At 38.0% G+C, this 563,447-nt stretch overlaps 5 protein-coding genes across 10 annotated transcripts; 3 read left to right on the forward strand and 2 right to left on the reverse strand.

Moving 5' to 3' along the window:
- Positions 1 to 153,208: 153,208 nt before the first annotated feature.
- On the forward strand, positions 153,209 to 160,641 carry spry2 (sprouty RTK signaling antagonist 2). The gene is made up of 2 exons (XM_038287838.1): positions 153,209 to 153,639; positions 158,623 to 160,641. Exon 2 carries the CDS (start codon positions 158,671 to 158,673, stop codon positions 159,724 to 159,726), a length of 1,056 nt encoding a protein of 351 aa, XP_038143766.1. The 5' UTR covers positions 153,209 to 153,639; positions 158,623 to 158,670; the 3' UTR covers positions 159,727 to 160,641.
- A 25,228-nt stretch (positions 160,642 to 185,869) lies between these two features.
- Positions 185,870 to 197,069, reverse strand: ndfip2 (Nedd4 family interacting protein 2). Its single transcript, XM_038287969.1, has 8 exons — positions 196,872 to 197,069; positions 190,903 to 191,104; positions 190,565 to 190,695; positions 187,374 to 187,461; positions 187,148 to 187,272; positions 187,010 to 187,076; positions 186,804 to 186,909; positions 185,870 to 186,246 (listed from the first exon to the last, which is right to left on the reverse strand). Exons 1-7 carry the CDS (start codon positions 196,896 to 196,898, stop codon positions 186,806 to 186,808), a joined length of 744 nt encoding a protein of 247 aa, XP_038143897.1. The 5' UTR covers positions 196,899 to 197,069; the 3' UTR covers positions 185,870 to 186,246; positions 186,804 to 186,805.
- A 35,672-nt stretch (positions 197,070 to 232,741) lies between these two features.
- LOC119784889 (gamma-aminobutyric acid receptor subunit beta-3-like) lies at positions 232,742 to 322,370 on the reverse strand. Of its 6 annotated transcripts, none has more exons than XM_038287280.1 (12): positions 322,242 to 322,370; positions 321,753 to 322,051; positions 297,758 to 297,805; positions 296,367 to 296,458; positions 296,203 to 296,270; positions 266,324 to 266,544; positions 257,106 to 257,188; positions 255,214 to 255,351; positions 246,431 to 246,583; positions 238,388 to 238,635; positions 237,833 to 237,901; positions 233,819 to 234,190 (listed from the first exon to the last, which is right to left on the reverse strand). In XM_038287280.1, exons 2-12 carry the CDS (start codon positions 321,902 to 321,904, stop codon positions 233,819 to 233,821), a joined length of 1,644 nt encoding a protein of 547 aa, XP_038143208.1. In that variant the 5' UTR covers positions 321,905 to 322,051; positions 322,242 to 322,370. The 6 variants fall into 6 exon arrangements, with proteins under 6 accessions (XP_038143293.1, XP_038143208.1, XP_038143125.1 ...); XM_038287197.1 differs by having other exon boundaries at positions 321,753 to 322,142; positions 322,242 to 322,342; XM_038287365.1 differs by lacking the exon at positions 322,242 to 322,370 and having other exon boundaries at positions 232,742 to 234,190; positions 321,753 to 321,904.
- Positions 300,699 to 325,990, forward strand: LOC119785199 (gamma-aminobutyric acid receptor subunit alpha-5-like). The gene is made up of 10 exons (XM_038287719.1): positions 300,699 to 301,051; positions 301,495 to 301,556; positions 302,146 to 302,270; positions 303,036 to 303,103; positions 304,484 to 304,704; positions 309,006 to 309,088; positions 314,085 to 314,228; positions 324,198 to 324,350; positions 324,440 to 324,651; positions 324,768 to 325,990. The coding sequence occupies exons 2-10, from the start codon at positions 301,507 to 301,509 to the stop codon at positions 325,065 to 325,067; spliced, it is 1,356 nt and encodes a 451-aa protein (XP_038143647.1). The 5' UTR covers positions 300,699 to 301,051; positions 301,495 to 301,506; the 3' UTR covers positions 325,068 to 325,990.
- A 5,058-nt stretch (positions 325,991 to 331,048) lies between these two features.
- On the forward strand, positions 331,049 to 487,186 carry LOC119785700 (gamma-aminobutyric acid receptor subunit gamma-3-like). The gene is made up of 10 exons (XM_038288497.1): positions 331,049 to 331,693; positions 331,989 to 332,143; positions 382,200 to 382,267; positions 425,749 to 425,840; positions 426,170 to 426,301; positions 432,716 to 432,798; positions 444,153 to 444,290; positions 454,968 to 455,120; positions 478,075 to 478,271; positions 486,141 to 487,186. Exons 1-10 carry the CDS (start codon positions 331,524 to 331,526, stop codon positions 486,420 to 486,422), a joined length of 1,470 nt encoding a protein of 489 aa, XP_038144425.1. The 5' UTR covers positions 331,049 to 331,523; the 3' UTR covers positions 486,423 to 487,186.
- Positions 487,187 to 563,447: the final 76,261 nt, after the last annotated feature.

A 563,447-nucleotide genomic window follows, 5' to 3' on the forward strand; every position in this document is an offset into this window, starting at 1 on the left:
CCTATTTTTGTTCTTGAGGTATTCCAGGAACATTTCCCTGACTAGTTTGCATCAGTTTTCCATGAGCTTGTTCAATGTTTTAGATTTCAGAACGATTTGCATGCACATTATTTGCATTGAGTTTTCTTTAAAAGATAGACATATTTGTTTTATCTTGGGCATTTATGAATTAGACCTTTTTTTTACTTTTGCACATTATTTTTGTCAAGCAAACTTGCATAAACTTTTTTTCCCAGATATAAGCTAGATTAAAGGTATGGTGACGTGCTGGTCTGGGAGCGCCTTGGGATTCCCCCGGAGGAGCTGGCCCAAGTGGCTGGGGAGTGGGACATCTGGGCCTCTCTACTCAAGATGCTACCCCCGCGACCCGACCCCGGATAAGTAGAAGAAGATGGATGGTACAGGGTTATGCATGTGTATAACCCTGTACCCGCAGACAGGCGGAGGGAATCATGGGGCCACGCCTACTGTCACCGGGTCAGGTTAGGTCGCTCCGTCCCCCGCTGGTTCCCTGCCCCCGTACGCTGGAATTCCCTGACCAGCCCCGGACTGTAGTCGACCAAAGTCCCAGACAATTATGAAATTTCCCCCGGACATTTTTTTTACGTATGAAAAGTAGGACATGTCCGGGAAAAAGAGGACGTCTGGTCAGCCTACAATAACTCGCCTATGTAACTGCAGAGCGTTGCATTCATTGCTAATTAGGTCATGTAACCCAGCATTCTGTTTTACAGCAGTCTGAGCTCCCCTTGAAAATGTCAGTCAACAAAAGTCGACATGTGCACCGCTGGGCTTTGAAACCTATTATTTTCTATAGTGCAGGGCTATAGAAAATTTGACATCGAGTCAAGAAACAGACCTATAAATGGTTGGTAATGTCTGTTAATGAATAGCTTCTTTTGCAAAGGGGCAAGTTGTCCAGGGAAAATGGTAGAGGGAGGAACCAGTACCAGTCCCTCATACTACCAACTTATGACTGAGAACAGAAATAAGCTTTAAATTGAATATAAAATTAAATAATCCACTTCCACAAAATGATTGGTCCAGTGATGCATCGTACTGGAGTTTTATTTGTTGCTCCAGTAAAAAACAAAATTATTGATGCGCAAGCATTTTGTTGATGTACAGGTAGAAACTGAATATATTGCATACAGCTTGAATCTTCCTCTCCAGGCTGAATGTCTCTCCATCTTATATAGAAATGTTGCCATGCTTGTCTGAGAAATATGCTCCGAGCTGCAGGTTCTGTCCACCTTCGCTTTTGCCATTATCTACAGACAGCCCACTCTCTGTACCACTGCTGGGATAGCTACAACAAACCAAGCAATTTTTGTTTGCAATCTCTTGTGAAACTCTAATAAAGTTATATTTAGGACAGGTCCTGAACTGACTCCTCTGAACTGACGTGACGATCAGTTGTAGCCGCTACTGTACCTTTCCTTTTAGATTTATCCAGCAGCTTTTTATTTGTAAAATTAAATGTATGAGAAAAAAATAAAAGAAAAACTATATCAAAGCTTTGTAAAATTGTATTCATTTGTTTTAGAATACCCTCATTAATTAAAAGACGAGCTCAATAATGAATGGAAGTTATAATGGGTGGAAGAAAAATGCCCAAAGACAATAACAGGAATGTTGTAAAACTATTTCGATATTTTGCTGTTGTTTTTTGTTCCTTTTGTAAAAGAAAATACTCTAGACTTTTTTTCTCCTGGATGCACAAACTAAAACATCAATGAAAAAACCCAACAACCCAAAAATGGACTTCAATTATGCAGAAATTTGAACATTTGTTTTAAGAGGGACTTGCAACAAGCTAAAGGTCATGTCTTTGTGTTCTTTTTATTCTGATGCATGAAGAGGCACAACCAGAGCTTTAGACACTCCTTATTGGTTCTTTCATCCACTTCATGCTGTGGGGTGATGTCAAAATTACCAGGCTGATGATTCAGCTAAAGCACACATTAGCATCTTCCTTTACCATAGCAACACCAGAACACTTACAGCTGCACTAGTTTGAGCAGGTCTAAGATGTCCAACATCAGTTTCCATATGTTTGCCTTATGCGAAAGACCCCATAACTTAACAGTTACAAAATATTTGCAATCAAAGTAATTTGAAATGAATTGAAAGGATTTTTTTATGACTGCAAATTTGTTTTGCCTTCATTGATATGCAAAGTTTGAAAGCAGAAATTAACAGTGGAACAAGATATTGTTCCTGATTGTATGGACAATGCCTTAATAATTTTTTGGCTTCTTCTTGGGTGATATGGTGAGCTTGAGTAGTTTACTTGAGAAATCATGAGGAAACTTGAAAAGTGATCGCTTTGGTGCCATCTTAAGAAACATTATTTTTACAAAAAGTACTGTACCTGAAGTCATGAGTCCAGGATGGTTCAGAGCTGTGGGTAGAAATAATTGCCCAGCTAATATCCAGTCATATTCTTATTTTGTTTTGTCTTCAGAATAACTCTGCCATATATTAGTATTCAGCTCAATCAATGAAATTATTTGCCCAACTTCAATTTCTTCTATTACATTTGCAAATCTTGTGTGGTATTTTTTGTTTGTTTGTTTGTTTTGTTTATTTTATTAAACGGTGCACATCATTGTTGCCTATTTTTTTCCAAATGTGCTTTGAAACATTTCGGTATTGCTGCTTATTCTTATCTTTGATTTGATTCTTATACTTTCACACAATTCCTTTATATGGCTTTGGATGGATGTCTAGTGTTGTTCCGATGGAAGGGGAACCATTAATCATTTTTTCTGCTGTCTACTACACACAGGACTTTGCTTGCGTGCCATACAGTTGAGCTTTGATCTCTTTTCGGCAGTTAAATCATCTGTTTTTTTGGTGTCTGCTACATGGCAGACAGCAAACATCTTATCTTTTCTATAAACAAGGACTTTCCTCTTGCACCTCAATACTAAATCCTAGATATGTGGAAATAACTAATGTTCCATTTGACAGATTATCCTACCTGAGGTCTGGATCTATGCAGCTCATCATCTTATTTAGGCTGTTTCTATAAATACTAATGCTGTCAATGACAGGATAAATGGGAAGGTTGTAATTGGCCATACTAGATTTTTGAGTGCCTGCATATTGCTCCTAGAGATGTTCAACACCTTAGATATTGTTTTATAACCCAACCTACCTTTAAAACTCTCTATAACTGCTTCCCCATCTGGTGTAATCCTCGGTCTTTTAGATGAAATACACTAATTAGGTGACCTCTGATGGCAAATGGTCGCAGTACATTTTTCTTAAGAAGGATCAAATGCATGTAACCTACACACATTTGGTGCAAGCAGTCTTCTGTTAAGTCCGTTTTCACATATCTGCAGTTTATGTCCCTAAAGGTTGAATAAGCAGGGCAGATCTCACACGGTCAGCAGTTAAATTCCTGAAGCAGAGAAGGGAAAAAAAGCTGCAAAAGTAGAAGCGTTAGTAAGTCTCACCTCCCTTGTGGTCTGGCAAAGTGCTTTCTGTCAGGGCTTAAGGCTTGTTTTTTTTTTTAGCTTAGCCCTCAATGGTTTTTGATCAGGGAGTTTAAATAAGTTTTACAAAATTGCAGACCCAATTGTCCTTCTACCGCACATGCTGTTAGTGTTTTATTTTACATAATAGCAGATAGCTAATGTATCAGTTCGCCATTGCGACATCTTTCTAAATCAGCTCTAGATCCATTAAAATATATTTCAGGCGTTTATGTGCAGGGCACATTGTCATCTTTTCCTGTGAATAAAAATAATAATTTTATTACTCAAATGTCACACCATGAAGAAATTTAAGTGCTTATAGAAAAAAATGTACATGAAGGGGTATAACTTTTGTCTGTCTTAAAATATGTAGAAGGATTTCATTCTACTATAAAAAGTGTTATGTTTTTTTTTAAGTTGGCATATTATTTTAGTTTGAAGTTAGTTTAATTAAAATAAAACTATTAAAAAGCATTTGAAACTTATATTGTTGCACAGTAACTTTGTCTTGCTCTGAGGTAGAAGCAGGATTTATGTTACTAAAATGTAAGTTTGTCCCTCAGTTTTAAGGCCAATTCAGTGATGCACTCTTCAAAAGGAAGAAACCCAATAACCTAGTGCAATTAATTAAGTTAAATAAGACTACAACTCATTTTTAAAAACAAAAAAAAGCTCAAATATGAGCCAAGATTCAAAACATAAAAAAAATAAAAGCATCCTTGATGGCTGCTGCACTTCTACAGGATTAAAAGCCTGTATCCAGTTTCAGTGGAGATGAAAGTAAGTGTTTAATGCTTGATACTTTTTTTGATTCCTACTCTCAGGCTTTTGGTAATTTTTCTAAGGGATATATCGTGAAGACAAAGTTGAAAATAGTTGTAACGCACTACTTATTTTTGTTTAAAAAAATTATGATCAGCACCTCATATACAAAGTTCTTCTGTTATTTTTTTTAACCACTGTTGAAGAAGCATGCCAACCAAGCCAGCACAACACCATTCAGAGCCAGCCAGGATGAATTTTTTCCATTTATTCCACATTGAAACCATGGCCAAAATTCTGAGCACCTCAAGAAGCGCTCCCAAGGTGACAGCCTTACCTTTCTTTAAGTACTTAAACTGCCAAATATTAATTAATATATGGGGACCAGATAATACTCCAGATTCAATTTACTTAGTTTACTTGAAGAACAATATAGGAAATATACAAATTTAAATATGATTAAGGTTTTCTTGTTTTCGTATTGATAACCAAGCTTGCTCCACAACACATTTTACTCCATTAAAGAGTTTTGCTTCATGCAATGGCGTTCAAACAGTTCAGTGAGAATCCAATATGTATACCTCAATCAAGCCAAGGTTGATTTTTTTGGTGCCATCCCGAATCTGATCATTAATTGCATGTCAGAGCTTGGCAGACAAAAAATTGAAGATAGGATTCATTGATTTTTATCCATTTCAGACATTCCATGATTTATTGCACGTTATTTCTGTCTAGAGGTGGGGAAGATTTATCAATAACTTTCCTTATCTTTTCTTAGCAGAAAGAAGGCCATAATTTCCAAAGTCATTGTTAAAGAAAAATTATTATTTTTTAGACTTTAATACAGTTAATCTTATGGCATGTGTAAAAGGTATGTTGTATACTCTCTTTTTCTCATATTTCTTATTTTGAACAAGTTTGTGAAGATAACCTTTCCTTGAACCAGATTACTAAATTTAAGGTTGTTCCTGAGAATTTATGGTGAGGCCCCCCGCATTCCACAAGCTGTCTGTGAGAGCTTATCTTGTGTTTTATGACTTTAGGAATTCTAGATGCCAGGACAAGCTTTCCGCCTTTTCTTGTTAAAACAAAGAAGCAAATGACCCCAGATGTTTGCAGTAAATAAGGGGAAGCCCTAGCAGTGTCAGAGATGGCGTTTGGTTGGAGGACCGAGGGCCAGCCCTTTTTGAATGGATTAGATACAAGAGGATAAAGCTTTCTAAATAGAAGAAAAAGATCAGATTTGCCCTTGCAACTCTCCAAAGATGTCTCTGTACTCTTTGCTTTCTTTCCTCCTATGTCAGGTAATGGAATGTATGTCTCTGTTGTTCTGCAGTTTCTGGTGTAGGTTTGTGCATTGTCTTATTTCTAAAGTGTATGCATTGTCTTATATTGGATTAAACTCTGTAATTCTGTGACGTCAACACGCAATGTTGGTTTTATTACCAAGCGCAGCTCGCCGAGTGGACCTGGGGAAGGGAAGAATCAGAAGCCAATCTTTTTCCAAAGTTAACTATGTTAGAATATTTTCTTCCTTTACAGTCATGTAAAATTTCAGTTGCCAAAATATCAATGTGGATCTCTTGCTATTATTATTATTAAAACTTTTTCCCTTATTTTGGGCTAAACTAATTTGTCACAGTATTTTCTATCATTTCTTCACACTGGAGCAATTTGAAGGACTGATGGCTTAAAGCAAGAAGGTAGTGTGATAGATTCCCAGCCTGGGGTCTTTCTGCAGGGAGTTTGCATGTTCTCCCCGTGCATGTGTGGGTTCTCACTGACTACCCTAGCTTCCTCCCACAAAGCAGAAACATGACCATAAGGTTGACTGGCTTCTCCAAATTGCCCTTCAATCTGTGAGCATAGTTGTTTCTGTCTGCCTCAACCTGATATGTACTGCTGACCTGTCCATGGTGCTGAAACTGCTAGAAATGGAGTAACAGCCCTAATAGAAATTCTGAAGAATAGTGATGGATGTTCAATAATAACTATGTAAAAATAAAGTTTTTTTAAAATCTGTGAGTTTAGTGATAGTTCTCACATGTATATACTATGGAGTTAAAATTAATATACACAAACCTGATTGTTAATTTTTTTTTTTTATCAAACTTCATTTAGGTCTTGTTTCCCCATTAACCTCAGGGCTTAAGGGGTTAAATATGAGAGCACGGCACATCATGACATACTTCCTCCTTTTTTACACAGGTAGTGTCCTTCAGATTCAAGAAACAGGCCATTTTCATCATGGCAGATTGCTGCAGCCTCAGGGAAACTGGTGAAATGCAGTTGGAGATATTGTAGGTCCAAAAAAATATTTATTTTTCCCACATGATTTAAAAAGGTTATGTGCAAATTACCTAGGTTTATAGCTGTAAATTATACATGTTCAGTTCTAAATCGAGTTGGGGTTTTATAAATCTTTGCAACAGAAGGAGGTCTTTTGGCTTTTTTTTTTTTTTTTTTTTTTTAAACCAAAAAATTAATAAAAGAATATTTTTTCTGAAATGTTTTAGTTCATCAGCCCAGAACAGATCTAGAAGTGTAAACCAGAATCAGAAATTTCTGGGGTTAAAAAAAAGAAAGAAAAGGATTCAAGGTCAGTAGAGTAATATTTGTTCTTTTAGAAATCGCCCCTGGGTTTTTTTTTTAGCCAGATGTGAGCTAAAAAGTCTCCAAAGAGAGCCACCCAGGAAGCAACTTAATCAGATACTTGGAATAGCTCAGATAATTTTATTCTATGTAGAGCAGCAGTGGAAATCTTTAAAGTGAAAAGTAGTTTTAGCATATGGCGAAGTAGCTGGTCATTTTCTTCTCATTTCTAAAAGAAAAAAAAAAACCTTTAGAGTATACTATAGCCTTAACCATTGGTAACCATCAATCTTTTTCAACTTTTTCTTTCTAGGGATAATCGCAGTTATATACCGTATATATGGTGTCAGTACAGTATGCTGCAAAAATTCCACAAACGCAACAAATACTCCTATGAGCAGCTTTACCTCATACATAAAGCCGGGCATAAACTGTAAGATTTTTTTTTTACCTTTTTTGGCCGATTCTCCAGTCATCCGAGAATTTTTCGATCGTGCCGAGCTTTTAGCCTCCTCAGGTGATTAGCCTCTCACCGCATCAGCTTTTCTGTATACTGATGTCAATTTTTGTCACTTTGAAGGCATAAAAGACTGGACAAAGCAACCTGCCTGTAATGGAGTAATCTGCCATAATGAGGAGGGAGATGGAACAAGCACTCATTTGTGTGATATATTGGGCCCCTGTGGTACTCTATTTGCACACATAACATGCTAAACATGCATGTCAGGAGTAGTTTATTAGAGCAAAGCTGCTCGTAGGAGTATATATTGCGTGTGTGGACTTTTGACAGAATGGGTACCGATGCCATACTAACAACTATAAAACAATATTTAAAAGATAAACATAGGGCGATTTTCTGGCGCATATTACCCTCAGCCTAATAGTACTTTAATGGAATAAGTTTGTTTGGTAAAGAAAAAAAAACCACTTGAAAACAACAGAGTTCCTTTGAGTACCTTAACAGTGCATCACCTCAGAAGAGGAGTGGATTTTAATAGAATTTGACTAGGTTTTAATCTGCTTTGAATATCTTCTCCCTTAAGTTTTTTTTTTTTGTTAGGAAACACTTGATTTGAGTTTTAAAAGACGTAAAACGTGGACTAATTAATTTCACTTACTGTGAGTGAGACTCCACACTGTATTCAGTCAGTGTAGATTATCTTACAAATAGTAGTATGAACACAATTACAAGCAAGATATTCGGCAGCCTTTCATCCAAAAATACAACAGGTAAGACCAAGTGTGGCTTAGAAATTGCATCACCTGATGAGTTCTTTTCTTTTCAACTGTCAAGATAAAAAATAAAAACTACAGACCAGTATTTATGGATTTAACTCAACGGGAAGCTTTTTGCATCATTTTTGATTCCCAAAACTAGCCACCCACTCACACACATATACAAAGACATACTCAGGCACAAATCATCTTTTCCAAAGAAATTGCCTCCTCCCCAGTGCTGTTTTAACTTCAATGGGGTTAGAAACACAATTACCTCATCCTCCCATGAAATATACTCTGCAACTGTAAGGAGAAATGAAAGGAGACAAAGAGATGGTGACGGAGGGGAGCAAGCAGAAATGAGGGCAGGTGTGAGAGATAACGGACGGTAGTGGCTCTTATAAGATGATGATTTAGAAAGAGAGCGGCAAGGAACAGAGTTCAAATGGGCTTAGCTTTCAAATAGCACCTTAATCATGCCTAGTGTGTATATTGTCAATTGCTTTATCTGTCACTGCTGCAGAATAAGGGATGATTGCTGTCTTTAAAAGTGAGGAACAAGATCAGGACAGACCTACATCATAGCAGGGGGATAAAACAGAGACATAAAAAACAAATAAATGAGACATTTTTTAATGGACATTGCAACAAATGTAGCATTACACTGAATATTGAGAGTTTTTGCCCTATAACTAACTACTACCACTAACTAGTAAAGTGGAGTTGACAGAAAATATGTTACAAAATTACATTTCTGTAATTTTAAAACACAGTAATTAAATTATTTCATGTTTTTTTTTTTGCCATATAGGGAATTTCTTATTATTGCTTTCGTTGTGCTGCATTTTTCACCTCTGGACAAAGCCACCGAATACACATCTAATTATATGTCCTCTCCATGTTTTTTAACTACTATTAATCTATTTATTTTATATAGAATAGTCATGCTTTAGTGCCCATTTTTTTTTATTTTGCACCCTAGATTCCCTTGCTCTCCAAATTTCACACAAGCTAGGCCTTACAAATGCATCTTAATCCCGCAGGAAAGAATGCACTTGAAAACAACCCCCCCAGTTTAGATATCTGTGAGCATTAAGCCAGTTAAAACCAGCACCTAAGCCGGATTAAAATCTGATCAACAGATATAAGATACTTGTTTTAGCCAAGACAATAAAAGCTGCTGCATGAGTGAGCAGAAAACATGACAAACTATGCCTATTCGAGAAACTTGAGAACATAAGATTAAGGCTCGCTCAATTAGGAATAATTTTCCATGGGGCTTTATGCTAATCTAATGCCACTGCAGTATTGTGAGCCAGACTGGTGTATATATTTAATACATGCAGGCCCTGGAGGAAAGGCAGCCTTCAAAGCATGATGTGTGTTGCAAGCGACACGTTGCAATCCTCTCCTCGCTCACATCTACCACTGGGTGTTCTCACTTCTGTTTTAGAGTGACTCACACAGCTGGAGACTAAAAATAGCTCATAAGTCAGCCTCCTTGGCTGGCAATCTCTCCCGCTTATCTCTTTACCATCTCTCTCTCTCTGCGTCTTCACCCTCCTTTCCATTTTTCTCCTGCAGCTTCCTCTTTGTCCAAATTCTCAGACAAAAACCTCAAACTGGTCAATGAGAGTATGAATCATCTTGTGGAAAAAGAGAAAAGGTAAAGCAGGTTGATAGTTGGGTGATGAGAGAGGGAAAAAAAGATGATACGGCACAGCTGTGAAGTGATGAAGTGAGAATATAGGTCATGGTGAGATGATGATATCAAAGCACAGATCAGACAAAGGGAAATTATATGGCTTGGTCTCATTTTCATCATTATGCAAACGTAACCTACTTTCCAGGCTGATAGTGTTTTGACCCGGTGCTATTATTTCTATTATCAGAAAGAAAGAAAAAAATCATCCTAATCCGAAGTAAAAGTTGTTCTGCAAAATTGCAGCCTGTTCTGTAAAAAAGGAATGAAACGACGAGCTTTAGTCTCACTCACCAGCACAGATTTTCACCCATGAGCTTCAGGATACAACCTCCAGCTTGTACCGTCGATCACTGATCCGTTGCACTGGAGCGGCTGCAGGGTTAAGTGCTTGGCACAGAAGCACTTTGACAGCGGTTGCCTACAGAGGAAAGAATATTCCATGCTCAAGCTTTTATGTCAACATGGAACTTTGATATTAGATTGTGAATGGATACTCTCCATTTGGCACTTGGTGCTTAGTACAGTATACCAAATATCATGGGAGATAACTTCACTATCCCAGACTTTAGAGGTCTGCAGAAATTTTGTTTCCGATCTGATTTTAGAAAAAAAGGTTAATAGGATTTCAAGAGAAAAGTTCAACATGCTAATGTTGAATTTATGATGTTGAATAATTTAATTTGCTCATTCTAATTAATATGACCTTTTCTGTACTACATCCTATCTATTTAGTGAACAAGTTATGCAAACTATGACTATTCAAATTCTTTGCCAAATGCTTCATCAAGGGACTTTTGCTGTAAAGCAGTGCTCTTGTCATTACCTAAACCAGGAACAAGATCAGGACAAAACCGGACCCAACAAAACAAAGATAAGACAATGACGTTGAGAAGGCCAAAAGTTCAAGACCAAACCAGTACAAAACCATTATTTAAGACTTTAACTATAATCATACGTACAGTTGATGCAACTCAAACCTAACCTGTCCATTGAAGCTTAGTAGCTGTTTAAACAGTGACAGCCCTTTTGCACTGATGCAGAATCTGACTTTAGATTTTCGTTGATCACGACAGGATCCCGAACAAGGAAGTGATTCTGCAAGAATTTTACAATAATGTTTTCTTGAAAGAGACAAAGCGTTTTGCAAAATTTCTGGAATTTATAATTGAATTGCATAGCTGAGAATAAATGAATATTGTCTCAGGACAAAAGTACCTCCCAGAATAAGGAAAATAATTTATAAATACATGGCTATTGTATAAACCTGGTGCACATATAACCACAGGGTGGATTTGTGTACATGAAGGCACATGCTTCTTTTATGTTTTCTTTAAATAATGGTTATTTTCTTGTTCCTTTCAAATAAATCTCTTCTCAGGCTCATCAAATACAAACCTAACAGATAATGGAAACATCTGCTTTAGGATAATTATTTTCTAATTTTGCTAAATTGTTTTGTATTTCTATCATTCTCCATCCAGTTTAACCTTAGTTTGCTTTGCCTCTTCATCCATTTTACCTCTTTCCCTATTTGTGCTAACCAACCAATGGGCAGAAGTTGACCTTCTAAGACACAGCCCTTCCTCATCTGCATAATGAGGCAGAAATGCATACAGAAATGTAAAAACGACAGGCATAAATAAATAGCACTGAAGAAATAAATTGGGTTAAAAAAAATACAAAGGAAAAATAAAACAGACAAAAATATTATAACATGCACATATCTAACTGTATAATTTCATTTCTACCTACATTTATTTGTATATTGTATTTTGGGGGGAATTAATTGTATGCTTATTCGTTTATTGAGCATTTATTTATTTCTGTATTTATTTTAAATATGGCAGAGCTGGTCCTCCATACTGAGTGACTGTTGTTTAGAAAGTAAACGGTGTTCCCTCTGGCTAAAAAAACAAAAAGGCTTGCATCCAGTGTAATATTCACAACATGAGCCTCCCTGCATTCCCTCTGTTCTTGTAGCCACAATGTGCTTCCACAGCACCTTGCTGAACATACTGTACCTGATGTTTCAGAAATGCCTGCAGGTGGTATGGGATCTGCCATGTATCATTTAACAGCATGTCATCTGAATACTGTCCAAAATCAAACCAACAGCATGACTTCAACACCCCTGCCAAATGTTGGCGAGGAGCATTTGTTCATTAGTTAAACTAACAGCTCACTCTTAACAGGCTTTCCTGTACCCAAGTACTTGGCATTCTCAAAAAAACAAGCCATCCTTGGCAAGAAAAGCAAGAAGACATTTTGCTTGGGTGAACCTTGTTTACTTTAATTGCTTAATTAGTTGCGGAGTTAATGTTGCTCCACGCGACTCAGCGTTCGAAGAAATCATGCACAATGTGCAATGAAATTAAATCCACTTCCTGTGCTGAACAGAGGCCTATTGGTTGAGGAGAACTTCAAATACAAATCACTTAAAAATAAATTTCAATTAAATTTCTACATATCAAAATTCAGAAACACATATAATTGTTAAAATAAAAAATTATTCTTGCAACATGTAACAATAGCTAGAAGTTTGTTCAGTTTTATAAGCCGAACTTCAAAACGGCAATAAGTAGTGAGAGAAAAATCATTTGTTTCCAGAAAAAAAACTCGAAAACATAACTTTGTTAGGTATATTGTGAAAGACAAAAATATTTTTAAAAGTAATAATTTTTATGTATAATAATTTAAGGCATAAAGCAACAGACTCAAAGACTGTAGATAAATGCCACTTCATGAACACTCAGTGGTGGCATCATCATTAAAGACAATAAGCTTCCATCTTTCACCAGTTGCTGAAAGACTCTTGTTCAAAGTGCCATTTAAGTAAATGAAGGCCCATGAAATCACATTACTAAAGTGGTCTTGAAAGTTTGAAAGGAGTTTATTAGTCACTCAGTTTGAACTCTTTTTCCAAGTTTTCTACAGTTTTCTAAAGTGCTATAGTCTCATTATTATGAGATATACATATCAGAAGTCATTAAGAAGCCTAAACTTATGATTTTTTTTAAATTACATTTTCTAGATTATCAACAAAACAATGAGAAAATCACTTTAATTACAATGAACAAAAAGAAAAACAATCACTTACACATTTTCAATTCAATTCAGTTTATTTATTTAGTGCCAATTCACAACACGTCATCTCAAGGCACTTTACAATTCAAACAGATCATACAATCAAACTGATTCAAAGTTTTCTTTTTAAGTAAAACCAGTTCATTGCATCGACTCATTGGCTCTGTTCGAAAACCTGGGCTGCATCCTCCAAGGACGCGGTCTACCTAGACTGGATCCTTCTAAGTCCTTGAAAATAAGGAGACTGGAAGTGTTTTGGCTGTGAATTCGAACAGGTCTACCCTTCGGTGGGTTTTACCGCCGTAAGCTCTGTTGCTTAGGAACCGTGAAAGTTGAAACACAAAACAGGAAAAGAATGAATACCGAGGTTTTCAAAACTGTTTGTTTATTTATTTCTTTTTTATTGTAACGTGAACAAAGATACACTCACAAGAATCCAGAGTGGAATATATGTTCCAACCACCGGGAGCAGGAACAAATAAAATCAAATGTAATGATAGAAACCTTAGTCAGTTAAATAACCTGCTGTTGTCATTCTGCACATCTCTGATGTTGCTGCTATTTTCAAATATCCATTACTGTAAAAATGTCCATAGCTGCATATTGGTTATTTATTCTCCAGTTTTACAGTATATTGTTAAAGCACTTTACAGAATTGTATTGTTTTTTGTTTTTTTTTTCCTATTATGTTATTCTTATACATTTTTCTAAGGTCCACATTTGTGTGACCATTTTCAATAATCTTTCTGCTGCTGTAAATTTGCCCATTGTGGAGCAATAAAGATATTATCTATTCTATAAAAGGGGTAGAAAGATATAAATAAATCTAAACGATGTATGTATAAAATATATAACTGCAAAATCTCTAATATTCAACAACAAAAAATACTTAGTTAAGCATATTGTGCGAAACAGCAATAAAAAGATAAAAAAATCCTATCAGATTTATAGTCCCCACCCTGCAGATCTATTAGAATCTGTCCTTAAATTACAGCCAAACCCATTTACACAGTAACAGATAAAAACGTTTAGATAAACCTAACATTACTGCCTCATATCTGACTTAATAACCATTAAAACAACTATTTTCATTCATCTCAGACGGAACTATTCACATACTGGATTATATTAAACTGAACTTCCAATTTTCACCACTGTTCGGCGCCAAGTAACCTTTCCTCTGATCACGGAGCAGCCGGCTTGCTTGGTCTCGCAATGAATCCTGGGATATCCAAGGATACCGAGGATACATCGGACCCGTCCTTCAAATCGGGCAAAAAGAAGGACGCATTTTAAGGCCGCATAACAAAGACTCTTGGAATACGACCAGACCTCGGCGCCGCGCTATGATGTAATCGCCCTTCGAATCTGGCCTTCTAAGGACGCGTCCTAGGTTTTCGAACAGAGCAATTGACTCGAAGGTAATCTATCACACTAAGCATGCTTGTAGCGACAGTGGAGAGGAAAAACTCCCTTTTAACAGGAAGAAACCTCCAGCAGACCAGACTAAAACTGGAAGTTGTTTCCAGAGGAAAGTAGCCTGATAACTAAAAGATCTGCCTCCTATTCTACTTTTAGAAATTCTAGGAACCACTTGTAAACTTGCAGATTGAGAGCAAAGTGCACTGTTACGAACATAACGAGCAATCATATCTCTGATATAAGATGGAGCTTCATCACTTGACGCTGGTGACTCGGATGAACTTATCCTTGGCAGCAGAGGTGACTCTTGGTCTTCCTTTCTCTTGGTCTTCCTTTCATGTGAGCCAGTTTCTTTGGCCACTTGTTTTTTTTTTACTTAGCTGCTTTTTTCTTTGCCATAATACAATTTCTAACAGTCTAATCAGTAGGACTGTCAGCTGTGTATTCACCTGACTTCTGCAGAACACAAGTGATGGTCCCAACCCCATTTATAAGGCAGGAAATTCTACTTACAGTATTAAACCTGATAGGGGACACCTGTGAAGTAAAAAACCATTTAAAGTGACTACTTCTTGAGCCTCATCAAGAAAATACCAAGAGTGTGCGAAGCTGTAATCAAAGCAAAAGGGGACTGCTTTGAAAAGCCTGGAATATAAGACACATTTTCAGTTGTTTCCAACTTTTTTGTGAAGTATATAATTCCACATGTGTTAATTCGTAGTTTTGATACCTTCAGTCTGAATCTACAATTTTATTAGTCATGAAAATAAAGAAAATGAGAAGGTTTATTCAAACTTTTGGTCTTTACAGTATATTAGATTTTGATTTAAAGTTAGCTGAAATTGTTTCAGATTTTCAGGCACACAGGTAATTTTGGAAAGGGAATTTGAAATTGTAAAATATATTTAATTTGATAATTTTCTAACAACTTCTCAGCTTTCGTTTACATTTAGAGAGAAAGTGGGTTGTTTTTAATACTTGTATTAATATATGGGCATATCGTTTATGGAATAGCAGCAGTCGAATATGTTTCCTAATTGCTGAAAACCTTTTGAATGTCTTCAAAATGTTTTTTTTTTTACAAACTTTGATCATGAGCTTCTTGTCTTTTCAAGAATGGTCTGATTCAACTATAAAGCAATTTTTAAGGCCACAATAGAGCCATGTCTCAATGATGCCCCTTATTAAATCCTAAATGACCTGGATACAGCTTTAGAATTTTAACAACTGCCTGCTGTAAGATCTTTTCTTGTATACAATTTCAGAGAATTTCCCAAAATAAGGTCGATGTTAAGAGGTTAAAAAGTAGTTTTTGCATTACATTTTATAGTTCTTTAATTGGTTCCAACCCATTTTATTGACTCTTGGAGCCTCTCTGGTCCTGACTTCTAAATCAGGCTCTACCTGTTATTTTTGAGCTTAACGCAGCTATCTATCTATCTGGCTGGCCAGTAGCGATTTGTACATCTTGCTTTCTTCATTGATGTATCTCCTTCTAAACCATAATAGTGCAACGTGATTGACCAACCCATTTCAAATTGGTTCTCAAAGCGTTGAGGTAGAATGAGAGGGAATCTTGTGCGATGGTAAGCGTGCAAATATCACAAGAATTCAGTTTGCAGACAAGGTAAGTGAATATAAGCTGAAGAAACAAACATGCAAATTTGGAGGGGAAGGTTTGGACAGTTGGAAATAACAGTAGAAACGTATGTTAGAGATAGATGCAGGTAATGTTAATTGCACCCTTTTAGATGTAAGACGGTTGGTGAAATTCCTTGTTTTTTCTCTTTTGAAAACCATGTGGTTTCGGGCAAGATGATCTGTGAATCTCCACACTTGTCGGTTACCGTAGTTAGATATTCTATGGTCTGGGTGGGTTGGATGCAGGAACCTGCAACTTTAGCCTTTCAGAGAGCCAGAATGAGTCTAAGAGGACATATCTGTAGGATAAATAGAACGGAAAATTTCACTTTCGGGTCACACTGTTTGCTATTTTGAGGTGGAGCAGGTCTGAGGTAATATTTTTTTCTTTGCATTGTCTGCTCAAATATTTCTGTCATGATTAATTGGAATAAATGTTGTTAAAGCTTAAAAATGCTTTTGATTTACATGGAAATTACGAATAAAATTTTTTATTTTCTGGACAGGATAATGGAATGGGAAACCATCTTTTATATGGATCAACCAAAACAATAAATACCCTGACTGATCGAGAGATTCTTTTTTCCTTCCTAAATATTCCTTTACAGGCTCTGTACAAAGCATAGTTAACTTTATATTAATAACTTCTATTATTTTACGTTAGTTTTCTTATTTAAACACTTTTAAATACTTGTATATAAAGGTACATTTTACATAATATTCATTATAATCATAATTTAATACAGTCATCATCATTATTACCTTTAACTTTATTGCTCAGAACCCCAATAATTATTTTACGGCCACCCTGCATTCCCAAACTGCCAGTAGCACACTCAGCTTCCTCATTTAAATAAGGCAATAAGAACCAGTTTCTCATACAATCTTCGTAGAGCAATCACAACACACCCACTGATTGCATTTGCAATTAGTTGTTCTTTTTTTTTTTTTTTTTTTTTTTTTGCATAAGCAATTTAGTAGCTCTTTTTTTTTGGGGGGGGGGGGGGGGGGGGGGATTTATGAAGATTAGGCTCATAGCGGCTGGCTCCCCGTCATTCACCATGATAAACAGAAAAAAAGGAAAAGCAGTGAAACATGAAATAATCTTGAAAGAAACAAGAACTTAAATTAAAGAAACATCCATTCTGTTTCTTCAATAATTTAATATATGTTAAACCAGGCTAGGTTAACTGAAACTGCAGGAGTTAAATCAACCACAGCAGGAGTTAATCTCGTCTGACCTTAACAGATTTCTTCTGATTGATCCACCCTCCACAGTTGAGTCTTTCTCAGTTGTCTGTTCTATTTAAACAAAAATAATCGATTATTTATTATGCAAAAATACGATTTAGGTTGTTAAACCATGTGCCTTGTTTTTTACCTAATTGTGCTTTCTCTGTTTCTGTCAACCACAAAAAAAAACAATTTACATAAGAAAGGTCTGTGCTTTTATTTAAATGGTCAGTGTAAAAATCAGCTATTATGCTTAGGACTGCCTTAGGCATGTTTTTTCATCACTTTCAATGGCAGCCTTATTAGAAAAGTAGCTAATCTTTTTTTGAAAGAAACTTACATTTACTTAAATACAACAAATGCAGTAGAAGTAGTAAAAAGCACATTTCATTACACATTGAATTGTGTAATTGAGTATGTAACAAATAAAGCTAATCTAACCCTATCTTCCACCATTTAAACCTTTTTCTTTTTTCTTAGCTTTCCTTCCTTTTCATACAGGGAAAGAAAAGGCCAATTTAAGCAGGAGCAAAAAAAAAAAAACCATGCATTATAGTGAGCTTAAATTACTACGTCAGTATCTGACATTTGTCTTATTCAATATTCAGCCACAATAAGAATAAGAATAAGCACTGTGACTCATCTCTCATCTTCAATGGTGGTCTGTTTTCATTGTTGCCTACGTTTACACTATCAGAAAGTTATTACTTCTATTTTACCTTCTTAATGGCATTCTAATGTTGTTTCTTACTTAAAAGATTTCTCAGGTTAATCATTTTTTTCCCTCAGGCAAAGCTAAACAAGAGCCATGCAAACAATTTAACCATTCACTGAATCTGCTTCCCATCCCAGAGCTTGTTAATAACTGTTTATAGAAATGTCACCTAAAATGCACATTAGGCATCCCTCTTTGAAAATTACAGTTTGACGACAGTCCAAATCATTGACTAAATATGCTTTGACAAAACTAAGTTTTACCTGTTATAATATAAATGTACACTGCGGTAGGATTTGATTTAACACCATCATTAAGGTAAAATCTGGGCTATATGTGCAACTCCTCTACTACCTGAACTTAAGGCAGCTCCTTTCGCTATGTTCAAATCCAGCTGCTGTTTCTCCTGAAGGCCAAATTCATCGGCCGATTTCTCTAGCAGGCGCTGTGGCTTCAGCTTTGGCTCTTTAGTATGCAGCCGACAAATGAAGCCTTCTTTTTCCCCTGTTTGGAATGATAAGTGTGGCGTGTTCCATGATGCATTGCGAGTCCAAGTAAACTAGCTGTTCTGTGCTTGGAGAAGAAAACGGAAATGGCGATGAACAGTGGACATTGTAAGTATGCTTTATTATAATGCAAGTATGTAAACAGGTTTGTCTTCCATTAATGAAAATAGTTAATTTTAATGGCTAGTGAGTCAGAAATGTCGCAGGTAATTTTGAGTTATTGAACGGTTCTATCTGTCCCTGTGCAAATGGTCTTGGCTGACATTTAAGCACAGATTCCAGTTTCTGCAGTGTGGGACCTACAATCTAATTTTCACAATGATTGTACTGCTGCTAAAACTCAAAAATATATCCCTTTTTTGGCCGATTTGTGTGTCAGCTATCATGGTTGCTAGGTGATAGAGTTTACACTGATTGAGCAGCAGTCACAGCTGGAGAAGGCTGGACCTGTTTGACTCTATTATAGAACTCTTTCGGCCTCCTCGTTTTCAAGGGCTTTGAAGAACCCAGCCCAGGTACACCAGTTCTTTCTGAGGATGGTGCCACTGAATTTGAATACACAATGTTTTTTTTTCCTCTCATTATTGAATTAAATGATTAATCCACGTGTGTCGGGTCATTGTATTCGTGGTTGCTTAGGTGAGGCACGTCTGGTTTGATCAGTTTGACCAGTAGAGAAAGACAGGAAACAAATGAGTTGCCTTAAGTCCAGGAAGTAGTGGGATCATGCATAGAGCCCATGCTTTTGTTAATATACTATTAATTCTCCCTAAATGTTTTCACATATTGCCGTGTAACAACCACAACATTTAGATTTCATCTAATTGTAATGTAAATGATCAACACAAAGCAGTCATAATTCACCCAAATACAAAAACAATATGTATATTTTTTATTAATCTGTAAGAATTAAATACACAGAATAACATGGACAAAACTCCAAAATTATTTGGCAATTTCTCATAACAGAATTGAATTGCTCATCCAATTGAAGAACTTGACCAATTAGAAGAGACTTTTCTTTATCTCAGACTACCAATTAGATACTGCTTATTTACTTGACAGGTGCTGTCCAGTGTTGTGATGCTGCCCAAACATATGGAGTTGGAACTTTATCTAAACTGATAAAGTTTCTGACATGAAAGCACCTGACCGGTTTATCGAACAAGGGCAACCACATGCTCAAGCAAAAGGAAGTAGGGGAGGTGTAGGGATGGTTGAGAAATGCCTGTAGTTTCTACCCATGCTGCATTGCAAGGGAGAATATACGCTGTGACTTAAATGACAATATGTGGCCAGAGACAGCAGCTTGTCAATAGCCAGGGGGCCCAGGATGGGAGAGAAGTCTGCCTGCCATCTTACATGACAGAGGCCTCTGTCACTCCTCTGTCTTATACACTGCAGCCCATACACTTACAGGGTAGTGGACAGCAGTTGTGGAAGGTGGCCAGGAGCATAATGTCGAGAGGAGGACCTGTGAAGCCAAAAAAACTATATATTTCGAAGGTAGAAGCAATCTATGTGAGAGGTTTTTGACCCACAAAAAAGCTGTTTTTAGGAGTATAAATTCTGCCAATTAACCATGTTGTTGTGCTGAATAATCCAGGTTGTTTTTTATGAAAAGCAACAAGAGTGGTGAGAAGGTGCAGTCTGTTTTGAGAAATTACATGAACTGCGAAGACTCTTTGAATTTTGGTGGCAATTATTAGTTATGAGGCAAAAGGGCAAAAGGATAAAGTGTTGAAGGAAAAGTCAATGGTTTTGGAAGAGGTATGGGCTTTTGCATGTCAAATATCACCTTTTGCTACACTGTAGACGTATCTACAGTACTGTAGACTTATCTCAAATTATCTTTGAGTTTTGAGAAAGTAATTCCCATTTCAAGAAATTAGCCAAAATGAAGATAAACAGTAATACAATGAAAAATAAAGCTAATCACATACTGATGGTGGCAAACTACATTGTAGCTACAGTTGCCCTGCAGCTCACTCACAGAAGCAAGGCTGCCGTACACTGGCGCCATCGGGCCCTCTGACCACCATAAACAAGCAATGCAAGTGAAGTGTCTTGCCCAAGGACACAACAACACTGAAAGTATGAGCTTGAACTGACAACCCTCTGGTTGCAGAGCATATTCCTACATCCGTTGCCCATGTTGCCCGTTTTTATGTGAAAAAAAAAAATTGCCAGATAAAGACTTTTATATGTATAAAGATGTCTTCACCCAATGTGACAAACTTTAAGCAAAGCAGAGAAGAATGAGCAAAAGTATAATTTTTTCCAATTAGCTCAGCGGGTAGATGAATCCTATACAGATACACACCACACTTTTCAGATATACATTTGTTGAAAACAACTTTTATATTTCACATTAATGAAATTATGTTTTAGTACCATTTAAAATTCTGATAAAATAGAAGTTGAGGTTGTAAAAAATGTAAAAAAAAAAATTCTTGGGTGGTAGTACTTTATACCTTAGAACTGTTGCAGGTATTCAGTTTTGAAACACAGGGATTTTTGTGTAAAGTATCTTTAAAAAGTGATGATATTTTTTGCTGTGGAGAACAAATTCAGGTTCTGCTTTTACCCAACTCTAACACCGCTTAAATAGGGCTTCCTTCATAGTAATAGGAAAACCAGCGAGCAGCATTGCTCACTAACTAGCTCCCTTGTTGCTGCAACAGTTGGTGTAGCAATCAATAAAGCATAGGCAGCTATGCACTGGGAATTATCAGCAGGGTCTGAACACATTTTTTTAACCAATCAGATCGCTTGGATGACAGTACCTGTTGAGTAAATTATCAAAAAGCTTGGAGACCACACCATATGTTCAATAGATGGATAAACAAATGTGTGGTGTGTGAGTATTCTTGCATGGGTTCTTCAACCCAGCACCTTCCATTTAAACCATGGTTACCCCAGCAGATCCAGGCGCCTGCTCTTCGTCAAGGTTCAGAGTAAATCCCCATCCATTTTTGATTGCCTCTGTGCCCGTCAGTCTTCTGATTCAGCGGCAAAACGCTGCGGCCATGTTATCCGTCTCAGAGACACTTTAACTTGACAGGCTCACTCTGAAGGAAAAGCTCAGCTCAGTGAAGCAGCAGAATCATCAGGGTGTGTCAGGTAGTTGTATGTCTGCAATGAAATTAGGGTGGCATAGCTCTAGTTGTTATCTATTAGTTTGCCCTTTTTTGGCCCTTTCTGTACACAATAGTAAAAAGAATATTACCCTACCACTGACTGGAAATGTGTTTTGTATTCGACATGCATAATTTTAAATCTGATGCCTATAAATAGGTCTTACAGCAGAGAAAAGTCTTCCTGGACCACTCAGATTAGCTGAACATTAAGAGGACAGCCAGTAAGTTGTGAAGAGAATCTCTATTGTGCTCAATTAGCTTCCAGTTGGCCCAGTGTGACGCACTCCAACACAGCTTTAAGCCGGTCCAGCCTTCTGCCAAGTACAGATCTGTCTTCTCTTCCCAATTTGCTACTAGTTGGTAAAAAAAAGATAAAGAATAAAATAAAAGCACACCGCAGCAAAAGTAAAGGAAGTAGCCAACATTGTGTGATAAGATTTCTTTCAAACACCCAGGAGTAAAAGCAGGCAGCTTTGTCCATTCTTGTGCAAACTATGTAAGGCAATTTACATCTTAAGATTTTAGTTTAGAAGAAAACATAAAATAACTCTGGTTATTTAAAATGATGCATGTCAAATTATGTCCCATTTCACTGTTCTGCACTACTTTATGTCAGTTTCTCATTGATGTCCAACAAATTTTAGAATTTGTGATTGTATTCTGAAGAAAATGCTAAAATACCAAATGAAACAGTTCTTCCATACTGATTCTATGAGCTTGTTTTTATTTTAAAATCAGCCAGTTGCACACAAAAATACACATACTCTACTTTGACATCATTCAGCTCTCTCTATTGGGCCTCCAAGAGAGCTGGGTGTGGGGAGTCATTTGCTAATTGGTTTTGCAGAGGATACCATGTTTCACTTGCTTTTTCTCCTCAGTACCCCAGGGGTCTTTTCCTCTTGGATGATTCTCCTGTCTCTTGCTCCTGCCAGCTCAAACGAGCAATCACAGAGGCTTGTTATTCTCCTGCGCATTGTAAATCTGCAGAGCTACAGGGGCTTCCAAAACATTTCCACCCCACAGACCTGAATTTCATAAAGTGTTTAGGGGAGGGGGTATCTGACTAAAAACTCGACTTATAAAGGTAATAAATCAAGCAGTTTTCCTGCCTTTGAGTAAAATTGGGATGGGACCGTGTCACAGCAGGGCGTTTTCACAAGGAGTTCACAAAGTACCACAATTGTGGATTTTCCATTTTGCAAGATATCTTGCAGAGCTAAAGCTACTCAAAGGAACAAAGTCCCAAATTTTAAATCTTCAGTCAGAGCATTCATCCCTGTGATAAAACTAATCCATTAAGAGCAAACAAAAAATGTGGGGGACACTCCAAGTAATAGTTTATTATAATTTTTTTTTTTTTTTTGTAATATTGTGTGATGGTTATGTAGATTTATTACACACAAGTTCATTAAAGCTAAGAAACAAAGCCTTATGCGTTTGTCATTTTGGTTTAGTAAAGCATGATGTCTTGCATAAAGACAGACAAATAGATTGTCAGGCAAAATGACTGTACCCACTCTGGTTCATGAATGACTAACAGCGCAGAATTGTTTGTTTCACAACTATGAATCAGACTAATGTATCAACAGTAAATAATGCACTCTATATTAAATGTAAAGGTTTTAAGTTTAAAGGGCAAAGTAGCCCAAGTCTACCATAGCTAGGTTTCCAATATTTCATGACCACAATCAGCCTACTATAAGCGGCAGCTGTAGATAACATTTTGCATAAATATGTTTTTCTTAACTGTCAACAGAATGAAAGAGATGCTCAGAATAACTGGCTGAGGGGATTCTATGAAGGCGGGTATAATGAAACATAAAGCATTGTAATATGATGCCACAGATTGTGTCAAACTATCTTTATAAGCCAAAATTCTCAGGTTGAGAGTTGAAGTAAAAACACTAGTTCATTCATCTGAATTACCACCATGTAAAGTTGGTAAAGGTTCCCTGTAAGGTTTTGAAGTTAGTACATAAGCAGTTCCACTTCACTTCACAGCTACCACTAAGCCTGCGTTTTTACAGATTAAAAGGCCAGTAGACCAGTTAAACTAAACACTGAAATATTACTGTTACAGTTTTTAAAGTCCAAAAACAGATGCCCTGGTTTGATATACCTGAGTCTGTACACAATAAACAACTGTTAGCATTACATTTACAGCTGCACAGTGTGTTCTTGTGTTTTTTTTTTTTTACTGTTCACCCAAACTTAAGCTGTTTAACGGTAAAGGGTCACATCCAAGCTTAAACCACAAAACTTCAGTGACAAAATTAAACTGGTGGGATTCCTTAAAAAGTTATTGGGATCAAGTAAAACACAACTTCCATATAATTCCGTCTTGAAGGAATTAATATGTGATTCAGGATCATATTTAACAAACCTTATAAAAACGCTTAAAGCTGAAGTCTGTAAGTTTTTAAAAATCACTTTTTTGTCATATTGGCTAAAACTGTCCCTATGCCCAGACAGCAGTACATGTGATATGTAACCTGTGAAAAAAACTGCTTCAATTGGTACCGCCTACTGCCTGTATTTCAATCTGGAAAGAATAATTCGGGACGAGTCAAAACAACCAATCACAGCCAGAGGAGCGTCTGATGGAGTGTCAATCACAGCTCACACACGCTGAATCACGCCCCCCCCCCCCCCACCACCACCCCCCCTTCTGGTCGCATGCGGTAGCCGCGCAGATGCTGTGAGAGGGGTGGAGCTTGGAGGTGGGGCATGAGTGAAGCAGAGAGGGTGGGGGAGTGGCGTGAAACCTGTTTTTCTTCAAATTTTCAGTCGAAGTCTGCTCTCTTCTCAATGTTACAGACTGCAGCTTTAATTATGGGGTAAAAAATAAAAAAAAAACTAACCTACTAGATGGCTGTCAAAAACAGACCAATAAGAGCTCTGATGAACAGACTGTTAAACGTTCCTATTTTAATTGATTCATTACTTGAATCTTTCATTTGTTCTTTTTTTAAGTATATTACGTATTTACCAATACCAATATGAGTTATCTTGTTCAGCAGATCAGTGTTTACATAGGAAGTAGTAGTACTTGTTTTTACATCAACGTCTAGTAAAGATATTGTTACTGGTTTTGTACAGGAGAATATAGCATGAAAACTCTAACTCTCAAAAGCCTTTTCAGTTGTCGTAATGCATTGTGTGGCCATTTCATTTCATTGTTTTCATAATAAGGTTTAAAAAAATCCTTTCATGCCAATTTTACCAAATCTATATAAAATTTCTGTAGGCTAACAGGACGTGGAGCATAGAGAATTTGAAAAAGTGGCAGTTAAATTTTATATAGAAGGACCCGAATACAGATGCGCATTCAGGCATACAGCTATTTGCAGAGAAGGTAGGAAAATAAGTAAAAAAAAAAAAAAGACAGAAAACTAAAATAAGATTTTTTTAAATTACAGAGGTTAAAGTTAGGTAGGAAGCTAGAAGAACAGCAGACTGGACATCAACAGAGCTGACATGGCAGAGAAACGGATTATGTAGAGCAGATGATGGGAAGAATCAGACAAGGTGTTCTGGAAACAAAAATACTTACTGAGGGAGTCTGAGAGTGTTTATGAGTGGCATAACAAGCAGGTGGGACTAATCAGGAGAATATATAGCAGCTGGGGTAGAATCTCAGCAGGACACTGAGTAATTAATGAAGGGATATAGGGAGGTACGTAATTAACAATGATATAGTCACGAAATGAACTCAAAATAACACAAGAAACTAACCCAAATTCACAAAGAGTTGAACATTAGACAGAATTAAGAAACTCAAAACAAAGAAATGAACTTTGCCTTACATTACATATTATTACTACCTACTATAACTCTCCTAAAAAATATAAAGCAATAAAAAAAAATAAATAAATAAATCTCTCTCAGGTCATAGAAGAAAATATGAAGTTAATCTAAACTTCATCTTTGCTTAAAAAAAGCACAAATATCCAGAAAATCCTTCAGCATTAATATTTTCTGCGATTCAATATTAGCAATACGATTATGTGTTATTGACAGACATGAAGAAGTCACATTAGACTGCATCATGATATTTTAGTTACATATTTTAGTCATAAAGAACACCTATTCCATAGTAGGTAAAGGTTGGAAGTCCTCTACCAATAGGAACCTTGTGTCTCTTCCTCAAATCTACTGCTTTCTGCCCAATTATTATGTGATTAACAATTTGATATAATGTCCATCTACCTTAATGCTTCGCTAAATAATATCGTTTGTTTTAACTGTAAAATGTCAGCAAAGTGATCCTTTCAGCAAACTTCTTATAATATAAAAAATGATTAATGAGAACAGCATGGATGTTTTTTTTTATTATTATTTTTAATATGCAATATTTAATAACTGACTGCTTTGATTTCCAGAAAAAAATCCTTAAAAAATTAGGACTTCAGGTAAATAATTTTGACTAAATTGGTGAACAGATAAGCCAAATATAAGCATTGGTTCCAATGGATTCCAATGGATTGAAACCAACCCCTTTAAAAGGATGTTATAAACACAACATACATGGCAAGATTGTAAACAGCTTGTCGACAGCTTTATGGAGAAGAAGTACAAAAACGGACAACTAATGATATTGCTTTGTCTCATTCCATTGTTTTCATGGGCTGTTTGGGATACATTTTTACTCTATAATAAGTAAGCAGTTTAAACTAACCAAAATTCAGTTTTGAAAAAAACAATAACAACCAAATAAGAACAAAAACATATTTAAATGACTTTGACTAAGGATTGGTGTAAGTTATTGGTTAATACAGTATATTATATTTGGAGATGCAATTCCTATGTCTCAAACTTCTCATAATTTCCTTTGATTTGGTGTTAGCCATATCAGGTTCCCAACACTAAAGCCTTTTAGTTTACCAACATCTTCCGAATAACTGTGAACATTTTGTCCGCATTTCAAATTTACCATCTTCTACATAACCATCAATGCAAGATAAACTGCAGGTGGATACTGCAACAGGATTTCTGAGAGGAGAAAATATTCTGTGTTTTCATGGTGCTTTTGCAGTGCAAGGGACATTAGTGAAAAAAAAAAACTGGTTGCAGAAACCTATTTTTATTAAAAAAATGTAACCTATAACCTTTGACAGTAGATTACCATATATACCTGTTGGATTAATTGTACAAGTTATTCTACTTTAATCATATTACTTTAATCATATTATACTTACACATTTGCATATTCCTGTATACTTGTATTACACAGAGTGTTGAAATGTTTTATTTGCTGTGTTACTAATGCTTGTTATTAGTGTGTGCAGGAAGACGAGTCGAGGTCAAGGAGAAAATGGAGAACTGCACACACTAGCACCGGATAAGGAGTGGAAGCTCTCCTTATCTTATGATATTGTATGATGTTATGCAGAACTTCTGGTTCCGACTGGTTTCACCCCCTCCTCCCTTTTAGCAGTCGGAACCACCTTTGTAGTCAGGGAGTTCCTTAATAAAAGCTTGGAGAAAGCGGAAACTGTTTCAGAGTGGGTTGGAGTTTGTAACTGAATGGAGTTCCTCTCCTTGCAAGTAAATTATACTAAATTCTCTGTGTCATTCTTTGTGCAGGTTGCTGAATAAGGTGTTTTGTGTTTAAACCTAACAATACCATAGATAACTGTGCATGTAATGTAGTTTTATGGTGCTTTATGAAGACGAGAAATCCCAAAGCGCATTACACTACATTCAGTCATCAAACCATACTTCCACGTACTGATCGTAGCAAGCTACATTGTAGCTGCCCTGTGCCTATAATAGCCAGCTACCCACAGGGTCGGTACAACCAGGTCCTCTGACCACTGGGCCAGGGCTCAAACCAGCACCTGACAAACCAGACCTGAGCATCCATCACATCCAAAAAGTAAATTAGCAACTTTTGCTGCAGCAAGAACACAAAAACGTGTGTGCTGCTTAATTTTTTATGCTTTTACAAGTTTAGTTCGGAAGCGCAGCTGAAGCATCTTTGCTCCAGCTGTGCGGTGGAAAAAGTGGGTCTAATGTGCATTGATTTGATGTGATCAGTTGGTAAAAGCAGTCCACCTAAAAACTTTGTCAGTGCAGTCAGTTCATCAAGATTACGATCCTGTATTCAAATATCTTTTCGCTGTTGGAGCCGCTCAGACCCCCACATACCGGCGGTGAGCTGTCACTAGGAATCCCATTCAACAGCAGCCTCTGACCCGGTCGCCTCTTCGTGGTTTGCAGTGGCGACCGCAAGGCGTTTTTCGTCATGTACGTAATCCAAACTGCAGGCACCAGAATAATAAACGTGAACAAGTTTTGCTGGCAGATTTCGACATTTTAAGTTCATTTAGGCGTTAATAAACTGTTTCAGAGGAGTGATCATAATGATCTGTATCATCAGCAATGTGTCTCTCTCGCTGCCAGCTCCCAGATCAGCTTATCTTATTGGTTGATTTAGGGGCATCAAGCAGAAAAAGTTACAATTTTCCAACTCTGGCAGCAGCTGCGTTTGCAGCTCATCGTGAGCTTCTGAACATCTCTGAACAGCTCCACCATTGACTTTGCATGTAAACTAGCTGCTCCTGCTGCCTCTGCTGCTTTAGGTGTGAACATAGCATAAATCTGTTCCCTTTTTGTTCTTGATAAAATCAAATTCATCTAAACATTTCCGTATTTTTATAACCATAAGCTTTATGTATGTTTAAATTCAAAATATTCTGTGTTTTTGGTTCCAATCTTACAAAGTAAACACAGATGAGCAACTAGTTGTTTTCACTCTCTCCAAATCTTAGTTGTTTTAGGCCAAGAAGTGTCCATACAAGGGTTTGATTTCAATATTTGCAGAGTTTCACAGCTGAGAGAGCACGCACGGAAACAAAGTTGTTTACCCTTTTGACAGGTTCATAGATGAAATCAAGCTTCACTCCCATGACTACCACTGTCAATTTAGTTCCTAAATGACAGAGTAGAAGTCTGGTCCTCTGGGTTGTGTGTGCATCCTAGAGTAGAGATGAAACTTGATCAAACTCCATCGGCAATGTTTTGTATACTGTCACGCTAAGCTGTGTTTACACCATGAGCTCCTTTGACTTCAGGGACATTACTTTTCTCACTTTTCATCATATCTTTTGCACACTGAAAAAAGGGGTCTTCAAGCAAAATCCTCACTTGATCCTGAAAAGCTCTTTAGAAAATCTTAGTCTGATTTTAAAAGCAAAAAAGAAAGAAAGAAACACCAGATGGAGCAGATTCATAGTTCAAGTGTTGTTCCTAATAATAGACTAAAGATTATGCTTCTCTATGCAATACGCGTTGCCTAGCCAGACTTTGATTTTAAGACAACTAAGATTAGGGGGGAATCTGAAATGTTCCCTTCAAAAGATAATGAAAAGGAGTCATAAAAGCTCAAATCTTGCATTCTGAGGGCACATATTTAAAAAAAAAAATAATAGGCGCTAAAATAAATACATTAAAAGCCTACCTGAAATTTGCTTAGTTTTAGCTATTTGGCCATAAGATCAAGGATAACAATTTTTTATTGGTCTTAGTTGGCTTTGTTTGGAAGACCGCCTACAGGAAATGGAGCTGAGAAAGTGTACGGCATGTTCAGGTTATTGGACCAGGACTCAAATCCATGATGGCCACTTTTAGGACTATAGCCTGCAATACAGTATGATATTTTCCTTGCTAATTCCATTGCAATCATTGTTTTCAGCCCCAACTCAAATTTTGAGAATCAGTAACAGGGTTTAAAGGTTCAGAGTTTGCAATGTTTGTCATCACAACCAATTCAAATTGATTACTCACACTGTACCTCCTCAGAGACAGGCTGAGGCCTTGAACAATCCCAACATGCAACACACATGGGTAATATTAAAATATTACAGTAAAGAGTTGTCAGTCTGGTCATGTCATTGATTAAACATGCAATTCACTCACGAGCCACAAACAGAATATCGAACAGGTTTGATTTTCTTGCGACCCACAATTCCTGATTGTGAGCTTGTCATGATCGCAAAAAAAAGATAAGAAAATGCAAAAATACTCCACAATTCCTTTAACATGAAAAGTTGATAACTATTCTTGAGGTCAAACATAATCTGCCATGAACAGGAAAATTGTAGAACACCACCTGGAAAGACTTTGTATGAGATAAGAAGCATCTGCTCCAAAATCAACACCTGAAATTAACAATTTTCACAAGGACAAGACAAATAAGAGGTTTTATATTTAAACGAGATGCACTCAGCAATTTTAACACAGATACAGTATGTCTGAATGATATGTGACTTTACATTTAGAAGAGCATTTCTGACCTCAGTATTTTGCTGAGGTCAGAAATGCTCTAGGAACCAATTCAGTTCAATGAACCACAGGATTTTGTGTTTTTCTGGTAAATGGCCTGCATTATAGAGCAGCATTAACAGCATATTCCTAAAGTGAGCTGTCTTGGGGAAGACTGGCAGGTGCTGAATATCCAAACAATCTATGCCACCTGGCCCTCTGATCACCTTCAGGAGGCAAGGTGGGTGTCTTCATAGAGCAGGGGCTAGATCTGGCACCCCACTGGTTACAGGACAAACTTCTAGTTCTAATACTGTTTTTATAAGGTAACCAGGTGTAGTACACTGACACTAAGCAAGGAAACACTGAAAATGGCATTTTTTCCTACATGTCTATATCTCTTCTGGACCTCCATGGAGTAAAATGTTTGTTTTTTTATTGATAGAAAATTTTCTAATCTGTTATTTTAAAACCCAAATTTTTGCCATTAAACAGTTGTGGTAGTTAAATAAAATTTTCCAAACATGTTTTGTTCCTCACAACAGTAAATTATACATCTCAAAGGCAGTAGGAAAAAATTGCCTAAAGAAAGAGATAACAACTATCGTCAAGGAGTCTTCCCTGCTTCCTGAGGTGTTGCAATCATTCAGAAATATAAAAAGTGACAGAAATTGTTGTGTGTTCCCTTCAAAGGCTTAAAGTGAAGGTTCACTTGCTTTTAGCAACACATATCACCATCTACAGTGTGAAATATGGTGCTAAAAAGGTGTGAGTGGAAGACAGTTTAAGTACCGTTTGACCATAAATTAGTATTTCACTGAGGCACAGAGCATCTTAAACGATCCCGACAAGCACATTTTTGATGCGTCGACACTAACCACTCTGTCAGATATACTAACAGAGATACGATCTATGGATCACAAAACATCAATGGATCTCATGTAAAAAAAAATAAAAAATACAGGGACTCTGGTTTAAACAAAAGTCTCCAAAGGTAGATTTGAAACAACGAGAAAAGCCTGAATTCTGTTAGATGTTGCTGCTCAGCATAACAGCACTCTGGTCCATTTTAATGACCTAAAAGCTTCATTGAACTGTTCAACTTGAGAGGAGCTTGATGGGTTTTAAAGTTTATATACCTTTGACACCCAATATATGTAATATTCTATCAATCTATGTTTTCTTTTTCTTTGACCTGACTTAAACTATAAACTCTTGTTTTTATAGAGCACCACGTAGAGTAGCACCTCTATTCTCATATCCTTGTATCGTTGCTATCCCGAAAAACGAAATAAAAACATAAGTCCTTATGTCATCACAGCGGATACTAAAAAAAAAAAAAGCTGAGACACTTATAAAAAAAAAATGTTCAGCTACACCAAAGCTGTGGAAATTCCCCATCTGTTCCATACCTCCCGACGGGCCACACAGGGACTCAGCAGGGACAAAGTAATCTTAGCACTACTTATACATATTGATCTCTTTGCTCAGTCGCAAAATATTGAGCCCCAAATAGAGGATGATTCCCATTTAAGGCTCGCAGTATGGCCTGTGTCTTATATGAGCAAAGTTATCCAAAACCACTATCCCCCACCCCACCCTGTCTTTAATTAAAGCAAGTCAGTTTTTCTTGATTAGGCTGGACAGTGCAGTGTTGTTTTAATTTACCATTTCTACCTGGAGGCATGTTAAGTGGAAACCTTTCAATCCTTTAGAAGATAGATTAAATACAAGATTTGAAAAAAAAAATGTTTGATGAATACTCAGCAGAGGTAGGCTATGTAAAATTCGTTCAATATGGATTTTTCATATGAAAAACTGAAATGAACTTGAAATGTACTGTCAGAGCCCCTTTTATTAGTATTTTCATATTGGATTAGAAATATAACATAGATACATTTAAATGTTAAGATCCTAAAGTATTATATTTAATACATTTCCTTCAATGATACACAAGTTGCTCTCACCATTTTATGTCCTCCAAACCTAAAAAGAAGATCAATAAACAACATAGTCTTTTATTCGTCCATCTCATTGGTATTTAAACAAAGTTTATGCATTGTTTTATGGCATTAGTAAGGTGCACACCAAAATAAAAAAACAGAATAAAGTATGAAAAATGTTTAGTTCAAAATCATGATACCTGATCTTTAGCTGCAAGATCTGTTTTTCTCCAGGTGCCTTCAAAATGTCTTTCCTGGACTTTTGGAGTCGGCGAATTCAACTTCTGGAATGTGTTCTTCTATAAAACCAGATGCTGCCTGAAACACAGTTTTGTTAAAGGGGATGGAAAGATCTAATGAGATTCCATCAATAATGTCTGATTGGATCAAATTAAAAAGGATTACAGACGTTTGAAATCTGGTTTTGATTAATGCAGTTTATTTTCCCTATGTTGATTGTTTTCTTTCTTTCACTAAGTATATTGTCCTTAAGTCTATTTATCTTGTGCTTTCTGTGCATTTCTGTGTAAACATAACCAAATTCTAAGCTTTTAGACATCTTAAAGTTGCCAAAGAAATAATAGTGCTTAAGCTTATGAGTGATATTGAGTGATACGATTTAAAACAATAAGTGTCGGGCCTGATTGAATTATTAATTACCTGTTGTTTATCCTTCTTTATAATTTATAAAAAGTGTTGATTATTCAGATTTGATTTTAAACAACTACTGTCAACACTAGCTTTCATTACAGATTTTTCTCAAAAGTTGTTTTGCTGTAAAGCTTTGTTTGTTCTTTTAGAATAATATTTTGAGAACTGGCATATGATTTTTATGGGTTGTTTTGCACTATAAGGTCCCCAGAGTTCTCAAGTGTTATACAAATTAATACATTATTTATTAACAAAGCCCTTATGCGTTGATATACTGCATATTTAGCAAGCACACAATAGGAATTATAAGCCAACACTGTTATAATCAAGAAAAAGGGTTACTCTTGCAAACATTTTGGAAACATTTTGGTTTATTGAATTTTGAATAAGTTAGTGTTGTTTTTCATTCAGAATAAACCACAGTATTCTATTCTTGCAGTGAGATAACACCCTGAATAGATAGATTCACATTTAAAGGAAAGAATAAGGTTCCAGTTTCTAAAAGTACCTTACTGTTAGTGTTATTGGGTTAGCGATGCAGATTGATTCGAATAACCCAAGCTGTCTCTCCCTTCATATGCGTTTCCCCAGGCACCTACCAACTGCTACTTGAGTCATTATTTGATAAAGCAACTGTTTTTTCCACGCTTACATCTCAGTCTGTGTGTCCCTGCCAAAAAGGAGAGGGTGACAGGCAGCATGCCTAAATAGACATCTTATTTGCAGACTGAGATCAGTTACTGCTGGAGAGTCAAGACTTTGTTTACCCATCATTATTTCAGTTGTTGTATCTTCTGTTGGTTGAGCTAGAAAACATCTTGCTACAGATGTCATCTTAGATTCTCCAAAATTAGTAGAAACTAGATTTTTACATGTGCTGTCATGATCTTGGCACTGATGACTGGCTTAATTATTCCTTTCATTCACCTATCTAACTTTTCCCGGTTTCTAATCACTGCTCATCTAATCTAAAAGGTGCTTTCAACCAGTCATCAGGCCCAGATTATTCTTGTTCTCTCTAGGCAGTGGTGAGAGCGTTTTTAGAATTCCATGGTGTTTCTGATTTCCTGATCCTGACCTGTTCTGCCTCTCAACCACTGATCCTGCCACTGCGTTTTTAACAATAAGCTCAGTGTTACTGATTATCTGATCCTCCCTGTAACCTCAGTCACCGAACCCGGGAGCTCCATCACTTGGAGGACCCGCTGTGTCCGCTACTCCTTATTCCCCCCGGGTAGAGTCTGCTCACGCGCACGGTAAGACAGCGAACAGCTGATTGTCTTCTCTCTCCCTTTCCCTCGCTAACTTCCAGATTCCCTCTGCAATTTGTGTGTAACGTAGTATCGGTATGAGATATGTCTTCCGACTGAGTCTTGGGGCGGGGATGCTGGCGATCAGTCTGAAAATAGGTCACAATCATGTTTTCCCCTGGGAATGTAGTGTTGGTGTGTGCAACGCAAAGCACCCTCACTACATTCCCCACAATGCAATGGTAGCCCGCAAAGTCACAGCAGCACGCACAAGCGACCGTGGCCTGTGGACCGGTTCTAATGGTAATTAAATATCATCCAGGGGGCCATGGATAAACAATTCGTAGGCCAGATCCAGCCTAAAGGTATATTAGCTGATCATTTTTGTTCCATTCCTTTATGTACTGGTAACTACAAATTATGCACATTTCGATTAAAGTGTTGCTTAACATCTAAGCTCTATTGACTGTGTAATTTTTTTTTTATTTCCCTTATTGATCTTTAAAACTTGCATTAATAAATAAATGCTAGAATTGGTATTGCTGAAAATCAATTTGATTTATACAGTTATACAGTGGTAATGATTTAAATCCTTTCTCTACAGTGCATATTTAGTCATCAAATAAAGTATTTTGTTAAATCTACATTATTATTAATATTGCTGTTACTCACTAAATAAAATTGCCATTGTTAATATCAATTTACTTTTTCAGTTGACCAACTATTCTAAATTAGATGATTTTACTTCTGCATATTGTTTTCTTTAACAATATTCTTTTGAAATGGCGTTTCATAACTGGCCTGAATGTTTTCCCAAGAAGGATAAGAACATATTCTAGCATTTATGAATTAAAACTATTGCTTTTCTTTATAAAAATTATAAAATGTATGTAGTCCAGTTCTACATAAATGCACATTTGCTGTTATCTAGTATTTTTGTTAATTCTTTTTGTTTTATTATGTTTATATGCCGCTATTCTATCACTTCATTTTGAAATTGTACAATTTAGTATTTTAATTTCAGCAGATGGTCTTCCTCCACCCACTGTTTACTCTGTCAAACAACACACCAGTAGCAGAGTTAAGAAACAAATACATCATAAAATATCCACCAAATCAAATTAAATAATTTACGTTTTTTTTCCCCTGTTTGTATTTATTTACAGCAGCACCGAAACACACTTATTCAAACTCTGATCAGCTTTCCTTTAGACAAAAAACAGCCAAAATGTTCTTCTGCATGGATGCATTGTAAAAGTAAAAGCTACATGCAGTGCATCCCTGCAAAAATCACACACAAAAACACAGCCGCCATCTTCCAACCCATTTAACTCACACTAGACTGAATTAACCAATAATCCTTGTCTTTTCCCTAAGGCTACATATTCACTTTGCACTTGTTTGGGTGAATAAATTGAAGCTTACCAACTTTCCATTTACAACCTAGAACTCTAAAAAATATCCCTCACAATGTTTCTATTGACATGTTTATGTTTTTATGGAATATAAAACCGATAAAAGCCCCACTCCCCGATATATAATAAAAAGGCTGGTTGAAAAAGTAATCCCTGGATTCAGAATTAAAATTATTTTCTATTAATTTTAAATTCTGTTATTTTATGTTAATGTTTTAACAGAAATGTAGCCTAATATTGGTCCATTGAAGCAAGAAGGGTGACAAAGTCATTTTCAGCCTATTAGAGGTATCAACTCCTTTGTATCTGGCAAGATCTCTGATGGACACAGCCCAAAATTTAGAGCCGCTGCAGTTATCGGCTAACTCTAAATATGCAGCAGTAAGGAATTTCCATTATGATAATGCATCAACTGAACCTCTTCCTTCTCCAAGTACGATGCAGCTTACTGGTGGTGCAGAGTTGTTAGATTTTTTTTATTCCCTTGTTGCCTTTCTTGAGCAGAAAGGCTCAATTGGCAAGAAAGCAACCTGTACTAACTCTTACATAATTTCCACAGTGATTATGTAAGAATGGCTCTCAAAAATCAGTTTAATTTTGCCATTAATTTACCTGTGTGCTTGATTAAAAGATTAGAAAATTATATAAAAAGAAATTATACAGTATTTTTGTGTTCGATGTGAAGAAGTGTTGATGAATAATTGAATAATTTTTGCATGAAAAACTGGAATAATACTACTTGTGGAAAAAGTAATCACATATTTTAGCCTGCATCTACCTCATGTCAACACAGCAAATATAGCATTTTGTATTTTTTTGTTACAGAATTACCTGCTAAAAATCTGCTAATGATATGATGTGGACTACTTACCTTATCTATTCAACTTTGGAAACAGGTTGGCTTGGCCAGCCAGCAATGCCAATTAAGGCAACAACACAAAATGAAGTCCATTTTAAAAATTTAAACCAACAAAAACTTGATGATGCAACCTTCGGAAACTAAAACGGAAGGACAAATGTGTTTTGATGCTTCAATTGCTAAGCGACAAGCGGTGTGTCTGTAGACAATGTGATGCTCTCACACCTAGGGGCCATTTAGAGACACCAATTAACTAAGAGACATGTTTTTGGACCATGGAAGGAGTATCCAGAGAGAACCCACACTTACACAAGGAGGAAAAACAAGCTCCGTACAAAAAGAGTCACGGCCAGGAATCAAAGCCAGGACTTTCTTACCACAAGGCAACGGTGCTACAACCAGCACCACCATGCAGCTCAGAAATCACCCATAAAAGCTAAAAAGATAAAACAGGCAGAATTGTTTTCTCTATTTTATTTTATTCAAACACATCAATTAAATTAAGCATGAATGGCTAACAAGGTTGTCTTTTAAATAACCTTGAATCAAGTCTTTTTTGTACAATATAATATATAACATGCTGGTGAAGATTCTCAGTCATCCAGGTCATAGTCATTCCGTAAAAGTTTAAAAAACAATCCACTGGACTTTGTTTCCAAGGTTTGAAGACGTTTCACCTCCCATCCAGGATGTTACTTCTCCTTAGGTGTGATTGTGAGCGTGAATGGTTGTTTGTCCTGTTTGTCTCTCTGTTGCCCTACAATCGACTGGCAGCTGGAGATAGTCATCGGCACCACTCGTGACCCCGCTTGGGATAAGCATGACAGAAAATTGATGTTTTTTTATTCACCTAATGGATTTGCATTGTGAATTGGTTTGAAGACATCCCACTTGCTCTAAATTAGTAACAGGCTTATTTGATCACATCCTTACAGATAAACTTTTGGTTTTCAAACCAAAAATCTATTTTAGACTATAATAGAAGTTGATAGGAAGTTGTGGTGAATTTATTCCATATATGTGCAGAATTATCTGTTTGACCATGATTTAAGCTCGAATCACTCTTTCATTTAATTCTCAAACACACAGCTACTAGGGCGTGTATCCATAGACAATATATAGCAGTCCGAATAATATATGATTAACCACCCCTACCAGGTTGGGCAATAAAAGTCTTAAAATATCACAACAATTACATAAGAGTGATAAAAAAAAGATACAGAAATGTCAACCTACTGAAAAGTATGTCTATGTATTGTAAAGGAAACCCGCTCATACTTGGATCTGGCTCATTTTGAATAAATTCCTGCATCAATGCTGCGTAGGATGTGAGTAATCAGCTTGTGGCTCTGTGGATGCCTGCTTTAAATGTGGCACAAACTCGATAACAGAGTGGACCGACGACAACAGATGACATAGTCCTCCGACTCATCCCTCAACTTGGAAATTCCAATTGCACCTGAAGTAACTTGGATTCTGTGTCTCATAATTCTTCTGACCCTGTGGTGGTGACATTCCCAGAATTTATGCAGGCGTTGAGTTTTTTTTTTTTTTTTCTATTACTAACTTGAGGTGCAGTTAAAAAGCAATGTCTGATTTTCATTTCTTCATTTTCATAATAATAATATTTTTATTTATTATGACATTTGTCAGATCATTTATTTCTGTGACCATTATGGGTTTTCCTTTCATTAGACGAGGTGTACAAACCATTTCGTCCGCATGTGTATGTTTTAATTGCACTTCGATTTGCCTGTTGACTAGAAAATGTTAATCCCCTATAACTCCTGTTTCATGCATAGCCAAACTGTCCTAGTTCTGTCAGTATTACAAATGGAACTTTAAATTCTGTTTACAGCAAATGATAAACTATTACAGAAAATATTCTATGCCTTGTTATATATTTTTTAATTCATCAATTATTGTGCTACAATTAATGTTCATGTACAGTTCATACTTCTAAGAATTTGTTTTTCGAGGAAATTATATAAAATATCAGGGGTTTCCAAACAAAGTGAAATGATTGTAACATTAAACAAAGTCAACAAATTCGGATTAAAGGGAGGTGTTTAAATTGAAAAGGAGGTTTATTTTGCTGATGTGTGGTTTTCGATTAAAATGCAAATAATTTTTGATTAATTAATTACAAACTCAGTAATGAACTGATTAAAAAATGTTAATTGAGTCCATCCATGAATGGATGGATGGAGGGATGGATGGATGTATATAAATAAAAGGTATCCTTCTCTGTGTAATAAGTTCATGTTATTATATATATGGGTTTTCCTTTTTGACTTTAATAACAGACACCAAAAAAAAAACATTTGATTGTTATCTTTTTTACCATGTTGCATCTGTTTCTTTCAATAGGTGCTATAACATTGACAGGAGCGATCAATTGGGTATTCAGATCGGTCGAGTTGACACCATGTTTAAAATTACCCTTCTACATATTTGACTGGTGAACCTCTTTGTTTCATTACCCTTAAAAGAATGAAACAATCTGTTTCATTTTTGTCATGTCTTCTGCAGAAGAGCTTTCTCTTTACAAATTGAGTGTTAAATATAAGATTTCTCTGTCATATAGTTTCATTGGTCCTACATTTCAATCTTAACAAATGAATACTATGAAAAATTCAAAGTGAAAAGGCTTTAAAAATCAGTTCAATTCAAGCTTTGGTTTGCATGCTACATAAAGAATACAAGAGCCGACAGCCTTATTATCAATCTGTATCCGGCTCTCAGTCATAATGTCAAGTTTTCTCTCAGCTAAATGACTCTCTAGTCAATCAGTGGGCGAGAGAGTAAGAGTCTCTTCCAACCCAATAGCTCAAAATGCGCAGGCGATGTCTCAACTCTGATCAACCCTTATCTCCATCATGTTCTGTGATTTCTCCACACCTTCCTGCCATTAATCAGACCTGGTGTTCTATGCGTGGAAGCAGTGTAAGCAGTTTGTTGATGGAGTTGAAATTTAATACAGGCATGTTTGTCTGTTTTGCATGAGAAATATTTGTAAATGTGCTGCGCTTAGTTGGTTGTTTTTAAAGTAATGAGTTTGCAAAATAGGGCAAACCTCTGGGGACGGTTAAGGATGCAGGGCAGCGTGAATACTGCAGGGATTATCATTTCTGCAAACATTTCTTCACATGCAAGAAATTTATATAATTTTCCTTAATAATAAAACTGATAAAGCCAAGAGTCTTAGTGCAATTATCATTCCAGCAGATTGAAACAATAACACATTGCCTTTATTTAAATCTGACTCTGGATTAAACTCAAGATAATTGGTGTTGTTCATGTGCTGCTTTGTTGAAGGACTCCACACATAGAAAAGCAGTGTTTTATATACGGAGAACCTCAACATTAACCTTTAACATTGTGTCTCTTTGTCTATGTTTTAAGAGTAACCTCTAACATAATGTACCAGTTTAATTCTACTTCAGCAGATCTCAATACTGCCACTTTTAATGAACAAGTTGCTATTTTGAAAAATAAATGAATAATTTCCACACAAAAAAAAACAAGTAGGCAATCACATAATGCAGTATTTAAGATTACAAAATAGCATTTTGTATTCACTTGTTGGTTGTGCTGTCTAAATATGAAGCCCAATCTGGTCACAAAAAACCTCAAGAGAATAATATTTGCTTTTATAACATCCAGGCTCGACTATAGCAATCTGGTTCTTAGTGGACTTGGTCAGATTGTCATTGCATCTTTGCAGCTAGTTCAAAATGTTGCAGCCTTTTTGTTACTGCTGCTGGCAGAAGAGAGTTCTATTCTCTGGTTTGACATTACTCTACTAGCCTCTGGTTCACTTCTAAATAAATTTAGTTTTTTTTTTTTGTTTGTTTGTTTCTTTTTAAGTGTCTTAACAGTTCTTTTCTCTGATCTGCTGCAGTCATGTCCCACAGTGCTCTCTAGGGTCATCTGTTTAAATGCTTTTATTGATTATTTGCACCGGATGTAGGCTGGAGCATGAAGAGGTAATGACTGATGTCTTCATGTGAGTCAGGCTCCCTCTCTTGTTTTTAAGTATAGTTGGGATGCACGGTGGCTCAGGGGGTAAGAAACTGTCCTATAACCTGTGGTTTGATGCCTTACTCACATGCTGTTGGTGATCAGAGAGTCTGGTGTCTCATAGTACTGTGTGGTGGCCTTGCCATGAAGCCTCAATACATTTAGTCATTCGTGTGCAATAATAGTAATGGAGGTACTGAGCAACATTGTAAATTGTAAATACTGTTGATTGTACACACTGAAATCCTTATTTTATCCTTATCTTATTTGATTCTTACATCTTATTTTTACGCTGTTTATATGGGAAGGGTATAACCTCTACTTTTTTTATTCTGTCTAATTATTTTTTATTTTGCTCTATTGTATTTACAATTATATTTTTCTCTCTACTATAAAACAGATGCACAGCAAGAAAATAATTTTCTGCAAGCGATTAATAAAGTAATTCTGATTCTGATTCAAGCAGCCAAGAGCTTGGACTTGATTTTCAAGTGATTTTCAAGAACAGAGCACTTAGCAAACATGCTTTAATTTATTTAGATTTTTGGAAATCTTTATATTTTTAAGTTAAAAGTAAACAGATGTGTTTGTAACCAAATCTTTATCATTGTCTCTGCTGCCAAAGAAGATTTTTTTTTTATTAAACAAGAAAAAAATGTTGGATAAAAAATTTGCTTTTAAGTTTAGGGTTGTTTTCATAATGTTTATCTCCAAAAGCAGAATTTACAGCACTCTCTATTTGCTTTTAATTATTACGGCACATCATGGATTTATTTTTTTATTTTTTTATTTTTTTGGACCTGTTAGGCTTACTCATCAGTCTCAGAGGAGATTCTTGTCAAAACTACTGGTGTGACATGCACTTATGAGTACTGATCAGATGTGAGGATCTGATGTAACAGCAACATAAAGTAACAACACTTCTGGCTACTGAAGAATTATAATGTTGAAATGAGGGCAGGTCGACTCAAAGACTAGGTTTTAAATCTTCTAAGACACTGACTTTTAAGACCACTTTAAAAGCATTTTCAGTCTCTTCCGATCATCAGTCTGGAGTTGCTATGTTGTCATCTGTTTTCTCACTCATTAATCAGGGTTCTAATGCTCAGATATTGGTTAAAAAACTTTAGGTTTTTATTTATTAAAACAGAGGCAGTTGAACATTATAGTATGGTGCTTAGCTGCTAGTACACATCAGTAATTAGGCACAATGTGACCATGAAGGGATGGGCATCACCATCAAAAAGACAACAACTACAACAAAGGATTTAAAAGTGCAAGCTGGTTCAGGTACAAATGTAAGGCCTTGTGTTTATACAGACTGCCTTTAAACCCCTGTGCAGGGTACATGTTTGTCATCAAATTTCCTGGTTTTATTCTCTAGACTTACCTTCTCTTCAAAGGACAGATTGTTATGTATATATTTACCATTTAGCCTGGAAGGTCTGAAATCAAATGACTTCTTCCTCCGTTCCTTTGTTCCATTAATACATTTCAGCTATTTTTTCTTTATTTTTATTAATTGCCCAAGTTTAGATTTTCATATAACTGTCTTTTGCTACTACTTAGAAGAAAAAGGCAAGTTGTGAAAATCATGGAACAGTGGACAGAGATGATTAGATTTTTTAGCTTTCTAAAATTAAACCAATCTTTTCTGCCTGTGCAGTAAACTACTTGGTTGTGCTGTTGCCTTGCAGCAAGAAGGTCCTGATTTGAATTATTGCCTGGATTTTGCATTCTTTCCTTTGTTGGCACAGTTTCTCCAAATGTATTCTACTCTTCAGCAACGTAGCTATTAAGTTACTTGGTGTTAAAAAATAATTCTATGATATGATTGTGTGTGTGTCTTTATGCTTTATGTCTCTGAGTTTCCCAATTTTTTAATTTCGATTTCAAAATAAGAAAGTAAACATTTCAGAGTGGATATTATTATTGTGTATTGGGAGAAGAAATGCTGAAAGAGCTCAATAAGGATGTCCGAGAAAGGCAGCCTTCAAAATTGAATAAGTTGTCTTGATTCTGTAACTGGACAAAATAGTGAAGGGATAACTGAAATGTATGAATGTATAGCTTAAAGGAAAGCATACAAGAAAACTACATGAAATCACTGAAAATTTAGATTTACATCAGTTTGTCCTGTCACCAGAGGCTTGCTGGTTTAAACCCTTGCTTTATTCATGGCAACTGTGTCCTTAGGCAAGACACGTTGCCGGCCTACTGTTCTTGGTCAGATGGTCCAGGGGAGCCGATTGTATCACATGTTCTTTCCAAACAGTTTTCCAAACAGTTTATGCAAATATCTGTTTTTAACTAGAAATATTGTTAGGAAACAGTTCTCAAGTGGAGCATTAAGTACTGTATATATGGTCATATCAGGTAAGCCCACCCACAATACCATTCCTTCTATGTGGCCAAAAGTAAAAGTCTTGATGGTTAACAGTTGGAAAATTTAAGATGTGTTATTAGCAAAAATCTATCCATAAAAGATAAGTAGAAGACAAAGCATATCTCAATTGTAGCAGTAGAAAACATTTACATCTTCCCCTGTTCTGTTTTCTTCTTTAGGGATTTTTTCTTTGATGGTATTGTCACAACACCATTACCTTTAGGAATTCAAAAAGGCCAAAACAGATGGTGAAAAACAATATTTTATTTATGGAACAAATTGATCCGAATAGAAAATATTTTGGCAGCCAAGCACAAAAGTTTGCAAAAGGATTTCATATCAACAACAACAGAAGTGGCCTTTTGGGTTCACTTATTACACGGAGGTGTCTGCTAGATGCTGCCACTGTGCTTTATTCTCTTTCTTCAACAGGCAGAGTTCAGGGAAAAAATATTCATTGCTGCTGACAAGTCCCTGTGTGTGGGCTCTGCTACAGTTTTCACCATGGAAACTGCAGATGGTTGGAATTACAATGACAATGGCAGACATTATAATCCAAATGGCGCTTGTTGCAGCAGATAGAGTTTTACCATGATCATGAAGACTGTGGATGATGGCGGTTCTTGCTTCTGTGAAGTCAACGACTGATTTCATGCCTTAGTTTCCACCTTTTTTGTTGGTTAATTCCTTTTGGAGTTGTTTATTTTTTCTACTTGAGCCTTTAGGTTTAAAAGAAGTAGTATTTTCCCAAGCTTGAGAACATTTTAGTTTGTAAATTACAAACTGAACTGACCTGAACTGTCCATGCAAAAATGTACAGTAGCAATTTGAGTCTGTTCTAGTGTAGCCCTTTTGTGTGAGTGTGCGTTTATAGCACTAGTGGCTCACTTTTCTGGACAGTAGGCTGACAGGAAAGTGGTTATGAGAAAGGGGGAAAGACATGTGGCAAAGGACCACAGGGCGTATTCCAACATGGATGGTGTGCGGTAACCAAAGCACGCCTGTGTAACCCTTTCCATACAGCAGCATTCAATAGTTTGCCATTTATCCAAACACTGAGCATTCACAAAAATTAATTTCTAGCCTTCATTCTCCTTGAACGCCAGTCAACCTCGGCAGATAGCTGCTCACACTCTGCCTGCTTCTACTGGAGGCTTCTTCCTACTACAAGTAAGTTTTTCTTCTTCACTGTCGCTGCATGCATGCTTGGTGTGTGGAATGGATAAATACCCTTAGATGTCAGCTTGGGACTATTCCTGCCTCTGGAATAAAGCAGGTGCAATGGAGGTATAAACTTATAAACCTGTTAAGTGAGCACCATCTGGGTTCCAGACTAACAAAATCAAAGCAAAGAAGTGGTCAAGAAATCTAGAAGAACCATGGATTAAAATCTTGTCATCCTGGCTCTATTACCTGTTTATTGGTACCAGTAGACAGCGACGCAGATTAGAAGCAATTGTTGAAAAAACAATGTTTTAAGTACAGTTTTGAACTTTTTCCCCTTTAATAGATTACAGCAAATTTAAAGGAAAAGTTCGGTCATGTTTAGAAATCAAACCTCTGAAAGGACTTTAAATATGAAATTATTACATACTGGCCTTTAAATAAGTGTTTTTTAATTGAGAGTAATTTTCATTTTATGTGCTTTACTGGAGTCATCCATGTTTGTCAAAGAGCACTACTGCCACCTACTAGTTTATGACGTCACGGTGCGGTATCGGCTGTTGAGCAAGTCCCAGTGTTGTATCTTTTTGTCACAACCCGCTATTATCCAAGTCATCTTGAAAACATTCTTCTTCGATATTTAGCTAAATATTACATGTTTTTTCTCTGGCCAGACGTTTAATGGCAAATCCTCCATCTACAGGTTGGCAATCCAACCACGAACCCGTGGTGGACCATGAACTGGACAAGTGAAATAGCAATTTTTTATTTTTTTTTTCATGTATTACAACATCCAACTGCCATGCACATGGGCATAGTCAGTTTAACTATAGCTCTTGCGAATTTCAATGGTGAATTCCTCTCCAAATCTTAAATAACTGTTGTAGATTACAAGCATGTGTAGTAGTTCCCATTGATTTTGCTTGTAAGGCGGGGAGAATGGCGCTAGGCTAACCGCACCGTGGCATCACTGACGGAAGATGTCAGCAGTGTGAGGTGTTACTATATTTAAGGCAAAAATAGTCGGTCCCAGACTCAGTGATCACGAAGAAAATTATTGTTTTTTTATTTTTTTACTGTTTAACACTAAATTTATTAAATCACTGTAAATGTACTGGTTTTAGGTATAGATAATGATCCTTGTTGACCGGACTGTAATGTATATTTATCTTTCTTACAATATTAAATAAAAGCTAATAGAATACAAGAATCCCTTTTTCAAAAGTTGGTTTTATTGTTTGTCATCTGCAATATTTTGTTGTACTGTATGCCATAAAGAGTATAATAAGATTAAAAGACGTCCCCTTTTAGATTCTAATAAAAGCACTTTGTTTGGATTTTTTTCTGGTTCATTTTCTTTTCTTTTGTTTTGTTTAAGTTCCCGTTCTAAAAAAGAATGTTCTATGATATGCTAAAGCATGAACTTTTCTTGGCAAATCTGCTCATAATCTACTTTTTTCTCTCCTCATAGTTAAAAAAACACTTGTTAGAAACATTTGTTAAAAAGAAACTTTGTGTAAATAAAACCTTACAAGCCGGAATAACTCCATGCTTCCTTAAAATGAAAAAATTTGGGTCACCAGTAATCTGAAATGTAAATCCCTTTATTGTCCCACTATGGGGAAATTCGTTCTCTGCATTTTAACCCATCCCCTTGGGGTGCAGGTGCAATTGTGTGGTGCCCAGGTAGTAGTGTGGGGTTAAGGGTTTTGCCCATAAACCTAGAGTGGAGGCTGTGGGGATTGGACCGGGTACTTGCAACCTTCTCAGAGCACAAGCGCACTGCTCTAACCCACTAGGGCAAAACTCCCCTCAAAATAACTACTAAATATAGCAAAAGAAGCCTTCTGGGAGGGATGAATGATATTTTTGAAGAGTATACAAAAGGAAGTTAAAGTAAAGATAAAATACATTGAGGAAACTGGAGAGTAGGTGTCAGCAAAGCAACATAAGGGATGTGTGGTCATGGATGGAGGAGATCACAGGCTGAAGTCAGAGGCAAGATCAGCCAGATGAAGTCTGGACAGATTAACTGGACTGAATACAATGTTCACTATATTCAGTTCCAAAAAAAAGGGTTTCCTTCTCTCTTGCCAACATCAGACATCTCGCTCTCCTTTGACCAAAAAACTTCCGGCACATTTCAAATGTTTTATTTCCCCACTCTAACATGAACCCATCAGCTTCTTTTTGTTAAAATAAAATCAGCTACCAGCTAAAGCAGATGATAGTTTGCTGTAAGACAACTTCAGGAGATCTTTGCAGCCTACAGTCCTTAATCTCTACAACAACGTATTGTAGAAACCCCTATGAGTTTCATTATTAAACTTCCCTTTGGGATTAATGAAGTATTTCCGAATAGAAATGAAATAACAATTAATCTTCATCCTTCTTCTACATTTTCATTTAAAGAGCTGCTTTTATATCTGGCAGCCTTCATGCCAGAAATGTGCCACTATCAATAGGAATGACAAAAAACGTCATGAATAAATTGATTTAGTGACAAGAAACATGAACAAAGAAATATATCTAGACTAGCATTTATATATTTTGCCTGACAACAGCCTCCCACTCTTATGAAGTGGTGTGTTCCATTAATCTACCTTGACCCTCTACCAACACAGATTTTATCTCTATATGAAAAGAGAAAAAAAAACGAAACCCCTCTGAAAATGTTCAATTTACATGAAGAACACTAAACCATAGCCAAGTGATTACCAAAGGCTCTGTTTTCAAAATGTCTTTTTATAGGTTTTGACTTTGGCGACAATGCTCCATACATGCAATGCTGATTATTTTGACCTTGCAATACTATACTTTACAACTTTATGCCAAATAAAATCAATGCTTTATTTTTTAAATCCAATAGACAGATATATATTCCTCCTTTTTTGATTTCTCCTACATACAAATACATTAATTGTAGCATTAGAGTGAATTATAGACATCACTGACCAAAGATCCTACAGGCTGCTGATATCATTGCGAGACACTGTTTATATCTACAGCAATAACTTTGAAAAAAGGAATAAAAAGACATATTCTTCAGACGGACAATCTCAATTTTAGTGTGACATTTGCCCTGTTCGTTCTGATCTCCTGATCTAAAATTAAATCTAAGACTGACATTTTTTTAACAGATGCAGTGAGATTCCGGGCACATGGTTTTGATTTGATCTCTCCTCGTACAAAGCTCAATGTTTTCGTCTTTTAAGAATAAGGGCATGACACTGAAACCCTCGCTGTTGTCACTAGTGGATCAAGAATGTGCAGTGTACATGACATCCTAAAAAGTCAGGAATCCTTTGTTAAAGCACACATTTCCCCCTGCTTGTAACTTATGTAAGAACAGCACTTTTCAAACGGAATTTCAAAAGCGTCTCTTTGCGGAGGTGGGAAAAATTGATCAAAGACTGCAGGCCAGGGTGCAATTTCAAAATTCTCCAGCTCAGCTTTGCTGCTGCTCTCTCACTGATTGATGTGATTTCTCCATACAGTAGTTCTGTTGACCAAAAAAAAAGCCTCTGATCAGCCTTGCTCAGAGACTTTTTTAAACTTCCAGGACCTAGCGTGCAATGTCATGTTGCAATGGGTGAACACTCTCACAGCTTCGAAAAGCAAAGGATGAGGCAAGGTTGTTTTTTTTGTTTTTTTTTTTGTTTTTTTCTTGGATGTAAAAATGGGATAGACAGGGTGATTAAAATTCCAGCAAAGAAATATTGACTGTTCAGAAATTTAATTTTCTTTACTATTGTGCATAAAAATGAGTGCAATACTGAACATTATCTAGAACTGGGTGGCTGAAACCAAAACACTGCAGACCTGGATAGTGAAAGAAAATTAGGAATCTTAGAAATGCTCGTTCTATAACAATTTCTAGATGTGTTGTTCTCATAACCCACTGGCGTATAAGCTTGTTTACTGTTTGGATACAATAGTATATATGAATTGTGCCATAATTTTTGTCATATATGTTGCAGCTACTGAACAAGTTACTGGTAAGGTAAGAAAAGTCTTATATTCTCCTCTTGACTTGTTTTTGCTGAAAGATGTAATGCATCTTTCAACTGATATTGAGGTGTTTAACAAATGTAGCATAAAAATTTTATAAGGTTTCAAAATTAAAATTATGCATGGTATCTGGAACAACAATACAAAAGAATTGTAATTCCAGGTTAATCTAAACTAGAATGACAAATACAAGAAATCTGAATTCCTTAAATAGATGTTTATTAGGTTACATGCAGCAGGTAACATTCTTTGCATCTCCAATGAGTTTAGATCTGTATTATCTGAAGGCTATAGCTATTGATTAGTCTAAGATAGAAAAAAAACACAGCTGAGGTCTTTTGTCTGAAAACCGCTCTATAACAAAAAATTGTGTCATGTTTTTAGTTGTTGCTAACACAATAGTTTTGTTGTTGGTTTTTTTTTTTTATTTAAATCTGTTTCACATTCATGGAGATTTTCTTTTTCATGGGAAACAGGTTAGAAATGGTACTCTGCCACTGATGTTCCTGAGTGAAACATGCTCAACACAGTTCATCATTAGACCATTTTAACTGTCCGATAGAAAATACTATCTAAATACTCCCACAGATTGCCACTCTGGGTCTCTGAGTAAGACCCTTAACCCCTGATTGCTCCCCAAGCACCTCATGATGGCAGTCCATTGCTCCCCAAGGGGATATCACTACTTGCAGTATGTAATCAAAAAATGTCAAAAAGCCACAAAACTTATTTGCAATGAACCACCTTATTGTGATTTACCAAAAATGTAGTGATGGACCAACAGTGCCAACTAAACACTTAACTGCTCTGACAAGATATAATAGGTTAAAATATCACAGTAAGGCTGTGTGCAAAATCAATTCCATAACAGAAAATAAACAATCTCGATACTATAAATTGTCCTGAGAAAGTTCATAATGAAATCTTTAAAGACTTTATAACCGTAGCAAACCAAGGCAAGAGCTGTTATTCACAACAATTTAGCCCATTCTATCAACAGTCAAAAATAGTTATGGTATGATGCACCTGGGGCTGCAGTGTTGTGTAGGATTTCAATGGACTTGTTTGGTTAACAGAAAATCCTACACAGAATCAAACAGAGTTGAATAAAAAATCCATTACAAAGAGATAGTGTGAAGTGAGTGGTGCACAAAGATAATAATGTCCTATCTAAATGGGTATCTAATTAAAGAGACATTATGTAAGTTTTTATTGAAAAATATCTTTAAAAAAGCATTTTTATTTCACCCTTTAGGACTAAAACATAATTTGATGAGCAGACTGACACCTCTGTAGTTCAGAGCCCATGCATCTACTAGTTTGTAACCAACTTTCCTTAATTTTCTTCAGGTCGGAAGTTCCTATTCTTCTTCGGCGGATGTGACACTCAGCTCATCCATGTCAAATGGGTCCGAGCTAGCAAACCATCAAACCGTTATAATCAAGATGGATTTTGTGGATACTCTGAAAGTATCTGGCAACAAGTTAAATTTATGGATGGAAACAATGATAATGTTGAGTTGAATTCAGGCCAGGGAAGAAGCAGAGCACTCCATCCTATCCAACCCCTAATTCTAAAGTTACTATTTGAAAACTCCCACGGTGCGGGCGTGAGCATTATCACCTTAAACGATAAAGTTCAGTTACTAAGATAAGAGATGCGGGACTAACTGGTTGCAGACATTTAACAATGTCTTCTATGGAAGACAGGCCATGTTTTTTCAACAAGAGAGAATTCCAAATCTTCCATGATCACCCTGCTTCCAGCAAAATCTGTTTGACATCAGAATCCCAGATTGGACATTTGCAGACATTAGCAGTTGATTGAAGGCTTTTCATTGGTGCAACTCACGTGTTTAAGTTTGCTGTTCAACCCAAAAAAGCTATTTCATTATAATTGGCTTTATTCTGGGAGAAAAATGGTAAGGTTTGAAATGCAAAAAAATTTAAAACAGGAACATATAAAAAGAAAAAGTTAACCAAAGGCATTTACTCTTTAAGTTGCTTTATTGTTTCCAGTGTATTCAGCCTAATTTTTATCATTAATCCTCATTAATGAGTGCCACTGAGGTCATTTGACTATGTTTCAAAAATCCAGTCTGCATCTTGCTATAAAGTCTCGACCCACTAAATAAATAAATATTGGAATGGACATGACTTCCCACTAAAAGCACAAAATAAGCTCAAAAAGATTTGGCACAAATGTCCCAAGGAACTATTGCTTTCTTTGAAACCTTCAAAGTTGTGCATTATACCCACCTTTCTAACAACATGACTCATTGCTGCACTATATATATCACCTTCTTAACACCAAAAACGAGAGACCCCACTGAGGCTAATATCCTTGATCTCATCAAAGACTCATCTTCAAGGTGTCCCAGACATCTTGACCTGACGTTGGGTCTGAAACAAATCTGAAAATATATTCATATATATTGATCCTTTAAATCCGAGCATCCTTTGAAGAGGCACAGTCATGTGTTTTTCATCAGAGGTGAAGCTAAGGAGGGGGTCTCAGTTTATCTCAAGTATAGCGCTGTATGCTATGACAGGTAAATAATTATGTGAGGGTTTTATTGTTTTTTTCAGAACAAAATCGAAAATGGACCCCAGTTTTCCTGTGCCCTGACAATTAAGTGTCTACGACATGTGCTGTAGATTCTGCAGACAAATTATTTTACTTCAGCTGCTGTCAAATAGATAACATTCCCACAAGATGCAAAAAGGGAAAAATATGATAGTGTTTGGAATTTGGTGCTCCAGCTTTGTTTTATAATCAAAGGCAAGAAAGCATATAAAGAAGGTTTCAATGGAACATAGATATCTATGCTGACCTATATTAAACATGATATATCCCAATACAAACACATTTATGCATGAACACACATACAGTGTTATCTAATACTCTGATCTACAGCACTCACTAAATTGGAGAGGAAAAAAATCAAGAGATTCCTTTGTATGCTTATTACTCATAAATTAGCACTGCTTTTTTTTAACTGACAGAAAAAAAAATATGGAAATATCATCAAAAGAACCCACTGGATCTAATAAGTAAGAGCTTACAGCTAATCATGCCATGGCTTCTGTTAGTTTTTAGGCAAGAAAACATTAATTTTTTTTAGGTAAATCATGGACAGCTATTTAATATGACTTTTTATATCAATTGTTACAGCCCTACATCTTATGTTAATGGTGGCTGGTCTGCGTTCCTGTCTTGTTTGTTCTTTCCTCTGTACAAGTGCAGGTGATTTGGCACCAGAAATATAAGGCGCCTTGTTTCCAGCTCTCGTCAGTGGAGTGCTCTCTTACCTGCTTGCTTGTTTTCTGTTGCAGCTCTCCCCACACTTCTCTAATGCTCAGTTGCTGCTCCTCCACACTCACATACAGTATGCACGCTTGAATAGTTTTTTTGTGCCTTTACCGCAATCACTTTTGTTATTCATTGCTTTATTTTAGATTAAAAATGATCTTACATGTGGAATGGTCTCCTGTTATTTGTTGAAACACTCAGCCAGCAGTAACAGTAATCTCCAAGGTAAAGAAAGAAAGAAAGAAAGAAAGAAAGAAAGAAAGAAAGAAAGAAAGAAAGAAAGAAAGAAAGAAAGAAAGAAAGAAAGAAAGAAAGAAAGAAAGAAAGAAAGAAAGAAAGAAAGAAAGAAAGAAAGAAAGAAAGAAAGAAAGAAAGAAAGAAAGAAAGAAAGAAAGAAAGAAAGAAAGATCTCAATAACTTACGTCTTTATTTTTTTGTCTAATTTTACTTTTGTGGCTCAAAGCCTCAATGATTTCCTTTAAAAGCATAAATGGTTCGTAATGCTAAAATTAATAACCCTTTTTTAACAGCTAAACATTTTTAATGGCTCCGTAATGACAGTCAGCTGGCGCAGACAAGAATATTGGTGAAAGGCTGCAGGAGTTTGCTTTGCTTGTTGTTCTGTGTCTAAATACAACAATGGGAAGTTGAGGGTAAAAGTTTACTCAATTCTTTAAGTTTAATTGGAATTCCTCCAGAAGATCGGCAGAAATGGTTCTATCCTTTGAGTAAAACCTCTTCTAAATCAATCATTTCTTTGGCATCGTACCTGGACTAAAGAGAAAACAAACTAGATTGTTCTCAGGTTGAAAGTCCCCTTTTCTGATCAAATAAAACGGACACCATTGTGACATCGGATGCAGGAGTTGGTGCTGCAACTGGAGGGTAGTTGGTATAAAACTCTCCATCCATTAAAATACCCACAAAATACTTGTAAACAAAAGCATGCCACTGAATAAGCTAATTTTGCGAAAAATGGTTTAAAAAACAAAAACTGCAAAACTATAAAAATGTTTATGCAGAAGGTTATTCTAAAGGCTAACAGCTCACCGGCTAGCCATACCACTGAAATTCTCAACACCAAAGTAATGTAATAATGAAATATTGAGATCTACTTCTTTCTCATAATCAGCAATAAAAAAACTTTTTTTTGGGTTTTAATGACTTCCTTCAGGGGAAGTAAGTCTTCCAGGGTATTGCTGAATCAAGCAATATTGCCACTGCATGTGATTAAAACACATCTGCTTTTGGAATATTTAAGAGTATAGTTCAGCTAAGGAATCTTTATCTAATATGTTCTTTTTATTTTAGGTTGATCTTGGTAATAGTCAATACTTTAGTATTTTTAAAGCTTGTATGTTTGGTTTCTTTTTTTCAGTTCTACATTTTATCAGAATTTTTCTTTTTAGGATATGTCCCCTGACTAACTACAGCACAGTGCTTTAGAAAATATCCTGAACTGAAGTAACATGCCCAGTTTCCCCTTTGAAGCAAATGTCTCAAGACATACTGGGTTTTTCATGTTCAGGATGTGATCCAAAGTGAAGTTAAAAGTGATAACTTTATGTTTGCTTTGCGCACTTTCGGACAACTCTGTTTGCAACTCTCTCCGTCTAGCTTTCCTTACTGTCAAAACAGTACTGGCTCGCCCCAGCTTTGATTTTAAGCAGGCAGGACAAGAACATTCATCTGAACAGATTTGCTGTTTGTTGTCACGGTGGAGCACTGCATTGTCCTTGTGTTTTCCATAAAATGGATTATATTGGAGCCCTGCAGACCACTAAGCATACACTGGACATGCTGACAAAATGTACACACGCCCACATGCCCCACAGAAATCAATCGCCTGCTGTTGCCTAAAACAGGGCTTGCGTAAGCAAAAGTGTAAAAATGTAAAGGTAATTAGCAAAAGGCATTAAGTCAATTTGGGGCCTGGTGAGGGTGTTTCTGTGTGCACTGGTGCATATTTTTATGCAAGTGTACGTACATTAGCTGAAACAAACCACAGCCAAGGGTGCGATTGTTTCTTGCCTTTTTCTGCTCCCAGCAAATGATATTGCTTACTACCATACTTCTATGCAACAGGGAAGAGATCCAGAATAGTCAATAAGGGAGAGAGAATGCTTTAGCGATTCTTTTGGACCAGAAGTATTCGGAGCAGCTGGTGTGCTGCAAAAAATCACCTTCAAAAGCAACACAAATTGAAAAATAGACACTTGTTTCAGGCTTTGACTCCGATTAGTGACACTACAAAAATCCAATATTTAAATATTATTATTTCTATAATGATTAATATTTTGGTTTTTTGCATCAAAGTAGGGATGCATGGTGCAAAAATACGTGCTCTTAGGGAACTAAATTTTTAATTCTAATCATTTTAGTGGATTTAATATAGCCTATAAAACAGTTTGATGCCTTGAAGCCACATAGAGATAGGATATCAGTGTCAAAAAAGAACAAAAATTGACAGTATAACATTTTTAACAATATAACATTTTTCTTATGTGAGTAGATGATGCTTTGGTGGTCTAACAGGTATAGTGGAGGATTTTCTTTTCTCCTTGATATTAGTTTTTTTTTTTATTTTTTTTTTTTTTATTTGCTGTTTTACAGATGGGCTCATGTTTTCCTCAAACACCCCTTAAACATAAGGTTAGAGTTAGCCTTCAAAGTAAAAATACACATCTGGATGTCCTAATGATCATTACCTCCTCAAACAAAGTTATTTTTCTCTGGGTTTTGTTTGTTTGTCGGTTTTTTTGCTGGTTAGCTGGATTATTTGATCAGTTATGAATAGATTTATTTTTTTTTATGGAACAATCCATAAAATATTAGTGTTGAACCAGATTAATATGTGGGGACAGGGATTTTTTTTTTTTTGTTTTTTTTTTTTGAGGATTGTAAGATAGATTTGGCAGAATAGTTTGCCACTAAACCATAGGGTCGAATCTGTTACTATTAAAAGCTTCAGCATCAGCTTGAAAATGTCCCAAGGTATTATGCTAAAGATACAAATGCAAAAAAAAGAACATTTCAAAAAGTAGTGTTGAATTGTTACCAGGATTACTTGATAAGTCAAGATGATTTTGATGACGTTTTTTTTTTACTAATATTGTGCCTCATTGCAAGGAGTTTTAGCTATAAGTTTAAGTCACAATATGGGGCAAAATTTGTTGGTGGAGGCCATAGTTCCCAGAGTGCTCTTCTAGTTTTATTCATAGTGACAATTTGCATCAAAAATCTTATTGCCCAAAAATTTTTAACTAGATGTATGTTTATGGCGTATCTTACATTTTTCAGCATCTTGTGAATGTTTATTTGTATAACGTACATTATTAGTGCATTTTATATCTAATTAATTTGAAGGTTATTAGTTTCATTTGTTTTAAATTCCTTGAATCAAATGGAATAGAGGTTCATTTGTTGCTAAATGTTATCATCACAATCCTCTTAGAACTTCTACTGTTTTTTCTGCAAACTGAATGTCATAAGATTTCTTTCGACAACGTTCAAGCCAACTTCTACAAATGTTGTGCCTATAAATCTTCTTCCTGATGTTCACCTTTATACCGCTTTTTTTCATAAGCATGAACATTTTATTTAGATGAACCAAAGAAAAGGTATAAAGGACAAATATTTCTCTAAATGTCATTGTGTTAGTGTGTGTCTGCCTGCAAGTTTCTTCCGGTCTTATCCTCTCACTCTTAGCAATCTAGGTAAGTTCAGCCCTTCACAGCCCAGTGAGCCCCAAACATTTCCTCCACATTAGGATGGCTAGTGATGCACACCCATTCACTCACACTAACAAAGCCAGAAAGGGAGAAAAAAAAAGGAAGAATGAGGAAAACGCCAGCCCGGATTGCAGGGAGGCCAGCCAAGCTTTTCCAGTACGAGGGGTCTCATCCTGCCACATGTCATCCTAAATTTTGGTTAATAGCACTGTGATCGGAGCGCCCCGAACACTCTGCTGTTGCTTCATCCCCCAGAGCAAAGGAAGGGCGGGGTTTTGGTCGGGGTCTAGATGGCGAGATATTGTGAGAGGGAGTGGGAGTAAGAAAGAAAGGGAGTGTGACAGCGGAAAACAAGAAGGTAAAAAAAGAAAAGGAGCATGGTTGGTCATGTGCAAGAACAGACAAGAGTGGGAAGCAGGATGAGAAGGAGAAAAAACAGTGGCGGAGAAGGAGGGATGTGATTGAGGAGACAAGATTAAGGAATAGGGATGTGTGAGGTGAAGGATGGTAGAAAACAAGACAGAGGAGGGAAGAAGATTGGCAGAGGAGTACAGTATGTGTGTCTGTGTGCGTGTGTTCCATGTTAGAGTGTAAGCAGAAAGGCATTGTAGGGAACATCAGCGCCAGCGTCCCATCCGCTTGTTTCTGCTCCACTCTGCTGTCATTAGCCTGCATCTCTGGAGCGGCAATTATCTTCACAACACTGTATGTGTGTTCGTGCATAAATGTGTTTGTAAATTAATTAAGAGTGAGAAAATGAAGGGAGAAGTGGAAAAAAACAAAGGGTGATCAGTCCTCTCATCAAGCGCTGACTAAATGCAGGTCACTCACACACAAGCACACACACACTCCCTATGGAGATCATGTGTGTTTGGGTTCAATCAAGCTCCTAATGATTTGATGTGCCCATTGACAATGTCTTTTTTTCTTATGTTGTATGACTGGGTTCCTGGTTTCATTCAGGCGCCCATGTGTGTGAGTAGGTGTATTTCTCACTTCGTATGGGATTGTTTTGTGAGTCAGTGTGCGTGTGTGTCTGTGGAGGTGTTTGGCACCAGTAGTAGTAGTAGTAGTGGCCTGAGTCAGTGCAATGCAAGCTTTCATTGTTTTTCACCTTCTTTTCTTAGTCTGCAATAAAAGTCTTTTTGTGTTTCAGTAATGCCTCATCACCACACAAGCCGAGCAGTTTATTGTCCCATTGTGGCTCAGTGATTCACCTTTTCTCCTCCAGGTTTCCACCTGGTCACTGGAGCGATGCACTGATCCAACCTGACACCTGTCTGGTTGGATGGCTAGAAATGGGCCTCACACGCCTTCATTTGAACACTGCGCACCCATGCATAAACACACAGATGCATTAAAGCCATCATTCAAACACTTGGATGAAGATGCATCCAAAGGTTGAAGGTAAGGATATATAAACATAAAGTGTGAGGACAAATATAAAGGCAAGAGACATTACTCCATGAAATCTATTTCTTACCCCACTCTAGTCTTAGATAAGTTGCACAATATTGGTATTATTGTGATTGCTGTGCCTCGAAAACCAACCAAATGGTAGTGCACTCTGTAGGAGTTGCCCCATGATGTGTGAAAATGTGTCACAGACTGCCTTGTTGTGTCTCCATAAGGTGAGAAAGCATAGTGATTCACCTCATGTTGAACTATTATATGTAGATTTTCAAGCTAGAAACACTGGCAAGAACTCAGTGTTAGAGATCTCTTGGATTAAGACATACTTTAGCCCTCATGTTCTGCTGTCCAGCATCTTTTAGGCGTGTCTCTGCTTCTACACAAGAGAATGTATGGCTGAATTATCTCCTTAGTATGGGGTCAAGTTCTCAAGAGTCCTACTATTGACCTGACTATTTGATGCAGGTGTTGAAACAAAGGCACCTTGAAAAGGTGTGGCAGGAATATCTTTCCGTAGTGAAACTGAAAGAGTATCATCATTAAAGATCACACATATAACTTTTCATTTAAACATTTAATCTTTCAAAAGAACAGCTTGAGTGGGGCGCAATAGAAGTTGCAAAAAAATTGTATAAATGAACAATTCCAAAGTACTGTATATAACCATGTATTTCAGGTTACAATGCCAACCTCTACACTGAAGGAACCTCTAGCAATGGGATTTCATGTGTGATTGGAGCTCAAGTATTGCCAGAACATATTAGCTTTTTAATACTTGGCTTCTTCTCAGTGTTACATTTCTCAATCCAAAAAACAAACACGAAGCAAAATAAGGATGAACATTGATCAAGCTTTGCTCAAAAGAAAATCAAAATCTTGGCAGAAAATTTTGAAGGTAAATTCCAAACATTTCAAACCAGAAAATGTATTACCAACTAGTGTACCCCAATGGTTGAAGACAATACATGAAGTAAAAAACAATGAACAATTGACCTACGAAATAAGGACTAAAGAAGAATTATTTGAAAATGGTTTATGAAAGATTTTGATTTAGATAGATAACATAAAAGATGGAAACATCGACATATGATTAATTTATCTGAAAAGTAATTTTTTATTTAGTTATTATATGAGAAACAGAGAGGGAATATTCCATGAAACTGAATGTGTGTATATGTGTGGATTACACTGGAATATTGAAGAGTGAATTTGGCCATTTTAGTTTTCAATTGGCAAAATAGGGTTACAAAAGGGTAATTCTACTAATTTACTCATTGTGTTAAATGTTTTTCTTTTTACTTTTTTATTGAGTATATGAGTGTATATGGGGCAGGTTGGGTGAGATGTTGGTTTGCAGTTTTTGACTTACATGCAGAATTACATGGAGAACCAGAGAGTTTTAACCTTTTATTTACAAAAAAAAAACAAAAACAATCTAGAGATGAGAATATAGGAAGTCAGTTGAAGTTTCTGGTTGGTCTGAGGAATGAAGGTAAGTTAGCAGGGATGTTTAGGGGTTTGATTCAGCAGGCTGTGCAGACTGTACCCTAGAGGTCCAAGAGAATGTTAGTGAGATCCAGAGTGCTGGTTCTTGGAAGGGATGTTGTGCTGGGAAACAGACAGGCAGTTAATGAAGACTGAGAAATGATGCTCACAGGTAAGACCTTTTCCATGAAGATTGGAGATAAACTGAGGTTCATTGGTTGTCTGGAAAAATAACAGAGTCAACATTAAAATATATTTACAAGAAGACAAATTTCAACCAGAAGGATATTCCTGTTTTAGGTCTTTGCCTGGAATACCAACAGGGGTAATCATCCAGTGAAGAGAGATGATCATTCACCTCCCTATTTCCTTGGTCATCTTGAATGAGAAAAGTTGTAGATGTAAATACCTTTAATGTTGGGAGCTGGAGAAGTACCACCTTCCTCCAGCAGAGTCCGCCATGGATCTTCCTGAGCAGAGCCTCCTGCACAGCTGAAGCTCATCCCATCATCAGAGGATCCACAGTATTTAAGTTGTCTTCAGACCTTGCCTCAACGCCGCAGTGTTTAATCCAGTTGGTTAGCACCTAAGCCTAGTATCTCTGAGAACCTTTGTTGACTTTTGAATCCAGACTGGATTCTAACCTTTGTCTCTGTTTTCCAGGAAACCTGTTTTTCTCCTGTGAAGCTCAGGAAGAGCTTAACCTGCCGAGCCTGCCCTCTGAGCCAAACCTGAAGTCTCTCTCTGGATTTCCATGCAGCTCTGGACCAAGAGCTGGAAACTCAAAGCCAAGGTCAGCTCACTCTCAAGAAGTAAGACGCTGAAGCAGTTAACGGACTCTGCTGAACAAACTATCTCCAGACCCAACAGTTTCCCTCTCAAGGCTTTAACCAAGAACCCTCAAGGTACAAATCTGAAACTGTCTGAATCAAACTCCTCTGAGCAAACGCTAACTGAACTGTCTCCCACGCAGACTCCAGTGAACCAGTTCCCCAGGCCTGAACCAGAACCAGAACCAGTGGTTTATACTGTGCTTGTGACAATAAACATTGTTAAACCTTTTACTTCTGTTTCCGTCTCTGTGGTGTTCTGCATAACTGGGTCTCACTAGTGAACCCATCATGACATTTAATTTATTCCCTGCATTTAAAAAAATCCTCTTGGGGATCAGTGGATAGCCATTGTGTGGCGCCCCAGGAGCAGTTAAGGTTCTTGCTCATGGAGCCAGAGTAGCCATCTGTGAAAATAGGTGGTACTTGAACTCAGAACCTCCACTACCTAAGCTCAATACTCTAACCACTAGGCCACCACTCCCCATAGGAAGCTCACTCACACCAGAGAGTGCTTCTTTTAAATTTCCACACTTGTAATGTTTAAGAGATTTCTTGATTTTGCATGCAAAGGGGTAATTAGACCCTGTAATAAAACAGTGGGGTAATCACAGTTATCCCATTCCTGTAGAAGAGAGGTAGTTACTTCTTCCACACATGATCAGATTGGTTAGGATAGATTTTCTTGCCTTAATGAATGAATATTGAAGCAAAAACTCAGGGGGTTTAAATGTGCTTCACCAATCTTGTCAACAGTGAATTGGTATCTGATCATCATTTACAAGTTATATCTCAGATGGCATAATTATCATTAGCTGTGTAATCAAGCAAAAACGTAGCAAACAAATAATGAATCATTCCTCCAAAACCTTTCTTTGAACTGTCCAAGAAAAATTTGTAAAATTAGAAATGTGTCTATATAATCAACTTTCTGTTATTTCCCATAGCTCTGTCACTTATGATCTTTTTATAAATACTCCCGCATATCTATTGATGTGTTGTTGAATCTTCCCATCTCAATGCACGTGGGTGTTTGGGAACACGTAGAAGATCTTGCTGCAGTGCATGGCACACTTGACAAGTGTATAATCATAAAGTCTGTGTATGTGTGTGCTTGCATGCAGGTTGTTAACAATCCATATGCAGCAACATCATGTTTTATTTATGATTCAACTACCCTGCAAAAGGGGGTACAACCAAGAATGTCATCAAAGATTTAGCACACATTAGATTTTCATGGATGCATCATTTCAAAATTGCAAGGGTTAATAAACAGCATGAGCGCTTCTCTGGGATGACACCTATTTCTGTTAATTGCACTCAGACTAACACATTAGGGTAAATGCTGTAAAAATATTTCACTGCTATGCATAATACAACATAGCGTATGATGTGGAATACACTAAAGACAATGAAGCAAGTGGAGCATGAGCATGGCAGATGTTTTTCTAGGATGTGCATCCTAACAGTCTCTGAAGGGGGAATTATTGGTAAGGCAAATCATGGATCTAACTTGTCATTGACTAAAAATAAAATGAGATGTTAGGACTTTTCATTATTTTGAGATTTATAAGTTTTGAAGTCAGTTTTGGCTGAAAGAGGAGAAGGACATCCAGTGATAAGAGGATAGTATCCAAGGATAGGAACTGGATGTCAAGAAAGGATTGATCATCAGAAGGGAGGCAGGAATGTTAAAAATTTATCCAAATGGGAAGTGGTGCATTGGAGATGGTGGGCTAAAGCAGATCAGTGTCTCTAGGAAGGGGCTGGAAAAAACAAAAAGAAGTACAGTGGTTGGATTGAGAATGCAGTAACTGGTGGCAGCAGAGCCTTCAGACTGCCAGAGAGAAACTGTGTGAGTGAGTCACTGAAGAGGCCTTGATTGTGTAATTGTTTGCCACAGGTGGGATTGCTCTCAAACTCCAATTCACCTGTTTCCACTTCTGCAAATACCCAAACCTGGGGACCAAACCCACAGGGAAATGGCTATGTAAATATTCCTAATTCCAATGTGTGAATTTAGGATGTATCTCGCATTATTTTGGAAAGACTGTGCCGTAAAAAAATATATATGCTCCCTCAGCTTTGTCACATTATGTTTTTACATAATGACATACCGAGACGCATTAAAGCTACATAATAGTTTTTTATGACATAATGTTGGTCTGGATTTCCCTCTGTTTGGCTAATCAGTCTTTCCATCAACTCTGAAAAGCTGTAAAGTCCCTGCTGAGAAAAGTAATCCTCTAGCCGGTCTAGTATGTAGGTCTTAATGATGCTTCTCTAATGCTCACTAACATACTTCCAAGATCTTCACAGAACAGGTGAATGTACACTAAAATCAAATTAGAAGCAGATCCTCAGGGCACAGCAATCTGTGTGTTTGAAATGTTACACACCTGATTCAGCCATGACTTAGCTCAGTAAGTCCAGACATACACTGTGCGATATTTTCAATCGTTGCATGCAGCTACAACTTAAACTATACAATGAAACTGTGGGCTTTAAAAAAATCACAGCTTACGATGCATGTTCTAACACTGTGCGACCCAACGCTCTGATGCAATCTACCAGATCACACTGCACGACCAAATACCACATATCTGACTCAGCGCCGAGAGATGGCCTTGGTGGGACTCGTCAATCTGGAAGAAGAAGAAGAAGAACTCCCTTGTTTGCACATACGCAGTGTTCAAGGATCTGGTACGTCAACTCGTAGCTCTGCTTCAACAGCAGGACTTGTCCAAAAACGCCTCATGACGGCCGACTGAATTTCAAACAGCCTCTCACGACCGTACGATTCCTGATCGGGTCGTGAGAGGCTAATCGCCCCCCGTTATCCCCTATACATTACGCGGCGCAGAATCAGGCTGAAACTCAGCCCAATTGAAAAAATTCTCGCATGACTGGAAAAATCGGCCCGAAAAGGGTGCATCCACGGCTTAATGGGTTATCTAGATCTGTGGAAGCTTTTCAACCACAAATCATTGGATTATGAACACCCAGATGGTTTTCCTAGACACTGGACAACCATCTACTACTAACTTATAAATGAAGCCAATTGCATTGCATTGTATATGAGAGTTTGGCTTTTTTTTTTGATGTAAGAGAAAATAAAAAATTCAGCGATATATCCCCTGGCAGTAAAGCACTACCGTACAACCACTTTGTGTTGCTTCATAATGTAAAATCTCAACAAGATGCTTCAAACATCAACAAGATGCATCAAAGTTAAAGCATGAAAAGAACTTGGCATACTTTTGCAAGTATTATTAATAAGGCCTTGAGCTTTTAACACTTTGGAGAAAAAAGACTTGAGCTTATAGTGTCATTATCAATCATTGCCAAGCTTCATGCCGTCATAGCCAAGAATGACCAGAGCCCCCTGACACCCCTGCTGGACCGTCTAGGTGACATCAAGGCTTGGATAACCCAGAATTTTTCAAAGCTGAATGAGGGTAAAACAGAAGTAATGGCCTTTGGATCTGCCCACACGAACTTGGGATCACTCCAAAACTATTTGCGTCCCAAAGTCACCAGCCTTGGCATCATCATAGATAGCAATTTTAAATTTGCTAAACAGATCAATGGCATTATAAAATCAGATTTTTATAATCTATCTTATCAAAAGTGAAGACGTTTTTACTTTTTAATATTTTTGTGTAATGACTTAGAACAGAGTATTTAGGCAAGACAGACAGTGGGATACTTAAAAAGCGTTTATTTTAGCAACAACAGATGGTTTGTGGATCTGCAGCTGCTACTGCAGCTGCGGTTAGAGCATCTGAGTCAGGTGACTCTGGCGAGAGGAATAAAAGGGGTAAGGACTATGGAAAACCTGTCAGAGAATGATCCAAAAGCGTGATTTACTAACCCGGTTCAGAGCTCAGGCTGTGCCGAGAGAACGAAGTAATACCAGCTGGTCAGATGACAAGACACAACACTTGCCACAAAGAAAGTTCTTGAGGTCGAAGCCTTGAAGGACACAGAACTGACAGGAGATCAGATCCAAGCAGATTACGGGGAAAGACAGGATAATCCAGTGGGCAAAGTCAAGAGGCAGATCCAGGTTCAGTCCACGATAGAATCCAACAGAATCCAAAGACAAGTCAGGCAAATGGATCAGAACAGGGAAAAGTAGGCTCAAAGGTCCGAAGACAGAAACGAGTCAGGATCAGGCAATCATAACACTATTGGTAACACTAGAAAAACTCTCACCAAAGGCTCAAGAATAATCTGGCACTGATGGTTGGGAAGAATCAGCTAAATAGAGGCAGGAGTAGCTGGATCAGATGAGCGTGATGAAAAACAGGGCAGAGTTAGAAAATGGAAATAAATTAGCAATTAGGCCAGTCATAAGCTCCAAGATCATGAAAATTTGAGCAATTCGTTGATGTGTTTATTTCAAGTTGTTTGGACTACTGCAACACACTTTATCCGAGCATCAGCCAGAAAGCACTTTCCTGCTTTCAGTTAGTCCAGAACACTGTGGCACAACTTTAACGGGCACCGAAAAATGAGAACACATCACCCCATTTCTTGCGTCTTTGCACTGGTTACCTGTTAGATTTAAAATAGATTTTAAAATATTGTTCTCTGTTTTTAAGGCCTTAAATGGACTGGCTTCTTAGTACATCAGAGACCTCATCCGAATTTATCGTCCTCTGTTTGTTTTGAGGTCTTAGGGCCATTTGCAGCTTGTGACTCCTAAGACAAATAGGAAAACCAGAGGGGACAGAGCATTCTCCATTGTCGGCCCTAAGCTATGGAAAGCTGTGCACCTCAATATACATATGGCTCCCACAGTGGAGTGTTTTATATCTTGTTTTAAGACTCACCTTCATTCTCTGGCTGTTAGACGTGCATATGTTTCGTGGTCAACTGTGATTTTGTATTTATTTTATTGTATGTATTGTTTTAAAATTGCCTGGGGTGGAGTTAAGGGTTATTGTTGCATGTGCAGCACTTTAGGAAAGTTGTCTTGTTTAAATGTGCTGTATAAATATAGTGGATTGGATTGTTGAAGAGCAATAAAGGTATAAATAAAATACTGCCCTGTTTATTACTTCTGTCAACTTTTCAATATCATCTTTTTAATTTGAGGATTACACAATTATTGAGCTCAAATGTCAGATAAAAGTTGAAATTTTGCTCTTTCGTGTTCAATTGTTTATATGAGTTTGATATAAGTGTTTTTCTTTCAATTCAGAAATCCCTTCCATATGGGCAATAGTGATGAAGTAGCAGTAGCTGTCATTCTATATTTCCCTCACATGTTCACTCATTTCCCACACCATGCCTCCAATTTTATGATTCAAGGATCTGGCAGTGGTTTCAGTGGTTTGTGTCAGTTTGAACTCACAAAAATGCTTGGAGCTCAAACTAATTTGCTAATTTGTGCCCAGAATGGTGTTTCGATTGAGAAGCCCTAAGCAAAACAGCTCAGGCAGAGTGATAGCTCAAAAAACTATTCAGTAAAGATTGACAGGAAGGTGAAAAAGAATTGAGGTAGATACAGATGCAAAGATAGGTATTTTATTTAAGGCTGGATTCAGGCTATTGCAAAATTGCAGTGGATATGCTTTAAGTTATAAATTCTCTAAAGAATAATCTGTATATCTTCTATTCTGCACCAAGTCTCACCTTTTATTCTGCAAAGATTGCAACATTTGGTGCACAGAAAAGTCTTACTTTATTATTTCTCCAGCTCCTCTAGATGCAACAGCTGTAGATGTACTACTTTTAACAACACAGGTTTCCTGGCAACAGCGTGCTAATGATGCGCTGTTCCTCCTTCCCCCTGATTCTTGTCATTTGGGTTGTCATAGAGGCTCTTTTTCAGACTGTGATGGTGTGAGGAATGATGAGGTGCTCATCAATCACTCGAAAAAAAACATAAGCACCAAGCTTAGAAACTTTTCTTCACATTTGTCAAAAAATATGATGTAGCAGCGAAGCTGGAGCATTGTATGTGGTTGTCTGGCTGCTGGGTGGGCCCCACTTTACTCAGAAGTATTGCAGGTCGTAATGGGGAAGACCTCTTATTGAATTGGACACTTCAGCAAGTCCCTCTCTCATTACAGAGGACCCTCGAGCAACTCTGCCCATTTGGGTGTCAGAGGTGAACTCACCATCTGGCGCTGCACTCAGTCTCTCTACTAAAGTTAAATCCAGCAACAACCCTTCAGAATGTCCCATGATGTTTGAAGGGGCTGATGTTGGCTGCAGGGTACCACGGTGGGCAGGTGGGGTCATGTGTTCCCTCACATCTAGAGAGCCAACTTTTCTGCGTACACCTGCCATCCTGACTTTAAGTCATTTCAACTTTCCTCATAAAAACACAATGATGAGCGAACTGTGTGTGGAGAAACTGTGGGGAAATTTACCCAAAAATTAAAGACTAAGGGAGGCAAATTAAGAAGTTTGTTCATTTTAGGAAAATGTGAGAAACCGTTACAATTATAAGTATGAACTATAACAAAATATCTCTCAGGATTATTTTCATTAAAATGATCAGTCAGTGACATTAAACCCAGGAAGAAAAAAGTTGCAATAATAATAATATAACCAGCAAGGATGCCTTTAGTGAATGTTCCAGCTGATGAGCTGACTTTCACAGATTCTCCATAATTTGCAACCCAGAGGATAACAATGAAAATCATGCAAACATATTAGCCTCTCAAGATCTTTTTATCCTTAGATTCACCTTCAATTGGTCAAAACTGTTTTTTTTTTTTATTTACAACTGGTTAGTTTAGCTTTATTTGTAAAATCCATGCGTGTTTATAAAGCAGAGATAGATGGTAACTAGTTACATTTACTGTAGAAACTTTTAGAAAAAAAATTACTAATAGAAGCTATTTTGTTTTATGGTGCTTTTTATCTTTACTTAAATAACATTCTTGTGAATATATCACTACTAGTAATTTTTTTGGTTACTCTATGAGTAATTTGAGTCATTCATTCATTTCTTGTTCACTGGTTTCTTTCCCATTTTGTGTTATATTTAATTTTATTTACTCTCTGTCCCCTACGTTGCCAGTCTCCTTTCTCTTAGCTCCTTCTAGTTACTTCTGTCTACACATGCTCCCTGTCAGCTGATTAGTTCTCCCATTGTTTCTGTCCCCATATATACAACTACTGGTTCATTTACTCTTTGCTGGATCCTGGTCATTTTTTTTTTTTTTTTTACAGTGTCTCCTAGTTGTTTGGTTCTTGAGTTTTTGTGTCTATCAGTTCTGGGGTAAAGATTTTGTTGTATTTTTACTCCTTATTAAATCTGTAATAAACCAACTCAACTTCCGTTTCTGTGTTTGGGACATTGTCTACTTTTAAGTTTAATTTTATAAGTTAATGTTGAAAAACAAAGTTTTACAACCTGCACACATTTGCAATTTTTTAATCCTGTAATTAATTAATATTTTTATTATTTTATGTTATATATTTACATTTATAACTGTCTGTTTGACTACATCAGGTTAAAGATTAAACCTGATGTTAGGATTCAACAATTACTCTGAACTTAAGAAGCCATTTTACTAAGTACTTTAATCCTACTTAGGTAAATTCTTGAATGACTATTTTTAACTCTTAGTTGAACAAGCCTTTTGGTATTCTATCAACCTCTGGTTACTAGCTATTTTACATGCCCAATATTAAGATCAGAAGAAAATCTATTGGGGTTTAAAAAAATACAAAGAAAAATAATCAAATTGGACATTTTATCTTGACATAAGTCATTAGAATTGATTGGAAAATTAGACTACAAATGTATGTGTTTGTAAACTTGCCAATCAGAATATTCAGATAACAGTTAGCAAGCGCAATCAGCCTGTTTATTTTTATTACTTATGTCCTTATACTGTAAATGGTACAAACCAAATATTTTTTGTTTTTCAATCCGAGTACATTTCAATCTGCTTGTGACATTTTGTGCATGTAAATATAGCTATTCAGATTATGATTCTGCCGATATATTTTTAGTCCAATCGACTGTTTATTCCTATTGCTTATGTCCATGTAAAATAGCTACTGTAATATGAAGAAAATGATACTGCTTAAGACCAAGAATTGCAGCAAAAAAACGTATACTGACTGACAAGGTAGGCTGAATCCAGATACTTAAAAACTCGGTTTGTATGAGAAACAGCAAATCACACGAAAAAAAAAAAAAAAAAAAGAATTGGTGCATGTTTTGGATCCCCCACAATTTTAATTGAGGGCCAAGGGCTGGGTGCAGGAGGAGATTAGTAAAGATGTATCATGTTAAAAAAGAATTGTAAACATCAAGCTGTTTCCAGAGTAAAATGCTCAAAATAAAATGAATGCAATGAAAAGTTAATTCCTTTGGTTGGACATACAGTATAGGTCAGCAATATCTTCAGTCATGCATGCTCCCAGTGTTTAAATATTTTCTTAAACGTTCATATTGTATATGATCTGCACATTTGTATTTTTTCATATTCATTATTTTAAATCCTATGGTTCATAGTTATGCTTACTGATACAATCTTTAAAAACAAAAGGCCACAGAGCTCCCAGGTAAGGTTAAACTTCAGCTCAACGGTTTTTGTATTGTTTATTGCTAAGATATACTCCCAAGAGTCGGTATGCCAAAGGATTATTCAACAGTTTTCAGTATTAGCACACACTAAAAGTAACCTTTGTACCCAGTTTATGCCTGGCTGCCAGTCCCTGTTGAGTGATCCAACTTGAGCATTACTCTGGGACATGCAGCAGTAGCTGCTGCCAGAGCTAATTAGAACCACGAAGGAGGAGGTTAGAGAATTTCAAAGCCAATGGGCAAACATTTTCGGAAAGCCAGCTTCTTATTTAAAATTCAAAAGCCAAAACGGCTGCACAATATTCGCTGTTTAGCAAATGTAAGATATTTTCTCATGTCTTGCTTTCCCTCTTTACATCAGCATATTTATGTTTTGTAAAATTACTTGACCCATGTTCATCAAAGTGGAAAATTAAGACTAGCTACATAATTAGATATGAAAATCATCTGAGGCAGTCCATTGTTTTCATAGAGATATGTTATATTGTCCTCCACTTGTGCTTGCCTTGTGCCTGCCATGCATCAGCCCTCAGAGAGATAGAGAGCAAGAGAAAGCGATCAGATGGTAATAATTGTAACATTTCCCAGATCCAAGCACATCTATCAATCCGTTGGAATCCACATGTTCAGCAATGTGACCTCAGTCTTGAGCCAGATCTGCAGACTGTTGCAGATTCCGCCTTCCCCATTCCGTCGGCCTCCTCAGTGCCAGGCGGGATCGATCAGGCCCTGCTGAGGCAGGTTAGGGGATGTGAGGCTGCGCTCAACCCTGTAGGTTTGCTGCCAGACCATGATGGTAAGTGGAGCGGACAGCTTCGGCCTGTCTCTGCTCTCTAGGCGACCAGCGGGGACTAGACTGGACAGCGCAGAAGGAACAGAGGCGAGCAGCAAAGTGATGATGGCCTGCATGTGCGTGTGGATCTATACGCAAGTGCCTTCTCTAAGGGACAGTGCATGAATTTGCATGTTTTGTTGGAGGACCGACTGTGGTGTGTGTGACATAGGTTAAGACCCTGAGTGATACAGTCAGCACTGTTGCTCTAAGTGATACTGTGCCTGCCTCTGTATCTTGGGTTCTATGCTGCTTGTGAAGAGGATGCAAACACCCTTTTGTAAGCTTTGTATTTTGTAAAGTCCTGCCTCTTTTAGAAATTATGAAATATAAGGCAGGTAAGATATTCAATATGTCATGAATTTAGAAGGCACTATTTTTCTAATGACAAAGACTGATTTAAATCAATAAAATTACTTTTTTATTGTATATATATATCCTAGAAATGATCAATATTTTCTTTAAAACACACTTCTTTCTTCTGTTTCTTTTGACAGTGTACAATTATATCACAGTGTGAATAGAATGCACCTTTGAAAAAGTAACAAACTGATTATATCTTGTGCTTGAAGCCATAATACTTTTCTATATTTACTGTAGATATCTGTTGCAAAGATTTAAACAAATTTAGATTGCAAACGTTTACTACAACAATGCCAGTATCATTAATTAAAGTATGTCATGGAAAAACTTACTAAGGACATTGTACAATTATATTAAAAATTGTGTTTTTAGTATTACACAATTTTTGTAAGCATCAATGTTATAAATATATTACAAGAGTGATAAAAGGTACGATTCTTTGCAGATGATGTTAATGTTAATTTTGTCTTCCAAAAGCTACTTAGAGCTGATCATGTACACATTTTTGGGGGGAATTTGTTGACTAAAGTACTTGAAAATTAAAATGACGCATTTAAGGAAGATTTCTATTATTATTATTATTATTATTATTATTATTATTATTATTATTATTATTATTATTATCATTATTATTATTTAAAATGTTCACTTAGATCTTAGCTATCAGTAACGTCCAGTTTAGTCCACTAGCATAGAAAACATGTCAATATGTCCAAAAGATTATTAAAATGACGAATGAAAATGACACAGATAAACTAAAGATGTGCATTATATAGGCTCAGAAAACACAAAGGAAATGAACATATAAAGTTGAGAAATGTATTTAATATAAAAATGTAAACTGCTTTTCTGTTATTAAACTTCTAAAAAAGAAAAATGAGGCATACAAAGACTTAATATCTATTTATGAAAACCAAAACCCAATTTTTTGTGTGTCCGGATATTTCAGCATAATATAGAATCCTCTGCCTCAGAATGGATGCCATTAAGACTAGAATAACATTTCCGGTTCAAATAAATCATTAAGATCCTGTGGGGTTCTTTAAGAAAAGCTAAATAGAACTGACAGCAGGAGAATCTATTGAGAACTTCCAGAAACATCTTTGAAAAAGTATCCTGAGAAACCTTTTTGGACCACTTTTGGAACATCATTTACTTCTTTATACAGATAATCAATTTGCTCTTTTTTAGAACAATTGAAGTACAAATGACACAACATGCTGCCTGTCTTTTAGCGGTGAAAAGAAAAGACATTGTGCATACAGGTGGAAACGGCGGCCCAGAACAAGCACAGGCATTGATTTCCAGTCACTGCTCCTGTGTACACTAACAATTGGCTGTAGGGGGAAGAGAGGTAAGGGGAAAGGGTCCCAATAGAATTACATTGTTGAAAAGAGGTAATTGGTCGGTATTTTATAGAATTCGTCCCATTCATCTTTGGCTGCTGTCTTTTTTATTCCAAGAAGAGTGTGTTTCGATCCGATAATGGGTGAAATCCCAGTAGTTTCTGTGATGCTATTCAGGTGGGTCTGATAAATTTATTTAAAGATGTGGCTTAATCATCTGTAGTCATGCATTTTTAACGTTAAAATAAATAAAGTTGTCTTTAATCAGAGCTAGAAAACTAACTGGTGAATTTTATAGTTGGGAGGCCTATAAAACATTAGCTGTAACCCAACTCCACCAGGGGCTACTATATAAGCTTATATGAGTGTGTTAAAGGCTGCCATCCAGGACAAGATAACCGCCTCTTAAATTCTACTAACCCCCACACACACACTGCCACCACATTTAAATAGGATCCCCTCCATAATGCTTTGGTTATGCATTACGCTCGTATGTGTGGCCAACACCACTGTGCAAATTAGCATTAATAATAAAATTACGTTCCAGATAAAAGGAGCAAACAAACAACTACAGGCACACCTGGCTTCTCAAAGCCAGTCAACAGATGGGAACACTGCAGGACTTTTACTTTGAAGGGGGGGAAAAAAGCTAATGAGGATTCACAGTAGAGATTGGACATACAAAAAAAACTAAAGAGTATTTAGTCTTTGTTAAGGACAGCATGTCTTCTGATGTGTGATCCCTTAATTTCCAGTTCACATCTGTAGTGTTGCATTTTTTCATTGTAGCAGTTCTAAGATGGAGTGTTTCACAACCAATATCACAGAGCTGGTTCAGGTGTTTTTTGGATATTTTGCAAAAAATGGAAGCTATTCTTTTTTTACTTTGCAAACAAGCACAATTTTGTCTTAACCCATACATTCTAACTAAAAAACTTTAAAATGTATGTTTGTATCATGAAACAATGCTGAAACATTCAAAGATTATGAATAATTATGCTAATATTAATGGTCTGATCTGCATACCAAATTGTTTTCAGAAAAAAAAAATGTTATCTGTGAAATACTTTCATAAAGCAGTGATTTTTTTTTTACAGCTACTTGAGTTTGATGAAACAATACAAGGTTATGCTGTTCGAAATTAGGCTAAATTAGATGAGGCCAGGAAGTTGAGGACTTAATAGTTACATGCAAATAAGGTACCATTCATTTGTAAAATGTTCAACTTTTTAATTTTTATGACGGGGAACTGAAATATTTGTAACTTAGCAATCCAGCAGATGGAGAGGAGAAATGAGTATGAAGGTAATTTTTCAGACCAGATCCTCCAGAAACACAAGTGTCCCTGAGAGCCAAAAGAGAAATTTGCACTCAGCGTGCTCCCCACAGTTGCTTCAGAAAAGGACCTGCCAAATGGCATATTTAACAGCCTCCATTTGCTCTGACATTTTTTCAGTCACCCGATTTTTTTTTCTGTTCCCTCTCTTTATATTTTTCTTATTTCCGCTTCCTCACATTTCAGCTTTGCTCACTTCTGTGTTTCAGGCTTTTTTGAGATTGTCTTAATGGAATTGACCTGACAAACGCGTATTTTTTCTCTCTCTACAGGGCCAAAATTTAAGGGTATGTTTGACCTTTATAAATGCCTAAAAATACTTCAAAAGAGTAGAGTAAATAGAGTAAATGTGTTTCCGAGCATGTGCATAAATTAGCAGCCCTAAATAACTGCCAGTGTCATGTTGTAGTTTAAGCTTTTGGGATTTTTTTCAATTCTGTATTTTGCTATGCTACTTTTACAAAAGGGTAAAAACAATCCTATCATACAGTTGTGCTTTCAGAGTGAATTAGGTTTTGTGTATATATTGTAATAAAGAATTTCTTTAAAAGAATTTAAAAAATCATGCTTTATTTTGTACAAATTCACTTTATATATGTATTTAATGGCACTATAATTTTCTCACTTATTTTCTGTAGCCAGTAAATCCTGTTTAGAGTTGGATGAAAGTTGGAGTCTGTCCAAAATGGTTAACTGCCAAGAGGCAGAGATACAGAAGAGACATCCAAAACATACATATACACACACTCACTGAAGATTTCTTTAAGAGTTGCCAGTAGATTTCTCTCTCCCTGTGTAGGAATGGGTTTTCATCAATAGCTTTGGATCCAGATCCCTATGCTGAAACACATTATTTTAAGCCCGAGAGGGGCTTATTACCCAGGAGCAATGAAAAACCAAAAAAAACATTATAATCTCTTCTAAATAAACCTCTTGGACAAAAAATAGTAAAACTTGAATAAAATAATTGTAGTACATCCTATTTATAATGCAGCTCAACACAGATGCAGTAAAATCCCCCTTCTTAACTAGTGTAAGGTTAAACAGGGGTGTTCAATTCGACAAGTGTTAAAAGCACAAAGACAGATACAAGAGAGGATGCTAATGACTCTTGATTGGGGGTCTCAAACTCAAATCCTCGAGGGCCGGTGTCCTGTAACTTTTAGATGTCTCCTTTTCTCTACAAACCTGAATCAAATAGCTAAACTACCTCAGTGGCAGCAGTCAAACTCTGCTAATAAGCTCATATTGGAGTCAAGTGCGTTGAAGCAGAGACAAAGTGGTCGGACACCAATCCTGGAGGATTTGAGTTTTAGAGCCCCGCCCGAGTTTCTCCCTCCATTTGTGTTTCCTGCAAACCCTAAAGCTCTGTCAGCAATTATTTGCATGCCTCGGTTCTTTGACTAATCGCCTGCATCATGTGATGCATGAGAAAAAAGTCTCATGGTAAAAAAAAAATGGTAGAAAGGTTGTTCAATACCTAAGGTGCAACATGTGATTCCTTGCTGCCCAGGCTCATTTAGTGTGATATGGAGTAATGTCTATGTCATCAGGTGTTTGAAAAAATATGTTGAGGTATAGAATGTTTTTAGAAGTCTTAAAAAAGTTTTCAAAGTCCGAACAGAACACCCTCAAAGGGTAAAGCAGTGCCAACTACAAATGAGACACATCAACCCAGCAGCTCGTTAGATTCGTTAGATACTTGTTTTTAGAGCTGCAACAAACAATCATTTTGCAATTAATCGATTAATGATCAGATAGAAAAAGATTCCTCAAAGAACATTTTTTACAGAATTTAACCAAGCAAAAATATAACTTTTCAACTTGTGGAGTTCTGGATAGAGCATGTTGACAGACGAAAAGTTTTCTATCTTAAATGCAAAATGTTTATTCAAATCTTTTTACAAATTTGGTATAATTGCTTCTCTGAGTGGGTCGCTCTTTCAGCTATATGCATGTTTTAGAGTCACTACACTCCGGTTAATGAGTAATCGATTACTAAATTTGTTGATGCTTATTTCAATAATCATTTAATCAGGATTAATCTGATTGATTGTTTCAGCCCTACTTGTTTCCATTCAAAGTACCTAAAATCTTACATGTCTAATCTGTTAATACGCTTAAAACCAGATATATTGATGAATATTAATAAATATTATCAAATGAGTAGCATCTGCCTTTTTAACATGCTTTGATGACAACAATTCAAGTTTAAATTGGAAGGCGACTGGACCTCTGCCCATTTCTTATATTTTTTATTTTTTAAGTTTTGACATCTGTTCAGAGGTCTTTGTCAGTTTTGTTGGCTTGCACCAGAGCAATCTGTAATTGGAGCACTAATGTATTTTAGCTGCATGGAGGTCCATTCTCCTAAGCATATTCCAGCCATAGATTCCTCTTGTAGAACCCACAGAGTTGACAAAGACTCCTGGACAGGTTTCAAACCTCTGGAGAAACTGAGTGAAAGTCCAGTTGCCTTTCATTTTAAGCCTGTTTGTGGTTGCCATAACCGAGACTGAGAAGCTACCCAAGCATCATGTAATAGTGTTTTTTAATTATTTAAACTCCACTCATGATCTATTTTAATGTACAACTGGTGGCTTACAGATGAATCGGCACTAAACTACTGAGATGTCAGCCTGCTCAACAAATCATATTTCAATCTGAAAAACTCACACAGAGAGAAAAGATAATTAGAAGAATTTATTGATAAGAAAGTATAGTCTTTGGCACTCAGACCTCGGCAGGAACATTCATGCTGAATTATGCTTAACATGCATGAGTACATGAATGTGAATAGGGATGTTCCCCCCGGCCTGAAACTGGTGGTGGTTTGATCCGAGCTGGTTGACAAGGTGATCTGCTGGGCAGAATTGTGGGACTAGAAGACTGAGGGAGCTGACGCCGGGGCTTCACTCAGACTCGGGATATAGAGGTCCTGCTCGGTGATGCAGGTACCGTGAACTGTCCATGATGAGCAAGCATGAAGCGACAGTGGAGAGGAAAAACTCCCCTTTGGGAAGAAACCTCTGGCAGAACCGGGCTCAACATGGTGGTCTTCTGCCGGACCAATGCGATGAGACGAGGGATGGTGACAACTGGGATTAATACTCTCTGATGAGGTTGAGGTGAAGTCATGTAGGATGATTCAGCTGCGATGGCGGAGAAGGGGATGGAGGTGGGTGAATGTCGTCTGAATCGAAATCCGACATTGCGATTGCAGGATAGCGGGCTGGGATGAGGATTTGAAAGTTTATAAAGTGGAAGCAGGACGCTGATTGGGCTTCGTGGTGGAGTAGTTCGAAGCTGATTGGCTCACTTCGGAGACGGATCAGCTTCTGATTGATAGAGGTAAGTCAGAGTTTCTTCAATTGAACTTCCGCTAGAGCTTCATTTTAGTCTTAAAGCGTCAAATGTGTTAACGATATTTTTTCAGTAAAAACGTACATTATGTCCCTTTGCCCAATTTTTCTGCATTTCTAATCAGCATTTGAATCAGTTTGTGAAAAAGATGCTTCAATTTTTTTTGCCTAAAACTAACTGGAAGTTTGGGGGGGTTGTATTTTCTCTGTAGCAGCTCCAAAAATGTGGAACGACCTTCCAATGCGGATTAAAAAGTCTACCTCTCTGACTGATTAAATGGCTTCTAAAAAATATTATTTTGGCCTTGCCTTTCATAACTATGTGAGATGTTGATTTTGGCCTGTGATAAAATTATATTAAATTATTTCTGTTTTATTTTATTATATGTTTTATAATTCTGATTTTCATTTATTTTATGCTTTTATGTTTATTTTTTTATGTCTTGTTATGGGTTTATGTTGTTTCACTGTACAGCCCTTTGGTCCTTCAAGAAATTTTATAGTGCTTTATAAATAAAGTTGGATTGGATAGAATTTTTTTATACGTCATTTTCTTTTTAAAAAGAGTAATTTGAATAAACATGCAAGCCAGATCAAAATTAAAAATAATACTTGTGATGTAATAAAAATGTGTATCATAGATGATTATGCAGCATTTCTGCAACCCCTTTAGATAAAATTCAGTAACATTTCAGAATGTGGTCCTAAACAGAAACTATTGTGCATTCAGCAGGAGTCGGGATAAAGTCAAGACCTCATATGATTATTTAAAAAGGGTACAGCTGCTCAGTAGAGCAGGCTTTCAGTGGCACTGGATGTCTCAGGCAGGTTGTCATATCATGCTGTTGGATTGGGACTGCTCTCTATGTATCAAGACGCTGCTGTTCACTATGTTAATGAGGCCTCTCTCTGCTTCTGTCAATGTTCACCACCAAGGTATGTAAATCTGAATACAAGCGTCTTCTCCTGTCATCTCTGTACATCCCTCGCTCGACATGTTCTTCTCGACATTGCATTGTCTCGTTTTATTACCTGACTTCCAACTGGAGTTGCCAACAGGAGACAGTTGCAGGGAACTTATAGTCATAAAAAATATCTCTATGATAAATGTGTATCAACTAAGAAGGATGAGGATTGCAGAGGACGGTGCTATACAAGAGAGACTGAGAAGGTAGGCAGGGTTGACAGAGGAAAAACTAGAAGGAAGCCAACCTCAAATATATAGTCAGATTTGTAATGGAAAAGTTATGATCCGTAACATCCGAAGTGACACGCAGGGGTCAGGTGTGGTCCTTGGAAAGTTATAGTTTGGCCTGTGAACACAAATTAAGACTGGAACAAATCTGTAGCAGTGCTACTCACTGACACACCAAAAAAAACACGAAATATGTGTTGCATTCATTCATTTCGTTTATTTAATTTACTAGTAAAATCAGCAATGGGTTATGACTTGACATGATCCATTGTTTTTATTATTTGGTCCTGTGTTCTCTTTTCTTTTTTTTTTTTTTGGAAAGAGATTTTCTCAAATTCAGTTCTTGTTGCTGAATAGAAATTAAAACATATTTTTGACCAAAATGAAAACAAATTATTTTACTGAATAATGTAGATGTCCTTAAATGTGGAAACTATTTGTTTTCCCTGTAACATTCTTGCAAATTTGATTGTATTGTTAGAATGCAGTGTGTTGGGTTCATTGATAATGATTTAAAAGTAGATTTAAAAATGGATTAGGCAACTAAAATTCTAGTGTAAATCCAAATAAAAACTTAAACTGGGGATCAACAACTATAGATATTAGGGAAGAAAAATGTTGTGTTAGTTTATATGCATAAGGTCGGTAGGGAGAGTTAACATTTGTTTTTGTAATGTGACAAATGTGAATATCGAACAACAGTTTAACACCTGGCTTCTTAATATCTTTTTATCTCTTCATCTCCCACCATTAGCTGCAGCTCGTTCTCTTTTGTCAGCGAAAAGGAGATCAAGGCCATCAAACTGCGGAGCAATAACATTCTAGCGGCTCTTTGGCCAAATCCACATTTATTGGAAAAATCTTTAGAAGTTGGACATTTGCCACTGACCTTTTGTGCATACTACACATGCAGCACTGCAATACCTCTGCTCAGCACTAACACTGAGCAAGAGCAATCCCAAAGGAAGCTGCTCACAGGCAATCATGCTCATGCTTATGCACGTGAGAAAAAAACCAAACAAATTGGAGGAAAATGAATCGATCATGATAGAAATTCCTCTCTTTTCACCATTGGACCCAGGCAAGACCTCTGCCTGACTGCTTTTAAATTATAGATGTCTGAGTGACAGATGAATGCTTGCTGGAAGATTAATGTCTGTCACTAATCCCCTGTGTATGGGAGACACAAACACATGCTGTCACGCATAACTATGACTCAAAACTTCCAAAAGGATTATATCTGCCCGCCTTAAACAGTGACTAAGTATTGTGGCTGCAAATGCACACACACACCAGCACAGATAATGGCACCTTACACTTATGTAAACAACAGGTTTCTGTGACTCCTCGAACCACATGAGGTATTCGCCGTTGTGGTAGAGCATAATGATTGACTGGCTGGAGCCTGATCTGCGTCAGACAGAGCAGAAGACTGTGAACTCTGCTGCAGGCAATTACTTTGTTTTAAAGCAAGAGGAAAAAGGATGGGGGAGGAAAAGAGGAGAAGAAAGGGAAGAATATAGGGGAAGCAGGGAGAGAGAGAAGCAGAAAGAGAGGGATTCTTTGCAACTTGTTGGGATAGCTGTTATTGGCTTATAGTGGCACCTGGTGGTGAGCTACAGAACTGTTTCTTTAAATGAAAATGGATGTGATTATCTTGAGTGCAGGCGCATCTCAGTAAATTAGAATATAACATCAGGACAGTTAAACAGGATTCTTGACATAGAGATGCTAATGCAGAGATATCATGGAGAAGACTGTTGATTTGATAGTTACCCAGAAGACAGTCAATGACACCCTCAACATGGTGGACAGGCAACAAAAACCTTAGGTTTGACTAGCCCAGCCAATCAGAGCACTGCATTACAGTATAAATAATGGAAAGTAAAAAGAAGGAAGGAACCATTAGCTGGTTAATTATTGTACTTCATTTGACAGTAACCCCAATCCTCCAGAACCTGGATGCTACAACTTATAGGTGTTTATCTGATTTAAAGCCAGTTAATCAAAAATAATTAGGTATATAGTAAGAAATTGTATAGATAGCTTTATCTTTAAAAACGGATTTATCCATTAAGTAGATGACTTGTATAATGAAGGCATTTAAAAGTTGTGGAATACTGCATCCCAATGCTTTGTTTAAGACTCTTGTTTTGGGGAATCTATTAAGCATTCACAAGAGGAAAATATGAGGTCAAGATGAAGGACACCGTTTAAGCAACATGGGCGTCCTTCGATATGAAATATACATGGTGTATAAATCTAGAAAAGAGCTGATACAGCTCATATTTAAAGGCCAAACAGCCTCATCAGGTTAGAACCAATCAGATAACGGATGTAATGTAAAATCTCCAAGCCTGTTTTTATTTTTATTTTGTAGACAGTGATGTCAAGCTGTCAAAGAAATTCTCCAGGTGAACAATTTCTGCCATTTTTGCAAAAAAAATCTGTGTTCCATTGCAAAATAGCTCCGTTGCAGTCGCCATCATGCTGTTACGCTAGCAGGAAATCGCTTCTGCAATTAGAGCTGAAAGTGGTGCATTTTAAAGTCCCGCCTTCCGCACTATGATTGGTCCAGACGGACCTTTTTACCTCAGTGGAGCAACTAATGCAAAAGTAGCCCTGAAGAAGAATTTAAGAAAATAATATACTTTTAGCGTGCTAGTTTAATGGTTATAAAACTCTCTCTCAAAAGAAAAACATAAAGAAAAGGATCAATGATTGATTATTCTAGTCTTCCAAATCAAAAGCCACAGAGTGAAGCAGTGAAAAAGATACCTAAGGTAAAATCTGTTTAGAATTCATTTTATTGATTGCTATGCTTATATATAGTTCTAGATGTTGTGTATTAGGAGGTTGTTTGCCAATCTTTTTTCGATTGGTTGTGTCTGATATGAGGCAGGCTCGTCCATTGCGACACTGGTAGTGACAAAACTAACACCGTGTCCGTCTCTAATTTTTCATTTTTCCCCTTTACAGAGGCGTAACATTTCTGTATGATAGATGTTATTCTTTGTTCCATTATAAATTTACAGATATTTTTTGGATTATTATTGTTTACACACTACCACCTGAGAAAGCTTAAAAGTAAAACCTACTCTGGCCACCAAAATAAACCTTGAAACATTCATAGTTTTCAATCCGACTAAATCATTTTATTTTCTATTAAAAAGGAATTCAAACTCATAAATCTAAACACTTTTTCATTTTCTTGAACAAAGGTCATTGAGTTTTGTGGCATTTTGTTAGGGGGAAACTAACTAAAGAAATTTTTCATGTTTTCATCTTGGCATTAAAGCCATGCTTATTGAAGGATTGCATGTTGTTAAATGCCTTGTTCCTTGTGTTCATTTTTATTTTCATTGAATTTGCTTTCATACATTTTGTTTAATTTAATTTTAACCAAGATTAATGTGGGCCAGTATGAAAGAGATAAATACAGGTCAGTGTATGAAGACTTAAGAGACCAGAGAAGTAGAAGGGCAGGAGGTTTCCCTTTAAAGAGGAAAATAGATGTCAGCATGCAGAGAGAGCCGTTTCTATTGAGACATCAAAAGAAATCCGTAGGAACCCTAAGCTTTTGTTCTTGCTTATTCTAAAACATGATTTAATTTTATCATTCATAGGATATAATTGTAGTTTTAATGGTGAACAGTTTCGTATGGAAATTTCAACAACTTAGAATAGGCAATAAGGTGACTTTGCTTTGAAATGTTCACAAAGAGCAGCATGAATTAACATTTTCTATCAAGGTGTTTGCTATGAAATAAAATCCAAGGTTTATGAGAGATTTAAAATGGTAAAGGTTTCTGGATATTTCAATGTGTGGAATCAACCAAGCTTTTGTGTGTAATTCAAAAGTGTTTATTTAAACCTGTTCCACCTATATTGAGATGAGATTAGGTGTAACCACGGACATTTTGTCATTCAAACTGTGTATCCCAACAAAGCCAGCATTTAGGAAAGCAAGAATGTTGTCTCTCAAACTTCCACTTGTTTTCTAGGTTAAATTTACATGAGCTATCTTTACATACACAGTGTTTTTGTGATGGTTTTGGGTCTGATTTTGCTGCAATGTGACAATGCCACCAAACTGCATGGGTGTTACAGCTTCTTCATTAGTGTTGTTTACACTTGTGTGGACAAAACAGTTTTTCTAGTTCAGGCATTCAAACTGCCCAAGGGCAGTAGATTTACCCAGGATCCCAATTCATACCCTGCAGGCAACCAAGGTGAGGCGGCCAGCGGTGAATTCTATGCAATGAGAGTGGTCCTGCCAACGAATCAGGGACAGGTTGTAGTTGTGATCTAGGTTGAAGGAGTGCAGTCAAAGCTTTTTTTTAGTCCGAATAATATAGAGAAAATGTTGAATAAGGATGAAATAAGGAATGTTCTCAAAAGCTTTTTAGGCATTGATTGAACAAGCTGTTTTAATTTAACCCTCGGAGGAATGTTTGTCGCCCTCCATACCTCAAGCACAAACTCCGGCCAGTTGATGCCTCTCCACAAGCACTGGTGCTCTCTGCCTGACTATATACAAGGAAGTAACACTAAACCTGACAGTCATCTAGATCCAGCTCTTGGAGATGGTGGTTGTACTCTCTAAACTTGCTCCGTCTCTGAAGAATAGCTTGGACCCATTAATGACCCGCGGTAAAGTAACTCTGAATTCTAACCACAGTTCATTGTGAATGCATACTTTATTCTTTGTGTGGATGAAACTTTAACTTGCAGTAAAGACTTTTTTTTTATTATTTAAAAATACCTTTAGTATAGTATGTTGCTAAGAATAGACAAGTCTGGACAAGTAAAAGGGTTTAAGTTATAGCTAATGTGATGGTTTGGGGTCCTGTCACGATGCCTCTGACTGAAAATGCCCAAGTGAATGTCCCTTTGGCTGGCTGGTCACCTGACTTTCACCCAGGAGTCTGGGGATAGAATCATGCCCTTGCCACACTAATTTAATTTCAAACGGTTTAATTTGCTTAAGGCTTTGTACAATTCCTGTACTGGATTTTCTCCAGTTCATTAGGGCATATTGTCCGGACTTTAGGTGTTAGGTTTACAGTTGGACTAAAGTGTATCAGTAATGTTTCTAATGTCTATTCAGGTCCTCATATTTTGTGTTCTTTGTTCTGTATCTTAGTTTAGTTTTAGTTACCTAACTGGTGTTATTGCTTTCACCTGCTTCACACATTTCTTTTGATTCCACAGTACCACTAATTTCTCTTTTAACGTTGCAACTAGAGTTGCTGGCATTGAAATTATACAGCTAACTGGCTAGTTAACTAGTAAAGTGAAACTGTTTCACAACCCTAGATAATTTTACAAATAATGACAGAGAATCCATTTTGGTTTAGAGCTTAACACCTTCTTAAAGTTTGCTTGAGCTTACAAAACAAGATTTAAGCAGTAAAATGCTGTAGAGATACTTTTCCTCGGCATGAAAAGAGAAGCCAGTCAGATCTGATGTGAAGATGGATAGAGCTAAATACAGGTCAGTCCTGAAATAAAACACCTCACAGCAGTACAGTGACCCTAAACATACATCAAAAGCTGCAAAAGAATGAATTGGATGAAAGGATATTGATGTGTTAGAATGACCTTGTCAAAGCGCAGACCTTCCTTGCAAAGATGAATGGACAACGACACTTTGTCATGAAAGAATAATTTAAGAGCTTGAGTCCCTTCTGACAAGTGACAGATGACAGCTTCCTCAGAATTAACAACAGATGTGTGCTGATACCATCAAAAGAGATGTTTCTGGTGGTCCTCATCTTACCTTGCAGGCAAGATGAATTGTTTCGAGATTTGTTAAAAAAAAAAACTCTTGCTAAAAGCCAGCAGATGTTTTAGCCTTAAATACACAAATGTTTTGAACAGATGAAATGCAGTGACATTTATGACGTCAAGCAGAAGCGGCAGGCTGAACTAAAACAAACATGGCTGCATGCGTGGATGTGCTTGTTAGCTGGTAGCTGGCATATTTGAAACTTTCATTCAGTCTATTTTAGCTAATGTTTTTGTTCACACACAGCTAAGAATTATGCAAGTACTAATGTAAAGAAATGAGTTGAGTTCTATGTTATCAATCTGGGATGGCTGCCATTCAGTCTGTCTGCGAAAAGTAGGGATGTTTAGTACAATACTTCTAGCTGATTGGTTGACATGCCAGCTAGTATCTGCCTTCCATAACATGCTTTCAGCCAATCGTAGCAGCAGAGTAAGCTGATAAATCAAGACATCCTTCTGATCTACAAATGCACAAAGTGCTGCTCTTTGCTCTGTTTTTATACAAGAAATTGTCACTATTTTAGCTATAACTGAGTCAAGGCGATATCGACAGGAGAGTCCTCCTGCATAGCCATGTTTGTAATGTCCTGGCAAGGCCCTTCTGAATGTCTTCATTCCTACATGTCCCACCCAAAAAAACTGCTGGCATGACATTTGTCAGGCTCGCTGGTTGTTACGAGATGGAGGTATTAGTGGGAGTCATTCAACAATCCAGCTTGCAGCGCAAGGTTAATAATTTACTAGTTAACTCTGCTAGTTGTCAAGCAAATCAAGAATGTTATACATCACAGCCGCTGCTGCTGTTGTGATTGGCTGAAAGCTTGACATTAAAGGCAGGTGCCACTTGCTGATTTACCCAATCAGCTTGAAGAATTGTACTGAATGTCCCTCTCTTTTGCGAACACTTTGAACGGGAATGTTTCCAGATGTTTTGAATTCAAATTAAAGTAAACTTATCAATCTGGTTTATACCAGGTTAGTCGTCATCACAAACTTAAAGGTACATCTCAAAAAACTGAAAACAGTTGAAAAATATAAGAATGTATTGTTTTCAGTAGAAGGAGCTCATATACTTCATATTGATATTCATATAATATCATTACAAAATGTTGAATATTTAACGCCTCTGTTTCTAATAGTTTTTATGATTTATGAGAAATAAAGCCTGAGATTATCTAAGTTATTTGTTATATTTTAGGCTGTGACAAACAAATTACTAATTCTGAAATGAGAGATCTAAGGTCCCAAAATCCTTTCATGACCTCTCAGCTGTATTTCATATCTTGCTGCAATTTTATCCATTTCAGCATTCAGCCACTTCTGGATAACCCTCTTAGACGCCGCATTGATCTTCTATTGAATTCAATCTCTAACCTAACCACCTCTAAGGTGCTAAATGTAGGGCTTTATGCATAAATATCTGGCTCTAAATTAACCGCTTCCACCATCTTACTAATTACACACTCCTTTGTGTCCTTTGCAACAAAGCGGCCTTGCTGTTCTCCATAAATAGCTGCTTACTCTCTCTATCAAGCTGACATGTTGACTGCTGCTTTGCGGTCTAACCAACCCTATCACACAGATGCACATTGTGTTGACAGCTTTGTACTGTATGTTTATAAATGTCTTGCCAATGTTAGGCACCATGAAGATGGAACCATTGTGGCAAGATAATGGATCTTGTTTCGGTCACTTAATAGTGAACCTTTTGATGATGAGCACTATGTGAAGTAATACGTTATGATCAATAGCCACTTGCTATAATTTAGTCTTTGTCATTTCACATTACTTTCTGGTGCTTAAGTGTTGCTAATGTTTCGTTTGGAAAAGACAGGACTTATCACTGAGAGTGCCAGCTCATAAATAACGATGGCATATAATACAAATATGTGGGTTTTTTCATCTTTGAGGACTTAATTAATAGCCACTGACTTGCTCTTCCCATCCGTGGAAATTCTTGTCAAAGATTTATTTATTTATATGTGATCACCTCACAAAGAACAGGCAGAGAATAATAATACCTCAAGGACTTAAGTCACTAAAGGATTATATATTATGCTTACAGAAAATGTTTTTGACCTCGGAAAGATTTCTTAAATTTTTGCTGCTTTTTTCACACTTGAATTATTTAAGTCATACAGCAAATTACTTGACAAAGGCAATATGAGTAGTTAAATAAAGGAGTTTTATAATGTGGATTTCTTTTACTACAGCTGTCCTGAACTATATGGGTTCTAGTTCTATATTTAAATGCTTTTTCTTATAAAATCTTAAATCAATTGCTTAGACTGAATGCTTTGGTTAAAATTAACTGAAAACACCATGATTATTGCAAGTCACTGACAGAAAACTGAATGGGGTAAAATCCTATTACAAAAATGCCTTGCTCTACAGAAACTGAAAAACAAAAGAGAAACAAAACCTATTTAAAGTGTTTTTTAAGAATCAAAAATTACTTCAACAACAGATTACACACTCATCAAAAAGATCACAAACTAGAAAACATTTAAACCATGGCAACCTCCTGAAATCTCAGAGAACTGTATATTTAAGATACAACAATAAGTAAGAAACCAGATAATGATAGCATCTATGGTTAAGTTACAAAGCATAAACCAATACTGACATAAAGTGCACATAGGACCACCTCACATTTGAAAAAATAATAAATAAAATACAATAATCTTTTTCATAATTACTCATTTTATTGGAAAGTTTCTGTGGGCCATGAGAAAAGCGGCCATTTTTGGAAGTTGCATCTCCCAACAAATCAGATGTAAAATTAACATCTGTTCAGAGAAAGAATACCATATGTTCACACACAGCTGCGAATCATACCAGCATGCGCTAAAGGTTATGTCTTGAAGATACCATCAGTAATGTAGCATTTACAAAACTAGGAAGGAGATCCTAAGGTTCCTAAGGCAAACACCTCTTCTAAATGACAAATCCTTGACATCATGCCTGTGATCATCATCACACATAAGATTAGGGCAGTCCAGAAGGATTATAGCACCGCTTTGCATAGAAAATCTGGACCAGCTCTTAGTTTAATCATAGCTCTTGTGAGCATCTCCTGCTCCTCATTCCCCATTTTGTTAACAACTGTAAGGGTAAAGTTCTGATCCTCTGCTTTGCAGTCAAACCGAGAGCCACTATCCTCCTCAGAATCTGAGATTCAACTATTTGTGATTCCCTCTTTCAAATGCAATGAAGTGAGATCTATGAGGAAGACTGAGATATGTGCTCTATCATTGCTCAGTCCTTCAGGTCCTGATTTTTGAAAACTATGTCTAGCCCTGAGGTCTGCCACACACAGGGATCGTCTCACTCTTGCATCATTAAGTTACATAAAGCTTTTTTGTCAATTGTGAGAGCCCCATAATGTTCAGAGTTTTCAGTATTTTCAGAGAAATCCTGTTCAAATACAGAGCCCTGTCAAAAAGGCAGCTTTTTACCGATCTCTAAAATTTCTGTCATGGGGGTCGGCTCATATTCTTGCCATAAAATGTTGACTCCTTATATCTAAAGTGCTTCAAGCACCAGGGATTTCTTCACAAATAACAAATCTCAAAATGAAGCTCTGCCAATCTAATAACAGAAACACTTTTTGTACACTTAAAGTCAAAATAATAAAATCTACAAAACCCACAACAGTGGAAAAAAGTCAATGTGGGCTTTTCCAATATTTTGCTTTTTTTTAAGGCAATAAAATGGCATGTTTACACACAAAAAATATGTTCTACACGTTGCTTCCCTTACCAGGATGACAATCTTTCTTTTTTTTTCAAAAAAAAATACCAGCCTGGAAAATTCAAGTCAGTTTCTTTTAGATGCTAAAGCCTCATCATGTCAGGTCCTGCACAGATTTACTATCCAGGTATCTTTGACCGGAATACTAACTTCACTTTTTGATAAATTATAGCGTTCTCTGTAGAAGTTGTAATATTTTATTTAACAGAACTTCTGCTAGTTTCAGGCTTAAAAATTAATTGAACAGAGTTTTGATTTTTTTTACATTTGTTAAATCTGATAAAAATGCCCCAAAAGTAAATCCTGTTGGTCTAAATGTTATTCCTTTTGCACATAGAGATCCGTAACAAACCAAGATTGTTTTTCCACTTGGGAAATACTCACTCATAATGAAATTTAACCATCTCTGTGGAAGATATTGGTTGATGTGAGGGTTTTAGGCAGCTTTGTTAAGATGATCTTTAAAAAGGGAGAGCATCAGTCAAACCTTAGAGAGTGAAAAAAACTTTTGTGCTGTCTCCTTATCTCTTGGTATGTTTGATGTTCACATATCCGCTTCATCTGTTTCATCTCAGAGGATGTTCAATTCTCGTCTGAAATGTAAGGCCTTTTTATGACGCATTTTGCCTTTATCATCATACCGGCGTCTTCACCTCTGTAAAGCTGGAAAATAATTAGAGCATTTCAAATTTAAGTCTTTAGTCGAACAAAAACAGAAGCGTGAAGGCAAAAAGCCACTTTTAGGCATGCACATAGATAAGAGGCTCTGCTCTTATCTGACAACAGTGTTAAAGCTGCAACTTTTCAATACAGTCATAATCTACTCAGTTGGACAAAAACAGATCTACCAATGTTAATGTTTCTTCTCTTTACCATTCATCAAAATATGACTTTAAAAAACTGTAACCTTAGTAATGCTTTATACACATTACAGTTTTTATTTAAATCTTACAGAATACATTTTCTACGAATTCATACATATTCAAACAAGGTTACCATCTTCTTATAAAGTATCTTGTAAAGTATTCATAGACCTTGAATGTTTTTATATTTCATTACTTTGAAACCACAATCTCTAATGTATTTTATTGGGCTTTTATGGGCCGGAACAACCCCAGCAGAAAGAAAATTGTAAAGCAAATGAAAAATTATCTTATTCCTTTTCCCTACAAACGAAAAGTGTTGTACCTCTAATAAAAGTGCAAATCAACCTGCTGTCTTAAAAAGTAACTTAAACATTCTTAATCCAGGGTGAAAGTTATTGAGAAATGTAATGCAGGGTTAGGTTGAAAAACCCTGTTTATTTAGGCATCTAAAAGTAGGAATAGTATGGCACTATTGCAAACCTCACTGGACATCCCCCTGCTCTAAAGCCAAGCCTTTGATCCCATAGATATGAAGGTTGCATCACCAGGTAGCGTCAGCCCCCGGAGGCCTGTTCAGGCTAGCTCAGTGGGATTCTGCTGCACCTCCAAAAAGAAGGGTGCAGGATTGTGGAGGAAATCCTCCCCTGTTCTGGTACCAAAGAAAATTCACCCATCAGTCCTTAATGGATATAGACATGTTGTCCTGTCTCTTAATGTGAAGAAGGACAAAGAACAACTCATTTTGCCCCCCTTGAGCAAGGAAACAAATACCTCCTGCAGTTTGCTTTCTGCTGTGGTGCTGTTTAATGTGCGACAACATATCTGACTCAACTAACTTACAGTCAGGCAGCACTGCAAGGATCAAATAATTTTATTTCTTCATAGTATTAAAACACAATTCTGTTTGATCTGCTTTGTCAGAAATGTCAGAATACTCAAGTTGCAGCCTGAACAGTTGCTTGGATCGATGACGGACAAAATGACCCACGTCTTAAAGACTAAGGGGTCGTCTGTCTAACCAGGTATTCAGCAGCCCAGGAGCACCACAGGGGATGGTACACCCACCATTCCTCTTTTTACTCTCTACACCTCAAACAAGCAGTACAATAATCTCCCATCAGAATTTGTAGGGGGTATTAAAGATGGACAACAAGATGAATACAGAAAGCTGGCGGACTGCTTTGTGGCATAGTGTGAAATCAATCTCTTATCCTCAATAAGCACAGTCTTCTGCTATTTGGTCCTTAAGTGTTTGCAGCAGATGTTGTATATCCTCTACAAGTCTGCTGTAAAGAGTGTAATCATTTCTGCCATCATGTGTTAGGGAAGCAGCAACAGAGCTACAGACTTAAAAAACGTTCGACAAGCTGATAGAGAAGGCTTATTATTTAACAAGAACTGCTCTGGAACATCTGGGCATGACTGTACAGAGAAGATTTCTTTTTAGAAAGAAAACCCTTACAGAAAACCCTGAACATCCTATTTGTGAGATTGTAACACAACTACACAAGTGTCACCATTTGGGTTTCCCGTTGGGTTTTGTATTTTTATAAAATCAAAATGAATTTGCAGTTATTCACAAGCATTTTAGAGACAACAAAACACAAAGAAGGTACTTCGCCTGAGTAAGGCAAAACATGCATAACTCTAGATGAAGCTGAAATCTAACCAAGCACTTATGCTGCACTTCATAAATAACCAAAATCCTGACAGTGAAACACTGCAGACTTTGCAGAAGACTAAATATTTGGAAAAAATTCACCTTCAGAAGGGAATAACCCTAAACATACAACCAGAGACACAAGCAAATGATTTGTTATTGAGTATGTGATAGAATCGCCCAAAAGTCAAGACCAAAATCAATGTAACAATTTAAAGCAAATTCAAACTGTCTAAGCTTGTATTTGGCCATGAAAAATCAGTTAGTCTGTTGGTGTGCAAGGCAGGGAGATACACAAACCCTATTATAAAAAGTTTTTTTCAAAGTTTATCACATTTCTCAACCGTACAAAAGCATGAAAAAAGTAGGGAAGATCCGTTGCACTGATGACCCAGCTAACATTCCGGTAGGATCTCCCTCCACATACATTTAGATTTGACATACCCAAAATTTATTTTAGAGCTTGTAAATTAACTAACAATAAAATTCCAAACTGATTAACACCTTTGTTTCTTGTTTCTTTTTCTAACAGAGTAAACATTTGATAATTATCTTGTGTTTTTTTGCTATTTCTAATTCTATAATCATTGCTGCAGACAACCGTACCTGCTTATTGCCTTTTGCCATGGCAATGTTGTGTTACTGGTAATTTGGAGTCTCCAGTGGAGGACACAGGGGTTAATTGCAATTTTAGAGGCCACCCACGCAGCAATCTTGAACCAAAAAAAGGGCGTTACTCGGTCACTTTTCATGTTTTATTAAACATTGGACCTGAAGATTTGAGGTTACTGCTAAGCACACTCACACCTACACACAGTCACACACCCCCCCTCCCATAAACTGGTCCCTAAGTTCATGCCATTTTCAGAAATTCAAAACTACCAGTGCCTGATGCATGCATTCCTGCCAGACTCCTCTCAGCTCCAACAACTCGGCCGCAGCACTTTTCGAGACTAACACACCAAAAATGTATTCAATTGCTAAATCACCTTGGTTTGGTTGCCAGGCAACGTTAGAGCGAGAACTGCTGAATCCATTTTCTTTTAGCCTCCGGTGATTTGTTTTTTTGTGTTTTGTTTATGTACATTAGTCTGAGAGAAACGGAGGGGGGAAATGATTTACAACCGGACAGGCAGTGTACAGTACGGACACAAACACAATGCTGCTGTACTGCAGCAGGCAGCCACCCACATAACCACTCTAACAGTGCTTTGAAAAAGGATTTTTTTCCCCAAAATGAATATATTCTCTTGTTTTGTTATGCATTCGTACTTTAGATTGTCAAAAAGAAATCTTTTATCAAACAAAGATAAGCTGAGGAAATATGATAGGCTGTTTTTCAGATCATGATTTCATTCTTTACGGGGAAAAACTATTCATATAAACCTGTCTCTATATGAAAAAGTAATTCCTCCAAAACCCTACAGTAAACTGGTTGTACCCCAAGTTGTAGAAGCAACTGTTATGAAGTGTTTGGGATAACTGGTATCAAGTCTTTTACATCTCAATGTTGAGCCACTCTTCTGTTCACAAACTGTTTTATCTAGTTAAAAAGGGAGGCTATCGAGCATTAACACTTTGTGTATAGTTGTACCTCAGGAATCATAATTACATTGTCTGAAGTTTCACTAGGCCAATTCAACCGTTCTTAGGTAGACATACTCTGCTTTGGGTTATTGTCTTATATAATATATATGAATTATTGAAAGTTCCCCATCAAGGTTTTCTTACTGACCTGCAGAAGTTGCAGTGACATCAATTACAGGAAATCACATATGTCCTGATGCAGCAAAAAGCCCCTGAGCATCACACTAAGCTGTCATGTTTGACTGTAGGTATTAAGCTTTTTTGTGTAAATGTGTATTTAATACCAGGCGTAATTTAGGTCAGCCATGTTTATTGACTCTGAATTGATCCCATTTATTTTGCAATTTATGATCACAAACTTAGGTCCAAACTAAATAAAGTAAGGCCTTTTTGACTTAATATATTAGGGTTGATTAATTGGCCTCCATAATGAGCTATGATGCAATCCCTGGTTGGCCAACCACTCTCAGAAATGTTTACAACAATTTCCTGCGTTAAGCCGGGCATACACTCTACGATTTTTTGCTTTTTTCGGGCTGATTTTCAAGTCATGCGAGAATCTTTTCTCTTGCGTCCTGTAGCTTGTAGTATACAGGGGCTAACGAGGGACGATCGGTCCCTCACGACCACCTCCAGATCAGTAATGGTAAGGTTGGGAGAAAATCAAACATGTTTGAAATTCAGTCAGCCCTAGTGAGGTGTTCATGGGCAAATCCTTCTATTGAAGCAGAACTATGAGCCAATTTACCAGAAACCTCGAGCACTGCGCATGTGTAAACAAGCGAGTTCTTCTTCTTCTTCTTTCAGAGTGATGATTCCAACCAGAGCCATCTCTGCTTAGTCCGACGTTTAATTTTTGGATGGCAGTGTGAGCAGGTATATAGCATCAGAGTGTCGGGCATCACAGTGAACGAACATGCATCGTGAGCTGTCAACTTTTAAACCCTGCGGTTTCGTCGTACAGTTTGTGCTGTAGCTGAGTACAACGATTGAAAATATTGCACAGTGTATGCCCGGCTTCAAATAAAATTTCACTGGAGTCCTAAATCTGTGAAAAGGGCTTTTTCCAGTCCGAGTTATCACAGACAACTTTCCTTTCAAAAATTTCCTTAACCACATTTGACTCATATTTTAAATACCATTTTTTAAGATTTTTTTTTTTTGTCCTCAGTCAATTAAATTCTGATTTGAAACTTCACTTTAGCATTTACTCTAGTTATATGCTTGCTTTATAACAGTTTGTTTAATAATCTGAAACAAAGATAAACCAGGAGAAACCACTTTTATTGCCTTATATTTTTCTCTTCTGTCATTTTTTTGTTCAAAATAAAAATAATATTCTTGCATTAACTGTCATTGGTACGGAAGCGTGTTGCATTCACCAAAATAAAAGCTTATCTTATAATTACGAGATCAGTATCTTGTAATTATGAGATATTTTCTCATAATTAAGAGATCAGTATATTATAATTATGGGATTGTATCTCGTAATTATGAGACCTTGTCTCGTAATTATGAGAAAAGATCTCATAATTACAAGATCTTATCTATATATTTGGTTATGATTACTTGTGCAAGAAATGAAGCATCTCTCAGAAAACTGGTTTCATTATTATTTCTTCAGAATATCTGCATCTGTTCAACTGGACAGTTCTCTGTACGTAAGTCTAACCTGATACAGTTGGAGCTCCGCTCCTGTTTTCCACTTCATCAATACAGTACCCACCTTTAAGCCTAGGATTACTACTTGTGGAGTAAGCATGAAGCCATATGACCATACGTGAAAATCCGTCAACAGCTCCATTAATACAGATTCCGTATGTTTTTAGTTTTTCATATGAATTGACGTGCCGCATGAAGATGAAACATAAACATTTTAAACGATACTGAAGCCTTAGCTTATTTCCTAATTATGAGATAAGATCTCGTAAAATTGAGATCAGGATCTCAAAATTACGAGGTTTTTTTTTTCTTTGATGAATCCAATACTCTTACTTACATTGATGAATACAACATTAAAATAAAACTATTATTGCATATAAAATTCTGCTGTCAACACATTTTGAGGTAAATAGATGAGGGATATAGGCTTTAAAAAAGCTGTCTAGTTGTAAAGCAGTAACTATGCATATGCCAGTAAAAAGAAATTTGTGCCTGACAGCTCAGTCTTCATTCTTGGAGACAGCATCACTCTATCATCTTCCGCTACATTGTTCACAACGGCAGAGCCGACAAAACACACATGTACAGATACCCGTCCAAAGGTTAACGAGCACAGCAACGCGCTGTGTGTTTTGCTCCGAGTGGCAGTGTGGGGTGATGAATGTGTTGCTCTTGGAGCCAGACTCCCAACATTTTTATTTTTTTCATACTTGACTCGGTTGTTATCCGAGACACGCGGGAATTTGTCTTCCCTCCTAGGTTTGGAATAACTTTATTTGCCCAGAACAAATAAATGGGATGACATTTGTCTCAAGGACACTGATTTACCAAACACATCAGTTGATTTGATTTCAGTGACAGTTTGTGCTGACACACAGTAGCAGGCCCTTGTATACATGCTCCAAATAGTTTTTTTGTGACAAACTGGATATATTTTGTGTTTATTTTGAGTCTCAAGTGTGTCAACATCCCCTCTGAACTTTTACTAGATTTTTCTATTACACATGGTCAACTTTTTTCTTGAAGACTGCCATTTTTATGTCACATTCCCTATGATCAAAAACAACTACTGGTGATAATATTGGACTGCGAAAGTTTGGAACAACAATCTACCAATGAAGAGAGATTGTGTTAATTATATATCACTTTTACATTTACAAAACATTAGCGATGCCATTCTCTGATTTGAATTTGAACATATAGTATCTTCTTTTATCTCAGTTATTTTAAAATATGCTTTTATAAACATACCTTTGTAAAAAAAAATATTTTTCCTGGAGCTTGCTGTTCTTTTCGTGTGTTCTGCTTTGCCAATATAGTTCTTGGAATTGATGTCCCTGAGTTAGATGATAGCTCAACAGATTCGCTTTCACAAGTAGACCATTATGGTTGTTGCTATAAGCTTTTGCTTGTTACTTGTATATGAAACTTTATTAAAAATGATTAATGGAGAGTAAAACCATATACAATGGACACTGAGACAGAGAGGGAGGTGGGGGGGGGGGGGAGGGGATACGAACTAAGGGGAGAGAGGAAGAGATAAAGAAAGGAAAGAGTGCATGAAAAGAGAGAAAAGGAAACAGCCCACATATACAGTAACATAGCGATGGCCACACCCACCAGAGAAGGGCAGACGAAAGCACCCAGGCCTCAACCACAAAGGGGCAATGCATCCAAGGGGCAATGCATCCAAGGAGCCCTGTCCCTGAAGGGCCTGACCCCAGAGGCTACAGTGTTGAGATCCCACGGGGCAGCGAGTCCATGATCTCCACTGGTGAACAGTCATGTCGAAGGTGGACTCAGATTAGAGCACTGAGGCCTGGTGGCTCCCACCCTTTATTAGGGACCACATAGGGCTAGGACACTCAGGCCCTGCCCAGCGGCCACGAGGGATGAAACATTGCTCACTGAAGCACCCAACCCTGCAACTAGAGAATAAATGCAGCAGCAGAAAGAGACAGCTCTCAACGGCGGGGAGCATAAGAAGATGGTGAGAGGGGCCCTGTTTATACTTGGGGCATATGATGTTCTAGTAAGGGTGAGGGGAGGCAAACACTCAGCCTGACAAGTAGACAAAAAAAATGTTTGCATTCATCCAGTCACATTCACATGATCCCACCCTTACACCATATGCACCTAAAAACATATATGCATCCAACAGAGATGCACAGGGGGGCAAAGACCAAACATATTCTTACACTCTTCATACATACACTTTCCTCCTGAGTCTAGGGACTAATGCACACTTGCATATGTCAACATTTAGGTAATTAACTTTTAAAAATGTCTTAAACTAGAAAAAAAACAAAACTGGGTGAGAGCTTGAGTTTATCCCTACACTAATAACTTGGAAGATGCTATAAAAAAAGTAAAATAAAATGTTCAAAGCTGTGCTGCAACTTTTTCATTGCAAATATGAACCAATCTCAAAGATTTACATACATCTTACCAGGGTTGGAGGGTTCTTTAAATCAACAAAACTTCATCCATTGGTGTAGAATAATGTTTTTTTTTTACCACTTACTCTTTGCATCAGAACAAGAATGTATTATAGATTTGAAAAGCCGACATAACATAAAATATTAACTTTATTAAACTGTGAGACTCTTCCTCTCAGCTACCATTTTCAACACCTTCATGTACAAATGGAATATCAGGAATAGATATTTGATTCAGTGATAGAAAAATGTTGCATGAAAAAGAGAATATACATGGTTATATTTGCAGGGAGATGGCAGATGGGTAGTCGAGGTTATAATCTCCATCATTATAGTTTTATCAGGCAGCATCTATTTAAAACAGTGAGTGAAGTAACCAGACATAGAAGATGCCATAAATCATATTAACAAGTTAGTAAAACAAAATACCATTTGATGGAATTCAACCGGTTGTATAATTTTATACAGGTTGCATCAAGGATTTGCCTGAGGCCAAGCAGTAGGGGTGCTATATTGATCGGATTTTGAAACAACTATGAAACAGCATTCACTCCAGGTGTAGAGGTTTAAAACAGACAAACGGTGTGTCACATGATCCGAAAATGCAATATCAATATATGCATTGCACATACTATAGGAGTACCAAAAACCTTTAAAATGCTTGGTCGTGTCCCGATTTCAATTCAGTTTATTTATATAGCAGCAATTAACAACATGTCATCTCAAGGCACTTTAAAATTCAACCAGGTCATACAGTCAAACTGATTCAAAGTTTCTATCTAAGGAAAACCAGTTGATTGTATCGACTCATTGACTCAAAGGCAATCCTTCACACCATGCATTCTTGAAGCGACAGTGGAGATGAAAAACTCCCTTTTAAAAGGAAGAAACCTCCAGCCAAACCAGGCTCAGTGTGGGTGGCCATCTGCCAAGGCCGACTGGGGTTCAAGGAGACTAAAGCAGACATACAGAAAGAAGCAGAGATATAAAAGGATACAACGAAATTTTAATTTGTATTTTGTTCCTTGGTTAAAGGAGCAGTTAACAGTCTTTGAACTTGAAAACTGAATTCCTTACTAGTTAGTGGCTGGCTGGGCTCAAGTGGTATGTCACCCAGTCTGCAAACAGGAAGCCTAGGGGGGAATGAGCTGCCATATTGCTTTGGGGAGTGGCGGCCTAGTGGTTAGGAAATCCCACTCCCACGGGTAGTTTAGTTACTAAGCAATAAAAAGTACTAAGTTCAGTTTTCCACTGAACCAACAACTCTTTCTGACTTTTGATGCTTCACTGACATTTTTATATTGGTAAGAAATGTGATTAATAATATGGACCAGATGTAACTTTCCCCAGCTACCATATTGGTTTCATGTTGTAATGATGCTGAAAAACTTCAGGTAAAATGAGGGATCCTAAATATTCTAATCCCAGACAAGATCTTTATGGTGTCAGGCTGGTTTTGCTGATGTATCAAGTGAGGTAAGTGGGTCACATAGGAATCCCACAGAGAGCCAAGGAACACTTACTTGGGCTTAGTTGTCCCGTTACTTGGGAACCACCAATGTCAGAGCTTTGGTGGTTCAGTGGTAGACTTCTCGCCTTGAGTCGATTATCTCATCTGCCCACAGGACAGGGGAAAAAGTGTTTAACTTTACAGGCCAGATACCCATGCTGTCTTCAGTAGACCATTACGACGCTTCACATGACAACAGACAATCTCAGCTATTTCCCAACCCTAATTCCATCTTAGGCTGTTTCATAGTCTCAATATCGCACTGTGTAGATGCACATGCACAACGGAATATTATGTCGAAATCTTACTGTAATTCACATGTGATTGTCAAAGTCACAGGTTGCTCTGACACTGGACAGAATGTTGACACAGACGTTCTCTGTTTATGCCAAAACCTCTTAATATATCATCTAATTGCATACGAACCATACATTTGGCGTCTTATTTTTGCGAAGACTCATACTTGACCTTCAGCATGTACTGTTAGTATAGGGCCACGAAGGAGGCTATATAAGGCAATAAACTGCTTCAGCAGTACCAAACTAACTTTAACAAAATCAATTTAGAACTACCATACACTTAATGGCTGGATGATATGTTGTGTTGTGGTAAATGAGACAGGGCACTTCTTCACCTAAGCAACAGCTTGGGAAGAAAAACTTGTAGTCATAGACTAGATATTGAATTGCCTGCTAACATTTCAGCTTGGCCAGAGCTGTTGGACATGGCTTTGTGGCATGGTTTGGGGGCATAGGGCCTTAATTTTACCCTAGCCTTGGGCTTGTTGCTTCAATCCCTTTTTGAGGACCTTTATCTGTATAGATGCCCTAGACTCATACCTTGGCCAATTCTCAATTCCCAATAATACAAGTATGAACTCATATTCTCAGAAAGTGCATTCTTGATAAGCTACTGCTGCCGTGGTGCATGGTGGGGCAGCTGTCAGTCTGTCAGTCTGAAGAGCCTACTGGTCTGCTCTGATGCATACAGGGTAAAGAGGGAGGGACGAGAACAACCTCTGGGGATTTTGGCCACTCTCTGTCTTGTATTCTTGTCATTTGGAACAGTGATGAGGCGGATGACGTCATACAAGCACATGAGAATGCACAAGTATGCATATTGAGAATGGACCATAGTCTCTGTCTGCCTGGGTGTACTCTGACCTTCTGAAGCAATGTCCACCTGTCCTTCGCTGCTATAGGCTGATGAGTATCTCAGGCGCTCTACTGTTTTTACAACAGTCAACCTCCAGTTTACAAACTCGTTAATATATAACACAAGTATTTCAACACAAGTGCTCACCCACCCACAGACAAATACTCACTACTAAAAGAACTGTTAAACTCATTATATGAGCTGGAAACCCCTTACTGACAGCAGAGATATTGGTTAGGATCCAACCCAACACTTCACACATCTCCTTTGAGATTAAAGGGATAGTTCGGTATTTTTGACATGAATCTGTATGGCATCCCGATCACCAGCGGCATGCAATCACACTGACTCCACCGCGGCGGAGGGAGACATGGCTGTTGTTGGGCTCGCTGTCTGAATGACGGCGCGCACTGATACGAACAGAGAGAAAATAGGACCAATTGATAACGACGTGTGACTTTTTCCACTACAATGTTTTTGGGATGCGAAAATATCACTCTTTTGGACACATAATGTTTTGGGAAGAGAAAAGTTTTATTTCGCTGTTCCTAAAAACCTGCAGGACTACTTTCGGCTTGACCAAAACTGGACGATAACTCTGCTCACAGGACGCTGCCAGGGGTAAGTCAGTGTGATTGCATGCCGCTTGTGATCGGGATGCCATACAGATTCATGTCAAAAATACCGAACTATCCCTTTAATTCTCCTATACATGGTCCATGTTCAATAAACTAAATGCCTCAAACATCAAATCTTTTTACAAAATAAAAAACTGATGATAATAATAATCGCTTTATGTAGTCTACCCATTCTAATGTTTGGCTACAATAATCCAGGGTTCCAGAAATCCTCTGTGCCTGCAATGATTAATGCATAGTGTATGAAAGAGGTGTGGTATCAGTCCCCCTTCACTAAGCATAAGTAGTGTGCGTCTGACTAAGGCACTGAGGTATATGCAAGCCTACTTACTTAAAAACGAATTTGTAGTTAAGATCATGCTGTGCATTCTCCCCAGAGTCCCTGTTTTGTAGCAATCCAGAAGATTTAAATTCCAGCATTATTGTTTGGCTTCCCCATAGTCTTTCCCTTTATTGTGATGCCAGACATTTGGAACCCTGTGTTGATCGTAAAATCTAATTTCAAATTATCTGAGCCTTATCACTAAAATCCTGCCACAGGAGCCTTTTCAAATTGTGCAAACCCCACTGACAGTAGAGCAAACAGATTAGTTTGAAGAAGGTTAAAACCAGTTTCTAACAGCATAATAATAAGAGAAAGGAGCAAATCTCACAGCCCTCATTTGCCCTTTGGTATCACTGTGTCATTTGTTAAAATTCAAATTGGTTCCATTGTGATTGGAGGGGCACTGATTGTATCCCCACTGCAGCAGCACTTAACCTCTTCGCCTATTTGCTTCTTAACCTTTGATATTGAACCCAAAACCAAGTCAGACCTCACTTACAAAATTTAAATGGTCCCAAATCCTCTTCTGCCATGCGTACTTTGAAGACTCCTTCAAATTAAAAGCATTTATCTTGAGTGACTGATTCAGAATGAAATGCAGATTGCTCAAAAGCAAAAAAAAAAACAGACCTAACTGATCTACAGTATGTGCTGTGGGGCTTTACTCAAGAAGCCAAAAATCCTTAATGCAATAGTATAGATGGGGAAGATTGGGAAAGTTCATATCACTGAAACTAAAGAAAGGGTTGGGATGTTTGTTAGCTCTTTTTCGAATTAATTGTGAAATTTTGGGTCACTTTTCACCCTAATCTGTCACCAATAACCCAATTAGCCCTCTGAGATGTGTCAAAGCTCTTCACCACACTTGTGTTTCCTTTATTCCAATTTAAGCATCCCAGTTTTCTGCCTCTTTTCCCTTTTCACTTTAATCTAATGCCTTAATGTTTCTTGCCTAGAGGGTTGTGACTACTTTCTTTCTAATTGTGCCATATGGTCCAAGTTCCAAGTATACCACCTGCTATGTTTTCAGCCCAAAGTTACTCTGCAGTTCCTTCTTTGGGCTCTGGCTGTATGCCTGCTAGTGTGAATTCCAACATTCCATTAAAAATTCTGCTTTCTCTCTCAGTAAGATTCAATCTCGATGCTAAGGCCTCAAAGCAGTTATGATTTTGGGGCCAGCTTTACCTAGTGTCCTTTTGGAAGCAGGCTAAATATTCTTAGCTATTTTTAAGATTGTCCATGCTGAGAACCCCACCATCCCTAATTGAATCATTAGCTTGTTTTAATTATAAATATTGGTTGGTTATATTGGTAATATTGCTTTTTTTCTACTATTGTTTGCTTTGCTTGTATTATTCTTGAAAGCAAATGTTTTGTTATGATGTACATCATTTCCCTAAAACTCTCTCAAGCTTGATATGTATTGACGGAGGAATTACTTAAACCCATCATGGTCAAGATGGATTAACTGAAAAGCTTTCAGGCCATAATGCTGATTCAATCAGCACTGTGGGCTTAGGTTGCACCAAAAGCTTTTTGAGTCTTTCCTACATATTGTTTTTTAGTTTCTGACACACTTGAAAATGTAAATCTTCAAAAGAGTATAATATTTACACAAACTATTCTGAGTAAAAAAAAAAAAAACTGTTTTCACAAAATATTGTAGGCCAGAGGGCTAAATGAATTAAAGAAAGGTTTTGTAAAAAGTACTTAGAAGTACTTATACTTGTTAAGTCATCAAGTAATTTTGGATTAAGCACATCTTTATCACATTACTACACGAAGTTATGCCTGGTGTTATGACATTACCCATTATATTCATTTCAGATATTGCGGACCAATATCCATACTGATTAACATTAAACATTGGTGAAGAAAAATGTTTTACTCTTCTCTCGAAAGTACTGAAATCATCTCCCCTCGCAAGACCTTACAAGACACTTTAAAAGGGAAAAGCAATCCTGCCCCTCAGCCTGCTTGAGAACAAATGCTTTCATTTCGTTAAACAAGCCTAAATAAGCTGGGTGAGCCTACCTTTTACTATTCCCTTAGGAGAAATCATACGTATAAGAATCGCTTTAATAAGATAATTATTCTGGTCATTAACACAGCCAAGTGGGCGTGTGCTCACAAAGCAATATATGACAGTACGAAAGTTATTTGATTATATAGCAAATCTTAATGCTCTTGCATTGAATATATAGTTCTTGCATAACACTTGTAACTTCCTGTTGGTATAATCAAGAAATATGTAAATAGAACCTGTTGAAACAATCATAGTAAGGCAAAAGATCTCAGGAAAAAAAAGCTTCTGGCTTATTCTAAACAAAGTGAAAAACATGTGACAGCAATATTACTGACATCAATCTATTATGACAGACTTGGGAGAAGAGCTGCATATGGTCGATCAACATCACATAGAACCCTTTTGATTCGGAATAGGATGTCAAATAAACTTAGTTCTAGGCAGGTGAGAAAATACTTTCGGCGATATACTGTATCGCTGTTCCCTTGTGGTCATGTCGATCAAGGCTGGATGAGCAACACCACAGTTTGGAGCAAGTTAACTTTCTCCAGTGGCAGATGTAACTGTACCTTAGCAATAATGTGTGAAGCTTCGTCATCTGGGAGGAACTTTGAGTGAACCCATTTGTTGTCTACATTAAAAGGATTTAGCTGAGCTGCTTCAGGTATCTAATAACACGTTTTCCCTGGTTGCCTTACTTTGGACAGTCATGTCCCATTGAATTACAACCCTTGGGTAGACACACAACGGCAGTGACTGTATATCCATTCTGAACAAGGAATATCTTGGAATATCCCTATCAGTACAATCATTGTACAGAAAAAAAGATCAGATTAAACCAAGAGACCAGGGGGATTTATACTGCACCCCTATTCCCATCTCACATCTCATGTTGATGTTAAAGATTCTCCCACAGACACACAATGGCCTAAATTAAATGAACACTTGCTTATTGCCATTATGTCTAAACATGTGTTTGTTCTAACTGCATCAAACAGTCGCAATATCCTATCATGGTTAATATTTACAAGAGAAGAATTATTCTCCAGCAGCTTCTCTAATAGAATGACCTGTACTGATTCGATGGAAACAACATGGCTCTTTCTTCCCCGACTTCAGTACATGCATTTTGCCAGACAACCTTCTTTCACATTTCAAAGCTCTGTTTACCCAAAAGAGTCTAAAGGCCATATTCTGCTTTAGCTGTGTTAGTGTCCTTCAGCCCGGAGTTCTAAAGTGCAATGCTGAACAAAAGCATTTCAAATCTTTGTAGAAACTATAAGCCAACAAAACAAAAATCCATCTCACCAGGAAAAAATAGTAACTCATCTCTCAGAGGACATTGCTTCTTGCAATCAAATTCTCAATTAAGCTTTAAAGAAAAGGTTAAGATGATCTGTTAAAACTTTTGTCATTTTTTTTTATTTGTATTGTTTGTTTTTTTCAGTTATGTCAAACTTTAGGAGTGCTTTTCGCGCTGGGTTTACCATCGTAAAAAAACTAATCATTTCAAGACATGTCCCTGTTGTATGATTTACTGGTCTGACAACATTTTTGCCATAGCAGTAAATGCAAAATAATTAATTACTCTTTGTTTCCCTGTATGTTATCTATAAATACTAGTGCTGTCAAAATTATCGCGTTATTAACGCGTTAACGCGAGGCCATTTTAACGGCGATAATTTTTTTAACGTGAGATTAACGCTATGTGGTTTTATGGTACAATTTTTCCAAGTACATCCCGCTGCAGCCTGCGGGAAGGCGGGGCTATTTTCCCCCAGTCTATGCATTTCTCATAGGCTTCTAGAGCGGAGCTCCTCAAGGGAAAAAGACGCTCATACACTGGGTGACGCTAGTGCCTTTTCTTTAAGCCCCACCACCAACAAACAAGTTGAGTGTCTGGTAACTAGTAGCAACCTGAAATACGCTGAGAAAACTGATTACTGAGGTGAAATGGAATCTCGTAGCAGCCCTCTTGCCGTCTGTGTACGCAACAGGTCAGTATCGCGTGTGTGTGTGTGTGGGTGGGTGTGTCTGTGTGTGGGTGGATGGGTGTGTGTGTGTTCTCATTTTTGTTAAGAGGCTGAAAAGTAACTTTCTAGAGCATAGACTACCTTCATCTAGTGATGTCGGTCTATTGATTTTGATGTATTGATTGAAAATTGTTCATTATTACCTTGGTTAATTAACATCTAATGTTAACTCTACTGCATTTTATAGCGGTAGGGTAAAATGCTTGTCTTTGTTCAAAAGACTGTATTAACTGTAAAGACTGTCTTTTACATCAGCCTGTTTTCAGGGCCTTTTTTTTGCCTACATATTTGTTATTTTTTGCTACATGCCTCCCCATCTTCTTGCCATATGTTTCTATGGCATAAATCAGTATCTGTGACCTGTTTTCATTTTAAAAAAAGAACATTGGCACAAACCTAGCCTGTATGTATTTTTTTGTATGTCATCGAGAGTATTTAAATGATTTTCAATCAGGAAAAAAATGTGCGATTAAAATGCGATTAATCGCGAGTTAACTCAGGCATTGATGCGATTAATCGCGATTAAAAAATTTAATCGATTGACAGCACTAATAAATACTATTTGTCGGCTTTTGTAATTCTCACAATTTACTAGTTCCTGCTTAAATTACGATACCTAGAGTAATTTCAAATATATACTGTTTGAGGCAATTAATGGATTAACTGAGGCCATGCTGCCAGGTTCCCACCGGTTACATTGCTGCCCAGGTCCCAGGTGGTTACCTAGCCCTGCCTTTGTCTCTTTGGAAAGATAGGAGCCACATTGGGGAAGAGAGGGGGAAAAAAGGCATATTTCAAACTTTATCCTTGACAGGATACAGTTTGAGATATCAAAATACCTCTGCACAAGAAAAGCACATGTAAACACAAGACAAACATTTCAGCAGAGGAGTCACATTGGAGGCATAGTCACATGAAGTCAATCTGACATATTGAGACATTAGTTGTGTGTGTATGATGAGTGCATTCAATTTGTCCGTGAAAGCTGACCACATGCAATGTCCTTGATAAGATTGAAGTTTATCAACAGTCACTGAGTGCATGCACAGATGTTTCGCGGGTAGGAGAGGTGGGGGCAGTCTTCTGTGCCCTTTCGCCATAACATCCAGAGGAGATTAGATAAACAGGGTAGTTCGAATCCAGAATAACACTTATGTTTTGAGAGCAGGCTGCACAGGAATTTCCTTCAGCCTTGAGTCTTTGTCTTGATGGCTCTTTCGTGGCGAAATCCAATATTCCAAATTTATTGGGCTTTTCCGCCTTGAAGCGAGCATGCACATCCAAGATGTTATCACGTCTCAGCTTTGAGTTCACCCACCGCAGCCAGGCTGCGTTCATGCGCACACAGCATATGGCTCAGCTCCCGATCTTGCTCGTTCACAGTCTTTGTGAGGGTGTCAACCACTGCCAGCAGCCTGATCAGTGCCCAAATTGCTGCCGACATCCTCTGTAATTGAAGATACATCAGGTATCCTCGAGAAATCCGAGTATCATAAAACCAAAAACCCATACATCTTCGATATCCTCCAGTGACAATGTTGTGAAACACACCATCCTCAACGCTTTCCAGGAGTCCATGGTGTATCCCACGAAGCAAGTCCCAGCAGGACAGGACGGGTCCCCTTTTCCCTGTTTTCCTCAATTGCATTAAGAGACCAGCTGCCTTGATCAATTTTTTTGAGTTCAGGTGGCATGAAGAGAGAGCTCAGAAAAGGACAAGACACAGCAAAGCAGGAACAGGCAGGGAGGTACAGGAGCAGCAGGAAAATGCGACTGCCTCCTTCAAGATTCAGAACAGAACCTATTACTCATCCGCTGATTATCCCAGTCTTTGTTCAGTCTCACATTTATACTCCTCGCGTGCTGTTTCTTATCTAGCTATCTTACCAAACCTTAAAACCTCAATCTTTTCAAGATGGCTAAAAAAAATACTGCTCTCCGCATCATCGTCCACCATGGTGTTTGTTTTTCTTGCCGCTTCTGTGTAGCAAGAAGCAGAATAGTGACCTATGTCGGTTACTAATGGCATTCATGTCAGATGAATGCAACCTGATTGTTCACACACAGGTTGCATTTGAAAAAATTAGATTCGTATCAGAAACAGGACCACATAGCTACATGGCCTGGGTCAGATTGGAAAAAATCGGATCTGTGTTGTTCAGACTGCCATGAAAAGATCAGATGCAGGTAGCACTTCAGGCTGCAGTGTGAACGTAGCCAAATTAACACTCAAGAGTACATTTGGTCCCACTCTGAATTAGTGTGGGACCAAATGTCCTCTGAAAGTGTTACTTTAACGCTGCAACATTTACTCTGTGCATTTGGGTCCTCTAAAAACCTCCACACAACCTGACATATGCGAAGAAAACTAATCTTGGATTACAAAGGGCTTGTGGTTTAAGTATAACTTAATAAGGAATGTTTCACCAAATATTAAAATGTTTTGAAAAAATGAGAAAATAAAGAACTTATTCATTTTTGTAACATCAGTGTAGAATGGGTTTATATTTTTAATTGAAAGCCACAAAGCTAATATCAAGCTCACTGAGCTACTTCCTATATGACTCCAGGCTTCTGATTTCCAACCATGTTTTGCTTGGAGGATCCCATATTCTATTAGAGAATCTTTTTTTTTTTTTTTTTTGCTGTTGCTGAGATTAAATTCTTCATAGAAAAAAAGCTTGAAAACTGGAGGCAGAGAGGGGTGAGGAAAGGGAAATGTTTCCAAAAGATGAGAATTAATTCCTGGGATTTACTGGGCTCATATCACTTCATCCTATCTGGACTTATACTCTGGCTTCAAAAAAAAAAGGAAAGAGGGAGAAGAGGCAGACAAAGGACAATGATAAAGCTAGGATCAGATGAATTGGGGGGAGCTTATCGACGTGTTGCACACCTGGGCCTCCGTTCTCTCACGCTTTTTGTGCCTCTGAAATGAAAGCTCTTACAGGCCAATAGCTGTGCAGAGGTCAGCCATTTCAAAGCACTTTTTCAGCACACAAACAAAACTCATCTCAGACTAGCTGTCACGTATAGCGTTTTTTTTTTTTTTTTTTCTCCTCTTGTATCCACCAGAGCAGATAATCAGCTGTCTGTGAAGCAGATGGAACAATTATAGCACTGTCTGGAAAGCAGTTTCAAGAAATATGAAAAACACAACCATCAGTTATATTATGAAGTTGATTCTATCCTTTGAAAACTTGTCTTTTAGAAAGGAACAAATATATAAAATGCTAAATATTTCCCTTATAATAAGAAAACATGATTTTGTTTATTATGCATGAGATAAAAAAAAATGTTTAAACAAGCTGACAAAGTTTTATGGTACCATTTTGTAGATGACTTTATTGCTCCTCCCATTGACATAAAAAGTCTTTGGGCCGGATTTATCAAAGGTTTGCGTGTATTAAAACGTGAGCTATTTCACTGCGCACGCTAAAAAATGTACAAACTGATCTATCAACAGCGTGCTAAAAGCATTTGATCTTTAAAACGTGCTAAATAGCGCCTGTGATCCATTTAGTACTTTTTCTGCAATGAATATGCAATATGGGGCGTTTACACGCTAAAGTGCGTCTTGTGGGAGGAGAACATGTAAATATATTAATTTAGCACTCGCAAAGTGATTTATCAAACTTGAACGCAATTTTGCTAACGGTATCTGACTCTATATTTAACACGTTTCAAAAGAAGGTGCAAATGGTCTGTATGCGTAATTGCGCACACATAGCAGCGGTTATTGTCGCAAGAAGGAGACATGGAAATGAAGCAAGGAGACGCAGAGAACGCATTTTTTCACTCCGTGTGAATATTTTTGGAATGAACGAGGAAACGATCATCAAAACATATCGTTTATCCAGCATTGCCATTTTGGAGCTGTTGGGGGAACTCCGAATGGATTTGGAGCCAGCCACAAGGAGGACCCACGCAATACCAGATATCACAAAACTCCTTGCAACATTGCACTTTTTTGCATCTGGGTCATTCCAGCGTACGGTTGCAGCGAGAGCTGGGATCTCCTAATCTCGTTTTTTCAGAAGTGCTGTCCGACGGGGTCGGGGTTCTCCCCCTGCGCCTGTGGAGCAACGTGCCAGATGCTGCGGGGATCTCATCCACAGTCACAGGCCAATACAAAACACCTGTTTTTTTTTTTTTTTGTTTTTTTTTACTGCAGCACATACCACCTTAGGGAATAAAGGTTGCCAATTTATAAATAAATAAATAAATAAATATATATATATATATATATATATATATATATATATATATATATATATATATATATATATATATATATATATATATATATATATACTTATTTATTTTTTTTTGTTGGGGGTCACTGTAAGATTTAAATTTCTTAATGCACTAGTTTGTACAGACTACAAACTACTTTGCCGCAAACCACAAAACGCGCAAAACCATCATTTAAATAGGGCGTCTCCAACAGTTTTGCACCTTCCACCAGTTACGCAATCGCTCTTGTTAAATCACCCGCAAACCATGGTTCAGCCCCTCGCGCAAAATTCCACTTTGCGAGCGCAAATTACTGCACGCAAAATTGGATCTTGATAAATCCGGCCCTTTGTGTCTTTGCTTTTTTACACATTTTGTGCATGAGGAAGGAAGGAAGGAAGGAAGGAAGGAAGGAAGGAAGGAAGGAAGGAAGGAAGGAAGGAAGGAAGGAAGGAAGGAAGGAAGGAAGGAAGGAAGGAAGGAAGGAAGGAAGGATCAAGCAGTTTTTGTCACATGTTGCTGCTCATTAAGTATTTTGTTGCAGTCTTAAAAAAAAAAACCACTGAATGACAGCCTTCACTTTCCAAAGTTCTTCCAAATTAATTCAAATGGAAATGGAAACCCTGAAACCCGGGAAGGAACAATTTGAGAGCCAAGGCAGTTTTCAAGAATTAACACAAACAAGCACAATAGCAGCAGGGAAAGTCTTGCAAGAAGTCTTGCATGAACCATGACACAGAGAATGTGAACTGAATGAGAAAGTTTCCTGAACCTTTTCCAGCCTGCAGTCTGTGCATTCTCTTAAGCCCATCCTAAGGTGTTCTATCATTTCTAAGGGCTGCCTCTCAGCAGGTAGCAGCTATACATGCCTCTAAACAGGTTTTGGCTTATCTAATTTATTCTCATTTTTGTAAAAGCTGCTGAAAATTCCAGATTTCCTTACTCCCTTCCCTTTTTCTTGCTCTTTTGTAATGTTTAATTCTTTGATAATTGTCGTGGCCTTAGCGACCAGGTGCAACTGATCTGATTGCACTACTTGCCTTAGCTGCAGAATAAGGAGAAAGATTTGAAGTTGCAACTTATAATTAACAGCTTGCTGTTATTATTTATAACAGTTCCTAATGTAACCATATTAGCATGTTAGCAGCACGTATATTGGCAGGTTCCAAAACAACATCTTACAACAGCCAGTGGAAGTCCAAACTAGAAATTAAGGCAACCAATTTACAACCAGTATCCAGTTTTAAACATTATCAGGCTTATAGGCAGTTGAACCAACCCATAAGTTTACTCTCAACTTTTTGTGTTGAAGAATGCATTTTCTGCATTACTTTCACACATACTTGTTTTCCTTTTGGTCAGCTGTTTGGAGTGAAATCTGATCTCACTGGACCTGTAGTCTGTGATCTGCACTGTGGGACAGCATGTATCACATGAGAGGAATGAACAGAGGAATCAACCCTATTTTGATGCCAACTTGCAACAGCTGAAGGTTCTTTTTTTGACTAGCCTGGCGAAAAAAATACAAAACGTGCCTTACCAACAGAGCACTAAATCACCCCAGGGAATCTAGGAATGCATTGTGTGCATGTTCGTTTTCTGCAAAAGAAACATTAATTGTTCTCCTTGGAGGGCTATGGAGGTTGGTTCTATTGTATCCCAGAAAAGCTGTCTCTCTTTGTGTGGTGCAGACTGCAGCTTAATTCCGCCACATTACACATTACCCTGCAAAACTTGATGATTTACAGACTTTTTGTATATATTCTTACCCAGAGACTTACAAATGTTGTATTCATATTTAAACCTATATAACAATCAGGAAGGTTTGATATAACTCAGTCTCCACAAAAGTTATACAATTCCATCATTGTATAAAAACACACAGAGGAACTCATTAGGGATGGGGAGAGTGGCAATAAAAGGAAAGAGCTGGACATACATTAAGCATTAATAATTCATACCTCCTGCCCTCATTTGTCTTTCTTATCTCATTTTCTTCAAATCCAATAAAAGTCATGGATGTGTGAGTGTGTCAAGCGAAAGGGTTAGATTTCATATATATATCCTACAGTGCACCACCATTATTACATTTACCGGTAGGTATTGTGACGGTGTTCTTACCAAGCTGAACTGCTGAAATAGAATTCTGGATAGGAAGCCCTTTATTTCTTCCAAGGTTCCTCATGATTCACCTGAGCGATAATGTCACCTCGGTACCTGCAGTGGCACAGGTTATTAAGCAGGGGAGGCACATTAAAAAAGTGAAGGCTGTTTGCAAGAACCAACACAACCAAAATGAAACTGCAAAAGTATAATTCGCTCAAGAAGTCTCCTATAAAACGTGACGGGGGGACGGGGAGAAAATGCATAAAAATATTTTCCCTAAAAGATAGAACAGTTGCATTTCCTTAGCATGGACATATGTTTTATTTTTTTCCTAATCATAAACTTTGCATATCTACTTTTTAAAGTTAAGTTAGAGGAACAATAAGGAACGTGAGGCGATGAGATAAAGTTTTTGTTTTTCTAAAAAAAAAAGAAGAAATAACAAACTAGAGCTTCACATTAGCTTAATTAACCCTTAAGTTATATTCCAAACAGCAATCTGAATGTTTTAAACAGCTGGAATCTTTAAAATCAGATGCTCTAATGTTCTAGTTAATGACTATATTGCAAAGAAAGATGCATTTCAACAGTCAACTGAAAGATATCTGTACTTACATATCATAATAATATAGATATAACAGAAGAAAGAGCTAGACTTAAATAAAACTTCAGCTAGTGCTTTTGACTTAATGGATAAATGAATTAGGCATAACAATAATTGCATTGATATGCTTTACTATTCAATACAGGTGCTAGAAATCCTTGAAAATGTTTTCATCTTAAGCTGCTGATGTTTCCTATGTCTTGGCTTGCACAGTGCCTTGCAGCAACTCTACAGTATATCATGCTCAGGAAACTAGATTTAGACCTGTGGCTTTGCCTTATCATGATGAAAGTTGCCATCAGAAGACAGGCACACTGCAGTCAGAAAGGAACTGGAAAGTTTCAACAATCAGTTGGGCTATGGCTCTGAAAATACACTATATTGCCAAAAGTATTTGCTCACCCATCCAAATTATTGGAATCAGGTGTTCCAATCACTTCCATGGCCACAGGTGTATAAATTCAAGCACCTAGGCATGCAGACTGTTTTTACAAACATTTGTCAAAGAATGGGTCGCTCTCAGGAGCTCAGTGAATTCCAGCGTGGAACTGTGATAGGATGCCACCTGTGCAACAAATCCAGTCGTGAAATTTCCTCGCTCCTAAATATTCCACAGTCAACTGTCAGCTGTATTATAAGAAAATGGAAGTGTTTGGGAACGACAGCAACTCAGCCACGAAGTGGTAGGCCACGTAAACTGACGGAGCGGGGTCAGCGGATGCTGAAGCGCATAGTGCGAAGAGGTCGCCAACTTTCTGCAGAGTCAATCACTACAGACCTCCAAACTTCATGTGGCCTTCAGATTAGCTCAAGAACAGTGCGCAGAGAGCTTCATGGAATGGGTTTCCATGGTCGAGCAGCTGCATCCAAGCCATACATCACCAAGTGCAATGCAAAGCGTCGGATGCGGTGGTGTAAAGCACGCCGCCACTGGACTCTAGAGCAGTGGAGACGCGTTCTCTGGAGTGACGAATCGCGCTTCTCCATCTGGCAATCTGATGGACGGGTCTGGGTTTGGCGGTTGCCAGGAGAACGGTACTTGTCTGACTGCATTGTGCCAAGTGTAAAGTTTGGTGGAGGGGGGATTATGGTGTGGGGTTGTTTTTCAGGAGCTGGGCTTGGCCCCTTAGTTCCAAGGAAAGGAACTCTGAATGCTTCAGCATACCAAGACATTTTGGACAATTCCATGCTCCCAACTTTGTGGGAACAGTTTGGAGCTGGCCCCTTCCTCTTCCAACATGACTGTGCACCAGTGCACAAAGCAAGGTCCATAAAGACATGGATGACAGAGTCTGGTGTGGATGAACTTGACTGGCCTGCACAGAGTCCTGACCTCAACCCGATAGAACACCTTTGGGATGAATTAGAGCGGAGACTGAGAGCCAGGCCTTCTCGTCCAACATCAGTGTGCGACCTCACAAATGCGCTTCTGGAAGAATGGTCAAAAATTCCCATAAACACACTCCTAAACCTTGTGGACAGCCTTCCCAGAAGAGTTGAAGCTGTTCTAGCTGCAAAGGGTGGACCGACGTCATATTGAACCCTATGGATTAGGAACGGGATGTCACTTAAGCTCATATGTGAGTCAAGGCAGGTGAGCAAATACTTTTGGCAATATAGTGTATGTTGCTTGGTACCAAGGGTTCCAAAGCTTAAGGACCCAAGAACCATTTTATCACTGCTGGCCTGTAATGTTAATACAAGTTTGGTTGGAATAAATATTTCATATATTTCTTACACCATATTCTAAATGTGTAAGATGGAATAGAGAAGTGCATCAAAGGTATAGTGGAGGATGTTCTTTTTCCAGGTGGATCATCAAAATAAGTGGTTCTCCTTATTGTCAATCATTCTGATGATATGTTTCTGCGCATGCACACTTTCAGGTGTATGTGAGGGGAGCAACGGTTTCAGCTATTCATTGAAGCTCACCTTTCTTCTTCTTTGAAAATGGTTGAGGGTCGTGAGAGAAAAAGTGTTTACGAAGTGTATGAGAAAAGTGTGTTTGGGAGATTTTTCAAACAATGGCATACACTGAAAGCACAGGTCTGCTTCCCACCAATGCCTCAGTTATGAAGTGTCTACTCGAGGGGTAAAGTTTGGAATGCTTTTGGCATTTGGTGAAATGCTAGGAAAAAGGAGAAATGGGCTTGTGCATACTCTTGCACACATTTAATAGGCATTCCCTTTCGGGAGCAGGTACAAGGTTGTGCATGTGCATTTTTCTTTTGAGTGTAGGGGATGGGTCTTTTAAAAAATTAGCTAAAGTCCTCCACTATTCTTTGAAGTTGCTTTCTTGTGATCTGATTGTAACAAATTCTTTAACTGGTATACCAAATAAAGGAGTGAGCAAATGTAGATTTAATGATTTAATAATCTGTTATTCAAGACACTGCTGGTCCTTGATTTTTATTTAAAATGTAGGCTGCTCCAAATCTCACATGCTTGTTTTTGTGAGTTAATGTAATTTAGTTTTTTTTTTCATTTTGCTGAAAAGCCCAAAGTCTTTATTTCTTATAAGTTTGGATTGAAAAACTGATAATATAAACCAAAAGCCTACAAAGCCTACAACCACACAGTTTTAATTGGTTTTATGTCTTTGAATATGGCCAGAAATGTTCGCTGGTCTTACAGATTCATATTGCATGGTTCTCTATTGTAACTCAATAGTTACAGTAGCAGTAGGTTTATATAAACTGTAGACATCAATCATTAAAATGAGTTTAGTTCTGCTTCAGGAGTCCCAGGCCCATTTGTAAAGTTTGTCAGTTAATCAGCAATGGCATGAAGTAAACAATGTCACATTGAAACAAAGTGTAAGGGAGAAGCCTGTGCAAAAAGACGTCTCAAACAATCTCTGTCAAAGCAGTACAGAAAAATCAGTTGATGGTTTTAACTGACATCAAATTTAATGTAAACAGCTACCATTAAAAAATATACCCTCCTCTGGGTATTGAATATTTAATGGTGTTTGTAGGTCATGTGTTGGGATTTGATCTTGAAAAAGCCTTCTCGCTTAAGAGAAGAATTTGGATGCAAACTGCGGTTCACACAGAAACATTACCTTGAGAGATTTTTCTAAGTTCTTCAGTAGACAATTGACAAGGCAATGACAACAGTGAAGTGTCATGATGGGTTCTCTTAGAGTAAAGCCCAAGATGCAGAACACACACACAGAGGCACTGGTAAAAAGTCCAAAGAGTTTATTTAAGGCACAAGCACGAGAATAATAATTCAGGCAGGGGGCTGGTTCACTGGGGTCTGAACAGGGGAGGGGAGATGGCTGGTAGCTGAGCTTCCAGCTCACTGCAGGGAAACAACAGGGGAAATCCACATGGGAACCTCTTGGGGAAACTCCACAGGGAAGTCGACAGGTATCAACCACGTAGGATTCTTGGGGTGGCTCACCAGGGCAGATTAGCTGGTTAACTCTCCTAGAGCTGCAGGCCAGAGACAGGTTGCCTGAGAGACAGTTCTTCCAGAGCTTCACAAGGAGACAGGAGGTTAAGCTCATCCAGAGCTTTCACGAGGAGACAGGTGGTTAGCTCAACCAGAGCTTTCACGAGGAGATAGGAGGTTAAGCTCATCCAGAGCTTTCACGAGGAGACAGGAGGTTAAGCTCATCCAGAGCTTTCACGAAGAGACAGGAGGTTAAGCTCATCCAGAGCTTTCACAAAGAGACAGGATTCCAACTAAGATCAACACTGCGGCGTGGGATCAAGGTCAGGCAGGAGCTTATAAAGGAGAGGTCTTCTAATGAGAGGATTAGGAACAGGTGTGCAGGAAGTTTCCAGCTCCAGAAGACCCACAGCGCATCCTGCTGGAGACAGAGGGTAATCTCCAGATCCCCACAGTAACTCCAAACCTAAGGGAAAAAACAAAGAGAGCAGAAGAGGATCCTCAGCGCCCTCTAGTGGGCAAGCCTGAGGATCCCAACATGAAGGGAAGTTTAACTAGGCCTTAAAACAAAATAAATAGCTCACAAGTTAAGTTTCAAAAAAGGATACTTTAAAAGCTTCATAAACCTCTAAATGAACAAGCTATGCAAAGTGAAAATAAAAATAAATTAAATTCAGTTTATTTATATTTCGCCAATTCACAACACTTGTCATCTCAAGGCACTTTACAGTTCACCAGATCATACAGTCAAATTGATTCAAAGTTTTCCATCTAAGGAAAACCAGTTGATTGCATCGACTCATTGACTCGAAGGCAATCCCTCACTGTAAGCATGCTTGTAGCAACAGTGGAGAGGAAAAACTCTGTTTTAACAGGAAGAAACCTCCAACAGAACCAGGCTCAGTGTGAGCGGGCATCTCCGGCTTTGGTTTAGAGCAGACAGAAGCTAGAAGCTAGAGATAGAATGAAGCATAAATAAGGGTCCCTATGTCCTCCAGAAGTCTAAGCCTATAGCAGCATAAGTATAAAGATAACAGTATGGCATTTTTTTTTTTTTACTTTTTATCATGCAACCTTTAATTCAGGTGTTCTAAATAACTTTCAACTTTGCCTGAATGCACATATTGGTCCTTTTTAGAGACAGGAAAATGCAATGGTCAATATGTTTGGCCAATAATTATATTTTGTTTCTTGTATCGACATTGACAGCTTTTTGGTAAAGCAAAAAAACTTTTAAGAAACTCCCCAGCCTCTCTACAGAACAGCAATATTGCCAACTCGCTCTCTCCCCTGGCAGACCACCAGACTCTACAAAGTAAGAACTGTTTACACTTCTCTCTTCAGTTGCCTGGATTTCCCCACTCACCTGTCTCTCTTCCAGAGGTCCTGATAGGGTCTTTAAGGGAGTATTCCCTCACAGAAGTTTACACTAAGTCATTACACCACCACCATCTACCAGCAGACTCCTAAAAGCACACCCTCTGTATTCTCCAACTAGTTATATTCTCTAGCAGCACCAAGGCTGCAAACCTTGCACAGTTATGCTCGTCTTATTCAGCTATTTATGAACATATGCATTGTCTACACTTTGTCCACCTGATTAATCATCACATCTGACTTGTTGAGAATAAATTTGGATTACAGTGGGATATTTACAGCTTAAATCCCTCTAATTTTAGGTTTGTTATGGTTTTGTATGAAGATAAATGTAGTTTTATTTTAGTTTGAATCATAAAAGCTTAAACACATGGAAAACATCAGATTTGATGCTCCAGTTTAAATTAAATAAACTCAGTCTCATTTATTTAGTCGATTGAAAGGTTTGGCTAAACACCTAGTAAAACATTTACATGGACTGCCACAATGTTTCTCCCAAGATTTATTTATTTACATAATTAGTTTAATGTTGAATATTGCCTCAAAGGTTGGTTTGCCTGGCCATAGACTTTACACCTGGGGCACATGAAGATATGCAGATAGATCAAGTGTTTTTTAAAAGAAATGGACATGTCCAAGAACAATTGTCAGGTTGCCTGTGATATTTAGACAATGTTCTGGCATCAGAACACTGAAGAACAACAAAGTTATGTCCAAGATTGGCATTTAGTTGTTATGGAAACCATAAGAAAAAGGAGATGCAGCAAGAATCAATGCACCCATGCTAACCCAAAGAATAGGCGGCAATAATCGCGCTAAGATTATTAGAAAATTTTAGCTTTATGAACCTGAGAAGTGGGATTATACAGATTACAATGTCTTGTTAATGTGAAATACATTATTTTGTAGTGGCAGGGAATGTACAAAGTTATAAAATTTAAGAAATTCTTTCTACCACGTCCCAATTCGTCTTTAACAAACATTTTCTTAATGCCAATATTTGAGCAAACAGACATCACCAGACAGATATACACTTTTGCCTTTGAAAGGTATGGCAAAACTACAAAGGACATTATGGATGCAACAGTTCTGGCAACTGTTCCTCTTTATGGATTTTACCTGCTGTAATCAGCCATGAGAGCAAGTTTAATATTTTCTTCCTCAGTTTTGGAGCCAAATGAACAGTTGGAGCAGCTGCTTAGCTGAATCAGGCAACAATGTGGCATGTTTGGTGGCTGAAGCATCTTTTTATGACTAAACACTTTCCTTGGGAGGATACAAACTGAACCACTGGAGTGCAGGAAAACCCCTTTAGTTATTATTAAAGTAGGAACAAAAGAAAAAGTGGGACTATCAGCTGCTTTCATCCAAAGCCTCTATGTTTAACCAACCACTGGAGACTTGGCTTGCACATTTATGGTTGTTGGGGAAATGGAGCATGCTGGTACATGAAAGTGCTAATTAGAATAAGAGCACTTGTCTAAACCAGAATAGATATTATGTTTTAATCTGAATTTCTGCTTCAATCATATTTTGTCTCATTAAAACCAGAAACATCTATCAATATTTGTTGACATTTCACAATGCCATATTTTTATGAAAGAGCCAAACATACAAAGAATCCCATAGTTGTGCTTTAAAGAAAGGTTTAGTCAAGTGCTTGCCACATTTAATGAAATTAGATGATGGTGTTTATTCGTAAAAATTCACACACATACCAGGACACATTTTTGCCCTGTTTTATGGGGACTTTTGATTTGCTTCTATTAATTCGTATATCCTGGCCTTTACACTTTCCCTAACCCTAACATTAACTGCATAACACCTTGGACCAAAACCTAACCCAAGAAGATAATTTTTCCTCCCAGTGACCAGTTGAGAGGCTCCCACAAGCAGTGTTGTGCCTGAACGCGTTCATTGAACGAAGGTTCATGAACTCGTTCATATTTTGGGCGAACGTGAACTGAACGTACAGCATTACTGCCTGATGAACGTTATTGTGAACGCGTTCATTCTGGTGTCTGTGAACGGCACGCTCTCTCAGTTCAGCTCCGTTCAATAGGTTGCCAGATTTCTATAGAGTCCTCCAGGCGAAACCCCGGCTAAATCACACCGTAAACAGGCCTTAATATGTAGCGGGAAAAACACCCAATCTGGCAACACCAGCTACCAGCGTCGTAGCCTACAGCCGCGTGCGTCATCAAAACAAAATGCAGCGTGGAAGCCACAGCAGCATGGAGGCTACCGTGGAGGCGACAAAGCAGCAGTATGATCACTTAAAACAGTTTTATGACCAGGTGGTCGGTGAGGATGATGGCAACAAGTTTGCCTGCCGGCTTTCAGTAAAAAAATCCGCACTTCAGTAACCTTGAATTCCTACCTCAGCCTGGTCCCTCAGTTTGTGTTAGTAAAGTCTTCTTGAGCGGAGGTCTTCAACACGGAATCCGCGACCCCTAGGGGGTCTACGGAGGTACTGCATGAGGGTCTGCATGGTTAGTTGATATTTTTATATTCCCCCCCTGCAATTTTTTCCCCCACTAATTGAAATGTCTTTAAATACTCATTAACATGAAATCAACACACTGTAGTAAACAGATAAATGGAGACAAAAGATGTCTTTCAGTCATCAATGCACACATTCAGCGACACACAGGAGCTCTTTCAAGCAGGGCACCGTTTCCTTCACAACAACCAGGAATCAGAATCAGAAAAACTTTAATAATCCCAGGGAGAAATTAATTTCTTTACATTACTCCATCTGTAATAGAGTGACTATAGGACACAATTTCATACAATATATATAGTTAAGGGGTCCCCGCTCCATCTCGCCATCAGTTTGGGGGTCCTTGGTCTGGAAAACATAGAAGACCCCTGTTCTTGAGGGTTTTACTATCCATGTAACTTGTTTGTTAAACCTGCCTGGTATAATTTTCCAGGATTCCAGTATTCATTTTTAGTATGTATTGAAATGGAATTTCAAATGGAAAAAAGTATTAAAATAAAAAAAAAACATTTGCACCTTAAAGACTACTTTCCTATTTTTCTTTTAATAATTACTCATAAAAAAAAAAACATTCAAGCAGCACATTTTTCCTGATGTTTTTGAGAATATACTGTAGGGGTGAAAGCTGCAGCTGCTACTAGTGTGAAGTGAATGGACAGCAACAAAGCGTTAAAGCAACAATGGGGAAATCTGTCCCCTCAATGCTAATGTAAACCCTGGTTGGATAAGGATTCAAAACTGGATATGAAGATGAAATCTGACGCACAGTTTCAGAGTTACAACTGATAAAATAATTGCTGTCTGTGGTTCTACAGTAGGCTATGGTGTAATTGAGCAATATATGAAAAAAAAAAAAAAAAAAGAACTATGAACTAGTTCATTTTTTGGTTTTGAATTATGAACTATGAACTGAACTAGTTCATTTTAAAATGTGTGAACTGAACTTTGAACTAGTTCACGTAGAAAGAGAACTTTCCCAACACTGCCCACAAGTACATGTAAGCCCCCACAGGGTAGCGTGTTGGCCTACTGGCCCCACAGGGTTACAAAAAAACAAGTCCTATTCATTTATATAACCTAACCCCAACCGCTACCTAACCTTAAAGGGGTCATATAATAATTATATAAGGTCTCTGAATAGGGCGTGTAACATTGGTTGGGCTGAAAATTGAATATTTGCTGTTCTATGACCCCTAATGCAAACCTGGTTAAGAGCCCCGGAATGAAACAACAGTTTTTTTCCTTTAATGGTGTACTCATGAATATTTTTGATGAGCTGTTCGCTGATTGGTTGGTTGACAATGAGCAAAGCTGCTGAGCAAAGACGCATCATAGCAACAAGCACTCACTCACTGAAACGTCAAATTGTTGATATGTTAGTGTGACAAGATGTCCTCTTTTTCCTGGACATGTCCTACTTTACTTTACTTGTCCTACCTAAAAAAATGTCTGGGGGGAATTTCAAAATCATCCGGGATTTTGGCCAAATACAGTGCAGCAGAACCGAGCCGCCAGCTCTAGTGCTGCTCCAGGGACTCCGGCGGATGGGCGAGAGAGCCAGCGGGGAGCGACTGAACCTGACCCGGTGACGGTAGCATGCAGCCCCGTGCCCCGGGAAGTATATTGGATTCAGTCGCTCCGTCCTCGGAGCTCACAGCTCGGTTCGAATGCCTGATCCGGTCCAGTCAGTGGCCTAAGCCTAAATTAATCACAATGCGAACCTTAGTACTAAACCTGACTGCAAACTCAAGAAGATAACTTCTCATCATGGGGACCAGTCATTGGTCTCCCAAAAGTAAGTAAGTTCCCACAATGTAGCATATTCCTGGGAAATCCCTACAGGCCAATAAATAAATGGCAAAACACACATACACTTAAACACTTTTTGACCGCTTGGTATTTTTCCAAAAAATTTAACCAAAGGAATCCAACCTTGTTGGACTAAAAACATCCAATCGTACATATTTCTTTTTGAAATCTTTTTTTTTAACCTATTATCAAATGTTACACACTGAAGACTAGACAGGAAATGATGTTCAATTTGTTTTGCAAGAGGAAAATTAACTTAATAATTATTATTATCATAAACAGGGAGACAAACCATCTATGAAATAAATACAGCTGATTAGACAGTGGAGAAGAGAAAGAGAGAACACTGTTAGGATAAAGGGAAGGGGGGTGGAGGAAAAAAAGGATGAACAAGAAACAAATGCTCCATCAAGAGTAAATGCAAAAAAGGGGGAAAAACAAATTCAAAGAAAATTAAAAATAAGAGAATTAATGCAGCATAAAAAGCCAATTTCCTCAAGCTCCAAAAGCCCCTCCTGAGTGGAAACAATCACTGCAGACATGAAGACAGTTATGATTAAACAAGCAAAGCCCTGACAGAAGAGATAAGCTTCAGAAAGGAGGGGCTGACAGAGTCTTGTTTGCCGCAGACTATGATAGTTAATTTGCTGCTGTTGATCAGCGCTGCAGTGAGAGGCTTCTCCATGGCAAATGACGATTCCGAGTTAAAAAAAAATGAAATCTTGCCAGCACACACACACATCCACAAAGCATGCCTTTACACAGCTGTGGGACAAGTTTAGCAAGAAGTCAAGACGAACTTTACATGACTTTGCCTCTCATCACGGATGCCAGCGACCAGTTCCTCAAAAAAATTAAAACTGGTAATTATATCTGAGTGCTGTCTGTGATAGGTGGTCCGTAATATCACAAAGAGGACTCATTTTAAAAATGGAGAGAGCGACCAAATGAAATTGCACTGAATGGTCTCTGAGTGCAGAGCATTTGTTGCTTCTTAGACAGATTAGATAAACCAGAGATTGATTGACCATTTTTGAAATCATCAGTTGACAACATAGAACAGCAAGAATAATGACAAAATTCAATACTGGGGAGAAAGTCAGACTTTTAGTAAGTGTATGTTTTCAAGATTACCGTCTTGTTTGAACCACTTATCTAAAATGGGTGCACTTCCTTTGCAAGAAAAGAAGCTTAAGATTGTTACCACAAAACAACAACTACTTCAGACGGTCACCCTTTCACAGATATTTGGCAGCCAGTTTACATTCAGCAAACTCCACACAGCCACATGCTGTGTGGGCCAGAGGGTCAATAATCTATTCTGACTGGAGAGAACATATTTTGAAAAACTAAGCTGTTTGCTTTAACAAGTTTAAATCCTAAATCACGATGCATTAGGATTGTAGGTCTGCTGAATTTAGTGGAGTTAAAACAATGTTCACATTCGGGATAAGGTCACTAAGCATTACATCACCACCAGTAGCCTGAACAGTTATTATTTGGCAGGGTAATGTCTTACTTTGATGCGGTTTCTCCAAAGTTAGGAACCTTGCCTTTGTTTAAAAGAAAACCATCTATAGGGTATAACGCATGTGGGTTCCTCAAGGTTGAGAAGCATACCTAAAACTTCCATAGCAAGGTAATGTTTTTAATTAGTAAGGGCCTGAACACAATCTGGACACAGCCAATACATGTGCACAAGCACTATGGTTAATAGTTGAGGCTTCAAAGTAGGAATGCCAATTGGGGGTCCACAATGTAGGATCATTGCGGGAAGCTGTGTGACTTGGTAAGGTGAGCCAGCTATGAGAAATGTATTTGTTGGTTATCAGGGGTAGTTCAACCTGGAGAGACTTAACACAAAGAGAAGTTGCAATAAGAAAGATTTGATTTATATGAATGAAATAGGTTATATGGCACTCGGACCCCTGCAAAAGCAGAGTGGTGCAGCAGAAGCATGCTGGGCCCATAACCCAGTGGTCGATATACCGAAACCACCCTCTGCTATAAAATGTCGTTTATGGGGAGTGGTGGACTAGTGGTTAGAATTTGGCGCTTGCGCCTCTGAGGTTCAGAGTTCAAGTCCCACTCCCACGGACTTCCACTCTGGGTCCCTGAGCAAGACCTATACTTTTTATCCTATGTATACTTATTTTTTGGGTAAAAGTATAGGAACTATAGTGTGAATTTTCACAGGAGTTTACAGAACACTCCATCAGCCAGTCGTTCCATCCACGATTCTCTTTCAAAATGGTTTATGACCACTACTTGCAACACAAAACAGGTCAAAATAAGATGCCATCACTGGTCAGAGTACAAATCATAATAATCTAGTGTTTCTAAGCTCAGGTCTACAGAGAATCTTTCTTTGGCTAACATTATATATCATTAATAATTAAACAGCAACAAGAGTCCTACAGTATTTGCTTAACACTGTGTTTTGCAAGGCGTATTTTTCCTTGTTAGGTTATGAGCATGAAACATTAGAACTACTGCAATTCTGTACAGGATACAGCATCTATTACTGTGAGAAAAAAAGCAGTTTAGTTGTTTAAATACAGCACTAACTTTATTCAAGAGAATTGCTTCCTCCAGAGCTATATCCAACACCTGCCTCAGGCAATCGGTATACAGCATAAACAAAAGCTTCATTGAATTACAGCATTTCATTAACATTCTCTCTAATATGGGGCATTTAGTGTTAGCTAACCATTTGCACTGACACCATGCTGTATTTACATGAAAAAAGACATCACAAACTGAGCCATCTGTAGCTTAGGGCCAGTAGGTGACACCGGTTGCTACAGTATGCATCTGTCCTGCAAGACATGCTCAGAGAGAGAAAAGATTTTGCCTTTTTAACAAAGGCTAACCTGCTTCCAAAATCCATTCTGATTCCACTGCAGTCTATTAACCTCTCTGAAAATAAAAAAAGAGAAGCGAGAGGTAGGGTAGGAACTAAAAGGGAGATAGATGTATCACTTGTGTTGTACCATTATTTTAGGGAACAAAAGGCAGGAATAATGGAGGGACAAAAACATTTGTCTGCGTCCATTTCTATTTCTATTGAACTCTATTGATCTCATGCTGGAGAAATTTACCTCTGCATTTATTCCATCCCCTTAGGGAGCAGTGGGCTGCCATTGTGCAGCTCCCGGGGAACAGTGTGGGGTTAAGGGTCTTGCTCAGGAACCCAGAGTGGAGGCTGTGGGGATAGAACCAGGTACAGGTACATTCCAACTCCATGCAGAAAGACCCAGGGCCGGGAATCAAACCCAGAACCTTTTTGCTGCAAGGCAGCAGTGCTACCCAGGATTCCACTGAGCAGCCCACTGAGTATTTAAGAGGATGCAAAAGACAGTTAGCTGACAGTACTCCCCAGGATTATTCAAAGTAAATTTCTTTGAACAATAAAAGTCTCAAGTCAAGTCCTTGAAAGCCTAAAACATCCTGCCTTTATATCAAACCTGTTTTTTCTTTAAAAACTCAGGTAGAATTGATGGAGATTGTCAGTGAGCAACCATTCAAATTTTAGTCTGAATAGATCTACTTTAGTGAAGCTCAGAAATATTTATGACATTCAAATCACAATTGTCCACTACAAACTCGCGCGAAGGCCTCTGGGGTCGGATCCCTTAGGGAGTGGGCCCCTTTGGGGTTCAGCCCCTTGAGGGTCAGGCTCTGGGGGCTCTCGTCTAACCTTCTCTTGTGGATGCAGCATCCCTAAGTTTTCCTTTCTTCAGTTTCAGTGATCTGGGGTGCCTCTGGATATCTGTGGGATGGGCTCTTTGTCAGTCCAGGGCCCTGTAGGGCTATTTAGCATACTTTCCTTCTAAAGAAGCTCTGTAAATCCTTTATACACTAGCATGCCCACGCATACATGCCACGAGAGTTTGGTTCCAGGTGTTTACGGCTACACACTATTACTAAATGCTAAGCTGCAGGTACAGACATATACTACCCTGAATAATATTGTGTAATCATCATAGATTTGCCTTCGACGCACATGGATTGAAGGGATACCCAAAGCTTTTTTGGATGTTTACTTTGGTTTTCTGTTGTTAAATGCCACGAGAAAAAGAAGTATGTGAACACCCTGCTATTTTGCAAGTTCTCCCACTAAGAAATCATGAAGGGGTCTGAAACTGTAATTATAGATACATGTCCACTGTGCGAGACATAATCTAAAAGAAAAAAAAAAGAAAAAAAAAGAAAAAATCAGAATATATTATTTTTTAACTTATTATTTTCTTCGCTGATTAAATATCAAGCAGAACATTATGGCAATGGTCTTAATGATCTGCTTGTGAAAGCAAAGCTGTTACCCATTATCTAACTCTGGGACATATATTCTTAGAGCCATATTGGCAAAACAGGACACAACAATAAATAAATAAAAATATATTGTTGCAATAACTTAAAGAGGTAATACATCATCAAACCCTTTTTAATTTGGCTACATAAAAAGGTTTGGGCAAAAAAAAAGTCCCAAATTTAGCTGCCAACTCTTGTATAAGCAGCTTTTCAGTTTAACGGGCATTTCAATTTTGACAAAGGGTCAGGTTGATCTGTAATAAATGAAATAATCATGGGAAAAGACAATAATGTACCTGCTCAATGTTAAACTTTGTTGAATGTTCTTAAACATCTCATGGTGTCTCAAAAATGAAGAACATAAAAGTGCTGGTACCTTGAATGTTGCTTCGTCATATTGTTTGCTGTTGTTTTGGGGTTGTTGTTTTTTTTACGTTTTTCTCCACACTAGGTTCCAGAAATGCTTTATTGCTTATTTTTATCACAATTCTAACTGAGAGAAATTTATCAGGCATTTATGAGGGCATTTTATCAGTGTGGTTTCAGGTCCATTAAAGTTAATAACAGTCATTTTTTAAGTATCGTTTCGAGGGAGTAGAAATTTGAATACAGAGGCTAGTTGAAAGAATATAAAGTCTCTTATTTGTCATTCTGGATTCAATAATAAGTTTGATTAAGCATTATTAGCATGTCAAGTTCTTAACTGAACCCTTCTTGAGCTAACTGCTCAAAACTTTAGACACAAGTTAATTAAATTTAAAAAAGTAAAGATTTGGTGGAAAAACAATGGGAGGCAGGATCATACTGCACAGAATCTTTGATACAATGACATTTTGAATTTATGAGTTGAACATGTGCTCAAGTACTGAAAGGGTTCTTTTTTCTTCTCCTTGATCAACATGAAAAGAGAAAGAATTATAGTTCTGTGGTTTCTCACACAATCACAAATCTTCATCATGACACTAAGACAGCATTTATGTGCAATGAAAAGAAGCTTTTGCTACCAAGTAAACTGACGTACGAGCTCCTACTGAGCCTCATGATCTGGATCAGTCCATCAACTTCCTGTTTCTGTCTGGCAGCAGGTTTGTAGTGTCAAGTCTTTCACTAATTGCATTTATTACCACCTCAGGAACTTTAAAATTCACATTACAACCCTTCACAAGCCCACAAAGGCAGGGACTCTTTCCTTCTCTGTGTTGAATAACTACTCTTAGCTCCTGAATACAGTTAAGTATTATAATAAAAAAGAAGTACACACTTTGAATGCTGCGGTACATCTCCATTGATGTGCATTCTCCTTTTTTTTCTAGGAAAATAAAAGCTTAACCTGCAGGAGAGAGCTACAGTAGGTCATGTTGTCCTAACAAATGTAAAAGACACCCACACAGGTTAATGAAGGTCCTGCGTCAGTCTGTTGCCTAACAAAATGCTACTCTTTAATGTACAAGAAAAAGCTTGTGTGGGAGTTAAAAATAAAAGAAAAGAAAAACTGTTTTGCTCTGATAATAATCATGTTCCAGGTGAGCAGAAAGTTTTAGTGACAGCTAGAGAGTAATGGCTGTTTGAGAGAGCAGACCAGCTACTTTGTTTCTTTCATAAGGAAATTAGCCACAGAAAGACTTTTCAGTTAGGTCTAGCATGAACACCCATCCCCAGTCTGCTCTCCAGTGATGTTTTTTATTTTTCTGTTTTAACCTTGTTTCGACGGGTAGTACTTTTCAGTGAACATCGAGGCTAGTTTGTGGATTTTTTTAACTGCAAATGGATTTCAGGTCACTTCATCTGAATCTCCTTTGTTTGCAGCAATGACTAAACAAACAGAGAAACAGCTAAAAGCATGGGAGGTTGTCATATGAAAATACAGACTAGCTGTGTTCCCATCCAACTGAAATTGAAATTCTAAGCAAACTTCTAAAATGTTTTTGATTTTTTGTTTGTTTGTCAATTTACAGTGTGAAACCCAGCGATGCAAAATGTAATGTCATACGTCCATTATGTGGTCACACGTGGCTGTAATAAACAGAGGCTGTTTAATGACTGTAGCTGTGTCCGAATGTTCATCCTAATTTTTCATAACTTTTTTGCACCATAATTAAAGCGTTTTGCACATCTTTGAACTCAACGGCATTGCCGTGCTGTAGGTGGTGGAGGTTGGATGTGTTACTTCGGGTTGCAGTCTCCTTTTCCTTAGCTCCTTCTGGTTACTTCCGTCTATACCTGCTCCCTATTAGCTAATTAGTCCTCCCATTGTTTCTATCCCATATGCAGCGAGAACAATGTGCATCGTTTAAACTCGCACACCTTCACTCAAAACCATTCTGCCGAGCTCTATGCTCTCTTGACTTCTTCTCTGAGCACTCAGCTTAATCTCTGTGCTCGCTCAACTCCACGGGATTAACTGATGTCATTTTGTTTACAGCTGCGTTCGACGCTTCTTCACCGGGCTCGTCCGCCATTCTCTTTGGATTTATTTTTGACTGGATCGGTAGAGTCACATGATTAGACACACAATCAAGACACAAAGTTCTAGTAAAGGGAGGCAATGATGCTAGCTTTCAAGAGTGTGTTTTTATTTAGCTAGCAAAATAGCAAGTATTCAAATAGATGTGATGTTTTCTTGTTAATAATAGATTTGGCAAATCTCCCAGGAGGTTTTTGTTTAAAAATTGCAACATGCATTTTTTTAAGAGAAAGCTAATAAACATTTCAAAGCAAAATAAGACTAACCTTATTGTGCACAATCCACAGAAAAGAACAGCAAATTACTATTAATTAGCTGAACCTAAGAAATAACAGGTCATTCTGTTTGAGTCATGCAAAAAGTCAACACTTACTGCTGTGGAAGTAAGTTGATATTTACATTTAAGTGGGATGCATATCTTCTAAGTGCCTTTGTCACATTTCAATTGAAAAGTTTGTAGGATATTACAAGTAAAATATTTATGTGGTGAATTTGGCCTAAACATATTGATTTTAACCTGTGAAAAACTTTTTTTCTTTATGCAGACTGGATGTCATTCATGTTATGCAAAAATATTATTTTATAGATTTTACAATATTATTGGTGGGAAACAATAGAAACTTGACTTTGAAAAATGACTAGTAAAGAGCACTTTACTTGATCTGGTAAATATTGCAATACTTTTAAACATGCATGTTTTTTTCCTTCCCCAAAATCCAGATGAATTTATTTTTAAATGCATGTATTTGAAACATCTATTTTATTCAAGACTTTTTTTCTGAGATTTTAAAACTTCCTATTCCTATAACCTCACCTGGTAAACTGATCATGAACCCAAACATTACATTTCTTTTCTTTCTTTGTGTTGATGTATACAAGCAGGATTTAATATTTGAGAAATATAGATATCCTTCCCCCTATAGTGATGAGGCCTGAATTGAGAGAAAACCAAAGCAATTGTTGCATGATTCTGACAAGCTAGAATGACGCACTGCTGGGATTTTATTTATTTATTTAATTTTAGAGTGAAGAGACGAGCATGAGAAGGAAACCAAAAAAGAGAAAAAAAAACTTTCCCATTGTTCTTCAGCAATAACAACTGATTGTGTTTCAGAAACATTGAGCTGTACAGCCATCCTACAGGACAAACTATTGCAATATTAATCCATAACCACAGGGAAATGTCTCACAGTCCCGTCTGAGTCTCCGGCTCTGCAGCCAAGCTAGGCCATTAAACAATCCACTGCTCACAAGTCTGCTCACGTCGAGCCCCACAGCAGATTGCCCTGACTGCTCTAACACAGTGCCACTATTGGCTCATAGCACATTGGGTAAGGCTTAGACATCATTGGCTTCCTGAAAACATTAAGGCTTTTTTATACTGCTCAGCCAGCTACAGATCTTCTTGTGCCAAAAAGGAAAGACAAGGAAAAGGGAGGTGAAGCAACTGACAAACGAATTGCTAAAAAACTAAATTCTTCTTATCCTGACTGAGAGAGGGGATTTCATTTAGGGACACTGGGATTCATATGCACCAAGCATCCCATCCTTTATTCAAACACAGGGGCTGAAAATCCCAATTTTAACCCAAAATGACCCGAACATAGTTATTTCGGAAGAAGAATAGATGCTATCTGGCATCCATTTAAGAAAAAAATAAAGTTGTATTTTCTGTGTATGGAGCCTTGGAATAACATGTTGTTCCAGCTGTGACCTAAAAATCCTATTTTGTTGCTGCACAGCTTTGGCAGCAGCTTAATTTTTTTTCCCAAAGTCAGATGCATTTGGGAACCTATTCAATAAAGACACAAAACCCTACAAGCGCTGTTTTTTTTTTGTTTTTTTTTTATTTTAAAGTGCTGAGTCGTGACCAGTGTCAAAAAACAACTCGTTGTACCCAAGGACTACTGACTCACTTCTAGTTTTATAGAAAAAGATGTGTTCTTGTCACACTGTTTTTGCAGAGATCAAACTTACACCCCTTTCATCTTAATATCAAGCTGTTTCATTAAGAAAAGCATTGTGCAGGCCATTTTTTAAGCTAAAAGCCAATTAACTGAGTTCAAATGTAGGAATTTGTTTTATAAGTTTCAAAACATTGCTTCTTTTTTTTTCTTGTTCTCAAGGACGTTTGTGTCTGAGAAAATACATCTTAAAATACCCCTGTCCAACAGTCATTTTAGTGGTCTTGCTGCACATGAAAAAGGCTTTCTCAGTCTAACTTCAAAATGAATTGCTGCAACTGACTTTAAAAAGGTTCTCTAAATATTCATCAATAAAATTATGCTGAACGCACAGGTACATTCAATCTGTAGTTCTAATATGCTAAATATAAATCATTTGGACTGGTTTCACACTACTGGGAATGATAAGAATGCCAAATGTGGCCAAGCTGGTAAATATTGCAAAGATTATGGAAATTCAGAGGCGTTTAAAGTTATTTTCAATTAAAGAACTTAAAGGTATTGTGCAGGATTTGCACCAATTTTTTAAAAGACCTGCCTTTTCCACACGTGCGAGATCATGCAAACCTCCTTGTGCACGCTCTGTTTAAAAGTTGCTGTTCTCATAGCTCATACAAGTTTACTGTGGCTGAACATTCGCCCAACCGCTAAATCCCTCTATCACTATATAAATCGGGGATTATATAGTGAACTTTATAGCAAACTCAGTTAACTGACCATTTGGACGGATGATCACTCCTTTTTCCTCCCCGTTGGTCACGTAACTCCTCTTCCACTGAGTGGAGCTTGCGCCACCTTTGTTATTAGTTACCGCTGTTGGGTAGCGAAAGCGGTCCGCTGTGACAGCAAATCCCATAATGCTTTGCATTTTCTTTTTTCTTTTGCAAAGAACTGCGGTGAGAAAGGTGAGCTTCAATGACTGGATGAAACCGTATCTCCCCATACATGTATGCCTGAAAGTGAGCATGCAGAGAAGAAGATAGCTAACAAGATGAGCACGTTGGAACGCCTTACGTAAACATATAACTAGAATGATTGACAATTAGACCACTTATTTAGATGATCCACCCGGAAATAAAAGATCGTCCTCTATACCTTTAACAAAATTATCCTTTCCATGTGGTTATTTTAGGTTGAAAATGTTATATTTACACATAGTGTAAATACAAGCGATAAATTATAACTTCATTGAAGTTATTAAATTCTCTGGTTTACTTTAGATAAAACATATTTGCTTTAGTCATTTGTTTTTATTTGTTAATATTTGTAAAGGATTGACAGGCTTAACATATGAATAATAATAATCAGAGGATGATTGCTAAAACACAATTCATGTATCTCTAAAGTTGGAAACGTTCAATTTAAAGCCGGTATTTATTAACCATTGTCCTTGCTTCTTGATTGACCAGCATAACAACCTTTAAAATGACAACACACTGAGGTATAAGCCATTTGAAATTGGCAAAAAAGGGGTTTATTGTTCTATCTAGCTGTGCATTATTTACACACAGAGACTTTATTTTATTTTGAAGTTTAGGTTATGAGGAACATTAAATCTGAATTCCTTATATTGAGGTACAATCTTGTTGATATTTGTGTCAGAAAACACTGAAGTTTAACCTTTTCATACAAATAGGATCTACAGTCAGTTTCATTGTGCCTTTAGGGCAGTGGTTCTCAAACTTTTTCTGTCATTCCCCACTTTGGACAAGGGGGAATTTTCAAGCCCCGCCTGTCCCCATCGCCCCAACACAATGCTAATGAAATATGCAACAATCTTAAAATTTTCCAATTTTATTGAAGTAACAAGTAGTATCTAAATACAAACTATCTACATCAAATAACAGCAAGCTCAAATATAAAGAAAATAAAAATGCAGCTGTGTCAAAATTTGTATCAAGCTCAAAGATAGAAAAAATTAAAGTGCCACTCTGCAATCTGTTAATAAAAGAAAAGAAGTGAAATCCATCTGGCAATACAGGTCTATTTATCCCTGCATTAGTGGCTGCAATGAGCCTGTTTTGCATTGCACAGTTTCTCAAAACGGGGTTGCAGGCTTGATACTGCCACTCTCAAGTCATGCTCAATGTTCAGCTGAGATCTGTATTTTGTTTTCAGTGAAGCAACAGTTGAAAAGCCCATCTCACAGAGATATGATGTGGCAAAGGGAAGAAGAATGCACACAGCTCTCTGCCCGATGAGTGGATACTCCCTCTCCACTCCAAACCAGAATTCACTATTAGTCTGAGCATTAAACCTGAGCCTCAGGGTGGAGTCAGACGTCATTTCAATAAACTGGTCCTATTTATTTAAGAAAAAATATTTCAAATTCAGTTACTTATGATCAACCTGCGCCGTCAATCCCGGCGCATGTGCGCTTTATTTGCAGTCTGGACGCTGAGGGTAAACATGCTGTGTCTCTGCAGCGCTGAGAGGGACTCCTGCGATAGCGGGGGAGAACGGGGTTGGGACGGAGGAGGCGCCCCACGGCAGCACCTGCCGCTGGAGGACAAGAAAAGGAACGATACGTGCTTTCACGTAAGAGTCTCCAAAAGTCGCTAATTTTTCGCTAGTCCCTTTTTTAAAAAAGAGTCGCTGGAGGGGTCTAAAATATAGCGACAAAGTCGCTGAGTTGGCAACACTGGGGCGCGAAAGTTTATTCCGTTACAAATAATATGCCGACGTCACGTCAATCATTATTTTGGCACTTCAGTTCCAGGTGAAATTTTTCTCATATCTAATGTTCTTTTAATTAGACTGCATGTAGGCTATTAATGATTACTTTGTGGGTTTGATTGGTCTAAAAAGCGGCAACATGCAGCTATAAGGACAGTTTGCTCTCACACGTTCTACATTTATAGTCACACAACACACACACACACACACCGGAACTTGGCGCGCCCCACCTGTCACGTCTCAATTCCCCACCAGTGGGTCGCGCCACACACTTTGAGAACCGCGGCTTTAGGGAGTCCCGCTGACATGTTTGGTGGTTTCAGTGACAGCTAAGTTGTTCATATTATCCAAGGAGCTGGGCTGAGTGCAGTCAGCCTCTCCACTCAGTTCTCAGCTGATCTGGCTTTCTCCCTTAAGTCTGAATGTGCCTCCTTCTTCCGTTGGCCCTGGAACACAGACTTGGGAAAAGTCTTGCATTTTTCAAGTCAAGGATCATGTAAAGACATTAGTACCAAGTTCAGTCCAAAGTCAAGTTGTACAAGTTTATAGTAGAAGTCTTATTTTTTTTATTTGAAGTGGTAAACAAATATTTCAACAAAATATTTAAAAGAAAACCTGCTGAAAGAGTTGAATTTTAAGATTTTCAGAAAATCTTTGCTACAGTCGCTTTAATGGTAAATGTTAGATGTTGACCAACTGTAACAGTAGCAAACTGACTTTACAGCGACAGGTTCATTAAAATTATAGAAATATTACTTACAAATTTAATATTCTGTAACAATTTGTCTTATTTACTGCCTAACATCGATGACTGCCTAGAGCTATTATACAAGGTACAATGGAACTTGACTGATACACATAGGTACATTTATTTTGCTGTCTGGAAAGGAGCATCTCAAACATTTATAAGCAAAATCCTTTGCTTAGAAATAAAACACAGAACACCAACAGAAGACAATTTAAAATAGTACAAAACAAGACACGAACAATTACTCCCAGCGCCTCACTGAACATGATTAAAAGAGAGAGAGATCAATAAATCAATAAGGCCCATTTAATATTCCTGAAATGGCTGTATGAACCTATTAAAAGCATGCTAAAACATGAGAGCGTACCACAAGGGATGGTAGAGATCGAAATGTATGGATAAAAATAAAATAGGGAGAGGTTAATGACCACTATAACAAAAAACATGCTTCAGGATTTATTTAACAGAGAAATAGAAACTGTTCCTCTAGCGAATTGTCCTAACTTTCGGGACACTGAATCTCCAGAAGCAAGCTGCAGGAACTCATCTCAGGAAATCATTGGTATATCATACCTCCAGTAATAATCAGATCCATTTTCATAAGCGAAGAATTTTCTGTTTGTTTATTCATAAGGCCAGTCCCCCCAAGTGCCGTGACAGTCTGCCAGCTTCAAAGTAGAATACAGATGGGATAAAGTAGTTCTACCGTACGGAATAACAATAAGTTCTTGAGAAGCACAGTGAGGAAAATTTGGAGACACTGACCCAACAACAAAGTCTGCACTACTGCAGCAAAATGCAGGACCATGCATAGGCAGCAGGAGCACAAGACACTGTTTCTCTATCCCCAAGAAATGGAAAAGCAGACCAACAAAACCAAAGACATCAAAAGCAAGGATAACGATTGGGAAAACCTTCTCCAGGAGGAGAAGTAAGTGAGCTGTACTCCCTAAACTACAAACAAGCAATGTTGATGGTAGGCTACAGAAAGGAAACTTTAAGTGTTTGTTTTTTTTATCACTTTCTTGTTTTGTTCTAAACCTTGACTGATCAATATGTAACACTGGAATCAAGCAACTTGAATTCTGCTATGATTTTGCCCTTTGTGGACTTCTATTTACATTTTTTTTTTTGTTCTCAGTCACACTTTGATTTATTCTATTCTGTGTTCTCTTGATGATTGGTTTAGCTTCCATTTTGTGTTATATTTAAGCTGTGTTATATTTTCTAAGTTACTCTCTGTCCCCACTTGTGCCAGTCTCCTTTCCCTTAGCTCCTTCTGGTTACTTCTACACCTGCTCCCTATTAGCTAATTAGTCGTCCCATTGTTTCTATCTCATATATACAACTACTGTTACTCTTTGCTGGATCCTGGTCATTCTCTTGTTTTATTCCTCTCGCATGTCTCCTAGCTTTTTTGGCTCTTGAGTTTCCTTGTCGAACAATTCTGGAATTTGAATTTTGTAACTTTACATTTTTTGATTAAATCTGCAAGAAATCACCTCTGCTTCTGTCTCTCCATTTGGGTCCTCTAAAAACCTCCACTCAACCCTACAAATTCTGTGCATCTCCACTGTTTTGCCACAATCTGTTTCTTTGATTTCTAAATTAAATTCCTGTTCTCCTTATATCTTTCTATTTCAGACTATTCCCTCCACCCAACTTTCCTTTAATATGTTTGGATGGTCAGCTTTCCTAATGAGAGCTCTGCTACTGGAACACTTTTTTTTTATTTTTTGATCCAACTTTCCATTTACTTGCTTGGATTTAGTTTGGAGGTAATAGTCGCTGTCTAAACGACGCATGTCGCAAAGCAGTTTTTGCCATTAACATAACATGCCCTTTTTACACATCATTCTTAATTTATCCCATATGCTCAAATATTTAAGATAATTTTCAAATGTATGTGGGTTTTCTGTGTCTCTAAAGACAAATACATATATATATATATATATTTTTTTTTTTTTTTTTTTTAAAGCCCCACAGTGGAGAAATCTGTCCTCTCCATTTATCCCATTCCTTGGGGAGCAGTGTCCTGCTACACTTAGCAGCAAACCGAGAGCACTCTGGGGTTAAGGATCTTTCTCAAGGACCCAGAGTAAAAGTCTGTGGATCGAAACACCGATCTTGCAGCCTCTCCAGGGGCCAATGCCATGCTCTCTAACAATTAGGCCACCATTGCCCATATAGGCAATAACCATTAAAAATAAATATATCACCATGAAATGATCTATATGCAGGTTTTACACTTGCATTAGATGGTTATAATAATTAAACTGTTACTTTTTCTTAATTAATTAGATGCATCTTTAATCTCCAAACAGTAAAAACTACCCCCTTCAGTTTAGGCAGATTATTTAACAACACTACAGAGTCTTTACCAAAATAATCATTTTAAACTTTAGAATTTTATTTGGTATTGAGAGAAAAGCCTATTAAAGATTAGTCCCATTTTGTTAAGGATCATTTAAACTATCATCGCTAGAGATAATGAACAAAGATGCTCGTGGTCTGTTTGTAACCAATGTTTATTCAAGGAAAAAAGAAGACAAATAGCTCAGTCAATCAGCTCAAGTAGAAAAAAATACATCCTGAAAAATACAACATTTTATCGTTCTAGTTGTCCTCCTGCAGACTGCCATGCTGTCAAAAGAAGCAGTTCAGCTGTAAAAAAAAAAAAAAAAAAAAAAAAAAAAAAAGAGGCATCTGTGTGACATTTAAAAAAAGCTAAATGTCTCCATAAGAGAGAGTCAGAGGCATTTGTGCTTGTGAGAAAGCTTACCCGGCTGTAACACATGGCATGTTTTGCTGTCAGAAATCAGCTGGAAAACACAGATGGCTAAGCTACCATGGTCCCAAGGAACCAATGCCCATAATGTCTCTTAGTCTTACAGCATTTGTTCATTTTTCTAATCAAAAAATGTTAAAGCACCTAGAAATTGTTTGCTTTTCAATTTTGTTCACGCCTAGTTTTGTGTGAGTCATTTCCTTGGTAAGAAAAAAAAAGGTGAAATGACCCACAAAGCTGAAGATTGATCCATGTGCGTCATATCGGTCAGGTTCAAATCAGAAAAATGTTTCCTTTAATTATTTTAATGACCGGAAGCAGACAATGTGGCAGGATTTGCCCAACACACAATAACCTGTGGGCCCCCTGAAAACAGGGCATAGGTAAAAGCTCCTACCCCCCCATCAGTTCCGGTGCAGTGGGATGTTAAGTATGTTTCTTTAAAGCTGTGACTCAACAACACTTGCTTTCACGGGTTAAATAAAACTGTGCTCTAAAGTGCTCAGAGACTATTACCGCTGAGACATGGTCTCTTAGAAGACATTATTTTTTCACTCCTTTTTTCGTTCACAGCATTAGAAATTGGGCTTACAGTTTAGTATTTTTCTTTCTGCTTCATCATTGGTAATTTGATTAAATGGCTTTATTCTTCAATGGATTTTTTCTTTAAGATAACACTGATCGGCTGGAAACATGTCCTTCTTATATCATCAGTGAGTTGATTAAAGGGGATATCAAAAAGCTTTTTCAAATTTAAACCTTTTTCATTAGGTTGTTAAAGGATGTGTTCCACTTATTTAGATGGCAAGAGAGAGAGAGGCTTGCCAGCCAGACTGATATGACGTATACACAGTGTATCAGTCTGGTAAGGAGTTGGTAGACAGGGTCAGCGTCAAGAGATTATAACCAATCAGATAACTAGTGATATCATGCACAAATTCCAAGCAACAGGCTCTGTTTTTGTCCGTACATTATTAACCTGAGCCCTAGCACTGTTCAAATTCACAAGAACAAAGAACAAACCCAGTAGGAACAAAGTCCCTGGATGTTGTCCCTCCCCCTTTACCCAAGCATGCATCAGAGCAGACTTGCTTGTTTTTTATTTGGCAAAAGTTTCATTGGATTTGTTTTAATCTGACTCTGTTTATTATTAAACCCCCACTAAATGAAAAACGTAAAAATGTATTATTATCAAGACACTATTATCAACAGGAGGTAGAAAGGCGGCTCCAGTTGAGCTGAGCGAGTGGTGACGTCACAAGTACGCTTCTGTTCCATTTGACCAAGATTTATGCTGCATGCTCCCATTCTCCCCCAGTCCATACTTTCCAGTGTTTTTCTCAAAAACATACTTGGCAAGGACACAGGTCGGTTTTCGCGTTCTCTCAAATTCAGAAACGGCCTTTGTAATTTTGTAGTCCGTGTAACATGTTAAGCCATCAAAGAAAGTCTCCGGTGAATGATTTCTGCTGCTTTTGCCAAAAAACAAATCTAAGTATATAAGGTGTACTCTCTAGTATTTTTTTAATTATCATTGCAAACATTACTCCATTACGGTTGAAATCATGCTGTTGTGCTGCATTATGGCTAATTCTGGCACAGAAGTCAACAGCCATTTACCAGACTGAATTACACTCTGTGTAGTTCAGTCTGGCTGGCTAGGCTAAGAGAGAGTAACACTTCGACTTAAGCTATGGATATTTTTTTTTCCAGGGACAGAGATGTCAAAGCCCAGCCAATGTTTCCTGGGAAAATTCAAATTCAACAGCTGAATTACCTCCTTAAACCCCTGTCACACCTTGCTGATTTAGCCAGCGTATGCCTGATGTCCCAGAATCCTCTAAAAAGGCTGACATATGGAGAATTATTTATGTACTTTTTTCAATTTTGGACGTATTTATTAAGAGTCTAGAACTCATGTCCAACAACTGCCTAACTCATGCATAACCCACAGCAGCGTAATGCACATGAAATGTCACAAGCCAGTGTCTTAAGGGGGCCAGCAATGCACCCGGAAGTGCCTGCCCAGCATAAAAAAAAATGTCTTTAACCTAGCCGCTGTTTACCGCCCACCCAAAAAAAAAAGTTTCAGTGTCATGTGTGCTAGGAAGTTTGTTGGTTATGGCTATGGGTGTTAACACTTTTACCTTCTCACTCACCCTATGATGGGGATGAAGTCTAGGGGAGAAGGGACTTTTCCTCCTGAGAAGCCCCTTTTATACCAAAACGCTGCTAATATGCCATTATACAGTAGATGTTAGAAATACATTCAGCGGTCATCTGGAACATGTCAGATACATTGAGATGCGCTACAGATAAGTTCTTGATAAGTTACTCATACATCAAGCACAAATTACTCATACCTTTTGGATAAGCTAGACACCACGACTTATGAGTAACTTACACTTAATATATGGCAACCATCAAATAACTTACTTGTAACTTACAGTAGCAGCCATTCAAAATGGCCCTTCCCAGTCAAACACCAGCCGAAGAGCAGCCAACTTCCAGCCACTGGAGTGACCCCCTCTTTGTCCTGGGTGTGCATATTTTTTTCCCCAGACTCCATCCTTTCATTGAATCACAGGGTCAGACCAGGAGATCTTCTTTAGAGCTTAATATCAACAAATTATGACAGAATATTTTATTACAAATATTGTTGTTTAAAAAGGAATTAAAGGGGACCAGCCAAGGGCCCATCAAGGAAAGTGGGGAAATTTTGAATGGCTACTGCTGTATGGCCGATGTATGAGCATACACTTGCATACGTCTGGCATACGTCTCACCGTATTTGCCGTATGTCGACATGTGCCAGCGTGTTTCAGCGTACTTCACAATGCTCATAACTTATACAAAACCCATGTATCCATAACTTATCCAACGTATAGGCATTTTTTGCACAAATTTTTCATATGGCAGGCATTCGCTGACTAAAACGGCAAGGTCTAACTGGGGCTTTAGCTTGATATCCAATCACTATGCCCTAGAGGACTAAAGTATGACATGGCATGTTCAGGGGGAATACAGACAAAAATTCCTGTTTTAGTATTGCTAACATCACTAATTGCTCATTTACATTTCTAGAGACAGCAAAAATGTGTGATCTTCTTCAAATTTACATTAATTGTCTGTTTAAGGAAGGAAGTAAATAAAATTACTTTTGCTATAGATTTTGCATCCTCTTACAATACTAAAAGAGACATTCTATTGGAATTAGCACCATATATCACCCTGTTGAAACTCTTTCACAAGCCAATGTTAAGATGAGATATTTTACAAGTCATTGCACGTAGATTTGAAAACATTTCCAAGATAATCTGCATAATCTTGAAATCCTCAGATGGAGAAAGAAATGTAAAAGAGTTCTCCTTTCTGATCACACACTTCCCAAAAGGCCTGGCAATTCCATTCTACAGGGTGAAGAAAACGAAGCTTTATTGAAAGAAGCAAATTCAGAGCCCACACACTACACACACACACACCAACGCATTCAAAGACAAGAGAAAGAATAAACTTCTTCGACAGGCATCTAAAAGAACGATTATCCGCATTCTCCATCACTTCCCTCTCAAGAACATTCCTTCAGTGCCAGACGTCTATCCAAATGGCTCAGTGACGCCGCTAAGGTGTCCATGGCTTTGCCCAAGGGAAAATATCTATTACCCTCTCCGCCTCCTTGTTTTTCTTGCCTCGCAGGGAAATAAACGCTCAACGATCCGGGGCTTTCACCTCTACTCTGATAAAGGTTATCTTGGCAATTTAGTGCTGGCGATATCGCATTATGGAGAGTTATGAGGCGGAAATCAAATTTTGCTCCCAGTGACTCTGAAGAGAGAGAGGATGAAAGGTGTATGGGAGTGCAAAGTAATGATATAGTGGGAAATTGTGTGTGTGTGTTGTGCATGAGTGTTTCCCTCCATGTCTTCCATTTTATTCTGTCTACACTGCTGGATAGTGAACCATACAGCTCATACAGTTAAAGTTGTAACCAAGATGTTCGGGGGATATGTTGAATCTTACTAATAAGTCTCAGAGGTACAATTTACTGGTTATGATCTGCACAGAGTTTTGACCAGCAGTGAGCTGAGGACAGTGTCATATTTTTTTTTCTATTTAGGATCAATACAATTGGCATTTGCTATGGAGAAGTGAAAGATTTTGGATGAAGATAAGCTCCTCCAAGTTCAAGACTATAGCTGCTTGCAAAAAGGTGGTTTGCCATCTTAGGGTCAGAAGAGACTCCCAAACTCAGGTAGAGGAGTTTAAGTGGCTTGGTGTCTTGCTCGGGAGTAATGGGAGAATGGAGCAGGAGATAGATAGACATGTCGGTGTAGCATTCTCTAAATGGCGAACACTGCCCTGCTCTGTTTTGGCAAAGCTCAGGGTTTACTGCCCAGTCTATATTCCTATCCTCATGAAATCTGGATCATCACCTAAAGAATAAGATCGCGGATACAAGCAGTTGAAATTAGCTTTCTTTGCAGGATAGCTAGGCACTCCCGTATAAATAGGTTTGAGGAGCTTGGTCATCCAGGAGAGGCATGGAGCAGAGACACTTCTACTCCACACTTAGAGGAGTCAGCTGACGTGACTTGGACATCTTTTTCAGATGCCCCCTGGACACCTCCCTTCGGTAGTGTTCAAGGAAGGTCTCACAGGGAGGAGGCTCAATGACTGATACAGGACATGCTGGAGGGACTGTCTCTCCTAGCTGGTTCTGGTTTATTTTGCTTAATTATAAAGCTGATTAAAAACCCTGAAAAAAAAGGATTGTCCCACTCTTTTGCTGGGGTACCCGGAGAAAACCCACACATGCTCAGGGAGAACATGCAAACTCCATGCAGAAACATGGAGCTGTAGTTCTTTAAAAGACAAAATAGGAATCTCTAGATCACTGTATATCTAAAACATTAAAAGGTAAATAATGCCTTATAGGGGAGTGGTGGCCTATTGGTTAGGGCATAGAGCTTGGAATCCTGAAGTTCTGAGTTCGAGCCCCACTGCTACAGACTGCCAGTAAGCCCACACTGCTCCCCGGGCACCCCACGATGGCAGCCCACTGCTCCCTATGGAGATGGGTTAAATGCAGAAGTAAATGTCTCCAATGCGAAATAAATAAAATTCAATTCAATTATTAGGTTTTGAATAATATTATTGACTTGTATGTGTGTATTTTTGTTGGACGAATAAATAAAAAAATCTGTGTTTTATGTCATCATGAATTTAATCACCATTTCATTAAGTTTATTGAGCAGAGTTTGCTCTATTGTAAAAACCTCTGGATTTTTGTGGTCCCAGTTTTATGAAATCAAATGAACAAAAATACAAACAGAATACATATTTTTTGTATAAAACCTATCCTTTTATTTTCAAAAGAGGAGATCATGTTTCTGTTAAAGATTCTTTGTAAAACAATTCCATCCGATATCGAGGCTTGTGCTGGATGTTCAAATTTGTAGAACTCCTATATTGAGAAGAGTACCAAATATACCACAAACCGGGCCACAAATTGTCTCCACACCAACTTTGATTACCCCTGCCCTCAAAGTTACAGTACCAAGCACCTGATTATATAATAGATATGAAGACAAATATTTAATGGTCTTATGAGCTTGTGATTTAAGAGGATAGGTTTAAGGGGGATCCTGACCTGGATATCCACCAGCATGCTCATCAATACAATACAATACAGGAACAAAGTTGTAGCTCCACAGATTTGGCAATCCCATATACTATTGTCTCTTTGGTTTAAAAACATAATAAATAGAAAGCAGCACTGCTTGAACCAACATAACAGAACACAAGCCATGTTTTTTATTATCTAGGTTTGGGTGCGTGAGGTTCTTCATTCTGGAAACAAAACGTAAATTAGAGGTATTTTGAAAATACCTCTAAAGGTTCCGGATTCGATTCCCGGCCCGGGGTCTTTCTGCATGGAGTTTGCATGTTTTCCCTGAGCATGCGTGGGTTCTCTCCGGGGACTCTGGCTTCCTGCAGCACCCCTCGCGACCCCACTTGGGGTAAAAAGAAGATGGATGGATGGATGGATGGATGGATGGATGGATGGATGGATGGATGGATGGATGGATGGATGGATGGATGGATGGATTTCTTGTTTTGTAAAATCCTAAATCACATGCTATGTTGCTTTCCCATAATAATTCTTATAAGTAAAAAAAAAAGGCTATGTTTTTGCAGAAGAAGGGCTTTAATGGATGTACATTTTTTGTAAGTTGGTTATCTAATGTGAGAAGAAAAATAAACAAAATAGGAAAAAAATAGAAAATTAAAAACCAGGGTTCTTCCTCCTTACGACTTCATGGTAGCTGTTATGGTACAGATAGCAGTCAGAACAGAAGCTTATAACTTCTCATAACTTGGAAAGAGGAGTGACACCTTCATCCCTTGAACAGGAAATTAGAGAAACATTACTTTCAGGGCAACAGAGAGAACCTACAAAGCCCACCACCACATGACACCTTCTGTATTTGTTGAGATACATTATCACATTATTATATTCACAGTTTACCCTGCTCCCTGGAGAGGAAAGAATTGCTCCGTAGCCAGGCTCTTTGTGCCAAAAAAGGTTGCCATGACGATGAGATTTCAGTCTTTTTTTCTTTAGTTTCAGTACTTTTGACTCTCTCTACTCCTTCATGTGCAATTATGACGAAACCGCCATTGTGATCAGCTCGCCTAAGGATATCATTAGATCTGCAGCTATAAATTACAAGAAACTGTACTTCAGACTATAAAACAAGATTATACAAAAGCAATGCATGGTTTTGCACCCTGAGGTAAACACTCAAAGCTTCGATTTTCACAGGAAATTGTTTATGTGATGGTGTTTTCCCTCCCTTTTTCTTTTTCTTGGAATAAATATGTATTTTTTGGAAAGCAAGGTAACGATTTTATAACACAGTGTACACCCAAGCTGCGGCACCATGAGGAATCATCTAACAGAGAGAGAGAGAGGGAGAGAGAGAGAGAGAGAGAGAGAGAGAACAAAACTGCTTCTGTTTGAATGCAATGAATGAACAGAGCTGATGAAATTCCTTTTTGTTTTGTTGTCAGAACAGATATCATCAAAACTGTGACATCTGGCTATAGCAGCATATGAGTACTGCCCTATACAGGAAACATATCGATGCCCAAATAGCAGTCTGTAAACTGTAAAGACAAAACATATCCACCAAACAAGCAGCAGTAAGCCTTTTTCTAAATTCCTCCGGGACCTGATGCACTGAACATCTTATTTTCTCGATTTCCCTGATCTAATGTATTCATATACACCATCCTTTTCTTCTTTGGTTCGGTGGGTATTTATAACACTGGTTACGTCTGTCTGTAAAAGGCTATACTAATTCTGTTGAAGGTTTCTTTTTAGAGGAAAAGACTTTGCTGCGTTTCAGTGCCACGTACTTGGTTCAAGCAAGGTTTTATACCAACCCACTGTTTTTCTAGCTAGATATCATTTAGAATGACGTGTGCCCCTTTATAACTTTTTCTTTTTCTTGTTTCTTTGCTTTTATCTCCCCTAGAAAGTACTCCTGACTCAATGTTTCTTAGTTTGGCTGTCTCTTTCCTGGATGGGGTCACTGACACAGGAGTTGGTGCCATTAACTTTGTGTACTACACTCTTTGTTCCTATAGGAAGAACTCCTGAGCCAATGGTTCTGCTCTCAGCTGTCTTCTTCTTTGAAAGAGCTATGTAATACCTTTGTGTAATGCACTTTTTGTTAGTTAATTTCCTGGAGGAAATATCTTACTCAGACTTGTCTGGAATCAGTGTTTAAGGTTTTATTTGTGTGTTTCTTGAATGAAGCCATGAATGGAGCTGTTGCTGTGATTAGCTTGATGTAGTTCCTATATTTTCTTTTGCGTAAAACATACTTTTGAATAAGTGCTTCTTGTCCTGTCAACCGGCTGCTGGTTGTTGCTTTTGGGCACTTATGCAAAGGCAGGTGACAGAAGGGGAGGGAGTCATCTTTACTATGCCATTGTGGTTGTGCTGCAAAAGGGATTGACACAAGGTCAATTCCTTGATGCCATTAACTCTTCTTTTGATCCATCCATTTAGTGTGGATTATTGTGTAATTGGTTTAATGTTGGGTCATCCTAGTAGTTTTTCTGGTTGTATTTGATTTCCTATGTATTTCTTGTTTACTCTCTATTACCCCCTTGTGCCAGTCTCCCTTCCCCCTAGCTCCCTTCTAGATCCTTCGATCCACACCTGCTCCCAATCAGTTGATTACTTCATTTCTTCATTTCCTTGATGTGTTCCCCTTTGCCCTGGTTCCTTTATTCAGCGATTAGTTATTTCTGGATCTAAGCTTCTGCTTCTGTTCCCATCCCTCATTAAATCTGCAACAAACCACCTCAGCATCTGTCTCTACATTTTGATCATCTACAAACCTCCACTCAACCTGACGACCAAATTTGTCTATTTGGCTATAAATAATCAGAATATGATATAAAATTAAACTGTTTCAGATTAGACTGATCTGAAATGGACACAATTCTGTGGACTAAGACATAAAATGGATTGTTTGTCTTTTAAAATTTCTTGACATGACGTATTTTGAAAATATTCCAACATGTAATTAACATTTTTAAATAATAGTCTTAATTGTTTCTTGTTGAAGGCCAACATGTCAAAGGTTAGACAGTCACATTCAGCCAGCCAAAAATTACATCAAGTCTTACAGGAAGTTAAGACTATTGTGGAGAGTTAAGCATCATACAATCTCACCAAGATGATCAGACTAAAAGCGCTTGATGTTATTTACTATATCACAACAGTGACCCCAGCTGGACAATCTTGATTATAAGATATGGACACAAACAAATATATTTTTGTTTTTTTAATTCCTATTTTTACCTCACAACACCTCCTGCAGTTATCATACTACTGACTTTCTCCAGCACTTCACCTAGAGAAAAAAGCCCACAGGCTTCCATTGTAGACACTTTCCTCTCTGGCAAGGCACCATGGTAGAGTTGGACGGATTAGATGTAGTATTTCAGTGTCACGGGGAGCATCTGCACTGTCTGTGGCCGGCTTTATTCCTTCCCTGGCTCTTACTTTGTTCTTTTCTCCAGTACAGCCGGTCCCATTGAGCTCGCTCTCACTTGAGAGCTTTCATGGGAATCAAGTACAGAGTGCCAAAGTGTGCAGGGTGAATACAATATGTTTCTCTCTCTGTGTGCTCTCACAAAGACTGGAGTGCCTTCTTTTTGTGGTGTTGAACACAAGCAAACTTCCACACGATCAGTGACACAGGGCTTTTCACACACTATGAATGCAGCTATGTGAGTTGTGAGCCCCCTGAGGCTTTTGCTACCTCCCAGTTAATGCAGATCTGGGACACCCCCCACCCCCCCAAAGATGAATATATTTCTACAGATGCAAGCTTAGCTTCCTCACGGGTATTATTGTTCAAAAACTGAATTTATTTTCTGTACAGTAAAAGGGATTTAGCTGACTTTGCATACCCTACAGCTAATGAGCTTAATATATATGGCAAACTGTAGTCCAGGAAGGAAATGTGAAGGAGTGCAAAGGCCTGACCAGATGATCGTTTGAACTAATGTGAAGTGTATATGCTAATTTTTATGTGTTTGGGCCAAGGAGTAAAATTTTTCATTGTGCAGAGGGGAAGGAATTTTCAGCAGTAATGACCATCTTTAGAGCAGGAGCAGTCATTTCTTTGAATAAGATTATAAGTGCCAGGAGTATTCAGCAACTCTTGCAGAAAATGGAAACCAGCAGAGATGGCAAAAGTACTCACTTTCCGTACTTGAGTAAAAGTACAGATACTTGTGTTAAAAAATACTCTGGTAAAAGTGGAAGTACTGATTAAACTTCTTTACTCAAGTAAAAGTAACAAAGTACAGGCTTGTAAATTTACTTAAAGTATAAAATTAAAAGTAGAAACCACTTTTTTCATGCCGTTGCCTACATTTTAAATGGATGTCTGCCAATAGGACTAGATCTCCATTGTGTTCATTTTCAATCATCTCGTCGTCCATGCTACTATGCTAACGCCACCGCCACCAAGCTGCAATGATTTACCACGAATGAATACCGCCGAATCTGTCGATTCATCTTATAGTGGTGCGTCAAATGCAACATAGATTCCCATCCAATTAGACTGAATTTGGTATTTGTGAGAAAACGGCTCGCCAGCTCCCGTCTCACGTCAGAGGAGGAGTAAGCAGATGGCTTGCAAAAAGGTGGTAAGAACCAGCGGACAACAAAATTCCAGTTCAAAAGCCCCCCTTAGCCATTGGGAGTGTGCCCCTTAAATAGACCCACCAATAATCAGCCAATTGGGACAGCCCAACTAAACAGGAAGGCAAATCCCCAATAAAGCACAGTTAACATTGTAGAAAAATAAATACAGACAATAGCATCATTCATACAAAAACATACATATTTATGAAATAATTTAACCATACTAACATTACCATTACACCTACTTATTACCATGCAAACAATTATTACATAAATTGAAATCCCACTTAACACCCCTGCCCCCTAATAGTCTTTTCCAATGCCCTGGGACAATGGATAAGAGACTGGCTCCGATGCGGTACGTGTTTCCACACGGACCAGTATGCTGACGGATTAAGGGAAGAAAATGTGTAATTTGACTGGGACGATTTATTGCCGACTACGGAATGTATATTAAAGCTGTCGCAGTGGGCACCTTCAGAGTTTGCTACGCTGGTGAGTGAGTAAAGTGTTGAATGAAAGGTGACGTTGTAATTTCGGAACTAGTGTAAATTACCGGGTGAATTGTTTGGAACTGCCGCCGCCATGACGGCCGGTCTGTGGTGCATGCTGGGAAATGTAGTGAAGGATGTGACGCTGTGTGTGATAGGCGGCGGCTACACTTTGGGAGCAGAGGGGGGAAACTGCTCCGTTTTCACAGTATTGATGACGTGAAAAATAATTACGGTAACTCCATTGAAATGATTCGAAACTAAAGTAACGAGCCAATTTTTTTAAATGTAAGGAATAGAAAGTACAGATATTTGTGTAAAAATGTAAGGAGTAGAAGTAAAAAGTCGCCATAAAAATAAGTAGTAAAGTAAAGTAAAAATATCAGAAAAATCTACTTGAGTACAGTAACGAAGTATTTGTACTTCGTTACTTCCCATCTCTGGAAACCAGTGAATTTAGTTTACAACAGGATCAAACCCATTAATAGAAGTTGTCAAGGAAAACTAAATAGCAAATAGAAGAAACTGAATTAACATCACTAAAAAATAATAAGAATACATTTTAAAGCATTTGTCCATGTCGCAGTATACACTTTGTCAGTCTGACTATGTTGGAAACTTTAAGTTTTTAATTTTCGGTTACGTAGTCAGTAGCTTTTTGGGATGTTTCAAACAGGTCTTTGTGGTTATGTGGTTAGAACAGAGATTAGTTGGGATTCCTCTCATGGTTGCTGCAAGTGCTTGGCGTATCTTGCAGAGTCGCTTTTTGTACATATATACAAATTAAAGATGTGTTGGGTTTTTTTCAACCACAAGTTCTTTATATCTCTCGGCTTTATACCTATCGCACAATTTTATGTTTCAAAAACATACATCTTTGATATAATGTGCACCCCAATGGCAATATCAACCATGCATCGAATCCTAGGAAATGTTATATACCAACTTTGACAATGGATAATTTACCGATAGTATAGTTCAAGGACATGCCATTTTTTGAAAACAAAATGTAAATACAAAAAAATTGTTATTCATAGTTATAGTTATTTCCTCTTTAAAAACTTACAGCTTTATGAAGGTTATTTTGTTTCAAAGCTACATAAGTTTTTTTTACACCTGCTCAAATTTTAAGTACAAGTACACAAATTCTTTCCTACAAGTTGCACATCAAAAACCTTTTACATTCTCAGCTTCAAATGATTCAGAACTAATGTTGCCAAAATGATGCGTGCATTGTAACAGTGAAATGAACTTTACCGTTTATGTAGTGCAGCAGTGATCAAGAATGTAGACAATGTGGGAGAAAAGGAAAACCAGTTTAAAGTCATTGTGTAAAAGGCATTGATATGGAAAGGTTCAGTGCACTGCAAAATAAATAAATATGGTGCAGAATACAGTAAAACACTGAGTTGTGTTCTATTTAAAGGGATTATAAAAAATCAGCCATGCTGCTAGTGCAAACATGTTTTTAAGTGTGATGCAGTCTTGACTTGAGTATCAACAGTTCAACAGTCTGATGGCAGCGGGGGAAAAGCTGTTGCAGAACCTGCTGGACCTGCAGCAGATTCTGCAAAGCCTCTTCCAAGAGGACAGCAGGGAGAACAGTCCATGGTTGGGGTTTGAGGGGTTGCTGATGACGTTACGGGCTTGGGACATGTCCATAATGGAGCGAAGAGGAGCTCAGATGATCCTCATAAAGTTTCTGGATTCACATCAGGCATGAAGCCCACTAATATCGCAAGGCCTAATGTAGTTGTACATTTCCCACAGCCTATGCAATGACTCTGCGTCCCAGCTGCTGTAGAGTTGGACATCTTCACCTCTTTGATGGAAAGATGGGAAATCTTTCAGTTTCTGAAAAATAAAATAAGAGTTAAGTCAATTGTCTGCAAGTGTAAACAGGGACCTATATAAGAGAGGCACCCTTTAAGCATCAACTTCTATAAGTTAGAAGAGGGTTATCACAGTTTATTTAAGTTCTTTCATCCGAAGTTACAAGAGAGAAAGCTCCAGCTCAGGTTATTGATGTCACTCCCCCTTGATTTCAACCTGTCAAAATTCATTCTGTAGCTGTAGGCAGTTATCCATCCAATTTCAGTCACTCAGCTCTTGCAAGAAAGTAAAGAGGAGCAAACCGATCAATAGGCAATCTGAGTAAAACTATCTGCATTTCAACCCATACACTGTGTTACACTTATAAAGTTTACGTTTCATACCTTTAGGTTCAGGACAATTTAAAACACAAGTTTTGTGATAGAAATTATAAAGATATCTAAAATTAGTTAACCTGTTGTCCTAACCGGTTAGTCTTTAGCCAGATATAGAAGTGACAGGCTAACTAGTTTTACAAGATAGCTATATTTACTTAGCCACTCCAGCTAGAAAGATGTGCTAAATATTACCTAAATAGTTATGTTAGCGAGCATTCACCATTTTTCTTTAACCCCACCTTTTAAAAATGTAGCTGCAGTCTGCACCTCAGCAGATCATCCTTTAGGAAAATATTTAGATATTGGATTAACTAAATTTAAAGTCCAATATTTGTGTAGAGCCTTTCATAAGGTCACTAAAAGGTCACAAAACAGCAGTGCAGCAGTTCAAGCACCATTAGACTGCCTTCCAAGTGCTAAAGAGGTGATGGACTTGGAGACCCTTTCCGTTTACAAAGCTATTTCAAACACTTTGCACAGTCTGCCTGACAATCCAGACACAGTTCATCTCCGACAGCAGCGGGGGGGCTTAAGCTTCATTTTAATTTTCCCTCCTTTTTATATGCCCAGGTTTCCACCAGGCTCAGCAGGGGTAAGAATCAATGCTCAGGGTTTCTGCAGGGTGGAGCAGAAAGGCCATTGCCTGCGGCTGATGGCACCGACTTTTTGGAAGTGCTATAACTCAGCCTTCATTAACTCAACTTCCAGACCAGGCCTGCTCCACAGTGAACAGACATTTATCTTGCTTCCATCTGAGAACAAGGGATGAATACTAAATTCATATCAAATTTAGTTAAGTGGTGTTTTTTTTTTCTTTATTTGAAACGATATAGCCTGGGCGTAAATTCATCTGAAAGACTCTTACCATTCCCCTCCCTGTGCTCGAGCCAATTGCTGCAGCTCCTCTCTCTCACCTCAGCCAATCATTCAAGACGCTGCATTTCAAACGGCAATCAAAGGATGCCCTCGCTTTCCAGTCTAACTGCAACCCATCCATTACACGACCAATGTCAGACTTCAGGAAGTAAAAGGTCTCTAATCGAGATTTACCTGCTCTAACAGCACCAATGTCTTCTTTCAGGGTCTAAGGCAAATTTTTCTTCTTGTCAATAAAAGTCTCTGATTTCTGCTCTTTCTCCATGTCAGTTTCTTCAGTTTAAAAATGATGATAACACATTTAAAAGCATTTAAGAAGTAAACTGATAATTTTTTTGCAAAAAAAATAAATGTAAGTAAAAGTTTGGGTTAAACATTCCCTTATGTTAAAAATCAAGGCTGTTGCAGTGTTAAAGTAACACTTTAAGAGTACATTTGGTCCCACACTAGGTCAGAGTAGGACCAAATGTACTCTTAAAGTGTTACTTTTACACTGCAACATTTACTGTGGACAGAAAGATGCAAGAGGCACCTCTAAGCTTAGAAATTTGCTTCATGTTGGATAAAATCCTTTCACAAAGTACGGATCTGACTAAATTTGTTTAGGTTTTTTTTTCTAAAAAGTTAGGAGTTAATTGAAGGTAGTCTATTCATCTGGGTATAAACCCAAATTCTGCGCATATGTTCACCTAATCAGCCAAGGTTTTACAGTGAATGTGAATGGGATCGAATCTTCCCTTTTTTTACCTACACTTAACGCTCCGCTGTGCAGCTCATTAGCAGGGCTGCATCCGCTGAAGAGACTTTCCAAACCCCTCGCTGCAGCACAGATGTGAAAACCCACTGTTTTTTGCTCACAGGTAAAAGTGGGTCTTGTAATGAAATTTGCCAAATATTTAGAGTCAACCCTTTCAGCTGTTATCTCCAACACTTTTTTATTGCTTTCATCTGGGTCATTAAAGGCCAGGAGATTATCCCAGCAGTCATGCATAAGAGGAACAAAACACAACCCCTGTACCTTGAAGAGTTGCAGGACAATATTTAATTAACTGATAAGAAAAGTTTGAGTGATAAGACTCAGATTTGGGGGCTGCTGTATGAGGCTGTCCAAGAGATGAATATGAAAATTGCATCTACAGTTACAGCACATTCAAGTATTTGTCATAGTTCTGCCCTTTGTGGACTGCTTTTTGAGTTTCTTTCTTTCTTGGGTTTTAAGTTCAACTGTGATTCTGTGTTTTCTTGGTTATTGGATTCTTTTCTGTTTGGTGTCAACATAGTTGTTTTCTAGCTATATTTAAGCAGTGTTGTGTTTTTTGTGTTGCTCTATGTTTCCCCCTTGTGCCAGTCTCCTTTCCCCTAGTTTCCTTCTAGTTGCTTCTTTCTACACCTGCTCCCTGTTAGCTGATTACACCAGTCTTTGTTCTGTCTCCCATATATACACCTCCTGTGCAGTTCTTCAGTGCTGGTTTCTCTTCATTGCTTCGCTCATGTGTGTTTCACCTCTGGTGTCTCCTGGTTTAGATTTTTTGTTCTTTGTTCCTGAATTTGTGTTTTTGTTAGTGTTGCACCGATACCGATACCAGTATCGGACGGGGCCCCGATACTGCCCTAAAATGGTGGTATCGGTATCGGCGAGTACCAACAAATAGGGAACCGATACCATTTTTAGAGCCATAAGTTTATTCACTATTGTCACCCATTCCAGGTAGGCAATAAAAAGTTCTACTGTATTCACCTTGCATTAGATTTTTTCCTGCTTCACAAAGGTAGGCAGCAGCTTGACAAAGCCATGATGGCAATTATTTTACATTATTATGGTATCTGTATCGGCCGATACTTCACAGCCAGGTATCGGGTATCGGTATCAGGGCCAAAAAATGGCATCGGCGCAACACTAGTTTTTGTTGCATCCAAATTAAATCTGCAAGAACTCTTCTCTACATTTAGGTCCTCAACCAACCTCCACCCAACCTTGACAGTAATTTTATGAATCAAATTGATTTAAATAGATGTTGGAGACCATACCATCAATGACGGTGATTCAGTCCAAAATTTGTAATAACCATCATCTAGATATGTCCTTTAACACACCTAATTTAGCCCATGTAGAGTCCAGTAGAGCTGCAGAAGTATGCCAAAGATAATTAATAAAAATCAGAGACACTTAAAATATAGTAGATTGTGCTATGTGTTTATTTGGCCCCTTGCAAAAGGTGTTTCCGTTTTGATAAACTTTGAAACCTTATTGTAATATATTATAGTTTTATGTGAAAGATCAAAACAAATGACTGCATTTCGGCAGAAGGGATAAATCCTTTTCTGATGAAAAAGAGCCTCAAAGGTTTAGAATTCATTTGAATTCAGATCCTGTAATTCTTACCACTAAATAAAATACATTATCATCAAAGACTGAAAAGATGTTGGAAAAACCATGTATCCTTTTCCTTACTCTTCAAAATAAGAATCTGTGGGGGATGCTACATGTTCTGGGGGTGATGGAGGCCTTCCGTGCCTCTGAGGCATTTGGCAGCAGGGCTTTGCTGATATATAAAAAAAAAAAGAAAACAGCAAAGCTTGAAAGCTGTATGAATAGTGGGTAAGAGAAAACTCTTGCAAGCCTTCTGACCCAGATCCAAGTTAATTTGCCAAGTAATACTTAGAGCTGATTAAAGTGACCTCTCCTTACAGTGTGGCACCTAGAACTTCATAATTATTCTGTCCTGGATTGATCAGACACTCTATTACTAAAACAGAGAAGAGAAAGGAGAGGATCTCAAAGCTCATTTTTCCATTAATGATTTGCTCTTTTTGCTTAGACATACTAAATACAAGCTGGCTGGTCTTTGCATTAGCTTTAAATCATTCTTTTTTCTCTATGACGTGTGGATTTTCTTATAAGGTCATAGAATTTAAGTGGAGCAGTTTATTATTTCTGTTCTATTATTTACTAAAAACATTATAAATGTTATAGTCAATATATGTGCCTGTCTTTACACTTCAAATCTGAATGGCCTCTTAAGAGTGAAATTGATTTTGGATGATTAACCATGCCATGTCCTGGAAGATCCACAGGGGGGAGCTATTCTATTGCTGTTCACATCAGATGAAAATAAATAGACTTGGTTCCCTAATTAGTTGCATTGACTCTTATAGACTTACTATATCTGTTATTTGCAGGGACAAAGTTGGAAATCCTTAACAAAATCAAGAAATATTAACTTCCTTGAATCCCCCTGCTGAAGCATGGGGAGATAATTCATGATGTGGGGCTCTATTTACCAGCTTCTCTGCCTTTTTAGGACCTGTTTTAAAGGACTGTACATTTCTTGAAAATACACATAAACTTTCATAATTATAAAAGGATGTATTGTAGTATTGTATTGTAGCTGTAAGCTATATATATATATATATATATATATATATATATATATATATATATATATATATATATATATATATATATATATATATATATATATATATATATACAGGTGCTGGTCATAAAATTAGAATATCATGAAAAAGTAGATTGATTTCAGTAATTCCATTTAAAAAGTGAAACTTGTATATTATATTCATACATTACATACAAACTCATATATTTCAGATGTTTATTTTGTTTAATTTTGATGATTACAAATGACAACAAATGAAAATCTCAAATTCATATCAGAAAATTAGAATATTGTGAAAAGGTTCAAAATTGATGGCCCCTGGTGCCACACTCTAATCAGCTAATTAACTCAAACCACCTGCAAAAGCCTTTAAATGGTCTTTCAGTCTAGTTCTATAGGCTACACAATCATGGGGAAGACTGCTGACTTGACAGTTGTCCAAAAGACGACCATCGACACCTTGCACAAGGAGGGCAAGACACAAAAGGTCATCGCTAAAGAGGCTGGCTGTTCACAGAGCTCAGTGTCCAAGCACATTAATAGAGAGGCGAAGGGAAGGAAAAGATGTGGTCGAAAAAAGTGTACAAGCAAGAGAGATAACCGCACCCTGGAGAGGATTGTGAAAAAAAACCCATTCAAAAATGTGGGGGAGATTCACAAAGAGTGGACTGCAGCTGGAGTGAGTGCTTCAAGAACCACCACACACAGACGTATGAAAGACATGGGTTTCTGCTGTCGCATTCCTTGTGTCAAGCCACTCTTGAACCACAGACAGCGTCAGAAGCGTCTTGCCTGGGCTAAAGAGAAACAGGACTGGACTGCTGGTGAGTGGTCCAAAGTCATGTTCTCTGATGAAAGTAAATTTTGCATTTCCTTTGGAAATCAAGGTCCCAGAGTCTGGAGGAAAAGAAGAGAGGCACTTCATCCACGTTGCTTGAAGTCCAGTGTAAAGTTTCCACAGTCAGTGATGGTTTGGGGTGCCATGTCATCTGCTGGTGTTGGTCCATTGTGTTTTCTGAGGTCCAGGGTCAACGCAGCCACATACCAGGAAGTTTTAGAGCACTTCATGCTTCCTGCAGCTGACCAACTTTTTGGAGATGCAGATTTCATTTTCCAACAGGACTTGGCACCTGCACACAGTGCCAAAGCTACCAGTACCTGGTTGAAGGACCATGGTATCCCTGTTCTTAATTGGCCAGCAAACTCTCCTGACCTTAACCCCATAGAAAATCTATGGGGTATTGTGAAGAAGAAGATGCAATACACCAGACCCAACAATTCAGAAGAGCTAAAAGCCACTATTAGAGCAACCTGGGCTATCATAACACCTGAGCAGTGCCACAGACTGATCGACTCCATGCCACGCCGCATTGCTGCAGTAATACAGGCCAAAGGAGGCCCAACTAAATACTGAGTGCTGTACATGCTCATACTTTTCATGTTCATACTTTTCAGTTGGCCAACATTTCTATAAATCCTTTGTTTTTATTGGTCTTCAGTAATATTCTAATTTTCTGATATGATGAATTTGAGATTTTCATTTGTTGTCATTTGTAATCATCAAAATTAAACAAAATAAACATCTGAAATATATGAGTTTGTATGTAATGTATGAATATAATATACAAGTTTCACTTTTTAAATGGAATTACTGAAATCAATCTACTTTTTCATGATATTCTAATTTTATGACCAGCACCTGTATATGATAATCTATGTTCATACAAAAATCATTCAGATTATGTGATTCATAAGGTGGCATGAGCTGTCTGCTCTGATGCATGCTGGGTAAAGAGGGAGGGAGGAGGACAACGTTGGGGGATTTTGGTCATTCTCTGCCTTGTGATTTTGTCAGTTGGAACAATAATGGGGCTGAGGTTGATGACGTTTCACAAGCACATATTGAGTATGCATATTTAGAAACAACCGGCATCTTGTACGTCAGCAAAGTTAAAATCACTCTGACCAAAAAAACAAAACAAAAACCTATGTCACATCATTCCAAAGAGTTTGGGAACAGATTTTATGGACAGAGAAGACCAGATTTTCTTTTAATACAGACAGTATTTCAGTATTTCAGAAACAAAACACCATAAAGAAAGTCAAACATGTTGGCAGTAATGTGATTTGTGGGACTGTTTTGCTGTTTCTTTTTTCAGAATTAATGGAATTGTTTTCTCTATAAATCCTAAAGGCTGAATTTGGGTAAATAAGAACAAAAACAATAAACTACACAAACTATCTTATTGTGGATAATCAATGTGAGAAATTATATTTATGCATTTATTTATTTGTTTTCATTTGGCCTTGTAGGACCAAAATTAAAAACACATAAACTAGCAGTTTGGGAAACTTTTTTTTTTCAATGGATAATGTATGGGCCGCCTAACCAAACTTTATACTAAAGTAAAAGAGAAAAAACTCACAACAAATTAGACTTTTAAATTAACTTGTTTTAATGGGAATTTAAATTGTACAGCTATAACACCTGGGAAAAAAATGGTTCAAATACCGGTTGTACCAGAAACAAGAACTTTCCCAAGGTTCCTAGGTCCAAACTTCACGTGTAATAACTGGCAATAAGGAAATGCAAATACATTCTTGCTGTTTGCATAATACAAGCGATCTATTCCATGTTCACCTCAAAAGGAGTAAACCCCCCATTACAGACATCAAATATGTCTTTAAAAATTGTAATAATACGCTAATAACAGACAAGTGGGACACAATTAACAAATAAAGTAGACTTGATCCTATTAACTTTAGCATATTTTGGTTTCAGTTTCCCTAAAGCTTCCATACCCCTTATTTCTATAAGAATATTGCATGATATTGGATGAGAGACTATTTAAAAACAGCCTTGGTAATTATCCAGGCTCTAAAAGCATTTATGCAGCTTCTTTCTTCTTGGAGACATTTTAATTTACCTTTAATCTCTTCATTATCTATATACAACTAAATTAAAGTTAAAGTAAAACATAATCATTTTCTCTGAATTACATAGATAAAAATAAAGATTATGGCTTTACTTGAAAATTATTATTTGGCATCCTAATAGCTGTATCGGGGCTGCTGAAAATAACCTGAATTTTTCAACCCAACTCTATAACCAAAGGTAAAATCAAACAACTGAAGTTAACGTAGTGGGAAATACACGTTTTAATCACAACACCAATAAATAGACGCCATGAGTTCTTCTTAGTAGATTATGCTGGAAAGCACCTGATTTATGTCGAAGTAAGATCTCCGTATATAATGAACTTCTGAGTATAATTTCTATACTGCACTTGTCAGTTTATAAAAATCTGCTGGCATTCATTAACTATGTAGCACTAAATGAACATCAGGCAGCACTCTGATCATTTTTTATAGGATCGTAAGGATGCGATTAATGACCATGTGCCTCTAATCAAACATCTGCACGTATTTATTAAGCTGTTAAATTATGGAGGACTGGGAGAATCAGTGAAAAACAGCCACTTCAGATTTAACTTTTAAATCATACATGGTGAGATTACCACACTTAGTCACAAAATGACCAATGAGGGAGCTGGTACAGAGAGATGGTAAAGTAAAAAAAAAAATACAGGGTGAAAAAGAAAAATGGAAGTGGAATACCTACTACCTACCCTTTTTATATATATATATATATATATATATATATATATATATATATATATATATATATATATATATATATATATATATTAGTCGGAAAGGTATCTATGATCGGATTTATTTATTTTTTTTATCCCCTAAAAAAATACAATTTACAATTACGATTAAACAATTCAATTCAAAATGAACAATTTTCAAATTTTATGATTTAAATGTTACATTTAATTTATTTATTTATTTATTTATTTCCTTTTTCAGATACACTCCTGGCCCTCCATACAAATAACCAGTAGGTGGCGTTGGAAAAGAGCATGATTTAAATCCAGAACTGCTTTCAATAAATGTAGATCCACACGTAGCCTCATCAATTAAGTCAGGTTTATTACTCAATGTGCATTTACCCTATTAATATAATAATATAAGGTAATTTTATTGTGTTCTGTTTTTTTTAAAACTGTTGAAAAAAATTAATAAAGCACAGCCATGTGTCTCTGCTGTGCCTGAAAAGTAACGTGGCGGGGTAAAGAAGTGGGTCAGGGGCGATAAGAAAAGCAGAAAGTTTTTTGAGAGGCCATGCAGGACATGCAGGGGCTGAAATTTATCAGACTGGGGTGTGAGCGCCTGCTTTTCTAGGGGCCAATGGCTGAGGACTGGATGCGAGATATCCGCTGCAACAACAAGCACTTTGTCCCCCCCTCCTCTCTCTCTCTTTGACGCCATGCACGGCCCAGATCCTGACCTCCTCCCCGGAAAAAGAGAGAGAAAACAAAAAAACAAAACAACAAAAAAACCACGAGAAGAAAAAAAAAATAGTTTTCTACCCCACAGTGTGTAAGATTGAACACTACGAGAAGATATCTCCGAGCCTGGAGGGCGTTTTTTACGCGTTTTCCTTCTTTTCTTGACTTTTTAGAAGAGTTGGACTGATGTTTTCAATGCCTCGTGCTCTTTTACGCACGGGATTGACGTGTGAACGCAGCGCGCTGGTGAAAATGAGCGACGCTTGGAAAGTTTCTCAATGGATTTCGCAGACGGCTTTCACGACCGAGCTGCGGGAGTGAAAAGAAAACAAAAAAAACGGATATTTTGACTTATTTTGCCTGAACTGGAGCTAAAGTGTCGAAAACACGGTGAGTGAGCGCTTCTTATTACACATGTATAAACAAAGAAGGTTGTTTAATAAACAATACGTACTTATTGGCTAAATACATTTCTTTACCTTGTTTGCTTTCAATCAGAATTCATTAAACTGTGCTTTAATGTTAATAATTGGCTTTTATTGGAAAAAATTACTTTTTTGCTTAATCTAAAATGAATTCGACTAAATAAAGTGGATTTCTTTTCTTATTTTTAAAGCACAGTTGATTATTTAGATGTCTATGGATCAACACAAATTAATTACAGGGCTTTAACGTGCAAATATAAGTATTTAAGGTTTGTAAAGTGAGTTGCATATGTGTTTAGTCCCCTTTAGTGTTCTCTAAAGAACCAACTAGAGATCCTTTCTGCAGATAAGGCAGATTGGAAGGAGGCCTTTTGCAAGTTCTGAATTTGCATTTGAATTTTAACCAACAGGTTGATTATCCTTTTGTTGTTCTGACAGAAAAAGAATGATTTATCAGGGTTGCTGTCGTGTTGGAAGGCGAACCTTCACCCCTTTCTTCAATCTTTTGCAGCCTCTTGTATCCATCTCCCCATCAATATGACCATTTCCCCACAGCACAACACTGCCACCGCCGTGGTGTGTGCAAAGAGTTCTCTCCAAACATGGTGTTTGGCATGTAGGTCAAAACATGGCCTACATACAAAAGTCTCATTTTCTGAGAGCACGGTTTTCTGCATTATATTCTGTGTTCCTCTCATGGCTTGTAACAAACATTGTATGCTGCACAAATGGGCTTTGGACATGCAGGTCCTATAAAGTTGCCACATTACTCTTGGCTCTTGATCTGTTTAATCATTGTAGGTGAGTTTATGTGCGAGACCACATCTAGGTAGGTTTGCATTTATGGTCATTTATCTAGATGATGGATTGAACAGAAGTTTGGGGTATTTTCAACCTGAACCTTCCTTTAAACATCTCCAAAGTTTTCCTCCTGACTTCTCGGCTGCATTCTTTGGCCTTCTTGATGCTGTTTTTGTTGGTAAATGCCGTCAAACAAAAAAACACCTTCAAAGAACACCTGGATGTTCATTACACAAAACTGGCCTCCATTTGCTTCTTGATTTCCGGATTTTATTCAGATGTACCAAAGAAAAAAGGCTGAATACAAATCCATGTGTTATTTTTACATAATTTTGAGAACCCTTCATATTTCCTTTTAGGAATCAGTTAAAAATCCCTTCGCCTATTTTACAGCACCACAGCCCTGTGCTTTCTGTCCCACACACTGTGACCAACATGGCCTGCACTCTGCACCCCTGAGTAGACGAGGGGCCCCTACTCTGTCAGCCTTCAGTGTGAGCATGCCTGCAAAACCCCCCAGTCGCTGGTTCCTGTGCACATACGCCACTTTGCAATGGTGTCTTTGCCCCTTTGACTTTTATGGGGACCAAAAAAAATAGGACCCGCCTGAAACATTTCTCTTTGTTGACATTTATCGCAGCTGCATGATATAATGCGAATATCTTGACCGTTATATAACCGTTTTCTCCACATACGGTGTCAAAAGAGATTCTACTAGCACATAAAGAAAATTGCAAGTTTGACACTGAGAAATATTTTTACTTGAAATACCGTAAGATGGTCGATTTGCTTTAATTTTAAGGGCATGAAGGAGAACATATTCATATTTGTGGCTAAAATTTGAAGACTTACTGCTACAGGTACGATAATGTCACTTTTGCTTTTGAACTAATAAAATTAAAAACTATGATTAAATATAGTAAAGAAATGTCAGTACATTTTGTACAAATGTTATTCTTTTTGATGACTTTCTCTTTTTAGACTTTTGTTGAGAATAAGCAAGCTGTTAGATGTGGTTAATTAGCTGACAGCGGGCCTGCAGTCTGCTGCTTTACAAATATAACGAACAGAGTGGATTAACTTTATTTTTAAACCATCTTGCATTAATCACAGTGACAAGTGGCTCTCCTGCTAGTTTCCATACCAAAACTGTCAGGTTTTTTAGGGGGGTGTTGATTTGGGCTGAAACAATCGGATTTATTGTGATTACTCGGTTATTGAAATAATTTTCAACTAATTTAGTAATCAATTAACTGTTAACTGGAGTATAGAGACTGTAAAACTTGCCTTTAGCTAACAGAGTAACCCACTTTGAGCAGTAATTATACCAAAATTGTAAAAAAAAAAATTTACATTTTGCATTTAAGAAAAAAAAAACTCATTTGTCCGTTTTGGTTTCACCTGCTTTAGTTTCATATCAAATCTTCTTTAACGGGCCTTTTGCTCTCCAATTATTAATCGGTAGTCGAAAAAATAATTGTCAGATTTATCAGATTAAAATAATCGTTAGTCCTTATACAGCTTTTTCACTTCAGATACGATACTTTAGCTTTGAGAATTAGCCAATAACGACATTGACCCGATAAAATATTGGCCAGAATCATACCGGCTTTAATAACTTATTTTATACCATAGAATGTTACAACAAAGGGCTTGATTAAGTCATATTACTAAAACAGGGTGCAAAAGTCAACAAGAAAAGGTATACAAACAAATAACTTATGTAAAATTAACCAATAAGTTACAGAAACCTTCTAAAATATTTACTACCATGTCATTGAACAAACCCTATAGGAGCCTTATTTCAGGCCAGCTAACTGGCAGAGCACAGCAACCTGCTCCAACCACTGTTGGAAATTTGCACTCCTGATCATTTATGTTAGATCTCGTTAAAAGGACATAACTGTACAACTAAAGTGTTTTTACACCAAGTCGCCTGGCCTGGTTCATATCGTGTGGATAACATTCCAAGAGTCGAAGATTGTTTCTCAATCTATTGAAATAATCATCAACTAATTTAGTAATTCATTACTCATTAACTGTATTATAGAGACTAAAGCAAGCCTTTAGCTGACAGAGTGACACATTCAGAGCAGTTTTTACATCAAAATTGTGAAAAATTATACAAACATTTTGCATTTAAGATAAAAAAAATATATATTTGAATATCAATATGCTCTATATAGAACTCCTCAAATGGAAAAGTTTTAGTTTAACCTGGTTTACTTTTGTAAAAAAATCTTTTTCAAGGAACTTTTGGCTATAATATTATCAATCGATTAATCGAAAAAATAATCTACACATTAATCGATTTGCAAAATAATCTTTAGTTGCAGCCCTAATTATATATTTAGCGGTATTACATAGACTATAATTGTTCCTGTTATAGAACCCTGAATCGACATAACATGATATAAAATCTATACACCATAAACTAATTATTAGTCAGAATAAAAAAGTTTTTTTTCACTATAATTGATCAGTATCCATAACTACAAGAGGAAGTAAGGTTGTTGGCAATGATAAGTACGCAGACACAAAAAGGAAGTCAGCCAGGACTGAACGTAATGCCTGGGTGTACCAATAAGGAACAACATAACCTGAGCCTAGATTGAGGCGGACAAATTCACAAAAATCACATGAAGAATGTTCAGATTCTTTCCATTGGTCAAACCCTACCCAAAACACAACCACTCTTACACTCACCTGTAGAGGTGAGTATTGGCATGAGTGTTGTGATTCGATACATGTCGCGATACTTGGGTCACGATACAATATTATCACGATATTGCAGTATCACTATATATTGCCATATTTTCCCCAGCTATCAAAATCAAATGCTGTATATTTTCATCAAAAAAATATTGATTAGGTATTATTATCCATGTTGTTTGGGGTTTTCTTCCACTGTGACTGCCTCAAATACAGATTTGGTGCTGCACGCACAGTTAAAGGGCTCCACAGCGCTTTCTGCCAGAGTGGTGGTGCAGAGGTAGCCCATTTTCCCATCAATGTTTTATGTAACCATTTTTTTTTTCAATCGATACTAAGAAGTGAAAGATCGATATTATATTGGGCAGCCGAATATCACAATATATCGCCAAAACGATTATTTCCCACACCCCTACTCACCTGGGGCCCTTTTTTGTTGTGGTGCTTTCATCTTGTCTTTCATGCTCTTAAAAACACAGCAATGCAAATAATAGGTGAAACAGAATGGGTGATCCTTGTATTTTTTTGTCATTCATCAGACAATAGTTCTTTATATGTTGTCAAACCTGAGCTGGTTGGTCCTCAATTGAGAAGAAAAAATACAACTTTTAATCTTATACGAACTACTGAGGTTGGCTTCTTTTTGTCGGCACAGATTAACATTATTTTATTCCATTGAAGTTCATTGTGTCAACATGTGTCTTGACCCTGGAGATCTCACCGACTTGTAATATTTAAAGTATGTGGGTCAGAGCTTTTAGTTTTGGGGTCTTCTCTTTCAGTGGTGGTTGAGTATGGCTTCTGCCAGAGCTCAATAAAACCATGTGAAAATGCTGAACATTGATCACCAGCATTTGAGCTCTTTAAAAAAGAAAAAGATTAACCCTGTTCCGGTTTAGATTAGAAATCTTTTCTGTGCAGGTTTTTCATGTAATGAAAGAAGATGGAAAGTGAGTATTTTTTAAGGCTCGATCAGAGAGGAAGTGAATTTTCTTCCCTTTGGCAATGGCTATTCAACGCTGTCATGGGTGCGGGGAAGCAGGAAGTTTTTAATAAACAGCCTTCAGGGAAGCATCTGCATTCAGATGAGATATTGCTTTTAAAACATAAAGCCTGGCTGTGGAACTCAATATGCCCCCAAGCAAACAAACTTCCCTGTTTCTGAGGGCACACAAAGAGCGTCTGTAGCTTGTGGCTCCAGAGACTCCCCTCTCATGTCAGACTCTGAATCTGGACGTCCAAACAGATGCTGCCCCTGAGCTTTAGGTTATTAGAACAACTTTGTAATCAAACGGATCCATCTCTCCTCCTAACACTTACCTGTGTGTAGGGCTTATTTCCATAGCAGTGCTTTTACAGATATCTGTCATTATTTGCATGACATAATTTGCATGGGTTGTCTTACAGGGATAAAAACTTTCTGTCTCTCCAACAGGACTTCAGATGTGTCCCCAGCCGGCTACAGAGGCCCTTCAGTCCCAAGATGGATTCCAGAAGCCAGAACGACAGCGACGGAGGAGGAGGACTCCATGGGGTGTTGGCCTCATCGACTGGATTGGCAAACATGGCGCATGACGAAGGGCGAGGACAACCAGGGTCTCTACAAACCATAGAGAGTCCCTCAGATCCCGGGCTGAACTGCAGGTTACGGCCACACACTCCACCAGTGTTGTCTCTGGATCAGATAAGAATAAGTGGTGGTAGTAATGAGTATACTGATGGACCCTCGGCTGCTAAAAGGTCTCCAGCCACCCAGCAACGGAGGACTGATGTGGTTACATCAACAGGTCAAAGGACCAATAGACAGCAGGAGAATGAGGAAGAGAGGGCCAACAACCTCCGAAATCTGTATGCAGTGACTCATCGCGGGAACGCAAATACAGCCGTCTCTTCAAGAGAGGGTGTGTCCCAGGCTTCTGTTGTGGAGGTCTCCCAGGAAAGCATCCGAAGCATTGCAGGAAGTAGTCCTTTGGGTCAGGGGGTTATCAGCAGCCCAGTGACTGGCAATGAGATAATCAGAAACCAGCCAAAACGCTCAGAGCCAAATTCAGAGGAGCTGAAACCTCTGAATGATCAGTGCAGAGACATAGAAAGCGTCCCAGGCAGCAAAACCCCTTTAAAAAAGGACAAACACTCAAACAAATGTGGGTCCTGCGGCCGGTGCAGGTGCTCGGAGTGCGCCCGGTCGAGGGCGCTTCCCTCCTGCTGGTTGTGTGGCCATCGCTGCTTGTGTTCACCATACAACACCGTGGAGTACGGGACATGCATCTGCTGCATCAAGGGCCTTTTCTACCACTGCTCCAATGACGATGAGGACACCTGCGCAGACAAGCCGTGCTCCTGCTCTCAGTCGCACTGCTGTGTTCGCTGGACCACCATCTCGCTCTTGTCCTTGTTCTTCCCCTGTCTGTTGTGCTACCTCCCAGCTAAAGGATGCCTGGCCATGTGCCAGTGCTGCTATGATGGAGTCAAACGACCTGGGTGTCGATGCAAGAACCCAACCCCAACCCGCTGTCATGACGATAGCACACAAACGTAGGCCAGGATGGAAACAGGCATGGATTGACCACCCTCCACTCTGACTGAACTGCAAAATGTCAAGCAGTGTGATTAGAATCATCTAATAATGTCATTTTGGTTGCTGTCTTTACGTCCATCTGGGATGTCAGGGGGATAAAATGTAACCGGTAAAGGCACTGGAGGTGCATTTACTCACCCTAGAGTTAGGAGTTTCACTTGAACGGTCAACCAAAATAAGCACTCCACATTTCAAGGTATGAAATCTTATTTAACTACTGTTTTGTCTTAAAATAAAAATTCTCTTCACTCAAGTGCCGTGATATTACCTAATACAGTCCACGCAGATGGCTTTGGGTTGTTCTATTATTAACATTTTATATAGACTGTACTCTCAAAGGAAACTTCAATATGTCACTAACTGTATGTAACGTAGTAATGGAGTAAGGACGTACAATAGAAAATGACAAATGTTTTATATAAATACTGTAAAAAAGTATACATATATATATATATATATGTATCAACTGTGAAAAGTTCTCTGTTGTTCCAGAGGCACTTTGGTTTAACTGCTTGTTTTTGGATCAGTCAGCTAAAATTCCTGCAAAGTTCCTGCGTTCACTGTCATGTCTATCAATCATATTTTTGAATAATTTACGACAGAAAGATCTTAGTTCTGATTCTACCTGTAAATTGTACAGTGACCTTATATGAAAAGTATATTTTCTAATTCCAAAATTTGCCTAGTGTAAAGTTCAGAAGATATATTTATTTGAAGGTTTTAATATTTTATGAGGAGAAATATTTATTTTGAGAAAACATTGCTAAAAGGCGTTAGCCTTCTCCGGGGCTGCTCAGCAGATTTGACCTGAACGGCTTGCCATGGATTAGAATATGAACATATTAACATATGAAATTAAAAAGCCTTGAAATCTAACAGAGGTATTGTGCTTTCTGTTGCCTGTCAATACAAAAACAAATGTGTGTTATGAACAGTATGGAAAATCGATCTAAATACTATGCCTCTTTCGACTTTATTTTCTGTTGCTATTGTCGTTAGCTTTTTTTTTTCTCTTTAGTCCAAGTTTTGTTTTGGAATTCCGGTTTTGGAAGTCCCTGCAGGCAAAACATGAAGCTCCTCACACTTGTTGACAGCGTGCAGGCCGGTATGCATTCAAAGCTGTGATTGACATGTTGAGGCCAAGCCTGCTCTCGCTTGTTCGATGCACCGTCACCCCCAGCACCCCCCACCCTCTGCCTTTGACTGACAAAGGGGGTTGTTTTACATAATTATCAACTTGCCCCCATTTTACAGACAGCGGTGGATGAGATAAAAAAATAAATAAACGGGCTGAATCCTATTAGAGGCAGAAAAAGCAGAGTTGATCTGGTGTTTAGTCTTTGCAGCCCTCCTCTCACTCTGCATTGTGTCAGCTGTGAATGAAGAAGGGAAGCGCAAGTGAGATGGGGGCTAAGGTTGTTTGGAAGAGGGTCCGCTAAGGGTTAAAAGCGTCACTTTGAATGACAAAGACCAAACAGTTTACCCCTTTTTCAGCCCCTTATGCATTCATCCTGTTCTCAATAGTTAGGGGACTTTTTTGGCACCCCTACCCTCTTCTCGGGTACCTGCTACCACTTGGTATTCCCTAAGGGAGATTGCTGAGTTGTTTGGAAAGGGGGGCAGAGGGTGCACACTGTTGGATTTTTATCATTTCTTTTTTTTTTTACTAAAAATCAACTGTCATTTAATGATTTGCAATTCGAAACCTCCTTGATTACTTGTTAGCTTGTCCAAAATCATCCAATAGAGACTTATTTGGCTGATACACCAGAAAATCCAAAGAGATCCGGTCCAGAGAGTGTTTATCCATCGAGAAGTTGCAAGGGATTTGGCAACAGAGTAGAGGGAGGAGGAGGACAGGATATGAATCGAAGGGGGGGGCTTGGTAAGGCCCGAGAAGGGCTCTCTTTGTTGGTTTTAGCCACCGTGGCCCCTGCGGTTCGTGGCGTTTTGGGGAAGAGTGGCCCATTCACCCTGTTCACCAAGGCAGAACGCAGCACAGGAAGACAGGAAGGAAGCGGGGCTATTCTTCATGGAAGCATTGTCTGTCTGTGTGACAGGACCAGGCTTAAGCAATCAAACAGCCCTGTGAAAGAGCAGGGGCGGGGAGGGAAAACAGAGCCACCGATTGCCGGGAAATGACGGAGGTTTGCTCTCCTGTATGAAAATAAAAAAAAAATACAACTTTTATCAGCATGCAAAGGCTTTATTTTCAACGATGGTGAAATCTGAATAAGGTCAGAATTCCCCTTGCAGGATTGAAGGTCAAACCAGGATTCAAGTTAAGTAGTTTATAGGAAAATTTAATGTTTTATGAAAAAAAGCTGTTTGCTTACCAAGTTATGATTGGTAAACTTTTTTTTTAATGTCAACTTTAAAACAAAATAGGAATAGGTTTTACATGCAATATGGTGACTTAAAAGTTTAATTTTTTTATTTTTATTGTTTTCTACTGCTGTATTTGGACCATATACAGAAAGAAAAGCATTGCGCCATATTTTCATTTATAGTTCTCAAGGTAGGTAGAACAAAAAATGAAATAAATCCATTATAATCATCCCCCCCCCCCCCCCCCCTTTTTAATTTTTTTTTACTCAGGTTATCTTCAAAGTAAATAAAAAATTAAGGCTCTATGATTTTTTTTTTAAGCAATCTCATATGATAGAGGGGAACTTCTATCCGCTCTCACCTCTTATAACATTTCCAGCCTTGCCCGAGGTCCCATTTTATTCAAACAAAAATGTACTTGTTTTATAACCCTTTTTAGCACTTTCTAAAAATGGCTTTTCTTCATATGGCTAAAAAGACAATGCTCAGAATGAGATTGAACAAAGCTGTCTGTGTGAAACAGGGATGCTCAAAAAACAGAAGGGGGGCCAAAAAAAAAAAAAACCAAAACAAAATCAGACATCGCACCTTACTCTCCGCTCTACCGGTGAAGACGTTTTCTCAGAAAGTGGAACTTTTCTTTTATGTTTTCCGATGTGGGCGGCTGACAGATGAATGCGTGTAAAGCTCAAAGCCGAGGCGCACCCCCCCACCACCACCTGAATGTGGTTTAACTTTCCACTGAGCTTGTCCTCTGCTACTGTCATACTTAAAGTTTTAGTCGAGGTGCTGAAAGAGGTGAAATCTGCTCAGCTCACAATTAACAAGTTTGATGCTCTTTTCAACAGGAAAGGGTAGTCATCCACACAACCTAAGCTTCCAAGGTAAATTATGTGGCACTTTTTAGTTTGAACTCTAAACCTTCTGCTGCTCAATCAGTCCCAGTGACAGCTGAACTACTGTTATGCCTTAACCTCTTACACCCTAAGGGGGTATAAATAAATTTCTGCCTGACAAAAACACACAAAAGTAAATAACTTATAGCCTCAAAGCTATTAGATATAAGAAGAAACTTTTGGTACGTCTGTAAAGGTAAGATGTCATAGAATGGTTTTCTGGTGTCAGCACCATTGTAGCTTTGACCCTGCCTGAAATATTAGGGACAAAATACAAAATATTTTGCATTTTTTGAACCTCGCCAAAATTTTCTTTGAAATAAACATTGCAAAACACTACCAAAATATTATTTATAGCACAAAAAAGTAGTACAGACTTTTAAATCTAAATGTTGTGTAAAAATATACAAAATGTGGACTCAATCAGATGAACCATATTTATTTTAGAATGGTATTAGTGAGAAATTTCTTAGGCGGAGAGGCCATTTTGGCACATTTATCCATAAATGTCACCAAACTGTGCCAAATATGTTTTTTACATCAATACTGGGGGTTTGGTAAAATTACGAGGTCATGTAGCAGCTGGACCCGCCGGTGGGTCCGTAGGGTTCAAGGGGTTAAGGAAGAAGATTACAGCAGCCGAGAAAGCAAACACACACCGACTAGGGAGCATATTTGTCATAAAGGTTTAGTGGGTGGGTATAAAGCAGAGGGTGTGCAAAAGAGGACACCAAGCAAGCAGCAGGCGAGTCTTTGCTCATGGTAAACGGGTAAAATCTGGACCTGCAGGCGTCCTTTTTTTCCCGATGCTTGCGTATTCTTGCACACGTGTGCGTATCCGCCAACCGAATAAAGTTCCCCCCCAGACAATGAAAGCTTCACTGGAGGGCCCAAGTCTTAATGGCTGCACTTAACTTCAATCCGCCACAGGAAGTTGGTTCATCTGCATGCCTTTACACACACAAACACAAGAGAGTCAGTCCGCTGCTGACAGCCAGTGGATATTTGTTGGCGACGCGGAGGCTGCGAGGCTCTTTGCAGCTTAGTGGCCAATTGTTGTTCACCCAGACGCACACACACACACTCACCCACACACACTAAAAGCTTAGAGCTTCAGTTGTTATCCTGAAAAGCAATCCTGATCCCCCCGCAACACAGTAGGACAGACACACATTAAAAAGAGGAATTAGTGCGGTCTGACAGCTCACTATAACACATGGCACTTAACGTGTGGATGTGTGCATTCGTGGCAATTATGTGTGTGTTTTGGGAAGGTCCATTCACATATGAATGTTTGTGTGTGTGTAATCAGGAACAGACGGTGAATTATAAAATAAGGGTTTGCATACAGTGTGGAGAATAGCAGGCATTTAGTGCATATAGGCTCAGCCAAACACTGTTTTCACACATCCATCCAGATATTAAAGCAGATCCCTTGGAGACTACATAGTGCCTTTAACAAAGATGCAAGATTTTAAAAAAAATAAGGGAAACTTGGATTATATTTAAGTTTTGATCTGTTTTTAATTATCCTTCTTACAGAGTTTAACCAACAAGAAAGAGCTAACGGTGTAAGAAATCCTAGAATGTAATAGTTTTAATCCATTTTAGTGTTTCCAAAAGTTTGTTTTTAAAAGAAAATAATTATTAAAACATCGTAGAACAGTTTTAATGTAAAATTTATATCAGAACTGAAGCAATTATTTGGATTAAACAATGATTAAAATAATCGTCAACTAGTTTAGTAATTGATTAATCATTAACTAGAGCATAGAGTCTCTACAAAAGGCCTTAAGCTGATAGAAATACCCACTTAGAGACGTAATTACACCAAAATTGTGAAGAAATATATGTTGTATTTAGAATAATGAAAGTTTTTCTTCTGTCAATGTGCAACAGTTTTGATTTGCTATCCGATTATAATCATTAATCCACAGATTAATTGATTATCAAAAACATAGTTAGTTGCAACCATAATTTATTCATATTATACTTAATAAGTAATGCCAATGAAGTTCCACTGGTTTTATAACAACTCGTCTTTGATGATGGGCTCCAAAACCAAGGAAGATTTTCTTTCATTCATTCATTCAAGTTTAAGTTCCCTCTACGGATCAATGTCAGAACTCTATCTGGTTTTCTCCTAAAGATCTTGAAAGACGGAAAAAAAAATAAATAAATAAAAATTAGTCAAACCCTAAATCTACCATTGGATAAAAAAATGGCCCGCCCTGATAATACCCTGATACAATATCAAAAGCCAGAAAGTTTACTGCTTAGTAAGTTCACTAAAGATATTTATAGGGTGTTTTTTTCAGAGGTTTGCTGCTGTTGAGTTATTGTAAATGTTCAATATCTTACCAGTAACAGAGAACTGGTTTTCTTATAACATTATTTTTCCAATGGCTAATTAAAGCAGGTCTGGGACAAAAGAGAACTCCAATATAAAAAAAAAAGGTTTAGGTTTAAACCTTTACAAAGCTCTGAGGTTTATATTAAACGGTTGACTTCAGAGGTATTTGGATATTTACTCATAAAATTTAGATAATCCATAGTCGTTTCTTCCTGGTTTATTCCTTTTTGCTATCTAATTAGTGTTTTTTTGTATTTCAGGGTTTTAGCAGACCTGTCTACCTGGGGACATTTCATACAGACTCTTTTTTTTCTATGTCTATGCTTTTAAATGTGTGATTAGAATCACATTTTTTTTTTTTAATCTATCAGCAAAATGTCAGAGCGTGATTTTGTTTTGACCATGTGCATCATTGTTCCTTTTTTTTTATCACAGTTCTGTTTGCTCAGCCTTTAAACAATTACTATCATTTTACAGAAGTTTTTTTTTTTACACTGAAACAATAATACGGATGACAGACTGAAACAATAACTCTTCACTTTAAACAGTAAAGTTGTACAAGAAGTGAGAGCCAAACAGTAAAAAGCCTAACGCCATCCTTATTTACATATCTCTTCAAAATAGTATTCAATTAAAGTTTTATTTAATCCAACATTCAGTTCTAAATGTACCCAAAGTGATGCTTAGACAATGAACCAGAGGAAGACGATCATTTAAAAGTATGTGGTTCATTCATTATGATATATTTCATCCGGATCGTGTGGGACAGACCTAAAGCAACTTTTTTCAGTCGATTATAAGAAACTGGTAGATGGATCAGTGGAGTTAATGTCAGCCACAAGGAGTAAGGCTATTGAACAGTAGGAATTTGCAGCATTAGGAAAAAACACATTGGTATAAAAGGAAATTAAAAACAGGCTTCATTCTTTGTTGTATCTGTTAGGGATTCTTTCCTTTAAAAGGAATAAAATTAATTACTATGGGACATTTGTAATGTGTTAATTGGTGTTAACTGGGGTTATTCTAATATGTTCAGGCTTTTCAAGGTTTTTTATCACCCTTGAGAAAAAAAAAAAACATTTAACCCCTGACTCCAAAAAGAAAACATTTTTTTTTTCATATACATATATTCTGTGATCTGGTTTTCTTTGACATAGTTTTGTTATATGTCTTTAAATCCTCCTAACACTGACCTGTGTGTGTGCGTTTAAAGATATCTGTCATTATTTGCATGACATCATTTGTATGGGTTGTCTTAACCCCACTTCCAAACCCCACTAAATGGATGATTTTGAACCAAAAAAAATACAGGCCAATGTTTTTAGATGCTGCTGGGTAAATAAATACATTTTATATTTGCAGGTCGTTAAGAAAGTTTGCCAAATTAGCACAATTCTCCTTCGTTCTAACAAGTCATGTTCTTTTTTTATGGCTTACATTTTTTTTTTATACATATCCAAACTCATTTGTCTATTTTCACTGAAAACTATGCACTTTACAAGCTACATCCATTATGTTTTTACATAAACCGTTGCTTTTCCTCGAGACAATTTGCAAACCAACTTCCCTATTTTGCAGGTGCCTCATTCATCCTAAATGACATCATATAAACGCCTACCTGAATAGTGCCATTGAGACCCAGGTGAAGCTATTCAAATTGGCACACAAGGGAAGAGGATGAGGACATTTGCAAGTCTGATCTCATTAAATAACTGGAAAGTGAAGAAAAAAAATATATAAAACGATTCTGCTCTATAAGCATGTGGCAACAGTTGAAGATTTCTGAAAGCTTGGATGTTCAGCAGCGAGTTTAAAAGGAGGACAAAAGGAAAAGAGGGGGAAATTATCTTTAAAAATAGATTTAATGTAAAAAAAATACTAAAGGATAAGTACAGGATAATGGAATTCACTGCAGTTGAATGTGTTTTCGTTCTCTTGCTAGTTTATTTCATGCAGGCTACCAGTGTTGTGAATGTGTGAAGCAATAGTGGCACAAAAACCATCAGTTTTTAATAATTGTAAAATAATCGATTACAACACATGAGTAGTTGGGCTTAGAGCAATCACTTCCTTAAAACTGTGATCCTTTACCCCTGTTTCAGACTACACATTATTTAGAAGTGGCAACCACAAAATGTAGGCTTAAGTTTCAAAGGAAATTGGGCAACATTTCTAGAGTAGAACCTCATCTTCGTTTTAGAGAAACAGATACCAGCGAAGATGCTCCTCACTACTTCCATTAGAAACTTTTTTTCTTTTGATTTTTTGGTGAAAACATGAAGAAAATCTCCCCTATTTCTGATGTTCTATATCTCTCCTGAGGGGAATTGGAGATCTCAGGTCTGTCATGTAGCTATGAGAGCTCTGCCAGCCACAAGGTTTCGTTACCATTCACAGGTGCGGCATGCTGAGAAGCTCATGATGAAAGCAAAGCCAAGATGTGTCTGACTGTGTGTGCACTAGTATGTACGGAGGAGTTTTCCTGACCTGAGGACAGAAATTTGTCAATGGCTGCAGAGATTGTCAACATAGCTCAAATTCCTCTGGAGTCCAAACAACTGGTGACAAGTTTGGAAGCTCGTAAGAAAGAGGGAGAGGCTTTTTAGCCAAAGTTTGCCACTCTGTAGCAAGCGTAGATGAAATATTGCATGAGATAAAGGCTCCTCTGTTCCTCTTTTACAGCTGTGACGTATGGAGAAGCAAAGCAGCAGCAGTGAGCTAGAGTTGTAAAAGGTTTTACTGTGGAGATTCAAAATATCAAAAAGGTTTGCCAACCGGAGCATTTGGCCGTAATGTCTCAAATATGAATGGCTTTTCAAGAATGTGTTAATTTCACTCAAAGTAAGATGAGAAACACTTGATATACCATAAAAGATTAAACATAAGAAAAGGGATTTGTTCAACCAACACAATGAAACAGAGAAAAGTCAAATTAACCTATAGAAGATATGATAACTTACATTGAAATATGGAACTTACGACAATTGTTCATTTACACACAGTGGAATATTAGTTATGTCTAAGCAGATTCCATGATCATCACTTTAGGTTTTGGGATGTGTCTAGTGTCCACTTTTTTCAATTTAGTCTAACAATTGGAAAGTAGGGACACATTTTCTGAGCATGGTGACATTTACTGTTACCATATTAAGAGAAAACCATGGAATAATTATATATAAACTAGACAACAATGCGGCAGTGTTATGATGTGGGACTGATGTGCTCCTAGTGATGTTTGTCGATTACACAAGGTGAAAAAGAATACTAAAAATGAATGACTAACCCCATATTCCACAACTTAAACTAACACCTAGATAACTGAATTTGAACAAAGTGTAGTTTTATAAATAAACACAAATATAGATATGAAAATATAAATAAAGATCTGAGTAATTGGTTTATAAGTAATGACAGTGCAAGGAAAATAAACTCTACATTACCATTTTTTTTTTCTAGCCTTCAATAAGGTATTAGTACAACAGACATTTAACAAAATCTTAGAGGCCATGCACATTTGTAGCCTGTACATGTTAATAAAAAAACACATTTAATCAAACGTTTGTACCCAAATTCTTATTTTTAAAAACATCAGAGTGATATGATGCTTAATAATTTCATTGTGGGAAAAGGAGACTCCTTCTAAAAGGTTTAATTGAATAATTAATTAGATTGAAGATGCTTCAGATTATGACCAGCATGTCACTCAAGTCTAAATGTGTGCACCTCAATGTACATTTTCATGCAAAAAAAGATCAAAGTTTTTCTACTAAGAGGCAAAATAAGGTAATTTCTACCTATATTCTATTTAATCATTGAAATGTTCTTAAGATAAACTTCCGTCAAAAGAAAAACACCAATGGATGATCCTACTATGTCTATAATTTCTATTTGAATGAAATGTGCCTTATTTTAAAAAATTGATGAGGAGAATCTGCCTTTACACCAAATGTAGTGCTTAAAAAGGTACACTTTTATTTAAACTGTATCCTCCTTTGAAAGTAAAATCCAGAAGTAGACGATTTGCAAATCAACTAACTCTCAGAAACCAGAAAACCCAGGTCAATAGTACCCAATTGGAGGCAGAAGGGCTATTTGGACAGAAGGAATGTTGTTTCAACGTTTTAGGTTCAGTAAGGACCAGTAAAAAAATGTTAGTGTTACACATGTAAGGGCACATGAAAAGTCACTTGCCAATTTGATGTTTTTAGAACTTACCTAATACATTCCACCTCTACAGGCCCCTGTAGGCAGTTATACCAAGATAGCCTTTTTGCTGGGACCCAAAAGTTCGAGAAAAACAAGACACACAGTTAGCATGTCATCTCTTTAGGAGCACCACTGCAGCTGGTCCTGAGCCAAAAGCAACAGAATTCCTTCAGCTTGGTATGCCTGTCTGATTAATATAGAAAACAGAGTGCTTTTTCTGGGCTAATTTAGTGTAGAAGTGTGGCACTTTCCCGGTCGTTAAGTTGTCTCAAAATAACGAGGCATGTCGTCCATGGCAGGGAAGGACTGAGCATGAACCCTGAGGGAGCACTGTTAGGATTTGCCTCAATTCCTTAAATATTCGCTATGATCATCAATCCGGTTAAGTGGTCTCTCTGCACAGTTTGGCCAATTCGCTTCCTTTGGGATATTGTCTTTCTCAGCAAGTCAAACTTTATCCAGTTTAACAGCTAACATGACAACAGCCTGGCCAAAGACAGTAGACCACTGGACACATGTAGCAATGGTGACTTGGTCTTAAGTTGTTAATTAGACAGATGATACCCGGAATGTATGGGTAAAGGTAAGAGGGCATGCTTTAAACTGAGTAGGGCAAGCAGTCTGGACCTTCTGCAGACCTTGCACAGAACTTGAAAAAGTTTTTGATTATATACAGAGAATTTCATTGTTTAAACAAAAATAAATGATGTCATTTCCCAAAGAAGCAAATAAATTCCACTGGGACAAGATAAAGCTAACCACTATCAATTTTCTTGTCTCTTAAGAGACGTCAACAGAGACAGCTTTTGATAACAGGAAGACACATTTCAAGTAAACGCATCACAATCTGTCTGTATAGGTTGGAACAACAGGACTTGAATGAGGGAAAATACTTCTGCGATTGAGTGGCATGTGAAGCTGGGTCATAGCATCTTTACAACTCCACTTCTTGTTGGGTTTCCCCATCTCTGCGGTGGCTAGGACCCAGTTTTCCAAAAAAGAAAAATCACTGCACTGTGTTTTCCAATTTGGAAGACATTTCGCTTCCCATGCAGAAAGCTTTCTCACTTCAAAATGTCTGGAGTAGCGTTGAGCTCCAGGCTTTTATAGAATAGTCAAACAAAAACCTTTTTTATGGCTTAAGGGCTGTGTATACTCCCACAGCAGTGTGTCACAGTTAGCTTGTCGCAGGTATGATGCAGATATTTTTGATCTATGCCCAATTTTGAAGCATGGTCTGCGCTATGTTATTCCACCCTACAACACAAGAGGGACAATCACGAACTAGGAGAGGGTCCAGATATGGCCGAGGCGGTGAGGAAGTGGAAAAATACATGGTGCAAGTTTGTGCAATAATTGAGGGACATGAGGGTGAAAAAGAGCGGGGATCCACTTGGAAAAAGGGTCCCAGCGTTCTTGCACACCTCGCTCTTCTAGCTGATCCGTCTTCACGAGTCATTTTCCACAATGGCAGGCATGCACACAAAACAAGCCAGTAAGGTACCAAACAGGATAGTATAGAGCGGATGTAGGATTGACCAATAAGAGGCCTCCTTTCTCTCCTCCCTGCGACTCTCTGCAGCACTGTATGGTCACCTACAATTTTGGGGAGGTGCACCAGAGTGTCTGCGGAAGGAGGCGCAGCATATCTGCGTTAACTGCCGCGCACACACATAGGACCTGGTTTCTGAGCATAAACCAGGCCTTTGAAAACATGAAAATTTAACCGAAGACAGATCAACCCCTTCATAGTGAGGAGTCGTTAAGGTCGTTGTTGGCCTGCAAATTAACCTGAAACTGGCCCATGCCTCTGTAATGGGGAGTCGTTGGGGTTGTTATTGGCCTGACTTAACAGGTGTGATGTTCTGACCATCGGCATGGTGATGAGTTTTGCGGTGATAGTGGGAAGAAATCAACTCCAACCCTGCGTTATACTGTAGGTTTATAGGTCCACCCACTCTGTTTAAGGTTGGTTATTCTCCCTTAATGTAAATGGCTTCCTTCACACCCCTTTCAAACCACCTGTCCTCTTTGTCCAAAATGTGAAAATTCTGGTCCTCGAAAGAGTTTCCTTTGTCCTTAAGGCGTAGGTGGACAGCAGAGTCAGCAGGAGGAGGTAGTTCTCCTGTGTTAAGCCATGCTTCTGTCGAGAGGTTGTTTGGTTTCTCCAATATAAAGATCAGAGCATTCCTTACTGCACTGAACTGCAAACATTACTCGTCTTCTCTTAGGTTTGGGGGTTTTGTCGTTAGGATGCACAAGCCTCTGTCTAAGGGTCTTGTTTGGTTGAAAATGTAATGGGATTTTGTGTTTGGAGAAAATCCTCTTGAGTTTTTCAGAGACTCCAGCGACATATGGGATGGCTATGTTTTTGCATTTAATCTTCTCACTGTTATGTTCTGCTACGTGTCTTTTGGATTGGCCATCCCTTTACCTGGATGACTGGACCCACTAAAAATAAAGGATTACCAGAACTGTCTGATGCTTCAAGGTCAGTTCAAAAGTTATCCACAAAATGGCTTTAACCCTCAGAGATTAGGGACTAATTGAGCATTTGTGAGATGAGCTTAACATAACATGTTATTGGGCCAGGAAGGGTGGGTGGCTGTGGCAATATGTCTGGGTTGTTATGGAGCAAACTAAAAATAATGGAACAAAAGGCAATCATTTTATAGAATCATTTGCAGCAATACAGGTTGAGACTTTGTCTCTTCTTGTGTAAGGTGCAAGTAATAGCCATTCATCTTAGTAATTTCCTTTCTAGCCTTTACCTGTGTGTATAGGCTTTCAGCCAAGCACTCATATCAGGATATTTTTGAAGAAGTCATACAAATATTTAGAGGAAGTTACTTATTAAGTACCTCGTCTCCCTGTGCCAAGATAAGCCTTGTGTTTCTGCAACTTAAACCAAACCAAAATCCTCTATGTGAGCTTAGGGAATGTGTTTTTTTTTCTCCATGTTTCTTGGAAAGCTGCAGAGCAACAGTTCCTTTAGGTTTAGACTCACACATAGTTATTGACCCTCAAATTCAGCTTGTCCCTACAGACACAGCTCTGCCTTTTGAGACTGTGCAGGGGGAGCTGCGAGAGATCGCCATAAAGTTTGCTGTTGACATCGACAAAGCGGTCTCTGTTCTCTCCCCCCCTCCCACGCCTGCTTCCCTATTCTCCCCCACACATTTCATAGCTTCTCTCTTCTATATCCCGCTCTCGCCTAGCTGTCCCCCACTGCCTCTCTCCTTTCTGTCTTTATGTCAACCCCCCGCAGCCCCTCTTTCTCCACCTCCATCCTCTCTTTGGCTCTCTTCCCTCTTCACATTTCGGATGTAGGGCAACAGAAAAGGAAGCAGCGCCAAGCTCTGTTTGACAGGGTGTGTGTGTGTGTGGGGGGGGGGTGAGCGGGGGCAAGGGCTGCAGCTAAAGAGACTATTTCAGGGGGTCAGCGTGCCTGTGTGATTCTGCGGAGTGACGGCAGTTGCCAAACCTCTAATCAGAAAGACCCTCTTTACATTTAGAAACTGCTGAAGCAAATGCGAATGGCAACTTTGTTGTTTTTGCTAAACTGACAACATGTTCTCCACATGAAATAGTGGTGTAAAATTGGAGCCCCTGGACACAAGCAAAAGGAATCCATAGAGCTTTTACAGGGACAGTGAAAAAGGAAAATCACCATATATTTAAAGTTTAAAAAAAGGGATAACAGAACCTGCGGAACCTTGCACTTAAGTGTAACAGACATAGGCTTTAATTCGAATTCCTAGATGATAAGAGACAAACAGTCTAAAACTAGGCCAGAAATGCCCACCTAACATTTCAGTGTCTAAACCACCTGTAATTTTAAATCTATGCTCATTAAAATTGAAGAGGCATAACTGCAACTGTTCTCCAGCCTATCGATCTTTGACTGGTCACATCATGGCCGCAGAAGCCCAATGCATTTCGTGTAGTTGCTGCCATTTTCATGAGAGCAGCAGCAAACAAGCCAAGAGTTTCAGTCATTTGGTTGCTTCTTTTGGACATTATAGACACTGATGGGGTTTTAAAGGATGTGATAGTATTAGCTTGCAAGCAAGATGAATTATCGTGAGATTTGTGAATTCACAAACTCTTGAAAATATATCTTGATAGGAACCAACGGATGTGTTTCGGACCAATGAAATGCAGTGATGTGTATGACGTCAACGCCTCAACCAGAGGCGGAAGGCTGAAGTAAAACAAGCTTGGCTGCTCCGGTTTTAGCTTGAACACCCTCTATTTCTTTTTGAGAAATAAGCAAAAGGAATCAATTTTTCCCTTCGTGGATGGGAAGATGGCTGTGCATTTCCCCCAGCAAGATTTGGTAAGGTTAGGTAGTTAAGGTAAGATGTATTGGGTTAGGGTTATGTTTGGATAGTCCCGACAGTTTGCAGGCAAACTTTGCAATTCACTCCAAAATATATTCCAAATGGGTGGACCTCTTCTTTTGTTCCAATTTGCATGTTTTCAAAACAAAAAACAAGGCTTTGTTGGGCTACTATATAAAACCTTGAAATCAACGCCATTCCTGACATTTTCAATTGAAAAAGCTTTCTGGAAGGGAAGTAAAACATCTTCAAACTGGGAAACCAAGTCCAGTGGATTGATTAAAATCTGGATTATGACCTGGATGACTGAAAATCTTCACTAGCATATTTGCAATTCACGTTTTTTTTTTCTCAACATCCTCTTTCTGGATTTTTGGCAACTACTACAACATAATTAGTTGATATTGTTTTGTTTACGGCTGTGTTAGCCACTTATTCACTGGGCTCATCCCTGATTCTTGTTGTTTGTACTCCATCTTACGGTGTGGGTGGAGTCATGTAATTACACACACACACACACACACTACCTAATCTTTAAGGGGAATGGAAATACCAGTGACCCTCGCACACAGTAAAAATGGCAGAATTAAGTAATAATCTGGTTTATCACCCAGGCCTACCTAGTCATTTTGAAGAATTGTACTGAATGCCCCTTTTGCGAACATTTTCTACATGACGCTTTCAGATCGATGAATTCTATACAATATCAATCTGGCTTATCCCAGGTTAGCAATATTTATTCCATGCAGGAAACAGTGGACAGTGGTTTACATTTTTTGCGTTTCCCACTTGGAAAAGGAAAATACGGACGGAAGACAGAGGACATAAGAGACTCAGGCTGCATGGGTTGCAGCAGTTAGAGGGAAAGATATCATATCTTTTTTTCCAAAATTCTCAATGTTAGTATTCTGCTTCATACAGAGATCCATTCTTTTAAGTGGGAAAGATAGTTTTATCTCTGCACTTGGCATGTCCCGAAAAAGGTAAGCACCACCATATTGACAAATACAGATGATGAGTTAAATTGTTTCCAACCAAACTTAATAAATATGCTTTACTGCCACTGCAGCTTGTGAAAAATGTTATTAGCAAAACCCATCTTCTCTTGGGCATAATACAGGAAGAGGACAACACTTATTTAAGGATGGTAAAGAAGATTTTAGCAATCATTTAGATTCAGAAGTTGGACTGATCATAATGCATGACAAATGGAATGATCCGTGTTTTAAGAAGATATAAATAACATAAGCAGGAAAAATGTGCTTTGCAATACATATTAAACTGCAAAGGAAGTGGTTTGCATTTTGGAACAGAGTGAACTCATCCGGTGGATTAATTGATGGATGTGAGGGGAAGCAGGGATGAGCAAAGGGAGATTGTAGGTCAGAATGTAAAGTTGGAATTAATTAGGGCCCATCGCAGGGTGAGTGAATGGCTCATTGTTATCGAGGACAGGCTGTAAAGAGAACAATCTGGGCTTTGTTTTACAAGTTCACCTCTGTGTTCCTTTCTTTCTCCCTAACTTTCCCTCTTGGTACAGCAAATAGATGGCAAGAAATGCAAAAAAAAGTGTAGTTTCTTAGATTATCACAGAAATGGTAAAAAAAAAAAAAAAAAACAGGTGGGCAGGTTCACAAACAGCTGTGTTGTTGAAACAACCCTGCCACCTCGCCTCCCAGTCAGAAGTTAAAACCCAGGTGGGATAAAGTGGGATTTTCTTCTAATACCATAAGTAGCCTACTTTTTTAAGTGGTATCTATGTTTAACTTTTCATTGAACCCCAAATAATTAAAGATTTCAAAATAAAGTCTTCTTTCCTGCCCACTTCAGATGAGCTGCTGGATTTTAAAATAAAACATTAAGTCTTAGAATTGAGCTATTTTAAGAGATGACAGTTTACCCAAACAGCCATCTTGAAAGAGTGTTCTGACAATGGTTATGCATTCAATCCGGAGGCTAAACAGATTCAAATATCAAATACAGCTACCATTGTCTGAAAACCACCCATGCAGATCTTGATAGCAGATTGATAGAACTCATTTGAATGATGATCACCGTTTCTAAGCCTGTTGTTGTGATCCATCTCCATCTCTATCTCATATAGTTTCAGCTTCCCCAAAAGATATGGTGGATTCAACAAAAACCTCCAAATGAAGCACTGTAGTTTGCAATCAAACTTACTTTTGGCTTTTATACGTAAAGAAAAGAAATATATTTGCAGATAACAAAATACTTGTTGCAGAAAAAATAGCTATATATTCTACATAAGAAAAAACAAACAGTCCAATCAGCCATATATCTGCTTCCTCATTAAATTAATTAAATTAAAACCTAAAATGTTACTAAGCTATAAGCAACAGATCAAATAAAGAGTTTTAATTCATTCATTTACTTGAATACATAGCATGCAGCTCTATGGCATGCTATCCAACAGTGACATATAAAATGGGGGTTTCTGAGAGTAAGCACCACTTATTATGTGCAATTTCATATTAGGTAGTTCAAGAATTGGATTCAAGCGCTAAATCTATTGTAAACCACTTTTACAAACCCCCGATCTACTTTCTTTAACTACATCTAAAGAGCTGCTTAATAATTTGCTGAATTTTTTTATCAATGTGATCCTGTCAGCCTTTTCCACTCAGGTACTAGCTTCAAATCTTTTCCTAGACACCCATAATAACAAACCAGCACCCTGGTAGATGGAATCATTCAGATGTAAGAAACATTCAAGTCAGTCTGAATAAGCCTTTAATTTGTGTGCACTTTAGCTGCAGAGCATTAGGGAAAATTGTCAGCTGCTGTATAAATTGCTGCTCCCTCCTTCGCTGCTGGGCCCCACATCCTTTTGCTGTGGCCTTTACAGTCTTATCGACTGTATTCAGTATCAGCTGCCTTAAAGGAATCTGACTGGTTATCTTGGCATGAATGTCTATCTATGCAACAGAAAGACTGAACTACCTCTCCTCCCCATTGACATCTTGATAAGTGGAAAATTGAGCCTGGAAATGGAGCTGCCAAAGGTTTACCAAGTCTCCCCACCCTGCATAATTGCAGCCGAGAAGCTTGCAGTAATTAATCTTTGAGAAAACTTGTCAAATTATTAATAGGGCCCTTAAGTGATGGCCCTGAAAGGAGGCCACTGTTCTGAGACGAGGGGGAAAGAGAGTGAGGGACCTTTGGAGGGGCTGTTTGCTGTGAAAATACGAAGAGGTTGCTCTGCAGGAGTTCCACGACTCCACGTGTCAAGGCACTCCACACACGGGCGACTTGAAGGGAGCGCAAGGCCCCACGGAAACCAGAGAGCTGATGAAATGTCATCAGGTAGAAAGGGTAGCCCCTAAATAGATACCACAAGGATGATTGATTTTTGTCAGCACACTGAGTGTTCTGTGGTTTAAGGTGATGTTCTGGTTGCATATGACTTCTCTAGAAATTTCAGACTCCCCTCCTTTACCCCATGTGCCTCTCGCTCCGCCCTGTTGCAGCTGAACACAACAAACATTGTTCTTACTAGCTGGTCACCTCACACTGTCCCATTCTCAGCTTTCTATATGCCCTCAGTACATACAGTGTCTCACTAAGAGAATCACAAATTTGGTGTAGCTGTGCCTACGAAGTGTGAACGAAGTGTACCAGTCTTAAAAAGAATGACCTTTTTATAATGCTATTGTTGCCACCTTAAAAACTGATCTGATGCTTGAGAAGCAACCGACTAATGACGCTGATCCAAACAAATCAGGTCCTTTAGGGCCTGAGTCCCACAACTTATACATACATCCCTAGTTCAGAAAACCTGATTCAAATGGATGAATTAACTCCTCAGCATGCTGTCAAGTTCTCCAAAAACGTGCAAAATAACTAATTCGTTGTTTCAGGTGTGTTAAAGCAGAGAGGCATCTAAAAGTTAAGGGAACTCGGCATAAAAAGAGTTTGACATATTTAGAAAAGACGCTAAAGCTTATAAAACATAATTACATAATAATGCAAACTCAAGAAACTGTTTTTTGGAATACTTGGCTCAATGTCAGCACAGAAAAAGGGCTTCCATAAGGCTTCAGTCCATATTTGCTGGGAATTAGGGGAGGACCCTCTTAGGTTTAATAAATAAATTATTCAGACAGGTGGCAACCGATGCAGTGCAAGGGAACAAGGGTAAAAGTCTAAGACTAACATGGTGATAAAATGGCCGTCTTTTGGTTTAAAAAACATGGGAATTACAAAAAAAGAAAAAAAAAAGACCTCTAACTAAGACTGTTATCCATTAGCTAATTCTAGCAGCAAGCTAAGAATGATTCTGGTTTAAATGGGTCATAGAATTATTCTATAGGGTATTTGGTGCTGGTCTTTAAGGTCTCTGAATAGGGTGTAACATTGGTTGGGCTGAAAATGGCATCTTTGCTGTTCTATGAGCCCCAATGCAAGCCTGGTTAAAAGCCCTAGAATGAAACAGGTGTTCTTCCTTTTATGGTATGCTCATGAATATTTACATGAGCTGTGCACTGATTGGTTGGTTTACAACAAGGGAAGCTGCTGAGCAAAGAAGCATCATAGCAACAAGCACTCACTCACTGAAACATCAAAATTGTTGATATGGTAGGGTGACCAGATGTCCTCTTTTTTTTTTAGCACGTCCTACTTTTCTTACCTAAAAAGTAGGACAAGAAGGAATTTAAAAATTATCCGGGATTTTGGTCGACTACAGTGCCTTCTTTACTAGTTAAAAAAGCTTGGCTTCTTAGAAGATCACGACTCCCGGTTACAGGTTAAAATTAACATGTTTTCTTATTGCACAGACAGAATCAGACTGCAGAGCTTCTACATATCTTGACATTTTGTTTATCATTATATTAGTAAAGAGGTTCACATATCTTTTTTAAACAGAGCACAGAGAGAAGTAGGGAAAGCTGCAGATTTAAAGGTGAAACAGTTTTTCTGATATATGCAACATGCAATTAAATATATCGCCAAGTTTACCAGAAAAAAAAAAATGCTATGCTATATTTAAAATGAAGCATATCCATACTTTTCTGGATGGATGGATATGAATTGTACATTTTAGAAATGGATGATATTTTGATTTCGGCATCAGAATCAGATGTTATTGATGTTTTTTTTTTTACACATAAATTTTTTTGTGCCCTATATATGTAATGCACTAAAAGGCATCTCTCTATTAGTTTATAATAGGTCTCTCGTGTTCTCAACAATAGGAAAGTATTTAATAAATATATGTTTAAGCTTGTTTTTGGAAAATACAAAAATCTAATGAAAGCATTGGGGTCAAATAACTGTAGGTCCATCAGCCACCACCCTTAGAGTGTCCCCACCAACTTTTATTCTCAAAGTTACACCCTTGCTTCATACCAGTAAACCAGTGAGCTGGTCTGTATGTTAATTTCAGGGCGTGACAAAAGTACAGGCCAGAACCAAATAAGGCAACATCAATTTGGTGCTTCGTTTGAATTCGTCCATTTTATGGTGGAAGTTTAGAAATGTAAGATTTGCAGAAAAAGGAGGTGTCGATGGGGTTTGAACTTCTCTGTACGTCCATTTACCGTAACCCACTGAACTATCGTTATTTATCAATGACAATGTAAACTCCATTTTGCATTATATGACCCCTTTAATGAACCACGTACGTTTAAAACAAGTGACAAACATCAAACAGTCTTTTTATTTTCGGGTTTTAACCAGATTATCTAAATATGGAGAAAACAGGAAGCATTTAAGAATAAGGGAATGATTGGATTTGGGGTTTGTTGCTGCTTTTGGAATGAATTAAAACAATTCTAACTTTTATTGCATTGTAAAAATGCAATTTTGAAGGGAAATACCAAACACTGTATTTCAAATCTGATACATGTAAACACACCAAACATGACTAACATGAAATGCAGAGATGGCAAAAGTACTCACTTTCCGTACTTGAGTAAAAGTACAGATACTTGTGTTAAAAAATACTCTGGTAAAAGTGGAAGTACTGATTAAACTTCTTTACTCAAGTAAAAATAACAAAGTACAGGCTTGTAAATTTACTTAAAGTATAAAAGTAAAAGAAGAAACCACTTTTTTCATGCCGTTGCCTACATTTTAAATGGATGTCTGCCAATAGGACTAGATCTCCGTTGTGTTCATTTTCAATCATCTCGTCGTCCATGCTACTATGCCAATGCCACCGCCACCAAGCTGCAATGATTTGCCGCGAATGAATACCGCCGAATCTGTCGATTCATCTTGTAGTGGTGCGTCAAATGCAACGTAGATTCCCATCCAATTAGATTGAATTTGGTATTGATGACGTGAAAAATAATAACGGTAACTCCATTGAAATGATTCCAAACTAAAGTAGCGAGCCAATTTTTTAAAATGTAAGGAGTAGAAAGTGCAGATTTTTGTGTAAAAATGTAAGGAGTAGAAGTAAAAAGTCACCATAAAAATAAGTAGTAAAGTAAAGTAAAAATATCAGAAAAATCTACTTGAGTACAGTAACGAAGTATTTGTACTTCGTTACTTCCCATCTCTGATGAAATGTATAATTACTATAAAAGCAATGCATAAATTAGCATTAGTTTCGTCTTGCTCAGATGAAGAGATGCTGTGTTGATCCATTTTTAGTTACTTCTAAATACACTGTGGTTTAATTTAGCTAAACAATGCATGAAAGTTCAGACAATTCCAGGAAAAAACAAAAGTAAACTCCCTTTTCCCGCTGAACAAAAACATCACAAAAGAATTCACCCTCAAAGTTTAGTCCCATGCTCGGATTAAACACTCCATCTTCAAAGACTTCGGAGATCTTCTCATCTCTTTAACGAACTTTGTCTCCTGCACAGGTAATCTCTGGATCCCAACCATCTATACAAAGTTTCACATCCCCTAACTTTCTTTTTTTTTGTATGTACACATGTATGTGTGTGCTTCTTGAGAAATATCACAGGCAGGCATCCTACAAAGTCACTCCAAAGCTTTTTTTTTTCCTCCCCCTGTCTGAACCAAAGATGCCTAAAGGCCTGGCTGTTTGTTGCGACTCCTGAATGGAGCAGGCGTGTATGTACATGTGAACGCCGAAAGCGGAACAACACAGCTATTTTGTTCTTCCGCAACACAGTGTGTCTTGCCCACTTGAAAGAAGCACTGCCTTGTGTCAAAGAGATTACATATTTCCTTTCTTACTGCCACGGGGTTAAGAAGCTTTGGTCTTGTGTGGGTGACTGCTGTTACAAGCCAGTAAAGGCTTCCTTGCTGCAGATGTGAGAGAGACAGTTCTTAGCATTTCATGTTGGAAAGTTCACCTTTAACCCTTTGAGTTTTAAAAGACATGGTAACTTTGCTTTAGTTGAAAAAATGCATGACATATTAAAACATTTTGTTATGGAAACTCTGATGTTAGATACGCTTTTGCAGTCCGATCTGTTTATGTTACTATGAACACATGCAGATATGATCACTTTCCATTTTGGGGTTATTTTTAGTTTGAAAAAATAACTATCAGACCGCAGTTTTTTGATAAACGTGGTCAACATTAAAGTTTTCCAACAACTTTCATCCTGTTTATTAAGCAAAATGAAATTATATATCGGTGCTAAATGTTTAAGCCTGTAGTTCTGTATGATCAATATTATTTTGCACTGTTAAGCTTAAATAAACTACTTCAATGTACATTTAAATATTGTCAATGAGCATGCATTACTGCAAATTTAAAAACCTGAGGAGATATGGTTTATTTTTACAGACCTAATATACAGTTCACTTTGCATATGAGACAGCATGATTTGGTAATTACATGTAATAAAGGAGAGACCTTTGTACCGTATTCATCAGGGCCATTTTCTACTCACCTGATAGAAAAAATACATTTATAATACTCTAAAAAACTTCTTAGGCAAAAGTAAAAGCTTTATCTATGAACAGAATCTTAATAAAGCTACTTATGCTACTACCTCTCTGAAAATTGTAGAAGTCTTAAAATAGTTCATACTGATGCTGAGTCTGCCAAAAGAATAGAGGAAAATAGAAACAAAGATCTTTACAAAAATACAACCCAATACAAGCTTAGGTTAAAAAAAATAAATAAATAAAAAAAGCTTTATGAGCCAATCATAGGCAAACTTATGAAAACTGTCTGAGCTGAGGTGGTAAGAAAATACAAGATTTCCTAATGTAGTTAATTTGGAAACTATTTAAATGAGACCTAAATAGTATAAAGACGTTTCAATTTTAGATTTCTTCGTCAGATGACTACGCTGTTTATTTGCATAACTCATAATCTGATATAATGTGATCTAATCATGTTGTTTTGTAGATTTTACAGAATTTCTCAACTACAAAAACAATCAATAAAGTTTGAAGAAATAAACTATTTTAGGATGTTCAAAATATACAATGAAAATAAAATGCTTGTTTTTTCACAACACTTACTTCAGAGGTATAAAAAAGCTTAATATTTCTTTTTCAGAACAAAAATAAATGACAAATAAAGAAGTCTAAGTCTAAGTCTAAGTCTAAGTTAAATGTCTGCCATCAGGTGCATTAAAGCGATTGAGAGACAAAAAAAAAAAAAAAAATGAAGGATGAAAATGTGCTGTGCCTTATGTGACACATATCAAATATGGCTGTGTAAATCACCCAGCAAGGGAAGAGTAATACCGTAGCAACGTCTGCCAGTGCTGCGAGACAGCTTGTAGCTGCGAGGATTTCACAGTTCAAAGGCAGAAGCAGCAATTTCTTGACGTGGAAAAGCCGAATTCTACATTTAGCTTGGAAGAAGGTTCTCCCCTCTATGTGCAAAGTGATTATATAACTTTAAAAAACTAAAACTGGACAAACAAATTGGCTTTTAAAATAATCACACACTCTGATTGACCTGATAATGGTTCTGATTACCCATTGGGTCGCCTCAGAATGAAGAAACATTGCTCTAGCAGGTATAAACTGACCATAAAGGTTTTTTTCAGGAATACCCTGAGGTAGTGTCTGCATATCTAAGAGCAAACACTCTCCAAGATGGTTTTGGTTGCATCATGCTGTTTTTCTGTCAGGGAAACTGCAGTATTGCTCAAAATAGGTGGAATAGTGAAACTTTACCTTCTATTACTTCATGGAATAAACTTAGAACATCAAGTAGAAGAAAAGTACCCTTAAGCAGAACATGTTTGGATGAAAACATCTTAGAATGATAACTCTGGCAATCTAACATCTCACTATCACAAAAATAACTCAAAACAATCATTTACGGTATTTATTTGAGACACATTGTCCATTATATCTGAAACTGATCAATAAATATACAAATTATGCAATTGTTCCAAATTATACAGCCAGAAGAATTTAAACGTATAAATATTGCCCTCTTGTGGATCTTAAAATGAGCACAAAATTTGTAGTTTTCTCACAGCTACTGTTGAGCATAAATGTATTGACCCAAGATGCACATTTGAATCAGCTTTTTCCTTAATGTAATTACATTCCCGTTTGGGAAGTTTGCTGTCACTTTATGCTCTCTTTTGGCATTTTCTGTATTCCTCCCTGAACCTACAAGCATTTATGTGTTTATAGAGGAGTCAGCACTGGAGCATAAGGACATCATGACCTAAGAGCAAAACGTACCAAAAGTGCCACTGATGAGACTTTAAGTACAGTTCCCAAATATCTTCCACTAGGACTCCAGAACTGGGATCATTTGTTGGAACAATTTAAACTGAATTAAAATCAGCAGTAAATGTGCTCAAGTATTAACTTTGAGAACCACGTTTCAAAAGCTATACCCTAGAATTCTCTCTAAAGAAAATAAAGTCTAGTTTTGATGTTCTGAACTCATATTGCAACCATAACTAGCTCTGGCCATCAATTAAGGGTCCCTTTGACTAATATCTCCAATTTAAGTATTTGATATTTTTCCTCATTTTTAATTAAGGCAGATTTCAAGCACTGAAGGGTCAGAATGTCTCTGAGGAGTTTTTAAAAACATGCATATATGTGGATTGATTTTCAGAGAAAACAAGCTGCACTAAGAGTATAAGTGATATTTGGCGCCATCTAGTGGCGAATATTTTGTATTCATCCAGGAGGGATTTTTGAAAGCAGTATAAAAAAAAAAATCCTAAAATTGGGAAATGTCCATCTATTGCCTTTTTTAATTGTTGAAACAAAAATAAAACATCCTGGGAATTTATGCAGGGTTGAAATATCTTATTTATATCTGATGTAAGATACCAACCTAACTATGACTTGCTGCCAAAAGAAGGCACAAGGTTTGGAAGGGGCTACTTCTCCTTGTGACAAGGTATGAAAGATGTTTGGTTAATATGACAGCGGTAATCATTTTCTATAATTTAGCCGATCTTTCAGGACATCTATATCGAGATTCTATTCTAACGCGCCGAAAATGGCTTCTAATTACACTGTAATCCGTTATAAGGATTATGGAAAAGGAACAGCTGTTCTTCTGAATTCCCCCCCTGAAAAAAAAGGTATAAACTAAACAAATAACAGAAACAAATCCTTTGAGACTCTTATAAAAATGAATAAATAATTCAAACATATCTGTGGCAGGCTTTTGAACTTTATTGGCATTTTGTTTTTGAAAGATCTGTCATTTTATTTCCAGTTACAATAAATGCATAATGGCTAAAACCCCCCCCACCCCTCCATAGTCTCATCCCAGGAGAGAATGCACCCCGTACACTTTGCCTGTATTTACAAAGACAAACATGTATTTAGAGATTAATCCTAGCATCACCCAGCTGTGCTGGTTCAGGCCAGTATCATGCAGCAGAGCTCTAACCTAATCAAAGATTTGATATTGCTGAAAGAGGCTTTAGTAGGATATCACCAGTGAAACAATTTTGAAAACGATTTGGCAAAACTTAGGCTGTAACAGTTTAGTTTAAAAGCAGTGAAACAAGACATAAATATCACTATTTTAACAAAAAAAAAGTGCAAAAGGCAAATAATCCATTTGGGATGATTAAGAATTCCAGTTACAAAAAAAAACAACTTTGATGGTTAACGTTTTTTGTTGTTTTTTTTTTTTTTTACCTCCACATCAAGTTTAACAGATTCACAAATCTTGTACATAAGAACTTCAAAGTGCAAATATTATAAATTGGCATAAGCTTGTATATACATATTTCTTTAATGACGAAAAAAAGTAATCAAAATGTTATCCTCCGTTATATCTTCTCAGGCTTCAGTCACATGACCAGATCCACCCGCTCCTCCCCCAGACTTCATCACCATCACGCCAACATCACTGCTGTTATTTTTTTTTTTTTCAAATAACCGGAGACGAAACCGCGTCTCCAGGCTTTCCAGTCAAAGAGGAAAGAACGAGGAAAGAACGAGGAAAGAAGCACCCAAAAACCCGAATCTTAAAAACGCTAAATCCTGACGAAAGAGATCCGGCCATGTCATGCGGAACAAGTTGTTTTCCTTCTAACGGTCTGGACCTCGTTCAGAGATGGGTTAACTAATCACCTACATCGATAACACACCACCTTATAGCCACAATAAGAGAAATTAATTACAGCTAAATTGCATAAGACTCTTACACTCTAAAGAGTGTCAAAACAAAATAAGCAAAAGCACTGCATGTGAACACACTTCATCATCATCCACTACACCAGACCTGATGAGACCTTATGCAGCTTAGAACACTGTTGCATCCAAGAGAAATCGTTGATTCGGTCATTTGTAAGCGGATTTTTGGAGGGACAGCTGGTGTATTGCTGTTAAAAGTCCTTCCAGTCTAAACCTTTAGGGGCTGATTCTACTTTAAAGTGAACAGGGAGTCTCAGATCTTAAAGGTTTGGAAGCAGCAGGAAGGCGACCAGGAAAACACAGATGGTGCGTTCAGAGCTTCACATCTTACCTTTCCTGTAAAAACAAATGCTACATCACAGTTAATGTAAGACTAGATCACAACTTTCAACTGTTTGTCAAAGAGAAAGGATTCTTTCCTTTGCTTGTTTTTTTTCTTTTTAACTCTTAACACTGAATTTGCAAACTGGAAAAATACAGATTACATTTAGTTTAATAGATTCCTTCATGTTTTTCCTTTCTTTTCTTTTTTTCTTAAAGAGAGATTTGGGGGTTTTTTTTATGTTGTGCTTTAAGAAACACATAAGCCCGACGCAAGTAGAGGTGGAATGGAGGAAAATCTTCTGGGATTTAATTATCTTCCTCAAAGCAAATTAAAATTGAAATAGACTCCTGGATTAATATGCTAACACCTTCTCTTTACTTCTTTCCTTCCTTCCTTCCCTGCTTCCTCTCCTCGCTGTCGGGCACCGGGGGTCGAGTCATGCGAGGGAAGGAACTGCACAGGAAAAAGGAATGCCGTCAGCATGGAAACCTGCAGGAAGAAAGCAGCATGTTTACGTCAGCGTTGTAGTTTTCCTTTTGATCCAGCAGAGGGCGCTGCTCTACGGAAGAGGATTAGGGCAACTGAAAAAATTAAGTTAATTGATGTTTAAATTTTATTTCAGTATAAAAGTCAGAATTCTGACAGCTAGCAAACATGTTAGCATCAAGCCGTAGCCATGCCTGTTTTAGAGATTAGCTCTCTTGTTTTAATCACCTTCTGCTCTTCCATTATTGAAATAGCATCACCAGGGACCCCTCTGGCACGTAAAAAGTTGCCTAATTCCACCAGTGTGTTACTGGCCCTCCCAAACAACTCACATCTTTGTCAGTGAAGCTGAGTGCTCCCACTTCTCCTCTTTCATGGTGCCCATCTACATTAAGATCCATAATTCTGAGATTAAAGTAGAATTCTGAGATTTAAGTCAGAATTCTGACTTTTTTTCCCCATATTAAACTGAAATGATATTTAAAAATCAGTTAACTTTTTTTTTTCCAGTGGCCCTAATCCTCTTCCGTACTCTTGATCTCCCTCCTTTTGAAACCTACTTTCAGTAGAGGAAGAAGAGGCGCGTTCTGTGTGACGTGGCCATGTTTTCTGACATGTTGCGCACTTTCAGGTAGTTCACAAAACCTCTGAAGAAGAGCAGGAGGCCTGCATAAAAAAAAACAAAAAAAAAAACAAAAACATTTTCTTTATTAATAATGCTTTTATTTTAAGGCTGGCTTTCAACTGAGATGCTACAAACACTCACCCAGCAACAGGAAGATCCACCACAGCCAGTATTGGCCATTAAAATAGCCAGTGAAGTAGTCTGAAAACTAAGAAAACAGAAAGAAATCTTAATAATAGCTTTAAAACGCAACAGACAACTCTGTGTATTGAAACACACCCTGACGATGAGGATCCACTTAATGAGAGAGAGGCCGAAGCCGCAGATGGCTCCGTAACGCCCTGCGATGGTGTTGGTCAGACAGAAGGACAAACAGAAGCCGATCCAGTTGAACAGGAAGGCCACTGAAGGGTGGGGGGATACACGGAATTGATGTCAAACGTTGATACTCTGCTGTAAATTTAGCATTTCATGTGTTTCATGTAAAAGAACAATAAAACCTCACTGAAAAAGGCCAACATGAAGATTCCGTCGTTTCCGACTCGAAGCTGATCGGCGTCGCTGAAATCGTCCCTGGGAGGGAAGTCATCGTCCTTTTTGCACAGAACACACACAAGGTTTGACTTTAAAATGTTAAACAGAAAGGGCAAAAAAAGAGAAAATCAAACCAATAGATACGTTGCACAACATGTTTGCCCTTCTTTGCCCTAAATGAGTCTGCTTCCTCCCAACAAACAGAGCTACACATGCAGATTCCGTTTAATAGCTTCTATGCTCAAGTCTACGTTGTTTTGAAGCAACTTTAAATGACAGATTGACACAATTGTAGATTTAAAATAAAAAAAAAAATCTAATTTTCGTCAAACCACTTAATCTGAAACCCAAAAATAAATATAGTACAACACATTTCCCACAAAGGTCACTCCGTATGAGTGCACCTGTTCTCTGAAGGTTAGAGGCTCATTAGAGATCATCATGAAGGCACAAAGCAGATAAAACAAACAAATAATAGAAACAGAGAAGAAGAAGAAGGTAGTAAAGATATTTGAAATTCACACAGGTTAGAAAAAATTAAATTACAAATGGCGGAAAATGTAAATCCTCATTGGAGTTTGTCAAAAAAAAAAAAAAAGGGCAGTCAGTACTGTACATCAACATAAAGACGGCATTCCTACTAAACCGCACGGTGGTGGTGGCATTAATTATGGAGTACAGGATATTGATCAAAGCTGGGAAGATAAATGGAGCTAAAAATTGCGCAATCTGGAATAAAACAAAAAACATACAGCTTCAAAATTTGGAGACAGAAGGTCATCATCCGACAGGACAGTGACTCTAAACATCAGCTGGCCACCATGGAGCGGTTCAAACAAAGCTTACCCATAGCTTATAAAAAAAAACCTTTATCATGTGAGGTGGTGGTTTTTAGATATTTGCTATTTAAATCAGATCTCTGCAGTGATGTATCGAGTGAGACAGAAGGAGAGAAACAGTGGCAAAGTAAAAAAATAAACACTCAGGTTGGACTCATTTGGAAACAAACTGCTGATATACACTGGAAAAACAATCTAGAAATAAGTAAAAATTATTTAAATTAAGTGCATTTACCCTTAATTTGGGTAGGTTTAGGGCTGCAACTAACGATTATTTTAAAAATCGATGAATCGGCCGATTATTTTTTCGATTAATCGATGAATCGGACAAAAAAAAAATTTTATATTAACCTCTTTATTCCAAAATAAACATTTTAGACAGAACAAACAAGCCCACAAGTACAGGTTGCTCATTAACTGTACTGGTGCAATATGAAAAATAAATGTTTGTGTAAAAACTACGCAAACTTACATGAGAAATGTAGCTGTACATCCACAAAATATAGGCTACTTTGTTTCATAAAGCGCAAAAAGAGACAGGCATTTTTGTTTTTTAAAGCCCCTAAGGGGTTCAAACAATAGGTCCCCCCATTTCAACAAATGAGTTTTTTTAGACTAGAAGAGTTCTGCCTTTTAAGACAGGAAAGTATAGCAGTTAAAGTTGCTACTTGAGAAAATACTGAACCATAGAGATAAAAATAGCCCTGTGATTCAAATTATAAATTGTATTTGGAATAAAAATGAGAGAACTAGGGGTGTTAAAAAACACATCCTCCAAAGACAGATATTTACATGGGAATGTGGCAGATAATTAATTGACATATTACTGATCTTGCTGGATTTTGTTCTGCTTTACTTCCATAAATTGCAGGATCTTCTTTTCTTTATCTTTGCCAGAAGATTTAAACTTTAAAAGCCTTGCCCTCATAATTTGCAAGTTAATTTATTTATAAAGAAAATATAAACGCTGCTTAAACAAATTTAAATGAAATTAAAAGTAAAATAAGAAGCCAACCTTATCACTGTCTGTAACCTACTAACAAGGCAAGGAAAGCATCAGATGAGCTACCTGAGAAACTAACGTAACGTTTCCCCTCTTTAAAATGAAACAAACATGGTTACTCATCCTGCTGATCAGCTCTCTTCACTGCCATTGAAGGCTCCAACGTGTTTTCTTTTCAGGTGCTGCGTCATAACAGTGGTGCTTCCGTGCTATGTTCATTTGTTTTTACAAAAGTTGCATGTTACGACTTTTTTCACTTTACAAAGCGCCGGCTATTTTAATTATTGTGATCAATTTGCGCCGTCAATCCTGGCGCATGCGCGCTTCATTTGTCGTCTGGACGCTGAGGGTAAACTCCTCACTAAAATCCTGCGGCTCTGACTGCCGAGCTGAGAGGGATTCCTGTGAGAGAGGGAGAAAGGCGTTGGGATGGGGGAGGCGCCCCACGGCAGGCAAAAGCCGCCAGTGACACCGTAAAAAGTCGCCAGATTTGTCGCTAGTCGCTTTTTTGAAAAATAGTCGCTGGAGGGGTCTGAAAAGTCGCTGAGTTGGCAACACTGCAACTGCGGCGCTGACTCGCTCCGCCATATTTTTTTTTCTTCCCCTGGTTGACGGCGGCGGCGGATGACGCATTAATCGCGCGACACAACTAATCGATGATTAAATTCGTTGCCAACGCTTTTAATGGAATGAGTATTTCTACTCTTAAAATAAGATAATTAGATAAAATGCACTTGAATTAAGACAATGCAAAAGTGTTTTCTTATTGTAAGTGTAAATTGTCTTGTTCCATCTGCAAGATGTCTCTTTTACCTCCTCAATCCAAGAATAAATGTACTTATTTTAAGAAAAAATTACTTATCTAGATTTCCATTTTTTCTAGTGTAAAGCGAGCAGGACAGACTCAGACAAATGCAATCAATAAAACCTTTTAATAAAAAAAAAAAGCCTACTTTACACACGGTAGGATTTCAGGAGGACGAAAACACAAAGTAAAAAAGATAAAAAGTGGAATAACAATGATGCTTATGAAGGCACTGGTTTTCTTTTTGTTTCTGAAAAACTCTTGGAGAAGATTTTTTACAGAGGACAACGGTAGTTGAAAAAGGAAGCAAAATGGGAGCCTCAACGGAAAACAAATAACATCAGAGCTTCTAGAGTCAGACACAAGAAGTGTGATCCGACGGTGCTAGAACTAGCTGCGAGTCATCTAACAAGAATGTCCGATGACGTGAAGACGAAGATTTTTAGTCTAACTTGTTACAGAAAGTCGACCACGTTCATTTAAGAGGACTAGGAGCTTAGGGTGTGTTGCCTTACCCGGGGCAAAACCTCTACAGCAGAGGCAGCCAGGGCGGCTGCTTTTGCCTTCTCTGCTTCGTCATAGGTTGGTAGTGACGTGGCGACACTGTAGGGTGGAGGGACTGGGAAGTCGCCTTGGAAACTGGTGTCTGTGGAAACAGCAGATGGAAGAAGGCTTGGTCAGAGAAAACAGAAGCAGAAACGTGTATGGTCTGAATGACAATGTGGTGATGCTGTCATCGAACTTGGCTCTGACTCATTGGTTCAAAAGCCACAAAAATCTAATCCTGTTGCCATTCCTGGAAGCTTCAAGCCACACTTTGGAAACGGCTGTAAAGGATCATCTAAAGTAATACCAGGTGCTGCGGCAGTCGCCCCCGGCTCGATGGAGGCGTATGGAGGCGGCGGCGCCTCTGCTTCCGCTGCTGCAGGAGCTGGAGCCGCGCTGGCCTGGCTCTCCCTCTGGTCCTGTCCAGATGCGTCAGCCCTGGCTGACGCTGAGGTGCAGGGCTGTGATTCGGTGGGGGAAGCCTCTGAAGAATCTTCTTCGTTGTGCAACTGCGAGAGAAAATGGAGAGGGGAGTTTTAGAGTCGTGCGCGAGCATATCATCTGATCATCTGCTGGAGGGCCAACCTCAGAGTTTCTCATCGGACTGAGCACAGTACCAGCTGCAACAGAAACAACCTGAGAAGACATAAGTCCGCCGCTAACTGCTTCAGAATCAACTTGAATGTTTGTACAAATAGGTATTTAGTAACTAGACCGGCCTCACATGGTCTGTTTTTATTTCGCCAGCAGCTGCTAAGAGACAACAGTTTGCATGACAGCTGAATCAGGTCATTGTTTGGACTTTGATCAGTTCATATAAACACCCGTATCCTGCTTTTCTGTTGCAGATTTGGGATCATCGCCATGTCACATTCAGCAGACTAAAATGTTAAGAGATTTGGAAATATTTGAATATGTACAGTCAGATAAACTGCAACATAACACATAATCCTCAGTAACCACCTAGCACAGAGGTGGAAAGTTAATCATTGGGGATCCTCCTGCAGCCGCAGCTCACTAACACCATTTATGGGCTTTATAATAAACACATTTTTAGTCCGGGGGGGGGGGGGGGGGGGGGAGACCACAATTGGTACAGATTTGACTGTCTGGCTAATGAATCTGGTGCTGAAGGATATTATTATTACTGCTGCTTTTACTTATGTGCTATTTCTCTTTAAAACTGAAAAACATAACACAAAAAAGTAATTTTACCAATTTTTAAGGCAGTATTTTTTCCAGTTATAACTGAAAGAAAAGATATGCGGTAATAAAAATATAGAAAGCATACAACTTTTCACTATAAATTGTTTGAGGAAAAAAAAAAAAAAACTGGTCGAGATGCTGAAACTATATCATTAAATGAACCAAACAAATGACTATAAAGCAAGGAGGTGGCAGCGGTACGATGTGGGCCTCCTTCCAGAAGTCAGGTATTTTGCAACAACTTCAAAATTATAGTTTTCTGAAAAAATAAAAAAAACTAAGAAAAACAATAACAGGAAGTGGACATGTCTCCTCCTCTTTGATGGTTTTTGATATGTTAAGTTTCTTTAGCTTAAACATGTTTTGAATTTTCTATCTTATTTTCCTTTATGCACCAGTAAGGGGTCTTATAATACTTCCAATCTAACATCCAATTACAGTTATTTCTAAAACAATTTCCTTAAATTTCTCACATGAACATTTTTTACCTTCAAGTCGTCAAAGGTTCCAATTTCGACAATTATATGAACATTTAGAAATGCTGCATATGTTGTTTTTTTAAACAGTGTCCTCTATATAATAATAAAAACATTAAAAAAAAGAAGAAATGCTGCGTATTTCAGTCAGTGTAAGATTAACAGAATCCAGCTGCACCTTTGGCCTAAACAGAATGTTTTCCCCCAATGGTTCAGGTGCAGCAGGAAAACTGAGAGGCATAAACCTAATCAGTGAATGAAGGGACCTAACTGCTGAGTTGAGTCTACAGGTGCTGGTCATAAAATTAGAATATCATGAAAAAGTAGATTGATTTCAGTAATTCCATTTAAAAAGTGAAACTTGTATATTATATTCATACATTACATACAAACTCATATATTTCAGATGTTTATTTTGTTTAATTTTGATGATTACAAATGACAACAAATGAAAATCTCAAATTCATCATATCAGAAAATTAGAATATTACTGAAGACCAATAAAAACAAAGGATTTATAGAAATGTTGGCCAACTGAAAAGTATGAACATGAAAAGTATGAGCATGTACAGCACTCAGTATTTAGTTGGGCCTCCTTTGGCCTGTATTACTGCAGCAATGCGGCGTGGCATGGAGTCGATCAGTCTGTGGCACTGCTCAGGTGTTATGATAGCCCAGGTTGCTCTAATAGTGGCTTTTAGCTCTTCTGAATTGTTGGGTCTGGTGTATTGCATCTTCTTCTTCACAATACCCCATAGATTTTCTATGGGGTTAAGGTCAGGAGAGTTTGCTGGCCAATTAAGAACAGGGATACCATGGTCCTTCAACCAGGTACTGGTAGCTTTGGCACTGTGTGCAGGTGCCAAGTCCTGTTGGAAAATGAAATCTGCATCTCCAAAAAGTTGGTCAGCTGCAGGAAGCATGAAGTGCTCTAAAACTTCCTGGTATGTGGCTGCGTTGACCCTGGACCTCAGAAAACACAATGGACCAACACCAGCAGATGACATGGCACCCCAAACCATCACTGACTGTGGAAACTTTACACTGGACTTCAAGCAACGTGGATGAAGTGCCTCTCTTCTTTTCCTCCAGACTCTGGGACCTTGATTTCCAAAGGAAATGCAAAATTTACTTTCATCAGAGAACATGACTTTGGACCACTCACCAGCAGTCCAGTCCTGTTTCTCTTTAGCCCAGGCAAGACGCTTCTGACGCTGTCTGTGGTTCAAGAGTGGCTTGACACAAGGAATGCGACAGCAGAAACCCATGTCTTTCATACGTCTGTGTGTGGTGGTTCTTGAAGCACTCACTCCAGCTGCAGTCCACTCTTTGTGAATCTCCCCCACATTTTTGAATGGGTTTTGTTTCACAATCCTCTCCAGGGTGCGGTTATCTCTCTTGCTTGTACACTTTTTTCGACCACATCTTTTCCTTCCCTTCGCCTCTCTATTAATGTGCTTGGACACTGAGCTCTGTGAACAGCCAGCCTCTTTAGCGATGACCTTTTGTGTCTTGCCCTCCTTGTGCAAGGTGTCGATGGTCGTCTTTTGGACAACTGTCAAGTCAGCAGTCTTCCCCATGATTGTGTAGCCTATAGAACTAGACTGAAAGACCATTTAAAGGCTTTTGCAGGTGGTTTGAGTTAATTAGCTGATTAGAGTGTGGCACCAGGGGCCATCAATTTTGAACCTTTTCACAATATTCTAATTTTCTGATATGATGAATTTGAGATTTTCATTTGTTGTCATTTGTAATCATCAAAATTAAACAAAATAAGCATCTGAAATATATGAGTTTGTATGTAATGTATGAATATAATATACAAGTTTCACTTTTTAAATGGAATTACTGAAATCAATCTACTTTTTCATGATATTCTAATTTTATGACCAGCACCTGTATAAATTATTGTCAGAGGCAGGAGCCAAACTGCTTCTGAAATTACAGAGGGGCCACCAGGGTGTGATGGGAACCCAGGAGGTAAACAACCAGGAGGAATATTGTCAACTCCTCGAAAAGCTTACATGTTTCATGAACAAAACTTCAACCCAGCTCCTTTTTTTGCATTCTAACCAAAAAAAAAATTTTTTAATAAAAAAAAAAAAAAACAGGCTACAGATCCTTCCTGTTGTGTATTATCTTGTATCTTGCTCTGAAGGAGGGCAGAAGCATCAAACGAAACCATAGATAAGCTCATAGTACACTATAAAAAAAGGCCAGCGCCATCTCTGCCACCGTCGTACTTCGAGCCACCAGGTTAGGCAATTTCCGGAGAACCTCAGCAGCATAAAAAGGGGCGGTGAACGTACACCTTCACGTCTAACCTACACCCCGCCAGGGGAAAAACGAAAGCTGCGTCAAAGCCGCCGAACGAGTCCAGCTTGTCGAGGGTTTCAACAAATTCCTATGTAGGTCGGCGGGGAGAGAACGGCAAGAGCGACAACCAGGAAAGAGTAATTAGCTAAAAAAATTCCAACTATAAAAACCAAAACCCTTATTTTTCTTTTACAACAAGAATTGGATGATCTTACAGGAAAACTACGCATTTAAAAAGCAAGAAAAAAAAAAAAAAAAAAAAAGAAAAAAAAAGGAATTCACCATTTTGAATTTGTTCCACAAACAGGCTGTGGTTTACCGCCTCTGCCAGTCGGGGTAGCACCGTTTTTTTTAATCACAGCTCTGACTAAGATCAGAGCAGCTTTTTAAAGAAACAGTCATGTTTAAAAACCAAGAACGCCTAGGTTTTACTTTGTCAGCAAACAGATATACAAAAATATTTATCATTAGATGGATTTCCTTTTATCAGCACACAAAGCAAGAAGGGAATGACTGGCCAATAGTTGGCTCAGAATCAAGGACAAAGCCTTATGTTGATTTGGTGGTGGTGGGGGGGTTACATAAGATATTAACAGCATCGCCACAAGCCTCCTTGTGTGTCTAAATCCAACTGAAACCAGAGGAATATTTAGAGAACAAACAGGACGGATGGATCGATGTGGCGAGGAGTAAAACGACGCCGAGGCGGATCCCTGAGAAACTTAAAAAAAAAGAATGAAATAAAACAAGCCGATGAGTGTTTGTTGCATCATTCTTGGAATCGGCACAGTTGCTGCAGTCTCTGCTTTGTTTGGTCATGACATGTTAGGTATCTGAACCTTTAAAAGCGGTTTGTCAATTCAGTTGTTTTACTTCTATCCAAACTCCTCTAACTTGGATTCGATTAACCTGAGATTGTTAAATTAGTTTTTACAAGCATCTAGATTTTCTCAGTGAGGTACATCAGTAAAACGATGCATCAGGAGGTTTGTTTAAAATGTAAACAAGAGAACTCAAACAATGAATGTAACTTCGATTTAAGAACCTTAAAGTAGTATCCCTTCTTAATTTGCAGTTATCCCTTGGTGCGAGAATAGTGCATGTTTGATGAACAAACAGACAAATAAAGCAAAACCATAACACAGCAGTGATGAGGGCTTGTTTTACAGCAACAGTGATTGGAACACCTTGTGAAAACATTTAACTATAAAGACATATTTACGGTTACGATTAACTAGTCTAGAGGCTGCAAGTGCTTTAAAAGTTTTATAAATGATTTGAAAACACTAAAAGAGCCTAAGATAAAATCCTAATCTTTTTTTTTTTTTTTTTTTACTACTAAAACAGGTTTAAGATGTGACTAAATTTACATTTGGGATTTTCTGTTAACACAATTTCAGTTTTGGAGGAAAATCAGGATCAAATAAAATCATAACTGCTTGCAAAGCAGAAAACTTTATTTTTTGTTTTGTTTTTCATTGTTTACAGTAGGTGAATAAGGATTTCTTCTTCCCAGACAGAATGGAATGAAATAAATGCTAGTTTAAAAGCAATTTATGTTATTTGTTGTTGTTTTCTTTTATTAAATAATTTAACTTTTTAAAACAATAAAACCTAAAGGGAAAAAGAAAACCAAAACAAGTTCAACTTATATTAACAGAGCTTTGCTAGCTTATGAAACCATATTCCACATAACACATCGCCTTATCTTTTAGCAGAAAGGTCAAAAGCTGAAAAAAAGGTTATTTTATCAGATATTTTTATGTCGGTCCCTATCGAGAAAAAGTAATCCGTTTCATGGCCTTATCGCCTTTTCTCGGAGGCTCGAAACTCGGCTGAGAAGCTAACATGCTAACGAACTAGCTTGCTAAACCACAAATATTTATAATATGTTTTATAATTATTACCAGTTCAAATATTATAAAACATATTTAGCAACAGGGAGAAAAGAAATACTAAAACGTCACACACAAAAATACTAAAAAAAAGAATAATTAAGTAGATGTTAAGAAATAGCTTTTGTTGTTGTTCGTGTCTAACGTTACGCTAGCAAATGCGGAAGTGGTTAATCGAAAACTGGTTTAAAAAAGTTATCTTAATAAATATTAAACACTAGTGATATTCAGACATTCTTTTGATATTTTAAGTTAATGTACTGTCACAAGTGTTTACAAAAAAAGTTGTACTTTGTGCGCCGTATTTTTCCGCAAGGCCTTGTTTGTTGTTAGACCGATTTTCCTCCGAATGTTTGGATTTCCTGCCCGTTAGAAACACTTACCACTTGGTAACGGCTTGCTGGGTCCATGTCGGTGTGGTTCGGCTGGCGAGGAGGCCAGCCCAGTAAACAGAGAGGATAATTTAGCCTGCCTTTATTCAGGCGGTTTCTGTCACGGAGAGACTTAAAGCGGTAGAGATGTGTGAAGCACTGGCAGCACAGTGAGTAATGGCTGCAATCTCGACGCACTCGCTCGAAAAACAGCAGAGTGAGTAAAGCTTCATAACGACAGCTTCAAACGGAAGTCATCTTATTCATTTCCGATTTAAGATTTCAGAATAAAAGATGATCAGACGTCTTGAACCAAACCGGCTTTTTTTTTTTTACGTAAACTGCATATAATCCAAAATATCTAAATATAACACAAGGGCTACATTTCTTTAATAATTATATAGAGAAAATAAGCAACAGCTCACATGTTACAGAATAATAATATAATAATGTTATAATATAATAATGAATAGAACGATAAAAAAAAAAGTTTTTCATGTTGATTTATATACTGGAGTAGGCCTACTTTAGTAAATTAATAAATGCATAAATAAATACATAAGTAAATATTGGGAGAGAGTACTGTGCTAAAGACAGCAACTACTGGGTCACTTAACCCTTTATAGGGCGCTCAGTGAAATACTTTAAAAAAATCTAAATTTCAAGCCAAAAAAAAAAAAGACTTATTTGTATCATTAAAAAAATATGGATATTTTGATGGCAAAAATTAATGTAAGAACAAGAATCACCAACTTGCCCAAATATATTAAGAAAAAATAACAAAAGTGCTTCTACACTGGAAAAAATTTAAATCTATATTATTTCTTAAAATAAGTGCATTTGCTCTTGAATTGAGAAGGTAAGACAGACATTTTGCCAATGGAACAAGACAATTTACATTTTAAATTAGAAAAACGCAATTGCATTGTCTTATTTCAAGTGCATTTTATCTAAATATCTTATTTTAAGAGTAAAAATACTGATTTCATTGGCAAATCATCTAATTTACCTACTCAAATTAGGGGTAAATACACTTAATTTGATAAATTTTTACTTATTTCTAGACTTTTTTCCAGTTTATAAGATAGTCATACATAAGACTCCATTTGTAAGGGTATGCAAGTGACCAAAAACGGTATTTTGTCCTATAAAGGGTTAAGAAACGTATTCGGTATGGGGTCACGTGACACCAATTAACGGACATGCAGGTCGCGTGACTCTTTCCTGCTGAAAACCTCAGCTCACAGCTGTGGAGGTTAATTAGCGCTTGCCAGCGTGATGTGATGAAACAAATAATACAGTTTTTTAAAGGAATATTTTTATTTAAAGATGGGAAAACGACAACCGGAATTCCAGGTAACTACATGTTCTGAACATTGGATGTCTGTAATTAGAGAATCTCTTCAGGTAAAAATGTCTGAACATGTGGTGCCCACTCTTCCCGTTTATTTATTTATTTTTTTTCAATCTTTTTTTATTATTTTTTTAAATATTAATCTGTTCCTGGGCTTGTTCTGCTTTTTTCATACAAATTTGGAAAACATTCTTTGGTATCTGAAACTATACAACTCTGTAGCCTATCTGTTCTCACAGGTGTTTGCTCATCATGGATTTGAAAAAAGTAAAAAAAAAAAACCCACTGGACTATGTTTCCAAGTTTGAAGATGTTTCGCTTCCCATGCAGGAAGCTTTTTCAATTTCAAATGTCAGGAATAGCGTTAAGTTCCAGGCTATATACACAGCCCAACAAGGACGAACGGGTCACCCCTTTGGAATGGAATGGAAAAACAAAATCCATAAACTTTTATTATTACATTTGAATTGCTTTAATGCCATTTTATTATTGAACAACAAATACTTAGTGACTGGCACACTTACAGTATGCACAACCCCCCATAGGTTACGATTAAAATGTTTTTTTTTTTTTTTCTCATAACACTTTATTCCATTGCATTATTTCAAAAACTGTTCAGTAATGTGGTTGGAGTTTATTCGATTTATTATTTACTAACAACTCTTTAATGGTCAAGAATGTAAAAATGGTAGGTTGGAAAATAAAAAAATGTATATGTTCAGTTTGGGCAATATTGTGTGCGACTTGACTTGAATGCATCATAAAGTAGCTTGACCTTTGCAAAATTAGGTTTTGTTGAAAAAAAATCTGGACTGGGGAGTTTACTGTATACTGCAACAGATGCACTATAAGGAGCTACCATTTTATTGATTTATTTTGAAGGAAGTTCCTTTTACTGTTGATACACACTCGCCAGCTTACTTCTGAGGTTTTGGTGACGGATTTCACGGGGAGAGCACCATTGGCTCAGTTCCAATACTCACTAAACTCTAAGCCCCTCTAAGTGTGCACATGGAGGAAGTGCACCTAAAGGTTCAATCACAAGCGTGCAAAATTGGGACAGTACTTGCGTCCTGTGAAATAACAGAGACATTGAAAGTGTCAGGACCCATTTCTGTTTTTGCAATTTAACTGGCAAAAATATAACTTCAACAAGAAATACTTTTGTATCCACATACACAGTAAAATATGTATTATTTTTGATAATTACACCTGAAGCAATTATTTTCTTTAGCACAGACACTAGAGCTTACTATTTTTTCAACCTTATTTTTGCAATAAAAAGGTAAAAATTTTAGCGGTGTGAAAGGTATATATCTTAAAGCTGCAGTCTGTAACATTGAGGAGAGAACTCGTCCCGAATTATTCTTTCCAGATTGAAATACAGGCAGTATGCGGGACCAATTGAAGCAGTTTTTTTCACAGGTTACATATCACATGTACTGCTGTCTGGGCATAGGGACAGTTTTAGCCAATATGACAAAAAAGTGATTTTTAAAAACTTACAGACTTCAGCTTTAATATAGGAGAAGATACAAAATTACACATTAGAATACAAGAAAATCTATAAGAGAATTAAGCCTAACTGAATCTATTTGCATGTAGAAAGAAAATGAAAATAAATATATCTTAGAAAAAAAAAGTGTTCAGACATTTTATACAATATTTTACCTATATTTTTTTATTTTATTGTATGGATATAGGAATGGGTCATCGATCCAAACTGTTCAAAGAGCCATATTGGACCAAAAACAAATCTGTAAGTCAAGCATGCCCAAAGTCGGTCCTCGAGGGCCGCTGTCCTGCAGGTTTTAGATGTTTCCCTCCTCTAGCACAGCCGATTCTAATGGTTAAGTTTAGCAAAAAGCCTGCTAATCAGCTATCAATGAAAATCAGGTGTGCTGAAGCAGACAAACCTTCAAAACTTTCAGGACGGCAGCCCTCGAGGTCCGACTTTGGGCATGCCAGCTCTAAGGGTATTGGCCCACTATACTAAAGGATGACATGGGCTTAAATATATAATAAACATTCATGATTAAATGTTTATCATAGAGCAAACATGACATCATGTGACTACTCTGCTATACAATATTTGGTGCTTTAACTTTAAATTCCAATACAGTATTAATGTATTAGGTTTTGTTGCAGTGATGAAATTATAGAAAAACAATAAAGGAATCAGATTTTTTATTGTTATTCTTATTATGAGGTTTTGCGGTTAAAAAAATGGAAGAAAGTTCACATACCTTCATAAGAGCGATACCTGTATCTGTGAACGGTTTTCCATATTTGCAACAAAACTAGCACCATTAGTGGAGTTTAGAGATGCAATTCAATTCTTAAATCTATCTTTGCTCTCCTATAATTTATCCAGAAGTTCTGCAATCTCACTTTTTCTCTTACTACAAACTTGGTGGTCGGGTGCATATTTAGCATGCCTTCCCTGGAAATGCCTTTCCAAATGACCCTTTTTATTATTTGGCAACTTCTCATTACAAAGCAAAGATGCAGGCAATCCTTCCACATCGGTAATGAAAGCAAATGATTTGGTCTATTCTTCTTTGAATCCTCTGTTCTCATCAGCTATCTTCCTTTTTTTTTCCCTTTGGGATCCATGGCCCAAGACTTACCCGCCTGTTTGTTTACAACAGCCACCTGCTTGGCACCATGTCACGCTGAAATATATGCTGCACAAAATTGTACAGCATTGGAAAACAATGAATGGTTGACTTACTGCACACCATATTAAAACAAAAAAACAAAACAATCCATCTTTTTCCATTTTTTTTTAAAGTTCAAGGGAGCAGCAAGGGTGGTGTTAAGCTGCAACCTGCAGCTCTGGAGCCGCAGGTTGCCAAACTCTGATATACAAGAATAATCTAAAACTCATTAAAAATACTTTAAGGTGTGAATATTTTTACTGGATATTTAAAAATTAAAAGTACTGCCAATGTAGAATCTTATGAGCCAATTCAAAATTTGAACTTAAATCAATCATGACTACTAATTGTGTAACCAGCAACATGAGATAGACGCAGTAAATAAAGGCAATTCTTGCCTTTTTAATAGTACACAATTCATCTCCTTCAAATCTAAATCTCTTCTTTAAAATGTATTTCCAACATGTATTTGGGAATGAATTTGGTTTCGTATTTTAAATTTGGTTTCTTTAACAGTTGGAGAAATTAAACAAATTGAAAGTGAATATTATTGAGGCTCATTGTTATTAAATGTTATATTTTCTTCTATATAAGGTCCTTATTTATAATTACCGAATAGAATATGTTTTATTGACTGATTCATTATTAAACCACACATTTATCATCAAGTATATGTCATAAATATCTCTATTTCAATTTAGAAGGTTAGGGAAATGTTATGACTGTAAACAGATTAATCTAGATTATTTGAATTAAAGGGTTTAGGTATGGCTTTGTATATGTTTTTATATAGTGATTCAGAGTGTCTATGATTATGTTTATTTAGGTTGGGTGAATATAAAAAAATAATAAAAAAGATTAACATCTAATAAATCTTTAAAAATAACTTTCCCCTCAATAACGAAAATTCACTTTTTGTTCCAAATTATCCCCCTGAATAATCAATAAAGTAGGACCTTCTGTAGAAGAATGACTGAATATATATCAGTTTAGAGAACAAAAACATACTGTGTTGTAGGGTTGATTTACAGGAATTTTTATGGTTACCAAAATTGAACAGCAAGTCACTGGAGCTGGATCGTCATCTACGTTTCTCTTTTTTTTTTTTTTTACTTAAAACGTAACATGCAGCAGTGAATTGTGGGCCATAAACTTTACAGGAGTCTGCTTTCCACAGCTCAAGTGAGGATCAAGGGAGCATAGAGGGCGTGGCCAAAAACCGCTCTGGAGGATTTGGCCCTCTTCGAATTCATGGGCTGCGTCCTCAGAAAGTCACTACCCGATCCGTCCTGGAAGCACGGTGCTTTCTGCGCATGCGCCATCAGCTCATTTACGCATGCGCATCCAGATATACTTCCAGGTCGTCCTCAATTTTATTTAGTTGAAAATACTTAAATAATGTTTTCCCTTCCCAAAAATAGTAAAAGTACTACAATATAATGTGTTAAGGGTAAATAATATTTTTCCTAAGAAAATAAATGTCTAAATTTGCCCGTTCTGCACCAGAAACGGGATCCTATGCTACTTCAGGTGGCAAACTTTTTTGGCTTTGGATTTACACATAAATCTAGTCGTTTTGAGTTTTATGTTTTCGTTTTAACCTTATGCTATATAGTGCTTTGGTTTAATCATATTTTGCCGGAATGCTCTAAGCATGTCTGGTGATGATGTCAGGGAAGCAGTTTGATGAAGAAAATGTAAAAAGCATAAAAATTGTCTCACAAAAGTCATAAAACATTTTTTACAGATGTGTATCAATATTCTTTAGTGAGTTAAGGATAGAAATACGTGATTTTATTATTTCTGGACACCTGGATGTATATCTATTCACGCATCCGCAGGACGGATCGTGCTTCCAGGACGGATCGGATGGGGACAGGATTGGGAAACACTACGCACTGGAATCCTGAGGGGGAATGTGCAGCTGAAATACGCAAGGGTAAGAGTGGGGGTATTGTATCGGGACTGTGGCGTTAACGCCTGCAGAACATTTAGCAAAACTGCAACCAGTAGGGGGAGCTAAAGTTCTGACTCTCCCATAGCCTAGAGACTGACACGGGAGTGGATTTTCACTCCTGTCCTGTCCCACTCCCACAGAAAAAAATTGTGTCCCGTCCCGATCCTGGGCCAGAGTAGAAATCTTAATCCTGTCCCGTGCCACTCCTGGTGAAATTAATCCCGCTCCCATTCAGAATGACTCCTGCTCTCGCACCACTCCCATTCTTGTTGTCTTCAATAAGATTTCTGCCAATACATTGAATCTGAATTTCTATGAAGGGTCAGTTAAGTTCCTGTTTCTAACTGTAGTAACTGTTGGTCCCTCCATTGTTGTTTTTGAGCGCGGGTGAAAAACTCAGAGTGGAAGCACTGTTGGTTTTTGGGTCGTGTAGTTTTTTTGACTCGCATTATAGTGTAGGCTTCAAGGAAAAAAAACTACAAAATGGCGGCACCAGTACTGGATTTTTTTTCTTTCTATTTTATTTATTTTTTGGCATCGATACTAGTTTTTTTTTTTTTTTTAGTTACTATTGGTTTGCTCCCACTCCCGTCTGCTCCCGTTAATGTTTAATCCTGTACCGTCCCAATCACGTGATCGTTACTAATACTGACTCCCATCCCACAGGAATCCCGTGACCCGTGGGATTCCCGAAAAAATGTCAGTCTCTCCCATAGCCTGACATGTTTGCTGTGATGAATAAAAACATAATAATTACACTTTACTAAAAACTTTTTGTATAATAATGGGCAGTATATTACACAGAAGTTATGCAGATAACAACATAATTTAAAGCATCACAATGGCCCTGTTTTTCTTTGCACGATGAAAACGAACAAAAGCAGAGCCCCCGTTGAAACATCTGAAAAAAGCTTTTAACCCTGAAGCTGCAAGCCAGTGGTAAACACCTTTCTGCATTTGTATTAATCATTTGAAAATATGATTACTTAGACTTAAGAGTTATCTGAATTCCATAAATGCATGGGACACCCAAGCAGAAGAAAAATAGGTTGTATGGCTCTTTGCACTGTAAATCACAAGATCAAGAGCTCCTGTTTGCCCAAACGTGTCTTGGAGAAAATTCAACAGCCTAAACATTACATTTTTAAAAATGCCACATGCTTCTTAGGTAACACACAGAACAAGTCAGGTTTGTTTCTTTACCTGGTCTCAAATTTGATTCCATCATGTGTTGTTGCTTTTGGGATAATCCTGGATCAACATTACAAGGGATCAGCCCATAATGGGACCTTTATAAATGGAAATGCAGGGGTTTTAAGGGGGATACTAAAAAGCTTGAGAAAATAAAGCATGTTTTTTTTTTCTTTTAGTAAACAACAGCAAAATAGAGACTGAAGGACAATATTGGAAGAAAAGGAAAAGGGTTGGTGGTTGGAACCACTGCTAATGCATTTCTCCGACATTGCCGTTATCATGTTTAACCTTGGTGACTCACTCACTTCGCTGAATTGATGATAAATTCCCCCTTTTCAAATCTAAAATACAGCCAGTTATTTCCACTGAAATCTTTTCTGTCTATCGTATTAGTGCTCATACTTATCCTTCAGCCTGATAAAAAGCTGGCTGAAGTCACCCTATGCACAGTGAGGTACCGATAAAAGGCTCATCTTGAATTAAACATTAATCCCATTCACTAAGAAAGGGATTACTGTAGTACATGTTTCAGTTAAGCAGATCATGCTGAGTTGGAAAGCTGTAGAGGGGGAGAAAGTTGTACGAAAAAATCAAAACAGGAGTATATTGCATCATATAGTGTTTTTCCCCTTGAGAGCAAGATTCCAAGATCCTGCTCGACCCATCGGACAGCAGCAGGGCAACAGGAAAGTTAAAGGAACTCTGTCATTTGGGCAGCTGCTATTGAAGAAATGTTCTGCAACCAATAATGGCACCTCAGGACATCCATCACTGACACCACATGCACAGCCTCTTCCTACATGCACACACCACACAATTGGGAGGCTGTTACTTGGCAACATCATTTCAAGGTAAATAGGTGCTATTAAAAGGTGTTATATAAAGAAAGATGTGGGTGTTTCTGTCAGATGGTGAAGCTTTTTCGCTCGGCAGACTCATTCTTCTGCCATTAAGGCTTGACTTCATTTGACTGTAAGGTGAGGGTTTGATTCAACAAGATGAACTGTTTGCTTTGTTGGGCTACAAGCTGCAGCTTCACATGGTTGCAGGTTTGCATCCTATGCAAATGTATATCCAAATGTTAGGACTGCGAAGCAAGAATAAATACCTTTTTATACATAATACGAGTAATTTACCAGAACTAGATTCCCAGGTTCAATTGATGCCTTTATGGGATCAAAGCAACCTATAAAGAAGTCCATAGGTTTTGGGGTATCTAGATGAGGGCGGTGGCTAATTTCTTGGCAAGCGAGAGGCGGAAAAGAGGAAGCTGATAGTGTTTGTGACTCCTGTCTGACTATATTGCTTCTTATCACTTCCTTGTGTGACTGCAGCTGTAGCATTGTGGCCGACAGGTTGGTTTAGTGTGGCGGCTGGCAGTGAGCGTGCTAAAGCTCACTACAGGGGCTGCGAGAGCTGACTGTTTCCTGCCCAAACATAAGGTAAAACCTGATAACTTCAATAAAAAACAAACCAAATCTTAACCTCTGAATCTCAACACATGGCCAAAGCAAAAAACTATTACATGAATAATAAGAGGAAATACACACCAAGCTGAAGTTGGTTTTGATTTTACGAAACAAGAGAAGGGCTCTTCCTCCTGTCATCTCATTGCCAATATCATCACACATCTTTAGTCTAATTTACATCACTTCCTCTGCCGAATTTTAGATTTATTCATAACTTGATAATAATTTGTGTATTCTGCAGTCTCAAAGAGCAAAAGGTTTGTCCCATAAAACTGAGTTCCGCACAGTTCCTGACTGCTGACAGAGGAGTAATGATATTTCAAGGTTCAACCAGTTTCCAGCAATATTTAAGAACTTTCCTGCTATAATGGCTAAATTGTGCAAGCCCATTTGTCAGTGATGCTGTTGATGCAAAGGTTAACAAGATGTAGCATGAGATAGAACTATACAGACACCTAATAGAAGCAAATTGACATAAGCTATGCCACAGACATGTTTCTAGAGACACCACAGACGTGATCTTGGTATTTAACTGACACAGTAGCAACTTGACACCTGCGATGGAGGCAAAGCAACAGTTGATGAAGTTGGAAAATCTTAAATTCTGTGTCTTGTTGCGTCGCAACAGCCAATCGGGGACTGGATGTGGCTGTGACGTAGGGTGAATGACTGTAGCGAACTGCAAGCTTTTTTCAATCAAAAAGGAACATAGAGAAAATAATGTTGTCGAGAGAAGAAGTAAACTATGCTGTTAAATAATTTTTTATTTGTCGTCTTCCCTCCACTTAGCAGTCACCTCTTCCCCACTCTGGGGCTCTCCATGCCCAGCAGAGTTTTATGATCTACTGCTGTCTTTCTTAAATCTCTTGCTCTTATGTCACTTAGCATAAGAACGGGAAACAGCCTGGCGTCTGCCCTGTTCTGGGGCCCTCTTTACCACGGTTTGCCCCTGTCAGAGCTCGAGAATACCGCCTCACATTACCTCTGTTGTGCCTGGTGATTCTTGACTGAAGTGGGATAGCTTGGAGTCCAATGTCAGACGGAAGGACTGCTGAAAGCGACTGTCATACAGAAACAGCTCCTGGAGTAGATGGTGGTACTCCCCAAACTGTTTCCGTCTCAGGAAAATCTGGTAAACCCAAGGAATCCAAGGCCTTTGGCTTTGTCAACCAGCGCACATGGGTTTTGCTAACCCTGGTCTCTGTATACTAATTAACATTCTAGCAACATACCTTGTCTACCACAGAACATATTTAGGACCTGATCTTTAGTAGGTTTGCATGTCTTGAAACAGGTGCAAAGGTGTTTAGATCTTCAAAGAGGGTACAAAGTGATTTGCATTTGCAATTCAGCAGACAGTGAGTGCAAACCATTTTTTGTGTCTCTGTCTTCATGAACATGCAGTTCACATCCTAAAGACCAAATTGGCCAAATTCATAGTAGGAGGATATACAAAGGCAAACATTTACCACATGCAAAGGTTGTTGTTTTTTTTTCTCTTTTTCTCCAAATCGGAAACTCTAATTTGGCCAAAGTTTTGCCGCTTATTTTATTACTCATGAAAATCTGGGGTAAATTGTCACACATGGTAATCGTTGTACCAGAGGATAGAGAGAGACTCTGAACACATGTATACATATTGTATGTAGACCATAAAAAAAAAACAATAATGGAAAAATATTAATACAGAAATGTCTTAAATAATGCCAGACAATCTTCATATAAGAGCCTGCAAGATACTTGGAGTGCAGATCTCTTTGCAAGAGGAACACATTTCTCCTTCCATTAAAAAAAACCCCACATGTTTTGACACATGTCAAAAATAGCATTGACTTTGAGGCTTTATAGAGTGGACCATAAAAAAAGCCTTGTTTTTGCTTAGAAAACATGCAAATTGACTCCCCTTTGGAACTGATCCGTTCATCCAGTTAAATTTGCATTTGCTTTTTTAGGTTTTTCATTTTGAAAAAATATAAAAAGACAAAATTCTGTGAGATTATGAACCAATTCAAAAGTTCTGAATGTAATCACTGAACTGTAAGACAAATGATGCGGATTTTGTTTCGTGACCTGGTGAGGAGTTGGGGCGGAATGATGTGAAAACTCATTATTGTTTTTTTAGTTAGAGTTAGGTGTTTTTAGGAACAGATAATACAAGATGTACAGGTGCTGGTCATAAAATTAGAATATCATGAAAAAGTAGATTGATTTCAGTAGTTCCATTTAAAAAGTGAAACTTGTATATTATATTCATACATTACATACAAACTCATATATTTCAGATGTTTATTTTGTTTAATTTTGATGATTACAAAAGACAACAAATGAAAATCTCAAATTCATCATATCAGAAAATTAGAATAATGTGAAAAGGTTCAAAATTGATGGCCCCTGGTGCCACACTCTAATCAGCTAATTAACTCAAACCACCTGCAAAAGCCTTTAAATGGTCTTTCAGTCTAGTTCTATAGGCTACACAATCATGGGGAAGACTGCTGACTTGACAGTTGTCCAAAAGACGACCATCGACACCTTGCACAAGGAGGGCAAGACACAAAAGGTCATCGCTAAAGAGGCTGGCTGTTCACAGAGCTCAGTGTCCAAGCACATTAATAGAGAGGCGAAGGGAAGGAAAAGATGTGGTCGAAAAAAGTGTACAAGCAAGAGAGATAACCGCACCCTGGAGAGGATTGTGAAACAAAACCCATTCAAAAATGTGGGGGAGATTCACAAAGAGTGGACTGCAGCTGGAGTGAGTGCTTCAAGAACCACCACACACAGACGTATGAAAGACATGGGTTTCTGCTGTCGCATTCCTTGTGTCAAGCCACTCTTGAACCACAGACAGCGTCAGAAGCGTCTTGCCTGGGCTAAAGAGAAACAGGACTGGACTGCTGGTGAGTGGTCCAAAGTCATGTTCTCTGATGAAAGTAAATTTTGCATTTCCTTTGGAAATCAAGGTCCCAGAGTCTGGAGGAAAAGAAGAGAGGCACTTCATCCACGTTGCTTGAAGTCCAGTGTAAAGTTTCCACAGTCAGTGATGGTTTGGGGTGCCATGTCATCTGCTGGTGTTGGTCCATTGTGTTTTCTGAGGTCCAGGGTCAACGCAGCCACATACCAGGAAGTTTTAGAGCACTTCATGCTTCCTGCAGCTGACCAACTTTTTGGAGATGCAGATTTCATTTTCCAACAGGACTTGGCACCTGCACACAGTGCCAAAGCTACCAGTACCTGGTTGAAGGACCATGGTATCCCTGTTCTTAATTGGCCAGCAAACTCTCCTGACCTTAACCCCATAGAACATCTATGGGGTATTGTGAAGAAGAAGATGCAATACACCAGACCCAACAATTCAGAAGAGCTAAAAGCCACTATTAGAGCAACCTGGGCTATCATAACACCTGAGCAGTGCCACAGACTGATCGACTCCATGCCACGCCGCATTGCTGCAGTAATACAGGCCAAAGGAGGCCCAACTAAATACTGAGTGCTGTACATGCTCATACTTTTCATGTTCATACTTTTCAGTTGGCCAACATTTCTATAAATCCTTTGTTTTTATTGGTCTTCAGTAATATTCTAATTTTCTGATATGATGAATTTGAGATTTTCATTTCTTGTCATTTGTTAATCATCAAAATTAAACAAAATTAACATCTGAAATATATGAGTTTGTATGTAATGTATGAATATAATATACAAGTTTCACTTTTTAAATGGAATTACTGAAATCAATCTACTTTTTCATGATATTCTAATTTTATGACCAGCACCTGTATCTTCCCTCTGTTCCTTTTTGTATTTTGTATGGGGGAAAAAAAGATTGTGCAATAACATGAAAGAATAAATAAATAATGCTTCTGGATTTCTTATTGGTTTTTTGCTCTCTTATCTCTTACTGAGCTTACCGGCACCCTTCTTCTTTTCATACGCTTTTTTTTCTCCTGGCACTTTAATTTGTCCGAGTCAGCACAATGACCTTTATGATATCTCCTTGCTGTTTCAGCACCCTTTGTGCTCATTCCTTAGCTACAAATTTACAAATTAAAATGGTCCCTTACTTACTTGGCTTTCTGACGCTTGTACTGTTTAAAAAAATCAGTATTTTCCTATTTTGCTTTATATAGCATGTTCATAAAAATGCATTAGTATTATCTGTAATTGGCTTAAATTATGTACACATCCTTCATGATATGAGGCATGTCCGCACAGTCATGGTAGGGTTAATGGTAGGGTGGTCAATGACAGGGGTGACATTTTCTTCCTAATGATGGTATTAAATGAGCACATGGCCGACCTTCGGTTAGCAACATGGTTCATTTAGCAAGCTGACTATGTACTTTGCAATAAATATCATTACAAGTTTCTGAAAATTACTTATTTTAATTGAAATTTCAGTATGAGGGTGGACTTGTTAAGCTTGACAACCTCATTATACACATTACACATTCTAAATGTGTTTATGAAAAAGGTTGCTCTGCTTTTCAATAAACCTATGTTAAAAATTACATGTATTTTTTAAATAATTTCAATTCCTAATACACACGATGAATTTAGTAGATCGCAGTGTGGTACATGAAAAAATTAAATACATCAGATGTAAAGAAGCAGTATAAAATCAAGTAAATACATTTGAAATAAATTTTTATTGGTCATTTCTAAGACTTTAGAGTTTAATTATTATGCTACGTTTTAATGATGACTCAGTGATTCTAATGAGGACCCCAAAGGCACTGCAGAGGGATATTGAAACAAATGGCTGTCGTTCAAGGCGCCTTTTGTTTAAACGGTTAGGAAAGGTGAATCTGTCTTTATTTATTTTGGTTGTTAAAATGATCTGCAGGTCCGCTGAAGATCACTCTTTTCTTCAGTTTTAGACAAAATAGCAGATATTTAGATAAATCTTTCACCCATATTTTTTTATTGCTTTTATACGCTGTTTGTTGTCAAAGCTCTGGTAACAGAAACACAAACAGAGTTTTATTATCTCTGTTTTATATTTGGGGAATGCCAAAAAAAAGGTGTGTGTTTGTAAATGTGATGACTTGTTTGGAACTGGCATATTGTGCTTGGCCGGGACATCCTTGTAAAATAGATAACTTTCCCGACAAAATAAAGTAAACAAAAGAAAACACTCCTGGTTTTGCATGTTAATCAACTCTTAACTTACACCTTGTGTGCACATTAATCAGCAGTCCACTCACACATTTCTGGTTTCTATGTGTTAATTACATAATACCTGGATAGAATCTGGAGACCTGAAATTCAGTCAAGACAAGTAGTAAGCATTTAAAAGGATTGTTCAGTTATAGTATCATGAGTTAGCACTGTATTTTTATATATACATTTTTGTTAATGTTGCCGATGATTTAGAGTAATTCTTTATATTAGTGTATCTAGTTACTGTTATCTTCTCAACCATAGGAAAGCATTCATTACAGATTGCATTGCACGTTTGCTCTTATTCAAGCAAAATATGAAAAGCTGACGAAAGCAGTCGGGTCCTGTAGCTGCACCCTTGAACTGGCATAATAAGCTAATCAAACTGATTAAAAGCAAACAAAAACCTAATAATTTTGAAAATATGTCAGCAATATTTTTTACATATGTTTTATATGTGGAGGTTATCATAAGATTCTGCCATTTAGCGTGTCAATGATCATATTTTGTTCATTTTTGTTGCGTTTTATACCGAGCAGCATAAGCGGGTATTAATCAGTCGTTTCTACCTACATCAGCAAGAAAGAAACAAACAAGCAAACTCTGTCTGACACAGCTTTAAACAATCTTTCTAATCGCAAAATAAGTCTTTAAAAAAAAAGTTGGTTAATCTTTCAAAAGAAAGAATTAACTTACTGTCATACAGTACGTTGCATGTTAGTGTGTAGCTATTTTGATATTAACAATATTAAAAAAAATTATTATTCAATTGTCAACATGAATAGAAAAAAAGAATGTGTATCTATCAACCTTGTTACTTTAGTTAATCACTAAAAACAATATGATGCAGAATTGACAAAAGGAAAGAAATTGTACTGTTGCTGAATTTTCATGGATCAGATCATTGTTGACATAAAGAGATATTTTAATATGCAACAAGTTTATGTTTGTTTTCAGCACAAACAATTTTGGTAAATTAATTGTTTGTCTCTCAGTAGGAAAATGTATTTGTATTAACTGCAAACACACCCAGTGAAACTTTGCAATTACAGTAAAATAAAATAATAGAACGACTGAATATAAAGCATATTAACACTCAGACTCAGTCCTGTCTTGTGTTTAGCCAATCAGGGAAGGGCCACTTCAATTATACAGAATGCTGAATTGTCCCCGACTTATTCATTGCTCCTTAAGTAAGAAGGTTTAAATTTTGCCATGATGTAATAAATCATAGCTTGACATTTCAGTATACGACAATCCTGTTATATATCATGTTTTGTGATGAATCGGGTATATCTCAACAATAGGACATATTTAATACATTTACTATCAGACTGTGTCCCAAAATTACAACTTAAGCACATTTATTTGCACCTTTACACATCAGATATTTAACTTAACTGCTGTGCACATTATTCAAACAAATGGTAAATAAATATATTTCCTTATTTCTATATATCTATATTACAGTTTTTCCCCCTGGCCTTTTGAAATATACAAAAAACTCTCTATAACAGTTGATTATATTATTACAAACCAATACTCTGGATGACAGATGTAAAAGGACAGTGCAATTAATACGAATTACAGTCAACAAAATTATCCTGTGCATGTGACAAAACACAAACTCTATGATTAAACGTGTAATTACAGCAGCTACGACTCTATCTTCTAAATAAGCATCACTAGAAGAAACTGGCAGCTGCTAATTAGTAAGAAATGTAAAAACTGAGACAATTATTCACAGCACCCGCCTCTCTTTGTGTCTGCAGATGAGTGTGTGGGTGTGCAAAATGTGGATTTGGTAAGATAGGAGGCTGGGAAGGGGTGCAGTAACTACAAGCTGCAAGTGTCGGAGTTATCCAGCAGGGTGCAGAATAGACAAGGTTATTATTTCATTAGGCAGGTTTTCCTCAGCAGAAAACGCATCACCAGCCTTGTTTTTCAAACCTTGATAAAATTTAGGAAGATAGACAACTGAAGGTGGAGATGCTGGAGAGTTCCAAGTAAAAATGCAGATTTTTTTTTTCTTTTTAATCTCAGATTGGTTAGGGTTTGAGCCACAATGGTAAGAAGGGTTGTTAACCTTTTACTGACATTTAAAATAAAAAGCACTTTGTGTCCAACTCTCCTGGAGCTGATTGAAGAGCTCTTGTCATTAGCAAAAGGAGGTGGGAGGTGAAAATGGCCAGTTGCTCGAACAGGGTTATCACATTAGTATAGGAAAATGATTAATTAGCATTAATAAAAACAAGTACAGTAACAAGAAATTTTCTGTCAGCTATAAAATCTAGTAATTCACATACTGTGTGAGTTTAAGGCACTGTTTAATGTCGGCAAGCAATGGATGGAGAGGGAGTGCTGCAGCAAGATTTAAATTATTCCACTGCATCTGGCAAGCCGGTCATTATTGGCAGAGTGAGAAGTTTGTGTAACAACTGAAACCAGAGCGTTAGAGAGCAGAAATCAAATATTGTCTGAGAAAACCTTGGTGAGAGTCAAATCTTTGTGATAAATGAAGCAAAGTTATGAAAAATCTTAAAGGGTATCTGTTTTTAAAGAAAATTTTGCTTCAAAAGAGTTGATGGCTGGAAGGAAATCATAAATGGTGTGAAGAAGGAAAACATGAGCTGGTTCAGCTTTTAGATAATTGTTTGCTTGGATTTTCTTCTATCCTTCCATCTTCTGTATCGTGACTTGTCTGTCAGTCAGTATGTAGGCAAAGGTGAAGTATCCTCTGTACAGGTCACCTGTCCATCTCAGTTCAATGCAGAAAGACACAACATAAGGCACATAGATAAACACACACCTAAGTGATTTAAAAATAATTAATTTACCAACCACTTGCAAATTGCGGTGATGCTACAAACATTGCAACCATGAAGCCTGATTACTCAAAGCTTTAATGTGTTGTTACTGTCAATGGCATTGCAACCTATTGGTAAATTGTTACATGTCGCCCAACCTTAAAGGCTACATCAACATAAATCTGTAAGCTTAACATTCTGGGCTTTTTTATTTAGTATACGTAATCAGGAATCAACCAGAATAGGTTATAGTCTTTCAATTATTTTGTAATTGTTGACATATTTTATTTCTAAATTCCTTGATGAGTTTTTGGCTTTTGTGAAAAATAGTAAATTTAGCGGAAAAGGCTATTAGAATCAGCTCTGACATGGAAATTTTGTACCTCACATGATTGATCAGCTGTTTCTTCTTGGAGTCCTCTCCGATGTTCCTAAAATGCACGTAGACATTGCTGGAAGCAACTTCGCCAATAATAACTGACATTATACCTTTAAAAACAACTTGCCAAATGTCAATGCATTAATTAAAACTTTCCTCCATTATTAATTGATTGTTAGTGCTAAATTGCAGCTTCTCCTTCCTGTTTATTAGAGCCATGTGTGACAACATAATTTGGAGCGACTATGTGTCAGGACTCTGCTGCCTCTGCCTTCTCCACAGGTGTTCCTGGTTGACTGATTGGTGCTCGCACACCAGCAGGTTGTTTCTGCAGCACCGGGGTGCTCTATAAGAACTGCGTTCAGACAGCGGAAGGACGCCTGAGTGTTACCGTAGTGGTATGCAAAACCTACCACGGTCTCTAGCCTTCTCAAGCTTTGTGTAACCTGTCTTACCTCTGTGTCTCCCAGGAGCCCCCTCGTGTTCTGATCCCTCTCAAGGTGGACTCCTCCAAGTGGTTCCCCCGGTTCCTTCCGAGTCGGTTCCCCTCACTGGTCCCCCCACCCTCACAGACCTCCTTCAGGTTTCCCCCGCTGTTCTGTTTGCTTGGATCTCCCCGGTGCTGCTCGGACCCTCTCTGGCTTCAGCTCTCTGGTCACCTGGACGATCGCCTTCTCCTCCACCTGGCCAGCTTTAAGTCCAACCCGCCTTCTCCCCGGTTCGGCTCTCCCCGCTCTGAGGTAAGCGTTCGTCCAGCTGAACATTCCTCTCTGCCCCGTCCCTGCTTAACCGCCCTTCTCATTCCCCTAGACGTTCCTTGGTTCCGGCTCCCTGTGCTGAGCTTCGGTCTGCGGTTGCAGAATCCCCTTTCGTTCTGTTTTATCCAATAAAAACCCTCAAAGATCTGCCTGTTTCCGAGTGTGTTCAGCATGTGGGCCAAACACGTCAAGCCAAACATGACACTATGTATGATGACATTACGCTTTTCAGTGCTTGGTTAATTCCAACTTTTAACAATTTACTTCAAATTTTTATAAGAGTTGGATGGAAACTCGGCTAGTGTAACAAAGATGCAGCAAACCAGTGGAAATTCAAATTCTTGACGAAACTTATAGGTATAGTGGAGGATTTTATACAAATTTTTGTAAACACCCGTCCTCCCCATTTAGAAAAAAAAAATTTGCACATGCACAGCTCTGTACCTGCTACCAAGAGGGAGCACCTATTAAATGTGTGCATGCTCTGTTTAAAATTACTGTTTGCATCGCACATTCAAGCTTACTTTTCAAAAGATGTGCATTTTTTCATTATGTCAGACTCACCACCAAGTGAAAATGGGTATGAGCATGTATGATGGCCTTGCGTAAACGTATCACCAGAATGACTGACAATTAGGAGGACCAATTATTTAGATGATCCACCCGGAAAAAGAACATCCCCCAGTATACCTTAAAGTCAAATCGGAAGTGTGTCAGTGATATGTATTGTCCGAATAGGGTTTTGAATAAGGTAGGAAATAAGAAGAGGAAGCAGGAGGCTTCCTATTGATAATTAATATAGCATAGGGACCTTCTGATGTTCCTATCAGCTGATCAGGAAGGCCAGCTCTGTGATTGAATGCCCTCTGGACTCAGTGCATGAGATGGAAAACAAAAAGACCCTATCTAAAATAACATCTCTGTTAGATAATGTCTTCCCCTCCATGCTATTGCGGAACTGGAGAGCTCCTTCAGTGACAGACTGCTTCACCCTAAATGCACCAGGGAGCATTATCACAGATCCTTCCTCCCTAAGACTTTATAACCACCACTGTTCCCAACAACCTAAAAACATTGTAACATTCATGCTGATTTTGCACAGTTTCTACCTTAGTTTGTTAAATAACATTCTGTTGTCATTTTACACATCTCTGATGTTGCTGCTATTTTTCAAATATCCATTACTGTAAAAATGTCAACAGCTGTATATTGGTTATTTATTCTCCAGGTGCACATTATTTATATTGTAAAAACACTTTACTGTACAGTGTTTTATTTGTTTATTTTTTTAACCCTTCACTATCATTTTATTGCTATGCTTTTCTAAGGTCCACAATTGTGTGACCACTTTTTATTGTAATCTTTTTGTTGCTGTAACATGCTGTAACATAAGAATTTCCCCATTGTGGGATTTTCTATTCTTTTCTATTCTATTATATTTTATATAAAATATCCTCTGTTTAACACGATCAGTTGTAAAAACCTTAATGTTTTTGGTTTTTTAAGGAGAGCTTCAGACATTGGCTACATTTATGTAACTTTATTTTTTGTAGTTCTTTTTCTGAAGGCTGTAGTCCTGGTTTTGACTCTCCTCATCCATGTGTGTTTCTGTCACTTAATGACATCCAGAAAGGCTGACTATTTTCAGCATAGCAGGCCTAGTATTATCACTATCATGAAAGGTGGAAGAATAGAAGTTAGGAATGGGAGGTAGGAGCTACAAATTGCCAAATTTGGAATCAGCCTCAGACATCCATAGCCAGGGGCCTAGTCCCTTTTTTGTTTTTCATTTTATCTTTAATTGCCTTGGGATAATGTTTTTCTTTTCCTTGGTTATATCTGTATTAATCTTTCCAAAATAAACAAAACAGCTGTTTCAAAGCTTGCATGTTGTTTTGCAATTTAGAATAAATTTAAATAGCTGAACATGCGCTAATGCTGGGACGCAGTCATGTTCAATTAAACCTAACATTAATCAGGCTTATATCACTACTACTGCCAGCAGAGATAGACTCCTCCAAAACTTTTACTGAGTTACAGGAAAATAAAACTGCATTATTATCACCATGATGAGAGCAAGTCAGAATTCTCTTTAATCTTTCTCCAAAGAGCTTGTTTTTTTCTTAAAAATCACTGCAGTGAGGGGATGCAAGTCAAAATACAAGTGAGTTGTTTCTGGGTCACATATAATAAGGTGTCTTATCCTCTGCAGAATTAAACATTTGGGGAATAGCTCTTTAAATTTTTAATGACAAAGGCCTCTTCAAGAAAAGTTTTGTTTTGTCCAGGGAATCAAAGAGATTCACTGCAGGAGAGCTGAGCTGTGAAAATATTGGTTTTAGACAATGCCTGCCGGGAAGTTAGTTGAACAAAATATTATCCAGGTTATAATGTATGCAGGAGATGAAATAATAATCAGCTAAATGTATTAAAATGAGAGATAGAGAATATATTTATGCTGCTGCAGCTGCTTTATATTGAGCTCATAAAACAGAGATGTATAATCAAAAACCACATGGAAGAGTCAGTGTTTTCCCGCTAGTCTCACAGACAGTCTTTTGATGCTGAAACAGACTTTCTTTCTTTCTTTCTCCATCAATCCCTCCTCACTTCCTACTATCACCCACGCTCCCTCTATCCCTCACCATGCTGCTGTCGAATTAGAAGAAAGTACTGTATGTCAGTTTGAAGGCGGGAGGGAGAAGGGAAGGAAAGAAGACATCAGAAAGAATTAATTCAGCAAGCGAGTTTCTGAGCAAGAAACACGGGGCCAGGTCGGCGCCGCCTCGTGAGTCTGCAGGAGAAATATTTTTGGGTCAGCCCTGGTGGTTTAGAGTTCACCTGGGCCCGCCTGCTTAGCACATGGAGACCAATGTTTGAGGACTCTGTAACTCACTTCAGAGCAACTTGAGCGTGTTGTGTAATGTTGGGGGTCAGCTTTAACAAGCAGCTAAACATCTAATATTTGAAGGGATGGTTGACTGTGAAAAATCTTGTTGCTATGCGACTGGTGAAGTACAGCACTGCTATGTTTAATTTTGACATTTTTTTTTTAAAGAAACTTGGACATGCATGTTAAAAATTCATTTGAAAAGATTTGAATAGGGGAAACATTTGCTCAAAAGACTTCGCTTTAAAAAAGTCTTTCCCGTTATTTGAAGTCAAGTTTAGCTAAAGATTCATGGTTTCTTTAGTGACTGCAGGATATGAAGGTCCCAGAGCAGTGATCTGTCTTGTCACCTCCCAGAAAGCTCATATTCCTTCTTAAACTCTGTTGGTTAATTCACAGTTTAGTTTTATTCTTGTCCTTTACAACTGATATAGCTATCTTTTACAAGCAAAACTACTAAAAATATGCAACTATAAAGTCATTGCCCGGCCACCTTATTTCAGAAATTACAATATTTGCACTTTTAGAAATTCAGCCCATACAGACGATACAGACGACAGGTACATTTTCAGATTTCTTTCCAAGCATTTTGTAGGGTTGTCACGATACTAAACTTTTCAACTCAATACCGATACTAAGTAAAATATTCAATACTCTATACCCTTTTCGATACCACAAGAATAAAAACAAAGACTCTAAAATTCAACAGAAATATTTTCATTACTAAAAAAATACAAGAAATAAATAAAAAAACAATAAGAATAATTTTTTAAGGTTGTATGCTGTGCACAATATTAAGCAAGCTTGATACAAAACTTACAAAATTAAAATTAAGTGTTCCTTCCGTGGCTATGTTTTGCAGATATAACTGGCCAAACCAGTTAAACAAAAATAATTCTCAGCAGCTGCACCTGTTACAAAAAAAGTCTGAAACTGAAAAATGCACAGAATTATTCAATCACACAGTGTTCTGAAAGTGAATTTTCCACTATTCTGCAAAACAAAAGGACCCTATTGTATCTGGATACAACATTTCAGTATCGATACTTTTTTAGGTATCGATACTTTTGACAACCCTAGCATTTTGACATCTTCTATAAATCTAGAGCGGAGGTCTTCAACAGGGGCTCCACGACCCCTAGGGGGTCCACGGAGGTACTGCATGGGGGTCGCGAAATGTTTTGGTTTATTTTTTTTATATTCCCCCCTGCCATTTTTTCCACTAATTGAAATGTCTTTAAATACACATTAACACGAATTCAACACACTGTAGTAAACAGATAAATGGAGGCAGAAGATGTCTTTCAGTCATCAATGCACACATTCAGCGACACACAGGAGCTCTTTAAAGCTGGACACCATTTCATTCAACACATGTACCATCAACGAGGAATGTTATATGTAATAGAATGACTATAAGACCATTTTGATACATCACAAATTCATACAATATAAATAATAAGGGGGTCCCCGTTCCATCTCGCCATCAGTTTGGGGGTCCTTGGCCTGGAAAACGTTGAAGACCCCTGATCTAGAACGTCTGGTGGAACGTAAAAAAAAAAAAAAAGTACATTTACTTGATTTTTACTTTACTTGACTCATTTTTTGGGGTGGTACTTATAACTTTCACAACACTACATTTATAAGTCAAATATTGTACTTTCTACTCCACTACATTTCTATGAAGCTGCTAATTACTTGTTCCTTTTAGCTCAAATTACCTTTGTAATCTGCTTTTGCATTTTTTTCTCTTTTTAGAAATGTAGTTTTAACATGGAAGATAGCAGCCCTGACTGAATCTTGACACCACTGCTTTAGAGATTTACTGACATCCTTTCACTGTGGGGATGGTGTGTTCAGAGTGATGTGCAAGGTTTCCACAACACATAGAAAAACCTATAATTTGGGTATCTTTTGACCACAGCACATTCTTCTAGTTTGCTATATAGATTTCATGAAATGAAAACAGGACTTTTCATGGCTTTCTTCCCGTCCCTCATAAGAAGACATTAATTTTCCTGCCAGAAGATTCTACCACCAGAATTTTGGATCTCTGTAGCTACTCAAAACTTTCCACATTGGACATATATTGGTAAGTTTACAAGTGTGCCAATCATCACTAACCTCTAGAAGCTTCTCTTATTTATAAACTCTATGCCTGTCAGTTAAGGCGTGCTGCCATGTCCCAGTAGGTTTGCATATATTTAATTATTAAATAAAGAAATACAGAATGATCAGTTGTTCTTGTACACAGCTGAAATGTCACATTTGTTTTGGTCCTGATCAAACAGCACCCCAAAGACTAATGTATAAATAAGACATGTCAATGTCTAAGCCTTGAGCGCTTCTGTCTTGCAAATTTTAGATGCATCCCTTCTTCATCACAGACAAACTAAATAGATGGTCTGTTAAAAATCCTGACAGGGATAAATTACATATTGAGGAGGGGAATCAGCTAATTAATTCAGATGAGTTGGAGCAGTATCTAAAAGTTGCAAGACAGAACTTCTTAAAGTCTGGGCCTCTGACATAAAATATTTGGCAGGCCTAAAGGGTATTTTTCTGGGATTATCCTGCATGTAACTCCATCTATCTTGATATCAACCTTGATCATCATCTTCTGAAGAACATTAGCTAGACTGGATTTTATTTGGAAGCATTGAAACTGGGCAAAACTATAACAATGCAGTCTACAGATTTCTACATGTGATGTTTTTACCTCTACTTCACAGTGTTGATTTTTTTCTTGTGTGTGGTGTGTTTTTGGCATAATAAAATCTGCAAAACCTCCAGGATATTAATACTTTTGCAAAGTATAGTTTTGCATGAGGCTATTGAAGGACTTGAAAGGTTTATTGAGGCAAATCCATCCATCCATCAATTTTCTGACACGCTTTATCCCAAGCTGGGTCGCGAGGGGTGCTGGTGCCTATCTCCAGCTGTCTAGGGGCAGAAGGCAGAGTACACTCTGGACAGGACGCCAGTCCATCGCAGGGCAACACAGAGGCAAACAGGACATACAACCAATTATGCACACACTCACACTTAAGGAAAATTTAGAGAAGCCAATTAACCTAACAATCATGTTTGGGGTTTTTTTGGAGTATGGGAGGAAGCCAGAGTACCTGGAGAAAACCCACGCATGCTCAGGGAGAACATGCAAACTCCATGCAGAAAGACCCCGGGGAATCAAACCCAGAACCTTCTTGCTGCGAGGCAGCAGTGCTACCCACTGCTCCACTGAGAAGCCCTGGAGCAAATCCAGTCAATGCAACCCAAAGTCTTTCTGTACAAACTGTTCTTGTTGAATATAAACAAATCTATGCATCTTTTAGAGACTTCTCTAAATGTCAGTTTTTCTTAAGTACACTACATGATGTCCCCAGATCATTTCCACACATTTTAGAGAGATAAGAAAATACAAACAGAAAACAATCCTATTATTTTTATTCATCAGTTGCTTTAGCTCTTTTGTAAAGATGTATCCCTCCAGATTTTTGTGAGAACCTGCCTACAGATAGAAGAGGGAATTAAGCTTAATAATATGCGTACAGTGACTGCTCTTGCAGGGCATGGTGGTTGTGGACCCTAACTTAAATGTTGGGATTGATGACCTCTTGCAAACAAAATGCCTGGGCACTGATAAAAAACACTCAGGAGGAGCAGTAAACTAAGTCAACCAAAGGTCACTCAAACAAAAGAAATTGTTTATTTTATAAGCTCTTTGTCTCCCATCATTCACCTTGATAGTATTGATCTTGATATTTAAAAAAATAATCTTTTCACAGTTGAGGCGAAGGACTTGAGGTGCCATTAGACATCCTCTGCTAGCTCTGTCATTTTTCAAAGAGCTATTAAAAAAAAGACGGGGATGTGTTGCTGTAATATCATCGAAACAGCAGACTTCATTTTGGCATTATGTCTCAAAAGGTTGGCGGATTTTCAGGAGAGCAGTTATGACCTGAGGGAGAGGGAGCCCTGTACACGAGGTGCTCTGAAGCACTCTGATTATCGCTTTATTACTTTTTATTGCTTGTGAGGAATTAAGACAGATTCTATCAAATTTTCTGCTCCAGAGAGTAAAAAAATGAGGTCGCAGAAGCAGCTGGTAATGCAGCAAAAGACATTGAACCATGGATAGAGAAATGGTTTATACCAGGGATGGGCAACTCCAGTCCTTGAAGGCGAATGTCCTGCAACCTTTAGATGCATCCTTGCTCTAACACACCTAATTCAGATAATTAGATCATTAGCATGACTCTGGAGAATTTGGCTGCATACTAAGATGGTAATTTAGGTGTGTTGGAGCGAGGAAACATGTAATAGTTGCAGAACCCTTAGGCTTGTCACCTTTGACAAATGAAAGAGACCACCAACCATAGCCCCCATTAAAATTAATGTTAGATGAGGTTACATAATCTTCAGCTACATGCATTCCTGTTTATCAAGCCATTAAGAAAAATATTGCAAAGTGTCAAATGCACACAACTTAGTTATAGCCCAATTAACCTAGTTTAGATACCGTATGATCTACCACATAACTTAGGATCCATCATAATGCACGCACTAAAGGATGATCTGTTTTTGTGGAGTTTGCAATAAATACATTTTAAATCAATTCTACACATTCAGTATTTTAACTGAGCTAAAATACAACCTTCCTCCTTATGATTTCAAATGTTAAATTGGTAACTCCTCATTCTTTATGAAATGATCCTGAAATGATACATTTTGACATAAAATCGTCGAAAGACTCTACAAAAATTTTCTGATCCAGGAAATATATAGATTATATAAAAAACATAATATTTATATAAATTATTTCCTGTTAATCTGTTTGTAAGATTTGTATTTTTAAATGGCCACATTCAAAAGTGCAAAATTTCTATTAGCAAAAACTGATGGATATGAAAAAAAAGCTATTTAAGCTCAACACCCTTAAGAATCAATAGAACCACAATAATATATCTAACCTGCGCTGTGTGAGATCACCTGCCTTTTCGCAGCTTTAAAGCCCTGTTTAATAAGCCAAGTATTCTCCTGACCCTGACCACTGCCCTTGCCCACACCTTACCTTCGAGTGAGATTAGTTTTTCTGAACCTTGCCTAACTCTGACCCTGATTAAGCCCATGGGACTTGCATTCCATGCATGACCCTGTACTTGAAACGACCTCAAACTGTTGGATATCGGTACCTCTCTGTAACTCCACCCCCCAAGCCTTCGAGGTTCCCATTTTCAATCGAACCCTGCCCTGCTTGAGCTGGACCTGGAAGTTCCAGCTTGTCTTTATTGTGTTCCGATTCTTACTTGAGTCAGGACTCTCCTTTCTGTTTTTGTGTCCCAGGACCATCAGAGTCGCCCAAATCTAACTGGATCATTTCTACACCTAATCTTTCTTGTTTTTCAAATAAATGTTTTACTCAAACCTTATTTTTCCTGCCTGTTGGGTTCTGGCCCTTTCCTGAAAACGGGACACTGACAGCGTTTAACCAGGGATGCTTCCCTTACCTATAACATTTGCATGTTTTCTTTTGAGTATGAGCTGGAGTATTACTAGGTTAACAGAGAGAAACATGGATGTTTGGTGTTTGTGTCCCACCAAAATTATTTTTCTGTCTCCTACCTCCTGATTTCTAAAACACTATCTTTGATATTTCCTTAAAAGGAGCCACACATGCATGTTTCTACAACTGCTGAGCAAATATTTTTTTATATCTTAATTTCAATGACAAACTGTGTAGTACATCATAAGGCTAGAGCCATGAGTATACATTACAAATTCTAGAAATTCTGAAATTCATCAAGTTAAACCTGAGGGGAGTTGTGCTGTAGGAAGACAGGATGGGTTGAAGTGCCAAGGTCAGCAGTTTTCCAGTATTGCTTGGCATAAATATTGCTAGACGAATAAGGTACATCTTCTGCATTGGCTTGGGGCTTTGGTCATGATTTACGCATGAGTCCTACATTTTTCTTTATTAAAGTTTTAAAAAGTTATAGTTTCAAGGCAGATTAGATTTCCTGACACACCGTCCTTTGGGTAATTTCTTTTTTTCCTTTTTGCCTTGTATCTCACTAAAGGAAGATCTGTTAGCAACCACTGGTGGGCTGACTAAGCAGATAGACTCATTAGTTGAACGGCTAATAAGCTTATTATGCTTGTGTTACTACATGTAAAGCACATTGGCGAAAGGTTTAATTATTCTCCAAAGTTGACTTCTTTAAAAAAGCATCTTGTTCATTATCTAGACATTTCTGTTTATGTGAAATACTATGAAACAGCGGTACTAAAGTGAGAATTCAGCTTTTACTCCTCTTAATGAAATTGTCCCCTGGATACCATCATTTGGTGAAAAAATTCTCGTAAACGATTACAGGGACATAAAGCATCAGCATATTAAGAAAACTAGCTGTTTATTCATTTGACATATAATGTCAATGCATTTTTTTTGTTTAAAATGTGCTTTTTGGAATGCATCTCAACCACTTTCCCTGAAACACTCCAAACTTTGGAGGTTTGATGACAACCAGCTTCTACTGACAGTTTCATAATGGCTGACTTTTGCTAGTTGAAGGGTTTAACACAGGATGATTGTTAGGACTAGGGGTGTAAATCACACACATCATGGAGTTTCAATTCAGTATCAATTTCCTGACCCAACGATTCGATTATTTTCGATATTCAAGAATAGACCACGATACGATTCGATTAATTTTTTATTTTTTTAACCTTAAAGGCTAGGCAATGTTTGAAATTTGAAATAAATCAATGAAAGCTGTTATAACGTTATGCATTTTATTTGAGAAACTCCTTGTACATACTTGTACACATATGTGTGTATACATATACATATAGACACACATTTGTTCATTCTGTTGTGGTTAACAAAAAGATATTTTTTATGTGTGTGAGTGGAGAGCTCAAGAATAGTTCAGTTTGGGTCCCTTTGGTGGCCTTGACCTCCTTTGTATGGCCTAATTTGAACTATTCACTTAAAAAATTATTTTCTTTTTTTTTTGTAAATGCATCACTTGCATTTTAAAGCTTCATTCTTCACTTTCTACTATCAGGCTTTGTTATTCTCTGCAGTTGCCCTAAAATGTACCTGGTTTTCCTTTTTTGAATCACACCCTATTAGTTGGGTCTCTGGCAGCCTACAGCACATGATGACTGTAAGGAAAAAAAAAAAAGAAGATAATTCTGATGTCTAAATGTAGCCAACCAGTGAAACATCCCTGGTTGACAGCTAGAAGACCTTATGTAGCTCCTCATGTGTTATTTATAGATGCAACAATCAGGTTTATGACTATGCAGAACTTAAAGAGACATATCGTCTTTTTTTATTAGCCCTGGCATTCAAAAAAGAATGATGCAGAGCTATAAGTGTCTAGTGTAGTTTGTTATTGTCCAGAGAAGCAGAACCCTCATTCCTGGTTGCCTTGGACTTAACCTTTGACACTGAGGATCGGGTGGCATAAGTCTTGACTCAAATTATTTGGAGAATCTTATACATATCAGTTGGCTTTATATATATATATATATATATATATATATATATATATATATATATATATATATATATATATATATATATATATAGTCAAAATCCAAAAACTCTTTAGTATTGTTTTCTTTTCCCTCTAAGAAAACCAGATCTAATAAGGGCTATGAAGAGCGCGATCCTTCAGACTGTTGGATATTGATAGGCTATATGTTAATACATTTAAGGGCATGTTTGATTTTTGAAATAATTTTTATTAATCAAATGAGGGTTATGAGAGTTGGATAATTTTGTCATTTAGTCTTGATATAATTTAAGTAATTAACTTAATAAGCAATGGGTATTTATTATTTTCTTGATTATTGGCTGACCAGTTTTACAGGAACAGTTACATCTGTTCAATGCTAGCACAGAAAAAAAATCCTAAAAGGATGTTTTGGACCAGTGTGGTTTTTATAACATATTTTTTTCCTTTTTTTTATGATGATAATGAAAAACATGCTTTTGCTAAAAGCCATAAGAATAATAATGCCAAATGTCCCAATTTGTCGAGGCCAGATTAAGAAAATTATATTTTATTGTATGTAGACTATTGCTGTTGGCATGGGTAGCATGTTTTGCATCAACAGTAGTGATAGAAGCAGAGAAGCACATAAGCTATGTTGGAATAATTATCATTGATTATGTGTGAGTTTATTACACCTTAATATTAGCTGCCTGTTGCATGACAGAACTAAATGTTTTCCCCAGTAGTTTATCTAATTAGGCCAGTTCCTCGGTCCGGCTATATACAGTTATAATCATCCTTCTGTACGTGGCAAAGATTTGGGAATGGTATGAGGGCAGTGTCCTTCAGCTAAGAACAAAGTGCACTATTTTGATAAGGCTGGAGTCATGGATGTCGCCTCATCTGCAAACGTGTATGATGTAATGATTTAATGACGTAGCATACTGAAGTATAAAATACTTTGCTACCTGTTTGTCAGGGCCACTTCCCAAGAAGTGAGTCCAGTTGATAAGCAACTGCCTTCTGTAAACCTTAAGCAACTTCTCCGATCGGAGTAAGATTACAATTTCTATCAAAATCTGTTGTCATGTCTCATGGTTATTTAATACATATACATTATGAGGTGTTATTTAAAGAGTATGTCCCGAGGGATCTCTTGCCAGGAAAATAAACCAGAGAAAAAAACCTTCAAGGTGTAGACACAGAGCTTTCCTTTTAACAGCTAGTTGTCATGCCAAAACTCACTATCTTGTAATATGGGATCATGGATTTGGTTTTATCCAAGTTTTATTTTGAGTTTTCATTGATCTTATTTCTATTCTTGTGTTCTAGGTATTTTTGATTGTATTTGAGTTCTTAGATATTTCCTGTTGTCTCCTTTTCCCTATAGCTCCCTTTTTGCCTCTTTTCACACCTGCTCCCCATCTGCTAATAATTGGTCTTTCTTTCTCTCTCTCATATAATCTCCTGTTCAGTCACTCTTGGCTGGTTTGTCGTCATTACTTTGTCCCCTTCTTATTGTGAGTATTCTTGGTTTAGGGCATTTTTGGATTTTTGTGGATATATATTTTTGGATTTATTTATTTAATGACCTTAATGTAGATTTTCTGAGCTAGTTATGGCTGGTTTTAATAATTTATCATTGTGATTTTTTTTAACATTAACCCTTTATAGAGCACTCAGTGAAATTATCTAAATTTCAAGCCAATAGTGTTATTGGAATCCAGGATAAGACCTTATTACCTTTGTAACATTAAAAAAATATGGATATTTTGATGACAAAAATTAATGCCAATGCAATAACAAGAAACACCAACTGTCCCGAATATATTAAGAAAAATAACAAAGGTGCTTCTATAAGAAGTCCATGAAAAAAACTCTGAGAGTGAAAGAAACACATTTTTTTAATACAACATAACCTTATAGGCATTAATGCTGATATTGGCACTTACATTTTTTAGTTTATAAACCTAAATATAATTTTTAACTAGGCTTATTAACTTTTTAGCTTAACTTTTTAATATTTCACTTAGCCTATTACCTTTTTTCTTGACTTAATTGCCTTCTTGACTTAATTTTTTTTTTATCTTAATTTACAGTAGGCAATGTATCATTCAAGGGCTAATCTAATTGGTCAAATGCCAAAATAAGATGTACAGCCATGTAGAAGTATCTTTGCTGAGTGCTTCTAGACCAATGCAAGTAATCAAAAATGGTAACTTGCCCTATAAAGGAATAAATAAGTCAGCAAGAGGAAAACTGAAAGAAGCAAGAACTGCATGAACGTAGAAGGATGATTAGGGAGAGAGAATCACCTGGTTAAATGGGAATTTCTTCTGCTGTACCTGCTAGTAATATTTAAGTATGACAAAATATGATTTTTTTTGTTGTAAATTTTGTACTATTGGGCATTTCAACAGCTGAGGGAACTGTTTTAAAAAATACACATATATATGTTTCGTATTTACTTGTCAAAATGTATGGGTGTACTTTATATACCGGGAATATAAACATACACAGTTTGTGTGAGGTTCGCATAAGCCAGTTCCAAACTGACGTAAGTCGGTTTCCAACTGGCATAGGCTGGCATAGGCCAGTTCCCATATGCCACTTTTCAGATATGGGAACCGGCTGAAAAACTAGACTAAAACTTTTACACATTAAATTACTAAATTGTGACTAAATGATGAATTTTCACCCAAAAAACTAAGAATACAACTAAGATCTGAAAGGCTGCCATAAATGATACTGGTGTCGTGATCTGCTGTGATAGCTGGCCTTAATTACTAATGCCTTTCACCTGCTTAACTTTTTCCAGCTTCTAATTATCACTAATCTCACCCACCTGCCAGTTTCCCTTACATTGGGCTCAGTTCCTGCTATCATGGCCAGATCATTGTTTGCTTTCAGTTGGTTCACGTTTGATTCCTGTTAAGTGTTCTGTCTGTCAGTTTTGTTAGTTTTAAGTTTATTTCCAAGGTGTATAATCAAGTGAGGAGTTTATTTTTGAGCCAATGTCTTCAGGCTAGTTTTATCATTAACCAGTGGTGAGAGTGTTTCAGCATTTCCAGAGTGATTGTGTTTTCCTGATTCCGTTCCCTCTCACCCAGTGGCCCTGTCTGGTCTGCTCGCCTGAACCTCTGTTAGACCTCCAAGGTGCGCTTCTGTTTGAGCTGGATGCTCGACGCACAGGACTCTGAACCTGCCTTCTCGCACTGATGGATTCCTGGAACCCGGATCTGTCCGTTCCTGAGTGGATCGGAACCCCTGACAAGACTGCGGACTCCTGGGTTTCAATATTACTTTGGTCTGATCTGAATCCCTGTCCTGGACCAGAGTCCAGCCTGTTCACTGGGGTTGCTGCATTGGGGACAATCTGGATGGCTTGACGTTGGCAGTGCATCGGCTTATCCTGCCTATGATTGAGAGGATGGACTGAACTGTTAAACCAGGTAAGTGACTCACTCTAATAATCATCCTATTTTCAGATGATCGTGGTCACTATCAGACTTCAGAAAGCTAGAGTAAGTCTCAACAAAATGCTCAAATAACCTGGCGCTGATGGAAATGATCGGCGTTAATCAACCGCAGAACCAATTAGACAGGGGAGCGAGGAGCAAAGCAAAAAAAAACGAACCATCAGCGCCAAGAACATGAAAACTGGCTGGCATAAAATTTGTTTAAAGAAATGTAAAAGTTATAAGTCTAAGTCAGTGCACGATGGTAATTATTTAGCAGTTTACCTTAAAGCAACAGTATTAATGCAATTCACTGAGGGGTAAAAAGAGTCCTTAATTTTTATTAAACATAAATTAAGTTGATTTCTGGATCGTATTGCTTGTGTTTACAATGGTTATGTGTAAAAGACACCTATAGAGACACAAATATTGGTTCAGGTCAACCGTTTTTGTTTTCATTTGGTTTTACAAATAGCTAATCCTTTTTTACCAATGCAGAAATCTGTTTTTCTAGCAACTAATAGAAATATAAAATGTGCACATTTTGACACTCAATAATAAAGCCTCCATATTGTTTTTCTTTGTTCTCTTTTCCAAAATTTATTTCACCATGGAACTACTATAGCCTTACACACCATCCCTCTGGTTTACATTCATGAACTTTCTTATTCACATCCAATAACTTTCAAATGGGACTTGTCAAGTTCAGCGTATTGAACGGTCATTGAGATGATGTATTAGATATTAGCTATGCTTTGGTTGTGTTGATTTCAAACTCCATTAACATTTTTTGCAAGGATCTCTTTTACTTACACAGTAAAGTGTTGTATCTTCATTTTTTTACAGTACAAGCAAAGAGTTTATGGCGTATCATGCATGCTTGCAATACCAAATGCACAGGTACAATGTATATCATTTATTTGATAACATGGTACTCTATTGAAAAAAGGAGAAACATATGGATATACAGTATAAATCTAAGCCTAAATACATTTTGTGGCAGCACAGAACATTTCACATTCTATTATGGGACCAAGGCCATACAACAGTTGAAGTCTTTGTTGGCTGTTTTTTGTCTTTTTTTTTTCTTCTTAACGTAGGCTCACGTGGCATAGAGTAATCTCCAAAATGAGCAGTTGGCAGCTGTTGTCAATGAGTGTTGCTTAAAAGATCTTCTTTGGATTGCTCCAAGGTAAAAGTTGCTGCATGCATGATCAAAAAGATTTGTAGACTAGAGTTTATAACAACCGTATCCTGAAATACACAATTTCACTTTGCAGTTTATTAAAATTAGAACTCATACAGTAAACCATTTTTAAATCTCAACATACAACCCAGAAGCAGTATTTTAAATTGAAATAGCCTCTCTGCCTGGAAGATCATTAATATCAACTTGCACAGAAAAAGTTATTGTTTGTCACAATAAAGACTACAATTGTAAACACACCAGTTAGAAATGTCTCTGGGCAGACTGTTTCTAGGAATTTTATAAACTTGGAGACAAAACGGAATTTGTGCCAACAACATAAACTATTTTATTTTATTTATGTTGTGTTCTTACAGTACGTATCAAATTCTAGAGGTAGCCAGATCTCACACAAAGTCAGCGGAAGTATTTCTGATTTCCAGATAAATTGGACTTTTTTAGAATAGAGTCCAACAGCTAGTGAGGCCGAGCTTTCCTGTAATTCCTTGAGAGTCGTTAAAGGTTTTCGTCTTATTTTCTTTATTTTCATAGCATTTATTTTTAAATAATGACTGGCATCTGTTCATTTCTCACCTCTACACAGTAGAAAATGGACCTCCTTTACATAGTCATTGAGGCCCCCCTTTTAATCACTATTCCAGAAATCCAATTACATTTGTGCTTTGATTATTCAAGTACTATACATTCAGTTCTTTGTCATATTCTAGACTGTACATGTTACAATTATTTATTTCTTTGTGCCCAAACTCACCCTTATCAAGTATGCTGTTTTTTTTTTTTTTACTCAACACTTCTCATACATGCACATAATCTGATGCATGAACAGAATTGCTTTGAACGTGCACAACCAGGTTGTAACTGTTTGCTTTGCGACCTAAGGTGGAATGGTACAGTTTTGTCAGAGAAAAAAAAGCACAGACAGAGGAGCCATTTTAAGCCACAAAACTGTTATAAGTTGACATTTGTCCACAGCTCAGCAAGCAGCACAGAAAATAAATGGTGTACAGATGCACTCCAATCTAAACATCTCTGTGTCTATTTTTCTCATCAAACACATGCAAAATGGGAAAAAAAATCAGTCCCTGGCCTCATTTCTTCTAATCACTTGTCAGAAGGGGTGGGTTACATTCTAATGGAGAAATGATGACCATGGCTCATTATCCTCTCCCTGAAAAATGGAACTGATACATTCAATGCTAGTATGTGCTTAAAATTACCCGACGAACTGGTTATCGTGGGCCATCTTTGTGTTCTGTGAAATCTATTGGTGTCATTCAGCAACAAATGCAGAGCTCACTTTTCAGTACATACAATAGATGGAGTGGAACTCCAGAATTTTGCCTGTGATAAAGATGTGTGTAAAGTCTTAAAATAAATGAATCATTTATTCTTTTGAGTACCTTTATAGATGATAGAACTTCATATCGCCTTTTAGTCATTTACTTTTTTTTTTACCCAAACAGTCCGCTTTTAATTTTTACCCACCACAGTAACATTTTGTGCTATCCTGGACATCAGGGTGTGATAAAATGTTTTCAGATCATGACCTTTTTTTATTACGGATGTTGTTAAAACATTAGTGGCTTTAGGTTGAATAAAGAGGATGAAACTGAAAAGGGCTTTGAAACATGCCTTTAGCTGACAGAATAACCCACTACGAACAGTAATTATATCAAAATAAAAACAAATGTATAAACATTTTGCATTTAAGATTTAAAAAATATGTTTAATGTAATATGCTCTATCCAGAACTCCTCAAGTGGAAATCTTTTAGTTTCACCAGGTTTGATAAAAAAAAAAGCCTTTTTAAAGGAACCTTTTACTATCCGATTATTAATTCATTAATCAAAAAATTATCGACAGATTATTCAATTTGCAAAATAATCGCTAGTTGCAGCCCTGAAACTGACTTTTTGTTTTGCAAGAACCAAATTCAAACAATGTATTAAGGCTAACAGTGGAGTTTATATCATCCAACTCTATCCAATGACATTAGTTCAGTTCAACAATAACTGATACTAAAAGGAAGTTGAATTCTGCTGTAACTTTTTAGGTTGCATGGATCTTTTATGCTTTCCAAGTGTACAACCTCAGATCGCAGAACTAAAGATGTGTGATTAAAGGGCTCTGTATACTCTGTGTGTCGCAGTTAGTTTGTTGCAGGTATTATGCAGATATTTTTGATTTATGCCAAATTTGGAAGCGTGGTCTGCGCTATGTGATTCCACACCACAACGCAAGAGGGACAATCATGAACTAGCTAGGATTGTGGGTGTCCGTGTGTGGGTTTGACGAGCTTGTTTGCCTTCTACAACCCCTCATCCAACAACGGAAGACACACAGTTCACCCGTGAGTGTTCCCCAAAGACTGGCCTTGTCGCTTCGTGTTTTGGCTTCGGGTGCAAATCAACAGAGACCTACAAACTAGCGTCCTGTGCAATGTCTGGAATAATGTCTGAGGTGTGCCAGGTGTTGTGGACAACACTACAGCCAGAGTATTTGCCATTAGGTACCAAACAGGAAATACGCATACTGTAGTGTAGAGTGGATGTAAAATTGAACAATCAGAGGCCTCCTTTCTGTCCTCCCTTCGAAGCTATCAGCAGCACTGTCTGCGATCCCCTACAATTTTGGGGAGGTGCACCAGAGTGTCTGCGGAATGGAGGGGTGGGCATATCTGTGTTAAATTCGACCTGGTTTCTGAGCATAAACTAGGCCTTACAATCACCAATATTAACCTCAACATTAGTATGAGTGTGTTCTGAACCTCATGTAGGATGTTCTGATAAGTGCAAGTAAAGGTGTTGAAAAGCAAAAAATAAAAATTTTTAGGTTAGACTTTTAAGAATGCATCACTGTTAAATGTTCCTGCTGCAACAAAAGATACATTTATTTTATTCCTTTTTACACATCTTTACGGGTTTTGAATCATTGTGAGGGTAGCTCTAAGTAAGGAATTCAGAGAGCTAAGACATGCTCCAAAATGGATAAGATGCTTGAACTGACTTGTTACAATAACCCCTATCTTTTCCCATGAAATAAACTGACTGGGAGTCAGTGACAATCACAAATTTTGTTTTCTTTTTTTTTTTTTTTTGGGTTAAACACATAGTGTATGTATAGACATATATACACACCTATGTACAAAAAAAAAAATGTAAATCCACCATACTATCACAATAAATGAACTGGTCTTGAATAAAACAAAGTAGGTTAGGAAATAAAATAAATACCGGAAGACAAGGAGTACAAAAATATCATAATACTTTATGGGTTAAATAGTAACTAGTTTTGCCCCAAAGGGCCATTGGCAGTTGTTCTGAATAGAAAGTAAAATAAAAGAAAAAGTTTTATAAGCAAGTTTTGAAAATCTGAGTGCAAATTTGTCATGCAATCACATGAAGTTCTGCTTTTAATCTGAAAAGACGGCAGTTTTATTCATAAATTGTGCTTATTTTCTTTGTGTTTGTCCACAACAAACTTAATAAAAATTCAAAACCTGAGACAAAAATCATCTTAAAGAACAGATTGAAAAAATTTTGCTTACCAGATCAATGCACAGGAAATTGCAAATAGTATCAAGAGTATTATAAACACTATAAATGCATATGTTATTCTGTTTCTACACTGTGCCTACTTTAAAAATGCATAGCATACCACTTTTAATTGGTTAATTTTAGATATTGCCTGCACCCGATCAACTTTCAATAAAAAAAAAAAATCTTGACTTTAACTGCTTTCGCATATTTTTTTAAATATATTTTTCTAATATATGTTTTTTAATTTGCTGGCTTTCTTTTTTTTTTTTTTTTTTTACTATATACACATTATCAATAAGGGCATATGTTGGGGAAAAACAGTTACAAGTCCAAATTACAGTACATACTTAAAATAAAAAGTAAAAAGACCTCAGTGCTCAGGATTCAAAGACTGCAAATATATATATTTATATATGTATGCATATATAAAAAACAATTTCAATGAGAACTTGGTCCAAAACATAATAGTCTTTAAGTCAGTTTTTTCTCTTTAATCTTGCTTTGTTGCAGTCTTTGACTCGACAGGTTCCATCAGGTACAAAAGCAACAAAAAAAGGAGAATGAACAAATGAAATGAAAGTCAAAATCAAACAATAATGAACACCAAAAACAGTTTGGATCAGACATAGTAGAGCCAATAGATCAGGTTGAATAGTGAGAAAACGGACGGGAAGATAATACGAGACCAGCGATCGATGGCATTCACGTCCGTCAGGTCGGGGATTTTGATTTTGAGCTGAGAGGATCGCCTCCGTAAGCGGCTCCGTTTGATCTGGGCAGAGCGGTCCAGAGAGTGGCGGCTGGCAGAGCGTGGCCCAACCCCGCCGCTCTGCTTGCGGTACTGGATGTGCGAGGAAGCCGTGCTGTCCAACTGCACCATGGACTGAGAGTTCCTAATGTCTGCCACACTGGTAGTGATCTCACCTCCTGCCACTTCGTTGTGGATCTCTAACGTGGTCAGCAGGATGTTTCCGTGGCCGTGCGGTTCCGCCTGAATGGATTAAGAAGAAGAAGGAAAAAATGGATGGAAATAGCAAAGAACTGTCAGGATTTTGTTGATTTGATAATAGTTTGGTCATAAGCTCTGTTGAGCTCCTCAAAAAAAAAAACGTTGGTATCTGCTTAAGTCGTTTTTTTGTTTAGGAACCATCCATCCATCCATCCATCCATCCATCCATCCATCCATCCAAATTATTTACTAAATATTTGACCAGACCAGACCTACTGTAAACTTCCAGAGGCATAGGCTGCTCTGCGCTCCGACATGTCAAATTACCTTTTTGTGAAGCTGATCTCTGCCAACAGAACCCTTATTTGCCAGACCAAACCCATCAGTCAGTCTTACAGGCCTGAAGCACTCAGACTGGAGAAAACCTGATCTTGAGGAATACAAGTCCTCTGTATTATCCTATATTGACTTCTTCACTGATGCTGTCCCTCCCGCAAATACCACTATAGGTGGTCATAACTAGAACCTATGGTGAGAAAAGGACTTAGTGCTCTATGTAGACTTGACTTAGTCTGTTTACTATACCATGGCTATAAAAAGTTTTTGGATCAAGTTTGAATCATACAGCCTAGACCTGTTTGAATAATATCCAGGTCAGATCACATCCACATCATAAAAAGCCAGTCTAGAGTTTGTTTAAAACTGTAAAGAAACCAACTTCCCCAAACAGTCTGGGAGTGGTTGTTTTGGTACGAAAGGGTTTTCTTTTAAAACATTAAATGGGCCTGAATGAGAAGATTAAAATAACTCAATGGCTTTTGTCCCTGAGTATGAACTTATGTAAAATCTAGGACAGTCTATGAAACACCATCCTACCTTAAGATTTACATAAAAAAAAGTTGGAATGCCCTTCCTCTTAGTTTGTTTAAACAGCTACCCTCTTATTTTGAAATGTAGCCAATCTGATAAAACGCCTGTGGGTCATATCCTGTCTTACTCATGTTTTTTTTTTTTCAAAATAGACAAGTGTTTCTCTGTCATCTGTCAAAAGACAGAAGAATAGACTTGATCAAACAATGGAGGAAGGCACATAAGTAATCGTGTCAACTAGAATGTCTTCCATTTAGGAAGGAGAATAATTCATTGATGAGTCTGAGGGGTAAGCTGCTACCTCCTTTCTTTTCATTCCCTAAATGTCAAAGGTTTAAAATGGTCAGACCATCAAAATGCATAGTATTAAATGTCAAGTTAGCCATTTCAATTAGAAATAAAATGAGGGTGTCCTGATTTAAAGTAGTCACCAGAAATTGATTTCTTTTTTTGTTTAAGTTACATTTAAAAGGTTTTGGTCTCTCGTAAGTATTTATTGTTTATTTGCATCATTAGAACTTTTACAGAATTTGAAAAATCAGTTTTCAAAATACAGTAAACTTGTCCAGACATCTTAGAGATACACAGGCTGCCACAAGGTTCCTTGTATTTATGTTATAAGTGGCCATTTCTTTAAACCATTCTCATTAAGGTTAATGCAACATCTGCTCTGTCTCTACTGAATTTCTTTTTTTTTTAGGTTTGCTGAAACATTTTGATAGCTCTATAGTAAGATTTGATAAAGCTTTTCAAGTTATTAAACATAATGTCCATAGCTGCATGTTGGTTATTTTATTCTCCAGGTGAACAGTTTTATGTTTATCTTTTGATTATGTGCTATTATGTTATTCTTATACATTTTTCTATTTTCAATAATCTTTTTGCTGCTATAAACACCAGAATTTCCCCATTGAGGGGCAATAAAGGGATATTCTATTCTATTCTGTTCTATTCTATACTATTCTATTCTATAAAGTAGTTTCACTTTAGGAGAACTGTAGAAGAGCAAACTAAACGCTCAAGAGATGAAAGAGACATACTAAACCCCCACTTAATTTATCCTCAACTCATCTACCACAAAATAAAGCCAAAAAAATCTGTATATAAATACCTTAGACCCTATAAAAAGTCTATAGTTAATATTAAAGCACCCTTGTAGAAGCGTTTTAAGAACATTTTCAAGTATATCAAGTAAAATTTTAATTCAATAATCAATCTCCACTATCAGCATGTTTCCAAATAATTGCCGATCCCTATTTATAACACTGATTAAAAAAATTAGCTGGTGTAATTACCATTTTATAATTAAGGCACAAACTTTGTAACTGTTATCAAAGCACTCATAACTGCAAGGTGTCCATTTGGTGGGCTATTATTCTTGATTCTTAATACGATCTAAAACATATCCAAAACACAAAAAAAACCACACTGTACATCATAATTCATGCCTATGAAGAGTGCTCCACAAAACAGATGAACAGAAATGAAGAGTGGAAAGTTGATTCTTCATGCAAATGTAGCAACTGGTGAAGTCCCACATTTTTGCTAAAGAAAAACAAAAGTTGAATTTTATTTAAATCTACCCATTTTTGAACAGTTTTCAAATGTGTTTTACAGTTTATTGAAGTATAATATACATAAAAATTACTGTTGGAAAAGTTATAAAAGAAAAAAGTTATACAAACGATTAACACACTTTTAGATTGTGCTGCTTTGAGACAAATACACAAGAGTTTACGTCTTTGTTACTTAACATGATGGAAAATCTCTAGCAACATGTAGCATCATTTCATAGCATATTATTAGAAATTATTTTCAGTTTTTTGATAAAAGCAATTAGATGCGTGGATGTTTCAATTTTTGGGGTTAAAATATTTTGATATAAACAATGAGATTTTGTTTATCCTACTAAAATTGTCCTGACGCTTACACTGACCCATGCTTTTCTCTATTTAAACAACCAAGCTGACAATTTTTTATCTGTGCAGAGAGAACAAAATTCAACAAAAACATTGGGAAAAAAATCCTCTGATTTGTAAAGAGTTTTTATATCCAATTAATATCTTTTACATTTCACCCATAATAAGGATATAGTTGCTACATATAATCAAGCTGTTTTAGTATTCAAAGTAACTAATTAAAAATAAAGTATATCTTTAATCCACTTGTCAGATAAAATGACAGAGGCAGTGAATTTCTAAGGAAATAGAGACAGACTTCATAGAAATTGTTCCTTTGTGTTTTGACCTCCACAGCAACATCTTTCAAGTACTTTCTTGAGAAAAAACAAACTCATGCACAAAACAGCATGAATAAAATTAATAAGGGACTGCCACCAACCCATAAGGGTGCTGTAGGGTCTCCCAGTGTCTCTCATTGTGCATATAGATCACTAATTAACTGCAAGATCATCTGTGGTCATTTCAAGTGTAGAGAGATGCTTGATGAGGGACCTCTGCAGTGACTACCTAAAGGAAGTCAGGCTGACCATATCTTACATGCGCTGTGATAAAAAATGACTTTCTGATGAGTTCAATGAGAGAGCCTTTACAAGCAGCATGCATAAAGAATGAGCTACGAGAGGAGAACACGGCATCACCAGTTCCCACAATGTAAGCATGAACTTCACTTTGGTAAATGTCATGGAGATGTTTTTTTTTTTTGCCTTTTCTTCTCACATGGATATAGAGATATTTTGCACAAAGGCAAAAACCAGATGTTGATCACATCCATGTTGGCTGATGGGCGATGGCGGAGTTGACTTGAGGAAATTGAAGATCCTCATTTGGAGAAATAAAAGCAAGAACAACTCACCGAGCGTGAGTGGCGAAGACCTTTAATCTGATTGGACCGTTTTAGGGATGCGGTCCTACTACCTGCCTCCTGAGGAGATGAAAATATTCAGCCACATCTGGGGACACATTCCTGGAAATCCACTTTGTCAAACTATACATGGAACATTAACCAGCCTGGAATGCCGTCATCTTCTCTTCTTGCTATGTTCACTTTTGGATTTTCTCTGTGTCTTTGTGCATAACTGTAAGTGACAGCGTCGTGATTTAAGACAAACTTCAGACTTGTTCTGATAATAAGGGGATATTGCATAATTATATGTGGTTTTTTAATGTGAAATAAAGAAAGCATTAAAGTAATCACGATGCTTGTTTTTGATGCTGATTGCCATATTTATTCAGATTTTTTAAAATGACAATCATGCAAATTTCGAGAACCTTAAATGTCACTGCAAAAAGGATTCCAAATTAGATGTTTCTAGTTAGTCAGTGCAAAACTTTTTCAGTGTTTTCAAAATAAATGGGAACCCTTTGTATGCTGTAATGTGAGGCGTGTCAAGGTTTGGGCCAATCTTACCCGTGCTGCATCGTACTTGGCCGCTCTCTCGTTGTTAGCCTTCTCTGCTTTCTCCGCCAACTTCTTCTGCATCTGAGGTCCTCTCCCGAAGAATATATAGTTGACAAAGGCATACTCAAGGAGGGCGAGGAAGACCATGACAAAGCAGCCCATCAGGTACATGTCGATGGCCTTAACATAAGGAATCTTGGGTAACGTCTCCCTCAGGTGGGTGTTGATGGTGGTCATGGTCAGCACCGTAGTGATTCCTATGGTAACGTGGAAGCAAATGTTAGGAAATTAAATGAAAAATAACAATACATTAAACAGAAGCTTATCAAATGTAAGGTTTAGCCTAAATATGGAGCCTTCTTAAACCAAAAAACAAGAAAGAAAACAAGAAAAGAGAGGACAGATCGAAGGAAGGTGAGACTCAAGGGTTGAAAGAAAAATTATTAAAAGGGGGGACGACATGGAGATGAGACACAATGACAGAAGAAAAAGAAGGAAGGCCATTTTGATAAAGAAGAAGAGTACAAGAGAAGAAAGAAACTAAAGAGGGAGGAGGCCTGAATGAGTGAGCGCAGGAGGAGTGGACACAATGAAAGAAAAGAATGGGACAAATCTGGAAAAAAGAGATGAAAAATGCAGGAAATACAAACTTTATTAGTCTTTCCATATTTATCCAGATCTTACAAAAAAAATGTTCCTTACTTTTCAAAAATGCATAGAAACCCTTTGAGAAGTAGAAACATAAAGCAAACCAAAACTTACCAAAAATAATTTGCTAACCATTTCATTTTTTATCTTATATGCATGGACTTTACTTCGGCTTCATTGAAATTCAAAGGTCTGCCTCAAAAAACATCCCACTGCCCCTCGGTCATCCAGCGGAAATAACTCATTAGAATAGTGCTGCATGTACCTAGCTCCAAGCTCTTGCTAACCTTACACTGTCAGGCTAAAACATAGTTCTCCACGTATAAGGCACCGTCACACATGGTGGGTTGGTGTGACAGGAGAAGATGCCTATAAGTGCACTTGGTTGACACACATCAGCATCAACAATAGCTTGGAAAAAGTCACCGTGCAGCATTAATAACACAAGATAATAGTTACAGATCAGTTTGTATGAATAAAATTAAGGCAGAGGTTAGACTTCAATTTATTTTAAAATGACTTTATGGGACTGTAGCATAGTCATGAATTTGGGAACACTTTTCCTCAGCAGAGAAACTGGTCAGAGTTAAAGGGTAGAAGATGAACTGTAAAGTGCCTTGAGATGACATGTTTTGTGAATTGACGCTATATAAATAAACTGAATTGAATTGAAGATGAAGCAAAATATTGGTAAATCCAGGAAACAAAGCTATTTAAGCGGCAAAAGATATAGCAATAAAAATTGTTTGTGTTTTGAAACGACCTAGTCAAAGTTCAGATCTACCTACTGAGAATCTGTGGCCAGACTTGATGAAAGATATTTATAGGGTTTTAATCAATCTATTTTGCTGATTAGACTTGCAGTAAAACATGGTCCAACAAAGTATTAAGGGTATAGTGGAGGATTTCTGCGAATTTCTACTTAAAAAAAATGCACATGCACAACCCTGTACCCGCTCCAGAGAAGAGTGCGAGAACATGCACAAGCCCATTTCTCCTCGTTTTACTAAGAATGATGTGAATAAGATTTCTCCAAATAACATGCCAAACTTTCCTTGTTGAGTAGAAACTTCGCAACTGAGGCATCACTGGTATGTGTTTTCAGTATACTCCATCGTGTGAAAGACTCTTCTAAAAACACTCTGGTTTGGTTTCTCTCTTCTGAGGCCTTTCCCTTCTCCTCATACACTTCATAGACACTTTTTCAGTTACGACTCTCTGCCATTTTCAAGGAACTGCGGTGAGAAAGGCAAACTTTACTGGCTGAAACTGTAGCTCACCACACACAGAGATGGGAAGTAACGAAGTACAAATACTTCGTTACTGTACTCAAGTAGATTTTTCTGATATTTTTACTTTACTACTTATTTTATGGCAACTTTTTACTTCTACTCCTTACATTTTTACACAAATATCTGTACTTTCTACTCATTACATTTTAAAAAAATTGGCTTGTTACTTTAGTTTTGAATCATTTCAATGTTACTTTAGTTTTGAATCATTTCAATGGAGTTACCGTAATTATTTTTCACGTCATCAATACCAAATTCAATCTAATTGGATGAGAATCTACGTTGCATTTGACGCACCACTACAAGATGAATCGACAGATTCGGCGGTATTCATTCGCGGTAATCATTGCAGCTTAGTGACGGTGGCGTTAGCATAGTAGTATGGATGACGAGATGATTGAAAATGAACACAACGGAGATCTAGTCCTATTGGCAGACATCCATTTCAAATGTAGGCAACGGCATGAAAAAAGTGGTTTCTACTTTTACTTTTATACTTTAAGTAAATTTACAAGCCTGTACTTTGTTACTTTTACTTGAGTAAAGAAGTTTAATCAGTACTTCCACTTTTACCAGAGTATTTTTTAACACAAGTATCTGTACTTTTACTCAAGTACGGAAAGTGAGTACTTTTGCCATCTCTGACCACACATATACACCTGAAAGTGTGCATGCTGGGAAACATATCAACAGAATGATTGCCATTAGGAGAACCACTTATTTTGATGATCCACCAGGAAAAAGAACATCCTTCACTATACGTTTAACCCAAGAGAGTTGAATACACATGCATGTTACACTTTTGGGATTTGTGTCGGCGAACGATTGTTTTCCTCGCACACAATTAATTCCAATGAAATATGTTTCAGTTGGCTTTAACAAAACAAGAAGAGAAAATTTCAAGGGCAATGAAAACTTAAGTAAGAGATTGTATCTCAGACATTCATGCAAATGTCAACCTACTGCAATCCAATAAGAGCATCTTCAATATCAATATAGGACAACCACATCTACCCTACCTCATTTACTTACGTCGGAAATAAATGGAGTCTATCAGCAGTGTGGGTGCCCATATAACACACATAGACATCACTTTTGGTGTCGGAGTGTCATAAAGTACAGGGAAGACAGGAAACAGTCAGAGGGCTGGGAGGAGAGCGCAGGATAGCTAAGGTCAATGTAGCTCTTAGTGTGATTTATTGGCACATTACAAGGTTAGTACCACGTGCACATGTGTAGGTGCATGGATGTGTGAATGCGATCGTGCATGTACACACACTTCATTTCTCAGCCACTACTGGATGCTGCGGTTGGATGGCACCCTTTTTTTTTTTGTGTTTAACAACACCCTTGCTCTTTATAAGTGTTCCCAATGCTGGGCCGTTACTCTCTGTCCTGCTCTCACTCCCTCTTTTTTCTTGTTACTGCCTCCCTCATTCACCAGTCGGACAATTTAATCAAGGGGCAGAGCGCCTGTGGGCCTAGCTGCTTTTCCATCACACCCCTGCCCTCTGTGGACAGAAATACAGCTTTACGTCTCTCTCTGTCGTTGGTCTGGCTTGCCCTTATGGTTCCCTCGCCTTCCAGTCTCTCATCTTCATTCCCTTGACGGATATTCTCATAATTTTGTGCGGACTTCTCACGTTGCAACTCCCTTTTCTTACATGTCCCCAAATCTCTTCTCCTCTTTAATTCCTCAAACAAAGGCACTAAGCAATCAAGTCTCATCTAATCACGGTCCAGTGTACCACCAGCAGTACATCTCACCACTTTAGAGGGGAAGTTTCATGTTGTATGCAGTAAAGCAAGTATAAAATGGAAATTCTGGTTACTTGGATATTTCCTCACTAACAAACAGCACAAATTCTCACACCTTCTAATGTATAACTCTATATTACATAAAGGGGTGTAATAGAATAAAGGGAAGAAATCAAGAAAAGAAGAAAAATGTTTACATCAAATGGTCTGGAAAGAGTTACGAGAACATCTCTATAGCTTATGAGAGCCCAGCCTACTAAAATAAAAGGCTCCATCCAGTGGCCAAGTCCAATCCACATTTATATCCTGTTTTTGAGGTATGGCCATAAACACGGATGTCGCAGAGCGACCAAAAAAGCCAAGAGCTGCTGAATAATGTAAGCTGTTGTCAACCCCTACATATTCAATTATTCGTTTAAAACTGATTCTGTTGTTTAATAGTTATTTTCTAAATATAATTTCTGGGGGATAATTTAAAACGTATAAGTGTGACAATAAAAAAAAAAGGAAGAGGAAATGGATCTTGATGGAGGTAAAACCTTCTTAAGGCTCTGTAATACGTATCTTCAATTACACTAAATGTTCTCCTAACTTCAGCCTACACATTGACTGATCATACGATCCAGTGATAAATGAGTGCCATGTCTGTGGAAAATTGGATGCAACCAGATTATGGTGCATACAGGTAATTTGTAACTTAGAAATTCTTCAGACCTGCTCAGGAAAATAAGATTCCCCTTCAAACAATCCAATTGTTTGCCTGCTGCCTGCTCAAATTGATTTCCCCTCCAATCATTACTTTGCTCTTACCAGGAGGCTAGCGGACTTAAAAGAAGAATCACCACCAGACACACACACATTCTTCCTTAGTATCGAGGTACATACTAGAACTTCATAATGGTCCATCAGAGAACTGAGTGGACCCCTGGATCAGGGCACTAATTGAATATCTCTGGTATTCCTTCACTCTTCGCTCACAAACACAAAATCAGACACTCTAAGGCAGGCAGTAATGACCGGATATTGCATGCATGTCTTAACGAAGGGAAGAAAGAGACAAACACCCGCTTTTAGAAAGCAAATAGCACTTGGAAAGAAAGATAAATGATTCATCAAGGTAATGGATAGCACCATGTTATCCAAAAAGCATTATGACGTGTTAAAGGCATTATTGCTCCATTATCTATCCATACTGTATGACTGAAGATCCGAAGCAGGAATCCGTTTACATGGTCGTAGTTGACTATTTGTTTCCCGACTCCACTGTTTACTACAAGCCTCCACTAAACGTACAGAGCAAAGCAGTTACTACAAAACATGGTTATTCAGTTCATCATCTAAGGTCAAACTGGCACAGTATCTTATATGAGATGTTAAATGATTAGTTGTTCCTTGCATGATGGATAGCTGGATGTTCTTAAAAAAACAAAAAACAAAAAAAACATTACTTACGCAAGGAATCTTGTTAGATCTGTCATTATTGAAAAATGCTGCAAAGCGTTTCAACATGAAGCATGTCCTGTGAATAATTATTGAGTGACTTAAATTAAGGAAGTAAATGTAAGCATATAAGCAGATACAAAGTTGACTACTTTTAACTTAACACACTCTTGTTTATTGTCTCTCTCATTTTGAAGTAAAAAAGAAATACTACTATTTCCATTTCCCAGCTGTATTGGCAAAGCCCACTAATAAAGCCCTTCTGTCATGCATAAAACTTAGAAGAGGCTCTCATTGAACCACAGGCTAATAATGATTTACAAGCACAGCCGCATATTATAGCTGGAGACTAGTAAAACGTTGGTTACAAATGTATCCCTTATTTTGAGGTAAGACTGTCACTTCTCATACTCTTGACTTGATTTTATAGCTTCCAATAATCAATGTAAATACTTCCACACAGAACAATGTTTTAGGGCCACCTGAGACTGAGTAGTATGAAAAATCACCACATATAGACCTGTCAAACGAGGCGTCAATGATGCTACACTGATATAAGGCCTTGTAAAAGTATTAAGCCCCGAAGGGCACATCTTATGTTTTGTCTCCTCAAAACCTTGAATTAAAATGGATTGTTGATTAATCTGAACCAGGTCATTTATAGAACATGTGTACAACTTTAAAGATATAGACAACAAATAGGAAAAGAGAAAAGCACAAGGACACCACAGCATATAAAATCCATAAGCCCCCTTTTCATGCCAAAGTTAACATCATTATTGAGGGAAATTAATATCAGTACTCAGTAAGTAAATTTCTCCACTGTGAGATCAATAAAGTCAATCAATCAATCAACAAATAGAGGCCGTTGCTTTGGATAGGTCTCTATAAACTTGCCAAATCAGGATTTTGTTTTTCTCATTTCTTAATATGCTGTTACAGCTCTTTATTGTTGGACAGTTTTTACTTAGGAATGGATTTTTAAGCCTAACCACGGATGCTCAGTTGGATTGAAGTCTGGACTTTGGGCCATTTCAGCACATTTTGATATATATCTGTTCCTACTTTGGGTTACAGTCCATCTCCATCTCAGTCTAAAAACACAGCCGATCTGACAGAGATTTTACTCAACAATGTCCCCATATTTAAGATCTCATTCCGTAAAAATTCAAAAAATATCCACTGGACTTGGTTTTCAAGATTTGAAGACGTTTCGCCACCTCTCCAGGAAGCTTTCTCAATTCAAATGTCTGGATCTGCAGTGAGTTTGAGTCTTATATAGACAACGCCTTGTATCGCTTGGAAACATGCAATAGAAACCGATGAATGGGTCGTTAGTTCCATCGTTAGCCTGTAATATCTGAAACTGTCTATGATTCTAGGGGTCGGTCGTTAAAGGGGGGATTGTCATTAAGGGGGGGATTGTCTCCTGTAATACCTGAAACCTGTCTATGATTGTTAAGGGTTGGTCGTTAAGGAGGTATTGTTCACCGGCTGGAGCGGGTAAGTCCCTCGTTCCTCTGTGATGGGGTGGGGGGTTTGGTGATATCTGGAAGGGATCATGTCTATGATTGAATTGTATGTTTTTGGAAGCTGGAATCTCAGTCCACCACCTCTGTTTAAAGTTGGTTTTTCTCTCTTAACATAGATGGCTTCCTTCACGCCCCTCTCAAACCACCTATTTTCTTTATCCAGAATATGGACAAAGATAGATCTCATCTTTCCTCAGACTCAGACCACTTTCTCAGTCCCTACTGCTAAAAACAACCCTACAGCATGAAGCTGCTACCAATATGTTTGTGTTAGAGATAGTATTTGTCCCCCTTGGTCACTGAAAAGTCACTTTGCTGATGAAGGTTCTCAGTCATCCAGGTCATAGTCATTCCATAAAATTTCAAAAAATATCCACTGGACTTGGTTCTCAAGATTTGAAGACGTTTCGCCACCTCTCCAGGAAGCTTTCTCAATTCAAATGTCTGGATCCGCAGTGAGTTTTAGTCTTATATGGACAAGGCCTTGTATTGCTTGGAAACATGCAATACATTGCATGTTTCCAAGCAATACAAGGCCAGTGGATATTTTTTGAATTTTTACGGAATGAAAAGTCACTTGTAATTGGCAAACTCAGAATGTTCTTCCTTAACTGTAAAACTTCATGTTATGGTTTTTGTTTAACTACCGTAAATCCCAGCTTAATGGATCGTGTGGATACTGTGTGGTTCTGGGCAGCCATTTTGATTAATGCCATCTTTTTCTGCTCTGTGAGATCTGGTAGGCTACCCTGTCATGGCAGGTCTACTGTGGTACAATGTGCTTTCTAATTCTGATAAAAAATGGTAAGTTTTAATGTTGATGGGGCACAAAATACTTCTCCAAATACTTTATGCATCCCAAAGTGGAATTATGTGACCTTTAAAGGTAAATGTTTGCACCATCAAAGCATCTAGGTACACGCACATGAGATTTTTCAATTAGAATTGTCATGTTTTTTTTTATCATATACATTTTTCTCATTTAATTTTACAATCCAGAGACTACTTTGTGCAGATTTAATACACAAAAATAAAATTAGGACTTTTTGAGTTGAAATTAATCAATTACTAGTCATGGTCAATACTGTTCCTACCATGCATCACATTCCAGGTAACATGATCATTAAAATCTGACAAACTTCCACCTGCAGCTTTTTTTTGACAACAGCAGCTACACAGAATGTTGACCTAGTTTGCTGCTGTCACACTACAAAAAGGGAGAACTAAAATAGCATTCCTTTAAAAGTGAATTGCAAGTTTAATCGTTTATTCTTATCACTAGGTAGACCATATTTTCTACATTCAAAAGCACAACATCATCAGCGGTAATAAACAAGAATATCCTTTTGTAGTTTGAGAAAGTAAAACTGACTATTTCTTACCAAGAGCCACCCTGGCTGCAGATGCATCATAGTTTATCCAGAAGGATACCCAGGATAGGATGGTGATCAGGATTGATGGCATGTATGTCTGCAAAATGAAGTAACCGATGTTCCTCTTCAGCTTAAAGCTCAGAGACAGTCGAGGATAGGCACCTGAGCAGAGAGGGAGAGAAAAAAAAACAAGACTACAGCATCTGAAAATTTTAGGTAAGGAATAAATAGTATTAAATTGTCAGAAGGTTATCTGAGAATCGAGCTAATTAAGAAAGCAGACACACCAAAAAAAGACAAATTCAGCCCAAAACATTAAACTTTGATAGTCTGAGCAGCAAGCAGGGACACCTTATGTTTTTGTTTCAGTTTCCATGGCAACGCCGACAGCATGGGCTGAATTTATCACCATGGTAACAAGTATCCTCTTCAAAATCACCAACACACATCCGTTCCTCCCGACTCAAACTACACACACCAAAACATTCAGTTGAAACCGTATTTCATGATGCAACATTCAGGATAGCAGTAAAATTTGACCATATTTTTACTTTTTAAACATTCACCTACAGAATCTGAGCAAATACTGCTTCATCAGTGGCTGCTGCTGAAAGTTATTCTAAATGCATTTTATGTTGCGTTAATCTGGAATTTAAATTTAAAACAGTATCTTTGTATGTGTGCAAATGAAATGTTAATATAAAATATATGGGATTTTTTAGAAATCTCCTGGCATTATATTTCCAAACAGGCTGTATCTATGACTCGTTACTCCCACTATTCTTAGCTGTTTTCCATTTTAGTTTTATATTGGAGGAAAAGTGGGACCCATTATGGAGTAATTTCTGCACTGTGGGTTTTCAGCCAAAGCTACTTGTGTTAAGCGTGGGTCCACCAACTCCACACTTGTGTGTACGGCTGGATGAAGAGAGAGCTGCTAGTAAAATAGAAAAAAAATAATAAAGGATCCTCTCACACACGCATCTTATTACAATTCAGTGCCTTGTGTGTGCAATAAAATTACAGTGCTATAAAAATGACTTGATGCGATTTTAAAAAGGGGCCATATATCAAATGTTATCCACGGCAGCTGCTTGAGACAGAGTCCAGACTTAAGACTTGACGCAGACAGATAGTGTACAGCTTTGTAAGTCAACCAGATTTACAGAAATCCAATTAAGACATTTAAACTGTCAAAGATGTACCAGACATTGCCACATGTATTATTTTCAGTCAAAATAAAATTTGAGGACTTTAAATGGCAGTTTCAAGTCAAGTCTTAAATATTATGCCCAAAGTGCTAGTAAAGTCTCAAGTCTTTTAAATGCAGGTCCAAGCTGAGTCTTAAGTATTTGAAAGGTACTGTAGGCCCAAGTCTCACACTTTCTGGAGCTGATTTAAAGCAAAGTATTTCCCCCCCCCCCAAAGGAGTAGAGCGCGGTTAACACTTGTGCCATGTTCCCCCAGGTCCAAGTCAAATCTGGCAACCTTAAGGAAGGGCAAGGCCAAGTTTGAAATCTTTTTGAGACTAATATGAGTCCATTACTTAAATGGCAAGCCTTTGAGAGGGAAATTTAAAGTTTTTAGGAGCATAGCCAGTTCCAGGCATTTGTGTTTGGCCATAGGTCCAACCGAAGACTCCAGTGTCTGAGGAGCAGACCAGTTAGCTCTCAAAACTTTAAGGAACGTGCATAAGCATTTTTGTTCCTATGCCCAGGTCAGGTCTAATGCCTTTAATAGACAGGTAAGGGTAAAAATATCTTACCGTACAAAAGCCCACTCTGTTTATTTCTTTACTAGACAGTCCCAAGTCAAGACTTGACCTTTTTGCAAAGTCAAGAGCTTTGTCCCTGGAAAGGCTAAAGTCAGGTCCTTTACTTTTTATATGCAAAGAGAAATATCTTTGGGTTGCTATTTTCCTGGGAGCAGGTTTTTGTGAACCATTAAAGTCATAGTCCAAAAACTTCCCAGACCCGCATTCACAAAAAGAAAAAAAGAGGCCTGAGTAACGAACTACTTTCTAGTTTGATATAAGGTAGAGTATATTAATAATGAATTTTATGGTAAATTTCTTGGTAGATGTAGATGGTAAATATCTTTTTCTAATCTTATCCAAAGATTACAGCTTTGGCAACTGGGAGGGAAAAGTCCAAAATTTTGCTTGATTAACTTGGGGTAAATGCAGAGATCTTGTCTTTTTCCTCTACATTTTTTTTTCTGTCTGGTACTTACTTTCATTTAGATTTGACTCTGTTGTTTTTGTTTAGTTTTTTTCATGGCTTCTATGTATCCATTTTGCTCAGTCAATTTCCACATTGGTATTAAGCTTCCTGTTTTCACAGAACTGTTTTACATAAGTGCAAATTGACCTGTTCCTTTTCCTGGTGATCACTCAACTCAGTTCTTACACTCCAGGCTGTAGTCGATTTTAAACTGGGTATCATACTATAAATGTCCATGTTTCATTGGTAGCATCAATCTAATTCATAGAAACCATTTTTTATACTGGTTGTTTTATACCTGAATGTGATTATGCAAATAACCAACCAAATTGAAGTAAGACATGTGTATGATTTACACACCTTAAAGTTCACAAAAAAGTGAGTTGCTGTGTTAAGGGAGTGGCTGTTTGCATAACCAGTGACAGTTTGTATAACCAATAAAATGTGAAAAACTATTTAATTAGCTTTCTGTTGACAGCTTGCTGCTGCCCTCAAGCTTCTAAGGCTTCTAAGTTTATTTCAGTAAAATCCAGAAATCTGACAGACAGGAACATAAACTATAAATACTCAAACAATATTTATCTCTTTGGACAATCTTATTATTTTTAGCTCTTAAATAACAGCTCTGGCAGCTATAAAAGGACTAAACACATCATTTACATATATCATAGTGTGAAAATAAAAAGACAGTCACACTTATTTAAAAAAAAAGCTTGTTTTAGTTCCTTTGGACTAAATCTGACTGTAAGAGCAGCCAAAGTGGCTAAAGAAAAGATGAGGCTGAGGTACACTGGCATGTAGGTGTAGAACAGTTCTGGCTGTAACGGCTACACCAAACAACATCCGTGAGTGGGAGGAACAGCATGTGTGAGGCTGAGAAAGAGAGGGATGGAGAGGAGGGAGAAAAAAAAGTAAAGTTGAACTGATGATGATGCATAACAAAAGAGTGTAAGAGAAAGGCTTGAAAAAAAAGGGAGAGCTGCTTGTGGCTTTCAACTTGTGTTAAAAAGTGTGGTTGATATTTCCAGTAACCCTCTACCTTATTAGTTTATTTTCTCTCATTTTAAAGCATAAGTTGGAGGGGGTGAATTTGGCTAACATTATGTAGAAAGTTGGTATAGATGCAATTTTAGAATTTCAGCATAAACATATAATCACTGTCACAAATTCAATAAATTAGCTACTAAATTTAAAAAACCTGCTAAGGTTTCCTTAGTCACTAAATGGAGCCTAACAGACAAAAGGGAATACTGCTGCCTGGATAGAGGACGGTCATTGACGTCCTCTACAAAGAAGATCTTAAGTTCTTAAAGTTGAAATTAGCAAAACATGTGATAGGAAATAGTACACCATTGACAGAAAAAAATAATTTAAAGGTACAATGGAGGATTTTCACAAATGTTTGAAAGACCCACCCACTCCACTTAAAAAAAAAAGATGCACATGCACATTCCTGTACATGCTCCCGACATGGAACACTTATTAAATGCATGCAAGAGCGTGCATCAGCTCATTTCTCCTCGTGCACGCTCTGTTTAAAAGTTGCTGTTTGCATCACTAATACAAGCTTACTTTGCAATTTTTCTATTATGTCAGACTCATCACAGATAAGTGAAAATGGGGACAAGCACGTAGTACGGCAATATGTTAACATATCACCAGAGTGATTGACAATTAGGAGGACCACTTATTTAGATGATCCACCCAGAAAAGAACATCCTCCACTATACCTTTAAAGATATGTGGGAGAATTGACAAGAAGTGGACTGAGGCTGGAGTCAGTGCATCAAAGGCTGCTGCACATAAACAAATTGTACACATGAGCTACAGATGTTCACTATTTAAGACACTCCTGAACCAGAAACATCAGAAGCATTTTACCTTGACTAAAAAAAAAGATGAGAGTAAAGTTTTCATTTTATTTTGATATTAAGTTGCCAGAGTCTGGAGTTAGAGATGAGAAGCACTGAATTCAAGGAGCCATGAATGCCTGTTTATCTACTACTTGCATAAAGGAGTGAACATTTTAGGGTTATAGTGTTTTTTATGCTCTATTCAGCCAAAGCCCTCTGAACTGCATTGTTACTAAAATGTTCTACACAAATAAACATGCCTGCCACAGAGATTTAGTTTCAGTTTTCAGGAGAGGACAGTGACACAGATAATTTTTTCATACATCATTGTATGAAATCATTAAATCATTGTTATTGCAGCCTGTGATGACTGCAGTTATCCCTGCTGCTTGTGTACCTTTTTCCTACAGCAGTTTTTCTTTCAACTCACCTTTCCTGTAATATACAAGTATGCAATTAATATATATATATCTCTTTAATAAAAATTTTTTTGATATGTGACACTCATTTCAAGATATTTTCAATAGCTTGTAAACCATGACCACACACAAAAAAAACTTGCTGAATTTAGTCATATCCTTTTGTGTTATTTTTAATAACTTGAGCCATGACTTTGATTTATAAGGCGTCTTTTAAGTGTGACAAAAATAAAAGATTTAGAGGAACATTCTCTCCAGACAATTTCATACTTTGCAAAAGTTATAAAAGATGGATAGCAGAAAATACTCTTGTTCTTCAAACAAGCGCTTTCGAAAACAAAAGAGATGACAATTTTAGTACTGATCATATCTGTGACTTGAAGCTTAAACATGCAGATAAATGTCAGAAAGCAGATAGAGTGTCTGTTCAGGCATGCATTTACATGTGACCACACAGGCTACGTGGATGCACACACAAGTCTATGTCTGCATCTGTGTTTGCAGAATAATTGATGTTGTGTGCCTCATTGCACATAAATATGAGATGCCCCGAATTCTGGTCTTATTTTTCTTGCTAGAGAGCAAGATAATTGGCATCCAAGCACACCTTTTTTAAGTTGGAGGAAAAGTTACACTGATGGAAGCTGCTCAGAGGAAAAAAGGAAAGGTGACAAGCTGAGTAAGAGAGTGAGAGAAAGACAACCAAAGGACACCTCGCAGCCTGTGTGATGGAGGAAACCTGATCATTAGCCAGTAATGCATCAAGCCTTTGATGTGCTTCAAGGAGTAAGCACAGCAGACCACTGGATACTAAACTCCTATGGTCTCCACCCGCAGGGAGACAAGCCGCTTCTACAAACAAGCGCACTTCTGCCCACCCGCCTTGACACGTCAGCATGTGATTCTCCCAAGACTGGCAGAGGCGCTTGTCTACTGTAAACAGCTCAAAATTGTGGTAAACTTGAAGAGAAGGTAAACACATGGTAGAAATGAGGCCAAGAGAATAAAACGCACCATTAGATGAAAGAGTTAAAAATAACCAAAACTGACTGAGTTTCTCAGGGTGGGCATGATTCTACCTTTTGAGCATAAATTCTGCTGAAAAAAAAACAAAAACCAGGCTAAATGTCAGACAGATTTTATGTTCCCGCCACAGCTCTGGAGAAATGACTTCCTTGTGTAGCCATGGCCTATACTAAATGGTGGTGGAAAGAACATCTATCACATTGTAAATGTTCGCATTAAATCTGAGTAATTTAGGACTGTCGCTTTACATTATAAAAAAAGGTCAGATTTCAGCACATATATCAACTGAAAAGAGAAAAAAATTGATTGTCAAATTACACTGAGGCATTTATTACAACATGAAATGTTTTTCATATGCAGGAACCTGACAAATTGCTCTGTGTTGCTTTTTCTTTCAATTACTGGCCCCAAGAGACGAAGAGCTGGAAGAAAATCACTGTTGTGATCCTATAAATAATCTTTAGCTGTTTTTTTTTTCTTGTACCAGCAGCTAAAAGCAGCAACAATGTCAAAACATTAATGGTTTCCATGTATAACATACTGTTTTCCTTAACGGATGAACATATAATCACAAGGTTTGCAAAACAGCTTTTAATTTTCATGAGCATTATTTAATTGGTTCATCATACTATATTTGAGCACTATCTAACTTTTCTGCAGAAAAACAACTTCTAGTGTTCTTGTTTAGCTTTAAATGCTTAATAGATTATGAGCAACTTTGATTTCCATTTGTCGGTTTAGTCTCTGATAAAAAGAGGGGCCTTTATTCTCTGTACTGATCAGTAGAAAGCACCTCCAAAAATAAAAAATATATAGAAAGAGCACTATTTATTTGAACAACGGTGTCTGCCCAATTAAAATTATAGAGGACTAAAGAGAAAAGGCATCAAGAAAACATTTTTTTGAAATCCAATTCTTTAAAAATCTTAACATTGGATATTCTACGCATCAATTTGACCATAAAGCAGATCCTGATTACTGTCAGTGATGAAATACTCAAACAAATGCACCAATTTTTCCAACTAAACTATAAAGTAGTACTATATGTGATCCAATAAAATATGGAGTATATTTGCCCACACTTGCTGCTACTTATTATCCTTTTGGGAAACTGGTTATATGCTAGCTAGAATGAATAATTTAATAACCTCAGATCCAATGCTCAACGAACTAAGCAATATAGATGCAAGTAGTTTTCTTTTCTACTTTTTCCTTAATTGGTAAAATATATAAGTGAATACTGAATTTAAAAATATAGTTCATTTATGTTTGGTTTTGAGTAGAAAATAAATCATTGATCTTTAAAATCGGTATATCACAAGCATAATTGTGGATTTTATTTAAGGAAAATTCTCCTTGTACAAAGATTTCTGATTAAAAATATGAAGATGTGTAACAGATGTGTTAGATTTCCTATTGTCTTACAGTATACTGCAGTACAGAAGTGTTTTTCTATGGGGCCCTTCATAGAAAAACACTTGCTAATTTGGTCAGGAGAGCTTCTTATTCCGTTGCAAAAATTAAAATACACATTTTAAAAATATTATTCTTTTTAGGATCTTAAAGTATGGGGTCAAGAGTTTTTTCTTTGCTATGTGATGACATTTTGCTAATTTAGAAATATGGAAGCATGCAATATTACTTCTGATATGTAAACAGTTTCTATTAATAAACATGTTAAACCTCGAAGGTTAAAACAATTGCCTTATGAGATAATATTGCACATTTGCAGATAGATGGTTGATATTTTGGTCCCTATTCATTCGAAATAAAACTGTTTCGAAGAAAGAATAATGCTCTGCTTTGTAACAAGACTTAAACAATACATTTCTAGAAGTCAATATTTCATTGTTTTTAGGTGTAATTTATGTCTCTACTCCCAAACATTGACTGCTTAGAGGTTTTACTCAGTGTTAAAGAAGGCTGATAAAAAAATAAAAAAAACATTAACCAGCAAGACACGGTATAATGACATAAATGTAACAAACGTAAGAGCATAAAGGGGATGGTCAGATCCCAGATGATAGAAAGGTAATAGTAGTCAAATACTGGCTGCTTACAACCAAGGCATGCAGTCTGTGAAAATACAACATGTTGAACCTCGAAGCAGATGAGCTACAGCAAAAGATGGCACACAAGATTGCAAGGCGAAAGTTTAAAGAGGCTTATTGAAAAACACAGGAATTACACATTACAGTAGCAGCCTTTCAAAATGGCCCTTCCCAGTCAAAAGCCAGCGAATAGCAGCCCAATTCCCTGCAACTTCCAGCAAAATCCCCTCCAACTTCCAGCCACTGGCCTTCTCCTGGGCATACATATTTGTTTTACTCTGACTCCACCTTTTCACTATATTACAGGGTCTGACTGGGAGCTGACACTTCTCTTTAGATCTTAATGCCCACAAATCATGACAGAATAAATATTTTAGTGCAAATATTGATGTTTAAAAAGGAATTGTAGGGGACCAGCCAAGGAACAATCAAGGAAAGAGGGGAAATTTTGAATGGCTACTACTTAATCTATTTTGCCCACTGTATGTCTCTTAATTCCAACTGAACCTAATTGAGAAGCTGCAGCCACATCGCATTATGGAGCTGGCAAATCAGCAGCAACCATGTGACGCATTCATTAACCAAAACCACTTAGGAATATGTCTGACACCTTATTGGAGCTTTATCAGGAAAAATTAGGGCGACTCTAAAAGCAAAACACTTCACTACCAGCACCATAATACCAAATTGGTCTTCAAAACCCAATTTATTTTATGGTTTTATTTTAGGCTTTAACCACAAATTTCAACTACCAATGGCTGTAAATTACTGGAAATGTTAACAAACTCTAATATGACTGACCTTGTAGGGAACACTTTTTGACTATAGTACAATAACAATTCATCCATGTAAAAATTTGACCTCACAGTGAAGGACCAGCAGGTGGAGAAGAGGTTTGCTGAGAGATTAATGCCTGTTTTAGTTAAGCACCACTTCAGCATGCTTGCACCAACTGGAGCTACTTCAGGGAAACATCAAAGGCAGATATTTCCTCATTTCAACCCAATTAGAGCTACTGACAAACACAACTGTAGCTCTAAGGATTTAAGAACAACCCATCGATCTTTGGCAAGCACATGGCGGCTTGCAGAACATGTTTAAATGATCAGCTTCAAAAGCAACCAAAGCTTAATTTGTAAAAATACAGCAAAGCGTTGTACAAATTAATTAATCTAAAGCAAAAATGTGTTAGCTCTTCACATATTCCAGTCGGGCAATTACCTGTGGAAAAGACAACATTTCTGGAAACCAGTTTGTAGTCGACAATGGAGAACTGTGGCAGCTCGATTCGTGTCACCCCTGTTACAGCCGACTCGCCTCCTTTCCAGTAGAACTCGATGTCATCTGTGGTATAGCCATCTGCAGCAGAAGAAACACGAACACACCAAGGTGTAACCATCTGTCAAAACCATCACAGGAGACCAAGATATGCAGTGTTGCTGATCGTCCAACTGTCATTTGGGGACATGAGAAAAAAAGAAACATGTTTGAAGTTGCGTCTATGAGCCAGACGTTCCTTTGAAAAGTAAGATGTTTAATAGATCTCTTTAGGGGAATAAAATGACCGCTTAAGGATCTCATAGTCTAATACTACCATTTAGAGCAATTTTCCACATATAGAAAGACATTTCTACACTTATTACCACCTTAAATAAAGAAAAAAATATTTTATACAGTAGTAAAATCTGTCATGATTCTGCCCTTTCTGTACTTCTTAGTTCTCTTTAAGGTGTCTTTTTGGGGATTTCAGTTACGCTTTGATTTACGATTTATAGTTTCATTTCCATTTTGTGTCATTCGAGTTGTTTTCAAGCTGTAGTTGAGCACTTATGTACCTCTTGGTTACTCTCTGCTGCCCCCTTTTCCCAGTCTCCTTTCCCCTAGCTCCCTTCTAAACCCTTCTCTCCACACCTGCTCCCAATCAGCTGATTAGTCCATTCATTGTTCTGTTTAGCATGTATACTCCTGGCTTCTCTTCATTCCGTATTTTTATTCCTCCCTAGTGTCTCTTATTTTATTTATTTTTTTGGTGCTGACGTTCTTGTCGACCAGTTCTGGATGATGGCATCTTTATTTTTGCTTCTTGATAAAATTTTGCAGAAATAATCTCTGCCTCTTCATCTCTACATTTTGTTCCTCAACAAGTATCCATAGATCCTGACAATCTGACAAAATTTCAACCTTCAAGTCAGAGGTTTAAAATATTACATTTAAAAAATATATACTTGGTTCCAAATAAAATAACACAAAGGGACATTAAAGGCAGCAGAGAGAATTTTTATGCATTAATTATAGTATTATTTCTTTCACTTTTTTAAGTTGATCAGGTGCTGCTCATGAACTGATTTTATTATCTTTAAAATGGGAAAAATACGAAAGCATGTCTTATAAATAAGGAAGCTGTGTTGAGCCTTATATATTAGGATAAAATAAACTTCTTCTCCCAAACTAGATATCTGCAATCAGAGGAATATTTTAAAAGCTTTAACATAACAAGTTGGAAGAATAGCAGACGCACTGAAACAAACTAAATCTATGATCCTGTGGGTATATTTCTCTATCAGAAAACAGAGTACAAAGTTTCAAAGGAAAATAAATAAAATTAGCTGGCCTCTTCGAGGGGAATCACTATGATCATGTCTGGGTCTTATAGCACAGCAGGGATCCAAAAAAATAGACCTAAATCCTATAATGTGTCATGAAACGTTGAAGAGAATGTAAATAAAATGGCATTTTTTGCATTTTCTACAGCTTTTAATCAAATGTGAAACCAATAAAAAAAGCCAAATATAGTTTTTACTGCACATTTAGGAAGAGAACTTCTAGAACAGATCGTTCTCCTGCAGCTGCTGCATCATAAAATTACCCAACTAGATCCGGAGAGCAGCAAGGGACTTGGGCTCGATCGAAGATGAATTCATGTAGAAAAATACAAAATTTAAAGCAAAACAAAAACTTCCCATAAGGCGGTGGCATTAGGTTTTCTGTTTGAGTATTGGCTAATGCCTTCAGTTATTTCCTGTCCAGTGCCAGCTTGCAGTTTTCATCAAAGCGTTGGATTAAATTAATAAAATGATTTGAGCTTTATGAACTGAAACCATCCATGTACTCACAGCTCTCTATCTCCAGAGTGCAGTTCTGCTCATCCAGGGGATACCTCCTGAGGTCCATCATGCAAGCAGCTGTTGTTGTTATCCTAAAAAAGAACAGACAGAATAGGAATCAGATTTTCTTTCCAGTTCTAATATTTCCATTAGACGAAAAGCAAATCAAATACACAAAGATTGTTGTTGTAATATGAACAAAATAATAATTAAAGGGAAGAGTAAGCGGGTATGGCATGTTCTGCACTATAGGGAGTAAGGAAAGACCTAAGAGTGAGGGGACAACAGTAACAGTTAGGCTGAAGCATTAAGCTTAAAGCATCAGATCTTGTTTTTCATCTTTAAAGAACTAATCATCCACTTGTCTTTACATCGAGTACCTGAGCTGCTTTCACATTACATAAGACTACTGGCATTGTCATTTTAAAAACAGATTAGCACAGCCTCCTCCACTGAAGATGCTGACCGCATAAGCATGTACAGGTGCTGGTCATAAAATTAGAATATCATGAAAAAGTAGATTGATTTCAGTAATTCCATTTAAAAAGTGAAACTTGTATATTATATTCATACATTACATACAAACTCATATATTTCAGATGTTTATTTTGTTTAATTTTGATGATTACAAATGACAACAAATGAAAATCTCAAATTCATCATATCAGAAAATTAGAATATTACTGAAGACCAATAAAAACAAAGGATTTATAGAAATGTTGGCCAACTGAAAAGTATGAACATGAAAAGTATGAGCATGTACAGCACTCAGTATTTAGTTGGGCCTCCTTTGGCCTGTATTACTGCAGCAATGCGGCGTGGCATGGAGTCGATCAGTCTGTGGCACTGCTCAGGTGTTATGATAGCCCAGGTTGCTCTAATAGTGGCTTTTAGCTCTTCTGAATTGTTGGGTCTGGTGTATTGCATCTTCTTCTTCACAATACCCCATAGATTTTCTATGGGGTTAAGGTCAGGAGAGTTTGCTGGCCAATTAAGAACAGGGATACCATGGTCCTTCAACCAGGTACTGGTAGCTTTGGCACTGTGTGCAGGTGCCAAGTCCTGTTGGAAAATGAAATCTGCATCTCCAAAAAGTTGGTCAGCTGCAGGAAGCATGAAGTGCTCTAAAACTTCCTGGTATGTGGCTGCGTTGACCCTGGACCTCAGAAAACACAATGGACCAACACCAGCAGATGACATGGCACCCCAAACCATCACTGACTGTGGAAACTTTACACTGGACTTCAAGCAACGTGGATGAAGTGCCTCTCTTCTTTTCCTCCAGACTCTGGGACCTTGATTTCCAAAGGAAATGCAAAATTTACTTTCATCAGAGAACATGACTTTGGACCACTCACCAGCAGTCCAGTCCTGTTTCTCTTTAGCCCAGGCAAGACGCTTCTGACGCTGTCTGTGGTTCAAGAGTGGCTTGACACAAGGAATGCGACAGCAGAAACCCATGTCTTTCATACGTCTGTGTGTGGTGGTTCTTGAAGCACTCACTCCAGCTGCAGTCCACTCTTTGTGAATCTCCCCCACATTTTTGAATGGGTTTTGTTTCACAATCCTCTCCAGGGTGCGGTTATCTCTCTTGCTTGTACACTTTTTTCGACCACATCTTTTCCTTCCCTTCGCCTCTCTATTAATGTGCTTGGACACTGAGCTCTGTGAACAGCCAGCCTCTTTAGCGATGACCTTTTGTGTCTTGCCCTCCTTGTGCAAGGTGTCGATGGTCGTCTTTTGGACAACTGTCAAGTCAGCAGTCTTCCCCATGATTGTGTAGCCTATAGAACTAGACTGAAAGACCATTTAAAGGCTTTTGCAGGTGGTTTGAGTTAATTAGCTGATTAGAGTGTGGTACCAGGGGCCATCAATTTTGAACCTTTTCACAATATTCTAATTTTCTGATATGATGAATTTGAGATTTTCATTTGTTGTCATTTGTAATCATCAAAATTAAACAAAATAAACATCTGAAATATATGAGTTTGTATGTAATGTATGAATATAATATACAAGTTTCACTTTTTAAATGGAATTACTGAAATCAATCTACTTTTTCATGATATTCTAATTTTATGACCAGCACCTGTATAAGTCACTGACAGACTCCAGTCCATACGGATATTTAACAGTTTATCTGCAGAGCATTAAAACTGGTTGCCCTCCAGCCTGTGATTAGGTGAAAATCAAATAAAGACGCAAACAAAACGGTTCCTTTTGGCACAGTTCTGTGCCTGCTCATCTGCAGAGGGTCGTAAGGAGTTCTCGCTTTGTTTATTAGACGGAAGAGCTCCGACGGGTGGTGATCAGACAGTTAGTGAGGAGCAAAGTGAAATGCAAATTTGAAATGATTTCGGCTGAGTCTGGCCTGATTAAAAGCTGGCTGCTTGGCAGTTAGCCACTGGAAGTCTTCATTTAGCTAAGGCTCAGATGAGACTGTGGAAAACCATTAGCTGATGTTATTATGCAGCTAAAATTACACCAACAAAGTGGGTTTCCATCGCAAAGATGTATTGTTCTTATTGTGGTAACCTATAGTTACAAATGACATTTCCCATAGTCTGAAACAAATACGCTTTTCAGGGGTAAATTATACATTCTGTGAAATAGAATTTTTTCACTTGTATCTCTTTTTTATCAAATAAAAAAAATAATAATGGTAATTAATTGTGGCAGGTGTAAAGTAAAATAGCTTTTTTTGGAAATTAGAACCAATTATCGGCTTAAAGCTGAAGTCTGTAAGTTTTTAAAAATCACTTTTTTGTCATATTGGCTAAAACTGTCCCTATGCCCAGACAGCAGTACATGTGATATGTAACCTGTGAAAAAAACTGCTTCAATTGGTACCGCCTACTGCCTGTATTTCAATCTGGAAAGAATAATTCGGGACGAGTCAAAACAACCAATCACAGCCAGAGGAGCGTCTGATGGAGTGTCAATCACAGCTCACACACGCTGAATCCCCCCCCCCTTCTGGTTGCATGCGGTAGCCGCGCAGATGCTGTGAGAGGGGTGGAGCTTGGAGGTCCAGAGTGTTGTTTAGCATGGGGGTGAGTAGAAAATGAAGGCTAATCATGTTTTGGGTGTACTATTCCTTTAAAGCTGCAGTCTGTAACATTGAGGAGAGAGCAGACTTCGACTGAAAATTTGAAGAAAAACATGTTTCACTCCACTCCCCCACCCTCTCTGCTTCACTCATGCCCCACCTCCAAGCTCCACCCCTCTCACAGCATCTGTGCGGCTACCGCATGCAACCAGAAGGGGGGGGGGGGGGGGGGGGGGATTCAGCGTGTGTGAGCTGTGATTGACACTCCATCAGACGCTCCTCTGGCTGTGATTGGTTGTTTTGACTCGGCCCGAATTATTCTTTCCAGATTGAAATACAGGCAGTATGCGGGACCAATTGAAGCAGTTTTTTTCACAGGTTACATATCACATGTACTGCTGTCTGGGCATAGGGACAGTTTTAGCCAGTATGACAAAAAAGTGATTTTTAAAAACTTACAGACTTCAGCTTTAATGTAAGACAGTAGCTACGTTTACATGCGCAAAATTTCCCCGATCCGATCCAAACCTTGGTTGATCGGAAATTCAAAATCTCCGTTTACATGGACACTAAATGAAATGATCCGATCATGACGTGTGTATACATGTACCAAGCGTTGGATCAGATTAAATCTTTTAAGCATGCGCAGAACTTCCTGCCAAACTTGTCAGTTCTGTCTGCGTCTGGTTTTTGGGAGGCCTGACAAACGATGCGCTCGGAGCGAGCGGAAAGAAAAACGGAGAGAGGAGGAAAAAAGCGCTTGGCAGCGAAATGTCCGAGAGAAAATGTAGAGAATGAGCGATTAAACCCGGCGTGGGAGAGCGAGTGGGCTGTGGAGAGAGAAAAGAGGAAGAGGAGGAGGATAAATTCCTGCTTCCTGCAGCTTTAAATGAACTTGAGTGTATAAGTCGGCGTTCCTAGACTCCTCCCGCCATGTTGTTCACAACAAGAGCGAGAGCGACCGGTGGTTTCCTGTTGTTGACAAGGCGGAAAAACGTCACGCTGACGTCGCACACATGCGCAGTGAAGATTATTTTACTCTTAAGATCCGAATGGGTGTTTACATGGACGCCAATCAGAATGGCGATCGGCAAAAACCACCGGAATTAAATTTATATCCGATCGGACCGAATCGGATTAGAATCTTCAGTCTGACATGTTTACATGAAACATTTTTGATCTGATCAGGCCTTCAATCCGATTATTTGTGTCCATGTAAATGTAGCTAATGTCACTTTAACATTGTCTAATAAGTGCAGATGTATCCAAACAAGGCTGCAACTAAAGAATATTTTTGCAAATTGATTAATTGGTTGATTATTTTTTCGACTAATCGATTGATAATCAAATAGCCAACGTTCTTTAAAGATGATTTTTTTAAAGAAATTAAACCTGGTGAAAGTAAAATGTTTCTAATTGAGGATAGAGCATATTGACAGACCAAAAGTTTTTTTTTAATCTTATATATAAAATGTATATATATTTTTTCACATCTTTGATATAATTACTGCTCTAAGGCCAGGCATACAATGTACGAGACCCAACCCAAAATACGACTTACTGTGGTGGCAGCTTCATATTGGGTATACGTATGTGTGAGTTTTGGGAAAAGAAAACTATAAGGAAATATTGAAGCAACATCTTAAACTATCAGCCAGAAAGTTAAAACCTTTAATTGGTCAAATACTCTCAACATAGAACTAGATTAGTTGCAAAGTAGCTCAATGATTGGCCAAAATAAACATGTTTTGCAGCAATGTGGCCTAAAAACTGTTTTGTTCTTTCAACAGGAAGAGAAATGGGACAAATTCAAGCTAAATATTTAGAGAAGCTTATACCGTAAATGGGAACCTAACTACATTTGATCAGGTAATAAAGTTTTTTTTTTAAACTATAATATTTCTGAATCTCAAGAAGATCAAATAAATTATTTTGTTCCTTAATCTGTCATTTAGCAAATAGAAATAACTTGGGTATTGTTAAGTGATTGTTTTATATGTTATCATCCAGGTTTACTAACTTTAAAGGTTCAAACAACAACACCAACAAAATAATTGCGGTATTCTTCTATTACAATTAAAACAATCTTTTCGCAGCTAAACACTCAAAGTTACCTGACTCCAATGGATGTAACAGCTCTTATGAAAAAAGCCAGGGCATATCTCCTCCTCACTTTGATCTCTTAAATGCAAGAGATCACAGCAAGGTCTAGAAGTAGCCTGCTAGGCTAAATGCTCTGAAGTCCACTGACATAATCAAGCTTTTTGGTTTGATTTTAAAGTACAAACACTGACATATGCAAATGCAGGGGTGCTAGCACACATCTAAATAAAGATGCATACACATTTCTTGCTGTGCACTCTGACAATTCAAAGCTTGCATCCATATTCATAGGTCATGCTGACTCCTCTGAACCAGCCTGTCAACAAAATCAATGGAAAATTTAGAACAATAGCTTCATAAAACAAGTATCCACCTGGAAGCAGAACTTTATATAATTACATCTAAACTGTTCATGCTTTTGATGGACATGTGCCCAGCAGCATGATTAATATTTACAGTGGTGGAAATAAGTATTTGACCCCTTGCTGATTTTGCAGGTTTGCCCACTTACAAAGAATGCAACAATCAACAATTTTAATCATATGTACATTCTAACAGTGAGAGACAGAATCCCAAAGAAAATTCCAGAAATTCACATCATATGAATTTATAAAAATTGATAACCATCTGATGAGGAAAAACAAGTATTTGACCCCCTACCGAACAGCAAGTATTCTGGCTCATACAAGCCAGTTAGTCTTTCTTTAAGACACAGCCCCAATCCCAACCAATTATCTACATCAAATACACCTGTCTCATCTCGTTACCTGTATAAAAGACACCTGTCAACACCAAAACAACCAGCATCCAACATCACCACCATGGGCAAGACCAAAGACCTTTCTACGGACATCAGGAACAAAATTGTTGATCTGCACTGGCTGGGATGGGCTACAAGAGAATCGGAAAGCAACTTGGAGAGAAAAGATTAACTGTCGGTGCAGTTATCAGGAAATGGAAGAAGCACCACACCACCGCCAACCTCCCTCGGTCTGGGCCTCCACACAAGATCTCGCCTCGTGGGGTGTCCCTGATCATGCAAATGGTGAGGAATCATCCCAAAACCACATGGGGGGAACTGATGAATCAACTGAAGGCAGCTGGGACCACAGTTACAAAAGAAACGGTTGGTAACACACTACGCAGTCATGGATTGAAATCCTGCAGCGCACACGAGGCCCCCCTTGCTCAAGAAGAAACATGTACAGGCCCGCATGTACAGTAGTTCGCCATTCATTCATGACTCAGAAGAGGCCTGGAAGAAGGTGATGTGGTCAGATGAGACCAAAATAGAACTTTTTAGCCTCAACTTAACTCGTCGTGTTTGGAGGGCAAAGAACACCGACTACAAGCCAAAGAACACCATCCCCACCGCCAATCATAGTGGTGGCAACATCATGCTTTGGGGGTGTTTTTCAGCCAAGGGGACGGGACAACTCCATCGTATTGAGGGGAGGATGGACGGGAATTCTGTATGGTGGAATTCTGGAACAAAATCTCCTTCCCTCAGTGAGAGAGCTGAAGATGGGTCGAGGATGGGTGTTTCAGCATGACAACGACCCTAAGCACACCGCCAAAGCAACAAAAGAGTGGCTGAAGAAGAAGCATATCAAGGTTCTGGAGTGGCCTAGCCAGTCTTCAGACCTGAATCCAATTGAAAATCTTTGGAGGGAGCTTAAAATTTGAGTTGCCAGGCGACAACCTTGGAACCTGAATGATTTGGAGGTTGTCTGCAGGGAGGAGTGGGCCAGTATCCCTGCAGAAATGTGCACAAACCTTGTCACCAACTATAAAAACCGTTTGACATCTGTGCTTGCCAATAATGGCTTTTCTACAAAATATTAACATGCTGTTTGTCCAGGGGGTCAAATACTTGTTTTTCCTCATCAGATGGTTATACATTTTTATAAATTCATATGATGTGAATTTCTGGAATTTTCTTTGGGATTCTGTCTTTCACTGTTAGAATGTACATATGATTAAAATTGTAGATTGTTGCATTCTTTGTAAGTGGGCAAACCTGCAAAATCAACAAGGGGTCAAATACTTATTTCCTCCACTGTGTCTGGGAGCCACTGGGCATTAGGATAGGACTGCAAGTTTTTCGGTCGGTCATTATATGGTTTTAGAAACGCAAAATTTATTTTACAGATGAGCAAATAATGCACACCTTAGTACCATTGCGCCTCCTTATGAGGACATTGTTAGATACCTGTGAACTGATGACATCTTGACTCAGTTCTGAGGGCTTAAAAGTAAAATTAACAAAAATTGTTTGTTTGCATTTTATCTAATTGGAGAAAATCAACAAGAACAACAGTGCATGCACTACCTTAATCTTTTATGGAAGACTGCCTGATAACTGACTGCTAATGAGAGCATTTAAAAACCACTTTAGAGTAAAACCACAGCAAGCAAGCTTTGTCAACAGTGTGAGTTCAAATATTGGAAGGCTGAGTGGATGGTGGGATAGTTGGATGGGTTTGCATTCATAGTGGTGCTGAATCCCAATAACACATTTAAAGATGTCTGGGTTTCTTTCTAGTCACAAAGACAAAGAGCTTTGCAGTGTTAAGGCTAATTTATACTCAGAAACCAGGTCGTCTGCGTGTGTGTCGCCCCTTCCGCAGACACTCTGGTGCACCTCTCCAAAATTGTAGGTGACCACAGACAGGTGGCCTCTGATTGGTTGCTCTACTCTATCCGTATTTCCTGTTTGGTACCATACCGGCTTGTTTCTTGTTTGTATGACCGCCATTATGGAAAATGATTTGTGAAGATGGACCAGCTAGAAGAGCGAGTTGCGCAAGAATGCTGGGACCCTTTTTTCACCAGGATCTTTCTCGCCCTCATTTCCCTTCGTTGTCGCACAAACTTGCCCCTCACGTTTTTCCCCTTCCTCACCACCCCGGCCGTATCTACACCCACAGCTAGTTTGTGATTGTCCCCCTTACGTTGTGGCGTGGAAAAAACATAGCGCAAACCACGCTTCAATATTGGACGTAATCAAAAATATCCGCGTCATACCTGCAGCACACTGCTGCAGGGAGTATAACCAGCCCTTTAGCCATTGCTAACACTGCTGATCTCTGGTCAGTTAGTGGCCATAACTGTCTGCAGAAGAGTTTATGAGGGATGGAAATCAGTATTAAACAGGAATATTGGAGAACTCCTAAAAAATGCTCAATTTTAAAACCCATTGTCAAGGTCATTTCCACAAAAGGTATGCTCTGTGTTTTGAAAGAGTATAGTCTGCCTTTCAAGTTTTTCCCACAATATACAGAGTTTTTTTTTTTTCTTAGCAGATCCTTGACACATGAAGCTTACACTATCCAGGATTTCAAAGGCTTTTTCCCTTGAGGCAGAACTTGCAGAAAAGTGGTTAAACATCACCATCATGACCATTTTTCTGAGATGTTTCAGGAAACACTTGAATGAGGTCTGGTTAGTTAGTCAAACATTTTCTACCAATTGCTGAGCAGTTTTTTTTTTTTTTGATTGATTGTTTTTTTTTTTTTTTTTTTTTTATGTAATAACCCCATAATCAACTCTTTTTTTCAGTTAAACAATGTAATAAACTGGGTCTAAAGACTGGGATTGGGACTTGGGATTTCTTTATTTTTTCATGTAAAATTATTTAGTTAAGTCCAAAACGATTATGTCTCTAGCTGGATTATTTAAAAGCATAAATACAGTTAAGGCTGAATTTTACGAGCTTCAATCCATTTGTTTTTATTTCAGTGTCTGCATAGAGGGCCCTCCTATGGCCTACTGGACTGGCAGGTTCAAGTATCCCAGGAGAGTATGTATCAGTATAAACAAGCCAGACAGTAAACATAAATCTATAGATAGTGCTCTAAAAACCTTGTTTAACTTTCTCTGTTTGCTTTTTTATTCATTTGAGGCTGTTTATTGGAATGTGTAATTGATCTGTTAAACGTATATGGAGATGAACCTGGTTGATTTACCTTGCACTCTAGAGAATTTACTACAGTATGCATTGAAAAATAGGTAAAGACTCCATTGTTTAGGGGTATGGGCCTGTAAAGCTAATTGGAAAGAAAGCATACCGTACCTGAGTCCATACAGGACAGTCCCATCTGGATGCAGGCGAATCATGCGATTTTTGACTGTTACTCCATGAACAAAAGACTTCTTGTCATTGAGAAAGTAAGTATCAGGGACCCATAGCTGATCTGCCACCCTGTTGTCCAGAGTCAAGTTCAGAGGGATTCCTATGTAGGCTAGACGCTTGTCCCTCCAGTACTGCTGGAAATACATGGTCAGCGTGTAGTCCTGAGGAAAAAAGGGAAACAGGGAAAGAAACATTTAGACTATCTCAAACACAATGCTAAAACTATTGTAATTTATTAGATTTATTCCTATTATTTAATCACTTATGCATTCCCCTATACTCGGGTTACATGTGAAAGCACCTTATAAAAGTAAAGGTGAAATTGTACGATAACAGCATCCAAATTATCTAAAATGCCTCCCACTGGAAACACACAGGTCAGCATGATAAAGCACAAGACTTTCTAAGAATGGGAAGGCTGACTCATCTACATCCAGCTTTAGGAAATATTTTTTTCTGAATTTTTTTTTTTAAGAATGAATTAGAATGAATTCCACAACACCATCTTGTGAATCAGTAAAAACTAAAAGAATACCGATTTAAAAGCTTGAATTGTATCAAAGCACCGTAAACCAAGCATTCCTTTCATTTCGATTTAAATGGACGGGCACTCGGCCATCCGGACAACAGTGAATTATTCTCTAAAGGCTGTTAATACTGTATGCTCTCTGCCCAGAGCCAAGGCAGATGGCTTCATCTCTTCTGCATTGAGTACCTACACTGTCCTGCCTGTTGGTATTTGCTTCCATAAATATAATATCTATAGGACTCTATTTGTACAATACAACAATTTTTAGATGTTTTCATTTATTCTAGAAACAAGAATAGGATATAATAGTAACATTTAGGGCTAAAACAATTAATTGGATAAATCATGATTAATCGCTTACGGTAATAATCGTCAACAAATTGGACTATAGAGACTGTAAAACATGACTATAGCTGATAGGGCAACCCACTTAGAGCAATAATTCTAACAAAATTGTAAAAAAAAAAAGATATGCTAATATTTTGCATTTAAGCCTTCCAAAGCACATAGCTTATTGTTTTATTTACTTACTTATTTTAGCTTTTATTGCATTTTATCTGTTTTTACTTGTGTTGTTTATATGCTATCATGTGAAGCACTTTGTGACTTTGTCTGTGAAAAGTGCTATACAAATAAAGTTTACTTACTTACTTACTTACTTAAGATAAGAAAAAAAAAATTCCTGACAATATGCTCTAACCAGAATTCCTCAAGTGGAAAAGTTTAGTTTCACCTGGTTTAATTTAATCTGATTGCAAAATAATAGTTAGTTACAGTCCTAATTACATTTTAAAGCTTTTAAATTGATTAAATAAATGACTTTATTAGTCAGGAAGAAAAAGATTCCGTGATAACTTCTGGTTACTACTTTAGTTTTTACTAGATGAAAGTATGTGGTTTCGATATGGTATAAACATGCTTCACTGGATAAAGCCACTGTGCATGATAATAGCAGCCTTGTCTTATTTATCTTCTTTACACAGTAGCATGTAATTTAATTCACTATGGTTTCTTGTTAAAAATCATTCTTCAATTCAGTGTGAAAACAAGGAATGGGCTGGTAAGCATTCCAATGACTAGAAACAAGTGTACAGCATTGACAGAGTTTTAAAAGCAACAGTAGGCGTGGTAAGAAGCCATTAGGTGGGACAAGCAGTCCATTACAGGCTAGCTAACCTAAGTATGTTACATTATATTGGCTTTTTTAAATCCTAGTGATATTAAGTAAAAAGCAGAACATTCACTGTATTGCATAACTGTCTTCTCTTATAATGGCAATGAAAGCAAGAATACAATAGAAAGACAGTGTAATAGGAGATATGGTTCTGGCATTGCTTTACCATAGATTTGATTCTGTGAAAAACACAATTTACTGACCAGGTTAGTGACGCTGTGGTGGGTTTTAATAACATTTTAGTTGCTGGGCTGTATCTGCTGATAAAGATTTGTTTTCCAAGTGCTTAAGGAAGGAAAGTTGAAGTGACTGCTTGAACATCTTTAATTTAGTCAACAATTATCTGACAACTGTATGGCATCCACAAAGCACTTTGATCTCTCTCTGAGTCTAGTTGATCCTTAAACTCCTCCTGCACCTAAACACATTTTCAGATACAGATAAAACAAGCAAGGCTGAGAATTTTGTCCCATTTAAGCTACTCTGATCAAAAATGGTGACGCAACATGACGTCTCCCTCTAGGTACACCACCCTCTATGCATTTATAAACTACTACTTCTGAACTATAAGAACACTTTCATTTCTAATATGATGTTATTAGAATTTAGCAAAATATGTATTTATGTATATATGTATGTATTTATTAAAGCAATATTTTTTGTACATACTGTCCTGTTATATATTAGGATTAGGGTACTAGTACAATGAAAAAAGCCATAAGTATGAATAAAACTATAAGATTATCCTGTCCTGATGCAGCAGAACACAATATTTCCAACCCTTTATATTATTATCTCAGTACTATTCAAAGCAACAAACACAAACAAATATGACAGGATTCAGTACTACGAACTAAAGCATAATTTTCATGTATTTCAAAAAGTTTTGTAATTCTGTAACCGCTTTGATTGCCAGATAAAAAAAAATTCTATTCAAATTCTCTCATTTTCATTTTTTTAGACCATTATGATCTGGAAAAACATGATATAACTCCATCCTGCTCTGAGAACACCCATAATCACTCACTAAAAGTGAATGCCGGTATTTTTCATCCATTCAAGTAATATTTGACCAGAGCAAAAGCTGAACAAGCGGACACAGGCCCTCTCCCCTTCACTGCATTCCACATAATCCCGTTACTCAAGTTAACACTTCCTCTCCACCATATCTCTTTCACTCTGTTTGCACCTCCCTTTCTTCCCTCTCTTTATCTGGCCAATGCAATGATCTTCACCATACCCGCTGGGGTGCTAAAACGAAACCTGCCTGCACCAAGCTGGCGCTGGTAAAGGCACACAAGTCCCCTCTGTGCCAAACGGAAACCAGAATGATATTAAAAGTGTCCACTGCAATGAGCATTTCTTTCCAAAAGCTTTATGTGTAACCAAGCTATTATGTAACTCGACTAGTTATTTGTCTCTGCGTACTCGTAAACACGGCTTCTAATGCACAACTGGTGCTGAATTTTAATAAGGGCAAACAAGAAAGAGGAATTTCAACATAAACTCATGCAAATTCATAGCATTATCAGAAATTTTATTTTTCTTGATCATTATTTTAAATCATAAGCAGTAAATATTTAATCTAACATGCAGATATGAGGAATGGAAGATCTTAGTCAGCACAGGACACAGATTGGACACACAGCATGACAAGGAAAGCTCATTGGCACCAAGCCACCTCTTTTCAGTAATAGAACCATGGCAAGGTTGGTAGCCTGCAAACCCCCCAATCACTCTTTGTTTGTAGTCTTTAGAGAGTATGTGGGAGGAAATGTCAGGAATTAATGTAGCAATCACTTTTGTGCACTGCCATTATCTTCCATTACAACTCATTATTTTCTGGACTGTTTGAACAAAAGCTTCCAAGTTTCAATAGAACGCTTATTAAAGCCCTCAATTAGAGGTAAACAATTTTCACCCTTTGGTAGATATGTCTCTAGATTTGCTGATCTGCAGCTGCTGGGCTAATGTTTTGGATATAGTCATACAAATCACTGCTGATTGAAAAAAAATACCTTTACGTCATTAAGTTTGATACCCCCTAACTAAATAACAATATAAGTTTATAATACCCAGCCCTCATCAGGCTGACACCAATTTCTGCTTTAGTGGCAATTTGATCAGTGATGTGGGCATAGTGGGTAAGGATGGGTTTTAAAGTGTACTCTCTGGAGCCAAAACAGGTGCCAAAAGTTCATATCTGAAGCCAAAGTGCATGCTTAAGTGGTAAAATGCCCTCTCTGGAGTCAAAAAATACATGCTAAGGTGCTCTCTCTCGAGTCAAAGCCCATATTAAAGGACCCTCTCAGAAGTCAAAATGGAAGCTAAAGTATGGTGACCAGATTTGGGTTTATGAAAAGGAGGACACTTTTTTTGGGGGACTGGACTGGACCGGGAATTCGAACCGAGCCTGCCAGGGACGGAGCGACCAAACCCGACCCGGTGCAAAGCCTTTTCCGTGCTTCCCCCCACCTGCCTGGGTCTACCCCAGAGCTGACAGCTTGGTTGGAATGCCCGGTGTGTTTCAACTACATGCAGGACTGTAGTCAACCAAAATCCAGGACGACTTTGAAATTTCTCAGAAGCTCAGAAGCCATAGCACATGCTAAAGGCCGGTTTCTTGACCCAAATTTGCATGCTAAAGTGCCCTCTCTAAAGGGCCCTCTCTCGGGCCAAAGTATGGGCTCAAATGCCCGCTCTCTGTGAAGTAGAGGTCTCTCTGAAGCTAAAGCAGGTGCTAAAGTACGACTGCAGGAGCCATAGCATTTGCAAAAGGGCCCTATCTTGAGTCAAAGCACATGTTAATGGACGTTTTTTGTAGTCAAAGTGCGTGCTAAAGTGCCCTTTCTCTCTAGTGTCAAAACGGGTGCTAAATTATCCTCTCTGGAGCCAAAACATTTGCCCTTTTTTTCTTTTTGGCCCCATCCCTTCAAAAAGTCTTTCCACACCACTGAATGTGATTGTGGGCAACTGGTTTTATTTCTAAGGATCATATAACATTCACACTCATTTGTGTTATGTAGATGCAGTTCATTCCTTAAAGAGGTATTATGGGGTTTTCTGACAATCGGTCTCCGCCAGTCACGTGACATTTGTTGCTAAGACGCCATTTTTGGTGGAAAAGGCGTAGTGTAAAAAACCGCAGCATAGCTAAACGAAGGACTAAAGGATTGAGTTTGTTTCTCTGACTATATGGAAAAAAGTAAGCAGAATGCGAAATTACCGTACTGGTGTCGTGCCAAGGTAGTTATCCCTGCCAAAATTTGTATCCCCTCGTCGGGAGCGCGCACGGAGTAGGAAGATAAACCCCAGTTAACTCCGCCTCAATTCCAACGTGCAGAACTTGAAATTTGAAAGGTTTTACGTCTATGAAAGTTGAGCTTTACAGTTTTATTCTTTACTTCACATGTTATAGCAGAATATCGCCAGTGATATTGATTTAAAACTAATTATAAAACACAAACGTTTGCTTGAAAGCTGGTCGCTGACAGCAGTGTCTACTCCTCCCTCTGAAAGCAAACAGATCCTTGTTCTTTTCCACACGTTCATAAAAAAAATCTCTCATTGTTTCACAGTGTCCAAATGTTCTCATCCCATTGAAATCTGTTGTAAACCGTATACTTCTAATAAAAATGAAATAGAAAATGGAGTGCACGTGTAATCATTAAAGACTATATGCAAAAGGAAATAATTTTTTCCTGGTTGAAATTTAGTACTTAAATCTATATTTGTGTTTATAGTAACGTACAATTTATCTATGTTGTACTATCCTTAATAAACAGTTTGTCTTCTAACATCAGCCGTTTTATTTCATCCCATATTGCCAGAACTGGCAGTATGGGATGAAATAAAACCTGCTGTAATCTGTTCCCCCTGTCTAAATCAGGCAAAAAAGGCCCCAGCTTTTTCATTTTTGGCTTATAAGTATCTTTTATGATGACAATTTATTCCTGAAACTTTGGATGTGATGGACCTTTATTTCTTAAAGTTACAAGGAGGGAACAAATTATAGCAGGCCACCTGCTGTAATCTGTTCCCCCCTGTCTAAATCAGGCCAAAAAGGTCCCAGCTTTTTCATTTTTTGCATCATAAAAGACGATTATAAGCCAAAAATGAAAAAGCTGGGACCTTTTTTGCCTGATTTAGACAGGGGGAACAGATTACAGCAGGTGGCCTGCTATAATCTGTTCCCCCTGTCTAAATCAGGCAAAAAAGGGCCCAGCTTTTTCATTTTTGGCTTAAAAATATCTTTTATGACGACAACTAACTCCTGAAACTTTGGACGTGATTGACCTTTATTTCTTAAAGTTATAAGGGGGGAACAAATTATAGCAGTTATATAATTTATTATAGCAATTATAAGGGGGGAAATTATAGCAATTATAATTTACTATACTATAATTATAACTATAATTTGTTCCCTCCTTGTAACTTTAAGAAATAAAGGTCCATCACATCCAAAGTTTCAGGAGTTAGTTGTCATCATAAAAGATACTTATAAGCCAAAAATGAAAATGCTGGGGCCTTTTTTGCCTGATTTAGACAGGGGGAACAGATTATAGCAGGTGGCCTGCTATAATTTGTTCCCCCCTTATAACTTTAAGAAATAAAGGTCAATCAACTCCAAAGTTTCAGGAGTTAGTTGTCATCATAAAAGATGTTTATAAGCCAAAAATGAAAAAGCTGGGGCCTTTTTTGCCTGATTTAGACAGGGGGAACAGATTATAGCAGGTGGCCTGCTATAATTTGTTCCCCCCTTATAACTTTAAGAAATAAAGGTCAATCAACTCCAAAGTTTCAGGAATAAATTGTCATCATAAAAGATACTTATAAGCCAAAAATGAAAAAGCTGGGGCTACATTACAGCAGGTTTTATTTCATCCCATACTGCCAGTTCTGGCAAAATGGGATGAAATAAAACGGCTTATGTTAGAAGACAAACTGTTTATTAAGGATAGTACAACATAGATAAATTGTACATTACTATAAACACAGATATAGATTTAAGTACTAAATTTCAACCAGGAAAAATTATTTTCCTTCTGCATATAGTCTTTAATGATTACACGTGCACTCCATTTTCTATTTAATTTTTATTACAACTATATGGTTTACAACAGTTTTCAATGGGATGAGAACATTTGGACACTGTGAAACAATGAGAGATTTTTTTAATGAACGTGTGGAAAAGAACAAGGATCTGTTTGCTTTCAGAGGGAGGAGTAGACACTGCTGTCAGCGACCAGCTTTCAAGCAAACGTTTGTGTTTTATTATTAGTTTTAGACCAATATCACTGGCAATATTCTGCTATAACATGTGAAGTAAAGAATAAAACAGTAAAGCTCAACTTTCATAGACGTAAAACCTTTCAAATTTCAAGTTCTGCACGTTGGAATTGAAGCGGAGTTAAGTCAGGTTGTTCTTCCTACTCCGTGCACGCTCCCGACGAGGGGATACAAATTTTCGCAGGGATAACTACCTTGGCATGACACCGGGACTGGCAGCCTCTCACACAACACAATTGTGTCATTTCTGGTAAATAATTGTGCCGAAAGAACAGCCGCGTGTGGGTTATCTCGACTTTCCACCTAATATGGTGGTTTTCCCACGATGCACCGCGCCCGAGGTAAACATTGACGTCACCTGGCGCAGACCGATACCTGTCACCTGCGGCCAAAATACAGAGCAGCAGCACCCTTCCTCTAGTTCTCATAGCTCACGCTTCTACTTAATACTTATAAATAAAAAAGCATTTTTTTGGTACTTTTTTCATCTTAGGTGGAGTTGCCATTTCATTTTGAGTTTAGCCGGATGTTGGTCACTTCTGAGTATCCACAAAGTTCATCTTTAGTATATCACTTAAATTTTTTACTAGGTCGGACCCATTTCACCCGAACAGCACAAGAACTTCCGACCCAAAGTAAATTCAGGAAAATAGGCTGAAGGCTTATACAGTAGATGCACTGGCGCTGATACCAGTCTTCTCATCAAACTTTGCCAACAAAAAAAGTGCTGATTTTAAAATACCTTGACAGATATTGCTGTAAAAGTTTTAACAGTCAGTTTAAATGGCAGCAATTTCACTTTTCTCATGCAAACACATTTTATTACTGCAGAATGTTATAGTTTCTCCACTGAATACAGGATAGGCCGCCTGCATTTTTTTTACTGAACTTTAGAGTCACATTTTACAAGTAATAAACTTTCCCCCTATGACGAATCATAAAAAGCATATTTCTATGTGAATATGGCTAGTTCAAAACCTAACATTGTGAAAAGAACTAATGACATGGGAAATAAAATAAAAATAACCAAACACAAATTCTGTTAGGGAGAAGTGGAGTCAATGAACCCAACTTGCAGAGATAGAAGCAAAACAGCTGCAAGAGAGTGGTGCACAGGAAAGCAGGCAATGAAAACATCATGATAACAAAAATTGTGTTTGGTCTCTTTTTTTGTTTAACCAAACAGCTTGAATAAGTGATTATGCATATATCTTTGGCTATGTTCACACTACAGCCTGAAGTGACCCAAATCCTTTTTTTTTTAGCCCATAGGCGAAATTCTGAACAACACAAGTGCAACTCAAGCCACTCGGTGGCTCAATTATGGTCCTAAATCCAATACATATCTGATCTTATGAATGTAGGTATTTTTGAAATTATATAAATTGCATAACCTCTCTTTTATAGTAGCAAACATGGCATAGCTATTTTAATAGAGGTAGTTTGGCATCCAATAGAAAATAAAAATGACATAGTGATCCCCCCATTTATGCATCAGAGCATCTTATCTTATCCTCTATTTAACTTTGAAAAAACTCATATTAAAAGATATACACTAAGTGATTGGTATAATGATGTGTTAACAGACCTAAAGACTTGAGATTTTGTCAATTTCATAGATTTGATCAGCAGGGCTATTTTATTTCCACTTGAGCTAATCAATGAATATTTTTGATGTTTCACTGATTTGAGCTAAACACCAAAGAGGGAGAGATACATTTTAACTATTAGAAAACCACATATATTGACCTTTTTACAAGGGACCTGTTTTCCTGTTATACAGATACATCTTGACTCCAATAACTGGAAACCTACAAACATCCTTTTAAAAGCTACTCTATATTAGCTTCTCATTGCTGCCATTAAGCCCAGATAAGCCATGCTTTCGCCTATTTCACTTAACATGTTGAAAAAAGATTTGATTGTTGTAGCTCTTGCAAATTAGTATCTCCACCACCACTAAATCACCACAACTGCACCTCAGATATGGCAGGAATAACCCCAATAAAACATAACGTATGAATTGAAACTGCAGTCAAATTCTACAACCATGTCCCTAATCTCCCCAGGAACACAGTGGTCAGTAGAACAAAGTGCACCAGTTTATCCTATGTATGGATGACTCATCTACCACAGGAAATTTAGAAATAAATCAGATAAAAGCACGGTTACAATTTACTGGTACTTCAGCAATTGGATTTAAATTAAATTTCTTTAAATAGGCTTCTTTAAATCCAAATATCAAAATGTCAAGCTCCTACTATTGTCTTCAGTTAAAATTATTTCAGCTGGCAGTCAAATAAAACAGTTCTTCTATAGATGTTCCCCTCTGTTATACACATAATAATCAAAGTACCTTTTGTTTTTGAGGTCGCAAGTGGAATTGTTCATTCACTTAGATTTTTAAAAAGCAATGCATACACATATGGACAAAACTGTTGGTACCCCTTCATTAATGGAAAAACCCCACAATCGCCACTGAAATAAATTTAATCGTAAAATAATAAAAAAGAAAAAATTAATCTATGACAATGAACAAATGCAAGTTAGACATTACTTTTTAAAACACTTAAAAAATAACTCATGAATTTGACCAATCAGAGGCCTCTACTTTCTGCGGTCACCTACAATTTGGGCAACATATTCTCATTATCAGTTCGTATGAAATCGTACGAAAAGTTATGCAGACTATTTTGTACGTTTTGGACGTTTTTCCTCCAAAAAACAGATCAGTGCGCATGCGCAGGCAGACAGACAAAAAAAGCGGATCCGCGGACGGACGTAAAACTGGGAAAAACAGTGCAATAATTACTTCTTCATGTCTCTAACTTGCTTGCTGTTTTATATCTTAGGGTTAGGGTAAGGGTCAGGGTTAGGGTTAATTGTATGTTAAATTCGAAGTTATTGAATGGTGCGTAAGATGCGCATGCGCATATGACGAAAAAAACGTCCAAAATGTACGAAATTACGGTGCATAACTTTTCGTACGATTTCATACGAACTCATAATGAGAATACACTGATTTGGTAGAGGTGCAGCAGAGGTCTGCAGAGGGGGCAGGGACGATGTAGTTTCGAAGTATAAATCAGCCTTTACTCATCTCACAGCTGCAGTTCTGGTTGCATATGGCTACTAAATCATTTTTGGATAATCTTTCAAATTTTGCAGTATATCCGGCCTTAGTTGCAGTTATTTAAACACTGAACAATACTACTCTAACTTTATCTTATGCAACTTTTTTGGTGCATCAAAGCAACAGTATCCAAATACATACATATAAATTAGCGATATTATTGCGCAGGCCTATTTTTATTAAGTGTTTAGCAGTGACGAAAAGTTTTTTTTAGCATTACCAATTCTTGTGTATGTTTAAAATAAGTCTGCCAGGCTTATGATAAAGTCGCACATCCCATCAGCCAATTAGGTCTGTGTCTGACTAGCTTGTTAGCTTCACAAACTTTCCATCAAACTCAAGTGACTATAACTGTTATTGTTAAACAGCTTGAACTTTGCCAGTGATTGAGCTCCTCCCTGCAATTACTCTAAAAACCAACCCTTTAAATTAATGATTCAATTATAAAATCAGCAGTCTGCATGCCATAAATTTTGGGTCTGTTGGTTTTCTATTACTCTACAACACCTATGAGTAATTTACTTGCCAGGCTGAAATATGACTGCTACAGAAACAGTGATTGATCTGGTTTGTAAAGTTGGGTTACAGAACAATACCCACAACTCTATTGAAATAATTAATAAAGCAGGTTTAAATAACAAATGTCACTGAGATGAGGTGTGTTTCAGTCTGCAGTCAGCCATGGGAACTCTATGTGCTTGGTTTCTGTGCTTGTATTAAGAATGCTTGGCTTATGTATGGATGGCAGCATACTAAATCATCAATGATAACAAATGTTATGATGCAACTGAACTGGTCTGTACTGGGAGTTAATTCTGCTGTCTGAATCTATCCTATTGCCTTTCTCTTTCTTTCCATTACCACTGTAACATTACCCCCCATCATCCCCTACAAATGACTGATGCCTTTCACACTGCTTACATCACATCCACTGCATCGTTCCGTTCTTCCCTCACTGCGTCCTAAACGTCTCTCCACCAGCGGCATTATGCCTGAGGTTAGCACCTCCACTCAGCTTGTCAGCAGGTGTGCAGCTCTGCGAACACCTCACAGGATAATCAATGATTTAAACTGACAGTGTACCCTATGTAAACATGTGGCCAAGAAGTCCTCATCAATGTTGCATGAAGACAATCAAAATGAATTTGAGATGTTGCAAGCACAGCTTTGCCATACCTGCCCAGGAGCTGAGTGATTTTAAACAGTGAGCCAGAGGTTTCTATGAACTAGAACTGCATGTTATAAATTATTGACACCTTACTCTATCCCCACTACACTCCACTTTACTGCTGCTGTTTATGCATTAGCATATGTTTTAAGCTATAATAAAGATGGTGACCAGTGGAAATGATTTCGAGCACGGATTAATTATTCAATTTACCGGAGGGGGTAATCATTTCCATTCCGGATGTGTGAGAGTTCAGATAAGCAGAGTTTTGGCTGCGAACTGACCCATATTCAATTTAATCTGTCCCTCTCCACAGTACACAAATAGTGTGTAGCAAAACCAAAGTGTCAAGAAAATGGTCTTTTTGTCACATGCTTCCTGTCAAAAGGGGGAAAAAGTAAAAAGGACATTAAAATTAAAAACAGAAAACATTGTACTCTGTACTCTATATGAACCCTGGGCAAGTTAAAGCTACAGTGTGTAATAATTACAGGCATATAAAGTCAGAAATTTAATATATTATACATAACTATGTTATTTATCATCACCTATGAGCTCAGCCTTTTAACCATAATATTTGCGCTGCCTTAGAATTCGTTATTTATAATTACATAGGAGCGGGTCTCGCAGCCATGGAGGCTGACATCTTTGCGCTACGGCAAGCGCAGAGGCAACAAACTAGCGATTGCGAGATCTCCCATGACGCTCAAAAATAACTACGGCAAGTTGAGAGAGATGAACTGAGACGGTACTGAACAGTAGATGGCAGTATTATGCCTGAGAAGCGTTTAGTCTGCCTGAAACCAAAGAAGAAGAAGAAGCAGGTATACTGCGCATCAGTAACAAGAAAGGTGAACAAAGGCGGCAGGCGTGAGTGACTTTGCAAACTGTTTGGCACTGTGTGGCCAAACATCAGACGAATGGAGGATCATGCCTACTCTGTATCACAACGAAAAGCAGCGGACACCGAACCCCCGTCATCTAAGAAGCGGAAACACGACGAGAATAAACGCAAGCGTGACAAGAAACGACAAAAAACACGGATCAACATTGGCACGGCATTTACACGATGGAAGTCACTGATGGAGGAAAAAGGTTTTCAAAGTGACGCTCAAGTTGCCAGTTTTCTCTTGGACAGGTAATTAATCCTACACACACAATTGTCTAATATCACTGCAGTTTTTGGAGTACAGGATGCTCAGACCTGTCTAAAACAATAACATGCTGCGGCGTGATGATGCTGTTCCTCTCCAGTATACTTATTCAGCAACGTCCCTGACGTTTCATAGGTAATGATTCAGTAATTTTCTGTAAAATAATTTTCTGGATATATACCTCGGTTACTTCTCTCCGGCTCCTTTGGAGATCTTCAAGCGTTTCCTCCTCTGCTCTCACCCCGCTGGCACCCCTCTCTCGCCTGGCCCTAGCTGCACGGCCTCCCTGCCCTCGCCCTCGTCCTCTCCCTCTTCCTCGCGTTGTAACCCCCGTGCCACCAAAATGACTTGGACTCTGTAAACGGGGAATATATATTCTTCCAGCGAACACAATCTCGCTGTTAAACTAATGACTACAATTAGTAGTCTGTTTATATCACCATGCAAAGCAGCTCACCAAAACGTCACAACGATGTAGAAAAAATAACGGGTATATTTATTATCTTAAGTCTACATGAAATCTATACCCTACTCAGACTAATGAAATACTATCTGTAAAATTATCTATGTAAACAAACCTCATCACTTGAGAGGGTAGGTGATGCGGACGTCGTGGAAGAAATTTTGTCCCGTAACGCTCGCCGTACTGTTGGGGGGGAGAAGCGGTGGGGGGGAGATGTTCATGTTGCTGCGGTCTGCAGTCTGACCGCTAGATGTCGCTGAAAATTACACACTGTAGCTTTAAGTAGTTTTAATCAATTTGATGTAGTTTTGGAGCTTTCTCTCTCCCCTGGGGATTGCCCTACAGTGGTATATCACCGCAGTACGGGGGAATCCCTCCGTGATTTCCCACACCCCTTCTTCCATGATTATAAAAAGTAAAAATAGCAGTCTCTCCTATTATTAACATTCAAAGGAACTTGATTGAAATGGTCGTTTTTAGACTAAATGACTACAGTCCTTGCCTTTGATATGGATAGCATCATTTCCTCACCATCTAATCGTGTTTTTTTTTTTATTATTATTATCTCAAAAAGAGGAAATGGAGGAAGAAGAGGAAAGAAAAAAGTGCAATAACCTCAGCTATTAAGATTACTTAAAGTTCTAGCAAATACCTAACTTAATTTCTGTTATCATTTATCACTTATTTTTAGTTTTGAAGAATTTTTTTTCTGAAACCTGCACTTTATTACATTTTATGAACATCTTTTATTGTTATTATTGTGCTAACTTAATTTAAGCTGTTCTTTCTAATCTGTTATCATTTATCACTTATTTTGAGTTTTGGAGAATTTTTTTTTCTGAAACCTGCACTTTATTACATATTATGGACATCTTTTATTATTGCAAATGGAACCTAAGAGGTGGGGTAAGGCTTTTGGTTCAATAAATTAGCCAACCTAATTCCTAAAGTGGAAATGTTTTAGTTTGACCAGGTTTAATTTAGTAAAAAAAATCTACTTTAAGGAATCTGTGGCTATCCAATTATTAAACAAGCAAACAAAAAAAGACAGATTAATCAATTTGCAAAATAATCATTAGTTGCAGCCCTAGAGTATAAGTTAACCAATCCAGATCTGTGACTTCTAACACTATGGGACCATGGTGTTGGAAGCCCCCCTTCCTCAAACCCCGTGTCCTGTAATTTGGCTGGCACCATAAGCCTAGAAGAGCTCTCTTTGCTCACTCTAAATCTTAGTGATCATCACTTCAACCCACAGCATGCTTTCTCCTGAGGCCAATTACATTCCATCAGGCAGGAAGCCGGATGCAGGATAAAACACATGGGGTATATTGAGCTGCACTATGAGGATGGAGAGAAAAGATATTTCAAAGAGCTATACTAGATAATTAGGATAACATAGTTATTGCTTTTTCAACATCTTAATCTTAGACAGAGTCAGGCTTATATCAGGTCATGTAGACCTAACCGTTACTTCAAATGAAATCACTTTAATATTATTTAGAAGACTTTTCTTTTTTAATGCAAGAATTTGAAAAGTAAGCATGGAGCAGGAACATTCAGAGAAGGAAAGATGGAGATCTTTTCACCTCTCCAAAATGACAGCCTTTTTTCCTTTTTCTTTTCAACACCCACACGCAGCCGTGGGTGTACAGATGACTGGCTTGTTCAGCCTGTTACTGTGACTACATTTACTGTCCATGCTCTGACCATTTCTCTTTGTGCATGTGGCTCGCTCTACCTTTATCGCCCTGATACTTCACTACTTAAACTAAATCTACAAACATGCTTTACTTAAAGTCTAAATATCTGTTAAGGATTCGGACAAAAAGTTTTGAAAGATTACCATTGGACACTTCAAATTGGATCAGGATCTGAAAACTTCTATATATTTAATGCACGTTTTGTGTTAAAGAAACAGCACAAGGAGAAGCAGAATTATAACAAATTACGATACAGCATCTTATTAAAGAATTTGCAAGGCAAGGTAGCTCTGCTGCAACAAGGATTCACACCTGGAGCAGAGTGAGATGGTACTGATTACACACCTACACACAGTGCCCTTATTTTTAACCCTCATCCTCTTAATAATGGTGTTGGAAACCAATTAAATGGAGACAGACATTGTGGTTATTTCATTTCGAACTCCAACGCTCATTTTCAGGTCAAGTAAAAGAATAGAAGTTAAAGAATGGAGGGTAAAGTTAAATCAGATGATTAGTTTGTTTGTTGTTACCCCTACTGTTTAAATTGCAGTGGGGCTAACAGGGGACAAATTTTCAAGCAACTCTTTTGTAAGTGTACAACCATCTGTAGCATAAACACCACCACACACACACACAAATACACACAATCTATTTTTCCTCGCTCTGATCTTGTCCTACTATGTGTTTCTCATCAAGAGAGGCCCTCAGAACACCACAAGCAAACCTCAAAGGTAATTAATAAGCCTTTCTCAAACATTTTAGCATCTGTCAGTGCAGGAGCTTAGGAAAATGGAGCAGCCAGGACGACTATGTTGACCGTCCCTTGCAGGTGTATTTTTTTTATGTGGATGAACCAGATGCAATCTTCCAAGCTTTCTGTGGTTTTTCCACCAGCTGTTTCTCTAAAATTGGTCCTGATGTTCTAATCACAACTTCCTCTTCTCTATACTTTTCTGCTTCAGCTATACTTTTAAATCATTAACCCTTCGAATTTTTTTTACCATAATGTTGCAATTAGGGCTGCGACTAATGATAATTTTGCAAATTTGTTGATCATTTTTACTGTTAATCAATTAATGGTCTGATAGCCAGAGGTTCCTTACAGAAGACATTTCATCAAATTAAACCCGGTCAAACTAAAACTTTTCCACTTGATGAGTTCTGGATAGAGCGTATTTACAAAACAAAAATAAATTTTTGATCCTAAATGCAATATTTTTATATATTTTTTTTACAGTTTTGGTATAATAACTGCTCTAAATGGACTGCTCTGGCAGCTAAAGGCATGTTCTAGAGTCTCCATACTCCAGTTAACGATTAATCTATTACTAAATTAGTTGACAATTATTTTAATAATCAATTAATCACTGTTAATTTGATTAAGTGTTTCATTAAGTATTATAGATTTGAAATTGAATACATTTTTTTTTTTTTTACTGAAGACATGTCTCATCTTAGAGCTATAATAATCTGGACTAACGTGAATGAATCAAGTTTTCACTTGCATAAAAAAGAAGACAATCTGTTGAGTTAATTAAGCAGTAAAGATCAGGTTGTAGAATAACAGACAAATTGTGTTTTCTCATTTAAAAATAGTCAGAGACTTTAACAAAGTTTTCCTTTTAAGCAATCAAAAGTAAGTGGTCTTAACACAATGCCTTGCTGAATCCCAACAATAAATGTTTTTTACAGCAGCAGTACAACATAGGAGTATTGGAAAAAGGCTACTCTACAGTATAACCATAAAGGCTATTAGGTCAATATTTCTATTTACAAATATCGGTGTCTTATGTGTCTGCTCTTACGCCTCTCGCCCGTAGACAGCTGGAGAGGCACCAGCACTCACAAGCACCCTCTCGCCCTGGCGTGGGATAAGCGTGATGGAAAATGGATGGATGGATGGATGGATCTTTAGTGGTATAAATGAGAAAGTTATTCTAACTGACACTCTAATATTTTAAGAAGGGCTTATAATGGAGAACAGAGCAGATAACATATTCAATAAAAAGTGATATTAGAAAAATCTGTTCACTGCTGTTAACTTAAAACTGCCTAATTAAAATTTCCTTAAAGATGATGAAAACCAATCAGGTGTACCGGTAAACTAACTTTTTTTAAAGTAAAATTAAAGCTAAGAAAGTTTTTCAGCGAAGGTGAGTTATGAACTCCTTATAACCTTAGTTCAGAACAAAATAAATCTCTGCTATAATTTAAGTCTTCACATACTAACAATTATATATCAGTTCGGTAAACTCAGATATTTTGGGATGAATATTGTGAATAACAGTTTCAGGCTAATATTATTGCTGTTTGATCACATTTTCTATAACGTCTTACATTTTCACTCTTTTGTTTAAGTGGTGAGGGCAAATCCAACAGAACATCTCCAATCACGGTGCTGTGTAAATAATGCAGTCCTAAAAGCAACGGAAAGTTTCATGTTTTTTTGGATTGTATTCCTCCAGTACTGAGAAATCTCTGCATTCTTTTCCAACAATAACTCTAACTGCAAGACTTATTTTAGCACTGCAGGCAGTCGGTTTAAATAAACTTTCATCCCTTTACACCAGTTTCCCATTATGTATGCAGATATTCTTTCTAAATTTGTGAAGTTGAATTAACAGAAAAAAGGCTCTCTAAAACAAATGTGAAACTGAGTTCTTGTAGACTTGTCATGTTAGAAAAAATAAGAGCAGTATTAATCTCCTATTTAGCATTGATCAAAGCACAAAACAAAGGCACTGATTGTTGTTTCTCTTTGTAGCAAGCATCCCAACGATTGAACTACAGACAGCTCCAGCATTGGATGAGTAGCATCCACCAAATGTCAAACGCTGAAAACAACAAACAGCTTGATCCGTCTTGTTTCAGCTTCAACACTGGATAACAGCCACAAATTGTCCATTTAACAAGCACAGATGCACAACTGCACATGTGCGGTCCCTCTGTGAGTTGGTGGCAATGAAACACGGACCTAATTAATTAGCAGTTTAAGTGTGATCTCAACTCTCTGATTCCCCTGTTGATCAGTTGCCTTCATCTGCTCTGTAGAGAGTAGCCTGCTTGGCCCACTAGCTCCTGTTAGCTGCACTCCAATACTGTCAAATCCCTCTAGTCTTTTTTGAGGCCTAGCTTTCCCCCTGACAAAAGTACAACTCTTTAAGAGAATAAATCAGTTGATCAATCAATAAATAATTTATTAAATAATATAATTTCAATTATTATTTTAGGAAAAATAAACAATAATAGTATGTGGCATTCAGTCACTCAATAACTCAGGTTAGTATTTCAGGTTCTGCAACGTTTCGCCACCTCTCCAGGAAGCTTTCTCAATTCAAATGTCTGGATCCGCAGTGAGTTTGAGTCTTATATGGACAAGGCAATGTATCGCTTGGAAACATGCAAATGGTAACCGATGAATGGGTCGTTTGGTTCCATCGTTAGCCTGTAATATCTGAAACCTGTCTATGATTCTGAAGGTCGGTCATTAAAGGGGGGGGATTGCCGTTAAGGGGGGGGTTGTCTCCTGTAATACCTGAAACCTGTCTATGATTGTTAAGGAGGTATTGTTCACCGGCTCGAGCGAGTAGGTCCTTCGTTCCTCTGTGATGGGGTGGGGGAGATGGTGGAACTGAGTCCACCATCTCTGTTTAAAGTTGTTTTTTCTCTCTTAACATAGATGGCTTCCTTCACGCCCCTCTCAAACCACCTATTTTCTTTATCCAGAATATGAACATTCTGGTCCTCAAAAGAATGTCCTTGTCCACAAGGTGTAGGTGTACTGCGGAGTCTTGTCCAGAGGAGGCCGCTCTTCTGTGTTGGGCCATGCGTCTGTGGAGAGGTTGTATGGTTTCTCCAATCTAAAGATCAGAGCATTCCTTGCTGCACTGAACAGCATATACCACTCCGCTCATATTCGGTCTCAGGGTTTTATCCTTTATCCTAAAGATACGGAATGACTATGACCTGGATGACTGAAAATCTTCATCAGCTTCTTTTCCATGGTGGGTATTTCATCACATGGTTCTTCTTATAGCCAAGTATATCAGTTCATTGGTGTCAGTGATGGTTGATGTTAGGGGTGGGTATCGCCAAAGAAGTCACGATTTGATTCGAATCACGATTCACAGGCCACGATGCGATTCTATCACGATGCATCACGATACTTGAATTATTGCGATGCATTGCAATATTTTCTCCTCCATGTTTTGTTTTTGAATGACTCGGCACAGTATCCCGCGGCCGGAAATGCTTGTGACACAAGGCAGCATGCGTCAACACATTTGCAGCGACATCTACTGGACTGGAAGTGGTATTACACTTGTTTTTGGCTGATGTTCGCCAACCATTCATGCAATTTTATTTATTCATTTTTTTAAATTAATAATCGATTCTTGGCATCAAGAATCGATGCAGTAGATCACGAAAATTAGAATCACGATGCATCATCATCACGATTATTTTGCAAACCCCTAGTTGATGTAGGAATTGCTTGCAGTGCTGCATTCATGTCTTCTAGTAGACTTTCTGGTGGTACTTCACTTAATCTCTGAAACTGGCTTTGGGGTTGACTGGTGGACATTTTTGCCATTTTTGCTGCCTCATTCAGCATGCTGGCGCTTATTGGAGCTTTGTACCTATTCTGTGGTGGAGGGGGTTGGTGTTAACTCCCCTCTGACCTGGGATCCTGGTTCCTCCTTCACAGAACACTGGTTTTGTTCCTCATCAATCTCAAGTTGTGAGAGCAGCTGCAGTTATGGATATTGGAACAATGAGTTACTATTTTTTTCGCCATGAGTTTGGACTATGGGTTTTGAAATGACCCTATCTCCCACATCCTTTGCATGTAGCCCCTCTGACTAGGGTTACTGGAGTAGTATCATTCCAACAGCGCCCTGTTATCACATCTCACCAATTTCCTTCTTGTTCCAGTAGCCCATTTTACATCAAAGCACTCTGGCTCCCCAACACCTGATGCAGACCTCGTTTGGCCAGACGACATCTACCTCATTGTATGAGGTAGGAATAAGCTTAAAGGACCTTACCTAAAGACATACACATGTATGTATGTTTATGTATATATGAAACACATTCATACATATATGAATGTGTTTGATTAATAAAAAAATAAAATATAATAAGTAACTAACTTGATGAATGATCACATCGCAATATACACAAGCATTATAAGCCCATACATATTCAGGAAACATCTATTAATATATTCATCAGGTAAAATGTAAAAAATGACTAAATAACTTTCAGAAAAATGTGAGACAGTTTTTTTTATATTAATCTGCTTTTTTTCTTTATCTTTCCCCTTATGTATCAGGATAGACTAGAGGTTTTTTTTTTCATCTGAACTTTTTTCTCTGTACTTTGTTTCCTCTTTTGTCTGCGTTCCTCCCCCTAGACTCTGAGAAATGCCAAGTGTAAAAGACAATTTCTCTGAACTTAAATATCCTTAATTTCTAAACTAGTGTATTCCTGTATTAAAACTAAAGATGCACCAATCCGATACCTTAATTGGATATCGTCTCCTATACTGACTAATTATCTAGAACTGATATAATGGATTTAATATCTCTATCTCTATCTGAAAAGCTCTCCCTTCAGTCGATCTATGAGCAGTCTGTACTCAGGCAGGCATGGAGAGTACTGCTGGACCTGTCCCACATCCTTTAAATGGATTCCAGCTCTTGCCTTTAGGCAGAAGGTTTACAATCCCAAAAACCAAAGTGAACAGCTTTAAATACTCCTTTATACCAACCACAATAAAAGTTTTAAATGGATCTGTATCGGGAGAAATATGAAATGTACAACAATTTGGTGTTTTGCATGTTGTTTTAGTATTGTATGCTTCTTTATTATTATTCTTTAGCCGATGTGTTATGACTTTAGCTGGTATTTGTTTTTTATGTGTATTTATTGTTTCTAATGGAAGCTACTACTATGCGTTGCGCACTTGGGTCAATGACGTATTTCCCCTAGGGGACAATAAAGTATATTCTATTCTATTCTATTTTTGGCTGCTTAAATTTTTTTATAAATAATATAAAGTACTTCTATGATTGTGTTTATTTTAGATGTTTTTGAAAAAGCTTGTTTCAAGGCTAAAGCCTTCACTAACATGGTAAGATACATGGTTCAACCATTTAACAGTTAAAACATATCGGCATTGGATATTGGCAGGTACGCTTTCTTTTGTTTCGGATTGGATCCAAAAAAACCTGGATAAGTGCTTTTTTATTTTGCTGTTGTTTTTTTGTCATTGACAGTAAGTTATCTCAGTGTCAGTGTGTTTGATTTATCATACTTCTCAGCAACAAAGTGAACACTGAAGTCTTCATGCAAAAGAAGCCTGAGCATTTTTAGTCTTCAGTGAGACCTACATCTGCCTAATGGGTGTCAAAGAGTCACCAGGAGGTACGTTTAAAATTAAGCTGAGCAGACAGGGCTCTTATTTTTATCCAACTGCTTAACTAGAGGCCATATGAACCTGTGAAAAGCTTTTTTTTAAACTGAACTTATGCTAAATGATGACAAAATAATTTTTGTATGGTATAATGTACAGCATTTTTTTAGTTTGTGTGGTTTGTAAAATGGCCTTATTATAACAGGACTCTCCTTAAATCTCAATTTTCACTTTATTACAATAGAAGAAGCAACTGGTAAAATAATGTTTTTTTTTTGTTTTTTTTTACGTCTCAGCTGATTATAAATTTCTTAGGATGCTTCTGATAACTAAAAACAGCAAGTTGCAAAATAATCATCGTATAAAATTTATTTTCTGGATTATAGGGGCTCTCACCCAGATTGATCATTTCATTCATATTCTCCTGCAATACCCAAGCCTTATTATTATCAGGAACGAGCAGATCTCTTCAAACAGGAATACATTTCTAAGGCTGTTTGAATCCAACAAACCACAGTAAAAGTCATTAGCTGGACAGGGAGAATAGATAGAACAGCAAATAGCCATCTCAGAAGTGGCAGGCACATTGAGGAATCATCCAGGAAGTCAAAGAAGAACCCAAAGCAACATCTACTTCTCTCACTTAAGGTCTTTCTTTATAATTCAACACTAAAAACTTTACTGAACAGAAACTATAAGTCTCCAAATTTCAAAACCATTGTCGTAAAAAAAGAAAAAGAAAAAACTAAGCTTTTCCCTATAATTCATCTTCATGATCCCCAAGATTTTTGGAAATATTTTCTATAAAGGGGACAAGGTTAACTCTTCAATACAATAGGTGTATAGGTGTTTGTTTCATTACAAGCAGCATATAGCACAGTGTTTGAGGAAAAGAACATAATATATGGTGATAGTGTAAGAAGTCTGTTGCTTCTTCAGGCGATTTGTCATCATAAAAAAAAAAGCATAAAATCAAGAATTACCAAACTTTAACCTGGCCTGTCTACCCAGTAAACAACAAAGCCACCTTTTCAGCTCAGCCAGCTGGGGTGTGAGGAAGACAACCATCTTTTTTGCTCAAAAGTGAGATGAAGTGACTCTTTTATGCTGCAATCTGAACATTGACTGCACCTGTTCTCTTTTAGCTAATGTCAAGTCATACAAATGTGTTTTTCAGTTGCAAGGATTTCAGATTTAGATTAGCCTTCCTAAAAAAGTGCCTAACAGCCACTTCTGGCTATTAGGCTATATTTTATCACACATGCCTCCACTTGACTTTGAAAGGCTTAAAAAAGCATGATAAAGGAGCTTTGAAATGTCTTCGTCAAGGTACAGACTTGAATATGACTGAAATATTGTTTCATGACTTTAAAATGGCTCCTCAAGCTTAAAGATCCTCACTTTTGGCTGAATTTATATCCAAATAGGAAAGGGACAACATTTTCACAAAGATTTAATGGCAGTTGTTTCAGTCAATGCTGATACAACCAGTTATTTAATTTGGAGGTAAAAACTTCTTCACAGTTGACTAAATGTTTTTGGACAACAAGTTGGAAGACCTTGTACCCAACTCCCTACAGCTGGAGCCAAAAACTGATACAACAAGAATAGCAGCAGCAGAAGAAGAAGCTACACAGGAATCCCCGGCTGTGTCCGAATACCCGCCCTAATCACTGCACAGGGCATTTTATAGTGGTTACACCATTTTAAATAAGTGTCCGAATGTCTAGTCTAGTTTAAACTTTCCCACAATGCACCTTGAAAAGTAGTGATCATCCATGGTCACTAGACGAGCAGATATATCCCGGAATTATGGGATTTTCTGTCAAAGCGGCGTCTGTCATCATAGGCTGTCGCTACCCGACAGAGCTGACAAATAACAAAGATGGTGCAGGTGCCCTGCGGTGAAGTGGAGTCACGTGACCAACTGGGAGCCAAAAGTAGTGATCATCTGTCTGACCGGTCGTTTAACTGAGTTCACGATAAAGTCCACTATAAAGTCCCCGCTCTATATAGTGACTGAGGGATTTAGGGGTTAGGGCGACAATCGGAGACAGCTCACTCCTTCCTAAACAAATGCATCAACTACTTTAGGTATGGCTTTTAGTGACTTATATTTAAAAATATAAGTGACTACACTGCAAAAACGATCTAGAAATAAGTAAAAATTTCCTTAATTAAGTGTATTCACCCTTAATTTGAGTACCGTATTTTCACGACTATAAGGCGCACATAAACGTCTTTTTTTTCCCTCAAAATGTGCGGTGTGCCCTTTGGTGCGGTGCGCCCTATGTGTGTTGTAACTGCGACTTTTGAGACCACCTCATTGAGGAGATGATGAAAGAGTGGCTGAATGTAAGGAGACCAGGTGGTTTTTTTCCACTCATCACCATTGCTGTTAATCTGTGACTCCATGCGTGCCCATCTCACGGCTGATGAGAAAAACATGGTGAAACAAATGAATGCTGTGCTCGCTGTTATTCAACCGCTCGACATCGGTGTGAACCGGACGCAGCAGGCGCAGCAGAAGCAGCGAGTTTACATGAAAAGTCAATGGTTGACGCGCGTATAGGCGCAGCAAAAGGTCCCGCAGCGCGTTTTGAGCAGCAGGCGCAGCGCGTCGGGAAAGTTTAAGCATCTGACGCGCCGCAAATGCGCTGCTGCTCGAGATGGAAAAATTGAAGTTTTGCTGCTGGAAGCGCCGCATCAACCAAACAGAGAAGCTGATCTGGGAGCTGACAGCGAGACAGACACATCGCTCTGATGACATATGATTTTAAAGCAAATGAAAAGGGCTGGATGGATGAGGAGATGATGAAAGCGTGGCTGAGGGAGGTGTATGTGAGGAGACCAGGTGGTTTGTTCCACGCATCACCATCGCTGTTAATCTGTGACTCCATGCGTGCCCATCTCACAGCTGATGTGGAAAAAAAGGTGAATCAAATGAACGCTGTGCTCGCTGTTATCCCAGGGGTCTGACAAAGGAACTTCAACCGCTCGACATCGGTGTGAACCGGCCGTTCAAAGTAAGGCTGCGAACGGCGTGGGAGCGATGGATGACAGACGGAGACCACAGTTTCACGAAAAGTGGAAGGCAGCGCCGGGCAAGTTACGCCACCGTTTGCGGATGGATTGTTGATGCTTGGACTAACGTGTCTGCTGGCACTGTTATTCGAGCTTTCGCAAAAGCCGGCATTATTTCTGAGGAGCCGTGCTGCAAGGAAAGTGACTCTGACAGTAAAGAAGGGGAAATTGGCATGTCTGATTTAGCGCAGCTGTTTAATTCAGAAACAGAGGATGATGACTTTGATGGGTTTGATTAATACTTTGTAATAAATACTTGAATAAAGCACAAACATACTCAGTTTTGCTCCCGCTCTATTTTTCTACCTGAAAACCTAATTCAACAGCAGCCTCTGGGCCGGGTCGCCTCCGGTTTCACCGCGGCGGCTGGCAGGTGTTTTTTCATCTAAATAATCTAAATCTTGCAGCTATATTTGCTGTGATCAGTGGGAATAAAGTAGTTTTAATATGTTTTTAAGTGAGAAAGTCCACCTGAAAACTTAATAATTGCAGTCAGTTCATCCAGATTATCATCGTGCCTATACTATTTGTGTCAGAGGTGCTCAGACCCCCACATACCAGCGGTGCGCCGACAGTAGAAATCCCTTCATCAGCAGCCTCTAGGCCGGGCAGCCTCCGGGTTCACAGCGGCGGCTGGCAGGTGTTTTTCATCTAAATAATCTAAACTGCAGGCACCAGGATACCGGTAATAAAAGCGAACATATTTCGTCGGCAGGTTTCAGGATTTGAAGTTAATTTAGGAGTGATCACAGCGCTGTCATCTGCGATGTGTCTGTCTCACGGCCAGCTCCCAGGTTTGATTAATACTTTGTAATAAATACATGAATAAAGCACAGTCATACTCAGTTTTGCTCCCGCTGTATTTTTAAATACGCAGTAGAGGTATTTAAACATAGTAGAGGACATTTACCTGTATATAAAAAACGCCCCCTATATTTCGGTGCGCCTTATGTGTGTGTTAAATACAGAAATGGCACACATAACTGAGACTGCGCCTTTTAGTACGGTGCGCCTTATGGTCGTGAAAATACGGTAGGTAAATGAGAAAGTTTGCCAATGGAATGAGTAATTTTACTCTTAAAATAAGATAATTAGATAATATGCACTTGAAATAAGACAATGCAATTGTGTTTTCTTATTTTAAGTGTAAATTGTCTTGTTCCATTGGCAGAATGTCTCTTTTACCTCCTTAATTCAAGAACAAAGGCACTTATTTTAACAAAAAAATAAGTGCATTTTTTGCAGTGTACAACCCCTTATCATACCAAAACAATATGGAATGTCCTGTAACATATGGGGCAATAGGGCACCAACTTGTGACTGTCTACAAAGGTATGTTTCCTGGCACTAAAATAATGTGGAATATATCTTCTTAGGTTGACTGCTTTAGAGATGTGAGGATGTATTCATTTTAAAAGACTTCTAAGTTTTTAAAAGCCAAAAGAAAACTGAATCAAAGCCATTTCTGACTTAAACCAATGTTACCTTCTGCTCTCAGTAGTCATCATTTTGATAAGTGATCTAAAAAACCCAACATATCTCACATGTCACATCATAGCAAATAATAGCAATTAATAGAGAACAATTCCTTTAAAGCAATTCAGACAGGAATCTCAAATGCATTTCTGTACATCTGTGGGGTTTCTACGAGCAATTCGTGCACAGAAAACCAGCACGAACAGCACAGATCAATAGTTAAAGCCAGGAGTCACCAGGTAGACTAATCATTGAGTCGTTAGTATTGATCAGGACCTGCCCACACACAGAATCACATCACCTCACTCCAAAAAGATTGCTATCTAGCGCTTTTCAGGGAAGCGGAAAAATCAGTAGCCTGGCGCAGGACTGTCATCGTGTTATGATGTAACCTGTTGGAAGTTTGAGTTGATGTGTGTTTGAAGAGAGGTTAAAACAGACTAACTAGGTTTAGGCTGGAATCAGCTTATCCTGGTATGATAATCTTCAGAAAAAACATCTTCAACGGTGTCACAGTACCTTGGCAAAGACTGAAAACCTATGACATGATGTAGTTACTTTATAGAGTATTGATCATGGACTGTATGAGCTTTATTCTTGTTAATAGGAGCATGTCTTCCAAGAAAATGTAATATATTAGATTAACTGTTTTATGAACAGCAGATAAAATTTTAAATATTGGCAACTAGAGAATATATTTGGGCAAAAATATTACCATCAAAAAATGTTTCATAGCTTTCATGACCTTGTTCCAACTTATGTTTATATTTAGTTTCTACAAATTTTTCTTGGTACTAAGACCTTATTGTACAGAATAATAGTTTTATTTCACTCTATATAGGATCTCACTACTGTAGAAATAACTTTGTGATTTGGCTGGTTAGTAAATCAGGCTATATATAAATAGTGGCTGATAGGAGACACTCCTTAGATTTCCAAATCATAGTTTCTACAATTTTGTCCTGTATGTAGGTGAAAAGTGTGTTGATGTTCTTTAAGCCAGCTGACTAGCAGTGTGCAGCAAAGGATGTTAGCGAGGTAGTGCTGCATTTAACTCCCTGTTCTTCAGGCTCTATAGCAGCTCATCGACTCACTTTAAACTGTAAGCAAGCCGAGACAGAAAGTTTTAGCAACTTTGAAACTGTGATCATTTACAAGCTCAGCATGCCTGGATACCAACAACCAATCGTTGCCTTGACACCGACTGTCTTTGACTCCAGCGATTTTGTCTGTGTTTTGGGAAAAGCTCACCGGCTTGGCAGCCATCAGCTCTAATGAAAGTCATGATGGCAACACCTGTGCAGGCAACAGTCCGTGAAAGCTGTCAGAGCAGAGGTGTTGATGTGGAACCAGAGACTTGTAGTTAAAAAAGGCAACATTTATAATACAGCTCAGCACTGGAGTCCTAAAATCTCTCCTTTTTTTTATTTTTGCTCCTGCAAAGACCAGGAAAACATAGCCACTGGCAGATCATTTCCAACTGCGATTTGGGTCATCATCAGCTGATATTTTAAGATACAATAGCCTGAAGTTACTTTTTCTTGCATGCGAGTGTACATTTCAATGTGGAAAGATGAGGAAGAAGGGGGGGGGGGGGGGGGGGGGGGGCAGGGTAAAGAGGGGAGCATTTAGCTCATGAATTAACAAATCTAATCCCAAGCTTTATGATAGCCGTCTGCTCAGAGGGGGCCCTCCAGGGAGGACAGCGTTACGGTAACAGCAGAGGTTAACAAGCAGAGCTGTGAATTCTTCTGCATTAAAAAGATCTGAATGGAGAGCTCTTGGTGTGTATCGATTGTGAGAGCATGGCTGCAGCTTTAATCTCGTCTCCAAAGTGAGCCTTCTGTCTGAGGATTGTTGGAAGCGCTGCTGCTGCTGCTTCTCTCTCGCCTGCCAACGTTCAAGATAAAGACACCAAGAACCCACATGACCGTATTATGAGATGGTGGGGGGGCTACAAGTCTGAATGCACAGCATAGAGTGACAAAAATGCCACAATAAGTATGTAAAAAGAAATATACATGTTATAATGAATATATCTTAAAGTATATTAATAAAGAAATACCAAGTCTGAGAAATCTGCCATGACACTGTAAGGTAGGGCTGCAACTAACGATTATTTTGCTGCTTGATTAATCTGTTGATTATTTTTTGATTAATCGATTACTTATCAAATCAAAAGGTTCCTAAAAGAAGATTTTTTTTTTTTTTTACAGAATTAAACCAGCTCAAACCAAAAACTTTTCCACTCTGGGAGTTCTGGATGGAGCATTTTGACAGAACAAAAAGTGTTTTTATCTTAAATGCAAAATATTTAAATATATTTTTACAATTTTGGTATAATTACTGCTCTAAATGGGTCACTCTGTCAGCTAAAGGCATGTTTTTGAGTTTCTATACGACTGTAAACAGCTAATCAATTACTGAATTAGTTGATGATTAATTCAAAAATCGATTAATCCGATTGTTTCAGCCCTACTATAGGGCAACCAGACCCCCCGTGGAGTTCGCCTAAGCTGTTTATGATCGTAAATAGCACAGTATTTCCCAATTAAATTGTCTGACTTTAAAACCCGCTGATGGACAGCCGACAATCTAAAGGTTAGTGAGGTTACCCATATTATGTTGTAAGAAAACACTTCCTTTAAACTCTAAAAACAAACATTGACCTTAGGGGGGACAGTTAGGCTAATTTGATCAGTGGTCAAAAGTAAATCTACCAAAAACCAGGAAACTAAACTCAAATAAATGGAAACAGTGTCATTAGAATAAAAAAAAAATGATAAAAATACATAAATATAAATATAAAACTGACTATAAACAACATCTGGTAAAATTTCAAACAATATTTTAGGTCCATTTTCAATGTATTTCTTGTAAAAAGAGGTTTGAAAATGCATAACGTTTTTAAACGAATAGAAACATAATTTAAAGACATTTTAAGGGACCCACCGTTTTGTTAAGCTTTCATACTGCAGTAACAACACTTGGTGTTGTACTGTGCTGTTCTCATCGCTCATACAAGCTTACTGAGTCCACATACAGTGGGGACTATATAGTGGACTTTATAGTGAACTCAGTTAACTGACCGCTTGGACAGATGATCACTGGTTTTTGCCTCGTTGGTCAAGTAACTTCTCCTCCACTGCACGGTGCCTGTGCCATCTTTGTTGTTAGTCACATCTGTCCGGGAGTGACAGACTTTGGCGACAGTGGGCCACTGTGTTAACAAATACCATAGGGCTTTGCGGGGAGAACCTTCCACGCAAGTCATTCTATATCTGGATATTTATATATCCAGATATATTTCTTCTCTAGCTATGATAGCTATGTAGACAGTGACAAGCACATAGGAGGGCCGCATGTAAACATATCATCAGAATGATTGACAATCAGGAGGACCACGTGTTTAGATGATCCACCCAGAAATAAAAGATCGTCCTCTATACCTTTAATTGCTGTTAAAACACGCGATCCATGATAGCTGTGCGCAAAAAAAATAAGAGGCTTTCTCAGTATCATAACAGACAAAGTTTGGCTAATTTATATAAAAGAAAAGTTCTCTAACAAAAATCTGAATTTCCAAGCAGACCTGCTAATTACATCCAGCAGAGCAGCACCTCTATGACCTATTTGCTGGTGACAGAGAGATGACAGGGCGCTGGCAGAACGTCTCTAAACGTAATGGAGTTGAAACAAAAAAGTAATTAAATTTCTAAAAACACGACCAAAAAAATCATATGGTGAATTGACAGCCCGTCAAGTTAAGTGATACATTTCTGTCAAAACCTGTTTTACATATTTAAACCAGATAATAACTTTTCTAATACAGACACTCCCACACAACTTAAACATTCCTCAGATGTATTTTCAAAGTCAAAACAAAAATATCAGGATACTAACCAAGTGTACTTCTGACTCAACCTGTCCTCAGAAGTTGCTTCAATATATTTCTAACAGAGAATTTTGGCTTAAAAATCGTTTTGCCAGTGTTGGACCCCATAGATTACTTGCACACATTGAAATCTTGTGAAAAAATGTAAATACTTGTGATTTTTAGACTCTTGAGATTGATTTAAACATATTAGTTTAATTTAATCACCCTTTTTAAGTTTGTACGACTTTAAATAATTAGTAACACATTTGTAACCTTTGAAGAGTTTTATTGAATTGTGGCAGTATTGAACCTCCATAGCAACAGCTAAAAACTACAAGGAAATGTGCTTACCATGTTGACTTCTGACACCATGTCTATGCTGGCCACGTCTATGCTCATGCCGACTGCTACTGGGGGCCCTGGAACAGGTTACATGGTGTTATGTACCTGACCAACACTTTGGGAATGGCGCCAAATAAGAGCGACAGTGATTGATGATGAGGAGAGGCGTTTACCTCCAAAGTCCGGTCTCAGTCGGATGTCGTACCCTTTTAGTAGTTTATCCACCGTCTCCTTCACGATGGACATGTTGCCAGGTTCGTTGACGCTGAAACGACAGCGGCGGAATGAGAGGAAGCATGAGCCAATTAACCTGAGCTGTAACCTTGACTTGTTGGGTGCAAAAACAGAAACACCAGAAAAAAAAGAAAAAAAAACGAAAAAAAAAAAAAAAAGGCACTTACCTTTTTGCGCAACACACAATCGCCCCAACCAGCAGCGCGGATAAGACGCGGAATTGACGGACCCTCTGCAGCGCAAACATCTTCCTCTTCCCCTCTAATTTGATTTGATTGTTACCTGCTATAATTAGTAAGGTTCTTTATCCCCTGTTGTTTACAGACACACCTCCCACGCCGCAATCAACAGTCTTTTCGTGCGCAAATCCATGGATTGCTCGCCTCTCGCCAATAAAAATAAAAAATAACATAAAATACACCAGGAGAAAGTCGACTGAGGCGCAGAAAAAGTCTGCTGCGGACGGAGTCAGATGTGGAATGGGGCTGACATCGCCTCCCCCTGCGGAAATGTTGGTTTATATCTAAATTCTTTATTTGCCCTTGTCTAAATGTGCAAGAGGCTCTTAAATTGAGGAGCTGACGCGCATATTGATGAGGGAAGCTGCTGCTGCTGCTGCTGGTGGTAGTGGTGGCACTAGACTCGTTCAAATGGGAGACGAAGCCCAGCACTTAACACGCTGTAAAAAGATGTCTGCTGTTTGTGCAAACTGAGATCAACTCTAAGCATGAAAATGTTGAAGATTTGCTGTAATTAAGACCTTTAAAATCAATTATACATTTAAATTCTGGAGCTTTTTATAGAGATATGATGTGACAGCTTATTAAGCACTACAGAGATTTACTTTTAACCGGAAGATATTTTAGTTGATCTTTTAAAGAATCATTCTTTATTTATAATCAGTCTAGTCCAGGTTTCAAAAATACCTTATAATCCTTCAAAAAAATGTATTTTGTTAGATTTCACTGTTAAAAATTTCAAATGTTTCAAATAGAAATATGTGTTATATATCTTTTTTTTTGCTAAATTGATATTTTTTACAGTGTGCCCCACACCAGCGCCAAATCCATTGCTCTCGTGGTTCTATTAAAAATGGCGAAAGCGGAGCATTATCCAATAAATACAGGATGTTTTTAATCAATATTTTATTCATTGTCCGGTTACTCAGCCCTTTAACAGCCTTTTGGTGTAGGTGACTTTAAATATCCGTGATTCATTTTTCTTGGTAGGAGAGGAAGAAGGGAATCTTGATTGGTATGAATGGTGCGTGTGCGCGTCCCTCTGAGTCCAAAAAACAGGGATGGGGAAATGGGGCAGGGGTTTTCCTCACCTGGTGTCATAGATGGCGAACAACTTCTTGTTTCCGTCAACAGCGTTCCTGAAAGAAGAGAGGGATGACATCACTCATCTATGAAGAGAATTTGGCCAATTAAAACTGGCAATTCTATGCTTTCTGGTTTTGTACATTTGAGTCAATTTCCTTCAATGAGTAGTGATTCAAACGTTTAATATTTTTTGTATGAGGTCAACAGTGCAGTGAGTACAGGACAAATAATGAAGGACATTGGAAATCCTCTGGGAGACGCCCCCTCACTGTGTAGGAGCTGTCCGCACCAGCCGTGGTGCTGAAATCAGTCTCCTATGAGGGTACACTTGTTTTCCACTTTTCTAGCTTTACTGTACGGGACGGATCAAAGGAAAGCGGGCGGAGGTTAAATGTTATCCACTAATTACTAAACGTGGAACTCGGCTACCCTCTTATGGCAGACGTCAGCATGATAAGTGGGTCCCGAGATACTGAAGTAAGTGCATTAAAGCTGTGGGGGCAAACGATGAACAATTTGTCTTTATTGCATTTTCCTCTATTTGGTCTCCTTTTTATTACAGTTAAGTGTTTAATTTGATGAAATGTTTTTAAGATAAGACAAAGATAACATGAGTGAATATAAAAAAAGGTGTTTAAATGTTGACTTCCTTTTTCTAAGGGAAATTAAGTATTCAAAGCAACATGGCGGTGATGGAACATTAATTTTGCCCCAACCCTTTGGGTCACCTTTCACGGCAACCAGTCCAACTGTCAACCAGTCGTTCAAATCCCTATAGGAAGACATATTGAAATTTAGCTGGCCACTTAAATGCATTTTTTCTTTACTTTTATTTGCTCTATTATGCAAATAAGCGGGCTACTCAGTGTCGCAGTGGCTAGCACTGCTGCCTTGCAGCAAGAAGGTTGCGGATTCGATTCCTGGCCTGGGGGTCTTTCTGCATGGAGTTTTCATGTTCTCCCTGAGCATGTGTGGGTTCTCTCCGGGTACTCCGGCTTCCTCCCACAGACCAAAAACATGACTGTTAGGTTAATTGGCTTCTCTAATTTCTCCTTAGGGGTGAGTGTGTGAATAGTTGTTTGTCTCTATGTTTCCCTGCGATGGACTGGCGACCTGTCCAGGGTCCTGTCCGCCTCTCATCCATAGACAGCTGGAGATAGGCACCAGCACCTCTCGCGACCCCACTTGGGATAAAATGTGTCGGAAAATGGATGGATGGATAAGCCAAGTGCTTCAAGTTTATGTTCAAGTGCTGCTGGCAGCACTTGAACATAAACTCCTTGTGCTAAATACTGTAGAAAATTTAGCACAGGGATGGCAGCATCATGCTGTGGGGATACAACTATTTATAGTGGATGGGAAGAGAAACAAAGCTAATTAGATGGAAATTTTAAAAAGAAATGTGTTAGAGGCTCCAAAAGACTTGAAATTGGGTCAATGAGCTACCAACTAGAGACACAACCCTAAATATGCAGCCTGAGCTTATCAAGTGGTTTAGATTAAAGCATATGCTTGTGCTGAAATTACTCAGTCAAAGCCCAGGGTCAACTAGAAGTAAATATTTGGGTCGGTATCCAAATAATTAATACACTCATACCCTTTTATTTTAACTTTATTGGCCTTAAGCCTTCATTACAAATAAAAAAGTTGGAGAGCATTTAGCCTTTAGATGTGTAACAATTGCATAAGTAAATTATGAATAGCTTCAGCAGTTTACTGTAATTCTGTAATTAGCACCATGATTTGGTTGTTGAAAAAGAAATAATTAGTTAAGCTAATGTAATTTCTGCAACATTACAGTCTAATTACACAGCTAGGTTTCTGTGTAATTAGACCGATCAATATGCTGAAGTAACAAATGCAGCTTAATTGCTGTATTTTTGAATCAGTAAACTACTAGTTGCAGCAAAAGAGGTACACCTTTAATGTAAACTAACTCTATAAAACTTTTTGCTTCCTTTATAAATACAAGTTGTTTAGTCAAGTTTAGAAAATTAGCCATTTCAATCCAAATTTTGCCTATGCTAGTGCTTTCTAAGTTAGTATTAGGTAGCAGATTGGATCAGCTTCACCACAATTAACTGTTAATTACATTTTAAGACCAACAGACATAACATATGTTCACCTCTCAACCACATTAAGACAGGAGATGATAGGAAAAGATGATCGGAGTCTTTATGTGGACGTCATTTCACCTTTCAATGGATGTTTTATGCTTTTGAATCCATTAAGACATCAATCAATGTCTCAATCTAAACGTGCTTTCACTTATCCCTCTATAATCACATTAAGGCACTAACAGATGTCTTTCTGTGTTAATCTTTTAACCTTGCACTTTTTAACCACATTTGTTTGTATGCATACAACCTTTTATTTTTAACAGATTGATTTCTTTTTTTGACTACATGATGTGGAAAACTTGTAACTTTTCACTCATCAACCCCATTAGGATGATAATACATCTCTTTATGTGAAAGTTTTTCTATTTTAAACAAGACATAAACGCCATAAGAGACCTTTATGTTGGTGTTCCCTCATATTTTGCTTATTCATCTTATTTAACCTTTAATATACCTCTCCAACATTCCAAATCCTCTGCCTTCTGGACAGGACTTCTGGGCTATTTGCATTTTTCAACATAGACATCTTTTGTCCTTAAAGACATCATCCATAGTTTTATGGTTATACAGAAAGAAATCTAATATTTTTTTATGTCTGTTTAGTGAGATGTTTCTCTGGTATAATTTAAGATCATCATTGCTTTCCTTTATCAAGATAAATAAAAATCTGCACTGCTGCTTATAATGCCTGTTCCTGCCAATCCGTCGATGTACAGCTTCCAATTTAAAAACATTATCAGCGGCTCCCGCAGCACTGTATTTTCCCGCACTGGCAGTAGGCGGTGCAAAAAAAAAAAAAGAGAGAATAAAAGAGGGGGAAAAAATGTGGAGTGAATCCAGTCTCCTCAGAGGCTGGCCAACGAGGCAGAAGAGGCAGCCCCTTCTTTTCTGTTGCAGCTCCTGCCGCCACTGCTGGTGTTACACTTCTGGAGGCGATGCAGGAGACGCGGTGAAGCCTTAAAGGAGGAGAGGAGCAGAAAGACACCTCCTGATGGGGAGCTGCTGATTGACAGAGAGAAATGAGAAAGGGAGAGCGCAGAAACAGCCCATGGTGAAGGAGCCAAAGAGGAGGAGGAGGTGGTGAGACAAGCGATTAGCGGCAGAGAAGAATAGGTGGTGGTAAAGTCTGGCTGGAGACCCTCTGTCTACAGGCGCCTATAGAGATCGATCTGCATTCAGGTATTTCCTTTTAACATTATTCTCAAAAAGAAATACAATTTCTTTGATTTGTTTAGATAGGGAAACGTGAAAAGGAGGCAGCAGAAGAAAAGGGAATAGACCGTACAGAGGCTGGGGGAAGGTGGGGAATGCAATGCCCTGGATTCAGGGGAATAGAAATTACCCTCAGAAAACGATGTCTCTCTTTCCTCTCTTAGATGGATTTTACTGTTGTTATGGTTGTTGCAGGAGTTGCAGACTGAAGCTTGAGGAATCACACATAGTCCCGCTGCCTAATGTAGTGCTTTTCTGGCTCAGCATGTAGACCGACAACTAGTTTTGCCTCCTAAATGGGATTCTTGTTTAAATTACTTACTACTTTTTCATTAATCAGAATCACAATTACTTTAGAGTAAAAGACATTTAAACGCTCCATTTTGGCTCTTTCTGTTTTTGTGTTGCAGCTCTTAAACAACATGACTTGGCTGGTACTTTCCGTCCTGCTCCTGCTTGGATGCCAAAACAGGTAAATTGAAGCCACTAAATAGAAACACCTAAAAGCTCTCATGATACTTTTAAAGGAGTTTATGTTTTTGCATGCATTTACAGCTCTAGGCTGCATTTGTTTTACATTTTTTTTCTGTTGCACATATCTGTTGTCCGTATATCCAAGTTTCTACAAATGCTGCTTAAATGTAGCATTTTTTTTTTACTTTGTGAAAGTAAAAAAATGAGACATTAAAATATCTCACAAAGAAGGCTGTCAATCACATAATGACAGTAAATTCTGAATTTTTATTGTTCGTTTTTTGCTTCTCATCCCCTAGAAAATGTGGAAATGTTGGTTGATAAAGAAAAACAGGCTTCTTTAAGAATAGAAAATGCCCCTTTTTCGCATTTGGATCAGTTACCAGAGCCCTAATTATCTCTACTGGTAGTTATAAGCAGCACTTATGTTCAATAATTAATCACAACAGGTCTGGCCTTGATACAGCTGGCTAATTAGTCACAATCACCTCGTCACATCTGACGTCCTGAAGTTTTAGTTTAAGATCATCATTTTTTTCCCCGATTCATTTTTGTCTCCTTTCCTAATCTCTTCACTTTTCTCCCAGTCTTGGTCAGCAGACTTCGGAAGCTCAGAAAGACGCGGGCTCCAATGAAGACAGCATGGTATTCACACGGATCCTGGATGGCCTTCTGGACGGTTACGACAACAGGCTGCGCCCGGGACTCGGAGGTTAGTCGCCTGACTGTTTGATTACATCCCATGCTTTCAGAGGGAGCAATCCTTTTTGGACGACAGCTTCCAGTGTATAAGCCGAGCCAGTTTCTATCAACCTAGCTATCGTCACCACTACCAGAATGCAGATCTCTGAGGTGTTTAATTCATCCTCCTCACCCTGGCAACAGGAGATAACCTTGAGAGCTAGCAAACTGTCATTCAAAAATGAGATCTCTTTTTTTTTTTCTCTTTCTAAGGGACATTTGAAATGAGAGCTTTTGATTCCCTCCCTCTCTTAACAGCTTGCAGCTTATTGCACGTTTCCCTCGAAATTTCTCTGAGCGTTTCATGTCCTTCCATCTTCTGTTAGCGGTTACCTTGTTGCCACGAGCATGCAGAAGTTGTCCAATAATGGAGGGACCAGGCTGTTTCTTTATTGTTTTCTTTTTTACCGGGATGTGTCACGGCAAAAGGCAGCTCTCAGAGCCTGGTAACGGTTGCTACCCTTGACAAGAGGGCCTAAAAATACATACCAGAAAATAACAGGCCTTCATTCAGCAATCTGCTTGAAACACTGTGCAACCAAATGCCTTTCAGGGGCATTTCAGGGGCCAGATTTACAACTATGTGGTTTTGGTTTATTTTTTATATATAATAGACAATAAGGTTAAGTTCCTTTTTTCTCGATTTCAGTAATTTTTTTTAAATGATCTCTAAATGCTTCATGCATGAGCTTGTCTAAGGCTTCTTTTCCATTGGCATTCTGTTCATTCTTGACAGAGAATGTAACAGAGATCAAGACAAACATCTTTGTGACCAGCTTCGGCCCCGTGTCCGACACAGAGATGGTGAGTTTCTCCACAACAAATGCTGCGGATGCAGAGTTGTAAACTTGTATAAATGAGCTCTAAAAAACTCTATTCATCTAAACTCTCAAGGGGTGATGAAAGTCTATTAATTTCACTAAACGATTGACCTCTTCTTGGTGAGTAAGAAAACTAATAACTGTCCTTCTAAATGACAAAAAGAAATGGCAAGATGTTTAGCAAAACCACAGGAATCACCAAAGTTCAACATCACCATACGATCACAATTAAAAAACGTCCAACTTAACTGGAATCTGTTTCAATCCATATTGACAAGCCCGATGAATCTGGGCATAAACATTGAGCTATTTGGTCAAAATGGCAGAAAAATAGTTTGGAAGACTCAAGTCTAAGTTTTTAAGCATCAAAACATTGTGCCATTTTAGTAAGAGCATCATGCTGTTGTTCTTTTCTCTATCAATAGTGCAGATGTATTGATGTATTACCTAGCAAGCACATCAGGACTTCTTTTTGAATAGCTCTAAAGAGACATTTAGAATTATTCAGACATCAATCCAGTGAGCAAACATTTTGATCCCCAACAGCCAAAGCACAGGAGGTAAAGGAAATTAAATTAAGAAGAGCAATAAAAGTCCAGCTAAGAGTAAAAACTAAAACTACATCCCACTAGTTTTAGATGAAAACATTCATCGGTATCTGAAGCGAATTTATAAGGATGGTCCGTGTCCACCCCTATAAATCCGCTGGTATCCCACCGACTTGCCTAACTTATTTTATTTCATTCTCAAAATGACTTTCAAAAAGGAGCCATTTAAGGAGAACCATCTCTTAGCTATGCATTTTCATATTACCTCTATTATGGCTATCTGCAAATCATGGAAATTTAACTATAAAATCCAATATAGTTTAGCTCCTCCATTCCAATTATGTTCCGAGTGATTCACCATTTTCATTAATTCTCTCTCTTATGAACTACAGGGTTCTACCTGGACGATGAAAAGCATTAAATCTCCTCTTTTGGCAAATGTCCCATTACCTACCTCCATATCCTGGCACAGTTTTGACACTGCACTTATCAAACTTGTCTTTTTGCTATAATGAACTTGAACGGGGCATTGTCACTGTGTGATGATTGATTTATAGATTATAGCAGGAAGCTTGAAAGTTCCTCCAGCCGCTTAAAACGTATGTGTCAGCCAGCTAACAGCCTCATTATTCTGTCGGCTATAGTGGTCATTTGTTTTTCAGAGATGAAGCGGACCCCTATATTACACACAAGTAAGTTTGTGATAGATTTATGAAGTGCTGGCTCCATTCTCAGCACTTTTAAAAGATTCTGAACGTTCATCTAAATTAATTTATCTGTCTTTTGCTTTGTCCACCATGGCTATGCTTTCTCAGGAATACACTATAGATGTGTTCTTTCGACAAAGCTGGAAGGATGAGCGCCTCTGCTTCAAAGGGCCCATGGAGATGCTGCCTTTAAACAACCTCCTGGCCAGCAACATCTGGACTCCTGATACCTTTTTTCTCAACGGCAAGAAGTCCATTGCGCATAACATGACCACACCCAACAAGCTGCTGAGGCTAAAGGACGACGGAACCCTGCTTTACACAATGAGGTAGGCCACTGCAATCAATGACAGAAACAGGCATAGTCTTTGAGTTTGAGTACCCTTTGTTTTCTCATGAAAAAGATATCTGTTGGTAACTTTTTTAATTGCAGATACAAAGGTTGATGTAGCTACATAAAGAAAGCAGAAGGACAGACATAAAACAAGCAGAATGACTCCACCAGGGATAGATTAGACAGCATAAAAAGAAACTGTTTAACTCAGACTAAAGGTAAAACAGCAGCATCTAGTGGCCGTTTATATGTAATGCAGAAACCCTAAAATCTGTATTATGTCCAGGTCACCAAGTGTATTTCAGTAAACTGATGTGGAAGGGGTTGATACAATCCAACGGTACAGATGGTTTAAAAAAATATTATTTCAAATAATAAGAAACTGTCAAAAGAAGATCAAACCAAATCTTTAAATAATGGTGTATTTTACTGCAGACAGTTACTGCCAACTGCACTCACATTTAGGGCCTTAAAGAAGGGTCCCATTAAAATTCCCACATTTTGTCAAGTTAAAACCACAACTCCTAATATATTTAAACAGTTATGTGAAAGAGCAACACATAGAGAGGCCAGTTAGACTGGAAGGAATACAATTGTTTCTTAAAATAAAAAGAGTGACGTGCTTTTGTGTTTCATTTTCTTTAGATTGAAACCTCTTAATAAACCCAGTGTGGCAAATTGTCCTGCAAAGGATAACATTTATTAGATAAGACACCAAAAGGAGCTGTGTAGATCTACATTTCAGGTGGGAGAGTGTGTTTCAGCATGACGAGTATGATTTGTGTTCTCCATTAATGTTGACCTTTAAAGCAGAGAAGCAAAGAAGAGAAACTTAAAATTTTTTAATTTGATACAAGCTATTTTTACAACACAAAATATGTTTTCTTAGATTAGTGGGAAGAAAAATCTGTTTGACATTAGGAATAAAAGAACATCACAAAACCATATATTTCAGATCTTTTAGTGAACTAAAATAGTTGCAGCTGTAATTATTGAGAAGACAGATTCAATTAAGGACTGACATAATAATAGGCTAAATATACAAACGTAAGCACTGCTATGGAATTTTGCATTTGTATTGATTAAAAATCATTAATAACCCTTCAAATTTTTGCATCACTATGTGTTAGCCTTATAGATTAAATCTGAGAAAATAGTGACGTGTGGATTGAGTTTTAAAAGTCCTGCACGTATGGATTCCCCCCATTCAGGCTTTCACCAACACACTCAGAAAGCACATTGCTGACACCATGACCCGTCTCGCACAAACACACTCCTGACACCACTGGGAGTGTCGGTGACAGCTCATGTCTTCCGCCTCCTGATTGTGACGGCCTCGTCTAAAGGCCATTACTCACAGGGGAGGGAATTACTGGGCAAATCTCTGTCTAGTTGTCTCCATCGTTAATAGATAAGTGGCTGCTTCTTGCTACACTATGTGAGCTTTATGCATACAGACTGGTGGTGAACATTCTTTCTCATAATAGTATTCACACTTCTGCTATTTTTAAGAAAATCTAACAGTTCTTCTTTTAGCCTGTTCTCACATTTCCTGATATAAAAAAGGGTTCGTTGGTGTGAGAAGGCGGATTGTAAAAAGACAGACGGTGTTTGACAAAAAACAAGCTCGAGCCTTTTTGGTTTTGCCAACTTTTCAACTTTTGTGCAAGATCAGATTGTCTTGTCAAGTTTTCCCGGCGGTGCAAAAACCATCTGCTGTTATGTTCAGGAAGTATCTGCTCTATGATGAAGGGATTTTTACCCTTCACCAGGCACCCCCAAAGTCGGTCCTGGAGGGCCGCTGTCCTGCAGGGCCGCTGTCCTGCAGGTTTTTAGAGGTTTCCCTACTCCAGCACAGCTGATTTACATTGATAGTTGATTAACAAGCTTTTGCTGAACTGCAATCATCAGAATCAGCTGTGCTAAAGCAGAGAAGCCTCTAAAACAGGGGTGTCAAACTGGTTCCAGAAAGGGCCGTGTGGCTGCAAGTTTTCTTTCCAACCAAGCAGTAGCACACCAGACTCCTATCATCTCATCAAGTGAGTCCAATCTGAACATGATGACATTATGAAATGACTGGAGTCTGGTGTGCTATTGCTTGGTTGGAAAGAAAACCTGCAGCCACTCGGCCCTTTCTGGAACCACTTTGACACCCCTGCTCTAAAACATGCAGAACAGCAGCCGTCGAGGACCGACTTTGGGGATTGCTGGCCTTCCCTGAGAGAATCAGTCGAAAAACAGGAAATCCAGCTTGGGGGAAGCAAATTATGAAATGACTTGCTGTTAGGGAAATTGAAAGTCCACCTTGGAATCTGAACAAACTCATGCACATTACCTAAACATGACCCCCATAAAGGTAGTGCTTTTAGAAGCAATGGAAAGTAACCCCTACCCTATTATAGGGAATCAGAACACCTCGCCTGTTCAGCAACAATTCCCTCTAATGACCCCCCTTTCAGAGACAGAGACAGGTATCGTCCGGTTTATTTTATGTCTTTTCTAAGACAAAATAAGGCTTTTTATTTTTGGTCCACTCTATAAAGCCTCAAACCCAATACTATTGTTGACATCTTGAATTGGAAAAGCTGGATGGGAAGCAAAGTGTCTTAGAACTTGGAAACAAAGTCCAGTGGATTGTTTTTTTAAAACTTTTTTATGAAAGTAATAGAAAGATTAAAAAAGATCTTTCTAGAAGGACATTGATTTCTGTCTGTAATTTAAAGCCTGTATAAAATGATGAGAAGCTTGAAGGTAGCAGAAGAAAGACGCACGGAGCATCAGAAAAGAAAATTCAAAGTGTTTTGTCTTACAATTTGTGAGAATAAAAGTTGCGGATACTATATGCCACACAGCAGATTAAGGAAACAACAGCTTAGATTATGAAAAGAAGAAGAAAAAAAACAGTTACTTCTTCTTTAAATAAACATTGAGAAGAAATAAATTGATAATTACTGCTCAAGGAAAACTGATACAGGGTGCAACACTATGTTTTTTTTATTCCTTGTGCAATAAGGAACCATTTGATTATTATTTTTTCCTCTTTTTGCGACTTTACTAATTTCCTAAAAACTTACACTTGAAATCTTTTTCTCAAAATTGAAATATTCGCATATTTCCATCTTTTTAGTCATTCAAAACTTCCCCCCTCATTTTTTGAGTGATTTCTGGGTTTGTTATTGTTTTTTTAAGCCAAACATTGAGTGATATCCTTATTTACTTTCAGGGATTTCACTCTCTTAAATGTTGAACCTTTTACATAATTCTTTCTTTAAACCATTCTAAGACTCCTTCTACTTTAGGTTTTTTTTTTATTAAGTGATTTATTTTTTATTTTTTTATTATTAATGATTTCATTTATTTATGGCACTAAAGTGAAACAACTGATATCATTATTTTTCCCTTAATGATCTGCCTTATATCAAAGTCTCTGATTTAGATGTCAATTCTGATCATCACCACCAAAATATTTTGGAAATTGCTCTATGAATAATGAGAGCATCGTACAAGTGCCGAAAGCCATGTTCTCATTAGCTCCTCCACTGTAACACACAAAATCAGGGCCCTAAACCATCAGCTCTGCAGAAACCAGAGGTTTCTTATCATACGTTGTTGTGCTTAGTTCACTTCAAATTCAGGGGCCGTTAGAAAAACACATAAAAAGATGATTGTAATTCAGGAAAGATGGGCATGATGATCAGGATGGTTTAGAGAAATAAAAGTGCTCTGTAAGTAATGTTTTGCCAGAAAATAAAACCTTTAACATAAACATTTCTGTGCTGTGGCTAATTCTCCCTCTGTCAGTCCTTTATAGCCTTTATGAACCAACATTACTATAATGATACATTATTCATCATCATGTAAAGAGCAGAAGGACCCTCAGGGATTTAATTCAATCTAGGACAGATCGCTTCCGGGGGAATAACAGGACAAGTATTAAGGTGGTGTGCCAGTGCTCGATCAAGTTAATCCTGCACCAGCACAATGATCAGATTCAGAATGAATGTGAATATAACCAGCAGGAAATGAGATTTAAAGAAAAGGCTCCTGTTGCAGTTTGGAGGGATTAAAATGACAGGGCTGACACTGAGAATTAATTCAGCCCTTGACAAAATGAAGTTTTTTTATCTGTAGTGGGAAAAGACACTTTCTGACCACTAGATGGCAGTATTATTGGTTTTACAGTGAGAAAAACTGACAGAAGCAGACCAGTTCCCCTGGTTCACATTCTTTGAATTAAATCCTTCAGTATAAAGATGTCTCCCAGTGAATAAGGGTGTTTTCTTTGTTTCATGTCAGGTTGACCATCTCAGCAGAATGCCCCATGCAGTTGGAGGACTTCCCCATGGATGCCCACGCCTGTCCACTCAAGTTTGGCAGCTGTGAGTAAAATCTCTGCCCCAACTGCCTACATCCTTGGTAATCCTAGATCCATCACTCTTAAATAATTGCATCCTGCAGTCTAGTGCAGCGAGTTGCAGTTAACAATAGTCCAGGTTTTATGTCACTTAATGCATGATTGTTACATTTGGAGATAATTTTCAAGCCTGTTGCTGCAATGCTAAGTTATTAGAGCCATAAACTGGTCCTAATAACAGAAAGTGTAATAAGGATTGCAATTACAGGATGTTTATGGACTATTATAGGGGGAATCAACATAAATTAAAAAATAAACTAAACTTTTCTCCCGGCATACTTGATTAAAGTTAAACGGAAAGCGTCCTCTGTCAACATTTATGCTTCATTCTTCCTAAAAGACAAAAAATATAGAAAATACATTTCCTCAGGTTTCCTTTGAGACAGGTTAGTGATGGCATAGCTTCTTGTTACGTTTCCTCCCTCTGATATGAACCAGTTGGTATTTAAAGACAGCCCGACCCACACCTTTGGAGTCTGTTGGACTTAAAGGATGAGGCTCTTTATCCCCGGGATCTCAGAGAGATGCGCTCCGCCCAGCCTCACTATGTCAGATTACACTTTGGAGCACAATCCAATTATGCTGTGAGAAGTTGCTGGGCTGCCCCGGGGTCAGCATCAGCCTAATTAGTCCTGGTGCGGCAATGCTGGTGAAAGGTGAGGGAGTATAATGGGAATAATGAGTGGATGGCAAGGCGGAACCATGTTTTCATATTTTTACAAAGAGAAACTCCGGTGACAGTTATGTGGAGGTCTGTGCTCCTTCTCCTCAGTGACAGAGGTGATTTATCTCGCAGTTAAAGCAGGTTAGCTCAGGTGAAGGGCTCCTAATCCCCCCCCATTCTACCCCCAGATGCTTAACTTAACTGCTTGGCTGAAAGGGCTTCCTTCTCAGAGCTACAGACAAGTTCCAGGCACAAATGTTTCATATTGAGTTGTGATTTTGCAGTTTCTGCAACAGATATGCATTGACTAAACACACTTCCTAAGGGACCAGTCACACCTTGCCAATTTAGCCGGCGCATGCCTGATGTCCCAGAATCTTCTAAAACGCTGGCATATGCTAAACTTCCTATGTATTTTTTCAGTTTTGGGTGTATACATAGCGTATCCATAACTCAAGCATAACGCACGGCAGAGTGTTGCTCATGAAATGTCACAAGCCAGTGTCATGAGGAGGGCAGCGCTGCTCCTGGAGTGCAGAAAAAGATTCCTTTGATCGCGGTATTAACCCAGCTGCTATTACAGCCTGACAAAGAAAAAATAAAGTAAAAGAAACAAGAAAAAGAAAGAAAGGAGGTTTACAGTCACAGCAGATTTAGCTTCATGTCTGCTAGGAAGTTTGTTGTTCGTGGCCGTATGCGTGAAAGCAGAGAAGATCCACTCACCTTCACGCTCACCGTATGATGCGGATGCAGTCTAAGGAGTACTGACGGTTTCCTTCTGTGAACCCCCTTTTATACAAAAACGCTTCCAATACGCCCTTATACAGTATTAGTAAGTAAAAAACACGTTCAGCCGTCGTCTGGAACACGTCACAGATGTTGATATGTATTAATAAGTTATGCTTAAGTTATGCACTCGTTACTAATAAGTTTTGAATAAGCTAGACACCACGACTTATGAGTAACTTACACTCAACATATGTCAACAATCAAATAACTTACCTGTAACTAATGGCTCATGTATGAGCATACTCAACATTTCTCAACAAATTCGACATATGTCGATGTGTGACAGGGAGCAAATCACTTATTCAAAACATCAGGTAGGTTTTAAGAGATAAGTTAATCGTCAGGGAGTGTCACCACAGCTAAAATAAGAACAACATTTTTGTAGGCCTGCACTGCATACAGGTGTGCAATAAAGTAATGTTAGGTAGAAAATACAACAGCATGGATCCTAGAGAAGTTATAAACCAAAGCTATAATGGAGGACTGAATTTTTCTATGGTGGTAGTTCGCTTTCACCTACATACTGGGTCTTGACTCAGTTCCAAGGTGGATGGATGACAGATATGATTTTGGAGAAGGAGTTAGTACTGGACATCAATCCAGGATGGGTCATAGGGCCGATCTAATAACATTTAAGGAAGTGGCAAATCTCTTTAGTTTTGGATTTACTAGAGAAATGAACTAAGAACAGACACAAAGGGGTGTTTGGGAAAGGGAGTTGTTTTTAAACATTGGTGAGGACAAGTGGGATGTCATCTGGTATCTTGCAAAAGGGATCTCAGTTTGGACTCAGATAAGAACAATACAATTTAAGACCTTACACCGATTACATATCTCCCCTCATTGCAGGAACCTCTTCAACCACTTTAACTCTTTGTTTCGGGTTTTGTCACAAATTTCAAAGATACTGGGCTGCAATTAGAATTGAAATGATGCGAAATTTTCAAATTAATATAGACATGGACCCTATGTCGTTGATTCTAAGCAGCCAACAAAAGATTGTACAATATCTTAACCTTCGCAACTAGAAAGAATATTCTTTTGCAGTGGGTCAGTGACAAAGCTCCTTCTGTCTGTGGTTGGCATAAAATAGTTTTTTAAACATCTAACTAATGTCATACATCACAGGGCAGACCAGTTTTACAGAGTAGGGACTATATTGAACCGGACCATTCCTCCACCCTCAAAAAAGTCTGCTGCGAATCTGAACAGCATCTATGCACCATAAAGCTGATTCAGCACCTTTTCTATCATGCTGTATATTCATCGTTCATGTTAGAGCTGTCCTATTTTTTGTATGTTCTGTTCTGTGTCTAGTTTGATAGACACTGTTTGTCTGTTAAAACATAAAAAAAATCAACAACAAAAAAAAAGCTAAAAACAGAGGAAAACTGTTAGTGTCAAAGATATTTTAATAGTTTTCAGGTTATTTTAACAGGTTCTACAAACCTCGCCTAGCATATTAGTTACCAAAGTTTAAGACAGGACAGTTACAAAACAGACTGAGCAAGTAAAACCTCTTAAGAAGGGTGTCCAGGAAAAAGACTCCTCTCTCTTGAAATAATATGGCAGAATTACTTATGTCAGTTTTCATACAATGTGTCAAGCATGAAGGTGATTTGGGTCTCAGAACCTGTAGACCTTAAGGTATTGGAGTGAACTGGGAACTCTTCTATTTTGTCATCCATCCAACAGCAGACGTTTTACTGAAACTGCAGCAAACCTTCAACAGGATGACTAAAAATAAATAGAAGGCGACAATACCTGATTCCTGGTGTGTTGGTATTGTTTCAAACAGTAGTCCAACCATGACTATAGGCCACAATATGGCAATTACATGACATTTCATTAAAGGCTTTTTAGGCAGTTTGGTAGTTTGTACATTTCTGATTTTCTAAAATGTAGAATTTTGGATTCTCAGTTTTACTTTATAAGTAATCCGTTGATGCGAAATATGAGGATCACCACCGTGACCATGACGGAATAAACAGACGTGTTCTCTATGGCCTTTTAATGTAAAACAATGCTGTATGCAAACATTGTTCTTTTGGCTTTTTTATTTTACTCCCTTCCTCTAATAGTTAGTACAACTAGAACTGGATCTGCAGTCCTCCACGTCATAAAACCTTCCTGACAGCTGAACTTGGCGCATTCTATTACTGTAGGTGATGAGTTTGGCTGAGTTGTAGCTCGCTTTGCCTTACCCAGCGAGGAGTAATGTGTTGCAGGAGCGGCAACACATTAAGCCAGAAGTGTTGAGAAGTTGGCAAAGGTGAACTGTTGGGACTGCCAAAGTCTTTAGCTCTTCATTTGCATAATGAAATTCACCAATAATCCCTTTTTGCAATCTCCCCTTTCAGTTAAGGCTGTGGCCTTTAGCCTGGCAGTCATTAAATTTGAGCATACAGTCAAACAGCTGATAAGTGAGCACACAGGTTTGCATGCTAACCTCGTATGTCCCCTTACAAATTTCATTGATTTCTCTTTTTCTACTACATTTAAATCTTTCAGACAATCAAACACATATTAGTTTGTTATTTTTCTGTATAACTGAGCCACATAGGAGGGTTTTCAAGTCACACCAAATCATTTGGATCAGATTTAGATCCTTTGCCAGACTAGGCCACTCTAAAACCTACACTTTATCATTTTTAGCCATTCAGAGAAGGATTTGCTGTCCGGCTTTGGATCAGTTCTGTGGTTCAACCTCTATGTGCTTGAGCTTAATATCACAAACCGATTGCTGGACATTAACCAAAAGCATTTCTTAGAAAAAAAAATGAATTTATGGTTTTATTAATTCTAGCCGCTATTCGAGGTCCTGAATCCACATATCAGTTCTATACCACCTTTAATTGTCAGTTTCTTCTTTTTCTAAGCTCAATGCACCCAGAAACAATAGATTTTCCAATACTTTGCAATTCAAGAGTTTCTAAAGCAATACACCTCAACAACAATCTCAGGATGTTCTGAAAAGACACAAGCCCGACATTACCAGTCCTCCTCTATACTTTACACTAGTCGCTAAATGCTCAAAAGCTGAATCTTAATCACGTCAAACCAAATCTTTTAAATAAAGTTTAGCAAAATCTTTGTTTATGTTTTTTGATACAAGCAGAAATATTCATGTAGATTGTATTTAGAGGCTGCTATGGACTCCAAGATTTAGTTGATGCAGTTCTCCACATGTACGACAAACGCTTCAAGAAAACACTCAGATGTTTTATTTGTATGTACAAAGATTGCTATTTTTTCAAAGGGTGGCTTATCTTTTGTTTTGTGTGATCTATTTCAAAAAAAAAAAAAAAGATGATGAACAAGAACAGGCAAAAAAATCCCTAAGATCCCCTAAAAGATCCCCTTCTTCTAAAACTTTGAGACAAACTTGCGTACTAGAAACCCTTAGAGGGCAACCTAATGGTCATCTACCCATTTTAAAAAGTTAAAATAATATTTTCTTTCATTTGAAATTACTTATAAGGTTTCTGCATCTGTCTCTCTCTCCCAGATGCCTACCCAGTATCAGAGGTAGTCTACACATGGACCCAAGGAGCTGCCAAGTCTGTTGTGGTGGCAGAAGATGGTTCCAGGCTCAACCAATACCATCTAGTTGGACAAACGGCTGACACAGAGGACATACACACCAGCAGAGGTGAGGGGGAATGTTTGAACAATTAGTCATTGTGCTTAAGTGATGTAAAACAGGGCTAAATTTATATGATTCTTCATTTTTTTTAGAAATAAAATCCCATCATTCAATTTTAGATAAGAAATAATAATATAAGAAATAATAATAAAAATAATCTAACTTTATTGCTCTCACATTAGAGAAATTTACCTCTGCATTTAACCCATTCCCTTGGGGAGCAGTGGGAAGTGAGCATTATGCCATACAAAGACATTCAGTAATATTAGACATTAGACATATTTTATGTGTCATTTTGTGTAAGTGCAAAACCAAAAAGATATTTCGTTTGGAAACAGCTCTCTGGACAATTTCATCTTTTTTAAAAGTGCAACATTAAAAATAGTAAAAATGACTGTAAATATACAGTTCTAACATTTTTTTTTTATATGACCAAATATAACAAAAAAACAACAACATATAAAGATCCTTGATGTGATGCCACACAATATTATATACTTTACAACAAATTTTAAAACTGAACAATTAAATGTAGTGGATTAATTTTACCCTACAATATGAACCCATACATCAAATTATATATTTACGGTTTTATGCTTCAGTTTGATTTTAATACCTTTCCATACAAAATCACATTCATAGGGATGTAATATGATGCATTTGTGCATTAGATGCCTCATGTGTTACAATATAAAATACAATAAGATTGCAATACAATTTAGCTATAGTTGCAAGTAGGAGGAAAAACATTTTGAATCTGTCTTTTTTTAATCATTATATTGTCTACTACGTTATGTCAGCCTGGGCTTTTTGACTTCTTAGTATATACTGTAAAGTGGCATGAAAAGTGTAGAAAGTCTATCCACTATGCTAAATAGGCAGCTGCTATGCAGCATTTATTTGCAAATCTCATTAAACATAGTATCATGCCATTTATTACCACTAAGTAGTCTTTTGCAATTTTAGTATTGCACACATTGATATTGCAGTTGAAAGTTGGTGCACTGCCCATTTTTTAGTATATAAATTAACATTCTCCTTACAAAAGTTTAAAATACATTGAAACGAAGCTGGAACCTATCCAATTTTCCTTTCTGGGGTCCAATAAGTTCTTACAGATCTGTTAGAAATTACACATTACTGGACTAAAAAAAACAATTCTATCTAGGCATAAATGTCACGCTTTTATTCCTGTATATGTGCCACACAATCACTGCAATCATAAAACTGCCAATGAGGCTTCTGCTCCTCTCAGCAGGTATTCTGGTCTGCTCCTCATGAGTAAACTGCTCCAGTTGTCTGATGTTTGAAGGCTTCCTTTTCCAGACATCATGTTTCAGCTCCTTTCTCAATAGGATTTAGGTTAGGGCTCATAGAAGGCCACTCCAGAAAAGTCCAATGTTTTCCTTTTAGCCATTCTTGGGTACTTTTATCTGTTTCCTTTGGGTCCTTATCCTGTTGACCTGTGACTGAGACTCAGCTTTCTGACACTGAGCAGCACATTACATCCCTGATGTAACAAAATCAGCCTCCTCCCTGTTCCACAGGAGGGAAAGTGTTACATTTTGGCTATGCTTCAGCTTTCCCCCTGTGAAGATCGAGCTGATGTGCCTTGGCAAAGCATTGCATTTTTTCTCATTTGTTAGTAGGACATTCTCCCAGAAGCTTTGTGGGTTGTCTTCTTCATGTAGCTTGGCAAACTCCAGTCTGTCTATTTTAAATTTTTTTTTTTTTTCCAACAATGGTGTCCTTCTTAGTGGTCTCTCTTGGTTCAAACAACAACAGATGTTCCTTGAGCTTGAAGTTCACCTTTAATTTCTTTGGCAGTTTTTCTGGGCTCTTTTGTTACCATTCATATTGTTTATTTCTTTAATTTGTCATAGATTCTTTTCCTGTTGCGTCATCCAATGGGGTTTGCTACATTTGCTTACATTTTTGAATCAATCATCAATCTACTTGGAGATGTACTTATTGCCTTTACCTTCTGATCTCTTGATACAACTTGTTGCTTTGCTTCCTCTGGTCCATGTTGAGTGTGGTACACACCATGTCACCAAACGCCACATTGACTATCTGTAGCCCTAAATATAGGCCCGCTAATATCTTGACATATCTTGACTCAACATGACCCCTTGGTTGTGATATTTTCGGTCTTTTCTAGGGATACTATGATTTTGTCCAGGTCTGTTTCATGAGTTAATTTTTTAAAAATCAGTCCATCTTAACATGGTTTAAGATCTTATAGAATTTTTCTAATTATCATTACTTTTGTGAGACCTAAGTCATACCTGTTACAGTTGTTGGCTTTTCTTTCGTTAAACAAGGGGTGCAGACAATTTTGTTCACGTGTGTATATCGTTGTAGGAAAGTTATTTTCCCTCATGTTAAATGTTGATTGAAAGAATCAGGAAGAAACTTAGGACTAATTGCTGCCTGAGCAAATGCTTTTCTTGCTACAAAGAAAAAAAACTTTCACTTAAATGCTTTAAGGATCTATCCTGAAAAGTAGCATTTAGGTAAATTGCAAGGCTGTGAATCAATTCCCCATTAATAGATGAGAGCAAAGCAGAAATGTTTGGCCATGATGCATTCCCCTTAATACATTTTGTCAATATAAACACCTCATGCTAACTGTCAAGCATTTAGGTGGAGGGTTGATCATTAGGGCATGTTTTGCAGCCATAGAACCTTCATAAAGCTGATGGAGATTCTCAGTCATCCAGGTCATAGTGATTCCGTAAAAGTAAAAAAAAAAAAATCCACTGAATTTGAAGACGTTTCGCTACCTCACCAGGAAGCTTTAATTTGAATTGAGAAAGCTTCCTGGAGAGGTAGCGAAACGTCTTCAAATCTTGAAAACCAAGTCCAGTCGATTTATTTTTTATTTTTTACTTTTACAGAACTTTTATAAACTCTTATGTTGACACCTGGCAAATTTGAGATCATCTGGAAAGAAATCAAAGTCTTGCCATGGCTCTGCAGAGTCAATATATCGACCTAATTGAGCTGCTACAGCCTTAAAAGAGCTGTGCAGAAACAAATGATCTTCACAGCTTTAATTATCAGAAAAAGTGCTGTAAATACTGAAGGACTAGAACAAAATCCTTTTACAGTAACGAGAGAGAGATTGTTGATTGGTGCTTTGAAATTTGTTCTGGGTGCTTTAGGGAGCTACAGTAGTTCAGTATTGCAGTAATTTAAGTTAGCCAGCACTGCAGGAAGGGTTCACCACTGTTCCATATTTTCTCAATTTGTAAGTAATAGCACTCACTGAGGATCACTGGTGTTTGAAGAAGTTAGAAAACCCCGAAGGATGTGAATTACTTTGGTTCTATTATGTTCTTACATTTCTTTAGATTAGATTGTTTCTAAAGATGTATTGGCTGACTTAGTTCTTTATCTTACAGTTCTGGCTATAACCGGGCCAGGGTGTGGTCAGTGAAAAAAAAAAAAGATAAATCACAGTTAATTTGTGATTTTTCAAGGAAAATATTGTATTGGCTTAGCTTATGCTTTCCTGATATTAAAATGGGTTTAATAATTTACGCATGGAAATAAAAAAGGCAAAGATATAAGAAATCATTGGCTAATTTTAAGCACCAAGCGCTTTTTGATGATTGTTGTAGTGAATAACATGGCTGTTCAGAGTCAATGATAAACGCAGGCAAAGATCACCAGGAGGATCAGACTCATTGAGCGGATGCCAGTGGAGGCGAGTGGCCTATCCGTCACAAAACCAGCTGTCTACAGGCCCCAACAGCCCTGTCATACAACAGTTATCCACACATGAGCTGCTGCACGCACAAACCAACACACACTGAGCAGAGGAGACCTGAGACCATGGGTTAATCCTCCCCAACATCCATCCAACCAGCCATTGGCTTCTGCATAAGAAGATGACATCACAAATCAGTGAGAGATTGGTTGGGTGACTGTCACCCAGCGGATCTGTGTGCGTAAACGTATCATTGTAAACACCAAATGTCCTCACAGTGATATATAAACATTCAAAATGTCACAATCTAGATACATCTCTAAACTAGGGTTAAAGCTTGCATCAGTTTGAGGCATAAGTTGAGTTTTTACCAAATCATAAGCGGGACTAAGTTTCACAAAGAGAAAAGATGAGTCTGATTGTAGGGTAGGTCCTAACAAAGATGGAGCAAGGAATGTTTGTGTGTTGGAATTGGACAGCCTCACACGGACATGTGGAGGTTGAAGGGGGCTGGAAGGCATCTGTTTAATACTCTTATGTAAAGCGGAACCATGCAGTTCCGTTTAGCTTCTAGTAGAGTGTTTATTAAAAGTCTGGATTTCCCTCATATGTGTGTTTCTCCCCCAACATAATACAGCTTTGTAATGCTTGTTTTGTGCTTAGAGAATGATGGAAACCATTGATTTAGTCCTCCGACAGTCCATTCTCATTTTGCACTCAACTTTTACCTTAAAAAAAAGATGGTCCTCACTCGGATGTTACCCCAACTAAGCCAGAACCCTGGGTGTTTTGTACTTTCTCTCACATCTTGACTGATTTTCTTATTGTCTACCTTAAGTCTGATAATGAACCATAGTTTATTGACCTCCACAATCTATAAGGGAAAACCGGTCCATACAAGGATTAGATCAACTGTTGAAAATAGGATGTAGGAATATGTCCTCTATAAAGAAGACATAATTTAATTACATTAGAAGCAAGATTTTATAAATTTTTTTGCCGGGGGAATTTCTGTTGTAATGTTTTACTCAAAAAGAAAGATAAACTGACACATAACGGTTGGATAAACCTAAAATGTGATCATTAGCATAGCGAAATCTTTCTTGTTTAGAAAGAGCAAAACAAATACTTTTAGAGAAATTTAAATGTGAGTTTGTTGAATACCTTGTACTAAAAGATTGGCAACTGTTTCTGTCTTAGAATCAGTTTTTGAATTTGACCTACTCACCTACTCAACTATTTATATTCCCTTATAGCACCAACACGTTTTCATGCATGCCACCTCTACTCTGAAATGTGTTAGTGTGCGGCATCACTAAGAACTGTTTTTTTTTCTTATTTTTGAATCAGCTCCACTAAAAGGAAATTATTTCCAGGGCAGCTCAAAGCTATTAAAGGCCCTAATCACAGTTAGATTTATGAGCACTCATCGACCACCACAGTTTCCCTATAAATATGTTTTTTTATTTATTTCTGAGTGAAACTTAATTTAAAGTAATGGATTTAAAGCAGGAAACAGGCTAAGAATAATATTATTTTTTATTACTATTTACACTGAAGCAATTTATTTCACAGATGTAAAATGTATAATATGACTACAATATAAAAAAAAATTAAAATACCCCAGATTTTTAATTAGGATTATTAAAATAAGATATGCTAAATTGGAAAACTTTATGATTTTTCTCATAAATCAGATTACCACAGTATAGTTCTTCCTGGATTTTCTCAAATTAGTCACCGGATAAACTTTAACAGATACTGAAAACCATATTCAAACCATTAACAAATGACAGTTTGTATTTTTGTACCTTTTTTTGTTTTATTTTCAACATCTTTCTACATCTACAAATTGATTTGACTGAACATGTTCTGGACGACACAACATAATCCAGGGTGTTTCATTTCCAGGGTTGGTGTTGTATTTTGAAAGTACAGAATTAATTCAACATTTATTTAGTCATCTTCAACTATTTGAGGGTTAGTTCCTCAAAAGAGTTGGGGTTAATCTACAGAGGTAAATACAAGCGACTCTGTTAAGTGTTGTTTAAAAAAGAACAATTAGAAGAGTTTCTGTTAGAATACCTTGAAAGTTTATCTTTTGAAACACGTTCACTAACTACAACAATGGTTGACTTTAAAGTTGTAAAGTAAGCTGCAGGTGTTAGGTTAAAAATCCCAGCCCAGCTTTTGCAAATTAACTTGCACTGGTGAAGTGTTTCTGTCATTGTGCCCCAAGACAGCTGTGGCTACAATGTATCAGACAGGATGGGATTCATTTCCTGTTATGCTTATGATACTTTGCTATATTTGGCCATAAATCCTGATACGTGTTAACACTAATCTGTGATATTAACTTTTGAGATTGTAAACTAGTGAATGAAGTGTTGAATGAATTCAGGGTGAAATTTAAATGATAAATGATGTTGTACCAGCTGTTGAACAGAGTTAATTATTTAGTCTCAGAAATGTTATTTTAACTATATCTAGTGTTGACCAAGATAGACAATTTAAAAGTGTAACGTTTAACTTCCTCTGATTTGAAATACCACAACTGAATATAATTTCATTAATTTTAATATTGGGCATATTTACACTGGCTTCAACAGTTTATCTCAGTCATGAATGAGCATCTGGAGTTCTGACAAGATCGCTTAACATTATCAGGGAAACTGATTCTTATGGAGCATCATTCAGCGAAGCCCAAAGCTTCTGTCTGGAAATCGTCCAAATCTGTAGTGGATATTGTCAGTGGAGTTGAACTCTCGGGTAATTTTCACTACAGTAGGTTGATTCATTCTGGTCATATTTTATGAATGACTTTTACAACCAAATATAAGATTTTAGACCTTTTTTGACCCAATCTAGGCATCGTGATCCATCTGGAACTGCACAATGGAATAGAATGAGCATATATAAAGCAGTGATTTCCTAAAGAGGATGACAGAAGCTCTAGACAGAAACAAGTGCACATATTACAAAGCAGTTATCTAAAGCTTTCTTCTTTTGTTTGTTCGGCATGTCAGGAAGTAATAAGAAAGGCTGTAACAGTAAAGTAAAATGAAAACTGCCAATTAAGGAGTTCAGTAAAGTTGCTGCAAAAAAAAACAAAACACATGCTGTCCACAGAGGTTTACTGCTGCTGCTCTTCTCTATTAAAATGAGCCCGGTGGCAGCTGTTGTTTGATTCAGTCCCTACAGAAACACCCTATCACTTGTTTAACTGAAGTTCAAAGCAGCGGTCAGTTAATGACTATCTGGATTTTCTTATGGTGTAACTCCTTATAGCTTAGCTTTGAAAAGTCCCTTCCTGGCCTCTACTGTAGCTGCAAAGGGGTCAGCTAACAACAGTATGATGGTACCTAATTTGCAATCGTTAATGAGTGTCACTGCAAGTTTAGAAGTGTTATTGATCTTCAAGCCCTCTCAGAACCTCAAAATAATAGTATCTATAATAATCTATAATAGTATGACTCTAGTGCTGTTTGCAAAGGAAGCTCATTTATGTTGCTTAGTGCTTTAGATGGATGTTATGGCATTAGACTTTAAGTAGCACAACTAATTTTAGACAATGCACCTATTTCTGGGCATGAAAGAGGAGATTATCCCGAGAGTTTTTCTTAAGATAGCTGACAGCCATAAGGGCACAGTGTGTTCTGTCTAACATAGCAATATCTTTCTCTAAATAACTTCTTAACACTAAGATATTTCTGATTCTTCTTTCTCTGGACTGTTTTTAAACAGTCAACCCTTCCTAAATAATTTTGCTTACCTTTAAACCAAACTAATATCAAAAGTAAAACAAGAAAACTTACAAGTTGACCAGCATGGCAGCATTGTTCCCCAACATGAAAGGAAGTTCCCCTTGGACAATCTTGAATACAAATCCATGGGAGAAAAGGAGTAACATCCAGCACTGTAACATGTTCCTTCTCAACCCTTTGGACCGGATCCAGTAGAGATCCATGCATCAAGAATGAAGGTGCCCAGAATCTTTGCAAGAGCAGGAGAGGATGATGGGGGGACTGCGAGTGAGCCAGCCTGGAGTCATGAGGGCGTTGGTAGGTCCGGGTAGTGATGCTCGGATTGTTCTCCCATTGTAAAGGCCATGATGCTAAGGGACATAACGGGGCAAACAGCGACAAATCTTTGTCACTTGACAGCTGCAACAAATACCTTCTTTTCCCCTTGCATGCCAACCAATCCTGTCAACAACATTTAATCATTAATCTACAAAAAGCTGCCACGTCAATATGATGTAAAAGAACCAGCATGATATAAAGGAAAAGACAGAGAATACCCACAAAGTTAGCCCCCCTCCATCCCGGCAGTGATTAGCAGCAGCGATCGTCCTTCCTCTTCCCCAGCTTAAAGCCTGTGCTGAAGTGTGGGTCAACAGTGGAAATCATGCTTCGTGTGGGTGTGTGTGTCAGTGCCTGGATTGGCAGGGTCGGATTGGGCGGGGCTTCATTAAGGATCCTAGGGCATGAAGCCCCCACCCCCTTCCCTGTCCCTCCCTCTTACTGATGGCAGGATGCAGATTGTAACCAGGGATTAGGGAGGTTCAAAAATCGGATTTTGCCCAGAGAAAGCCTTGTGTATTACTATGTGTATGGTGTTTGTGTGTGGGAGAGAATGAGATGCACTGGATTTTTCATAGTTACCCAGCGCCTGCAGCCGTAAACAGCTGACGGCAAAAGGATTTTACGTTCTTTAAAGCCTTGAATGCAATATCATGATCCATCTTTTTCACTCTATACCCCAACTTATCTTTCAATGTCCTCACCCACCATTAGCAATTCAACATTTACCACATAACAATCTATGTTGGCAGTAATTCTCTCTACTTGTGCCCATTTTTCACTTTGATAGCGTTTTACTGTCACCGTTATGCTCAACTGTAATTGAAATGTCCTTTTCATCCTCACTACATTTATGCCTTTTTCACTATTCTGCACATTTAAACACCTCTTTATTATGCCCCTGTGGAAATGAGATTTTAAAAAAAGTAATAAAACAAGAATTAATTTGACCCTGCTTTATTTTACGACAATGAAGTAAACATATAGTTAGATAGATTTGTTCTCATCAAGATATTGTCGGCCTTCTGAGTAACTTAGTCAAAGATTTCCGAAATGATAAAGTTTTTATGAAAAGAATCTGTACTCAATGTGAAAAAATTCATTTCAGTTTTCTTCAGTCCATTTATTGCTTTTTAAACATCTAGTCTAAAAATGTAAAAAATCAACTATAAAATGCACCAAAATGAAGAGAAATAATAAGCAGTAATAACCTTTGTTTTAAGCCCATTTGGGTTATTTTCATCAGTAAGTTTTTGTTGTGCACTTTAAATTATTTATACTACCTCTTGAAAAAATTGGAAATTTTTTTCCCCCAGAATTAATCCTTTTGTTTAGCACTACCACGTGAAGAAAGAGTTATAACTGGTATGAAGGGAGAAGCAAACTTTGTTTTGTAGACATTGATTTGTCAATTAAGATGTCCTACCTGCATTTTACTAAAGAATTACAGTATTTTGCCCTTTAACACTTTATAAGGCAAATTACCGATTTTTATTCACTTGCATACTCCTTACAAATGGTGTCCCCCCCGTCCCTCAGTGATGTCTATAGGCACAAGATCTATATCCACCCATTCAGCAAAGATTCTGCCACATGGCTGTACATCTTATTTTGGCATTTGACCAATTAGATGAGCCCTTGATTTATATACTACCTACTGTAAATCAAGTTGAAAAAAAAAAATTAAGTCAAGAAAAAAAAGGTAAAAAGTTAAGTGAAATGTTACAAAGTAAAGTTAAAAAGTTAATAAGCCTAGTTAACAATTATATTTAGGTTTATAAATTAATAAATGTAAGTGCCAGTATCAGCATTAATGCCTCTAAGCTTATGTTGTATAAAAAAATTTGTTTCTTTCACTCTCAGATTGTTTTTCATGAATTTTTTATAGAACTTTTTTTATTTTCTTAATATATTCGGGCAAGTTGGCGTTTCTTGATATTACATTGACATACATTTTTGCCATCAAAATATCCATATATACCGGTATATATATATATATATATATATATATATATATATATATTTTTTTTTTTTTTTTTTTTTTTATGTTACAAAAGTAATAAGGTCTTTTCCTGGATTACAATAACACTATTGACCTTGAGTGGATTATTATGATGCACTTAGAATAAAGTTGATTTCACTCATTAACTTTATATGATATTTTTCCATTCTTTTCAGGACAGTATACTGTGATGATGGCACACTTCTACCTGAAGAGGAAAATCGGATATTTCGTCATCCAGACGTACATGCCATGTTTCATGACTGTAATTTTGTCCCAAGTGTCGTTTTGGCTTAACAGAGAGTCTGTTCCTGCACGGACTGTCTTCGGTGAGAGGAATATTTTTTTCCACAATTTTGGTCTCTTCTTATGCCATATCAGCACTTTTCTTCTTAACATGGCTTTGGTTTGCTCCCAGGTGTGACTACGGTGTTGACGATGACCACACTCAGCATCAGTGCCAGAAACTCACTTCCCAAAGTAGCCTACGCCACAGCCATGGACTGGTTCATTGCTGTCTGCTATGCTTTTGTCTTTTCTGCTCTTATTGAGTTTGCCACTGTGAACTACTTCACCAAGAGGAGCTGGGCCTGGGATGGCAAGAAAGCTCTAGAAGCACAGCACCCTAAGGTAATACCTGTGATCCATTTAATGGTGGTACAACTGCTTATTATCATCAATATACTAAAATGTATGGATCTCACAATAGTAACAGGAAAGCATTATTGTAATATGTCCTACTGTAGAAAAGAGACCCGATGGTTCTCTCTAAAAAGGCCAACAATGTCTGCTCGGCTGGCGTCAACTACACCCCCAACCTCACCAAAGACGTGTCCATCTCCACCATCTCCAACACAACGTCAGTGCAACTGCGAGGCTCAGAAAGCAAACTGGTGGACCCCAAGAAGACGTACAACAGTGTCAGCAAGATCGACAAGATGTCACGGATAGTGTTTCCTGTCCTCTTCGGAACCTTCAACCTCGTCTACTGGGCCACATACCTGAACAGAGAACCAATGGTGAAAGGAGTCGTAGCCTCAACATAATCCTCCCCTGTTTTTTGTGTGGTTTATTTCTTTCTAAAACTAGATTTGTGTAAAAGATGAAGGGGTTCAGACGAAACGATCACTGCTTTAGAAAAAAAAATTGAAAAAACCAAACACCTGCGCTTGAGGAACAAACTATATTCATCTATCTGATTCAGGCACTTTGAATGGATGAAAAGCTTCAGCAGATTATCTTTCATTTTCTTGTGGCCTAAAAAACATGCTTGATAATGAAGAAACTCCTTCTAAGAAACAGGAGAGCAACTGCTTTTCTTCTTTTGTGTCTATCCTGCTGCATTTTGCGTGACGTTCTCTTCAAAAGGAAACAGCGGACTCCTTTGTATTAAATAACAACTATCACTGCTTAAATTTTAACTACTACCTACAGTAGTTTGAGTTAAAAAGTTCATTTTAATAGGTTGCAAGGTTGCAAAGATATTAATTTAACTTTTTATTGCCATCTACATGCTGTTACTTTGCTGTTTTAAAAGTGAGAAAAACACAATTTAAACCAAAAAGTGAAAAATAAGAATATTTGACATTTATATAAAGTAAAGCAGCACTTAGACCTAAAATATTCAGACATATTTGGCCAACAAGCTGAAAAAATAGCATTGAGTGACATGTCAGCACATTTGAGGACAGATATATGATTCAAATGAATTTTAAGACTTGGTTACTCATCCATGAAACTAATATATACAGCTGAGAAGCCAGATACCTGAAAGCAGCATGTCCCATACAAATCAGCAGAGTGATGTGGAGAGTTTGAAGACTGTAATACTGTGAAGTGACCTGGATTCAAGATGGCTTTTAAGCATCCTTGAGCTTAACACTGTAGCACAAAAGCTCCAGGAGCTGGTTTTATCATCAATTTAACAACATCTAAAAATACCACAGCCAACTCTTTATCACAAAAAAAATATTTCTCAAGTAGGACTAATTTGCCCTCAGTTTTGAATCCATTGTGAATTTTTCGAAATGACAAACTGCTATAATAGTTCATCTAACGGGTATAGCAAAAGAGGTAAAAAAAAAAAACAGCAATCATAACCACCATCATGTTTTTCAACATCCACGAGGCCTTCAAACTCTTGTAAAAAGCCAATATTTCCCCTAATTCACAAAGAAAGATGTTATTATTTTGTGTTATTTTTCTGTTTATGCTTTTAAAAATGTTTTAGTTAAGTTTTTTTTTTTTTTTATCATCAACACGGGATTAGCTATAAGATACATAACATTAGCTGCTTCATTAGCTCGCTTTATTTAACAATTTCTTTTTGTATACAGTTCTTTTAATAGCAGCTAGTTATTACGACGGAGTATAAGGGCCAGGATAGAGATTTTTTTTCCTTCTATTTCGATAATAAAGTTGTAACATTACGAGAATAAAGTTTACGAGAGTAAAACCATAAAATTAAGAGAATTAAGTCGTAAAATTACGAGAATGAAGCCATAAAATTAGGAGAATAAAGTCGTAAAATTCGCAACATTACAAGAATAAAGTCGTATAATTATGAGAAAGTTGTAACATTACGAGAATAAAGTCGTAAAATTACAAGAATAAAGTTGTAACCTTATGACAATATTACAACTTTATTCTCATAATGTTACGACTTTTTTCTCGTAATATCACAACTTTAATCTAATAATCTGATGACTTTATTCTCGTAATGTTCCGACTTTATTCTCGAAATAGAAGAAAAAAAAATATCTAGCCTGGCCCTAATGCTCCATTGTAAGTTCTGAATGTACTTAAATATGAAAACTTTAATCATTTCTGTCCAAGATGTTATACAGAGGATAGTGAAAAAGTATCCTTACTAGCTAGCTAGGAAGCTTGTTAGCTTTGTTGCTAATAGGTTAAATAAAATTGTATAAGAAAGAATCTTGTGCCTCACTTTCTAAAACCCAACAATTTATAGGTTATTCTCCGATATTATAGAGTAAAATTTAGCTCCTTAGATGTTTAATTGATGTACTTTACATAAAGGAGGTGGGCTATTTAACAGAATATGTTGTTTCACTGCTTCACAACAAACATTTTGTTTACTCTTTATTATGCTACTAATTTTCTCTTTTAACTATTAATGAATGTAGGTCATAGCCATTATTTTTGACAAGTTTAACAAATGTCAGCTGAAGAGGCCTCCTTGTTAACTATTTATTTGGAAAGCATGTTAGCTCCTTTTAAGAGGTTAATGAAATCTGATTTTGAAAGGTTCTTTGTACATGATTTTTAAAACCAAGTATAATTTGTATTATGTATGTAATCTAACATATAGGAGTCAAAGTCAACACCATGGCCAGTAATATGTCTCAATTTTTAATTTCCACTTTGGATGTTACTTAGGACCTCAGTTTGCAAAATACTATAAGTCAATATTGGTGGGATAATTTATGAAATGAGATATCCTTTTTGCATAAATGTACTTTGTTTCATGGGTGAACAAACATTTACTGTAACTAAGATTTTAGTTAGTTGTAATAGTCAACATGTAAATACAGTTTTTATTTTCAGATTTTCTTTATGCTTGTGTCCTAAAGCATTCAAGAGGGAAAAAAATGAAGAGTTCCTTCTTGTATCTTCTTCTCAAGATATTTGTGCTTTTACTTCATTTTGTTATTTATGCTTGTAGAGGAAAATGGACATTTGAGCTTTGTGGGGTTTTTATTTTCTCCTCTAACCAGAGACTGTGTGCACAAGTTTTGGATTGACGCCGAGGACCACAGTCTGTTTTGGGACATACTCAGGAACAAAATGGCCGATGTTTGCAGCCAAATGGATGCCTCAGTCTGTACTTCTTGAATCACATCACACTGAAGACAATAGTTCCCTCTCTTCAGCTGCTAATGCTTTCTTTTTTGATGGACCTCAGCAACAAAACTGCTACTTAAAAAGTTGTTGTACCTTAACAATAAGTCTTAGCTGTAACTTTCTAGCTAGTTCTGCTTAAATGTCTGATCACTTATCTCAGCAGATTGCAAACGGAACTCATTCAGATCGGTTGGTTTCAATGGACAGGCCCACATCATGACGTTTATACCACCATGCTTGACATCTAGGATATTATCCACATTTTTATTTCCTGTGTCTTGCAGAAATTAATTTGTGTCTCGAACAAGCAAGCATTTTAATGTTGTTGAGTGTTAAGCTTCTGCTCACAAAGGGATTACCATAACACCCATTTGGTTTGATTAGATAAAAGCCATAAAAGTAACACATGTGGTGTCGATAAAGGTCTTAACTACAAGGATTTAAGAAAAAGTTGCTCAAAATTAAGGGCCTTGTTGGTCCCAGTTTTACCAGCAGTTTTACAGGCATTTCTATGTACTGACTATTGCAAACTCATCAACAGAACCTTTTTCAGCCCATTGTCTACCACTAGTAACTGTTATGGGAGGACATCCTAACCATTTTCTTACATTTCAGTCACTAACCTCCAACTGCAGCTGAATTAAATATTTAATCTATGTTAGATGAAACTTTGGAAGCTGAGAGAGGGTGCACTAGCACCTTACTTTAGGCAGACCTAAAGTAAACAACATCAAACCTGTCTGTTTCTAAAATGACTTTTTGTGAGATGTGGCAGGATTTCTGCGTAGAACTAACCCATTCTGGTGAGCTGCAGCCTCTGGCTACTAAATCGCTGCTGTCTGTCAGCAGGGCTGACGTTTCTGTGCTTGTTAGGGTGAAAGGAGGTGGAGTAAAATGAAGATGACGGTTGACACGTCCATCTGACTGTCCGGCCTGGGTCAACATGGCAGCCGAGAAGAAGATTAGCAGAGCAGACATTCTCCCGGGTAACAGACTCCCTTTCTGTGCATCTCTGCACACAGAGTGAGTCCTTAGGATGTTTTGTCGGGTTGAGTCATAGAAGTGAAATAAGCATTTTTGTGCACATTCTTATGACTGACAATTCAAGGTCATCTAAAAAACAATAATAAAAACAGTTTCTTGGCTTTTTTGGCTTCTCAAAATAAGTGCATCCATCAACCCATTCATTCAGCCCTCTTCCTCTGTCAGCCAGGAAATATCTGCCCACCCCTCACATTTTCCTTCAGCCCATCATTCCATACATCTGCTAGAAAATGGATTCACATCAACTTATATTGTTTTTCTTTGGGTGTGGGGGTACCTTACAGCACCCCGCTTTTCTCTGATTTAAGCTCTGAGCACCACCTAAGCGCATTGACAACTGCTTGTTTATCTTAATTTAGAGTGTGGACATATTTGTGCATTTAGGAGAGGCCTCTGCATTTATTATGGGCATTTTATCTAATGCTAGCTCATGAGTAGTGAGACAGACTGAAGTTTGGAGCTCTCGTTTCTGACTGCAACTGTTGCTTCTACGATAAACACAGATTAAGCTGCATGCAAAACTGAATTAGTAAGGCAACCAATAAAACATGTTGCCCTATATTTTGCAAAATCGCTGCAAAAGCATTGCAGCTGATTCCGTGCCACCCACTCATTGTTTTATCTTCTGTATTTGTGTGTATTTTACAAATAAGGAGGATTAATAAAGATGCTGTAGAATACAACGCCATCTGTTAAAGCACTGCTGTAGCTCAGATGTGGCTTCTTTAAACCCTTTTTAAAGCTGCTAATACAAGAAGGAAATCTGACATTAGCACTTGTTAGTAGTATTGATTTGATTCTCTGCTGATGTATGCAGCTTACTGTGGATCCGCCATCATTGTCTCCAGAGAGGATTGATTTAGTTTGTTTTCTCCTGCCAGTCAGAGTGGAAATTTCTAAAGCTCTGATTGGCTTCAAGGCTGTATTTGATGAAGAATAAAACTCTGTTGAATTTAAAAGAACGTGAAACGATTTTTTTTCCGTTGTGTGAAATATTAGATTTCATCATACATTATTCACAATTAGATAGCAAAACTTTTCAAAGTTTATAAAGTTTAGATTTGCTCACTATTCGATATTTATTCTGAGCTACATTCGCAGGCTGTCATGCTCATTTTTAAAACCATTTAATTTTTTGTTTTACATGAATTGAATAAATGTAATCTTTCCACTGACAGAGAAATGGTCCCGCAGCATTACGCTGCCACTACTGTATTAAATACTTAAAGACTTTCTTTTCAATAAAGACACAGTGCAACATCCTCATTTTACTCGATCATAAAAGCGTCAATGAGGGTTTTTAATTCAAATGTCTGCTATTTTTAGTGAATAAACATATATATTACACTGCTATAAAATAAAAGGAGAATTTTTGGTGCAATGTTTTTCAGTTTACTTTAATCTACAGTACAATTCTTTGCACAAGCATTTATCCCCCTCAATTTTATTCTATTTTATAAAATTATAGAAAGAAAGTGTAATTCAAATCAATTCAGTATATTTATATTAATATTATATAATGCATGCTATTAGGATTTAATGTGAGAAACCAAGACGATATAGCACATATTAATAGCAAAAAGAAAAAAGAAAATGCAGTTTAAAAAATTTAAATAACCCTAAATAAAATCCAGTCCAGCATAATTGCATAATTAGTAAGTAGAAACTAAGAGAACAAAAGTGAACAAACAATCATTAAGATCAAGAAACAGATCAGGTAGAAAGTTGCAGAGTTTCTATAGATATGGATATTTTTATTGGTAGAAAATGTATAATATAGCATGCACATTAAAAGATAATCCTTATTTTTTAGGAAACTAGTCATAGTTGCTTCCATTTTTGCCAAAACTATGTTATATGACTTGACAACTACTCACCCTACTATGTGTTTTTAAAAATATATATCTATAAAAGTGACCTATTTACGTTTTTCTTCGAACAGCTCAATGCCACAATAACTAATCGTTCATTCAATGGCAATGATGCGTCGCACTAAAGCCAGAAATAATCCTGCTCTTGTCGTTCCTATTTTCACCACCAGGGGGCAACAAATGACTCTGGGCTCGCGCTGAAGCCGTGCGCCCGTTCAGACATGACTTCATGAAGCCAAACTTCAAGCAAACTGCAAACACCAGTCTAAAGAAATGCCTCAACTTCAGTTACGCAGCACCTGCATGCTTTTCCGTTTTTATTCCCGTTCTTTTATTTTGGGGTAGAAATTAGTCTCCGGTCACATAGGTGTTCACGTGCAGGAGGTGATTAATCACGTTTATGACGTCCCCTCCTGTTTTCATCTGGATAGTGACACCCAGGTAGTGCGCACGGTGTATATGAGTCACAGATTCAGCGGCTGAGAGCGTTACCCCACCAACTGGTGTGTTGGCCCCCCGCACGCGCAACAGAGGGGAAAAAGGAGGAGGGAGTTGGCCCCCTTCCTCCTCCTCTTGTTTCCACCTCATCCTATCGGACTCATCACCCGTCCTGATTGATCGTCGGGTGTCTTCCCGGAGGAAGCCCTCCTGCGAGGAGCGAGGAGGACAGCGTGCGTGGGTAGAGGCTACGTGGGCGGATGAGGGAGTTTGGATGCGGGATTGATGGGCACACACCTCCTGCACGCGGCAGCAGCAGCGGCGGCGGCAGCAGCGCGCGCCGGGGTCCCCTTCCAGCAGTTCCCGCGAGCAGAGCTGCCATCCGTGCGTGGGAAAATGACATTCAGGCTCCTGGTCACCTTCTTCTCACTTCTTCTGCTCGCCCAGGCTGCTCGGTGAGTCTCTTCTGCTTCTGACTGATCAACAGCTGGGGAGAAAAAGTTGGCCACATCGGGCCAACTGCGCATTTTGGTCCTCCTGTGCCAGGGCTTCCCCCAAAGAAACAAGAAAAATATACATTTTAAAAATTTTCCCTTGTAAAAGTATCATTTACGCATCAGTATTAGACCTTTTTCCCCACTGCGACAAAAGTTTTATTTGCTAAATATCACCCTTCACTTAATTTGATGAATTAATGTTATGCATTTTTATTTATTTATTTATTTATTTTTATGTTTACTCCCATTTTAGTTCTGACCTACTGGAATATGGCGACGATGAAGAGGACCTCCACGACACCACCGTCAACCAGATGCTGGTGCCCAGGACGCACCAGGAGGACGCAACGCTCATCCTCAACAACCTGCTGAGGGAATATGATAAAACCCTGCGGCCGGATATTGGCGGTAAGGGCGGCGCAAAAGTTCAACGTTGATGTTGCTGGAAGGTTGCGCAAACACCCAGAGACCACCACCCTGGGCTTAGCTGCTATTAAATTTTGGATAAATGGAGACAAAAGGCACTTTGCTTATTCTTTCACTCTCAAGTCCACAAATGTAAACCCATGGAAGCCTTGAATATGAGTAAAATTTAACTAAAGCAAGGAGTTGTGAACTGATATAAACTTGTCACAAGTTTATATCAATGAAATAAATTGTTTCATTTATTCATAAAAAAAGAGGAATTACAATTTTTGCAAAGATCCAGGTCGCATATCTTTTCATGACAGGTTGAACAACAATATCCGATTTTTTCCAATGCGACCCAGGCCGTTTGGCTATGGCTACGTTCATGTCACAGTCTTGGTTCTATTATGTTTTCTTTTGGGTATTCAGTTTTACTTTGCTCCATGTTTTCTATTTTTAGTGTTTTAATTCTTATTTTGTTGTGTTTTCTGGTTATTTTCAGTTTCCAGGTTTTTATTTGTTCCCCTCTGCTGCCCTCTTGTGTTCTCCTTTTTCCCTAGCTCCTTTCCTTTTCTGCTCTGTTCACACCTGCTCCCAATCTGCTTGTTAGCCCTCTCTTTGTTTCAGTCTCCCATAAATTCTGTCTCTGTGCAGTTCAGCCTTCAGTGCTGGTTCCTCGTCTAACTTCCTCCAACTCCGTCTCTCTGAGTCTTCCTCCTTGTGATAGTTTTCCCCAGATGTCTCCATGGTTTCTGGTTTGTTTGATTTGTTTTCATGTTTTGACTTTTGGATTTTTTGGATTTCTGCCTCAGTTGTTATAAAGCACTTCATTAAATCTACAAGAAACTCACCTCTGCCTCCCTGCCTCTGCATTTGGGTCCACAAACCACAATCAAATCCTGACAGTTCACACTGCAGGCCTTGATGCTCAATTCCGATTTTTTGCGAAATCCGATATTTTTGCGTTGCCTTTCACATTTCAAAATATATGCGACTTTTATGTGATCTCCTGTGTAAACTGCATTCATACAGCTCAAGTGTCCCGCATACGCAGTAGCTGGAGCGCATCTAGCAGTCTTTCCAAACCTTAAAACCTCAATCTTTTCAAGATGGTTAAAAAAATACTGCCCTCCGCATCGTTGTCCACCATGGCTGTTTGTTTTTTTTGCCGCTTCTGTGTAGCAAGAAGCAGAATAGTGACCTATGTCGGTTACTAATGGCTGTTCAGACACAGGTCGCATTTTAAAAGACCAGATTCGTATTGGGTTCATGGACCGCATAGCCAAGTGGCCTGGATCGCATTGGAAAAAATCGGATCTGTGTTGTTCAGACTGTCATGAAAAGATCAGATCCAGGTAGCATATGGGCAAAAAAAATGGGATTTGGGTCACTTCAGGCTGCAGTATGAACGTAGCCTATGTGGTCTTGAATCTGTTTTGTCAAAAAGCACGCTGGCCTGTGACATCATTGGGTCCTCTCCTGTTCATGCGGGACACTTAGGTTGTATGAATGCAGTTCACACAGGACACCACATACAAGTCGCATATATTTGGAAGTGTGAACTGCAACGCAAAAAAATCAGATTTCACAAAAAAATCGGAATTGAGCATCAAGGCCTGCAGTGGCCATTGAAGCAGTACCCATTTCGAGGTCAATCTTTGTCTTCGCCTATCTGATTGGCAGGGTGTGGAACAGGTCTAAGAAGGAATATTCTCCATTTCCAGGCTTATTGGGGGGATCCCATTAGAGTCCCTTAGACCAGGAATTTTCCAAAGGGACACACCCAGGATTCCAAACCATTTTAGTAACGATTTTAGATTTGTAGGAACAGACGTTTTACTTTGGGTTCCACATTGATTACTGGGGCCTCAAGCCTTGCTCCAAGGGTGTTGTCTGACCCTGCAGCTGAATCTATATATGTATCTGCTTATATAGGCGACTCTATCCATGATCCATCATGATCCCAATCTTGGCGATTTCATGCATGAACACCAGAAAAGGGATCGGAGATAAAGAACGGCTCCGATAGAGTCCAAACACTCTACAAATTGTCCTGTTGGGCACAAAACAGCACTATGGCCCTTAAAATTTACCTAAGTAGCTCATACCCCTCTGGAACTCCTGAAAAATACTTCAAGGAAGAAGCGGGCTACAAATAGACAGCTAATCTGTCATGGTCCCCCTTAGAGGTACCCTGAGGTAAATATTGAGGTCACTGTTCCCAACTGTGGATGAAAGCCATACTGTACCTCCGGTTCTGAGGTTTTATGATTGTTCAGCATGTTTTTTAAAGGTGCCTAGATTGAATATTCCAAAAGGAAGATAGAAGTGTGTTCGCTATATAGGTAACACATGGTCTCTGGTTTCCCTATATAAACATGATCATCAACACCATTGTTCTTTATTTTACTTTTTTTGATATCTCAACATCTCATGGCTTCCGCACAACAGCCAATACCATTGGGAGCTTCCTGACTATTGTGGGGACCCCTCCCAATAGGATTGACCCCAGTATTTATTCAAATTGTCTCATCCTAGCATCCCTTTCTTTGATGGCAAATAAAAGACAATAACAGTTGTCTAAGTCTAACTAAAACCACTCACAAGTTGTGGTTCATTTTAGTGCCTTTTCTGACAGAAGAAAAAAAAATTCTCATTCAAAAAAGTGTCCTGATAGTGTTTACTTACTCTTTTTGGAGAACGAAAATGTTTTGTACCATCAGCAGACATAAATATAAATGAATGCTGTCGCCCCCTGTTGGCAGTACTTACGCATCTATCAACGTTCCAGCTTCAGCAGCTTTAGCTTTCGCTCCAATGAACACAAGCGTTGGTATCGCACTCTGAGCTTTACTTGTCATATTACTCTTGACATGTACCGGTATATATTTTTTTGTCCTTTTTCATGTTGGATCTCTGACTTTTCCTCTTTGTTTATACATCTGGGCTGGGGAGATACTGACTTGCTTGGCTTCGTGCTTCCTTGGTTCATCTCTGGTCACCTTTTCTTGTTATGGTAATTCCCCAAAATGGTTAAGTTTACTAAGATTTGGACCACAAGCAAAGTGTACCATAATATATTGCATTTGTATAACCACAATGAGCTATTGTCATAAGAAAAAGTAGAATTAGATTAAACTCTCACTAAAATTTGTTTTTGTTTGCCTCAGATCTTACATATACTAGACATATACAGCGTTATGAGGTTTCCTTTGATGTGTTCCAAAATATAAATAAATAAAATGAGGCAAATTATTAGCTTTACTTGTCTTACTTGACTTTTAAATGCATCTTACAGTACTTTGCAAAGGTAGGGCTATGAGGGTTTATTTCGTATCTCTATAGAGGCTGTGTTTTGCTATTATAAAGAGAGCAGACCCATCCACTTAAAGATAACAGATTCTGAATAACACGGTGGCTAAAATGAGAGTAATTTTAGTGTATAATTATGGTTCAATAACCAATAAGAGAGTATTTTAGACCTCAGTTTCAAATTACAACAGAAAGTTGTTTTTTTCAGAATACCACCCAGATGAAGCTGCAGTGTTCTTTTTTTTCCCCTTAGCAGAGCCTGCAGGGAGCCTAAAAGGCTGAAATACAACATCTGAGGAAGCCAATCCAATCCATGTTTCTCTGAGAGGGAATTAGAAATAAAACACAGGAATAACCACTGAAAGAGCCATTTTAGAAGAGGAGTTTTAAAATATATACATATATATTTTGTAAGGGAGTTTGTCAAAAAAGGAAGTTCAAAGTGACCAGTTCGCTTGAGTCAGTTCTGATATTAACCACTGGGTGGCATTATATCCCAAAGGGCATTTAAAAAAAAAACATTTCTAAAATCAAAACAGAAAACATTTTTGAACAATCAGGTGGTCTTTTTCATCCGTCTCCAACAGAAACTCATCAAATAGCTTTGTGCTGTATTCGCAGAGTTGGCAGCCTCCAGTTCAAATCCTCCACTGATTGCGCTCACATCATTTCTGCCCTGTTTACAATGCAATCATGGCTTTGAGCTTTTTGGAGGCCTTCTAATCAAAACTGGTTACCGGTTTTTATACCTGGTGGGTTCTGACTGGTGGGCTGCTGCCAGTGATGAGCTGCTGTACAAGACATTGCAACTGCTCCCTTTTAAGACAGGAAAAATCCTGCCAGTTTGTCGCACTGATTCCTGAAAGTTAAGTGCAGGTTGTAGCTTCTGGTGACTCAGCTTCGGTATGATTGTAAGATATTTATGTCCTCTAATTGTAAATGTAGCCTTTGCCTCCGTTCCTCCTTTACATTTCTGCTGGGTCTGTTACTGGTAGCACTTTTATTGTGCCTCATTATTTTGCAGTCAGAATCAATAGAATCTGATATGGAAACCATTTGGGAGCTGCCCTACATTAAAATGTACGATTATTCACAGTTTTTGTTTCATCTTTGTTTGCTTGCATGGCTTCCTGCAGCTCCATGAGAAGAACTTAAGTAAACAGCCTCTGTGTGAAAAAGGTTATTTAACACATTCCGGGGTTTCCTTTGAGTTTTTAAATGGAGGGCAAACTAGTGACAGTGGGGAAAACATGCATTTGGGCGATCCAAGTAGGTTTTAATAAAAATGTGATACAAAGAGGGTCAAAATTTGACAAACTGTTTAAAATATAACCTTAAATAGATCAGCACGCTGAACTAGGAATTGAGGAATCCCTCATCTTGTTAAGGCAAAGCTGGTGGTTTCTGTTTGACACTATTAAAAGGATCAGTTTGACATCAACAGCTGGACTGAATACAGAAGGCAGACTAACTTCACAATTAACAAATTTACCTCGATTTAAAGGCTAGATAGTTCCAAACTGATAGGATTAGATCATTTTAAATGAACCATACAAGGTGTGCAACTAAAGACAATTTTGCAAATCGATTAATTTGTCAACTATTTTTTTCGATTCATCAATTAATAATCAGATAGCCAAATATTTCTTTTAAAGAAGACAAGGTGAAACCTTTTCACTTAAGTTCTGGATAGGGAATATTGACAATTTCTTTTTCCATCCTAAACTTAAAATGTTTCTGTTTTTTTTTTTATTGTTGGTATAATTACTGCTCTAAGTGGGTTACTCTGTCAGCAAAAGGCATATTTTACAGTCTCTATACTCCAGTTAATGATTGATCGATTACTAAATTAGTTGAAGTTTATTTGATAATAAATTAATAATAACTGATTAATCCGATTGATCGGTTCAGCCCTAAACCATTCAAATAAGAAACTAAAAACGGGATTAGGGAATAGTCACAACTATTTTAAAACAATTCAAATATAAAATACCAGTTCTGCTTAAAAAATTTTCAGCTAGAATTATGGGAGAATTATAGCAGTTGTTTAGGTTTTTTTTTGTTTAATTAATTATTAACAATATATGAAACTTTTAGAGAAAAAAGAATAATAATTAAAAACAATAATTTAATCTACACCTTGTTTTTTAAACTTATGCAATTTCAATGGCAAAAAAATAAATACTGATAAATGGGCTGCAGATTTTAAGATTTTTCATAATTTCTAATTAAATTCTAAATCTAATTAAATATATATCAAATACCTATATCTGTATGTGTTTTTATCCTATATGCACTATATTTATCACTGTTCTGAAATTTTGCTCTACGTAAGGCTATTTAAATCTAACCATGGGCTTGATTAATGAGGATATGTGCTTGAAAGGAGATGCTGCTGACTAACAATAAGACCCGCTTCCAAAAAAGAAAAGTTAGGAGACACAGTGAAACTTAAACAGTCAGCTTGGTACAAACAACAAAAATAAATGCTTAAAAAAGATGTTCCATTCTTCAAAAAAAAAAAAAGTGGGAAGGCATTAGAAATTTGCTGACAGGGGTTTTTTTAGCCAAAGGCTGCTGCAGCAAAACGGCAAATGTTCTAGTTTTTAAAATAAAATGTAAAGAAAATGGTTTCGTAAACCCTTATTCCAGATAATTTTTTTTTAATTTTTTTTTTATTACTTTGATGTGTTTAAATTCTGTCTGAACAGCAGTGCTGTGTTTTAATTTTTTATTTAATCTATTTGTTTGACTGATAAATCATCCGAATGCTCTAGAACCAGCTCACAATTTTATTCTTCACAGGGGTGCCAGTTACTCATGCTTGTCATCATGGATGCTGGCCCTTCAACCGTGTGCAGATAACAAGCTCTGTTCTCCTTACTCCTCTTAGCCCTGCAGTGTATGACATTCCCCAAAAATATTATTTAAATAAATCGACTCTACTAAGTAAAGGGAGAAACATTTCTAGAGCTCTGTTATGGTTTCAGTTTGAATAGGACATGCTTGAAGGTCTGATAGTGTGCATCATCTACTTTGAATTTATTTTAAGTCTGTAACCCAAGGAACCAGATTGGTTGCCACAAATCAAATCAATAGCATGGCTTAAAAATAATAGTATTTAATCTGTTATTTGCATTGAGATGTTGATTGCACAATGTTTATCCATACAGCTTAAATTTTCACTGAAGTGTTCATAGCACCTATTATATATATAATATTAGATTGAAAGGCTTTTTTTTTATTCCTTTCATTGTAAAGTGCTAAAAAAAACAATAATTAGAAACTTAAAACTAAAAGATAGTCTCTCTCTTAAAAATAAAAAGTACATTAGATGCAGAACTTAAAGATAACTAAAATGATATAAAACCACCCAAGAGTGCTTCTTTTTCTATCTTTAAGTAGGGTTTATCTTCATATTGTTGTTTGTTTGTCTCAGGATATTCAAAATGCTCATGTACCAGCTCAACCTGAATCTGACCTTTTTGCATTTAAGCTCCCCCAGCAGCTTTTGCAGTTTGGATTTTATCATAGCTCACCTCTAGGGTGGGTAAACTCACCACAGCTCTGCTTCTATAATTAAGGGTGAAATTTTGATGAGATTCAGTTGACAAACCTCAGTGTTGCACATAAAATGTTAATACCTTGGAAGGATAATGTAAGGCTATAGGGAAGCTCTTTTGCCTGTGTGTGGGTCTGTGGGGCACAAGAAACCCAATTAGAGATGACGATGAGTCAACGACAGATCTGGGACATTAAAGTCATCGCACAAGTAGTGGGGATCAGTGGAGAACAAATCTGAGACGAAAAGGAAACTCTCATATGGTTATAAGGATGTTTGCATAAAAAGGCAGCTACAGAAGTCTTATTTTCCAAATACACCTGGATTTATTCAAAATCAAAGTAGCCCTCTACCAATACAAACACCCACAAACACACTGTGAATTAGACTTAATCAAACAGTATTGTGTATTTGACTCTTTTTTTGCAAATGTGAGCAACCCTCTCAGTTTGTTTGTGAGCTGCTGGCTGTGAAAGCAGAGGGCATTCTGTTCAAGCATGTTCAATATTTCTGTTTACTGACCATAAATATTTTTTACAGCTCATGGTGAATTGAAACACCCCCACCCCCCCACATGAATATATAAATATAGCCACCCCACATGCAACTTGAATTATGGGCTTATGTTGTTATAACGTCATCCAGCATTGGGTCCTTCCATCGGAATGGGAGAACTACAGACCTATGAAATACGGTCTGGCAAGGTTAGGCAAGATGATCTATCTACTATATACAATCCCTACTGCGACAATCACAGAAACTAATGAGCTGATATATACTCACCGGCCACTTTATTAGGTACCCCATGCTAGTAACGGGTTGGACCCCCTTTTGCCTTCAGAACTGCCTCAATTCTTCGTGGCATAGATTCAACAAGGTGCTGGAAGCATTCCTCAGGGAGTTTGGTCCATATTGACATGATGGCATCACACAGTTGCCGCAGATTTGTCGGCTGCACATCCATGATGCAAATCTCCCGATCCACCACATCCCAAAGATGCTCTATTGGATTGAGATCCGGTGACTGTTGAGGCCATTTGAGTACAGTGAACTCATTGTCATGTTCAAGAAACCAGTCTGAGATGATTCCAGCTTTATGACATGGCGCATTATCCTGCTGAAAGTAGCCATCAGAAGTTGGGTACATTGTGGTCATAAAGGGATGGACATGGTCAGCAACAATACTCAGGTAGGCTGTGGCGTTGCAATGATGCTCAATTGGTACCAAGGGGCCCAAAGAGTGCCAAGAATATATTCCCCACAACATGACACCACCACCACCAGCCTGAACCGTTGATACAAGGCAGGATGGATCCATGCTTTCATGTTGTAGACGCCAAATTCTGACCCTACCATCCGAATGTCGCAGCAGAAATCGAGACTCATCAGACCAGGCAACGTTTTTCCAATCTTCTATTGTCCAATTTCGATGAGCTTGTGCAGATTGTAGCTTCAGTTTCCTGTTCTTAGCTGAAATGAGTGGCACCCGGTGTGGTCTTCTGCTGCTGTAGCCCATCTGCCTCAAAGTTCGACGTACTGTGCGTTCAGAGATGCTCTTCTGCCCACCTTGGTTGTAACGGGTGGGTATTTGAGTCACTGTTGTCCTTCTATCAGCTCGAACCAGGCTGGCCATTCTCCTCTGACCTCTGGCATCAACAAGGCATTTCCGCCCACAGAACTGCCGCTCACTGGATGTTTTTTCTTTTTCGGACCATTCTCTGTAAACCCTAGAGATGGTTGTGCGTGAAAATCCCAGTAGATCAGCAGTTTCTGAAATACTCAGACCAGCCCTTCTGGCAGCAACAATCATGCCATGTTCAAAGTCACTCAAATCACCTTTCTTCCCCATACTGATGCTCGGTTTGAACTGCAGGAGATTGTCTTGACCATGTCTACATGCCTAAATGCACTGAGTTGCCGTCATGTGATTGGCTGCTTAGAAATTAAGTGTTAACGAGCAGTTGGACAGGTGTACCTAATAAAGTGGCCGGTGAGTGTACACTACAGTATTAATGATCTTTGAGTTGGTTGGCTAAGGTTAAGTTGAAAAAGCCCATAGAGGACAATATCCACCATAGTAGAGAAGGTTGAAAGCCAAAATCAAGGCAACACAGAAACAAAGTGGCAGCTTTCAGAACTCCAGGGGGGATTATTTGGTAAAGGAACGTTACAGAAATACAAACATATGCCCATACCTGAGACCCTGGAAAAGGGCATACAAAGACTCCAAACCTTGGCCACGCGACTGAAGAGGAACACCAAAGAGATGGAAGCCAGGCAAATAAAGTTGCTATTCTCTACTGAAACAGCTAGGGTGTAGTCCCAGTGGCAACAACGCACGAGCCAAGCCGCCAGTGCTGAAGACTGAACAGTACTAGAAAAGTATCTGGGAGTCCATTAAAATGGTGCACAGTTCAGAAATTTCTCTGCCGAATACAAACTGGACAGCACCAGTCAAAATGGGAGGAATCTTGCAAGGTGGTGGAGAATGACGAAGCTAAGATCCTGTGGGACTTCCAGATACGAACAGACAAAATGGTTGTGGCCAGCTAACCAGATGTTGTAATAATCGATAAGCAGCAAAGAGCAGCTGTAGTGATTAATATGGCCATCCCACATTATGGAATGATGGAAACATCACGTAAAAAAAGAACGTGAGAAATTAGAAAAACATCAAGGCCTCAAGTAAGAGAGCCCCACACTGAAAAAAATGACTCCAACATATATCTGAAGAAAGATCAAGTATCTCAGTCCAGACATGTGCAGTTCTAGAGACAGCTAGGATAATTCTAAAAACCCTCAAGCTTCCAGGCCTCTGGAGGAGGATCTCCTACCCCACCCAGGAATACGAGCTGTGGGTGAGACAGCAGTTAATGAACAATTTGTTGTCATTGCAAAAAAATTATTTTAACCGACTGTAATTAAAGAAATCAGATGATAAATAGGTATTTTAGGTTGTGCTTACTAGAGCTTTATTTGTAGAGTACGTATATATTACTTGAACCAGCTAAATAATGATCAAATAGTATTTACTTTATAACTTTCTTCAGATATACTTACACTTTAGTTATGACTACTCAGGATAAAAATTTTAATATACTAAATAATTGAGTAGGAAATGTACGGTTTAATCTATCTATCTATCCTCTGCCACTTAATCTGTCAGGGTCACAGTAGGGCTGGTTCCTATCTCCTCTGCGTGAAAGGTCGCAAGTCCATTACAGGGCAACACAGAGACACACACACACTATTACTAAGGACGATTTAGAGACATCGATTAACCTAAAAGTAACCTCTTAGGACTGTAGGAGGAAGCCGGAGTACCCAGAGAGAACCCACGCATGCCCAGGGACAACATGAAAACTCAATGCAAAAAGACACCCGGTGGAGAATTAAACCCAGAAGCTTCTTACTGTGAGGCAACAGTGCTACAAACTGTGTCAATGTGCATCTCACTGTTGGCCCCCTTATTGAAGTTGGACTGACAACATTCCTTCACCAGAAATCTGATTTACTCACTAAAACCATGCAAACAAATTCCCTTTATTAAGAATATCTCAAATATCAATACATAAATCAAGCACAGGTACAAACCCTCTAAAATGACCGGAATCACAATAAGAAGCAGTAAATGTTTTATTTTATTTTTATTTGTCCTGTTAACTTTAAAGATGGTCTCTAATGATATCCACAAATGGAAAACTGCAAAATCAGCAATTAAGTTACAAGACTTCTTCATCAGATTTATCGATGGTTAGCAAACTACTTTTTTGCATTTCCACCAACCTCTGAATTGCAAAGTAGTGGAGATGCCTTATTGTTACTAGTTAGCTTTATTCTAAACAAAGGAATATTCACTTTAAATTTTAAATATGATGTAATGGTCACTTTCTGACCATTACTTTAATATAAGTTATAATCACATATTGTTGCTAACCTATTAAAGTTAAATCAGATGTGGTAAGTCTGGACATCTATTGGATTTTACAGTGTTGTTGCTCAATTAGGGCTGGTCAGTTAATAGAATTTGCAATATAATCACAAACTATTTAATAAAAAACAAATTTTTAGGTGACGTTAATACTGGAGATGCATCAATTTGATTACCAGATGTGATATAGGCTCCGATATTGACTAATTAGCCAGATTGGAAATCAGATAAATGACACTGATCCAGTCCTTTTTTTTTCTCCTTTTTTTGTAAACCTCTCAACCTCTGTCTGTCTGGGGCTTCCTTGTCTCCTAGCAAATCCAGCTCAGATCCAGGTGGTGATGATGGAAGCTCCACCCTTTTCTCACACAAATGTTCAAGTTATTGGGTCAAAGGTCAGACGATATGACAGCAAAGTCGATCATTGACTCCAGCATATTCTTAAAGTTGTTAATTCTTGACAATCTATGGATAATTAAATTAACACCTCCCTGAGAAGGGCACTATAAAACACCCCCACCAGGGGCGCTATGAAGGCTTGGTACTGTTGGGAGCTGGAGAAATTCCACCTTTCTCCAGCAGAGTCCGCCGTGGATCCTCTGAGGGAGCCTCCTGCACAGCTGCAGCTCATCAAGATCATCAGAGGATCCACTACTTAAGCTGTCTTCAGACCTTGCCTCAACGCCGCAGTGTTGTTCCAGTTGGTCAGCGCTTAAGCCTAGATCCTCAGTGTTACTCTATGACTTTTGAATCCACCTTGGATTCTAACCCTTGTTAACCTCAAGAACCTCAAGAACCCTCAAGGTACAATCAGTAAACTTCAGGAAATCAAACCTCTGTTGGCAACGCTAACTGAACTGTCTCTCACGCAGACTCCGGTGAACCAGTATCCAGGCCCCGAACCTGAACCAGTATATTCTGTGTGCTTATGCATCAATAAACCTGTTAAACTTTCATCCTTGTGTCCGTCAGTGGTGTTCTGCATTCTTGGGTCGCTTTTAGTGAACCCATCATGACAGAACACTGCGGCCAAACTCAAGGCCCAGCAGATAAACCTCACCCGTCGACTGCAGGAGCAGGATGCCCAAATTCAAGGACAAACCCAAACGCTCCGTGAGTTATAAAAGCCTGGTTGACACTCATAACCAAATGCTACAGAGCTGTGCTAATTATCTGAACAGCGCTAATGCTGCACAACAACCATTTCCGGGTCCAGTTCCTCCTCCGAGGTCACCAGCAGTTACGTCATCAGAGTTCCTTCCTAGTCTCCCAGAAAGATTTTCTGGTAACATGAAAGATTGCAAAGGATTTTTATTTCAATGTCGATTGATTTTTCAGAACTCCCCTGGCAGCTTTTCCACGGATTACAAGAAAATAACTTTTATTCTCTCACAGTTAACAGGAAGAGCCTTGGAATGGGCTCAGGCAAGATTCGCCGCTGACGATAGCTTAAACTGCTATTACTCTGATTTCATCTCTGAATTTACCCAGGTATTCAACCAGGAAACTGACCAAACTATAGACTCCAGAGCTCTTTTCAACCTAAAACAGGGAAACTCTTCGGTGGCTGAATTTTCCATTAACTTCCGGGTTAAAGCGGCTGCTTCCGGATGGAACCAAAGCGCTCTAAAGGGAGCCTTTTTCATGGCATTAAATGAGCACATTAAGGATGAGCTCGCAACCCTCGACGAACCAGCTACCCTCGAAGATCTAATTCGCCTCTCCATTAGATTGGATAATAGAATTCGTGCCAGAAACAGTTCAAAGAAGCAGGGTACACTTTCTTCTGCCTCACATAACGTGACTGTTTGTTCTTCCTCTACAGAGCAGCTGCCCATTCAGAGGCCTAAGTCCCAGTCTCTACCGTTGCCTATTCAGGCCTCTCATTCGAGCGAAAGGGATGTTGAACCCATGCAGGTGGGACACACTAGGCTCACTCCAGAGGAGAGGCAAAGGCGTTTTCTAAGCAAACTATGTATCTACTGCGGTGAGAGAGGAACTTCATCGCCTCCTGCCCGGCTAAATCAAAAGCCTGGGCCCGCCAGAAGATCTGAGGAGTCTGGCGGGCCAGATAAACACTAAGAAATCTCCTCGACTGTTACTTCCTGCCACGTTGTTCTGTGCTAATCAAAACCTCTCTTTTTCTGCATTCATCGAGTCAGGCTGTGAACGTAACCTAATCGATTCTAACCTCGTCCAGCAACTGCAAATTGAAACCATTCCTCTGACTCAGCCTCTCAGTGTATCCGCTATTGACGGAAAAAGACTCCATCAAGTTACCCATCAAACTCAGCCCCTCGAGCTACTTCTGTCAGGTAACCACCGAGAGACTATAACATTTTTTGTTTTTCCCTCTGCATGTTCCCCGCTGGTGCTCGGTTTCGAATGGTTGGAGAAGCATAATCCTCACATTAACTGGACTGAACGTCACCTGGAATCATGGTCCATCTCATGCCATGAGACATGCCTTCGTTCTGCTGCCCCCTTGGTGGGGTCTCCTAGAGGTGGGGGGGAGATGGACTCTCCTGACCTTTCTTCAGTTCCTTCTGAATACCATGACCTAGCCCCTGTCGTCAGTAAGGTCAGTGCGACGTCCCTACCTCCACACAGACCATACGATTGCGCCATTGAACTTTTACCTGGTGCTCCTCTACCCAGCAGCAGATTATATAATATTTCCAAGCCCGAAAGAGAAACCATGGAAAAATACATCAACGAATCATTAGCTGCTGGAATAATCCGTCCATCTTCCTCTCCATTGGGCGCCGGGTTCTTCTTCGTGGGGAAGAAGGATGGTTCCCTGAGACCTTGTATTGATTATCGAGGTTTGAATCAGATTACAGTTAAGAACAAATACCCACTTCCTCTCCTTGCGTCTGCGTTTGAACATGTACAGGGAGCTACGGTGTTTTCTAAACTGGATTTAAGAAACGCTTATCATCTCCTTGGGATCCGTGAAGGCGACGAATGGAAAACAGCCTTCAAAACACCCTTGGGCCAATTCGAATACCTAGTAATGCCCTTTGGTCTAACTAACGCTCCAGCCTGCTTCCAGGCCCTCGTAAATGATGTTCTCAGAGACTTTCTCAATGTATTTGTTTTCGTGTACATTGACGACATTCTCATTTACTCCAAGAACCTCGATGAACACAAGAAACATGTCCGCCTTGTTTTGCAGAGACTGCTGGAGAACAAGCTGTTCGTGAAAGCCGAGAAGTGCGAATTTCATCAACCTTCAGTCACCTTTTTGGGGTTTGTGCTCGAGGGCGGCCAGGTAAAACCATCTGAGGACAAGATTAAGGCAGTATTAGACTGGCCAGTTCCAGAGAACCGCAAACAGCTACAAAGGTTTTTAGGTTTTGCTAACTTCTATCGTCGGTTTATCAGAAACTACAGCCAGACCGCCCTTCCATTAACTTCTCTGACCTCTGTCAAATGCATTTTTCAGTGGACTCCTGAGGCTCAAGCAGCGTTTGATCAATTAAAATCCTTGTTTTCCAGAGCACCTGTGCTTATGCAACCTGACCCAGCGAAGCAGTTTATTCTTGAGGTGGATGCTTCAGATTCTGGTGTTGGAGCAGTCCTATCCCAGAGACTAGATTCAGATCAAAAGATACACCCTTGTGCTTTCTTCTCCCGTAGACTTTCTTCTGCAGAGCAAAATTACGATGTGGGTGACCGAGAGCTTCTGGCCATTAAACTGGCATTGGAAGAATGGACACATTGGCTGGAAGGAGCTGAGCATCCGGTTCTTGTATGGACTGACCACAAGAACCTGGCTTACATCCAGTCAACCAAACAGGCTAATCCTCGCCAATCCAGGTGGTCAATTTTCTTCTCTCGGTTCAATCTCATCATCTCCTACAGACCCGGATCCAAAAATGTCAAGCCCGATTCTCTCTCTCGTCTCTACTCCGTCAATCATCCCGAGACACCTGAACCTGTTCTTCCGGCTTCCTGCACAGTGGGGGTGGTCAACTGGGTAATAACTGACCTCATCAACTCAGCCCTGGCCACTGAACCCGATCCAGGTAACGGTCCCACTAACCGAACCTATGTTCCATCTTCCGTCAGGTCCCGTCTCATCCATTGGATGCACGCCGCCAAGTTCTCTGCTCATCCTGGAGTCCGCAGAACTGTAGCCCTCATCTCAAGACGCTTCTGGTGGCCCACTCTCCATAGGGACGTCAAGGAGTATGTGTTTGCTTGCCCCACATGTGCCCGTAACAAAGCCTCACACCAACCTCCTTCTGGCCTGCTCCACCCGCTTCCTGTTCCCTCGCGTCCTTGGTCCCATATTGCCATTGATTTTGTCACCGGTCTCCCTGTCTCTCGAGGTATGTCCACCATATTCACCATTATTGACCGTTTCTCGAAGTCCTGCCATCTTATTCCCCTTAGAAAACTTCCCACGGCCTTCCTGACAGCCCAGCTCCTTATCAAGCATGTTTTCTGGCTACACGGCATTCCCCAAGAGATCCTCTTGGACAGAGGCCCTCAGTTCATTTCCCAGGTCTGGAAGGCTTTCTGTTCTGCCCTCGGCTGCAAACCCTCTCTCACCTCTGGTTACCACCCCCAATCTAATGGTCAGACTGAGAGAATGAACCAGCAGTTGGAATCAACCCTTCGCTGCCTCACTTCAAACAATCCCGTGGACTGGAGCCAATTTCTCCCTTGGATAGAATATGCACACAACTCCCTCAGATCTGCATCCACCGGACAATCCCCGTTTCAGGTTAGTCTCGGCTATCAACCACCTCTTTTCCCCGCAGACGAGAGAGAGATTTCGGTCCAGTCCGTAAACCAACACATCCGCCGTTGCCAAAGAATCTGGAGAGAAACCATCGCCACCCTCAACCGGTCAACAGAGTCCAGTAAACGCTTCGCCGACGCCAGGAGACGCCCCGCCCCGAGTACACTGAGGGCCAGGAGGTATGGCTGTCCACTCGAGACATTCCCCTCAAGGGGATGTCTCGAAAGCTCTCTCCTAGGTTCATCGGGCCCTACAAGATCACTCGAGTCATCAACCCCTCAGCCGTCCGTCTCCAACTACCTCAGTCCCTCCGAATCCACCCTACCTTCCACGTGTCCCAAGTCAAGCCTGTCTCTTCGAGCCCTCTGTGCCCACCGTCCGACTCCCCACCACCCGCCCTGGAGGTCGATGGTCATCCGGCCTTCACTGTCCGTCGCATTGTGGACTCCCGTCGACGAGGTCGCGGATGGCAGTACCTCGTCGACTGGGAGGGCTACGGACCGGAGGATCGCCAGTGGGTTCCGGGCTCGTACATCCTCGATCCTGCCCTTATCGAGGAGTACGAGCGTTCCTGCCCATCAACCTCTTCCGGACCGCCAAGGGGCGGTCGTTGAGGGGGGGGTACTGTTGGGAGCTGGAGAAATTCCACCTTTCTCCAGCAGAGTCCGCCGTTGATCCTCTGAGGGAGCTTCCTGCACAGCTGCAGCTCATCAAGATCATCAGAGGATCCACTACTTAAGCTGTCTTCAGACTTTGCCTCAACGCCGCAGTGTTGTTCCAGTTGGTCAGCGCTTAAGCCTAGATCCTCAGTGTTACTCTATGACTTTTGAATCCAGCTTGGATTCTAACCCTTGTCTCTGTCTTCCAGGAAACCTGTGCCTCCTCTGAGAAAGCTCGGGAAGAGCTAACCTGCCGAGCCGACCCTCAGAGCCAAACCTGAAGATTCATAGAGAACTTCCAAGCAGCTCTGGACTGGAGCTGGGAAACCCTAAACCAAGGTCTGTTCATATTAGACGTGAGACGCTGAAGCAGCAAACGGACTCTGCTGATGAACTCTTCTCCAGATCCAACAGAGACCCTCCCAAAGCTAACCTCAAGAACCCTCAAGGTACAATCAGTAAACTTCAGGAAATCAAACCTCTGTTGGCAACGCTAACTGGACTGTCTCTCACACAGACTCCGGTGAACCAGTATCCAGGCCCCGAACCTGAACCAGTATATTCTGTGTGCTTATGCATAAACCTGTTAAACTTTCATCCTTGTGTCCGTCAGTGGTGTTCTGCATTCTTGGGTCGCTTTTAGTGAACCCATCATGACAGGTACTCCATGGATCAACTAAAAGTGAATGTATTTAGAAATTAATTCTTAAAAATGAGAAATTCTGCCTTTTTTCCATTTGTTGTTTGTGCCACGCAACTGTCGAAAATTATAAAGGTGAGTTAGTGCCAATTATCCAAACATTTTATAAAGTCAAATGTATTACCACCTCAAGAATTGGATTATTTCATCAAGGTTTTTATTTTAATCAGGGCAGACTTGTTATATTACAGACTAAAGCATAGCTCCAAAGTTTTATCTTTGTAGAACTGTCATATAGCAGTTAAAGAAAACAAAAATGTCTAGTTGTACCCGTAAAAGGTTTATATGTAACTGAATGGTCACGTAGGAGCCGAAAGCAAACCACAATGGTAATGTAAGAGGCTTTAAATAGCTTTGATCGGTTAAGGACAGATGTTGTCATAATAACTGACCTATTTGGAGTGAGTGGGAACTCCATACATAAAAAAAGAAAAAGAGTCGGCTAAAGAGACCTGAAGTGAAACTAGAGAAATACTACAACATAGCAAGCGGGGCTATTACACAGTATCTTGTTTTTCTTCTGTCTTCTCCATTCTCGTGAAGTCAGCTGTGAACCTAATGATCATGTATAGTGGGTGACTGGTTCACTTAAGAAATGAAGAAGTGACCCAAATTCCCCCCAGAGTGTCGTGCAGCACCTTAGCCGATAAGAACCACTGTGGACTGGCTGGAGATGAGATGCTTCTGTGTCCCTATTGTGTCACTTTCCTTTTGGGTTCAGAGTGTGTGATCTCTGTGGGAGATCTCAGTGATCCTGCGCTTAGATGTGCATGGTGGTGTTGGTGTGTGTGTATTAATGTGTGTGTGTGTGTCTTCACTGGCGAATCAAGGGGAAAGTGGGCTGGAGTGAGATGCTGACTGTGCTCGTCCAACCTTTGGGAGGCACATTTATTCAAAGAGCTTGATTAAAGCCTAAAAATGCTGCAGTCCTCTAGTCCATTAAAAGATACATTTAAGGCAGATTTAAACATTTGTGCCCATGAGAACTGAAGTTGTAGTGAATCATCTAAGAGAAGCTGGACAATGACAATACAACTATTGTACTACTTGCATTAATTCATCTAGAACACAATTAGTCTGCAAAAAAAAACTAAAATTTTTCCTTTATTGATGTCAAATTGCTATTTTTTTTTTTGAGTGCACTGATTTAATGAAGTTGATTGACACAGATTATACAATCTTTTATTTGAATAGATGGAGCACATCCCTATTGATTGTGACATTTACCCCCAGATGCAAAACTGAAAGTAAGGCTCTTACTAGCATTCTCATATTAACATCTTCCCAAACAACTGTTTCCCAGAATAAAATATACTCTAAATAATGTAAAGTAAGGCAGCTGCCTGAGAACACTACCAGTAACTTTTCAACACTGAACCTCCATCATGACATTATTTATTAATTCACAAACAAATGATATAGTCTTGTTAATCATAAGTTAATCTCAGGTACTTAATTAATCTCAGTACTGCAGTTACATGTTTATTTCTGGAGGGATCTACAATACAAACTGCTTCTGGAGACTCCACGGCATCATTAGGGACTACTCACACCCTGGTCGCTGTCTCTTTGAACTGTTACCTTCAGTAACAGTTCAAAGAGACATATATATAGATATAGATAGATAGATAGATAGATAGATAGATAGATAGATAGATAGATAGATAGATAGATAGATAGATAGATAGATAGATAGATAGATAGATAGATAGATAGATAGATAGATAGATAGATAGATAGATAGATAGATAGATAGATGTGTGTGTTTATTGATATGTAGCTTGCCTTCAATTGTGTATGTCCCCTTAAATAACAGTGGAGGTTTCCATTTTGTAATTTGCTGATTCCAGTGGTTAAATTAACTCTTAAGTTTATTATCAAGTTATGTAGAGGCTTGGCAAGCAACCATATCTTTACTCAGGTGTTCAAAACAGATAATCATTAAATGTCAAAAGCACTTCTGTCATGATGGTTCCAGATGTCTTTCAAAGCTAAGGAAATGGACATAATGAAAACTAAACACATAAAGCTCTGGGAATATGTCAAAAAGTAAAAACAACCTGCGCTGGAGCCAAAAAGACAATTTACCTCATTCTGAATGGATTCCATTGTGAAAGCTGCCAGATTCTCTAGTGTTTTGTGATATTGGGATTTAATTTATCTTCTAACCATTTCCTCTTTTAATTTCCCCTCTTAGACTAGATATTCCATAAAAGTCCAAATTAAACAACTAAACTAATAGCACCATTGACTGAGTCTTGATCTGAGTCCAACCGTTTCTTAACATCTTCAATTCTGTTTCATTTTCATAGAAAAGAGGCATTAATCTAAAAAGCTGTAGACTTGTAGTGTTATTTTCTATTTTTTTAGATTTTATTAGAATCAATTTTAGAACTACAGATTGATACTAAACTAAGGCTGAGACTGAGTTCTGGGCGCTAATATCCTTTAAAGCAGCTGACATTCACTCAATAAAAATCAAAGGGGAATGAGGGGAATAACTTCATTTCAAGTTTATATTTTTGCTTGAATTTTTTTTTGTACATTTCAACATTTACAAAGACCATTTTCCAGTATCCCCCTCCATTTGCAACCCTCTCTGAAAAATTGCCCCTCCATTTCACACTCTGATGATAAACACAGTGCAGAATTAAGCTGGACTGTAATAGATTCAACCTGATAGGGTCTGAGCCAGGACAAATATGTAACCCAGACCCTTTCTATGAAGGATCAGAAGGATGCTAATTGCCTGTAGCTAACAAGTTATTGATTTACACTAAATGACCAAGTTCCTCAATCATATCTGCCATTATTGCTTTGTTAAATATGTCTGACAATTGAATCTGTTAGTGGGCCGGCAGAGACCTTATGCATTTAAATAAGATGCTGCTTGCTTCGCTGAAGCTGTTTTTGTTTGTGCTGCTTTTTTAGTCATATTCTCTTGTGATCATATTTATATTGTTTACTGTACACATGTCCAATGATGTGAATAAGCCTAATGAGTGTGTGTGTGTGTCTGTGTGTCACTAAAGAGGACTTCAGAAGCATTCAGATGAAAGCCAGGTGTGAGTCAGAAATAGAAACTCAAATCTGCTCAGACATTGTTACTTTGCAGCTGTTTCCTGTCTCTTTTGCTCCATTTCCATCTGGTTCAATCTCTGCATCTCATTCAATCACCTTCCTCTTTTGGCCCATCTCTTACTCCTTCCATCATCCTGTCATTTTTTTTTTCCTCCATCCAATAAACCTCCCCCGGGTTGCCGTCAATGTCTGTGCCTAGCCACATAAGTTATGTGCATATGAACATTTGCGATTTTGCAGTTTTCGAAAAACTGAGTGAAAGTTTGACCCAGTTTTTGATCGCGTATTAAAATCTCATATATCCGAGTCAGAAGTCATGGTAGATTGGATCATTCTTCTGAGAAACGGTCTGGTGAATTTTAGTTGATACTGCATAAAACATACTCATAAAACTTCATGTTCAATATATATTTGTCAATGCAGTCTTTGGAATAACTAACTACTCCTGCTACCTCTGTATGATTAAGAAGGGAAGGTTGCCGCCAGATGCTCACAATCAATACAATTGATTACATGATCATCTTTTAAGAGACCATCGTTGTAAAAGCATGATTTGTTGGAGCTTGCTGCTCTGTTTGTTTCGTAATTTGAAGTTGATTGCACCACTGAAGAAAAGATTATTCCTAACAGCAAATATATGATAGAGTATGAGCAAAGATCATGCAAAAGCTAAAAAAAAAAGGGAAAAAATACCAAAGAGCTAATTTTCACTATCTATAGGCTGTTTTTTTTTTTTTTTTTTTTTTTTTAGAAAAACAAAACTTGGAAAAGAAAATGTAGAATTTATGTTTGCCTCTGAGTTCATCACAAGACTTCTGGGACACATCTTTGTGTCCCAGGAGAAAAGTTTGGAGCCCAGTTACATAATTGGCAACAACAAATTAGAGCATAAACACCCTCCAGGAACTATTTAGCACTGTATTGGAGCTGGGATGAGTATTGCCATTTTTAATCCTGTAGACTAAAGTAAATTTTAGTGAGAACCAAGTGCAACAATCGGAAACCTTTCCGTCTGTACAGTAAATTACTAGTAACACTTCGAGACCAAATCTACTCCTGACTGTTACTTTAACACTGCATTTACTGTGTGTAGCCTGATTAATAAACGTTACTTCAGGAGAGCATCAGTAATTCATCCAGGAGCACAAAGAAGAACCCATTAAGACTGAAACACCAAATGGCATCCATAGAAGGGTTCAAAAGGTACTTCTATTAAAAAGAAATGCGAAAAAACCTACATATTAGCGACCCCTCAAGTCTTTGAAAATATTATTCTTGGGTCATCCAGAGAAAAGTATATATTTTTTTATTTTGTATCCCATTACCTGGCATTACACCTTCAGCTAAACATGGTGGTGGTAGTGTAATGGTTCAGGGCTGCTTTGCTGCTAGTCGACTTGGTAGGGTCATGAGGTCTACTCTGTATCAGAAAGCCCTGAAAGTGATATTCTATTTGACTAAAAATCTCTAAATTAAGGTGGTGGAGTCACCTAGTCAAAGGCTAGACTTTGATGAGGATTAAATTATAACAAAACAGCAAAAACAGCAGTAACATCCAAGAAGATTTTTACTCTAAATCAGAGCATCACATCGACTTAATTTTAGGTTATATTAGCTACAGCTTTATGTAGTCTTAACATTAAAATAATGTCCATAAAACACAATAATTTGATTGGTAGCATTCGGAAACAGTTGATGTTTGCTGAAAACTTTATTATTTAAAGTTTTGAGCTCTTATTGTGGCTGGAAAAAATTAGCATGTCATACTTGCTAGCGAATATACAGACTGAGTTGGGAGCAAATATTTTTTGATCATGGTTTAAAACTCATATCCTCAATTAGCATCTATTAGAGTGTAAAGGAATGCCACAAGAATGTTTGCCTGAGGAGGTAAAAAAACGTCAGTCTCAAACACGTGTGGGTGGTTTGATTGAGTTGCTTTTCTTTGGTCTCCAAGGAACCCGTGGCATCTGTGTGCTTCTTATTTTCCTCACTGGTTTCTTTTTGTTCCAAAGGTTGTTGATACGATCAACAACCTTCTGAAGGCAGATTCAATTAACTGCAAGAAGTCACCCCGAACCTCATTAGAGATGTAAAACAATGCATGCTCTCATTTTGAAAAACTGTATGCGGTCCTCTTTGGTAATTACCAATTTTCCGATTGAAATGCCTTTTAACCGCCTCACATTCAAATGATTACATAGTTAATGAATCTGCTTACTATTTTCTTAACAGGGTGTCGGTCTCATCATTGTGACTACCCAGCTGGATCAGAACAAGCAGGAAAATGTGGGAGGAATTAAAAACGCACTGATAGCTGTAATAATTAAATTTGAATATATCTTCTAGATTCTGAAAAAAAGGAAACATCCATCTTAAAATATATATTTCTTAAATAATCTGTTTTTAACACTTAGCTTACCATATAGAATGGTTGGTAAAGAAAATGGTAGAAAAAAACAGGTTCTGGCAGGAAACCAGCAGCTGATGTAAAACCAGCAGTAAATGCTCCGAGGGCTTTTCTTTTGCATGAAATATTTACAGGCTATATTCGGCCTTTACCTGCAACCCTCGCAAGCCACTGCTTGGAAGTTGGTGAAAACCCTCTCAGATATGCATTATTTACAAATGTCATTTTAAACACGGAAAAAAAGAGCAGCGTTAAGGCCTTTTTTTCATCCTTATGTCAATTATGTATCTATGATCCGAGCTACAACAAACAGTGAGGAAAATAAGTATTTGAACACCCTGCTATTTTGCTATTTCTCCCACTTAGAAATCATGGAAGGGTCTAATCAGTGTTAATATTTGCTACAGTAGTTTTTGTTTGCAATTCCAGAGGTCATACGTCTCCTATTGTTTTTCACCAGGTTTGCACACACTGCAGGAGGGATTTTGGCCCACTCCTCCACAAAGATCTTTTCTTGATCTGGTTTCTGGGCTGTAGCTGAGAAACACAGAATTTGAACTCCCTGCTAGGATTCTCCATTGGGTTTAGGACTGGAGACTGGTTAGGCCAAGCCAGAACCTTGATATGCTTCTTCCAGAGCCTCTCCTTGGTTATCCTGGCTGTGTGCTTCGGGTCATTGTCATGCTGGAAGACCCAGCCTCGATCCATCCTCATTGCTCTAATTGAGGAAAGGAGGTTGTTCCCCAAAATTTTGCAATATATGGCCCCGTTCATCTGCCCCTTAATACAGTGCATGATGCTACCACCCCCATGCTTCACAGTAGGGAATGTTTTTTTGGGATGGTACTGATCATTCTTCTTCCTCCAAACACGGTTAGTGGAATTATGACCAAAATCTGACCACATGACTTTCTCCCTTGAGTCCTCTAGGTCATCAAAATGGTCATTGGCAAACTTAAGAGGGGCCTTTACATGTGCTGGACAAAAAGACTGAAAGAAAAACAGTTCATGGTGAAAATCAAATCATATTAAAATTTGTGCCTTTTGTAGAATAAGGACACCTTTGGGATTATCATACAAGGATATTTTTAGGGTGGTTAAGTAAGTGTTAAAAAAAACATTTTTCATATTTTTTCATGACAGATATACAAACAATTAAACCCCAAATCTTTGATTTTATTTTAATATTCCCAGTTATTTCAATTTTTTTCCCTTTATCAGACATGTTTGAATTTATATGTTTGGTTTAAGGCTTTGAGCTGCATTTCAACATGAAATGACTTTTCTCTGTCAGCTTTTCCATCAAAATTGATTGATCCACTTGAAAGGATCGCTTTAGTCCAAAGTGTTTCACTTTGAGGATTCTTTGTGAAACAGAGATATGTTAGCGTAAGGCTGAAAAATTGTTAGTAATAATAACAAACAAGTTTATTGATAGAAATACAAAATATATTGAGGCTCAATGCAGCACAGACGCAACAATGAGACAAGTAAAGAGAAAGCCTTTATCTTTGGTCTGTAAGTTGTAAATGCAGATTTAAAATTGTATAGGCATGTATCTTTTTTATTATTATTCAATTTTATTCCAACTTGTGCAAGTTAAATAATGACGATAAACTTTTTTTTTTTTTTTTGGCACTTCCGCTGTAACGTAGATTTTGAAAATGAGCTGTTCTTGTTTTGTGTAGATTGTAACTGGAGGTAACTTCCATTTATCAGTTGCATTGTGTAATAACCCCAGAAGATAACAGTTCTACATTCCTACTTAGATGTTTCTCTTGGGTTTTTAAGGCACCTTCTTCTTGGCTTGCCTCCTCTCCTTGATCTTCACAGACCTGACATTTGGCACGGTGGTGTCACCTCACCCGCTTAAAGGACAAGCCCCACGCAGGCCTCCTCCATTTTTCAAGTCCAGTGACATTTTGGTAGATGAAAAGGAGTTTAGAGTCCTGGCAAATGCTTCTCCTCACATCTGAGGCAGCCAGGTTAGCAGAGCTGTCAGTGTCCCACGGGCAGGAGCCTCACATTAGATGCAAATGTCTAAACACCCTGCACGTGAAGCGGCGCATCTCCTGCGCACTCACAAGCAGGCAAAGGTAACCTTTCATGATGCAAGCCTTTTTCTGCAGGTGTGTGTGTTCGCTAGGAAATGGAATTTCATTGCTTTAATATTGTCTGTTGACGGTGGAAAGTTTAAACAAAGTCTTTCATATTCCCAAAATAAGTTTGTCATCAAAACCCCTCCTATATTACCTAAAAATCAGCTTTGTAGTAAGTTTCAAGGAGGTAGCTCCATATAGTTTAGCCTTCTAGGCATTCTGGGCGGTGGGGGAAGGCAGGCAGCAGCTGGTCTGCAACAGAGCAAACACGGATTAATAATGCTGAGCATGTGTTTGGATAATCACTGAAGTTTGTTTTAATATGCAGGCTTTAGATGAGGACTTCAACAGGTATGATGGAGCATATAAATGATCCATTCCTGACCTTGATCTATAGCTTACCATCACTTATGTCGAATGTTTGGATAATTACCTCCGCCAAGGAGGTTATGTTGGGGGTCTTGCGCACTCTGAGTGCGTTTTTAGTTTTTTATGAATTAGATTTAGAGCTTAACTGTCTTTGAGTTAATAAACCTTCAATATTATCTTTTGGGGGTACATTTAAATTGCAGTGAGGTTTTGAAAACATAATATTTACTCTTAGGGTAAATATACATAAATAGAGATTAAATATGAAAATTATATTGACATAACGTATAAAACGGAACTAAATATACAGCAAACTAATCTCCATCATCAAAGGGACTCATAAAAGGCTGTGTGTGAGCCTGGATGCTGCAAAGGATGTCATATTTCATCACAATTCACCCTTTTCCTGGTAAAATGGTGCAACAATACTGTGAGATCAGTCACATAAAAGGTTGTTCGTAACAAAGACTAGGTCTTTATCCAGTTCACCTGAGTTAAAACCTTTATATTTCACTATTTTACTTTCCACCAAAGGCAATATAAAAGTATGCTACATTTTAAACTGGTTTTGGTTCAGGAACAATGCTGAGGCTCTGTTCCAATTTATGGCCTGCGTCCTCAGAAGGCCAGATTCTAAGGCCAATTATGTCATAGCGTGGCGCCGAGTCGGATTCCAAAACTCCTTGTTATGTTGCCTAAAAATGCGTCCTTCTTTTTGCCCGATTTGAAGGACGGGTCCAATGTATCCTCTCTATCCTTGGTTATCCCAAGATTCATTGCGGGACAAAGCAAGCCGGCTGCTCCGTGATCAGAGGAAATGGTACTTGGCACCGAAATGTGGTGAATATTGGAAGTTCAGTTTAATTTAATCCAACTATGTGAATAGCTCTGTCTGAAATGAATTAAAATAGTTGTTTTAATGGTTATTGAGTCAGATATGTGGCGGGTAATGTTTGATTTATCTAAAGGTTTTTATCTGTTATTGTGTAAATGGGTTTGGCTGTAATTTAAGGACAGATTCTAATATATCTGCCATTTGGAGACTATAAATCTGATATGATTTTTATTTTTTCAATTGCTTTTTTGCACAATTTGCTTAACTAAGTATTTTGTGTTGTTGAATATAAGAGATATATTTTTTATACATGCATTGTTTAGATTTACTTATATCTTTCTACACCTTTTATAGAATATAACAGAGCAGAAAATCTCTTTACTGTGCCACAATTGGGAAATTCTGGTATTTACAGCAGCAAAAAAATTAGAAAAAATGGTCACAAATGTGGACCTCAAAAAATTAGAATAATAGTGACAATATAAACAATAAAATACTGTACTGTAAAGTATTTTAACAATATAAAACTGTGCACCTGAATAAATAACCAATATACTGCTACATTTTTATAGTAATGGATATTTGAAAATAGTAGCAACATCATAGCTGTGCAAAATGACAGCAGCATGTTATTTAACTGACTAAGATTTAAATCATTACATTTGCTTTTATTTTCTCATACTCCTGGTGCTTGTCACCTTTATTCCACTCTGTATTCTCATGAGAAAAAAAAAAGAAAAAAAATTTAAAAGAAAGTTTTGAAAAGTTTGGTATTCTTTCTTTTCCTGCTTTGTGTGTCAACTGTCACGGTTGCTAGGCATCAGAGCAGACTGTGGAGAAAGCTGCCGAAGGCTGGACCTGTTTGAATTCACAGCCAAAACTCTTCCAGTCTCCTCATTTTCACAGACTTCAAATGATCCAGTCCAGGTAGACTGTGTCCTTGAAAGACGCAGCCCATAAACTCAAATGCAGCCTTAGTGTGGATATGCTCTAGTGGAGTTCAAATATGCTGAAGCAGGTGAAAGATTCCTGCTTTGATTAGGTTGATGAGCTCCACCTGTGGAGTTAGTGAATGCCTGCAGAGGACAGAGATATGAGAAATTTTCTTGTTTTTGAGAAAAAAAAATTGCTAAAATCAAACTTTAAGGAAGACTTGGATTTTAATTCAACTAAAATGAAGACCTAAAGTAGGATTAAGTGTTGTATGGAGCAACCGGACAAGAAACTACTTCCTGACTCAATGGAGGGCTAGGTGAGCTAATTGAACTGCTGTTTTCCAATCTTCAGCACTGGCTCACTGTTTTTCCAGACATACTGAATTATATATTAAAGAAGATTTTTAAATTCTGTGGCTGAGTTGAACAAGATAGGAGGGGCTTTCTCTCTTAAAACAGAAGGATGTGGAAAAGTACAATTGGTTTGCTATGCTGGTTGTTGCCTAAGGTTTATTTAATGTACTTTCTGTGTTGTGTATAAAAGGTTTTCTGGTATTTGAAATGGTAAAGTTTTTGTCTTGGGAAGTAGTTTGAAAGCTTTTCAAATTGGTCCTAGTTTAACTTGATGGTTAATACTTGTTGTATCTGTGTTTTTGTTTGTTTTGGTGGCCAATTTTGTACGCTTGCTCTCTAGTTTAATTTGAGCAAGGAGTTGTCATGGAAACCTTTTAAAGTCGATGAGCTTTGTGGGACTCTTTTCTTTCTTTTTGGAGGGATACAGTGATTTGAAAAGAGTACTTCAAGATAAAAATCAATCCTGAGGAGAGAGTAATGAGGGAATTGGCCCTTTGTGTTTTAAAGTTCTCCACGAAAGGTCATGTTAATCTGGAAATGTACTTTTTCCAAATTGCTTGAGATTGTTTTTTTTTTTTTTCGTTTGCCTTTTTGTGTGATTATTTGACTTCAGTTTCTTCAAAAATTACAAATTTAGAAACATAGCCATGGGGGGGGGGGGGGGGGGGGGGGGGAAGAAAAAAAAATAACAAAAGCCACCTAGATAACACTTAGCAGAGCAATTGAAAACAGATGGAAGTCTTGGCTATTATGAAATGAGCCATGTTAAACCAATTCACAGGTTTCATACCCTGTACATTTATTTATCTTTAAAGAAGTGTAACTAGTGCAACTAAAGGTTAAGTTATTGTTTAGGGAAAAAAAAAACAACACTCAAATCTTATTTTCCAAGGAAAAAACTGCAGATACAACTAGGATGTCTTAAAAGCAGCAGAGAAAGATACACAGTTACTGTGATACATATCCAAAATGCTTTTTTGATAAATCAGCAGAGTTCTGTTAGAAGTAAGGGGAAATGTTCACATTTAAATAAGTCTGTGAACACAGTTTGTGACTCTGTCCCCCAAAAAAGCATCATTATGAGCATTAACAGGCAAGAAACTTTGTAGCATTAAAGCCAGACAACTTTCAGCAAGAAGCCTAACGAAGCATTTTCTGTTCTTGGAGTTTAATTTAACTCTTCTCTTTTGGGAACCAAGCGCCTAGAAAATGCAACCTGCGTCAGAGTTTTGCAGAGTTTGAAACAGACCTTCCCAATTTATGTCCGTCAGCAACCGTTGTACCTTATTTCATGTTTAGTGGTGAGATTAAGGTGTGAATAAATACTTAAAAAAAAATTATGCATGGCAGACTCTAGCAATTACTGCTGCTGTAGGATTTGTCCCCTAACATATTAATTCTGGTTTCACTTAGTTTTTTATGGGGATTTTTTTCAGCATTGAAGAGTTTTGATGCACGTTAAATGCCGTGCAACATAATTTAGCCTGAACTGAACTGTTTGCTTCAGAGCCATCTTTTGTTAGCATTTTCTTTAGCATTTTCTCTAACCATTCAAAGGCAGACATCTTTGTGTTGCTATATACTCCATTGGGAATGGACTGAAGTTTACAATCCAATCCCTGGACATTCTCCATTCAGGATTTTCTGCTACAGAGTTGAATAATTAAGTCATCAGGGTCTCCTGAAGCAGCATAGCTGTCCAAGACCATTAAACTGCCAACACCATGCTTGACTTATGGTATGACCTTTTTCTGAAATGCTGTTTTCTTTATACATGTCTTAGAGGCCTATATGTGTCTTATCAGTCCACAGAATATATTTTTTCTGAAGTTATGAGGATCTTGAAGGTGCATACATTTCGAAGAGGTTTTCTGCTCTTGTTGTTGGCAGTGGTTTTTACTAGTGATGGTGAGATGCAACCTCATGAGGCATTGAATTGTTTGGTTAAATTGCTTCAACGATCCCCACAGTTCATTAAGCTTCATCTGAACATGTCACCACCTACTGGTGGAGTGCATGACTACAGTTGGTTATAAAATCTATCATTTTTTCCAATTGTTTTTCTTGTTTTTTCCCATTTAACTTCCTTTGAAATTGTTAATTAGTGGAGTGAATAATCTTTTGTAAGTTTTGAGTGTAAAATGTCTTGGAGGAGAACAATCATTTATGGTAGACTGTTTCTCTGACATTTCTCAAGCAGACAGTAAAGGTTTTTGTGCAAATTGAGCAAAGATGAGCAAAATGAAAGGTGTTAAAAAATTTTATTAAAACATAATAGTTTTTCCACAGTTTTTGGTTTTAATCGGTTTGGAAGTGTGTTTAACCAAACTTTTGGCTAAATCAACCTAATTTGGTTGTTTTTACCCAACCTATATTTTTACTGGGGCAAACCAATACAAATAATTCAAAATATTTAAGTATTATCACAACTTTCAAATGATGGGTCTCAAACCAACAACCATAGTAGTAGAAGTCAATGTCTTACAGCTCTAACTCTCATATAGAGGCCATGTTTGCCTGGTCTTTCAACACTGAAACTGAAATCTGACCTTTAACAAGCAATGCCAGCCGTGCTTTAGATGTTGGGGTGCTGTTGTCACCTCCTGAATGAGTCATCATTGTACTCTTGAATTATTTTTGGGTGGGTGGATGGCATTTTTGTGATGGTAATCATTGTGGAGAAACATTGAAATATGACTTTGTTACCCCGTTTTAAACTCATTTTAGTCTGATTTGTCCTTATTTGTTCGTTACTTCCTTTAGATTGGGGAATCATGTATTGAGTCTTCAGATCTTTTAAGCTACTACTAAACTATTTTAAAAAGTGGGCTTTAAGTATTTAAACCTTGGTTCATGACCAATACCAGAAACATCCGACGTACAGTTCAGTTTAAAGTCATGTTTAATTGCCTCTAAAGCTTCCTGTGAAAAAGCAGCTATTTCAAACGGTGTATCTATATGGTAACACCAAAACCTGTTTAATCAAAAAGGAGCACCAAAAATGCATAAAAAATTAAAATGTAATCTTATTTACTTAGTAAAGTGGCAGTGAATGTGAGCAGCATGATTCTGGTAATGCCTGGAAACCCCAACATATGAAGAGAGTGATTGAAATCTCAGAAAGTGATACTGAGTTTTATTGCCTTTATTGATACTTTTACTTCTGTGGATATTTCTTTTATTCATCTTCATCTTAAGAAATTTGATTACTAAGGAAAAATAGATTTTCTGTGTTTTGATGATGATTTCAATCCCAAGTTGAATTCAAACCCTGTGTCCCATTCTGCAGCAGAGAAAGCCAAACCAGCAGAGAAACCTGAATGTCTAATATTCATGATCTGAGCTGTACAATCTCAGTTTAAAACTGCAATACTGATAGTTTGCCTTTAGCATAAAACAAAGTGCAGCACTGATTCTTAAAAATGCCTCTGATTGATGTGGCATTATGAGCTTTTGGAGACAAGATCAACCAATCTTACTTCTGTCCAGAGTTGATATTCATAATTAGGATGACAGCTTATGGCTTTTCAAGACCACATATACCAGTTATGCTGGAATTTTCTGCAGAACTTATTCTGATTTCTCGCTTATTCAACCTTCTGAAATGGGGCCCTGAAGTCAGGTTCTTTATCAGTGGTATTTCTGTCCATCCATCCGCCTACATGCCTGCTTCAGTCACTTGCGAAAGACACTCATTTTGGCCGCTTGTATTCGCAATCTTGTCCTTTCGGTTATTACCCAGATCTTATGACCATAGGTGAGGCTGGGAATGTAGGTCGAAATTGACAGCTCCCGCTTCATGATACAGTCTGATACAGCGTCCATAGCACTGCTGACGCTGCACCGATCCATCCATCGATACGCTCCATCCCTCCCTCACTCGTGAACAAGACCCCGAGATACTTGAACTCCTCCACTTGAGACAAGGAGTCTCCAGCAACCTGAAGAGGGCAGTCTACCTTTCTGTGGTTGAGAAGCATGGCCTTGGATTTTGAGGTGGTTATCCTCATCCCGGCCACTTCAAACTCTGCTGCAAACCTCCCCAGTGCATATCAGAGGTCCTGGTTTGATAAGGCCAACAGGACAACATCATCGTCAAACAGCAGAAATTATATCCTGAGCTGAATTGTATTCCCATTCTGAACATCTGCCAGATGTTAGATTAGGCTGTGGATCAGCGAACCAAAAAAAAGGGTTTTGATATACTTTTTTGACTGAGCTGAATGATTTGCTGTCTATTTTCTCTTACATTCAGACCCGAGTCCTTTTCAGCATTATCATCTGTACAGCAGAAGTTTAATATCATTGGATTTCTTACCTGGGATCATAACTGATGATTTACATTAGAAGTTTAAGCCCCTTACAGGATAAATTAACAAACTTGGGTATTATTTTTTTCAAACTTGCTTCTATAAGGCTTAAAAGATAAAATAAACCCTTCAGGCAGATGTTTGCAAATCAAAGCAGCAATATCTTCAGAGACCTTGACCCAGGAATTTGGCCTTATCTCTTCTTCAGTGAGGGCTTTTCAGAGCCAGGTAAACCCAAGCCTTTCATTCCTTCAATGTTCGTGTTAATGAAAAACCACACAGGAATGGCCAGGTAATCATGTGGAGGTTTAAAGTGGTGGACTGATACCACAGCGAAGTGCATTAGGGTGGTAATAAGACTAAGCTGGGCTTGGATCATGTCTGACACATTCCCCATCCCTGTGAGCTCTAACCATTAAATCGATTTCCATCTGTGAATTCTGCGTCTGCTCCACTCCTGCAGAAGCAAGGGGATTTGCAAGGTGTGGATGAACTTTGAAGATGTGAAAAGAGATAAGGTGCAGGACTTGTACCTGTGTGGTTTGGATTTCTTGCTAAGTCTGTTTTCTCTCAAAGTTGCATTGGTGAATAAGTACGATGAAACAGCTTTTTTTTTTTCCAGGGGGGTTGCTTTGTTTCTTTGTAAGGATATTCCCAAAATGCTTCATTGAAGATTTTTACTGCCCTCCATAAACAGGGCACGAACAACTCCATCCTGGCATGGAAAAATACACATTTAACAAAAGTTTCTTTTAATTGTTCCACATTGCAACCGAACTAAGACATCCTGAATGTAAACATAATCAAGCACACAAAAAAAAAAAAAAAAGTTTGTTTTAATAAATGGAGTGTAATGATCAAATGATCTGGAGGTGACAAGATGTGGTTTTTGCAACCATTTCAATAATGCACACAAGGACAAGTTTAAGAGACTTTTTTTTTTTTTTTTGGGTCAAATACTACATTTATTCAATTCAGTTCACTTTATTTATATAGTGCCAATTCACAACACATTACAATTTACCAGATCATAAAGTCAAATTGATTAAGTTTTCTAAGGAAAACCAGTTGATTGCAATCTCTGACACTAAGCATGCTTGTAGTGACAGTGGAGAGGAAAAACTCCCTTTTAACAGGAAAAAATCTCCAACAGAACCAGACTCGGTGTGAGCGGCCATCTGCTGAGGCCGACTTTGGTTCAAGGAGAAAGAAGCAGAGATACAAAAGGCAACGTCAACCCGCTCCACAGGCGGTCCCGTCCTGGAAACGCACACAGGCAGAAAAGCTCCGAGCCAGTTCCCATTTCAGAGGATTAAGAGAGCACATTCAGTTAGTCACATTCAGAGAAACAGGACTACACTAAAAAAACAGGCTTATCTCGAAAATCTATAAACAAAGGTGTTGATGTCAGCAGCACAGCTGATATTTCTCTCCAGGATGGAGTCACAGCCAAACGGGAACAGACCAGAAGATGTTACTATGAGAAAAAGCAGAGAGAGCATAACGTTAGAGATTAAACTAACACATTCTGCAGATTTATACATTTCTAGATTATTATAGATATTAGTTATCTATTTATAGTTGTATATATTTTTTATTTAACATTTTTTTCTAACTAAACATACAAAAAAGCAAATGGAGCCCAGACTAACGATACTGTATCTGTGGACATTTTGACAACTTTAATACATCTTGTCACATAATTGTATATACATTTTATTCAGTCTGTATTCATGTCCTTTTTAAACTTCACACACTTTAAGACATTCTCCCATTTTATTTTTGTTTTCTTAAGTTACAACATCACATATAGGATTTCAAGATCTGAGTGGAAGTGGCAACATTTCTGAATGTTTTTTATATTTTGAAGAGGGTTTTTTTTCTTGGAGGATGCTTAGGTTCTATTATTTATTCTAATGATATTTAAGAATTAGTTTATTGGCATGTTTGCTTTCGTAAAAAATTATCCAGGTCCCCAAAACATCAGCTTAGTTATCCGATGAATTAATACTAATTGCATGTCCTTATACTTTAGAGTTTCAGTCTATCCTTAATGTGCTCTTCTTCAACAGAAGAAATATCTCTGCATGTCTTGCCACAAGGTTGTCCAAAAGTCCCACCTTGCTCTTTTAGTATACAGTTTCACCATTCTTCTGTAAGCTCTGTGCTGGTGGTAACGTATCTTTGTAGATAAAGTCAACTCTTGCTGGACTGCCTTAGATGAAGTAAATCTTCTTCACTGCATTCTTTATTTGCTTAAAAAAACTTACACACCAAAACCTGGGATTATCTGTCTTGCATGCTGTTTTTTTATTTTTTATTTTTTTTACTTTTTTTGTCCTTCTACTCAATTGTCCATAATGAATAAATGCATTACCTCCTTAGAAGTTTTTTTTTCCTATACTGTAGGTCAAAATAAAGCCATGAAATTTCAGTATTAGAAATCAAGCCGTAATGGTCTGATTCATAGGAAAACTGGAAATATAGCACTTTCTGTATAATGTGTGTGTATACAGATAGCAATGCCCTGTACCAACTGTAAGTAAAAGATTGCAACATTTAGTTGCAACATGAAGCCTTACAGCTTGCAGTGATTTTTCTTTCCAGCAACCACCCGACAGTAGTACAGAATGATAACTTCTCAAAAGTAAACACATGTTATTAGAAAATCAATTTGTTTCTCAGTGTGTGTGTGGTTCTTTATGCCTCCGTCCATCAGTTTCAATCACAGAGCAGTGCTGTCCAGGTCAGGTAAACCGACCTGTCAGCTTTCATTGCAAAGCATTTGTATACTATCTGTTAAACGGTAGAAAGGGAATCAAAAGGTCTAGTCATTCCTTTTAAACTAGGGTCAAGAGATTGAGTTGATGCAAATATAAGATAAAGCTACACTTATTTTCCTGAATGCTACTACATGTTCATCCTTTGCATTGGCTAGTAAAGGTTTCACAGTCTGGTTTTTGACAGATTAAGCTGATTTACTATAAGTAGGGCACTGTTGAGAGGTCAAGCTGTAAATATCTGTAGTATATTACTTGATTCATGTTGTAATCTGGTCTGAAGATTAGTTTCTCCTGAAGGTTGAAGCCAAATATAAAGAATGACTTTTAATCTCAAAATATCAGTTTTAAAATTGTGAAAGTGATGTAATGCAGATTCTTTTTTATGAACCCACATGTGCCTCTGCTGTTGGTACTCTGTTTTCTTAAAAAGGGGGGAAAAAATGCTTTCTTAAACTTTGGTTCAGTTTAGACTCCCTTTTTAAATTCATCTCTTGACTAATAAACAGACCTCCTTTCCATATTTGGTTACATGTATGGGGCTTTGGCTGAAGAAAAATCCCACTCAGACTGCCAAGCTTTATTTTAGTTTAACTGAATTATTAGTTTTTTGGTGAATTTAAGAAAATTGAGTGTAGAAACTGAATGAAATGGAGTTTTACCAAAGCTTAAGTGTATTTTTGTAGATTTTTTTTCATTTGAATGCCACTTTGCCTTTTTGCTTTTCTATGTCCACATATTTTGCTGATAAAAGGCTAAATTTTGAGCACTCGAATTTGGGCTAGTCTTCATAATGCTCTGCACCCATGATTGTCAGAAAGCACAGCCACAGTATCCCTCCTGACTAGAGTTGTTGTTACTTCAATTAACTTCTGGAAATGTGGGCCCTTTTAGGACCCTTGAGTTTAACAGAAAACAGTGAAACTAACTGTAATCGTCTGTGTCTCACGTTGGGAACATATGTCAGCAGGTGGCAGCTCTCTGAAAATCTAAAAGAGCAGAATTTGTAAATCCCCCATACTGGCTTTTTTGGGATCCGTCGGCCTCTATTGTTGTGGCTGCATCAGGAAAGCAAAAATAATGCATAATTCATTGTTTACCTGATGGACACAAAGTCTAATTAAATCTGCACAGCGTCAGCCACTGTGACAGGAGTCTCATTTTTTTCCACCACTTTTGCTTTGTTGTGTAAAGTGACATAAATATGTCACAATAATGGCCAACAAAGACTTAAACCGCTTTGGCAGTTGGATCTAATTCTCTGCTTCATATCATTAGACTCCAGAACAAATCTGAGCCAAATTAAAATAATTATGTATTGATTCTGAGAACAGGTAAACCCAGAAGAAGGACCGATTTAATTAATGCGCATTAAAATCAGCTTAGAATAACTCATAGAAATATCTTGTACAACAAACATGGACCTAAATGTATTTATTGACTAGTATCAATTTATAAAGAGCAAGATTTTTCCCCTTTACCTTGTCCCTCATTAAACCTCTGAAGAAACACAAATATCCTGCCAGCCCAGAACTACTACATTAGTTCTGTGAGGTGGACACAATCTGCCAGGAAAGAACAGCGTGTCCTTTTCATTCCCCCACGCAGTTGCATGCACAAAGTGCTGTGTACGAACCTACGCTGCTGATCGATATCCGTATGTGAGAGAAGTCTATTCAATGGGATTCAAATTACCTTTTTTTTGGTTTGTGTTCATAAAACCAATATGAGTTTTTGCCATGGCCAGATTCAGTCTTTGCTCAATAAAATGGAGATTTAAACATTTCTTTTTATTAGTTGGGTCTCATAAAACACACCCTCGAGGGTTGTGCAGGAAAGAGCTGCACTGTTCAATTAATTTTGTCTTGTTATGGAGGGATAAAATGCTCTTATACAAGTTTTCCAAATGTTTTGGCCATCTTACCAAGCCTGATACTCACAGAAATGGGAGGCTGTAAAAATCTACAACATGATGCAACCTCATAGGATAGCAAAATGTAAAATCTCTGCTGGTTTCTGAAGTTTCCAGTGTATTTTCTATTCTTTTGTGTTATTTATGTGAGATTCAAAGTTAGAAAAACAGCCAAGATGTAGCAGTTCGAGTTAAAATCTGTTGAATATTTTCTCACCTTTCCCTCATGGATATTATATTAAGACAAAGGTTTCCACATTTAGGTCTGCTAGTATTCCTTAAACTTCCTCTGTCAGAAGTTTATATTGGAATTGCCCCTTAGACTTAGTGCCATGGGTTAAATTTTAGATCTGCTTTGCAAATTTCTCACAATGGTTTGAAAGGGCCGATAACAGCCTTGCACAGGAAAGACTTTGAAGCTCAGCCAGGAAATCAACATGACGTTAGGACCACTTGAAAACATTTACTTGAATGTAATAATACCACTTTAAAACTAATTTGGTATGCTTAGGAAGGATCGGACAATTAAGCCATTTCATTAGTCTTCCATCTTTCCTTTGAATACTTATTTTTCTTTTATAACTTTAAACTTTACATAAACCAGTAGATATGTTATGAAGTTTGTCTGTAAATTGTGTCAGAGTTGTACCCTGCTAGTTTTTTCCTTTTGAATAACGATTTCTCTTGCATGGACTATACCAGGCATAATATATTCCTGTTTCTCTCCCTTGTGCTTCCTTCATTCTGTTGTTTTCGGTTATTAACATCAGCATCTGATGCCTTAAGGCTATGTTAAACCTATTTAATATTTTAACACATAAAAAGTAAGTTCACAACACTTTTAATATATTTATCAACAATTATTGGACTCCAGTCATTTGTTATATAATTTCTCCCCAATGATATGTTTAAATGGTCAGACTGAACTGTTAAACCAGAGTGCCAGTGATGGGCGATGTTCCGCCCTCCCCCACAGCGGTTACAGGTCCGCTGTTCCACAGTAGCCTGTGCTCAGTTTCTGTTCTGTTTTTATTTCATTTTTGTTGTCATTAAACGTTTTGAAACTTCCAAAAAAAAAATAAATAAATAAATGGTCAGATTGTGGGATAGGTTTAGCATCTATCTAACCATTTATTCCAAATTTCCCTGATTCTGGGGATGCCATGCTTATGTCAGATGATTTGTTTTAGTAGTTAATAGAATCGGATCACTAGGGTGAACAAACTGGTCTTAAAGGGATAGTTCAGTTTTTTTTGTCATGAAGTTGTGTGAAAAGTTGTCTTTGTATAAGATGCAATGACGTCACTTTCTATGCAAGTAACATTCTGGAGAAAAAGTAGTTCCGGTACAAGTGTACAAATGATTAAAGCTTTTAAATCTAGAAAACTATACATGTGTTTTGTTAGATTATTTTAACAACTTGACATCAATTAGCAGTATTATTTGCCCGCCATCACTCCGCCACGTAAACAGTTCCTGCGAAAAAGAAATTAAACAGCTTATCAAGGGACAGAGGAAGGATCTACCACAAGCAACAGAGGGAAGATGAGAGGGCATTCTGGAACTCGGTCAGGAGCAGCAGGAAATCTGTGAACATCCTCTCACCTTTCCACTTTTGTTTGTAGTGGATCCTATATGCTGGTCAGGCAGATTTCAAAGCGCGCAAAAGCAGGGCGTGCAGGTGGCGCAGTGGTTAGTGCGCACGACCCATGTACGGAGGCCTTGGTCCTCGACACGGTCGACCCTGGAACCAATCTGACCTTTTGTCCTCTGCTGCATGTCTCTCCCCCTCTCTTATAACCCCTCTTCTGTCAGCCTACTGTCAAAAAAACAAGCCAATAGTGCCGTAAAAACACAAAAAACAAAGCGCACAAAAGCAGATGAGAGGCAGCATTTTGCTGGTGCTAGGTCGGGGGGAGAAGTGGAGGGGAACCACAGTATATCGCACCACGGACCGGCAAGTCCACTGGTGGTTGGACCATTAAACAGTCCTTATAAGACTAAATTGAAACAGCTGTTTTAAAAGCCACGAACAAACCTTTTTTAAGACCATTCCCCACCTCACCCTTTGTCAATATAATGTTCGCTATTTTTCATTTATTTATTTCAAAAAAAAAAAAAAAAAAAAGCTGATATGAAGGACTGTGTCATATAAGTGCACCATAGTGTTATATCAGCAATGTATACACTATGTAGGGCTAGAATATAATGGTCTGGTTGTTCACATAAGTAAACAACTTTAAACTCTTTGGCCTCCTAATGACCTATGGACATTATTTCTGTTCATAGGAACTGGTTTCTGCATCCATGTGGAGTGATAATGGGCAAAAAATTGTCCTAATTAATATGGGGGTCTCTGAGATGGGAGTGGGAGGTTTTCAAATTGTTGAAATAATCTGACAAAACACATGCATAGTTTTCCAGTTTAAAAACCTTTAAATATTTGTGCCCATGTACCTACTACAACTACTGGTACTTTTTTCAGTAAGTTACCTGCTGTTTCTCAGAACAGGAGGCTTGTGACGGTAGGGTCATGTTGTATCTTGGCTAGAGACTGTGAATGTTTCGCACAACTTTTTGTCCAAGCATCTGAACTATCTCGTTAAAGTTGGTGGATATTGTGTTGGCTGTAAGTTGTTCCTAGAATTGACAGGTGGTACTCCTTTCAGCTATGAACTGGAAATAAGGTTCTAATTCTCAGACTCACCACAAGTGGACAAAACGGGCAGTAGAAATGTCTGGTTTGATTAAATCTCATTTAATAGGCGTGACATTTAGACAGTAGGATTACAATTGTGAACAAACATGAAAGCATGGATCCATCCTCCTTGTATCGATGGTGGGTGTATTTTCTTTGTGGTACAGATTTATTGCAGTGTCGAGACACAAAAAGTACTCAAAGTGCACCAAACAACAGGGGCAATTATGAAGGTAAAATGTAGTCCAATCAGATACTACGGTAGCAGGGTTTACTTTAAAAAGTGGTTGTTTTATCTTTAGGGTTACTTAAATGCCTGTTCTCTCCGCTTAAAAATAAAAAATAAAAAATGCACATGCACAACCCAGAGATCAGTGGCACAACCCTGTGCCCGCTCCCAAAAGGGAACGCCTATTAAACGTGTGTGAGAGCATGCACAAACCCATTTTTCCTCATGCACGCTCTGCATCGCTCATGCAAGCTTACTTTCCAAAAGAAGTTTTGCAATTTTTCCACCTTGTCAGACTCACCACTGGTATGTGAAAATGGGTGCGAGCACGTAGGACGGCAATTCCTAAATGTATCACCAGAATGATTGACAATTAGGAGGACCACTTGTTTTGATTATCCACCTGTAAAAAGAACATCCTCCACTTTTTTAAGACTACTTTCGTGACAAGCTTAACACTCTTTATAAAATTCAATTCAGTTTATTTATATAGAGCCAATTCACAACACATGTCATATCAAGGCACTTTACAATTCAATCAGATCATACTGTCAAATTGATTCATGCATTGACTCATTGACTCAAAGGCAATCCTTCACATTAGGTATGCTTGTAGCAACAGTGGAGAGGAAAAACTGCCTTTTAACAGGAAGAAACCTCCAGCAGAACCAGACTCGGTGTGAGCAGCCATTTGCAGAAGCAGACATACAGAAAGAAGCAGAGATACAAAAGGCAACTGTCAACCAGCTCCACAGGCGGGCCCCGTCCAGGAAACTCAAAGACAGGCAGATGAGCTCCAAACCAGCTCCCATGTCAGAGGATGAAGAAAGCACATCCAGTCAGAGAAACAGGACTACACTGAAAAACATGCAAAGCTCCATGATCTATAAACAAAGGTGTTGACGGCAGCAGCACAGATAATATATCTCTCAAGGATGGAGTCACAGCCAAACAGGAACAGACCTCAAGCTACTGTGAGCAATTTAAATACAATAGCCTTATAAAATATAAACCGTAAGTGCTGGGTCGAATAGAGTCTGGATAATAATGGAGTAAACTTTAGCTGTCTCACCTGTATATCAAGGAAAATAGTATCCACAGTAGTCTGTGATTAAATATAATGTGCCTCTGAATGGTGCAGATGGCTGGCTGGAGCTCATCCTTGAAGTGAGGTGCTTCAGAAATGCTACAGATGTGGGTCGACCAGCCTTTGGAAATAATTTTTAGCTCTGGCTTCATCCTGCCTAGTACAGCCAGATGGCTGCTTTCCATCATACACACATGGCATTTTATTTATTTAAACATTTCTTGGAGGTAGATAAAGCTGTCATGCTTAAGTCCTAACTAGATGAAGTAAATTGGTCTTATTAGCCTATAGATCGGTTAAAAATTGACTTCTTATAAGGAAGAAAATGCAATCCATTCAGAAAAAAAGTGCCTATTCAACTTTATACCTTGGCTCATATTTGTTGGCCTTACTTTTTTTTCTCCTGTATCATAGTAACCCAGATGGCTGCTGTCTGTTTCCATGGTTACAGTGTGGGGAGGTTGGCTGGAAGAGGCGGTATAATGATGCACATGTGCCAACATGTGAGCCGACTACAGCCGGAAAGTGTATCTTAAGTTTTATCTGCCTTCCTTTTACAGCCAAGCAAGAAGGGAACAAGTGTTAATGGCTGTTTGAGTGATACCTTCGGTGATAAGATCACTCACTGATGAAAGGGTGCCATTTTCTTTCTTACTTGAAGAGGGGAAACTAAAAGCATTGAAGCTTGGAGCACTTCCCAAACTGCAAGCCAAATGTTTTTAATTGCTACATTTTAATTGCTCAATCTCCTTCAATATTGCAAGAGAGTTCAGGAAATTTACACTTCATTTTTATTACATTTTAACCACAATAAATCTGTTTTGGTCACACATTTGATTTAATTTGACTATAAATATTAGTTTATTGGGCCTCTTTAAAATGCTACCTTTATAAAAGACGGATTATTTTATAATGAAGCACCTGGCGGCCTGATAATTAAAGCAGAAACATTTTGTTTTCTAATAAATGCTTCTGAACTTTTCAGATTTCAGACATCTAGAGCTGCTTATGTAATCTATAATAAGCTTTAACGATTTTCTGAATCTTTTTTTTGTAACGTTTCCTTAAACTTTAGAACATCAATAAGTGGCTAAACTGTAAAGAGCATCAGGCGATTCTACAGTTGAACTAATCGGCCATGTGAAAGAGGAGTTCAGCGACCCTTTAAAAGGTCCTCCATGGACAAATTGTTATATGAAAACCACTAAGGGGCTGCTGTACATCCCAGCTTTCTTTTGCTCCATATAAGCTATGCTTAATGTTTACCTATCACTTTAAGCTACAGAGCAAGAGTATACAATTTTTTAATATTCACATTATGAAAACAAAATGCATTTTATTTTGGATTCTGAACTTGCAGCCGCAGTCAGCTCTGCACATTCAGACTCTGCAGTATATCTGGGATCAAGGATGGCCACAGATCATTATTTAGTCTTGACGTTGACTAGGCCATCCAATAGGTTGTTTATGGTAGTTTCCCTACTGAATGGGGAACCTCTTTTTCAGTTGCCTTGAATAGCCCCTAAAAGGTTTTCTACCAGCGTTACGTGAACCGTCTTGCATTTCTAACGATTATTTTTCCACAACTGTCTTTTGAAATGGCAATATTTTTAGCACTGATGTTGCGATGATTTGCTTTAAATTATTGGGCTAGAGCCTCCCACTATCTCATGGCACAAGTAGCCTACAGTAGTTTCTGGTAATTAATTTCTTCTAAAATGCAAATAAAGTAGAGTTTCCAGAAACCCCTCCTACTCCTTGCTTATTAATTTTTAGATATAAGTTCTCTGTCAAAGAGTGTAATGGATTGCTGGTTGGAAGTCTGCAACGTTTAGGGACATCTGGATTTTTACCAAATGTTTGCTCAGTGCTCATGACTTTTCTTTAATTGCTTCAATGCTAAGGCAGTGGTCACAATAAACAGCATGAGAATAAAATTGGACATTTATCATTGTAACTATCCAATGATCTGATTTTTACATGGAACATAAATCTTAGATTAATTGATAGTTGATTTACTAGGTGAACATGCTGTGATTACTTGAAGTCAACAGGAAATTTCTTGTCAGTATCTATAAGTAAGATTTGCTGCTTGCATAGGATATATTTTAGGGATGGAACGGTTCATGAAAACCGTCCGAACCGTTCGTTTCGATTTGCGTGTGTTGCGTTCGGTTCATGCGCTGCTTCTTTGTCTCATAGGCGTTTACACTCCAGAGCAGAAGGTGGTGGTACTGCGACCAAAGCCAACCACCAGAAGAAGAAGCGAAGCCGCGTAGCCGGGTGTAGCAGAAAAAAATCAGTTGTTGTGGAAAATTGTGTGGGTATGGCGAGTAGGAAAGAACAGCAGTTGGAAGACGCGCCAGCAGCACTTTATAGGTCTGCTGTATGGGACCACTTTGCATTTAGAGTGACCTACGATGACGACGGAAAGAAAGTTGTGGATAAAAGTGCAACAGTGTGCAAGCATTGTGAAATACGTGTTGTACTATACAAGACATAATAGATTTTCCATGTACCGAACCGAAAACCGTGACCATGAAACCGTGAACCGAACCGTGGATTTTGTGAACAGTTTCACGCCTAATATATATATAAATTTTTTTAAACGTGCAGTAAAAAAAGATGCTTTTGTTCAGTAAATATACTGTATGGTCATGGTTAAAGTTCTTTGCAATACTTTAAGGCACTTAGTAAACACGATCAAATTCTGAGGCTTAACACTTTGCATTTTAAAAGTTTGAAAGTCCAGTGGCAGAAGTTCTTGTGACGACTAATGGAGGGAAAGGAAGAATGGCAAGGAATAGCCTTCCTAGTCTGATGTTTCAATATTAGACTTTTGTGCCAGTTAGCTAAAAAAAAAAAAGCTGTGTTCATCAGTGTGCTTTATACCAGAACATCCAAGGCGGAGGTTGATTATCGGTTTTGTTGTCGTCTGTTTCACCTCCCGCCACAAGGATGGCAAACTGACTGAGAGAGAAGGGTGCGAGTGGTGAGGGTCAGTTCATTCAATACGAAATAATTCAATATGAAAATTATAAAAGTTTATAGAACTCCTAGAACTATTTCTTAAAAAAAATGCATGTATTTTTATTTTGAGTTACAATCTCAACAGACTAATTGCACGGTTGACCAGGTGATTATCTCTCTGCTTATGTCTTTGTCCAAGTGCCTCATTCAGTTTCTGTAAAGGCCTTCTTTTTGTGATTAACTGTCATATTTTTAAGAAGAGAAAAACAGCTACTTTTTCTAATTATTTTTTTCTTTATTGTTACTTACACTGTTAAGATTTGTTTTCTCTCCCACTCATGACAGTTTTCCTCCTGCTCTAGTCTCTTCTTTTGTTCCGTTTCCTAATAAAATAATCCTCTTTAGTAAAACTGATACCAGCCCTATTTTTATTTTTATTTTTTTACCAAAGCACTACAAAAGTTGACACTAACATTTCCTAGCACTAACCAAACCAAAAAAAAAAAATATTAACATACCATAATATCACAGGATGGCTACCTGTATGCCAAAACAGGTTTTTGTCTTTTGTTTGAAGGATGTCACCTAAACATTCGGTTACCATTGGCTTCCATTGCGGCTAAAATGTATCATGCTGGAGCTTATCCTAACATACTATCCATACTATGACATTATATTGCGATTAATAAATTATTTCCCAGTCCTAATTCAGTTTTCACTTCAAAGCCTTTTTTTTTTATCCTGGATTCAGGAAGAAGCCTCCATCAATGATCAGATGTGACCCTTAGATCTTTAGTACCTGGGGTGGCAAACCTAGAACCTGGCAGTATGAGACATGATATAATCCTGGGGTTCTATCAAGCACTGTTGGGTTGTGGGACCCATGAGGCAGTTATCTGGTATTGTGAGGTAAACATTGCTGTAGCCCAAGTTGTTGCAAAACTTTTTGAAGGAGTATCAAGATGTGGGGAAGGACTATTGGTCAATCTGGAAGCAATTCTGGCAAACTGTCAGGTGCATCTGGACAGGGAGCAACACTTTGCAGACAAGGAGGATGCAGAGCTGCTAACCTTGACGCAGGACAAAGTCATGCAGTGAAGGGAGTACTTTGAGGAACCTCAGTGGAAGCAGATGCTGGGAACTTGGAGTTGGATCAGCTAATCATGACTTACAACATGACCTACAACAACTCATGGAAGAATTCCCTATAATAAGAGAACAATATTTACCTTTAGGAATAGTAAAATGTATTTGAATTAGAAATTTTTAATTGAAGTATGGGAGTCTGTTGGAAGATGATGATTTTTAGTAATTGTAGATGTAATTCATGCCCATGTATGACGATATGTAATTTCCTTTTATATGATACCCTAAAAAACCACTGACATAAATGGATAGCAGTAAGCTGTGAAAATCAACCAAATTCTTCAGAATTCTTGGTTTGTGTTTAAAACATGAATATATAACATAACACAACACTTCCTGTGTGTGTCGGCCTTCAGACTCTTGAAATAAAACAGTTCCCTCCAAACTATCAGCACTTTTTACTGTGAAAGTATCCAAGGTAAATGAATCTTTTATTTTAGGAGTGTAACCTCGCACTGCACACTTTGAAAATGAAGCATTCAGTTGAAGCATGTTAAATCCTTGGGAGAAAATTAAAATATGCAGGGTTTTTATTTTTTTGTTTGGTTTTGTTTTTCTTTTAATTTTTGCACAACAGGTTGGTCTTTCTTTAAGCTGTCCTCAACCTTTTCAGTACAATCACTTTATTAGTCTTTTTCCTCTTCTTAGACTTTGGTTTTATCCGATTGTAACAGGATCCAACTCATCAACCTGTGAACTGTTTCTCGAAAGGTTTCAGACCTGTTGAATAAGGCTTTGCTCTTTTCTCAGCTGTAAATTAATCCATGAAACTCTCCAATTGAGGCAATACTTACCCAGTCACTTTTACTTCTGAATCAAGAACCCTGATGCTTAACAGTGCTAGATGTTTTTCTGATATTTTATGATGACCTGGATAAAGTAAATTTTGTTTGGCCTAACCAAAGTTAAAGTTGTCCTCTAGATTTTAAGTGCACTAAAGCCAGTAGAAGGCTGAGTTGTAAGGGAAACGCTTTAGTAAGCAGCATTTTCTTAGAACAATGCTTTCTGATGGCATCACCTTCAGCAAACAGCTTGAAGACTCTGCCCTGTGGATGGCTTTTGCTTAATGCTGAGAAATAAATTATTCTCCTTCTCCAGCAGATCTGCTTTTAAACAGTCTCTAAACACAGAAGGCCTTCCTCTTGGAGGTGGATCAGACGGCCCACGGAGACCCTCGTATTCCCGGCACAGATCCTGGAAATAGAACATATGGGAGCTAAAGGCTCAGCTGGGACATGTGCATCTGCATGTACACATGAGGGTTAGCTGGGCTTGACAATGTGTAATGCATTTGTCATGCCAGCCAGGCCAAGCAGGCATGTAGGGCCCTTTCTTCTTAATAGAGCTCCACGCAGTAATTCGATAATACAGATGGGAGCTGTCAAGCTTTTCTGGAAAAAGACTGTGAGGAGGACTGGAACACACAGAGGAAGACAAAGAAATGCAATGCCCTCTGTGAATCACCGTTTTTCCATTAAGAGTGTAAAATTGAGGTTAATAGGAAGATGTTTAGGTGGATGTTTTATTGTCTGCACATATAGGAAAGAGATGCATTTCTTTTGAAGACTATTCAGATATCTCTGAGAGCAAAGCGGGCTCTTGTAATTACCAACATTTGATCAAACATGAATCTGCCTGAGCCGAGCTGACCTGCTTTTTGTACCCAACAACTAAAGCTCACATTGAAAATGAAAGAAAATAAACCATAATCGGAATCTGAAAGCTCTGAACTGCTGTGTTTCTTTCTTGTACTATTTAAGAAATAAATATCAACCAAATCCGTACTGAACATACTCTGGGGATAAACACTGTCATCATCTGCACTCATAAGCTATTGTGGAGTATATTTAGGTTTATTCCCTAAAGGTTGTCCTAGTTTCCATATGTGTAAACGTGCTTTGTGATGTATAAGATCAGCTTTGCACCATATGTTTCATGTTTAGAAGTCTCCCACATGCATTTTGCATAATTCTCCGGTTAACATGTATCAGAGGAGGGATGCTGAATCTCTATAATCCAATAATTTTCTCTAAATTGTTTCCTAGACAATCCAAAATCTATCAATGGTGCATATCTGTGTTTTAGAGCTGGCTGCATTTCCGGGGGTTTCCAAGCACATGCTTAAATGCATCCAAGTTGCAGAATAAGATTGTGGCCCCTTAAATATTAGTATTTTTATATCAACAAACAAGTTTAAGGGTCAGGAATAAAGATACAAAGATATATCTAAAGCAGCATCTAAAGCTTTCGGCATCTCTGTACTTTGTTCAATCTGTCATCTCAAAAAAAGAGCAGATTTTAAACGGTTAGATTAGACGAGGGTTTTCTTTTCTGCATTGAATTCAAACTGTACATTTTGCATTTCATTAAAGAGAAAAGACCACATTTTAATGGTGCATTGTCCAGTCAGTGGAGCAGAACATTCAGCTGGAATTGAACCAACAACTCCCAGCAAGCCTCCACCAACAGACCCCTGGGGTTTAAGTGAGCTGGTGTGTGCATGCATTTCAGCTTCACTAGTTGGAACCTCACATCAGAGACAAATATTACAGGACTCTGTTTAAAAAAGTATATATATAATAAAATCCTGAGGCTATTACCGACACAGAGCTACTGAAATGACACCAGTACAGGTTATTAATACATCATTTTGCTCATTCTGTGACATGCAATCTGCCATCTTGTTTGTGCTGACGGCACTGCTACATATAAGCTTGGGTACACTCAAAGGACTGCAGTCTGAGACGATGTCTACAAACAAGTAAATAGAAAAAAGAGGAAGTTGCGCCTCAAGACTCAAATTAATAGATAAGCTTTTGGTGACAGTTTTACGAATTTGCCAGCCTGTGGGCCGATTGATTTGTTAAAGAAACCTCAGGGCCAGAAGTTTCTATCAAACCTTTCCTGACTCTCACAATTACATGACAGCTTGATCCCAGACGGTTTCATTCCAGGTGTCTGGCTGATAAAGGGTTAGATTGGAAATCAATCGGTTACGATCGTGATAGCCCAGTGCTCGTCTCTTTTCAGTTATGTTCTTAAAATATGAATCTAAATGACTGCTTGTGTTCCAGGATACATTTTTTTTTTTTGTTTACTGATGGGGGAAATATTTGGTTTCAGACTCAATAATCCTCACTTCTTTAAAGCTCTTCTACTTTCTTATAAGGACTTAGGGAAGCTGATCAGTTTGCGAGATTGGTTAATATTTTTGCATATGACAAACACAATCCCATCAACCTCATTAAAGCCAGATGTCAGTCCATCATAGAAGGAAATAAAAGACCAGCAAAGATGCTACCTCTACAAGGAAAACTAGCTAAGGGCTAACTTCTTGTCTTGCTACAAATGTTGAAATTTCTTTAAAAAATTTGTCAGTTTAAGTTTGAAGAACTGCAGTGCGTTTTATCAGATATGAAGTCATGCAAATAAAGTGTGTGCATTATTTAAAGTATGTCACTCTATTATTCAGTGACTCGCAAAAGTGTATGTACACCCTTGCTTCAATGCCTGTATGGGTTGTGATTTTTTTACTTTGATTGCGGTCTATCATGCTAAATCTTGAATTCTTCCCTCTTACAAAGGTTTTCCAACTCTGATGTGAGGAATTTTATTGTCCGGATATCTTTTACGACTTCAGCTAGACCTTTATACTACATGAATTGTCTTTTAAATCATCCTGTATTTGATATGTTTTTATAACTCTGGAAATATTTGTCTCCTTATGACTGAATCGTTGGTACTGTAGGCTATGATGCTTATCTTAACCATTTCTATTCTTCTGCAAACTCTTGCCTAAGCTGATAAATGCCAATTTGAGTTTAAGATCTACACAAAAGTCAAATTTTTTTATATATGAATTCACCATATTTGATATGATTGTGAACGAACACGGCTCAAAGGAACGCCAACTTCAAATATTAGAAAATATTTGTTTGAAATGTTTTTTTTTTTTTTTTTACTATCTGTGTTTGCCACCCTACAGTATGTTTGTTGGGATGAAGGGTATAAACTTCACTATGAGCACCTTAAATTCACCTTATTTCCTTTTCCAATCCTGACACTCGTCAAATCACATCAAGTTTAACTTTCAGTAATCAATCTGAACACCTCCAAGCGGTCATAAGGCAAGCTCTACGAAAATAGAAAAAAAAAAATGTCTGCTACTTTGTGGCAAGCATGCTACTTTTGTGCCTTTAGAATGAAATCTGAGAAATGCATACATTTTTAGCAGATTTGCAGAGTGAAATCTGTATGTATAATCAAGTCGGGACTGTCAAGCCGCAGAATTTGATTTGTCAAAGAAATCTGGTGCAGCCTGCCAGGTAGTGAAAGGCAATAATGAGGCAAATTATATCCATAATTTTGTATCAACTGCAATTTAATTAAGGTTACATATTAATATGGCTGGTGTATCATTGTATTTCCCCATCCTTTTGCAGCATTAACACATGGTACAATTGTAGAACCAGAATGGCGGTTATGTTATACATTGAACAACATTAGGCCTGGAGTTACAGGACCCACCTCATGCCATTCTCTAGATACTAAATAAAAGATAGGACTGCTTTGTTTCAGAATCAGATGAGGACAGACCAGTATGTATGGGTTAAACAGAAAACCCTGGAATAATGCATAAATCATGGTGAATTTTTCATGAAGACAGAAGCTGTCCCTCCATTCAGAAATCTTCTTCTGTCCTAACATCGGCTTGTTTCCTACTGCTCCTATCAAATTTCATCTTCAGAATAAACAAGTCAAATGCTGGTGACTAAATTTATCCATGATCCTAGGAACCGAATGGAAATGACATTACCTGCCATGGCAACTCTGGAAGTGCTTCAGGAATCGGTGTTACGTCTCTGATTTCTGAAGTGTAAATCTTTCTTCTCTGGGTAGATTGATGCCTTTGTCGTCCTCCAAAAGGAAATAAACTGGTTTTATTAGCCAAGGTGACACTGAATGATGAAAGTGTGTTTTTTTTGTTTTTTTTACTCGATTATTTATGCTTTTGTATTTTGGTTACATAAAAGCCTCAGGCCAGAAAGACGGACTGCTATACATCACAATGCCTCATAAAAATATTCATGTTTTATCCCCCTCTATTAAACAAAAATGCTGCCCAATCTCACTTTGTATGTCTAAATAATTATAATATATTTATGTCTGGACTTGTACTGGGGCCAATCTGCTACACATAAATACTCCAATCTAAACCATCCAGTCCTAATTTTAACTGTATTTTATGTTCTGCTCTAAGCTTAATTTTACCACAGTCTCAAGTGGTTTGCAATGGTTTCCCTGTTTCATTTTGATTGTCCTTTATTTCCTGCCTTTATCTAGCCACCAGCAGTGGAAAAGCATCCCCACAGCATGATGCTGCTCCTACTGTACCATGTTTCAGTATAGGGGGTTGTATGTTTACTATGCTCTGCAGTTTTAATTTCTTCCATAATTTTCCATGTAGGTTGACTTTTGTTATGACTACAGCTCAGTTATTCATATATTTACTTTATCCCCTGTATGGTTTTAGCTGCCTTTTTAGAGAAGATTCTTTTATGGTGGTGTTTTGCATTGGTTTTATTTCTTGATGTTTTGCTTTTATTGAAGTCTGATCAAATGGTCACAATGCCAGCAGATTCCAGATTTCCAGAATTACCTTTGACCTGTTGGCTGCTCCTCCCAATAATGCTCTCCTCTTCTGGCCTGTCTTTGTAGGCAGTCAGCCAAATTTTGGACATGGGCCTCCTTTACATGTTCAGTTTTATTAAAGTTGGAAGAAATATATATATTTCCCAAAATTTCAATAAGATGCAATCAGCTTTCTAGCTGTTAAGTTACTAAATGTGGAATAGTGAAAGGTTTTTTTCTGTTTGCAAGGCTCTGCACTGGATGCTCATATTCCCTCCCTCTGTCTGTTGCAGAGAAACCGACACTCATTGATGTGGGCATATACGTCAACAGCATTGGGCCCGTGTCATCCATCGATATGGTGAGTTGGGTCTTATCCTTCTCCCTCATTGCCTCCTCCATCCGCACACCCACAGGTTTGTCTGTAACCTGACACCAGAGTATCATCAAACATGAGCACTGTCATTTCTCATGCTGCATTTGGAGGTCATCCGTATCGCCACAGATGTTTTTGTCGCAGTGTGAGCCAAGAAAGACAGGTGTGGGTTGCTGTTTTCTTTTTTTTTTTTTTTTTGCTTGATCAGCTATGATCAAGACAGGAAGATGGTAAAAAAAACCAACCAGTTTTAATCCTTCTACTGATAAATGACCATTTTTAGTACTTGCATCTTTAAGTCATAAGAATACAAAGAGCATGAAGTTTACATTGGAGAATAAGGTTCTTTAGCAAAATGATTGGGATGAAGGAATGGAGGCATTGACAAAATGAAATGCTGAAAGCATAATTTGCAGAGGAAAAAAGCTGGTGTTTAAATCATTAGCAGTTTGTTCAACAGCCTTTCATAGCTGATTATGCAAAAATCTGTTCAGTCACTCTCAAAACATTAAAGTACGATTTTTATCGTCCACATCAGGATAATTCCTTCTCTGAACATAAATGTGTGGTTTTGCACAAATTGGCTTAGCAAGGCTGTGTGAGGAAATATCCAGATGTTAAATTGTTGCTATTACTTGGCCACTTAAAATGAATTGAAAACTTGAGATCTTTTCAAGTCTGGATGGGCTTTAAACTCATAAAATATTAGATATGTACTTTTTAGAGTAAAGGGCTCAATTATTTAAGATTTTATGTTTGTTATAAAATGGGAATCGGGTTTAGCAAGCAATGCTATAAACATTTGTGAACCGACATGCCTATTTATTCCACCACATTACTGTGATGGGATGCCAAGTGTCCAGTTGTGAGTTTACTTTCTTCCAAATATTCCACTGTCAACTGTCAGTCCTACTATAACAAACGATTGTACACAATGGATATGATTGGGAAGGACAGTGACTGAACCTTGGGGTGATGTGCCACGTAAACTGAGTTCAGAGGACACCAACTGTCTGCAGAGTCTATTGCTAGAGACCTAGCTGCAAGTAGCTTTCAGATTACTTCAACAGTGTGTAGAGAGTTTCCATGCCCAACCACCTGTGCTCAAGCATCACATGACCAGGTGCATTGCAAAGACAGTGGTGTATAGCATGCGATGACAAGGCTGTCGAGAAGGGAAGCCACATTTTCTAGATTGATGAATAGAGTTTCTCCATCCATGGATCTGATGGAGTAACCTTGATTTGGCTGTTGTCACGAGTAGAGTAACTAACTGAATGAACTGGGCCAAGTGTAAAGCCTGGGGGGTTATTTTCTGGGCTTATTCTAATGGAATAAATCTATTAACTCTGGTTGAAATTAGTACTTTTTCTTTCTTTTTACTCTCTTATGCCAACATGGGGAGATTTATTTGCACAAATAAATAGTTGTCTTGTCAACAAATGAATCTCAGAATCTCTGATGCATTGTACAATATCACTCGCTTTTCCTTTTCCAAATTGTACTTATGTATTATAGCCAGTAAGCTTGTTTTAAACATCCCACTGTTCCAGACACCCTCCTTTTTCCATTGGAATTTGCAACAGATTAAAATGACCAGGCTCCAAGTGATTAGTTGTTTACCCTCACTGCACCCCACACACATTAATAGTCGGTTGGCTGGTTAAACTTCAGCTACAACCATTCTTTGATCTTATCAAGGCCAGCTGTAGTGCTTGCATGCCATTCCGCCTTTGTCCAAAACAATTCCTCATTCTTGAAAATTAAATCCTACATGCGTAATCACTCATAACAGTTTCACAGTAAATTCCACAGTGCTAAGATGGAGTATGAAAGTACATTGACTCTTTTAGAGTTATTACAACAACTAGAGTAAAATGTACACTACTTAAAGTTCTAATTTAACACCCGAGTGGGACCAAATGCACTCTTAAAGTGTAACTTTAACACTGCAAAGTTTACCATGTAGATGGAAATAATCTCTATCAAAATTTTTGATGAGATGAGGTTGATCATGAAGCTCCAGTAAAAGGACTTTTGAAAGCTATAAGAGATGTTGGACATGTCCATTTTACTAACTTTGTTGGAACAATATTGAGATGGCCACATCTTCCAATGCAACTGTACAGCAGTGTGCAAAGCAAGGTTCAGAAAGACAAGACTGAGAGTATTTAGTTTGGATGAATATGAGTTGCCTCCTGAGTTCTGACCTCAGCCTGGTAGAACATCTTTGAGGGGACCTGGAGAGGAGAGTGAGAGCCAGGCCTTTTCATCCAACATTGGTCTATGGCCTTACAAATGCCATAGACCAGGGGTCACTAATAGGCAGAACCCGGTCCGGATCCAGACAGAGGTGATGTCTCATGTGGACCAAAACTGATAACTGATGACCTGACATTAATTAATATAACTGAAACTATTGAGATACAGATGGCACGACACAGTCTCCTTTGTTAAAAACTGAATCAACTACAATTTAACAGTAGAATTCATAGTTACTTTGCCAATTCAGTTCAATTCAGTTTATTTATATAGCGCCAAATTCACAACACATGTCATCTCAAGGCACTTTACAGTTCAACCAGATCATACAGTCAAATTGATACAAAGTTTTCTATCTAAGGACACTTAGATTCTGCCAGATTTGCAGAATCAATGTGTCACAGAAATAGAACCAGTGTTACGACATGAAGGTGGCTATATTATTCAAGACAAGCCAACACATCATACTGCAAACCTAAAGAAATTATTTTAAAGATGAGAGACATTCAATTGTCTCATAAGGGTTACAAAGTTAGTTTTGTGGCTTTGAAATTCTAGCAAAACGCAATGAGAGCCATTATATGCAAATGGAGAAGAGACCCAACAATGGTCAACCATCGTGGAAGCACAATGACCAGAAGCTCACCAAAAGATTTAAAGGGATCCAGTAAAAGTAAGATGCAATTGGGATGTATTTTGCCTTAAAGAGGCCAGTGAGGCTCAGATTTAATTTAATATACCTAAATTAAATATCCAGCATTAAGGAGTGGGCAACAACTGATTCACAGCAATGTAAAAGATAGTTAGTTATTGGAAGGTAAATCGTCTTTGCCTCATTCTAGCAATAACTTACATATTCCCCATAACGAGAGAAATATTTAGAGTTTAGAACAGCTTCCAAGATTTTTCGATTTCCAATGTTATGTTAGGAAATAGAAAATCTTGCAGCATGACTTTGTGCAAGATCATACAGCCAGCATTCTGTGAGGAGAGTGTAAAGTAAAAATCTTTAAAGACCAGTTTTTGGAGAACTGCAGGAAAGGTTGGCATCTTTGGGTCACACCCTCCATATAAACATCTAAAGGTGCATTTTGGCTAAAAGCCAGAATGTTTGTTTATATTTTCATCATCTGGCTTGAAATGGAGCAATTTGTGTCAAGTGCGTCAGACTATGACTCATCAGGTCACTATCTGATGCGACTGTTGTTCATAGATGCCTTGTTTGCCCATTGAGAAAAGTAAGATATCATCATTTGTTTTTAACTGAAGAAAATTCACTATAAAAGATGGATATGTGTGAAATGTCTTATGCCTAATGAGAAGTATGGCAGATGATCTGTGATGCTGTTTGTGTCGCTTCTCTCTGTGTTATGAGAACTTACCCTTGAAGTACCAGGTGTTTTAAACCCAGATTGAAATAAAAGATCTCCTTTTATCTATGTTCAAACCTTGTGAAATGTTGCAGGCAAGGACTTTGTGGTGTCATATGGAAAGTATTGTGATAAAGTATTACCAGAATTTCCATAAAGTATGTTTTAGCCAACCATATGAAGTCTGACTTCAAACTTAAACATGTCCAAGCTGGAGAAGTTGTTATAAAGAATAATTTCTGAGGGACTTGAGTTGTCCTCATAAAGTGTGTACTCTTACTTGCAGTTCATTAACTTGATTTTCTTCCCAATACTCTGAAAAGCCAGCAGACTTTCTGATGGACACTAAAATCTGCAGTCACTGTAGATCTAGGTTTCTGGACCCCCTATTATGATTACTGATCCGCTGCAGAAAATGGCCTCTTTTCCACTCTTCTCTTTTTCTCCGCTGCCCCGCTTGACAGGGTTTGTGCTTCTCGTTCGGAACAAGCGCAGCTGATTATTGAAGCACTAAAAACTGAGGCAGCAAACACAAGATGAACCTTTGTCAGAAAATTCCTCTGTCGCTTGACTCTGATACCAAAGAGAAGAATGTAGCCCGAACATAATAAAAGATGATGCAAAAGTGAAACCTAACTGCTCCTCTGTTTACTCCAGGACAGGAGGTCATCTCCGCCAGCAACAGAAACCCTACATGACTCCTCATATAACTGCAATAACCAGTTTTCCCTTTGGGTTTAATAACATATGATTCAGTTCAATAAAGCTGTGAAGAATATTACATCCTGCGACTGCATCATTTAAAAAATGTTTGTATTTATTTCACTTCAATTTAAGCTGCCTTTGCAAGATGGGTTATTATGTTTGAAGTCTGAGTGGGTTACTTGTAGTTTAAGAACCCTCAAATGTTGATAACCAACTAATCTAAAGAGTCTCATGCTACTTCTAAATTGTTTTGATGAATAGCAATTGAAAAATTTAAGCAGCCTTTTGTAAAGTTACTTTTATGAATAATTTAGATGATCTAAAATGGCTTATTGAGAAAGTATGAAATGTATTGGTCAGATGGAGCCTGATCCACAAAAGCCCTCACTGAGAGCAATTTAGCACAGCACCCTATCCTGCCAGGCCTGTATTTAAAGGAGAGGGAACACAATCATTTTGCTGGGAAAAACTAAAATTATCGGTCAATGAGATAATGAAAAATATTTAATTCTCAAAAAAATTACTGGCAGACTGTTTCATACCTTGCTACTAAATAGTTGTAACGACAGAAAAGGAAACTGGATCTAGAGCAACATGTAGGTATGAATATAATGTTGATGAATGAGAAATAAACTTCAATTTTACTAATATTTCAATCAGGTCAAGGATTTTACAACACCAAAGAATCTCAATCATTGCTCAAACATAGAAGCATTTTCAATTTAATGAGACTGTTGACAACTGTTTTCCATCACTCTTATCCCAAGCGGGGTCATGAGGGGTGCTGGTGCCTATCTCCAGCGGTCTATGGGCGAGAGGCGGGGTACACCTTGGACAGGACGCCAGTCTATTGCAGGGCAACACAGAGACAAACAGGACATACAACCAATTATGCAAACACTCACACCGAAGGAGAATTTAGAGGAGCCAATTTACTTAACAGTCATGTTTTGGACTGTGGGAGGAAGCTGTAGTACCCGGAGAGAACCCACGTATGCTCAGGGAGAACATGCAGAAAGACCCCGGGCTGGGAATCGAACCCTTTTGCTGCAAGGCACCAGTGCTTGTCAATGAACATACTGTTATTGGCAGAGGTATCCATAGTATTTATATTTTATTCTGAAATAGAAGCCCAGATACCTATCTACAAAAACTTCAGGAGTAAAATTACTGATTTAACTCCTTCACTGAAGTAAAATTTAAACTTTTAACTTTGAAAACTAAATAACTTTTAAAAACCCTTCATATAAAACCAGTTCTATGAACAGAAAATATGCTTTCCTATAGGGCTGAAAACTCGAATTAATCGTCAGTATTGGATTATTAAAATAATTTGGCATTTATTTGCATTTGAGATAAAAACAAAAAAAAACTTTTTTGTCTGACAATATACTCTATCCAGCATACCTCAAGTAGAAAAGCTTTAGTTTCATTTATCATTACAATCGATTGTTCAAAAAAATAATCTAGAGTTTACTGCTTGTAAATAAACCATTACACACACTCTTGGTCTAGTTTTCTTTTTAAATTCAAATTTCAGACAGGATCCAGTATATTGAACTGATGCCCTGGATGAGTAGCTAAAGGCGTTTAGAGCTCTGATATTAAAAAATTAAAGCTGCAGAAAAAAACTGAAGTAGAACTTAAAACATAATAATGAACATGTAAATATAAATTCTAATAAAGGTGGAATAGATGGGGAAAGTTTACGATCTCAGAATTCGATCCATTGTCTGCAATGTTTACCAGGCCTGTCTTCATTTATGCTGCCATCACTATTTTTTCTTTAAGCTAACTGGGCTCCAACTGATCAGATTTCTTTACGCTTTGATTTTACCTGGTTCATTGCAACTATTACATGTCATTCGCAATATTTTCATAGTAACAAGCCAGTAATGAGAAGGCAAGTAGAAAGTACAAATATTTATATATAATGTAGTGAGTAAAACATCAGAACAAAAACACATTTAAGTACATTACCAAAGTATCTATAAAGAGTTAATCAACCCCTCTTCTGGTGAAATCAGCCTGTATTTGAAACGTTTCCGGGTCTCACCTATTTTTGCAAAACCCAGTTGCACCAGAAAAGTAATCCCAGAGCATGATGCTGCTGGCATGTTGTTCTTTTTACTGGTTCATTGATTTTAGTTTAATTTTTATACCAAATTAACCTTTTGTAACTGTGGCCCAATTTTCAGTCTGAGTTTGATTAAATCGTAACGCGATCTCTCGCTAGATTTCAGAATACTTTATCCAGGCTTTAGTGTTTTCAATGTGGAAGAAAGTTGTTCCATAAAGAACACACCCTTGATATTTTAGAAGTCTTTGCAGCATCTGCTTTCAGTCTTTTAGTAGTGCATCTGATCAGTTTCTGTCCTTCATTGTCATACCATTTAGAGAAACATCCTTTTTTATACATTGTAGCCCCCTATGACAATTAAATGTTTTGCATGAACTTATGTTAATATCAAAACTTAATTTTCCTGTACTGTGAATACTGTAGTATTCTTCTCTTCGTTTAACATTAAATCATTTAGCTGAATCTATAGTTTACAATTTATAAAAAGGCTCATAAAATGACAACCTATCAGTTTTATTAACAATCATTAAGAAAGCATAATGCTGAAGCTGGATGAAAAGATGCATAGCAAAGTATTGGCTGGAAGGGACTTATTTTTATACAGATAGGCTACTGTAGCTTTACTTTTTTTTTTTTTTTTTTTTGCATATCTCCCAAACTATTTTTGAATATTTGAATGGTACCAAATGCAATATAATTTTGTTTTTTTGTTAAACTCCACAAAAACGTAAATTTAGACGGCATGTAAACAACTTAAAGATCCAAAAAATGAGTTGAGAACAGCTCTAATATGCTGTAATACCACTTTGTGAGTGCTCTATGCTTTGTATATAACATATTAAGATGAAATTAGAAACATGAGCAGACAGGATCTGCAGCAAATCAATTTAAAACAAAGATGAGTGGAAAAACAGGACTTACAGTATCGCTCCCTCTTATTGATTTTTGATGCCAATGATCCTAAACATGAACGAGACAGAGTACTGGTTAATGTAGTGGAAACAAACAGTTTCTCCTAGTTTTCAACAGAAATGCTCTCATTTTAACTCTAATTCTGTTTCTATAGTATCCTTTCTTCTTCAATGCCTTTTCTGCAATGAAACCTCTACTGGTCATTACTCAAGCTGCAGACTGCAGGATCAGGGTGCTACTTTGCACCCTTCAGGCATGAACCTGACTATTATGACATGGCTGCACACAAAACAAATCCATCAACAGGCATTAGATTCTTGCAGATGTAAATGTATTATCTAAACTACAGGTTTTAATGTGTATATGCATCTCAACTTCCTGTCCATGAGCAAGTCATTTAACCGCACAGTCTTGAATGGTTTCCATGGGTATCTAGGCATTTTTCAAACTATGTATTCCAGATACTATTTCTTTTCTTCTTTTTTTTTGTCATGAAGTCTCCATATGTTTTTCCTGTCAGTTTACATTTTATGAAAAAAAAAATTCTGAAAACAAATTGACAGAAGTTTGATCAAAACTTGCTTTTATTTTTTTTTATTTTTTCCTTTTTTTGTTCAACCCAGTTCACAGCTCCTCTAAATCATAGCCATGGAATATGTGTGCAAATCAAATTCGCATGCCCAGCCTATGTAAACGGTGCATAAACTGTATATGACACAATATGTTAAGCTGGTTGAATTACACATTGAGCTGGTTGACGGGTTAAGAGTTCATTTTTAGGCATTAAAACTAACAGGCTAACTTCACTGTGGACAATGGAAGTCCAAGTAGTGCATTGGATTAAAAGAAGAAAAGTGATTTATCACCCAACTCTAGTTCAAATTGACTCATCTGACCATAAATCTTCTCCAGAAAGCATTTGAGACTAGAGGTTGAAGGGTGGTTCCTGAACATCTTAACCAGTAGCGACTGGTGGAGAAGTTTACCAAAAACCAATGAAATGTATACTAAGGTATCCCACCACTATTTTTACATGAATGCCAGCAACAAAAAAATCTATTTTTTCTGAAAAGTGCTCTAACTCAGTCATACCTGTCATAACCCATGCTGGATCAGATCCTAATTTAGATCCTAAAAGCAGTCAGGGAAAGCAGAATAAAGTGTTAGCCTCGCTGCATGCAGTCTATGAAGGACCAACTCTGCCATATTTAAAAATAAATACAGAAATAACAAAAAAGTGAGACATAAATGTATATAACTCTTAATTAGCTTCTTTATTTATTTGCCTTTGTAATATTTACCTTATTTATTTTTCTGTCCTTTATAATCTTCAACTTTATTTTTTAATTACTTATATTTTTAAGTATTTATTTATGTGCATGTTATAATTTTGTCTGTTTTATTCTTCCTCTTTATTTTTTTACCTTAGTTATTTCTTTGCCGCTGTTTATTTCTCTCTGCCCTTTTTACATTTCTCTCTGCCCTTTTTACATTTCTCTATGCATTTCTGTCTCATTATGCAAATGAGGAGGGGGCGTGTCCTAGAGAGTCAACTTCTGCTCATTGGTTGGCTTGGCGGTCCATCTTCTTAACTCACAGAGCTCAGAGTACTAAGTTAAATGTTCTCTTTTCTGTTGCTGTTGTTCAATAAAAGTACGTTTTAAGATCATTTGAGGCGAGAACCTTATACTTTTAATCATCGCCATATGGCCCATTCACAGATTTAATGCGTAATTTAAAAGAAAATGTGACGAACTTGAGAGGACCGCGGCAACCAGCAAAGCTCCGAAGCTGACGGCAGCCAGGTCTAACCACAGCCCATCTGCAGCGGCCCTCTCTCGGCATAGCCGTGTGTGAAGCGTGTTGGTTAGCATTTTACTACATCGGTCGAATCTACAGGAGGAGAGTCTGATGTCGAGTCTGAAGTCATTAGAACTTGAGTAGGGACTTTGCCAAACTTTGCCAAATACAACAAAAAATCGCCATCATAGCCTGGCTATAGACCTGGCTGCCGTCAGCTTCGGAGCTCCGCTGGTTGCCACGGTCCTCTCAAGTTCGCCACATTTTCTTTTAAATTACGCATTAAATCTGTGAATGGGCCATATGGTGATGCTTAAAAGAATAAGGTTCTCGCCTCAAATGATCTTAAAATGTACTTTTATTGAACAACAGCAACAGAAAAGAGAACATTTAACTTAGTACTCTGAGCTCTGTGAGTTAAGAAGATGGACCGCCAAGCCAACCAATGAGCAGAAGTTGACTCTCTAGGACACGCCCCCTCCTCATTTGCATAATGAGACAGAAATGCATAGAGAAATGTAAAAAGGGCAGAGAGAAATAAACAGCGGCGAAGAAATAACTAAGGTAAAAAAATACAAAGGAAGAATAAAACAGACAAAAATATTATAACATGCACATAAATAAATACTTAAAAATATAAGTAATTAAAAAATAAAGTTGAAGATTATAAAGGACAGAAAAATACATAAGGTAAATATTACAAAGGCAAATAAATAAAGAAGCTAATTAAGAGTTATATACATTTATGTCTCACTTTTTTGTTGGCAATTAATTGTATGCTTATACATTTATTGAGCATTTATTTATTTCTGTATTTATTTTTAAATATGGCAGAGTTAGTCCTTCATAGCAGTCAGCCAAGCCTTGTTGGTAAATAATTATATAAGCCTGTCAATAAGTCGCACTTTCTAACGGACGACTGTGAAGTCATGTGATGGGAGTTGGTGTGCAAATGAAGTTGCAGGAGAGCTGCACCCAGGATGGTTCCTATCTTTTGGACTAAAGAGGAGGTACTGCGCATGTACAACTTTTAACGAGAGACGATGTGCAAAGATTTTTGTGCCCTAGGGCGGAAATACGTCACCAATCTGACAACGAACAAAAAAGATCTACTCATCATTAAAGATTAAATATTTATCTGTCACATCTAAAGTATTTTAAATAAATTATTAAAATATTGATGTATTTGAATTCTACCTATTTTAATTGTATTTGGGTTTTTTTATGTTGTAATCAAGGTCATTGGGTAAGTGGGACGGTGCCCTCTCTTGGCCAGCCGCCACTGATCCTAACCCAGTTTTCCTTTTTTAACTTTCAGTTTGGGTCTGACGATTGACAGTGGGGTTTCATACAGGACAGTGATCCCAAATACAAATTGAAACCAGTTTTGGGATAACAGGAAAAAAAAGGCTAACTGTTATCTCATAGAATGGTGATGTAAACTATTGTAAGCTGTGCAGGGAAATTCCAAAAAAAGTTAAACAATCCACTGGACTTCGTTTGCAAGTTTAAAGACGTTTCGCTTCTCATCCAGGAAGCTTATACAATTCAAAATTTCAGAAATAGCGTTAAGTTTGATGCTTTTTAGAGTGGAACAAAAACAAAGCCTTGTTTTGTCTTAGAAAGCACGCAAATTTACCCGGACTAATGGGTCTGCCCCTTAGGAATGCACAGTCATTTGGGTTCCTTGTTTTCCTGCAATACCCGCTACTGGTCTATGCCTCTGAAGGAAGGTCGTTAGGGGTAATATTTGGCCTGGCTGAACAGGCAAGATGTTTTCTTCCCCTGCATGGGGGTGGGAGTTGTGATAATGGCTGGAAGGACTCAACTCTATCGCTGCATTGTACTGTAGGCTTACAATGCAGCGATAGAGTTGTAAACCTTAAACTGATGGGGTAAGTCACTGCTCTGTTTAAGGTTGGTTTAACAAAGTTCCCCATTCGCCTGGTTTAATTTGCATGTTTTCTAAGCCAAAACAAGCCTTTTTTTTGGTCCAATCTATAAAGCCTCCAACTCGATGCTATTTCTAAAATTTTTAATTGAAAAAGCATCCTGGAGGGGAACTTGTTTCCAAGTTTGAACCGAAATATCTTTAAACGAAAATCCTTTTGATTGTTTTTTTTTTACTTTTTTTGAATGACTATGACCTGGATGACTGAGAATGTCACCAGCATGTGCAGGGAAACTATCAAATTTAAATTAACTCCTCCCGTTCAGATAAAGAAACTGGATCAGGTTGTCTGGAAAAGACATGTGATTAAGCTGCAACTTGCAAACAGACATTTAATCACATAATGTTCAGAGTCTACGTATGTCAGTTTTAGGGGAAAATCTCTCTTTATCTAGATGTGTTCATACTTTGAAATTTTTAAATATAGTGAAGAAACAAGTCTACCTTGATTCTGATTCTTTTGAAGCAGGTCAAGTGTCCTTACTTTAAGATAAACAGGCAATGTTGCTTTAGTATATGAACATTTGGCAGCTTTTATTGTTGGAAGACCTCTCGTTTTCTTTTAGTGCCGCTCTGACTTTAAATGGTTACATATTTCCCACTGCAGCCTTTATTTTGACACAGAGAGGCAAAGCCATCACACATTTTAGATATGATGCATTTAGGATCAAACGCTTCCAAGCAAACTAATTGGGGCTTAGTCTCCACCTTTTCGTTTCATTAAATGTTCATCTGACAGGCGCTATGCAATTTACAGCAATCAATGCGTCACATCAGTTTTAGCCACTTAATTTCCAAAGCACACCCATGTAGGGGGCTTTAAAAATTTATACAATTTATATTTCTCCATCGGAGAGCATAGCCTGCATACTGATATCCTGACATCTTTTAATCATGCTCATTTAATGTCTTAGTATTGAACTTTAGTGGTTGCAAAGTAAATGCATTTCCATAACAAACACAAAAGAAACATATTTGCCATATTTATAGTAGCTTACAGAGCTTTCCCTAACTCCAAATTTCCATGTTTTATGACTTTACAATCAAAACAACGAATCTATCCTATTGGGTGGTTATGTGGTAGAACAACAGGAAGTGAGGCTCTGCTAATGCAATTACTGCTGCAAGTCTTTTGAAGTAAGTACTACTGACTTTTTACATCTGGACGATGAATATTCTGTCCATATTCTTTGCAAAATAATGCAAGCTCAGTCGGACTCGGTGAAGAGGGTCTGAGTGTCAATTTACAAGTCTTGCCATGCGTTCTAACTTAAAACTCTTTGAGTTCTTATGCATACTAGATTTTGCTTTCTGCTGTTTGTTAGTGATGGAAAAACTGCAGTCAGATTCCTTGTTTCTGCACCAATGTTTAGCATTTTTGGTTGAAAACTTATTTCTATAATATGACAAACATTTTTTTTTAATCTTAAATAAAATATTGTCTGAATCTATAAAGACACTCATAGCATATTTCTTATGTTTTAGAACTGTAGTTTTTGTTTGTTTACCTCAAAGTGCATCTTTAGTTTAAACATAAATGGGCTCCAACAGGCTTTACCTTTTATTCATTCACCCACCAGAAAGAGCTGTGTACTAAAGCCTCCCACTGCCTGTAGTGGGTCAGTGGGGCATGACTGCGTTCGGCTCATCGCAGGAGCTCAGAGCTCCCTTCTACGGAGAAACAGAGTCCCGCTGCGACATCCTGATTATTTTCCCCCTGTGTAAGCACTGATTGGCTTCCCTCTGCCAGGGCCAATGTTGGCCGGTCAGTGAGACGTGAATCCCCAGCCGCTTTCAGATTTAACTGGAGTGGAATTAGTGCAGAGTCAAAACAGTTTTACCCTCAATCTCCTCTGTTTTCTTCTGTGTTGGTTATGTTTGTCAAATTTTACACCGAGAGACAACGAGACATTTCCTTAGACTGGAATGGCCTTGTTTTATACTTTTAAAAACTTGATATGTACGTTCCCCTGCACTCAGACCACAATCCATCAACAATTTTATATTTTTCTTCTAAAACATTTTCACTTGCTCCTTAAGTTCAAATGGGATTTCCACATGGAAAAAAGGAAGTCAGGTTGTATTAGTCATAATCCATATCAAGCACACATACACAACACATTAACTACAGCTCTACAAACAACTAAACTCCAGGAAGCTTCTCATTTGCCATTGAGCAAAACGCATTATCTTTCTTCATTCGGTGCGATGGTAATGGGCGCTGGCTGGGATGATGCAACAGCAAATGAAGCTGATGTTAATTTAAGACGTACTGTGATGAATGGTGGAGTGATTAACCGGCATTAGCAGCTTTAAAACTCACTGAAAGTGCTGGGTTTCTGTAGCTGGTGCTGGGAGAGTCTGATAACGGACAGCAAATTAACTGACAATGATGAACTCTGACATCCACACCGCATTCTTGTTGGCCAGTGATTGGGTGGCATCTGCATTCTGCAACAGAAACAAGCCAGTATGCATCCACCAATCATTAGGATAATCATGACTACCCAGTCTGTCCAAAAAATAAATATTTGGTTGCTGCTGCAAAAAAGCAAAGTTTAAATCTCTTTAACTCAAACATTTCTTAAGGTATATTACTTTTAGTCACACATTTCTCCATCTGTTTGAAGGAATTAAAATCGATCTGTAACTTCTGAACTACATTTCCACAAAATATAATTTTCTTTCAGTAATAAACCTGCCGGCTGCTCTGTAATGTGTTTGCTTGCACTCTTTTATCTTTGCTCAAAGCGGGAGCGAAGAAAATCCAGATAGAAAAGTGTCATCACTTCGGTTAAGTCTGCTAATCTGTAAAACCCGCTCCGCAGCTAATGGCCGCCAGCCAAAGACAAACTATTCCTTTAAAACACACCCCATAGCTCTTTACTACCCAGATCTAACACAAAATGTCATAGCGGAAAATCTCTGTGGAATGACTGCTATTACAACTCCTGTGGTAGATAGTTGGAGACAGCTAATCTTTCCAATGCATTGAGTAAAAACAAAACATTACAAATCACTGATGTAGACATGTCAGAAAATGCTCAAGAGGCTGAATCACTTGAGGCGGAACTTGTCATGATCCTAGCATGTACTCCATCTTTATTCAGTGCTCCCATCCAGCAGTAGATGAAGGATTTAATGATGTAAAACTGTGCAACGACCCATCTTCTCAGAGGTGAAATGGATTGTAATTAAAGTCTACAGTTGTTGGGGAAAATTGCAGAGCACAGATTGCAAACAGTGGCTAGACGCATACAGTGCAGGTAGCTTTACACCCTTCACATTTTTTTGGTGAAGCATTAAGCTAAAAAATGGGAAGCAATTTGAAAAAAGAATATCGTCCTAACCGCTGTTATCCCTTAACCTTAAATCTAATTAGGTCTGAACTTTGACTAGACTATACTTGCACATAAATAGGAGAGGATCATTAAATCCAATCCCACCTGGGCTGTATGTTTAGAGATGTGATGCTGGAGGGTAAATATTCCCTAATGTCAAGTCCCTGTAGGTTTCTACCAGTATTCTTTCTGTATTGCCTTCAATTTATCTCAACCCATCTACTATTGACCCTGACCAGGTGCTCTGTTCTTGCTGGAGAGAAAAATAATATATATGCATATATATATGCACATAAGGCCACAGCCATGCTTTGTGTTTGGTAGGTCGGCCAAAACATTTCACTCTGTTCTCATCTGACCAATTTGACTTGTTTGGTCAGTCCTTGGTTTGCATAGTATATTGCAAAATGTTAGCAGGATGACAGATTGATTTCTTTCAATAATTTGTTTCCACTATAATAATCAGAACTGCAGCGTAGTTGGCCTCTCAACTGTTTCTCCCTTAAGCCCACAGGTCTATTTTCCAAAAATAGGAATACTCATACCTTAGGCAGTTCTCAACTTGAGCACAGCATAAAGCTCTGTTCTTGTGAACTGACATAAAGGTCCTAGAGGTGGAATTGGATGTAAAGATTTGTAACTAAATCATTCTTTGTCTGAGTGAATTAGATTTAAATGGTCAAAGAACTTCCACCTATAAGAACAAACGGGAAAAAAAACAGATGTTTACAAGACTTCAAACGTAACTATATCTTTGTTACATATGTAGCAAGTTTGGTCTCCATTCAACTAGCAAGTGAGAAGCTAGATCTTTGGAAAATAAAATAAAAACCAGGCTATTTTTGCACACTTTGGCATAAAATAGAAACAAAATTAAATTTGGAATTCACTCTTGAAATATAACATTTGGAATACAATTATATATTAGGTTATGAAAATACAGCTTACAACCCCCCAAAACCACAAGCTTTATTTTTTTCAGCGATTTTTATTTATACATTGTAATTACACTCTATATTTACAAACCTAAGTAGTAAAATCATGCTTGATGAAGCACACCTGTATCTAAATAACAGTTTGTCCAATTGGGAGCTTCAGAGCTCTTTGCATTCTACAGAATCCAATGATGAGCACCAATATGAGATGGACAGAACCACCAGAAAAACACAGGTGAGAGTAGTAGAGGTCTTTGCGATTTACGGTACAGTTTATATATATAGGGGCATGCTAGAATACCGAAATGCAGAGGAGAAGCTTTTAGCTACATAATAAGCAACCGATCAGATATATGCCAGAAAAGGAGTTTTATTCTCAGTAAAATATCTTCAAATAAAAAATAAAAAAAACAGCAAAGGTAGGACATGTTTTATGCGTTTTGCTGATGGTTTTTGAGGGTCTTGTTGCATAGTCTGCTGCAATTGATCAGAGTTTGGCTAATGAGTTTGATTTTGGCCGATTCAGTGTCTTGTTGGCTTGCAGTAACAATGTGTGTTGTTGAAGCCAGACCCACCGAAACACAAATTTGTTCATAAATTGCAAGTTGGCAAGGAGCTGTGGTCAGTGGATATTAGAATGAAATAGTCTTATACAGTAGAGGTGTCTCAGATGAAGGGCTGGACATATTCGTGTCTGTCGGTCTCAGTCTTCTGCAATTTTATTATTGTTACAAAAGAGTTCCAGGCCCCTTGAAAGGGTGCGCTTGGGTTTAAGGGGTTAAGCATCCGATCAGTACCTCCCTTGGTACTTGTTTCCCTTGAATAATGTTCTCATTGACCATCCTCTCAGTTTAAATTGGTCAGATTACCTAAGCAGTATTCCAATATTTTATTCTGTACCTCTACACAGCTTTCTCTCGACCGGTTTACATTTCCTGGTCTTAATTACACAGAAAAATGATTGATTTGTCTGCGTGGGAGGGTATTTTATAACACAAAATACCCCCACAAAATACTTAAAAATGTCTTTTATGATATTTCTTCAAGGCACTAGATGTGCAAGAATAGGCTCAGTCAAGGTGCATCCAGTAATTAAGGACTTGGAGTGAGATCAAGGCTTTTTAATCCATCCCAACACACAGGACTGGATTTGTTCATTCGCTGTCCAACTGCAGGGCTTTGATTTTAGTTTTACCTAGAAGAAAAACGCTTACATTAATTGGAGTTCTCACTCTATCTGTTTGAGCAAAGTCTGCATTAGAAACAGATTTTACAATATTACAGCAATAAATGGGAAGAGTTTGGACTACCTTAACTTTGTCACTATGAATTTGTTTCAGCTTACCGGAGGGAGATGGAGTTGTCTAGTTCAGACGTTAATGCAGATAAATGATGTTTACATAAATAATATCTGAAATCTCTCACTCCTGTCCTGGAAAATCACCATTATATGACGGATGCAATATTTCAAAGGAGAGGATGTGTTTGTGTGTTGGGGGTGGGGGTTGGACTGAAACAAAAAAGCATTTCTCTGCACATGAAGATAAAGTTGTCCAAGTATGAGGTTTTTTTTTATCATCCCTTCATGCTTCAGTGTTTGAGTCTGTGAAGTACATGTCGTGTGTGAGTGATTCCAGGCTCTTTTTTTTTTTTTTTTTGATCCTCTCAGATCACATCTGCTCATCGAGACCTCTCTTTTTTTTAAGTTCTTCAATTGGTGGAGGCTTTACAGCTCATCTCTCCTTTCTTGCTGTCATAAATCCTCGCCGTTCCGGTTTTAGATCAAGGTCGCCTTTCACAAAAAAAAAAGGGTGAAATTAGCCGACATTCCAGCCCTTGACTTTATCAACGAAGAAAACATTCTCGTACAATGATTAAAAGGAAAGAAATAAGACAAAGACGAGGGACAGTGAGTCAGATGGAAAGGACAGATTATCACTCTCACTGGCACACCATCAGTCCAGCTCAGCTCTGTCATCCTGGCACCGAGACCCTCCGGCTATTCGACAGCATGACCATATTCAAGATGTTATTACTGACCCACAGCAGAAAGTAGGTTGCAACAATGCAGCCCAGCCAGGTTTGCAATATGCTATCAGGCACTAAAAACTCACTATGCATTTTTTTGTTTTGGTTTAGAGATCATATAGAAGCAATGAAGATAAATAGAACAAAACGGTACCTTTCAGAGTGGCCTTTTATTGTGGGCAGTCTAAGGCACACCTTTGCTCTAATCATAGTGTCTAATCAGCATCTTGATATGGCGCACCTGTGTGGTGGGATGGATTATCCCAACAAAGGAGAAGTGCTCAGTACCACAGATTTAGACTGGTTTAGGAACAATATTTGAGGGAAATGGATGTATTGTGTTTATGGCAATACTTCAAGATCTTTAGGTTTATCTCTTAAAAAATGGGAGCAAAACCGAAATTGCTGCAAATGTGATATTATTGCAAAGAAATTAAGTTTTCCCTAATATGAGATATTTAAAGAATTTTTTTAACTATTCAGAATGTCATGGTTAAAATAGACCCTCTTTTAATTCTATAACAAATGAAACATTTCGCTTAGAAAATGTAACACCACAAAACGTAATGAAACAGTTCTGACTGTTGGGTACTGTACTGAAACATTAGAAAACGTCCTGTTCCATAAATGCATCAAAACTATTTCCAGTGGCGCATTAACCATTATCAAAAGAATATTATTGGATTTATCATTGCGATAAAGTAACGCAGAAGTATACAGTTTAGTCACCGCCTCGAGGAGCCTTTGTTAAAATTCAATTTACTGTGACAATTAACTGGTAATTTGAATCATTGATCTTTATTTCTGATTCCAGGAACAAAGAGTTTCCTTATCTTATGTTTCTGTTCCAGGAGGAGATATTATTAGATCTAATTTTAGCAGACAGATTGAGCTCCTTCCATCTTAACCAGATGCGATTTGATGCTTTATACCCTGCAGCTATACTTACATGATTAAGGCTGATAAAACAGGTGTGATTTTGCATAAAAGCCTGCTTAGTGCAGGCAAACACTAAATCAGTCGACCAACCTTGATGTCCCTTTTGAATAATGGATTTAAGCTATGAAAGCTGTATGCCTGACTTGGAGAATCTTATTTTTGCTTGATTCATCCGTTGCACCTTTGGTTTTTCCCACAAAATTTTATTTTATTTTTTTTTTTTTGGAATGGATAAAGTGGCAAATCCTCCAGCCGCAGTAAAACTCACTGAATAATTAAGTCCATGGAGATTGTAGGACTTCCTAACCCTCCGAAAAACACTGAAGGAGCTATTTTTGAGGCAGGGACACTTACTCAGGAGCAACATGCGAACAGACTCACTTAGACTCTCATTTGAATGTAGCCATCCATCTGCCTTTGATAAACACACACATGGAGGAAACATACATCAAAGGCTCTTCTGAGGAGAGTCTTGGAGCTAAAAAGGAACATTATGTTTTACTCCCTCCTTTGCTTTCGTCTCTGTTCATATATATCCGCTCAATTGTATGCACAGCTGATTTCTTTATTTTTTTCCTTTTTTAAGCAAAAAGTCGGTATAGTTCACCTCATTGTAATTATATAGTCTGTATTGCTGTGACTCATCATTTATCAAAGTTTTTTTTTTCACCCCTACATAAGAGGAAATGTACATGTACATTAAACACAATCTTAAGAATAGACTGTAATATATTAGTAGGGACGGCAGGCGGTCGCTGACTCGTAGTGACTCATTTACTTTGCTGGGAAAAAGGAAATTTCCTCCTCAAACCTGCCTTCCCTTCACTTGATTTGCGTCAAAGCATAAAAAAAATGAAATATAATTTTCATAAAGGTGCTTAAACTTCCTGATTACCAGTTAATCAAGGGCATTTGGTTAGCAACACCTGGCTGCCACTTAAATCCTAATTTACTTAAGAAACAGTCAAAGTAGAAGTTAATTTCCAAGAAAAAAAGAGCTTAAAACTACATATTTCAGTAGAGAAGCTGTACTATACTGTAGATCCTTTTGGCACTTTGTTACCCTGGGTTGCCACACTGCATGGTCAGAGTTGTATTCACAACAAACATCCTTTTTTTTCTCCTCACAATTATGACATGTTTTAGACTTGGACTGGTTCCAGTAGCTTATATAGAGTATAAAAAAGTTAAATTAAGATGCCATTAAATATAAAAATACGACAATATGAAAACGGTGTATATAGTACGAAAAAGGATTTGAAAAAATTTAATGTTATGGAATACGTTTCCCTTGGATATAAATATATCTGCTCTGTAGGATTATTGCATTTGCACTGCTGAAATATTCTGACGATATAAGTAAAAATAATACAGACTACACTGTAGTTGACTTAGATTTGGCTAAAGGCCTTTAGCAATTCAACAAGTTTGAGTTCCATTGAGTTGTCGGTCATTTCCCTAGCTAATGATTAAGCTATTAATGTATGTAACTCTCCTCTTGCAGTAGAGTTTTCAACTAACAGAGTCTTACCAGAGGTATAATGAGGCTTTTCATTGATGTAATCAGTAATAACTAGACTAAGGTAAACAGTTGGTGAATGTTGGGATCGAAACCTTGTTGGCTCTAAAAGGCTGAAGAAAATTTAAGAGAATAAAAGAAACTCAAATGGATTGGTAACAAATCAAAGCTACAGACCATTTCTTCTGTCTCTGCAGCGTTATTGATGACTTTTTCAGCCATCTCTGCTTGTAGAATGAAATGGCGTCTCTCTCTTTGCTACTTGATTTTTATTTTTTATTGGGCAAACTTTGTATTGCTGTAGCCGTCACCCACTATGGGAATGGAAGTCGGGCTACAATTTTCAAAGCCCTGTCTCTATTCTAATGTTGGTTTATTAGTGCTTAATGCTACAGTCTACAGAAACAGAGCTGTAGTGTTGATTATAGATTAGATTAGCAGCCATAGTGATATCCCTCAGCAGCTGCCTGGATTATTGACTTTCTGACAGACTGCAGTTTGTGCGACTGTCTGATAGAGCGGTCCACAGCAGCAGCATATCCACACGGGAGGGTATTCTCTGCTTTTCCCTGCCAGCACATCTTTGAATCATGTCTCCTACAGAAATGCTCAGATGACTCTGCAGTTGTGGGTGTGTGCTACTAGCAGGACAGTGACTTCTAGTAGAACTATGGCAGCCTGGAAGCCATCACCTCATCAGGTGTGGGTTTAGAAAGATGAAGACAGAGTAAAAGTCAGAACTGCATGTCTATTATATTACACCCACACCATAACAATGTACAATGCGTCATTCTTTTTTTATTATGGTTTATTGAGATTATTTTTTTTTTCCTTATATTTTTATATTTTTCTACACTTCACAGAGTAGTTTTAGTTTGACGGTGTTATTTTCTTCAATGTCATTCGGTGCTGTGAGTAAGAAATATCAAGACTGAAAAGCCGTTTAGCTTGACTCCTGACAGGAACATACAGTGACTAGTCAATTTAATGGGAACAGTATGCCTCAATTCTGTATGACCTGGATTCAAAAGTGTACCTTAACGTTTCTCAGCTGTTTGTGCACATCGACATGTCGCAGCTTCTGTAAACCTGCTATACATCCATGATATAAATCTCCTGTTAGAATAGAATGTAATAGAATTGAAAATGCCTTTATTTTCCCACAATGGGGAAATTCTGGTGTTTGCAGCAGCAAAAAGATTATAGAAAAAAATGGTCACACAAATGTGAATATATAACATAATAGTGAAGACTTAAAAGATAAACAATAAAATACTGTACTGTAAAGTGTTTAACAATTAAAAAACTGTGTGCCTTGAGAAAAAAAAGCCAATTTACAGTAATGGATATTTGAAAATGGCAGCAAAATCAGAGATGTGCAAAATAAAAGCAGCATTTTATTTCACTGACTAAGGTAGAAACTGCGCAAAATCAGCATGAATGTAACACACTTATTGAGGTTGTTCAGAAAAGTGGTGGTTATGGAGTCTTACAGCTGCTGGGAGGAAGGATCTGTGATAACGCTCCCTGGTGCATTTAAGGTGCAGCAGCCTGTCACTGAGGTATATTCTCCAGTTCTGCAACAGCTCCATGCATGGCGTGGGAGACATGATCAAACAGAAATGTTAATTTAGTTAGCACCCAAAGGTGCTCTCAAGCAGCCCAAAATCCCCCCACCATGACATTGCCACCATTCTCACCAGTTTCTGTAAGAGGAAATCTTTGCTTCTAAATGTTGCTGGTAAAATATTACCCACCTGTTTGGAGGTTAAACATGTTCTGCTTTCAGGATGGATTGTGCTTCTATTTGTTGTAACAAATCGGTTTTTCGCCACTGCCGCAAAATCAACCCCAACAAAAGCTGTAAAGTCTAAATTTTACCCCTTTATTCTAAAAAAAACACCTGATGTGAAACACACAGCAGCAGGTATTCTTTGTAGGGGCTTATATGCAAAAGAATGTTGATTATCATACACTGTATATTATTTCCAGATTGGACTTCGGTGAAGGAGTTTCTTTTAGACTGGCCAACACATAAGATGTTAGTATAACATTTCTCCAATTGTTAAAGTAAAGTTTATAACAAATTCATAAACATCTATGTGTAAAGACAAGACTTTATATAGATCAGATCTTACTGTACAAATGAAAGTCGGTCTAATTATCGATGCATCAAGGATAGCAAGTCATCCTTTCTTGAATTCGTTAGCCCATGCCATGATACTTAACCGGATTCTAATTCTCTGTGTTTTAATCTAATCTACACCAAATGTTCTAAACGGGTTCAAACAACGTTTCTCAAAGTTTGTCCTCATTACCAATATTTCTTTTTTTTTTTTTTTTGTTCTCCTGAAAAATATTTCTGTTTTATGAAAGCCTATTAAAGGGAAGGGTAACAGGTGTGTTGGCTGTGGGAGTATGTTTTGGTGGTTTGACCAAAAGGCATAGGTGAATATGTAGGAAAATAAAGGAGTCTGAGAAATGCAATATGACACACAAACAGCAGAAGAGTGTCCCAGAGGGGTGGGGAAACTTGAGGCCAATTTTCAGATTTCCTTCAGATGTAAGAAATTAGTAACTGAACTCAACAATTTAGGAGACCACTTTTACAAAATAGACAAAGCTTGACAGAAAAATGACCACAAGCTGTCAAACAGCACAGCCCTCTCTGTGGAATCCCCTGAGGAGTCGCCTAATTATTTCTGATGCTGAATTTTAACACCAGTGAAGAGAGTTAAACGACGACACACTGAGTTTTTAAGATCAGTACAATGTCCCTTTATCCATCTGATGATACTTTACACCCATAAGTACCATTATATAAGCCTTTTGGACCTAAAGGGTCATTCAGTTTTCTTTTCTGCGTTTATGAAACTAATCTTATTTAGGCAAAATTATGACTCAAAAGAAAATAAGGATGCACATTCACTCAGATTTGATGAGATTCAACAGTGGGCCTGTTAGCAGCAGGAGCACAATGATGGCTCATGATTCAAGAGAAAACAGCTCAGGCAGAGGAGTCTTTGTCGTCGTGTTCGACGGAGAATTTCCCAGATGACACGCGTCACTTTAAAGTGCCTTTTAATGTAGTCTCAGTGCGTGGGTGTACATGTGAAATTTTCCCAAGTGAAGTATGTTTTCCTTCTTTTTTACCTGTTCCATTCTTGACCTTCAGTAATGCTTTTCATTTTGGAATTAGGAAACTGTGACTGACTGGACGTTTATGACAAAAGGTTATCTTATTGCACAAGAGAAGGTCAGTGGTTCTTTTTTTTTTTTTTTTTACAAACGGATTCTTAAATGGTTTTAGAAAAAAGTCTGCTCAAAAGATTTTCAAACTGCATAAAAAAACCTCTATATTTTAGATTTTTATTCCCATTAGCTTCACACACTTGTTCCAATTGACCTTTTTAAAGGAGCAAAGGTTAGATTGAACATGCTGAGAATAAAATTTTATGAGAACCGTTTTAGATTCCTGCAATTATAATGCATTATAACTTTATAATTATTTTTCCTATATTTTTTCTTATGAAAACATGTAGGAAAGATTATCTTTCTGGTAAATATATATATTTTTTAATCCCTTCAAATTTTTTGGCTTAGTTGTGAAATGTGTTTAATATAAAATTAACTCTAATGTGCAGGATTTTTAGGTTCATATTTTATTTTCCTGGGGTATAAGGATCAAATGATTCTTAAATAAGTCGCTTAGCGACTGTTCAAAAAGGGAAAGGAATAAAACCTACAATTCAAGTGAGGTGATTTATGAAAATGTATTTACAATTTAATAAAATTTAAAGGCAATGACTAACTGTAACTAAGAATTGTTATTTTAACATTGAACCTAGATATGTATGTGAGCATCCAAAACATTAGAAAATGAAATCTGCAGTCTCTGCACTCTGATTAAATTCAAACTTTTATAAAATGTGTAATCACTGTTATCATGGAAATCGGCAAAGATAGGGCAATATTAAAAGAAACTGCAGCACGTACCCGGGGATTGGCTATGTTGATGTCAAAATAAACGGTATTGGCTTAAAAAAAAATAAAAAATGAATGTCTATTGCTAGTAATGTATTTTTTTTCTTAACACGTAATGACCATCTTGGGATGAAAGTGTAATACCCTTTATAGAAATGGAGTGCCCTTAGATTATCATATAAATACTAGAGGAAGCTGGTTTCCCAATTCATTCACTATGTGCTATTAGTCCATTACAAGTACTTTTTTAACAGTGGAAACAGAGCATCTGCATAGTGCAGCGTATGATAGAATAATGCTAGGATTGCTTCATTGGTTTAACTTTGACTTAATAGCAGTTAACTTTAAACTTCTTAGGTTTAACTTTGACTAAATAGCAGTTAACTTTAAACTTCTTAGGTTTAACTTTGACTAAATAGCAGTTAACTTTAAACTTTTTAGGTTTAACTTTGACTTAATAGCAGTTAACATTAAACTTTTTAGGTTTAACTTTGACTAAATAGCAGTTAACTTTAAACTTTTTAGGTTTAACTTTGACTTAATAGCAGTTAACTTTAACCTTTTTAGGTTTAACTTTGACTTAATAGCAGTTAACTTTAACCTTTTTAGGTTTAACTTTGACTTAATAGCAGTTAACTTTAACCTTTTTAGGTTTAACTTTGACTTAATAGCAGTTAACTTTAACCTTTTTAGGTTTAACTTTGACTTAATAGCAGTTAACTTTAACCTTTTTAGGTTTAACTTTGACTTAATAGCAGTTAACTTTAACCTTTTTAGGTTTACCTTTGACTTAATAGCAGTTAACTTTAAACTTTTTAGGTTTACCTTTGACTTAATAGCAGTTAACTTTAAACTTTTTAGGTTTACCTTTGACTTAATAGCAGTTAACTTTAAACTTTTTAGGTTTACCTTTGACTTAATAGCAGTTAACTTTAAACTTTTTAGGTTTACCTTTGACTTAATAGCAGTTAACTTTAAACTTTTTAGGTTTACCTTTGACTTAATAGCAGTTAACTTTAAACTTTTTAGGTTTACCTTTGACTTAATAGCAGTTAACTTTAAACTTTTTAGCAAATCTACAATTTATGTCCATAAGAGCAAACTTCATGCTAATATATGGAGACCCATGTGTGAAGTGATTCCTTACTAAAAATACTTGGACTGCACTACAAATGCCAGCTAAGCATGGCAGTTGAACACTGGATCTGCATGTGTAGAATATACATAAAGTCCCTTTCTGTAAATCTGCCTTTGTGTTAAATGCTTCAACTAAAAACATACCTAAAATGAGAAGCTCCCAGACTCTAATGGACATGCTTTGTGTTTTCATTTATAAATTTGTTTGTGAATTAAAAGCTCGCACTTTTGTTGTATTTTTGGGTGATGTCAAGTATTTTGAATTAATTTTATTTATCTAGACACCCAGCTGTAGAGCAGCCTACAAGTAGCTATCAGGATACTCAGTAAAAGAGTTTTTTAAAAACTAATTACCCTGACATTTACTTTATTTTATTGCACTTTACAGCATGTAGCTGCTGCAGCTTTAAAGTGTATAGATTCAGATCATGCCTCGATTAGATGTGACTGTGTTGTTATTAAAAAATGACTGGCGATTATGAGAGTCAGCATGTATTGATTTGCTGACAGAGGGAATATTTCAGCTTCACTAAATTGTGTTGTTTTTGTAGTTTCTCACCTTCTCTGTCATTTTTTTTTACTGCTAAATCTTTAAATAATTCAGATAAGAATCGATAATAGATCCCTCACATCTTCTTCACACCATTTTAGTAACCCCTTCAACACACACATAATTTTCTTTTACAATTGAATTGTTGTCCATTTATTTTTAAACATTAACATGAATTTAGCATCTAAAGCAATACTCTTTATCATTGAAATAAGCTGGAGCTTTTAGTGTGGTGATTGTGTGGAACCATTTCTAAAGTGCTGGGAGAAAAAAACAGCTCAGGTACATGTTACTTAAGAGTGGCTCAGATGCAGAGAGATGCAGAATAAATGGAAGAAACCTGCTGTTCACCTTAAACACGAACATGTTTTCAGCTTCAGTAATTCCCAATTAACTGAACGATAAAAGAAATTGGGAAGTGGAATTAGGTCTGACCCCAATCATAATTTTCAAAATCAAATTACTTAACTGTAACTGATCAGGTATAGAGGGTTACAACCCATGTGTTTCAGAAACAATTTCTTTGCAATTGACAGAGGTAGAGTTATTAGGAATAAAATACATTCAGAAGCTGTTAGTATTTTTAATCTTTGATCAAATAGCAGCGACTACAACATTTCAAATCTCTCTATGCCTCCAGTTTACTTTCAAGTTTTGTTTGTTGGCACTTTTCTGAGCTCTGCTGTAAATCAGCATCAGGTTCACTTACCGTAACTTTCTGCATTTAATCCAGTCAGCCGGATGCTTATTCAGAGGCAGATAGAAATCTTTGGTATGAGCTTCAGGCCCCGACAGGAAGGACACTACAAACAAGAAAACCTCACAGTATCAGGAAAAAAAAAATCTACTGTTTAGTTTTAGGACTCCTAGCCAATTTTATAATAAAGTGTATATACATTAGTTTTCTGATTAATGATCTGAAATAAAACAATTTTGGACCTTTTAATGAACCACATTATTTCCAAACAAATTCTTTATTATTTTCTATTGTGTGCAACACCCCATCACCTTTGCCACTGATTTTTACCAGATGCCATTTATTCCAGAGTCTGCCTCTTCAGTCAGCTCTGTTCTATCAGAATCCAAAACAGTTTTCTCTGGCTGCAATTTATGTAGATGTACAGTGATATTGAATTACTTCTTTGGATGCATGCAGAAGTTATTAATATCTTAGCCAACTATCATGGTGGGGAGATGAAAGTAGTTATAGCATTAGGAGCGAATCTGCCTTGATATCCAGTTTTAGTTGGTTGGATAAAAAATATATAATTTGGCTTTGAGTTTGGCTTTTTGTTTTGACTTGCATTTTGGGAGAATAGCCACTAAGCTCTATAGGGTTTTACATATTGAGCTGGAAATGCAAGATTAATCTTTAAAATGTATTAAGTGAATTAAATAATCTGTATGTGTCAGCCAGGTCCTGTAAATCAAAGTTTATCCAATGAAATTATCAGCATGACATGTTTTAAAATGACATTTTTGGTGGTTTTTGAGGAAGTTCTGTTGCCTGTCTATTAGTAAGGGTTTTGATAACGATTAGTGTTTCTATAATCAGAATGTTTACTTTTTTCAAATGGAAAACCTTTGTTAGGTTCCAATCTTGAAAAAAACCAGCTTCCCAGCTAATTGACTTTAAGACCATATTACATAGAGCATCTTTCCCTAACAAGAATTCATCTCATACTCTACAGATTTTACTTTAACATAAATCTAAACCTCAATGCAGCACAATTTGAGCCTGCAGAAGTGCAACTCTTTAAGAAAGTTAAAACTTGACTCCTGTGTAAATTCTCAGACATCCAGGTAATGGAAACCACAAAACAGCCTTAAATTGGAGGGCAAGCAGACTTTTGCTCAGTTTATTTCTGAAAATGTTTTGACACCTATTCAGGAGTCTTTGTTGCCTTCTAATTTAAGCCTTTTATTGTTCTGTTATTGAAAATGGTTCTTTTTAAAATGTATATAAAAGGTTTTCAAAAAGCAATATCATCTAGACATTTTTTTTTTTTTTACCAAAATAGGGTTATGGTTTCGCAATAAAACAGTTTAACAGGTAGCGAGAAAATGTTGGGTTATTTGTCAAATAGAGGACGCTCAGTTTGAACTACTGAGAACCAAAGATCCCAAAGGGAGAAGCAAAATTAGCCAAAGAGGATAAAACTTGGGGTGTTAAAACAACTAAAATGCTGTCCTGGACCTGTTCACATGTGTACTGAAAAATGCCTTGAACCATCAATGATCCAAAGCAATGAAAAGACTAGGCTGTTGGTCCTTCAAATGGCCGTTAAATCATAAGTTCGAGCCATTTTTTTTTTCTGCAGTTATCCACTTTGGTTTGACCTTTCCTTAATGCGTGATTTGGTACCATCTTCTGTGGTTCCTACTCTCTAAATGAAACTTAAATCATTTAAGACTTTGGAAATGATCAGATTTTTTTTAGACTTTAGAAAAAAGAGTATTTAAAAGTTATTAAACTTGTAAAGTTGATCTTGTAGGCATTGTAGAAACTCAAAGTTATTAGACGTTTGCAAGGTTAGCATAAACTGACTTTCACCTTGGTGGCCTTTTAAATAGCAGACATTGCTAGAAAGGAGTACATTTAATGCATTTTGAAAAGGCTGCAAACTCTTAACCCAGAGACATCATCCAGGGACTCGGTTGTCAGTCACAGCTGTCAATTAATGGGGAAAACAAATGGTGACCATTTGTTTTCCAAGCCTTAAAGTGTTTTGCAGAGCAATATTTTGCAGCAGCAGATTTGTTTAAAGGCCTGAGTTAAGCACTTGAACATCTAAGAGACGGGGACATAATAACATAAAAGAATGATTGATGCTTTGTGAGTTTGCCAGATCCTTGGGCCATTGGATGCATTGTGCTGTGAGGTGCTCAGCCTTCAGCTGTGCCAGATGCTGCTTAGTTGTACAATCTGTTCTGTAGCATACAACATGCATTTTAATAGATTTATAACCTTAGAAACTCCTGGAATTGATGAGTTTATTTCTTTTTTTTGTGGGTTTTGTAAAGTTATGAGTCATGAATATCTTACCTGCTGGATACGGCATTAAAGAGAAAAATGTCCTTTTAGAGAAGTTACATTTAATACAGCTAGAACTCTAAACTTCCCTATCAGACCCTGACAAGATGCATTAAAGTTCACCCCAGCAAATTACTGTATCAGTATTAAAATGGAGTTGCAGCTTGCTTAGCACCAGATGACATATATAGACTATATGTATAACCAGTTTAACTGCTCCAGTCAGCAGAGTCTCTTTGTTTTGTTTTTTAGAATAATGCAAATACAGTAGATATTTACAATAAAAGATTATCGTTAATTTAGGTTTCCAATTCTTTATCAGCCTAAATAGGGGGGAAAAAAGGATGATTTTGGTTTGAAAAAAATTAAATTAAATTTCAGATTGGCTTGAAAATAAAGGCCATCATTTAAATTTGTTAAATGAAAATTGGGGCTCTGCATTACTTCAGAGTAAGAGATTAGCTTTTCAAAAAACAGCTCTAAAATTATTTTTAAAACTTTAAGATTAAACAACAACAAAACCAGAAATTGACATACATCTGTAGGCCTTTTTTTTTTAACGAATGGATATGAAAGCCCTAAGCTGATTTTCATTAAGCACTTTTTGTTCACAATCACTTTAAAAATGCCGATTGGGTTATCTGTTTCTCCATAGCATAGGTTGTGCCTTCCTTTGCTCTGACCAACTGTCACCATATAAACTAGCATACAGTCGCAGCCATTCAAAATGGCCCTTTCTGGTCACCAGCCGAATGACAGCCCACCTCCCTTCAACAAAATCCCCTCCAACTTGAGGATTCTCTTTAGATCTTAATGTGCACAAATCATGACGGAAAGAATATTTTAGTACTAAAATTGATGCTTGCAAAGGAATTTAAGGAGGACCAGTAAGGGCCCATTAAGGAAATGTTGAATTGCTGCTACTGTAGCAACAAATGCCACTTTTTCTATGAACACTCAAACATAAACTATTTATTTGTTGAAGGAGGGTAGTGATGGACCTGAGGCAGGATGCTGAATCAAAACGGTCCGGATAATGTTTCATTTCACTTTCCATCCTCACAAACGTACTGAACAAGCAGCCAGTTATGCAAATGGTCCTTTTGTTCTTTTTCAAATGTCCTGCTTCATTTCTTTTTTTTGTTTTTTTGTAAAGAAACAAAGAGAAAGGTGTTTATGAAATTACCTCCACACTGCAACAAAAGCTGCATTCAAAAAGCCCTCATATCTCCAGGTGCTGCACTCCTTTTGTTTTTTGTTTTTTTCAAACATGTGACAGAAGTTCATCATCAGCCTTAAGCAGTGAGGGGATGGCTGTTTACCTTTATCTCTCTGCCTCTGAGGCTGCAGAGAGGTATTTTCCAAGCAGGTCGGTTTGTTTGCTCATGAAGAGGTCCAAGAGTAAATCTTAAATATATGGCAGGATGATGGATCCACATCACTGCTGGAGAGGGATTTGGAAAAAAGGCAACATTTCTCCTGTTTCTCTTTACTTGTCATTGGAAGACCTTAAATATAAACCAAGGACTAATTTCCCAACTACTGGGAGATATCAATATTTCACTCATAAATATTTATAGCAAATGTGCAGCGTTGGTTTTGCCTGAAGAAGCACATTAGTCAGTGATCTCTGCTCAGTGCCGAGGTTCCTCTTTTGTCTGTGTTGTAAATTGTGAGAGTAAATCCTGGATTCCATTTTATCCAGAGTGAAGAAGAGTCGAGGCTGTTATCAGAAAGATATTTATTAAGCCGTAAACTGATTCTACTGCATTCTACAAGAAAAGCGGTAAAAAGAAAGCATATCTTCAGCTCTACAAGTTGAACTTTTGATTTGTGAACAGTGAGAGCCTTCCTTGTTAGGTGAGAAGATGATGATGGTATAATAATTAGGGCTGCAAATAATGCTTATTTTGCAAATTGATAAATCTGACGATTATTTTTTCGATCAATAGTCAGATAGCCAAAGAGTCATCAAAGAAGACTTTTTGGGTCCTTAAGTCTTAAAAGGCATTAAATTCTTCAAGATAAAACTAAGGCCTTAATTGTTATTAAAATGTCTTAAATTAGTCTTTCGTAGGTCTTAATTTTTAAAACATCATAAGTAGAATTATTTGTATTACGATTTATTTTTTGTAATAAAAATAAAACGTTAAAATTGACATATTTTTTTTTTTGTAAAAAAAAAATAACTGCTCGCCATTATTAGTTCCGTCTTTATAGCGGAACCAGTAAAAGCGTTTTTGCGGCCGGGACATTTGGGAGATGCATTATTAACTTTTTGTCTGGAAAATATGAGCAAGTTTACATGTACAGTAACGGAAATTGGCTATCCAGCCAAGAGTTTTCTCCATGGCTAAAACCAGTACCAGCGAACATACATGAGGCACAGTGTATTTTGTGCAAAAGTCATTCAAGCTCAGAACGATGGGAATTAAGGCAGTGGAGTCGCATGCAAAGCATGAAACACAAAGCATCAAAATGGAGTTACAGAGATACAGCAGGTATTTCTCAGTTTTGTTCCACCCTTGTCTCTGCAATGCCTCCACTTATCACCAAATCAAACATACTAAGAAAACGATACAAAGAAAAATATAACATAACAATTAGCACTGGTTCTGTTGTAGCTTTAAAACTGATTTGTTTTTGTTCCCTGCTAAAACAAAGTTTGTGAATTCAGTTAAATAATTGTTAAAATATATCTGTCATTTGTGTGTTTTCAGCTTTCTTCCTGTATGGGAAGCTTTTCAAAATTTGAAACATTAGTGCAGTGGTTTATGTTAAAATAAACCTTAGGGTTAAGTTGTCATAAGCAGGTTTTTCTTGTGTTTTTGTGAATTTGGTCTTAAATTTTTTTTCAAGTGGCATTAAAGTCTTAAAAAGTCTTGAATTTAACTTGCCTTATGCTGTAGGAACCCTGGAAACGGTTGTTCCAACCGTTGCATTTCCAAATTCTCCTGAGTGGTGCCCGGCTTTATATCAGTGAATAAAATGAATGCCATTGGTCATTTATCAAGAGGTGGGATTGTTGTGGCGGAAGGTTTGTCTGATAGAGAGTATATATATATATATATATATATATATATATATATATATATATATATATATATATATATATATATATAGTATAATTACTGTGGGTCACTCTGTCAGCTAAAGGCATGTTTTAGAGTAGGCTGTAAAGAAATGACTTCAACTTGATTTTAAACTTGTTTTCATAAGAGAAAATGCAAAGTTGCATCAGGTTCTGTGACGAGTCATTTTATATTCCTCTATATTTGTTTCTCAATAGTGGGTGAGTCTGTTTTTCTGAAAAATAATGTAAAACGGCCTGTTTGCAAAGATAAAGTAAGACCCCTCTTAGCGTTCAGACAAAATGTGACACATCTGATGTTAATGTCATTTATTACCATCTCGTCCGTCTGCCCCGATCATGCATCAAGATCCGTCGCAACTGCCAAACGCCCTTCCTCGGACTAAAAGCCACTAGATGGATGCACCTGCCTCGACGGGCTTTAAATGATCACATCATAGCCGTGTGACATTGTTAAAAAGATATATAGAAGAAATAAATCTAATCTTCATCTGCACCTTGCAGAAAAACATCTATTTAGACATACTGGGAAAGAAGGGCTCTATTTAAAATTCAAAAATAGAGTGAAACATAATTGAAATGACTTGTTGTATCAGGGTTGGTGATTTCATATTTCATTAATAAAAATAAGTGCAATGATTTTACAAACTAAAATATCTTGGATTTAAATAAAATTTCTCTAGTAGGAGCTGGATTCTTTAAAAACTATAACTTCCAAAGTGCTTTCAGGTCTCAAAACGTGGAGAAAAGAAGTCTATTTGCCTATCAACATTTGGCTATTTGCCTATCAAAGGCATAAAGACAGATAACGAAGAATAAAGAGTTTAAATTTCTTTAAAAAATTGCTATTAGGCTTTGGCTCTATGGAGTGGTTGCTGTATCTGCCCGCAGCAAGACCATGTGACCATGGACTGATATGCTACCTTTATTATTTTAAACCTTCATGAATCCACTTCAAGTAGTGACGAATGGATGTATCACAGTAATTATTTAGTTAAAGATTGGTAATCATGCAGCTGCATGGTGATACAGTGGTTAGCACTGTTGGCTTGCGGTAAGAAAGTTCTGGGTTTAATTCTGGGCCCCTGGGTCTTTCTACATGGTGTGCATGTTCTCCCCGTGCATGCATGGGTTCTCTCCGGGTACTCCGGCTTCCTCTCACAGTCCAAAAACATGACTGTTAGGCTAATTGGCTTCTCTGCATTGTCCTTAGTTGTCTCTGGGTGTGTGCATGGTTGTGTGTCTTTGTTGTGTTTCTGTATTGATGAGATGGGCACTGGCTCCACTGCGGCCCTGAGAAGGACTAAGCAGGAGAAAATGGATGGAATAGAAATCGTGAGAGTCCTGTCACAGCTAATCCAAATGTCTAAATGCCTACTTTTAGGGCTGTGGATCATGAATATACATGCCAACGTGGTACACCTGGCTCTATGCTGCAGGAATCTGGATGAAAGATGAGATTTGTGTCTAGTGAGGATTTAGCAACCTCATCTAAAAATTTTGAGACAGGATAAGGACAAAGTGATTTGTTGTGACGCAGGAAGAGCCTGGCTAATGAAGTCAGACATGACTCGTCTGCATCCTTTTCACTTTAATAATGAATATCGCATCATGACACTGGCTGGTTTCTCCTTCAAGAGAAACGTTTTGTTTTCCACTCAGACATTTGTTCAGAGACCCTAAAAGGTGTTCTTTTAGTGCAATTTGTCAAATCCATGCTTTCATATTCTTTGAAGGAAACACTGGATATAAGATTGGCCCCGGAACCTTTATTATCCTAACAGTCATAAATTCATCTTACCGCTTGCATGAAGATGATGTATTTTTCATTAGATGAAGGTTTGCTAGCTCTGAAAACACTAATGAACTGCTTTTGAAAAGTCTTTGCAAGGCTACACTATAAAAAATGTCATGCATTATAAAAAATGTTGAAGGCTGAAATAATTGCAGAGGAAAACATGCTAATGTGCATTCAACCAGCCCTTGTACAGCACTATGCAATATGATGAATCTAAAAATGTTTTTCATTAGGTTTTCATCCAATAGACAAAGACAAAGATTTGTATTAATGTGGTAGTTGAATAAAATACATGAATTTTCAAATTTATTTGACTTAATAAATTAATATAGTTTGTACTGTAGTGGATTCTTACACATAAAGTTAATTCAGTGCAACTAACCACCTTTAGGAGTCAAATTATTACTAAATGGATTCCGTTAAGTGTATATAAATTTGTTTAAAGGCTGTGATCTTTGAGGTCCTCTGAGGTTTCTGACAAATATTTTGACACCAAAGCTTTGGGAATCCAGGACAGGATTTATCCAGATAAAAGTGGTCCACTTGCAGTTTGAGTGCATGTTGGACAAGCGTACCAGAAGCGGAAATATGGGACGTTACATAACAGTACATTTGAGAAGGAGGGGAAGAAAACCTGAAAGTACCAAAGTGGCAACAGAAGCTCCATTAGTCTTTTTTTTTTTTTAGACCACTTTTCTGATTACTGGACTAGACCAACAGTATGAATGCTACCTTTGGAACATCTGTGAACAATCAGGATCTTGAAGACGAAGGAACAGAGCAAAAATGTTGATACTATAGTCGTTAATGCCTTAAAAGCGGTATATTTTACAATGGAGGAAGTGTAAAGATCCTAAGCTCATCCCTCACCAGGAAAACTGTAAATTCATGTACTCAAGGAATTAAGACTTTATGACTGATGAGGACAGCTTTTTTTAAGAGAAACACATAAGAAATCCTACTTTCAGGTAGAAAATGCAAAAGGAAGGAGGTGCTTTGGTCGGATGAAACGAAATTGTAGTTTCTGATTTATCTAGAAGATTTAAAAAAAATATGTCTGGTAGATGATACAATGCAGACCAAATAACACAACTCCTCACTAAACACTTTTTGTTTATTATCTATACATTTTAAGAGCATTGCTATTAAGCTTTTAAGACATGGAGTCTTCATTCTAACCGACCAGCTAGAAAAGAAGAACAACAACAACAAGAAGCAGCAAATAGCTCCTGGTAACACCAAAGCTGCAGTGTCCTGAAGTTCAGATGGTGGCAAGAAATCGTTTTATTGTCCACAAACCTGGCATTGATGGAAAAATATGGTAATAAAAATTATAATAATTTTCAAATGGCTATAATTTATCAATATAGCCAAAAATGAAGCAGGAAATGATCTGTGTGAATAACAGTTTTAGTAATGGGAATGAAACTGACCATTTAGGTCTACATTAAAAAAAAACTGACATCGCAAAAGAATTGAGGGAACTGTAGCAGCAGTATCATGCTGTGGGATTGCTGTCTGAGAAGGGAAGGGAACACCTTTTGAGTTTGGATTTTTTTTTTTTTTTTTTTTTTCATTTAACCTTTGTAAAGGAAGAAAATATTCTAACATAGTTAACTTTGGAAAAAGATTGGCTTCTGATTCTTCCCTTCCCCAGGTCCACTCGGCGAGCTGCGTTTGGTAATAAAACCAACATTGCGTGTTGACGTCACAGAATTACAGAGTTTAATCCAATATAAGACAATGCATACACTTTAGAAATAAGACAATGCACAAACCTACACCAGAAACTGCAGAACAACAGAGACATACATTCCATTACCTGACATAGGAGGAAAGAAAGCAAAGAGTACAGAGACATCTTTGGAGAGTTGCAAGGGCAAATCTGATCTTTTTCTTCTATTTAGAAAGCTTTATCCTCTTGTATCTAATCCATTCAAAAAGGGGCTGGCCCTCGGTCCTCCAACCAAACGCCATCTCTGACACTGCTAGGGCTTCCCCTTATTTACTGCAAACATCTGGGGTCATTTGCTTCTTTGTTTTAACAAGAAAAGGCGGAAAGCTTGTCCTGGCATCTAGAATTCCTAAAGTCATAAAACACAAGATAAGCTCTCACAGACAGCTTGTGGAATGCGGGGGGCCTCCTGTGCTTTGAATACTTACCCATTAGTAGTTTTAAATCATTAACACAGCCTTGTTCAAAATTAAGAAATATGTTCAAGTGAGAGTGTTTACACATGCCATAAGATTAACTGTAATAAAGTCTAAAAAATAATCATTTTTCTTTAACACCTTTATTTTACCAGGAAGTCCCTTAAGATAAAATCTCTTTTTCGAGGGAGACCTGGCCAAGAGGCAGCAGTACAGTAAGACATATAAAAACACAGAACGACATAATATCAATCATAAACTAGACTCTAGAAAAACAGTTACAATTCTCTGTGCAAGCGGTTTTCAATAGTGATTTAAAATGCTGTAGCGGAATAAGAGTCCGGAGCTAATAACTGGAGCTAAATATAGAACTACTGTAACTGGAAAAAGTTGGAGACTTTGCATAAAGACGAAGAACTTAGAATCGTAAAATTATGAACTGGATTTGGTGACCGGGTTTCACAGTAAATGGAGCTCTGCATAAATGGATCCCATTCTTTAAAGTTTTCTTTAAAATGTTTTATGTATTTCTTCTCCATTCTTTGTCGGTCCTTAAAATGAAAAGTATTTTACGTCAAAACTATATAAACTTAAGTTTAACAGGTGTGAATAGTTTAGCAGCACACTATAAGCTCATAAACAGGTCTTTGGTGCATTATTTTGTTTGTTGAAAGTGACCCTACTGTAACTAGAAGCCTTCTTTAGCTCTCATGCTGACATGGATCCCAAGGGGAGCATTAGACCTAGTTCAGTTGACTTTAATCAGATATCTACCAAGACCACACTGAATTTTTGTGTGTAATGGCCATAAATAATGGACCATCTTCAGTGCCTTGTCATGTTCTTTCCAAGCAGAATCAGCTAAAGCAGAAAACCTAATTTGGGAACAGCAGTGAGATTTATTTTTCATGAAGGGAAACACTTGATGATTTCCTGATTATGATGATGATGATGAATTATCAAAATAATAATGTTGTCCCCCCAAAATATTGTCTCAACAAGAACAGGTCAGGATTTTTCTTTTTAATTTAAGTTAAAGGTTTAAATAAATGAGAAACTTTAGGAAAAAAGCCAATGGTTGAAATGGTATTATCAATAAAAATGAAAATTCCTGCAATTAATGAACTTTTACAGACTTTTCATGGCTTTAAAAAAGAAAAAAAAGAAAAAGAGAAATCTTTCCTGCAGAAAAAATTGTAAGATAATTACAAAACGTCCTTGTTATCAGTGGAAAGCCAGCAAAGAAGGGCAGGACTCTGTATCACTAGATCATAATAGACCCTGAATTGATATTCATATCAGCAAAGACTTGAGAAAGACTTGGTGGAGTCTGACCTTACAACTAAAGTGTGCATCAAGAGAATACCATGTAAAGGCCGTCCAACTGAAGCTCTGACCATTTTGAACACGTCTTTTAACAGATGAGTCAAAGTTTAGAGACTGATAGCTTTTTTAATTCTCTTGAATATGAGTTTCAGTTCCTCTGTTTTTTTTGTTTTTTTTTTTTGTTTTTTTTTTGTATAGATATTAATAAGGGTAAACTCTGAATATAAGGACTGTAAGGACTGATGGTGGTGACACTACCCAGCAGAAAACTAAGGCCTTAAAGCCAAAAGGCAGATAATTTAAAGGGGATGGGAGTTATGAAATCATACGTGCATAGAGGCAAATGAGAGTATGCCAGGGGAGGGTTTCAGTTATTAATATACTGCCTGTAAGGTACTTGTAGGCTATGCTGAATCCTTAATTAATAATTGAAGAGATGAGCTTAAGTACCAGCAAAAAAACATTTTGAAATAGGAATCTTAGCATTATGGTACAGCAACATTTGTAGCCACATTAATTTTTGTTATAAATGTCCTCTATAATTGGACAAACTAAAAAACTCCAGACCTTTTTAAGTAACTATTCGGTGTCACTCTGTAACTTACAGGACCCTTTTAGATCTGAAGTCGAAACCAAATCAATCATTTTCCTCTGTGGTTCAGAAGGTAGTACTTATTTTACATTGACAGATTTTGATTGATAGTTTCAGTTCTTCCCAGGTTAATGTCAAGTCTAGTTTTTCCCTACAGGAATGGAGTCAAGACTGGTTCTTTCAAGACTAAGTTTAGACCTATTGAGGCCAAAACCATCATTGACAAATATTTCAAGGCATTCTTTTTTTGATTCCCCACAAAAAGCGAAAAGGAATAGAACGACCGTTAGCAAAATTAGTTCTTGCTATTTAACTTTTAATTGTCACAATTATTTAAGACTGGGGCAGAAAGAATGGAGGAAAAAATGGGTCTGGCCTAGGGCTCCAACTAACGATTATTTTACAAATCGATTAACCATGAGAAACTAAAGTTTTTCCACTTGAGGAGTTCTGAATAGAGCATATTGACATTTATTTATTTATTCTTTAATTTTAATTGCAAAATATTTATATTTTTTATTACAATTTTGATATAATTACTGCTCTGAGTTGCTCTGTCAGCTAAAGGCACTTTTATGAGTCTCTATACTCCAGCTAACTATTAATCTATTACTAAAGTAGTTGATGATTATTTTAATAACCAATAATCCGATTAATGTCTAAGCCCTAGTCTCATCTTTAAGGTTGGGTATCATGTATAGTTTTATCCCAAGTCCTTGAAAAGTCTCAAGTCCTTATGTTTCCCCCCAGTCTTTCTACTCTGAAGTATTACATTCCAACTCAAAGTTTGGCCTAAGACAAAAGATTTCAGACTGAAATTTTAAGAAAATTGCTTTTCTCCCCCAAGTAATGCTCAAGTCTATCCCCAAACTAAAGTAAAGTCTCTAAACTAAAGTCCAAAGCAACATTACAGACTCCAAACTTTAATCCTGTTTGTGGGTCAATTCATAAAGAGTTATAACCAAGGTTTCACCACAGGGTGTGCTGCTCAGCACAGTATTGTGGGACAAAATAAGATGTGTAACAAGCAATGTCTCCACCAGTCCTTTTTTACGCTGCAATTGCACAGCAAAACAGCTTTACCTTTCAGAGGAACATGTGTTTGGGAGAAGTTACTTTATAATGCTGTTAGTAAGAGAACTTAGACTTGTTGACCTTTTGCTTCTACGCTTTGCTGCTCTGGTGGCATTCTGGGGGCAGGGAGGGGCTAAGCTCTGAGTAGTTGTTGGTCACGTGGAGATTCATGCAAGCGTGGTCAAACCTGCCTTCACACCATATTAATGCAAAAAGGAATCCTTTAGTTCTTCACATTACTTTTTTTTTTTTTCCAGCTGAAGAAAAAAAAAAATATCGGTCATTGTTCATAATTTTATTCCTAGTCCAGGTGAAGTTTCAAGCCTGTGAGCGTAACTCTAAAATGTCTCCTTTCTTTTAACATAAGGATATGACAGGATTTATGCAATAAATGGGAAAGAAAATATTATATCTAGACTCTTCTGATTGGAAGTCACAGTCAAGTTTTTAAACTTCAACTGACTAAACTGTTCACGAGTCTGACATGGATTCATGTTGACATTCATGCAAATAGACAATCTGAGAATTCAGGTATTGCTCTGATTTTGATGCCTGATTGAAGCAGCAAAAAAAGCGTCTCCTGTTTAATTTCTAATGCTTGTACACACAAAGGTCCAACGCGCCTCAGGAGCATCTTTTACACTCCTGAAGCACATTCAGTAAAGTGTGTCCAGATGCGCCTGATGCTCCTGTGTCCAATGGCAGAGGGCGGCTTTGCTATATTTGCTGTAATCAGTGTGTAAAAAGTCGTTTTAATATGTTTTTAAGTGAGAATGTCCACCTTAAAGCATCATCTGTGCCATCAGTACATCAAGATTATGATTCTGGCTTAAAATATTATTTCGCTGTCGGACCAGCACAAAACCCCCGTAGACTGGCTGTGCGCTGTCACTGGAAATCCACAGCAGCAGCTGCCTCTGGCCCAGCAACTTTTGGGTTTTCCACTGCTGTTCGTGGCAGCTGGAAGTGGATGTTAGCAGTTTTTAATGTAGATAATGCAAAACACACATGCCAGAATGTCAAATGCGAACATATTTTACCAGCAGGTTTCAACATTTTAATTTAACACAGGCGTTAATAAACTGTTTCATAGGAAAAATCATAGCAATCAGCAGTGCTGTTTCGGTCTCCCTGTCAGCTCCAAGATCAGCTTATCTGATTGGTTGATGTGGCATATGAGCAGCAAAAGTTAAATTTTTCCAACACCAGCAGCTGCTGCTTGTGAAGACCGTCACGCACCTGAGATGCTTAGAAACTCTAGATGTGTTGCTCCCGCTGCTCAAAACGCACTGCAGAACCTTTTGCTGTGCCTTGATGTGCGTCAACCATTGACCATGCATTTAAACCAGCTGCTTCAATGGCGTGCAGTCTGAACGTAGCATTAGGTGCACAGACCTTCAGCAGTGCGTATGTTCCTTATTGTGGCAACCTGAACCCTGATAGCCGCTGCCACAATGTCTTCTGTAGGGTGTTTTTGACCACTTCCATTCCTATGAGTCAATAATGCCTTTCTCCCTTATCTGGATGGTATATCTTTTCTAAACTTTGAACTTTAAAACCTACCTTAAACTAGAGAAGCTTTCAGTTTCATCTCCTGGAGAATTTAATTTTTTATTTTTTTATTTCTTTAAGTTGGGCATTAATCTTAGTTTTACTATTCTTTTAAATAACATATATTTCTACTATGCAGGGAAACATGATTAACAGAATTGGTCTTTGAGGTGTTCTATAGTGCCTTGAAAAAGTATTCGACCCCATTTAAACTTTCGACCATTTCGACCACATTTCAGGCTTCAAACATAAAGATATTAAATGTCTTTTTTTTGTAAAGAATCCACAACAAGTAGGACACAATCATAAAGTGGAACAAGATTTATTGGATATTTAAAACCCTTTTTAACAAACAAAAGACTGAGAAACTGGGTGTGCAAAATTATTCAGCCCCCTTGAATTAATATTTTGTTGCATCAGTTGCAACAGCTGCACTATGTCTCGGTGAGGTTGGATGGAGAGCAATTATGAACTGCAGTTTTTAGTTCTTTCCACAGATTCTCATTTGGATCCAGGTCTAGACTTTGACTTGGCCATTCTAACACCTGGATATAATTATTTCTGAACCATTACGTTGTAGATTTTGCTTTAGGCTTTGGATCATTGTCTTGTTGCAAGCTAAATCTCCATCCCAGTCTTGGGTCTTTTGCTGACTTGTTTTCTTCCGGAATGGTCCTGAATTTGGCTCCATCCATCTTCCCATCAATTTTAACCATCTTCCCTGTCCCTGCTGAAAAAAAGCAGGCCCAAACCATGATGCTGCCACCAACATGTTTGACAGTGGGTGTGCTGTGCTGCTTTTACACCAAACAATCTTTTGCATTGTTGCCAAAAAGGTAGATTTTGGCTTCATCTGCACCGAGCACCTTCTTCCACATGTCTGCTGTGTCTCCCAGTTAAACAAAACTTTCTATGGATATCTTTAAGAAATGGCTTTCTTCTATAAAGGCCAGATTTGTGCAGTATACGACTGATTTCATCCAGACTGATCATGGGCCTCTTGGCTGCATCTCTGATCAGTCTTCTCCTTGTTTTAGCTGAAAGTTAAGAGGGACAGCCGAGTCTTTGTAGATTCACACTTGTCTGATAATCCTTCCATTTCAATATTATCCCTTGCAAATTGCTCTGTTAGATGTCTAATGCTTGGGAAATCTTTTTGTATGCAAATCTGGCTTTAAACTTCTCCACAACAGTATCTCGGACCTGATGGTCTCTGCTCTTTAAACAGACCTCTGAGACGATCACAGAGCAGGTGCATTTATATGGAGACTTGATTACACACAGCTGGATTCTATTTATCATTATAAGTTATTTAGGTCAACATTTTATTATTCAAAGATCCTCACTGAACTTCTGGAAAGAGTTTGCTGCTCTGAAAGTAAAGGGGCGGAATAATTTTACTCACCCCACAGTTAGTTTTTTTTTCAAATATCCAATGAATTTTGTTCTAGTTCATGATTGTGTTGACCTTGCTCTGCAAGCTGGATTGTTGCGAGATCTAAGTTTTCAGTCTCACAACAAATCCATCTTGAAAGACTCCCGCTAACACGTCCGTCTCGTGACAACCAGGAAGTCGGACGAATGACATGCCAGCGGTGTTTTTTTGGGGCGGAAAATGTGGGAATGACTGGGAATGTCAGAAGGGCCTCGCCAGGGCATTAAAAACATGGCTTTGCTGGAGGACTCACCTGTCAATACTAAATTTGACTTGGTTTTAATAGACCTCAGAATTTTAGATGGAGTAAACTCTATCCTCCGTTTACCAGAAGATGATGCTTCACCTGTAATCTTCTTTTCAGGCTCTTTCTATTTCTTTAAAATGGGAAAGTCTGCCTCATTCTCTCCAACTGTCAAAAACATGACTTGCATATTTACAACGATTTTGATTCATCCTCTGACAAGTTGCATCCCTAGTCCAATTGTCCTTGCAAAGTTTTTTTCATTTGAGGGTTGATGAAGTTCAAAAATCAACTTTGTGTTGCTTAATATGTTTTTTATGAACAGGGTTTATCTTCCAAATTCTACATAAATCATTGCAGGATGACATGACTCCTCCATAAATAATGGTCTACATTTCAGTAAACACGTCCCACCGGTCATTCCTGTCACACGTCTGAAACATCACGATTTACTGCCACGATTGGCTGAAAACGTATTATGGAAGGCGGATACTAGGTGGCACGTCACCCAATCAGCTCAAAGTATTGTACTAAATGTCCCTCCTTTTCACGGACAGACTGATGACGTAGAACTTAAATTCCGTTCTTTACATATAAATCTGGCTGCAGGTTATGATTGTGCCCCACTTGTTGTTAATTCTTCATCTAAAATTACAATTTATATCTTTGTTTGAAGCCCGAAATGTGCAAAAGGTTGAAAGGTTCAAGGGGGCCGAATACTTTCGTAAGGCACTGCATCTTTAGCTCACCTACAGCAGTAAAAGCTTGGTCTGTTCAGCTGTCAGCCGTTCCTCAGACCACAACTGATTTACAAATGCAAGCTCTTTTTTTTCTATTCAGCAGGTTTAATAATTCAGAGACTGCTGTAGTTGTCAAACACAGTGTGGTGTTTGATACAAATCTGATTGTTGTGATATTTTCCAACCAGAGTACCTGCAGTGGTAGCTGCTCTTTCAGGCAACATGTCTCAGACTTCGCATAAAGTGTGTAAAGTATTTTAAATGGCTTAGTTTCATTTTTTCCTTCTAGATTAGAAAATTTAAAAAGCTCTGTTCCCAATTGTGTTTTAAAAAATGAAAATATCCAAAGAAACACGAGGTTGATTAATATATAAAAATAAAAAAAGTGCTGCTGAGCAGTATGTGGGGTTTCTACCAGCGTGTCAAGGCAGATGAGTGTTTGCTTACATTTAGCTCTTTGTAAAACAATGCTTTCAGAACAACACTTTCAAGAATTCTAATTAAGGCTTATGGGAAGAGACAACCACCCACTCCAAAAATCCTTTTGGGCATATAGTAGTCTAATTATTGAATATCAGCTAAATGAGCAAATTCAGATTCAATGTTCTCACGGTAAAACATTGCACAATTAAAACGGAGGGTCATGACTGAGATGTAGAAAAAAAATGAATAAATAATAAATATGCTGAAGTAAATAGACTGGGAGAGGCTGTAATTAAATTTCCATATCAAAAGCATAATATGTTAAGTAATATGAGCTCTGCTGAGGGATTTTCTTTGATGTGGACATTTTGCGCCTGAATTCTCCAAAGCAGTGGTTTGAACACACACATTTCCTCCTGAAAATCTTTTCGTCTTTGCATCTCACTAAAAAGCCTTGTCCGATCACTATATTGACTCTTGTTTTCTCTCCCCAGGAGTACCAGATCGATATAATCTTTGCACAGTCTTGGGTCGACACCCGTCTGCAGTATAACAGCAGCAGCATGCGGATTCTGACCCTCAATAGGTATTGTTTGTTGCAAATACACTTTATTTGTAATCTGAAGATTAGAGATTAAGCTTTAAAAGGGATATATAAGACTCCTTATGTTTAAAAGTTAGTCCTTCTGCTTCAATACCTTTTGAAATTTTTCATACAGAGAATATCTTTTGAGACAAATATTTTCCTCTCTTTTTCACAGATCAGTAATCAAATGAATAAATTGATTGTGCATCATTTTCCCATTTAATGATCCTCCTATTGAGAAGACTTATTCATTTTACAGAGGTCTCAAAGAAGCCTCCTCCAGTGATTTCTCACCTTGTTTCCTTTCTCTCCGTCTCCTTTGCAACCAGCAATATGGTCGGCCTGATCTGGCTGCCTGACACCATCTTTAGGAACTCCAAGAACGCCGACTCGCACTGGATAACGACTCCAAATCAGCTACTTCGCATCTGGAACAATGGAAAGATACTTTACACACTGAGGTAAAAACCTTCAAAAATATGCTTTGAAATGAAGTCGATAAAACCAGGAGTATGTGACACAAAAGTCTGAGAGTAAAAGGTAGCATAGTTGCTAGAAATCCACTCATCATTTGTCCTTCAGCAGGAGCTGAGGAAAGTGTCTACAGTAAGCCTGTTTTTATCTGAACCACTTTGAAAGTGCTGCATATAAAGAGACAAAAATACATGCAAGGAGTGACAATCAATGTTTTATTATATAACTTAAATGTCTGAGTTATTAGCAAAATGTTCTCTTATCAAACAGGTTTTATCAGACAGATTTTGAAGGTAAAACCGTTGTTGTTCAAATTGTTACGTCTTGATTTTTTTTTAGAAAGTAACATATGTCCATAAATGCTATTGGGGGGGGAAATAGACATGCCAGAGATGCTAACATGAGCAAATATGATCAATGTGTGTCTAATATTGAATGATTGATTTTATTGGTTTATTGGTACAGTGTAGAAATTTACTCAATAGCAAAAAGGAGAAAATAAAAAATTAGATGCTCAATAAGCAGGAGTTTAGGACCAAACCAAGCCTGGATACTAAAAAGATCTGAGTCTTCTTCTATAGATCCCTGATGACATGTTAAGGTTGAAAAAGCTCAGTTGGGGGGGAAAAAAAGGTTTGTAAAGATAAATTGTTAGAAATGATGAGTGTAAAAATACAGTATGGCTGAAATGCCGCTCCTTAAAAAATAAAATGGAGCATGAAGGCTCAAATACTTTATAGGAACTGAAAAGCGTAGGCGAGCAGAAATGAACATCTGCAAAGATCAGGATTGAGGAGTTTACTATTGTTAATTCCCTTCCAGTGAATCCTCAGCATATTTAGCAAAGATGATAAAATAAAATAAAATGAAGTGCTCCTTAAATCTGTGGGGTAGGACTATGAGAAAATTTATTTTAGCCCCGAATTATCTCACTGGAGTGTTGGTGTAAAAGTGGTCATCCAGTGTAACACATGCAACAGCCACCAGACATTATTCAGTTCAATCGGATACAAAATGCAACAATTTCCTCATGAAATCTGGATCCAGAACATTTCTCTACATATTACAGTAGTGTTACGGTACCTAAATGAACTATTTCTGGTGGTACTTTTTAAAACAAATGCTTAATTTATTACATATAATATACAAACATATCAATAGTGTTTATTTTCTGTCAGTCAAATCTTAGCTTTATTAGCAGAATGCATTTCGTTTATAATGTTAGTATGTCAGTCATGTATTGAAAGGCTTTATTTGAATAAATATTATAAAATATTCTTTATATATTTATATTTTGTTTTTCAATTAAAATTGTCGGTGGAAAAAGTATTTTGGTTCTTGAGCTTGAATGGATGAAACTGGGTGAAATCAAGTCTTCAGCGGTAATTTAAAACAAACCATTTATAAAGCTTCTCAGGTGCCAACCTACAATAATTTATTTACACATGCTTGGATTTATGGAGAGCCAAAGTGGCCAAATATTATTAAAATAAATATTGATTTCTATTACATATAGCATTTGTCAAAATTAAATTATTCTACACTCATCATAGATCTAAAACTTTTGTAAAACTCCAAAATGGGAAAGTTATTTCCTGGGGTTGTTTCACTGTTTTGTTCATTATAGCAGCAAAAATGAAAACTTATATATTAGACAAATATATATATATATATGAATATGCAAGACTATAAATGTTTGTTTTGATTATTTTTTTTACTTTCAACATAATTAAATGCATTAATTTTAGGCCCAACTAATTAAAAATAATCAACAAATAATAAAAAGGTCAGTGCTGCGAGCCCCAGAGTGTCAAAATTCAGAATGTGAAAGCAATAACTGCAAGAATACATCTAAAATAGTTGGAATGTTGAAACTCTTTGACAGCTCAAGTTCAGAGGAAAAGTAGAAAGAATTTACGGCTGTGAAACTTTGAGTCAAAGAGGAAGAAGCGTCTGTAAAGGGTTCATCTCTGTATACGGTGCAGCTCCCAGGTTACCTCTGATGTTGAGCTGTTCTGCAGAAGTTCACGTCCCCCATCTAAGATCAAAATAAAGGTTTTGTCCATCATCAAAGCTGAATCCGAATGATATAGATGGAAGTTATCGACCTGTTTGGACAACAGTTGTGATGGCTGCATTTTTTCCTCATCAAACCTGTATGCCTCTCTTAGCTGCTTATTTTTGAATAAACCTCTGCAAGATGCTATTGTTGTATTTTCCATCTATTTTTTGAGTCCACTAAGCCTCATCCGGAAGCACTGTATACATGCTCAACTCTGAAGCCAATGTGGAAAGATCTCAAGGCATCCAAATTGCTGTCGTATCCTGAATCGACCTCTGATGGCCAACATCAGTAGCGCTTTCCTTCGTGTCCACATGTCTCTAAGCGAGAAGAACGGCTTAAAACGAACCAGATCTCCAGGAGAAAATGGCTGGTCATGTGAGCATGTTGGACCTTAACACGTTTTTAACAGAAACTGATGGGACTGCGGATGGATTGACAAAACTCTCTTAGTTTGGAAACCGGTTAGTTGGATTTAGTTCTCATTTTTAGATTAAGTTTATTTTAGCCATATTTCTTAAACTTAAATTCTTTCAGTAAGGATTTTACATTAATTAAAAAGACCTAATTGTACATGATCACCTCTTATTTTATAGTCACTGTTATAAAGTTCTTGAAAGGCAAAGGAGTTCATCTTTAACTTTAATGTACTTAAATGACAAAAAATGTACTTTGAAAAAAATCTGAAGTGTTATTATTACTTTATGACAAATTTCATAGTTTATTTTAGTGCTAGCAAGTCTGCTTAAGATGATGCATCTAAATTGGAGCAGTTATGACTCCACCCAACTTTACTCTCCTGACGGATGTGCTGCACTAGAAAGGATAAAATTGTATTATGGTTATGCTCGACATATTTCTGAACGCATTTTGCAGTTTATTTACTGAAGTATGGAATTAGATTATAAATCCTTATTTTGTTTTATTTCAAACTAGTTCTAAAATGCTTAAATCAAGGTGCATCTCAATCTAAGTGATGCTCAAAGCCGGTTGACAAAAGCATTTAAAAATTCTGTCTGTAGCTGGAAGTAATGCAGCGTTGTTTTTTGGATGGTTGTAAACAGCAGCTGCAGCGGCAGACATTTATTTGACAGGCCGCCCACACATCCACAGCGCGCTCTGCAGTAGATCTCATATTCTGTATTAAGATTTGAATCTTTGCTTTTGTTACCAAACAGTTATTTGCCTTCGGAGCAGAAATATAAAACGCCCTCTTCCAGCTTGTCAACACGTCCTGCATTTGTCTGGTGGCTCAGCTTTATGACTGAGAAAACCCCAGCTGTCTGCAGCTACTGAGAAGGAAAAAAAGGACAATTTGAGCGGACAGGTTCTTTTTAAAATGTTAAAACCTTTTGGGGTTTACAAACTCTCAGACTTTGACAGGCTTTTATGCCTTGAGGATCTGTTTTACCTGCATCTATATGACTAAACCTCGGCCACCTAGCGCAAACAACCTCTGCTTTGTTTACATGGGCCTTGGAGGAGACGCGCCACCCCTGCTGTGTCAGGACGCTCCAGGTGCTGTTGTGAATAAACTGGTCCTAAATGAGCATAATGTTTTCCAAGATTTCTGCATCTCATTGCGATAACTTTGCTTGGAAAGATCTTGGTCTTGGTCTCTTTTCTGTTTTTTTTTCTGTTTAAGCATTTATTTATTGCAATGCAGCTTTTTCCTAAACCTTTTTTTCCATTTTCATGTAAGAAGGTTAAAATACTCAAAATAGTCTAATTAGGAGCATGAATCTAACCTATGATTGTAGAGGGATAATTTGTGCTGCTGTAGAGGTTAATACCACTGATCATGGCCTTCTGAGCTGAGCTATAAATGTGCTTCTTATCAGCAGGGGTCAAATGGGCCAAAACTAAACTGCTTTGCATCGAAACATCAAGAAGCTAAAGCTGCACTCTTCTTTTTCTCTTTGCACAAACAATGGACCCGGTCGTTACATTTGATAGGAAAGGGTCACCCGTTGTGACAGATGGTTATCGCCCAACACAGCTGCTCCCTCCAGCTGTACAGAGGCTTTGGAGTCATTTCAACTCTTTCCTAATTCGCTAACTTATGCTGATTGACCTTATTTTTTTGCAGTAACAGCCAATAAAATGTAAACAACAGCTTGCAGGCTTCACAGATGTAACTGAAGTAGCCAGTAAGTGTTAGTTAAAGAAGTTGGCAAGCTAAGAGGCACGAGGGAAAGCAAATATTAAACTTGACGATGAGCGTACTTTAAGAAACTGTTGCTTTTGGGGAGAAGAAAGTTACCCTCGCATATTAGAAAGATGACATTCCTTCTGTCTGAAGAAAAGGGCTCAAATGATTCACAAAAGCATGTATGTGAAGATATTTTTATTCGTCAATTAGTGTTACTAAAATTTGTTTGACGTATATATGGATTCTATGTATTGAATTTTTATTGCTTCCTGAAATGCCAAATTTAAATAAATTAGGACCGCGATAAGTAATTTATGGCTTAATATGTGAGCTTCTGAGGGGTTAAATTATAGCTTTTAATATAATTTTCACCATTTGTCCTTCATTTGACCTCCTGGATGATCCCTTTTTGTGGTTTTTTGTTTTGTTTTGTTTTTTTTTTTTACTTTCCTATACGGAATGAATAAGAAAATGAAATAAATCAGGAGTTACTCTTTATTAATTTTTTTTTTTTTTCGGAAGTACAGAAGAGTCATAAAACTACAAATTGAAACCTTAAGTTAAACTTCATCTTGTTGTGTTTAAACTAACAAGAAATTGCTTTAACACTAATTTAACCTCTCATCCAGAAGTTTAATCATCAGCAACGTTCATCAGGGATGCGACCCTTCTAGTGTATTTTTTATGTTCATTTTGGCTCCTTTTTTTTTTTATATTATGTTTTAGGAGGTTGTGTTTTTTTTTTTGTACAGAATAACTTGAAAAGTTATGGACAGTTTTCATATATATCAGATGGTTCCCTCATGCCAAGGAACAATTGATTAAATGCAGGACAAGCAGTTCCACTCTATACCAGAGGGTGGCACCAGTGACTATTGACAGCTTCAGCATTGGACTCAAAAAGTCTCGAGGTATTTTACTGAAGACAAAAACGCAAAAAAAATGGAACATTGTTGATTTAATCCAGATCACGTGCAAGTTTCAGCTATTGATGCAAGTCACAATATGAGGCAAAATTTGCTGCTTGCACTCTGAGTGTTTTTGTAGTGTGTGTAAGTATGTGTATATATATATATATATATATATATATATATATATATATATATATATATATATATATATATATCCCTTCAAGAGTTTTTAAAGTGCTTAATAAATACATTGGATGGAATCGGTACCATCATACAGCTGTATGTGTGGATAACAACTCTAACTTAAAACTAACGATGATTGCTAGAAATTATAAACCAGAAACTCAACTAAGATTAGTTCTTTAAGATATTGAGCTGCTTTCTAAGAAATTCCTCCCTGTGCATGACTGTCATACACTGAAAAAAATATTGTTTCCTTTAAACTTATTTTATTGGATTCTAAACAAACTAAAATAAAAAGAGCAATTTTTTTCATAACTGTCATTTCTTGAACGCACAGCTCTCCTAACATTCGGCGCTGCTTCCTGTTCTAACTAATTCAGTCTCACCCGAATCTAGATTTCCAAGCTGACAAGAATGGAAGCGAGCATGTATGCAAATCAAGTCTGCACATCATCTGCAATTTGTTCACCTCCAAACAAGGGGAGCGAGGCAGCCCTCCTCCTGCTTCGGCTGAGACTCCTCTTTTGTGCTCCAAGTCAGGCAATTAATTTGAAATTGTACGAAGGACAAAGAAGCAACAATGGATAACAAACTGTAGAAAAAAGCTGGTGTTTATTGTCTTATTTTCACAAATGATATCTACCAAAAAAAAAAATCTCTTATACCGATATATGAAGAAAAATAAGGTTAAACTAGGTTAAAGATTTGCAAAGGCAAAAAATAGCTATCCTAGATTCCCCTGGACATCTGGTGTATTGACTCATCAAGTGATCATAGCTAAGTGCCTCGGTTTTCAGAAGCAGACATGCCTTTGAACCGTGACCTAACTGGGGAAGAAAAGAAGCATGTTCAGTTCTTATGATGAACCACTCCTGTCATTTTGAGGGATTTTACCCGTCAACCATGCAATTGAGTGTGATCCTGTACCATATGGTTTCAAGCCAGTGCCTCATATTCTCCAGGGCAAAAAAAAAAAAAAAGGGCATTAATGAGTCCTGTGCACTCACAACGGTCTTCACGGTCTGCTAAACGAAGGATCCAAAGCAATGAACGCCTTCGTCTAATCCAGTCTTCTTTCTGTCCTTCTGTCCAGGATGACCATCAATGCAGAATGCCAGCTGCAGCTTCATAATTTCCCCATGGATGCGCATTCCTGTCCTCTGGAGTTCTCCAGCTGTGAGTCCTGGCACCAAAAAAGATGCACATGCATCCAAACACATAATGCAAAGACTCAGATACCCGTACATAGAACTTTATCACCACATGCATCAGGATACAGGATGAAGAAAAGGACAAAGTCAGCATAGGCCTGTCCCATGGGCTGTACTTTGTTTTATGTGAAGATGCAGACCTTTCAGGTGCCGTTGGGAGAACTGTACACAGGGAAGCCTCAGTTATAAAGGGAATCGCTGATTTGTGGATCGGAGATCAGCTTTCTATATTTTATATGACTGTCATGTTGCTCTGTCACAGTGAGGCTGCACTCATGTTCACCAGCAGAACTTTTTCTAGTGTGAAAGATTTTTATTTTTAATTGCCTGAGCTGAAAGCTGGCTAAGAACCTAAATGCATAATGGTTCCTTGATCATCTTAATGTTTTTGGCCAGGTTTACTGCCCAGATTGAAGTTTATTTTTCTGTCTCCCTCCTGCTTAATCAGCTGTTGGCGCACAAGTCAGAGTTATCGCTCAAATCATGAAAGCATTAGTTTCTATTCTTCAGTGTACCTCAAGACAATCCTCTCACTCCCATAATGATCTCGGACGACGCTCTTATTTTCTCCTTCTGAATTTCCCACTTTAAAGCTTTTAAATCATGATCGCCGATTAGGGCGTCGCACACTGGAGCATATGAACATTTTAAAAATAAATAAAATGAAATAATCTGCCAACAGTAAAGAAAAAAAGCATATTTGGACTATTAATCTGTACCAATACCCTACAGCTGGATCATTAAAAGGCTCATTGCTTATATGAAATGAATTCATTACAGACTGACAGCAAAAGAATCAAAAAAAATATTTAATTCCAGAAAAAATCCTCTTTGATATAACAAATAATAAAAAATCACATATTTGAGTTGGATCATAAAAACTGCTTATATTGCAGATTAATTGCTTCCACCCACTATGTCCAAATTCCTTAAAGTAATCAGCCAGGAATTTTATTAATTCTGGACTTTGGTGTATTTGTAACTGTCTGGCTTCTTAGCAGGGTACATGTGCATTAAACGGCTGCATTGTGGGGGTTTGAGTCGCTAAAGGATCTGGAATCAAAACTAAATGGCCAGAGTTGGAGCCGAACATAAGGATCTTTTTTTAAGCTGGAAAAATAAACTCTAACCTGTAGATTTGAAGTGCATAAAGTTGCTGCCATTAGGAAATAAATAAAATTAAAATCTTTAATAGTCTTTTCTCCAATTAAAATTATGTTTAAATATGTTTTTTTTATTTGTTGGACAATAGTTTAGTGGTGTGATTTTAAAATCAATCAGGGAATCTCGCCTTTTTTTTTTTTTTCAAGGTTTAAAGAAAAACAGCTTCTCTGCAAACAATATATATTAATTATATGTTACTTCCAAGTTCTCCTTTTGAATGGTGCACTGTTTCTAGAAATGTGCATTACAGCAAAAATGACAACTGCAACATGAATCCAGGCCATCCAGTTTATTTTTATGGCACCATTACATTAAATTGGCAGCTTTCAGGAAAACTAGAGAACCTGGATTAATAGGTGATTCAAAAGATGAACAGCGTTACATAAAAACGTGCAATAGAATAAAATCAACTGATTAAATTGTAGCACTTCAGCTAATATAACGCTCATGGTGGAGAGAATAAATGAAATTTAGTTTTAATGGCAAAACTGTGATGTTTTCAGGCCTCATTTATCTCAGGTTTTTTTAGTTTGGGAGCATAAAACTAAAAACTTCATCTCTTGGTGTTTAATCGACAGATTTTAAACGGTAATATTTTATAGATAGGAGCCGTTTACTGATTTTTAAAAAAAAATGTTAGTCAGAACTTTTTCAGTGCAGAGATTCATCACAATACTCAAACCTACTGACATTAAAGCCACAATGATTCTGTTAGTATCTTGTTTTAAAAGGGAGGTTTAATATAAATGGCATGGTTGTTTTATTTGTTGTTCTACCCTTTAGTATCTCAAAAGTTTCTTTTCACATGTTACCCAGTTAAAAAGTAAAGGAAAAGATTTCAAAGGATGACTGCACTGAGTCATCAAGGTTAAAGGTCAGGTTAGATGAAGCACTATGCCGTCATTGTTGTCTGTCTTCCTTTTTTCAGGTAAAGGTGTTACCCTTATGGGAGTGGGCGCCTTTAGATGTTTTTTTTTTAAGTTGTTTCAGAGATGTTGTTGCATCAATAATAGTTTTGTTTTTTTCTACAGAGATTTTTTTTGTGCAGCATTTGCACAAGACTTGATAATTCTGTGAAGACTTTCTTTTCATAATTCTTATAGAATATACATTTATTGAATAGTATTATGCATCAGTTAAAGTGGTGCGATTCTGGTGATTGCACTTTAAAAAAAAAAAAGCCTGTTAATGAGCCATCAATGATTTTTTTTTTTTTTATCATTACACTGTCACAAGTAAAGAGCAACGAAATTAACTCTCTGCACTTAACCCATCCCCTTTTATTTAAATTAGGCTAGCTCTAAAGAATCAAAGTCTGTAAAAACTAGTAACAGTGTAAAGCTTATTCTTCGCACAATCCTTCTACTGCTATTTCACTCGACTCTTCTTTATTTAATTTTTGCTTTTGTTTTATTTATTTTTTTTTTTTACATTAAATGTCTTTAATTTAGAATGCTTGCATTTGTTATTTTCAAAAAACCAGCATGAAAGCTTAGCCATGGTCTGCAAATGAGCCTTTGACTAGAACGGCGATGAACAGAACAGTTTCCTATTTTTAAATAACAAGTCCCTGATCAAATTAAACTTTAATGAAACAAAAACAAAATAAATATTCATTATGTTGCAATTTTATTCCAGACCAAATTATCGACTGACTGCAGCTACAGATCAAATGTCAGCGTTTGTTGTTGCTCAATATTGATGCCTTCCCTCACCAGTTCATTTAGTTTTCAAACTTATATTAAATTTGTCCACATTATGGTGCAGGCAGATATTACAGAACTGCCATTTGGGGAAAAGCTACTGACTGTAATTTTCCTTACAGCAGGTCTCACTGGAAGTGTTGACATACAGAATATAAGTCAAATATCAAAGGATAAACCATCATTTACCAAAAACAGTGAATCCATAAATGCTTCTTATATAGCAAAGCTGAATTAAATGTATTAAAGCAAAGCATATAGAATAGAAGAAACAGAGTAATTCTGCTCTGTCTGACTTTAATGTAGCCTCTTGTCTTTTAATCACCATGGGTTTAACGTCTTGCAATGAAGCCGTCTTCTTCAGGGCAACAAACATCTGTTCATGTCCCTGTTTGAAATGCCCACTGCATTTTTACTTTCCAAGTGTATGCATAAAAGTTTAAAAGACAGAAAAACAGATGGACAAGTCTGCAGAGATGAGTCAATTCTTCTGGAAAAGCAAAGCCGCTCTCCATACTCGCCCTCTGCTGCCTCTGAGAAAGCCGGGTTTTTTTTTTTTCTTCTTCACTGCAGAGCATTAAAACTGAGCAACAAGTGTTGCCTTCATGTTGTCTCAGTTTTCTTTGCAACTCTGTGCTGTTGCCCTAAAAATGGCATGCATGCCGTCCACAGCAGATGGTTTAGAGGATGGAGGTCTGCTGTGTAGGAAGGGTAGATGGGGAAAGCAGTTGGGCACACTGGGATGATGTCTGATGATGGGGAAAGATGAGCCCTCACCTTTGCACATGAAGGGCTTTTCAAACTTATTAATGCCTCTAACTCTTTCACCTTTGTCATACTACATTCAGACTGATCCAGTGCTCTCTACAACCACCTGTAGCTTTCACTACTACTGGAGGTTTTTTGGTTTATATCTCGACCAGCGTTGTACATTCAGAGACTAAAATGTTTTTATGTAAAATTGTTCAATATAGGGCGAAACAATATGATTAATCAGTTATTGAAATTCATCAACTAATTTAGTACTCTAATAATCCTTAAATGCGTATAGAGACATGCCTTTAGCTGACAGAGTAACCCACTTAAGTAATTATACCAAAATTGTAAAAAAAAAAAAAAAAAAAATATATATATATATATATATATATATATATATATATATATATATATATATATATATATTGCATTTAAAATAAAAAATACTTTCATCTGTCAACATCAGAACTCCTCAAATGGGAAATCACCTGATTTAATCCTGTAAAGATTCTTCTTTAAGGGATAGTTTATTGTCAAATTATTAATTGAAAAAATAATCGAAAGATTAATAGATTAATAAAATCATTATTTGCAGCCCTAGTTCTATATCATTCATGTTAGATGGAGAGCAAATATGAACATTACCTTTTAGTTTATTTAACAGATTGAAGTGTTATCTTACTGTAGGCCTTATTTTTGTCTAGGCTTTAAACGCATAAATACAGTATACTTTTTAAACCATTGTTGCTCTCGCTAAACATTTAGGGTTCTTGTTGGAAGAGAAGCCCCAATTAAGGCTTTTTGCAGCCTCTGATTCTACGTTCAGACTGCATGCGACTGAAGCAGCTGGTTTACATGCAGTCAATGGTTAAAGTGCCTCAAAGTGCCTCAAAAGGTCCTGCAGCGCATCTAGAGAAGCAGGAGCAGCGCATATTGACGTATCTGAGCAGGTGAAGCTGCGCCTCATGAGCTTATGAGCATCTGAGGGATGTCATGCGCTTGAAAATGCCTAAATTAACTTAGACTGTCAAAACCTGCAAAAAATATGTCTACTGTTATTATTCTGGTGCTTGCAGTTTGTACACTAACATCTACTTCCAGCTGCCCCGAACAGCAAAATATTTTAAAGTATTTTAAAGTAGGATCGTAAACTTGATGAGCTGACTGCACAGACAATGTTTTGGGGTGTACTTTCTCACTTAAAAATATATTAAAACTACTTTTTACCAGCTTATCACAGCAAATACAAAAAGCTGCTCTGTGCCATTGAACACAAAAGCAGCAGAACATCAGACTCATCTGTACACACTTTACTGGACGTGCTTTAGGAGCATCAGAGATGCTCTTGAGGCTCGTCTAAAGTGGGCCAGCATCAATAATGAAGCAGCAGGTGCATTTTTGCTGCCCAAAATGCATCTGGTGTGAACATAGCATTACAGATTTTCACTGTTTTGCGCTAACATGACTTGTAGTCGAATGCAGACAGGAGATATTTGCTTTCGGTCAACAACTGCTTTCTCCTGTTACTGTAGTCTATATTTTTGCCAATGCATGGCAAAGGTTCTCCTTTTAACTGATTTTCCTTTTAAACGAATGGGTTGGCCATGTTTGACTATTTATCTATTTATTATAATTTTTTTGTATAATTGTTCCATAAACATTTTTTTAACAGGGCTCCATTAGATGTTAGTTACCTAAATCTGATCTAAAACTCTTTACAACTTTAAAGCAGACATGATTGGAAGATAAAAGATAGTTTTCAAATTTTACGGCTAAAATAAAAACTTTACATTTCTGTGTTGGTTTGTTCACTGCAGCTATGTGACAAAATGGTGAAACAGTTAAAGGTGTGAATATATAATATTGAACTCTCATTTGCTCGCTGAAGCATGAAGCCTTTCCAGTTTTACAATACGCAACCGAAGCCTAATGTGAAATGGTTTTAAAATGTTCCTCGTTAGGCAAGTCACAAGCTGCCCCTATAATGGTTACATCCAGTTTCATTTACCGGGGAATGAACGTTATGAACCTGATGGATGTGCTGATAGCCTCCCTAATCTTTGCCATTCATTTTACTTATTTTCTTTTATAACAGTTGTACCACTGACAGGACATTATGAGGAGAGACATTTTGGAAAGATATTTTTCAATTAGTGGCTCAAGGTCTGACAGGGAGGCTTTTAGAGTATTGAAACTTTTTTTTTTTTAGTTTAGGTATTGTGCAGTTGATGCAACACCAAGCTGTCTCTAGCTGTAACAACAAAGTCAAGCACTTTAAGTGAAAGTCTGACAGCTCCCTTGTTAAGTTCAGTTAACCAGATGAAAGCAATTCTGTTAAATTAAGAAAAATTTTATTTTCTTAAGTTTGAAAATTGATAGATTTTACCTCTTTGCACCTTGTAAATACAATATTTCACAGCTGCAGCGAGGGGATGAAAGACGAGCTGTGAGGTTAAATGGTCAAAGACGCGAATGTTCTAACTGATGCTGCTGTATTTCTATTTGAAACTATAAAGAAAACAAAGCCTCCTTTTTAGATGGGATTTTTTTTACTCTGGCTTTATAACCAGAAGGACATTAGTTATAAGAACCCAGATGGGATCAGAATTTCTGCAGAAACTGACCTTTTAAAAGGGCGGCCATCATGGCTGCTGCTCTAACCCATTGTTCTTCTCTGTAACACTTAAAGTCTGCCTGGAGTTAGTACAAAAGAAGTGACATGGGTTATTTCTCTTCTTTTCTGATACGAAAATCATTCAAATACAGGTTTTGCCGCAGAGTCCTTTTGTTAGTAAAAGCCTGGCTTAGCGGTCAAAGTTAAGGAGGTTCTTTCCTCACACTGAAACGTCGGCAAAACTAAATTCATTCATGTGGCAGAAAAGTAATGCAAAGTATACCACTTATTCCCAAAAATATACAAGTTCAATGAGAAATAGGGCCAATTGATCTCTGTAGCTATTTGAACACGTTGAAGTGAAGGGGGGGCATGCTGGTGGCCCATGATTCTCCATGACTGTCTGACCAGGACGCCACAGAAATCTGTTTTTGTCCTTCTCTACCATTTAAATGGCAATGCCATAAGTCTGAAAGCAAGTCAGACATGGTGGCAAAGTAAAACACATCGCTTTGGAATAAATGGAAAGTAAATTAGTCAAATTACAACAAAGAAATAGAAACTGTTAAGAGTTACAGGAGGTAACTTTCCTCTGGGCTTTATATATTTTTTAGTTGTATAACATCGAACAGCGCGACAAATGACATCATACACACTCCGCTTTGGTTTTAAAAATATATAAATCTAAAAAATATAACCACGATGTCTAAGGGACAGTGATTCGCCTACATGTTATGAATTCTGGTGTACCATAAAGAATACATTATGAACAGTTTAGTTTGCCTTCAAGTAATTTGCCCATAGGAAGACGTTACTTGGATATAAACTAACAGAATATCTTCAGAACAGCTCCAAATGACAAAAAACTCATATGGGTGAATAGAACATGATGTAATAACGTAAAATCAAGGGCCCAATGTAAAAAAAAAAAACTATGTTCCCCTTTAAATGGCAAGAATTGTCCCTGAGAAGCTGCTGTAGCCCATCTGCTTCAGGATTTGGCATGTTGTATGTTTGGAGAAGATATTCCTTCTACTATCTCTTTCCTAATAGGTGAATTTTTGACTGGTTAAAATAAAGTATTCAGGGCAGTTCGAAACTATATTACATAAGAATTGTGCTGCTTCAGGTGGCTGCACGTTGGAGTGGCTCTGCTTGATTTTTACTGATATCTGTCCTTTTTGGATACTTCCATAAGTACTTATCTAACCATAGCAAGTTGACACCCGGGAGCATTTAATTTAGATCTCTAAAGCTGAAATAATACTACAGCTAATTCTATAAATACCAGCTGAGTTGAAAAGGAGGTGCCAGGGATGCAGAGCAGGAGCATGGAGACGAGAGAGGGACAAGAAATTTAAGCCATCTGTTCCATCAATCAGTATTGGCAATATGAGGTTTTTTGGAAACAAGTTAGAATTCCAAGACCTCGCAAGGACCCAGCAGAATATCGGCGATGTAGCATTATGTGTTTTACGGAAACGGGGCTGTGGACCATATCTCAAACTCCAACGTCTCTCTGCCAGGCTTTCTGACCACACGGACAGAGAGAGGTTGAAAGAAGACTAGAAAACACAAAGGAGGTGGGTTGCCAGTGCTTGTGAACCACAGATTGTGTCATCCAAGACATGTTCATGTGAAGATTTGTCACTGCAGCCAAGATATTGAGCTGTTGGCAGTTGGGTTTCAGCCCAGAGATTATTTGCCCAGAGACTTCAGCAATGTTCTGTTAGTAACCGTTTACATTCCAGCTTCTGCCTGTGCTGATACTGCATGTGAGGTAATAATTTACAGTATGCTGTGCTACAGACACAAATGCATTTGTGGCAATAACAGGTGATTTTGATTGTGCCTCACTCTTACTGCCAACAGTTTCAGCTGCTGTACCAGGGAAAACACAACTTTGGATGTGTTTTATGTAAATGTCAAGGACTCCTAAATCTCTAAAGTAAGGCCTTCTGTTGGGAAATAAGATCACAATCTTGTTTTTCTCTGCTCCGAGTATAAGCCAGTTTATGAGGCAATCTGCATTAAAAATAACTCGTAAGAAGATGGTTACAGAAGGCTGTAGATTCTCTCTAAGGTTGTTTTGAGGCTACAGACAGCCACATGGAGAGGGCATTAGCACAATGACTGATTGTGTTACCAGCTACATAAACTGTGTAGATAACACCATCCCTACTAGAACAGTGAAATGTTTCTCAAATAATAAACCATAGCAACTGCTCAACAAGAAGAAAGAAGCCTTTAAGAAAGGAGGCAGGGAATCGATGAGTATACAGAAGCAACAAACTGAATACATAGAACAGGTTCAGTTCAGGAACAAGCTCAGCATCTTTCTCTCCTGCCCACAGTCATATGGACATCCTGCCACCCTCTGCCATTGACTCTCCTGTTTCTCCTGTTTGTCTGCAAAATTGGAAGATGGTGCTGCTCCCTCTATCTTTCACCTGTTTCTGAAAGCCAGTCCTGTTCTCTGCAGAAATACTCAGACGACTCTGCCATCAATGTGTGCATCAAAGATGGACATGAAGCAGAGTATAGAGGTGGATGGCTTTGTGGCATGCTGTGGAAACAATCGCCTGATGTTGAAAGTCAAAAAAATGAGGGAGATGATTGCAGATTTCAGAAGAAACAGGAACAAGTTGAAACCTATGAACATCATGGGAGAAGTTAAGGGGGTGGAGTATGAATACCTTGGTGCTCACCTAGACGACAAACTCTACTGGAGATGCATTGTGATACCATCTACGAGAAGAGACAGAGCAGATTGTATTTCCTAAAGAACTTTAGGTCCTGCTGTGTTTGCAACAGAGTGCCACATAGCTTCTATAAGTCTGTTTTGGAGAATTTGATCTCTTCCTCCATTGAATTTAATTTGAATTTTCTTTTATTGTCATTACACTGTCCAAGTAAAAAGCAACGAAATTCACTCTGCATTTAACCCATCCTCTTGGGGAGCAGTGGGCTGCCATTGTGTGGGGTAAGGGTCTTGCTCAGGGACCCAGAGTCTGTGGTAGAGGGGCTTGGACTCAGAACCGCTAGATTCCAAGTGCAATGCCCTAATCACTAGGCCACCACTGTCTCATCTGCTCGGGTACCAGCATCACAGGAAATTACTTTAAAAAGCTCAACATGCTAATAAAGAAGACCAGCTCTCTTCTAGAAACTTCTCTGGGACCTCTAGAGTTTATTTCACCAACACTAATTCATAAAGTGAAGAATATTATGGACAACAGTAAGCATTCTCTTCAGAAGATTTCTTTAAACAACAAAGTGTCTTCTGTCAGAGGCTTTTTAAGACCTGATATATAACAAACTGTTACAGATTATGTCTGCCTACAGCTAACAAACACCAACAACTGGATTAAAAAAAAAGAAATCCCTATAAGATGCAGCCAAATTAAATTTTTCGTTGGGATTAACAAAGTGATTAGAATTGTATATTTCAGTTTTAATCTAATAGCACAGGGTTGGCAAAAGTTATCCCTACACTAAACTCGTTGCAGACACTTGTTTCTGTAGCATTCTCTTTTGGGTAGTTTGAGTGACTTTAGCAAAATCGATGTAGGACTCATTTTGGCTCCTGTCATTTTAATATTGCATAGGGAGGTTGGAAATAGCAGTGAATGTGTGATTACTGGGGGTTGGTGGAAAATTGGGAATATTATAATGTGCTAGTCTTGATTATATGGAAGAGATGCAGTTGAAAGATCCAACTTTCACATTTAGCTGCACTTGTTTGTGGTGAAAGACGAGCAGGCGTTACTGGAGAACAGACAGGGAGAATATTGCAGCCAAGGCCTCTGAAGGCTGTAATTTATAGCATTGTGAAAGAACATGTTGCTTCGGGGGACTTTTAGAGGCTATGAAACATTTTTTTAGCTGCAGAGATGCACTGGTTGCACCATGATAACACTGTCTGCTGTCAAGATAGTTGTGCAAGGCCAGAAGAAAAATTATGGCAATAATGTTAAACTAAATTAGTATTTTAAAAAAGTTAGAAAAGCCCAATTTTTTTGCAATATTGTGGTTTCTCTTCTAACATCTAAATAAAGCTTTTATAGAGGGAGCAGGCTAGCCACTGGAGGCCTGTTATTACTATAGGCACTTATTTCTAAAGAAGCTTTAGGTTTAAAACAAATGAAACCTTAGTGTAAAATGTCTGTGAGTTATCAACATTTTGACATTATTTGCATGTTAATTATAGTTTTGTTTTAGCACAACATAATCTCTGACCAGTGGGTGGCTTTGATTTACTGCTTGTTCCCGTTTGATCTTTTAAGGATAAACTTGTAAATAAATAAATACCTCGTCCATTTTATCTAGGAGAGAGAAATTAGATTTTTTGCAAGTGCTTAGCGGTAACACATTCATTTGTTCCATATTTACAGTATAAAAAAAAATATAGGGATTTGTAAAAGGTTTTAACTGGAACGCTGTGAAGTTACTCCACTGAAATTGAAAAAAAAAAAGAAATTACCTTCACTTACATGACAGTGATTTTGTTTTCCATAGATACACCTCAGCAGAGCCCAAGCAAACAAGTTAAGACTGATTGCTCAGTTGGTCTGAGTCCACTGAATTTCCAATGAAAACCTGCTGTATAATTTTGTATAAATCATGCAGAACTCTGGCATAAATCATGCATATAAAAAAATTGCAATGCTGCAGAAATCCTCTCCAGCCTTCCAGTTTTACTATGATCCTTTATTTTTTGCCTTATCAATTTACACACACACTTTTGTTCTGCCATGTATTGACTCCCATTGGCTTCCATAGATTTTGAGTCATTTTCACCCCTTTCTATGTCCTAACCCTAAAATTAACCCTAAACCTACCCATTACCAATGCCTCAATGCCACCCTAACCCTAACCCAACTGACACCTGGGCCCTAAACCTAACCATTAGCAAAATATGTTGTGAAGACCAGCAAAATGTCCTCACTTTACAACAACTAGTCCTCATTGTGATGGTGAAATTGGAAAAATGGTCCTCACTCTTGTTTCTATACAATTGCACACACACACACCCACACACAAACAAACATACACTTAAATCACTCTTTGTGTGGATTCCAGATGGCTACCCGCGGGAAGAGATTGTTTACAAGTGGAAGCGAAACTCTGTGGAGACTTCAGACCAGAAATATTGGAGGCTTTATCAGTTTGACTTCATGGGGCTCCGAAACACGACAGACCTGCTTAGAACAACAGCAGGTGAGTAAATGGTCAAGATATGGTTATGGAAAGCCCTTATGTGTCATTTCAAGCACAAAATTCATCAAATGGATGGCTTAGAATGGCGCAGTCAAAGCCTAGACTTTGATCCATCTCCGAATCTGAGGCAAAGATTGAAAATTGCTGTCCACTGCTGCTTTTCATTGATGTTGGCTAAGATGGATCTATTTAGATGTTCTAAATGGGCAAAAATATCTTTCTGGGTGCCAGTGTAAAGATGTTAGAAACCCAGCCCAAATGACAAGCAGCTGTAATTACAAGTAAATGTAAAAGTATTTTCCGGATTCTTGATCGTACATGACTGTAAGCTGCACCCACAAATTTTTATTTTTTATTGATTTTAACTGGAAACGTACATATATGCCACTGATATCTTCTGAACTTTCCCCCACCAATTGTGTAGGGGAGCTGTTAATTTTGCCCCAAAGTACTGATGAATAAGAATGCTCCTGTTGGCTTATTCACTGGCGGCAGTAAGAGCTTCTATTGAAAGATGGGGCTTATTCAGTTTTTGATTTCAGCTCTGCAGGAGGTGCACAAAGTCTCTTCATTGGTTCCACAGCTTTAATGTGGTAAATATCAAAATGTGTGAATTTGGGACATTTATTCACTGTCAATCCTAGTTATTCTTGTGGTAAAAAAAAAAAAATAGCGTTTTCTTCTTTGATTTCCAACACTAACTTCCGCTCCCTGGCAGTTAAAGAAAAATCCATAGAAAAGCCACACCTTCACATACGTAACCTGCATGGTTCAAAGCATGGGAAAAAAATAAGTGCTTATAATCCGGAAAATATGGTATTTCTATACAGACTTATTGGAACTGATAAAATACACAGCACAGCTTTGTCTTTTTTTTCTGATTAGAAAAAGTGTATTAAACTCTTTGGTTTTAATCTGGCAAAAGGTTTAAGGGGTATAAATATTCTTCCAGGGAACACTGAGTTGTTTCCTATACAAACCCTAATGGATGCGACTGGTCACCTAAAGTGAGCAGATTTCAGGCCCTTGAACTTTTTACTCCCTTAAAGCTCTACAGGTTATCATGTTATCATTAGCTCCATGCCTATAAATGTAATCATATCACTACAGTCTTGAAGCTCATAAGTATTCCCCTTTGGGTATAAGGCCAAATAGGTTTTTTTCACCGACATTAATCACTAGGATTAAAGATTAAAAAGGACGTTTAATTATTCACTCCTCCTCCTCTCCTGCATGTCTTTATGTGTGTTTTGCAGCTTGGAATCTAGAGACAACGGTAAAACCTTTCTGCTTCCACATGTGGACACAGCTCTTTATACATTTTTTATGTTTCTTACATGACCTTGAGAAATAAAAATTGATTCCAGCAGCTTAAATAATTGACAGAAATACAGGAGACACAGACCTATTGTTAACCCCTTTTAACCTTATTTAGAAGCTGCCTATTCCTCCTGGTAAATGCCATACGGTACTTTATCTTCAGAGAGACGGGGCCCAGATCTGCATAATGTGACCTGATTCAGCTTTCTAGCAGCTGAAACTATGTTCATGAATATTCCAGGAACAGGATTATGGTTTAGGAGATGGGGAAATGGGGAGTGGCATCTAATTATTGAGGAGCTCAGAGGAAATAAGTTGTATAACTTCATTTTGTTTGGCCGAATCCTACAGAATTGAGTTATTGGTTGTTTGTCGTAAAACTCCTATATCAGCGAAGACCAATAAACACATTCTCCAGTATTTTTATTTCTTGCTGCATTGCACACTAAGAATGCTAATTAGGATATAGTTTTAGATCTAATGTGGAACTAATGTCAGATTTCTGTCATTAATAAAAAAATAATAAGATCAGAAATAGCACCATGTGTATTTCTATTGGGATGGTGTACAAATGGACACAAAACAAGAAAACAAAATGTTAGAAATGTCCAAGAACAAAGTTGTACAAATAGCTACATCCTTAACCAGTGCTCTGTTACGGCACCTTTGTGTCCAATTATCCTTCCTGGTATGCATAATTTTTAACCTAAAGTCAATTTTAACTCTCAGTTGGAGCTGCACTTTTTCATCATTTAGTAGTAGTGTGTTGAAGGTTATAAAGGTAATGTAAACTCATTACAGATGGCTTAGAGTGATTGAAATCATACAATTCAGTGTCTCAGAAAATTTAAGATTAGCAGTTGGAAACCTAGGGTGCAACACATGTAGTCATGTTTAAAATATATGCTATGTTAAGGGTTCTTTAGCCTCTAAAAGGTCTCATTCTGTTCAGTAGACTACAATCTGCAAACAAGTGGAAGATTGAGTGTCCCAAAAAATCCTTAAAATCATCCACAAGTAGTGGAAGCATGAGATGTCTTTTCAGAGTGCTGTATTTTAGCATATTCACTGCAAGTTTGGTGAGAAAGGTGAGCCGGCAACATTTAGCCATTAATCTGGTTGAGCATCACTTGGAGCTGACTGAGGAAGACTGAGGACCTAACCGGCATATCTTTACATTTTAAACTTTAGGCTTAAATGTGTATCAGACAGGAGTTCATTTTCAATGTATCTTAATATCAGATTCAAAAATGGTTGTTTTTTTAGAAGGACCTTTATTTGGCTTTACTTGATTGTTAAAGGATTAGCGTTTAACTTAGAGCCCCGCTGAATTTACACGAACAGCCTTGCATTTTGACGGGGGTGTGTATACTATTTAGATCCACTGTAATGAGATCAGTTCTTGAATCGTTAAATATTTGTAATACATGAAAAGTTAACTGAGCCTCATTGATGTGTTAACAAATAATTTTTCTTGGAAACCTGATGAATTTGTCAAAATGCCACCAAACTAATCTCCTGCAGAGATGCTCAAAAATAACTGCAAACCTTCGCATTTACCTCATGCTGCTTAAGAAGATTGGCCATTTTCTCAATTATTACCTCCGTCCTGTTTCACTTTGTTGGGGCTCGATCAGCACATGCATGATGATTAGCTCCCGGCTAAAAATACCTGTCATTAATTTACATCGTGGCAAACTTCAAAAGTGTTCGTCTACACCCTGAATCTCCTCGAATTTGTTTCCTTCTTCTCTCATAAACACGTGCATATGGGGGTGTTTTATAATGAAGACAGAGTGGACACATCCCCGACCACTGCACCGCCTGGGACCCGGTTCCAAAGCCTTAGTAATTATCAATTCAGCAGCGGCCTCTTCAAACGGCCCCAGCGTGGAATCCTAAAGACTCTGGTGTTTTGCTCCTTCATCCCCTTGAAAATTCTTTCAAAGCAGTGGGAGTGAAGTTCTTTTCTAAATTTAAATTTGAGAGGTACTAATATAAATCATTTTCTTTCTTTCTTCATGTGTCCTCACTTGAATATTGAGCCTTACTCCCTTATGAAAAATCTAAAACTCCCTTGCCTTTTGTCCCGTGTCTTGGAATACATCTTTTCAATTTCTTCTTTATTTCAGCATATCCCTCAGAGCTTTTAGCCAGAACCCAGAAAACTGTAATTAAAGCACGCAGCATGTGGAAGAGTAAAGCACTCATGCAAAAAATGCGAAAGATTCATTTGTGTGGTCACTTGAACTTCACCCACGCTGAAACACCTGTGGTCCAGTTATAGTTTAGCCGTCATGAGCCTGTGAAGATTATAAAAACAAAATCATTAGATAAATAAATCTGTTGGCTCTAAAAGAATGTAGCTCTACCGATTTATTTATTTATTTTTTTAATCACCTCAAAATACACTGATAATCAATGTAACATGCTGTTGTGCAAATGGAATGGACAACAGGCGGATTTGGCAAGACGCACTCAATAAAGCAGTGGTTCTGCAGTTGGGGACCACCGACCACTTCTCATTACCTATTCTTTCTGGTTGAGGTTTTGGTCACTTTTGAATGTTGGATTGTGCTTTCACAATTATTGTAGCATGAGACAGTCTTTACAAACCACACAAGTTGCTCAGGTAGTGCATCTCATCCAGGATAATACATCAATGCGAGCTGTGGTGAGAAGGCTTGCTGTGTCTGTCAGTGTAGTATCCAGAGGTCGTAACAGGACAACAACCCGCAGTTGGACTGCTACCACCACCTTTGTGCAAGAAGAAACAGGAGGAGTACTGCCAGAGCCCTGCAAAATTTCCTCCAGCAGGCCACAAATGTATGTGTGTCATCACAAACGGTTGGAAACAGACTCCATGAGAAATGTATGAGGGCCTGACATCAGCAGAAGGGGGTTGTGCTCGCAACCCAGAACTGTGCAGAGTAAAAGGATTGGCTAATTCGCCATTTCTACCCCGTGCTCTTCACATATGAAAGCAGGTTCACAATGAGTACATGTGACAGACATGACAGAGTTTGTAGACACCATGGCAAGCAAAATGCTCTCAACATCCTTCAGGATAACCAGTTTGGCAGTGGGTCACTAATATTTTGGGGTGGAATTTCTTTAGAGCTCTCCATATGCTCGTCAATGGTAGTGTGACTGCCATTAGGTACTGAGATGAGGTTCTCAGACCCCTTGTGAGATCATATGCTGGCATGGTTGGCCTTGGGTTCCTTCTAATGCAGGACAGTGTTATACCTCATGTGGCTGAAGGAGTTCCTGCAAGATGAATGCATTGGAGCTATGAACTGGCCCACTCTTTCCCCAATTCTTAATCCAATTGAGCACCTCTGGGACATCACGATTCCATCCATTTACCGTCACGCTGCACCACAAATTGTCCAGGAGTTGGTGGATGCTTCAGTCCAGGCCGTGGAGGAAATCCCTCAGGAGACCATCCACCACCTCATCAGGAGCATGCCCAAGCATTGTAGGGAGGTCATACAGGCACATGGGCACCACACACAATACTGAGCCTCATGTTGACCAGTTTTAAGGATATTACATCAAGGTTGGATGAGACTATAGTGTGTTTTTCCTCTTCAATTTTGTGTGTGACTCCAGATACCAGCCTCCATTTATTAATAAATTTGATTACCATTGAGGATTTTTGTGTGATTTTTGTAGCCAGCACATTGTTTTGTGGAGAACAAAGTATTCAATGAGAATATTTCTCTATGAACAAATTACATCCATAATTAGAAACAAATTTAACCATAATAATGGTGGTTTACAAATTCCAACTAATATTTTAGAGTTCCTAGAGTAAACCCCACCCCCCAAAACTACTGTCTAAAGTATCGACCCAAAGAGGCTGCCTAGTGATGTATTGGTTCACAGCATTTTCAGAAAAGCTTAATCAAATTAGCATACCATATTGTATTAAGATTAGGAATTTTTAATATGAAAATCCTTATTTTATCACTAATTGAATCCAGTAATGTTAAGTTGCTTTGAGGACATCATAGGTCTATTTCTGTCTTCAGATCAAGATTCAAGTAAGGGGGACCACAAAAAATAAATATTAAAACGTTTTTCTGTTTGTCAGTTTGTGTTAAATAAGATGGTTACATTAAAAAAATATATAAATTATCCACAAAAACAAATTTATTTGTGTTCCCCTTTACTGATCACCCTGTTTTTCACCCTGAGTTAGATCCAGGAGTTAAGACTCTTTAAAATGGACTAGTGCTTTGCTTGGATGGTCATTGTATCAGGTTTCTGAGTGGTTTTATTATAATATAGGAAACCTTCCATCTGAATTAATTCCTCAAATAGAGCAGCCTGCTGGTACGGAAAAGAAAATGTCATTTAAATTCTCCAATTTAATCTCTTTTTTTTTTTCTCTTCAAAATATGTCAGATTAGTCGAAGTAAATGCAGTTGAAAGAAAATGCTCATGTTTTCTTTTTGTATTTAAATTTACATTAAATGTCGCTACAGGATACCAAATGAACATAATGAAATCTTTCAGACCTCAGGCAGATCCATAGGGTTTACCATCAATGGTCTAATTATTTCTTAAAGCCTACTCCTTTCAGTGATAATGTTGAAGAACCCTGACATTCATTTCCTAACCAATATGTTTCTGCTATGTCAAGAGGGTCACTAGGATTCCAGGCATGAAAGGGTGTTGATGGTTCCTTCAGCAAGTTCTGCATATCTCCTGATGTCGCCATGGTTCCTATGCATGTTCCATGGTAACAGTTTAGACCTTTTGAAGCAAAACATTACACCTTGAAGATATTTTCTTCTGTGGGTGCACCTTATTTAAACAGAAAAACTATAAGAAAGGAATAAAGAAAGGTAGGCAGCATACGAAGGAGAACATTAATAATTAAACATGGTAGAAGTTAATAAAGGGGTGGGCACAAAAAACAAGTATATGTACTTGATGTATTGGACAAATCAAATTCATAAAGGAGGAAGAAAGTAGCAACAGGGTGATCAGGGATATATGAAAGGAAAGGGAAAAGGGAGAAGGCCTAGAAGAATGGAGACAAGAATTGTACACAAAGGAAAGCGGAAAAGGATGGATATTGCATGGGAGGAAGGAAAAAGTGGCACAAGAAATGAAGGAGCAGGAAGGATGCTGTTGAGCTTAAGCTGTAGAGACCGCAGCAAAAGACTGACAGTTACTTTAAAATTATTCTGTAAACATTCTGCCACCTCTGCTGGGGAAAGCTGTTTTTGGTGGGAGTTGGGAGCTGCTGAGCTCATATGAGGACCTTCTCAGAAGTTGAAAGGAATACTTTGATCTCCCCAAATCAACAGGCACGTCTGCCATGATGGAAGAACTGATAGGGTGGTCACGGTCTGATTCATTTATAACCCAGGCTAAAGTCACCGAGTGGTCAAAAGACTACAAGTTTTTAAGGGTTAGAGGGTGGATGAGATTCACATGAGTACCTTACTGTAGGTCTATGGGTGTCGTCAGGCTCTCATTGTTGACAGACCTCTTCAACATCATTCTGGGCCTTTTACGTGGGGCCATCCGGTCTCGGTACAAGATGAGCAGAAGTTTGGTCCCCATGGCCAGCATTAAGTCTGACCTGTTCCCCATACATGTTGGACTCTGGCAAGGTTGCCCTCCATTACCAGTTCTGTTCATAACCTTGATGGGCAGGGTTTCTAGACACAGCCAATGGCTCGATTGGGTCTGATCTGGGGACCAGAGGATTCTCCCCCTGCTTCTTGCAAATGACATGGGAAGATGTGAAGTGGCCAGGATGAGAATCTGCTCCTCCAAGTCCAAGGCGATGATTCTTGAACTGAAAGAGGTGGCATGTTTACCCGTTATGTTGGAGGAGAGTTCCTGCCATAATTTGAAGAGTTCAAATATCATAGTCTTATTCACGAGGGAGAGCGGAATGGAGCAGAAGATTGATGGACTGATCGATGTGGCTGCCGTTGTGATACTGATGCTGGACCTGTCTGTTGTGGTGAAGATAAAATTGAGCGAAAAAGCTCTCTATTAACTGGCCTTTCTTTGTCCCAATCCTTACCTATGGTCATGAAATCTGGATCATGATTAAGATCCCAAATACAAGCGTTTGAAATTAGCTTTTTCCACAGGATGACTGGGCACTCCCCTAGAGATAAGGTGAGGAGCTCAGTCATCAGAGAGGCTCAGATTAGCTGCTTCCCCTCCACATCAAAATGAGTCTGTTGAGGTGGTTAAGACATCTTTTCCAGATGCCTCCCAGAACGCCTCTCTTAGCAGGTGTGCTAGCCACGTTCCACCAGGAGTGGGAGGAGGCCCAAGGGATGAACCAGGACACACTGGGGGACTCTGTCCCTTAGTTTGGCCTGGGAACACCTCAGGCTTCCTCCTGCAGAGCTAAAGGAGCTGTTTGTGGAGAGAAAAATCTCAGAAGCTTTGCTGAAACTGCTGCTCTCCCGACTCAATCCAATAAGCAGAAGATAAGGAATCATATAATGGACGAATAAAAAAAGGCAGTAGAGGATTATCAGTTCAAGTTTTGGTCCAACTTTTTTATATGCTTACTACCTGCATTTATCTTTACTATTATTCAGCTTTTACTGTCCTTCTGTTACTCCCATGCAAAGCATTTTGAATTGTCTTTGAACTGAATTGAGATATGTAAATATACTTGAACCCCCCGTCTACAATTTTATGTAAATCTAAACTGAGGGACTATATCAATTATCAACAGAAAATGCACTTTAGCGCAATTTGAGCATTTCATGAAATATTCAGGTGAATTACCCTTATCTCATTAGCTAAATCTTTTGGGTCAATTGGGGGCTGTAAATTTTCCTTGACTGTACACCATGACAGTCTGTAGACAATTGTTTTCAAAGCATCTTGGAATAAGAGCTAAAAGTATGCAAACAGAGGTCGCTGTTGTTTAAACATTGTAAACAGGAATTGGCTAGAATGCATGCAGGGGTTGCTGCCTTGCAAATACTGATAACATATCTGTGAGAGGAGATACATTTTTGCTGTCATAGCTCATGGTGTGTGTGACAATATTCAAGAGGAACTGTGAAATTAAACATTCTGGTGTTGGTGTTCGAGATAGAAAAGATGAAAATTACACCGCCTTACTGTTCTACTCCATTGAGCTTATTTTAGCTGGAAGTGACAGTTTTGTATTCAGATTTAATGTAACCCACAAGTCAGATTTGCTCTAGAGCATTTGTAGAACAATTTTCCACGTTTTGTCACGGACCTACCAAATTTAAGCCTGGACTAGATGGATAGAGCCATTTAAAAAGACAAAGATTTAAATCAAACTTTATTTTTTAATATAGTTGTGGCTACAGTAGTAGAGTTTTCAGCCTGCTTCACATACAGCCTAACCCCATGTTCTTTGCAGCTTTTAAGAGACTCTGCTCAATCTGTCTTCATTCAATATTTTCAAAAGTAGAATTCTAGTTAAAAGTATTATTAAACAGAAAATCTTGTATGGGGTCCTTGGCTACTCTGAGCTACAGAGATCCACAATTTTACTTTAAACCAGGAGTGCCACAAATCCGTAAACACTGTAAATATGTGGGAAAAGGTGATCTTGTCAGAAGTCCAGGTCTAATGGAAAATGTGTCATGCCACTCTAAAAGCATCAATTTCCATTGTGAGTTATGGTGCTGGCAGTTTTCAAAATATTGCAAGATCCTTGCATCCTTCCAAGATATGGAAGATACGCGCCGGCTACCATTCATTCATCCTGTCCGCTGAACTTCAACTACAGTAGTTTTGCTCACATGCCTGGAAGATGTCTAGTGCTACTACCACAGATGATCTCGCTCTCGAAATGGAATTTAATGATTCAGATTAATAAGCCAAATTAATATAAGGGGTAGAGCGTTGCCGCCTGTGGCCCAGGCTGCCTGTCACAACTCCAGTCCGGCACGCGGGTGACGTCATACATGCTCCGCTTTGTTTTAAAAAATATAAATATAAAAAATATAACCACAGATGTCTGGGAGACAGTGATTCGCCTACATGTTATGAATGCTGGCTTACCATAAATGATAAATTATGAGCAGTTTAGTTTGTGCCTTCAACTCGTAGCCCATAGGAAGACATTACTTGGATATAACCTAATGGAATATCTTCAGAATAGCTCCAAATGACACAAAACTAATATGGGTGAGTAGAACATGGGGTAATAATGTAAAATCAAGGGCCCAATGTAAAAAAAACTTTGTTCCCCTTTAACCCCACACTGCTCCCTAGGTGCTGCACAAATGCAGCCCACTGCTCCCCATATATTCAGCTCTTTAAATATCCCAATCAAAGTCCAGAATAGTGATGAGATTTAAGATTAAATTTCATTAATTCTCCTTCCTATACGACTCAGTTTCAGCTATTTTATAAAGCTTTCTGATTGATATTTACATGTATCCTGGAACCCTTGTGTTCCATCACAAAAAAAAACAATAAAAATTTTTTTTGTAATTGTTGTTCAAGAAATTGAAAAGGTTTCTAGGTAGGTTATATTCGAATTCCTGGATTGTATCATAGCCCGAGGATCATAATAAATTTAATGAGACTATTCTATGCAGCCGTAGCAGGAAAGCAGCAACTAATTATCTCAAATATGTTGTTATGGGACTGAAGTTTTCTTCTCTGCAGCATTGTGCTTGGTAGAAGAAACTAACAACCCTTCATTTGTTTGTGTGCTGTTGTTACATCGTTACAGTAGTATGAATAAAAATGATTAAAGCCATTATTTTCCGACACACACAAGTACATAATCATGGAACAGTTGAGCACTAATCTGCCACTGGGAGTACATTTCCTTTGTCATGTGCACCTGCAATTTTTAGCAATTGAGAAGTGAGAGACGGACAAAAGGTCACCCTCTGCTTCCTTTCATTTACTGTTTTCATTAACGGCTGGCAGATTTGTTAAAAAATTATCCCCCACTCAAGTTTTTAAGCTGTATTTAAATGTGGAACACAGGACACATAATAGTTCTCCATCAAATGGAGCTCAATATCTTCTACTCACTGACAATTAACACATCTATGAGGACAGCAGAGTGACGGGCAGATATTGTCTCTGTCTGGAAAATGTATCTCTGTTTCCTCTCCTTGTCTTTTTAACTCCCATCATGCCCTTTCATGCAGATTCTAAGGAATCGTAAACCCTTTCCATCCAAAGAGGAAGCAATTCTTTACTGCCTGCATGAACAGATTTACCAGCTTTGACAAAAATCTACAGAACTCATCTGTTGAATACTTCCTAATTACTTCAGCGCTGTAATTACAGAGACTCTAATGACCTAAGATGACTCTGCTGATAAGGAATACTGTCGTTTCTGTTTCTTGCCTACAGGTGACTATGTGCTGTTGACGGTGTACTTTGATCTGAGCAGGAGGATGGGCTACTTCACCATCCAAACCTACATCCCCTGTATTCTCACCGTGGTTCTCTCCTGGGTTTCTTTCTGGATTAAAAGTGACGCCACGCCTGCCAGGACAACCTTAGGTATGAAACTCCTGCTGTTTGGAATCATTGTTATTTTATAGCACAGTGAAAACTCATTTAAAAATGTCTTGGTTTCTGTTGTTGCATCTTTTACATTGAAATATTTCAGATGTTTAGAATTTTTGATGGTATACAAAGATGATGTGTAAATGCAAAGGGCAGGTTACAAATTAATATTTCTCTATTGGAGGAGAAAAGCTGGATAAACCGCTGCTCCAGATGATTATTAATCGATTAATAATTGGATCGCCAAAGGTTCCTTAAAGAAGACTTTTATTAAACTGCACTTTTCCATTTGAAGAGTTCTGGATGGAGCGTAGTGACAGATGAAAATTGTTGTTTTTATCTTAAGTGCAAAATTTTTACAATTTCGATATTATTACTATTGTAAGTGGTTTGCTCTGTCAGCTAAAGGTATATTTTACAGTCTCTATACTCCAGTTGAGGATTAATCGTTTACTAAATTACAGCATGGTAATCAGATTCATGTCCAAACTTTGACTAGACCACTCTTTTCACATTTGGTCAAAATGTGAAAATGTTGGTGGTTTTGATGTCAGCTGCAAATTTGTCATGAACCATTACGGTCCATTTTATTGTGACTAAAACTTTTACATTAAAGGTATAGTGGAGAATGTTCTTTTTTCCGGGTGGATCATTGAAATAAGTGGTCATCATAATTGTCAATTATTCTGGTGATATGTTTACGTAAGGCTATCGTGCGTGCCCATACCGATTTTTTTTTTACCAGTGGTGAGTCTGACAAAAATTGCAAACCTTCTTTTGGAAAATAAACTTGTATGAGCGATGCAAATAGCAACTTTTAAATAGTGTGTGCCCGAGGATTAATGGGCTCCTGCACACTGTTGGCCGTTCCCTCTCGGGAGCGGGTACAGGGTTGTGCATGTACATTTTTTTTTTTTTTGTGGAGAGGGCAGGTCTCTTAAAAAATGTGTGTAAATCTTCCACTATACCATTAATATGTTTGACATTTTTTCAGCCAGCTGAGAGGCAGTATGCAGGACTAAGTGCTGGGAGACAGTACTGAATTATACAATGCTACTTATTTGCTGGTTTTGGTATCACTTCAAGCATCTCAGTTCAGGAATGCTTTAAAAGAAATTGTTGTCAGCATAAAACTCTAATATCTTAGTAAACTATTTGATAAACAGCTCACACTCCCATGTTCTCACTTTGCACCTCCTTTTAAATATATTTAAGGGGTTTCTGATATTCCTGTGGCTAGAAGCCTTTATTAAATGTATGTAGCTTTAGAGTTGGTTTCCTCTGTCTTCTTGTATCTTCCCGCATGAATTGACTGGTGTTTAAATGGTTTTCTTCTCTGTTGCATGCCTACCAGCAGTTCATTTCTTTCATAAATTATAGTTGAAGAGGATATTCAAGGTAAGTATGTGATCCATTTTCACCATGCTTCATGGCTTTTGTCTCAGTTTCATTGCCTCCCCCTCCATCGTTGTATCTAGACCCGAGTGCTGTGTTGTGCTATCGATGTTTTTCAAAGGCTGACAAAACTTCTTTGAGTTATTATAATGTCTGACAGTTTCCAATCTTCTAACTTGACCGTTCTGATCCATGGGTCAAAGTTTTGAATGACACATTGACTTCATTTCTCCTGCCAGGGTGTGGCGGTTTTGAGAACAATTGCCCACAACAGCCTTTGAGTTGTGCTGTTAAAAATAGTCAAATAGTCTGACATGTATTTAATATTTACTCAGCTGTCTGCCATATTTTCAAATGCACAAAAGAGAGTAGAAGAAAACATGAAAATATTTTTTCTTTAAAAATCGAAATATTTTTGTCCTTTTATTTATCGCAAAGAACAAAGTATCCTTTGAAGTTGAAGTTTGGTTGGGATAAAGATGGAAGGACTGGATCTATCTGCTCTGAGCTCACCCTGTGATGTACCAATCCCCTTTAAATCCAACTGGCTGACTGACTGAGATATTTTCAGACCTTGAAAGCCTAAAACAAAGTGGAGGGGCTGATATTTTTAGAGTTTTTGAGGTAGTCGTCACTTTAGACACTAAAATATATATACTCTAGTGAGGGAAGATGTTTTTTAATGTCTCGCTTGAAGACAAATAGAAAAAAAAAAAACATCTCCAACCCGACAAGCTAAACATTGACCAGATAATCAAATTGCGAACATGTATGGATTGGCGATGGGTAAATAAAGTGGAAATACAATCATACATATTTCCACTAAAAGTAAAGGTGGAAATATGGGACAAAAAAAGAGACTAAGGTTATTGCAGAAATTTAACTTAAAACTAAGACATAGACAAACAATATCTTTTGGATAATAAAGTGTTTAAAGTTATTTCAAGTTAAAGATGTTCAAATTTTGTAAAGTAAAACTTAATGCATCTTTTTAAAGTGATTTTGCATTCAGTTTTCCTAGATTTAAAAGCTGTTCTGGTTGGGTTTTAGTTCATTTGTCTTGGTAACATAGCCAGAGCTTACAGTCTTGAGGAGGAAAATGTATTGCCTGAAAGATATCGGTAAGAAAAGGGCACAATATATTCATTTCCGCCATTGTAAAGAAAATTCTCATTAACTTTGGATAATATGGAAAAATGACATTAGAAACTGGGTATGATTTCTAATTTACTCAAAAGAGAAGTAAAATTAAAGGAGATTATGTTTCCTACTTTTTTTTTATATGGGAACCCCGTCTCTGGCACCATGGATACATTTCCTTCATTTGGTTTTACCTAGCCTAACAGAATACCAGTTAGGCATAACAATATGACAAACAGATGAAGCTATTAAATCTTTGATCTCAAGATCATCCAACACACAAACAGATTTTGCTCAGGAAAACCAGATGTCAGATTGAAAATCTCCCACTTCATCCTCAGTTAAATAAAAATCAGGGCAGCATATGGATTTCATGACCAGAAATCTGCATGACCAGTATCAGTACTTGGATGGAGTGAAAACATTGATCAGTCGGTAATAAGAAGCCAACATGAACCCCCAGCATTATCACACTACCTCCACAAGAAGGTAGTGTGATAATGCTGATAATGCTAACCAATGAATCAAAGGAGGAGGGGTGAATATTGTCCTGTGTTGTATCCAATTCTCATGCATCCTTTCTTTCATCAGATTATTAATCTTTTTTTTTTGTTTGTTTGTTTTTTTTTACCACATTTAGATACCAAGTTTAACCTCTACCAATTTGTCTGTACCACATCTTGATACCAAAAAAAATTTTGTTTTATTATCTTGCAATTGGTCATACTATGTCTCATTTTGCAAGATACAGACTATGTCATTCATCCTGGGTGATATAAAACAACTAATTCTGGTAAAGTCCTTCAAATGTGGATGCTTGATTTGCTGACTCTGAGGTTTTAATAACTGCTTGAGTTCTCATCTTTAAAGCCATCAATATCACACGTTTTTTTTTTACTAACTTCTGTTTTAAAATATTGCACAAAATTTTTTTAACCAGTTTGGCCATTTAGACTCATTCGTAAGCAAATTCATAAGTTTTCCAAATCGTCTCAGGAAGTTTCTTTCATTACATCCAGCAGAGCCAACTCCTTCATTATTGCTTGCCAAATAAGTTTCGAATAACTTATTAACCTTCACTGCTCAGGTTTTCCTCCCTTGACCTCAGAGCCGAGTCCACAGTAACTCCCAAAACCTTCACCTGATCCGTGGCCAACACCAAGGCCACACAGCCCTCCTAAAGTGCTTTAATTCCACTAAGTCCCCACTGCCCTTTATCAGCCAGCTGGTATCACAAAGGGTCATCTGGACTGGCTCTGCACTAATAAAAAAAAAGTTTTATTGGACTTCTGTCATTCACTATTCACTGTCAAAAAGTTGTATTGAATTGAGTAGTAAGAAGGTGTTATTACTCAGGCATGCGCTGGGCCAGAGCCACTCCTCTGGTGCTGCTAATGAAAGCTGATCATAATAAGAGATTGTGTTCAGCGTGTGTTTGGCTCGGTTGCTTTTTGCTCTCAGCCTGATAAAGGTTGACATGATGACAGCTGAACATCAAAACAGTGTGGGGCAGATTAGATCAGGAGACAAGGAAACCCAGAGGAGTGTGTTTGTGGAAAATAGAGGAATGTCCTCTTATGCTAAGGATTTTCCTTGAATTACTAAAAATATCTTGCAGTATAAATCATGCTGATCACCTCCTTTATTAATGTGAATAAATACCATAGGAATTCCACTGCACTTATTAATCATGGTGCAGAACTAGAGCAAAAAAAGCCACCCCACCTTTAGAATTATGTAAAGCATATGTTAATTCATACTGTATATTTGCCCAGTTATTCTTAAAGGAGTTCAAAATAAATGTTATCATGAATTGTTTAAATTTACTTGAATTTTAATAAAAAAGCACCACTGGTTTCTACTTCGGGCTGCAGTCATCTGCGCTGCTCTCAGCAGTGTAGGGACACTAGAGATGACAGTCCAGTGCTGCCATCTTAGCAAATTTGTCACTAGATTTGAGGATTCTTCAAACCCCTCAAGCAATTTGGATTTTTATTTTTTTTTTTTCAAATAAGCAACTAGAGACAAATCTGGTGACTTTGTGTTTTTGCCGAGTTTGCATGTCAGCTGTTACTTGACATCAGCAAGAGCATGGAAAGCAAAGTGGGTCAAAGTTGGTCGCCTGATGGATGCAACTAAATACAGAGGCAGCCAAAGACGGATTTTCACCTTAACCTAATGCAATGGCTTGGTTCAAAGCGTTGAAGTAGCACCATTATAGACAAGAGTTAGGGATGAATAGAATTTCATTTCAATATTTTTTGTCAGTAGAGGGTAAAACTAGTGTGATATAGATTTATTATATTGTTAAATATATCAAGGGTTTGTGTCTGTGACCTTTCATTGTTTTTTGTGATTTTATTATCCCTCTTATAAGTAATTATTTTGTTAATTAATATTACCATAATACACTAAAACTGCAGATAGAAGGAACGCAACACAAATAAAAATCACCCAGAATAATTCTGGTTTGCAGCATTTTTTAAGTAAAGTAATAATTAAGCATTGAAAAATTATTTTTTTAACCAGCAGCAACTATGCCAGAAATAGCATTAAATAACTGAGTTTTATTTAGGTCTAATTGATTTCCATAGATGCAGGTTACCTACTTCCTTTACTTTGACTAGGCCACATTGGGTCACAGCACAGTTGGGTGCAGGAACTCAGGCAATAGGCTAGCAAAGCTAGTAGTAGAAAGCTTCAGTCAGAAAAAAAAAAAAACACTGTCAAACACAAGGAGAGGTAATAGGAGAGCAAAACGGTGAAATTACCTACTTATTTAGTTGGCAGCATAGGCTCTCACAGAACCAAACAATAGCAGTATTCTACTATAGTTAAAAAAAAAAAAATCACAGTACTATATTCATCTTGGATTGGGATAGCGGCAAGTTGGGCCTCTATAAGGCCGGCGGTGTGCTCTTGGGCTGCAGCATGGCTCTCAGCTTGTTGCAGTAGTTCTCTCAAGAAGGTACAACTCTCTTCATCTGTGTCTATCAGCAGTGTAATGAGACGGGATGCCCATGGCCAGCTCAAACTTTGTCCAAAGCTAATCCAGTACCATCGTTTTTCAGAAATGAGGACTTTTGTGTTTCATCTGCCTTCGGGACTGCCCTGTTAATCCAACAGAGATGGTTTCTTTATTAGCATGCTTGACCGAGGAGGCAGTCTAAAGGCTAAAGATTTCAAACTTACAAGCTGCTTCTTCTAAGGAATGATAGAGTTGTCTAGATGCTTCGACCAGCACAGTGCAGCGGCACAAGGTCAAATCAGTACAGATCACATACGAGGTGTGTCCTCTTCAAAGCAGTGCAGACTGGAAAAGAGATTACGTCATGATATTTTATTTCCTCAGGCTGTAGCTGTTGTTGGTTTTTGGTGAGTATTCTGACCTGACAATCACCTCTCAGACCACTGAGAGGGTTAGACACTTTACAAGTGTTTTCTTTCTTGCCCAGAAGGTAAAAATCATCAGGACAACTGCTTACTGTACAGACATCAAGAAGACAGACGATTGTACCTTCCACTAAGAAAGTAAGCAAAAAAGGTCATTGCTTAAAAAGCTGGTTGTTTAGAGGGATGCACCAAAGCATAATAGACAGTTAAGAAAATGTGATGTGACCGTGTGCAATTGTGACAGGAAAAACCATTGGTTTGGGAGGCTCCTCAAGTGAAACTCATTGAGGAGTGCAAATTAGAAGCCACTGAACACCAACAGATTCTTTGAAAGATAATTTTTAGGCTTCAGTGGCCTTTATTTTGTTATTTTTGAAACTATGTAGACGGGAAAGTATATTATAAGAGACGGGAGAGACATTCTTAAAAGGCCAGCAGGACTGTGTTTCAAACCTGCCACTGCCGGTATATGGGTCACATGGATTGTGAAACATCCCAAAGAATTTCCAGCTGTATTAGCAGCAAAAGATGGCTTGCAAATATTGACTTGGAGGTTAAAACTTCAATGTGCTCCACACTTGAAAGATTATTCATATAATTTAACCTGTTTCTTAAACTTAAAAACTATTGAGATAGTTGTTTTGGTCAACTGCATTTTCTCAATGAAAAACTTGACGTTTTTGGAATGCAATACTTACAGCTTACACCTCAGTGTCTGTGAGGTGTTTGCAAGCCATGGTTAGTATTTGGCAGGAAAGTCCCCATGACATTCCTGTCAACAGGTAGGGCAGTAAAACAAGTTCCCTCTTGTCCTGATAAGCATCCACTGCAGCTGAACAACAGAAAGTCATTTAGTGCCCCACACTTCTCTTTTGTCCAACGCTCCCACTGTCAGTCTCAGACCAAGGCTTGAAAAGGAACAAGACAGGGAGTAAAAAGGGCTAAAAACAATGAGACCCTTGGCACATGGCACTAGAGGGAAATGTCACAATGACTGAGGTTGAATCCCAAAGAAAACCATTTCCCTCCAACCCCAAACAAGCTGCTAAGACATCTCAGGTTGCAGCTGTGCTGAGCTGCCACCATCAGGTGCTGTTTTGGCAGCAGAAAACTTAATGGCAGAAGTTGGAGGCATCAGCTTCGGCGATCTCCTGTTAGACCTCAATCTCTGTTCCTCTCATGGATCTTGGCAAAGATTTGAGTGTCAATGATGGGAAGTAAAACTCCCCGGAGGCAGGTTTTCAGAATGTAGAGCTTTTAGAGTGTAAAATAGACTGCAGCGATGGAATTAAAAGGAGTTGGAAGTAACATCCATCATTCTCATCCAGGGTGATGCAGAATATCACTTTGATGCTCACTGTCAAAAGGACTGCTGACTAAAAAACGTTAACCCAGAATTCATAGTGCCAGTACATTTATTTTTGTTGTACCAGGAGGACTTTTAGCTAAAGTAAAGCTTGGGGAAATAATGTCTCCTCTTGCTTTTTATAGTTTCCTTCCAGAGGGCTATGTTCTAGTGGATCAACTATGGATGAGCATTACCATAAATGTGAAAAACCAAACAAGTCTGCAGACACGTCTTTGCAATCAAAACAAATGTCCAGACATGCAGAGGTCTGCAGGGAGTAGCATCCTTACCCCTCGGTGATGACATTTACATTACATACACCCCCCCACAGAAGCCTGGAGCTCTCAGACATGCAAGGAATAATGGCCCTTTTTAAATGGCTGCACACCCACAGCCCGCCATAAACAGCCAACTCGGATTCTGTTCAAATTCTACCAGATGTCATCGATGGGAACATTTCTAATGCAGAGGTCTGAAAATTAAATTACTGTGGCCATCTCTGACAAAAACATGCCCCCAAAGCAGTCCAACAAAGGATCCATAACTGGGCCATTTTTAGAAAGCGCGACCTTTGAAGGTTAAGGGTGTTTCCTGAGGTGGATAAGACCACATACAGGTGCTGGTCATAAAATTAGAATATCATGAAAAAGTAGATTGATTTCAGTAATTCCATTTAAAAAGTGAAACTTGTATATTATATTCATACATTACATACAAACTCATATATTTCAGATGTTTATTTTGTTTAATTTTGATGATTACAAATGACAACAAATGAAAATCTCAAATTCATCATATCAGAAAATTAGAATATTGTGAAAAGGTTCAAAATTGATGGCCCCTGGTGCCACACTCTAATCAGCTAATTAACTCAAACCACCTGCAAAAGCCTTTAAATGGTCTTTCAGTCTAGTTCTATAGGCTACACAATCATGGGGAAGACTGCTGACTTGACAGTTGTCCAAAAGACGACCATCGACACCTTGCACAAGGAGGGCAAGACACAAAAGGTCATCGCTAAAGAGGCTGGCTGTTCACAGAGCTCAGTGTCCAAGCACATTAATAGAGAGGCGAAGGGAAGGAAAAGATGTGGTCGAAAAAAGTGTACAAGCAAGAGAGATAACCGCACCCTGGAGAGGATTGTGAAACAAAACCCATTCAAAAATGTGGGGGAGATTCACAAAGAGTGGACTGCAGCTGGAGTGAGTGCTTCAAGAACCACCACACACAGACGTATGAAAGACATGGGTTTCTGCTGTCGCATTCCTTGTGTCAAGCCACTCTTGAACCACAGACAGCGTCAGAAGCGTCTTGCCTGGGCTAAAGAGAAACAGGACTGGACTGCTGGTGAGTGGTCCAAAGTCATGTTCTCTGATGAAAGTAAATTTTGCATTTCCTTTGGAAATCAAGGTCCCAGAGTCTGGAGGAAAAGAAGAGAGGCACTTCATCCACGTTGCTTGAAGTCCAGTGTAAAGTTTCCACAGTCAGTGATGGTTTGGGGTGCCATGTCATCTGCTGGTGTTGGTCCATTGTGTTTTCTGAGGTCCAGGGTCAACGCAGCCACATACCAGGAAGTTTTAGAGCACTTCATGCTTCCTGCAGCTGACCAACTTTTTGGAGATGCAGATTTCATTTTCCAACAGGACTTGGCACCTGCACACAGTGCCAAAGCTACCAGTACCTGGTTGAAGGACCATGGTATCCCTGTTCTTAATTGGCCAGCAAACTCTCCTGACCTTAACCCCATAGAAAATCTATGGGGTATTGTGAAGAAGAAGATGCAATACACCAGACCCAACAATTCAGAAGAGCTAAAAGCCACTATTAGAGCAACCTGGGCTATCATAACACCTGAGCAGTGCCACAGACTGATCGACTCCATGCCACGCCGCATTGCTGCAGTAATACAGGCCAAAGGAGGCCCAACTAAATACTGAGTGCTGTACATGCTCATACTTTTCATGTTCATACTTTTCAATTGGCCAACATTTCTATAAATCCTTTGTTTTTATTGGTCTTCAGTAATATTCTAATTTTCTGATATGATGAATTTGAGATTTTCATTTGTTGTCATTTGTAATCATCAAAATTAAACAAAATAAACATCTGAAATATATGAGTTTGTATGTAATGTATGAATATAATATACAAGTTTCACTTTTTAAATGGAATTACTGAAATCAATCTACTTTTTCATGATATTCTAATTTTATGACCAGCACCTGTAGATACTGCATACAAATTTACTGGCAGTAGCAGAGAATGGTTAAAAAAGCCACAAGACAAAGTTATCTTTTAATGCCGTAAGACAACCCCACACTGACATTTATAGAAAATCCCACTGTGTAATTCAAGAGCAGCATTCAGCCTAATTAGATTATATATTTTTTTTATGTCTTATTTATTGGCAACCCTGCAGTATACCATTTTAACAACCTTCCCTGGCCAGTAGGACATTATTATGGAGCTTAGAGACAGGGTTGTTTCCTAAAATGCCTGGATTAGGGTTCTGAAACATCATCATCAAGGTCCAGTGTCAATTCTATTACATTTTCAGGAGACAATCAAGATTATTAATATAAGAGTATTATTCGAAGACGGAAAACTAAAGCAGGTACATCTCAGTTTCTGAATATCTCCAGGGACTGAAGTTATAGTATTCTTCCGTCCAGTTGACACTAGGTTTACTGCAGGGTTTTGGTATTTGGGACTGTGACAGCCATAGATGAGGGTTCATTGTCTCTTGAACTGACCTTAGAATGAGTGTAATCCAAAGAATACTGTCTTTCAAAAGTGCTTAATTTGTTTAGGCTTTGGGGAAGAAAACTTCCTAAAGCATAAACAAAGTATCAGAATGTTGAGAGAAGATTTGAGCGAATTTAAACATGGCGTGATGTCGATACCTGGGCACGTCTGAAAAGTGTGGAAACCGCTGATAACTGGTTATTTTCATGCTTAACCATCTCGGTGTTCAAAGAGAATGGTCTTAAATTGGTATGCAGTCGTGTGTAGGACGGTGGCTTGTTGATGTGATTAAGAACAGGAACCTGAGGCTATAGTTTGCAGAGATTAGAGATATTTTGATATCCTTGATCAAGGTCTCAGTTTTAGCTAAATAATTTAAATTGTAGGTAAACTGCATTAGCTCATTAGTACAGGCTGATGTTGATCATACATTTTTGTTTTGGACTTTCTGACCGTTTCTAAGCAGTATAGTTGCCGTCTGTGTCCATTCAATTATGACGACAATTATAATGCACCGTTGCAAAGCCCAGATCATCTCCAACTGATTTGTGAAAGATAATAGGCTCGCTGCCCTGTCATGGCTTTTACTGTCAGCTAATCTCAGTCCTGCTGAGCACCTCTGATGTGTTGGAACCAGAGATTAAGTTTTTTTAGAATGCCAATAATGGCTTAAATCTTTGAGGGAAGTTTCTGACATCTTGTAAGCTCTCTAACGAAGAGTTAACTGTTCTTTCAACCCAAATTATCATGATATGGCTGATAAAGCAGTTGAATATAACTATGAGCGATAACCATTTCAGATGTAATACATAAGAGAAAGAAAATCATAAAGTCAAACATTTTTTTCTTATATTTTCCACTGAGCAGGTGGATAATTTAACTTCAATACCTAACGGAAGGCCAAACCTTCAATACTACGGGCAAAGTAATAATGCTCAGAAATTAGGGAATATAAAGCCTCTGTGTAAATTAGTTTCATTACTGATGGTCTGATAGAAGATGGTTTCTATAGCAACTTGCATTTTAGAAGCAACTCTCCCACTAAGCGCGTCTACAGGTGTTGTCAATTCTATGTGGAAAGAAATAGTCAAGCCATTTTGCGTCTCCAGAGGAAGCTGTGCAAAATCTGATAAACTGCCTCAAGCATTGGTTGTGACTAAAGACTGCAAGATTGGAAAGGAAAAGGAATCCATGGGGAGTTGGGAAGAAGTGAGCAGAGCAGAGCTTTTTGGCCCTCTCATCTCAGCTTGAGGCTAGCAGCCTGAGGCTACAATAGCTGCTGCTAGCACGACACTTCTTAAAGTCTGGCTGAACCGCCAGGAGGGTTTAAACCCGTCACAATGGAGCTTTCTGACAAGGTGTGATAATATCAGATTCTTTTCTGCTGAAAATATTATCTGTTTTTTCAAACTGAGACTTGGGAGGAAGCAGTGGTAGATTAGTGGACACTCACTTCCAAACCAAAAAACTCATTATACAGTAGGATACCAGCTGCATGACAGTTATTCAGGTAGTAAATGGAAGAATGGCAACACTTTCTTTATAGGCACCGTGTAACTTATTCAATGGAAACCTGTTTTTATATCATTGCTGGCAGTCCAGGGAGTCGTAATCTTGTTTCAAGTCCAGTTTATTAGATTAAGGGCAACTTTACCTCAGAAACACAATGCTTATAGTTAAAGACGGGGTGCTGTTATAAAGTACTTACAACCCTTCCAGATTTTCTTCCATTTTTGCTCTTATGTGGCACTACTTATCAAGTCTAACCTAAGAAAAATTCAGTATTCAAACTTTTTTTTTTTTCCCATCTTTTATTGTCATTACATTGTCACAGGTACAGTACAAAGCGCTGAAATTAACTCTCTGCATGCCCATCCCCTTGGGGAGCAGTGTGGGGTTAAGGGTCTTTGCTCTTTGGCTCTTTTCATCTGCGTCTATCAGCAGTGCAATGATAGCCTGACATAGTCCTACTCAATTCTAGTCAGAATATGAGTCTGATACTGCTCCATAGAGCTGTGATTAAGGGGGCGTGTTTTGAACGAACCAGGAAAAAAAATGCCTCTGCACTCAATTGGATAGACCTACAACCAATAAGAGCAACGGAGTGCGTGACGTATGTTAAGCCACGCATAGTTGTTGTCAACAAAAATCAAAGCGTGCAGTTGCACGCCTAGAATAAGAAAATGAGCCTTGATCGCGCTTCTCTGTTCGTCTTTTAAAATTAATTTGCTGTCGATATCTTCTAGAACAGACCTAATAGCAGAATCTACTCACCTCAACTCTCTGGCGGCAGCCATTGTTGTTGTCGCCCAAGCGCGCTTTGGTCACGTGGTTGATAACGTTACTGTTGATCATCTGTCCATCATCGTATAAAGCCCGCCCTGACAATTTGATTGGATCGCCAGAAAGTGGGCGATCATACTCGCGCTACTATGGAGCAATGCCAGACCGAATTCCCGACCTCAAACCTTGTGGGCGGGACTAAGTTCGGAATGGCACCCAGGCTAGTGCAATGAGGCTTGACCTCAGAACCTCTGGATTCCAAGTGCAATGCCCTAACCACTAGGATGCCCCTCCCCAGCCCAAATTGCTTTAAATGTATTAAGTGAAAAATAACTACTTAAAACTACCTGGCTTGTCAAACAAATTACCCTCTATGTCTAGCAACAAGTTTTACCATCCTTCATAGCAACAACTTCCATTATGCTTTAATAAGTACGGTTTCTTTATCCGATTTTAGATCAATTTCGGATCTAGATAATGATAACCATCAGCTCCATCTTAATAGGAAAAAATTAATAGAAAAAAAATTGTGTGTAAACATAGGTTGAATAACTAAGAAACAGACAAACGTTTGTGTTAATTTATCTTCTAATGTCATGCTGTATTATGTTGACCCAACTTAATATATAACTTTAAATAGATGACACGAGTGTAGGTATTTTTTAGCTAGATGCTGATTCTCCATGAGTTTATTTTGATAAACTTTTTAGTTTGCTTTTGAATAAAGTTTTGTTGCACAATTCAAGTTTGCTTGACCTGGAAGTCTATTGGTTGGACATTTTCCTTTGACTTTCTGTTAGAGAATATCCTAGTTTTGCAGCACCAAGTGGCTCCAGATCATCATACTACCTAGGCTAGACAATATGGCCAACATTTATATCACAATATATTTCTAATTTTCGGTTGATATGATTTTGATATAAACAAAACAAAGGACGTCAAAAGACTGCAAACATATGACAATTATTTTGTTATGTTTACATTTTTGGAAATATTTGTTTTGAAAAACAAAACGCATAAAACAAAAAAAAAAAAAAAAAATCACCCATTGAAAATTGTTGGAATCAAAGACTTTGATGTATATTGAAATAATGCAAATGTCATATCACTGTTTAAAAAAATTATATTGCAATTATATTGTTAACATTATTGTATGTTCTGTTCTGAAACTGTCAATTTTAACACTAGATGCATAAAGAACCTTTTACAAATATCAAACCCTCTCCAAAAATACTTTATTGATCCCAAAGAGAAATTAAATGTTTATATAACTTAAAGGGCTTTGTTTTGTTTGTTTTTTTTTTGTTTTTTTTCCCTACCCTGTTGTATATGCCAATAGATGTAGGCCAGTGACCAAATGGTTGACATACAAGCTACAAGGAGACCCGTATAATGCAGCAAGAGAAAAGTAAAAAAAAAAATTACAATTCAAATCCTTAGAAAAATTCCCTAATTTCAATTTTGGTTTTATTTTGTAGATAATGGAATTTCTTTTTAATTCACTGGAGTCCCAAAGCCTTTTAAATGGCATTGTAACCTTTCCAGACTGGTGGATGTTAATGACTGTCTTTTGCTGTTAAATATCTTTAGAGGGCATGATGCACTGCTTTTTGAGGTGTTTTTGCCAACTATCTTTCACTGGTGAAATCAGAAATATCTTGATTTTAAAGATCTGTTTGTCTATCATGTTTTCTTTAGAGATGGGGCATTTTTTTAAGTCGAGTTTATGGATTAAATGTAATTCACCAGATTTTTCATCATTTCTGTCTATATGGGGGATATCCTTTTTTTCCATAGCAGGTTAGCATCATAGTAGTCAGACAGGTGGTGAGTTTAAGACATGGCTGAAACAAACCCTCGTTTTCAGCATTTTGTTGGCTCATTCATCCATCATGGCCTCTTCCTTCTGCAGACTTTCGTCTTTTTGTCAGTTTTGCACCATATTCTCTTTTGCTCCCAATGGAGAACAGTCATTTTTCATAGAGGCAGAGAATTTGTCACCACAATGTGGACATTTCTCATTTTAGGGTATCTCCTAAACCAGCTGATTCTATTGTTTTTTCTTTTGGCAGTCTCAATTACAGCCCGACCAACTGTGGCAACTTTCCATCACCATTGAGGAAAAAAAAAAATCCTCCAAACATGAACAAAACAATGGTTGGTTTGAGTTCCTAAGAGGTAATATTGTATATTGGAGAAAAGCAAACAATGCCACCCTAAACAAAGCTCCAGACTCGTAATAAAACAAAATATTTAGAAAGTCATTTGTCAGAGTTGCCTTTCTCACAAGATGCACATCAACTACCTCAGGGCAGAAGCTTCTAATGTTTCCCATGGGATCTGTATCCAGAGAACAGTTTAAGTTGAAGACAGTTAGTCTGTTATTTTTAGAGATCGCATTACCCCAAACTGGACTCTACTTTTGGAAAAAGTCGCCTTAAAGATGTATTAGCTCTGCTTTTTCAATTGTTGGATAATCAAAAGTGGATAACCATGAAGAAGAGGAAAATGAGACAGATTTATCCCTAATGAAAATCTAAAGTATGTTGGGCATTTGTCTTGAACACACCTAAGAAGATGCTTAGAACCACCTTTCATTGTAATACTTTCAGGTCTTTTAGGACACAGTACCTCTAATAAAAAACATGGGTCCAATCTCAAACGGCCCCTTAACACTATCCTTAAGAGCTTACCCACCCTTTGCTCGTTCCAGCAGAGTCTGCCACATTTAGGGTCATCCTAAACCACGTAGTGAGTAGGCCCAGTGGAACATTAAGCCTTTAAATAGTGAGTCTGCACTGATACAGACTCGCTAGCTGTGTTCCTTATTCACATTTAAAGGGGGGACCATATAGTGGAACGGACACGTAACTCCGCCTCCCCAACGGTGCCTGCGCCATCTTTATTTGTCACTGCTGTCTGATAGCGACAGCCTATGGCCACAGCAGGCTGCTGTGGCCATAGGCTGTCAAATCCCACAATGCTTTGGGAGGAGAACTCCTATATGAGAGATATCTTATCTAGTGACCATGGATAATCACTACTTTTCAAGGTGCATTATTGGAAATTTCAAGTTCATTACTTTTTCATCAACTAGACATTCGCACACTCATCTAAAATGGCGTAACCACTATATAGTGCCCTATATAGGGATTAGGGCGGACATTCAGACACAGCCACTGGATTGTGGCTGAGGGCGTAACGGCAAACTAATGTATATTTGACCATATACATTTTATTTTAAATAATGGGGAAATGATTTTCTTGTCAAATCGTGCCACAGACCTACAGCCATGCACATGGGGCGGCACTGTGTTGCCAGAGCAAAGACTGTTTTCCGTTGGAGGGAAGAGGGCATCCCTTTTTCTTTTTTTTTTTTTTACCTCCCACCTTTAATCAAGGCTCCCTTCACAGCTGTGAGTGTGACTTCATTCGAAGTGACACTCTAAGGTGAAGAGTTAGGGGGGGTTGGTATTGTGGGGATGTGGTGGTTGTGTGTACTGTGTCATTTTTTTCTCATAAAATCTCCTAAAAACGATGGAATTTTTATTGTTTTATAGTTAGATATGTTGTTTCTTTGAGATAAAATGCTAATAAAACACATTGACCTTAGCAGTTGTAACGTTAGGCGAACCTTTGAGTTAGAGTGTGAATACCATTGCATGGTTCTCCATACCAAGTGCACCACCATGTCAAAGTCCATATTTCTATATTTCTACCAAAGGAGACAAACATCAGTCTATCACTGAAAACAAAAATAAAGTTGGCCTTAAAGTTTGACTGAATTGGAATAAATCTACTTTTATTAATTCAAGCAATTAGAGCAAGATTTTAGAGAAGCACTTTGACCATCTGACCATCAGATATTACACGCCTGAGAAAACAAATTAGACAGAGTGGGCTCACCTCAGGCAGTAAAGTGGCACTATGGTCAGAGGGTGTTCCTGCAGGGCCATCGGACTGATTAGAATGGGACGCGGTTTAAAGCTGCTGCAGCTAAAGTGTGTGCAGAAGACTCTTAATCAGATCAGATTGGAGTTGTCATTGGTTCCATTTTAACCTCAATCACCAGCATATTAATCTGGAAACATCAGCATAATTACTATAAACAAACAAGGAGCTTGTTGCAGAGTGGATCATGCTTCATGTACACTGCTTTTTCTACTCTATAGATGTGGTCCATCGATGTGCTTCTCAGCTGACAAAAGCTAATTATTATTGCAGTGTAACTCCATTGAGACTAGTCCAAACATATCTTCACATTAGTGCCTTCCGTGATCCTTAATCGGTGTCTGGAGCAAATTTTGTCTAAATGTTACTTTCAATGCAGATATAAGAGAGGTCCTTAATCTAATCTAAGATAATGGTGATTGAGAACAAGATTGAAAATATATTTTAATGAATGAGGCTAATTTCTATTATCAAAACTGACTCCTTATCTCATATTGACCATGCTGTGCATTATTTCAATGCTTGTATCCAATAACCAGCATATTTTTAGCAGGTCATGGTGAAACCAGCTTAAGTATAGAGTCATAACGTGCTTAGACCCACTGTTAAACATATTAAGTAAACTGAAACCTATACAAACTGCTAGATGAGCTATAGATAACAAAATATATTCTCAAAGAGGAGCATATTAACACAGAAAATTCTGAAGAAACCTGATTGGGAGAATGGAAGAAAAAACTTTGAAGTGAGATGTTTAACAAAGAATTATAAATCATCTTAGGTGGATGTAAATGGCTTAAATTGGAAATTGAACAAATTAAATTCACATGTTCTAATATACAGTCTTTAAAGTAGTCTAGAAATAAAGTAAAACAATAATTAGAACCCATCAAGAGGGAAAACACGATATAGTTACATTAACAAGCATATGTTGTCTCATATTAATTTACTGGTTCTTCTCAGTACTTTTTATAGAAAATGTGACCCTCTTCCCCCATCTGGACACATAACAAAGGTCAGTATTTGGCATACAAGACTGGTCACAATTTACAACCTACAGTAGCTTCAGCCCCCTCCGTTCACCACAGAGACAGGAGTTTTTTGGTTAACAGAAAACCTGTTCTTTCTTGCTGCTGATATAACACTTTTGAGTTTTTTTGTCGCATATTTGCTTTTTTCAGCCATATGTACTGCATTTTTTCTCACTTCCATGTGTCAGCTTTTGTTTTGACTATAGATGCAAGAGTGTTTCATATCGCTTGCACAGGCGAGAATCACTCGGTTGCTATGGCATCATGTAGTGGCAATTTCTACAGAATGAACCTCAAGTGAACAAAGAAAACTCCTGACCCTGATTTAAAGAAGCAGACATCCAGCAGGTTTTCCTACAGACATATGAGGCGCAAATTTGTTTCAGCACCGTTGCTGCAAAGAACTGCAGGTATATTGGGGATGATAAAGTGTTTGGACAAGAGGGTTGTACATTTACCAGGTGGCTTACTTAAATGTAATGAGTGGGGAGAAGGGGAAGAGTCTAGACAAGAAAAGGTGGCCCGAAATAGAAAGGAGCAACTCGTCTCTATGGAAACGACAGGCAAAAACAGTGGCACACATACACCGCCATGGAAGACATGTAAGAGATGAGGGTGAAAGAGAGCAAGGAAAGAGATCGGAAGAGAAGGCAATGCTGAGACATGGCGGGTAGAGAATGAAGGGAGGGAAACATGGTGAGCTTACAAGACTGATGAGTGTGTCACAGCAGTAAATATCGATGCCCTCATCAAGCGTGGCTGTCACTGCTTTTATCCCTCTTTGAAACAATTGATTTCATTTCACCAAGTAGATATTCTGGTCTCTTTAGAAACCATGGAGACTAATTATTCGAACAATGCCACTGATGTCGCTGTAATTTTCAACCACAGGTTCTCTCATTAAACTAGTTACCACTGACCAGCAATTACAGACACGCAAGTTATAAAACTATTCAATATTACATGTTGATGTGATCATATCAGAACATTTAAAGGTTCTTGGTATTAGTTAGTGTGACATCTAGTGGCAGACCTGTGACGCTAAAATGTTCAGCTCAGAGAAAATTGAAGCACTGTAGCTCAAAAGGTTAACACTATGTCAAAATGTTAACAATTCAAGTTTTCAAGAAAAGGATGGCTTAGTGTACAGTATGGAACACTCTATATATAAAGTGAGTAAACTTTACACAAAATAGATTAAGCCCACAGCTCCATATTCTTTAGTAGTGGGCAAAGCCACCTTCGCAACTGCTTCTGGAGATGGAGCGAGAATTGTGATTAGGAATTTTTGCAGTTAAAGCATTATACAAGTAATCCATAATTCAGATTACAGTTGGTTTTGAATCATTTCAAAGTTTTCATGGATTTTTAAAGAAGCAAAATATGCAAAACCCCAAGAAGTCTTTGTCTAGTCTGTTCTAAAAGAAAGTTACTTTTTCACTTGTAATGCCTTATCAATTAAACAAATACCATCCATTTTAAGATTTATTAAGTTTTTTGGCATACGGAATAATTCGTTCCCTCTTTTCATCAGATGATACCATATTGGATTGTACCACTTTTGTCTTTTCTAGAATCCGAACATCTGAATATTTGTCATTCAAAGAAAAAAATGAAATCATGGCCAGCGAAATTTTAAAACCTTATATTAAAGGAGAATCCTGGCATCTAACTTTAATCCTCACAGCATGTAGCTGAGTGGAATCTCGGTTGTTAAAGGCTGGATGCTCAATGCAAAATCAATCTTTTGAATTTGGCTATTATATAAAATTGAACAAAAAGACCAACTAGATGTAGCTCAGAAACTAAAAAGCTTTGACCCTTAGAACACGCTACCCTATCAGATGGAAGTATTAGTATATGGTCTTTGATCAAACCCAGAATGTGACCTAATACTCACTTAATGGTGGCAAATAGAATACTCTGATGTAATTCCATGCTAGAGGTTGACACCTTGCAGAGTTGATTAACCTGGTAATTGTGCAAGCATAGAGCATCAGCATGGTCGCTTCGTCGGCACCATTTGAGACTCCTCAGAAACAAGGTCATCTCAGGATTTGGTTCCATTGTGAGGAGTGATGTGATCAGAGTCTGTATTCAGTATTTATTAGTGTAAATATTATGTTTTTGAATGAAAAGTTAAAATCTTTGGGAAATAATGGCAAAGGATAATGTGAAAACCTTTACAATCAAACAGTTTATTTTGAATGTATTGTAATATTTGACCAAAAAAACATTTTTGTAGTTCTTTAACATGTTGGAAGCAGTATATGGAGGCAAGAATAACTGTTGTCTTGCCTTGCACAGGTTTATTATCATAGGGTAAAAAAGATTCTTGGAGCCAAATACAGATAAATCTCAAAAGATAAGGTTGTGAAAATATTTATTCCATTCATTCCAGAAACTGTTATTCTAAATAGATGAATTATACAGTAAAATAATACAGCTTTAATTTTTTTTACAGTTTTAATGCCTTTCAGGTTTAGAAAACTAAAAATGTAGTTTTTTGTAAAGTTAGACTAATCAGAAAAGGATGTTTTAACAGTAGGCTTTTGGAAAATATGTCAATTTCCTTGCATTCAATACTTATTTGAGTTTCTTGTACCTGTTGCTTCATCAGTCCTCTGTGGAATAGAAGCCATAAGCCTGTGATACTGTGAAGGTGTAACGGAAGCCCAGATTACTTTGATAGCTGCCAGGAGAGTTTGCTGGCCAATCAGGAACAGGGACACCATGGTAACTAGAACAGGTTTTGGTACCTTTGTCTGTGTGGGCAGGTGTCAAGTCCTGCAGTGAAATAAAATTAAGCATCTCCATACAGCAGAGGAAAGGCTGATATTCTGCAGACATTCCTGATAGATCAGTGCATTGACTGGATTTTACAGAATGCATTGGACCAAAACCAGCAGATTAAAAAGCAAATCAAACCATCACTGACTGAGAAAACCTAACACTGGACTTCCAGCAATGTGGATTCTGTGCCTCTCCTGTCTATATCATGACTCTAGGACCTTAAAGGTATAGTGGAGGATATTCACAAATTTTGGAAAAGGCCAGCCGTCTCCACTTTAAAAAAAGAAATGCGCATACACGTAGGGCTGGGTACCGAACTTTGGTTCTTTTATGGTACCGACCGAGTATCGAGTATCTACAGAGTATCGAAACATGCCTCGTCTTTCGGTACCAAGTGTCGGTGATTGGCTGTAACACTTAACGTGATTGCGTCATCCAGGAAAAATACACAGGTGGTCACGCCTACAGCTATTTAGGCTGATGCCAATAGTGCGCAATGCAATACATCGTGCACGGAAACAATTTAAGAGCAGAAAGTTGCTCGGTGTTTGACTGCAAGAGGAGCGGACCGCAGCCGGCGCCACCATCCTCCTCTCAGCAGCCCGTGGGCAGAGCAAAGCCAGAGCGGAGTGAATCATGCTGCTCTCAAACTGGACGCAGCAAGAGCAGCAAAATCGCATCTGCTGCTTCCTTTTTTGCTGCTTGTACCAGCTTCTGACGCGCGGCTGAAGAAGCTTTGCTGCTCTCGCTGCGCGGTGCAAAAGTGGCTCTGACGCGCGTTGGGCGGAGCTACTCTATCCTTTTTTTGCCTTGCAGCTATATTTGCTGTGATCAGTGGGAATAAAGTAGTTTTATTATGTTTTTAAGTGGGAAAATCCACCTGAAAACTTAATCAGTGCAGTCAGTTCATCCTGCCTTCCAATATTTCTGTCGGAGCCGCTCAGACCCCCACATACCAGCGGTGCGCTGTCAGTAGGATCCCATTCAACGGGCTTGTTTGTCAGACATGGTAATTTTTCTAAAGGAAAACTGCTAAGTAAAAAGGTCCTCATAATGTAACAGTGAATATTAGACACTGAATTTTTTTTTTATGTAAGAGGAAAAATGTAAATGGAAAAATCAGAGCTTAAAATAAAACTCAAGATTTGTACTTCTTTTTATGTTTTTTCGAATTGATATTATAAAACTGGTATCGAAAAAAGTATCGTTCAGGAACCGGTATCGAAGTGAAGGTATCGGTATTGGTACCGGAACCGAAAAATTTTGAACAATACCCAGCCCTACATACACGACCCTATACCCGCTCCCGAGAGGGAACGTCTGTTAAACGTGTGTGAGAGCGTGCACAAGCCCATTTCTCCTCATGCACGCTCTGTTTAAAAGTTGCTGTGTGCATTGCTCATACAAGCTTACTTTCCAAAAAAAGATTTGCAATTTTTTCACCGTCAGACTCACCATGGGTAAGTGAAAATGGGGACGAACACATAAACATTTCACCGGAATGATTGTCAATTAGGAGGACCACATATTTTGATGATCCACACGGAAAAAGAACATCCTCCACTTAATTTCCAAATGAAATGCAGAATGTCCTTTAATCAGAAAACAGCATTTTGGACATTGAGCAACAATCTAGGTCTTTTAGCCTTAGCCCAGGTAAGGTGATTCTGATGTGTCTGTTTCAGGAGTGACTTAAAATGATGAATGCAACTAGTAGCAAATAGACTGGTATTCATTTTTGTTGTGGTTCTAGATGTCCTGACCCATGCCCAAGTTAATTCCTTGTGAAGTTCTCCTAAGTTTTTAATGATTTTGGTGAACTCTTTCCTTCCACATTTCTTCCTTCCTCTCAATGTTCTTTTCATATGCTTAAATATTAATTCGTGCCTCCTCATGAAGGATACTGATGATCGAAGACTACAGTGAACTTCGGTCCATTGTAGTCTTCCACATGATTGTGTCTCCTCTTTACCGCTTAGAGGCTCAGGGAACATGTGCAGGTGCAGGAGAGAATTAGCAGATTATGGCTAAACACTGAATTGTGTATCAACTTGAAATTAATAACAAAAGACGGCAACTTTACACAACTTTTTTATTTATTACAGATTGATTTGGAAGTTTAACATGTCTGCCTTACCTAATTGTCAGAAATGGGACTCCATATGGTGTCCTTTATTTGAGGTAAATGGATAATGACATATCACCCAATAAGTTTTTCCATAGGTAAAATTTAAATAAAAAAACAGGGAATGTGGTTTTGTTTTTGGCACTGCTGTTTTCAGTGCAGTTATTTTTTTCTCTTGTAGTTTTTTGTAGTGTCTTGTATATTCTGGTTTTCCAGTAGTGAATATGAAGCAGCAAAAAAAAAAATAATATCAGCTGTTTCACATTAACAAGAACTGATCTGACAAGATTAATTTAATTGTCAAAACATTTGTCCAAAATTGTCCATATACATTAGTAATGGTTAACATTTACATAGTCATTACATACAAACCTTGCTCCATTTTATTAGGATTGTGTATGAAGTAAAATCAAAGTAGAACGAAATATAAAAACATAAAAAAGAAAAATACATCAGATCTAAAAGTGCGATATGCATTTGAATTGAGCCCACTTTGCTCTATCCAGCTTAATCTGTGTGTAATGTAATGAGTATAAATGCAGTAGTTTTAAATCTCTGGTGTGTCAGAATATTGGTTGTCTTCATGGAACACAGCAAGGAGAAAACCGTTTAATGCTATTAAAAAGGCAAAAAAAATGTACTGACCTTGTGTAACATTCTAAAGAAAATGTGAAGGGTTGCAATCACTTTTAGAAGGTGCTATTCTTCTTCTTGACAGCTGTATTTTTTCTGTTACCTTTGCAGGTATCACCACAGTGTTGACAATGACCACCCTGAGCACAGTGGCCAGGAACTCCCTACCCAGAGTCTCCTACGTAACGGCCATGGATCTGTTTGTGACCGTCTGTTTCCTGTTCGTCTTTGCTGCCATGATTGAGTACGCAATGCTCAATTACTACTCCTACATTATACGCAGACCACCTCCAAAGATGCAGAGAATGGTAAGTCTGCTTTCCCTGGAGTTGTTTATAATATTTGCTAAAAGCAGAGCTCTTTGTGCACAGTAGAAATGGCTTTTGAAGCATGAATCAGTGCCTTTCATTTAAGGGGTTTCTGTAATGTTTCCAAATAGTAACATAGCTGAACTACCCTCAATGATGTGACACCTGCCTAGTGTAGGCATGTGAATCACTAGACCTCAAAGGGAAACTAGATGCCCTCTGAAAGACACTAAGCAGCTCAAAGATAGGACAACAGATATGGGAAAACTAAATCAAAAACATATGAAACATTATCAAAAAATAAAATCACAGCAATTCTGAAGTGCAGATATAACCCATAACTATATTGTATGCCTGCGTGGGGGGATTGGGAAGTCACTGGAATTTTAATGAAGATAATTATCATGACAAACAGTGTGGACTTTAATGAAATATCTCAAAACATCACTTTCTGGCTGCCATGGCAACTTCAAGGGGCGATGATGACTCGAAGACATCTGAATGATCATCCATGGTCTGTATCCATCCTGCCAGAAAAAGAAAAGAAACTGCTTCCTTAACATGTAGTTACAGCTGAATATTTTCATACTGTTAAAGGAAAATTCCGGTTTTTAACACTTTTAGCCCATTTTCTGTAGTGTCCAGGATGAAATCGAATGATCGACACCAAAATTTTGACAATTGGTCCTGTCTCTGCTATTTGGCTCATGCAGAATCCCCCCCTGGCTGCTTCAGAATGGCTTCCATAGTGCATGTCTGATAATGTCCTTAAAACAACCTTAAACGTTCTTTTTTTTTTAAATATGCTACTCACCGGGTCGTTAGCGCTGTTCAATGACGTTCCAAAAAAAGTTTCGTAAAGAAAAAACGTTCCTGTAGTGTTTTATTTAGCATTTTGTAAATCCCATTGAGTTCTGTTGGAATAGTCAATATCCCTCCGCCTCCGGAAACGGAAATGGGGCCTGTTTACGTTTAGTTGTAGTCTTTTCGCTTCACTCTGTGTACTCCGACGTCGAGGTGCTAACGTCTCTGTTAAACACTTTAAAAAACTCTGAAAATGGAATACGAAAGGTGGATTCTTGAGGAGGACATATTGGACTTTGAGTTTGACGGTAGAGGATACCGTTTTGAACCGGAATATACTGAGGAGGAGTATATAGAGACATTGTCGCCAACTAGTGGTCTGGAGTGTGCAACGCTTCAGATTCGAACGGGAAGCGGAAGTTTATAAGCGGTTGTGATGTATCGGAAAAAATAGTTCTGGGATTTACAAAATGCTAAATAAAACAAGACAGGAACGGTTTTTCTTCACGAAACTTTTTTTTAGAACGTCATTGAACAGCGCTGACGACCCGGTGAGTAGCATATTTTAAAAAAAAGAACGTTTAAGGTTGTTTTAAGGACATTATCGGACATGCACTATGGAAGCCATTCTGAAGCAGCCAGGGGGGGATTCTGCATGAGCCAAATAGCAGAGACAGGACCAATTGTCAAAATTTTGGTGTCGATCATTCGAATGCATCCTGGACACTACAGAAAATGGGCTAAAAGTGTTAAAAACCGGAATTTTCCTTTAAATAAAATCTCCCACAGTTTGATATTTAATTTGATTGCAATTAAAGGTATACATAGACAGGTGCAAGATGAAAACCTAAATTTATGTCGTCGTTGGAAAGCAAAGGAAAACCTTTTGCTCTGTCACTTCATCGAGCGAGTTTTCAGACCAGTTAAGAATATTTTTTGTTTGTTAATGGAGACTACAAATGAAAGCAATTTTCCTTAAGTTTCTGTCCTCAGCAGCAATTGCTCCCTTGAGCTCCTCTTTTTACCCAAGCACTGACAGGTGGTGCTCGGTCTGATATTAGCCCTGTGTAGCAAACTCGGCCCGGAGTCTGAGCAGAGCGGACGCTGTCCTCATGTGCATAGCTGCTGTGGGGTCTTCTGTCTTTTCCTCACTGAGGAGTTTTTTAACAGTGGTATGGTGATAGGATTAAAACAGTACAGTTTGGAATCAGAAAGCTTATTTCAAATAAAACTGAAACACAACTATCTATTCTACCTAGCTCACCCAAGCAAAGCACTTAAGCATCAGATGTAAGAAGAGAAGGATGGATGTTGATTTGGCTCAGTGGGGAGGCAGGGACTTTCTGCCCCAGTTTGGTCAGCTGGACCAACCCTTCTTCGGTCCAGTCCGTTCATCCAACAGCAGCTCTCAAAGAGATTTGAATTAATCCTATGCAATAACAAGAGGCAACTTTGCAGGGGTTAATTTTACAACTCACAGTAGCCTGGGATCAATGTCCCCCCCAGCACTCTCCCTCCCTCGCCGCAGCCGCGTAGACAACCGACCCGAAACGTGCCGCATACCTACACACTGCATCATTCTTCCCCTTCACTAGACATGGATATACTTCAGTTTTTTCTGCTGTAAAATGAGTCTTATCGGGCTACCTTGAGTTTCACAGCCCCCCTCCTCATCCACACTCTCTCCATTCATCTCCTTGTCGTAATCTTCATTCTCTGTAGCAGCAACATCCAACCTCTCCCTCTTCGGTTCTTTGAAAGAACGTGTTTATTTTGGGAAGAATTTTTCCCATTCTTCCAGCAGCTCTTCCTTTTTCTTTTCTGGAATCTGCTTTGGTACCTCTTTTGGGTATCCATCGTCGCTTACACATTGTACGTAACGGTTATGGTTTTAATCTATACTCTGGATTACCCATAATTTCAAGTCGTAGTGTAAAAAATTAAATGCTCAAATACATCGTTCTTTTAAGATCTTTATTGCAGTTTGAAACATGTTACATTTTTACCAACCGTCTAATTAACTATACACAGTTATTAACATAGTAATTAAAAGTACCACTATCTGCTTTACTATTGGTGTCGTGTTTAAATGGCTCACCAAATCTGGCATGTGTTGGGGTATTAATAGGATCTGGTCAGTTATTCTGGCATCAGGTGGGTTTAAGAGGAATTTTTCGCTCCATTACATCTGCAAAGAGACATCCTAGTCCACAATAGCGTAGGGGGCCTACCATGTGTCAGTGACGGGACCCCTAAGAGGTCGGGGGGCCCCTAAGAAACTGCAGTCTCTGCTTACCAATATTTACGCCATTGCTCGGGATGTCTACCTTTAGCTACAGTAGTTAGCTGGTGGCGGCAGCTCCAAGTCAGGCTTAACCAATATTGCATAAGTCAGCAGTCTCTAATGGCTCCTCTGCAAACAGCAATTAGGCCCAGCTGTGTTCCTTTGACAGTTAGATTTAGGTCGACCAGAGGTGGTGCTCACCTCTGCTGCAGCAGGTGGGTTCATGAAACACTGTGTTCAACCCGGTTTGAATCGCAGGAAAATATGGTCACAACAGTCAGCTCCTAGGACGGTTAGTCTGACTCGGTCCAGCAAGCTCAGACCTCTTGGGAGGGATTTGGTTGCTACTTGGAGTAGCGATAAACTGAGAAGCACTCACGCTAGGCCTTTCGCAGAAGTTTAATGGGAAACATCGGAGAGGGGTGGCTTCAGAGTAGGGTAGTAGTTCCGGTTACATCACTCACATTTGATCTTGTTGTTTCTTGGATGTACCACTACTCCTTGTTTAGATTGCTAAACTTGGTTCCCAAACACATCAGTTTTGCTGCTTAGAGGAAGATGTCTGAGCAGCAACTGGCTTTCAGAGTGCTCTTGAACCAGAAAGAACACAGAGAAAAAAGTAAAACAAAAAATATAATGGATATTGAATAGACTTTAAAAAAAACACAATTCATAAATGTGAAAATATTAACATATATTAATCACACATTTTAAAACTCCATTTAGAAATGGAATTTGTAAATAGATATTCAAATATACAAATGGAAAACGCTTCTCAAATTGGATTACTAATAGTATGACTGGAATGTTAAATTTGAAATGGCTGTTTTTAATTTTCAGTGACTGCTGGTCTTCCATATATTCTTAGTTTGTGTACTTTGAAAATGACGTTTCAGAACATGTTAAAAATGCTCTTATTCTGGTATTCAGTTCATAGGAATGATCCCAGTAATTAAAGGTGAGGTCAGCTTTTAAAGATTACTGGTTTTTTTATTGTTAGTGAATGGTGTGAACTGTACCCATCATTCTCTCCCATATGGCCTACTGTTTGTATTTGAACAGCGTGTTATCTGTCTGGATTGTTTTTGTAACTCGTTGTTTTTGAAGATGCTTAAAGCTGCCAAAAAAAGAAAAACAACCCTTCTGATTGCTCACTAACTGGCAGAAACATATCGATTCAATCCATATGATCTGCTGTCTGTACATCCAGCACACTTCCCAGGAATCTGACATCTTTATGAACACCTGCTCAGTTGAAAAGCATTTCCTTTCCAGTCGTCGCCCCTGATGCTGCGCGTGGGCGTTCTCCAAGGCTGTACCTGCTGCGAGTGCCTTAATGTCAGCAGCACACAGGCACTCCAACCGACTTAGCCGCCATTGCTGTCATCTCTCTCCCTTTCCGCTCCTTATTCATTATTCCACACTTGTGTGGAGGAGTTCTGTGTTTCAGGGCCAAAAAATTAAGCTGTGTTTTATTCAGTCCCCCTTTTCTGGGTTTTGGACACCCCACCTCATTCCCCAATCAGGAATATTTATAGCTCCTTCCCAGTGCCCTATCAATCAATTCTACCATGTGTGTCCGTCTTACTACAATGGAGGGAAAAAATCTATTTTAGCCTTATAAGTTAGAAACAAAAAATCATTTAAAGGTATAGTGGAGGATGTTCTTCTTCTGGGTTGATCATAAAAACAAGCGGTTCTCCTAATTATCAATCATTCCGGTAATGTGTTTACATATGGCAGTCCTATGTGCTCATCCACATTTTTACTTACCTGTGATGAGTCTGACAGAGGAAAAATAGCCAATCTTCTTTTTGAAAGTAAGCTTTTATGGGCGGTGCAAACAGCAACTTTTAAACAGGGCATGCATGAAGAGAAATGGGCTTGTGCACGCTCTCGCATGCATTTAATAGACGTTCCCTCTCGGGAGGCGGGTACAGGGTTGCGCCTCTGTATTTTTTTTTTCTTTTAAGTAGAGAGAGGTTCTTTTCAAAAGTTTGCGGAATATCTCCACCATACCTTTAATGAAGCAGATTTTTAGAAAGTACAGCTCCAACCCTGAGACTCCACATCCTCCATGACCACTCTGACCTCGAACATCGCGGTCAAAATACGGAGAAGGGCTGATTTGTCAAACTAAAATAGGGTATCAACAGATCTGTAATGACAAATTAAAACATAATTTTCATATGTTCCTAAAAAGGAATTTTTATTTTATCATTGATGAAAACTATTGTTATTTCAAAATATTATATATGCCGGAAATCTTAACATTTTGGTGAACTTCCAAGACCGCATCTTACTATGACAAGCATGGACGAAGAGATGCAGATTTTGCAACAAACAAATTTTGTAGGATATCAGCCCTCATTTTTATAAAGTCACTCAACGAATAGAAAATGTTTATGCTGAAACTGCACTTGTACTGGATGCCATTGGTGAGTTTTTATACTGTCAAATTAAGCTTGCTCCGCTCCGAGTCTTAACGTAGCATAACACAACCAGAGCAGCCATTAAATCTTCTGTTCATTGGATCACCACTGCAGAAGTTTTGAGTTTAAAAAAAGTAGGGACTAATCTTCCAAAGGTTTGCATGTCTTAAAACATGTGCAAACCTATTTGTATGGGCAGAGCAGATCATACTCTAGAGACAGAGCCGGGAAACTTCTCAGTGTAAAGAAGTTTTCCAAGCCGGTATCTAAACTGCGGCCATAGACTTTGCTTTTTTTTTAAGTAATTCTGAAAGTTGTACAGATGTACCTGCAGTCATTGTTTTATTGTTGCAGAGGATGGTGAGAGATTCTGGGCGCTAGTAAAGATATTTGGACTGTCAGAAATAGTAGAACCAAATCTAAGAACTAAGTCAACTTAAATATGGTGGCATCTTCATTAAAAAAGTTGAATATTTGAGCTTGCAAAGAGGCATTGAGGGAATATGCATCTCTTTGCAACGTGCATTTATTTTGTTTAGCAAAACAACGGTACATAAAAAGTTATGTTTGGATCTAGTCCTCCATGGCTAATGCACGTGCTATAAAAGATTAATTCCACATGCATTCCACATTTATGGCCTCTTATATGGAAACTTTTATCAGGACCACTAATACCATTAGTAGTAAAACCGGTCATTTGGGAAGTAGCAAATGCTGAATATCCCAATAAAACTTGTCAAGAGATGGAAGCATCAAGGCAGTATGATTTCTTGTTACATAACTGTTTACCGTGGACTTGTGAATCACACAAAAAATGTTCTCCAGATGAATTGCTAACGCTTCATCAGAAAGGAAGATTTGGGTCACTGAGCAGTGGCCCCCGTCTTGTTCTGGCCTTAGCTTGAGGGAAATGTGTGTGATGACTCTTAAAGCACCTACTCATGCTTCAGTCCAAATCTTGTGATTAATCCAGGTCCAGAAATTAAAAAGCTTGTACAGAGATCAGTTCTAACCATTTACATTTCCAGCTCCAAACTTATCCCCTAAGGGGCTAAGTCAGCAGGATAAAAGAAAGCAAGGCAGGGTTTTTACTTTCTGGATCTGGATTGTCCACCTCTGCCCCCTTTGAATGGGCTTTGCTTTCCATTCCTCTGAAGGCTACAGTTAACCCTGTGCTTCCCTTTCACCATTCAGCCAACCTTCAGTTACTCTGCTTGGATACAGCACTATTTACCAGTTACCTTCTGTAGCTTATCCTCCTTTCTGTTGGAACTTACATTTTAGGTTTTCAAAAGTCTTGCTATAATCATCAAAATCACCAGAAGTTAATTGTTAAAATGTAACCTTAATATAAAAAGTATATGCATGAGTTTCCCCTCTTAGTGAAATAACTAAAAAGTGAAAGAGGTCTTTACATTTCAATTTATTTCAATGCAGGTGGAATAAGAGTTTTTCTAAAGCAATTTGTTACAACACTATTGATAATGTTAATTAAATTATTTTCTTTTTACAATTTGAACATTGTGTTACACATTAAATTTATTTCCAGCACTGCAGAGCATATTTTTCACTAACAGCGCCTTTTCTTTCCATCTGCACTGAAAGATGCTCTTGCAATTGTTTTATTTGGGAAAAAAAAAAGTATCAAGACAAAAATTTTAAAATGTTTTACAATTTTCCTTTCCTCCCCCGAAGCCCCTAGTTTCCTGAAAACTTTAAAAAGTCTTTCCTTAATGGCTGAGATTAAATTATGATTAAATTCAATATCAAGAATTTCCATTTACAAAGGGGCTACTTAACATTCTGTATTATCGAATCCAACCCACTAACTGAAGCTATTAAAGGGATAGTTCGGTATTTTTGACATGAATCTGTATGGCATCCCCATCACCAGTGTCATGCAATCACACTGACTTACCCCTGGCAGCGTCCTGTGAGCAGAGTTCTCGTCCAGTTTTGGTCAAGCCGAAAGTAGTCTGGCAGGTTTGCTAGAGCCAGCGAAATAAAACGTTTCTCTTCCCAAAACATTATGTGTTCAAAAGAGTGATATTTTTGCATCCCAAAAACATTGTAGTGGAAAAAGTCACACATCGTTATCACTTGGTCCTATTTTCTCTCTGTTCGTATCAGTGCGCGCCGTCATTCAGAAGAATTTTGGTTTATGACTTTAGGTATTTAAGGGGCAGAGCATTTTGTAATGCAGGAACAACCACACTGACAAGTCCAAATACTCCTCCAAGGAGATGGAGGAGTTGTTCTAATTCAAAAATGTAGTTTAATTTGTATTTTTTTATTTAAGTATCCAGAAAGTTGACTCTTACAATTGACTTTGTCCATCCTGTTTTGCAGGCCTATTCATCTTTCAACATGGGTCGTGCACCTCGGTCCATGATGCCAATGGGTAACTCTTTGTTCTGGCATGACTATGAAGACAACTGCCTGTACGAGTGCCTGGATGGCAAAGACTGCAAGAGCTTCTTCTGCTGCTTTGAAGAGTGTAAAGAAGGTGGTTGGAGGAAAGGACGGATTCACCTCAACATCCAGGAGCTGGATTCCTATTCCCGGGTGTTTTTCCCCACCTCCTTTTTGCTTTTTAACATAGTCTACTGGGTCAGCTACCTCTATCTTTAGTCTAATTGGGTGGTGATCTTTGGACCCTGCCAGAACACATCTCCTTGTTTTTCACCAAGACTGGAGATATAAAGTCTTAACTGAGGGAAGTTCAGAAAATTGTCAAGAACTGGTCTATGGGGATTTTTACTGAAATGCTTTTTAAACGGTAGGACTTTAAGAGTTGGCATATGACTTCTCCCATACTGAAGACTAAACTATCAGGATTAACCTGAAAGGCCAATTTTATGACGGAAAAGTTCGGGGACAGGGTTGCAAAGCTGAATCTTGGACATCGAGATAGCGAGCACCCATAGTGCCTTCTCTGGAAAGGGTGCGACTTCAGAGTTTCCTCCATTACATCACTGGTCACAAGGCCGCATGCTGAGCTGTCGGACGAAACCAATCCGGATCACAGTTTTTCACAAATGGACATGTTTGGACATATATGTAATGCTTTCATTTTGTAGCAGCTTAGTTTTGGTTCTATACTGGGAATCTTTTTTTTTTTTTATTGTTACAATATCTCCATCCTTGGTTGTGCTTTCACAAAAATGCAGCTACACATATATTCTTAATAGTTCAATATAAGTTGGAGCTGCAGTATCAGCTCAACAGGCAGTTGTTTCTAATGCTTTATAACCACAGGATGCAGTTTACAACTGATGCCAAGAAGAGTTAGTTTTTTTTAAATATATGCTGGGTTATATTCTTAGATAAAAGTATAACAACTAAACCCCAGCTCTGGGAATATTATCTATGTTTAAGAACACAAATAGGATTAGTTTTTACTCCCGTTAGAATTTCTTTTTTCTGTCATCTTAGGAATTCTCAGTCTCTTTGTAAATGAACAGTTTGACATTTTGAGAGATTTAGTTATTTTTCATTTGACTAAATGTATATTACGGCATTTTTTCCCTTCTCAAACTAAAATCCATAGCTTGCATAAGTATGCACCCAATGAAGTCATATCACATTAATAGAAACGGAAAACATTTAAACTACAGGAGACAATCAGGTCATTTATTATTAGTATTGATTTAATATCTTTGTTTCTTGTAATTGATTGCCTATTTAAAGTGACTTAAGTATCTATGGTACTGGTCTGTTTTCTGTGTGATGGTTTAACTTTAATGTTTGGATGATGGTAAAGCTATTTGTTTGGACTGGGAATATAGAGATTCTAAAACATGCTTTTAGCTGAGAGAGCAACCAACTTAGAGCAGTAATTCTACCAAAAGTGTAAAAAGAAATCTTGCGCCTGTCAGTATGATCTTTTCAGAACACCTCAAGTGGAATAGTTTTAGTTTCACCTGGTTTAATTTTGTAAAAAGTCTTCTTTAAGGAAACTTTGTCTATCCGATTAACCAAAAAAATTATCATTAGTTGCAGCCCTGGTTGAACAGAGCCTAGCCACCACCAGATAGCTTTTTTGCAAAATTAGTAAATCAGCTAAAGGTTAACTAAGTTAGCATACATAATGGCTGTAAGGTCTTATTGTTATACATTTATTAGCCAAATGAGGTGAGCTGTACATTACATTAAAAACTTTTTAAACTCTATTTTGATTTACTTTAGAGCTTAAACAGTGCCTAGAAAATAATCTACCGCCTTACAGATTTCTTCATTTTTGCAATATTGTAAATCACAGAATGATTACCTGACCAAATACAAGGCTGTATGAGAAAATATCCTTGCCCGTTTTTAAGTCCACATGAATTAGCCTGTTTTTGTGTTGTCTAAATCACTATCCACTCTGCCAGATTAAATGGTTTTGATAACAAGTAGACGCATTGATTTAAAAAAATCCCATACATAATAGCCTGACTTAAAGGTCTTAAAGAACAGAGAGTCATTGACATTTATCAATCCGAAAGGGTTTCAAAGCCATGAAAATGACTCATGCAGGGGCTTAAAGAAGTCAGAGCAACGAAACCTTTGCAGGCTTTACTTGATTCAAATTAAGCTTCTGGTCCAAGAAGAAAGAAAGAAACTGGGAACAATGTAATCAATAAGTGAGCTCTACGGCCAGAACTGTTCCTGACCCTAGAAGAATAAAAGGCTGTAGCACCTCCTGACAAGAATGAAACCATTAACTTTGTTCCTCTATACAACCCCTTGAGAGAGAATGCACATCAGTTCATGACTTTAAATGTACCTACACCCAATACCAACAAAGTGGACAGCGCCAAAAGACATGGCCAGGCGTAGGGGTGCGGTCAGGTTGAGGGAAAATTAGAGAACAAAAAATGCTGTTGATCAAAGCTCTCTGCGCTCACGCCAACGTCTGCGTTAGATGGTAACACAGCGTTGACGAGCAGAAAACAAATGCTGGAGACAGTAGCAGTCTAACGGCTCAGTGTAAACTTCTGAAATAAATTAAAAACACCAGCATTTCTAAAAGTGAAGCTAAAATAGGACGTGTACAGTTCAAACCTATAATTCCACTATAGTAGTAATATTTCCACTCATAGAACTATAACTTTTAGACCAAATATTGGAGAATTCAAAACAATTTTGCATAAAAAAGGCCAAGATTTCTACAGTAACAGAGAAAGTACCTTTTAGGCCTAATTTAAACATTTTATCTAAAAAAACAACAAAAAGCTAATTTGGTGTGAAGTTACCCTTTAAGCACACTAAGGTTGGGCAAAAGCACATGGATCTGAAGCACAACCAAAATTCCACCTCAACAGTTCAACAATAAAATCAAAAAGGTAAAATACCCAAGTAAAAGTTCACACTCAAATCTAATTTAGATAATGGTGCATGGCTTTAAGCATGCTATGTGTGGGAAAACACTTGTGTAACCAAATTTTAATAATTCTACAATGAAAAGTGGGTTAAAGTTCTGCTGAAGCCATTCTAGCCTTTTTTCCTAACAAGAAATGACATTTTCATCAAAACACTACCATTTGTATTTGATCAACTTATCTCTGATGCCATTCATTTCCTCATCCGAAACATTTAACTGACAAAAACAAGAAGAAATCCAGAGATAAATATGCTTTCATCTAGTTAAAACAATCAACTGAAGTTTTTTTTTCTTTTAGCTGAGATAAGGTAAAGCTTAATATTTTTTCATGAAAGCAGGTCCTTAACATGGCTAAAATCTCTCTCTTTTAAGCCAAACCCTTCTAGCTGAGGGAGCTGAAAGTGGATAATTATCTGGAGGAGTTAAATTTTATTTAAAACATGTCAGATTAAGATGACAAATACAGTCTTGCATTAAATTATTTCTGACAGGACCATATGCTGATTTGCATTTCACTGTAGGTCTTTTAGTTTTCCCACCTGAAATCCTCAGCCCGAAACAACACAGAGAAAATGTACAGTCTGCAACCAATGCATTTTTTTAAGGAATTCATGACCAAATGTCATTTCTAGTACTGAAAACAGAAACTGGAACAGAAGATCTGGTCATTTAGACAATACAGTATCCTGCTAGGCATTGTAAACCAAACCGGTGAGCCAGAAGTACCTATACTGAGACGAAGCCATAAATCAGGAAAATGAAATGGCCTTCATTCCATTTTCAGCATTTGCTGAAAGTCCACTATGTTGGGTACTGAAAGCATGTTCAAATGGAAATACCTTTATTGGTACAACCAGCGTATGCATAATAGCATCACTGCAAAACATGTCCACACTTGAGCAGACGGGCTGCAGCAGCAGAAAATCCCTCTAAACTGCTTCTGTCAACTAATATAACCAAGACAACCCACAGGCTCTAAGAAAATGGTCAGAGTCGAAAGACATTTTGTTCGACAACCTATAATTTCAGACGGATAAAAGCATGGATCCATCGTGCCTTCTTACATTAGAATTGCAGATAGAGGTGTTATGGTGTACTGACCCCTTGGTACAAGTTGAGTAACACTAAACCTACCAGTGTTTTATACGCATTTCCATCCCTCAACAATCTACTGTCATCCATTTTGACACAAAGCATCCCAAACTGAACTCTTGAACATGGGAATGAATTCATTGTCAGATTTCCACCAAGTATGTTAAGCCTACTGGGCCAAAATCTCAGGAATGTTTCAAACTCCTTGTTTAATCTGTACAGCAAAGTATCCGGGCAGTTTCAAGACAAAAGGAGGTCTAACCCTTTGTCAGAAAGGTGTACCTAATAAAGCGGACTGTGAGTGCGTTTGTCACAAGCAAGATCCCACCCGACCCCCCCGGGATCAGAGTCCCTAAGAGGCAGCAGGCGCTTTGACAAATGTCACTTTTACACGCCGCGAGAATGAGATCAAGTTTATGTAGCTTGACCTTTGCCACAGAAATATTACATAGCTTTTCTACTCCAACTCTCCCCAAGAACACGGATCTCTCCAACAAAATGTCAAACTATTTATTCAAAGAGCTTGTAACCTGTCGTTACTCTTGCTGCACATTTCGTTTTTTTGCCGTAAACAGCAGAAACTGGCTTTGAAGAATGATAACGGCCGTTATCCCAACATAAACGCAAACGTGGGTACTGTGTACATGAGCTACCTGATTTCCCCAATGTGAAATGGTTGAAGGTGCTGTAAAATAGCTCCTGTATGTTATGACGCTTCACTTTCACGTGGTGCACAGGGCAGAGTTGGAAGCAGATGATACAGGCTATTTGCTGATGGCTCTAGATGGAGTCCTGCATTTCCTCCTCAAACAAATAAAAGCCGACACCGTATGTTTGTGAGCACACACAAATGTTGAGGCAAACAAGCGGTTAGTGCCAGCGTGATCTGAAACCCCTTTGGTTTTGTTTGCTGTTCTATGGCGTTTTTTGCAGTCTTTTTGCTTCGTAGAACAATCAGACCCTCTTTTCTGTCCACCACACTTAACATGCTTATCCACACTCTTTTCTTGGTATTTCTATGTTCAGAGAGGAGCTTTTATGTGCGATGTATCCAATTAATGTTTCTATTTTCATACAGTTATGGAATGTATGTTAGGCCAGTAGCAAGGCTGGAGTCAGTCTGGTTCCAGTTCAGTCAGTTCAAGTCGCTTAAGTTAGTATATTTTTATGGGTGGGGGTTACATATTTATGAAGCCTCCAAACCCATCTGTGTCCTTTTCAGAGACTTGTAATCAAAATTAAAATCGCCTCGAGGGTTGCTGTGGGAACAGCAGAGGGGCTATTACACTGTGGGCCATTACTATTCTGCTGATTTACAGATTAACTCATGAGACATTTCATTACTATTCAGTATTTGCATCTCTACATCCATTTCCTTAGAACTGACTGAATTGGCCAGAGCTTGGCCAACACTGCAGTAAACTCTCCTCACCTCTGGTATTTCTACTACACTTTATAAGTGTCTTAGTCTGTTGAGATACTTCAATAAAACAAAAAAAAACAAAAAATCACTATTTTCTACGTCTCAATGAACATCACCTGTGTGTTTCAAGTGACAAGAACCTGTGTTTGTAAAACCTCTTTGGACTCTCAGCGCTAATCCAAGATCAGCACTGGCGGGCCTAATGAAGTCGCTGGAGTGGCCACCTGTTCTTAGGGACCTCGTCACCCCCATTAAAGCCTGTTAGTGTCAAAGCCGTAGAGGCAGTCGCATTGAGGCGTCAGAAAATCATCTATTATGGGAAGTTTTCTCCTACAGAGCAATTTGCTTGTGATTGTCAGGGAGTCCACTGGATGGCGGAGCAGGGAGAAAAACACCAGCAGCAAAAACAGGCAGTCAAACTGGTCTTGGATCAGCACTCTCAAAAGAGGCCTCTCTGAAAACAGGATCTTGGGTGAAATTAGGCATATTTTCTATGGTGTGGTATCTTGCTTATATAAATAAATAAATAACGTTTTGGTCAAGTGCTACATTGAATCTCTTTTTTTTCTAAGAATACACTTATCACTATAATAAAAAACAACTTTTTTTTTTTATTATTTGCAACTTGTACAGCTTTCCTCCGAAAAATAAGACTTTTGACAGCACCTGTATTTCCTAAAGGGAGCTCATGAGTATTATAAATATCATTAGAAATCATTTATTCTTTGTCAAGAGATACTTTTGTTTTCGCAGAGTCTAAAAAACTTTCAAGTTTTTCCTCTAAACAGAGCTTTAGGACTCTGGGTTTAGTTTTCTCTAACTGCTTTTTCTTCAATGCTTTTCAATTTTTAATTGTATTTCTTCTTATTTCTGTGTTTCCCTGTTTCTTTCAGTAGGTTACCCGGTCAGTGCCTCAGCCCTAGCTGCTCCATGTTTAGCTGCTCTCACCTTGTGCTTGTACCAAAATAAAAATAAAGAAATCAAACTTTAGAACTTAGCTCATTATATAAGCACAGTGGAGAATCAGCCTTTTTTTTTCTGCAAATGCCCTGAAAATCTTGTGGTGAAACGCCAGAGAATTTTAGAATACATCTCTGGTGAAAACTATCAGACACTAGAAGCCTGTTGTTCCTAATTGATTAAATCGACATAGAAATGGGGCTTCACTGTCGCAGTCTGTGGTCACAGACTTGTAGAATCCCTGTAGCCTGAGCTAAAGAGTAAAAGCAATTATAAAAAAAGGCAATTATAAACTTCACTGCAATTCAACAAAACCACAGTTCTAGGAATTCACTGGGGAAAAACCTAAAGGTCACACTGAAAACGCCAAGACTACTTGAAAATCCCTCCTAAAAAAAACAAAAACCAGGTAGATTTTTTCACCATCAGTTAAAGCAATTGTGTGACCAATCTGCCAACCATACACACATCCACAGCTTTTGCCTCCAGCAAGACATGCAAAATAGTTTGAACTTGAAACTGCAATCATTGCATGCATTTACCCTCTTGAACTTTTGTCAATGTTATATAATGTGTCTAAATTAAACAGAAGATGCATAGATTTGAAATCACAGCCCTAAATAGAGTCTAGGCAAACCAGCTGCCCTTGGAGGTCAACTAATCAGTTACATTCAGCTGTTCTGAGGTTTAATAAACGGCACCAATGGCATCTTAAAGATGAAGGAGCACAACAGAAAGGTCAGGGAGAAAGTAGTGAACAAAAATAATAGAATTAAGTTAAAAAACAATATGACAAGCAATATATTTTCAATCAATATCCTGAAATGTACCACAAAATAGTGTCCAGCTACAATACAGCAGCAGCAGTGATCAAACCTCTGCTAGAATCTGACAACCAGGCATCTATTAGTCATGTACCTCATCTAAACAGGATAGCTATTTCTGAAGGAAAACAAAAAGAAGTATTGTCAGCAAAGTAGATGCCCCAATGAAGGGCCACAAGACACAAATTAGGGGGGATCAACTATATGGTGCTCCCTAAGGTATAAATATAGAGTAATGTGATTTTTTATAATTTTGGGCTGTTAGATATGGGCAGAATGATTTTACTCTAGTAAAAGTGGAAAGAAGTCATCCAGGAAGTTATTAAAGAAAAAAAAAGGTACTTGTTAAAAAGGCTACTCAAGTGCGTGCAAGTGGTGCAGCGATTTGCACGCACGACCCATATACAGAGGCCTTAGTCCTTGATGCGGGCGACCGGGGTTCGATTCGACCTGTAGTCCTTTGCCTCATGCCCCCTTTCCCGTCAGCCTACGGTTGAAAAGCGAGCCACTAGTGCCGCAAAAACTCTCAAAAAAAAGGCTACTCAAGAACTGAGTAACTGTTGCTGATAATATCTGATTAAATGCTCACAATCATCTAAACAGAATTTGCTCATAAACAGAATTATTGAAAAATTCAGTTTTAATATACTATATAGAAAGTAAAAATTAACATGATAACAAAATAACAAATTCGGTTAGATGAAACATCTGAAAATTGATTTTCTCCAACATAAACTTATTAAACCAATCTTTACCGTTGGTAAAACATGACAGAACAGGATCAAGAAGACTGAAAATACCCGCCCATCTACCACCATAAGGATGATAACATCCGTCTCAAAAAGCAGGATTTTTCACACATGGTAAAACTCTTCTAAACACTTTCATTTAATAGACCTCTGGGCCTGATTCAAAGGTCATAATTTAAAGTCTGGATGTTTGCTCCTGTTGTCCAAAACTATTGCTAATTCAATGTTCTTTTGAAAAAGCTGAATTAATCCGTCCACAATAAACAATGATTTACAACTGTCCTCTGGCAGTCTGTCTGCCTAATAACAATGATGCGACTAACATCAAGTGACAGATGCATGAGCACATCATTGCTTTCACCTCACTATAGTGACCTAGTTTCTCACAGCAACGTGGAGATGCAGAGAGAGAGAGAAATAAGAGGAGTTGTTGGGATAGATGTTAAAGCAGTCTTCCTCAGCACCGGAAGAAGCTAGTACCACCTACGCAATGCAAAAGCAGGGAAGCCACTGCTGTAGCCTCTGAGGTTTTAATTCCTACTGTAAATGGCTTCCTCATAGCAGCCTCGTTCAGAATGTGCTCTCTCAGTCTGCAGACGATATTGAACCTCTTCTTTTCTGCCACAATATAAATACTGTGAACAGTATTCATATAATTTCTCACCCAATTATTTTCTCCTTTTGAATTACTGAATAAGGTTTACTTTCCTATACAGCAAGCAGTAATCAACATCAGCGCTAACAGATATGAATATAATTAAAGAGCAAAACTTAAAATGAACATGCAAACCAACAGCTGCTTAAACTAGGGGAAACACTGGGAAGACCTGCCAAAGAAATATTAGGTTGAAGATGGCATTTATAGGATTGAGAAGAGAAAAAAAAACTGAATGAACAGTTAAATATAAAGCCAAGTCTATTGAGGTATTTTTTAGGTAATCTTTTTAATTAAAGATGCGATTTTATACATAATAGCATATAATATTATTTCTTATTTTATTTTATTTGACAGATTCTACTTAGAGGTTTACCTATGAAAAAGAGGGGGAAAATGGCAGAACTCTGAGGAAATTCTTTTTCACTCCTTTATCTACTGGGGGCATTGATTGGTTGAGAAGAAATGCAACCTGCTAATTGCTGAACAAGCTCTGCACTGGTGGCGACATGATTAAGATACTGAAAAAAGCTTATAAATAAAGTTAACTTTTAAAGCTATCTTGCATGGATTAAAAATAATTAGATTTGCAAGGTTTGGTACCATTCAATGCCTATTTATAACCTCCCTGTAAAATGCTTTTGCTAAATTCTATACATTCCACTTAAAAACACAATGTTTTCAAAGAAAACATAAGAGTAAAGCGGTTCACAAAAAAATTTAACCTGCTTTTAATTTAGCTGCAGTATTTAGTCTTCTTGAATTCACACCTGACATAGAGTGAAGGGAATCTGATTAATATGAGATGAAATTCAGCCATCCTAGTCAGAGTTTCCTAACATTTGCATCTTAGAGCGAGAGCCATAATACACAGAGAGGCTACAAATGATCAGTAGGCTCTTTATATATGGAGTTTACTCAGAGGTAGGATTATAATAAACCAGGACTGGTTTTATTGTGAGCATAGTATCTTCTGTCTCTTCCATTTGTAAAGAAAGACTTAAACAATTGATTGATTAGTGAAATAATCAAATAAACTAATTTGGTAATCAATTAATTGTTAACTGGAGTATAGAGACTTCAAGACATGCCTATAGCTGACAGAATAACTCACTTAATAAGAGTATTTAGACTATGAAAAATTTATAAACATTTTGTATTTAATTTTTTGTTAATATGCTCTGTCCAGAATTCCTTAGAAAAGTTTCACCTGGTTTAATTTTGCTATAATTCTTCTTTAAATAATCTTTGGCCATCCGATTATTAATAGAAATAATAGACAGATTAATCAATTAGTAAAATCATCATTAGTTGCAGCCCTAATCACAACGTCTGCCAATAAAGAAGCTTCTAATCCATCTCTTATTGGCCTCAAATTCATGAATTTTGTGTGACTGTTGCCATTCAGGCTTTCTGCTCTTGGACTAGTTATTTTCATCCTCCAATGTTTCATTTTCTTCACAAACTCATTTTCTCTCAGTTCAGAAACAGACACCACATAGATAATTGTTTTACATATTGATTTAAGACGTTAATTTAACGACACGGTAAATTTGAATTATTTTCTGCCTAATCTTAAAAGAACATTTTTTTTATCAGTTATTTTCATGTCAATATAATCAAACATATAGATTTATTCAAGTAAACAAAAGGATAATCTCTCATGTGATGGTTCTCATCACATCATCATAGCTTCATAGCACACAGGAAGTCGGAGAATAGAGGACAGCATCATAAAGATCTAAAAACTCAGCAGACAGGGGAGGAATAAAAATTAATTCTAATCATTGAAGTTATGGAGCAATATCTCACAGAACCCTAATCAGTTTTTAAAATGAAAAGACTATGAAAACAGGTGACAAACCATGATAGACTGAGAAGCACTTCAGACTTTAGGTGAAGTTCACCTTCTACAGTAGCACCAGGACAACAACATATATCATACCTTATGTCAGAGTGACATTAGTCTGCATAAGTTCTGAACCTAAAATGATGCCCTCCTTCTTTTTTGTTTTGTCATAGGAAACAAAAACATCATGCTGTGAATTCTCAATTAGGAATAACTGTCATTTGCATTCTTCCTTTATATGAATAGTGGGTATTTAACATTTTGTTTCGGAAGGGGTGACATGTTGCACAAAGGAGACTTTCGAGTTGCCTAGTCAAACTTGTAACTTGAAGTCAACCAGTAATTACATTTTAAAAATGAACAAAATACATAAAAAGCAAAAAAGGGAGGAAAAAAACAGAATCAAAGACTTAAACTAATGTTTCAATTAAAGGTTTGACTAAAAGAAATCAGAAAATGGCATGAAGCTAACGAGCTTTTGGACTGCATGAATAAAAATAAGTGTGCTTCATATGTAGGTAAATGTTTTTCAAAGAATTATTAGAATTATTAATTTCAGCTACATCAACATTAGGATTAATCTCCCGCCACACAATGGATGGGAGTCCAATCTTTACTTTCCTATAATGGGGGAAATATCCCCAAACCGTCTGCTGATGGCTTTACTATGTTCACCAGCTGGTGTCTGTCCACATCTGGCTGTTTGGTAGACCTTCAGAGAGGATTTTAATATATTCAATGAATAATGATGCTGCTTTCAACACCAAGGAGTGGTTGTTAAAGAGAGCTAAACTATTTGGCTCCCAAGGCATGAACATCTTAGAGGAAGGAGGAAATTTATACCAAAGCTTTAGGGCGTCAGGCAACCATCTTAAATACACTACAGACTAAACGATGGCTACTCCACACAATTTCTGCTTTAGCAAACAATGATTCAAGTCACAGGATCTTTATCATTCATCTATCTTGAGTAAAACTTTGCTAAATCAGAGCTGATTCAAGAGAAGTGCTTCCATCTGCCATTCTGTGCATCAAACCTTTTGGGTGAGTTGAAAGCAAACACCTTTTATCATTAAAATAAAATAGGGCTTTGCTCCTTAAACATCTGTATCCTCGCTCCACTAGTGGTCAGTAATGTCAGTCAATTAATTGTCAACTACAATTTGCATTGCAATCAAGTAACCGTTCATTTGGGCGGGGGGGACGATTGACTAAGGCCCTGTGTGCTAAAGAATGCTGCCGTTAGGCGCATTATTTAGGCTGCCTATGACCTAACCATAAAGCGGTTTCCTTAGGATGCTGCCTTTCATTTCTGTTGAAAGATAGGAGCCATATTTTGGGAGGCAGATAGAAAAGAGGCATATTTCTCACTTTATCCTTGACAGGGTACAGGTTGAGATATCAAAAAACCTCAGCACCAAAAGCACATATAAAACTAGACAAACAATTCAGCAGAGGGTCACATTGGAGGCTTAGGTGTCACATGTTAGTCTATGAGGTATTTGGGCATCAGTGTGTGCAATTTGACTCTGAATCGGCAACCATCCAACACCATCTACATGCTCGTCATGTTTTAAACATTGCTTTCAGTAAGAGCAAATGTACTTTCATGGCATTTCAGAGCTCGCTCAAAGTTACAGGCAGACATTTACATTCGATGATATAAACTGAAGAAAATCTGTCACTAGAAGGGTAATGAAATGCTCAGCAAAAAATGTTAAGTTGATATTATGTTGACCAAGATATATCACCAAATCAAAATTTTCCACACCCCTATGGTATTCCCAAGTCAATTTAAAATGTGTGTATAGGGATGATAAACCCGGTGACTAGAAGGGTAATGAAATACTTACCAGAATCCAACTAAAAAAATGTTGATTACATTTAGTAAAGTAGGTAGGTTCAGTGCCTATGTTCAAGTTCAAGTAGCATTTTTCCTCCTCATGTTTGTGGCAATTATCCTTTAGAACTCTTACAATACATTTTTCATCTTGTTATTTTTGCAACACATAACCTTAAGGTCTTTAAAAGTTTTAGTCAGACCTTGTTTCTTGATGTATAACCACTGTCAGTTGATGCTCTGGATCACACCACAATGGGATTCAAAGTTGTAAAAACCAGAGTAACAGGAACCAATTTTCTTAGAATAGTGAAAAACACTAAATTGCAGATCTGCCTCCCTGTGAATAGAAAATGTTGCTCTAAGGATACAATAACATGAACTTGAATTGTTGTGATTATTTAGTTTCCCTCCCTGCAGCTGAGCTGTCGCTTGTGGATGGAAGCAAAGAATGCATCTTCCTGTCAGGGATCTCTCTGGGTCTTCAACCTAAAAATGCACGGAAATATCTCAAAGAGGAGCGTCACAACTGGGCCAAACTGTTAGTTTATGTCACATTTGGTGTATTAATGATTTCTGGTGTCTGATTTAAATTTTTACAATCAAGTGTTCAAAACTTTGTCTCATCTCTATGTTTATGCAAGATTATCACTATGTTTCAAGATGAGATAGCACTGATGGATGACCTTACAGTCAATCTGCACCTTCTACTGGTAATATTTATATAAATATTTGCTCTGATCTGCTATGGTGCAGTTTTACTTTTCACTTTTCAAACTGCTCCATTAAAACACTGGTTTTGATGTGCTGAAAATGTTTTTGATATATCAAATACATGGAATATTAGTGGCCTCCAGCAGTCTATGGGTAAGAGGCGGGTACACCCTCGATAGGTCACCAGGTTGTCAAAGGGCAACACGCACACATGCATTCCTAAGGACAATTTAGAGAAGCCAATTAACCCATAAGTCATGTTTTTTTTACTGTGGGAGGAAGGAGGAGTACCCGGAACAAACCCACGTATGCAAACTCCATGCAGAAAGACCTCAGGCTGGGAAACGATTCTGGAACGTTCTTGCTGCAAGGTAACAATGCTACAAGTTACACCACTGTGCAGTGCATGACAATAATCACAAGTGGGAAACATGTTTTTGTGTTATTGTTCATGTTCATTTCATCAACCAAGACGTGGAGAAGATTACAGTAAGGCCGGGAGACTCTTTGCTAGACGTAGTCATCAATGAAAACTTGGACTTTGATGGCTTTGGTTGGAAAACACTTTCGAGCAGGACTATCAGTTTGAGACTCAAAGTGCTTGTGTGTATGATGCAGGAGCATGTGAGGGAACCCTGGCATGCTCAACGTGTCATCTGATATTCGACAAGGACGTCTGGGGGCGGTTACAGACAAGGAGATGGACATGGTTGACCTGGCTTATGGCTTGACTGAGACACAAGGAAGCAGCACCCAGTCATTCATTCATAACACCAAAACAACCAGCAGCTTTGATTGATAGATCTGAAGCTGAATGAGAGATTAAATCCAAATTGACTCTTACTCAGGAAAACTGAACCTTGATTTATAAAGATTTAAGTTTTATGTCAAACCAATCTGAGAAAATAAAAAAAGCAGCTTAAAGTTACCGAAACCATCCTGAACAGCCTGCACTATGGGTCCCTGAGCAAGATCCTTAACCCCCACACTGCTCCCTGGACACCACACAGTGGCAGCCCACTGCTCCCCATTTTGATTTTAGGACTTTTTTTTTTTTTTATATCATGTCTCTCACAGTGGACATGCACCTAGCAATCAGAAAACAAGTACCGTATTTTCACGACCATAAGGCGCACCGGACTAAAAGGCGCACTCTCATTTATGTGTCCCATTTCTGTATTTAACACACACATAAGGCGCACCGGACTATAGGGCGCGTTTTTTATATACAGGTACATGTCCTCTACTACCTTTAAATACCTCTACTGCGTATTTAAAAATACAGCGGGGGCAAAACTGAGTATGACTGTGCTTTATTCATGTATTTATTACAAAGTATTAATCAAACCTGGCAGCTGGCCGTGAGACAAACACATCGCAGATGACACAGCGCTGTGGTCACTCCTAAATTAACTTAAAATCCTGAAACCTGCTGACGGAATATGTTCGCTTTTATTGCCGGTATCCTGGTGCCTGCAGCTAAAATTATTTAGATGAAAAACACCTGCCAGCAGCCGCGGTGAACCCCAGGCTGCCCAGCCTAGAGGCTGCTGATGAAGAGATTTCTGCTGTCAGCGCACCGCTGGTATGTGGGGGTCTGAGCGCCTCCGACAGAAATAGATAATCTGGATGAACTGACTGCAATTATTAAGTTTTCAGGTGGACTTTCTCACTTAAAAACATATTAAAACTACTTCATTCCCACTGATCACAGCAAATATAGCTGCAAGATTTAGATTATTTAGATGAAAAAACACCTGCCAGCCACCGCGATGAAGAGGAGGAGACGCGCCGGGGCTGCTGTTGAATTAAGTTTTCAGGTAGAAAAATACAGCGGGAGCAAAACTGAGTATGATTGTGCTTTATTCATGTATTTATTACAAAGTATTAATCAAACCCATCAAAGTCATCATCCTCTGTTTCTGAATAAAACAGCTGCGCTAAATCAGACATGCCAGTTTCCCCTTCTGCGCTGTCAGAGTCACTTTCCGTGCAGCGCAGCTCCTCAGAAATAATGCCGGCTTTTGCGAAAGCTTGAACAACAGAGCCAGCAGACACTTTAGTCCAAGCATCTACAATCCATCCGCAAACGGTGGCGTAATCTGCCCGGCGCTGCCTTCTTATCCTGAAACTGTGGTCTCAGTCGGTCATCCATCGCTCCCACGCCGCTCGCAGCCTTACTTCGAACGGCTGCTTCACACCGATGTCGAGCGGTTGAAGCTCCTTTGTCAGACCCCCGGGATAACGGCGAGCACAGCGTTCATTGATTCACCTTTTTTTCACATCGGCTGTGAGATGGGCACGCAGCGATGGTGATGCGTGGAAAAAACCACCTAGTCTTCTCAGTTACACCTGCCTCAGCCACGCATCCACCCAGCCTTTTTCATCTAATATCATATGTCATCAGAGCGCTGTCTGTCTCGCTGGCAGCTCCCAGATCAGCTTCTCTGATTGGTTGATGCGGCGCGTCCAGCAGCAGAACTTCAATTTTTCCATCTGAGCAGCAGCAGCGCGTTGGCGGTGCTTCAGATGCTTAAACGCTCCCGACGTGCTGCACCAAAATGCGCTGCGGGACCTTTTGCTGCACCAATATGCGCGTCAACCATTGACTTTGCATGTAAACTCGCTGCTTCTGCTGCACCTGCTGGGTCCGGTTCACACAGATGTCGAGCAGCGTTAATTTGTTTCCCCATGTTTTTCACATCAGCTGTGAGATGGGCACGCATGGAGTTACATATTAACAGCGATGGTGAGGGGTGGAAAAAAAACACCTGGCCTCCTTACATTCAGCCACTCTTTCATCATCTCCTCAATGAGGTGGTCTCAAAAGTCGCAGTTACAACACACATAAGGCGCACCGCACCAAAGGGCGCACCGCACATTTTGAGGGAAAAAAAAGACGTTTAAGTGCGCCTTATAGTCGTGAAAATACGGTAAACCAATTTCACTATCAAACAGCATTTCATTACATTAGGATTATCAAATAGTTACACAATTGTGCAAAATCAATGAAGAAATTTTATTTGCTTTATCCAAGCTTTAGAAAATTAAGAATGTAGAGAATAGAAGGCCTTTCCTCTGTAAAGACTCTGCTTTTAATTAAGACGTTACCGTCTTAGTTTATTCAATTGGTATATAATTGGGAAAAACATTGCTTTTTTATAAACAAAAGTTGGTCCACTAGAGGGTAAAACTTGGAGTCAAACTCAGTTCCTGTATTTCTTTTCAATTTAAGCAGCACATGTTAAATAATTTGCATTATTCATGAAGTTACTAAATCAACTTTACACTCTATTGAAATGTTCTTTTTTGTGATTGTGTTTGCGCTTGTACCAAATTGTGCAGCTTTTGTTTAAGCAAACAAAGAAGTAACTCAATAGCCGTTGAGTTTAACCACTGCAAATAAAGTTCATGCAAATTGTTCCCTCGCTTTCCTTTGAACTGGAGCCAGTGTTTAAATGTTTTTCTTGAGAGTGTGTGTGGCAAACCCTCAGTTTGATTATTATTGGAAAACAGCAGCTCTGGTGTTCTCCATTGACCACTGAAGCCATTACAGCTGAGCCATGAAAAGAAATGAGGAAGAGTCATCCAAACATCTGTGACGGCTTCGTTAGCCTTTCTGGATCCTACGAAGGAGAAAATGAGTGGAAGTCATCACGCACACCAGCTGCTCTCAACACGCTCCACTTTCCAACACAACTGATTGTGATTTAAACTGTTCTAAATGCAACCTACAGAATTTATAGGGTAATAATGCACTCAAGTGTTTCCCAAAAGTTAGGATTAAAACCGTTTCCCTGCTGGCTGTACAGAAGAGGGATTAAAACCATGATATTCAAAAGGAAAGCTGATTAGTGCCCTACTTCTGCTAAAAGTTGCCTTTTTAGCAAATATTTTTTGCACATCTTAAGCAAACCTCTAAGAATGGCACACGCTTTTTAGCAGGTATATATGTGAGGCAAGAAAAAAATAAAGCCTTTATCCATGACCTCTTCCACATATCATCCATGGTGCCTGCTATGCTCGCATAGAAAAACAGCTTTTGAAATTTTGTGAACCAGTCGGGGATAATGCCAATTTACTCTCCGGTGCCAAGGTTTGATTTTTTTTTTTTCTCTCTCTCATTTTAAAAAGTAAGCCACAAGAGATAAAGTTCTGAAAAATACAGAGGAAAAGACAGATCTGGCAGCTACTACCTGCAAGTCTAAAGAGAGATTTCACTGGATTCTGGAGTGGATGATGCCGGATGCCTGAGGAAAAGCCAAAAAAAAAAAAGAGATAGAGAGTTGTAGGAAGCAGAACCTTGGCTGGAAGGTGCTTTAGTCTGAAACGTACCCGCAATACTTCATTTCAGTTTTATAAAAAGGAGATTTAATACACTTGCAACATTTAATAAAAATCTATTTGTTCAATTATGAAAACTTAGAAAACCTTGACTTAAAAGTTCCTTTATAAGGAATCAACTACATTGGCCTTTAGCACTTTTCCTTTTGCAATTGGCAGAAAGCTGGTTCAGTGGAAGATTCTCCACTCTTTTCATATTCCCACTGATACACATCCATCCAAGATTACACTCAATAGGACCAAGACAAAAATCGCTAGACAGGAAACTGGACCACAGAAAGGTCATACAGAGCTTCCTGGTGTAGCTATCAGAGATTTAATCCCGTCTCTCTTTGGTCTATTTTATTTTTTTACTGAGATAGAAGGAGAGCATAAGGAAGAAAGCAATCAATTGTCTAATATTTATAAAATTAAACATTTTGCTGTCTATATTTATTAAGGGCCTCAGCAATTTAGGTTCGGAATGGCACCCAGGCTATTACATATCAATAAATGCAAAAAAATATTGACTGTTAGATCATGCCGAGGCCTATAGCTCTCCTGAAAACTGTGGTTGTCAATTTTGAATGCCTCCAACATCCTCCTGAAATATAAATATAAAAATAAAACTATTGTGGAGCTTAGTAGTAACAAGTCTCCACCTCAAACGTATCTTACACTTGACTTAGAAATGTAGGACCCCACTGCACTTATTTGGAAAAAACTTTACATTTTTCAAATTGCAGACCTCAGAGGACCTGGGCTAGTCTGTAAAACCCCCAACATTATTAATAAGGCCAAGAAGAGTCTTTTCTTCCTCAACATGCAACAAAAAACCTTCTCCTCTACAACAAAACTATTAATGCTGCACACAGGGAGTATCTGAGAATGTCTTATGGATGTATAGTGTGGTGTGGCAGCTGCCCTGCATCCACGAGGAAACTCCAGCAGATTAAGACAGCTTATTGGATCATTGGCTCCCCATTCCCACATCTAAAGCAGTTCTACTCCAGCTCTCTCCTCTGATTCAGGACGACAACAAAGACCAAGTCTTTGGGTGCTAGCTTAGCTATACTGAAGCATGGAGAGTTAATAAGGTAGTAAGGACATGGACATTTTGAGGTGTAGGATTGTTTACCCCTTTTGAGCCAAATGTTAAGAGTGCCCTTGCTTTGTGTGTGTCCTGTTTTGCCAATATATGTACAGTAGCTCTGTGAATAGATTTTCCAGAGCTAGATGACAGTCCAACATATTTGTTTTCAAAAGCAGACCATTATGACCCTTGCCATAAGGTTTTGCTTGGTACTTGTATATGACACTTTATTGAAAATTATTCCAGAAGTAAAAGATGGACATGGCGACAGAACGGGAGTGGAGAGAAAGAAGGCGAGTATAAGAACTATGGGGAGAGAACTTAAAGAGCAGCGGGAATTACGTAAATATCCATGTGTGTGGAAGGCAAACCCTATTCCATGGTATGTATGCATGGGCATACTCCAGTATAAAAGATTTGCAAAGCTTCCTCAAGGGAAAATATGCTTAATCGCAGGTGTGGGCAGCCCCAGACTAACCCTACAGGTCCTAGAACTGTCCAACAGATCAGTCTGACACAAGGAGAGCAGACATAGGAATGCTCGCACCCACCAGAGAAGGGAAGAAGAGAGCACCCAGAGCGTGACTACGGAAGTGGTCACACCCAAGGTGGACCAGGATGAGAGCCCAGGGTTCTAACACATGGGGGCACACCACCCCTTATGCATAGGCTCAGCCCAGCAGCCACCAGGAATGAGACAGGGCCTACAGAACTACTGAACACTGCACCTAAAGAACCATCAGCGTGTCAGCATACGCAGGCACATCATTGTCAGGGATGCAATTAAAGAGGGAGGAGCCAGGCCCTGCTCATACTTAAAAATGCTCCAGGAGGTGGGGGCCTACATATGCATGTCTTGCACATTTAATAAATGATGCTGACTAGGGTGATCATTAAATTGAGAGCATAGACCACCACCAGCATGGGAGGACCCACCCTGGTCATGATTTCTTCCCCAAGATCCTGTGTGTGATAGAGAAGGTAAGAGGAAACACTGGTGGGCACCCAGTCCCCCACCAGGAAAGCAAGTTGCAAGGCACCAGGGGCAGACGACAACCTAGGCCAGGGCCCCAAGCCCACCACCAATTTCCAATCCTCAAATCCCAACCCCAGCTCCAACATCCAATCTCCCACCAGGGATAGGGAGAGCCAGTTAGTGGGGGGAAAAAAAAGAGAGACCCGGGATAGGGAGCAGAGGCAATAGAGCGCAGCACGGCAACCCATGTCCCCCTATGCAGATCCCCGAAATGACAGAGGGAATGTTTGTTTAAGGTGATTTAAGGTGGTTAAAGGTGATCCGATGCAGTACTTGTGCTTTGGAAGCAGAGACTGGACTGTGCAAAACCCACTTTAAACATCCGTTGAACTGTATAGTGCACTCTATGAAGGATTTTGTTTTAAATTAGTTGCCAAACACACCAATAAACCCACAAAGGACTGTCTGAGATCCAAGGGATAAAAAGTCAAAGGACAGCTCTGTGTGTGGCTGGTGACTTGAAATGGGCTGAACAGGCAGGAATCCCCTTAAAATTCACAGCTAAAAGTGCAGATGAAGACAACTCTCCTAAGACTGATGCCAAAGGCTGGATGATGGTTACCAAAAGTTTCTCATTGTATCCATTGTAGCTTCAGGGGTAAAAAAAAAAAGCCAGTTGAAGGTAAGGAAATAAAATTCTCCCCTCAGCAAAAATAACTTTTTGTTTGCATCTTAAGGGTGAAAAAGGATTAGATTTTTGCTATTCAGTTTGAACATTTTTGAAATATAACAAAAATATATTTTTAAATCCCCTCCAAAAATGAAAAGCTGCACATTACATTGTATAATTTCAATACTAATTTTTTAACGTAACTGCTTCAACTTAAAAGAATAGACATTTTTAACGTTTTATAAAGCGATTAAGCACAGCTTAGAATAAAAAATACAGAAAATATTTTTATTTTTAACTATAATAAGTATTGATAAACATACTGTAAACAACTGTTAGCAGGTTAGGAGAACTGAATAGTTATCACATAATTTTTTATATGTGGATACCATACCATGATCTATGATTACAAATCATACACACACATCCAAATTTACGAGTCTGGTTATGCTATCTAAGTAATTTTCTCTCTACCCATCAGGTGACAATCACTTGTTTGATCCTCCAAATTAATCATTACTCTTTTTCTAAACCTCACAGCTGTTTGCAAATCAAATCCAGTTACTGCAGATATTCTTTCTTGGTCTAGGTGGAGAAAAAAAAGGTCTAATCTAGAAATCTAGAAAAAACAAAACAAAAACTAGAATATCTTCCTCTTTAGGGACCATGTGTACAGTCCAGTCCAGTGAGAAAAGTGAAATATTTAGACCTATTAAGTTAAAGGGGAATTATTGCATTTTTTTTTTTTTAACTCAGATTTCAGAACTATATTTTGTTTGAGAAAACACTAAGGAAAAAGATTAGTTAAAACTGGTAAATTACAAAGATGTTTGCAGCATATTTTAGATGTATAGAAAGTGTTTTTTATATGCAGACATAAAATACTAAAGTAACATCTTACTTTTCACCAAAATTATTGGAAAGTCTTTCTTTTAATCACAAACGTCTTATACGGACAAAGATTTGCCTACAGAACAAAGTGCTTCTATTTGTCTCAGACATTTTTTCTTTTCACTGGGAAATATTTTTAGAATTTTTAAAAGGTCTGCTTCTAAAAAAACTTTCCATTCTGTGATAAATATCTCAACAGAGACTTAACTTTTGATAACTGTAGATCATTTCAGAAATGACTATACACTGTTTGTCCAACACTGGCCACCGTACTGTATTGTATGCTCTGTGACGTCACCGGTTCCTGTATTCTGTGTGAGCAGCCGTTACGGCAGTTAGTAAAGAAAAAAGCTACAGCTACACCAAACTCGTCTCTATCGTTTATGGGCGACAGAAGAAACTTTTTACATGGTGTCAGAAGCCGGACGAACCTTCTCGCCGGCGGGATTATTTTTATCTACCGCATGAGTACAGTATAGTCCGTTGTTACGCGGCGTTTTGTTTGTTAGCTACTACAACAGCTACATCAGTGGGTCCCTTTTCTTCCCCGTGATGGATGGTTTTCGCAGACCCGACCCCCTTGTTATTAACGAAAATATCGCAGAGAATTGGCGAATTTTTGAAAGGGAGTATGATATCTTCATTGCCGCGGCACATTATGACAAGCCGGCCAAAACCCAGGCCTACATTCTCCTCAACATCGCAGGACCGGAGGCCATCGAGCGGGAGCGCTCGTTCGTCTATGCCCCAGAGGTGCGCGTTCCCGACGGCGAAGGACAGTTCAGGATTGTCTCTCCCGCCGAGTCCAGAGAGGACCCCGAATGCCTAAAAAGAAAGTTTGCTGAAATCTGCAACCCTCAAAACAACAGGACAATGGACAGACACAAGTTTCATACAAGAAACCAGAGACAAGGTGAGACTGTTGAATCATTTATCAGTGATCTGAGGATCAAAGCTAAATGCTGTCATTTCGGAGAGATAACAGACGAGCTAATCTGTGACCGCATCGTCTGCGGTGTGACCAGTGACAGTCTAAGGAAAGCTTTGTTAAGGGACAGCGAGCTTACTCTGGCAAAAGCCATCTCAATCGCCCGAATCCACGAGATGACTGAGGAAAGCAGCAAAACGCTAGCAACAGCTGCTACCAGCGTTGACGCAGTCAAGCCAGCCCCAGGTAGCTCAGCCAAACCCAAGCCGCCGTACACTCCACAGACCACAAATTGCTCAAACTGTGGAGGCAGCCATGTAGCTAAGCGGGAAAGCTGCCCTGCTTTTGGAAAACAGTGTCACAGCTGCGGGAAATCCAACCATTACAAACATTGCTGCAGATCCAAACCACACAGCCAACAAGGTAGAGCTGCTAGAAGATCTGTACATGAAATCGAGGTGGCTGAATCGTCATATGATGACGGGACGTTCTATGTGGATGGTGTAGAAATAGCTAACCAAGTGAACAGTGTTGATTCCGTGACAGCAGAGAAGGATGAGGGATTTGTCACCGTGGACATAAACAACACACGTCTTGAAATGAAAGTTGATACAGGGGCGAGATGTAATGTAATGTCACTAAAGACTTATAAAACAGTGGCGGATGGAGAACAGCTAGTCAAGCAGGGGAAAGCTGTCAGTCTCATCGCTTATGGGGGCACCAGGATCGAAACCAGCGGCAAGGTTACGCTGCCATGTCGCCTAAAGGAGCAGCACCATCCCTTGCCTTTCTATGTGGTGGACAGGGAGGTGCAACCGCTGCTAGGTTTCAGGGCGTGCAAGAACATGGGCATAGTCAAAATGAGCCCTGATGTCCACCAAGTCGGCGTGGAAGGTAACACAGGCTTCAGCTCTCACATAGTAGCCCAGTACAACGAGCTGTTCAGCGACGAACTGGGCAAACTTCCTGTCGTGTACTCCATGAAACTGGACCCCAATGTGCAGCCTGTAGTGCGCCCCCCCCACCGCGTACCTGTCGCCATGCGAGAGAGAGTCAAAGACGAGCTGGAGCGCATGCAGCGTATAGGTGTTATAACACCCGTCACCGAGCCAACTGACTGGGTCTCATCCATGGTGGCGGCACACAAGAAGGACAAGAATGAGATCAGGCCGTGCATCAATCCAAAGGACCTCAACACAGCATTGAAGAGGCCCCACCACCCAATGCGCAGCGTGGAAGAAGTGGCGGCACAGATGGCAGGAGCCACTGTGTTCTCCGTTCTAGATGCAAAAAATTCCTTCTGGCAGGTGCGTCTTGATAAGAAATCCTCAATGCTCACCACGTTCAGCACCCCGTTCGGGCGTTTCAGGTTCCTGCGCATGCCCTTCGGGATCAATTCTGCTAGTGAAGTGTTTCAGCGCTCAATGGAACAGCTGTTCGCAGGTTACCCATGTTCAGTCATTGTCGACGACATCATCATTGGTGGACGCACTGTCGCCGAACACGATGCCAATCTAGAAAAAGTCCTCACACGTGCAAGAGAAGTCAACCTCAGGCTAAACCCTGCAAAGTGCAAGTTCCGACTAGAACAGGTATCGTATGTGGGACACATCTTCACCTGTGAAGGCCTTAAGGCAGATCCTACAAAAACAGCTGCCATCAGCGCCATGCCGGTTCCCACGGATGTCACATCACTGCAGCGGTTCCTTGGCATGGTCAACTACCTCGGCAAGTACATACAAAACCTTAGCGAGATTGCAGCACCCCTGAGACAGCTCACACACAAGGAGACAGCCTGGTGTTGGTTTCAGCAGCACCAAGAGGCCTTTGACCGCCTGAAAGCCTGCCTGTCGAGCCCTCCAGTCTTAGCATACTACAACGTTGAGGAGCCAGTCACACTCACCTGTGACGCGTCGTCCCATGGTCATGTCTACAACATGGCAGACCAATAGCCTTCGCGTCTCGTTCCCTTACCGACACCGAAACACGGTATGCCCAGATCGAAAAAGAGCTGCTGGCTGTCGTCTTCGCCTGCACTAAATTCAGAGACTATGTTTACGGAAAGCCCATTATAGTGGAAACAGACCACCAGCCCTTGGTCACCATCGTCAAGAAGCCCATTCACGTCGCCCCTGCCCGGCTACAGAGGATGCTGCTACGCCTGCAAAGCTACAACTTCAGCCTGGTCTACAAAAAGGGTAAGCACATGTATCTTGCAGACACCCTCTCCAGAGCTCCATGCACAAAGACCCCACAGAGCCAGTCCGAGGCCACGGAGTTTGAAGTCATGACCGTCGAGTGCATCTCCACGGCCCGTCTGGAGGAGCTGAAAAGGCACACGGAGCAGGACGAAGTCCTGCAAACCCTCAGCAGAGTCATCAACAGAGGATGGCCACCCAGAGAAGGACAACTCCAGGCTTCCATTGCGCCTTTCTTTCCCTTCAGAGACGAGCTCAGTGTGGAGGATGGTGTCATCAGGAAAGGCCACAAAGCAGTCATTCCCCGCACCCTACAGAGAGAGTACATCAACATCGTTCACAAGGGCCACCCGGGTGTCGACGCCACCAAACGCAGAGCCAGAAGCGTCATCTTCTGGCCCGATATGTCGAAGGACATCGCAGAGGAGTTACTCTCATGCACGGTTTGCAACAGCACTGCACAACATCAGCAGAAAGAACCCCTCACACTACACCCCGTCCCAGAGCTCCCATGGTCCACAGTGGCAGCTGATATTTTTGATTGGCACGGGAAGCACTACCAGGTCCTCGTGGATTCCTACTCTGGCTGGTTTGAGGTGGACCTCCTACACGACATGACATCGGCGGCAGTGATAACAAAAATTAAGAGACATTTCTCTGTGCATGGTGTGCCACACATACTGCTTACTGACAACGGTCGCCAATACACTAGCCAGCAGTTCCAGGAGTTTGCCAAACAATGGGACTTCACTCACACCACCAGCAGCCCCGAATTTCCACAATCAAACGGGCTTGCAGAGAGGGCCGTACGGAGTGCTAAGCAACTCATGGAGAAGTCTCACAGAGATGGATCTGATGTCTTCCTTAACCTGCTGAACCTGAGAAACATTCCCCGTGACATTATGCTGGGGTCCCCAGCCGAACGCCTCATGTCCAGACAGACTCGTGCTGATATCCCAGTGAGCAGTGCACTGCTACAGCCCGTCGCAAGAAACTGCAGGCACATCCACAGACACCTCCTTCAAAAAAGACTGACGGTGAAACGTCACTATGACAAGTCCAGCCGCGCGCTGCAGCCCCTCCAAGAGGGACAGGTCGTCCGCATGCAAACAGAAAGAGGCTACAACAAACTTGGCACTGTGACAGATGTGTGCAAGGAGCCACGATCCTATGTCATCCAGGCCAACGGCAAGACATACAGGAGAAACCGCCGCCACATCCTCCCTGTGGCAGAGCCCCCGCCACCTCTGATCCAGCCCCACGACCCGGGGTGGCAGGACGCCGGCTGTCCCCCAGTGGGGGACACAACACGACACACATCGGAGCACGACGCCCCAAGCCCACGGCGGGCTGCCATCCCTCCTCCAATGGAGGACACGACACACGCACACCACGCTCCAAAGCCCAACATCCCAAGCCCACCACCCCCTTTCACTCCTGACTTACCTCCGCAGGCCCCCATCCTGCATGGCGGACTATACACCACTCGTTCGGGTCGCACCTGCAGACCCAATCCAAAATATTTGTAAGAAGCTTTAAAAAAAAAAAAAAAAAAGGATGTTACTTATACAGTATTGTCTGTCATGTATTATACTGTTTATCTCTTTATATGTTTATTACAGTATTGATGAATCCCAGCAGGTTATCTACCAGTTAGTGCAATGCTTCATTTGTTTCTGCCAGCATCGTTAAACTTCAGTAGTTATCCCTGGTTGCTATGTGCACCCACTAGTTAGTGGGGCACACCTGTTAAGTGCAGCTACATTTAAGACGAAGATGAAGGACCAGTCCTCGATCGGTTTGTGGTAATGAAAAAAAAAAAAAAAAAAAGTTTTTCTGTTTCTTCTTGTTCTGTAAATTTAGATTATTAGCTAAAAGGAAAAGATGTAGATCATTTCAGAAATGACTATACACTGTTTGTCCAACACTGGCCACCGTACTGTATTGTATGCTCGGTGACGTCACCGGTTCCTGTATCCTGTGTGAGCAGCCGTTACGGCAGTTAGTAAAGAAAAAAGCTACAGCTACACCAAACTCGTCTCTATCGTTTATGGCCGACAGAAGAAACTTTTTACAATAACCAAATTTAGATTATTAGCCAATTAAATTGCAAACTTTAGTTTTGCTTTTTCCAATTTAAAAAAGATTATTTTGATGTCTGTGTTCAGATTAAGCTTATTGCAGTGAACTTCCCCCATATTTCCTCTTCACTTCTGTACATCTTTCTCCATTTACAGAATGACTTCAGTCTTACTCTATACCTCTTTAAGAAGAGGGAAGAAATCAAACTTCCTGTGGAGCATAGTGAAGATGGATTAAAATCAAGTGGTGATGAAGATGAGCTGCAGGAATAAATGCCAGGCGAAAGTAAGGATGAGGATAAATGAGAATCAGGATGAAGACAATGAGGGTGAAAATATGATATCAGACGAATAGACAGGCTAGTTTCTATCCTCTTCTTCCTAAATTAGGTTGAATTAATCCTTTCAAAGGAAAAATGTATGATGATGATTGCAAATAACACGAAACGTCCCCTTTATTGGTGCAATATGCCCTACAATAAAAGATGTCTGTACTTTTAAGCACCCAACATTAAACAAATGCATATAAAATTGTCTCTCTGAGCCTCCATTTCAGGTATATTTTAAAACAATTGGAGCTATTCAATATCTTACTGTTTCTGAATTAAGTGAAAGGAATTTTCACCAGTAAGTTCACAGGCAATGCAAACAATCGAAGGTTAAGGAAAAGAATAAAAATCGAAACTATTCATTTTCCAATGATAGATTCTTGAGGTTGAAAACATAATACAGTGATAAAAGTTACATCAATTCCAAAAAGCATTATTTTGAAAATATTTCAGGACTGTAAACATCCCTGTCCTTTGCATTTCCGAACAGTTAAAGTAAGCTGTATAAATAAAGTCTGCATTAAGCCCTGGTTTTATGACAGCAGGGGTTCAGCTGACATTAACCTAAAAACCCCTCCCAGCATGGACTCTGCACGCACACTCTTCTGCAAGTAATCTTGGAGTCACAGCACTCCTGCATTTAAAGCCCGGCTGAAAAAGCAATTGATCTGCGCGCTCTTTAAACGCCTTCATTTCTAGCACAAGATTGCATAATTGGAGTGACAAAAAAAAAAAAAACTCCTATATTGGATGTGTGACGGGTGCAATCATGTGGAGTGAAGACGTCGCAACAAGTCGTTTGGAGGTTCAAACCAGATTTTTTTATTATTATGGCGTTCCTCATTTTGAATTTGCTGGAGTCAGATTAAATATTCAGAATTCATCCCTTTAAGCAGAGACACTCCGGATGAAATTTTTCTGAATGCACATTTTGACTTTCTCCCTTGCCTATTCTCTCAGTTTTTCCACACACACACATCCACATGCATCCCACACTCCTGCTTTAGTGACACAAACATGCACTGTTTGCTCCTCTGTGCTCTGTGTGCCACAGATAATCTTTATGAGGCAGCAACCCCATTGAGTGTATTTATAACCCAATCAGATGGGTATTCATCCTGTTCTTTTCTTCCAAATGTTTCTGCCCTTGCTTCTGTGTGAATGATAAGGCCTCTAAAAACATACGTCCTACCATGAGATCCATATCAACATGTTGCTGGTACCTCATGTGGAGGTGAAGCAGGTGCTAATCTTCTAAAGACAAGCGAATGACAACATTCTTTGTTAGCAGGAGAAACCTTTGAACAAATGCACGTGCCCGTCTTGAGCTCTTTCAGTCAATACCCGTGGTTATGGAGCTGCAGATGGTACTCTGAGGTGGAATCTTTTTAGCTGCATGTCATTTCACACTGAACTCTGCTGTAGTATTACTATTTATGCTGCCAGCGCTTGGTAAACTGGTTCAGGCAGGTGTTTGCGTCGGATCAGAGGTGCTAGAAACACGATTTCGGTGAAACGTTGACAGAAATGACAAGTCATGTCCCAAAAGCTGCTGCAGATGCAAATTGAAAACAAGACACGGGGACAGGAGGGTATCAATTATCGGATTTTGAAGGAGAGTTCAGGAAAACTGGATGGCGACACAAGAATATGGAAGTTACACAAGGATTCAATTAAACAAGTAGGTGATATAAGATAAATTAAGGTAAAATCATACTTAAACAATGGTTTATAGAAGCAAAGAAAAAGAAGAGAAGTCCTTTAATTTCTTTACATATAAAGAAAAAACCTCCTAGTAAAATGTAATTATGGCAAAGTGTTGAAACATAATATCTAACTTTTAATTGGAATTTTATGACAAACCAACCGAAAGCAGAGAGCAACTGAGATAGAAGGAAAATCAACTATGGTTTAAGAGTTTTTTAATTAAGAATTTAAAAACTTAAGCAGCTAATTTTTCTGTTAAGATATTATTCATATTCCACTTGTGCATGTTATTCAAGCTTCTAGTGTTGTCAAATCAGGGTCATGGTTTAAATATGAAAAAGAAGAAAGCTTTAAATTGAATTTGTTTTTTCTTTAACTTAAAAAGTAAAATTATAATGAGAAACAAATATGCAACAAGTGTGTTTTTACAAAGCTGAATTTGAACACAACCCCAAAATCCCTAAACTTTAACGTAAAAGTAAATCCACCTGTATATAAGCCATCCGGATTGTACATATGTCACCTCAAACCTCTGTGCTACTATCTTGTATTTTTTTTATTTAATATTTCTTATTTTTATTTTGTTTTTCATTGTGTGCGATACATGTACACTTGCACCTTAATCTTTATTTATCTTGACATACTGTATATACATGGATATACTGTATATATATTGTTTATTCTTAATGCAACTTCTTTAACTACTATGCCAATACTGTATGTGACGAGTGAATTTCTGCACTGTGAGATCAATAAAGCTAATCTAATCTAAAAAGCATTTTACTAGTCCATGCATTTAAAGATAGACTATATGAAAATATTAAAAGATCATATTTGTTCTATTTTAGCTTCCTTTTAATGGTTTTCCTGTTAAATTAACCTCTGTTCTCTCTCTCTGTTTGATATAACTGAATCCATTCTGTTAGCTGCCTTGACATTATGACAAAAAATATATATATTGTAAAAATCATTAGTAATTCTTATTCCAGTTCTGCATCAAGTTGCATTTTGACAAAATGGGAGAAATAATTTCCTTTTTGCAAATTTAGTAAAATGTATTTTTTGACTAAAGGCAAAGACTCGTTGGATTTTGATGCATCTTTTCCAGGCTGGCTAACCCAGTGGAAAAAGAATCCCCCTTCAGACTAATATGACTTCCTCTCATTTGCGTCAGTACATGAAAAGAGTTCAGTGGTCAAGAGGTGACATAAACCTGATGCGGGCCAAGTGTGCACCTGCATCATTAGAGCTGTCCTCCTCAACTGAAGAGCTGTTCGACGCAGCTCTGAGCACCGGTAAATTAGAAATCACAGGGATATTGGAGCAGCTGCAGAACGCTACCCATCACTCAAATCTGCCACATCCAGCTTCTTTACAGCAGCAGCAGGGGGGGAAAAATTTAACTATGTTGTTTATAACAGAGGAACCACAGATGATTTAACGCTGTGGGTTTCTGCTTTTGCCCTGTAATATCCTACATGTTAAAATGTAAGCCTGTTTTTTGGTTGCCATGACCAATATGTCTGAGGAATTAAACAGCCATGTTAAAAGAGACATCTAGGCTGGCAAAAATGAAAAGAAAAGGAATACCCCTTGTCTTAAGTGCACTGCCAAAGTAAAGCAGAAAGTCTCTAACTCATTCCTTCTAAAAGAAGAAAAACCTTCTGTGCTATTTAATGACAACAGAATTCATTGTTGTTGACACACCTCGTCAACACCCTGCCGTTACCTTGTTGGCATGCTCCATCAATCAAACATTTCTGCACCAATGCGCCTCGCATCCATCACTCACCCGATAACTTCCGCCTCTCACACTGCATGGACAGAGTTGCTCTGGGAGCACTGGACATCTGCTTCCAGTCAGAAGGATGTTACTAATCTTGGACACGATGGACAGAGTTAGAATGCATCCGTATTCACAGCGCTCCTCCGTTCACATCTAGCATTTAACGCTTTATTCCAAATGGTATTAAATCAATCTCTGTCTTCAAAATTCTGCACACATCCCCCCATTTTAACAATAGGGACAAAAACATGAGATTGTTGCAAAATTCTATAATAGAAAACTTAATGACATTAACCTGCTTTCACAGCCTTTGTCCTGAAGTTCCTTTTTTTATTGATCATCCTAGAGATGTTTCTAAAGCTAAATTGAGTCCAACTGTGATAAATTAGGCTTGTGATGGTATATAAGGTTAACACTGCATTTTTGAGTGCAAACACCAATCATGAAGTCAAAATTATTGTTGAAGGAATAACTGAATCCATTCAGTTGAAGTTATATTGAAGTTATATCAGATCTGTTGAAGGACCTGAAACATTCCTGCTGATTAGAAGGTCCCACTAAGCACAGTGGACTCCATCATTTATACATGTAGGAGGTTCAGAACCAACTGGACTCTTTCTTAAGGTGGCTGGGATCTTAACAGACCTGTTAGGGGAGAGCGGCTTCAGCTGCTCCCAACTTTTCCTTAACTGGTTGATGAAATCTCCAACCGATGGTTTAAACTTTTTATTAGAGGAGTTTTCTGTCTTATACACGCCAAAGACCACCGTCAACACTGAAATTATTGTTGGCAAATACACATCAGTGAATACGTCATTCCCTCATCTATGAATTTTTCAACTGTAATTACTACATAAAATATTAATGCTCTCAAAAAAAAACATAACTTGCACACATCCAAACAAGACTATTCCACTCAATTGTCTATACTGTTTATGCCTCCAACCAGAAGGTTAGAAGTTGCTAGAAGTCAATTTCTTCCTATTTCACATTCCTTTGTCTTTGCATATAAAGCGTGCACACTGACTGAAAATCGCATTTCTCTATCAAGTGCATCACATGACCAAGTGAAGACCTAACTGTTGAAGTGGCCGGGTGATGTTTAATTAACGTATGCACAAAATATACAAAATAAAAAATGGACATTAAAACCAAAAAAAATGTGTAAATTCACACATAGTAAAATGCTCATGTTATCGTGTTTGCTACAGCAGCCTTATTAACATTGAATCCCATGGTCATTCTGTCTTCTATGGAGAACCATCACTGCAGCAATCCACCAGTCAGTTCAGTATAGCAGAGTGGTCAGATGAGAGACTTGTTTTAATGAAAGCATGAGGAGCTAAATTTTCTGGTCAGTTGAGGCAAACGACTTTCATTTCAATGCTTCATGAAGCTGACTCCCCATCCTTGTGAAAAACCCTCAGGAAAAATACTGGTTAGTGCAGGTTAAAGCAGTTAAAATAATTTTTTGCGCTAAATTTGTTTCAGAATATTGAATTTAATATTAAGCTTCAAACGAAACCCAAGCAGTTTAAAGGCTGCAAATACTAATGCAGAAGGACTTTTTTAGTTTATTATTGTAATAAATTTGCAACAATCTCAAAGCTTATTTATTTTTAATGTCATCGTAAATGGATTTTGTGTGCAGAATGTTAAGAAAAGAGATCAATTTAATAAAACTTGGAACAAAACAAGTTGACTAAATGTGTAAAAAAGGTGATACGGCATATTTCCGCTGGAAAAAAAATCGAAATCTAGATTAGTCATTTTTTCTTAAAATAAGTGCATTTGGTCTTGGATTGAGGGGATAAGAGAGACATTTTGCCAATGGATCAAGACAATTTACACTTAAAATAAGAAAAAATAATTACATTGTCTTATTCCAAGCGCATATTATCTAATTATCTTATTTTAAGAGTAAAAATACTCATTCCATTGGCAAACTATCTCATTTAACTACTCAAATTAAGGATAAATACACTTAATTTAAGACATTTTTACTAATTTCAAGATCGCTTTTTTCAGTGTCCCTTCTAGGTACAGGTCAAAGTATCTAAAGATGATATCTAAAGATAGAACAACCAACCATTAACATTAAATCAGACTCAATATTTGTCTCACAAACACCTTTAAATGATTTAAAAGCTCAGATTATGCGGGTGGCAGAAGCTTTGTTTGGTGTAGAAGGCTTACAGACGTACATGTTTGAGCCCTTGCCTCGCAACACCGCCAGTTCTGTTAGCTCTACGCCTAGTGAAGACACAGACATCCATCTCTGTGGTATATTAGCTGCGACTTATGAATCAAGATGCTATGAATGAAACAATTTGATTGACAGATCCCCGTTGATATATGATTGGCAGAATTTAGGTGTTGAAGCTGACATATAACTAACTGGAATGCATAAAAATAACGAGGAAAAAAAACACAGATTTTAAGACAGGATTTTTTTTTTTAAGTATAAATTTCTAACTTTTGGAACAATATAGTCTAATAAAGAGTGCATTTATATACATGTTAAGCCAGAATGATTTGATATTTAAATATGACTTCCCTACGAGTTGAAGCAAATACTGATTAGGGTAGCTCTAACTGAAATGCAACTGTAAACACATTACTGTGGTTTCATGTCAGACAAACGAAGCTATTGAAAACATTCATCTAACAGTATATGATTGAAAAGCGAAAGGCCTATAGGTCTTATTTTTATTTTGCAAGTGAAATCCACGTGGTTACTGAGGTCTGGGGGAAATGATTAAAGTTGGATGAGAAGCAGACATGAAGGAAAACAGAACAAGGAGGAAACTTGTCCTACCCGTGCTCAACAAAAAAAGCATCCATCAAAATCAGCTGTGGCGAACGCCAAGAAATAAATCATGAAAAATTTTAAATAAAGGGGAGAGAAATACCTTTGTAGCTACTTCATATTCAAACCTTGATAACTAATGTTTTAGTGGAGATTGAATGTTGAATATTCTAATACTCATTGCATTTCTGATTCCGTCTCACATGATGGGAGATGAAACGGATGAGATACAGCAAAGGTCAAAATGTTCTGCTGGGAACAGAAGAGCTTACTGATTCTCAGTGTTACATTGGTTTTTGTCCGCTTTTCCAGGAAGATGTCCTTGATAAAGAGTTTGTTAAAAGAAATGTATAAAAAAAAAAAAATAATCACTACAAAGGGCTCATTAAGAAATTCTTTCATGCTCTTGATTAGTTTAAGATAATTGTATAAAAGAGAAAAGGACTTTCTTTTGGGTTTTTTTTTTTTTTAATGAACTAAGACTTAAGAAAAAAATGTTTTTACTGAGAATTTGCTGTTCAGTCCTAAAACATGATAGCCGAATTGAAAAAACACTTTGAAAAGCTTTTTCAAAATTACCAGCTTTATTGTCTGCAACGCTTTCATAAGGAAGACCACCTATCCAGCAGCAGAGAAACACATAAATATGGCTTTTCACAATCTGCAGCGCCTCAATTTTTCAAGGTGCTAATGTGCATTGATTCCTGGTGGCTATGAGAAAACCTCCGTAATAAATAAAGTAATTTACAAAAAGGTCACTTGCTATAGTTTAGTTTCTGCTAGACAACAAATTCACCGGCTGATAATGAGCTCAATAAAGACAAGAAGCAAACAGCTCTCATTTTCAATCAGAAGTGCTCAGTAGTTGCTTAAAAAAATAGTAAATTAGTGCTAAATCCTTTCATCTACCAAAGTTTTTTTTTAGAGAGAAACATATTAATGCTCATTTAACTGCATCCAAATCAGCTATTCACCAGATCTTTAAAAATCTCCAGATGAGGCTTAGAAAGCTTTAGGAGTCTCAAAAAACACCCTAAAAAAGCACTGTCTCCTAAAACGTATTAAATTAAGGGAACAGATCTGTGCAGGAGTCCATAAAACCATGAATTCCTTATTTTGAAGAGAGTTTTCTTGGAAAACTATTATGCGATACTTCCCGACTCCAGAAAGTACAAGTAAATATAAAAAGATAAACTGCAAATGTTGGGGAAAATAAGGAGAGGAAAATGCTAATTACAAACATATTTTCTATACTTGTAACTTAATACAATCTTAATGAAAAGAAGTATTTCAAATTGTTGAAGAGACATTGGGAAAGAAACTGGATTTAAATCAGAAAATATATTAGCAAAAATACCAATAGATATAAATTCAGATGAAAAGTATATTTTTGAAATTCTTAGGATAACAACTTTAAAAACCATTACAAAAGAATGAAAAAAGTAATTCACTGGATATTTAAAAAAAAATGGATTAAGATTTCTAAGAAGTTACATTAAAAAGAAGTAAAATGGACCATGAGTTTGACAAAAAATGGTTTATAAAAGAAATGGAAAGTAAATAAATATTGTGAACTGGCCTTGATTATGCAGCAACTGTTGATTATATGTATTTAAGGTATGGTTGAAATTATAGCTAAAGGATAATTAAAATATATCTAATTAATAATGATTATTAAAATTCACTGTACATATACTAACCCAACTAACTTATATATGCTGCAAATTCAATGCTGATTAGTACAATTGACACCAAGGTCATTTATATTCTGTGAAAATGTCAAAAGTAAACATTGGTACATCATGCAAAAATAATCTAACCCTCTTTCATCCTCGTTAATTTATTATTGTTATTTTGTTTTTGGTGTCTTTTTTTCTGTTTGTGTGTCTTTCTGTATATTAATTTATATCGTCTCCCATTGACAATATAAAGAGAACATCTCAAAAAACTAGATTGTTCTCTAAAGGTGCAAAAGTTAGATAGCATCCTATAGAGATTTGTTACCTAGACTAAAATATTTGGCTAAGTAGAGATGGTTACCAAACCGTCACTTTGACACATTATTTGAAACAAGAAAGAAAAACAAGTAGAACATTGCAAGCAACCTGAGGATGCATTCCTAAGGTATCTGATTCTTGAACGTTCAACAGAGTAACAAATAAACTCCCCTGCATGTTTTAGCCGAGAAACGTCTAAAACATGCAGGGGAGTTTTCCTCAAGAAGTAAAAAACACTGATCTACCAGACAGGATGTTATATTGGGTAACCTTCAATAAATACAAGTGTTACACCAAACTGCATTTCCAAATATAATATTTAGACTGCTGAAATTTCAAGGAAAATGTTTCTGAAGTGAAAAAGGAAAAGGTCAGTCGACTTGCAAAAAATAGGATGTTAGCACCAAAGAGCTTTTGTCTGAAATCTTGAGGACAGACGGAAACTTAAAAGATGACTGCTTCTCTAGGGTCCTGTGAAATGTCCTGCAAGATCCTTTCAATCCTTGTTCAGAGAACGCTTGTCTACTTAACACATTTTTAAAGTACTCACTGTCAATCATGCCAAGAAATGGAAGATCTGTGGTGCTAAAATGCAATTCTATTCCTGTTAAACTTATTTTTCAGACTTTATGTTTAAACAGCTTGCAATTAAGCATCAAATCTTACAATGTAAACTATTTCATCTAGACCACACTGAGCTGTTATCTAAGTATAAACATCTCTCGCAAGGTCATTGGATTTTACTGAAAAAAAGCCATATAAAAACACTGGCCTTGGAAAAAATAATGAAAAACCTTCAAAAACATTAATGTAACTTGATTTTCTCATCCAAACGAATTTAAAACTACAGCAAAGTCGGAGTCGTAAAGATGTTTACTGTCTATGACTGAGCTTTGAAGGAGTAAAGTGCAGGCGAACAGGTGGCAGGATCAAAACAAATAATGCACAGCGGGCTGAAGTCGTATGCAGACAAAACCCAGCAGAGAAACTGAAGAATAACTAAGAAATCCTGTTAAAAATGTATATATAAATATATACAAACTAGGTTTGTCACGATACTAAACTTTTCAACTCGATACCGATACTAAGGAAAATATTCGATACTCGATACCATTTTCAATACCACAAGGATAAAAACAGACTCCAAAAGTCTACAGAAATATTTTCATTAATAAATAAAATATAATAAATAAACACAATAAAGGTTGTATGCTGTGCATAATATTAAGCAAGCTTGATAAAAAACTTATAAAATTCAAATTAAGTGTTCCTTCCTTGGCTATGCTTTGCACACATAACAGTGACACTAGCCAAACCAGTTAAGAAACAAAAATAATTCTCAGCAGCTGCACTTCTTACAAAAAAAAAAGTCTGAAACTGAAAAGAGCACAGAATTATTCAATCACACAGTGTTCTGAAAGTGCATTGTCCTCTATTCTGCACTTAAGATGAATGACTGCTTAGATGCCACTGGTGACGGCACTGTATCGATACTTTTAAAAACGAGTATTGTATCCGGATACAACATTTCAGTATCGATACTTTTTTGAGTTTCGATACTTTTGACAACCCTAATACAAACACACACTGTAGGAGATGATATAAAGGAACAAACAGCTGAGCAGATTAGGAATTCTGAGCAGATGGGAAAACTGGAAGCCTGATGCAGGAATAACTGAAACCATCTAAAGACAGACTGGAAACACAGTAATATAAAAGCATAAAGTCAATTTCTTACATGCTGGGGTTTTGGTTGTCAAATATATTTTACAGCTGCTATTTTAGGAACGAATATGTTTTAAGCAATAAGTCATAAGCCATGCTCGGATGGCTGCAATTGTCTAAGCAATATCTGAAAAAGCTTTTGCAGCAATGCTACTGGTATGAACAGGAAGGGGATACAGTAATTGGATGATGTGGAATCTAACCCTGCAAAGATGGGATCTAAACCTGCAAAAAAAATTGTAGTCTTAAAACAAGTGCATTTTTCTTGAAATGAGGTAAGTAAAAAATTTTTCCAGTGGAACAAGACAATTATCTTATTTTAAGAGTAAGAATACTAATTCCATTGGAAAATCATCATATCTGCCTGCTTAAATTAAGGGTAAATACACTTCATTTAAGACATTTTTACTTTTTTTTAATAGATTGTTTTTGCAGCGTAGCGCATTTAAGCATGGAGTCAACAGCCAGACCATATGGACAAATTCTACGCTTTATGAGCTTAAGTTTATCTGCAATGTTTCCCCTATCCATATTAAAATCTCTAAATAAGCAAGCTCTTTCTCCAAACATATTTTCTGCATATTCTCCTTTGACAGTGTGAGCAACAAGAATTTACTAGGTGGATATAAGTGAGAATATAATAAGAACTACAGAGATTGTTAAAACAAAGCAGACAACACTGAAAGAGAAAATGAGCAGAAATGACATCAACCAAATTCTGACTGAACTTTAAGAGTTTAAAATTACACTTTCAGTCACAAGCAGTCATTTTCATTTACAGTAAATTACAAGCAGAATGGACTTACCATTGGCAACCTGTTAAATTCCACTTTAAGGAGGTTAGCTTGGTAGTGAAGCATTTGGTATGACTTTTTCTTCCTCCTAATTAGAAAAAAAACATAATTCATAATTTAAAATGGAAATAAATATTTTTTCTTTTTGGCTGGACACATTGTGAATCGATGCCAAAGTTCTACAAACTAGTTTTTAGCTTTAAATTTTTGTACATTTCAAGAATATTCTCCTGAAAGTAACTATGAAGTACAACCATAAACACAACTGTGACTCATTTTAAAATCAAAGCTGCCTTCCCCTGTTAAAATGCTGTTTTGAAAATCTTGAGTTACAATTTGAAAACATCTCTACAAGGAGAGGAGTTCAAATTTGAATAGGTCATCATGCTTGACCTTTCTAAGGTATTAGCAAACAATGAACATGCCTCCATCAGACTTCTATCCATAATAAATGAGATGTATAATTACAGTTCCTGTCTGCTTTTACACTACAGGAACGAGAAGGTGTCCAGCCTGCAGCTCAGTTTTCTTTGAGGGATTTTGTAGTTTGTGAGCTCTGTGGGATACTAGATTGGTTTTCACAAACATTTTATGATAAATAAAAAAATATAATATTGTGAGCTAGCAGAAGGAAAGTGAAACAACTATCAAGCTTATCATTTAGATTAGCTTTATATGTTAAAATCTTTCAGTGTGCATAAAAAAACAGGATATCTTACCTCCTTTCCATGGCAGCAGCAGCTTATTTACTTAATTCCGTCTGAGGTTTTCAGTTTTATTCTTAGTAAAACAGCTATTAGAGGTTTTCTGCCTGCAGCATAAAAAACCTCACAGGTGGAGCTCATCAGCCTAAACCAGGCAACACCTACCCTCCTCCAAATGGTGCATTCACTGCTTCGGGACGTTTGAGCTTCATCTTAGCACAAGGTTTGCATGTCTTAAAACAGGTGCAAACAGGGTTTTGAGCACAGAGCAGATCTTCAAAGAAGGTGCAAAGATATACATTTTTTTATGCCCCAACCATGCAAATCAATGATTGGAGGATATGCAAATGTAAGGTTTTACCACACGTAAAGCAATTTTCCGAATCTGAAACTGAAGTGCAGCCGCATTTTGTTGTATTTTATAGTACTTCTGAAAGACAGATGCAAACTGACACACACTATTTGCATGTTACCATAAAGAAGGCGTTGGTACAGTGACAGGATAGAGAGAAATTTTGCATGAATGTAACATATTTGGACTGTCACAAATAACAAAATTAATAGAGGAACTAAATCAATGTAGGTGAACATAAAATTAATGCTGCAGGATGGCAGAATAATTTTATAAGTTAAACCAAAAAAAATGACTGTACTTAAATAGTGGCATATACATACATACATATATATATATATATATATATATATATATATATATATATATATATATATATACAATAAAATATCAGCAGAGCCTGCAAAGTGAGTGTGTGTGTGTCTTAGCAACAGGGATTTTTTTTTTACGCCTATTTAATAAAACATAAAACATTCATGAAACGCATTTATGTTTTAATTTATGTTACTATTGTTTCTAGTTTTTTTTTAAATAGGCTACAACATGCACTAAAAATGTTATTTGGTATTATCAATATTATTTTTTTCTAATAACGATCAATATTTCCTCCATCTTTACCCTCAAAATTCACACAGTCTGTTTATTTTAACATGTGGAATCAAATGGGTTTCCTGTCTAAACGTTTAGTAATCTTTGTAGATCACCCACAAACAGAGGGGTTAAATAACAAATTACAAATACTTTGTTACCCTAGTTAATTAGAAATATTGGCTTTCTATACTCTATTGGAGTAATTTTTCTATGCTACTTTTTATTTCTACTAATTATTATTTTTTTCTCTCCAATTATCTCTACTCCTTGCATTTTAAAAATAGACTTGTTGGTTTTGTTTCATTTAAACAAATTTTTGTTACTGCTTGTTGTTACTTTATTTTATTTTTTTATCCAGACAATTAGTTTATTTGTGGTTGGTGCACAACTTGTTGTTTGCCACATACCAAAATAAATAGTTTTTGAAGATGATGCAAAGTTAAATTGGAATTTTTGCAATTAGTTCTAAAACTAAGAAATATAGGTATAAGGAAATTATCATCCAGAACATTTTTCTTTAATAAGCCGGTAAAAAAAACTTAGGTTGAGACAAAAGTGTTTATAAACAGTAATATTTCTCCTTCTACTTGAGTAGTTAACAAAGTTTTGACACCTCTGTCCAAAACACACCCACTTATTGCAAAAATTACATGTGACATTTAGTGCATCTTATACGGCACCTTTGAAGCATAGCCTCTGCGTGTTTCTCAACAAAACTGTCCATAATGTAGGCAAATTTCTTCTGTTTCTGGGGGTGAAACTCTGAGACTGAGCAATGATCAAGAACAGTGGATCCAGCATTTATATAAGACAGAGGAATCCTAAAATACTAAAATATGAGAACCTGGAAGGAGGTGAGGGGTTAATCCTATGAAACCTGCAGGGTCTACAGGCTCGATAATGCTCATCAGCGAGGTGCAAATCACAAGTCTGGGTTGATTGGCTCAATATAGCACACATTATTTATACATCCCCTGTACAGCTTGGGATTCTGGGATTCCTAGGGACTAATCTACAAAGTGCTCTTTTAGGACTGAAACTCTGCTTCATATTTATTAAACTGCCCAGTGCACATCAGCTAAATATGGTCAGGGTCTAACTATAGAGAGAGAGGTAGCTCTGGATATAAACTAGATAAAACACCAACAGAAGTAATTAGTACTGAGTTCTGTGCAGCCTACCTCCCCTGAGATGAAAGAGTAATGGCCGACATACAAATGAGAGCTGAAAAGGAGAAATCCGTTAACACAAGGAGCATTAACACTAAAGCTAAGAGAAAAGATCTATACATTCTCTATGTAGAATAAGGCAGCTATAATGCCAGAAAGCTGTTGTTTTTATTATTATTTCCTTAATGTCTTTAATCAATATTAGGGGACATTAGTGCCTTGCATAAATATTCTCATTCTTTTTACAAATTTTACCACAAACTTTTACATATTTTATTGAGATTTTGAGCCAATTCCTTAAACTGAAAGATGGGATAAGAAAAACATTATTTAGGGGGGGGGGGGGAAAGGCCATTGTTAACTGTAGAGCAGCTACAGAGATCCACCACTCAGGAGGAAGAGCTGATGGACATGACCAATAAAGCTGGTAGAAATACTCCTAAAGACTCAAAAATTGATCTATTTGTCCTTCCACATCACAATTATATTGTACTTAACCATTTCCATTGGCCTTAGAGGTGTATAGAACTTTTATTTTGGCTATAGTGCTAAAGCTATAGTGTTTACGGCATAAACCCAATTATAAATCCACAGAATTCTTTAATTAAATCTTTAATTTACAAAATGCGGTATAATGCGGTGTGGTATATATATTTTTGCAAGGTGTACTTTTGCACAAAAACTAAAAGCAAAAACCTGATGAGATCTCTTTGGTAGAAAGTATGTAATAAAAATAGGGAAGCAATTCAGATACTTGATATGTGCAGATCTCAGTATATTTCTGATACCAGAGCTCTTTTTGCTTCAATATCTTTATCAGTCCTGTATTTTTTTAAGGGTGTCATAAATTCCCTTCAATAAAAGGATATTGTTTTAACATGACCAATTCCATCTTTAAATCAAATATTTAGCTGTAAGGGTTCAAGCTGACTATAGTCATTAAATCAAAGACAGACGTCCATAAACAGGGTGAATATTTCCGCTATTTAATTGATTTTTAAAGAAAACCTAAGAAATGACTGAATATATTTGCTCCTTGTCAGAATATGACTCACACAGATATTAATATTGGATAACATCTCAAATAAAAACAATTTTATATGAAAACCCCTAACTGATTTGAAAGAAAAAAATTGATCTTTATGTTGCCTCCTTTTTAATCATCCTTATTGTCATGCTGATTACCTTACAAAAACTGCACACAATCTGTGGGCATATCCTCATTATTTTTAGTTCAAATCAAATGCAAAAAAGTAATTTGCTTGTCCACTTTTTATTGGCATCCAGGCATCAGGGCCAGCAAAGTTCAGGGAAAAAAGTCATGGAAATAATAGAGGATATCTAGAAGCAGCTCTGAAGCAATTAAGCTCACATATCACTGGCAGACAGAGTTTGCTAGTTGAATGGCTTTAGAAAGCCGTTTCTATCATTTGGATGCTGGATTGCAGTACTACTTAAACCCACATCTGAACTTTTTCTAACATTCTAAACTCTTGCGGCATAGATTATAAGAGGTGTTCAAAAAACAAACAAACAAAGGGAAACCCTTTAGACAGGTCAGTGAGAGCAAAGAGAGCATTTTTAGTCTAAATTATTCTTCACATCAGCCCAACATTTTTATATATATATAATTATTAGTATTTGGGTCTAAGAATGAATTATTTTAATTTCTAGACCCCTTTTTTACACATATTTATTAGCTGTGAGAACAAACTTGGGCTCTATTTTCTAGATGCGCTGCTGCAGTTCTGCAGCAGAATGACTTTACTATGTCGACCAGTCACAGCTTTATTTTCTCTGCTATAAAATTAATTCCTTTTTTTTTTTGTAGAAATGTAAATTAAGCAATGGATTTTCAAATTAAACTGTTACTTATCTGCCTCTTGATAATCTGTCTGTAAAGTCATCCGTTTGTGACAAGTAACTTGATCTAGAGGTTTTGCTGCCGAATATCAGGGTTCATGATGATTGTCTGACATTTTCCCTTTAATGGAATCATATTGAAGTTAATCTCCAGATTTATGGAGATGCTGTTGTCGGTGCACAGTTAAATATTCAACAACGCTTTAGATCCAAGTGCATTTTGTTTCCATTCATAAGTATATTACTTATATGGAAGAATGCATATTTACTATGTTTCCCTCCGTTTGCAAACTAGCTATCAATATTAATAACACAATATCACATATAAAAGATGTATGTATTATATTAAAGGAAAAACAGCACTTTGAAAAAAATCAGATCTTATTAAAAAGAACAAATCTTTATTAGTTTTAACGGGGATGCAAAATCTGTGGATAAATTTGAGTGACATGATCATTAATGTCATCTATAAGTGGCATTAAAGCTGAAATCAGATCTAATACTCAGTGAGTGAGTGAGAAGACCTACATTTGAAATCTCCCCCTGGTCTGCTGACTGTGGCCTCATGTTGCTCTTTTAAAGTCTTAAATAACACAAAGAGGTTTGGCTCAGCTGTACTGTAGGCTTTGCTAAAAGGCAATGCAGTCTGAGAAGTTTGTGTCATAAGAGGTTATGTGGTAAACAGCTTTGTCCCATTAAATCTAGCCCAGTGGAAGCAAGGTCAGGGTGCTGTCGAAGGACAATGTGACTCAGCAGCTCTTCAGTCCTTTCTTTTTACCTGGAAAAAGGTTAAATTATATGTTTTAGAGTGATGCTGAGAGTGAAGCTTTTCTTCATTTGTAAAATCTGACAATTATTAAACTACTGACAGAAAATCCGATACTTTGACTTTAGACGGTCAACAGATGTCTAATTATTGCATAGGGTATTAGTAGTGTATAGGATTTCCTAAAAGCGCGTGCCTGCGAGTTCACGAGCCTACGGAAACCGCGGCAGACCAAACCAGATGAAAGTGCGCATTCAGCGTCTGCTCTGCCGATAATGCAAGCGTAGAAGAAGAAATGTGCTGTTTACCTGTGCAAAGAAAGAAACAACGAAAGAAAAATGTCTGAGGACTTCAGTGTTGAGGAAGAGCATGAGTTCTTTGCCGAGCTGAATGCGCACTTTCATCTGGTTTGGTCTGCCGCGGTTTCCGTACAGTCGTGAACGCGCTTTTAGGAAATCCTATACACTACTGTTTATGCTCTAAAAACATTCTAAATTACTTCGTTTCGAGTAAATTATGGACGCTACCCACTCAGGACACTTGGAATACATTGGACGAGCAGTATGGAGGAATATTGACACTTTTTTTGTGGACTTTTATGGACCTTTCTGCCTCGGGCACAATAGACCTCCATTATTTGAATGTCAGCAGACAGCAAGAAGCCTCCCAGATCTCCAGATGCATTTGAGATATCCAAAAAGTACTCCAGAGTGTTGTTCAGCATAGGGGTGAGTAGAAAATGAAGGCTAATCATGTTTTGGGTGTAGTATTCCTTTAAGGACCAGCACCAAATACCCTATAAAATCATTTTATGACGTATTCAATAATTTCATTTTTTGTCTCTAAGGTTTGGTTGTGAAAGTTTTCATCTTTTTGACTAAAGCAAATAAATAGGTTTGTTTTTTTTGCCTACCTTTTTGGCAATACTAGCCATTCTTTCTGTGGAAAGAAAAATACTGCATTCTTTTTCATTCCATGTCCATATTTTCTATTGCAATACCATAAGGCTGGTTACTCTTATAGCAGTCTGCAGTCCCTACAGCACCACCTGACAACAACAACAACATTGAACAGCATGTGCAATTCTTACAAACGCAGAATCAATAATGATTTTCTGAGTTACTATCTGACGGTTAATTCCCTATTTACTGAGTTATTTCGGCTATTTTACCAGATTTCTCACACTAACTTTGGTCAGGAAATCCTTGAATTCTTTTTTTATGTTGAGCAATTGTACAGAGCATTTTCTGTTGGCTAGAAAATAATTACATTCTGTATAAATCTTGAGACTGTATAACTAAGGGAAATCCTAAGCAAACATCAACATGATTTATTAATGCCAAGGCTAAAGTAGAGTCTTTTTGAACATCATAGCACAGTAGATGTTTTGGCCTATTCAGAAATGTCGATTAAAAGTTTGCATGTAGCCCACTTAAGACTTTGACCTTAATCTCCTTTTGCAAATACAGCTAAAACAGCAGTTTAGATATTTCAGCTCAAGGTATTGATGTGAGACATTCTGCTGAATGAGTTGAATCTACATATTCTTTAAATTTGCAAAATGATTGCTGAGTTATAGTTTGAGATATATGCGTATGGCATTTTAAGGATCTTGTTGGGTGCACACAGCTTGTAAATTCTGTAATGCAATGTTAAAGTTCTCCGTGTTGCTGTTAATTTCTTTGCAGCCTTCCAGTCTCACTTCATTCTAGTATTTTTTATAATTTTCTGTAAAAAAAATGCAGTTTTGTTTACCTCATTTAGTCTATGCAATGCAAAATGTTTAGTTAATTCTACAATGAATGAATATTCTGTATGCTTTCCCTCCATGTCCGGTGAGGGTTTGCTTTATTATACATAATATAAGAGTTTATAATGCGCCTGCAGATATTCTGCTGGCAGTTTTTCCTTCATCACCACAATTCAATTACAGTTAAATTGTAAACTCTTGTACATTGCAATAAATAAAATATTGCAAAACAATATATGAGATTCTCCTAAATCACAAAACTACCACCTTAGAAGTGATGCTTTGCTGATACTTTTGAAATGGCCAAGATAGACAAGTGCAAGTGAGATGTTTGTCACAGCAGGAGTCAATACCTTAATGTATAATTTCAGCTTTTGGGTAAATGCATCTGGCAATGAAATTATCTTGTCACTTAAGTAAAACCACACGCAGTGCATTTCGGTACCAGAGACAGTGGATTTCAATCTCCTTAAAGCTCCTACCTAATTAATAATTGGTGTTTTTTAGTTGTTGTTTTTTTTTTTTACTTTTATTGCTTCATTCTTATTTTATTTATTTATTGGATAATGAGTCAAGAATATATATATATATATATATATATATATATATATATATATATATATATATATATATATATATATATATATATATATATATATATATATTAGTGCTGTCAAAATTATCGCGTTATTATCGCGTTAACGCGAGGCCATTTTAACGGCGATAATTTTTTTAACGTGAGATTAACGCTATGTGGTTTTATGGTTTCCAAGTACATCCCGCTGCAGCCTGCGGAAAGGCGGGGCTATTTTCCCCCAGTGTATGCATTTCTCATAGGCTTCGAAAGCGGAGCTCCTTAAGGGAAAAAGATGCTCATACACTGGGTGACGCTAGTGCCTTTTCTTTAAGCCCCACCACCAACAAACAAGTTGAGTGTCTGGTAACTAGTAGCAACCTGAAATACGCTGAGAAAACAGATTACTGAGGTGAAATGGAATCTGCTACGGCACTCGCTGTCTGTGTACGCCACAGGTCAGTATCGCGTGTGTGTGTGTGTGTGGGTGTGTGTGTGTTCTCATTTTTGTTAAGAGGCTGAAAAGTAACTTTCTAGAGCATAGACTACCTCCATCTAGTGATGTCGGTCTATTGATTTTGATGTATTGATTGAAAATTTTTCATTATTATCTTGGTTAATTAACATCTTTTTTTTTTTTTTTTTTCTTTTTTTTACAGTGTCCTGTCTGGCAAGGTGGCAATAAGAATAATTGTCTTGATGCCAAAAGGAGCCCAACAGATTTTACTTTCACAAGTGTAGCGGTATGGCAATTGCCATACTGCTCCACTTGTTTCATGTATATAAATTGCTTTATTATAATTATGCAAGGAGTTTTACAGTTCATATGGACACTGCAATGTAAGTAGAGCAGAAAAACAGAAGAAGAAGAAGGAAAAAGAAGAAGAAAAAAACAGGACAAAAGATGAAAGAAAGAGGAGATAGGAAGGAGACAATGACAAAACATTTTCAGTCTGCTTCAACACCTGTAATGAGATGGAAAAAAAAAAAAAAAAAAAAGAACAGCACAACCAAAAAACATGGTACGAGATATACAATAAAGCAAACACCTTGAAACTATCGCTAACGTAATATTATTAAGTCTGACATGTACTCTGTGTTACCTGAAGATATGAATGTGGGGTTTCTGTTTGGAAGTGAATCTCTAAGTACCTGAAGCCTACCACCTGTAGTTGTTTGTGAGGGTGAACTTGTGCATGTAAAGTTTTAACCATAGAAAAAATGCTCAATAGTGGTTGTGGAGAGCCGGAGAGGCACACCCCCCAGAGCACTGAGTCCAGCGTCGGGAGACCCAAAGCCCCAGGCGCCCAAGGGGACCCCAGAAGCGAAGGCACCAAGGCGGGGCCAGCCCCGGAAACCAGACCCCACCAAGGCAGGAGGAGAGACAGCCACGAAGAAGCCCCCCAGCCACCGCCATGCCGGCGCCCCGGGGAGCCGCGGGCAGCCGGCCACCCCGAAGTAGGGCCGGGCACCGAACACCAGCCCCCCCACGGCGCCGACCGAAACGCCCCAGCCCCACAGAGCACCGAAACACGCCCCGCCCCCCAGCACCAAGCCCCGGCGACCGGCCGCAACACCCACCGCGACCGCACCACCCAGGAAAACACTCAGGCGGCCCCGCCCCCGGCCGGGGCCCATGCGCATCCGCCGCGAACCGGCCGCGAGCGCCGCGGGACCCCCCCAAAACGCCCCCCCGGCCAAACACGCAGCCCCACCCCACCAAGACCGATGCCAACAGTGCGCAACGAAACACACCGCGCACAGAATCAGCCCGAGAGCAGAAAAGCCGCCCGGCGCAAAACCGCAAGAAGAGCAGACCGCAGACGGCGCAACCACCCCCCCCAGCAGCCCGAGGGGCAGCACAAAGCCAGAGCGGAGCGAACCGCGCAGCCCCCCCACCGGACGAAGCCAAAGCAGCCCAGCCACGTCCGCCGCCCCCCCCGCCGCCCGCACCAGGCCCTGACACGCGGCCAGAGCAGCTCCGCCGCCCCGGCCCCCCACCACGCGCCGGCCATAGCCACTCCAGGCCCCCACCCGCCCCGCAGCCCCACCCGCCGCGATCAGCGGGAACAGAGCAGCCCCGCCATGCCTCCAGGAGGGAAAACCCACCCGAATACCTAGCCAGCGCAGCCAGCCCGCCCAGACCGGCCCCCCAACACCACCCCCGCCGGAGCCGCCCGGACCCCCACACACCAGCGGCGCGCCGCCAGCAGGACCCCCACCCAGCAGGCCCGCCCGCCCCCCGAGAAAACAGACATGCCAAACCCCCCAAAGGAAGAAGAAAAAAAAAAAACAAAAAAAAAACAAAACAAAAAAACAAACAATGGCCCCACAATGCGACAGCGGACACCAGACACCGACCCGCCCGCAACCGCTCCCCCCCACCGAGGAAGAGAAAAAAAAAACATAAATAAATAGGTAAATTAATTAATTAATTAATAATTACAATTAAAATAAATAGGCAAGAGGAGAAGTGCGAGCGGAAAAACCGGAGCCCAAAACAGGACCCAAGACCCGCACCCCACCATGCCGTGCAGCTCCCCCCCCCCCCGAACCGGTACCACAGAACCGGCATAGGAAAGAAACACCGCCCAGGAACCGGCATCGTAGCGAAGGCACCGGCACCGACCCCAAAAATCCCCGAACAACACCCAGCCCCACCCCGAAGCGGATCCAGTCCCAGGCCCCAGGGATCCGAGGCCCCAAGGGCACCCGATCCCCAGACAGGAGCCCCAGCAAAGCCCCGGCCGGCCGGGGCCAGCGGAGAGGCCGCCAGGAATGAGCCAGCAGTCCCCCGGGCATCCACCCCCAGCTCCACCAGTGCACCGGTGAGCCCCGACGCCAGCCAGCGGAGGGAGAGCAGGACGGGGGGAATGGGCTCCGCACTTAGCGGAGACTTGAGATGTATTTGGGAGAGGGTGCGGTTGAGACCCCAACCTGGGAGAAAAAAAAAAAAAAAACACACCATCTCAATCATGCCTTCCCTCCCTAGTGCCCCCACTCGTACCACAGGAAAAAAAAAATTTGAATAAAATAATAATAATAATAAATAAAGAAAATAACAACGCGGACACACATTCACACATAACACTCACATCCAATAATACCAGGACCAAAAACCCGGTGACACCGGTGGTCGGTCCCGGGACTATCGGATGACCCCATAAGTGAACCTAAAATCCGGATGTGAGGGGAGGGGAGCGGCGACACCGCCACACCAACCCATCTCTTTCCTGCTTCAAGCCCGGCCCCCCACCCCGCACACGGACCGGACCACCCCCAGCAAGAGCCCCCCCCGGGACCGGGGCCCACCCATCCCGCGCCGGCCACCCAACCAGAACCGCCCCCCCCCCCCCCCCCCGAACAGAAAGAAAAAAAAAAAAAAAAAAAAAACCTTCAACCAGGCACTTCATGCCCCTCCATCCAACCTTCTTTGGGGAGAGCAGAGGTGACAGCCCCGCCACCAGCAGGCCACCTAGGCCCCGCAGCCAGCCCCAGCCAAAACCACGGACCAGGCGGCCCGCTCTTCCTCCAGGCCCCAGACTCCAGGCGGCAGCCGGAGAACAGGGGTGTGAGAAGACCCCGATCCTCCCTGCGCCCGCTCGGATGTGGTGTTGTTGCGTGTTGCTCTCAGATGCAATTAAAACTGGGAGTACCAAGAGGGGGTGTCCGGCACACTCCACCCCCCCTCCAGGAGATAGACGGTGCCAGCACACCCCCCCCTTCGACAACCCTCAACCCTCAATGTCTAGATGCGAGAGGGGATGGAGGAGGCCGACCGTGGTGAGGCCCATAAAATAAGCCCCCCCCCCCTGTGGCCCTGACCCCCCACCCCCCGAAAATGCCCTACATAGATGTGTGTTGTGAGAATGATGTAGATGGAAGTGTCTAAAATGCAAAATAAAATTGGTGTGGGGGACGTCATCAGAAGGTGTGGCCCTCCAGTAACGACCCCCTCCCCAAAAACCTACATGTGTGGCAGAGTGATGGAGCAGGCAGAGGGAGGATTTCGGGGATGGGGAGCAAAGGACTGGGGGGCTTGCTGCACTCCCAGGGAGCCAGCTCCCCCGCTGACTCCAATAGGCACCCCCGTTCCCCGAGAGCCCCCCCAGAGAAGGGGGCCCCACCAGTTTCACCACCATAGCCCGGGGGCACGGGACCGGCAGCAGGACCCACCAGCCAGCCGGGCACGGAGCCGACACCACCACCACCCCCCCGTCCTGTCCATCCAAAAATAAAAATAAAAAAATAATAAAAAAATTAATAAATAAATAAGTAGATAAGTAAATAAAAAAAAATAATAATAAATAAATAAATAAATAAATTAAATTAATAAAAAAATATAAAAGGAAGATAAGAAAAGAAAAAAATAATAATAATAAATAAATAAATGAATAAGGGGGGGGACAACCCCAGCCGGCCAGCCAACGCGCAACACGCAGAGCCCCCACCCCGGACAAAGCCCCACCAGGGCTTTAACATTAGATGTTAATTAACATCTAATGTTAACTCTACTGCATTTTATAGCAGTAGGGTAAAATGCTTGTCTTTATTCAAAAGACTGTATTAACTGTAAAGACTGTCTTTTACATCAGCCTGTTTTCAGGGCCTTTTTTTTGGCTACATATTTGTTATTTTTTGCTACATGCCTCCCCATCTTCTTGCCATATGTTTCTATGGCATAAATCAGTGTCTGTGACCTGTTTTCATTTTAAAAAAAGAACATTGGCACAAACCTAGCCTGTATGTATTTTTTGTATGTCATCGAGAGTATTTAAATGATTTTCAATCAGAAAAAAAAATTTGCGATTAAAATGCGATTAATCGCGAGTTAACTCAGGCATTGATGCGATTAATCGCGATTAAAAAATTTAATCGATTGACAGCACTAATATATATATATATATATATATATATATAGAGAGAGAGAGAGAGAGAGAGAGAGAGATAGATATAGATAGATAGATTTAATTTTGATTTTAACAGTTTATTTTCCTAGAAGAATCTCCTATCAAACAATTAACACATCTTTTGTTAATAACTACCACAATTTCTTCAAAAAATGACAGCAAAATTGGCAGGTTGAGGGCAGCCATGGGCTGATCTCTGATATGCTATTTTTTTGTCTGTGATCGTTTATGATGACCATGCGATATTGCACAAAAAATAAAGCGCAGACTGAAACACAGACTGACCAGGTCCAGACAATAAATGCGAAGCACAGCATGACAAAGCATGATGTGACATGGTACACAGAAAATATGACATCTCCTCGCTCTCTCTAGCCCCCGATTCTTCAAAAGAAAGCACAGCAGAGAGCGTGAGGTTCACACCTTATGACAGACCCTCACACAACCAAGTGAAAGCACTACATAAAGGGTTTCCACACTTAATCAATTGGGTTATTGCATCCCTTTTTATGAGTAAAAATTACGTTTATGAACACATAACATGTTTTTCAGTTGAATTTTACGGCATAAGTTTATGTTGTTCTGATTTTAGTTGTCTTTATTCTCAAAGCTTGCCTTGTGCCTATAGGATTAAACCACGAGCTCAGACTGTGGCCCATTTAGAGCAAGATTCATGGCTACAAAAAAGGTAACTTTAAAATCCCATCTGGTGACCAGTGAGGCCCAGTTCTTTTATAACAGCTCTTGGGGGAGATGTTATTGACTTTTTCTGACATAGACAAGTTTTTCCTGACATGCAGCACTGCACTGATAATGAGGTTTGATGAGCTGCCTGCTAATTGTAGGCTTTCACTCTCTAGATGGTTTATTTCACACCTGAGGGATTCAGAATGATACTTTTATGTTGTAGCTCTCGTAATTGAAGCAGTTTTAAAAAAAGAAATTTATTAGTTTTACATAACTGGATTGTTTTTTTTTTTCATATCTGATGAACCATTGCCTTGTATCTGATAAGGAGTCGTAAGTCTATGGAGGAATAATTGCAATTTTTTTGGGGGGGTTGAAATTCTACCCTTTGAATTTCAAACGATAATCCTGGAGCTGCACTTCTGTTTTGATGGATGGAAGCAGCACAATATCGCAGTTATTAATTAATGACGATGCCAAGTGATTTACATAGAAATCTGCTTTTCTTATCATAGCAAGTGTTGGTAAATTCCTTTGCCACCAGTGGAAACTGACTGGATCAAATGCTTCCTGCTGTGAGAAAAGTGTCTGGCGTAACACCAGTGCTGCAAACTGTAACTGTGTGTGGGTGGGAGAGTTCTGCTTAAAGTGCTGGGGGTCAAATGTAAGGGTTAATATGGAGACTGGGGTTAAAGTTCCAGGACAATAAAGCAGGAGATGAGTCAGGAGCCTGAAATAGAGTGGAAGGGAGGAGCAAGGGAGGAAAAGGTCTCAGTGCAAGATAAGGGGTGGGGGAGATAAAGGAGGAAGGCAGGATGTGATGGACGGAGGGAGGAGGAAGGACAGAAGGATAGAGATAAGGAGCAGCAGTGGTGATGTGAACAGTTCAGGGAAATCATGTCTAAACAAAGTCATTCCCCTGATTAATTTCTGATGACCTTAGCTATCCTTCAGGGGAATATGCAAAGACAATAATGGTTTCTTTTTTACCTAAAGCACTCCAAGGCAATAAACTACTGTTCAGCATGATTTTTTTTCTTTTTACCCCTGGGTTCAAACTATTCACTGGCAGATAACACAGGTTATCGCTAGGCTGCTCTACAAAGAAGCCTGCACATTAATGAGCTTCATGCATCTTAATTTATCCCCTTAACACAGCAGAGTATATTTGAAAACATGACACTAAACAGATTTTATTTTTTTTCTCTTTCAACAGCCAGCTTTGCTGTATGAATTATCTAATTAAAATGACCAAACAATGGATCTGCCTTCCCTTCTCTAGTTAAATTATTCATATCTTTTTTTTATTTTGAAAATAATAACTGAAAAAAACTTTTAGAAGCAGAACAGATAAGTTTGCATTTGAGACCTGAGGAAGGAAAAGGAAACAAGATGTACTAAATGTTAACTTAAACTTCTATTTATTGCCCATCAGCAACCTTCTGACAGTCTCTGAGTTATTTTAATCACTAGTCATTCTCAGATCTTCTGAAGTGAAATGACATTTTAAAGAAAAATATTAAACCGTAGGTGCACAAAGGCGTGTTATCCCAGATCCTTCCTCCTTTGAGCTGTAACCTCATTAGATATTAGGTGTGTCCAAATTCAGGAGCTGCTTCCTACCCTGGCTTAATTTGAAGGCCTGCTGATTGATGACAAAATTGTAGATACCTGTGATGCTAGTTGACACTTCTTGATTTAAGATCCCTTTGGTCATAGTTTTCTAGGAGTACAGTGCATTTAAACATGATTGAAAAGCAATGCTTGAGTTTTATTTGATCATTTTAATAGAATTTCTATTCAGTATTATTTTTGCCAGAATTTGTTATTTCTGTCACCATTGTGTGTCTTTCTTTCATTAAATGACAGGTAACAACACATTTGTCCAGGCATTTATTAAGCTTTCTCTGACGCAAATTACTATTTTGGCTTAGTATTTAAAAAAAATGTTTTTGGCAGCTCCCTAACAGTCAGTTGGCCTTGGCAGTTGTCAGCTGACCAGAGGTTTTTCCTCTGTGATTCCCAGCACATGTTCAACCTTTCCGCTGGGTATTACGACATCAAAATTTTGATGTTTTGCCCATTTAAGTTTTTTTTTTTTTACTTAGCAACTCTTGACTAAAATTAAACCTGGGCTTCAAAAATAGGATAAATTAAGTCCTACTGGAGGTAATAGTATGATCATTTTTGTTTGTGTGTGTGTTTGTCCTGCTTTGCCAATATAGCTCTGGCAACAGATGACCCAGAGCTAGATGATAACCAAACAGATTTGCTTTCACAAGCAGACATTTGCCATAAGGCAACACCTGGTACTTGTGTATGAAATTTTATTCAAAATTATTTAGAGAGTGACATCGTATACAAATGACACGAGACGGAAAGGGACCTGAGAAAGAAAGAGGGGATAAAAACTAAAGGGAAAGAGAAAGATAGAAAGAAGAAAGCGCATGAAGAGAGAGAAAATAAAACAAAACGATATACAGTAACTCCTTTAAGTCCATTTCCACACCTGTATGACACAAGAGGGAAAGAAAACAGAGAACATAGCAACAGAAAGACAACAGATTACCAAAGTAAGTATTAAAAAAAACGCTTCAAGAGTAGCGGTATCCCTTGGATATCCATGTGTGTGGAAGGTCAAACCATGGGCGTAGGTTTGCATAGGGACCATAGGGACATGTCCCTACCAAAATTTTGAACCGACCTAATTGTCCCGACCAGGATGTGAGCAACATGTTTATAATTTACAGCAGTAGTGGCTTCTGTTCCTCTCGCAGCTCCTCTGCTTGCTCTCTACTGTCCCTTTCATGTAGCAGCGCATGGAACTGTGCCTTGCTGTTTAACTCAACTCTCATTGGTTGTTCTGCCTTAAGTTCTGCCTTCTCTCTCTCTGATTGGCTGTTTTCTAGTCCGCGTGTGCTTGGAGCACAACATTGAAAATTTATTCACACTAGAATGCAGCGGTTACTACAGTTAATATTAGGCTACAAAACTAGTCCCGATAAAAAAAAAATGAATATCATGTACACTAAAAAAAAAAAAAACCTTTTTTTTTTCTTTTATAAAACAAAATATTCTGAGTCAGCCAGGAGTTCTGAAGACTGCTGGAAAAATGGGCAAATAAAGGCTGTAAGCCATCAACATTTCTGATTCTTAGCCACAGCCAACTAAAAAAGAAAATGTGAGGGTTTCCTTTTACCGATATTAAGTTGATATTACTGTTTTCATTTTTTTGTTTTTATTTTTACAATTTTGATATAACAACTGATCTAAGTGGGTTGCTCTGTGGGGAAAGGCACATTTTACATTTTTATTACTGTATGTTTTAATGTCTCTATACTCCAGTTAATGATGAATCACGTACTAAATTAGTTGACGATTATTGAAATAATCAATTAATACGATTCATTTTTTTCAGCCCCAGATGAAATACATGATATGGACTACACAGAGTAACTACAGCCCAGATGTTCAACTTTTATAGTGAAGTTAATATTTTAATGAATGTATTATTTTGCTTGATACAGAGAGAGCATAGTAGGTACAAATATTAGAGTGGGGTTTAACTCTGCACAATTCTATATCTTCAAAAGAAAATACTGTATTTACCTTCTCTCTTAGTCATTCATATTAAACCATTTTCAAAGTGGAAAACAGTCCTAATTCCACATTCATCAGAGCCGGTGATGCTTCAAACATTGATAAACAGCATCTAATGAGTGTAGAGCTTATAACATTTTTATTAATGGAGCAAAATGTTGCTTTTCTCTTTTAACAATGAATTCCTCTTATCAGTAAGGATGCTCACATCGAGCATAAAAACGGGCATGCATATTGCAGCACCAATGACACCAGACCAATAGTGTCCCTACCAAAGTTCAAATAAAACATACGCCCTTGGGTCAAACCTATGGTGAAAATATTAATTAGGGTTCTATATATATGTAGCTAGAGCTTAGCATTTAGTATTACTGTTTTCCTGTAAACACCTGGAACCAATCACCTATGTAATGTATGCATGAGCATGTTCAGGTTTAAAGGATTTACAAAGCTTCTTCAGAGGGAAAATAGCAGGTGTGGGCCGCCGCAGACTCGCCTTACAGGGTCCAAGGCATCCAGATCACTGGAACACAAGCAGGGCAGAAATAGGGGCGGCCACACCCACCAGTAAAGGGGAAACCTCCGAGGGGCCAAATCCCAAAGAAACCCGACCCCAGAGGTCATAGTGCAGAGGTCACACCGAGGTGCGGCAGCAGCACATGGGCTCTGTCGGTGGCTGGTCATGCCCAAGTTGGACCCGGATGAGAGCCCGCAGGGTCCGAGGTCCAGGGACGCACCACCCCCTAGTGAGCACCCCACAGGGCCAGGAGGTCAGTTCAATGGCCCCAGTGCCAGCAGGGGTGCCAATTGACCACAGAGGTTAGGCACCAAAGCAGGCACCAAGACCAACCAAGCCCCAAACCCCCAGCAGAAACCCCACCCCATTGACCCAAGATTCCCCCAGGTCCATCCCAGATCCAGCCCAGCATGACAAAGCTGCCACACCGGTAACCCATGTCCACTGATGAAGATCTCCAAAAGACCATGCACCCAACCTCTATTGCAGGAGCAAACCCGGCACACATCTAACATCTAACATAGTAATTTGCTCATCTTTCACACATAACAACCACAGTGCAGCTATAAGTGTTCCTCAAAATATAAAAGGATGATAAAACGATGATAAATGGATATATAAAAATAAATATATCCTGACTTAAGACATTTAATGAAGAAGTATGTTTGGGTTCCACACCTCTAGCTGCTATAGGTGACATAAGTTACACTGAGGTCAGGGTGGGAACAGCTTAAGAAAGGTTGGACCATCTAAATCCAAACCCACTCAATTCCAATCATCAAGGCCCACATAGTACCTGGTGGGTGGGTCCTTCGAAGGATGCAGCCACCGAATTTGGACATAGCCATTTTGAACATCCAAGTCCAAATTAAAAAGTACAAATCACAACATCTTGAAGTCAATTCTTTCAGAAAATATTTTGCTTTTCATTCAAAGACAGTGTAATTAAAAGCCAGTCAGGGAACTGTTTTACATTATAACCTGTTTAACCCTTCAGCACCTTTGAAGTTACAGGCAGATTAGATTTCCCCAAACAATCAGTTGTTATTAGTCGATTGAGTTAAATTTAAAAAAAGAAAAGGTTTTCAGGTGATGTTGTTTTAAAAAAATAAATAAAATAAAATTGATATCCGGACCCTGTGTGAAAAAAAATGTCCCTGTGTTGACAAAATAATATATATTGTAAATAATACATTATTTTTCATATAAAGCTCAAACCAACCTGGATAATGAACTCAAATAAACAATTAAAAGAAAGCCATCAGTGTTAATAAACGTGACATCAAGAATGCAATATCAGCTTGCAGGGAACAATGCCAACATTTTACCAACAGTTTATAAAAACAGCTTGAGGAGCAGTTAGGAAAAGCGCAGCTTAGACAGAAGCATTTGTCATGCAGAGGTGCAGTCAGGCCTAACTTAAAAGCGGCATTGATACAAGAAGAAGAAAGCAGGAAGGCATATTGTGTCTGTTTTCTCCATGCAGATGCGCTGCTGTGGAAGAGGACAAAATGTATCAGCAGTAGGCCATTATTCCTGTGCATGTGCCTGTTTACTACATTTTTATCATTTCCCCTCTGTGTGTGCATGCTTTCTTTCCCCACCTATCACAGGCTTCGCATTTATGTGGAGAGGGCGATTACAACAGCAGCTGTATTAGAAGCATCAATAGAGGGTGGTATTGGAAAGTGCTTGCCAAGCCCCTGAAGGAAACAACAGCACTCTGGGTAGTGGAGCAACTCTTTGCAGACCAATCCGTTCAATTGAAGCTGACAGGAGAGAAATTGGTACCTTGGCCCGCTCCAAGAACTGACACCAAAACCTGATGGTTTCACTAGAGATGGTTTTAACTGTGTGGAAAATAACTTACGCAGCATAGGAAGAAAATGCAGAAGGGAGCAAAGGAATTCAGCAGCAGCCAATAAATAGCTGCTTAGGTAATTGAAGATATACTTACACAGTTATGGGTCTTTGAAAAAAGTGAGAAGATGAATGGACAAAATCCCAACTCCTATGCTAGAAGATTGATAACTATATAAGCCATTTAAATCACCCTGTTTGATAGACTCCATTCAGGAAAATGGACAGAAAGAGACATTTTGAATTAGAGATATGGCATTCAGGTAGGCTTTTCTTTCTGTGGACAGAACAAGAAGCTCTATCAGTCTGAATTTGAGTGCCACGCGACAGTATCGTTGCTTCAACAAATAAGATTTGAAGCCTGAGGCTCATTAAGCTGAAAAGACTCTAAAGAGACTAACTCAGGCACACAGATTGTGTGTAAATTGAGGTCATTCTGAACCATTTTTACCAACCCTATGCATGGTTACCCAGGATAGACTGCACCTAAAATAAAAAGCGTGATTGTCTGCAAGGTAAAAGGGAATTAGGGACTTTAAAAAACAATTAAGATGAACATGCCATGACAAGCTGTTGCAAAAATCATCCCAGGTTCTAAAATATACTTTGCATTAATAAACAAAACACTATTACAGAGAACCTTCCAAACATTAATACATGGCGCTGAGATTATTCCAGGTTAGGCCAACTTCACTCTGCCATAGAGTTCACTTGTGTGGCAGGACATTTGTTAGGTAAGTAATTATCAAGAAATGACGAAGTTCTGTAGAGAGCCAAGTTAAAAGTACTCAAAAATATGATGGCCCTTATAAGCCATAAATCATACTTCCAACCTCATATACGTATGTCTCTCATTCACATATATTTTATTCTCTCACATGTAAATATTTTATCACTCACATACGCATTGTCTTTTTTCATGCATATATTCCTGCACATATACAGTAGAGATAAATTCTACCCTCACACACTATCTCCTTTCCCATACAAACATTCTACTTTCTGCCAAATCTAAACCCTTCTAAGTTCATTGGCAAGAACATCATAGAAGTTAGCTGTTGCTACTAGCTCTACCCAGTCAGACAGCCGCCAGCAGCCTCTGACCTCGGCTAATAGGAGAGAGGCTCCAGTGGTGATGCTGTTACAATCTATTCCACTGTTTTTACTGCTGCGCATGCGCATTGAGGAAGAAGAGGCTGGGAAAAACTAGTGTCAGAAAAAGGAAATAAATGGCTTAAGAGAAATCTGTTTGCTGAGAAAATACTAAAGAGATATGTACTGTAAGATGAGAGGATGGATGGATGGATGGATGGATGGATGGATGGATGGATGGATGGATGGATGGATGGATGGATGGATGGATGGATGGATGGATGGATGGATGGATGGATGGATGGATGGATGGATGGATGGATGGATGGATGGATAATTTTAATATAATATGAATAATGAAAAGCTAAATCATTCAATTTAAAAATGAATATTCAGTTGAAATGTGCTGTGGTTTATGCAGTGCATTTCCTGATTTTTGCATCACAATTAAATATGTATATGTAAAAAAAGAGTGGCAGTATGTTTTTTTATGGCTTGTATGGAACTCCATACAAAAAAGGTCACATGACAATTACAAATTTAAATGATTCAAGATAAAATCGGAAAGCTTTGGCAGGAAAATTCTTTGGTAAAAATTATTTGGTAACAAACAAGAAAAACAGACAAACCAAAAAAACTATATCTAAAACACTAGGATTGGTGTATGGATTGTCCAAAAGAGATACCCTAAATATATTGGTAAATAAATAGCATAATGTTTGAAAAAAAAAATGGGGAAAAAATTAAATATTTATTCTTGAGGGTTAGGGTAGAATCACGTTTTGGACCAGAATTGCTGATCTTTTTAATTATGCTGGAGATGTTTTAATTGTATGTCAGCATATATGTGACTTAAATTGATAAATACATCAAAAAAGCATCAAAACAGTTACTAATGAAGAGTCAACGACAAAATGAAAGCCAATATGAGTCAATGAATCGATGCAACGACCTGGTTAAGATGAAATGAGTTGTGCATTGGCACTTGATAAATAATAAACTGAATTTAATTGAATTAATGTTAAGGTTAAGAATCAATAACTACCTAAATTTATGGTTTTAAGGCCTGTTTAATGTCTATTGTTTTTTGTTATTAAAATTTATGACTTTATAAAGTATATGTGATGCTTTGATGCATTATGATTAACAATTTCAAGTTAACTAATTTTACGACTGAGTTTAAATATAATCAAATTTGGTGTTTATCTCATTTGGATGCTTAAGTTTAAAGCTCTGAGCCTTAAAGGCATTTATAAACATTTAGCTCTATATTCAATTCCCAGTTTTAAAGCCAAATGACCTGGAAGTGAATAACATGATAAATATATGTCAGTATTAATAGCCTAAATAACATATATTGTAGAGCTGTATTGCAAAGTTTTCAGTTTCAGATTTACCAAATCTGTCCGGAAATTACTAAAATCCCTCTAAAACAGAGCAATTTAAATTAAAGAAATAACTTCTTAATTTCAGCCACAGTGTTAAAATAAAATACATATTGTCCACAGAGCACAACAAAACTGATTGACTGTTATAAAATAGAAAAAAATAGAGCAGATTTTGTTCTTTATTCTTTTCTAAAGTTCTGGAAAGAAGATGCAAACGGTAAATGTTTTTCTAAACGCCTGACTTCACTTTAACAAGCAAATAATCGTACTTTTTCTGTTAACTTCTCCTAGTTTGTTTTGCAACACCCCCACCCAATCCTACGTGTTTGTATACCGGCCATCTTAGTTTATTCATGCATAATTGAAAAAGGAGAAATTATCCTGAAAACTGTGATAAAGCAGCACTGAAGCAAATAAAAAAGAGAACTACCTTTGTTTTGAAAGGGGAATATTTCCACATAGACTGAGAAGAAGCTTTAAATAAGAACAACATGATGTTATCCTCCATGTAAACCATCTGAATAAATCATGTCTCCTTGTTTGGGAAGGAAGGAAGGAAGGAAGGAAGGAAGGAAGGAAGGAAGGAAGGAAGGAAGGAAGGAAGGAAGGAAGGAAGGAAGGAAGGAAGGAAGGAAGGAAGGAAGGAAGGAAGGAAGGAAGGAAGGAAGGAAGGAAGGAAGGAAGGAAGGAATCCTCCTCCTCTTATTTCAGTCTTCATCCCACATGTCTGTTTACTCTCCCAGAGGAGCAAAAGAGAGGTAATCTTTTCATAAGAAAGAAAAAAAACCTTGAGCAAGTCCAAATCATCCCCCTAAACAAAAGTGATGGAGTGGCTGGCACTCTGAGGTTGAAGTGTACTTAATGGCTGAGGCTGTTCTCATGTTGCTTTTGAAAGTTTCATGCCCTTACATTAGGGTTCTGTGTTAAAAGATGTTGGTGAACCAACTGAAATGCGTCGGCTTTCAGGCCAGCAATCCACAAAAGACTTCAAATGCTTAAAGCACGCAGCAGTGGAAGTTTTCAACAATGTTACAGAGAGTGTAGAGACGGAAAGGACTTTTAGAAAAATTAGATGAAACAAATACTACTATTAAAATGTACTATGGAGTAGGGTCTAGATTTCGAGAGCAGACTGGCTAAACTCTGCCCCTCCTATTCTCTCTTAGCAGCAATACATGCAGGGCTGTTGGTGTCTGGTACAGTGGCATACTGCTAGATGGAGCTGCAGTGTGCCCAAAAAAAAGAAAACAAACCTAAATCCTACTGAAGCCAACAAAGTATTCATCATAAGCAATGCTAGGTAGCTAGTATTTATGTGAAAACAGCTTGCCTTATACCATACAGTATTACATCATGAGCCAATGCATTTTAAGTAGTCATTTATCACTCTATTATCAGACAATGACACTACTGCGCATTAATTAATTATTACTAATGGTCACTAATTGACAAAATAGGAGAAGTAATATATTCTTTCAGGGCACTGTAAATACAGTCAAGGTGAGGTATAGGATTTAGTATATCTAATTATTTATTTGTGCACCAAAATATTAAGAGAATATCAGCAGTGCAATCAAAATCTATTTAATGAGAGTCATTGGAGCCATTTGGAAAAAGCAACTCCGAACTCAAGTGTCTCAGGCGAGGGTTGATGTTTGTTCTGTGACTTACACTTACAAATTTCATTGTCGTTTTGTATACAAGGAGTACGCTTACAGCTTACAAAGTGAAATAAACATTACCATTATAGAGTGCAGCAGTGATCAGCATATAAACAGTATAGGAGAAAAGGAAAACCAGTTTAAAAAACAATATAGTAAAAGGGCATTAACATGGAAAGGTTTGGTGCATTGCAAAATATATATGGTGCAAAATGCAGTATAATATTGAGTTGTGTCCTAATGAAAATGATTGTAAAAGTTTTGGCAACATTGGCAGTGCAAAATTATGTTGAGTCCAGTTTAGAAATTAACAGTTCAACAGTCTGATGGCAGCGGGGGAAAAGCTGTTGCAGAACCTAATGCACCTGTGGATGCTGCAAAGCCTCTGTGCTATATAACATTTAGAGCAGTAGAAAGGCAGTAATAATAACTCAACACCTAACATACTCCTCAGTGTTTGGGATTGAATAATATCAGGTTAGAAATTGACTCTCTAATTGACGCCATAAGGCTAAAGACCACAGGGTCATCATAGAATCAAAGTACAATTTTAACAAACACATAAAGAAATAAACAAAATCCACCTGCTGACATCTTAAAAAACATTTTGAGGGTTAAGAGTCCTATCAAAACAGGACACAGAGAAAGCGTTGCAAGCTATCCTAAATCTGTTACAGATACAGAGACTGTTACAGTCTGTCACTCAATTTCTATGCATCTTAGTTCTTAGATAGCTGAGCTCTGCATAACCTTTGATTTCTGAGGATGTTAGTTTACTGCAGCTTCTTTTTAAAACCCAAATATTTCTTATTTTCCTTTGAATTACCTTGTTAGGAATGACTTTTCAAATTTCCTGTAACAGCTAGTTGTGCTACAGTGTCAATGTGAGCTATAATGGAGAGGAAACAAATGGAAATTTACTTTTTAGGAACTATTTCCATTATTCATTTTAACACAATTTTCTAACCTGTCTCAATTTCAAGAAGTATGATGTTCTTGTTTCTTGTGAAAATTTAGTTGTAAAACCAATTAGGGCTCCTCTACCTTGCCAGTCCCCCACATTCTGCAGTAATGATGAAAAGGAGATGGAAAACTGTCCCAGTGCAGCAGCAAGTCATTTTAAAACCAGCCAGGGGCTTAAAAGTAATAAATATTTACACATTATAATGTAACTTGTTCCCTGCTGCTTATACTGAACCATTTAGGGGGCTTCTCTGCAGGACGGCATGTCTGTATCTCTCGGCAGACAGGCAGCAACAGGGAGTTACCATGGCGACAGGACACGCTGGGTGTGTCATTTGAGTAATGTTTCTTTTTTTATATAAATTTTGTTTATTTGCAACAGTTTGATAGAAGATTGGCTCAAAATGTAGTTAGCATATTTAGACAGGTTTACTAGCCAGCAACTACCATAACATCCCTTTATAAACTTTGATAGGTTATCAAAAATTCTTCTTTTACAGTATTTACCAACTGCAAATAATGTTTTTACATTAATTTTAAATGTTTAAAACCCCCAAAAAAGTCTGTAGGGCAACAACAAACACATTGTGATAAACATGAAAAAGCCTTCATCACAGGAGCACATCAAAATGAAAGTGCAAATGGGTTTCTATAGTCTTAGATTCTTTTTTAGACACACTTCCATACTAAAAACTGGAAAAATACAGACTCGACTCTCTGATGTTTGATCCTAAAACATCTTGGAGCGCCTTAAAGCAAGGCTGAACCCATTTTTCTGCCATTAAGAGCGGAGCATCAAAAATTTTCTGTTGTTACTTAAATGGAGGAAGCAAAAAGCCTTCCAAGGCTGATGGGTTTGAGATGTTTGGAAATAGTTTGCTCGGTGGCTCTTTTATGTGTTGTCGACTATTAAACTGTGTCAGAACATGAGAAAAGAGTTTCCATTTTTTAGTCCAGCTTCAATGGGTTACTTGAAAAGAAGGGATTTAGAGAGGTGGCAGCAAATATACATACACACGGTTGTATTTTTGGATTTAATGGCGCAGTGGAAGGTCTGAAAACAATTACTGAGAGCCAGGAGGGATGAGTGAGGGGAGGGAAGCAGGTGTTAATTGCTTATTTTCTGAGGGCTGAACCACAATGAGTAGATTTTGCCAAGCGCCGCCTGTCTTCCTTGAATCAAACATGCTTTAATTGCACATTCGCTTTGGCAGGAGGGGACATGCAAATCAGCGTGGCATTTGAAAACCTTCTCAATATGGCACAATGACTGGGTGAGCACCATGTTTGTCATTTGCTGCTTTGGTGTGCAAGGAAAAGTAAATGCCAATTCATTTAGTCTCCACTATAAGCCTGTCTAGCTTTTAGATTTTGGTGACAAGAAGACAAAACATATCTAAACAAAACTGCATTGAAGCATATTGAGGTATATTAAGTCAGATTGAGGTCTAAGGCAAAACACAGGTTTGAGTACCTTAACTTTCTACTTTTTTTTATTATTCCAAACTAATTTTACTATATTATAGCTAAGTCCTACCATTATTTCGTATTTTCAAACTAGTATACAAAGTGAATCATGTGCATTTCTAAAACACTTGAAGCAGATATTAATTTTAGCTCCCTTATCCGCTCATTTTTGCCTATCACAGTATTCTAATAGTACTCCCATATTATCCGTGTCTTTGCCAAAAAATGCAGCTCATGGATTAATACATTTTTAAAGAGGTCTTCTTCTGTAGTGGTAAATATTCTTAGTAAAGTCAAAGTTACGTTCTGAATACATTTCTGAGTGTATATGTAATTAAAGCATTTAAGTTATAAACTTTTTTCCAGCTTTTGGTCTTGGAAAGTAGGAATACCAGTATTTTTATATTTGATTATAAACAACCCTTTCTTCTCATACCTTTGGTCATATATGTTGTTCGGATCAATCACAAAAAATATGTATTTTTATGAGGGTTTATGTAAAAAAAAAATAAATAAATAAATAAATACAGTAAATTTTTTAAGGTGCAGTGGAGGATTTTCACAAATTTTTGAAAAAGGTTTCCCCAACTGAGTAAAATACAAGTCAAATAAAGAGAAACTGATGGGAAGCAGATGATGTGTTTACCGGTTTTACTCTGGGATTACATCACAAATACATCAGCTGTTTAGTAACATTCTGCCAGATCCCACCGTTCTCTATGAGCCACTGATCCGCAGCAAGTGAGCAACACCGAAGAGGCTGATTTTTGCTTGAAACTTTCTGACGGAGCATCGCCTCTTGTGGGAACAACTTTGTCAGAAGCTTATTGAGAGAGAACTTTTTTTCTTTATTGTGGTTCTAGCAGCTCATTAAACCAAAAATAGCCAAGTAGGTGAAATAACACAGAGGAATAAACACATCAGAAAGGTGTTTCATTGAGAGAAATCAAAGAAAACTGTTAGATTAAGTAATTTATAGTCTAAAGAGGAATCATATTAACCATTATAACAAAGTCTATATATATATATATATATATATATATATATATATATATATATATATATATATATATATCGGATAACTAAGTAGATCTGAATCTTTAACCAGGGTGTGAAAATATACTTTACCGTCCAGATGAAAATGATTGATTTCTTAACCTGGCACGGCATTACGGAAAATACAAGCTAATACAAGTCCAGTTATGCTGTTGTTCCCCTCTCCAACAGGAGTAGAAGGGTCGTGTACTGTCAGTTGTTTTCAGAAATAGCTTAAGGTCTGATACATTCTGGCAAGGCGACAGCTGAGGAGCGGGATGCCATTTCTCTGCTCATTACGGAGCAACAGTCTGCCATATTGGTGTCACAAAGCAACACCTCAGAGACCTCACGACACAAACACTGTGCCCCACTCTGGTACAAACACCTTTTCTAATGGAGCAAACTGTGCAGAGCCGCCTTTACGGAAAGATTTTAAGCTACTTTTTATATTTTAGACCTTGTAGTACAAGCAGTAAAAGAAAAAAAAAAGATATAGTTATAGTTATAGTGCTATTCTGCTGCTTTACAACAAACAAAGTGCAATTTCTGCACATTTCAGTAGCAAGACAGCTCAAAAGTGAAGTACATAAAAAACACATAATAGGAAACAGAGAAAAGTGCATAGCATGTGGCATATATGTAATTAAATAATTAATGAATATGAATATTTCAAGAGAATTAGAATGAATAATTGGAAACAAAGTCAAGCTTGTTCCCAATGCACATAGTGTCTTTTGTCCAATATCATATTTGGAAGACCATGGAAGGAGGTAAAGTTTCAGTCCTTAGGAGGAGAGAGTCGGTTTGGCAACCACAGGTTCTTACAGAAACTTTTACAATTCCTCTAGGGTTAAGGATCTGAAATGGAAACAGGAAGACTGCAACCTAAATTTACAAGTTCTTTTTCAATATCAGGTAAAGGATTCATAGTATTTGGTGTCCTGTAAATACCAGCATTATAAAGTCGAGACTTTCTGCTGAGGAGAGAGATGCATGTGTCCGTCCAATACAGGACCATAGCAAGACTGGAATCCCTCCACACTGCCAGCTAGGGTGCTCCTGTTGGTTTTGCTTTTACCCATATTTCGATACAATCTCAATATAAATTTGGATTATAAATAAATATGTATTTTAGCATTTGTATTTTGCTGTATTTCATTGAGACAGTAAAAAATAGCAGATGTAAAGGACACCAGTGCTTAAGGACTGATTTTGACATCTGTTTCAGATAAACATACATAAAGCATACATTGGGGAGTGGTGGCCCAGTGGTTAGAGCATTGTGCTTGGGTCCCAGAGGTTCTGAGTTAGAGCCCCTCAGACTCCCACGTACTGCCACTCTGGGTCCGTGAGCAAGACCCTTAGCCCCACACTGCTCCCCGGGCACTGCACAATGGCAGTCCACTGCTCCCAAAGGGGATGGGTTAAATGCAGAGAGTTCATTTCATTGCTTTGTTATTGGGACAGTGTAATGAAAATAAAGGTTGAATTAAATTCTAAAGACATAGGTTTAGAGCTGTGTTTCATAGGGCTTGAATTTTTATTTGATTATCTATAAATAGCACTGATGGGACACCCCTCAGTGTACTTGGCTGAGGCGTGTACTAGACTTTGTTATTTACTACTACTGTGGTGCATCTAAAAAAAACTGGCAAGGCTGCAGTGTCACGAAAATGAAGCACTCTTCTTCCATGTTTTGGAATCTGATAGCTTTGGACCAGCAAGTACAAGTAAATACAAGACCACAGCTTTTGGTTAGTAATGGCTCCAATCCTCCTAAGACATTTACGAGAGTTTTTAAGAAGAGAATTTCAAAAGTTTTACTTTCGATACCAAGCCTTTTACTTCAGTATGTTTTATTTTTCTACTACTGTACTTACATGCAACTGTGAGGGTTTAAAAAGTATAAAGGCAGAATCTTCCTACCTACTGTGATCCATTGCCTGCTGATGAAGTACCTTTGCCTGAATTTTATACTTGTGGGTCATCACATTTTGGCACTACCTAAGGAGGTTTGTGGTGAGAGGGAGGTTTCAACACTCAAAAACCCACAATGCAGCGATAGAGTTGATTCCTTCCCGCAATCACTTCAACGCCCACCCCCATGCAGGGGACAAAATATCTCACCTGGGCAGCCAGGTCAACAATTGCTCCAATTGACCAGTATTGGGTATTGCATTCCCCATTCCTAAGGGGTGGACCCATTTTTCTGGTTCAACCCAAAGCTAATTCTGACATTTTAAATTGATAGAGCTTCCAAGATGGTAAGAAAAAAAGTCTACAAACTTGGAAAGAAAGTCCAGTGGATAATTTTTTTTTTACTTTTTTGGAATGACTATGTCCTGGATGATTGAGAATCTTTACCAGCCTAAACAAATCGTGGTGCTTAATACAGATGAAGATGCAATGGGTTTCGGCTAACATTTTCAGCAGAACCATATCACATTCTGATGCTAATCAAGCTCTGAGAAAGAAAAACAACTGTTTTATTATGCAGTTAAAGTCAGTTTATTACCTAATAGTTTAATAACTGATAGATACCCAGACAACCGAACATGAGAAAAAGGAACAACATGAGAAAAACTGACAGCTATATGGGCTTTAAAGCTGAAAAAGCAGAAGGCTTTGTTTATGTTACTAAAATGATTATATTGAAATATTACTTTAATGTTCTGGTAAAGTCTATCATTGTACTCTTAATCTAATTGTGTTCAAACCAAATAACATCATTAACACAAAAAAAACACAGCATTAAAATGATAAGTGAAAAAATCAAGCAAACTGAAAGCTAATGCTGATCTTCACTTTATTAAAGATAAATAGTACTAATATTTCTAAACGACTCAGTGAGCAAGAGCAGCTGCATCACTGATCCAACTATTATGAGCACTCTGTCAGATGCTGGGCCTCTAGCTATTTACCAAAGATTAAATTGGAGAATCAAGTCCCAATAACATCTAACATTTTTTCCCTTTGATTCAAGCTTTACAATGTCTAACAAGGAAATGTCTTTATGAAGAGTTATGTGAAATTATCAAAAGTATAGTCCAGCAGGACGGTTACTGCTCTGATCAATGTGTAAGACACTGGTGGAAAGTACAGAGGTCTCTAGTTTAGAGGAGGAAGATCACACCAACAGGAACGGAAAAAAAAAAATAACAGAACACAGACAACTATCGTCAACTTTTGTCATCATCAGCATATTATGTATACATATATTATCATTAATCATTAAAGCTACAGCATATAATTTCAGTGATACCTAACAGACTGCACCAACATGAACTGCCCCTTCCACACTGCCTCTGCCCTCCATGATACGGAGTCCATCTTGGTACAAAATGTCTTCTGTAACGTCTGCTTTACCTATCTTGTCAGGTGATGATGAGGTTTGTTTACATTACATCACATCATCAAATTCCTAATTTTTTTTTTTTTTTTTTTTTTTATGGAGGACAAAGTAAATTCTGCCCGATCCAAATAATTCTTGCACAACTGGAGAATTGGCACAAAACAGCCCAAAACTTTTAGAATGTATGACCACTCTTAATGAAGCCCTCTAAGCCGCTGTTCTCAAAGGCTACGTTAACAATGCAGGACTTGATGCTCAATTCACATTTTTTTGTGAAATCCGATTTTATTTTTGCCTTATTGTTCATATTTCCAAATATATGCGACTTGTATGTGATCTCCTGTGTAAACTGCATTCATACAGCTTAAGAAACCCGCATGCACAGTAGCGGATGCAATGACGTCACAAGCCAGCGTGCTTCATGTTCACAGAAGTAAACATGTATGTAGTGCTGGAGTGCATCTAGCGATCTTTCCAAACCTTAAAACCAAAATCTTTTCAAGATGGTTAAAAAAAAATACTGCTCTCTGCATTATTGTCCGCCATGGTGTTTGTTTTTCTTGCTGCTTCTGTGTAGCAAGAAGCAGAATAGTGACCTATGTCGGTTACTAATGGCATTCAGGTCGGATGAATGTGATCTGGCTGTTTAGACACAGGTCGCATCAGATTCGTGTCGGATCCAGGACCAAATAGCCAAGTGGCTTGGGCAAATTGGAAAAAATTGTATCTGTGTTGTTCAGACTGCCATGAAAAAATCAGATCCAGGTCGCATGTGGGCAAAAAAAAAAATTTGGATTTTGGTCCATTCAGGCTGCGGTGTCACCCACTGCTCCTGCCTGAGCTCAGGAACACCATCTCACCTTATGTCTATTGTCTGAGGGATTTGTCTCCCTGTTTTGGGCACCTCAAACAAAACAAACATGGACCAAGGGCAGGAGAAAGATGCAAGTCCACTCAGAAACTAGAAAATTTCTAAAGAAATTTTGAGGGGGGCCACCTACTGCCCGTCTGGGAAACCGGGCCAATACGGCCCTGGCAAGTGATGGTGGGGCTCCCCAGACCAACTGCTTACGCCTTTGAGGGCTGCTGAGGGAAGAAAAGAGGGCGAGGTCATCATGGGCAAAGAGAGCTGTGTGCCACTTTGCCTGAAATCTGGGAAATAGACGTGCACAGAGTATGATGCGCAAGGGTAATATGGGTTGTCCATATTGAACTGCAGTTGGTGAAGCTCAGTTGGCGGGCTTTGCCCGCCTGCTAGGAGCCCTTGTAGCGATGAAAAAAATCACCAATGGCGGGCTTCGCCCGCCTTGTAAGAGCCATTGCAATGATGAAATCACCATTGGCGGGCTCCACCCGCCTGATAAGAGTCATTGTAGCGATGAAATCACCATTGGCATGCTTCGCCTGCCTTCTAAGAGCCATTGCAGTGATGAAATCTCCATTGGCGGGCTCCACCCGCCTGCTAAGAGCCATTGCAGTGATGTAATCACCATTGGCGGGCTCCACCCGCCTGCTAAGAGCCATTGCAGCCATGAAATCACCATTGGCGGGCTTCGCCCGCCTTCTAAGAGCCATTGCAGTGATGAAATCACCAATGGCGGGCTCCGCCCGCATGCTCAGAGCCATTGCAGTGATGAAATTACAAATGGCTATGAGCAATATGCCAGAATGTATGAGTGTGTATAAGGAAGAGGCTTTTATTCTGTAGAGTCCCTGTAGTCTTATTTTGAAAGTCTATCATGGATGTGCATCAAAAGATAGGTCATGCCCAGCAGTGATATAGAATCCATTTCCAAATGTTAAATCACTGGTTTTCCATGTTATTAGGTGAATAGCTGCTGTATTACAGAGTAAATGGGAGACTTTTATTGTGAAATTTGCTCTGGGGTGTGTTTTGAAAACGTCACTAGAGTCTAATAAAAACAACCTGGAAGAGTTTGGGTCATAATGTTGAGCCATTTGCATCAATTATTGCATTAGTATAATGTAGAGGCTTTTATTTTGTAGGGTCCCTGGAGTCTTATTTTGAAAGTCCAACAGAGTTGTGTTTAGAGAAAATGTTCAGACCCAGCAATCATAGTTGATGACTTTCCAGTCGTTAAATCACTCTTTTTCCATGTTATTAGGGCAGTAGATGAAGCGGAAATGGGAGGCTTTTATTTTGAAATTTGCCATAGGGTGTGTTTTAAACAGTCTCCTAGAGTCTATTCTCTAAAATGGGGTTGAGTTTGGGTCATAATGTTGAGCCATATAGGGCAATAAATATATGTAAAAAATATAGAGGCTTTTATTTTGTAGGGTCCCTGGAGTCTTATTTTGAAAGTCTATCAGTGTTGAGTGGCAAGGGAAGTGTCATGGACAGCATCAATATTTCCTTTTTCCCAATTTAAACATGCTTTCACCCTCCATTGTTTAAAATTGTGCTGTTTAAAACCAGAGGTAAAATCCTTTAAGCCACGGTTACCTTGCAACGCTTTAACGACCCGTCATTGAAAAGAGAAAAAACCCCACACTATCGTTCCTTACTCTCGGGTTTTTTTTTGAATGGGGAACAGCTCCGAACAAACACGTTTACAAAAACCAAAAAAAAAAGTTATTAAAAAATTTTTCAGTGATCCAACCCTTTTGCCCCAACTTTCCAGGGTTTGGGTTTTCAAACAAAAAACGAGAAAACAAAATGTCTTTGTTTTCCCCCACTGCTGCCCCCAAAACCAAGAAAAAAACGGCCCTTATTTTTATCGACTTTTTGTAGGCCTGGGGTTTTTTCGGAAAAAAGTTTTTAATCCCAAATTCCAAAGCTTTTGAGTCCAGATTTCACCCCCTTTCCCCCCCCAAAAAACTGAAAAAAAAGGGTGACTGTATAAAAATTGCCCAACAAAACAAAAAACTTTTATTTAAAAAAAAACGGCCCCCAACAAAATGTACACTGCCCTCCCGGCCTGCAGCAACAACGTCACTTTGGGTGCTTACCCCCTCCAAACAAAGACTGCTGAGCAAAAACCGAAAAAGGGTTTTTGAAAAATTCTTTCATGAAAAAAACATCTATCCTTTGTCTCAGACTGGGTAACCTTCATGTCTGTAGGCTTTCACAACCAAAACGAGCACAAACAAAATGGGGGGCCCCAACCTGCTCCTCCCTTTGGTTTAACTGAGCCCCCTCTTCTTTTTTTGTGCTAACACCCCTCCGAACAAACACTCTGAGTAAAAACCTAAAGTACTGAAAAATTTTTTATCTAACAAAGCTTTTTTCCTTTTTTCTTCAATTGGAGTAACTTCATTTGGCTGTAGCATCCTACACCATATGGAAAAAAGAAAAAGAAAAAAAACGGTCCCAGTCCTTAGCTTCTAACGATAGCTACACAGCTCACGTCCACCCAGCTTTCTGTGTTTAAAAATTCCCTCCAACAAACGACGCTGAGCAAAAACCGTAGATTTATTCAAAAATTCTTCACCGTACCTAGCCATCCTTCGACTCCAACTATGCCAACTTTGGTTATGTGTGTCTTTCAGAAAAATATTTATGAGTTTTTAAAACACAAAAATTCATTCGTTTTTTCCCCCCTGCTGTCCAAAAAACCAATGAAAAAGGGCTCTGATTTTATCGTTTTTTGGGTCGGTCTGGGGGGTTTTTAAGGGAAAAGTTTTTAATCCAAACCCCGAATTTCCGAAGACATTGTGTGGGCCCCCGAGATTTCAGTTACAAACTCCCAAAAAATGGTGACTCTACAAAAATAAGTGCCGGAGGGCGATTTAAAATGTTTTTTGGGTCTTAAAAAAAAGGCTGCCTAAACTCTAGTTTTTTCAGTCTCTCCACCTAGAAGGGGGGATTTTTGCAAAATTTTGTGGCGCTTGGGGTTGATTTTAAAAAACCGTAGCTTTTTATCAACAGCCGTCTTCAGTTTTAAAATAGAGAAGGATTTACTACAAACTGAGCTTTAACTTTTTTTTTTTCTACTAATGTATGCCAACACAGTGAAGCTTTTTTTTAGCTTTTTTTTCCCCTTTTCCCCATTCATTTCCTAGGTTTTTTTTTTTGCGACTTTCGCAAATAATTCGCAACCTTCGGCTAATAGAAATTTTTTATACAAGCACCATCGCCCTTTGGGTCCCCGCGGTCCCCAACTTTGGGCCCGATCCGCCAAATTCGGACTAGTTAGGGCCGAAGTTTTGGTGGCGAGGAAACAAACAGTAAAAAATAAAAAAAAACCCCTTAGGGAAAAAAATTTCTAAAAAAATTTTTTTGGGGGGGGCCACCTACTGCCCGCGGGAAAACTGGGCCAATACGGCCCTGGCAAGTGACATTGGGCCCCCCCAGACCAACTGCAAACCCTTTGAGGCCTGAGGGGGAAAGGGAAAAAGGGGTAGTCATGGGCAAAGAGAGCTGTGTCCACCTTTCTGAAATCTGGGAAAATAGACCTCACAGCATATGAGCACAAGGGGGAATATGGGTTTTCCCCATTGAAACCCCAGTGGGTAAAGCGCAGTTGGCGGGGGTCCGCCCCCCCTGCTAGACCCTTGCAGCCCATGAAAAAAATCACCAAATGGCGGCTCTCCCCGCCTGCTAAGAGCCTTGCAGTGATAAATCACCAAAAGGCGGGCTTCGCCCCCCCTTTTAAAGCCCTTGCATGAGAAATCACCAATGCTAAGCAATATCCAAAATTATGAGTGTGTAAAGGAAGAGGTTTTTTCGAAGTCCCTGTGTTATTTTGAAAGTCTATCAGGATTGGGACAAAAAATGGGGCTGCCCCGCAGTGAATAGAAAACCCTTTCCAAATGTTAAATCACGTTTTTCCATGTTTTAGGGGAAAGCGCTTATTACAAGTAAATGGGAGACTTTATTGTGAAATTTGCTCTGGGTGTGTTTTGAAAAGGCACTAGAGTCTAATAAAAAAAACCTGGAAAGTTTGGGTCATTTGGGTTTTCCTTTTCATCAATTATTGCATTAGTATAATCTAGAGCTTTTATTTTTTAGGGTCCCGTAGTCTTATTTTTGAAAGTCCAACAAGTTTTTTAAGAAAATGTTCAGACCCAGCAATGAAATTATGACTTTCCAATCGTTTAAAACACTCTTTTTCCCTGTTATTTTTGGCATAATAGAAAATGGGAGCTTTTATTTTGAAATTTGCCTTAGGTTGTTTTTAAACAGTCTCCAGATCTATCTCTAAAATGGGTTGAGTTTGGGTCATAATTTGAACCAATAGGCAATAAATATATGTAAAAAATAAGAGGCTTTTTTTTTGTAGGGGTCCCTGGAGTCTTATTTTGAAATCTATCAGGTTGATGGCAAAGGGAAATGTCAGGACAGAGTCATATAATCCCCTTTCCCAATGTTAAAACATGCTTTTTACCCCCCAAGATTAATATTCGTTAAAACAGCAGAGTAAAATCTCTTTGAAGCACGTTCCCTTGAAACGCTTAACGACTGCAGTGACAAGAGAAAAAGCGCACACTATCGTTTTCCTTACCTCAGGCTTTTTTGAATGGGGCAACACCCGAACAAACACTGCTTAGCAAAAACCGTATGAGTTTTTCAAAAATTTTTTCACCGTGACGTCAGAAAACCTTTGACTCCCCAACTACCAACTTTGGTGTAGGTGTCTTTTGAACAATATTTAACATTGAAAAAACATAAGTCAATTTTTTTTTTTCCCCCCCGCGCTCCAAAAAACCCAAAGAAAAAAGCTCTGATTTTCATCGACTTTAGGGGAGGTCCCGGAGGTTTTTTTAAGAAAATATTTAAACCTACAAATCCGAAAACATTGTTATCCAGAGGGTTTTTAGCCCAAAACTGACCAAAAATGGGGGACTGTACCCAAATATGTGGCCGTGAGGCAAAACAAAAACTTTATCTTAAAAAAAAACGGCCGCCTCACACAAGATGTCAGCAGCTGCACCACAGGCGCGCAGAAGCTAAAGTCGCTAGCTTCCAGGGGCTTACCCTCCAAACAAAAAGACTGCTGGCAAAAAAACCCTAAAAGGGTTTTGAAAAATTCTTTTAGTAAAGAAACATCATCCTTTGTCTCAACTGGGGTAACCTTCTGTCTGTGGTCTTTCACAACCCAAAACGAACACAAACAAAATGGTGGGTCCCACCTGCTCCTACCTTGTTTAACGCAGCCTTCCTCTTCACTTTTTGCTGCTAAACCCCCCCCGAAAAAACGACTGCTGAGTAAAAACCAAAATGATACTGAAAAAATTTTTTTTATCTAAGCGACAGCTATATCTTGTCTTCAATTGGATAACTTTCAGGCTGTAGTCACACAACCTGAAAGGGGAAAGAAAGAATAAAAAAAAACGGGTCCTCAGTCCTTTGCTTCTAACGAGCTACTACACAGCTCACTTCACCCACTTTCGGTGCTAAAATGTCCTCCGGAAAAAAAAAAAAACGACTGCTGACAAAACGTATGATTTTTTTCAAAAAATTCTTTCACCGTGACCGCAGCCCTCCTTCGCTCCAACTATGCCAACTTTGGGGTATTGTGTTTTCAAAAAATATTTTTGACGATTGAAAACACATAATGTCATTTGTTTTTTTTTCCCCCTCTGCTCCAAAACCAATGAAAAAAAGGGTCTATTTTGATCGATTTTTGGTCTCTGGGGGGTTTTTTTAAAGGGAAAAATATTAATCCTACCGTAATTCCGAAGACATTTTGTGGGTCCAAATTTTTGTCTACAAACTGACCAAAAAAGGTGACCTAGCTATAAAAGTGGGCCCGGGGGGCGAGTTTAAAATTTTTTTGGTCTTAAAAAAAACGGCTGCCTCACACTCTACTTTTCAGTCCCCCCACCTAAAGGGGGGGATTTTTCAAAACTTTGTGGCGCTTGAGGGGCTGATTTTACAAAAACCCAGCAGTTTACAACATGCCGCTTCAGTTTTAAATAGACGAAGATTTATCTACAAACTAGCTTTTAAAATGTTTTTTTCACGAATGTATGCCACACAGTGAAGTGCTGTTTTTTATGCTTTTTTTCCCTCTCCCCATTCATTTCCTATGGGATTTTTTTTGCGACGTTTTCGTAAAATCGCGAACCTTTGGACTAAGAGAAAGTTTTTTACAAGCACGATCGCACCATTGTCCCGACGGGCCAACTTTGGGGCCCCAACCGCCAAAAACCGTGCGGGGCTAGTTTTGCCGAAGTTTTGGTGGCGAGGAGAACTATAAGCTAGATAATACGCGGAAAAAAAATGTGAGATAGTAGAGGGGCCGCCTTCGGGATGTGGCCCCCCTAAAAAAGGGAAAAAAAAATTTAGAAATTTTGAGGGGGCCACCCAGTCCCCCTTAAAATTTTGGGGAAAAAGGTGGGGGATGCCTTTGGGCCCCCCAATCAAAAAAAACCCTAAAACGCAAAAAAAGCTTGGGTCAAAACCCAAGAGCTGTTGCCTTTTGGGCCCGGTTAATCTGAAATAACTTTAAAAAAACATTGATGAAGGGAAAAGGTTTCCCCTTATTTTAACCCGGTAACAGTTTTTTCCCGCTCGGCCCGTGCAAAGAGCCCTTCACAAAAAAAAAAAAAATTAAAATGCCTAAAGGGGGTGTTTAAAAGAGCTTTTTTTCAAATGAAAAAAATCAACCAGGGTTTTTTTAGCGCCTTTTTCAAAACCTTGAAAGGGGAAATTTCCAAAAAATTCTTATTTAGAATATGCAAAAAAAAATGTATGAAAAAAAGTTTTTTAAAAGGAAAAGGCTTTTTTCGGAGAGCCCTTGGGGGTTAATTTTTGAATCCTATCAAGATTTGGATCAAAAGAAAAGGTAAAAAACCCAAATGAAAAAGAAAAATCATTTCCCAAGGGGGGTGTTTTAAAACATTGGTTTTTCAGATTTAGAAAGCCCTTTTGCTAGAAACCAGAGTTTTAAAGGGGAAAAATTTTTGTGGAAATATTTGGGATTCTGGGTTTGTTTTTGAAGGTTCACTGGGGGTTTAAAAAAATAAGTTGGGTCAAATTTTAGATTTTTTTTTTATTAAAAATTTTGAGGCTTTTTAAAAAATTTGAAAGGGTTTTTTCCTTTTTCATTATTTTTTTTTTAATTTTATTCACCCCTTTTTTTTTTAACTAGGGAAAAATTTTTCAGGGGCAAAATTTAAAACAACAACAACCCCAAATGATGACTTTTTTTCCTTTTTAAACAACCAAAACACACACCAAATAAAACAAACCACAAGAAAAAATTTTAAAACACCAAAAAAGGGAATCCCCTTAGGGAAAAATGCCCCGGAAAGACCACAGTTGTTAGAAATTCTTTTAACAGTTTAATTTATTTTAACCACAATTTTATTTTTTTGGGAAAAAAGTTTTTGGATATTTGGCATTTTAAATTTTTTAAAAAAAAAATAGAAAAGCTTTTATTTTAGGGTTTTTTCCCGATTTTTTAAAAAATCTAAAAAGGGTAATTTCAAAAGGGAATTTTGAACCAATATTTTTTTTTTATTTTTAAATTTGTTCAAAGTAATTTCCAAAAAGTGGCCTTTAAAACCCATGAGTGTATAGGTAAATTTCATCAATTCATTTACATCATACAATATGTCTTATTTCTCTACTTGAAAAATCGGGGATCTCCTCCATCTTTGCTCATGATTGACCCTCTTTATATGACAGATTTAAACCTTTTTTTTTACGGGGGGTATTTTTTATGTTTTTCTTAAAAGGCTGAAACCCAATTTAGGTAATTCAAAGCAAATGTCAGCTCAAGATTGAAAAATTGTGAAGGTGATTTTGACAATAAACTGTGAAACAGACCACAAGCTCTATTATTGACCCAATTTAAATTGCTCTTGTGAATTTGAGGCAAAGTTTACCCATCACAGCGTTTAAATAAGGATTTATGTGGGAGGCAATGTGCTTTTAGGGTTGCAGCTGGCATGCAAAACTAACTGTACACAGAACAACATGATGGATCCCCCTGGTCTCAACGCCAATTCCGACCTGTTAGATTTTATTGGAGCGCAGTTGGTGCTTTGCAAAGCCGATAATGAAAAAAATACAAAAACATTTATCATGGCTGATTTGAAACACAATGTAAAGAAGAAAAAAAAAACGTATGAAGGAAGATTGTTTGAACATTTCACCAAGAGCAATCACATGCTTCTCCATAAACAAGACAATATATACACCAGAAAGGACCCAATTTGCAGGCTGAGAAGATGCCCCTGAGAAATCCCGCAAATAATAGCTTAGTGTAAGCTGCTGGCAGGCAATACGTCGGCCACATTCATAGATGATCTTAAAAGAAGATACGTGAAAAGTCATACAAATTTTTTGATCTTTTATTCACCAGCAGAATATAACATTGGAAAAGCTTAGATAATTCAATTTGAGTTGTATATTTGAAAATTCCACTCTGTTCTTTCTAAATATACAATGAGAGATGGTTATTTAGCTTAGTTTCAGCAGCTGCTTATTTGAGCCACTGCTGCCTTTCTATCATCCTGAACCCATCTGTCTGTTCTGCTCGGACAGAAACAAGGCATTTTTGCTCACAACAACTGACTGTTCCTCATTTTCACTTATTGACCATTTTCTGTAAAAGTTGTAGGAATATGTATGTAGATCCAATAAAAACCTCAAAGTTTTTAA

Source organism: Cyprinodon tularosa, unplaced genomic scaffold (assembly GCF_016077235.1).
Source record: "Cyprinodon tularosa strain WSP-4 unplaced genomic scaffold, ASM1607723v1 ctg1, whole genome shotgun sequence".
In the NCBI taxonomy this organism is placed as follows: Eukaryota; Metazoa; Chordata; class Actinopteri; order Cyprinodontiformes; family Cyprinodontidae; genus Cyprinodon; species Cyprinodon tularosa.

Coding starts and splice junctions, on each gene's coding strand:
- ndfip2 (XM_038287969.1), bottom strand. CDS start 196,898: ATGGACCCAGCAAGCCGTTACCAAGTG. Junction 191,105..196,871: donor CAGCAAGCCGTTACCAAGTG/GTAAGTGTTTCT, acceptor TTTCTCTCGCAG/TTGCACAACGAAGAAGATTC. Junction 186,910..187,009: donor GTGGATCTTCCTGTTGCTGG/GTGAGTGTTTGT, acceptor TTTTTTATGCAG/GCCTCCTGCTCTTCTTCAGA.
- LOC119784889 (XM_038287365.1), bottom strand. CDS start 321,904: ATGGATCTCTACTGGATCCGGTCCAAAGGGTTGAGAAGGAACATGTTA. Junction 296,459..297,757: donor TTCGCCATCTATGACACCAG/GTGAGGAAAACC, acceptor CTGTCGTTTCAG/CGTCAACGAACCTGGCAACA. Junction 266,545..296,202: donor TGGTGTCAGAAGTCAACATG/GTAAGCACATTT, acceptor TTTTTTCCTCAG/GACTACACGCTGACCATGTA.
- LOC119785700 (XM_038288497.1), top strand. CDS start 331,524: ATGGGCACACACCTCCTGCACGCGGCAGCAGCAGCGGCGGCGGCAGCA. Junction 332,144..382,199: donor CCTGCGGCCGGATATTGGCG/GTAAGGGCGGCG, acceptor TGTCTGTTGCAG/AGAAACCGACACTCATTGAT. Junction 382,268..425,748: donor CCGTGTCATCCATCGATATG/GTGAGTTGGGTC, acceptor TTCTCTCCCCAG/GAGTACCAGATCGATATAAT.
- spry2 (XM_038287838.1), top strand. CDS start 158,671: ATGGATTCCAGAAGCCAGAACGACAGCGACGGAGGAGGAGGACTCCAT.
- LOC119785199 (XM_038287719.1), top strand. CDS start 301,507: ATGACTTGGCTGGTACTTTCCGTCCTGCTCCTGCTTGGATGCCAAAAC. Junction 302,271..303,035: donor GCTGCGCCCGGGACTCGGAG/GTTAGTCGCCTG, acceptor CATTCTTGACAG/AGAATGTAACAGAGATCAAG. Junction 324,652..324,767: donor TAGAAGCACAGCACCCTAAG/GTAATACCTGTG, acceptor GTCCTACTGTAG/AAAAGAGACCCGATGGTTCT.